The 555,156-nt window shown below is 43.6% G+C and overlaps 1 protein-coding gene and 3 pseudogenes across 3 annotated transcripts; 3 read left to right on the top strand and 1 right to left on the bottom strand.

The window, feature by feature from the left end:
• Positions 1-84,297: 84,297 nt before the first annotated feature.
• CAMK1D (calcium/calmodulin dependent protein kinase ID) lies at positions 84,298-477,500 on the bottom strand. 3 transcript variants are annotated; one of them, XM_036352547.1, is made up of 11 exons: positions 477,015-477,500; positions 316,420-316,551; positions 211,147-211,221; positions 142,039-142,177; positions 135,096-135,222; positions 118,607-118,682; positions 101,975-102,087; positions 100,313-100,391; positions 94,021-94,108; positions 92,798-92,906; positions 84,298-90,428 (listed from the first exon to the last, which is right to left on the bottom strand). In XM_036352547.1, exons 1-11 carry the CDS (start codon positions 477,104-477,106, stop codon positions 90,310-90,312), a joined length of 1,149 nt encoding a protein of 382 aa, XP_036208440.1. In that variant the 5' UTR covers positions 477,107-477,500; the 3' UTR covers positions 84,298-90,309. The 3 variants fall into 3 exon arrangements, with proteins under 3 accessions (XP_036208440.1, XP_036208452.1, XP_036208446.1); XM_036352553.1 differs by lacking the exon at positions 84,298-90,428 and adding an exon at positions 91,269-91,425; XM_036352559.1 differs by lacking the exon at positions 316,420-316,551.
• LOC118661581 lies at positions 231,540-231,609 on the top strand (annotated as a pseudogene).
• A 21,348-nt stretch (positions 477,501-498,848) lies between the features above and the next one.
• On the top strand, positions 498,849-500,004 carry LOC118670983 (annotated as a pseudogene).
• A 20,506-nt stretch (positions 500,005-520,510) lies between these two features.
• On the top strand, positions 520,511-550,689 carry LOC118670941 (annotated as a pseudogene).
• The last annotated feature ends 4,467 nt before the right edge of the window (positions 550,690-555,156 follow it).

Below are 555,156 nucleotides of genomic sequence, written 5' to 3'. Positions count from 1 at the left end.
GCTTTTCTCCTTCCTCTTTACCGCTGTGGCCAGCCCCTGCAAAACTTATTGGCTTGGTACCAGAGACTGTGAACATAGGTGTAAAACTCTAATGAGTTTGTCTGCTGCTTTCTTCAACTTCTTTTTAAAGTTTTTTTTTCTGTATTGATTAAGGTATTACATATGTATTCTTATACCCCCATTGCTCCCCCCCGCCCCCGCACCACTTATGCCCTCACCTCCCTGGTGTATGTGTCCATTGGTTATGCTTATATGCATGCATACAAATCCTTTGGTTGATCTCTCCCCCTTACCCTCACCCTCCCCTACCTTCCCTCTGAGGTTTGATGGTTTGATTGATGCTTCTCTGTCTCTGGATCTGTTTTTGTTCATCAGTTTATGTTGTTCATTTTGTTCCACAAATGAGTGAGATTATGTGATATTTATCTTTCTCCAACCGACTTATTTCGCTTAGCATAATGCTCTCCAGTTCCATCCATGCTGTTGCAAATGGTAGGAGTTCCTTCCTTTTTACAGCAGTGTAGTATTCCATTGTGTAGATGTCCCACAATTTTTAATCCACTCATCTGTTGATGGGCACTTAGGTAACTTTTGCTAAAGGCTCAGGGAGGAGGCTCAAAAAGAAACTAAATGAACCTTTTTGATTATCTATGTTTTTGCAATTAACCCTGTTCCCCATTCAGGACCATGAGTGGCTGTGTTGTGCACACCCTGTGAGATGAAGCTCCGATTGCCAGATGGCTGCCATGAGCTAGATGGCCTGGCATTGCATTTCTTCCTGTCCAAAAAGATGAGAAAATTCAAACCAGACACTGAAATATCCTTTTCTTGTATTAAAAACAGTTCTCAATTGTGTAGCTGGGTTCTCTGAGTGTGAACTTCAATATGTCTGAACCTCTGACTGCAGAAACAGAGACAAAACTGCCATTCTGAAAGTGCTGGACAATTACATAACGTGACTCTAAACTAGTAGGTCTCAACCCTGGCTGCCCATCACGAAGGAGTGGGGGCTTAAATAACATGCCCGCCAGCCTCCCCCTCCTACCCGAATGGGGCTTCTGCATCAAAAACAAAACAAAACCCTTTTCGTATGATGGTAATCAGTAGCCAGGACTCAGAAACCACTACTCTGAGGGTAAGACAGGTCATTTATCTTCAGAATAAACATTTATTCTGGGAGAAATTGTTTTGGAGAGCCCCTTCAAAACAAGGATATAAATCAAGGTAATTGAAGTAGCTCTGAATATTGATAAACTGATCCAAATGCAAACACTAGACTGATATATTAGCTATCTACTACTTTGTAACCAATTAGCACAAACTTAGTAATAACTGTGTGATTACTAATCACAGTAAAACTGTGAGATAATTTATAGACACATCTTTATCACTGTCTACCATTTCCATGGCTGGGCATTTTTTTTATTGTTTTATTGCTTAAAGTATTACAAAGAGTAGTACATATGTCTCCTTTTTTTCCCGCCCTTGACAATCCCCTGGCCTCCCCTACCCCCCTGTGTCTTATGTCCATTGGTTATGCTTATATGCATGCATACAAGTCCTTCGGTTGATCTCTTACCCTCTCCTCCTGCTCCCCAACCCTCTCCGGCCTTCCCGCTGTAGTTTGACAGTCTGTTCGATGCTGCTCTGCCTCTGTATCTATTTTTGTTCATAAGTTTATAATGGTCTTTATTATCCATAAATGAGTGAGATCATGTGGTATTTTTCCTTCATTGACTGGCTTATTTCACTTAGCATAATGCTCTCCAGTTCCATCCATGCTGTTGCAAATGGTAAGAATTCCTTTCTTTTTTACAGCAATGGCTGGGTATTTTTATGAAGGCCAGATAACTGTCAACCCTGGAGGTAGCTGAAAATCACAGAAGCACTGATAAGTTACCTATTGTCTCCTTGATGTAGTCCAATGTCCAACTTCCAACAAAGAGTCTATAAGAGTCCATTAAGAGCATATAGAAATCCAGGGTAAAAGGGACGCTAAGGATTCTGCAGGCCAACTTCCACCGATGCTCAATCCCTTCTTTTGCTCTCTTAGTTCTTGTTGCTACAGTAGAATGCCATAGTTTAGGTGGCTTAAGCAACAAACATTTATTTTTCACAAATCTGGAAGCTGGGAAGTTCAAGAACAAGGAGTCCACAGATTTGGTGTCTGTGAGAGCCCTTTCCTGGTTTACAGATGGCTGTTTTCTCTCTATCCTTTCAGGAAGGAGAGCAGAGAGTGGAAGTAGCTCTCTGTGTCTCTTCTCAGGGCACTAATCCCATTCATGAGGGCTACACCCTCAGGACCTAATCACCTCTCAAATGCCCTATCTCCAAACCCATCACACTGGGGATTGGAGTTTCAACAAAGAATTTTTGGGGGACACACACATTCAGTCTATAATACTCTCTCTCTGATGGCTCAGGGACCCATGAGGAAACTTCCAACGATGGAGAGAATAGTTCCTGAGCTGAAGGCCATCATTGTGAGAGGAAAACAATGATGGCCTGAGTTTTATTCTTGTTCCTTGGACATTTTTTCTCTATGATGTGGAAATGATTTAGCTTCTCTGTATAGTTTCCCACCAGTAAATTTAAAGTCAACCAATCTATTTATCGATCATCTTTATATCTATACTAGAGACCTGATGCACAAAATTCGTGCAACAGACTCGTCCCTTGCAGCTGCGGTGGCTGCACTCAGCCCTCGCAGCCAGGGCGGCTGCCCTCGGCCGGCCCTCGCAGCCCGACTTCTTCCGGAAGGTCGTTCAACTGTCTGGTCTAATTAGCATATTATGCTTTTATTATTATATATTTGCTCTCTAACACAGCCCAATTCAGATCAATTCAGTTCTAAAACAGAATTGATTTTCCTATCTTCCTAAAAGTCAAAAGGACTGATTTTTTTTACAGTTGCTCAAGTGCTGGCCCTTTTGCACTTGTTATTTGAGGGTTTAAAACTCACTTTCTTAGTTCAGTTAGATTTTACTTTGGATTCCTCAAGGCAGTCTCTTTACTTAGAGTTAATAACTCAGACCCAAGTGTTTAGTTTGGAAGAGGGAGGCTATTGCAAATCTCTGGGTCACTCAATCTAAGGCCAAGTGGAAAGTTTTTCTAAGCATCCACTGGAGGGAGGGCCAGCCTAGCCCTTCCGCGGCTCTCCTCCAGGTACCCCTGTCAATGTCCCAGAGGCACAAGCCTTTCAGATCTACCCAGCTTGTCTGCTTGCCAAGAACTACACGCCCTGGGACTTCAGAGACAAAAGAAATACATCAGCCTAAAAGATTTTTTTTAATTTCCATAATTTTTTCTTGTTTTGATCATGAGCATCAGTAGTGATAAGTAGAGTATTTGTCTGACCATCACAGAATTTCCATCCCACCCATCATTGAGGCTGTCCACCCACCTGCACACCATGATGGGCAGCACACCAGTGGCATGCAGCAGGGTCACTATGGGGTGGGAGGCACTGAGGGTGGGGAAGCTACCACTGGCTTTCAGCTCAGGAAGAGCAGGAACGAATGGGAGGATTGTCCCATAGTCTAACTCCCATCCCACAGAAACTATTTCTGCTTTAAAAACCATATGTCAGCCATGTTTACACATTTTCAACCCATGCCATTGATCACTTGTTGATTTTACTTTTGCACTGGGATTCTCAAGGGTGGATTCTTATCCTTTAATTTTTGAAGGATGGTGGTGGTAAAAATGAACATTATAACCCACAAAGCAGAACACACAGAAAGTAACTGCACAGCATTTCACAGAGAACTGTCTTACATCTCTGAGGAAAAGGCTCTGCTCTCAGCTCATGTTTACTATTTTGGCATCAGACACCAAGTGCCAACAAGCCAACAGGTTGTACACATCAGGCACTTCCCATTTTCTGGTTCTCAAATGAAATGTCAGCAAGGTTTTGGCCGGGAGGCTCACCAGCGCCTTTCCTGGCAACTCAGGCTGTATGTTGTTTCGTTTCATGTTGTCCCAAAGCTCCCTTAGGCTCTCCTCCTGTCTTTTCATTTTTTTCTCCAATTGCAGTACGTTTTGGGTGTGTTTTGCTTCCTTGTCTTCTAAATCACTAATTCGGTCCTCCGCTTCTCCTAGTCTACTGTTGAAACTTTCAATGGAGTTTTTCATTGCAGCTATATCACTCTTCATTTCTTCTTGGGTCTTACTTAAGTTGTTGATTTTTTCATCTGTTTCTTCTAGCTTCTTCCATATGTTATCGATTTTTTCATCTGTTTCTTCTTGCTTCTTGGAGAGGTTGTCGATTTTTTCCTCCATCCGGTTTATGCACTCTAGGACCCTTATTCTGAATTCTTTTTCTGTCATGTTGCATGCCTCTGTATTACTTAGCTGCTTTTCTGGAGAGTCCTCCTTCTCTTTCCTTTGGGGGTTTCTTTGTCTACCCATGTTTGATCTCGCTGACACATCTAGACGTTGAGTCGTTCAGTGGCTGCTCCCTTGGTGGCAGTGACTCCTTGGTCTGTGGTTGCTCTTCGGGCGGTTGCGGTAGCAGCTGCTCTTCAGTTGGCAGCAGCTCCTCTGGTGGGTGCTGTTCACAGCTGTGGTGGCTCTTCTGGCTTTCCAGGGGAGTTCTGCTCTTCCCGGCTGCAAACCGTCTCGCCAGCTGAGGAACTTCGCCAATTCGGGGTGGATGCTACCAGTTTCAGCTGCTCACTCCATTTGCCCAGGGACACGACCTGGGACGCGTCTGCCTATACCGCCGCCATCTTCCTCCCCCCTCAGGCTGTAAAGATGTAAGCCCTCCCTTTTCCCTTCTGAAATACTGTGATTGATATAGACAGATGTTTCTAGAACTTTATCACACTAACTGTTTAGTGAGGAAGAGACAGTTTCTTTCATCAGACTAAAAAGAGACATAAACAATATTTCAAAAGAAAAAATTCTAACATCTGCCTGCATATGTCACGATTTATCTCTACCCATGAACTCTGACATCCTTCCTCTGGAATGATGGAGATTTTGCCAGGTTTCCCCTTGGCCCTTATGCCTCCCTATTGGCTAATTCACATGCATAAATGAATACTCTTCAGAACAATATGAGATCCATAGTTCAGATTAACAAATTTCTACCCCCCTTTATAATATTTGTGCTACTTAATTGTGTACTTTCTTATTGGACCCACTGTGACCCTGTCTGTCTCTCAGGGGAGCTGGAGGACAGTCCTTGCTGAGACCCAGAGGCACCGGGCTATTTCCAGCTTTCTTCTCAGGAGCAGACCTTGCACTTGGCTTCTCATCCTTTTCTCGGAGTAGCTGGATACGTGCTGTATTCCCAGAACTCTCTAGTGTGTTGAGATTGAACATAAAAATAGCCTTCTCCCCTGCAGGGGACATATCCTGATTAGAAATCTTAAAATACTTTCTCAATTTCTTTTTCCATGGAAGGGACTAGATTTTCAACCAGGCAGTTGGCAAATAGCCACACGGTTTTCCAGTTTGCTGGCCCTGACATCTCATGAGAACAACTCAAAAAGCTTACGAAGGTCTCTCGCCCCTGGAGCTGAGTGGGGAGTGGATCCACCGCTGTGCTGGGATCCTATTCATAACAAGGGTGCATATGCCGTGGTACTCGGTGAATGGTACAAAAGCGCCTGGGCCTGTGGTTCTTGGAAATTGCTGTGTTGCTTGTCTATATGTTCTTTGATAATTATTTCCCGTGCAGTCTTTAAAAACTAATTCCTTAGACCTTATTTGTCTTACATAACTAAAAGTTTATATTCTTTGAATAGCAACTCCCTTTTTATCCCTCTCACCCCAGTCCCTGGCAACTACCATTCTACTCTTTGCTTCTATGACTTTGACTATTTAATTAAGAAGGTAGATCTCATTAAAATGTTTTTACCTAAACAAACAAAACAAAACCCATTCCTTGTCTTGAGCTGAGCTTGACGATCTGGAATAAGGCTACTCCAGCCCATGCTTAGAGCACCAGTGATATCTCAGGCAGGGGCAGCTCATTCACTTCTTCAACAAATATTTAATATTTATTGTGCACCTACTATGTACCAGTTGCTCTTATAATCCTGGCCGAGCAAGATAGGCAGGTTCTAACCATGGAGACTAATTCTCTCTCCAACAAAGGAAACAAAAACACATAAACTAATTTTAGTTAGGATGGTTAGAGAAGGTGACCTTTAACATGAGACCTGAAAAATGAGAAGTTAGAAGGAGTCTATAAATACACATGATCTCTTAGGAAAGAGAAATGTTTTTTTGGAATGTGGTGACTGACTCTCAGTGTCTACTGAGAACAACATTTGATCTTGTTTTCCCTTCCTTTCCCCACACGTAAACTCCCTATAGGCATCTAAGTAGACTGAGCTATACCTTAGAGCAGTGGTTCTCAATCTTCCTAATGCTGCGACCCTTTAATACAGTTCCTCATGTTGCGGTGACCCCCAACCATAAAATTATTTTTGTTGCTACTTCATAACTGTAATTTTGCTACTGTTATGAATTGTAATGTAAATATCTGATATGCAGGATGTATTTTCATTGTTACAAATTGAACATAATTAAAACATAGTGAGTGATTAATCACAAAAACAATATCCAATTACATATGTGTTTTCCGATACACAAGTCTCAGGCAACCCCTGTGAAACAGTCATTCGAACCCCAAAGGGGTCGTGACCCACAGGTTGAGAACCACTGCCTTAGAGGGAGACAGGAGAAATGGTGCCCCCTGCAATTGCAGGGAGGCATAACAACACACTTCACGTTGCTATGGACATCTCCTTATATCTTTAGCCTTGATCTTGCCGTTGAGCTCCACACTCTCATATCCAGTTGCATATATGACATCTCCATATGGTTGTTTATTACACATCTCAAACTTACCAGGTCTAAAACAGAAGTCTGATTTTCTACTTGAGACTCCCTTACCTAAGCAAATGGCAACAATATCTACCCAGTTATATAAGCCCAACACATCCTGAGTCATTCTTGATTCTTTTCCTTTTCTCATCCACTCATGTAATACATCAGCAAGACCTGCTGACTCTTATCACCAAAATAAATCCAGAATAAACCTACTTCTCTCCTTCTACAAAGCCCCCACCATGGTCCAAACCCCCAGTGTCTGTAATGCCTCCTACAAGCTTCCTGGCTTCTATAATAATTTCCTCTACAACTAATTTTCCACAGCATCACCAGAGTAATGTTGTAATGCAAAGTCAGATCTTCTTAACTCCTTTGTAAACCTTCTAAGGGCTTTTCCTTGCCTTCACAATCGCCCCAAAACCATTGATCCACGCACTCCCCATCCCCCCCAAGCCTATCTCAGACCATTCTCCTTGCTCCTGTTTCTCAACTGTACTCACTACTCTCCAGACACACTTGGTTTTTTATTCCTTGACTGTCCAAACTCATTCCAGCCTCAGAGCCTTTGTTTATACTATCCGTTCTGCCCTAGCACCTTTATCTTTCAGATATTTGCACGGTCTCCTCCGCCTTTAAAACTTGGTTCAGTTACCCCCTCAGGATGTCTCTCCCTGAGCACACTGTCTAATATATTCTCTAGTTAACTGTATTACTTTGTTTTATCTCATTCATAGCATATATTTCGATCTGCAATTATCTTTTTTTTTCTTTTTCCCATGGTATCCCCCACCCCCATTAGAAAATGAGCTCCAGGGAACCCTGTCTGTTTCATTTACTGCTACCCATTGAGAGTATCTTTAGCCAAACTCAGAGAGAGAGAGAGAGAGAGAGAGAGAGAGAGAGAGAGAGAGAGAGAGAGATAGGGCCCAAATAAATAAAATCATAAATGAAAGAGAAGTTACAACTGAAAGCATAGAAATACAATGGTATTTTAGTTCATTAAAAAGTACTATAAATAATTATATGCCAACAAATTTGACAATCTAGAGCAGTGGTCGGCAAACCGCGGCTCGCGAGCCACATACGGCTCTTTGGCCCCTTGACTGTGGTTCTTCCACAAAATACCGGCTCTTCCACAAAATACCAACTTCTGTGCATGGGCCAGGAAGTTTCAATCGCACTGTATGTGCGCGCCCGCATGTGTGGAAAAGCCACACTCAAGGGGCCAAAGAGCCACATGTGGCTCGTGAGCCGCGGTTTGCTGACCATGGATCTAGAGGAAATAGATAAATTTCTAGACAATATAATCTTTCAAGCCTGAATTAGGAAGAAATACAAAATGTAAATAGATTAATTACTAGATATGATATGGAAGCAGTAATAATAATAAAAAAACTCCCAACAAATAAAAGTTTGGAATCAGACAGCTTCACAGGTGAAGTCTACCAAACATTTAAATAAGTATTAATACCTATCCTTCTTGAACTATTTCAAAAAATTGAAAAGAAAGAAATGCTTCCAAAATCATTCTATGAAGCCAGTATTACCCTGACACCAAAAATAGACAAAAACATTACAAGAAAAGAAAATTACAGGCCAATATCCTTGATGAGCATATATGCAAAAACTCTCAACAAAATATTAGGAAACCAAAGAAAAAAAACAAAAAAATAAAACACACACACACACACACACACACACACACACACAAAATATTAGGAAACCAGAGTCAACAATACATTAAAAGTATTATATACCACTAGTGTCCTGGTGCACAGATTCATGCACATTGAAAGGAAATTAATTAGAAGAAATATTTTAATATCGCTATTTGCCCTTTCTCTATAATAGAAGTGTCAACCAAATTCATAATCGACAATGACAGATCAAAACACATGCATGTGATTGGTGCCAGCAAGAGCTTTATATGTATCATACATGTGTGAGTCAACTTAGCCTTTTATATATATATTAGAGGCCTGTTGCACAAAAAGATCCGTGCAATAGGCCTGGGTCCCTGGTGCTGGAGGAAAACTGGTGCCACTTTGGCCAGAGCCGCCTTCAGTCTTCGCTCCACCGCTTCATGCCTATGTATGCAAATTAACTGCCATCTTTGTTGGCAGTTAATTTGCATATCTTGCTGATTAGCCAATGGGAGGTGTAGCGAAGGTATGGTCAATTTCAATCTTTGTCTATTATTAGATAGGATAGAATAAACTTGCTTAATTAGACCTGCTTTCTGATTTAGATAAACTTTTTCCTGCCTAGTAATGCACCCCAACTTCTCTTTCAGGTAATTGTCAGCAACACAGCAGTAAATATCAACACAAAGCAGCTTATTATTATAAATCACGCAGAGAGAACAAAGGGTAAAATATTGAACTGCAGCAGTGTTTGACTATATTCTGCACAGTGAGAAAATCTGAAGTCATTTTCAAGGTCCACCATTTCTTACTTCTTTTCAGTCGGGTCAAGTTTCTAAACTCTCTAAATCTCTGTTTTCAGGCTAATGAAAAGAAAATAGGATTCTACTGAGTCTCCTCTGTACCTACTCCTCTGTACCTACTTCTATGAGGATCAAATGAGATTTGGCATGGAAAACACTTCACAGACATTTGGTTAAAGTGTAAAATGTTTCCACCTGGTTATAAAGCAAGTCATGTTTCTGGGCTGAAGAAACTCCAAGGAGGCTAGGAGAGGAAGCTGGGCTTTGCTACGTGACATCATTATGTGGTGCCCACTGTTTCCAGGCTTGGGTGGGCTGTGGGCCACATTTTGTGCCATGGCTGCATGGCTGCATCGGCTGCGATTTGGTGGGCTGTTGCTCTGGGGTGGTGGCAGGGCCTGTGTAACACTTGGGGGAAGCCGAGTGTTGCTTTGTGGGTGCCAGGTCCATGCTGCCATTTCTCTGTAAATGGTCAATGCGTGTCACGGCAGCTCCTGCACTGAGCATCTACCCCCTGGTGGTCAGTGTGCATCATAGCAACTAGTGGGATGGGCAGAGGGAGACTTAGCATATTAGCTTTTTATATATATAGATGATCAAGTGGGATTCATCCCAGGGATGCAAGGATGGTTCAATATCTGTAAATCGATCAACATGACCCATCACAATCACAATATAAAGGATAAAAACCACATGATCATTTCAACTGATGCAGAAAAAGCATTTGACAAAATTCAACATTTTACATGATAAAAATTCTCAATAAAATTGGTATAAAAGGAACATATCTCAACATAATAATGGCCATGTCTGACAAACCCATGGCTAACATCATACTAAAAGGTGAAAAGTTCTAATCTGTTTTCCTATGATCAGGAACAAGACAAGGATGCCCACTATCCCCACTTCTGTTTAACATAATACTGGAAGTCATAACCACGATAATCAGACATAAAAAAGAAATAAAAGTCATCCAAATTGAAAAGGAAGAAGTAAAACTCCTATTTGCAGGTAACATGATACTACATATCAAAAACCCTAAGGTCTCCACTGAAAAACTATTAGAATTAAATGAAATCAATAAAGTTGCAGGATACAGAAGAAATATACAGAAGCCTGTTGCAATTCTTTATACCAATAACAAACAATCAGGAGAAATTAAGAAAACAGCCCTGTTTACAATTACATTAAAAAACATAAAATATCTAGAAATAAACTTAATAAAAGATATGAAAGACCTGTACTCTGAAAACTGTAGAACACCGAAGAAAGAGACTCAGCAGGATACAAATAAATGGAAGGATATGCTTATGGATTGGAAGGATTAATATTGTTAAAATATCCTTACTGTCTAAAGCAATATACAAATTCAATGCAATCTCTATTAAAATACCAATGTCACCCGGCCAGTGTGGCTCAGTTGATTGAAAGTCATCCAGTGCACCAGTAGGTTGCTGGTTCAATTCCTGGTCAGGTCACATACATGGGTTGTGGACTCTTTCCCTATAGCGGGCATGCAGGAGGTAGCCGATCCATGTTTCTCTCTCATCGATGTTATTCTATCTCCCTGGTTCTCAGGCCTTCAGAGCTGAATGGGAATCTACACCATTAGCTTGCTCTCTGGCCTTCAAACTACACCACTGGCTTTCTTGGGTCTCCAGCCTATAGATGGTAGATTTTGGGACTTCTCTGCCTCCATATTCGAATGAGCCAATATCTTATAATACATCTCTTTATCTAGACACATAGATATAGCTATAGCTCTATATTCATCCATCCATCCATCCATCCATCCATCCATCTGTCCATCCATCCATCCTACTGGTTCTGTTTCTCTGGAGAATCATGAGTAACACATTAATAAGTACTACATGCTCACTTCTTAGTCATCCTCATCTCCTGGTGAAACCTATATTGCTAAGTTTAAAAAAGTAAGAATTTGCTTATTTGCAAGTCTCTTTCTACTAAACACAGTTTATTTACATAAAATCCAAAAGAAAAGAATCGGGGGGAAAGGAAAGAATACTAAATTCCTAGTTCTGAGGCCTAAATGTGAGTCAACCCTGATTTCTCTAAAACTCTAATTTCTCTGGGATCACTTCTCTATAAACTAAACAAGGTTTTACCCCAGACCCAAATTTCTGCCTCAGATTTGCCAGAGCTTTACCAGCCCAAGCTCCATTGGATCAGCTTTCCATCTCCCTCTAATTATGAAATTCTGACTGAGAATCATAGCTTTCTTCCACCACAAAACTTATCTCATGCTTTATTCCTCTGTGAACAGATTTCCATCCAAGACTGCCAGAAGCTCTGAGCATGGGCCAAGTTCAGCAGACATTAAGGTCTTAGTACTCCTCTCCATGTTCCCAGCTCCAAGCTGTCCATGAAATATCTCTGCTCCCCCAGGCCTACCAGGCACTTGGCTTGCCATGCACCTGGGCTTGCTGACTTAGCTATCTTCTCTGCCATAAGCCCTGTGCCCACCTTGCACCTGGTGGCCCTGTCTGGAGCCCTTGGGATGACCTCCCAGCTCACTTCAGGTCCTGCTTCCCTCACACTGCTCAAGTGGGGAAGCCTCGATCCCCAGGTAAGTCACTGGAACCAGTGGCAATTTAGTGGGGAAAGGATAGGTTGATGACAAGGAATGTTGATGGAGACTTTTCAGTTAAAGGCCAAATCTGGGAGAAAAATCAAAAAGCTGTGATAGGTACCCCTCATACTAAAGCGAGCCAGCTGTAGTTTAGGAATCACAGAGTGGGATCAGCCACTCTCTGCACGGTTAACAAGGGCCATGGGAAAATGAGCCCAACTGTCAGTTGCCCAAACAGAAGCCCAAATGGAAAATAGAAATGCTAGTCTCCCTGTCTTGCTAGCACCCCAATCTTTGCCACTTTGCCTCTGAGAAAGGCAGGCATCCCTTTTTACCCCTACAGACAGGCCCCTACCATAATGGCATTGCCCAGATTCCTCAGTTTCCATTTCTCTCCTTGCGTTTCTCTTGATGGTGATGAGCTAGAGGTGAAGAGGTGGATGGTATTTTGTATCCAAGCCTTGGGTGTTGGAAGCTTCCCTTTACCTGGAGCCTTCTGCTTTACCTTTGGACCTCAGCTGAACTTCTAAGACAACAGGAAAGTCCCACCTCAGGATCCGGTTACACACAGTGACCTCCGGCCAATGATAAGCTAAATAGGGAGCAGGGATGATGCCTCCTCACTTTTTCTCTCTCGGTGTCTGACAGCCTCCCGCTGTGCCACTGCCCATGTCAGTGCACACCAAAGTCTTTCCTGCCTCCACGAACCTTCTATTACCCTGTGCTTCAACTTGAGTCTGTCCTAAAATGTCCGTGTCCCGTTTTCCTGTGCTCTGAGGCTTGGCACTAGATGTTAGGGGGTTTAACTCATAAGTTATTTACATTTTAACAGAGATCTGCTCCCAAGTATAACCGAAAGAATGGCCCTGAAAGTAAGAATTTCAGAGATAGTAACAGGTTGAGGGGCAAATATATTTGTAGAGAAGTTGAACTTTATTTTTTTAAATCTATTTTTATTGATTTCAGAGAGGAAGGGAGAAGGAGAGAGATATAGAAACATCAGTGATGAGAGAGAATCATTGATTGGCTGCCTCCTGCATGCCCCATATTGGGGATCGAGCCTGCAGCCCGGGAATGTGTCCTGACCAGGAATCGAACTGTGACCTCCTGGTTCATAGGTCGACGCTCAACCACAAGCAACGCTGGCCAGATGAGAAGTTGGACTTTAAATGCCTTCCCAATGAGACTGCGTAGGCAGTAAGTACAGGTCGGGACAAACCCATTCATCATTTACAAAGAACACCAGTCAACTCAGAATGAAAAGCAAGCATCATTCTTGTCCATCTCTGTGCAGCCTCAGCTCCTTACTCCTGTGATGTCTCAATGCAGAAAGGAAAAGTTAGACTTGACTCCTGCTGGGGGATCCTTAGTGATAACTAGCACATAAGTTACAACGTTCGCAGAGCTTATGAAAAAAAAACAACAACAACAACCCACAAAATCAACAGACTAGATCACTGAGGTAAATAAATATGTTTAAATTAGATGGAAAGTTTCTCCAGCCTCCTCTGAAATTGCTGTGGTTGCTTATTACAAGATTTGGGGTGATGAAGAAGGGTGAACACAAAGAAGGCCATGCAATGTGCATGGGGATCAGGCATGGTGCCCACATAATTTACTGTCCAAACTGGGGGACACTTCTGAGAGTGAAAAGGGCATTCACTCTGACATACTTATGCTGGAACAACAGTTCTCAGCTGGGACTGTCCAGAGCCAGCCAAGACATAGATCACCCTACAGCCTATGTGTGGCCACTATTAACATAGTAAGAACCTGCATGTTACATGGGTCATCATCTTCCCCACATTGCTTTAGCAACTCCAGAACCCACGTTAGCACCTGGAGAAGGGCTGGCAACTGAGAAGAGCATGCTCATGAAGTTCAAAATCACATGCTATGGCAATGTCAACACTGGCTAAGATCTTTCTAAATGCTTTCAATGACTTTCTGTATTTTTTTCTTCATACAGACCATTCTTTATATAGCATTGAAGAATAGGCATGTGAATTTGAGGGTCCTTATTATGCAGAGGAGAGCCAAAGTCTCTTCTCAGTGGAGATTATAGCTAGAAGAACAGCACTAATAGGTGAGCTGAGGCCTGGGCTCCTGGGGTTGAGTGGCTGTGAAAAGGCAGACATGTTGCTTTCAGAATAAAAGAAGGACAGGTAAGAACAAAGTCAAAGAAGCCCAAAATGGAGATGATTTTTAGTGGTCACACCAGCCAAACAAGATATAGAGTTGGCATGGAAGGAATAAGTGGACAAATTAAAAATGCCAAAGGGAAAAAGATACATGTTGGCAGAACTGGCGCTCAGTGGAGGCAGGGTCTACGGAGGTCCCTCCTCTACATAGCCTATCATTCCCCAAAGATGCCCTCACACATGATTAATTACTTCAGGAAATAATTCCCTTAAAGATCTGTCCTACCACTCTATGTTTTTCTGCCGGGAGCTGGTCCATCCTTGCTGTTTCAAGGGACCTGGCATATATGGCATACTGTTCTTAATGTGTTTGCTCACCTTCTTGGCACTATGTGTTTTAACCAAGGTCACCTCTCTGAGAAAGGTTGTTTCCCCAGGTAGGGATTTTCCCCTGAAGTTAGGGAGGGGATAAAACCTCTTAACTAAGTTCCTGGTGGGTAATTAATCACTTTAACTATGAACAATCATGCTTAAGCTACATAATCTTTACTCCCTGGAATTGAGATAAGAAACGCCCTAACCTTTGGAATAGAGATTGATAGGATTGGAATCAACTGGTATAAATACAGATGTAACAACACAGAACTTAGAAGACAGAACTTAGAAGACAGAACCTACACAGAACCTAGAGACAGAAGAACTTCGCTGGAGAGAACATGGCAAAAGATCCTGGACTGAACCTGACTACAGAAATTGGCAAGAGAACCTGACTAGAACCTGGTGACTGAACCTGGCTGGAGAACCTGGACAGAACCTGGCTGGAGAACCTGGCTGGAGAACCTGGAGAACCTAGCAAGAGAACATGGACACAGAACCTGGCTGGAGATCCTAACCAGAACTTCACTGGAGATCCTGACCAGAACTTGGCTAGAGATCCTGGCTAGGCTGCTGATCAACTGAACGCTGTCTCCGTGTCATTCCTTCTTCGCCGACTCCGTCCACACCTTTGGGGACCCCTGGACCTGCTGGGGTTGGACCCCGGCATTTTTTACAATGTGTTTTTAGCCTGTTTAGGAACCATATCTATAATTTGAATATCTCTAAGTCATCTAGAGACATTGGAAATAAAATACATATGTTCCTTTCATAAAACTCCCAGAATTGGAAGATTCTGTGAAAATCCATGAATTGGCACCTACTTCTCTGAGAATTCCCGAGGAATATTATGCTCCGTGAATTGCTCTCACCTTCTGCTTTACTTTGGGTGCCTCAGGGCAGCTCAGGAATGCTCTTGCAGATGGTTTCAGCTCTGTGGCTCATGTCACCCCTCACTGTCAACCTCTTACACAAGGAAGGATGTGGGGCAGGATGAGTTCTCTGCCTCCCTTACTTACTCTCTCTGTGCATCCCTCAATGGATCTCACCCCTGCCCACTGGGGTGGGATCCTTTTAGCACAACAACACCCAGAACGAGGCTGTAGAGAGTGCCTGGGAAGGTGCATGAGCTGATAATTGGCTGAGTCCAGTGGCGTCAGCAGAGCCATGTCCTGGAAACATACCTTGCCAGAGGCAGGTATGTTGTTGGCCTGACCTTTAGCCCAGTCACCAGGAGGTGGGTTTCATTATCTAAGTACAGCCAGGCACAGGAATGGACATAATTATCAAGGCTCAGCCAAGAGTGACAATTACAAAGAAGCCATAAGAATGAAGAATTTCAGCTTGATCTTTAACCATGATTTTACATAATTTCCTTTGTCTTAAACTCTAGTAAAACTTCCTGGTATCATGCTGTATATAATAAATGCACTGCACTAGCTCTGGGTCATTGTCTCTCCATCCGAGAACAGTGTCCCACTGGGTCCCAGCTTTCCCTACTGTCTCTGTGTCTGTCTCTTTCCTTTTCTCAATCCCCCGTCGCCCCTATTCAGGACTCATCTGCTCTCTAGCTATGCTGACCATGGCCAAGAGAGAAAACTTATATCTGGCACCCGGAACAGGGACCTGAATACTGGGGAACTCTTAGCCAGGCGAGGGGTGCTCCAAGGAGTGCGTGCGCAACTCAAGAAGTGAGGTAAGGAGCGGATGGTAAGAACTGGGTGTAAAACATGGGAAATTCGGGGTCTCAGGAAAGAGATCTCCACTCTCAAATGCTTAAAACTATGCTCAAAGCTTGAGGGTGCTCTGTTAAGTATAGTCAAATTCTTGATTTCTTAAATTTTGTTAATGAAACTTGCCCTTGGTTTCCTGAAGAGGGAACCGTCAACTTTCAAACCTGGGAAAAGGTGGGAAAGCAGTTGCATGACCAATACACAGCAGAAGGTCCAGAGAAGATTCCTATTCCTACATTCACACTATGGTCTTTAATTCGTGATTGCCTTGATCCCACTCAACAGGGTTTAAGGATGTCTAAGCAGGGTGTGGCCATGGCTTTACAGCCTACAGTGAGGAGTGCGAATCTCTAAAAACACCACTTCCCCCCTCTGGGCCTCCTCCTCCACCTGCTGCTCCTGTGATGGCAGTCAAAAGCCCGCCTGATAAAGATGTACCTTCTAATTATGACCGGGAACTAGAGTTTGAGGCAGAGCGGGACAAGTGTCACCGTGAGCGGGATGATTCAGATAATGAGAAAGATTTTGCTTGCAGTTTTACAAAAATGACCCTAGCCACCCAGCTTTTAAAGCTAGAAGCAGGCGCGCAGCCAAAAGTAAAAGTAACTTCCCCACCAACTTCCCCACCAACAGACCTTACGGGAGGAGGCAAGGTGAGCTGGAGCGGATATTGCAGGATTTTCAATATATCCTGTTATAGAGAGGCCAAACCCTACCAATCCAGAGCAGACCAATTCCAGCATGTCATAATTGCAAGAGTTTCATCAAAAGGTTGATGAAACTTGGGGACTCAACAGGGTTGAGTCAATGGCTAAAGGCATTTCCCCAAACCTGAATAGGATACATTAAATTGATTGCTGCTGCCAGACAGTTAAAAGGCATCTTAATCTACATGTTATTGCCTCCTACTGGCCAAACACCTGAACAGCCGTAGGCTAATTCCCCCATTCTGACAATGGATTCTGTACCAAACTCTGACCCTTTAAAGTGTATATCTCTGCCTTGCCTCAGGACAAATTGTGTTAATAAAAAGCATGGGGTCCTGGGGATGGAGAGAACCTAAGACCTTAGACCAGGGGTGGGCAAACTTTTTGACTGGAGGGCCACAATGGGTTCTTAAACTGGACCGGAGGGCTGGAACAAAAGCATGGATGGAGTGTTTGTGTGAACTAATATAAATTCAAAGTAAACATCATTACATAAAAGGGTACGGTCTTTTTTTTTTTTAGTTTTATTCATTTCAAACGGGCCGGATCTGGCCCGCGGGCCATAGTTTGCCCACGGCTGCCTTAGACTTTAAGATCTTGGAGCTTAGCTCCTTTAGCTAAACTTCTCTGACCCCCAATGCCTTTCAAAATTATATTTCGTCTCCGGATTCTTTATTAGTCCCTGGACTCTTTAATCTATGCACAGCGCCTTCTCCAGATTCCTGAACCCTTCTTGATGCTGGGACAAGAGCACCAACACATATACTGCGAGTACATAAGCTTATTCCTTTTAAAACCCTCAAGGAGTTTAACACCTCTGTTTCTATGTAGGCCCCCACTTCTTTTGTTTTGAGCTTATTTGACTCTGTGGCTGGCAAAGCTCTGCCTCCTCTTGACTGGCAAATGCCAGCTAAGGCTTGTCTCTTCCCTGGCGATTACCTAATGTGGAAATCCAATTGGACTGAACTTAGTGCGGAACAAGCAGCTAGAAATCAGCAACATGGTGTGCTAATCACTCTTGAAATGTTAGTAGGAACCAGGGTATATCAAGGCTTACAGGCTCAGATGACATTTCCTTTGCAAGCTTATCAGCAGATAAATATTTGTAGCACTAAGGCTTGGAGGGAGTTGCCCACTAAGGGAGAAAAATCCATGGACATTACAAAAATTAGGCAGGGGCCGGAGGAGCCCTATCAAGATTTTGTAGCGCAGTTGCTTCAGGCAGTAAACAGAGTGGTTGGGGCTCCTGACGCAGGATCTCTGCTATTGAAGCAACTAGCTTTTGCGAATGCCAATAGAACATGTCAGGAGGCTCTGCGCCCCTATAAGAAAAAGGGGTCAATTTCTGATTTCATCAGTATTTGTGCTGATTTTGGGCCCACCTATGTTCAGGGAGTAACTTTAGTTGCATTAAAGGAGGGTCTGCAGAGTGACTGTTCAGAAGGCAAAGGGAAAGAAACTTGCTTCATTTGCCGGAAGCCAGATCACTTTGCAAAAGATTGCAAGCAACAAGCCACTTCAGGGGGTCAGGGAAGTTCCATTCTTAGCCCCCTAGCTCGGCAGCCAGGTCTTTGTCCTTGTTGCGGCAGAGGGAAGCACTGGGCCAATGACTGCCACTCCCAGACAGACATTGATGGTTAGCCTCTTGACCCACATCAGGGAAATGGCAGGTGGGGCCGGCCCTGGCCTTGCCAAACAGTGGGGGCACTGTCCCTCACCCTGGCCAGCTGATCGACCCACTGTCAGGGACCTCTACCATGCCACCCCAGGGAGCGCAGGATTGGGCCTCTGTCCCACCGCCAAATATGTACTAACTCCCAATATGGGGTCACAAGCAGTCCCTACTGGGATTTATGGACCATTATCTAAGGGCACAATAGGACTTATTTTAGGAAGAAGTAGCTTAACCATGAAAGGATTTCAAGTTTTACCGGGTGTAGTAGATCAAGACTATACTGAAGAAATTAAAGTTATAGCACAGACAACAAATATCATAATTCAAGTTCTTCCAGAAACTAGAATAGCTCAAATTATACTTTTGCCCTATCATACAGCAGGGGAACTTCTCTCCACAGAGCCTCGGGGAGAAGGAGGATTTGGATCCTCTAATCAAATGTACTGGGTGCCGCTAGTTAGATGGGGCACCCAGAGCTAGAATTGAAATTAAGTGGGAAAACTTTCCTAGGAACAATAGTCATGGGGGCAGATGTTTCAGTGATTGCATCCAGGCACTGGCCCCCTGCATGACTTCTTAATACAGCCACTGCCGATCTACAAGGCATTGGGCAAGTCTCGCAGCCTCAACAGAGTGCGCAGCTCATCAAATGGGAGGATCCAGAGGGAAATACAGGATATTTTGCACCTTATGTGCTTGATCATCTACCTGTTAACCTCTGGGGAAGGGACATTCTAGAACAAATGGGGGTATTACTAATGAGTCCTAACGCTGTGGTTACAGCTCAAACGTTAAATCAAACATTTTATCCTGTTAAAGGACTAGGCAAAAGGCAGCAAGGCAGATTATCTCCTATCCCCACATCCACACAGCAAGGGAGAAGAGGGTTGGGATACAGGGAGCCACAGCCTTTTCATTAGGGGCCTTGGTCGTCTCTCTGACCCAAAAGACTGCTACAAAAATTACTTGGCTTTCAGACAACCCTGTTTGGGTTGATCAATGGCTCCTAGCTGGAGAGAAGCTTCAAGCGGTGCAGCTTCTAGTGCAAGAAGAGCTTGAGGCTGGTCATATTGAGCCTAGTTATAGTCCTTGGAATACACCTATTTTTGTAGTTAAGAAAAAAATCAGGTAGGTGGAGTCTTTTACAAGATTTCTGAGCAATAAATAAGACCATGGAGATTACGGGACCCATTCAGCCTGGGTTACCCTCACCTACTGCTATTCCTCTTAATTATGAGTTACTCGTTTTTGATTTAAAGGAATATTTTTTCACTATACCTTTAAATCCAGATGACTGTAAACGATTTGCATTTAGTGTCCCTGCAATAAATTTTAAGGAGCCAGTGAAAAGATACTGCTGGGAAGTGCTGCGCAGGGAAGGCTAACAGTCCCAGGCTATGCCAGGACTTTGTGGATGCAGCTCTCCACCCCATACGGCAGCAGCACCCCAGGCATACATCATCCATTATATCAGTGATATTTTACTGGCTCATGAGAATGTAGACACTCTTCATAAAGCTTTTACAGACTTACAACACTCTCTCTTAACAATGGGGCTGTGTATTGCACCAGAAAAGGTGCAGAAAATTTCTCCTTTTCAATATCTAGGCAGTCTAATTGAGGGATGTACTGTGCGTCCTCCATGCTTACAAATTCAGACAGATATATTAGTAACTTTAAATGATTTTCAAAAATTACTCAGGGACATTAATTGGATCCGTCCCTCATTAAAATTGACTACTGCAGATTTAGCTCCTTTAATATTCTTCAAGGAGATCCCTTGTCATCTTCCCCCAGACAATTAACCGCTGAAGCTGATGCTACTTTAACCAAAGTAGAAGCCACCCTTCAAGCTGCTCAGCTTACAAGGGTAGATTTAGCTGCACCCCTTCAGGTGATAATTTTCCCCACTACTCTCACTCCCATAGGAGTCATTTGGCAGGACCCAGGAGTAACAGAATGGCTCCATCTGGCACACCCTCCGACTAAGGTGCTAACACCATTTCATGATTTAGTTTCTCAACTCATAGCAAAAGCACGGTGCAGACTAGTTCAATTAGTAGGGCAAGAACCCTCCCTCATTATAGTGCTATTTATCATGGCACAGCAAAGTTGGCTATGGCAACACTCTGTTAATTGGCAAATGGCTCTTGCTAACTATACTGGTCAAATTGGTAGTCATTATCCTGCTAATACAATTTTACAGTTTTTGTCTGTTACAGCTTTTATCTTTCCAAAAATAGTTAAGCAGCAACCTCTCCCTCAAGCACTGACCATCTTCACTGACAGGTCCAGCTCAGGGAAAGCCAGATTTCATAGTGTAAAGCAGTGGTTCTCAACCTTGGCTGCACATTAGAATCACCTGGGAATCTTTTTAAAATCTTGATTTCTACGTCTCATCCTCCGGAAATTCTGTCTCTTTGTTACTAATGTTGTGGCCCCACCCCATAACAAAGAAACAGAATTTCCGGAGGATGAGGCCCAGAAATCAGGATTTTAAAAATATTCCCAGGTGATTCTAATGTGCAGCTAAGGTTGAGAACCCTTGGTGTAAAGGATTCTAAGATATTTCAGACAAATTACTCCTCTGCACAACAAGTAGAAATCCAAGCTCTCATTTATGCTTTAAAAAATTTTGCCTCTGAGCCCGTCAACATCTACAGTGACAGTGCTTATGTAGTAGGGATGGCTATCATTATTAAAACTGCTACCATTGGGCATACACATTCTTAAGAGCTATTCCACTTGTTTACCACCTTGCAAAGAGTTATTAAAAAACAGCAGTTTCCATGTTTTATTGGCCATATTAGATTCCATTCTGGCCTTCCGGGTCCCCTGGCTGCAGGTAATGAGGAAGTGGATCACTTCGTTGTCTCGGTAGAGAAAGTCACTCCATTTTCCATGGCACAGGCCTCGCATACCCTGTATAATCAAAATGCCTCTGCCTTGCACAAGGAATTCCATATTTCCCGAGAGCAGGCTTGCCAAATTGTCAAGCAATGCTCTCAGTGTGTTATTCACCTCCCTGTGCCAGCATTAGGGGTAAATCCCCGAGGACTTAAACCTAATCAAATCTGGCAAATGGATGTCACTCATGTGCCTGAAATTGGCAGATTTCAGTGGGTCCATGTCTCTACAGACACATGCTCACGCCTGATTTTCACTACTCCCCAAACAGAGGAAAGTGCAAACTATGTAATTAACCACTGCCTAGCAGCTTTTCCAGTAATGGGACAGCCGCTAGAGATAAAAAAACAGATAATGGACCTGCCTATACTAGCTCCTCCTTTCAGCAGTTTTGCAAACAATACCAAATAATGCATAAAACAGGAATTCCCTATAATCCCCAGGGACAGGCAATTGTAGAAAGAGCCAATCAAACCTAGAAGACTCAGTTACAAAAACAAAAAGGGGGAGATAGGTATTATCCCACTCCACAGAATCAGTTAAATCATGCTCTTTACACTTTACATTTTTAAAATTGTGACCATGAGGGTCGCATAGCAGCCGAGAGGCATCAAGCTCCTGGTGCCATGGCATCTGCCAGTATGGCACAATGGAAGGATTTATAAACAGGGCAGTGGAGAGGGCCAGATCCAGTAATGATGTGGGGAAGAGGCCACATTTGTATCTTTCCAGAAGTTGTCTCTAACCCCATCTGGGTGCCAGAGCGAGCAGTGCATCACGACCATGGACCTGGGAGAACAGCTCATCCTGCCATTCAAGAAGCTGAAGATCATGCCTCTGGTGATGATGCCAGCTCAGCCACCGGCCCTGAAGAAGGAGGAGAGCAGAAGGCAGGTGACCAAGGCCACCTGAGAAGCTAGTGTCCCCACATGGGGTCAACTGAAGAAGCTGACCATCAATGCTCAGCAAGTGGTGAAAGAACAGGGGTTCAGGTAACCCCTTCCACCCTTTTTGTTGCTATGATGGCACTTGTCAGCTGCCAGGTAAGTATGGCTGCAGCAGAAACTTACAGACCCCCATTTGGTCAATCCAGCCACCTGGACCGGGGAATCAGTGCCAGTGTTTACTAACAACACCAATATGGTTGGGGGTAGCTCCGACAAGCACATAACTCCTTCTTCCCAAGGTGATTATACTTATAATGGTTTTAGTGGGGAGCTCCCTATTTGTTTATCTAAAAAGGGGACTTCAGGATGTTTGCAGCTTGGCCAAGAAAATAAGACGTCCTATGGAGGTGCGAACATTGCTAATATCACAGGCCCTTGGGATGTGGGAAAATATATTTAGACAGTTACTAAACTAGAATTTCCTAAGGCCACCTGATAAGCATCCCCTGCCACCCTACTGTTCTAATAGCACCACTATTGAGCTGGGAGCATTTCCTCAATGGCATGATTGTGCCAACCCTGTACCAGTGAGACATATTTCTGGCTCTGACTTGTATGTATTGGATTGGTCTCATAGGCTTGATGCTAAACGTCCCCATCACGAGCCCATGTCATCAGGAGGGTTTGTGGGTAGTGCCCTGACCATAGAAACAGGAGGTTAATCTTTGGCATTTAGCCACTGCCCTTGACTTTCTTAATTTTATTGGCTCTTCCTTAGCTCATATTAAAGGAGCTTGTTCATTGAGCCCTTGCTATGGTTTACAAGCCCCCACATACATTGGTGACTAGAAATGTGAGCATCACCAGATTAAACACCCATTATACTGTCCAATGCCATCACTGTAACCTTACCAGCTGTGTTTCCAGGCATAATCTGTATGAAGATATATTAATTTTAAAGCAACCTTCTTTTATTATGCTTCCAACCAATATAACAGGAAAATGGTATCATGATGTGGGCCTCCAGGCATTGCAGGAACTGCACAATCAGCTATCCCAGGAAAAGCATGCGTTGGGACTTATTATTTTTGGTATTGTTACCCTAGTTACTGATATCGCATCTGTTGTGACTGCTTCTCTTGCATTGATCCAAAGCATCCAGAATGCAGTTTGTTAATGAGTTACCTCAAAACACCTCAGCTACATTTCATGATCAAGAAGATATAGACAAAAAGTTAGAAATAAAGCTAAATGCTTTGTAAGCTGTAGTAATAGGACTAGATAATCAATTAGAAAGTGTAAGGTTAGACAGCAACTGCATTGCCATGCTACTTTTACATTTATTTGTGTGACTTCAGCCCCTGATAACAGTTCTCTATGGGATCGAAGTAAAATCAAGATGCACGTACAGGTAACATGGCATCATAATAATATCAGTATAGACCTAGTGTGGCTACACAAACATGTGCAAGCCATTCAGAATAGTCATGATGAGATTATATATCTCCTGTGAAACTGGCAAAAGAATTGCTGGATGATTTAAAAGGATTTAATCCATGGAACATGGTAAAACACACCGACTGGCACCTAATAGGATTCCTTTGTGTACCACTAATGTTATTTTGCTTTCTTTCAGTCAGCAGCAAGCTCCTGTGATCCCAAATTTGAAGGCTCCAATTAGATGTCCATAAGCTGCATTTAAAAAATAAAAAGGGGGAGATGTAGAGAGCACCTGGGTAGGTGCATGAGCTGATTGTTGGCTGAATCCAGTGGTGTCGGCAGAGCCATGCCTTGGAAACATGTCTTGCCAGAGGCAGGTATGTTGTTGGCCCGACCTTTAGCTCTGGTGCCAGAGGGTGGGTGGCATTATCTAAGTTCAGTCAGGCGCCAGGAATGGACACAATTATCTGGGCTCAGCCAGGAGTGACAATTACAAAGAAGCCACAAGAATGAAGAATTGCAGCTTGATCTTTAACCATGATTTTACATAATTTCCTTTGTCTTAAACTCTAGTAAAACTTCCTAGTATCATGCTGTATATAATAAACACACTGCACTAGCTCTGGGTCATTGTCTCTCTATCTGAAAACAGTGTCCCACCTGATCCCAGCTTTCCCTACTGTCTGTGTCTGTCTCTTTCCTTTTCTCAATCCCCCGTCACCCCTACTCAGAATTTGTCTACTTTCTAGCCATGCTGGTCGCGGCCACGAGAGAAAAGTTATACTAGGCTATGTGAAGGAATCCACCTTGGCAGGTGAGAAGTCTGGATCTTGAGGGTGCTCTTGACAGAGGCCTGCCACAGCCCTTCTAAGATGGAGGCAGGTATGGGTGGCCCAGACAGGGTAACACGGAAAGACTGAATCAGGCATCAGGTCAGCAGAAGAGAAGGATTGAAGGAAGGAGAATGAGCCCTGGCTGGTTTGGCTTAGTGGTTAGAGCATTGGTCTGCAGACCCAAGGGTCTCAAGTTTGATTCCCAGTCAGGGACACGTACTTCAGTTGTAAGTTCCCCAACCCTGGTAGGGGTGCATGTGGGAGATGACCAATCAATGTCTCTCTCACATCATATAGATGTTTCTCTCTCTTTCTCCCCCCTTCTCCTTCTCTTCCACTCTCTCTAGAAAGCAATGGGAAAAATATCTTCAGGTGAGGAAGGAAGGGAGGGGAGGAAGGAAAGAGGGAGGGAAGGGAGAAGGGAGGGAAGGAGAATGAGAGCCACCAAGGAAGAAATGATGGTTTCCTGGAATCCATCCAAGTGGACACTGTGTATATGGAAAGTCACCTGACGAGGATGGTGACAGGGCACCTGGCAATGTCCTCTGAACTCCCTCTGCCCCATGATCAGCCTGTCCTCTTCCTGAGGGGGACTCAGCTACTGGGTCACAGCAATCAGCTCTGGTTCTAGTGGACTTCAAAACAGAATTTTCTTCCCTTTTGCCTGTTCATTATGTAAGATGAGGGATACCTGAAACAACCAGACAGGCACACAAGAGAGATGATTCAGAAATGGGAACCACTCCAGGGTGCTCCCAAGTCCGTCAGTAAACAAGCCCCTAATTCTCCACCTGTCATCTTGTCCCTTCCTGTTGGCAACAATATTAGGGTATTGCATATGGCCTTTGGACAAGAGAGGCTGTTCTGAAGAGACAGCAGAGTGGAAGCTGTGATAGATGGGCAACTGGAATAAGAATCAGACTCCCTGTGTGCTTTTTATTCTCAGGTGGCTGGATTATCTCACAGGAGTCTGCTTTATATCTTGTATCTGATAGTCCTTTAGAGTGCACAAACATTTATATAATGCTTCTAGGGTGACAGGATTTATGTCTGGGCTGCCAAAGTTGAGACATAGTGATGGGTCACTATGGCGGGTCGCAGTGACCTTGTCATCTCTATCTACAGCTTGTGCAATAGAGTTTTAAAAATGTGGAGAGTGTTCTGTTTATGATCTACATCAGTGGTTCTCTGCCTTGGTGGTACCTTGAAGCTCCTTGGGTGATTGTAATGTTGGTGGATAACTAACTAATGTTCTATACCTTCTCTTATAGGTGGGCTGGCCTCATTATCTCATCTCTCCTCCCTTCCCCTAAGCAGCTTCAAATTATTAAGCCAAATTCAAATGTCAGGAAAAATGAAAATGAAAGTCCCGATTGCTCACCATGCAACCAAAGGACTAAGGTTACAAAACCCAATGGGTGGAACCTGCCTCAAGAAGACCCTTAGGTTTTCACTGATTTGAATAGAACTTTGGGGGATCTGAAAGAAGGTAACTAAGCTACTTCTGAAAGCCTGATTGCCCAAAGGGGTAGCCGAACCTGATAAAGAGATAAGAGCAGATACAGAAAGTGAAGAGGAAAACTTACATGGGAAAGTGAGATCAGAGATAGAGGCAGGAGATGTCACTTCTTAGTGATCTTTGAATATTGTCACCAGGTGACCTGGCTGAAGACCTGTGGAAAGGGCTGTTACTTGATCCCAACAGACCCTCCTCCCCTTCTTCCTTTGACTGCTAGAACTCCCCAGCTAAAGACTACAATTCCCAGCCTTCCTTGCAACTAGGTGGAAGCATGTGTCTAAGTTCTGTCCAATGGGATGAATGCAAGCGATATATGCAATTCTAGTTGGATACTGACATGGGAGCTGCTTTCTCATCACTTTGTCTCTCCTCTTCTGATTGGCTGGGGGTGGTGGGTTTGATCTCTTCCTGACCATGCAGATAGAATGTTAGTGAGATGGTAAAGCAACAGGATTGGTGCCCTTATAAAAGAGACCCTAGAGAGCTCTCTTGCCCCTTCTGCCATCTGAGGACACAGCAACAAGGCAGCAGCTGTCTATGAAGTGGTCCTTCACCAGACACTGAAACTGCTGGTGCCTTGATATTGGACTTTACAGCCTCCAGAACTGTGAGAAATAAATGTCTGTTGTTTATAAGCCACCAAGCCTATGACAGTTTGTTATAGCATCTTGAAGAGTAACCTTTTGCTTCCTTCTTTCCTTTTACCATTAGCATTCAATGGAACCTCAGAAGACACAGAAAGGGTTTTTGAAAATTGCCATCTTCTAGGACACTGTGCTGGTTGCAGAAAGTTTCCATAATGCAAGAGAATAAAATACACTGACTAGAAAGAGTGGACCCAGGACATTTAAAAGGATCAGAAGCAGGAGAGTGGAACACAGGACCACATGCACAATCTAAGCAGAAGCTTCCCTCTCTTCTCACTGCCTGCTTGAGCCTCAGAGAAATGAAATGAATCTCTATCCTCCATCTTAGAATTACAGTTCAGACTGAAGAGAAAGGAAGTGATCCCAAAGAGGCTTAATGAATGTCAAGCAAAATTCATGCACACATTAACAGAAAGTCAGTACAAATATGTCCATTTTAACCATAAACAAGATATTGATGCTCATAGCACAACAACCATTCTAACAAACTTCAGAGAAGAGATTAAAAAAGAGGGAAATTTATAGCCTTAGATGCTTGTATTTGAATATCCAGGATATATAAAGAAATATGAAAAAGCAATGACAAAAAGTCTAAACAAAATAGGCAAAAGACTTGAACAAGTAGTTTAAGAGGAAAAAATTCAAATGGGTCACATAACATAAGGAAAGGTGATTGAACCCACAAGTAATTAGGAGAATGAAACTTAAAAACATCTATAATAATAAAAGTAATATGCTAATTAGACTGGACGCCCTTCCAGATGACCTTCTGGACGAAGCCAAGACTGTGAGGGCCGAGGCAAGCTGCCGTGGCTGTGACCAACCAGTGGGCGATGGCATGTGGGCGGGGCCTCCCTCTGTGAGGGAAGCCGGTACCAGCAGCTGGGGGAAGAAAGGCCTATTCTTGCATGAATTTCATGCATCGGGCCTCTAGTATAATATATAAATATACAACCATTATTAAGGCAAAAGTTTAAAAGTCTTACAATAGCAAGAGATGGCAAGGATATCTATATATATAAAAGGCTAATATGCTAAGTGTCTATCTGAATGGTCGCTATAACATGCACTGACCACCAGGGGGGAGAAGTTCAATGCAGGAGCTGCTGTGACAGGCATTGGCCATTTACAGAGAAACGGCACCGCAGACCTGGTGTCCACAAAGCAACACTCGGTTTCCTCCAAGTGGGACACAGGCCCCACCACCACCCTGGAGCAACAGCCCACCAAATTGCAGCCAATGCTGCCAAGATGCCATAGTGCAAAATGCGGCCCACAGCCCAGCCCAGCCCGGAAACAGTGGCTGTGGGTGCCGGGTAATGATGTCATGTAGCAATGCTCAGCTTCCTTTTCCTAGCAACAGGCCATTTAACAATAAATGGCACCATGGACCTGGTGCCCACAAAGCAACACTTGGCTTTCCCCAAGTAGGAAACAGGCCCCGCCACCAACCCAGAGCAATAGCCCACGAAATCGCAGCCAACACTGCCAAGACCCCATGGCACAAAATGCGGCCCACAGCCCAGCCCAGCCTGAAAATGGTGGCTGTGGGTACTGGTAATGATGTTATGTAGCAACGCCTGGCTTCCTCTCCCCAGTGACTAGCCTCCTTGGAGTTTCTTCGGCCCAGGAACATGACTTGCTTTATAGCCAGGTGGAAATATTTTACACTTTAATCAAATGTCTGTGAAGCATTTTCCTGTGCTTCATCTCATTTGATCCTCACAGAAGTCCTGGAGTAGGTACAGAGGAGACTCGGTGGAATTCTATTTTCTTTTCATTAGCTGGAAAATGGAGATTTAGAAAGCTTAGAAACTTGACCCAACTGAAAAGAAGTAAGAAATGGTGGACCTTGAAAATAACTTCAGGTTTCCTCACTGTGCAGAATATAGTCAAACACTGCTGCAGTTAAATATTTTACCCTTTGTTCTCCCTGTGTGATCTACAACAATAATCTGCTTTGTGTTGATATGTACTGCTGTGTTGCTGACAATTACCTGAAAGAAGTTGTGGTGCTTCATTCGGCTGGAAAAAGTTTATCTAAATCAGAAAGCAGGTCTAATTAAGCAAGTTTATTCTACATCTGTAAAAGGCTAAGTTGACTCACACATGCGCAATACATATAAAGCTCTCATTGGTGCCAATCGCACCCATGTGTTTCCATCTGTCATTGTTGATCATGAATTTGGTTGACACATCTATTATAGAGAAAGGGCAAATAGTGATATTAAAATATTTCTTCTAGTTAATTTCCTTTCAATGTGCATGAATTCATGCACTGGGCCACAAGTTGAGTAATAGGAATTCTCAAAGTTGCTGGGGTTTTATGTGGATTGAAATACTTTGGAAAATTGATTGACATTATTAACTAAATCTGAACATGTGTATACCCTATGACCTAACATTTTCCCTTCTGGGGGGTATACTATCCTTCAGGAATGTGAGTGCATAGCCACCAGTACACATGTAAGACAATGTCATAGGCAAAAACTGGGCACAAACCAAATCCCCATTTCCTGTAGAATGGATACATACATTATAGTACATTCAGTGGCATTCTGGCAGGTGTTTAACAACTGAGTGGGGGAAGCTCTGATTTTCAGCATTTGACGATTTTCATGATGTAAATACTCCCACTATGGCCAATTTCTGGCTCCCAACATGCTATCAACCAGCTTGTAAAATTCCGGAACACATAACAATCAGCTCTTTTGAGCCTATACAAGCCAGTCCCAGCACATCACTGAGTTGATACTACACAGCAATAAAAATGAATGAACCACCCTGGCTGGTATGGCTCAGTGGTTGTTGGTCTGCCACCAAAGGGTGGTGGGTTTTATTCTTGGTCAAGGGCACATACCTGGATTGCAGGTTTGATCCCTGGCCCCAGTTGAGGCATGTGTAGGAGGTAGCCAATGGATGGATCTCTCTCACATCGATGTCTTCTCTCTCTCCCTTGCACTCTTTCTAAAAAAATCAATGGAAAAAGTATCCTCAGTGAGGATTAACAACAACAAAGAAATGAATGAACCATAGCTACACACACCAACATGGATACATCTCCCAAATATAATGTTGACCAAAAAAAAAATCACAAAAGAGTACATAGAGTATGATTCCATTTATATGAAGTTCAAAATTGGCCAAATTAAATCAGAATGTTCATGGATGCATAGTTAAGTGGTAAAAGTATAACTAGCAGGGGAGAGATCATCATAAAGTGAGGATATGGCTAACTCTTCCGGGAAAAAGAACATTACATGTGAGAAAGAACATGTGATAGACTTTGGGGTGCTAGCAATGTTCTATTTCCTGACCTTAGTGGAGTTACATGGGCATTCTCTTCAAGTATTTGTTAAGTAATTTATACAGGTTGTATGCATCTTTGTGTGCGTAGGTGATCATCAGTACTGGGTGGAGCCTGTTGGACCTGGCTCACACCAGCTTGTGAGAGCCAGTCATGCTTTCTCTTTCCAACTCCACATTCAGTGACCTGTTATCAGTTTGAAATCAGCCCTGGTGGGAATGTTACACCACTGTAACTGTCCAACACCACAAGTCAGGACTTCTTCTTTTTCTGGAGAGCCTGTTCAAGAGCACACCACTGTCTGAATGTAATACATTTTTAAAAATATGATCTCAAAACTGGCTTATTTAGGCAGATTTTTTTGCAAGGCTGAATATGCTCAACCATAACAAAGCAAAGTGCATTAAAAAAATAAAAAAACTAATATGACAAGATCCCTACAATGAAAGAAGGATTGAGAATTAGATGAAGAGAATGAGTTGGGAGAACTATAAAATATTTGGGGCTCTTAATTATACTGATGGTAAAATTAAGGGCCTTATCTAAGGACTCATTATCTTTCCTTATAGAAAATGTTCTTAGTGAATACTTTGCAAGATGGTAAAAGATATAGTGGACTGAAAATCTTCTCAGTCTAACATTCAACTTCACTGTCTCAGTAAATTTATACCAAAAGTGGCTCAAATCATTATACTATAGCAACTGTCTGGCAATATTCACACCTAATATTAATTACTAATATTAATTACTGCTCCTCACACCTCCTATCCTAAATAAAAGCAATATTTTTCTGTCAAACTAAGTTGCCACATTGTAAACATCTATTATTTATTAACCAAATCCATTATTTTCAGATTCATATTTTAATGAAATGATAATACTTTATAATTAAATTTTCCCCATTGGAATCCTTCTCCAAGAGTGAAAAACTTTATTAGTAATTAACTAATTAGTAAAACAATATTAGTAATTAACAGTCATAACTTACACAGCAGTAAAAAACAACAACATTGCAATCTTTATCTACATATTTATATGAGTCTATATTGTTACAATTTTATAACTCTTATATTGGGTTATATGATATCACTTTTATTTTAGCTTTCCTGATATAAAATAAAGTTTTTAAATCATTTACTATTAAAATAAGCATAAAAGTAAGTCTGCAGAGAAATGTTGGGCATGTGAATGGTTTCTTCAGAGAATGACCTTAGATCCTATTGGGGGTGTGTGTAGAACCATAGTTCAGTGAAAAGTTTTTCACTCTTGGAGAAGGATTCCAATGGGGAAAATTTAATTATAAAGTATTATCATTTCATTAAAATATGAATCTGAAAATAATGGATTTGGTTAATAAATAATAGATGTTTACAATGTGGCAACTTAGTTTGACAGAAAAATATTGCTTTTATTTAGGATAGGAGGTGTGAGGAGGAGGGGTGGGAGAGGTCCCTTCTCCAGTGCTTTTGACTCATTTGTTTTCATTTAAGAACTATGTACTGGGACATCAAAAATTACCATGGTTTTATTATTTTCCCACTGTTTATTGAGAGGAGCAATTACCTTGAGTAGAGTGGGATGGGGATGGCTGGGTGGTTGGGGGTAGCAGGGGGTAGCAGGGATTTCCCATATGAGGAAGCTCTATGGTTGCTGGTGACTGAGACACTGAAGTAAGTTCTGAATCCTTAGGTGGAATCTACATTACAGATATGTCAGAGCCTCAGGTGGTGGGTGTCTCTCCTCCAAGCTCTCACCCACCACTTTCCTTTCCCTTTACACCAGCCTGGCAATCCCACACTGGTCCATCTCACTGCTAGCATATGCTTCTCAGATCCCAATTGGTTTAGACATTACTGGACAGGGTTTAATTCTGATTCATCATAAGGTAAAACAGAGCATTTATTCATCACCATGTTTTAATACCTGTATTGCCAATGGCAGTTTCACCCCAAGATATCATGGGGATTACTGTCGCAACATGTTTTCCAGGAATCAGAGGAGAAAGAACTGAGTTCCACCTCTAAGGGCTGTCAGAACAAAACCTAAGCCATCATATGAAGAGGAACCACCACCAATGATTAAGGAACCTCTTTTTCTAGAAATCTCATTTTTATGTTTGCCCAAAAGTACATCTAAATATAAGACTAGAATTGGTTAGCGGCATGCAACTCTAGGTTGGCTGACATTCTATGGAATTATTTCAAACACAATCAAGGCAAACCAAAGTGTGAGGAAATCAAACCACATGCATTGTTGCTTCAGTCTGAGTTCGGATATTCCAAGCAACAGAAGAGAATTATTTCAAACTATTTTTTCAATTGAAGGTGATTTGTGGGAAGAAGAGAGCCATTTTTCAGAATTATTGGTGGAGCTAATAAAAAACAAAAATATAGATTTCAATCCAATCTACATTTCAGTATTCTCAATCAGAATTTATTGAAGTATAAGATAGGCCCTCTAGACCCCTCTTTCCAAATGACACACTAAAGACCTTCATCTCTCCTATAGGCAGAATCCCCAGCTGGATGGAAGAGGGTTAGCAAGATAGCACACAATTCCTTACCTAGTACTTAAATTCCCTGGCCAGCTGAACCCCTCCCCCCCCGCCCCCCCAAAAAAATCAACTTCCCTATTTCTGGAATCCTAAGGAGAGACTCTCTCTCCTGCTGAGATCATAAGCTATTAGGACTATGTGAGGTTGGAGTTACCAGGGTCCTCTTTCCATCTTTAGAATGTCCTGGATGGAGAGAAGCAATAAGAAATACAAAGAGAGGAAGATGGCGGCGATATAGGCAGACGTGTCCCAGGTCCTGTCCCGGAGCAAATGGAGTGAGCAGCTGAAACTAGTAGCGCCCACACTGAATTGGCAAAATTGCTCAGCTGGTGAGACGGTTTGCAGCCGGGGAAGAGCAGAACTCCCCTGGAAAGGTAAAAAAAACCAGGGTTTGGGGCAGGAAAGTTTGCCAGACCTCTGAGCCCAGAGAGTCGGAGGGAGACCGCGTGGCAGACAGCCGCGTCCCTTGGGACAGGCACAGCCCCTGACGGGGGAAAGGAGAACCGCGGGATTCCTGGCACCGCCAGGGGAATTGAGAGCTGGGTTCTGTGATCACGGAGGACTGAGCCTAAAGGGGGCAGCCTGAAGAGCTGACCAGACCATGCAGTCCCGGTAAGAGAAGAAGCTTACAGAAACCAAGCCTTCCCCGTTTCCGCGGCCTGCGTTTGTTTGTTTGTTTTCACTGAATCTTGTTCATGGGGCATTTCGGATACAGACACTCACCTGTGCAGAAGAGAGGGAGAGTGTGCGGAGGAGTGGAATCTGGGGAGAGACAGAGGAGAGAAGGGGGGCCAGGAGAGGTGGCAGCGAATTGAGTGCTGAGACACCCCTGAGCCCAGGACTGGGGCAGCCATTCTCTCCTGAGAGTGAGACTCCTCCCCACAGCCCCCAGGCTAGGAGCACAGCCACACCCAGATTCCACCCTGAACGAGGTCAAGGATTAAAATAACCTGATCAGTCCCTGGGAGTTAACAGGGTCTGGCCTATAGAGGGATTTTCAATCCCAGCAACAACACAGCGCCAGTAACTAACTATTACACAGCCAGCTCTGGGCAGTGAACTTCCACTGGACAGAGAGGCCCTATAGCCTCAGAGGCCAACCCCAGAACACTGCCACCCAGAGGCTGACCCACAAACTGACTCTTTGCTAAACACAAAATAAGGCAGTCTGGGAAACAAATGCGGCCTGCTTTAAAATAAGGACTGTGGTTTACAACACAGAGGAACAGTGTATCACAGGGAAACCCAACACTCTCCTGAATACCTGGCAGGTCTAAGGCGAGCCACACTGAAGAATAGAAGAACCGAAGGACCTTCACTACTGCAATTTTTTTTTCTTTTCTTTTTTTTCTTTTTTCACCTTTTAACTAAGAAACCAATTTTTTTTCTTCTTCTTTTTTTTTCTTCTTTTTCCATCACCTGATTTTACGCTTTTAATTACTACCTTCTTATTTTTAACCAGTATTATTACTGCTACCATTTTACCTTTTTTTTTAATATATTTTTTATTGATTAAGATATTACATATGTGTCCTTGTCCCCACGTTACCCTCTACCCCCCCCCCCCCCCGCTCATGCCCTCTCCCCCCCGTTGTCCATGTCCATTGATTAGGCCTATATGCTTGCATATAAGTCCTTTGGTTGATCTTTCCCCCTTACCCCCACCCTCCCCTACCTTCCCTCCAAGTCCCGACAGTCCAATCAATGCCTCTCCGTCTCTGGATCAGTCCTTGTTCATCAGCTTATGTTGTTCATTATATTCCACAAATGAGTGAGATCATGTGGTATTTATCCGCTCTCCAGTTCCATCCATGCTGTGGCAAATGGTAAGAGTTCCTTTTTCTTCTTCCTCTTCTTAAAGAATACCTTTCAGCATTTCATATAATGCTGGTTTGGTGGTGATGAACTCCTTTAGCTTTTTCTTATCCGTGAAGCTCTTTATCTGACCTTCTATTCTGAATGATAGCTTTGCTGGATAAAGTAATCTTGGTTGCAGGTTCTTGCTATTCATCACTTTGAATATTTCTTGCCAGTCTCTTCTGGCCTGCATGGTTTCTGTTGAGAAATCAGCTGACAGTCGTATGGGTACTCCCTTGTAGGTAACTGACTGTCTTTCTCTTGCTGCTTTTAAGATTCTCTCTTTATCTTTTGCTCTTGGCATTTTAATTATGATGTGTCTTGGTGTGGTCCTCCTTGGATTCCTTTTGTTTGGGGTTCTCTGCGCTTCCTGGACTTGTAAGTCCATTTCTTTCACCAGGTAGGGGAAGTTTTCTGTCATTATTTCTTCAAAAAGGTTTTCAATATCTTGCCCTCTCTCTCCTTCTGGTACCCCTATAATTCTGATGTTGGTACGCTTGAAGTTGTCCCAGAGGTTCCTTACACTATCTTCATATTTTTGGAATCTCTTTTCTTTTTTCTTTTTCGGTTGGGTATTTTTTGTTTCTTTGTATTTCAAATCTTTGACTTGATTCTTGGGATCCTCTTGTCTGCTGCTGGATCTCTGTAAATTATTCTTTATTTCAGTCAGTGTATGCTTAATTTCTAGTTGGTCCTTTTTCATGTCCTCCATGGTCTCACTATACTTATTGAGGGATTCATTAAATTTATCGGCGGTTTCCATAAAATTCTTGAAAAACCTTATAAACGTGGCCTTGAACTCTATATCCAATCGTTTGCTTTCCTCCATTTCTGCCATTTGTGACCTGTTTCTTTGTCTCCGCATTTTGGCAGCTTCCCTGTGTTGATAGAGTGGCCCTGCGCGCCAGGTGTCCTGTAGGGCCCAGTAGCTCAGCCTCCCCAATTACCTGGGGTGGACACTCTTGGTGCACTCTTGGTGCCTTGGTTGGTGTAGAATCACTGGGAGGAATTGACCTCCAGGCCAATTGGCTGTGAGAATCAGCTGTGTCTAAAGTGGGAGAACTTCTGTGCTGAAGACACCCTTCTGGGGCAAGACTTGCTTCAGTGGGGCTTTGGTGCTCACTGAGTCTGCTCCCTGAGTGTGTCCCTTATGGATCTGAGGAGTTGCAGTCTGGTACCCTCTGACCACTGGGTACAGTGGCTCCTGGATCTAAGGAGGTGCTAATTCAGCCTCTGCCTGAGGCCACACAGCAGGAGCCACGAAGAGGCTCAGCTGTGAATCAATGCAAGCCGCTGCGGGGCCTTGGGCCTTCTCTTGGAAGTTCCGGGTCTGCCTGGCTGGGCTGCAGTTAGGTACATTCACATGCAAAAGCCTCTGCCGCAGCCTGGGTGGGGCGGGGTCTCAGGGAATCAAAGGGCGGATCAGGGGGCTATGGCTGATTCTCCGCCCGGAGTCGCGCGTCTCAGTGTCCCGGTAACGGCTGCAAGCACCTCTGAGGGAAAGCCGCCTTCAAGTTCGCCCGCTGCCGGACAGACCAGCTTCTCCCCGTATGAGACCTGGGTCCCCAGAGACTTCCCGGAACCGGAGTTCAGAGCAGTCGGGAGTTTGTGATTCAAAAAGACAGCCGCGTCCTCAGGTGCCACCCCCTTTCCTCGCGCGCGCGAGCTGCAGTACCTCTGCACTTCACCTCCGCAGCGCCTCTGGCTCTCAGCGTGCTTTTCTTTCCTTCTAGTTGTAGAATTTACACTCAGCCAGCCTTTCTGTTGATCTGGATGATGTTTGCTCAGTCCTTTGCGGTAATTTTCAATTGTTGTGGGAGGCGACAATTATCCGGTGTTTACCTATGCCGCCATCTTAGTTTCTCCTTACCTTTTTTTAAAGTGCCATTTTATTTTCTCTTTATTTTATTTTGGGATTAGTGTTCTCCATTCTATTTTCATCGTTATATTATTGGTTGTTTCTAGTTTGCATTCATCTCCAGGGAGCTGTTGCTGGAATTTGTTGGGATTAATGGCTGTTCTATAGGAGTATTCTCCTCATATAAAAAGTCTCTTCCCCTCTTCCACTTCATTCTCTCTTTTTCCTCTTTTTTTTTCTTTTTTCTCTTTCTTTTTTTTTCTTTTCTTTTCTTTTCTCGCTTTTATTTCCCCCCCTCCTTTTTCCCAATTTCATTTTTGTACTCCTTTTTTTGGTCCCTACTTTTCTTTTCTTTTTTCTCTTTTATCTTTTTCTCTTCCTTCCTCCTTATCCCCTAATTCTCTTAATTCGGGTGGTCACCTTTATTTGGGGTTATTAATATCGTGAATATATTCGTGTATACTGCCTGGTTCGTGGTGCCTTGTTGTGTTGTATTTTGTGCCTTTAAATCAACGCAGCAGATCCAAGCTACAGCAACCTCCAGAGCACCACACCCTCTGCTGAGGAACAGCAGCTGTACGTGAAACCTTGCCCCACCAGCCAGAAGAGCCACCACAGCTGTGAACAGCACCCACCAGAGGAGCTGCTGCCAACTGAAGAGCAGCTGCTACCGCAACCGCCCGAAGAGCAACTACAGACCAAGGAGTCACTGCCACCAAGGGAGCAACCACTGAACGACTCAACGTCTAGATGTGTCAGCGAGATCAAACATGGGTAGACAAAGAAACCCCCAAAGGAAAGAGAAGGAGGACTCTCCAGAAAAGCAGCTAAGTAATACAGAGGCATGCAACATGACAGAAAAAGAATTCAGAATAAGGGTCCTAGAGTGCATAAACCGAATGGAAGAAAAAATCGACAACCTCTGCAAGAAGCAAGAAGAAACAGATGAAAAAATCGATAACATATGGAAGAAGCTAGAAGAAACAGATGAAAAAATCAACAACTTAAGTAAGACCCAAGAAGAAATGAAAAGTGATATAGCTGCAATGAAAAACTCCATTGAAAGTATCAACAGTAGACTAGGAGAAGCGGAGGACCGAATTAGTGAATTAGAAGACAAGGAAGCAAAACACACCCAAAATGTACTGCAATTGGAGAAAAAAATGAAAAGACAGGAGGAGAGCCTAAGGGAGCTTTGGGACAACATGAAACGAAACAACATACGAATAATAGGGGTACCAGAACAACAGAAGGATGAACAAGGATTAGAAAACCTATTAGAAGAAATAATATCAGAAAACTTCCCTGAGGTGGGGAAGAAAAAAGTCACACAAGCCCAGAGAGTCCCAAACAAGGTGAACCCGAAAAGACCCACACCAAGACACATCATAATTACCATGGCAAATGTTCAGGACAAAGAGAGAATCTTACAGGCTGCAAGAGAGAGACGGAAAGTTACATACAAGGGATCTCCCATTAGATTGTCAAATGATTTCTCAACAGAAACACATCAGGCCAGAAAAGAATGGGCAGAAATTTACAAAGTGATGCAAAGCAAAGGACTGAATCCAAGAATACTCTATCCAGCAAGGCTATCATTCAAACTTGAAGGGGAAATAAGAAGCTTCACAGACAAAAAAAGGCTAAGGGAGTTTATCACCACCAAGCCAGCAATGCAAGGAATGCTAAAGGGACTGGTATAAAAATAATAAAAAGCTCAGAAAGAAAACAGCCACGCAAAAACAGAAATGGCTACAAACAAGTACCTTTCAATAATAACTTTAAACGTAAACGGACTAAATGCTCCAAACAAAAGACATCGAGTGGCTGAATGGATAAAAAAACATGACCCATACATCTGCTGTCTACAAGAAACCCACCTCATTAGAAGGGACTCACACGGACTGAAAGTGAAAGGATGGAAAAATATCTTTCAGGCAAATGGAAAGGAAAGGAAAGCTGGGGTAGCAATACTTATATTGGACAAAATAGACCTCAAAGTGAAGGCCATAACAAGAGATAAGGAAGGCCACTTCATAATACTAAAGGGATCAATACAACAAGAAGATATAACCCTGGTAAACATATATGCACCCAATGCAGGAGCACCCAAATTCATAAAAAAACTCCTGGAATATATCAAAGGAGAGATCAACAACAATACAATCATAGTAGGGGACTTTAATACACCACTGACAGCACTGGATAAGTCCTCTAGACAAACAACCAGCAAAGATACAGCAATCCTAAATGACTCACTAGATCAGATGGACTTAATAGACATCTTCAGAACACTTCACCCCAGTGCCACAGAATATACATTCTATCTACTCAAGTGCTCATGACACATATTCAAAAATAGACCATATATTGGGTCACAAGCAAAGTATCCCCAAATTCAAGAAGATTGAAATCATAAAAAGCATCTTCGCAGACCACGATGGCATAATATTAGAAATAAACTACAATAAAAACAACCCAAAATACTCAAACACCTGGAAGCTGAATAGCATGCTATTAAATATTGATTGGGTTACCAATGAAATCAAAGAAGAAATTCGAAACATCCTGGAAACTAATGACAATGAAAACACAACAATCCAAAACCTATGGGACACAATGAAAGCAGTCCTGAGAGGGAAGTTTATAGCTCTACAGGCCTATCTCAACAAACAAGAAAAAATGGTAGTAAATCATCTAACTCTACAACTCAAAGAATTAGAAAGAGAGCAACAAGAAAACCCCAGAGTGAGCAGAAGGAAGGAGATAATAAAGATTAGAGCAGAAATAAATGACATAGAGACCAAAAAAACAATACAGAAAATCAATGAAACCAAGAGCTGGTTCTTTGAAAGGGTAAACAAGATTGACAAACCTCTAGCCAGACTCACCAAGAAGCAAAGAGAGAGGACCCAAATAAACAAAATCAGAAACGATAGAGGCGAAATAACAACAGACCCCACAGAAATACAAATGATTGTTAAAAAATACTATGGACAGCTCTACTCCAACAAACTAGACAACCTGGAGGAAATGGACAAATTCCTAGAAAAATACAACATTCCAAAACTCAATCAGGAAGAATCTAAAAATTTCAACAGGCCAATAACTATGGAAGAAATTGAAGCAGTCATCAAAAAGCTTTCATCAAACAAAAGCCCAGGACCAGACGGCTTCACAGGGGAGTTTTACCAAACATTCAAGGAAGAACTAAAACCTATCCTCCTCAGACTACTACAAAAAATTCAAGAGGAAGGAACACTTCCAAGCTCATTCTATGAAGCCAGCATCACCCTAATACCAAAACCAGGTAAAGACAACACAATGAAAGAGAATTACAGGCCAATATCCCTCATGAACATAGATGCCAAAATCCTCAACAAAATCTTAGCAAATCGGATCCAGCAGTACATCAGAAAGATCATACACCATGACCAAGTAGGATTTATCCCAGGGATGCAAGGATAGTACAATATCCACAAATCAATAAACGTGATACATCACATAAACAAACTGAAAGAAAAAAACCACATGGTCATATCAATTGATGCAGAAAAAGCATTTGACAAAATTCAACACCCATTTTTGATAAAAACTCTCAGCAAGGTGGGAGAAGAAGGATCATACCTCAACATAATAAAAGCCATATATGACAGGCCCACAGCCAACATCATACTCAATGGACAAAAACTAACACCATTTCCCCTAAGAACAGGAACAAGACAGGGATGCCCCCTCTCACCACTCCTGTTCAACATAGTACTGGAAGTGTTAGCCATTGCAATTCGGCAAGAAGAAGAAATAAAAGGCATCCAAATTGGAAAAGAGGAAGTAAAACTGTCCTTATTTGCAGATGACATGATATTATACATACAAAACCCTAGAGACTCCATCAAAAAGCTACTAGACTTAATACATGAATTTGGCAATGTAGCAGGATACAAAATTAACCCCAAGAAATCTGAGGCATTTCTATACACCAATAGTGAACTTTCAGAAAGAGAGATTATAAAAACAATCCCGTGTACCATCTCACCAAAAAAATTAAGCTACCTAGGAATAAACTTAACTAAAGAGGTAAAAGACCTCTACTCAGAAAACTACAGGATGTTGAAAAAAAGATATAGAGGAAGACATAAACAGATGGAAGAACATACCGTGTTCATGGATTGGTAGAATGAACATCATTAAAATGTCCATACTACCCAAAGCAATCTATAAATTCAACGCACTTCCCATTAAAATACCAATGGCATACTTCAGAGATCTAGAACGAACTCTCCAAAAATTCATCTGGAATAAAAAAAGACCCCGAATAGCTGCAGCGATCCTGAGAAAGAACAAAGTAGGTGGGATCTCAATACCAGATATCAAGTTGTATTACAAAGCCACTGTTCTCAAAACTGCCTGGTACTGGCACAAGAATAGGCATATAGATCAATGGAATAGAATAGAGAGCCCAGAAATCGGCCCAAACCAACATGTTCAATTAATATTTGACAAAGGAGGCAAGAACATACAATGGAGCCAAGATAGTCTCTTCAATAAATGGTGTTGGGAAAATTGGACAGATTTATGCAAGAAAATGAAACTAGACCACCAACTTACACCATACACAAAAATAAACTCAAAATGGATAAAGGACTTAAATGTACGACAGGAAACCATAAAAATTCTAGAAGAATCCAAAGGCAACAAAATCTCAGACATATGCCGAAGCAATTTCTTCACTGATACAGCTCCTAGGGCACTTGAAACTAAAGGGAAAATGAACAAATGGGACTACATCAAAATAAAAAGCTTCTGCACAGCAAAAGAAACCATCAACAAAACAACGAGAAAACCCACTGTGTGGGAAAACATATTTGCCAATGTCATATCTGATAAGGGCCTAATCTCCAAAATTTATAGGGAACTCATACAACTTAACAAAAGGAAGATAAACAATCCAATCAAAAAATGGGCAAAGGACCTAAATAGACACCTTTCAAAAGAGGACATTCAGAAAGCCAAGAGACATATGAAAACATGCTCAAAGTCACTAATCATCCGAGAGATGCAAATCAAAACAACAATGAGGTACCATCTCACACCTGTCAGACTGGCTATCATCAACAAATCAACAAAGGACAAGTGCTGGAGAGGATGTGGAGAAAAAGGAACACTCGTGCACTGCTGGTGGGAATGCAGACTGGTGCAGCCACTATGGAAGACAGTATGGAGTTTCCTTAAAAACCTGAAAATGGAACTCCCATTTGACCCTGTGATCCCACTTCTAGGAATATATCCCAAGAAACCAGAAACACCATTCAGAAAGGATATATGCACCCCTATGTTCATAGCAGCACAATTCACCATAGCTAAGATCTGGAAACAGCCTAAGTGCCCATCATTAGATGAATGGATTAGAAAACCGTGGTACATCTACACGATGGAATACTATGCTGCTCTAAAAAGGAAGGAACTCTTACCATTTGCAACGTCATGGATGGAACTGGAGAGCATTATGCTAAGTGAAATAAGCCAGTCAATGAAGGAAATATACCACATGATCTCACTCATTCATGGATAATGGAGACCACTGTAAACTTTTGAACAATAATAGATACAGAGGCAGAGCTGCCTCAAACAGGTTGTCAAACTGCTGCGGGAACGTCGGGGTGGGTTGGGGGGTAGGAGGTAGGGGGGTAAGAGATCAACTAAAGGACTTGTATGCATGCATATAAGCATAACCAATGGACATAAGACACTGGGGGATAGGGGAGGCTAGGGGACTGTCTAGGGCGGGGGGATAAAGTGGACACATATGTGTTACCCTTTGTAATACTTTAAGCAATAAAAAAATTAAAAAAGAAACAGGAAAAAAAAAGAAATACAAAGAGAAACCCCAAATACATCTAAATACAGCCCCAATACATGGGCTTTCAGTTATGTAAAACAATTAATTTCCTTATTGTTGTTGAATTAGTTTGAGTTTGGATTTTGTCATCTGTAACAAAAAGAGTTCTGATTAATATATCTACTACAGTTGCCAGAATAATTAAATAAAATGCAGATGCCCAGTTGAACTTGAATAATATCTTATTATAAATATATTCCAAATATTGCATAACATATACTTATACTAAAAAATTCATTGTTTTATGAAATTCAAATTTAACTAGGCCTTCTGTATTTTATCTGTCAAACGTACATGGGAGATAAAAATGAGTCAAAAGTATTTTTAAGAGATCTTGGTGCACATCTTGGTCCTTTCCAAAAGTAACCAGCCCCAGCAGAGGGAGCCACAAGCTTTACATTGCTGGTAGCTCCAAACAGGGTACCCAGAACCAGTCAAAAACAGCATTTGAAACTGTCCTGCACTAGAGATTGGGAGTCATAGAAGATCTACCTAATACATAGACACAACCCCTCAAAGTCAGCTAAAATGAGGAGACAAAAAAATAAACCCCAAATGAAAGAACAAGTGCATTCTGCAGAAGAAGAGCTAAATGAAATGGAGATAAGAAATTTATCAGACATAGAGTTCAAAATAATGATAGCAAATTACTATATTAACAGCATGAGAAAGGATATAGTAACTAGGAAGAATGATATAGCACTAATAAAGAACATGTGGAAGGAATACACAGCAGATATGGGAAGCCAAAGTTTGGGTCAGTGAATTAGAAGACAGGGTAGAAAAAAATCATTCAATTACATAACCAAAAATAAAAATAAAAAAGGAAGATAGCTCAAGGGAGCTGTGGAACAACATGAACTGTAAAGATATTTCCATCATAAGAGTACCAGAAGGAGAAGAAAGTGAGCAAGGGATAGAGAATATGTTTGAAGAAATAATGGCAGAAAACTTCCCTAATCTGGTGAAGAAAAAGTCACACAAGTTCAGGAGACACAGAGAGTCCCAAGCTAGAAGAACCCAAACAGGCCCATGCCTTCACACATCATAATTAAAGGGCCAAAAATTAAAGACAAAGAGAAAATCTTAAAGGCAGCAAGAGAAAAGCAATTCGTAACCTATGAAGAAGCTCCCATAAGGCTGTCACCTGATTTTTCATCAGAAACTCTACAGGCCAGAAGATAATGGTATGAAGTATTCAAGGTAATGAAAAGCAAGGACCTGAAACAAAAATTACTATATCTGGCAAGGCTATCATTCAATATAAATGCTGAAATAAAGAGCTTCCCAGAAAAAGAAAAAGACGAAAGGAGTTTATCACCACCAACCCACACTGCAGGAAGTGCTAAAGCAGTGGTTCTCAACCTTCCTAATGCCATGACCCTTTAATACAGTTCCTCATGTGTGGTGACCCCCAACCATAAAATTATTTTTGTTGCTACTTCATAACTGTAATTTTGCTACTGTTATGAATCGTAATGTAAATATCTGATATGCAGGATGTATTTAGGCGACCCCTGTGAAAGGGTCGTTCGACCCCCAAAGAAGTCGCGACCCACAGGTTGAGAACCGCTCTGCTAAAGGGACTGTTATAAAGAGAAAAAGAAATAAAGAAAAACATAGACATAAAGAATCAAAATGGCAATAAGTAAGTACCTATCAATAATAATCTTAAATGAGGACGGATTAAATACTCCAAACAGAATACATAGGATAGCTAAATGGATATAAAAAAAAAAAAAAACCCACAATTATATGCTGTCTACAAGAGACTCATCTCAGAACAAAAGACTCATACAGGATGAGAGTGAAGGGATGGAAACATATTTTTCATGCAAATGGAAAGAGAAAAAAGACTAGGGTAGCAATACTCATATCTGACAAAACAGACTTCAAAATGAAGGCCATCACAAGAGACAATAAAGGTCACTACATAATACTAAAGGGATCAATCCAACAAGAGGATATAACCCTGGTAAACATATATGCACCCAATATAGGAGCACCTAAATATATTTAAAGTTTCTAGAGGACTTAAGGGAGAGATTGACAACAATATAATCATAGTAGGGGATTTTAATACCCCACTGACTTCATTGGATAGATTTTCCAGACAAAAAATTAACAAGAAAGCCCAAGCTGGTTTGGCTCAGGGGATAGAGCATTGGCCTGAAGACTGAAGGGTCCCAGTTTCGATTCCAGTCAAGGCAACATGCCTGGGATTGTGGGCTTGATCCCCAGTGGGGGGCATGCAGGAAGCAGCCAATCAGTGATTCTCTCTCATCATTGATGTTTCTCTCTTTCCCTTTCTCTTCCTCTCTGAAATCAATAAAATATATATTATAAAAAAATTAACAAGGAAGTAGTGACTCACTGTATGAGATGGATTTAATTGACATTTATAAAATGTTTTACCTCAAAGCTGCTGAATATACATTCTTCTCAAGTGCACATGGGCCATTTTCAAAGACAGACTACATGTTAGGGCACAAAACAATTCTCTACAAATTCTAGAGGATTGAAATATCAAGTTATCTTCTCAGAACACAATGGCATGAAATTAGAAATCAATTACAATAAAAACACTCAAAGACATTCAAGCACATGGAGGCTAAATAGCATGGTATTAAACAATGAATGGTTGCCAATGAGATCAAAGAAGAAAAAAAACTTCCTGGAAACAAATGAAAACGAACACACAATAACCCCAAATCTCTGGGACACAGCAAAAGCAGTCCTGAGAGGGAAATTCATAGCACTTACAGGCATACCTCAAAAAACAAGAAAAATCATCAATAAACTATTTAACCCTATAACTGAAAGAACTAGCAAGAGAACAAGAAAAGACCAGAGTAAGTGGAAGGAAATAAAAAAGATTAGAGCAAAAATAAATGGCATAGAGATTAAAAAAAAAAACACAACAATACAAAAGATCAATAAAACCAAGAGCTGGTTCTTTGAAAAGATAAATATATTGATGAAAACTTTAGCTAGACTCATCAAGAAACAAAGAGAGAAGACCAAATAAATAAAATCAGAAATGAATGCGGTGAAGTAACAATGGACACCACAGAAATATAAAGGAATGTAAGAAAATACTATGAACAATTATATGCAAACAAGCTGGACAATGTGGATAAAAATGGAAAAATTTCTAGAAAAATACAATCTCCCAAAACTGAATCAGGAAGAATCAGAAAACCTGAATAGGCCAGTAACAATTGATGAAATTACAGCAGTAATAAAAAATACTCCCAGCAAACAAAAGTCCTAGTGGACAGCTTCACAGGGGAGTTTTATCAAACATTCAAAGAACAACTAATACCTATCTTCCTCAAACTATTTTTAAAAATTCGAGAGGAAGGAACACTTCCAAGCTCTTTTTATGAGGCCAGCATTATCCTAATTCCAAAACCAGATAAAGACACTACAAAGAAAGAGAATTACAGGCCAATATCCCTTATGAACATAGATGCTAAAATCCTCAACAAAATATTAGCAAATCAGATCCAGCAATATAGTAAAAAGATCATACACCAGGACCAAGTGAAATTTATTCCATGAATACAAGGCTGCTACAATATTCACAAATCAATAAACGTGATACATCACATAAAAAACTGAGATACAAAAGTCATATGATCATATCAACAGATGCAGAAAAAGCATTCAACAAAATCCAACATCCATTTAAAAAATATATATATTTTTATTGATTTCAGAGAGGAAGGGAGGGAGAGATAGAAACATCAATGATGAGAGGGAATCATTGATCAACTGCCTCCTGCACATCACCTGCTGGGGATCAAGCTTGCAACCCCGGTATGTGCCCTGACTTGGAATCAAACTGTGACCTCCTGGTTCACAGATCAATGCTCAACCATCTGAGCCACAGGAGCCGGGCCCAACAATCATCTTTGATAAAAACTCTCAGCAAAGTTGGGATAGAGGGATTATACCTCAACATAATAAAGACATATATGACAAACCTACAGCCAACATCATACTCAATGGGCAAAAACTAAAACCATTTCCCCTAAGAACAGGAGGAACAAGAGAAGGATATCTGATTTCACCACTCTTATTCAACAAATACTGGTAGTCCTAGCCACAGTGATCAGATAATAAGAGAAAATAAAAGGCATCCAAATTGGAAAGGAGGAAGTAAAATTGTCATTATTTGTAGATGACATAATATTGTGCATAGAAAACTCTAAACACTTAAGTATAAACCAAAAAACTACTAGAGTTAATAAAGGAATCCAGCAATGTAGCAGGATAAAAAATTAACACCCAGAAATCTATACACCAGTAATGAATTCTCAGAAAGAGAAACTGAATAATCCCATTTACCTTAGCAACAAAAAATTAAGATACTTAGGCATAAATCTAACCAAGGACTTGTACTCACAAAACTAAAAGACATTAAAAAAAGAGATAGAGGAAGATATAAACAAGTGGAAGAATATAACATGTTCATGGGTTGGTAGAATTAACATCATTAAAATGTCCATACTACATCCAAAGCAATCTATAGATTCAATGCAATCCCTATTAAATTACCAATGGCATATTTCACAGATCTAGAACAAATACTCCAAAAATTTATATGGAATAAAGAAAGATCCTGAATAGCTTCAGCAATCTTGAGAAAGAAGAACAAAGTTGGAGGAATCACAATACCAGATAGCAAGTTATACTACAAAGCCACTGTAATCAAAACAGCCTGCTACTGGCACAAAAATAGGCATACAGGTCAATGGAACAGAACAGAGACCTCAGAAATCAACCTAAGACATTGTGCTCAATTAACACATTGTATTCAGGAAACATATTTATATGTTTTACATATTTATACGTTCTACCAGTGTAGTAGAGCGCGGGGCACGCATTAATACGTTTTTTATAGACTAGCGGTAGAATGCGGGTAACGTATAAATACGTAAACTAAAGTTATCATAATTTTACTGAACGTTGCCATTTGCGCAAAAAATTAGCAAAAATGGCCTGCGCCACCTGTTAGCGCGCGATAAAAACTACCCGCAAACAATGTGTTAATATTTGACAAAGGAGGCAAGAACATACAATAGAGTCAAGACAGTCTCTTCAATAAATGATGTTGGAAAAACTGGACAGGTACATGCAAAAAAAAAAAAATGAAACTAGACCACTAACTTACACCACACACAAGAATAAATTCAAAATGGATAAAAGACATGAAACCATAAAAATCCTAGAAAAAAACATAGGCCGCAAAATCTCAGACAAATCTCGTAGCTATATATTTGTGGATACATCAAACTGCGGCTCGCGAGCCACATGTGGCTCTTTGGCTCCTGGAGTGTGGCTCTTCCACAAAATACTGACTTCTGCACATGGGCCACGAAGTTTCAATCGCACTGTACGTGCATGCCTGCATGTAGTATTTTGTGGAAGAGCCACACTCAAGGGGCCAAAGAGCCGCATGTGGCTCGTGAGCTGCAGTTTGCCGACCACGGTCCTAGGGCAAAGGAAACTAAGGAGAAAATAAACAAATGGGACTGCATCAAAATAAAAAGCTTCTGCACAGCAAAAGAAACCATCAACAAAATAAAAAGGGAACCCACTGTATGGGAGAACATATTTGGCAATAATACATCTGATAAAGGATTAATATCCAAAATATAAAGGAACTCATACAACTTAACAAAAAGAAGACAAACAATCAATTCAAAAATGGGCAAAGGACCTAACTAGACACTTCTTTAAAGTGGACATACAGATGGCCAAAGACATATGAAAAATGCTCAAAGTCACTGATCATCAGAGGCAAATTAAAATGACAATGAGGTATCATCTCATACCGGTCAGAATGGCTATCAATAAATCAACAAATGACAAGTGCTGGTGAGGATGTGGAGAAAAGGGAACCCTAGTACACTGCTGGTGGAAATGCAGATTAGTGAAGCCATTATGAAAAACAGTATTGAGTTTCCTCAAAAACATTAAATATGGAACTGCCATTTGACTTAGTGATCCCACTTCTAGGAATATATCCTAAGAAACCCAAAACACCAATCAGAAAAAATGTATGCACCACTATTTTCATAGCAGTGCAATTTACAAAAGCTGAGATTTGGAAACAGCCCAAGTGCCCATCAGTAGATGAGTGAATAAAAAAGCTGAAGTACATGTACACCATGGAATACTGTGCAGCAGTAAAAAAGAAGGCTCTCTTACCTTTGAGTCAGCATGGAGTACCTGGAGAGTATTATGCTAAGTGAAATAAGCTAGGCAGAGAAAGGTAAGTATCACATGATCTCACTCATATGTAGAATCTAATGAACAAAATAAATGTTGAACAAAATAGATCCAGAGACATAGAAGCATGGAACAGACTGTGGAATCTCAGAGGGAAGGTGAGGGTGGGTGGGTGGGAAGAGATCAACCAAAGCACTTGTATGCATATATGCGTAACCCTTGGACACAGACAACAGGATCATGAAGGCCTGGGGTGGGGGGCAGAGGTGGGCTAGTAAGGGGTCAATGGGGAAAAAGCGGGAACATATGTAATACTTTCAACAATAAAGATTAAAAATATATATTTAAAAAGTATTTTTAATTTTTTTACTCCTACGGGAGGAGATGAGTGACCTGGTGGATTTGGTGGATGCTCCAATGGAACAGTGGAGACCTCAAACATGAGACACATGAACAGAAAACTCACAATGCAAAGCAGAATGAGGCAAGTCCTATAGATATTAATATGAAGAAAAGATGAGGGCTATTTCTACAGAAGCCACAGACAGAAACATCCCATAGAATCTTCCTCCCGTCCTCCCTGCTTTGTACAAACCAGAAGGCAGAAAGGAACTCCAGGGCCAGGCTATTTCGTCCTCATCAGACCTATAAATGCTTTATTTGGGCCACAAGTCCCACTTTCCTCGTGCTCTGAATCATCTGAGGGAGCTTTAAAACCTCCCATGCATAGGTCACAGCCCAGACCAATGACATCAGAACCAGCAAAAACTCACAGGTGATTTTAAGGTGTAGTCACAGCTGAAAAGCATTGCACTAGAAGGCTCTGAAGAAGATCCAGCAAAATCGCAGGAGTTCAAACAAGAAGTGAGAAAGGCCATCCCCAAGCACTCACCCACCTCTGAGCAGCTACCAGGAGTGAGAAAATCATCCCCAGATGGGAATTAGCCTGCAGGCAGCCATCTGCTGGGACACTGTGGTGTTGGGCCTTCATTTCAGGCTTCCCACACGGGGCCATGTGGCTGGTGGGTGTTTGGGCCTCAGGCAAGTGGACAAAGTGGCCCATCCTTGCTCAGAGTCCAGAAAAAACAAAGCATCTGGAAGAGAGAATGAGTGGTTCATGCCTGCACATTCCCTGAACCAAGAGAAATCCCATCAGTGAGCTGAGGGGGTGTGATAACCAAGAACAGCCTTTCTTTCCTGCTCTCACTGTGTACAGACAGCCCACCCCTCATGTCTAGATCTGCCAACAAGCATCCCTGCAGGCTTCAGGTCCTTCCAAGGCTTTCTGCTCCTGGACCTCACCCCTAGAGCAGCAGACCTTCCTCAGCGCCTCAAAATCACCAACAAGGCAACCTGGGGCTCCTCACCCCGCCCCCACCCCCCCCACCCCCCGCCCCGAGTGGCCTCCCGCATTCTTCAGCCTGCCAACACAATCTCTGACCCATCACACCCCTCCACCCCGAGGGAGGAAACCGTCTGTTGACCAGTTTTAGGTTCACAGCAAAACTGAGAGGAAGATACAGAGATTTCCCATATACCATCCTGCCCCCACACATGCACAGCCTCCTCCATTATCAACACCCCCCACTAGAGTGGAGATTTATTACAATTCATAACCTAAATTTACACAACATGACCCAGAGTCCATGGTTTATGTGAGGGTTCACTCTTGTGGTGTATATTCTATAGATCTTGACAAATGTATAATGACATGCATCTCCCATTATAGTATCATACAGAGTAGATTCATTGCCTCCAAAATCCTCTCCTCCACTATTCATTCCTCCCTCGCCACAAGCCCCTAGCAATCACTGCCTCACCATGTGTATTCTTGATTACGTCCTCAAAGCTCCTGGTGCTTTTCGAGACATTCAGAACACATCAGATGCACACAATCAGCCAATGGAAAGAAAACATCTGGAACTGTCTCTGATTAAACTGACTTGGAACACTACCCCTTCCAGCTGTTAGGAATATCACTAGTGGAACAGGCACAGTTAAAACTGAAGACCTAGGGCAGAGGTTCTCAACCTGGGGGTCGAACGACCCTTTCACAGGGGTCGCCTAAGACCATCGGAAAACACATATATAATTACATATTGTTTTTGTGATTAATCACTATGCTTTAATTATGTCCAATTTGTAACAATGAAAATACATCCTGCATATCAGATATTTACAATTCATAACAGTAGCAAAATTACAGTTATGAAGTAGCAACGAAAATAATTTTATGGTTGGGGGTCACCACAACATGAGGGACTGTATTAAAGGGTCGCGGCATTAGGAAGGTTGAGAACCACTGACGTAGGGAATTATTTAATAATATCAGCAAGTCAAACCTTTATGCTATTCGAGGATAAGAATGGCCCTTGCCCTCTTGCCATTCATCTCCAGCCTCTACAATTTCCACTTGTAACAAAAAAACTAGGGGTGGGGCGGGGGAAGGGAGAGGCCCTGCAGCTCCCCCTAAGAGGGAAATCAACCCAGTAGCCTCCTACCACGATTCACTAGAAATCTGCTCAAAGTGGGAAGCTGTGGGTGGATGTTTTTAAGAGCATCACAAACTAATTCACAACCACTTTAGGACACTTTTCAAAAGCCATTTCCCTTCCTCTGGGAAGAACAGGATTGCACACATTTCCTGAGGTGGGTGAGTAGGGGGGGGCGGGGGGAACCCACCGTGGCCCCTGGCTCCTCTGGAACCACATCATAATACCGTGTGGGCCGACGTCACCTGGGAATCACAGAGGGTAGCTTCTCTCAGAAAAGGAGGTGTCCGGGAAGAGCCCCAGTGGTCCAAAGAGAAAGAAATGGCTGCCCTTGCAGCCCCAGGGTCTTACCTTCTGGATGCAGGGTGTGGAGCAGCCCTGCCCGGCAGCCCAGAGCCGCTCCTTCCTGACACTCATGGCTCGGGTCAGAGGGGGACTTTCTATGAAGAGCTCCAGCGGAGGGGTTTGTGCTAACAGCGGGAGCAGAGACTTGACCCTACTTCCTCTACCTAGAGACCGCATCTTCACCTTCCGTCAGCTGCTGCCTCTTCCTTAAAAAGCGTCTTTTCCCTCGACAGCAGGGGGCGCTGTGGGACCCACCAGCACCACTCCTCCGGGCTTGACTGTTCCACCCACCCCTCGGAAGGGATGGGAATTGAATTGAAAGAAGTTTAACCCAAAGGTACCATCAGTTTGGCTAGAAGAAATAGTGAGGACTTGTTAGTTGGTTGAGCAGCCAAACCCCTAATAGTTACTACCTGTAGTTTCTGTGCTTTATATGTAGCTCAGGTATGCCGGCCTCTACCGGATTTCACTCCTGTTGGCTGCTGCCAGCAAATTGAAGTAAGTTCAAGAAAGACTGGACTCCCCTGTTGAAGACACACAAATGCTAGGGCAGTGGTTCTCAACCTTGGCTGCACATTAGAATCACCTGGGAATCTTTTTAAAATCCTGATTTCTGGGCCTCATCCTCTGGAAATTCTGTTTCTTTGTTACTAATGTTGTGGCCCCACCCCATAACAAAGAAACAGAATTTCCAGAGGATGAGGCTCAGAAATCAGGATTTTTAAAAGATTCCCAGGTGATTCTAATGTGCAGCCAAGGTTGAGAACCACTGTGCTAGGGCCTTGTTATTCAAGGTATGGTCTTGGACCAGCCACACCTGCGTCTCTTGGGAGTTTGTTAGACCTGCAGAACCTCAGATCCCATCCCAGGCCTATTGAATCATCATCTGGAGTTTAACACGATGCCCAGGTGTTTCACATGGCCTTTAAGTTTGAGGACTGCACCAGCAGATGTCCTTGCATTTCAATTATACGTCAGATGGTTCCCATTCTGTGCAAGCATTTTATCTGTACCCCTCTCCATTTTCACTTTTCATTTTACTTTTTCTCCACACGGTCACAAATGTCAATCAGAACACAGACTGGAACTAGGAAAGGACATACAATGCCTGCTTTACCAAAGGCCCTTTGGTTAGTATGAGTTTCTCATCGTGTAATAGGCTTGGGTTTTTGACAATCACTAGAAGTCTGGATATTGATTACTAAGCATTTCCTCTCAAGGGCTGCAGACTGATTGCAGGGATTTTCTAATTCCTAAGCGTTCCAAGCTTTGCCTGTGGATTGATGAAGTATGTCCTCTGCGTGTATTTACTACAGTGCTCAGTGGACATAGATCCCACTTTGAGTAATAAAACACAAATTCATTTTTATAGCTTTATTGAGATGTAAGTGATATATAAAGAGCTGCACATTTTCATTGTGTACAATCTGATGAATTTAGACATATGCAACACACACTTGATACCATCACCACACTTAGGTGATAGACATATCCAATACCTCCCAAATTTCCTTGTGTCCCTTTGGTTTTTTTGTTTTGTATTTTTAGTAAGAAAATTTAACGTGAGATCTCCCCTCTTAACAAATTTTGAAATGTATGAGATGATACTGTTAATACTGTATAAGCACTATGTTCTACAGCAGATCCTCAGAAAGTACTCATCTAGCATAAATGAGACTTTATATACATTGAATAACAACTCTCCATTTCCCCCACCCTTAAACCCCCAACAACCACCACCATATTTTCTGCTGCTATGAGTTTTGATTTAGATACCTCATAAAGTGGAATCATGTAGTATTTGACTGGATTATTTTGCTTAACACAGTGTCCTATTGGTTCATCCATGTTGTTGCAAATGGCAGGATTTCCTTCTTTTTTATTTTTTATTTTTTTTAATCTTTAAATTCTTTATTAGTTAAGGTATTACAAATGTGTCCTCATCCCCCCCATTAACCCCCAACCTACCCCCCACCCCCACTCATGCTCTCATCCCCCTGTAGTCCATGTCCATTGGTTTGGCTTATATGCATGCATACAAGTCCTTTGGTTGATCTCTTCCCCTTACCCCCACCCTCCCCTACTTTCCCTCTGGGGATTAATAGTCTGATTGCTGTTTCTCTGTCTTTGGATCTGTCCCTGTTCATCAGTCTATGTTGTTCTCTATATTCCACAAATGAGTGAGATCATGTGGTATTTATCTTTCTCTGACTGGTTTATTTCACCCAGCATAATGCTCTCCAGTTCCATCCATGCTGTTGCAAAAGGCAAGAGTTCCCTCCTTTTTATCGTATTCTATTGTGTAGATGTACCACAGTTTTCTAATCCACTCATCTGCTGATGGGCACTTAGGCTGTTTCCAGATCTTAGCTATGGTGAATTATGCTGCTATGAACATAGAGGTGCATATATCCTTTCTGATTGGTGTTTCTGTTTTCTTGGGATATATTCCTAGAAGTGGGATCACTGGGTCAAATGGGAGTTCCATTTTTAGTTTTTTGAGGAAGCTTCATACTGTTCTCCACAGTGGCTGCACCAGTCTGCATTCCCACCAACAGTGCAGAGGGGTTCTTTTTTCTCCACATCCTTTCCAGCACTTGTTGTTTGTTGATTTGTTGATGATAGCCATTCTGACAGGTGTGAGATGGTACCTCATTGTTGTTTTGATTTGCATCTCTCATATAATTAGTGACTTTGAGCATGTTTTCATATGTCTTTCAGCCTTCTGTATATCCTCTTTAAAAGTGTCTATTTAGGTCCATTGCCAATTTTTTTGATTGGATTGTTTATCTTCCTATTGTTAAGTTTCATGAGTTCCCCATAAATGTTGGAGATTAAACCCTTATTGGTGATATCATTGGCAAATATGTTCTCCCATGCAGTGGGTCTTCTTGCTGTTTTGTTGATGGTTTCCTTTGCTGTGCAAAAGCTTTTTATTTTGATGTAGTCCCATTTGTTTATTTTCTCTTTAGTTTCCATTGCCCTAGGAGCAGTATCAGAGAAGAAATTCCTTTGGCATATGTTTGTGATTTTGTTGCCTTTGGATTCCTCTAGTATTTTTATGGTTTCCTGTCTTACATTTAAGTCTTTTATCCATTTTGAGTTTATTTTTGTGTATGGTGTGAGTTGGTGGTCTAGTTTCATTTTTTTTGCATGTATCTGTCCAATTTTCCCAACACCATTTATTGAAGACACTGTCTTGACTCCATTGTATGCTCTTGCCTCCTTTGTCGAATATTAATTGGACATAGTGGTTTGGGTCAATTTCTGGGTTCTCTATTCTATTCCATTGATCTATATGTCTGTTCTTGTGCCAGTACCAAGCTGTTTTAAGAACAGTGGCTTTGTAATACAGTTTGATGTCTGGTATTGAGATCCCACCTACTTTGTTGTTCTTTCTCAGGATTGCTGCAGCTATTCGAGGTCATTTTTTATTCCAGATGAATTTTTGGAACATTCGTTCTAGATCTGTGAAATATGCCGTTGGTAATTTAATGGGGGTTGCATTGAATCTCTTGATTGCTTTGGGTAGTATGGACATTTCGATGATGTTGATTCTACCAATCCATGAACACGGTATGTTCTTCCATCTGTTTATGTCTTCCTCTATCTCTTTTTTCAGTGTCCTGTAGTTTTTCGCATATAAGTCTTTTACCTCCTTAGTTAAGTTTATTCCTAGGTATTTTAATTTTTTTGGTGTGATGGTAAATGGGATTGCTTTTATAGTCTCACTTTCTGTAAGTTCACTATTGGTGTAAAGAAATTCCATAGATTTCTTGGTATTAATTTTGTATCCTGCTACATTGCCAAATTCATTTATTAAGTCTTAATTTTTTAATGGAGTCTTCAGGGTTCTCTATGTACAGTATCATGTCATCTGCAAATAAGAACAGTTTTACTTCTTCTTTTCCAATTTGGATGCCTTTTATTTCTTCTTCTTGCCTGATCGCAATGGCTAGTACTTCCAGTACTATGTTGAACAGGAGTGGTGAGAGTGGGCATCCCTGTCTTGTTCTTGTTTTTAGGGAGAATGGTTTTAGTTTTTGCTCATTGATTATGATGTTGGCTGTGGGTTTGTCATATATGGCTTTTATTATGTTAAGATAAGATCCTTCTATTCCTACCTTGCTGAGAGTTTTTATCAAGAAAAGGTGTTGGAATTTGTCAAATGCTTTTTCTGCATCAATTGATATGACTATGTGATTTTTATCTCTCAATTTGTTTATGTGATGTATTATGTTTATTGATTTGCGGATATTGTACCATCCTTGCATCCCTGGGATAAATCCTACTTGGACATGGTATATAATCTTTCTGACGTACTGCTGGATCCAATTTGCTAGGATTTTTTTAAAAAATATATTTTATTGATTTTTTACAGAGAGGAAGGGAGAGAGATAGAGAGTTAGAAACATCAATGAGAGAGAAACATTGATCAGCTGCCTCCTGCACACCTCCCGCTGGGGATATGCCCACAACCCAGGTACATGCCCTTGACCGGAATCGAACCTGGGACCCCTCAGTCCGCAGGCCGACGCTCTATCCACTGAGCCAAACCGGTTTCGGCTAATTTGCTAGGATTTTGTTGAGGATTTTGGCATCTATGTTCATGAGGGATATTGGCCTGTAATTCTCTTTCATTGTGTTGTCTTTATCTGGTTTTGGTATTAGGGTGATGCTGGCTTCATAGAACGAGCTTGGAAGTATTCCTTCCTCTTGAATATTTTGGAATAGTCTGAGGAGGATAGGTTTTAGTTCTTCCTTGAATGTTTGGTAAAACTCCCCTGTGAAGCCATCTGGCCCCGGGCTTTTGTTTGCTGGAAGTGTTTTGATAACTGCTTCAATTTCTTCCATAGTTATTGGTCTATTGAGATTTTTAGATTCTTCCTGATTAAGTTTTGGAATGTTGTATTTTTCTAGGAATATGTCCATTTCCTCCAGGTTGTCTAGTTTGTTGGAGTAGAGTTGTTCATAGTATTTTCTAACAATCCTTTGTATTTCTGTGGGGTCTGTTGTTATTTCTCCTCTTTCATTTCTGATTTTGTTTATTTGGGTCCTCTCTCTTTGTTTCTTGGTGAGCCTGGCTGGAGGTGTATCAATCTTGTTTATCCTTTCAAAGAACCAGCTCTTGGTTTTGTTGATCTTTTGTATTGTTTTTTTGTCTCTATGTCGTTTATCTCCACTCTGATCTTTATTATTTCCTTCCTTCTGCTTACAGTGGGATTTTTTTGTTGCTCTCTTTCTAACTCTTCGAGTTGTAGAGTTAGGTCATTTATTCTCATTGTTTCTTGTTTCTTGCAGTAGGCTTGTAGAGCTATGAACTTCCCTCTCAAGACTGCTTTTGCTGTGTCCCATAGGTTTGGATTGTTGTGTTTTCATTGTCATTTGCTGCCATGATGTTTTTTATTTCTTCTTTGATCTCTCTGGTAACCCAGTCGTTGTTTAATAGCATGCTATTGAGTCTCCATGTGTTTGATTTTTTTGGATTGTTTGTTTTGTAGTTGATTTCCAGTTTTATGCCATTGTGATCTGAGAAGATGCTTGATATGATTTCAATTTTCTTGAATTTGAAGAGACTTTGTCTGTGACCCAATATATGGTCTATCTTTGAAAATGATCCATGTGCACTTGAGAAGAATGTATATTCTGTGGCTTTGGGGTGAAATGTTCTGAAGAGGTCAATTAATTCCATCTGATCTAATGAGTCATTTAGGATTGATGTTTCTTTGCTGATTTTTTTGTTTAGAGGATTTGTCCAATGGTGATAATGGGGTGTTAAAGTCCCCTACTATGATTGTATTGCTGTCAATCTCTCCATTGATCTCCTCCAGAAGATTTCTTATGTATTTGGGTGCTCCTATATTGGGTGCATATATGTTTACCAGAGTTATTTCTTCTTGTTGGATTGTTCCCTTTAGTGTTATGAAGTGGCCTTCCTTATCTCTTTTTATGTCCTTCACTTTAAGATCTAATTTGTCAGATATAAGTATTGCCACCCCGGCTTTTTTCCCATTTCCATTCTCCTGAAAAACCTTTTTCCATCCCTTCACCATCAGTTTGTGTGCGTCTTTTTTTCTGAGGTGGGTTTCCTGTAGACAGCAGATATATGGGTCATGTTTTCTTATCAACTCAGTTACCCTATGTCTTTTGATTGGGGCACCTAATCCATTTACATTTAAAGTTATTATTGATAGATACTTGTTTGTTGCCATTTTTATTCTTTACCCCTGTGATCCTTCTTTGTTTTCTATTTTTTCTTTTTACAGCAGACCCTTTAGCATTTCTTGCATTGCTGGTTTGGTGGTAATAAAATCTCATAGTCCTTTTTTGTCTGTGAAGCTCCCGATCTCACCCCCAACTTAGATCAATAGCCCTGCTGGGTACAGTACCCTTGGATTCAGACCCTTCCCCTGCATGATCCTGCATATTTTATTCCATTCCCCTCTTGCCTGAAGGGTTTCCGCTGAGAACTCAGTCACTAGTCTGATGGGGGATCCTTTGTAGGTAACTTTCTGTCTCTCCCTGGCTGCTTTTAAGATTCTTGCTTTGTCGTTGGTGTTTGCCAATTTAATTATAATATGCCTTGGCATCGGTCTTTTGGGGTTCATCTTGTTTGGGACTCTATGAGCTTCTTGGATTTGTGTGAGTTTTTCTTCCCTATATCAGGGAAGTTTTCTGTCATTATTTTTTCAAATAGGTTTTCTATTCTTTGCTTAGTTTCCTCTCCTTCTGGCTCCCCTATTATTCGGATGTTGTTTCGTTTTGTGTTGTCCCAGAGTTCTCTTAGGCTCCCTTCCTGCTTTTTAACCTTTTTTCCCCAAAGCTGCTCTGCTTGGGTATTTTTTCCTACCTTGTCTTCTAGCTCACTGATGCGGTCCTCTGCTTCTAGTCTACTGTTGATGCTTTCTATTGAGTTCTTTATAGCAGTGATGTCATTTTTCTTTTCTTCTTGGTTTTTCTTCATTTCCTCTTGGTTCGTACACATATTGTTGAATTTGTCTTCCATTCTTTTCATCCATCATATGACCATTTCTCTGAATTCTTTCTCTGACAGGTTGCTTGCCTCCATTGCCTCCATTTCGTTTACTTCCTTTTCTGGTGATGCCTGTTTTTCTTTCATATGCGGGCTGGTCCTTTGTCTCCCCATGATCTCTCTTCTCCAGGTGTTTGGTTATGTAGTTCTCTCTCTGCTTTCCGTGAGGAGAAGCAAGGCTCCTCTGAGTCCACGTAGTCACGCTGCTTGAGATCCGGTGTTTCCGGGTTAGTAGCCGATCTCTGGATGCCGTGGATGCCGGGTCTTTGGATGTATCCCTTCTATTATATTCTTAATATTGCATTCAGAAAAAAACTAAGGAGCAGATCCAGGGCTTTCTGTAGCAGGAAAAATAGGAAGAGGTCAGCTCAAGGATCAAGCCTTTATGTGTGGTTGCAGTCTCTTCCAGAAGTCTCCCCAGCCAGGTGAGTTCCCAAGACACTCTCAGGAATGGTTTAAACATCATCAAGAGAAAGTCTGGAGCTGAAGCCCATCACGTCCCTCGATGCTGGTGCCAACATGCTGTCAGTCAGATACCCTCAACTGGAGTATGGCAGGCCAGGAACTTCTGGCTTTTTATTCTCCCAATGTGTAGCCTTCCCCCACAAGATGATTGATGGCTGGAGGATGAAAAGTATCAAACCCCTCAAGATTTCCTAGTAGTGTGACTGTGAGCTAGTCCTTTACTTCTTCGAGTCTCCATTTCTTCACCTGCATTTCCTTAATGAGCCACTTGATGGCTGCCAGCGATGTGGGCCGGGCCTGGGGCAGGCGGGAGCTGCGTGGGCAGGACACGGCACGGGATGTTCCCTCCTTCTTTTTTTAAAGCTGAATAATATTCCATTGAATGTATATACCACATTTTCCTTACAAATTCATGTTTAAAAGCTTTTTGTGCTGTCTTAATCACTTCTACTTGCTAGTATGCTGTGTTCCATGAAAAGAGGCCACATTCTTCAAGAGTTTGAGGACCATTGCTCTAGTGGCATGAAGCTCCAAGCTCTCTCTTGAGTTCCTTAACCAAAAAAAGACATTTGACATATTTCCATTCAGTTGTGAGTTTTTAAAGGGTCAAGTGTTTATTAAGAGTTAAAATAAATACTGACATTGTTTTACAGAGAAAAAGGGCCTTTGAGGACCTGTTTGTACCTGGATTACAGTTATATGTTTGTGTAACATGGTTGAGAGGGGTACAGGATCCTTGGCAGGAAGGGCAGAAGAAACAGATTGGAAGGAAAATGGCCTGTAATGTCGCTACCTTCAGTCCTGCAGGAAGTTTCCAAAATGCATTTGGTCAACTCCCAGTTATAAGCACCCCAACAAGAGATTGTTTCCATTTTGATCTACATAGTTTTGCATTGCAACTTTGTTCCAACTTTGTTTCCCTGTGCACGAGGCATAAATTCTTAGAAACCAAGAATTTAGATAAACTAGAATTGGAACCAGATATTCAAATGGCTATACTACAAAAATAACCTCCTAAATCACATTAATGCAGCAAAGATACAAGCTGTGTTTTGTTTTGTTTGGATCTTGTCCTTTACATTTTCTTCATCTGTATGTTTTATACATTCATAGGTAAGTATAGCACTACATACCAATAATTTCTAAATATATAAAGATTCATATATTATGGGTGCTCCCATGCTCAAAAATATTTTATCTAAGGGTGCACAATAAGAACTGTTTAGAGATCAATGGACTAGCTAGATTAATGATCTCTTGCTGTCTTTTGTCAACAAATGGATCAGAAAAGTCCTTTTATTGCCATTATTTAAAGCCAGCAACATGCTGCCACGTTCTCTAGGCCTGAGTCATCCTTGTTAACATTCACATTTGAGCTTGTTAATTTAACACCAGACTTGGAAAGAAACAACAGGAAATGTGGGTTTCAGAACCACTTAACAAATTCTACCTCATGTTCTTCCTTGTCTCTGGGCTGGGATTCATGTCTGGAAAAGCCCCCAAAATCACAGGTTCAACTGAGACGGTCTCCTTATTTCTCAGGAAGCAAACAGGGTTCGCTTGACGTGGCAACACCCTTCTCCAGGCAAAGTGCAAAACCCTAAGAGGCACTGGACACGCATTGGTGATATGGGGACTCAGCCATGCCTGAGGGGCCAGAGAGTTCAAGAGCTAGAAGCTCCCTTAGGGACCTTCGAGTCACACCTACCATTGTATAAGTGAGGACACTGAAGGCCAAAAATCAGAATGATTCACTCAAGATTATACAGCTCATTGTGGCACATCTGGGACCGCAACCAAGTCTCTGGACTCCACTTGGGCTCCCGGACTCCCTGATGTGCCCTCAGGGCTGATGTGCGGGAGGGACATGGAGAGTTGTTGGCTTACGATGAGACAAGGCCAGATAATGTCTGGTGCTCAGTGATCCCAGACAGTGTTTTCACAGAAATGTTAAAGTGCATGCTGGCTCAGTGTGTCTGCGTGGGGTCCATCACAGGGGACCGTGCAGGGCCCCCGCCTGGGAAAGGCTGCTGAGCACAGCCTGCCTCTGCAAGCTCACGTGCTGCTGCTGCAGCCCTGGATGGTGGGCTGGCGACTCCGCTCTCCTGGCCATGCCTCCAGCTCCTGCACACACTGGAGGGGCCAGGACACCAAACCCACGGAGTGGGGAATGGAAGCGCAGCGTGGGCAGTGGGTGAGCTATTCACAGCTGTATCCAAGGTGCCTAGAACAGCACCTGGCACATAGGAGGCACTCAGGACATTTCTGTTGCATGAACAGGCCTCACCTGAGAAGGTGGGAGAGGATTAGGTTTTCAGCCCTGATCACACTGAGCCTGGGAGTGGCTACAGAGCTGAGAGCTGAAGTCCAACCCACGGAAGGAGCCGGGAAACATCCCAGGCAGCCTCCTCCTCTCTGCTCTCACCAACTCGTGGGCTGTGCTATATTCACTGCTGGCCCAGGAGGCCTCCGTGAACACTCATGTTTTTCTTCCAAAGCTGTGAACTAAGTCACTTATTCCCCTCCACTGAGCGGGCCCTTCCTCATTGCTCGGTTTCTCGGAGACTCAGTTTCCCTGTGCACGAGGCATAAATGATGTGTGCCGTTCCCACTTACCTCACGAGCTGCTGGGAGGACTAAAGGGCAATTCACGGTCAAGTGCTTCAGACACTGAACCCCCTGCACAGGCGTGTTGGTGAGGAGGGGCCACTCTACTCAATCCTGAGGTAGTAGGTGTTGCCTGTGAGCTATTCCGCCTCAGCTTCGGGTAGAGGGTACATTATGGCTTGTCCAGGAGCAAGGCTTTTATTCGCCAGTCTGCATGTACGTGTTTAATCTTAGCTATAAGGCCAGCTGCCATGGGCCTGGCTTCATTTCCCTCCCCCACCTGCAGAGTTTGAACATCAGTGGTTAAAACAAACATGCCGACACTGCTTGGTAAATGGGGTGCGCCCGTGGGTTTGAGTTGGCCAAAGCTGCTTATTTTCTCTGAGGAGTTAAAACGCTCCTCCTCAGACAATGAAGACATCAACTAAATGTATGGAGCTTTGGGAATAGCTTGGTTCTTTCCAGCATCAGCAGGTCTGTCCCTACGCTGCCCCTCCCTCACGCATGTACTTGGACCACAGGTCTCAGCCCAGGGCCCACCCCTCTGTCAGTCAGCAGGGGGGCTGGGTGGTTAGGAGCACACTGACAGGGAGGATGGTGTGGAGGCAGCCTCCTAGAGGCCCCCAATGACCCCCACTTCCTAGTATTCACACCCTTGGGTGAGCCTCACTTCTAACAAATAGAATATGGCAGAAGCAGTGCCATTTGCAAGGTGAGGTTATAAGACTGTGGTTTCCATCTTGGATTCTCTCACTGCGAGCTGACCTATAAAGAGGCTCATGTGTATGGCCAGGAATGAAGCCCTCTACCCATTAGCCCACCAATGACCATCTGAGTCCATTTACAGCAGACCCTCAGCCTCAGCCTTGTCTGGAGATGCCCCAGCTCTAGCCCCAGTGGACGCAACCTCGTGAGCAGCATGGAGCCAGCACCCAGCAAAGCCACGTCCCAGTCCTGACCCCCCGAAACTGAGCTAGTCAACGTTTATTGTTTGAAGTCTTAGTTTTAAGTATTTTGCTACCCAGACAACAGGTAAGGAATATGAATGGAAAGAGATGAAAAAAAAAAAAAAAGTAGAAGCAGTAGAGTTAGAGAAAATAAGGGAAAGAGAAAAGGGAGTGAAGGAGAGGTGAAGACTGGGTATGTCTGAGCAGGATAGAATGCCACCACCACCCACCGTAGCAGAGGGGTGAGAGCTTGGGCTCCGGCACCAGACGGCCTGCATGTGATCCCGGCTCTGTCACCGTGCTAGTCCCCTTGGGCGCTGTGACAAGGTACCTCACTGGGGGCTTGAACAACAGAAATCCTTTGTATCCCAGTTCTGGAGGTGAGGGTGTGAGATCAAGGTGTGGGCAGGCTGTGAGGTCCAGTTGGAGAAAATAAAGAAATGAGGGAAGGAGAAAAGGGAGTAAAGGGAGAGATGAAACTGGGCATGCCTCTCCCCAGCTTCCGGTGTTTTTCTTATGCCTTGTATACTAGTATATCTGTCTTCATCATTGTATGGCTATTGTCTCTGTGTTCAAATTTCCTTAAAAAAGAAAAAGACCCCAGTCACATTGGATTAGAACCTACCCTAAATAGCTTATTCCCAAAAATGGTCGCAGTTGAGGTTAGTACTTCAAGATAAGAATTTGGAGGTGGGACACAATCTACCCATAACAACCACTTATAGTGGTATGGCTGAAAGAAGTCACTTAGCATTTTGGCTCCTCAGTTTCCTTATCCATAAAATTGAATATAGTAGTACCGATAGAATAGGATATAATAGGATTGTTAAAAGGATTGAGATAGTTAATATTCAAAGAGTTTAAAATAGTGGCAGACACATAATGCTGTAGGTGTCTGTAATATGAGTAAGTCAATCTCCTATAATGTGTCTGCCCGTGGTTCTAACACGTGGTGGTAGACACAAGATGGGATAGAGGCTGTCTTGTCTACAGGGAGTCCTTTGGTGGCCAGGGCCGTGGGTCCTCCCTGCTTTGTCGGGAAATGTCTCTCTCCCTCTCCATCCACATGTGGAATAGAGGGGATGTTGCTGATGAGAGTCAATGAGCTCCTGAAAGCACAGTGGGAGAGTTTAGGGGGTTTCAAAGGATAGATCATTCAGACAAGAAGAGGTACCATAAGCTGTTTGAAGCTGGACCTGGGAAGCTTGGCTAGAGTTCATCCTGGACTCTCTTAGAGGAAGGCAGTGGTGAGCACAGTTACAGCCCAGACTTGTTTGGTTAAAAGCACGGAGTTTCTCAGCTGGAGGTGGAGTGGTGGCTCAGTGGCTGTGGTTCTACACTAGAGAATCACCAAGGGGCACCTTTTCACCAGAGATCCTGGTTCAGTTGGTCTGGGCATTAGCATTTTCAAGAAGTTCCCCAGGTGAGTGAATGTGCAGGCAGGCAGGCAAGCCTGCGGGAGAGGCATCTTCCAGACCCTTTCTACTCAAAGTGGGGTTCACGGCCGTGGCAACACCGGCTGATCAGAACCTTCTCCTTAGCCAGATCCTTGAGATTAAGTGAGGGGCCTGGGGTGCAGCACTTGGAGCCTTGGCAGCCGGGGGTCTTCTGCCTGGAGCAGAGCTCAGGCGGGGCCTCTCCTCCAGGCGGTCTCATGACTGAACCAGAGGTGGTGTGAATCCTTTCCTTGCTGGCTCATGAGACACACATTCACTGCAGGGATTACTGTCCAGGTACAAGAAATTTAATTTTAAGGACTTAACCCTGAGCGGGTAAGCTATGTGACTGACACCTGAGTGTTTCCATGTGTGTGCTGGGGAGGGCCAGTCCGTGTGCACTTGTGTGACGACAGCCAGGCTGGGCTCCTGACCCAGCGCCCCAGTGAGCTTTCCTCTATGAGAAACAAACAGCCTGACCAAGCAAGGCCCACGGACATAGCGAGATCTTGAGACACTCAAGGAAGAACTGTAATTTTAAGCTACAGAAATGCTATAGGGAGGGGAAGAGATAGGCGAGAGGCGTGAGAGGAGAAGAGTTAGTAAGTTGACCACGAACTGTGTTTTCCTGGCCGACTGTGTCCTTTGGGAAAGAGTCCGATTTGCTGCTGGAAACATGTTCAGAAGATGAGCTCATGCTGAATGCAGTTCCTCTCAGGGGAGGCGGGATGAAAACAAGAGATCTGAGACATGTTCTTGAAAATAAATCAGCTTTGAAACCGGTTTGGAGGAGAATAGCAGATGAAGCCTGCATGTCAGGGACGAAACTCCATGTGTATAAACAGAAGTTTCCAGAGATATTAATCAGAGCAAGAGAATAGACTAACTGCAAAAACAAACCAACCAACCCCAGCAGTGTTATAATTGTCCATATCTCTGATTCTATGCCATTTCTCCTGAGAACTAGAACAGAGGAACAGAAAACATGGCTGGTTATACAGGAAGGCCTATGCTTTCTGCAGTTCCCCTATTAATGGGCTGAATAGTCTGGCTTGAACTATTAAAAAAGAGAACTTTCTCTTAGAGATGTGGAATGAACCCTAGTAATGCTGACGTTCTAAAGTGGTAACTGATTTGATTGTGCCACCCGTCAAAATAATTGTCAGTGGCCCTGGTTACCTGATCCAGCAAGGCCCACAGATTTCATAGTTTAGAATTCAGTGACCTGCACAAAATCGTTCGAAAAAATACAGTACAATGGCCGTGGTGTTGGTCCCAGTTGAGTTTGAAAGTCGGCTGACCTGGACTAAATCGCTGAATCTGGACCCATTTGGGCAATAAGGGCACCTTCCTTGTTGGGCTAATGGTTAAATGAGATACTGAGTGACATGCACTTAGCACAGTATGCAGAACACAGTAAATGATCAACTTATTGATAATAATAAGGTTCCTCCAGCCCACCTCTCTCTCTCCCTGTGGTCTTCCCACACCCTAGTCTCCTGCCCAAGGAAATATGTTGACTCCATGCTGCCCACGCTCTCTCACACTGTTCCCACTAATCCTTCTACTCTTCCAGGCTCACCCGCAGTGCTCCCTCTCTCAGGCAGCCTGTCAGGGTAGGGTACAGATCAGATCTGCCTTCGTTTTGTCAGCAAGAATGAAAATCATTTATATAGTAAGTGCTCAAAGATTGTTGGATGAATAAACAAAAGAAAGAAAGAAAACGAATGACAGGGTCCACCTTGAAAGGATGGGCGGGAACTGGTAGGGGGACAGATCAGGAGGGTTTGTGGGGTCTGTGGGCCCTGAGGTCTAATTGCACTGCTGCCAGTGGATCCAAATGAAAGGCAAACTCTCCTTGGGTTTCTTGTGTGTGACAAGGAAGCCAACACATTTCGCTGCAGCTGTGATACCAAATGAGTTCTGTAAACTGTTCTTCTGTGTGTCACTTAGAGCTCCCCTCTTAAAGGCTCCTCTCCTCCTCTCACATCCCTGAACACAGAAGGCCAGGTGAACTCCCCGTGGATCCTGGGCCTTGAGCCTGACCTCTCACTGAGCCACTTTCTGCAGCCTTGAAAACCTGATAAAAGCCCCAGTTGTCCCACAGGTCACAGTCTAAAGCTGCAAGGTCCACTGGGCACACACAAGCCAGCAGTCCCGTACAGCATCTTTGTACAAATAGGTTGGATAAATAAGCACCCTTTCGCCTGAGCCCCGGTGCAGTTCCCACTACTAGCCCCTCAGCTGGAAGCCCTGGCATGGTCGTCCATGCACGCACACGCAGACGCACTGACGCACAGACACACATACTCTCCAAAAGAGCACCCCTATTACATAATCTCTTTATGAGATTACACATTCCAGGGACTCAACACAGGTTTTGCAACCCAATGTATTAAAAAAATGGAGCTAAGCACAGCTCTTCTTCCTTGGTCTTTCTCCAACTGGAGAGCATGGGTACAGCCAAGCACACCCTGAGAACACAGCTGGCCCAGCCAGGTGGCCTGACTTACCTGTGAATCGAACATGTTCTGATTTCAGAACCTTTCTCTATGAAGTAGAGTTGTCATCATCCTCCTTGGGGCATGGAGGGCCAGGAGGATTTGCGGGCACATGATAGGTACCCCTTTCAGCCATCAAGCTCCTGCCTGCTGTGATTGGGCCTACTCTTTCCGGAAATGACAATCCTGTAACAGTGCACGAAGGCTTTACTTATACTGTTGGCCCCTAAATGCATTCTAGTCAATGACATATATTCACAAGAGTGTAAGACCAATTTTTACCTGAAAATATTAGAAAAGTTGGGGTGAATTTTAGGGCCACAGCGAGGCTGAGGGAATTTAGTGGGACAGAGGCTCTGGCCTGGTCAATGTGACCTTAACATTTCACCTTTAATGTCCTAATAAGTGCCCTGTTTCTATTAGGATCAGTTTTATACTGTACAATGCACAGGTACATTTGCTATGGCTAAATTTTCAGTCATGGTTGGTGATCCCTCTCTTTAATAAATCCTTACAGTTTTCAAAAATGGTTAGGTTACCAAAGTCCTTTGTTCCATAAAATCTTCATTAATAATGCCATTCATGCAGTCACTGAATGATCCCTTGGTGTTGGCATACCTCATAATTAGATCAGGGCTAAGAGAAAACATAATCAACTAAAGGACCAGACGTCAGGCAGTGCACACTGTACAGGTGTGCCTTGGAGATACCACCAGTTCAGTTCCAGCCCCCACAATAAAGTGAATATTGCAGTAGAGTGAGTCACATGAATTTTTTGGTTTCCCAGTGCACATAAAAGTTATATTTACACTATACTGCAGTCTATTATACATGCAATAGTGTTATATCTAAAAAACAATGAACATACCTTAACTTAAAAAGTATTTTATTGCTAAAAATTGGTAACCATCAGTGAGTCGTAATCTTTTTGCTGGTGGAAGGTCTCATAAAAAACACAGTATCGAGAGAAACCAAGATGGCGGCATAGGTTAACTCCGGAGATTGCTGCCTCGAACAACCAATTCAACAGTACACCTAAAAGACAGAATGGACATCATCCAGAACCACAGGAAGGCTGGCTGAGTGGAAATTCTACAACTAGGAGGAAAGAGAATATCATACCCAGACTCAGAGGAGGCGCAGTGCTGAAGTGAAATACTCAGGTGCGGAGCGCGCACGCGGAGCGGGCTGGCGGCGGAGGGCGAGGTTGTTGTTTTCAATCGGGAGGGAGTTTCAGACTCTGAGCTCCAGATCCGGGCGAGTCTCTAGGGACCCAGACTCAAACGGGAGAAGCAGGACTGTCTGGCTTCGGTCGGAAATCGAAGGCAGCTTTCTCTCCGAGGTTTGCAGCGGTTGCTGGGACTCTGTGAGGCAGAGCCCCTATGGACGGAACTGAGAGCAGCCATAACTGCTCTCTCCGCCCGCCCTGTTTGATCCCGTGCGACCCGCCCCGCCCAAGCCCTGCACAGAGCCATTTGCCAGATAGCCTCAGGCAAAGGCTAGATTAGCACCTCACCAGAGGACAGAAGTTTTCCCACTGCAGACACAGCTGACTCTCACAGCCAGTTGGCCTGGAGGTCAAATCCCCCCAGTATTAACTACAATCAAGGCTTAACTACAACAAGACTGCGCACAAAGACCACTAGGGGGTGCACCAAGAAAGCATAAAAAAAATGCGGAGACAAAGAAACAGGACAAAATTGTCAATGGAAGATATAGAGTTCAGAACCACACTTTTAAGGTCTTTCAAGAACTGTCTAGAAGCTGCCGATAAACTTAGTAAGGCCCTCGAAAAGACTGGTGAGACTGCCGATAAATGTAGTGAGATCCTCAAGAAATCTAATGAGACCCTCGATATTGTGATAAAGAACCAACTAGAAATTAAGCATACACTGACTGAAATAAAGAATATTGTACAGACACCCAACAGCAGACCAGAGGAGCGCAAGAATCAAGTCAAAGATTCGAAATACAAAGAAGCAAAAAACACCCAACTGGAAAAGCAAAATGAAAAAAGAATCCGAAAATATGAAGATAGTGTAAGGAGCCTCTGGGACAGCTTCAAGCGTACCAACATCAGAATTATAAGGGTGCCAGAAGATGAGAGAGACCAAGATATTGAAAACCTATTTGAAGAAATAATGACAGAAAACTTCCCCCACATGGTGAAAGAAATAGACTTACAGGTCCAGGAAGCGCAGAGAACCCCAAACAAAAGGACTCCAAAGAAGACCACACCAAGACACATAATAATTAAAATGTCAAGAGCAAAAGACAAAGAGAAAATCGTAAAAGCAGCAAGAAAAAGAAACTCAGTTACCTACAAGGGAATACCCATACGACTGTCAGCTAATTTCTCAACAGAAACTTTGCAGGCCAGAAGGGAATGGCAAGAAATATTCAAAGTGATGAATACCAAGAACCTACAACCAAGATTACTTTATCCAGCAAAGCTATCATTCAGAACTGAAGGTCAGATAAAGAGCTTCACAGATAAGGAAAAGCTAAAGGAGTTCATCACCACCAAACCAGTATTATACAAAATGCTGAAAGGTATCCTTTAAGAAGAGGAAGAAGAAGAAAAAGGTAAAGATACAAATTATGAATAGCAAACATGCATCTATCAACAAGTGAATCTAAGAATCAAGTGAACAAATAATCTGGTGATCATAATAGAATCAGGGACATAGAAAGGGAATGGACCGACTATTCTTGGGGGGGGAAGGGGTGTGGGAGATGCGGGAAGAGACTGGACAAAAATCGTGCACCTATGGATGAGGACAGTGGGTGGGGAGTGAGGGTGGAGGGTGGGGCGGGAACTGGGAGGAGGGGAGTTATGGGGGGGAAAAAGAGGAACAAATGTAATAATCTGAACAATAAAGATTTAATTAAAAAAAAACAACACAGTATTTGTGAAGTGCAATAACGTGAGGTGTGCCTGCATTTCTTTGGGTCTCACTTATTTCCATGAAGGCTCATGCTCTGTTCACTTGACACTGGCTGTGTGAGACAGTTCATTCTCCATTTCCATAACACACATCAATTAATTTCTCCTCTCTACGTACTAATTTTTTTTTAAATATATTTTTTATTGATTTTTTACAGAGAGAGGAAGGGAGAGAGATAGAGAGTTAGAAACATCGATGAGAGAGAAACATCGATCAGCTGCCTCCTGCACATCTCCTACTGGGGATATGCCCGCAACCCAGGTACATGCCCTTGACCGGAATCGAACCTGGGACCTTTCAGTCCGCAGGCCGACGCTCTATCCACTGAGCCAAACCGGTTTCGGCTCTACGTACTAATTTTTACTAATTTATCTTTATTGTTGAAAGTATTACAGATGCCCCCTTAATCCCCCATTAACACCCCCCACCCTGGGCCTTCACTGCACTATTGTCTGTGTCCAGGAATTATGCACATATTCATATAACTTCTTTGGTTACTTTTTAAATTAAATCTTTATTGTTGAAAATATTACATATGTCCCGTTTTTTCACCCATTGACCCCTTTCAAGCCCATCCCCATCCCCCACCCTAGGCCTTCACCACCCTATTTTCCATGTCCGTGGGTTATGCATATATGTATACAAGTTCTTTAGTTGATCTCTTCTCACCCACCCATGTTTTCCCTCTGAGATTCCAAAAGTCTGTTCCATATTTCTATGTCTCAGTATCAATTTTTTTTCATTAGTTTATTTTGTTCATTAGATTTCAAATATGAGTGAAATCATGTGATATATATCTTTCTTTGACTGGCTTATTTCGCTTAACATAATACTTCCCAGCTCCCTCCATGTTGTCCCAAAGGGTAAGATATCCTTCTTTTTTACTGCTGCATAGTATTCCATGGTATAAATATATCACAACGCTTTTATCTACTCATCTACTGATGGGCACCTGGACTGTTTCCAGATCTTAGCTATTGTAAATTGCTCTTCTATGAACATAGGGGTGCATACATTCTTTCTGATTGGTGTTTAAGGTCTCTTTGGATATTTTCCTAGAAGTGGAATCACTGGGTCAAATGGCAGTTCATATTTAATTTTTTGAGGAAACTCCATACTGTTTTCCACAGTGGCTGCACCAGTCTGCATTCCCACCAGCAGTGTACTAGGTTCCTTTTTCTCCAATTCTCACCAGCACTTGTCATTTGTTGATTTGTTGATAGTAGCCATTCTGACAGGTGTGAGGTGATACCTCATTGTCATTTTAATTTGCCTCTCTCTGATGATCAGTGACTTTGAACATTTTTTCATCTGTCTCTTGGCCATCTGTATGTCCACTTTGGAGAGGTGTCTCTTTAGATCCTTTGCCCATTTTTAAATTTTATTGTTTGTTTTTCTTTCATGAAGTTGTATGAGTTCCTTATATGTTTTGTATATTAACTCTTTATCAGATGTATCATGCCAAATATGTTCTCCCTTACAGTAGGCTCCCTTTTCATTTTGTTGATGGTTTCCTTTGCTCTGCAAAAGCTTTTTATTTTGATGTAGTCCCATTTGTTTTTTTCCTTAGTTTCCTTTGCCTTAGGAGATGTATCCGCAAACATATTGCTACGAGAAATGTCTGAGATTTTGCTGCCTATCGTTTCTTCTAGGATTTTTATGCTTTTACAAGTTACATTTAAGGTTTTTATCCATTTTGAGTTTATTCTTGTGTATGGTGTAAGTTGGTGGTCTAGTTTCATTGTTTTGCATGTACCTGTCCAATTTTCCCAACACCATTTATTCAATGAAGAGACTGTCTTTATTCCATTTTATGTTCTTGCCTCCTTTGTCAAGCCATTAATTGAGCATAACGGCTTGGGTGCATTTCTAGGGTCTCTGTTCTGATCCATTGATCTATCTATATGCCTGTTCTTGTGCCAGTACCAGGCTTTTAAATTTTTTTTATTACAGTGGCTTTGTAGTATAACTTGCTATCTGGTATTGAGATTCTTTTGACTTTGTTCTTCTTTCTCAAGATTGCCATGGCTATTCAGGGTCCTTTTTTTTCATATACATTTTGAAGTATTTGTTGTAGATCTGTGAAATATGCTGTTGATATTTTAATAGGGGTTGCATTGAATCTATAGATTGCTTTGGGTAGTATGGACATTTTACTGATGCTAATTTTACCAAACCATGAACACTGTATATTCGTCCACTTGTTTATATCTTCCCTTATCAATTTTTTCAACGTCTTATAGTTTTCCAAGTACAAGTCTTTTACCTCCTTCAATAAGTTTATTCCTAAGTATCTAATTTTTTTTTTGTTGCAATGGTAAATAGGATTGTTTTTAGTTTCTCTTTTTGATAATTCATTATTGGTGTATAAAAATGACATAGATTTCTGGGTGTTAATTTTATAACCTGCTACATTGTTGAATTCCTTTATTAACTCTAGTAGTTTTTTGGTGGAGCCTTCAGGGTTTTCTATGTACAATATCATGTTATCTGAGAAGAATGGGAATTTTACTTTCTCTTCAATTTGGAGGCCTTTTATTTCTTGTCCTTGTCTGACCACTATGGCTAGGGCTTAAAGTACTATGTTGAATAAGAGTGGTGAAAGCAGGAGATTGAAAATGGTGGGAGAGTAAATGGATGTTGCACAGACATGCTTTTAGGAACAAACTGGAATTACAACTAAAATACAGAAAAACTTCCTGAATAATCAACGGAAAACTCCCAGGAGAGAACCCTGACACCTGAGGACCAAAAGTGGAGACTGCATAGAAACTGGTAGGAGCGGCAGAGGTGCAAAAGGGCTGGCTGGGGACCCACAGATAGCAACTGAAATTCCAGAGAGTTACCTCAGCTGTGGGGGGTTGCCACTGAGAACTCTGGGATCTAATCCCCAAGCCGGGCCCCCCAGCAGAGAGCATCAAAACTGAGAAGCACACCCACATAACATCTGGCTGTGAAAAGCAGTGGGGTGCTATCCACCAGAGAGGCTGAAAATTCAGGCACCCTCTTAAAGGGCCAATGCACAAAATTCCCTGTGGAGCCACCCACCTTGTGCTCCAGCAAAAGGAGGGTCAAGTGGACTAGAGCTATGAGGGCAGGATCCAGGACTGGGATTTGGGGGATAGAGCTCAGAAGGCAGACACCCCAAGTTTCCTGGGCTGAGTTATTCCCTCATGCAGCTGAGGACATCTTTCCCACATAGATACCTGCCTTGCCTGGTGGGGAAGACAGTTGACACACCCTATTGGAAAACACCTTGCCCTGAGGCCACTTAAGAAATTAAAAATAACAAATAGCCTCCAGGCAGAAGCAACTGCCCCAGTCTGTTGAAAAAAATTCTCACCACACCTGAGAACGATTGGCTGAGGGGCAATTCAAGTCAGCATCCTATCAGTCGGTAGGCAGAGGCAGTCTCTGGAGGCTTTGAGTCTTTGTTTGACCTAATTAGTCAGAAACAGTCTTGCACTAGAGATTGAGAGGTGTAGAGGATCTACCTAATACATAGTCACAAACCCAAACAGAAAGCCAAAATGAGGAGACAAAGAAACAACCCCCCATATGAAAGAACTAGAGAATTCTTCTTCAGAAGAGATAAATGAAGCAGAGATAAGAAATTTATCTGAAACAGAGTTCAGAGTAATGATGGTTAAGATGCTCAACAACATGAAAAAAGATATAATAACTATGAAAAAAGAACAGTCTGAGATAAAGAATGACATAACACAAATAAAGAACACATTGGAAAGAATACACAGCAGATTAGGGGAAGCTGAGGATGGAATCAGTGAATTAGAAGACAGAGTTGAAAATATCACTCAATCAGATAATCAAAAAGAAAAAAAAAATTAAAAAACAGGAGGACAGCTTAAGGGAGCTGTGGGACAACATGAAATGTAACAATATTAGAATAGCCGGTGTGCCAGAAGAGGCAGAAAGGGAGCAAGGCATAGAGAAGGTGTTTGAAGAAATAATGGTAGAAAACTTCTCTAACCTGGTAAAGGAAAAAGTCACATAAATTCAGGAGGCACAGAAAACCCCAAACAAGAAAACCCAAACAGGCCCATGCCCGGACACATCATAATTAAAATGCCAAAAATTAAACACAAAGAGAGGATCTTAAAGTCAGAAAGAGAAAAGAAAACTGTTACCTACAAAGGAGTTCACATAAGGTTGACACCTTATTTCTTATCAGAAACTCAACAGGCCAGAAGGGAATGGCATGAAGTTCTCAAGGTAATTGAAAGCAAGGATCTGAGAGCAAGATTATTATATCCAGCAAGGCTATCATTCAAAATGGTCAAATAAAGAGCTTCCCAGACAAAAAAAAAAGGCTAAAGGAGTTCATCACCACCAAGCCAGCACTACAAGAAATGCTAAAGGGATTGTTGTAAGGGATTGCTAAGAAGAAGAAACAGAGAAAAACCTAGCCATACAGAATTAAAATGGCTATGAATAACTACCTCTCAATAATAACCCTAAATGTAAATGGACTAAATGCTTCAATCAAAAGGCATAGGGTAGCTGAATGGATACAAAGACATGACCCAACTATATTCTGCCTACAAGACACCCACCTCAAAACAAAAGACTCACACAGGATGAGAATGAAAGGATGGAAAAAAGTTTCCATGCAAATAGAAAACAAACAAAAGAAGCTGGAGTAGCAATACTCATATTTGACAAAATAGACTGTAAATTGAAGACCATCACAAGAGACAACAAAGGTCACTACATAATACTAAAGGGATTGATCCAACAAGAGGATATAACTCTAGTAAACATATATGCACCCAACATAGGAGAACCTAAATATATATTTTTAAAAGCTTCTAGAGGACTTTAATGGAGAGATCAACAACAATACAGTCATAGTAGGGGACTTTAATACCCCTCTGACTGCACTGGATAGATCTTCCAGACAAACACTTAACAAGGAAACAGAGACTCTAAAGGACACAGTGGATCAGACACATTTAATAGACTTTTATAGAACATTTCACCCCAATGCAGCAGAACATATATTCTTCTCAAGTGCACATGGATCATTCACAAAGATACACCACATGTTAGGACACAAAACAAGTCTCTACAAGCTCAAGAAGACTGAAATAATATCAAGCATCTTCTCAGATCACAGTGGAATAAAATTAGAAATCAACTACAGTAAAAACACCCAGAAACATTCAAACACATGGAAGCTAAACAGCATGTTATTAAACAATGAATGGGTTACCAACAAAATAAAAAAAATAAATAAAAAATTTCCTAGAAACAAATGAAAGTGAGCACACAATAACCCAAAATCATTGGGACACAGCAAAAGCAGTCCTGAGAGGGAAGTTCATAGCACTACAGGCATACCTCAAAAAACAAGAAAAATCATCAATAAACTATTTAACCCTACAACATAAAGAACAAAAAAGAGAACAACAAGAAAAGCCCAGAGTAAGGAGAAGGAAGGAAATAATAATGATTAGAGCAGAAATAAATGACATAGAGACTGAAAAAATACAAAAAATTAATGAAACCAAGAGCTTGTTCTTTGAAAGGACAAACAAAATTGATAAAGCATTTGCCAGACTCATCAAGAAACAGAGAGGGGACCCAAATTAATAAAATCAGAAATGAAGTAGAGGAGTAATCACTGACACCATAGAAATACAAAGGATTATAAGAAAATACTATGAACAACTATATGCCAATAAGCTGGACAATGTGGATGAAATAGACAAATTTCTAGAAAAATACAATCTCCCAAAAGTGAATCAGGAAGAATAAAAAAAACCTGAATAGGCCAATAACAACTAAGGAAATAGAAGCAGTAATAAAAAAATTCCCATGAAACAAAAGCCCAGGTCCAGATGGCTTCACAGGGGAGTTTTACTAAACATTCAAAGAAGAACTAACACCTATACTCCTCAAACTATTTCAGAAAATCCAAGAGGAAGGAACACTGCCAAGCTCTATTTGTGAGATTAGCATTATCCTAATCCTAAAACCAGATAAAGACACTACAAAGAAAGAGAATTACAGGCCAATATCCCTGATGAACATAGATGCTAAAATCCTCAACAAAATATTAGCAAATTGCATCCAGCAATATATTGAAAAGATCATATACCATGATCAAGTGGGATTTATTCCACAGATGCAAGGCTGGTACAATATTCGCAAATCACTAAATGTGATACATCACATAAACAAATTGAAAGATAAAAATCACATGAACATATTGATAGATGCAGAAAAAGCATTTGACAAAATCCAATACCCATTTTGGATAAAAACTCTCAGCAAAGTGGGAATAGAGGGAGCATATCTCAACATGATAAAAGCCATATATGACAAACCTACAGCCAACATCATACTCAATGGGCAAAAACTAAAACCATTTCCCCTAAGAACAGGAACAAGACAGGGATGCCCACTTTCACCACTCCTGTTCAGCATAGTACTAGAAGTGCTAGCCATAGCGATCAGACAAGAAGAAGAAATAAAAGGCATCCAAATTGGTAAAGAAGTAAAACTGTCATTATTCACAGATGACATGGTATTGTACATAGAAAACCATAAAAAAAGTATATAGGCTCCATAAAAAGCTACTAGACTTAATAAATGAATTTGGCAATGTAGCAGGATACAAAATTAATACCCAGAAATCTATGGCTTTTTTATACACCAATAATGAACTCACAGAAAGAGAAACTAAAAGAACAATCCCATTTACCATTGCAACAAAAAATTTAAGATACCTAGGAATAAACTTAACTTAGAAAATAAAAGACCTGTACTTGGAAAACTACAGGATGTTGAAAAAAGAGATAGAGGAAGACATAAACAGAAGAATATACTGTGTTCATGGATTGGTAGAATCAACATCATTAAAATGACCAAACTACCCAAAGCAATCTATAGATTCAATGCAATCCCCATTAAGATACCAACAGAATATTTCACAGACCTAGAACAAACTCTCCAAAAATTCATATGGAATACAAAAAGACCCCAAATAGCTGCAGCAATCTTGAGAAAGAAGAAAAAAGTTGGAGGGATCACAATACCAGATATAGCCTTTATTATGTTGAGATATGATCCCTCTATTCCCACTTTGCTGAGAGTTTTTATTAAAAATGGGTGTGGGATTTTGTCAAGTGTTTTCCCTGTATCTATTGATATGATCATGTGATTTTTCTTTCAATTTGTTTATGTAATGTATCATGTTTATTGATTTGTGAATATTGAACTAACCTTGCATCCCTGGAATAAATTCCACTTGATCATGGTGAATGATCTTTTCAATATATTCTCGATCTGATTTGCTAATATTTTGTTGAGGATTTTAGCATCTATGTTCATCAGGGATATTGGCCTGTAATTCTCTTTCTTTGTAGTGTCTTTATCTGATTTTGTTTTATTATTATTTCTTTTATCCACACTGGAGATATTTTTCCATTGATTTTTGAGAGAGTATAAGAGAGAGGGAAAGACAAAGAGAAACATTGATGTGAGAGAAACACATGGATTGGCTGCCACCTGCATATGTCCTGACCAGGAGCTGGGCCAGGGAGGAGCCTGCAACCAAGGTACATGCCCTTGACTGAATCTTACGCAGGGCCCTTTGATCAGCAGGCTGATGCTCTATCCACTGAGCAAAACCAGCTAAGGCTGGTTTTGGAATTAGGATAATGCTGGCCTCATTAGAAGATCTTGGAAGTTTTCCTTCCTCTTGGATTTTTTTCAATAGTTTGAGGAGAATAGGTGTTAGTTGTTCTTGGAATATTTGGTAAAACTCCCACGTGAAGCCGTCCGGACCAGGGATTTTGTTTGCTGGGAATTTTTTTTGTGTGTGTGTGTTTGTTTGTTTTTTTAAATTATGGCTCTATTTCATTAGTTGTTATTGGCCTATTCAGGTTTTCTGAATCTTCCAGATTCAGTTTTGGGAGATTGTATATATTTTTTGGAATTTGTACATTTCATCCACATTGTCCAGCTTGTTGGCATATAATGGTGGTTTTTTTTTTTTTTGATTGCAAAAGTTTTTTGTTTATTAAAGTATAGTTTACATATATATCATCATATCAGTTTCAGGTGTACAACATAGTGATTTGACATTTATATAGATTACAAAGTGATTACCACAATAAGTCTAGTAACCATCTGTCCCTGTACAAAGTTATTATGAATATTATTGACTATACTGCCTATGCTGTACATTACATCCTGTGTCTTACATTTTTTTAAAATTAAATCTTTATTGTTCAGATTATTACAGTTGTTCCTCTCCCCCCCCCCATAGCTCCCCTCCACCCGGTTCCCACCCCACCCTCTGCCCTTACTGCCCCCCCACTGTCCTCATCCATAGGTGCATGATTTTTGTCCAGTCTCTTCCCGCACCCCCACACCCCTTTTCCCCACTGAGAATAGTCAGTCCATTCCCTTTCTATGCCCCTGATTCTATTATATTCACCAGTTTATTCTGTTCATCAGATTATTTATTCACTTTATTTTTATTTTTATTTTTTAAATTTAATTTTGCTTTATTTCTTAAAGTATTACAAAGAGTATTACACATGTCTCCTTTCCCCCCACCCCCCTTGATATTCCCCTGGCCTCCCCCACCCCCCAGTGTCTTGTGTCCATTGGTTATTCTCATATGCTTGCATACAAGTCCTTCGGTTGATCTCTTACCCCCCGCCCCAACCCTCCCCAGGCTTCCCACTGTAGTTTGACAGTCTGTTCAATGCTGCTCTGCCTTTGTATCTATTCTTGTTCATCAGTTTATAATGGTCTTTATTATCCATAAATGAGTGAGATCATGTGGTATTTTTCTCGGCTACCCAGGGGCTGTCACAGCCTCACAGGGACTGTTGCTGCCTCGCAGGGGCCATTGCAGCCTCACCGGGGCCGTCTCAGCCTCACAGGGGCCGTCCCAGCCTCACAGGGGCCGTTTCAACCTCACAGGGGCCGTCCCAGCCTCACAGGGGCCGTCTCAACCTCACTGGGCCATTTCAACCTCACTGGGGCCGTTTCAACCTCACTGGGGCCGTTTCAGCCTCACTGGGGCTGTCCCAGCTTCACAGGGGCCGTCTCAGCCTCACAGGGGCCGTCCCAGCCTCACAGGGGCTGTATTCACTTGATTTTTAGATTCACTTGTTGATAGATGTGTATATGTTGTTCATAATTTGTATATTTACCTTTTTCTTCTTCTTCCTCTTCTGAAAGGATACCTTTCAGCATTTTATATAATACTGGTTTGGTGGTGATGAACTCCTTTAGCTTTTTCTTATCTGTGAAGCTCTTTATCTGACCTTCAATTCTGAATGATAGCTTTGCTGGGTAAAGTAATCTTAGTTGTAGGTTCTTGCTATTCATCACTTTGAATATTTCTTGCCACTCCCTTCTGGCCTGCAAAGTTTGAGAAATCAGCTGACAGTCATATGGGTACTCCCTTGTAGGTAACTGACTGTTTTTCTCTTGCTGCTTTTAAGTTTCTCTGTTTGTCTTTTGCTCTTGGCATTTTAATTATGATGTGTCTTGGTGTGGTCCTCTTTGGATTCCTTTTGTTAGGGGTTCTCTGCACTTCCTGGACTTGTAAGTCTATTTCTTTCATCAGGTAGGGGAAGTTTTCTGTCATTATTTCTTCAAATAGATTTTCAATATCTTGCTCTCTTTCTTCTTCTGGCACCCCCATAATTCAGATATTGGTATGCTTGAAGTTGTCCTAGAGGCTCCTTACACTATCTTCATATTTTTTTTTTATTTTTTCTCTTTGTTTTTCTGGTTGGGTGATTTTTGCTTCTTCGTATTTCAAATCTTTGACTTGATTCTTGTGATCCTCTAGTCTGCTGTTGGAACTCTGTATAATATTCTTTATTTCAGTCAGTGTATGCTTAATTTCTAGTTGGTCCTTTTTCATATCCTTGAGGGTCTCACTAGATTTCTTGAGGGTCTCACTAAATTTATCAGCAGTTTCTGGAAAGTTCTCGAAAAACCTTATAAGTGTGGTTTTGAACTCTATATCCAGTAGTTTGCTTTCCTCCATTTCTGTGATTTGTGACCTGTTTCTTTGTCTCCGTATTTTTTATGCTTCCCTGTGTTGATAGAGTGGCTTTCTGTACTAGATGTCCTATAGGCCCAGTGGCTCAGCCTCCCCAATTACCTGAGGTGGACACTCTTGGTGCACCCCCTTGTGGGCTTTGTGCACAGTCTTGTTGTAGTTATACCTTGATTGTTGCAGGTATCACTGGGAGGAATTGACCTACAGGCCAATTGGCTGTGAGAATCAGCTGTGTCTGCAGTGGGAGAACTTCTGAGCTGGAGACACCCTTCTGGGGCAAGACTTGCTTCAGTGGAGTTTTGGTGCTCACTGAGTCTGCCCCCTGAGTGTGTCCCTTATGGATCTGAGGAGTTGTAATCTGGATGGTCCCACTCTGACCAGCCTTCCTGTGGCACACTGGCTCTTGGATCTCTAAGGAGGTGCTAATTTAGCCTCTGCCTGAGGCTACTCAGCAGGGGCTATGGGGAGATCTACATATCCTCTTCTTTGTTTGGGGTTTGGAGGTGCCTAGATGAGGCCCAGCTGTGAAGTAATGCAAGCTGCTGTGGGGCCTTGGGCCTTTTTTGGAAGTTCTGTGTCTCTCTGACCCAGCTGCAGTTTGTTAGGTAATTTTCAGATTGCAAAGGGCCAGGCCTTTCATATACAAAAGCCTCTGCGCACAGCTTGGGTGGGGTGGGGTCTCAGGGAATCAACAGGGCAGAGCAAGCAGCTATGGCTGCTCCACAGTCCTACCCTGAGGCTCTGCATCTCAGTGTCCCGGTAATCACTGCAAGCACCTCTGAGAGAAAGCCGCCCTCGAGTTCCGACTGATGCCAGACAGTCCAGTTTCTCTCTGTATGAGTCTGGGTCCCTAGAGACTCGCCTGGAACTGGAGTTCAGAGCAGTCAGGAGCTTGAGACTCCCTCCCAATTGAAAAAGACAACCGTGTCCTCAGTTGCCAGCACTTTCCACATGTGCCTCCATACCTCTGCACTTTACTTCCGCACCTCCTCTGAGTCTCAGCGTACTTTTCTCTTTCCTTCTAGTTGTAGAATTTCCACTCAGCCAGCCTTCCTGTGGTTCTGGATGATGTCCGTTTTGTCTTTTAGTTGTATTTTTGAAGTGGTTGTGTGAGGCAGCAATTTCCGGTGTTTACCTATGCTGCCATCTTGGTTTCTCCGGCATATAATTTTTTATAGTATTTTCTTACAATCCTTTGTATTTCTGTGATGTCAGTTGTTACTTCACAGCTTTTGTTTCTGATTTTATTTATTTGGGTCCTCTCTCTTTGTTTCTTGATGAGCCTGGGTAAAGGTCCATCAATCTTGTTTATCTTTTGAAAGAACCAGCTCTTGGTTTCATTGATTTTTTTGGTATTGCTTTTTCAGTCTCTATGTCATTTATTTCTGCTCTAATCTTTTTTATTTACTTCCTTCTACTCACTGTGGAATTTTCTTGTTGTTCTCTTTCTAATATTTTAAGTTTTAGTGTTAGCTTATTATTATTATTATTATTATTATTATTATTATTATTATTATTATTTGAGGTAGGCCTGTACTGATATTTATTTACGTCTCAGGACTATGTCCCATAGATTTTGAGCAGTTATTATAGGAAGTTTTTTATTTCTTTCTTGATCTCATGTGTAAACTACTCATTGTTTACTAACAAGCTATTTAGCCTTCATTTGTTTGAATGTTTTCGAGTACTTTTACTGTAATTGATTTCTAATTTCATACCATAGTGGTCTGAGAAGATGCTTGATATGATTTTAATGTTATTGAACTTCCAGAGATTTTTTGTGTGCCCTAACATGTGGTCTGTCTTTGAGAATGACCCATGTGCACTTGAGAAGAATGTCTATTCTGCAGCTTTGGAGTGAAATGGTCTATAAATGTCAATTAAATCCATTTGATTCAGTGTGTCATTTAGAGTCTCTGTTTCCTTGTTAGTTCTTTGTCTGGAACATCTATCCAATGAAGTCACTGAGGTGTTAAAGTCACCCAATGTGACTGTATGGCTGTCGATCTCTTCCTTAAAGTATATTTAGATTGCTCCTGTACTGGGTGCATATATGTTTACAGGGTTTTATTCTCTTTTGGGGTTGATCCCTTATGTAGTGACCTTTATTGTCTCTTGTGATGGCCTTCATTTTGAATTCTATTTTGTCAGATATTAGTATTGCTAACCCAGTTTATTTTTTCATTTCCATTTACATGGAAAATTTTTTCCACCCCTTCGCTCTCATCCTGTGTGAGTCTTTTGTTCTGAGGTGCATTTCTTGTAGACAGAATATGATTGGTTCATGTTTTTGTATTCATTCAGCTACCATATGTCTTTTGATTGGAGTATTTAATCCATTTACATTTAAAGTTATGGATAGGTACTTATATATTGCCATTTTAATTATTTATGCCTCTCTCTCTCTCTCTCTTTCTTCTTCTCATTACAGCAGTCTCTTTAGTATTTCTTGCAGTGCAAGTTTGGTGGTGATAAACTCCTTTAACCTTTTTTTTTCTCTTGGAAGCTCTTTATTTCATCATCTATTTTCATGATAGCCTTGCTGGATATAGTAATTTTGGTTTCAGATCCTTGCTTTCCATTACCTTGAATACTTCATGCCATTCTCCTCTGTCCTCTAGAGTTTCTGATGAAAAATCAGATGATAGCCTTATGGGAGTTTCTTTGTAGGTAACACATTGCCTTTCTCTTTCTGCCTTTAAGATTCTCTCTTTGTGTTTAATTTTTGGCATTTTAATTATGATATGTCTGGGTGTCAGCCTATTTGGGTTCTTCTTCTTGCTTGGGACTCTCTGTGCCTCCTGAACTTGTGTGACATTTTCCTCCACCATTATTTCTTCTCTTTTGCTCACTTTTTTCTACTACTGGCACACCTATTATGCAGATATTATTACGTTTCATGTTGTCCCACAGTTCCCTTAAGCTGTCCTCCTGTGTTTTTTTTGTGTGTTTTTTTTAAATATATATTTTATTGATTTTTACAGAGAGGAAGGGAGAGGGATAGAGAACTAGAAACATCGATGAGAGAGAAACATTGACCAGCTGCCTCCTGCACACTTTCCACCGGGGATGTGCCCACAACCAAGGCACATGTCCTCGACCAGAATCGAACCTGGGACCTTTCAGTCCGCAGGCTGATGCTCTATCCACTGAGCCAAACTGGTTAGGGCTGTCCTCCTGTTTTTTAATTGTTTCTTTCTTTTTGGTTTTCTGGTTGAGTGATTTTTTTTTCCTACCTTGTATTCTAATTCACTGATACAGTCCTAGGCTTACCCTTATCTGCTGTGTATTCCTTCCACTGTATTCTTTATTAGTGCCATGTCATTCTTCATAGTTACTATATATTTTTTTAATGCTGTTGAGCACCTTTGCCATCATTATTTTGAAGTCTATGTCTGATAAATTTCTTATCTCCATTTCATTTAGCTCTTCTTCTGGAGAATTCTCTTGTCCTTTCATTGGGGTTTATTTTTTTATCTCTCCATTTTGTTTGAGTTTGTGTCTGTGTATTGAGTAGATCTGCTAGTGCAGGACAATGTCAGACACTGTTTGTGACTGGCCCTGAGTACTGTTTTTAAGCTATCAGCAATCCATCTCTGCTGGGGCTACGTGCTTTTGGAAAAGACTGAGATGTGTACCAGGGTCTGCTTTTCCTAGATCTGATCCCAAAAGGAGATCAGGCAAAGATTCAAAGCCTCTAGAGATCCTCCTCTGCCTGCAGTTTGATTGTTATGAGTCTTGGTTAGCCTCAGGTTATTAACCACAGATTAGGGCAAGAGGTCTTCCAACAGGGTGGGTCAACTGCCTTCCTGCCCAGGCAAAAAGTGCCTGGATAGTAAATTCATGAAGGAAAAAGATCTCCTCCAAAGTGTGAGGGAATGACTCAGCACAAGAAACTTGGGTGGCCCCTTCAAGCCCCAACCCCAGAACTCCCAACCTTAGACTCTCCTCACACAACTCTGCCCTCCCTCTACCAGAGCCCAGGTGAGTGGCTGCACACAAAATTTTATGGGTTGGCCCTTTAAGAGAGTGCCTGTATTTCCAGATGCCTCTCACTGGCAGACTGCTTCTTTTCACAGCCAATTGTTATGTGAGCACCTTTCTCAGTTTTGGTGCTCTCTGCTGGGTGGCCTAGCTTAGGGTTTAGTCCCCAGAGTTTTCCATGGGAACCCCCCACAGCTGAGGTATCTCTCCGGGACTTCAGCTGCTATCTGTGGGAGCCTGGCCAGCCCTTTCTCACCTCTGCACTTTCTACCAATCTCTATGAGGTCCCTGCTTTTTGTCCTTGGTTATCAGGGTTCTCTCCAGCTAGTCCTCAGTTGATTTTTCAGGGTGATTCTTCTGTAGTTAGTTTTATTTCCAGCTTGTTCCTGGGAGTGTGACAGTGTAGCTTCCACTTACTCCATTGCCATTTTGGAATCCTTTGGTTACTATTTTGATTGAGGGAATTGTCTTGACATCAGGCTCAATCCCCTCAATATATATGATGACCTAGGAACAATCCTCCCCCGCCCAAGACCCCCCACAAAATATATAGCAGCCAGCCTTATACTCAAAAAGGAACCTTTTTCTGGGCATGGAGAACTCCAAGGCTGTGTTGAGAACATGGACGTGTGTGTGCCCTCTCAACGCCACTCACAGAGGGCTTCCTGGAATTAGCCTTGGTTTTTCCTCCAAACAAATGATGACCATCTAGTTAGTGTGATTTGAGTTTCTGGGCTCACTGCAGCCACCTTCTGCAGCAGCAAGGAAAAGGGGGAGCTTTCCTATCTAGCAAGGTGTTCAACTGGGCACCCTCCACATACCCCAAAGCCAAGATATGCCCAGCCCTCCATGACACTTCCTGCTCATTGGACCAGTGATGTGAAATATTTAGGGGACCTCATTTGTTTCTGGGGGCTCAATTCAAAACTTTCCTTCAAATCCAAAATTCAGACAGAAGAGGAAAGGAGAGCTGTTGGGACATCCACCTCCTGCTCCTTATGGAGGAAACAAACCACATACATTTGAAGGTGATTAAACTGTCTTTATTGGAGGAAAACAAGAAGCCATCAGTCTCATTATCATTATGATAGAAATCTTGATATGTGTACATGATTGTCAAGGCAGAATATCATTTGCTACATTGCCCATTCACAATTTTGCAGAGCCGCAAACCTATGAGGGCTAAACTTCTTGCAGAGTTTATTACATGCATGGAATAAATGCACAGTTTCCCTTCTTTTGGACAAGCATGTTTTCATGGGAAAATGGAACCAGTTGCAGGCCTGGTAATAACAGACATGGGGACATTCCTTTTGGAAAACATGCTCAGTGCTGAGAGAGCTGCAAGAAGGGCGTGTGTAATGACTAAAGCCAATTGAGAAATTGTCCCAAATTCGATTCTGGACAGAATGTACATGTTATGTTTTCCAACCTGAGCGTGGGACTGAGATAAATGCTCTGAAACATGTGGCCCCACCTTTGAAAACTAACCATTTCTGTTGCCATTTGACAGCATTTCACTCCATTCTGAGGCCAAATGCCCTGGGAAGGAGAGTACAAACCTCCCTCTCTGTCTCTGTCTCTCTCCCCCCATCCTCCATCTCAGCACCCAGTTCCCCAAAGTGCAGGCCGACCATGAGGGCCAGGAACCTGTCTGTCCAGGTTAAGGTTTTCCTTTGAGAAGTCATTTATCTGGTGTTTGGGGCTTTTGAGCTCCTGGTGACATCTTATCGCTGTGACTGAAACCTCAAACACTCCTCTTGTTTTCTTTTTTCCTGTCCGTAAGAAAATAAAATCACCTCTAACTAAAATAATTCAGTAAATAAGCAGAATACATAATCATCGTAGAAGTTCCCTGGAGACCAAAGGGTTAAAAACAGATATAGCAAATGCAGAAGCGGCTTTAGTACAAAGAATGAATGCAACAGTTTGTCCCTTTGGTGTAGAAAGATACAAATAAGCCATTCCACGCTTTGTCCACAAAATCAGACGTGGCAGCCACATGCTGTGGGTTTGGCTGCCAAATGCACAGCCTTTGGGTTAGTAGAAGTGGGGCCCCAGAGCCCCAAGCTGAGCTGCTCCCGCTGCAGGTGGTGGGCCAGGCCTTGGCTGGCATGCAGGGCCATCCTCACAGTGGGGCGAGGCCACTGTGCCCACTCCTGGTGGCAGATCATGAGGCACGGGGACCACAATGAAGGTTTGGGCCGGAGGGGGGTGTGGGCCACTACCTTCCTCGTTCTCCTCCCTGTCTGCTGTTCACAGTAGCGAACTCATCTACAGCCTAGTTTTCTTGCGTGTTCAGGAAATAAGTGTCCCTCCTTTTAGGAATCTGTTTGCCCTGTTCACCCGTTCTATCTTAACATTTTCAATTCTGAAAGCCAAAGGACTGGAACACATTTTTTGGCAAATGTCAGATACACTTGAAGCTCCCAAGTAGGATCAGGTGCCCCCCAAAGCATGGTGAGTTCCTACACATTTATTTTGGAGACAAACTAGACAGTGTTTGGTCTGGAATGTGTTGAGGAAAAGGCAAACTGCGAGTGTGAGCAGACAGAACGGGGCGTGGCATTGCTTCGGGGACGTGCAGAGGCTCCGTGTACTGGTTATCAGAGGACCTTGTTTCGTTTGCCAGAGGTGACTGCGGTCCTGGGAAAGAGTGCATCTCATTTCTCTTCGGGGAAGCAGAGGAGCTGCCCTTTGCCGGCTTTTGCTTCCCTTTCTCATTTCCAAAGGAACCACGCAGTGCGCTGTGAAGTCCCATAAAGTAGGGTGTTGCTGGCAAGATCGCAAAGGCGTGGCCCAGCGCTCCTGTCTCCAGCCCTGGAGCGATGATGACGGTTCTGTATGGCTTCCCTAGTGCGAAATCGGTAGTGGTCAAGGCTTAGGTGGGTAACAGAGCCATAGTGCAAAGCCTTAACAATACTGAGTTGTCTCCACTGGGACACGGTCTTTCCTTTCTGTTCAAAACTGCTCATGAAATGTCAAACCTCACGAACCCCAGTGGGTTAATCAGATTGAGCTGCTACTCCTGAGAGAGAGGGTCAGCCTCCTTTCAGGAGGGTCCCTTGGGCTCCCTTTCTTTGTCTCTGGTGTCCTTGGCCTTCATTCTAAAGGGGAGTCCCCCTCTCGCTCCCACAATCCATCCAGGACCTGCTGGACACCAAGGTAGACAAGTGAACAGGATGGGATTAGTGCTGGACAGGTAAACTGAGTCTAATCCCTTCCATCAGATGGCTCATGCTCCCTAAGTGCCAGCGCCTGGACTGTTGGGCCAAAGGTGTCTTCTTTTGCTCCAAGCCGGACCGCCTAGTTCCTAGGACACTACGTTAAGAGCTCCTGGAGAGTGGGATCCTGTCCAAGGTCAAGCACGCGCGTGCATGCGTGTGTGTGTGTGTGTGTGCGCGCACGTGTGTGTGCATGTACGTGTGTGTGCGCGCGCGCGTGTGCTGCTCCATTCTTGGGGTGAGATTTCAGAAGTGACTGGAACCACTGCCATAGTAAAGAAAACAGAGCCATGCCTGCCCTTAGGGCACGCTGCAGTTTTCTTTAAGGGAACAATCCTTTCTATTCTCCTGCAGAGCCAAGGGCAGCAGGAGGTGGTGAAACTGCCATGAGCAGACCTGGCACTGCTATTGCTCCATCTGGCATCTTTTCTCAAGAGCGTTTGTGGTTTGTGCGCACTTCATGTGGGCGGGCCCTGCCCCTCTCAGCTCCAGCTGCCTCTATCTCATGCCAACCCGACGCCCCAGCCCTGTGTGCTCGCTGAGGGAGCGCAGTGAGCAGTCCGGACCCCAGAGACCTGGTTAGGAGGGATACACTACAGGTCTGCCTGGGACCTGCGAGTGAGCAGGTGCTCGCTGTTTCAGGAACATGCTAGCTTCTCTATGGTCTCAACAGTGAGATGAAGGCCAGGAAAGCGAGGGAGGCACAGACAGGCAGTTAAGGGAAAAATCACTCAAGGACACTATTTCAAATGTAATGTTCAGGTGAGAAGAAATCCACTTGCTCTAAGAAGGTGAGGAGACCAAATGGAAGGCAGCCTGTGATGGGGCAGGAGGTCCACCTTAGCCTCACCGCACACACTGGCTCCCGGGCGAGTATCAGCCAGTGCACATATGAAATGCTCAGCTACTCTTGGTGAAATCTGACTCTGCCACCTATTCGGCAGGTCTTAACAAAAGGCACATTCTGGGTTCTCTTCCTGTGTTGTGACGAAGCATAAATAATCCCAAATACGGCGGAAGAACCTCTAGCCTTTGACCACTCAGGCTCTCTCAAAAGACCAATAGTTCTTCCACATGGTAGTTACTTTCTCCTCTTCATAAAACAACAGGAAATTACCTAAGTCTGGTGGCATTGAGACAGTACAGACTTGCCTGATGTCAAGGTCAAGCTTTGGGCTGAAACCAGTCTCCGTCCCCTGCACTGTATTGACTGAGACCTGACTGCTACAGGCCAGCGTGGCCAAGAGCTGACCCGAACTGCAGGAGGAAAGCTGCAGCAGGGCCCATCTTTCAGCTGCTCCACACTTCTCAGGTAAGACATACTTTCAAGCTAATTGAATACACATGCACCCCTCACGTTAGCTCCAGAAAACAATGTAACCACCAATAACGGAATTTGCTTCCTAAGTGCCAGCGCCGGGCCTGTTTAGCCAAAATTGTCTTCTTTTGCTCCAAGCCTGACTGCTCAGTTCCTAGGACACTACGCTACGAGCTGGCATGGCGTGGAGGGTGCCAGACCTGCGGGGGACAGTGGACACAAGGATTCAAAACTTTAGGCAAATTTTCACTCCCTATGATGCTGATTATTTTCTTATACTGTAGAAACTTAAATGCTCCATTACGCCTATTAATAAGCAACATCCTACCAAGCCTCCTGGAGAGATGCCTCCGTTTCCTCAGATTCTCTTTACAAGGCTCATGCTATCGCCCTTCTGAAGGTGAGGACTCACAGTGCTAACTGGCAACGACTTGGACAAATGCATCAACCTGGGTGGCTGTATATCTCACTCAGCTGACACTTATTTCTTAACTGGCTCTGTTGTCATTTTGTTGTTTTCCAGGCTTTTTACAGATTTTGAAGAGTGATAGTCTGATTTTACTCTGGTTGCATGTGTGACAGATGCCAAAGGGGATTCCTGCCCAGGAGCTGAGTGCCTATGAGGTATGTGAAAACAGGGTAGACCAGCTGCCTGTCTTTCCAGCTGCTCTTATGCATACCTGCTCTGCCATCCTAAAGGAGGCAGAATGGAGCTCTAAACCGAATACTGTGTGTGTGCGTGTGCGTGCGCGTGTGTGTGTGTGTGTGTGTGTGTGTTGGGGAGGCTATTGCTAAACATTTGGCCTGTACATAGGCAAGGTTGTGGAAGTGATGAAGATGGTTTGACCAACAGGACCTGCCAAGTCTGGCCAACAGCAGGAGCAGAGCTTGAGGACAACAGCTAGGAAAGTCGCTGGACCATCAGCAGACCCACAGGGACACACGATGAGCTTAAGCTGTCTGTGCAGAATGCAGACTCATGGCGTTGCCTGACCATTGAGGGAGGGCTTTTGCAAAGCTGGCATTTGGAGCCACCTGCTTGCCTCTACAAGACAGCATCCTTGAAGTCTCCTTGAAAAGGTTTGCCCTGGATTTCACCCTGTGCGTGCTTTATCTTGAACACCCATCCACCACGTGGGTGAATGACATGGCCCACTTTGCCAGGGTCATTGCCAGTTATAGCTCTGCAAGTCCTACACCCTGGGAAATCCTTCAGTCCCCCGCCCCCATCACAGGTCTTTGGTTTTCAGACAGCCCTGATCAGAGGGACAGCTTCAGTGCCAGCTGGGCCTGGCTGGACCGTCTCTGGCCATCACTGCAGCTGTGTCCTGCTTGCTTGGCAGTTCACCTCTCTTTACCGCCCCAGCCACTCTCTTTCCAAAGCCACTGCCCTCCCCTCCTCCAGGTAATATTTATAAAGAACAGGGTAAAAATGTGCGAAACAACTTATGTGAGTTGGAGGTCATTGTAAGTGTAAGATTAGAAATGCATTTTTTTAAAAAAGAGAGAAAGAGCGATTAGTTTGGAAACTGCATAGCTGAGAGCAGAGCTTCCAGGCATTACCCCCATGAGAAATGAGAGCAGCGCGGAAAGTTCACTTTAAACAAAATGGCATCTTGTTCCTTTTGTGAGAAAGGTCCTTAACCATCTGCTGGGTGGGCATCTCCTTCACAGCAAGTCTCGCCTCTAAAGTTTCACTCTCAGGGGAGCAGCCTTCTTACTGTCTGAGCGCTGGGGGCACGAGGCCGCTAGTGTCTCTGGTTGGCGGGGGTTCGCTGGAGGAGCCGCCAGGAAAGGGCTCTGCAGGGCCTGCCCCAAGTGGCCGGAGAAGCCAGCCCCGGTGGCGCTGCTCAGCTGTCCAGGGAAGGACAGAGAGAAGGAGGAGAAGTAAAGTGCACTCTTCACTTTGGAGACAGATTCTTGATCCTCTTCTTATAAATTTTAAAAATCCCTTGAAATTCGCCTTGGAGGGGAAAAAATCTCCTAACGGTTAACATAAAACTTCACTACCAACAAGCAAACGATATAGGTCATGTAACTAAGTATAGATTGCAAGGACATATATCTTAAAAGGAAAAAAACCCCTAATGCACAATATTTACCAATACTTAAATAATCCAGTTGAAACCTTTTATGTCATTAATGAAAAATACAACATAGATGGTTACCTACAGTGAGAAGAGCAGAAATGAAGAAAGTTGGGGAGAGGACAAAGAGAGTCCATCCATTAGAGCTTTGCAAGATTCATATATACAGCACCAGGTCCTGTTAAATCAGCTCCCTTGAGTCAGTACAGTTTGTGAGAAATGAACACTTCAGAATTGCAGTATAAAATATGGCCATAAAAAACTTCTTCTTCCAGTCCTGTGCAGGTAGGCGCACCATGCAAGGTGGGGTCACTCTGGGGTGGCTGGTGGCACTGATGGCCCTGGGGACCCCCTTCCCTGGCTCTGCCCGAGGCTTCGCCCCTGGGCCCCACATCCAGAGCCAGTCACTTGCTTCCAGAGTGCACAGTCGTCACAGTGGTGGGCCTCGGTCTCCGCTCGGCTCCCACTCCGGGGACCCCTGATGAAGAGGAAATGAAACTACAGAGCGTGGAGGGTGCCAGACCTGCAGGGGACAGTGGACACAAGGATTCAAACTTCAGAAGGAAATGCTCCCCCTTCTTATGGCAAGGGTTTGTGCAGGGGCCAAACTTCTCCACAGTGGACCCTAAACGTTTACCTGTCCATAGGAAAGCAATTGCAATGTGTTCAGAATGCTTTCTTTCTAGACCCAACTCTTCCCTCCTTTTTTCATTATACTTATAACTGCTTTGTATTTGAATACCACATGGGGTAGCCACCACATTCCAATAGGTTCCATAATGAGCACTTACTATGTACTAGGTATCAAACTGGGTGCTGAATAAACACTGTCATTATGAGAACAACACTTCATGAAGTTGTTATTTTAAGAACGAAGAGAGAATGTGATGCCCCTATGACCCCTGCTTGTGTGTGGTCTGCACTCCTGGCTAAGAAGCACCCGGACAGGGCGCACACCAAGGGGCTGTTGCCTATCCGGTGTGAGCTCAGCAGCCTGGCCTGAACTCGGCCTTCACAGACCACAGTCAAATGCGTCCCAAGCAGAAATGCTGCACCGGGAGGCTGGATGTGGATGAACCCACTGAGCTAAGCTCCAGCAGTGCCCCCCCCCACCCCCCCACCCCATGGACTTTGCAGGCTTGGAAGATCCATAAAATAAATGATTCTGATGGCTTCACTGTCAGAGCCATTGCCTAAATATTCAAAGAAATGACCGATTATGGGTTTCCTTTGACCAGAGGGTGGAGAGGAACTATGCTGACTGGAAACGTGGGTCTACGGGAGTGTGCAATTGGGTTGGGGGACTCATGAAGATTTTTCATTTTTAAATATATTTTTTATTGTTGATAGTATTACAGATTTGTCCCATCCCTCCTTCCCCCCTCTTCCCAGCTCCTACCACCCCCCTGCCAGGTCTTCACTACCCTATTGCCCGTGTCCATGGGCTATGCACATAAGTATATAAATTCTTTGGTTTATCTTCATGGAGATTTCTTGGAAAAACTGAAGGGCTGGAATTCCTGAATGAGATGGAAGGATTATTTAGTGATGAAGCAAATCTTTTTCTAAGGGAAATGAGAAGAACTGTGATGCCCAGAATGAAACCAAGCTGACTGAAGGGTGCTCCATAGCTAGGAAGCGAGGGCAGATGGGGAAGATCAAGGCAACTGCTCAAGTAGAGAGGAGCCACTGGAATGGCCAGATGTGAGATTAAGATAAATATATGGGGGGGGGATGGGAGAGAGAAATAGGGGAGTGTAAGTGCATCCTCAGTGACATAACATCCCATGCCAAGATGAAGGACAAGGAAATATGATTACTATTACTTTGATTGTAAGGCCAATGCATTTTATATAAATCAGCTCCAATTATCATCATCCTCATCAAAAAATAGATGAAAAGTCAGTGAGAGCAGGCTGCTAGGAGTCTCTGCCATCCCTTCCTCAACCCTTAACAGTGACTCAAAGACAGCAAATCAGAGGGCAAGGAGATAGAGCAGAAAGTGTCTGGGCTTTTTATCCAGACAGACATGAACTTGAAACAGATTCATCATCTATAAATAAAAATAGCAGTGCCTAGGGTTGTGTATATATTAAATAGTGCATTTTCATAATGTAAATTGGTACAGCCACTATAAAAACAGTACAGAAGTTCCTCAAATAAATAAAAATAGAGTACTACATGACCCAGCAATCCCTCTTCTGGGTATCTACATGAAAAAATTGAAAACACTTATTTGTAAGGACATATGTATCACTATGTTCGCTGCAGCATTATACACAGTGGCCAAGGCATAGAAACAACCTAAGTGTCCTTCAATAGATGATTATATAAAGAAAATGTGGTACATATACACAATGGAATACTGCTAGGCCACAAAAATATGAATTACTGCCATATGACATACTGCTAAATAAAGTAAGTCAGGCAGAAAAGGACAAGAACCTTGTGATTTCACTCATGTGTGGGATATAAAACAGAAAGCAACAAACAAACACCCCCCCACCCCCACACACAAACTCATAGACACAGATACAGCCTGATGGCTACCAGAAGGAAAGGGAGAAGAGGATGAGGAGGATAAAGGAGGTCAAATACAAGGTGAAAGAAGGAGACTGGCTTCGGGCGGTGAGCACACAATAGCAAATGCAGACGTCATAACATAAAGATGTTCACTTGAAACTTGTATAATGCCGTTAACCAATGTCACCCCAATAAATGTGATAAAAGAGAAAATACTTTAAAATACTAAATCATGTCCTAGGATTGTTGGGAGTATTAAATGGGGAAAATCATTGAAAGTGCCTAACATACAGGAGGTACTCAGCAAATGACAGCGCCCTCCTCTATCCCAGATCTCCAGCTGAAAAGCTGCTTTTGCTCCATACTCACAATCATTTTGGCCGGCCAAACTGAGGCTGCCTGCATTTGAACTGTCCAGGCTGCTGCCCAGATGGAGTCTTCTCATATGCCTCACAACGGCGGTGGCATTAAACGCTTGCTGAAATTCAAGAAAGGACAAAAGCAGGCAAAGTAATTCCAGTTAATGAAAAAGATGCAGACTGCCTCCTATTATTTTTCCTGTCACTCGAAGCATTTCAAACTTCTAAAAATGTTCTCATGATACTCTAGAAAGAAAATTTACATTGTCCCTTCTTCCAAAAGTATACTAATGGATTTGACCCCTCCCCCAATCAAAATATATTTTGGAGAAAAGAACATATTTCTTCTCACATAATAGACATACAGAATAAACATAAACTAGTTCTCTCTATAATCTAAGACAGTGATGGCGAACCTTTTGAGCTCAGCGTGTCAGCATTTTGAAAAACCCTAACTTAACTCTGGTGCCGTGTCACATATAGAATTTTTTTTATATTTCCAACCATAGTAAAACAAAGACTTATATTTTTGATGTTTATTTTATATATTTAAATGTCATTTAACAACGAAAAATCAACCAAAAAAATGAGTTCGCGTTCACCTCTGACAGGTTCGCCATCACTGATCTAAGAGAAGTGACTTTTAGAAAACATGACATTTTAAAATAATTTTCACTTTCCTATTACTGGTGATTCCGTACTAAAGAATAGTAGCCTCGGAATAAAGGAGGTCGGTGGAACTGATTTTGTTTCTGTATGGCCCCTCACTGCTGGCACTTAAGGACCCGAGTTGATTAGAACACGGGTTTACTGAGGTAACTGGTTGATGGTCACAAAGCCCCAAAAATTTACATTCATCACATTTTTATCAGAAAGGATGGATGGGTTCAACTCAGATTTCCTGTTCGTCTCCCCGTAATGTCACTTTAAGTCCCAGCAGGTGAAGAAAGCAAAAACCACGTTAAGGTACAGCACGTGAGTCGGAGCTGGCGCTACTGCCATTTTTGTCTCACAGAGGGGAAATGTTAAATCTCAGACTTCACTCCTCTCACACCATGATAGTCCCTTCAAGTCTTCATAATTATTGGTTAAAATTAGCAAAATTATTTGGGTGAGGGCCTGGGGGCTTTTCCTCAAACGCAGTGACAGTGACCCTTAGAAAGAAAAACTGCTCAAACTGCAAGGCAAGTGCGTGGTTAGACTCACTGGGAGTCGGATCGACACAGGACTTACTCTCCATTTGCTCTTGGCGAAGTTCTTCCGGATCTGGGCACTGACGGACTCGTGGATGTTCTTGTTGAGGGCCGTGTCCCCTGCGATCCTGAAACACAGGCAAAGATGCTTCTTCTGAAGAGGTCTCGGGGGGCTCTGGCACGGACGGGCCCTGCTTTCCTGGAAGCCTCATCCTGACCTTTTCCCGAGGGTGCTGGCTTGGCCCCGCCTTCCAGGCTGCTCTAGTCTGTGCACAGATCACAGGCACTCCAACGTCTGTCGATTTCTACTCCAAGTCCTGTCAATTTCCACACACTGCATCCTCTCCAGGCGGGTCAGCACCTTCATGGTTGACCTCTGCCTGACTCTCACTTTTTCCTTTTTTGACCCCCATTCCTGTGGCATCCACTATGACAACACACCCTGACCTCAGTTTCCATCCTTCTCCCCTTCCTTCTCCCTCTCCCAACCTCTATGCCAGTTTTCTACCTGCAGCTTTGCCTCCACCATCTCAAATGTGTTCCCTGCCTGGTCTGACCACCAGAACCCTCCCAGGGCCTTCTTCCCAGCCTCCTCCTGCCTGAGGCCCCTCTCTGCCTGCTCTGGGCCCTCCTTCCCGTGGACCAGCTCACACCTGCGGCCAACAGCTCCCTTCTGGTTCCATCCTCACTGACCTGAGCTCCACAGCATCTGCTCACCTACAACCACCCTGGGCACCCAGCCCCCTCTCTGTGCTCAGGGTGAGGGCCTAACCCTAGCTCAGCTCTACTTGGCACCCCTACTCCTGAATTTCCCAGATAAGCCCTCATAAATGCCAGGACACATCCACTTTACAGTCAGCTGGGTCCTTGGTGTTACTGGGCACTAGTTCTTGCTTGTCCCTTAGTCTTCTATTAGCAAAGAAGAAGGTAGGTTTGCTCTTTACCTCCTGTCCTTAGAGATCCCCTCAGCCTATGACTTCCTCCCTCTGCCCCCACCCCATCTTACACCTCCCTCTCTCCTCTTCTCTCTTCCCTGACAGCCTCTCTGGTCTTAGTCATCACCCGCAGGTCACTCCTAGCCCATTCCTCTCCCACACATCCCTTCCCTCCCTCACACCATCCTCCCTCCACATTCACCGCTGGCCTCCCCCAGGGTCAGAGGAAGCTGTATTTTGCACTTAGTCCTGTGGGTTTGGAACCTTCCATCTTTCCTTATCAGCAAACCAAGACATTCTAGGTTCATCTTTGATGCCTAAAAAATAATGTCTTGCATCTTGGAGAACTTAAAGGGCAGACAGGTGACAGGGACGCTGAGCATCCTTTCTGGCTGGAAGGTATGTGAGGAAACCTGTCGCTCCAGACCCAAAGGGTCCTGGACACTAAACAGCCCGGATGCCAGACTATTAAGTCCACATGTTTTGGGAAATGAAAGGAAGACGCTCAGGGCTTATTCAGACAAGAAATAATTCCTGGATACAAAATGTGTTCCTACCCAGCCTTTCACTTTAGAACTGAAAACATGGCTGAGGGACTGAACATGAAGTCTGTGCCAGGCTGGGCCTACGTCTTGAATCCAGTCTGATGTCCCTGCTCAAAGCAGCTCCCCCTACAGACCCTGCTCCCAGCAGGGCTGAAGGCACTTAGCCCAGAGGACACTCAGACCTAACCTCATGGCCAGGTTTCCACTTCCAACAACTGCCAATCACCTTTCCCGAGACACATTGTGAATAGAGATAGGATGTCTGAGTGGGCAAGCATCCCAAACCCGACAGCCAGGGGCTGGGGCTGTCGACATGGTTAGCAGGCGTTTTCTCCTGGAGAGCTCGTGAGTAATTCCTCCTGCTTTGTTTATAAAGTTACATCCTTAGGAAAGGAGGCCACTCCAACCCGGTGGCCAGCTCTTTCTTGGAAACAGCCGCACAGAGTGGTAGGAAGTATGGAACTCGCGGGGCTGAGCACGGCCACAGTGCAGAGCCGCCCTCCAAACCAAACAGGCCAGCGAGCAGCAGACACTCCCTTCTCTGTGGGTGAGCGTGGGCCCAGATGGAAGGAAAATGCACACTTCCAATTATCTCAGGAATGTTCCATGCTCCCTTCCCACAGCCCTAGGGGAAGCCGCGCTGGGGAAGAACCAAGCAGGGCAGAAGCAGAGTCCTCAGGCTCCTGCTGGGCAGTGGCCCTGGGGAGCAGTCGCCTGGCCACCAGCACAGGCTCCCCCTCCGGAGGCTGCTGCTCACAGGAGCAGGCTGGTCACAGCGACAAGGTGTGGGCTCCCGATGCTCAGTGCTGCTAGGTCAGCCTTAGCCATCAACAAAAGGAGGCCGGGAATCGGAGAACTGGAAGGAGCCTTAGTTGTCATCTCCTTGTCCTTGGAATACGTGATACGTGATGCCTCCACTACAGGAAATTTCCTTATAAACACACACACACACACACACACACACACACACACACACACACACATCTCCTATTATCCCTTGCTTTTCAGTTTTTTCCTCTATTCCAACACTGCAGGTGGCATTTCTATAAATCGCTCTGTCCTCCGCCACACAGAGCATCAACTTATCTCTCCTGGCCTTGGAGTTCTTGTGTTTCCTACACAGGCTGCTCTGCCTCCACAGTCCTGACTTTGCATTCTTCTAGCCACTTGCTCAAGACCGGCGTGGGGATGGCTCTGTGCCTCAGTCGGGGTCTCCCAGACTTCCGGGTTGTGTCCTAATTCCAGCGTGGCTGGATGGAGACAGAAGACGGGAGGGGTCTCCATGAATACCGAGGGCTGCAGGTGCCACCCTGGCCTGGCTGACATGGCAGGTCAGAAGGTGAGCACACTGCCATTGTCATGGGCACCGGTCACTGGGGCCCAGGATCATCACTCTGGTTTGCTTGTCACTCACTGAGACTGGAGACTGAGGTTCAGAACAATCTGAACCCCGTCAAGCTGCTTCCCTGTAACCAGGAGTGGGGTCCCACATGCCGCTTGCCATTCCCTACTCTTCGGCCACCAGCCAGCAGCCTGCAGGCCCCTGTCCATGCACCACCAGGAGAAAGGCAAGGCCTGCAGGGGGCTCAGGAAACACCTGGGGCAGTGGGCGGCTGCCCTCCACAAGGAGCCCCTCCTGGCTGGAGTGTCTGCTTTGAGGCTAAGGGAAGGCGTCTGTGACTTCAGAGGCCTCTCCTGGCCCTCGGTGGCCTTGATTACCCTGGAAGAGCAAGTGCAGAATAAGAGGAGCTGCCCTCTGGAGAGAGTTGATGTGTGGAGAGGGCAGATTCCAGAACGGTGATGCCCACAGAGCCAGGCATCACTAGGACAGCCACTCCACTCCTCGCTGGTGCTCAGCTGAATCCATGTTGTTCTTCACCCGCGAATTTCACATAAAAGAAACAGGCATAGCATACAGGCAAGCAAGTGGGCTTTTAATGATGCTTGAGTCAAATGCATTCTTTCTTCTTCTTCTTCTTTTAAAAACCACTTTCCAATGTTTGACTTCTTGGGAATTTTGAAATGAATAGTAAAAATTATAAAAAACTGGAGGGAAAAATACCCCTGAAGAAGGTATTTATGTGTTCAGTTTGCAATTAACATGTCCTACTGTGACCCAGGCTGATGACTCAGGTCTTCACCTCTTGCACTTTTCCCCAGCCCCAGACTCATTCAGCACAGCACACACCACAGTCACCCTCTCCTGGGCCGCCAGGTTGAGTTTTCTGAAATGTAAATCTGATCACCCTGCTTAAAACCTGCCAGGGCCCCCACTGCCCAAAAGGAAAAGCACACATTCCTTAGCACAATCCTAAAATAATGGCAATTCTTATAGATTGGAGACTTATTAGGTCCTAGGTACTCTTCTTCTCTTTTGTATGTATTATCTCATTTAACCCCTGGAAAAGCCCTGTGGGGTATATACTACTGTTATTTATGATCTCTATTCTATAGGGGAGGCCCAAAGGGTCAAAGAGCTTGCCCACCACTCAGTTATAGTGGTGAAACCAGGACAAGCAGGGCTCATGCCAGAACCCTAGTTCTGCCTTCCTTTCTAGTCACATCTCCCACCTCACTCCTCTGTCCCTCTTGCTCCAGGAACACCTGGTGCTGTGGCAAGAGGGACGGGTGTGTAGCATATGCCGCCAGCAGGACCCAGGCGGCTCTCAGGCCTGCAACCCCTCCCTGTCTGGATGACCCAGTGAAAGGGTTCTCTTAGTGTGCGGCTCGCATCTCTGTGAAGTCCTTGATTCTGCGGAGGCCACCCTGTCCCTCTGCCAGGCCCTTCAATGACCTCTCCTTCTTACACTTGAGTAAAAATGACCTCTCCTTTGGTTTTTCAAAAATGGCTGGTGAAGGAGAAACTGGGCTTTAACTGGCCTCCTTCTGCCTTCCACGAAGTGAGGCTGTATTAGTGAACAAGTACTTGGAAGCAAATCACTTCCCTTCTTCTTTTTTAAAATCCTCACTGGAGGATATATTTACCATTGATTTTAGAGAGAGTGGAAAGAAGGGGGTGGGGGAGAGGAGAGAGAGAGAAACATCGATGTGAGAGAGCCACATCAATTGCCTCCCACACTAGCCTCAACCAGCATGGGGAACCTGCAACCTAAGTACGTGCCCTTGACTGGAATTGAACCCACGACTCCTTGGTTCGAGTGCCAATATACTAACCACTGAGCCATGCCCTTCCCTTCTTTTGAGGTCATTTCCCTCCTTTATAACATAATCCCAAAAGTCTCATACATATAAGAAAAATGAGTCCTGGGGATGTAATTTACGTGATGAGTACGGTTACACTACTGTATGGTATATCCTAAAGCTTCTCATTACAAGGAAAAAACAATTTTGAAGGTGATGGATGTTAACTCAACTTATTGTGGTAATCATTTCACAGTAAATATGAATGTCAAGTCATTCTACTGTACACCTTAACCTTACACAGTGTTGTATGTCAATTATATCTCAATAAGACTGGGAAAAAAGGTCTTACAGATTTAAAGGCCCATTGTTTAAAAGGTAAGAAAACTTGATTATCTTTATGGCCACATACTTTGACCTATTGTACAGAATGACTTACTAAAACAAATAATCAAGATGATATATAATAAAAACTGCCTCCTTACCCAGAAAATTATTTATTTACCCCTCTAGCCCTTTCCTTCTTTCCCCTTTACACCTCTTATCTGCAGGTGGGGAAGAGCACTCATTTTGGAGCCCCCCAGTTCTGGCTGGAAACAGTTCTGGCTTTGCCATTACGTAGTTGTATTGTCTTGGCTAAGTTACTTCACCTTTCTAAATCCATTTCCTTACCTCTGACATGGAGATAAAGCCTACCTTACAAGGTTATTGTAAAGAAGCAAAATGAGATACTATTAATGCAGTTAGTACAGTACCTGGAACATAATAATTGCTCAATAAATGATGGCTGTTATTATAAATTAAAATGCTGCGAAGCTGGTTCATGGCACTACCCTAAGCAGCTCCTCTTGGGGGTTAACCAGCATATGAGGCCCTGGAGGAAATGCCACAAGGGATGACAGAATAAACCCGGGGACAGTCTTCTAGAGTGTCTCCTAGAGGGAATTTCTCCGAAATCAAAGTTCCATTCATTTGTTTTCATTATATTGCGTATTTTAATACTCCTGGCCTTTGTTTCAAGTGGATGCTCCTATTGCTTTAGCAATAACAGCTAACGAAGCATTTACTCTATACCAGACATCGCGACAAACCCTTGACATGCATTATCTCAGTTATTTCTTACGTCAACACTATCAACTAGGTATCGGTACCCTCATTTTAAAGATGAGAAAACTGGGGCAAGAGAAGTTAAGTATAAACCCAAAATCACAGCTAGTTGATAGTGAAGGTGGTTCAAATCTACTAAGTTTTATAACCAACATGGCCTCAAGGGCGCTGCTGAAATGTACATAGAATGCATCAACCATCGGCTGATCCCTCTGGAAGTGAAGAAAGACTAACTTGAAAAGCATCTTAGAAGGGAAAAAGATATAACTCAATTCATTTAACTACTGAGCAATAAACCCAAGGAATAAAACTCCCATCTTAATGCCTCGTTGGGCAATTACCTTCACTAAAAATGGTCCTAAAATATTCATGTAAAGTGAAAAAGCTACAGCTATCTTTCCCACACTTAACCTGTCATTAGTGCACTTGGGAGGCTGATCCTGAAAGAACAAAAGATCCCGAGTGCTGGCATGGGACAGTATCGAGGCCCCTGGCAGAGTGACATGCAAGCATTGCTGGGCTTTCCCAGTTCCTGACAGCCAACAGAATGTCACCCTGGGAAGGTGGTAGACACACGGTCTCTCTAGTGGGTGGTTATTCTTACCATGGGTGCCGAGCTGCCTGCTCACATGTGTATCTTTTGTTTGGATCTTTCTCCATCAGATTCCGAATGAAGTCTTTTGCTGTTCAGAAAGGAAGCACAAGGGAAGGAATCAGTCTGTGGCTTGAGCTATGATACCAGCAGTCTCTGAGAGTGTCGTGTGTAGCATGGAAATGATGAGACCAGCCCTCCACAGACCTTACAGTACCCTAGACATGGGTACCAGCATTTGGTGAAAAGGGAAGCCAGGTTTGGAACTCTGAATGGTGACCTGCCAGTGAAGAGGCAGCCAGGCCAGGGCTGGACCCTGCCCTCCCAACTCCAGCCCCTTCCCTCTGGCAGCTAGGGGCACTTTTGGTTCAGAGATGAAATATCTTTGTCACCACCAGACTTTCACTCTGCTCACTGCTGCCATGGGGAGCTGGTTTGTGGATGTCCTCTGCATGTTTTAGAATTCAACATTTGCTAAGCTGGACAGGTCCTGGACTAGCTGGCGCAGTGAGATGGGCCCTGGTGGGAAGTGCAGTGCTTGAAGGCCCTGGATGGGGTGTGTGGCCCAACAGCAGACAACTGAGAACATGTGAGACCAGATCACAGGATCGGAAGATGACAGCTGTGGGGCAGGTTGGAAATCTGGTCAGGTTGAGACAAGTTACTTCACCTTCTGGGCCTCAGTTTCCTCATCTGTCAAATGGGTTAATAGCAATACCATCTGATAGGTTGTCCTGAGGATTGAGTGAGGGAGCACATGTGCACAGCTTCAAGGCTCAGGATACAGTAAGCACTCAATAGATATTAGCTAATATGGTTTCACTCCTGGGGCACCCAGGTCAGGGCCTCTATGGTCTGGCAGCTCACTGCCCGCAGCCTGGGCTTCTGGGGGAAGGCCATGCCCTTCCCAGGTGAGAAGTAAAATATTCCCCACATGGCTCTTTCCTGCAAGCCTTGGAGAACTGTTCTTCAGGTTTTGGAAGATTGAGGAAGGAAGCAGATGTTTCCAGTTAGAAGGAAATTACACAAATAAGAAAATGCAATATTTGAATAGCTCATCAGTGAGTACAAAACTCTGTTTCATTTATTATTTTATTTGATTCTTATACCATCCTACTTGATAGGAAGTATTACTACTGTCCTCTTCGTATCAGCTTGAGAACTTTTGTCAGTTTATATGGGCCTTGGTTTTGACCTTTAACCCTGAGGAAGAAACGCTGAACTTCCCTGGGGATGTTTTGGTGTGGTGTGGCAACTGAGACGTGGGCTCTGGATTTGGTCTTGGCTTGAGTCCTAGCTCTGCCACATACTACCTATGTGACTTGAGACAAGTTATTTCACCTTCTGGGCCTCAGTTTCCTCATCTGTCAAATGGGTTAATAGCAATACCATCTGATAGGTTGTCCTGAGGATTGAGTGAGGGAGCACATGTGCACAGCTTCAGGGCTCAGGACACAGTAAGCACTCAATAGATATTAGCTAATATGGTTTCACTCCTTGGGGCACCCAGGTCAGGGCCAGGCTAGGATTTGGTAGAAGAGTGAGTCCCTGTCCCATGACTTGATTTGGGCCCCCTGCCCTCCACTTGGCTAGTCAAGCCCAAGTGCAGAGCGTCCTGTCAGGTCAGGTGAGGGTGTACCGTCCCAGGGCGGCCCACCAGGAGCCAAGACTTACCAGAGTCAGAGATGTCATCCCAGTAGGGGGAGTCAAACTCATACTCTGCCTTGAGTATGAGTTCAAAGAGCTTGGAGTCATTTTCATCATAAAAGGGAGGGTAGCCACAGAGCCTGGAAGACAGGATAAAGGAAGGATCTGAAACGCTGCATCTCCAGTGTGGCAATCAGACACCTGCCTGCACGGAAGGCTGTTTCCACTCCAGTTGAGGAAACCCCACTGTGCGCGCTGCAGACACAGTCTCAGCAAGGATCACACACTCCGCAGGCACAGGCGGCACACAAGTGAACTCGTGGTGCACTCAAGAGCAAAGAGGGCCAAGTCAGGTGATAACTGAGTCCACCCTGATTCCATACATCATTCAACACAGAGTCGCATACACCTAAAACCCACCAGACAGCCTCCTGTGATTAATGTTATTGATCTTAGTGTCTATGATATTGCCCCTTTATAGATGATGGGTCAGTGGGAAAAAACACACAAAATGTAAGTTTATTATTCATTTAGGGCCTGTTCTAGGTTCATTTTGTTTAATAAATCATCATGGGAAGAAAAAGAAATTTTATCAGCGTGAGTACCAAGTTGCCACAAGTCACCTTAACTTGTATGTTATCACCCTATCATGTCAACCCTGGGTATTTTAAAGGTTATAGTTTTGCCAATTAATATGCAATAAGCATAAGCTGCCACAAATTAGAATACTATCACCCTTTTCCACTGAACCCTCTCAAAGTTGATTTTTAAATTGGGTTGTTGGGATTGGTGCAAGTAACATATAGTTCTGGAGACACCAACAACTATCTAACAAACATAACAGAAGTAGGAATTTTTATTAATAACCCCAAATACAATTCATTCCATAAAATCGTAGGTTCTCACCCCAGTTCTACTATCATCTCCAATGCCACTTTCACCATCAGTAGGCCACTGATACTCTCTGGACCAAAATTTTCTTATCTGAACATGGAGAGGACAGACCAGAAAATTCCCTATATTATATCTGGCTTTAAGATGCTATGTTTCTGTGACTTCCTGTCCCGTTTTGCTTGGCTGGTCAAGACCCAGGGGAAGGTCTTGTACATGCTTGAGGCCCACATGGGGCAGAGACAGGCCCAGTTGGGAATGGACAGTGGGGAGGGGTGGGATTGCGGCTGGGGCTGTCAGGGTGGACAGAGCAGGAGGCAGGGCTGGGTTCTGGAAGGCCAGGTGTAAGCTGGGTAGCACAGAACTCATCCTCGACAGCCCAGCGCATGGCAGCCACAGTGGGAGTTCCAGCCCCACACAAGTTCCTAATCTTCCCATATAGCCCAACTGTGCAGAACACAGCTACAGTCTAGAGATCGGCATAATGAGGAAAAATTAACAGGAATCAACAGACTCCAGGCCTGCAAGGGATGAGGCTTGTCAGCAAATAAGGAATTGCCACTCCTGCCACAAAACACAGTGTCACCAGCCAGGCTGCACAGGGGACTGGCTGGTGACATCTTTAATGGCTATAAGACCTTCTTGGGCTGATAGGATTCTAAAGCATCTATCCCCACAGGGCTGATTTAGGATCCAAGTACCTATTTCATTAAAAATATTTTTATTGATTTCAGAGATACGCAAAAAATGTTTTGAGTACAGAGAGCATGGACATTGAACCGGAATAGTTTTTTGAGGGTGGAAGTAGCAGATGCCTGTGCTTTGTCTCAGGATGAGCAGAGTTTTATAGGAGACAGAGGGGCTGCCGGTGGCAGGGCTAACCAAGAATAAAGGCATGGAGGCATAAAGGGAACAGTTTATTCAAGAACTAAGAGCAATTTGCTGCTGCTCTGGCGTAAAACCTGTCAGTGAGTAGTAGAGACGGTGGTGAAATGGACAGTGGGAGGCCAGGGAGGCTGTGCTCCCACACTGAGGTACCAGGTGTACTGGTTAATAATGAGGATATTTTCAATAGATGGCGTTACACATATGTTCATATATATGCAATTTGATATGTATGCTATTTTGTTGTATTGACAGCAAGCTTCACAGCGTCATATGTCAAATTTGCTGAAGGTGTTATCATCACAGATATTTTTATGTTTAAAAATGTCAAATTTCGTGCCAAAAAAAGTGCATTTGCAGGAAGTTTTAATTCATTATTTTGAAGAAAGGTGCTGCTGAAAGTTATTGTATACTTTGGGAAACTTATGGTGAACATGCTCCATCTCAAGATACTTGTGAATGCTAGTTTAAATGCTTTAAAAGTGATGATTTCGATGTGAAAGACAAAGAATGTCCAGGTCAACTGCAAAAGTTTGAAGACCAACAATTACAAGCATTATTGGATGAAGATGCATGTCAAACTCAAAAACAACTTGCAGAAAGATTAAACGTTGCTCAGCAATTTCCGATCATTTACAAGCAATGGGAAAGATTTTAAAGGAAGGAAAATGGGTGCCACATCAACTGAATGAAAGACAAATGGAAAACCGAAAAGTCATCAGTAAAATGTTGCTTCAATGGCACGAAACAAAGTCTTTTTTTGCATCCCATTGTGACTGATGATGTAAAATGGATTTATTCTGAGAATACCAAATGCACAAAATCATGGGTTGATCCAGGTCAACCATCCACATCGACTGCAAGGCCAAATCGCTTCGGAAAGAAGACAATGCTCTGTGTTTGGTGGGATCAGGAAGGTGTGGTGTATTATGAGCTTCTAAAACCAGGTGAAACAGCTAATACTGATCGCTACTGACAACAAATAATCAATTTGAACCACGCTTTGATCATAAAACAACCAGAATGTGCCAGAAGACACGGCAAAGTAATTTTGCTTCATGATAATGCACCATCACACACTTCAAAACCAGTTAAAGACACATTAAAAGATCTTGCGTAGGAAGTATTAACCCACCCGCTGTATTCACCAGACCTTGCTCCTTCAGATTACCACTTGTTCCGGTCGATGGCACACGCACTTTCTGAGCAGCACTTCAAAACGTACGAAGAAGTGGAAAATTGGGTCTCTGAATGGTTTGCCTCAAAACAAGAAAAGTTCTATTGGGACGGATCCACAAATTACCTGAAAGATGGGGAAATGTGGAGCTAGCGATGGACATTATCTCGAATAAAGCACTTTTGATGTTTCTCTTGAAATTATCGTGTTTTCTTGGATTACAAAATCTGCATTATTAACCGGTACACCTGGTAGACAGCCTATCCTTCAGGTACCAGGAAGCTCCCAAAAAGTATAGAGGAAGGAGGTTCCTGGGCAAATGGCTTTGCCGCTGAGGAGAGGAGGGTAGACATGAGGCAGGAAGACAAGCAGCTGTCCAAGGAAGGACAGGTGTCTGCAGGTGGTGGCAGCTGGATCGGGGGGACAGAAAGATCCCCACAGGAGTTCAGAGAGAAAACACCGGAGGGTTTGGGGTCTTCTGTATGGCAAGTGAAGGCCAGGATAGCAGGTCTTCAAGAGGACTGGGGCTGCCATCTCCGTGGTGAGGACACAGGAGGAAGAGAAGGCCCATGAGCCGCCCCTATGTCACCACAGCACCTGGAGTCCAACTCCTCCTTCGCTGGCCCCACTCAGGGAAGCAGCTCTGGGCAGTTGCTGTATGTGGGGGGAGGGGGGGAGCCTGACCCTCCACTGGGGGACCCATGGGACAGCCTGACATCAGCAGTAATTAGTTCTTATAGGCACACTGGATTTGGATCTTGCCTAGGCTTGGGCTGAAGACTAGAAAAGGCTGTGAGGAGAGGGAGCTGATGGTGCAGACACGGAGAGAGCAGTAGATATGCCAAAGGGAAATACCAGCTCAGGGGTGAGGCTGTGAGAGGGGCCAGTGCCCGGGGCTGTACCAGCATTGGTGGCTTCTGTTCAGTCTACACAAAGCTGTGCAACAAATCCCTTTTCCTTAATGTAACTGGAAAGAACCTGTTCTCTGCAACTAAAAGCACCAGCATCTCACAGTGGATAGATGAACAATTCCGTTCAAGTTGTGGTGAGCTGGACCAGGTGTGTGTGAGGGCAGCCAGCAGGCAGTGGGGACACATGCCTGAAGCCAGGGACTTGCTGTGGTCTGGGATGCTAAATTAAAGCCATCATCATTTGCATGCAAGCTGGGAGAGTGGGTAAGATCACTCAGCAAGAATTTATAGACACTGGAGCTGTGGACTGATCCTCCACAGGATTCATCTGGCCCACAGATGTGTTTTGTACACTGGTGGCCAGCAGTGACTGAAAACAAATGTGACTTCGAATGCCCATAGACAGTGCTGATCCAGTCAGTTTACCACAGTCTCCACTAGTCCCTATTGCTCGCACCGAGCTAGACACATGTACATCCTCTACCACCGGGCCCTCCATTCTCTAAGTTGGTGCCATTGAGTCGAGGGCCACAAATGGCGGTCTGCAGAAGGCAACTTTTAGGGGGAAGAAGGGCTGTAGCATTGTGTTAGGTGCTGCTGGCTACAAGAGCTGCATGAGAGTTCCTGCTGTCATCGATGCCCCAAACGGGTGTGTGTGTGTGTGATTTCCTCCTTGGCAATTGCTGCAAGAATTTGGGGAGAGTGAGAAGCCTGAGAGTGGTGATGAGGGAAGACTCCTAAGAGGAGGTGTGACCTGTGCTGTAATTCCAGGCCGGGCCCATCAGACTCACCTGGGAAGCTAGTAAAACCCTGAATCCTCCAAAAACTGAGTGGGTCCAAATCTCTAAGAGGCCCAAGTGCCTTTACTTTTCTTCTTCTTAAAAAACCAAAAAACCAAAAACCTTATATAGGAATTCATGCTCACAGTTAAAAAGTTCAAATATAGAAGAGTATAGGGAAAATTTCCTTCCTGATCCACATTCCCACTCCTGCTATTAATTTCCTGTGAATGTTTTTCAGAAATTTTCTTGGCATATAAAGCATGGATGTATGTGCATGCGGTACAAGATTTCAAATTACCTGGAAGTTTAGCATTGACTCTATGGCTGTATACGAACAGCTAGTTTGTTTCTTTGCATGTTCCAGAAAGTCCCTAGCAGGGGGAATACTCTTGATTTTTCCCTCTCGGGTATTCACTGAGCATCAGCTGCCCCTTCCTGCCTTCTGACCCAGAAGAGAGCACAGGCCTGCCGCAGCCGCCCCACCTCCTGGGCAGGCCCTCAGGTCCCCACTGAGGACAGAGGATCACAGACCGCCCTCCAGGCAGTCCTCTGGCTGCACCCAGACACTGACCAGGCATCAGCTGCGGCCCAGGCCTGGGATCCAGCACTGAATGAGACTCTCATGGTGCTTACATTCTACTTAGAGGAAGGAGGACAATCAACATGAAGCTTCGAAATAAACAAGAAAGTGCAAATAGGCAGGAAGGACCATGTGAAGCTGCTCGTGGGGAGCCACTGCATTTCATCCTCGGCAGAGGGCTTTCCTCTCCATACACTGTTCCGGGGGCCTGGAGTGCTCCCTTCCTCGCTCCCCAAGCTACCTGTGTGGCCCTTGTTCCGGGAGCCTTTCCTGACCCACCCTGGCCAGGTCAGCCACTCCTCTTCTGTGCTCCCCAGCTGCCGGCACCCAGATGGGTTGATATCTCCAACCACAGTCTCCGCTGTTAGACGCTGAGCTCCCCGAGGGAGGTGACAGCGTCTTGCTCATGTCTGCACTCCTGGCACTCAGCCCGGGGTGTGCTCAGCAGGGCGAATGAGTCCACAGATGCTTCACTGTTTCAGAACTGCCACCCCACCTCCTCACCCCTCCCCGAGCATTTCCCATTCCTCACACTGCGCCTCCATTTCATCTCTTTCTCGGGTCCTCTCAAAAAATATAAAAAGGGTTATCCCATGATTATTACATTTATTTTCCCACCTTGATTCTGAGCTCCTGGAAGAAAAATACTATGTCACACACAGTATCTGTACTTCTCATTAGCACTCAGTGGTAGTCCATAATGTTTGTTGACTGACGGTTCTTTGATAAATGGGAAATAGTTACCTGAAACATCTATGCATGCCTGTGCATGCACACCCACAGCACGTACTGAAGTTGACTTAAGAAGTAGGGTTGAACACCCTGAAATGGGTATTTATTCTGGAAAAAGTACTTCAACTAAATGTTATAATTTTTGCAGTGAAGCCTCCTAATTGCCAACAGCACCAGCTACAGGTGACGTCCTTCAAAGCAGATGGAAGGAGCACAACAAGTCTTCAACACGCCTTCCCTGCACTCACAGCTGCCCGTGCCCGGATGGTGCCTCCAGGTGTCCACCTCCCTGCTCTGGAGCCCTCCAGCCCGGACACAACTCACACTGTACCCTTGTTCCCACCTGAATCCTCAAACCAGAAGCTGGCAAGTATATTTGAAGAAGGACTTTGCACAGTAGGGGGATGAGCAGAGAACCACAGAATTCTCTTCTGCGGTCCAGAAGTCATCATCTGGTCCAACCTGCCCTGTAGGAAACTGGGAAAGTGAGTCCCGGAGAGACAGAGAGATGGACCAGGGCAGATCTGGCATCTATTTGCCCACAGCTCTCACGAAGAGCAACAAACGCCACTTGGATCCAATCCTGCAGATCTTTATTGAGCAGCAAATTCACACCGAATGCTGATCACCTAGCAGTGAAGACAGCCCTGCCCTTGCTCCTTAGAGTTCAGCATCCAGCATGTTTGAACAGGACAAGTGGAACAATGGCTTTTCTAGAGACTGATTATGTTGTGTGTGTCCCATAACAGTTAATGACCATAGCCACCATCTGTGGAGCATTTACTATGTTCTAGGCACTGAGCTACACAACTTATACACACTGTCTCACTGAATGTGTGCAGATGGAGTTATTTCAATCTTCCATTTCCAGATGAGGAAATGCATGAGAGATTAGGCAACTTGCTCCTATCTCAGGGGTGGGACAAAAGTTAACTTTCCTCATCCAACTCCAGAGCCACATCATATTAACCTCTAAGCACGACAGCCATACATGCTGCTGCAAAGAAGGGGAAACACACGCTCCCTCCCTGCATCTGCCTCTGCAGCCGGGATGGCGTGTTTGCACATGGGATACATTTGGAAGCAAAGCCAGAAACAAGGCTGTAAGACCTGCCCAGGAAACAAAGGACCGCTCAGAGTTCTCGGTGTTAGAAAATCAACACCTAATGTCTCCCCAGCTGCCTTCGGGAATGACAGATGGGAGGAGAAGGGCCAGGACCACTGTGCCCTGTCTGTGGGAGAGAGGGCTGGAGACAGGTGAACCCGAGGCTCTACTGAAACAAACCCCAATGGGTCGCTTCCCATAGCCTTAGTTCAGCACTCAGCTCCCACACGGAGCTGCGAGGGGACCCAGAGGATAGGAGCCCTCAGTCTGTCTCCCGGGCCTCCGTGGGACTGGGCGCGAGCTCAGGGGCGCCTCACCAACCCAGTGTAGCTGGGTACCAAGTAATACATGTGAGTGAGTCCTCTAAATACCTGCAACATGCTTATAAAGTGCCAAAACTTATTTTAAATATTTCATATGAAAAGTATTTGAGTGCAACAGTTCACACTGACAATTGAATAACCATCAAAAATGGCAACCCAGAGCCTGCGGTTTGATCTAATGGGATGGCGGGCCCTGAAGGGAAGTGATTTTTGAGAAGGGTCTGCTCTCTGAGGGCCGATGCTGACTTTGCTTTCAGAGGCTCCAGGGTGCGCCTCAGCCCGGGCTTCAGAGAAAAGACGCCACAGATGCAGATCCGGGACCCACAGCCGCCGGCGCGTGACCCTGGGGAAACTATCATCCTGCCTTAGACTGCTTCTTCCGGGAACAAGGAAAGGAGTGCCCACCTTATAGAGAGATATTACAATATATAACCATACGCTGTGTAATAATGCATATTGTGTATAAAACACATAGCGATGCACAGACAGAGCGATGGTTGGGGACACAGAGAGAACAGACACAACACATGAAGTGCCTGCCACACAGCAAATGCCAGCTCCCTCGCCTTATCCATCCCACCAACGCCATCCAATCCTCTTCAGGGTCCTTCAGCCGAAACATTCTGAGTGGGATACTGCTCCCCATCAGGAAGAACAACATGAGGGGGAGGAGGAGATGAGCCCTAGGGACTCGGTCCAATCTCCTACGTGCTGAACGTGAGAATGAAGCTACACATCTTCAAATCCTATGCAGTCTCAGAATCCCCCGCCCCCTGCCCACACACACCACCCCCATGTCTACTCATCCTGACCTACACTTCTACCTGCTAACGAAGGCGGGAAGAGCGATGCGGCCTCTGACCACCGTCTTGTGTGCTGTGTTGTGACTGTGAGGAGAGAATGGACTGGAGACCTGCATTTAAGCTTTTATCTTTGTGCTCCAACATTTCCAAGCTTGAGCCTAGAAGCCTTCAGTTCTGGGACTAGCTAAAGATTTCCAGAAAACATTTACTCAAAGGCATATTTATGAAGAAAGAGTAATTTTTATGCAATTAGCCCAAGGCACCAGGGCACTGAAATAACAAACCTCTCTATGCACTGCCAACTAGATAAGCCACCAAAAGGCCAGTCCAGGAGTAGAGTCTCAGAAAAATGTTCACAAAATCAATCAGATCTGAGCGTTCCTCTTTTGGAAACTAGAATCTGATCAATACACAACAACTCTGGGCAGCACCATTTGCCCTTCCTTCTTGGCACTTGGTTGTATTCAAGTGTTTAATCACTGTCTGGGGCCTGTGCTAAGGAATCAGCATTTTCATCTGACTCTGGATTATAATACAGATTTTTAAAAATAATAAAGCAAAGCCTTTTAAGCTAATAAGTCTCTCGTACTTAGTTGCAACGCCCACTTCTTGAGAAAAACAGGTTTCAACATGTTACTCGGATTTTTAGACCAAAGGGACCAATGAGACCTGAATCACTACAAAAATGTCATCCAATCATGTCAGCAACCTATATGTCTGAGTAGGTGCACTGCAGAGTTTTCTCCTTGCAAACTGGGAAGCGATCAGGGAATGGTTCCCACATGAAAACCAAGTGCAGGTGACGTCAGCTAAGGCTGCTGCTGAGCTGCCATGGGTAACTGCCCCATGCCAGCCCCTGAGATCTGGACAGCGCCTTCAAAGCTGAGAATGAGTAAGCGGATCAAGGAAAGATCTAGAAGAGAAAGGAAAGACTATTGGAGGAGCAAAAGGAAACACATCCTTTAGGAGGTTTATACACAATTGGAGCTGAAGGCTGGGAGCCAGGCAGGGGGTGGAAGAAGACCAAACACTTCCCCAAGTGTGAGAAGCAGCATACCTCCTCCTCAGAGCAAAATAGTTAAAACCAAATTCTGCACATGGTACAGGATTGGACTAGACAATACATTGTTCAAACCAGCTGTATGTGATCCATGGCCCCACTTCCAAGTGTATAACTTTTATAATCTTGCATTAGCCACATGGACCGCTCCTCTGGGAATTCTGGGGGATGGCACAGAGGTGTCCACCTCCTCCTGTGGGTGAGACATGCCTGAAGAAAGTTTGGACAAGACGACTTTCAGCTCTGCTTGCGCTACCAGTGGCACAGCAGGCACAGCGGGGGAAGGAGGAGGAGGAGTGAGGAGAGCGTCCAACCACCAGGAATGCTGTGTCAGGAAAAGCACAGCAAACTTTCAGCAGCTAAAATTATTCTCACAAGTAATGTATTTCATACCGAAGCCATGAAGGGTGCCGATATCCAGCCTGGAGATGAATAACATGAGCCCTACCTGGTGATTCTGAACTGGGCAGATTTCCAATTCGACCTGTGCATCTAGACATTGCTTTCATGGTTGTTGGGCTCTTCCTCTCTCCCTCCCTCCCCCACAAGCTTCCTTCCTTTCTTCTCTCCCCCTCTCCCTCTGTCTGTCATGAGCTGATTGGTAAGCAGTTCGGAGTCTGTGCAGAACAACACTTCCATTTGGGAAATGCCTTGGCACCTCCATCCCATTGACCTTGGCCTTCAATTGTTTTCACTTGTCCCCTGGCTCCATTTACTGTCCCACATGCACTTCTGAGGATGACCAGAAGGCAAGCCCTTAGAGCAGTGGTTCTCAACCCTCTGGCCCTTTAAATACAGTTCCTCATGTTGTAACCCAACCATAAAATTATTTTCGTTGCTACTTTATAACTGTAATTTTGCTACTGTTATGAATCATAATGTAAATATCTGATATGCAGGATGGTCTTAGTCGACCCCTGTGAAAGGGTTGTTCGACCGCCAAAGGGGTCGCGACCCACAGGTTGAGAACCGCTGCCTTAGAGCATGGCTAGCAAAGCAGATGCCAGAAGGCTGTCTAGCCCGGCTCACGTGCTTCTGGTCCACCCTTCCTAAGTTCTCCCACCACCTCCAGCGTTTCCTGACTCACTGGTGTGAAGTGGAACTTTTTCCCTTCCCACCTCCATCTCTGCTCACAAATCTAGCTCAGACTCAGTGATGTGAACTCATGACTTGCTGCTGTACTCCCCAGTGAGCGGACCCTTCCCCTCTCTGTGCACTTTTTGGGTCTTTTCACTCTCTATGCACTACTTCCCTTCTGCCTTTGTGTGCTGCCGTACATTCCAGAGGGTACACATTTAAAAATAATAAGGCCTCTTTTGATTCTTATGTTGGTTCAGTATGGCACTAGTGAATTAACAATCTGATAATTCAGAGAATTCTATTTTCCCCATCACCAAGTTTTAGATACCAAATGTTCAAATTGGATCAAATCTCCCAAGCTATATTTTAAAAATCAGGTTTCAGATGGATTGGTACATCTTTTCTCAAACACAGCAAGCGTGTCATATCCTTACATAATTGGGTCTTGAAGGGTAAGCTATCAATCTCCTGCACAATGGCTTTGCAAGACAGTCCTTCGAGACTCAGATCACGGGTCACCTCTTGAGCAGCCCTCCTCCAAGCTGGGCAGGGTTCACGGCCCTGCCCTGGGAACTCTCCCAGCCCTTCCCTCCCATCTCAGTGACAGCTAGCAAGACTGGATGTAACTTATGTGTTTACTGACTGTCGCCTCCAGCAGACAGTGAGCTGCTCCAAGGCCAGGAGGTAATGAATCCATCCCTGCAGCTCCATCATATTGCCTGACACATATTAGGCTCAATACATGTCAGTTATGTGAGTGAATGTCAGTCCCCTGCCTTCCCTTCTCCAGGATAAATATTCTGAAGCAGTTAGCTGCTACTAGACAGCAGCTTCCAGGAGATGAGGCTGGGATGAATGCAGGAGAGCAGAGTGGGTGAAATGCTTCCGTCCAGCCTGAAGCTGTACCATTCAGAGTATAAAAGTGATGCAGATGAGATAGCTCCTTCCTGCTTCTCCCTCCAGGCGCCCTCTCTACCCCAGGGCCTTTGCAAAGACAAAGTCACAAGTATTGGTGGATTTCACCTTCCCTGAAGTCACTGGCAGGAAGGTGCTCCTACCATCATCTAAACTGCAGACTTTCTTTATCGCAATTGCACAGCTTGTAAAATTCCCTCCATCACCACTGTGCATAGCTTTGCACCCACTTTTTGAAACCAAAGAGTATTTTATGTTAGACTATTTCCGAACAGGTTATAGGTGAACCAAGCAGAGGAGAAAGGATCACAGGCCACGAACGAAGCTGAAAGCTGGTCAAGAAGCACTTGTGTCTGAGACTGACGCTAAGAAAGGCAGTGAGCCACCACAGGGCCCACTCAGTACAGAATGTGGAGGGCGATCAGGCACCTTTCTGAAAACCCTTTCTGAAAGCAGCCACATGGAAATGCAGTCAGTGAAATCGAATCAGTAAACATGGAATTATAATGCCTGCCGAAATAAACAAGATGAAGCTAGAATAAGGAAAAGTGGGGTGCTGGCTGGACTTTAGGCAGGAAAGGAGCCGGCGGGGGCGGGGAGGGGGTAAGAACTGATCAGCTGCAGCCACTCTGATGAGCCGAAAGGAAGAGCTGTGTCCATGGACAGTAATGCCCTTTGGGAGAAGGGTGACCTGAGACAACTACAGGCCCCCTGGAAACTGCTGAGGCATTGACTCCACTGCTCTGATTCCTTGTTCTTAAGGGAAACTTCTGGTTTTAATTTGCTTTCTCACGGAATGTTTCCTATCAAGGAAAATTGTGAGGGTGATGACATGCATCTCCAATCACCTCACAGGACACAAATCTTGTTATGATTTAGTGAACTGACACTCCGGTTTCAAATCTCTTTTGAGTTTGGCTAGTTTGAATCAATTTACTATGAGCGTCTAAGCAAAATGAATAAACATCTAATTTAATTTCTAAACTTTTAAAGCCGATGTCCAGACCACGGGCCCATGCAGCCTGAATGAGGCATGTGTCCCACTTGGCAAAGCTTATGAATTTAGTGAGATGGTTGCTGCCTGTGGCAATGCCAGCTAACTGTTCTTATTAGTGGTAACACGCCTCATACCGATGGTAGTAACGACCATCATAATACCCAGGCTTGGTTATTTCCCGGGGCTCAGTCATCATGCCACCTTCTCTCCTACTGAAGCTGGGGTCCTGTCCTACTCCAGGGACATATCTATCTATATAAAAGCCTAAGTGACCATTGCAACTGAACGGACGACCGAACAGGCTGCGTGGGGCAACCAGGCCAGCTGGGGGGGCAGTTGGGGGCAACCAGGCTGGCGGGAGGGGGGGGGCAGGCGGCAGTTAGGGGTGATCAGGCAGGCGGGGGGGGGAAGTTAGGGGCGATCTGGCAGGCAGGCAGGTGAGTGGTTAGGAGTCAGCGGTCCAGGATTATGAGAGAGATGTCTGACTGCCATTTAGACATCTAAACCGAGGGGTCATCTCCCGAGGGGTCCCGGATTGGAGAGGGTGCAGGCTGGGCTGAGGCTCCCTCCATCCCCCGCATGAATTTCGTGCACCGGGCCTCTAGTATATCTATAAAAAGGCAGCTGTCAATGTGTTAAAGTAAAGGTGACTACCTTGGTGAAGGCCATCCTTTGTCTCAGAAAATGGACATAGCATGGAGATCAGGCATTCTCAGTTCCACTCTTAAAAAAACTAATTATTCTGTGTATACTGGCCAATCAGTATTTATGTGGCCTAGTTTTAAAAACTGAACAATATAGGAAGCCAGTCAAAAAATAAGGGGCTACCCTAGTATTTTGCCTGGAGCTTCTTTTGGGCACACAGGTCTAGGTCACAGCATGGGTAAGTGCCCTCACCACCCATGGCAAGTATACTCTGACCATCCAGCCTGCCCAACACTCTAATGCCTAATCTCCTCAGGATCTTCCTCAGTGGTTGTATCAGCGAAAGTTCGCTGCCTTTCTCCATAGCATGTTGTATTCCTGAGCATAATTTAGGCAAGTGATCATTAAACTCTCCCCTTGGAGTTGTGAGAAGAAAGCAGCCTGCGAGCAATCACAAAATCAAGTTTGGTCAACGAAATGCTAATCTCATTTTGAGTAGGGACATTCATTTCCTTGGAACTTGTCTTGGTTGAGCCAACCCCGTCAGACTGGACACCAGCATGCTCACCAGAGTGTCCAGCCACTCCACCCTCAGCCCTTCCCAGTAGCTTGAGCTCCGCAGGCAGAGATGTTTTTGCAAGTCCTGATCCCCACAGGGGATTCTTGGCAGGACAAGGACCCATCACATGTGCTTTAAAAAACGAGTCCCCCAGATAGGAAAGATATTTCTCCTCCCAAATGATGGACAGTATAGAAATGAGCGTGGAGATCAATAGAGAACCAATTCATCAAGTCGCTGCACCGGCAAAATGAGGAATGTTTGCATGGCATGTGGAGAGGAGAAAATTTGGTGCTGTGGCCTGTCCCAGCCCCCTTTGCTGCAATCTCATATCTCAGCCTGTCAAATGAAAATGCCTCCAAAAACCCTGCAGGGGCTCACCTCTCCATCACAGGTGATGCGAAGAATGAAGAGCTCAGCAGGGAGCCCCATGGGATGCCTGGCTTCCCTGGGGTGGTGAGTGCTGGTCACTCTTCAATGAAGGATGGGAATGGGGAGTCCGGGCACAGTGGGGCAGTGGGAAATAGCAAGAGTCTGAGGCCGATACCCACGAGTTCTAACTTCTAACATTTACTGAACTCAGAGCCAGCTTTGTGCCCAGAACACCGACCATAGGCCTTTCTCAGGACATTTACATCAGCCCTTAAACATGCCTCAGGCACCCGTTCCTGTGCCTGCGTCTCTACCCTGGTCAGAATGCTCTCTTCTCTCTCTTTGCTTCTGCTAGTTTTCTCCAGCCTCTACACATACCTGGGATGGTGCCTCCTCCTTCCTGAATGTCCCTGTCCTCAATGGTGCTTCACCCCGGGCACGTCTACAGCTGTACACGGGCCTCCCTGCATGTCACTTAATCTGCTCATGGAATTTCTTGTCCCACCATATACCTTGTTAGTACTTTGATGAGAGGCATCGTGCCTTTGTTATCTTGCTATCTTTAGCACCTAGCACAGTGCCTGGAACAGAAAAGGCACTCAAGACATGGTAGTTGTTGACACTGATAATGATATATTCGAGACTAGTGGCTCTTCAAGCATAGCCATATTATGCAGCAATTATATCCAGGATATGGCCTATCACTCAAGGATCTGAACATCTTGGAAGGTACAACTGAGGCATCCAAACTCCATTCATTCTCTGCTTGAGAGGCTAAGGGCTCTGGAAGGCAGCAAGGCAAACAGAAGCCCAGGCTGCCATTTCAATTCTGACTCAGTCATGAAATCAACCTGAGACGAAGCCCTGGAGCAAAGCTAGTAATGACCAAGTAACTGGCAAGTTTATATTTAAAATAGAAATAATGAAATACAGTTTTTCTTTGCTTAATGCTAGACTTGAATCCAGTCAAATAATTTATCGTATACTTATAAGGATTTGGATGCAGAACTGTTCAAATCATACCCAGACCCATACGCCAGTATCTCTTCCCTAGACCTCTGACCTCCACGTGTGCATACACTAGTCCACGGATATCTCAACAGGCTCTCAAGTTTAACATGCCCCAAATGAAATGCTTAATCTCACCTACCCCCTAAACTGGCTCCTCCACCACCCCCTGTTCTTTTATCTTAGTCGTCTACAAAAGCTGCCCAGCTGAATGTGTGCTATAGGAAGATCATTTTCTTCTCAGGTAATGAGGCACGTGTGTGTGTGTGTGTGTGTGTGCGCGTGTGTGTGTGTGTGCGTGTGTGTGTGCGTGTGTGTGTGTTCCCAGCATTCCTTGAGGATGTCACACACTGTCAGACCTTTCTCTGATCACAGTCCTGTACTGATCGCAGTCTTTCACTGTGCAGTGGGCTCTGTCTGCTAGGAAATGTTCCCTTTCTTGGGGACAATGAGGAGAAAGAGTTAATTTTCTATCAATTACAGAAACTAGTTAACCTAAACCCATCATAAAAGTATGTTTAATAATAAGTGTTGGAAAAAGAAATTGTAACGTAAAAATAACTTTATTGCTGAAACCGGTTTGGCTCAGTGGATAGAGCGTCGGCCTGTGGACTGAAAGGTCCCAGGTTCGATTCCGGTCAAGGGCATGTACCTGGGTTGTGGGCACATCCCCAGTAGGAGATGTGCAGGAGGCAGCTGATCGATGTTTCTCTCTCATCGATGTTTCTAACTCTCTATCTCTCTCCCTTCCTCTCTGTAAAAAATCAATAAAATATATTTAAAAAAAATAACTTTATAGTAGACTTAAGCACATTAAAACATAAAATAAAACACAAAATTGATCATATGAAGTAACTGCAATGAGCCTATGACCTCAGACTGCATTTCCTAGAGAGTGGCAATAAGTGAGCTGAGAAGAAATGAGGAATCCAAAGGCTACATTTTGGTTTCCATCACATTTTTCTCATTGTGATTTCGTTTAGGGACACCCTGATATTTTCATAGTGATGTGCATCCCCAGAAAGCCAAGGCAGCACATGGAAGGATGTCCAGTATCAGTAGCCGTAACAGAAATGCAAATCAAAGCCACATGAGGTGCTACTTTGCACCTATGAGGATGCCTATTATCAGCAAGTGGAAAACAACAAGTGCTGACAGGATGTGGAGAAATTGGAACACTTGTGCATTGCTGTTGGGGATGTAACATGGTTGTGATGCTTTGGGAAATAGTAACTTTTTCCTCAAAAAGTTAAGCATAGAATTACCATATGATCCAGCCCTCCACTTCTGGGTATACAAGTACACCCAAAAGCATTGAAAGCAGTACTAATACAGATATCTGTACACCTGTGTTTACTGTATAGCAATGTAATGAATGGATAAGTGAAATGTAGTATATACACAACATGGAATGTTATTCAGCCTCAAAAAAAAAGTTCTGACATATGCTACAACATGGCTAAACCTTGAGGACATTATTCTAAGTGAAATAAGCCAGACACAAAAGGACAAATACTGTGTGATTCCACTTACATGAGGAACCTAGAATACGTAGTCAGATTCCTTGAGGCAGAAAGTAGAATGGTGGTTGCCACGGGTGTGTGGGGGGGGCAGGGGGAGGATAAGGAGTTATTGTTTCATGAGGATAGAGTTTCAATTTGGGAAGATGAAGAAGTTCTGGAGATGGATGGTGGTGATGATTGTACAATATGAATATACTTAACACTGCTGAACTGCATTCTTAAAGTGGTTAAATAGTAAATTTTGTTTATGTCTATTTTGCCACAATTTAAAAAAAGGGAAAAAAGAAGCCTAAGTGGCAAGCGATACTTACAAGATATAGGCAATCACTCCGATGGACCAGCAGTCAACAGCTTTGCTGTAAGGTTTCTGGGCGAGGACCTCGGGCGCTGTGAAATCACAGAGACACAAGCCGGGCGAGTTAAATGTCTGACACATGACATTTTTAAGTTTGTTTTTTTCTTTTTCAGTCTTCTTGGGCTGAGCTATATGTGATTCTAAAAGTGAGTAGAGGTGTATGACCTGTTTTATTTGTTGGTTTTTCGAACAAGAAAAAAAGAAGGCATGAGCGTGCGTGTGTGCGTGTGTGACTATAGATTATCAATCAAATGCAATCAATCAATAAATACTTAATAGGTGACTATTTTATGTGAGTGCTGGGCTAGGCACTGCAGTTCAGACCAAATAGAGCCAGAAAAGGTATGTTCTGTTTAGGGCCTGGGATGTGACCTCCCCTCAAATCAGTTCAACTCAAGGAGGCACTTCTGGCCCCCACGTAGGTCTTTTGGGTTTTGGAAACCCTGCATCAGACCTGCTCTTAGTTCATTCTCTAAGATTTTGGGTGGGTTATCTGTCAGTATCGTCATTTCATTTTCTTGTTGGTGAAGCGGGGAAGGTGCTATTTCATCACTCTTCCTTAGTTCTAACCCACTGTTTATCCGGAGTCACCCACCCAAAGGCTGGGCTTATTGTGCACTTTCCCCACACTTACTGTTCCGGGCCCTGTGGCACAGCCCAGTACTGAAGACCCACCCAGTGTCTTGCATACATATCTGTGCAAAGAGTAAGTAAATACAAGAAAAGACAGTAAATCTTCACAAGCAAAATCTTCTTTTTATCTAATTGAGGTGTCTCCAGCATAGACTTTCCCGAAAAATTAAGAGGGTAGAAAAACCAAAATTGCTATAGCTTAAAAGGCACTCATCCTGGGCTGAATTGTGTGTTCTATGGATTTGACTTTGGCGGGAACAACTTAACTATCTTTACCACAATGCTCCTACATTACAGGTGGGGGCTCAGAGGGACTGAGAGGCCAGCACATCCCAAAGCACCCAGTAGGAGAGCGGGCAACACACCTCCTTCCTCTCAGAGGGCCCTGGCCTGACTAAGCGCCTGCCATGACAGGCCTCAAGCTAGTCATTCATAAACATTTCCTTCTATGAGCCTGTCAGCAGCTCTAACAATTACTCTTATCTGCCCCTGACAGAGAGAAAAAAGGGGCCTCAGAGAAATTCATTTTCTGACGCTACACAGTAGCTATGAACCCATCAGTCTCACCCTGTCCCGGTTCTTTCCGCCTGGATGCACTGATTGCTAAGGTCAGAGTTTCTTCAGTCTGTAGGAAAAATCCTGTGCAGAGAAACTAACAGCAAAATCCTCTTTCATTCTGTTGAAGATAAATCTTCCTGAGCATGAACAGGGAAGCAGACAAGCAACTGTGGAGTATTTCTAGTTATGATGGCAAGGAATGCAATCCACAGGTAATCCCCAAATCTAATTTCAGGTTTCAGCCCCAATTCCTTCAGACTTCCGATCAGACTATTTGTTTTTAACAAGAGCAAAACAGATAAATGCGTACATTCTTTCTTTGCAGTGTTCAAAATGAACACAGTAGCAAAAGGAGAAATGAGACTATAAAGAAAAGGAAGCTCGCAAACTGGAGAAGTGGCCCTCAGATAATTGGGAGCTGGCTGCATCACTACTTCCTTTTCCCCGTAACTGTTAAGAGCATATTTCTCAGACACTTCTATTATAGCGGCTGACAAAAGGGAGCCATTCCTCCAGTAAATGTCTTGCTGATTTAGGAGGTTTGCTCTCTCTGAGCTGATGCTCTGGTCTGAGTGGCCACACGGGCACAGATGGTGGGAAGTGACTGGATCTCTGCAAGGGGCACATGTCTGAGCCTCTGGGGCCTTCCTCGTGGCCTGATAAAAAGTTCAAAAGAGTCAGAGAAGGCTCACGGGAGAACGTCGGACCCACCTTCACCTCCTGGCAGAGCTGAGGGCAGGTGTCATGAGACAGAGCCAAGCTGACGTCTGCAGGGCTCTTTAGGGAGAAGGAGGGCCAGCCTGGCCCAGACACCCCACAGAACAGATGTCAGAGTGAAGAGGCACGAGGAAGTTTGCACAAGATTTCAAGCACAGACTCACGCCATGTACCAGGTGCCACAGGCGACAGGAAGGTGGAGAAGGAAGCTGTCAGCACCCAGGACAGCTGATCCCATAGTTAATGAGCAAAGATTGGGCCCACCCCCTGAGCCACAATGTGCAGAGGGGAAAAGAGACGTGGCCTCTGCAAACCAGGTCTCGATCCAAGGAGGAGCTATGCTGTGTTCTCTCCAGTGGTCCTTCACAGTTCCCAGCGCTGTGGGGGTGGGAGGGATGATTCTTTAAAAGAACATCCTGCCCCTTGTCTTCCTCCTGGCTACCATCTATTATTCAGAAACCCAAAGAACAAAGGACATGGTTTTCTTCCAGAGCCCACACGTCCAGGAGGCATACAGCATTTCACCTACACTTTGGCAGATTCCGCCTTTTAGAGAGCTGTGCGGGGCACTGCACAGACCTGAAAAGCAAAGTGTCTGATTTTTATGCAACTTGGACCTGAATGTCACTTGAGATGTTAAGATTCTTGAGGCCGCAGATGACATATTCTTTTCAAAATATGGGACTTTGTTTAAATGTTAAAGTTCATAACATCAAATATGTGTTGTTGTTTTTTTTTAAAAAAAGATATCTGGATCTTTCTCAGATGCTTCTATTATGGCAATTGACAAAAGAGGCCACTGACAAAATGATGCCAGGGTCAGTACATGGATATTAGGGGGAAAGCTCTATATTATTAACAAATATCAGGGTCACATATTGGGGGTGGAAGTCTGTGTCCATGTGCCAAACTTCTTGTTCTTTTTAGTGTTGTGTTTTATCTGGATTATATAAACAATAAACTAGAAATATTTTTAAACCAATTAGTGGCAAGTGAACCACTTGTCTTCTGGTGAGGTCTTAATTGCACTGGAAATGCAGAGTGTGAAGCAGGAAGTATAATATAATGACAGAAAAGAAAAAGCCAATTGCTTTGGAAATATTATTTTTACCAACTTAAAATGTTTTAAAAATTGCATCACAGCACACATACAAATCTAATTTTACTTGTGATTCTGGAACCAAATTTTCTTTGGGACATTGTTTGAACAAGCCTACTATGTCACTTTAAGTAGCTACTTTTCATCTCATAGTAATTCTTGAAAAAAAATTTTTTTTCAGGCAACATTCAAATCCTTCGACAATCTCATATGGTGACCGAGTCATAAGGAACTCCTGAGAGGAGCCAGGCTATTTTCTCTCCTGCTCTGTGTTCTGTAGTTGGTTCCGTTATTTCCCCAGGTGTCTAATTCACCAGGTGCTGGCCCATCTCTTACCATTTTCTTGATCCCTTTCCATAGCATGTCCCACTGGGAGAGTCTACTTCTCACTCTGATCTTTTTAGATCAGATCTGATCTTTAGTTTCCACTTTAAGAACCAGCTAAACTCCTTTATATTGTGTCATACATCTTACACCATTGGCAGGACTCCTTCTGTAATTCTTAAAAGTCATAGCATCCAATTTATAAACTTTCAGAAGACAAATGAGCTCCCAGGCTGAGGAGGCCCAGAACACAGCCCATCCGGAGCCTTGTAAAGTGATAAGCGTTCTCTGAGCCCCGCCACAGTTCCACCTCTGTCCCAACGCTGCCTGCAGGTGCCGCAGAACTTCTTAATCAAGAAGAAACAATTTTCTCTTCTAATTGTACCCAGCAGAATTCTTGTGTAGTAGGAGGTTGGCAATGACTCTTGCCACCCCCACACCTTCTAATAGAAGGAGGCTTTTAATTAAATAACTTCATTGGAGCTATGGACAAAGAGAGTAGTCATTAAAAGGCACTGTGGCTGGTTTGCATTGCCCTCAGCCCCAAGGCAGAGCAGGAAAGGGCTTGGGCTCCTCGCACATCCATGGCAGAAGGAAAAGACTCTTGTAGAGAGGGCACACAGAGGTTCCTTGAGTGTGTTTCAAGGCCCAATCCCTGGGGGCTGTCAGTGTCCAATCTTCTCCTCCCCCCCCCCTCCTCCTCCTCCTCCTCCTCCTCCTCCTCCTCCTCCTCCCTCTTTTTTTGGTCAATCCTCACCTGAGGATATTTTTCCATTGATTTTTAGGGAGAGTGGAAGAGAGATGAAAAGACAGAGAGAAACATCGATGTGAGAGAGACACATCGATTGGTTGCCTCCAGCACGTGCCCCCAACCAGGGCCCGGCCAGGGTGGAGCCTGCAACCGAGGTACGTGCCCTAGACTAGAATCGATCCCAGGATCCTTCAGTCCACAGTCCAGTGCTCTATCCATCGAGCCAAACCAGCTAGGGCAGGTCCCACCTTCTGATTATCCCTTAAGCTTGGCCAGCAACAGCCTTTTAGAGGAGGAGAAAGTAACGCTGGGGTGGAGGCAGCTCTACCTGGGTTCGGCAGGGCAGTTGGGTTCCCAGGTCCATTGAGCAAAATCCTATAATACACTAGCCTTGCTGTAAGCTTCTCCTATACCTTATGCATCCATTCACTGCTGTGAGACTCTCATTTGACAATGAGATTCACACATTGTGATTGTTCAACAAATGGTTATTCAACTGAGCCCAAACTACTCAACACACACACAGCTATTTCTATAAGAAAACATTTTCCAAATTCCATACAAGTGATTTACAAATAAACTTAGCTGCCTCAAATATTTGTAGTGAGTAGGTATAGGAAAAAAAAAGTAAGAGGGAGGGCAACAAATTAATTTTGGAATTCAACTGTCAATTGGGAAGTGCCTGTATTAGGTATAAAATCAATCACTAAATACCTATCCTTAAGCAAATGATTTTTGACATGAATTTGGGGATTAAAGAGACAGAATTAGCCCCAGTGCTCTGTGTGCAGATACGTTTGACATTCATGTTGCTCTCCATAAAACCTTTTAACAGGATACCAGAATTTCTAGTTTTAGGGTTAAAGGGCAGAAAAGATACTTTGTTAAATGATCTCTTAAAACCTCCTGCCTGGTCAAATCTCGGGGGCCATTAATTCAGTGTTCTTGGCTATTCCTGATGGGAACAGCATCATATTGGCTTGTTCTGTTTACACCAGGAAATAGAAGTGAATCTCCACGGAAACCATGCAGCCTCAGAAGAGCATCCCACCAGCGGAAGCTACCCATGGACAGAGGTGGTCCTTCTCAGCCTCAGGCTTAACTCACACTCTTCAGTGAAACAGCAGGTTTAAAATATAAAATAATGGCATTTACTGCTGTGAGACTCACCACCTACCTACAGTGGAAAATTCCACTTGATAGGAAACGTGTTCTGTAAACTAAGTTGAAATATACTGATTTAGAGCAAGGCTTCCTGGTAAAGGGAAAGATATCAGCGATTGCAAAAAGAAAATTAAAAATTTCAGAAACCTTTCATCTTGTTTTTAAAAACAATTAAATCGCCTGTTTTCCTTACTGAACGAGAGGAAATGGCTTAACGAAGTCAAACTGGAAAAAAGGAGAGTGGCTATCTTGGAGGGGTGAAGGTGGGGCCACAATCATCCATCCTCAGGCTCTTACAGTGGATAGTAAGTGGTGGATCCTCTCAAGGCAGCCTGAAGAGCAGGTGCTGCTGAGAGACGAGGAGATTGAGATCCCACCCTGCTCCCAAGCTCAGAAGCTCATGTTCAAGGCAATTTGTTCTCCTCTATGGATGTTTGAGTACCACTCCTCTCAGTACTTTAAAGATAACAACTTCCAGTGGGCATGGGACAGAGACACAATTTCCAGGGTGGCAGGAGCAGCCCTCGGTGCCAGAAAATGAAACAATGGCCCCGAGGTGGTGTTTCTCCCTCTACGCCATCATTTAATGGGTGGGGGCCCATGTCAGGCAATGGGATTGTGGGGTGAAGAAGGCAGACCTGATCCCTGCATCCATGGCGCTGCTGTCTGGGCACTCCATGCAGACACAAGCCACAGGAGTAATCCCGCCTCCACTGCTTCCTGAGGACAGTGATCAGGCAGAGACAGGTAAGATCATGGCAAGTTTGAAGAGGTGTGATTGCTTTTTAAGCTTAACTCACTCTAAATAAAACTCTGAAGATATCCAAGGAAGTAATATGTTACCTCCAACAGTCAAATGATAGAGACAGTGCAAATGGAAAGAATGGGAAAGATGCGCGGCAAGGGGTGTGTGTGTGTGTGTGGGGTGGGGGGGTGGGTGGAGGGAGCACATTGCTGTGGCTAGTGGAGCTGTGAAAATATGCCTCATGTATTCTAATAATAAAGTAGCAGGTGTAAAGATGAAGCAGTAGGGGGGATATAAAGGATCATTGCAGAATTAAATGTGAGGTAAAGATGTAAAATTTAGGTTATATTCACTTAAAACAACTTTAGTTGCCTGGATTTAAGAAGTTTTAAACAGTTAGGCACATTGCCTTCTCAGTGAAGGAAACCTAGGATCCATCACTTACTATATATGTGACTTGACCAAGTCATTTAATCTCTCTAAACCTCCAGTTTGCTCATCTGTAAAATGGAACATTAATAGAGCCCAACTTTTAAACTTATTATGTGTCTTACAGGAAATAATAAGCACACAACAAGTTATAGGTATCATTAGTGGTAGTTATTATGTAAGGAAGAAAAGTTGGTAAAACCATAGAAGCAAAAGCTATTGTCTAGAAATAAGGATGGACAGGTAGATCCTTGAAATCATTTGTTTTTTTCACTTGATTCTAACTCAAAATAGTGAAGTGATTCATAAGTTAAGGTGTTTAAAGCCTTCAGAAGTCAGGACTGAGCTTGGCCCACGTGCGATGGAAGGACAGGGCATGAGAACTTGAATCTGAATTGGAAGGAGCCTTAGAACCCCCGACACATGCCTCTTGTCCAGCTGGTCCCTTTGTTCATTTAGTTATTGATCCTTCTGCTCACTTAGTCACCAACCTATCTACACAGTCTTCACTCTACCCAGGCACCATTCTAGAAACTGCAGCCCAGGAATCACCTGCTCCTTGTGCTGACAGACAATGCTTTGGAAACAGGACAATTTGTTGTAATATCAGAGATTCCTGTGATGGCCGTGGAACACTGGCTTGCCATGGCACCTTTATGAATCGGCATTTATTGAGGCAAGAGGGAGACTATTCAGTCCATATTTTCACTCCAGGGCCCTCTGTACCCCCCCCCCCCCGAGCCCCCACCACCCCACACTCTCTTACCTCCAGGCCAGGTGTCATCAAGATTACCTTCTCCATCACCCTGAGTCCCCTCCCATCCTTTCAGTAGCTATAAGGATGCAATGCCCAGCTCTAACCAATCTTGTTTTCATTGGCCCCAGTTATAATTCTTTTTTAAAGGGAGGTTAGAAAAAATTGTTCCAGAAGACTACTTATAAAAATGGGCATATTCTAATTTTGTCCCTCAGTCTTTGGAGTGTGTAAAACTCCTGCCATCTCCCCCTCCTGCTGAGATAGAGCTGAGCAGACTCCAAGGTTAACAGCAGCTCTGTCTTTGAAGGAGGTTCTGTCTTCCAAATGGGTTTAAAAGGTCCAACCTGCCATGCAGCCAATGATGTGAGCAAGAAGAGGCTGGCACAGGCGACTTGCTGGCCCATGGCTTAGTCTAAGGTTCATCTGTTTCTCTTGCTGCCTGGCCTCGACTCCCTGAAGAGGCCAAGGAGAAAGGCCTTTGACTCCGACTTCATGCATGTCACAGTGGGGAGGAAAGGCCTGCAGAGATGGAAGTCAGTCATGGCCAGAGGGAGTAAAGGCTTCTTTCAATATCATGGCTTTTCCCAAGTGGCTCATGAATGATCCTAACCCTTAGGGGCTGGATTCAAGTTCTCCTCTGCCAGGCAGGCTGGTAAGTGTGATGGGGTCTTCACAGGAGGAGCCTGGCAGAGAAGCAGGTGCCTAGCGGGAGCCTGAACTTCCTTGAAGGTGCCTTAACACCCTAAGACTGCCCATGGATGGAGGGCATCACCTCTGTCACCTCAGCCAGCACTGACTCAGAGGACAGAATTACGGCCTGGTCTGTGCCAGTGGACCTCGGAGAGCTCATTCGCTTCCCACACCTCAGTTTCTTGTCTTAAAGGGCACCTGCACTTTTGTCCTGGAGTCAGGCCTTTGTGGAAAAGAGCTCAAATGGAAGCTGTGCTTCCCCTCGTGCTGAGGAATGCCACCAGGGATTGTGTCCAGGGCTAGACACTTGGATCCTAGACAGTGTCCTGTCCCTGAGGAGTGTCCATAGGGGGTGAGAAGGAACAGCTCCACCTCGCTGTGGCCTGTTCTCACAGGGTAAATAAAGTTATTAAGATCAAGGAAAATAAAATTCAGGCATACATTTCAGAGGAGAATTGGGTGTCGGTAAGAACCGCATTATAACAAGGAGGTAATATTGAATGTGCTTAGTCAGATCTACTTCCTGTCAATAGTAGAATTTTCAGCAGCAGGGATATTACAAATAAATAAAAACCAGATCAATGAGAGCATCTTAAAAAGGTGTTACTTCACTTGGGCTTAGGATATTGTAATCCACATTCTGGCAAACAGAAATACAGCTGAAACACAGGATCGCTCCTTGCCTGTGGTTTACTTTCAACCCAAAGTTAAAAGTGGAAGTTTCTTGATAGCTCTGCTCTCTTTCGCATCCTGCCCTTAGAGTTGTAATGCACTAAAAATGCTTCACAAAAGAGCAGCTCACTCTGACCTTCCTAGTAGCTCTTGAATTTTACCACAGGCATGAAAAGTCCCCATTAAAGCACCATCCTGGTTTATAGTTACCACTCTGATCAGAGCTGGATTACTATTCAAATGCTGCCAAAGCCAAACTGTGGCTGGAGGGTGGGGAGTGAGGCTACGGAATGGGAAGGGAGTGGAAAATGGGAGGGCGGTGGTGTGTGAAATTGTGGGAGAGACCTGGAATTCAGTGGGATGAGGAAAGAGAATGTTCTGAGTAAGGCATTTCAGAACAACGTGGCAACAGAGAATCCTGAGACCATCCTTACGGGTTTTCCCAAGATTCAACCTCCGCCTTAACTGCTGTGACCACAATGGGAGGACTGCTTTGCACTTAAGCCCCTCCTAGCTTCTGAAATCTGATAAGAAGCTACACTTCAAAACTAAGAAGACAGGCAGAGTATTCCAATATTTTGGTTTTTAATCACTCAAAGAAAAATAACAAAATGGAACAGTTTAGAAACTATGAGACTCCATCCCAATATCAAAGATTTCGAGGGGAGCATTAAGAAATTCTAGAAGGATGAGACATGCTTTAGAAGTGTTAGGAGTGGGACTGGCTGTGTGGAGTGGGGGCTCCTCCAAGGCAGGGTGGTTACTTTGCTCACACTCTGATAGTGAGCTGTCCCCATCCATGCTCACTGTGTCAAGGGTAATAAAAGCAGCAGGATCTACACATTCCCGCCCCCCCCCCCCCCCCCCCCCCCCCCGGCTTAGGGGCCATCCCCTCTAACAAATGGGGCCTGGTTACAGCACGGTGTGATAAAGTGAGGCTGGCTGTCACCGCGAAGCTGCAGAGAGAGAAGAGAAAATTCTTATCTGAGTCTTCCGCCCACCTGTCTGTGCCCTGTATGCCAATTTGTCAGTTATATAAAATCTTGTTTCAACACTAACAGTCTGAGAGAATGAGAACAATGATGTAATGCTTATAGCCGGGTACTGCAATGTGATATTTAAGTGAACAAATGAAAATCAAGTTCTGTGGGGGAAAACAGCTACACAGAAGAGTGAGGGTTAAAGGGAGCAGAGGAACCATGGAAAAAGACGAAAGGAACTGCCCTGACCTAGGTTGCTGAAGAGGATGGAAATGGGTGGTGTGGGTGGTGTCAATCAATGTAATCCACGTGTTCTTGTCTATTCTGAGTGAAGACGGGAACAGAGACAGGCAATATCACTCAGTAAGGCTCTATGAAAACAGAAAGTGTCATGTAACTCAAACACAGGACAGAGCCGTGAAAGCCAGCATGCCCCAACCTCCTCCCCCTTTTCCAAGTGCAGTTTTGGTTCCTGAATCTCCTCGCTGGTGAGAGAGAACAGGCTCGCCTGCCGCTGGTGAGACACTTTGCAACTTAATCTATAGGAAAAGGCTTCTTTTAAAATACCTTAATTTTCTTTCTGAAAACAGAACTAGACCCACAGAATCTGAGAAATCATGTGTGTGTGTTCAAATAGCAGTATCAAGAAATTAGTCAACAGGCTTTCCTCTACCAAATAGGAGTAGGTGTGTCTTTCGTCTCATAATTACTTGACTGAAAGGGCGCTTTCTGTTTCTATTCAGGGATTCAGGAGGCCCCATTGGATGTTTTAATTAGTGTTTGCAGAGCAGTAACTTTCCTAACATTCTTAGCTCTGCCTCTCTCCCTTACTGGTGACACACAGGGGAATGTTCTACCCAACTCAATTACACAGATCTAAATCCAGGTCAATACCATAGCGATGGTCACCATGCTATCCTGATGAGCTGATTTCCACCAGGTGGCCCCATCATTTCCCCTAAATTATCTCTGAGTACTTAGGCACGCCCTGTCTCCAAGCCCAATGAGCCTGTTCATTTCTCCCAGACCATACAAGAATCATAACTCAGGCCTTCGTTCTCCTGCTGGCCTGCATCTTTAACTCTCCTCATCTTCCCCTGATTTCTACCCTTCCTTCAAATCCTGCTTCTGCCACGGCTTTCCCCTTTGTTCCAGCCCTTGCTGATCTATCTCACCTGTATCTGGGATGTTGCTTCTAAACTATGTCAGTGATTTGACACTGGAAACATGCTTGTGTGGATCTGTGTTGCCCACTTGCCATCCTCCAGTGGAGGAGCTCTCGGTGCTGCCTGTGATAGGAACTCAACACTTATGGATGGAGAGATGCCCACAACTCCTGCTGAAGTGACAATCTGCGAGGGACATGGCTCCTTATAAAGGGCATGTGTGATCTGGGCAGCTGCTATGGGCAAAGGGTGAAGTTCAAGTGCTCAGATTCCTTTGCCTTCTTCTATGACACTATGTGCACTGGGATACTTGGGATAAACAGCCATTTTTTAGTATTTTTCCATTATTAGAGAGCTAATTTAAACTGAAGCAATAATTTTGATGCTGCCAAAATTAACTATTCAATTGAATATTCATTTAGGTAACAATGACAACAAAACAACAGTGTTCACAAATTGAAACAACACTTCTACCCAGAAGGAGTCTGAACTAAAGTTAAAAGTAGTCAGCAACCCTCTGCTCCTGGCCTGGGCTAGTGGAGCAGTGTCCCCCGAGTCAGAGGGGAGAACAACACTCTCCCTCTTCTGCCTCGCAGATGTCACATGGCTGGGCTCTGCCCTGGTCAAATGGAAAACTGCTCAGAAGAAATGAGGCTGTGGCTTCTTTGTCCAAGATCCCATGGCAGGTGGAGTTGGCTGTGTCTATCCTCAGGATTGACATGCTGGGGTCTCCTTGCAAAGACCTGTTTTACCTTCTTCTTGGCATTTCTCTGATGGCCAGGCTCTCACAGACATAATTAGTCATAATCCTATATAATAAAAGGCTAATAGCAATTGTCCCCTCAACCGGGAGTTTGATCAGGGGGTGGACCAGCCAGCCAACTGCCCACACCTCCCCTCACCCCCCCACCCCCCCGCCCCCGGCTGGCCCTGCTCTCCATCACCCTCCCAACACCAACCCCCTCCCAATCGGGGCAGTCAGGCCAGACCCCACCTATGGGCGAATTTGTGCACTGGGCCTCTAGTTAAGTTATAATTCAAGATCCCCAAAACCAATGATCAATACTCATTCAGTCTTTATCTTACTTGACTTAGTAGCAACAACTGACATGGTACTTTCTCCAACTTGACGCACTTTCCAGATGCCACACTCCCTGTTTCTCTTCTTACTTACCCTGCTGCTGACTCCATGGACCCTGGAGTCCCATGACTCAGCCCTGGGGCCTTTCCTGTCCTCCATCTATACCCACCTGGCTGGCAATCTTATCCAGATTCCTGGCTTTAAAATGTATCCAGAGAATTTCAGCTCCCAAACACAGACCATCCTCATTACTCATGGATTCCATACATTTTAATTTGCCCACTCACTAAAATTTACTTCTAGCCCCCAAATCCATACGTGATGCCTTCGTGGTCATTTGTGGACATGAGCAGAGTGGCCAAACCTTTGAGTTGCCCATGGTGCACATTCCCAGGTGAGGTCAATGCGGCAGTGCTCTGCCCTCTTGTTTTGGCTCTCACACTGTAAACAAGTATTGTTTTCATGATCTAATTAGCGCCACATTTTTCACATTGTGGTGCATTTTGTTGACTTCACTGTTTCAGATGGGCCCCAATTATAATGCCGAAGTGTGGGTAGATTCTTAAGCACAGGAAGGCCTGGATGTGCCTTATGGAGAAAACACATGTGTCTGACCAGGTTTGTTCAGGCATGAGTCATGTGCTGTTGGCCATGAGTTCAATGTTAATAAATCAACAATAATATTAAATGAGGTGTCGTTGAACAGAAACACACATAAAACAAGGGTACGTATCGATCAGCTGCTGAAAATGTGATCAGAGGCCCACAGAAACCTAACCCTGTCTTTCCCTCGGAGCAGTGGCTCAGTCTTCACTAACTCAGTGTTCACGGGACTTCACGGAACTTAACTACTATATGTAACAAGAAGACTGCACAGTTCCAGGCTGGATTTCTCTCCAGAACTCCAGACTCATTCATATTCCAGCAGCCTCTTTGACCTTGCAGACTTTAAGAAATCAAAACCCAAACCCCTGATAATATTTCTGCAACTTGCTCCTCCCAGCGGCATCTCAATTCAAGGCAACTATGCCACTTCAGGTGCTCACACCAAAAATCCTTGGAATTACCCTGGATATCTCTTTCAATTTTTCAAATCTTGATAATACTATCTTCAAATTATATGTGGAATCTGGCAACTTCTCACCACTTCCACTCTGCCAACCTGTACCTTAGAGGGATCCTGGTAAAAGTCAGATCATGCCATGCCTTACCTCAGAACCTTCTAATAGCTTCCTGCCACCTGAGTAAAAGCCACAATTTTGACAATGACCTGTAGTCCTGGTCTGCACCTGCCCTTCCCATTGCTTCTCTGACTTTATCTGCCTTATTCTCCTCTCTGCTCATCCCAGTCTCCATGCCTCAGGGCCTTTGCAGCACGCTTGGAATACTTTTCCTCCAAATAACAGCATGGCCAGCTTCTTCACTTCTGTCAAGTCTTTACCGCATCACCACCATCTTAGGTGAGAGCTGCCCTCATCACCATGATTAAAGCTACAACCACCTACACACACACACACTTGCTCATCTCTTGACTGCTTTATTTCTTTCCAGAGTACTTATCACCATCTAAGGTACTAATTAACATGCATTGCTGTTGCTTATAATCTGTCTCCCTCCCACTCAAATGTAAGTGCCTTTATCTGTTTGTTTTCTTTCTACTGATGTATCCTCGGAGCCTAGAACAGATGGTAGGCACTAAATAAATAATTCTTGAATGGTTGAATAATGTAGTGCTTACCATACATTATTCAATGTACCTGGTTGCCCTCTGTCTCTCACAGTAATACTGACTGTGAACAAATTTGTCTTATTCATATTTGTATTCCTAACACCAAACCACTGTGCAGGGTGCTTAATAGGAATTCAATAAATGCAGGCTGAATGAATACAAAGGGAGGAGAGAAAGGGAAAAAATGCTGATTTTCAGGACCTTGGGGATTTTAGTCAGTCAACAAGCATCTCTGCCAAGATGAGTAAGACACAGTCCCTGCTCTAGAAAAACCCACAGCATGGTGGGGAGAGACACAAATCAAAATGGACCCTGAGGCAGTGTAATCAGAGCCATGATGAGAAAGAGTCAGGAAAAGAACTGGGATGACAAAGGAGAGGATGGGTGTTGAGAAAGCAATCACAAGGAGGTCACATGTAAGCAGGGCTTTGCATAGGCATTTGCCATGTAGACTGCAGGGGACGAAACACAGGCTACTGCCCGAGGTATGTCTACATAGACAGGAGCCTCCCTATGTGTCCATGTCCTTGCTCTAAAAGGTCTTCCAGGAGTCTCAGTGCTTAAACATGAAGTAACAGAATTGCTATATTCCCACAATTCTCCTCTTCCCCTGCCCACTCACAGAGAACTTGATATCTGATAAGAGGATTACCAAGGACTCCACTTGCCTCCAGTTAGGGTAGTAGGAATAAGGGCCACATCTAAACACTGTTCCCAGTTCCCAGACTCATCAGTGTCTGACATCTAAACAGAACCAGACAATGGCGGACAATGGCCAGACAATGGCGGTCACTTAGAGACCCAGAGAAACTGCCCTTCTGTGGGCTCTGCCAAGATGCGAAGAAGCAAAACCAATTTAGAAAGTGCTAACGCTTTCCAACATCAGAGCCAAATATGAGAGCAGTCTGATGCATATGTAAATATGGACATTCTTTGTCAGAACATGAAATCATAGCCCCAGAGCCGACTTCCCAAATGGGGACACTGGGCAGCCACCACACCTGCAGCTTCTTAGCTCAGAGTGCCTGGGCCCCAGCCTGCTGAGGAAGCAGAGCCACCTGGCAGGGGCCCTGGACACCATGAGCTCATAGACCTTCTCATTTTCTAATGTCTGTGGTCAGAACAGGCTTTCTTTCTCCCCCTCTTCTCAGAGAAATGAGAATAAGCTTGTCCATTTGTTTTGATTTACTACTTGCCTGCTGGCTTGGACTGAGCTGGAGAAATTCCACACGCACAACACACATGCTCACGTTTCTGCCCACTGCCCCACCCAGGCATACACATGCAGTTGCACATGTGACACAGCCACAGCTTCCAGTGTCCCCGACGGGGCCCAGCCTATTCCTACACCGATCACTTTATTCTCCTAGAATGGAGATGGCTCACTATGCCATTATCTCCTTCAAGACCTGTGATGGCCTCTTACATAGGATCAGAACTATCTATTCTCTGTCTAGTGCATACACACAACCCAGGGACACAACCCCCACCTGCAATAGTCAAGAGCCAAGCAGCACTGAGCACACCTTCTCATCCCCTGCCACATTCCCACCACCTTTATCCCTTCCTTCTAAACCTCCTTGTCTCTGAAGTTATTCCCTCAGCCTGCTCTTTTCTCCTCTCAGGTGAGTTCCCTTAAAAATGCAACAGCTATGCAAATACTATAAGGCTGGGCCCTGGAGTTTCCCACAAGCTCTAGGCCCCCAGGCCCACAGTGAGGCCTATTTTCCTCAGCCTTCTGAGGAAGACTGTGTGTTGCTACCAAAGACAAACAGGAATGATGTTGGTTGTGTAATATTCCCTCCTCTCTTCTGGGGCAGGCTTCCTGTTCTCATTAAGAAAGACCATTATGGTTTGCATGATGAAAATTCAGCCGTAATCTCCATTTTCTAAAAGTCTTTTCCAACCTCAGCTCTAACTATTCTCAGACATTCTAGCCTGTACACTCTCCCTGGGCTTTTTCCCACCTAGGGCTATTGCACACGTTGATGCCTCTACCTGGAATGTTATGTCCCCTAAATTCCCATGGCTGGCTGCCCAAGTCTCCTCCCTTTCCCCTGAACCCAGTTCCAATCCCTCTGCACCCTTATTACTCTATCACTTGCCCCTGTTTTATTTTCTTTTATTCATAGTACTTACCACAATCTGAAACAACCCTGTTCATTTGTTTGTTTCTTTGTTTACTGTCTGTTACTCCCAAATACAATGTAAGCTACAGGAAGACAGGCTCATTCTGCCATCACCCTAGTGCCTAGAATAGCATCTGATACATAGCAGGCACTTTAATGTACATTTGCTAAATGAATGAATATATTCCTGTAAATGAAAGTCTCAAAAACTTCACTAAGAGTTCCAATGGCTTTTCTCCAGGTCCCAGAAGACAGAAGGTGAATCTCAGGGTCCGTGTGTTCCTCGCTGTCAGTAGCCTCCTCGGCATCCCCATGTTTAGTACAAAAAAACCTGGGCTTCTCATTTTAAGGAAAACGTTCATTCTTTGTTTCTCCAGTGCAGATCAAGACTGGTTAATTCATGAGAGTGACTTCTCTAAGGTTCCAACCAGAGTCCTCCAATCGACATTTGGCTTCCAGCTGCTTCTAACTCAACATTTTAAATGTTTTATTTGTGTCTGCACCTTATTGTTATCTCAGCCTCTCACTGTAAAGCATTTGAAAACATAAACACATGAACTTTTCTGGTATTAGAATCTGGGAATTCATCCAAATCAAGTCCTGACCTCTAGTCAGGCCCTCACCCAAATCAAACAGGATTTCTCCCCAACTCTTAAAAGGTTTTGAGTGGAATCCCTTCCCTTCCAGCTCCTTCCAGTGTCTCTCCCTCTTTTTATTCTTCCCTCCAGGGGAATGCAGGCAGCTGTGACCAAGTGCCAGCCTCAAATGCTTAAGAAGACTGGTGAGGGGGACACGCAGGGACACACACACACTGTCCTCACCAACGTAGCCGGGGGTCCCACAGGCCGTGGACATCACGTCTCCTTTGCCCTCCATCTTGGACAATCCAAAGTCACTGATCATTATTTTGGACTCCTCATCTTGACTGTAGTACAAGAGATTTTCAGGCTAAAAAGAAAATAAGAAAAGTATTTACAAACTGTGTTTAGAGCTGGTTAATTGTGGACTCACCAAACCACAAAAATCTATTCACTATTCAAAAATATACTTGACCTTTAGATGTAGTGAATGCATTAAGAAAAGTGGTCTTTAATGAAGCACTGGAGAGGGCATTTACTGCTTTTCAATAAATGTTAGTCCCTGTCTCATTATTAATATTTTCCCTACTTAAAAAAATTAACCCCGTTTGGAGGCAATCCAGTGAAAACAGTAAGGTAAGCAGAGCTGCCATGCCAGAGGGACTGCCCTGCAAGGCTGATGCCTCAGACCTTTAATGGTACCAACAGGGCAAAATAACCCCTGGACTGGGCCGAGGGAAATGTTGTTTCCCAAAAGCACTGTATACAATGACAACATGAAAGCAGTTCTTATGACTAATGGACTGAAAATTAAAAACATTATTGAGAATGAACATCCCTAAGTTATGTTACCTGCACCAACAGAAATACCTTCCCTCTACTGATAGAGTTGTTCCCCTTCCCTAGCCTTTGTCTCCCAATCAGAACATGATCTGGGCTTCTGCCTGGATTAATGATACCCAAATACAAATATTCTCATTGGTCTCAAATAAATACACGTTGCCTCTCCCTCTATTTTTAGATTAGCACTAGGACGCTGGGGATCTCAGACTTGTCGGTTCATCTCCTGGGTTAGGAGAAAGGGAGACCCAGAAATAAAATCACTTTTGCAGGTGTTATTTTGTTCTTTCACCAGACCCTTGTTAGCAACCTTTCTCTAACCCAAGGGTCGCTCCCCCTGCCCTCAGCAATGCCTGCCCACTGCCCATCCCGTAGTTCTAGCAGATGTGCTCACTGTCCCCTTTCCTGAGCCAGCTGACACCTGCTTGTTCTGCTCCCTGGCCAGCAGGGGGCTGTCACCAGGGAATGAATGGGAGTTGGAAGACCCAGCACTTTCCAGCCATGTGTCCTTAAGTACCCTGAGCTGCTGTTTGCCTTGCTGTACAACAGGAGTTGCAAGGGGGAGACAATGAAGCCTCATTTGCATAGCATTTTAAGTAAAATCCAGGAATCTCGGGGTTCCTGGCAAAGAACGGGGGCAGGACTTGTGGAGAGTGAGGGAGGTGTGTCAGCCTCAGAACGGTTCCTGCACTGCCAGGTTGAGACCTGAACACAGGGGCGCTCACTTTTTTCTTGTCCATTCTGGAAAAGTTGTTCAATTAATGATGTTGTCACTGAGGGAGATAATGTCAAGGACTGACACCTTTGCTGTCATCCAGTTATGTCCCCCCACCCAGAAAACTCTGAAACTATACCAACTGAAACATAATCATGTCCCTCATTTGTACCAAACCTTAAGGGAACGCAGCAGAAGAGTCTGCACTGAGGAACTCACTTGCCCATACATACCATTTCGGATCTGGGTTTCCTCCCAACCCCAGGAGTGAGGCAATATTTTCTCTTGTCAGTGGCTTGTGGTGAATATTTGGTTCCTAAGTATTGCATTTTAGGAACTACTCTTTTGTAGAATGACTTGACTAATTTAAAAAAGTGGTTCTCAGCCTAGCTGTGCAGCAGGATCAGCAGAGAGGGTACTGAATGGCTGGGGATACTGTTCTTCGGTGGATGTGAGGTTGGCCCAGGCCTCTGGATTTTAGAATTCCTTTAGGGGAGGGGGATTCTGAGGTGCAATTGCTGCTGTGGAGAAATTGTGAGAACTGACCAAGACTCTTTTCTTGACCAAACCTTAGTCAGGCTCGTCTGAGCCTTCTTCTTGACCAGACCTCGACCTTGGCCTTCTGTGTCCCTCCTTGTCCTTGCTGGGCCTGCACAGCCCAGTCTTTGCCAGAATCCTGCTAAGTCAGTTCAGAGGGAATCCCTCACTCTTGATATCTGGTCAAGTTCTTCATCCCCACCCTTTGATGTTATTAAAAATATTATTCAGACACCTGTTAACGATGGTTTGGAAGACTGTTCAGGGGGATTACTGCAGTGGGGTTTGCAGTAGGGGAGAGGGACTGACCTCAACTCTGAATACAATAAGGACAAGTGGAGATTTATAGCCAAAGGACAGGGTAGGGGTCAGTGGACAAAAAAGTGGCTAAGAGGCAACATCAGGGATAAGGGGGACTCTGGCTGCAGGATGGCTGGATATGGAGGGCTGGGAACAAGGGGTCTGATCAGATATGAAGGGTGGGGATTTCTGCTAAATCGTCCAGATTCTCACTAAGACTGAACTAAGTGGGCAGAGCCAATGGACTCAAGGTAAACCCAAGGTCAGGACCTAGTCAAAAAGAAGGCTCAGGGGTGTCCACTCAAGTTTGGTGAGTCTCCTTTGTCTGTCAGTGTGTAAGTGTTTGGCCTGCTTTTAGCAAGGATCCCCTTACCCTTGATGTCTCCTCTTAGTAACTGTCCATCCATGACCCCTCACTCTGCTCGAGCACATAAGTATCGCCCTCCTACCCTCACCTCCCTTGCTGAATTTGGAGTTTAGTTGGATTCTTTTCCCTATTTTGATACTGGAACACCCTCTTGCACCAGTCTTGAATAAAATCTTCCTTACCATTTAACAAGGGTCAGAAAACTTGTTTTTCTTTAACAGAACCCCAATTTTTTTCCCTCTATACTTTACCCAAAATGATAACATAAAAAGAAATGGCATTGAGCAGTCACTGCAACATTAATTCTGTGGATAAAGATGAGATCAGAAGAAAATCAGTGTATGATTTTGAGATGCGTTTTAAAAGAGAATAAAGTGGGCTAATAAATAGTCAAAATAAGAATAATGCTTAGAAAGTAGGGGCAATGATCTAATCAAAAGTGCATGTGGCTCTTCATGTTCTCTCTGAATGCTTAGGGGTTACCCTTTGATAAACAGTAAGGGTGCAGAGAGCAGCTTTCTGCTTTTAAGTTCCTGAGTTACAATCTTTCTTGTCCCAGCACTTGTACAGCTGTAAAGTCAGTGAGCTCCTGAACAAGGCTTCGTCCAGGCAGGAGATCACCAAAGGGCCCAAAATCCTTCTTAAACATTCCTCCTACAGAAGATCCACTTCGAAGTGCTCTTTCAAAGGACAATTATCCCTAAGAAGGATTCAATGGACTGGTCATTCACAGTTAAGATCAATACCTTAATTGGCTCAAGACTAGTAAAGACAATAGGGCTTTTTGTTGGGGGGACAGGGAAGAAAGTGGGAGAGAGGACAGACTTCAGGGATAACCTGGATGGAGGCCCCTGAGGGCATTAGGAGGGCTGTCGGAGAGAGTTATGGTAGATGGGGAGATCTCCCAATTCTTCCTGGGGTCCTAGGAGGCTCAGGACTCACCTGAAAAATTAGCTTACTAAATTTTATAGCATCTTTGCAAGATAATTGGTGGCCAATACCTGAGTTGGAAAGTCAACCAACCCTTTAATATTCACATGACAAGCTATTAAAATATCTGGGTCAACACTTCCTGTAAAGTTAATGTTACACATAATCAACCATCTTCCTAATTCAATATGATGATTCTCAACTGGGGCCAACTGTGCACCCTAGGGGACAGTTGGCAATGCTTAGAGGCATTTTTGGTTGTCACAACTCCAGGAGTGGTACTGGCATCTGGTTGGTAGAGGCTGAGGGTGCTGCTACACATCCTACAATGCACAGGACAGCCCCACCACAAAGAATGATCCAGGTCCCTGTGTCACTAGTGCAGGGCTGAGAAGCCCTACCCTAATCTGAGGAGGCAGTAGTGGGCATTTCCTGTCTCAGTCTCTTATTTTGAAAAAAGAACAACTGATTGTATCTAGTAGTGTTCTGGGGCAAGAAGATACAACAATACCTTTCTGGAGGAAGAAGAAAGCATATTTAAATGTGGGGTGGGGAAGTATCCCAGAATATATCTTAGTCATTTTTTCTTTTTAGTTGTTTTTTTTTTTTTAATCATCATCTGAGGATGTTGTTTTGTTTGTTTATTTGTTGTTGTTTTTTTGTTGTTGTTTTTAGAGAGAGAGGAAGGGGGAGAGAGAGAGAAACATCGATGTGAGAAACATTGATCGGTTGCCTCCCATATGTGCCCTGGCTGGGGATGGAACCTGCAATCTTTTGGTGTACAGGATTATGCTCCAACCAACCGAGCCACCTGGCCAGGGCTGTGCCTTAGTTTTAAATTAACTTGATCATCTTCTCCATTGCTGTAGCCTAAATAATATAGCTTGTTTTAATTTTCTCAGATGTTTATGAAAATTTAACATTAACTTCCTCCACATAGATCAAATTCCTTCGTGTTGTTGAAAAGAGATCACAAAAAGGCCCTAAAATGGCAATGTTCCTTCCACAATTATAAGCCTGGTGGGTGATCTTAAAGCTCCACGGGCTGGAAGCTGCAAGTGTTTTACCAAAAGAGTTATGTGGGGAGTGAAAAATGATATCTCCCATGCAGCCAATCTGCCTTTCTATGGGGGAAATAAACACTGCCCCTCTGGGAAATGCCTTTCCTGCTTAGAAATTATTTCTAATAAGTATCGACAACCAGCCCATCACATCACATCTTCGTAGTCGCCACACTAACTTGTTCAGAGATGGCTGCCTGCTGTGTACTAGAAGCATAGATTCTGTGTTTGGTGAGGGCATAGAGAGCAGAGGAAGCACTGCTGACTGGCATAGAAGTGCCAGCTAAATCATCTTCTCTATATAGCCCTTACTTAGCCCTCAAGGATCTCCAAGTCCTAAGATTAGCTCATTGTGCTTCACAGCCCATTTCACCTGCCAAGGAGCCTGCAAAGGCCCTGGCTAGTGGGTCAGTGGTTAGAAGGGTCTCAGGCTTAATTCCCCATCAGGGGTACGTACCTGGGTTGCAGGTTCGATCCCTGGCTCTGGTCAGGGTGCTTGCAGGAGGCAACCAATTGATGTGTCTCTCTCACACTGATGTATGTTTCTCTCTCTCTCTCTCTCTCTCTCTCTCTCTCTCTCTCTCTCTCTCTCTCTCTCTTCCTCCTTCACTCCCTCCCTCCCTCCCTTCCTTCCTTCCTCTCTCTTTAAAAAAAATAAATAAATAAAATGGAAAAAATATCCTCAGGTGAGAATTAACCAAATACCAAACAAACAAACAAACAAAAACAAAAAGAAGAAGCCTGCAAAGGGTGACAGGTAAGGACTTGACATTTCCAAATACTCTCACCCAGCAGTTTTCCAAGAGGGGTTCTCAAGCCAACATCATCATCACCCAGACTCTCCTTATAAATGCAAGTTCTCTGGCCCCACTGCAAACCTACAGAGTCAGAACGTCTGGAGTGGGGCCAACAATCTGTGTTTTTCCAAGCCCTCTAGATCAGCGGTTCTCAACCTGTGGGTCGCGACCCCTTTGGCAGTCGAATGATCCTTTCACAGGGGTTGCCTAAGACCATCCTGCATATCAGATATTTACATTACGATTCATAACAGTAGCAACATTACAATTATGAAGTAGCAACGAAAATAATTTTATGGTTGGGTCACAACATGAGGAACTGTATTTAAAGGGCCAGAAGGTTGAGAACCACTGCTCTAGATGATTCTGATATAGATTGACATTTGGGAGCCATTAGCCTACTCAATGGAAAATGATAACATGGAGAGAAGAAGAGAAAACTTCACAGTGAGTGCTTATGAAAGGAAAAGCTACACCATTCTATACCTTGACTCCCGGTACCAGATAATGGGAGATATTGAAATTCCATTTTCACTCCTGCTTAGAATTTATTCTTTAAATTGGTTTAGATTTCTAATAGCCGTGTATATGGCTTCAGTGCAATATAATCCCTGTGTTTATGATATGAGTGGTGGGTATGCGTGCTGAGGTAGAATTTCTACCTGGAAGGGTGCAGTGAGCGCTGGGGTTAGACCTGGAGCTGCTATAGGTGAAGCCACATTACAGCCTTGGGTCAACAATGCTGACTGCACTGTTCCTCAAAATGGTATGTTCGCTATCTGCCCTTTGGTATTGACACAGACCTGGGGAGGAATGTATTTCCAAGGTGCCCAAGTATGGCCCAGATCCTTCAGTGCTATTGAGTGAAGAGCAAGGATGCCAAAGCCCCACAAGGAAAAGATAAGAAAGGAACCCAGGACATTGTAGAGGCTGTAATCGCTATCTTTCCTGATAACCTTCCATTTCTCTTCTCTTTCATCTCTTGCCCTCTACCCATTCTCTCCTTTTTTTTTTTTTTCATATAGCGTATTGTACTGAAACAGAGATGCAATAAGGAGAAGACTGGAGAACTGCAGTGGAAGAAGGGTCTTTGTGTCCTATACATCTTAAACAAATTACCTTTAAAAAAAATACATATATTTTATTGATTTTTTGCAGAGAGGAAGGGAGAGGGATAGAGAGTTAGAAATGTCGATGAGAGAGAAACATCGATCAGCTGCCTCCTGCACACCCCCTATACTGGGGATGTGCCCGCAACCAAGGTACATGCCCTTGACCGGAATCGGACCTGGGACCCTTCAGTCCACAGGCCGACACTCTATCCACTGAACCAAACCGGTTAGGGCAAAATTACCTTTTAGATAGACTTCAATCAATTCGTAATGTACCTCTTTGTTGCCCTTTGGCAGCATGACTATAAAATCTCCCAGGCAATGGCCAGCCCCACTCATCTTCATCCTCCTTCAAGCTACTTCTGAGTCACAAAGGCCCAGATGACTAACAGTACACAAATTCCCACCATTATTCCACCCATATCTACATCAAGGCAATCCCATCCCTCCTCTGGAACCAATCCTCTTGGACAGGTGCATTATGAGTTGGAGAGCAGCTGAAGGATGTTGCTAAGCGATGGCCTCACCTTGAGGTCCCTGTGGACGATGCCCATTCTATGGAGATAGTAGACAGCATCCAAGACCTGGCGGATCAGAGTACTAGCATCTTTCTCTGTGTAAAATCCCTTCTCCACTATTCGATCAAACAACTCTCCGCCGGACACACTGTTAAAAAAAAAAAGAAAGAACAAATGAGAAGTTTGAGAGGAGCTGTTGCATTATTCAGGGACAACCATGAGTAAAGGCTTTCAATATGGTAAAAGACCCAAATTTTATTTCATAAATGAATCCATTTTCAGAGTTAGAGATTTTGTCCCCATTATTCCCCAGTAGCTCTACTAAGGAAGTGTTTCTATGTTATGGTGGTACAAATGTCCAGAGTGAAATAAAGGAAATAAAAATAAGCCAGGACCCACAGACTTAGCCAGGCTTGGCAGGTTTCTCCTGGCCTCTGCCTCCTTGCTGCTGTGACAATGTAAAGTCAGGATAACCTTCAGAAATGTCAGCATCATCAGATACAGGGAGATGATGCTGGCAAAGATGTCTCCCTCACACAGACAGTATCCTTAAAGGACCCAGGTGGGGGGTGCTGTGGGCAAAGCATGGAGCAGCCAGCAGGATGTCTGGGCTTTTGACTGAGTTATGCTCCTAATATGCTGAGTGTGTGAGCATTCCTTGAGTCTTTAAACCTCAGTCTTTTTATCTGTAAAATGAGGGTGTTAATCTAGTCAACTATTTCCAAGAGAGGTTAGGGGGATGTTCTCCGAGGCTGGTATCAGAGCCTGAAAGCCACATGTGATTTACAAAAAAAAGAGGGAAGGAAATTATACTCTATTACATTGCTTTGCTTTGTCCCCCACCACACCGCCTTTGGTGATAATATTTTATGTTAATTTGCTTTGAATTTCAGATTGCATTAAATATATTTTTCATATTATTACAGATCTGGGGGAGTGGGTAGGGGCTGGGAGAATGGGGGCAAAGAGGTGTAAACAAGAGACATCTCTAATACTGTCAACAATAAAAAAAGCATTAAAAAAAGAGGGGCCTAGACAAAGAAAGAGCTTTTTGAAAAGGTCAAAAAGCCTGGTGAACAATTTCCATAGACCCTTTTATTTTGATATTTGATGCTACTCTGAGTTTAACAAAATAACAGAACTATACAATGCTGAATAGAAATAACTCAACTAACACCTTAGCCTTCCAGGTCTTAGAATATATACTTCACTAAGAAAACAGTACTTCTTTCAAATAATTAAGCCATCTTAGAAATTAGCTTCAAGAGATATATTAACACTATTTTTTTTCTATAAAAAAGGAACAAATTTTCCAAATTCAAAATGAAAAAGATTTATTTGAAATATTAAGGGCATAAATATTGTTTCATAAATAACTTCTACAGCTTCAGTAGAGTTAAGGCATGCTCTGGCCACACCACACACACATTCACAAACACTCAAGGCTATGATTCATTTCCTGCAAGTCATGGCAATTAATGTGCAATAACTAAACCACAGATACCTAAACACAATTGCAGTTGTAAAGGCCTATGTATTATCTAGGGTCATTCCAAAAGATGTTGTACTTGGATAATGTCTTGTTTCCAAAGCAAACTAAGCAATCTAGATAAGAAAGGGAAGATGCTCAGGAGAAATAAAAAGCAATCGAAAGAGTGAAAAGAAATTGAAACAACTGGGGAGAAACTACATTTTGGTGATTGTATTGTTTAAACGATCCCTCCTTAGGTAAACCAAAATCCCAAAATGTCCCCTCCTGGCAACTGACACCACGTTCTCGCCAGTCTTCTTTTTTTCTAGAACCTTCTTCCAATGAGTTTCAATGTCTGAAACTCTGCAGAGCTTGAGGATGTAGGGCAGGAGATGTGCTGCTACCAGGGGCAGGGTGAGTGGGTAGATTTACTTGACTTAATCACTTATTTGACTATTCATTCAACATTCTATGCCAGCTGCTGTGCATGGTTGGTGCCAATCAAGGCAGCATTAGCTATGAAGGAGGAAAGTCTGTTTAGACTGTGGCCCTCCTCATTCTCTAACATCAGCCCACCCTCCAATAATGGCATGGCATATGAGTGTTCCAGTGCTTTCTTACAACTCGTATGACTGCTACTCACTCCTCTGCTCTGAAAGCTGCTGGAGGACCTCAGGGAAGATTGTTCACCCTTTCCTCATCCCACCCTACCCTTAGTACTACATGGCCCACACTGCCAGATCGTCTCCTTCCCTCAAAACTGATCTTTCCTGCTTCCCATTCTCTCAAAGTTTCCTTTTTTGCTATGTAATCTATAAGGTGTTAATATATTCTATTGAATAATAATATTTACACACTGCAATAGGGTAGCAATACAGTAAGAATTGGAGCTTCAGAGTTGAAATGTAAGATACTGCTGTAGTATGTATTGTCACAGAGTCCCAATTCTCTGCACATTTGCTATTTCCCTTATTCAATTTCAAATTGCACCAGATCTTTATTTTTCTGAACATTGCTCAGAAAAAATCTGGTTTCCTTAGAAACCAAGGCACTGGGGAAATGTTTAAAAACTTGCCAATAAAAAATGTAACAAGTACTAATAAAAATACCTTAAATTTGCAAATCATTTTATGCTTTTCAAACTCTCCTTAAGCATTCATTGAAAAGGCCTGAATGTTTATCTCCCCCCACAAATTCATGTGTTAAAGCCCTAACTCCTAAAATGATGGTATTTGGAGGTGGGGGCCTTTGGGGGTGATTAGGTTTAGATTAAGTCATGAGGGTGGGGCCCCCATGATGGAATTAGTGACCTTATAAGAAGAGGAAGAGAGACCAGTCCTCTCTCGCTCTCTCTCTACTATGTGAGGACACAGTGAGAAGGCGGTTGCTTGCAAGCCAGGGAGAGAGCCTTTAACAGGAACTAAATCTGCCAGCACCTCAATCTTGAAATTCCCAGACTCCAGACCTGTGAGAAGTACATTTCCATTGTTTAAGGCACCCAGCCTCTGGTATTTTGTTAAGGCAGCCTAAGCTAACTAGACAACCACTCATTTTCAAAACTGCTTGTGAGCAACCAGAATCCCAGAATCACTAATGAGGAAATAAGTTTGGACTTGTGAGGGTCATGTCTCATTTCTAGGCCTAGAGACCATGGTTGGTGGACTGCTGATCTGAAAGATAGGTTATTCTCTAATCCTTCTATGGCAAGCTTCCTGTGTGCATGGAGTCCTAAATTTAGAAAAATGCAAAGCATTAGAATATATATGGATTAAGGGAGAAGACAAAGACATGATTCAAAAATTCTCTACTCTTCTCAAGTCAAACTTTGACATTGATTTAGAACAACCTGCCTTTGCAAACCATTTTGTTCTTTATATGCACTTGAACTTCCCCATCTAATTTTGATAGGTATCATCTTCTTACTTTAAAAGTTACTGCCAATTTTAACTTAAAATGTTTTATGTCTTATAACAATATCCTCCACACATTCACTACAAGATAGTCCTTGGGCTAATAATGAAAACTGGGGTCCAAAATCTATTTCTCTAGAAATTAGATATAATAAAATAAAATGAGGGCTGAAGGAAACCAGCATATGTCACCCCAAAATATCCCTCTTTGACATAAAAATTATTCTGAGCTAAAGACAATTAAGAAGCAGAGAAAGCTCCCCGCCCCCACTACCACTTGTCTAAAGGCAATAAATAAATTCCCTTTGTATTGGAGACAGACTTTTACCAGCCCAGAGACAAAACCAGAAAAACTGGCAAACAAACCTTATTATCTCACCATTATCTTCCTAGTTATTTCTTCATCAGTTACTACCCCTGCTCCAAATCCCTTTATCTTCTCAATTCTTCACAAATGTATTATCTGTCTATAAGGTATAAAGCTTCCTGCTCTAGTCACTTCTTCAGGTCTTCATTCTCGTGTGAAGGCTCCCAAGTACATGTAAAAACTCAATGCAATGTGTATACTTTTCTCCTGTTAATATGTCTCTGTCAGCTTAATTTTCAGACCCCACCAAGGACCCTAAATGGGTTGAGTAAAATGTTTTGCTCCCCTATAGGGCCAAAGAGTACAGCACTGTGCTGTTAATTTCAGATGGAACAGTCTGAGAATTATTAGCAGTGATGCTGGGATAATAAAAAAGCAGTGTTACAGCAAACATGCCTTTAAATTCACAAAGGCTCACATAACCAGGCAGCAAAAGAATAACAGAACCGGGTGACACGAATACAAAAGCAATGTGGTCTTAATGTGCCCCAGAGCTAGGCTGGTTATAAATGTGTGTTTGCTAAGAACCATCTCCCCTATTTACATTTATTTAGTCCTAAGGGGAAGGTACTCTTGAAATATGCAGGTTGTGATTAAGAGAGGTTACAAGCAAAGCATTTTCCAATGTGAAACCTCAAGGCCCAGATGACAGATATGTACATTTTTTTTACCCAGCCTATAGAGAGAAATAATCTATCTTCTCAGTCTTTCCCTCAATCAAGTCCCAACTTGGCAGCCCTGGGATCTCCCCGCTCCCATGCAGGGCAGTGGCCCTGCCTGTCTCCCAGGCCCTTACCCTTAATCCTCACTACTTCATTTGGCTTTGGCATCTGTACACTCTGCTCCTGGGGGGACTCCCCATCCACTCTGGGAAGATTAAAGCTTTACTTCATGGAACCTCTGCCTTCAATATTTTTCCCCTTCAATAAATCCTACTTCAATAATAAAAATATCTTTATTCTTAGAATTCAGTTTCACAATATCTTCCAGGCCTCAATCTGTTCAGAAGTTTCCAAAACACAAACACATGCTTCTTCTTTTAATAGACCAGATCAATTTAATTCCTTGTGTTCCAGTATGCTTTGATTCTGGTTGTTTTGTCTTCTCAATATCTGGGGTGTTAGGGGCTGAATTGCATTCTCCCCCAATTTCATATGTTGAAATTATAACATATTTGGAGATAGAGCCTTTAAGAGGTAATTAAGGTTAAATAAGGTCATATGGCTCCAATATGAGTAGTGTCTTTATGAGAGAGACACCAGGGATGCACGCACACAGAGGAAAGACCATGTGAAGACAGTGAGAAGGCAGCCAGCCATCTACAAGCCAAGGAGAGGGGCCTGAGGAGAAACCAAACCTGCTGAAACCTTGATCTTGGATTTCCAGCTGCCAGAAAGGTGAGAAAATAAATTTCTGTTGTTTAAGTCCTCCACTGTGTGGCAGTTTGCTATGGCAGTCTGAGCAAACGAACACACTGGGCAACGTCAAGTACCTTCCATGTTCGTGCAGTGTACCTTTGAATGTACATTCTCTTCTAATATAGTTTTGAGGTTCGTTGGGGGAAACCTTTTTTGCACTGTGCATTTTTTAAATTCGCCAAGTCAAATAATCTTCTATCAGGCCAGACAGTATGTTGTCCCTGTTTCCAAGAGGCCCACAGCCGGGGAGTGGGGCGGAGGTTACTAAGGTACACAGAGAAGTTAAACACAGTAGAGGGGCCGAGCACCGGGTGTGGGGAAGTGAAAGCGATTTGGAAGCCCACAGAAGGACACCTAGAAGGGGCCCAGGGCACAGGGCAGGAGAAGGTGAGTATGAGCTGCCTGATGGATTGATAGAGAGAGAGAGAGAGAGAGAGAGAGAGAGAAACATAATTTGTTGTCCCATTTATTTATGCATTCATTGGTTGATTCTTGTATCTACCCTGACAGGGGACTGAATCTGCAACTTGGCATATTGGGATGACATGCTAACCAACTGAGCTACCCAGCTAGGGTGGAGTATGGGCTATCTTAAAGGTGATGCAGTAAGCATTTAGTCAAGTGGGGAAAAGCCCAATGACAAGTAAGGCCTAGAAATGTGAATGATCATAAAAGGAGTTTTTGGGGAACTGACTCTCTTTAGAGAAATTCAGTCGATGAAAGAGATCAGTGAGCACCTTCTTTCTGTAAGCTTCCTGCTTGGCATGCAGTATTGGTCTGTATTTGGGGGCTACCAAAGAAGCTCAGGTTGAAAATATAGACCACAGTGACCACTGACTTTCCAAACTGTGATCCCAGATGATGACCACAGGGCACTGAAGGAGGGAGAAAGCAGTGGTTAGAGGAGGCTTCCTGACGGAGGCACCTTAAGTTTCTTTGTGTCTCTGAGTCCAGCACAGTCCTCGCTGGATTACATAAAAATGTCAGCTGCGTCCTGAAGGAAGTTGGCTGTGAGATAGGCATGAGGAGGGAGAATATGATAGGCAGGGAGAAGAGTTGAAAGCAGGAATGAACAAGGTAGCAAAGAAACCAGACTTATCTGGAAAATGCAACTGGTGAAATCAGATCCTGAAGGATTCTGATTCTGAAAACCAAGCAGTGGAGCCTGAATGGGCTGCATCAGATGATAGTAAATTCTAAGCCACTTGATATCTAATGGTAGCCCATTTCTGAGAGTGTAGCCTTTGATATATGTGGGTGTGGGGTGAGGGACATCTAGGAACAAGGTCATTTCCACGGTGTAGATGCTGCCTTCCAATGAAGGTCTGCAGTGCCATCCTAAAGGCCCACTGCTTTTATATTCTCAGTCCTGCCGACTTCCTGAAGCCCTTAGGTGTGCTCAGAAAAGCAAATTTATTCCAACAAAACCATGTTGGCTAGCTCTGCAGTGTGCATAGGTTTCCATCCACCAAGGCAACAACTTTCATTGCTTTGGGTGAGGCCCCAGTGATTCCTTAGAATCATCTTCTCTTCCTGCTTTCCAACCACAGCCTTCAGTTCCCAGCCAGCTGCCCCTCCAGGCTGGCCAGGAAAAGTGTGGTTATAGCCAAAATGATGGATAAGAAAGAACTAAAGGCTTTACTTTTGTTTGGGAAACTTGCTTGCTAAGACTCCAATAAGGAAATTTTTACTCATGAGAAAAGGGCTAAAGGGTTTGTGAGGAAATGATTAACATGATCAAGATTTCAAGAGAAAACAGCTAATCTCTTCCACATCAAAACATCTGTTCACATTCCAGGGAAAAAAAGGTAATTACGAATCACTTTTAGTTTTTCTGTTTTCCAAGAAGCCAAAACATATACTATTCATATACTAGTAGAATCCCCAATATCTATGATTTATATTCCAGTGGGGAAGGAAGAGAAACAAATAGGTAAATGTGGCCGAAGCCGGTTTGGCTCAGTGGATAGAGCATCGGCCTGCGGACTGAAGGGTCCCAGGTTCGATTCCGGTCAAGGGCATGTACCTGGGTTGCGGGCACATCCCCAGTGGGAGATGTGCAGGAGGCAGCTGATCGATGTTTCTCTCTCATCGATGTTTCTAACTTTCTATCTCTCTCCCTTCCTCTCTGTGAAAAATCAATAAAATATATTTTTTAAAAAAAAATAGGTAAATGTGGAACTCTCAAGGAGTTCTGCATGTTGTGCAGAGAACTTAAACCTGAGATGAGTACCTGGTGCTGCTACTTTGAATGGGCTCCAGGGGGGCCTCTCGGAATGACAGGAAAGAGTTATCCAAGTAACAGTTTGGGGGAAGAGGTTCTGAAAATGAGCAAGTTTGTCCTAAGGACAGCATAAAATTTAGGGTCTTTGGGGACCAAAAAGGTCAGAATGACTGGAGTTTGCTGGACAATGGGTAGAATGGTTGACAGAAAGCAAGGCCCAGATCAAGCAGGGACATACGCTATGGACTGAATGTTTGTGTCTCCCCCAAATTCATATGTTGAAATGTAACCCCCAATGTGATGGTACTGGGTGGTGGGGACTTAGTAGGTAATCAGGTAATAAGGGTAGAGCCCTCATGAGTGTGATTAGTGCCCTTATAGGAAGAGGCCAGAGAACTAGCTTGCCCTATTTCTGCCATGTGAGGATACAATGAGAAGTTGGCAGCCTACAACCTGGAAGGAAGCTCAGAATACAATCATGCTCGCACCCTGATCTGGGACTTCCAGGTTCCAGAACTAATGAAAGATAAATTTCAGTTATTTATAAGCACCCTGATTTATGATACTTTGTTATGACAGCCCACATGGATAAAGATATTATGGAAGCTAAGATTGAGATAGGATGGATTTATTCTACATTTGGTATGAAATCATTGGAGGGTTTTCAGCCAGAGGACAGGTGACTGACTGACAGTTTTTAGAGATTACTCTGGCTGCTGTGTGCAGAATGGCTATTGAGGAAAGAGTGGAAGCAGGCAGGTTGTTGAGGAGGTACTGCAGTGATCCAGGTGACAGAGGATGGTGGCTCAGCCTGGGACACTGGAGTCAGAGAGACATGGACAGACATAGGGTATGTATTGGAGATTCAGTAGACAAGATGATGCTGATATGGGGTATGCAGGAAGGAGAGGAATCAAGATTGTCTCCTAGATTTTTGATTTGAGTAACAAGTAGATGGCAATGACATTATTTGAAAGGGGGCCCTGGTGAAAAAGAGGTTTGGAGGGCTCAAAACAACTAGGCTAGCAGTGAGCACCAGAACTTCCCGCAATGTTGGTCATGCTCTTTATCTGCAATATCGATATGGTAGCCACTAGTCATGGGGCTATTGTGCACTTGAAATGTGGCCAGTGCAACTGAAGAACTGACTTTAAAAATTATTTAATCTTTGAATGGACTCCAAGAGGGCCTCTCAGGATGACAGGAAGAGCTATCTAAGTAATGACTGGGAGGAAGAAGTTCTGAAAAATGGGTGAGCTTGATTAATGTAAGGAGCCACCTGGCACTACCTTATTGGATAACATAGACCTAGAGTCTTGGGTAGAATATGTGAAGTCCGAGATGCCCAATAGATAGAGACAGGTAGGCCATGTATATAAGACTGAAGTTCAGGGGGAAAGATCAGGGCTAGAGTTCAAAATGAACAAGTCATCAGCATGTAGCAGATGGTCTGCAAGACCTATAGACTAGACGTGATCAACCACCGAGAGTGTAGCTGGATAGAAGGAAAATGTCTGAGTGCTAGGAATGCCAATGCTCAAACGAGAATGGGCCGGCACAGGACCCAACAAGAGAGGGGCAGGAAGCAAAGGAGAGTGCAGTGCCATGGAAATCAAGGAGGAGGCCTTGGGCAACCCTGACAAATGCTGCTGAGGGATCAAATAAGAAATATCCTTTGTATTTGCCAAGATGAAGGCCAGGGCTGAAGGTAGAGTTCTGAGAGTCACTGGCATATTACATGGCAATTAGACCCTGGGATTGAAGGAGATGTCTGAGTACACAGAGAAGAGAAGGGTACCCAGGACTGAGGTCTCTGAGCCTATTTTTCTCATCTGTAAAAGGGGAAATTATACTGCTTTAAGAATTACATGAGACAATGAAAAGAAGATCCCTAGAAAGCCTCTTGGCATGCTTTAGTGTTTTTGAAATGTCAGTTCCCGTCTCCCTTCTCCACAGGGGAACTCAGAGGCAGGAGCAAACCACTGATTGACAAGGGATTGGTGTGAAGGTGCTGCTAGGCACAGGCAGTTGGGAGGAGAGGAGGATGACACAGGGTGACACAAGGCTTCTGGCTCTCCAGACAGAAGAGCCCCCTGCTCTTCCCTCTGCTCCACACAGACAGGTTGGAGTTTTGTGCAGGTGTCCATGCACTTGATTAGAATGGAAACTGGGGAAAAATTTTAGCCATATTACATAATTGTACAATTTAGTATTGTGACTTCTGCATTAAATAGATATCTTCCTATAACCTTATAAAATGAGGACTCGCAAGGTGGAGATCAGAATGCTTTCAACCTAGTAAGGCACATTTCCTGAGTTATTCCAGGTTAATGACGTACTAATTGACATGCCTTTGCTCCAAATAGTGACCCACTGGTAGAGCACAGACGGCACGAGCTGTATAATAACCGGTGCTCTTGAATGTATTAAGTATAACTTTTGGAAATATTCTGTAATAAACTGTTTGATGATTACATATCAGCCTTCCCACAATTAGATCCAATTAGGAAGATTTTACTTGGCAACACATTTTTCATTGTAATTTTACTGATATTAAAATAAATTTGCATTCTTTGAGTAGGTAACAACTGAAAGAGATTGGAGATGGCTCTGGAATAGCTCCAGGAACACAGCTTGATTACAGATAGGCCACCAAATTGGTAACTCCCAAGTAGCGAACTGCCAGTTGGCTGTAAGCACATCTTCATCTATCTGGGATAAGTGACTATGTTCAAAACTAATGAGGGCAATTATGAAATTTCACATATGCTCCGAGATTCAGTATCTGACAATAAATTGATAGGGCCCCAGTTTTGTGACAAGTCTCAAATGTGTTTTTGAATTCCTTTTTGTTTGTACAGCTTTAATGGACGTTCATTACATGTATTTACATTCCTTCTAGTGTTTCTCAGTCAAGAGGATCTTTACTAAAAATCACATAGCAGATGTGTGGGGGAGCACGTGCACTTAGGTAATATGAGGAAGGTCAAACAATGCCTTTGAAAAGCATGAGCAAAATAAAGACTGCCTGCTATTGTCAGCCTTGCAAAATGCTCAATGCCTTTGTTGATTAAATAAGTCTGTGGAGTTCCCGGGTTTACCTTCTGTCAATGGCACTAACAGAGATGCATGACCGCAGGTGATCCCTGCAGGGCTCACCAGCTCTGGGCCACCTGTACCTGTTGAACCCTCACGTCTAATTCCTACCCATCATTTAGAGCCTAGCTTGAATGTCACTACTTCAGAGAAGCCTTTCATGATCTCCAGACCAGATTAGCGCACACCCCCCCATTACATTTGCTCTTAGCACCTTTATTTCTGCATAGCATTCACCACTTAGAATTAATTATTGACATATTTATCTGTGTAATGCTTGTCCTCCTGCTCTGCTCCGGCCTACCCCAGACAATGAACACCAGGAAGGCAGAGTTAATGTTAGCCTCTTTGCTGAAATTAGTTTACCCAGGGTTTAGCATGGTACCTGGCACATATAATAAGCTAACTAAACGTGTGTTGAATAAAATAAGATGTTTCACAAAAAATGTTTAGTGAATGGGGTCTGGATCTAGTTGGGCATGGCATCCTTAGGCTATCATGCAAATCCTCCAAGTGTGTGCTATGGATGCACAACAGAAGTGTTCTGAAGCCCACCCTGTTTAGCAGATTGGCAGTTGAGCCAATTTTCTCTCTATCTTCATCTCACTCCATCCATCCATCCAGCCACTTAGCCACCCATCCATCCATTCTACTCTCCCAGTCAATTTAAACTTGCTAATGGTTTGCATGTTGTACCTTTGCGTCACTAATCATATCTCTCCTTGGTCTCTTCTGCTCTGGGTTTTGTTATTTTGCTATGATTAGGCACTGTATACTCTGAAGAAGGTTCTAGAGCCCCTGGCCAATCCAATGAATGGCTGTTCCATCTGTCTGGTCTTGGCTTTGCCCAGGGACCCTGAGAAGACAACACCTATAGCTTTCCCTCAATAGAAGGTCACACCTAAAAGCATCTAAATAAGAGAAACCTTCGGTATATTTATATAATCATCCATTTAAAAATCAAGTAAAAATATTTAGGATGATCGGCTAAAGGGCAAGTTAGTGGGAGATACAGAGCAGTGTCAGGAAGGACGGTCCTCAGGGTCTGAGTGACTGCTGGCAACACATGGCCACATGGACTGAACAGAGCAGATCCAAACAGCCCAAAGCAGTCTACAAGCCAAAGCAGTTAGGGCACGGTGGTTTGTTGTCATTTGTGTATTTCGATAAATAACTCTTTTAAAGCATCCTCTTGTAATTGCACACATGTCCATTATTCACTGCAATGTCCTCTTCAATTAATATATTCTTTTATAATGAAAACTAGAGGCCCAATGCATGAAATTTGGGCATGAATAGGGTTCCAAGGCCTGGCTGGTGATCAGGGTTGTGCTGTGGGGCAACCGGCAGGGCGATTGGGGGGGGGGGGGCACTGGCACCCGCTTTGGCTGGCCTGACACCACCTGCTCACTGGCCTCACCCCATGCCACCGCCACCAGTTGCCTCCCTCTGCGGGGCCACTGGTAGGATGACTGGGGGGCCTCTGCTGGCATCTGCCTTGGCTGGCCTGGGGCCTGCAGGCTGGGGACAGCTCCTGCATTGAGCATCTGCCCCCTAGTGGTCAGTGCGTGTCATAGTGACTGGTCATTCCACCGGTCATTCCTCCGCCATTCAGTTGATTTGCATATTAGGCTTTTCTTATATAGGATAACAAAAGAGACATGGCATGGCATCCTTAAGCTATCCAGGTAAGACATTCCAGGTAAGTAGCCACCATGCCTGCTTTTTCTCACTCAACTCAAATTGCTGCACGTGTGAGGATATAACAAAACCTCCGCTCACGGCCACAGTCAGGCAGCCTCTAGGACACTCTTATGTGTGATAGTCCCCGTACAGGGCAAAAATAATTCTTGCTGATGGATTTCCAGTTTTGTCCTTTCTAGCACTCACACATTCATCTTCCACATTTAGCACAGAGGGAAATAAGACACAACATGACACTGAATGTGATCATTGCAACATGTTCAAAGATGACATTTAACATTCTCTATACATAAAAGCAAGGTAGAACATGAATAGGAAGTGGAGAACAGTAGAAGAGGCACGCTGAGGAAAACAAGAGGGAGGGTGTTTTCAGAGAGGTCTGTCTACTCAGAGGCCTCCTCAGACATCTCCTGAACAGGAATAGGAAGGTCCAGCGTGGAAGAGTCACATTTATAAGCAGTACACCGACTGTTCCAACTTCCTCCTCAATTTCCAGCAGCTTTTCTAAGATTCCTGAGCTGCTAGTGGACAGATCTGAGATTCAGTAACTTATGTTTTCACTTTTTTTAAAAAAATATATTTTATTGATTTCTTATAGAGAGAAAGGGAGAGAGAGAGAGAGAGCTAGAAACATTGATGAGAGAGAAACATCGATCAGCTGCCTCCTGCACACCCCCCACTGGGGATGTGCGCAACCCAGGTACATGCCCTTGGCCGGAATCGAACCCGGGACCCTTCAGTCCGCAGGCCGACGCTCTATCCACTGAGCCAAACCGGTTTTGGCTATGTTTTCACTTTTATGTGTAACAATAGGCATTTAAAAATAACTATGAAGTTCAGTCATTCTAGGTCTTACAAAACAGAGCAGGCCTGTTCCAGGTGCCAGGCCAGAAGGGGCATCCTCAGGCCTGTGAGTGATGGCTCTCAGCAATGAATAGCCATCAAACGTACTCACTGAGCATGAAGAATGAAGCTGTTGGGGCACAGAATTGAGATCGCCAAGCACAGAGCTTTTAAAAATGTATGTTTTTATTGATTTTATTTTATTAATATATTTTTATTGATTTCAAAGAGGAAGGGAGAGGGAGAGGGAGACAGAAACATCAATGATGAGAGAGAATCATTAACCAGCTGCCTTCTGCATGCCCTCCACTGGGGATCGAGCCCACAACCCAGCATGTGCCCTGGCCAGGAATTGAACCACAACCTCCTGGTTCATACCTCGATGCTCAACTACTGAGCCATGCCTGTCGGGCCCAAGGATAGAACTTCAGTTCTGTTTTTAATGTTCACCTTTCTTTGCTGCCAATATCTTTTGAAAGGTGCCTTCCTTTCTGCTTCACATACACTGTGATAGCTAGAATTTAAAAACAAGCAGAACAGGCTCTCCCTTAGTACTCCCAGCTTCCCGTGCGCTCCCCACCCTCCCCCACGTGCAGGCTGGTGCTCTGGCTCTATGGGCCTCGGCGCCCTGCATGGGGCCCTCGCTTTCTGGTTCCCAGCAGCAGCTTTGCAAGCACCACACATCTATGGAGCCCTCCATTCTGTAGATCAGTATCTCAACATCAAACTACCTGACATCAGTGTCACAGACCCTGAGAAACACCCTCACATGTCATCAGTGAAGAACTGCTTTATCTGGGCATAGTGGTCTGCAATGTGTGGTTTCTAGCAGGTGAGGGGGACACGCAGTTACTACAGGATGCAGCAGGAGGGAGGCTGCAGCGGACACAGTGATAGCTCCTTCTCTGCTCCCTTCCCTCTTCCATCGGTGATCCCTGACCTGGTGTCCCAGGCCAGGGCCCTCCAACCCATACTTGAGATGTTGTGTTTTTGTTTTTTTTAATAGTGAAGGCACTCTTTTTTATTTTTTAAGGGATGAGTAGATGAGAGGACTAATTAGTGGGGAGCAGCAGTCTCAGTGAGAAGGGGAAGGTAAGTTGTCTAGGGAACTGCAGTGTTCCTTGTCCTCAGCATTCTGGAGGTGGTGGGAAAATCTCCTAGATCTCTCCAGGGCAGCATGTGACTCATTGTAGGGATGGAGGGAGTCTGTCCCACATTGGGAATAAAATTTATGATAATACATACATACATACATAAATAAATAAATAAAACCCAGCAGGGATTGGGCCTAAACCAGCAGTCAGACATCCCCCAAGGGCTCCCAGATTGGAGAGGGTGCAGGCCGGGCTGAGGGAATGCCCCCCTCCACGCCTCCTCCTGCTGTCCTCGTGCATGAATTTCATGCACCAGGCCTCTAGTTATTTATGATACCCCTAAAGCAAAAACAACCCAATGGCCATCAATTAATTGATGAATGGATAAACAACATCTGGACTACCCATATAATTCATGCATGGAATATTATTTGGCAATGAAAAAGAAGGCAGTACTGGCACAGGCTACAACATTGCCAACAGACTGAAACCATCATGCTAAGGGAACGAAACAAGACATAGAAGGCCACCTGTTGTTTGATTCCATTTTTATAAAATGTCCAGAATAGGCAAATCTATAGAGACAATAAATAGACTAGTGGTCGCCAAAGGCTGGGGGGAAGATCAAATGGGGATTGGCCGTTAATGGGTACAGTTTATTTTGGGGTGATGAATATGTCCTGGAATTCAATAGTGGTGATGGTTGCATCATCTTGTGACTATACTAAAATACCTTTAAAGGGTGAATTCTATCTCATTTTAAAAAATTCCCTTTTCTTTGTCTAGACCCATTATTTTTATCAACAGAATGACAGATGCGCAAAAGGCATTTATGCCAACCCTAAAAATAGTCTAGTTTTTTTGTGTGTTTTTTTGCCTTGACCATGTAACAAATGAAATTTTCCCCTTTGTCTTGGTCTCCTTAGCTGAAGAATCTACTGATAGAACATTTCCATCTTCTCCATACTTGTTCTTTCTCTCCTTTTTGATGACATGCAAAGATAGTCTCTCATTGGAGCTACTTTTTCCTTTTTTAGACAGCCCTCCTCTTTTACTGCCTGCTGTCTTGCACTCACCTCCACCTACTTAACCAACCCCCTGTCTCTAATACAGTTCTGCTCTTGAATAAAGCAGAAGTAAAAAGTACAGAGCCTTTGTCAGATGTGATATTCTTAGATGACCTCTGGGAATAAAGCACTTAGCAAAGAGAGTTGGAGTCACTTTCTCTGGAAACAGCCTTAGCTAGTTTCCTCTCCCAAAGTCTTAGATTGTGTGACCTCAAATAACTGTTAAATGGTATCTCACTCACTCATATGAATGTGAGTATTTTCTCATTCCTATCAATAGATTCCTGCAGCTAAAAACTTAATTGCACTAAAATCTCACTAAAGTGATTTGCTTCGAAATATACCAGGAGTAATTTTAAAAAGGGAGGATGCTATTAGGGTGATGAAATGTTCCAAAATTGAGTTAGGACAATGGTTGCATAACTTGGTAAATTTACTAAAAATCATTGTATGCTTAAAATGACTGAATTTTATGGTATATCAATTATGCTGCAATAAAGTTGTCAAAAACAAAAAATAAATAAGCCAAGGGGTAGAAGGGGGGGAAGTGAGTGGAGGTAGAGAGAACGTAAGATAAGCCTTAGGTTGACCAGAGTAGAGCTGGGGATGGGTAGATGTAGTGGACACTGTTGTGCGGTGCCCAGCACTCCCCTCAGGCCACCCCAGACGCAGGGAGTGGTGGCTGGAGAAGGCTCTTAGCTGTGGCCCTTAAGGCTTCTCCCTTAGCATAAGTGTGCTGCTTGTCCAGGCTCACACCCCCACCATGACGACGGCCACATCCAATGACCAGAGAACGAGAGGATGGAATGGCCACCCTCCCCATGTTTGCTTCAAGACAGGAGGAATCCTCGGCCACCCTAGCTCCTGCATTTGGGTAATTGGCTACGGCTGCTATTGAAAGTCCTTACAGCTCACCTCTCCCCCTGCCCTGCCGCTTCCTTCACTCTGGGCAGAGTCCCATGCCGACAGCTCTCCTCAGAAAGCCACCTGCACCCAAACTGCTTCTTCAGAGGCTGTTTCCAGGGAACCAGACCTAAGACAGGGGCTCGCTATATATTCTCTCTGTGTTTATAAACGTTCAACATTTTTCATAATAAGAAGTAAAAACAATCCTAAAAGTCCCCCAAACTGAGGTACCACAAACTCTAAGAAAACTTCATCTGATGTCTCACAGACTGTAGCTAATACTAAATGTGTTGTTCAGCGCTAAGTCAGAAGCCCTCTCCTCACTAGCAGTGCTTTCCTTGCTCTGTTGTAAGGACTCTGAAACGCACTTTCACGTCTGTTTAGACGGATTTGTTGAACTCAGCAGGTCTCTTCTCACCTTGCCTGCAATAGTTTCAGACTGTGAGGCCCTTGCCGAGCATGAAGAAAGGAAGACAAGGAATCTGAGAGTAATGAGGCCCTCAGTCAGAAAGGCAATGAGATGCCAGGAAAGTCTGTGTCCACACGAATTTCGAGTCCATTTCTTTTGCTCCATTTAACATAATTACAATCTCTCCCAGAAAGCCTGCAGGCAGGAGGATAACAAGATTTCAGTGACTAAATTATTTAAAGTCACTGATACTGTAGCATTTAGAGGGCCCTCCACAGATTGTGTCTGTTATATGAAAAGGATGATCTGCAAGTTCCCTTTTCTTAGGGATTCCAGGAGTCACCAAGTATCTGAAATTGCTTTGCTTTAAAACATCCCAAATCTTATTAGAAACTTCTGGTTATCTTACCATTGGCCCATTACATAAATGCTGGAACTACACTAAATGTCCTCAACCAAAGAGATATACATTCACTATTGATATTTTATTTTATTGAGATATACCTAGCACAATGGAGTGTGCTGTCCTATGCAAAAACTAAATCTCTCCAAAGAAGGCACTGCCTTTCCAAATTCTTCCAATATCTCCAGAACTGCCTTGGTCTACCTGTTTGTGCCTTGTTCAGTGCTTTATTTTCTCCAGTTGAAAGCTCACCTATCTTCATCCGCCATCCTAGGAACCTTCTGGCTCTACCTCCTGCTTCTGTTCTTGTCTCTTCCCCTTGATATGGTGCCTCCACAAACAGATCATTCACTTAAACACAAAGTTCTCTCCTACTTGTGAACTTCCCCATAGGCTGGCCTCTGTGCATGCCTCCCCACAGCCCCACAGCCATGTGTGCGGGCAGTGCTGCCCACATGGAGGACAGGGAGGGGCCTGGGGGAGTTGTGAGGTATGGGCAGAGAAAGGCACCATGAGAAGTAAGGAAAACTAAACCCAAATGATGAGAGGAAACAGCAAAGGACTTCTGCGTTGCCATGCTATTATATAATACTTTTACAAGTTAGGAAGAACATTTGGCATAAATAATATCGCATTTGAATTCATAACTATCATCTACCTTTTACTTTTCAAAAGTATTTGTAATCAATCAAAGTGGCAATATAGGGGTTCTCTAGTCTTCCCCTCAAAAAACACAGAATTTGAGAATCACCCTCGCTACGGTACCTTTCTGGAAGTCCAGGAGTCAGGGACATTCCTGCCCGCCACTGAGCAGAATGAAATCTGAGCCTGGACCCATGTGAAGGGTTAAGGAAACAGTTTCCCTTTACCTGTGTCACCTGTCCCCATGGTGACACAGCTCAGGGCCAAAAGAGACCTTCTCAGCCTAAGGTTTCTCCCCTGGGGTAAGTGAGAGCGTGGGCTGGCGTTCAGCCCCCCGTCCCCCCCCCCCCCCCCCCCCCCCCCCCCCCGGTTGTGGCTGTGCAGGACACCACCAAAGACCCGCTTGTTTCTTACCCTGCCCAGAAAACTGGTGTGCTCATGCCTGGAGGACAAGAAGAGGCTGGAAGAATAATAGCCAGGGCTCTCTGCGGGCATCAAAAGGACACAGATCCTACTGCTTCATCGACTCCATCGGAAAGCTCACTCCTGAGCCGCTAGGAAACCCTGCCTGCAGATCCCCCAACTCACCCACAGGCTTCCCTAACCCTCCTCCACACACCCCAACCTTGTGGCCCGCAGCCTGTGCACATCCCCAGCGGTGGTGAAAGCATCTCCCCAGACAGCTACTGGGCATGTGCAGGTAACTGGCCCAACCCTGTGAGAGTGGGAGATAGCACACAAACCTGAGACTCAGCACTGCCCTGGAGAAAGCAAGCTAAGGGGAAGTGTCAGCACTGGCATGGCTTTGCAGGATGGAGGGGAGGCATACAACCTGAGGAATTCCCTCTCAGAAGAAGGAGCCAAAAGTGTAGAGCGGGCACATTCATAGAAAGGTCTCAGAAAGTCTGAAATCCTAACGTGGCTCAGGGAAGGTATTTTTCACCTCAAGCCAGCCAGTATAGTTAACCAGTTCCAATATATTATACACAGTATTCAATACTATACAAGAAAGCAGTTACAACACGAAGTGCAGACAACAGAAGTATTATCATGGAGAGTGACAGTAGGGAGAAGTGGGTGATGTAATAGCCAGAAGTAAGAGGCCAGACCAAGGAAGGTTTTGCCCAGGAACGTGGGCAAGGGCTCTGCAAAGTTGAAAATACAACAGGTTCAAAGCTCAGATAAAAGAAATAAGGTACAGGTTAGGCGTTAGGGGAACAACGAAGAGCCTGGATGGCCCGGTTGTGAGGCTTGGGGTGGCAGGAGATAAAGCAGAACAGCAGAGAGGCCAGGCCATGGAGGGAGGGCCCTGGCTTGGACCCTTATTCTACTGGTGGCTGAGACACAGTGTTCTGAGCAGAGAAATTCCATGCTTGGGTTTACATTTTAGGATGAGCATCAGTGCAGAGACCAGGCTAGGAGAACAATAATGGAGGCATGGAAACCATCCAAAGGCTACCTCAATAGGCTAAGAGAAGAGTAGCGTTGTCTAAAGGAGCAAGAGGGAGCGGAAGAAAGAAGAGAACCCGAGAGAGCACTGGGAAGGAGGACTGTCAGCTCAGTACCTGGCTGGCTGCCGGGGAGAGGGGAAGAAAAGATGGAGTGTTTTAGAGAGTGATGTTGTGTCTGTCTAGTCCCCTTTCCACCACTAAGGAGACACTGTCACCTCATGTAATTAAAAACAAGAGATATAAAGATAATTTCAAAATGACTGATAAACATTTAAAATGTTCATTTGAGAAATACGAGTGTAAGCTGTGTGTGTGTGTGTGTGTGTGTGTGTGTGTGTGTGTTTCCCCGTGTGACTTAGGCTAGGCCAATGCAAGTCCTTCCCACTGGTTCATCTTCTGAGTTGGCCAAGGCCTGGTCGCTGTCCTCTTGGGTCAGTAAGCTAGAATGATTCAAAGTTGGAGTGACCGGTGGCTATGTTCCCCCCTGCAGGAACAGAGCTCCTCTGTGGCTGCAAAAAATGAACCAACACACAGAAAGAAGATGAGAGAAGAAATCTCCAGAGTGATCAGAGGAGAGAATGAATGAATACAAGAGAGAAACCACAGTTCTGGGAGCTCAGTTCTGCCAAGTTGCTCTTACTTGCAGCCACAGGAGTCTTGACTAAATAGAAATGTCGTGCTTGCTTCCTGCATGGGCAACCAGGGAGATGAGGGTGCCATTAGTCAACAGAAGGAACAGAAGAGGAAGAAAGTGTTTTGGGAGGGAAGTGAAAGAGTTTGGAATAAGAGCTTGTGGGTGTATCTAAATTAATGAATAAACATATAGAATTGGCTGTTTTGTTATTGATTTTTCATATGTTCTTTGTTGGGTTTCATATTGAAATACTTTTCAAAATGTTAAAATACAAATTTTTATTTAGGAACCACCAGAAAACTTTTAATGGTATAAGTTGCTTTGTGTTTCTAAAAATGAACTGCTTGAAAAAAAAATCAAGAAATTGTCAGTATAACTTTTATAAGAACTTAAATGAATAAATAAAACTATCTAATTTAACCCAATGTTTATCTATTCAACAGTTAGAGACCCAGATCTCTTGGGTCGAGACCACGTGCAGGAGGTACACTTCCTATAACTGCTTCACACAGGAGACACACAGGGGACACACAGGGGAAGGCAGTGGCCCGAGCAAGGGCCCAGGCAGGGCTGGGGCTGTAACAGAGGCAGGGAAGGAGGAGAGGAGAGAAGTGGAAGCATGGTGCTCCTCATCAGGGAAGGAACTCCTGGGCTGCTTGCAGCAATAGAAGCTCCACAGAAGCCCGGCATTTGGCACCAGGATGGAAATCTCTGGATGAAGGAAGGTCACGGCTCAGGCTGGCTGCAGATCTGGCCGTCCTCCACATTAGCTCCCTCTGGCAGCAAAGCCTTCCCTCACTGCCAACTCTAAACAAACAGAGCCCACAGCATTTACTGGCTCAGCACTTATTTAAAATTCCTCAACGTGCCTACAGTGGAATTTCAATCAAAATCAGCTTATCCTTTTTTGCCCTGGCAATCAGAGCACGCTGCCAGCCATCTCTCAACCCCGCACAATGGAGTGTGGGGGGAAGCAGTGGAGGGAGGGTATAGGAATGCAGCTTATTTTTCAATAGACTTTATTTTTTTTAGAGCAGTTTTAGGTTCACCCCCAAATTTAGTGGAAAGTACAGAGACTTCCCATACACCCATTACCCCCACACATGCACATTACCAACTACCAGAGCCGTGCATTTGTTACAATAATGAGCCTACATTAACACATCATCACCCAAGGCCCATGGTCTCACCCTTGGAGGCCTACATTCTATGGGTTTGGACAAATGTATAATGATGTGTTCACCATTATAGTATCATACAGAGGTGTTTCACTGCCCTGAAAATCCTCTGTGCTCCACCTGTTCACCTCTCCCCTCCCACAACCCCTGACAACCACTGATCTCCTTACTGCCTTTAAAATTTTGCATTTTCCAGAATGTCATATCATTAGAGTCATACAGTATGTAGCCTTTCAGACTGGCTTCTTTCACTTAATACTATGCATTTCAGTTTCCTCCATGTCTTGTCATGGCAAGTACAGCTTTTTCATTTCTTTGTTTCTTTAAAACCAAACCAAACACTGACTGACTTCACCCCTCCCTAATTCTGTTGAAATTAGAACTTACCAGGCTGCCAGCACCACACCTCAGCCGCTGCTCCCAGCTCCAGGGTCGGAGCAGGCACTCGACAAGAGGTTTGGTGACCTGGACCACCAGGTGCATTGAGAACTGGTGCCACAGATGTTTGAGAGGGTCCAGCTCTACAATGTGTTTCTTCCACAATACCAAGCAATTCTCCGATGCCAGCTGGGTGTCCTCCAATTTAACTCAGTTCTGACACTATCCACCAGAGGCAGTCAGCTTGCCCAGGTTGAGGACTCAGTCCTACAAGACTGCCTCCCTATTTCAGATGCCAATTGTCAGTCCAGGTTATCACCTGTGCTTTTGACCAAATGGCTACATCTCAGAGGTTCCCAAATCCATTCATTGATGCAATTTGTTAGAGTGGCTCACAGAACTCAGGAAACATCTTACTAAGTCACTGGTTTATAATGACAGCATGTAACTCAGGAAGTCAGATGGAAGAGATGCGTAGGGCAAGGTAGGGAGAAAGGGCACGGAGCTTCCATGTCCTCTCCAGGCGCACCCCCTTCCAGCACCTTCACGTGTTGGACCCAGAAGCTGTCCAAACCTCTTCCTTGGAAGTTTTTATGGAGACCTCATTACTTCGGCATGACTGATTAATTCAGTGGCCCTTGGTGACTGAACTCAATCTCCAGCCCGGCCCCCTTCCGCTGAGGTCCAGGAATTGGGACTGAAAGTTCCAACCCTCAAATCTCCTGGTTGATTCCCCTGGGAACCAGCCCCATTCTTAGGTGCCTTAGGAGCTTTCCCAAAGTCATTAACATAACAAAACACCTTTGTGGCTGCCCTCATCAGTTAGAAAATTCCAGTGGTTTTAGGAGCACTATGCCAGGAGCAGTGCAAAGACCAAATATATATTTCCTATTTCCTATTATAAATCACAATATCACAAGCTCCTCCTAGGGAGACATGCTTCTGCCAGTTTATCACCCTGACGGCACATTTCGGTTTCAATAAACATTCCAGGTGCTGGAGACTGAATCTTTGCTCCTCTACTTTTAGCGTCCTGAATTTAGATAAGGTATTTCCTCTCTAAGAACTCACATCTGTAAAATGGAAATACTAGTTGCACTTATCTCACAGGATCGTTAGGAAGGTTCAGTAAAATGTATGAAAAATAATTGGACACAAAGCAAGCAATCTACAAATATTAGCCATTATTATTATTACTATTGTATTATTAATACAGTTATTATTCTAAGGCACTTCAAGCTTGGCAAATGCTTGGGATCATAGGTCCAATTTCACCAGTGGCATGGAGTAAACTCTTACTGATGTAACAAATGTTTACCGAGTGCATGTTTTGTGACAGACAGGCTGCTAGGTGTAGGGAGGGACCTGTCCAAATGCTCAACTCTATCAAAAAAAACTACTTCTTGTGCCCAGTCCTGTTCCAAAGAACAGGGGCTTGAAAAGATGCAGGCAGTGAAGAATGAGAAAGCATATTTGATATTAGTAAGAAAAATAAAGCTAAGAAACAAAGTAAAGCCAAGACGGGAGAGGGAGCGGCCAGCACGCAAAGCCATGAAGCTCTCCCCATCTGTGGAGGCAGGCCACAAGGCAGCTTTAGGATTTTTCTACAGCCAAAAGGTTCATGTCTATAATTGAACAGGAACCAACTGCTCATGGGAAGCCCAACAGACAGAACTGATCGAAATGGAAGCCACTGCAGGAGTTTATCACAGGGAGTCTTGGAGAGGCTGAAGATCTGACCTGCTCACACTGGAATCTCTAGCCTATCAAAATCTTTAAAATAATTAGAAATTGAGCATACATGAAATGAATGTATTCATAATATATACCTATGCTTTTGAAAATCATAACAAAATGAGTGCCAAATGGCTCAAAGAAATACTAACAAATATGAGCATTACAAGCGAACAATCTGGATTGGGGTTTATGGCAAACAGTGAAATGTACTGAGTGAAGAAACACTAGCTGGCATTTTAATTTTGATGTTTCTAAAACACTACCTGTGATAGAATTTTTCTATGGCTGTAGACAGTGAGGAATGGTTAATTCTCAATGCACCGAAGATTGAGGAAATGGGCCCGTTCCCTGAGTATGGCCACACCTGATGGAAATTTACTCATTTAATGAAGCAGCTATTTGCCATGAAGTGCTAGAAGCTCCCTTCCCTGCTTTTCTTCTCACTGACATGGTCACCAAAGCCAAAAACCTGGGGGACCATCTATGACTCTCCACCCATTACTAATTCATGTCTTTGTTCTTAACACATTTCTAATTTCTCATCTCCATCTCCACCCCTACAAGGAAGATGGAGTGTTTGTCTCTCTTGGCTGTTAGAACAGCTTTCTAGCTGCACTCCTTCCTGACAGATCCTGCTCAAATTGACCTTCCACACTACTACAGAGAAAGGCAAAGACCAGCAAATGAACCTTATGTGGCAAACAGCTGCTACTACATAACAATAGAAAGATAAGCTACCTCGTGCTCCAAACTGGAGGCATAGGGTTTGCTTAAAGATTCTGAATATGAGATGACATCATAATGCTATTTTAAGAGGAATTACTATATGCTAGGCACAATGCTTAACATATTATAAACATTATCTTGTTTAACCCTCATGACTGCCCAGTCTTTGGGGTATATACTATTGTCTCTACTCAACAGATGAGGAAAGTGAGAACGAGAAGTGTTAGTACTTGCTAGAGAGTAAATGGTGGAGCTAATATCTGAAATGAGATTCATTTTGGTACCAATGCAAACACTTGTCAATCCTAAGACACAGGTGAACCTGCCAGATGGTAGCACTTTTGCTGTTAACCATTTACTCTAGATCACTTCCTCTAATTCACTAATGATTTGAGCTCCTTGTTTACTGTCATATTCACTACATCTGGAGATTACCCTGCCTATCACTGAGTCACAGGTCTCTAAATGGAGGTCCTCTCAGATCTTCCAATGACTAAGTCCTGCACCCTACTCCATCATCCATTCACGCTCCTGGTGATACCCAAGACCCTGTCATTACCAATAACTACAGCCTCTCCATAGTCTTTACATCAAGCATTCTACTCTTTGATTTCCACCTTCAATCTTTTCAGCCCACTCCTAAGTACCCAGACTCCAATAATCCTTCAACCCTACTGAAACCTTCAACCAACTTTCCTATTGACAATCTTTTCACTGTATCTGGACAGCTCCATACTCTCTCTTACTCCCTTAACTAGCTTAGAATCACCTTTCTCCATATGTCCTTGCTCCTTACCCTGTCATATATACTTGGCAAAGCCATCACCCTGGCCAACCATCTACCTACTCTGTGCTTGCACCTGTGCAGTTTAACACAGGGGTGGAAAGACACACAGCCTGCTGACTGGTCCACTTTAAATTCCTGACCATGCTGACCCCTTTACATGCTGTCTTGCAATTGTATTCTATTTTTCTAGCCCATTCACTTTCTGACTCCTTCTGACAGAAAACCATTTCACAACTTTTCCTCTCCTCCAATCTCTATTTTCTGGGACTCTCAGCAGGTAGTTTTGTTTTCTCCTTCTCTGATAAAACTTAGGGCATCAGCACCAAGTCATGCTGCTTCCTTCCCCTTCCACAGACAACTACACCTGATCCGGCAGGAGCCAGTCCTTCTGCTTCTACACCGGACCTCACCTTTCTCTATTATTCAAGGACCCCATTTGAACAGTCCCCTCTTCTTCCCCCAAAGTATCAACTTTCCCTTCTCTCTGCTGGATCATTCTCACTGAAGCACAAATACACTGCACTTTTTCTCATTATAACAAACAAACAAACAAATAAAACAAAAGCCTTATCTTATCTCACTTCCTCTGCCAGCTACTGCCTATTACTCTATTCCCCTCAGTAGCAAAGTATCTCAAATATACTCTCTATACTCAAATTTAAGTCCTTTCCCCACAATTCTCTCGAAAACCTTTGCCTTCAATCAGGCTTTTGCCCCAGCATTTCGCTGAAAATGCTTTCATCAAGATCACCAATGGAGCAAGTCTCCATGGCTAAATGCAATGGTCAAGTTTCAGTTCTCAACTTACTGGACCCACCAGTAACATTGCACACCAATAGCCATGCCTTGCTTCCTGAAACACTTAACTCACCTTCCAAGGTAATGCTCTTGATTTTCTGTTCACCGTGCCAGTCACTCTATCTTGGACTCCTTTTCTGACTCTTCCTCTTCTCCCAGTCCAGTAATATTGGGGATCCCCAGGGCTCAGAAGTCCTCCTCTCTGTCTACCTGCTCTACCTCAGTGAGCTCATACTGGGTAGATGAAAATTCAAATGGAAACTTCAATGACTATCCAACTTCTATCTACAGCTGAGACCTCTAGCCTAAACACATCGAACTGCCCACTCAAATTCTCCACCTGGACATGTCTCAGACATTTCAGATTCACCATGTTCAAAAAATAACCCCCTGATCTTCTCTCCCAAAACTTCTGTAACCCCAGACTTCCACCTCTCAGTTGATGGCAACCCATCCTTCCAGTTGCTCAGGGAAAAAATCTTGCCATCACTCTTGCTTGACTCCTCTTTTTCTCTTACTGGGAATATTACAGACCCTCAATATACATCCAGAATGCTATCACATCTCCCTAGCAATCATCCCTGTCTGAAACACATCCTAACTGGGTCACTGCAGTAGCCTCCTAATAACCTCCCTGTATCCACCACTGCCCCCTAGAGTCTATTCTCAACTTAGTAAAATAGCCAGAGTAGTTCTTTGAAAGCATACTTAAAAATCTCCTAACGGACCTGCATTCTCCTTAGAATCAACCCAAAGTCCTATAAATCCACATGGGACCACAGAGCTCTACAGGATCAGCCCTCTTGTTCCATCTTGACCCTTATCCCCATCTCTTCTCCCCCTGCCTCACCCTGCACCAGCCACACAAGCCTCTCTCTGTTCCTTGGCCACACCAGGCATACTCCAGCCTCAGGTCTTTCTGTTTACTGTTCCCTTTGCCAGCCGTGCTCTTCCCTAAATATCAACTCTGTTCACTCCCTTGTCTCCTTTACATCTTTGCTTAGACGTCATCTACTCAGTAAAGTTTACACCTGACTGTCCTCTTCTCTGAAACCTGGTCACTTTACACCACTTAATTTTTCTAGAGAAACTACTCAGCACCATCTAACATACTACAGAATATACTTACTTACTTATTATATTTATTGGTACTGTCCATTTCCCCTCATCCATAGAGGCAGACATTTTATTGTCTGTGTTGTAACCTATAACCATCCCTGGCACTCAGTATATGTATACTGAGTACACAAGTTCTGTTGACTGAAAACCATACACAGAACTAACCCATTCCACATTCCAAAGTTCCATTATTCTAGGAATTCTATTTTACCCAACACAATGACGTGAAGGCACAAAGGATGGAGACAGTCAGAATAGTGATAACTTCAGTGAGGAAGGAAGGAAGATTGTAATCACTTTTCAGGGCTTTTTAAAAATATATTAGACATCTAGATAATCTTTTAAACTTTTCCTCTTATTACAGAATGTGTAGTAGTTATAATCACCCATTTGGAAAGAGATACTTCTATATTTTTCTGTAGGCAGAGTCAACATAAGCAAAATCACACACACACACACACTCACACACACACACACACTCACACACACACACTCACACACACACACACTCACACACACACACACACACACACTCACACACACACACACACACACACACACACACACACACACTGGACACAAATGCCAAAGGGCGGCAACCTCTCTCGAATCACTGACTTAGGTGGGAGAAAGATGAAGATGAGTGAGTGGAGTTTGGGTGGAGAGAAAAACCAATCTGCCTCCTCTCATGCAGCCAGCAAGAGCACAAAGATAGCATGTCCTTTTAATGATTTTAGAAGCCAAGTCTCTGGCTCTGGCTCATTACCAAGGCAATAATGCAACACTGGAGTGCTTTTCCCAATAGACTGTAATTCATAGCCTACAATTCCTCAAAGTGGATAATGTCAAAGTCAGGCCACCAAACACTGCTCTCATGCCAATTCACAGCATGGCCTGTCTCAGCCTTGAAGTGGCTACTACCCTCAGACAGGGCTCTGCTAACGGACTGAAATTAGGACACAATTCAAATGCGTGTCCAGGTGTAACCAGTCCTGCTCAAGGATGTGTGCAAGCAGCCAACTAGGATCACAAAGCTGTATATTTGCCCATTATATTTTATAGAAGCTGTCCATGCAAGATGTTAGCACAAAATGGATTGCTAGGAAAAACATGCACTATTTCCGTAAATCTTTAATTTCATTTTAAAAATTGTGAATCTGTCGCATGTATTAAGACAGGCAATGCCATGCCAAATGCTCACTGCAAGCCCGCAAATGCAACTCAGTCCACAAATGCAACTCAGTCCACAGAGGCAGCATTTCTGTATCTGAGCACATTTTCCAGGTGAAATGGCAGCAACCTACTTAGAAATATGCTACATTTAAAAATCTCTGTGGCTCTTAGCTGCAGTCTATAATATAATGATATATCATAATCTGACCTTGTATTTAATCAAATGAAAACATGAGCCTCATGGCCTTGATGTTGAGAGTTGTTTTCACAAGGCCATGATGTATTTGGGCGACCACCACATGGTATGGGAAAGCATGCCCAAAAGATACTCTCCTTCCTGCCTGTGTAATTTACGCCTCTAAATGTTCATTTATCATCATAACAATTATGCTTGTTCTATAAAATATAATGGGCAAGTATATACTGGATACAACCACATTACAAGTGCAAAACAGATCGCTTAGGCATGTACATGGCTCTATCAGTAAAAATGCTACTTGAAGTGAGATATTCAGACATACTGTATATAAACACAGACTCATGATAGCTGTGTTGTTTTCAATGATTATTTAACCTCAGGGCACAAATACATTCTGGCTTGATATTTTAGAGTCATAACCTTTCTAACATTTCTGGGCTTGAAAGGAATTGTTTTTAAAAGTCTGCAGAAGTCTTTAAGTTGTAGCTTATCGTAACCACAGTGAACCTTATTTTTGCTTCCCTTACTTGGTTAATGAGTTTTTACAAAACAGAAAATTCCCAGATGTTGGCTCTTTGGCCCCACTTGCCAGACACCCCATGCACACCACAGAGTAACCTGTGGCCTGCAGACGGCGGGTCTGGCCGTGGTCACGAGCACGGCTGCCAGAGGCATGGATTGAAGACAGCCGCTCCTCACCAGGCCCTGGGTGTGCAGAGTGCAGCACAGAGGAAATATGGTTTCAACGAACTCTTTCCCAGATGCACAGATAAGAGCAAAGAATTAAAGCAGAGAGAGCTACTCTGGTGGACTCAAGACCTGCCCCATGTTAAAAAACCACAGTCATGGGTAAACCTTAGGAACTGGGAGACATGAGAACAAATTCAACCTCTATCATTTAGGCAAGTCACTTCTCTCTCGCAGTCTCAGCTTCCCCACCATCACAGAATAGGTGTGAGAACTGAATAATGTGTTTGGTACAGCTTTGCTCTATATCCTGGAGTTCTAAAGATAATTACTACTAATAATAGTAATATGTTCTGATTGGGCTTCCTTAAAACAGTTTTCTGAGATATAGCCCTCAATTCTGCTGCAGAACTGGATGTAATTAAAATTGACAATATGCAAGTCTGGTTCCTATTTGACTTCAGTATTTCCTTTATAACCCTAAAAGTCATCAATTTATTTTGTAGGCTAAGTAAAAATCCCGATGAGCTATTTATTAGCTAGAAACAGCAGATGGCATGTGTGTAAGGATGAAATAATGAAAAGTTCTGACATGAGACTTCAACGTGTGTTTGCAATGTGTGGGGAGAGTAGAAAGTTGCTTATTTACAAAAATTTAAGTGTTACCTGTAAATCCATGTGTAAACAATGGGATTTAAAATCAAACAAATGAAAAAGTGTTCTTTGTGGGGGAGCATCAATTTTAAATATGTGCAACTTCCAATTCCAAAGTTTTACTCTGCGATGGTCCTTGATGTGGAACAAAATGGCAAATCCTCCAGAGATAGTGTTACTTTGAGCATGTCTGATACTGAAAGTTCTCAGTGGTACATGGAAGCTGTTTTGGCCTTGGACGTGTGTGAATTATGAATAGTCCCAAAAAGAGACACAGCCTGGCCACGCACACACCTTCCTACGCAGCAGTGCCTGGTCTGCTAGGAAGCAGGACCCTTTTGGAATCCTCTCCACTCCTCCCCCTCAGGAACAGGTATAGATGTGTCTATGACATCAGTCCTACCTGTCAGACTCCAAGAAGAGAGAAAACGAATATTGAGAAAATGAATTGTATCAATTGACCTTGCCAGTGGGTACTGAAGACTTTATTTTTTTTTAACTTCAATTGGCCATTTAGTTCAATTTGCGTGTCTGATGACTTTTTTTTTTTAAATTTTGTTTTATTGCTTAAAGTATTACAAAGAGTATTACATATGTCTCCCCTTTTTTCCCCTTTGACCTCCCCCCAGCGTCCCCTACCCCCCAGTGCCTTGTAGATGGTACTGATGACTTTTTAAGGGACTGTTAAAATTTGACTGATTACTATTTTGGCTGAATATTCTTTGAAAATTTTTAAAAATCATGTTTGAACGAATATATGAGTTGAGGCTACATTTTACTTTCTCTTTAAAATGCCTGCTTTTATGTTCTCTTCTCTTGGGAAGAAACCACCCACCCTCTTTTTGAATTTGATGTAAAGGAGCTTTGAAATACATTCACACATAGGAACATACTAATGACTGACAGTGGTGAGGATTTGCATAGTCATGATCATAAAGTGCTTTCACATATTTTGTCTTTTTTAAAAAATGTTTTTATTGATTTGAAAGAGAGAAGGGAGGAGAGAGAGAGAGGTGGGAGAGAGAGAGAGAGAGAGAGAGAGAGAGAGAGAGAGAGAGAGAGAGAGAGAGAGATATGAAAGAGAAACATTGCTTAGTTGCCTTCCACATGCACCCCAACTGAGGACCAAACCTGCAACCTGGGCAAGTGCTCTGGCTGAGAATCAAACCAGTGACTGTTCAATGCACAAACTGACAACACCCAACCAACTGAGCCGCACCGAGCAGGGCCTGCATTGTTTTATTCGGGCCTGAGGGCTGGTGAGGAGCCAGGCAAGCTGATTTCACAAAGGATGGCAGGTCAGAGAGGCTCCTCAACTGCCCCCGAAACACATGGCTAAAGAGAAACTCAGCAAGGATGCTCTTCTGCTGCAAAATACTAGACAAGTGTGCTTAATCACCATCTGAGATGTACACATTTTTGAAGAAGTTGTGGTGAAAGGAAATGTCCACGATTACATCAAACATGTAGGTGGCAGAAGCTGGGGCACCTGAGTGAAGGTCCAGAGAAAGGAGGCTACAGGGTAGGGGCTCCTTTCAACGCAGAGAGGGATCTCCTTACATTGAAATCCCAGACAGCAGGTTGCCTGGCATCAAGCTCTTTACATATTAGCACTTCTCCAAATAGCCTGTAAGCACAGGGCTTCTCAATGTCTATGACAACAGGAATGTATTCAACTGTCTTCTTTAAGTGGATTTGACATTTGTTTCTGACCAGCAATCACTCCCATTCTTACCAGAGGATGCTGAGCTGTAGGTGTATGATATCTAACACAGACGAGAACCTGGAGGAGGCACCAGCTCCCGGAAGGGCAGTGACTCCCGCTGCATTACTCCAGAACACTCTCGGGGACGCTTAAAGCCCCAGAACACAAACACTGAACCACACAGTATCTTCTCTGTATACACCAATGCCATCTTCCCCACACTTTTAAGATAAAAGGCAACCAGAGGTCAAAAGAAATCAATCCAGAAATACATTTTAAAAACCTGCTCATGTATATTGAAACTACCCTTAGGAGGTGAAAGGTATTCTTGCAACTCATCTATAGGTTTGAAAATTTCCAAAATAAAATAATAGGAAAGTTAACTTAATTTGGGTGTAAGTTACAAGGAGCAGGAAAATTGAAATATGTAAAAAATAATTGAACTGTACACTTAAGGTTTGTGCATTTTTTTATTTTTTTAAATCCTCACTTGAGGACATTTTTTCCATTGATTTTTAGAGAGTAGAAGGGAGAGGGAGAGACAGAAACACAGATGTGAGAGAGACACGTCAATAAGTTGCCTCCTGCATGCCGCCGGCCAGGGCTAGGAGCCTGCAACCAAGGTACATGCCCTTGACCAGAATCAAACCCAGGACCCTTCAGTACTTGGGTTGATGCTCTATCCATGGAGCCAAACTGACTAGGGCAGTTTGTGCATTTTTAAATGTTCTTTTAATTATTTTTTTTTAGAGAGAGGAAGGTAAAAAAAGAGAGAGAAACGTAGATCGGCTGCCTCCTACATGCGCCCCAACCGGGGATTGAACCCACAATCTGGGTATGTGCCCTGACTAGGAATTGAACCCACCACCTTTTGGTGTACGGGACGATGCTCCAACCAACTGAGTGACACCACCCAAGGCGGGTTTGTACATTTTTTGTATTTTGTTGTATGTATGTTATACTTTAAAAATAAGTTTGAGGAAAAAACCTTAAAACAAAAACTACTGCAAGGCATAAACATGGTAATTGCTGGTGTATTTTAATAGAAAAAAATAACTTTCAGTTCACATCGTAAATGTGCTGCCTCTGGAGGTCTTGCTTCATTAATGGCTAGTCAGTGATGACCTTAGAAAAAGATGCATGTTCACCTGTGCACACAGCAATTATGGCATGCTTTTATGCTATTTTTAATAGTTTCCTTAAGTAGACAGCCTTCCCCTTTTGTCTAAAATAAGATGAGAAGCTCTGAAAACGATGCCAGGACATGTAGACTTTAATTAATTCTGGGTGTGTCGCTGACCAGCTATGTGAGGGTAGGAAAGCTATTTAACCTCTCTGAGCTGTAATACCTCACCTTTTCCTTTTTGAGCCAAAAGTCTACAATTCTCCCTGCTTAGACTGTTTAAACAAGTAATAAATCTCTGCTCTCCCAAACTTCAGTCTACCCCTTTCCAAATAATCACAAATTCTAAATTACTTATGTGTGACTTAATGAGATCCTGTGATAAGATGTGTGGGTCTGCACATGTGCAAACCCACAACACAATGCCATGGAAGTTGTAGTCTCCTCATAAACACACTTACTCTCATCACCATGCCTGTGCTCAGGTTGTTTTTCTCCCACCACACACTCTAAAACCCCTCCTTTCCACCTTTTCTTCATCCACACTCAAGTTGCAGGCCACACAGCTTCCCTCCGGCCTCAAGGGCCCCTATTGTAGTGCCACTAGAGAAATCAAGACTTTCAATGCTCTATCATTTATTTATTAAGTAACATTTGTTAACTGTTTATTCTTTCTAATTTTTTATTCTTGTTTCAAGTAGTCCCCAGTAGATTGCATTCATTTCAACAATGATTTTTATTTCTTCCAGAATACTAGAAACTCAGCAAGAACAGGGATTTTTATCTTATAGGATTTTTATCTTACAGGTTCATCACTTTAAAACAATATGACCCTTCGAGTTCACCTGGTTCCAATCCCTTGGTAGGCAGTGGGGAAGGAAACCAACATTTATCAAACAGAATGGCTACTATCTTAGTCAGTTCTGGCTGCTAAAACAAGATACCATAGATCGGTTGGCTCAAACCACACACTTATTTCTCACAGTTCTAGAAGTCCCAAATCACAGTGCCAGCAGAACTGGTGTCTAGAGAGAGCCTGTTTCCTGGTTTTCAGACAATCGTCTTCTCGCTGTGTCCCCACATGATGGAGAGCAGACAGGAAGCACGGGTCCACATGTCTCTTCCTACAAGGGCACCAATCTCATGATGGGGCTCCACCCTCATGATTAATTGCTCGCAAAGGGCCCACCTCCTAATGTCATCACATCAGGGGTTAGTATTTGAACACAAATTTGGGGGTGGGGGGATAGGGACACATTCAGTCCATAACAGCTACAATGTGCCAAGCGCTCAGCCACACCTCTATGGAGAACAATTTTCTCCACTTTCCAGATGAGGATACTGAAGGACACATTTACAATTTGTGCTAATATCAAACCTCTGTGGGATTATTTTAAAGTGCAACCCAGGTGTCAACTGCTCGTGCTGACCTCCAGTTTTCGTGTCCCCCTTATCAGACTTTCTTAGTCCCTCTTCCAGCCTGGACACAGCCCTTCACTGAAGTGACCAATAAGAGCCCAGCCACAGAAAAGCATGAATGAGCAACATAGACTCCGCTGAGGTTTTTAAGGAAACACAGAGGAGGGAGTTCACTTCTCACTCTGCAGGGAGAAGCAAATCCTCACGAGACAGTTCTGTTTCGCTCCAAGTCCTCCCCCACCCAATCTATCCCCCACGCCTCCTGCTCCCCACCCACCTGGCTGCAGGTTCTCTTTTTGGGTGCTCCCATTTCTTACTGCCTGTTGTACAGAGCAGTTTGCTCACCCTGCCTCTGTTCTCCACTCACATTTCTTGATGTGCCTCGGAGATCAGTAAGTCAGAGGTCCCGCTGGTGAGGGGGTTAAAGAACTCCTAAAAAACCCACCTCTGTTACAGAAGGACTGTTTCACACTGATGATTCTGACATAGTCTAGTGCTGCGTCCACACCTAGTGCTTATTTGCAGAAAGGAGGCCTCTGGCCCACTTAACCCTACCATCTCCCACTAGTTTCCCATCAGCTCTTCACAGGGCTATCACTTTCTGGAAGTACCTTGCTCACTGATGTGTTCACCTGTTATTGCGGGTTCTCCTCTATTAGATAATGAGCTCTGCGAGTGCAGGGTCCTTGCCAGTTCTGTTCACTGCTGTGTTCCTGGTGCAGAGAAAGGCCCCATCACCTGGTAGATGTTCAGTAAATAATTTTTTTGGATGAATGAACAAATATATTAACAAATTGTGGCCAGAGAAAGCAACACTGAATTCTTAAGCCCTGAGCCATCCAACACCATGGATCCTAGATTTTGACCTGCCACCAACAGTGCAAAATTGAGTGATAAAAGATCTCCCTAACACATCTCTTCTGGTGAAATTCTTTTCTTCCCATATGGCATTCTAGAAGGTGTTTTCATAGCCTGGATGGGAGGGAGCCAGAAGCAGAGAAACTGCTCACTCTTTTCAAGGATGAGAAAATGTATGATGAGAAAATGTATAGTTATCAATCTCAAATTACTTATTGAATGAATTAAATGTGCCAGAAACTGGGCTAGGCAATGAGATTATGTGAGATGCAGCATGTCCCTGTCCCTGGTCCATAAGTCCATGCTTTCCCAGACACTAGTCCCGTGGCCATGAAGATCCCTGTTATGCCTGGCAAATTCATCCTCCTTCCTCCAGGCTGTACTCCACCTGCACCTCCTCTGGCAGTACCAGTCCCTCCATTATTAATGCTTCCCAAGAATACTGGGGATGGATCAATGTCTGGTACTCACACGGTGTAATTTAACCAGTCTGTAATCATCTGTGTAAACACAGCCACACTTCCCCCAGAGACAGTGAGCCCCATGAGTCAGGGTCTATGCTGTATCATCTCACACAGTCCCACCAAAGGTCTCTGTTGCATGGATTAATAATTTCCAGATGATAGGTGCTCTGTTCTTGGCTTCTGAGAACTCCTCACATGCATCGACTGATGCATGTCCTCGGGCTGCAATTAATTCTAAGTGTGAAATGACTAAAGGATCCTGGCACACATGGTAGGCTCCCCAGCATAATCTGCTGGAACAACAACCTTTCTGTGGATTTGAAAAGCCTTGGCTATGAATCCTTATTGATTCTTCAGAGCCATTCAAGAGAAAAAAAATTCATTCTCAAATAGGCTTGAAAGACTTTTGTTTCCATCTCAAAGCTCTGTTAAGAAAATCAGGGCTTTGTGTCAACCACTGATTTGGGACAATGGGTCTGTGTTTACTTTAGTAGAGATTTGAGAATTTGTCAACAGTCATCTTATTTAAGATGTCACTTTCGGGTCTCATTGCCCTTACGAAATGGTTGGGTTGAAAGATTAGTAAGAATGCCTTGAAGTGACTTGTTGGAGTAGGGTGGTCACAGACTTGACACATTTCTCATCACTCGTCACATATCCCCATGTTCAACAACAGGGACCTGTTCTTTGGTGTTATTAATGGGATGATATCTTGACATCAGTCTCAAGTCTCCTAGATATAAGTGAAGGCATAAAACCAGCAGGAGCATTCTCTAGGTGATGTTCCACTCCCCTTTTCCCTCTCTCATTGATACCCCAAAAGTCACTCTTTGCTAGGAATTCTGGAAATGGACAAAATTGGGTACCTATACACCCTAATTGAAATCATAAGTCTCTGGTTACATAAAATTATGCGTGGTTCAGATGGCAAAAGGTTTGATGTGGCATCACTACTTTTCAAAGGCATTTCTCCCTAGAAGCAGCAACTATTAGAAGTATGCTCTGGTAAGTCTTGCTACTGAAATAGTAGTCCTTGCATCATCATCAGCAGCATCACCCAGAAGCTTATGGAAATGGAAATTCATGTCCCTTTTCCCAACCAGAGCTAATGACTCAGAATCTCTAAAGGCAAGGCCCAGGAATCTTGATCTGCTCTAAAGCTCTCTCCCAAGTAGATTTCTCAATGAATGGGAATCTAAAGGCTGGGATGAGCAATTATTTTCTGGCTCTTACAACTGCTACTAGAGACTTATTTATAGGTTTTTCCCTAAAACAACTGCAAAGGAGATTTCCTGATAAACTTCACTGAAGGAGAAATAGTAGGATGACAGAGGAGGCAGAGGTTCAATACTGGCTGTGTTCATGCATTGGAAGACAATGTTGTTAAAATATGCAAAGTTATCTATAGATTCAATGAAATTCCCATAAAATTCTCAATGGTGGTTTTTTGTTTTTTGCAGAAATAGAAAAGGCAATCCTAAAATCAACACAAAACCATAATAGACCCCAATTAGCAAAAACAATCTTGAGGAAGAAGAACAAAACTGATCACATTTCCTGATTTTGAATTATATGGTATGATATATAAACCCACAGATATATGTCAACTGATCTTCCATAGGAGTGCCAATATTAGGAAATGATAGTTTCTTCAACAAATGGTGTTAGGAAAACTTGTCCCCTGTGGGCACCATCATTGTAGCAAAAATACATAAAAATAAACTCAAACATAGGGGGAAGCTCCTTGATATTGGTCTTGTCAATTCTTGGATATGACACCAAAATCTCAGGTGACAAAAGCAAAACGAAACAAGTGGGACTGCATCAAACTAAAAATCTGCATGGCAAAGGAAACCATTAACAGAACGGAAAAGCAACTTACTGAATGGGAGAAAGTATTTGGAACTGTATATTTGATAAGGGGTTAATATCCAAAATATATGAGGAACTACTCTACTACAACTAAAAAATAAAACAGATTAAAAAGGGGCAAAATACTTGAATAGACATTTCTTCAAAGAAGATATTACAAATAATAGCCAAGGTATGTAAAAAGAGCATACCAGAGAAATGCAAATCAAAACCAAACTAATGTATCATCTCACACCTATTAGATGGCTATTATAAAAAAACTAGAACTCATTCAGCTGAAGATCTGCCTATAGTAGGCAAGACTGTACTGTGCACTTAAAAATTTGTTAAGATGGTAGAACCTATGTCAAGTGTTCTTACCACAATGAAAAAAAACAAAACCCCACAGTCCCCCTTCCTCTGTTTCCACCCAGTTCTGGAGTACTTTGCAGACATGAAAGTGCCCAACAGTGAGACTCTGGGCAGTGAGTAGGCAGGTTGGCAGAGGAACACACGACTTTACATTCTGCTCTGGGTGTGAACCCCTAACACTATCACTGGGTGGGTTAAGCCCAGTATGAGACTCCGAAGGCATCATATATTCAGTAGAGAAAAGCTAGAAGGGAGAAAAAGAAACAAGATATGAGGCATTTCAACTTTGAATGAAAAAGCAATGGGGGGAAGAGGCACCAAAGATAAATCATGATGCATGTAGCAAAACCATCTTGAGGATCTTGTATAAGAATCCTCGACAGCTCTACACCTATAAATTCAGCTGGAAACTATGAAGACTTGCTCATATTGTGACTCTAGGGCATTATTAAACTTTACTTTAGTAATTTTTTTTCTGGGAAAGTCAGTTTATTTATCCAAGTGGAGATTTAAAAACCTAAGGGAGCCATCTGGTGGCTTGTGTGCCTACTAATTAAAATCCTTCTCCTGGGCACAAAATTGCTGCCCTGTGGGCACCGTCATTGGAGCAAATGGAACAAGACAAACCAGAATTGACAAAACACATGCTTCTGCTATAGAAAATCCAAGTAGTGTAATTTGGAAACAACCAAACCAAAATTAAGGGGGGTTGGGGGGATGCTTAAGAGTAATTCTGATATTATTTTCTCTATCTGCTCTGAAATTTTTTTTTTTTTTTTTGCTGATTTCAGAGAGAGGGAGAGGGAGAGAGAGAGGATAGAAACATCAATGATGAGAGAGAATCACCTATCAGCTGTCTCCTGCATGTCCCCCACTGGGGATTGAGCCTGAAACCTGGGCATATGCCTCAACCAGGATTTGAACCGTGAACTCCTGGTTTATGGGTCGATGCTCAACCACTGAGCCATTGCTGGTTATTCTGAAACTTTAAAAAAATCATCTTTTATTTTTCAAATACAGTTGACATATACGTAATATTATATTAGTTTCAGGTGTACACCCTAGTGCAGTGATGGCGAACCTATGACACGCATGTCAGAGGTGACATGTGAACTCATTTTTTGGTTGATTTTTCTTTGTTAAATGGCATTTAAATATATAAAATAAATATAAAAAATATGTCTTTCTTTTACTATGGTTGCAAATATCAAAAAATTTCTATATGTGACACAGCACCAGAGTTAAGTTAGGGTTTCAAAATGCTGACACGCTGAGCTCAAAAGGTTTGCCATCACTGCCCTAGTGATTAGACATTATATAACTTACTAAGTGATCATCCTGATAAATCTTGCACCCATTTGACACTATACATAGTTATTAGAATATTATTGACTATACTAGTGGCCTGGTGCACGAAATTTGTGCACGGGAGGGGGGCGTTCCCTTGGCCAAGTCTGCACCCTCTCCAATCAAGGAACCCTTGGGGAGTCGGGCCTAAACCAGCAGTCAGACATCACTCTCACAATGTGGGAGTGCTGACTCCTAACTGCTCACCTGCCTGCCTGCCTCATCGCCCCTAACTGCCTCTACCTGCCTGCCTGATTGCCCCTAACCTCTCTTGCCTGCCTGCCTGCCTGATAGCTCCTGCCTCTGCCTGCCTGATTGCCCCTAACTGCCCTCCCCTGCCAGCCTGATCTCACCCCCAATGGCCCTCCCCTGCCAGCCTGATATCGCCCCCAACTGCCCTCCCCTGCAGGCCTGATCTTGCCCCCAACTGCCCTCCCCTGCCAGCCTGATCTCACCCCAAACTGCCCTCTCCTGCTGGCCTAATTGCCCCTAACCCCCTGCCAGCCTGATCTCGCCCCCAACTGCCCTCTCCTGCCGGCCTGATCTCACCCCAAACTTCCCTCTCCTGATGGTCTGATCACCCTTAACTGCCTCTGCCTGGGCCCCCACCACCATGGCTTTGTTTTGAAGGAAGTTGAATGTCCGGAAGATGGTCGGTCGACCCGGTCTAATTAGCATATTACCCTTTTAGTAGTATATATAGATTATATAGGATAAGATTGCTTAAATGGGGGGTGGGGAGAAGAAGCCTTTTTCAGCAGGAGGAGATGCTCTTGGCAGACAAAAATACATAATCCCTATATCTGGACTGATAGCCAGCTATGTGCACTATACTGCCCAACCAGTCATTATAAAATTGAACTGCTTTCTTACACCTTACACCAAACCGCTGTTGCCCTTAAAACCCCTCCTCAGCCCCCACCTTAGGGTCTATCTTTGCAGTTCACCCAGATTAGGTTTTGATTGGTCAGTTTCTATGCCAGTCAGCATCAGAAGCTCCGCCTCCTAGGCAGCCATTAGCTCCTCGCAGTTCACCCAGATTTGGTTCTGATTGGTTGGTTTCTATGCTGGTCAGCGTCTCCAGGCCTATTTCCAGGCCTGATCAGAGAGGTGGGGCTGATCAGCAGCCGTTCCAGGCTGCTGGTGAGTGGGCTGAACTGCTGACCTCTCAGAGAGAGAGAGGCACGGCTGCTGGCAAGGCCGGGAGAGAGAGAGAGGCAAGGGCTGATCAGCAGCTGCCAGCAGACCCTGCTTCTCTCTCTGGGCCTCGCCCCACCTATCTCTCTCTCCGAGAGGTCAGCAGTTCAGCCAGCTCGCCAATCCCTGCCCACCCAAGCCTGCTGTGCGCACAGCCTGGCGTTCGGTCGAGCCTTTGGTTGTTCTGGACATTACAGACCCTGGCTGTTTATATATATAGATTCACTGTGCTATACTTTACATCCCAATGATTATTATGTTACTACCAATTTGTGCTTCTTAATCCCTTCACCTTTTTAACACCCTTCCCATCAGGCAACCATCAAAATATTCTCTGTATCTATGAATATGTTTCTTGTTCATTTATGTTGCTTGTTCACTTCTTTTCTTTTTTTTTAGATTCAATTGTTGATAGACATGTATTTATTGCCATTTTATTGTAAATAAATTTGATATTTTTTTCTTTTCTTTTTTCTTCTTAAAGAAGACCCTTTAATATTTCATATAATACTGGTTTGGTGGTATGTTCAAGAAAATTGTGTTTCCTTTATGGAAAGTATACATTCAAACAGAAGAATTCTGGTAGAACTTTATTCTGGACCAACTTACTTCTGATGGCATGTGGGAAAACTAATGTTTGTAATCTTCATTGTCAATGTTCCCTTAATCCTAGATTAGCACTACTGTTTCTGCAGGAACAGGTGGGTGAGAGCAGGTGGAATAAATATCTAGGTCTGCTAGAAAGGAGAGGACACCAAAACAGTCTGAAGACTGTGGGTCAAAGCTAGAATATCTTTCTCTATCTAGTATTAACAGGCTCTACTGTGACATTCACTTTCCCTTAGCAAAGCAAAGAATAATTCACATGGCATTGCTTTTTATTAAAAGATTAGCCAGCAATAGCATTAAGCAGCAAGAGATATGGGGAAAGTTTTTAGGCTCTCCACACTCTGAAAAATAAAAGATAAAAATAAAAATACAACCTTTCTGAAACTCCAAAAGGCAGGAATGAAGAGAATTTGTTAGAATTATTGCTAGAATGTGTTCTCATGTTTATGTGTCTACAAGAGATTCTGCTGAGTTCTTTGCTCTTTTTCATATAGGGACTGCCTTTTTTTCCCTTTTTCTTTTCCAGTCTTTCCTACAAAGCAAGGTTTGAGTTTTCTCACTGGGTATTTTTCTTCTTCAGGCCTGCAGGTGGCGCCTCTATTCCAGTGTCCTCCAGCTGCCCAGCTGTCAATAGATCTTGATTCCTCAGAAGCAAGTACTTGCCACATTACCTTATGTGACTAAAGCAGGCAGTTTTGCTTTTAGCCAGAAACCAACTGTTCCTGGAATCACAAGATCATTAGAATTTATTAATCTGAAATGAATACAAAGAGGCAGAGAATAAAAAAAGAACAGGCTTTCACAATTGGGAGTTCTATCCAACAGGTTTACGTGGGAGATGGATTTTGATTTCATGATGAATCATGATAAGCAATGTATACACGATAAGCAATATATACAAAAGCATAGTCTACCAAACAAAAATCCATGTTATAGTCTGAAAGTTGATGGTCACTCCAACAATGATTGCTCAAATGTCAAACACACAGGGACTGGTGTAATTAGGATCACATTTTAAAGAGAGGAAACAGGTACAGATAAATTAAGTGACTTTTTCAAAGTCATGCAGAAAGTTGCAGAGTCAGGGTGCAAACCCATGCAGTCTGAACCAGCTCTGAGTCACCACTGTCCCACTTCCCAGCACCTTGTGGGTGTCTCCTATTCTCTTAATGGAAAGCCTTAAGCACTACCCACACTCATATCAGTAACTCCTTGAAAGGTAGGGGGTGGAGGAGGATGTGGCCTTATGCAACCTCAACAGTAGCTGATCCATGATGCTCCTACACATACATCATCATCCACCATGGGAAGTTTCCAGCTCTTCTGTTCAGAACTTCTGTTGTTCTTGGACTTTTCAAGTGCTTCTTGGAGACCCTATTCTCTAGTTAGGATGAAATTAGGATGACAAGCCTTATTGAGGAAAACAAACCCAAGAATGTGCAATGGATCCAATGTAGTAGAAATGTATTTTTTGTGCACACAAGCTCATGTGCTCAAAATCATTGCTATCCTCCCAGGAGTCACTTCTGGACTGAGATCATTCTTTCCAGTAGTTCCACCTTCTTCCACAGGAAGGGTGCACATCCCCATTAATCCAGTGGAAGGAGAAAGAGCACAAAGGATTATGCACAAAAGATTTTGATGGATGGGGCTTGGAAGTTGCACGTGTCACTTCCACTCACATTCCATTGACCAAAACATAGTCATGTGGCTGAATCTAGCTGCAGGATTAACTGGAAAATACACTTTAGTACTGTTCTCAGGAAGAAAAGGAAATGGGATTGATGAATAGCTAGCCAGCCTCTGCTGGGGTCCAACCCCAGCAGGTCCAGGGGTTCCCAAAGGTGCAGACGGAGTCGGTGAAGAAGGAATGACACGGAGGCAGCGTTCAGTTGATCAGCAGCCTCGCCAGGATCTCTAGCCAGGATCTCCAGCCAAGTTCTGTTCAGGATCTCCAGCGAAGTTCTGGTTAAGATCTCCAGCCAGGTTCTGTGTCCATGTTCTCTTGCTAGGTTCTCCAGCCAGGTTCTGTCCAGGTTCTCCAGCCAGGTTCAGTCACCAGGTTCTAGTCAGGTTCTCTTGCCATGTTCTATCCAGGTTCTGTAGCCAGGTTCTGTCTCTATTCTCTGTGGCCAGTTTCTGTCCAGGATCTTTTGCCATGTTCTCTCGCTAGGTTCTGTCTCTAGGTTCTGTGGCCAGTTTCTGTGTCTAGGTTCTGTGTCCTGTTGTCTTGTTACATCTGTATTTATACCAGTTGATTCCAATCCTATCAATCTCTATTCCAAAGGTTAGGGCGTTTCTTATCTCCATTCCAGGGAGTAAAGATTATGTAGCTTAAGCATGATTGTTCGTAGTTAAAGTGATTAATTACCCGCCTGGCACTTAGTTAAGGGGTTTTATTCCCTCCCTAATTTCAGGGGAAAATCCCTACCTGGGGAAACAACCTTTCTCAGAGAGGTGACCTTGGTTAAAACACATAGTGCCAAGAAGGTGAGCAAACATATTAAGAACAGTATGCCATATATGCCAGGTCCCTTGAAACAGCAAGGATGGACCGGCTCCCGGCAAGCCTCTGCCACACAGCTAATCTTCAAATTCACAGGAGATACAATCAATAAAAGAATTTCAAATTCTATTTCTGTACATCAAATAATCTTCTTTTTCTCCCCCCCTCCCTCCTTCTTCTTTTCTCCTCTCCTTCTCCTTCTCCTTCTCCTTCTCCTTCTCCTTCTCCTTCTCCTTCTCCTTCTCCTTCTCCTTCTCCTTCTCCTTCTCCTTCTCCTTCTTCGAGAACCATGACATTGGAGCTTTTAGGTCCTTCAGCTTATTTAAGTAGATCCATGTTGGTTTTCACCCTCCCTCTCCAGACAGGTTAAGTGCAGCCCGTGAGGGGCCTATACAGAATAAAACAAAGCAAGAACTCGAAGCTCCTTATTTCTAATATTTTCCTCCACACAAGAAGACCACTGCTAATCTTTAACTGTGCATCAGTGATGGCTGAATGGCATGAGGGTGGGGGACCCAACAGTTGCTGACTTCTGTTTCCACATTATCATTAGAGTGAACATAACCAATGTTACATACCATCCTTGGACGGAACTGTAACCACAGTGACAGATGCACGAGGCAAAACTGCTGATTGGTGTCATAAATCACAAGGGGAGCCTATTCTGCAGGAAATAGAGATAGGGGTCAGGTACTCACCCCCTGGGCTCCTCCCTACTCCCCCTCTCCTCCCAGGCTCCTGGCATACCTTAGGACAGTGGGGGACAAGCTTGAAAACTACTTTCAGAAGCCATGTCAGCTACTGTAAAGAGCTATGAACAGACTCATATCCCAGGAATAAGTATTTCCACAATATGACACTGAGGACTCCCTTTTCTTAGGATAAATGTTTGTTGCAGGAAAAGTGATGGGCGAATCTACCTGATTCTATAATCAGATCATCTTTCAATTTAACACTAGAGTTTTCTGGGTTCTTCTGCTCAGCGACACTCACAAGCCCGGGGACCAGAGATTACATGTGTCTTAATTCCAGAAGACAGAAAGTCATTGCACCAATTAGTTTCTATTTTTCCCCTTCTGAACTATAAGAAGGGTAATGATAGTGTCATGCTCATATTTATACTTTTTATTTTCAGCACCTTTCATGGTTGTTGGAATAAGCATTTAACAAACAGTTGTGGAAGGAAAGGTGGAGCTAAGGAATGAACAAACAAATGAAGGGGAGAGAAGACCATTTTGTGGCACAATCTGAAATATTCTTAAAGCCCTGTTGGATTTTCACAAGAAGATACTGAAATCAGATGAGGAGATATCCCCTTGCCCTTGAGCCACTGATAAAATGAAAGCAAACCCAAATCCTGCAGGCAGATAGTAGGTTCCCTAGGCTGGGTTTAATGGTACAAATCCTTGATTAAGAAACAAGAGGTCTGGGGACTGGAATTTGCCTTTTTGCTAAACCGCTGAAGAGTCATAGGCCTTGAATAATTTACATTTTAAAATGAGAATGATACTTCCTGTTCTATCTCAAAGAGAGGATGTGAAAAGTCAGGGCAGAGAGAGGCTGCACACAGGTTATAGGAGAACCAAAAAATAACTAAGCTATTTTGGGAAAAAAGGAGGACTCTACAAATTCAAAATCTAGAAGACTTTGCCTGTGACGTTTTAATTTTCAATTTGCAAAGTGCATTATCTTGGTACTCCACGTTTTATAAAATTAGATAATAAAGGTGTCTGCTTTTGCATTTGGGATGAGACCGCAAAGTGATAACCATGGATGTCCCTGTAATAAGGGCTGATGGCTTCACAGATGGGGAAACAAACTCAGCAAAAGTTTGTGAGATAGTTGGGCAGCCTCACAATTGATCATGTGATCAAGTAAACAGATTGAGAAAACATTGAAAATCCCAGCCACCATGTGAGAGGTACCCATAGGCAGCATTTTTTCATTAGGTAACAAGAAGAAATCATCAGTGTGTGCAAATGCTTCATTAATAAGCAGACTCAGCAGAGAGCACAGGGCCGGCCAGCTCTTGCCTGGCGCCTGAGCCAGCGTGCGGTGCCTCCCTTGCTTCTTCTCCTCAGACTATCAGTGCTCTTCTCTTATTTTTTGAAAGCGCCCTAAGTGATCTCCATGGAAATATGATATGCTTAAAAACAAAAGCAAGTTTCAAAATAAATGAAAATATGGTCACCAGAACTTAAAACAAAAAATTCTAGGCATCTAGTCCATTTTCCTTAATTCCTTTCCTACTGACTTCCTATCAAAAAATCTTTCCTTCAAAATGTCCCGTTAAATATACCTACAGTCCACCAACTACTAAAACATTAAATTACATATAACAACGTGACAACACTCTGCAGAAATGTTTCAAAACTGATTGAATCATAAATCCTCCTAATCTCTTCCCAAGGCACTGAGCAAACAGATATTTTCGCAGATGGTGCTGCAAGGAGGAAAGAAACCACTGTCCTGTGGCCAGGGAAGAAGGCGCTCTCCGGTTCTGAGTTACCTGACCCTTAGCTTCGGGCTAAACCTCCATTATTCTAGATACTTTTACCCCCTAAAACTTGATAATACATTCAATTTTTTACATTCCTCACACTTTTCTTTTCCTCCCCAGACCTTAATTGCATGACAAAGTCTTCTTTTTATTTGTCTGTTTCCACACTACAAGGGTGGGGACATTGGTGCCTTCCCAACAAAGGCCTTAGCACTCTCCCACATTTCCTCAGCCAACAATTTTCTCAGCTGTAATGTATTCCATCTTTACAAACCCTCACTGTGTTGTTTTAACTTCCATTTATATCATTGTGGAGGCTACAGCTTCAGGTGCTCACCCGCCCCTAGAAGGTCTAACAGAGCCAGGCTTGTGCTGGGCTGCCACCCTCCCGCCCTCTCTCCACCAGGAGTCCGGACAGCTCTCTGGGCAACGCCACCAACCAGGATGCTGCTAAGGGTGGCATCTCCTTCCTCCCCAGCGACCGTCTGTCCCACAGCTCAGTTTCACACCTAAGGTCAGGCAGCTTCCAATAGCCATCTGTACAGTTCTCCTTAACCCTTGGGCTTTAGTCTTCTAAGTCTCCTTCTGGCTTTCAAATCTCTTAATGACATGCAGACCTGGATTTGAATTCTGGTTCAGTTCAAATCTCTATCACCCCCACAGCACAGAGTTAGGCAGCGCTGATAACAAAATTCATCCCAGTCTCTAAAGCAGTTCTGTGTCTGCAGCCTGCATTCTGCCTGACCTCATCCTGTCCTTTTGTTATGCCTGGATATACTGTCTTTTGTTATACAAAAGGCTGGCAGTGCTTGCTGAGTGCCCAAATATTCAATTTTACGTTCTGAAGCACTGTGCTTATTTTTCCTTCTAGGACACTTGAGCAAGGCAAGGCAGGCGCTAGCCCAGGTACAGCAGTGGAATCCTCTGCTCAGAAGCAAAGTCACTTGCCCAAGGGGCCACAGCTACTGAAAAGGAAAGATTTGAATTACACTCCTAAAGTTCTGTATTATTTTCATACCATCTAGGGTTTCTGATGATCCCTTCAAAATTGCAAATAAGTTTCAAAATTAACCATCCTCTAAGTTTTCTAATTAGCTCACCATGCTCATAAATGGAAATAGAGGAAATGTCACAGATTAGCCAGAGAAGCCATTGAAAGGCTCCGTGTGTACAGTCACTGGGTGGCCGGGGTGAGCCATGAAGAGGCCCAGAGACCTGGCCAGCTCTGCCCTTCAAACATTTTTTGACAGTAATATTTTGAACTAATTATGTGGCACAAGTTGTTACTAACCATCTGCCCGTGGATGTTGAGTTTGCTTCGAGGCTTAAAAGGAGAGAAGAATTCACTCTAAGAATTTCATAGAATCTTAGAGCCATGCACCAATGATTCTCCCCATGCAATAGAATAAGTCTTTCCCACAATCAGCATCTCGACTGGACATCAAGACCCGACTCACTTTAATTTTACAATGCAAGGTTTAGAAACAATATGCATCTGTATGTAGGGTATGCAGAATGCAGTTGGCTCTGACATATCTCCAAAAATCAAATACTTGGCAAGTTAATGCTGCATAAAAAACTCCCACAGGAATGGACAGCGACAGGAGAAAATGCACTTTGAAGCACGGAGGATAACTTCCAGCTCAGCTTCCGACTCTGCGGCCCGAGAACTTCAGAGCCCTCACATGTAACTGAGGTCACTTAAAACAAGCTCTAGTCCATCAAATGTACTACCTAACAATTCCTTAGATCAGTAAAATCATAGGTAAACTCACTACATAACAAAGATGAAAAGAAATAAACAGCCCACCTGTCTGCAGGGCTATTATAACATTGTCTTGGAAGTTAATATCTGTAAGGTGATTTGAGGAAATCGATGCCATTAGAGAGGATAGAGACATGCAAATTGATTATGGGCAAAGGAAAAGATTACCAGCTCTTTTGCTGAGGTCATCTAAATATTTTAGAGAAATAAGTACCAAAAGTATATTAGAGAGCTTAACAAAAACTAAATTGCATCTCTGCTACTTTGATCACAGTTTTATTATTCTAAGTTGAGATCTAGCTGGGATCAGAAATGGGGCGGAAAAGAAGGAAAGTAAATATACAGAGCATATTTGTCATCTTTTCTAAACTTTTTTGATCTCCAGATGGACTTAAATTGCTTCATCCCACTCCTTACCTCCCTGCCACCTGCCCCAAGTCCATATCTTCAACAATAGAGCTTGTAAACACACTCCCACCCCTAGATCTTTAAGAATCTCCAGGCACTGTCAGCTTGAGATACCAGCCATGAATCAGAGATGGCAGAAGGCAGGTGGCACACACATGGAACTGTGGGTGGACCATTAAGACCACAGCCAAAATGATTGCACTATTTGTGCTACACTGAAATTTACTCTGTGGTGGGATCATATTCTACATTTTGGAGAGAAAAGAATAAATTAAGTACAATGTGTGCCCTAGGCATTGCAATGACAATGTCACCTTGATAATTTCTAGTCAAAGACCCACATAGGATTATACCTGGAGTGAGAGGGGAAGGGAGAGGAAAACCATTCACTGAGCATCTACTGGGCTCTAGACTTTGTGCTAATCAGATACAAATTAGGAATCCTCACCAAAAAGAAATGGTTTGAAGGGAATCTTTTTGTGGCTGATTTTACAGCTAAGGAACGAGGTTCAAAGAGGTTCTAGAACTAGACTTTGAAGGTAGGTCAGTGGGAACCTTGCCCTTTGTGCTATGCCATACTTCCTCAGACCATCAACCTGTACTCATCATTCTGAAGAGAGAGAGGTTAGAGGCAGGCAACTGTAATGTGTAATAAACTGTATTGACCTTTGTCCTCCACCTTGTGGAATTCTGATGCTGGTCAAGTCACTATTCATCCTCTATTTTCTGCCCATGTCCCATCTCCTTCCACAGAGGAGCACATGCCAGCAGCCACTTCCTGTCTTCCTCTGCAGGCTTTGGCCATATTTCCTGCTACCCATGCTTTGACACCCTAAATTCTTGTTGGGAAGAGGATATGAAATGCCACATTGGATTTCTAAAGAAGAACTCAAAATAAAAATTACACAGATAAATATCTACTCTAGCAAAAATAAACAAAAAACAACAACAAAAACCCTATCTGGGCCAAGGCCCATCATATCTGAGTTCCCAGAGCATAGCACACAGTAGATGCTCAAATATGTTCATATTATAGAATCTTATATAATAGAAGGCTAATATGCAAATAGACCGAACAGCAGAATAACTGAACAGCCAGTCACTATGACGTGTGCTGACCACCAGGGGGCACGCATGGAATATAGCTGGCATTGGTCACGGTGGGATGGCGGAGCAGGTGAGCGGGAGTGCCAGAGCCAGTCGCTGTCATTGGGGTGAGCCTCTGGTGGTTACTGAAAATTCTTTGCTCTCGCACGCTGCGGTCCTGCCCAGCGCTTGCACCGACTGCCAGCGCCGGAGCCACCGCTCGCACCTGTTGCCAATGCCTGGTGCCAGCCCTGATTGCTCAGCACCGTCAGTGGCTGCAAGCAGTGGCTGCCAGCCTCGATTGCCCCTCAGGGTTTCTCTACCTCCCCTGATTCTGAGGTACTCACACTCACTGCTGGCGCCAGCCCCCCTCTCACCCGCAGCTGGCACCAGAGCTGCCACTCACACCCACTGCCGGTGCTTAGCACCAGTACTGATCTCTCAGCACCATTAGTGGGTGTGAGCAGCAGCTGTTGGCCCCAATAGCCCCTGATGGCTTCTCCACCTCCCCTTGCTCCTGAGGGGCAATCAGGACAACAGCCACCACTTGCATCCACTGATGGCGCTGGCCCTGCTTGCACCCACTGCTGGCATGGGCCCCAATCACTCCACGCCATCAGTGGGGGCGAGCAGGGCTGAGGTCGTTAGCAGTGGCGGTGGGAGCTGGGCTGCCAGCAGACAGGGAACCAGGGGCCATGGAGGGAGGGGCCAGGTGGGGGCACAGAGGATGGGCTGAGACCCGCCCCTATGCCTACTGTAGCCTCGCGGCCCACAGTTCCTTTCAAGGTGCATGAATTTGTGCAAAGAGCCCTAGTAATATATAAAATGCTTGTCTTAAATAATAAATGAGGGATGAGGGGAAAATCAATCTTTCCACCATCTATATTCACAGCTACATTGACATACTGTGAATCTTCATTTCAGAATGATGATGCTATAATTTCTTAAACTGATAATGATTCAATGACTTTGATATAACTAAGTGCTAAATAAGGATGCTGAAGTATTAATACTATGTGTCTCATAAAGATATTCAACTACTGTTGAAATCATAAAATTGGGAGTTTCTGGTTAATATTCCGTTTAGTTAATTTGACTGTTCAATTGATAAAATGCATTCCTGTCCCATAGGCATGCCAACTAAGGGAGATATTGCTATTCTTAGAGCAGCACAGATTATACATCATATTTTGATGAGACAGACAGAAAGTATGTCTCAACTCTTGGCAAGAGAGCTGAACAACTGAATTCTGGCCTAAGTCCCTGTTACACGCAATGACCTCTATCTGTTTACCTTGAGTAGAGGTAGCTATCCAAGGAAATAGACAGTCATATGCAAAACCAAAGACCAGCTGGTCTTTCTAAACCAGCATATATTATATACACTCATGTTTGTGTAAGTGAAACAAAAGTTGCATGATATTTTCTTGCCCTTACATGTATGGTACACTATTATTTTCTATTTAATTCTCTCTTTTTAAAATCATTTATAATCCAGCAAATTGATGCAATATCTGATGGTGGATCAAGACCCAAGTCTGAAAGAAAAAAAAAATATTTAGTCTAAAAACAAACAATTACACAATGCTTAAGTCAGCTGCCCTAACTTATCCCTGATCCCTACTGATCAGAAATAATGATCAATGGAGATAGCACCTCCAGGGCCTCTATATTTTAATTCTGCCCCAAAACTTTAACTAGATCTTATTTCATACTTCTGGAACCAATATTACTACCATTACCAATGCCATCCTATATAATAAAAGGGTAATATGCAAATTGACCTTACAGCGGAATGACCGGTAACAACCGGTCGCTATGATGCGCACTGACCACCAGGGGGCAGACGCTCAATGCAGGAGCTGCCCCCTGGTGGTCAGTGTACTTCCACAGGGGAAGCACCACTCAGCCAGAGGCCAGCTCATGGCTGGCCAGCACAGTTGCAGTGGCAGAGCCTCTCCCATCTCTGCCACAGCGCTAAGGATGTCTGACTAATGTCTCCCCATAGGGAGTGGGCCTACATCCCCCGAGGGCTCCCAGGTTGCCAGAGGGATGCCTGACTGCCAGCTTAGGCCAGACCCCCCAGGGAGTGGTCCTAAGCCATCAGTCAGACATCTCCTGAGGGGTCCCGGACTGCAAGAGGGCACAGGCCAGCCCTAACTGGTTTGGCTCAGTGGATAGAGCATCAGCCTGCAGACTCAAGGGTCCCAGGTTCGATTCCGGTCAAGGGCATGTACCTTGGTTGTGGGCACATCCCCAGTGGGGAGTGTGCAGGAGGCAACTGATCAATGATTCTCTCTCATCGATGTTTCTAACTCTCTATCCCTCTCCCTTCCTCTCTGTAAAAAATCAATAAGATATATTAAAAAAAAAAAGAGGGCACAGGCCAGGCTGAGGGACACCTCCCCCCCCCCACGACAAGTGCACAATTTTCATGCACCGGGCCTCTAGTAAGAGAATAATATTCTGAAACATGAAGAAAAATAAGTGATATTTAACTCATAAATATACACCTAAAAAGACTTTCTATGGGAGATGTGTAAAATGAATGCCATAAAACATTTAAAGGAATTGCCCAAACAATGCTTACCCTCTGATGATCTCCATGTCCTACACCACCCACAAAGTTTCACAGAGCCTGCTGTACTCCCAGTTTTCATATTACAAATTGTCAATAATCCAGAATATGCACTTCACCTGAGTTTCAATACTTGCTGACTCATTCTTGGAGAAATCTCTCTTCTTTTGAGTGTTATCACTTTAGATTTAGAAAATAAGAGACTCTTAAAGATGTGACATCTGGGAGGACTGGAGATAGTAAACAATGTCTCAACTCAACATGCCAATGGCCAGATACAGGGTCTCAGGACAGACAGCACCATCTCCACACTGTCATTTGTCTTGTCAAGTTCACTCAATGATTCATACAAAACTGAAGTAACAATATAATTGCTATAATAAACTCATATTTATATTCCAACAATGGTGGGGGATTGCTGACTGTAACCAGCTACCTTTATATGAAATACTGATAATAGCAAGGGATTATACATAAATAATGCTCTTGTTTTTTAGTCTTGCCTAGTGATGCTACTCCTTTTTTGTTGTTGGTAATCTTCACCCAAGGATACTTTTTCCATTGATTTTTTCAGAGAGAATGGAAGGGATGTGGAAAGACAGAGAGAGAGAAACATGGAGAGAGAGAGACATGTCGATTGGTTGCCTCCCGCACACTCCCCTGACTGGGGCTGGGGATCGAACCTGCAACCGAGGTATGTGCCCTTGAACGGAACTGAACCTGCGACCCTTCAGTCTGAGGGCTTATGCTCCAACCACTGAGCAAACCACCTAGGGCTGCTGCTACTTCTTAAAATCATATTTAAAAGCATGAAAAAGAGGGTGAAGACAGCACAGCTGTGCACATACCTGCAGAAAAGTTACCTAAAACCACTAATGGGAGGGGCAGTTGAATCACTTCTCCATCAAACACACACACACACACACACACACACACACACACTTCAAAAGAGCTAGGAAATAATTCAGAGAACAATACTGGTCTATTTTTGGCTCCCAAGAAGAGTGACTCAAACCCTGGATGATTCATCAATGAAATTTATACCTTTGAATAAATATGAGAATTTACTCTGAGACAGCATTTCACTTCTTTATTGAATCAAACTATCTTCAAATGTATCTGGGCACATCTGAAAGGCTGTGTGACAAGGCAGTTAGGTGTGGATTATTTCCAAGTTGGCACTATGGCAGTGCCTTTCCTTCCAGTGTTATCACCTGCCTTAAGTCACCAGGGGACAGTACTCGCACAACCCTGAGTTTGGTGGCTTCCACACAGGCTGTCCTGAGCTATATGACACTGCGGCCTCTTAAAGGGCAACTGCAGCCACCACGTCTCTCACCTGCCTTATTGTGTTACCACATTTGTGTTACAATTATGGAGAGATGGAGGCCCTGGTGCTGACTAAAATTGCGTATTAAGCAGCTATTTGACACATGATAGAATTATCCAAAAAATAATACTAAACTTCAGGAACATTACAGAGTCATTTGACAACTACTTATCTTCTTAATGATGACCAGCTATTGCTTGTAAGGAACACAAAACAATCAGAACTCTTTTGGAAACAGCTCTGACCTCCTATGTAATCTCAGGGAAGCCATTTACTTTCTGAGCTTCAGTTTCTCTGTCTGTAAGGTAGGAATCATGTCACTGTAGCATCCCCATTAGCCCTAGTTTCTGGCACCATGACCTAAAAGGAACAATGACACCGCTCTGGCAGGGATCTAAACTAATGCGGCTCAGTGACCTTCAATCACCCTGGTGCACACTATGTGAAACCCTGAGGAAGCACCCAAATGGGACAGTATGTCACTCTCATGCGCCCCCGGTGCCGCTCATGTTCTTCGCGCATCCTCCTCCACCCCCTGGACGGCCTGGCCTCACATCTAGTTCTGCTGTTCCCCAGCTCCCTGCTGTAAGCAAGCCATGTGCCTTTGTACTTCTTTAGCTGTAAAACCCAGATCATAATAATAGAAACTGCCTTGTAATGGTGACTTGGAGATGAAAGTGCTCAGTACAGGTCCAGCCCACAGAGTGCTCGGTAAAAATGGGCGATGGTTCCATCTGTTCAATTTGCATGTATTGAGTCTCTTCTCAGCATGAGGCTCAGCTGGATTCGACCTCCAAGTAACTCCACAGAGCATCGAAAACAGATTTCCACACCATGTACTGTATTTGCCTACAGCCTAAATGGAGAGAATAAGGCTTCTAGACCTTGGAGGAGTGGTACTAACAAGGGTTTAGCTTGAACATAGGGACTATTTGACAGAAATATTGCCAACAACCTTCTCTCCTCAATGTTGACATCCACTCTGCTATCATTGCACTACCTGGCATGAAGAATAGCATCCCACATCGTCTTCAGCTGTGTGCCAGGGACAGCTAGCTTTCTGTGAACAATTCATGCTCCCCTTTTATGGACAGAGCTGCTGTTGGGAGGCAGCTGCCCGGCCAGGGAACACATTTCCAGCCCTTCACCCCCATGTCTAAGAGGGAGCCACACAAATGAGTTGTAGCTAAGGAATGTGGAAGAGGATTACACTGCTTCTAGGGTCCTCATCAAACCCTCCTGCCTGATTCTCCGCTCGCTTTCTCTCCCTTTTGCTGGCTGCATATCTATGCACACGGAATACAGCAGAGTCTCTGCCTGCATGGGCGTCTGAATGACGACTGGAGGAGAACCTTGGCCCCCAGCCAGGCTCCCAACGGGCTTATACATGAATGAGAAATACGCCTCTATCGCGGGAAGCCCTAAGTCTGGGATCTATCTGCTCTAGCACCTAGATCTCCATATTTCCTTTCTAGGAGCAGGTGAGTACCGCTCCCTGTGTTTGGAGGAAAATAACAGCAAACCCTGGCAAATTACCTGAAGGCCATGGGAAGATGGAGATTCAATAAACATATTGCAGTGAAAAGAACAGGGTGGCTTGGAATAGAGATGTCCCTCAGGAAGCCACGCTACTTTAAACAAAGTCGAACCGAGAGATGAGGCAATTTAGCCCGCTAGAGAGAACTGGCATATGCTGCTGTTCTCCTCAGCCCCACCCAGCTCCTATTGGAGAAAGTCTGAATTCTGTTCAGAGGGGTACTTAAAACACAGAAATGATGATAATTAACTGCAATTAATTTATTAATTAAAATCTTTGCAATCTTTGTGAAGGCTTTTTGCCTGAGGATCCTTTTTTTGCAAATTCCTTTAGGTTATAATTCCAGTAAATAAACCACGGGAAGGGGAAATTCACTGGACACTAAAAAATAAGCTATAGGCAACTAAAAGTGGAAATGTCAACTATTCTAAAGCAGTATGTTTTCAATCAACACCCAAGAGGAAGGGGAAAATGATACTGAACTCAATATAATTTACAGTAAAACACAGGCTACTTTAGGGGCAATGTAAGGTAAAGCCCAAAGAAGGAATAATACACAGATTCACTCAGAACTGAGAGGAAATGATGGAATTAGATTTGAGTTAAATAGTCTTAAAATCTCTCAAAATGATTCTACTTTTTATGTGTGTGAGATCTAGCACTAGAACCAGAAGGAGCCTGTGGGATTCTTTGGGCACCACATAACGCTTCTCCACCTTTAACTCCAGGCGTGCTGCTCCGCTGCTCAGTGCAAGAGTCGGCTCAACCTCAGCAGTGCGCAACGGTGGTTTTAAAAATTAAGGTCAAGGGAAAGATCCTTGACACAGGTGCACCTTCTGCCTTTCCACTGAGCCTCTGGCCCCAGTCTGGATTTTGGGCAGAAAAAAATGCATGTGTTAGATAAGCTTCCTTCAGGCACAAATAACAGTGCTGCTGGCCGTGAGTCCAATGTTAATGAGCCAACAATATATATTAGATAAGGTGCCTTTAAACAGAAACACACATAAATGAAGAGATGAACTGAGGGTTGATGGGAAAGTTGTGCCCAGGGGCTCGCAGTCGGCTAGCCCTGTTTCCCCAGGAGCAGTGGCTCAGTATGTGTTCATTCAATGTTCCTGGGGAACATCACACCGCTTTTGCACACACCTAAGAATTCAAGGAGCATCTATTATATACTAGACATCATGTTAAACCTCCTCACAAACACGTTTCTGCATGGTAGGTGTACTTAAAACTGAATCGAGCTTGGCAATAGAGTAGTACTTACAAAGTCACTACCTTGAGAACACTGCAGTCACATGCATTTTCTCCTAAGGCAACCGGCCTTCCTGTGCTTAGGAACTCTACCAGCACTTCAACACTATGCTTGGGGGTGTCTGAAACAGCTAAAGCACCAACAATAGGCACTAACCAGACACCAAAAAGGACACCATTTATAGTATGAGAACTGAAATAAGAAGGCAGAGTGTCACCTGGTCACCTCGGCCAACCTCATTGAATTGGAATTCACATTTTCAGTAAATAGTAGCCAGGCCAAGGCCACAGACGCTCTCCTGTCAGACAGACAATTCTAGCTAAGTAAACTGCATGGACCTCCTGAGAGCTGGTTTTGGAAATGACCAGAGCCATTTCCTGTGGACTGCTTGCAAAGCCACTGACCTCTCACACCACTTGGTTCCCGAAAGGAACACAGCCACTGCCTCTGCACTGACCCTCCAGCCAGGCCTGGCTAAAATCCAGACCCCAGACCGGAGCCAGAGGCTCCGTAACGTCAGTGGGAACGCAGGAAGTGCGCCTGTGTCAAGGGTCTCTCCCTTGACCTTGATTTTTAAAACTGCTGTTGCATTCTCAATAAACTTAGCACTGCTGAAGTTGAGCCCAGACTTCTATTCTTAAGCTTCACTGCTCTGCACTTAACAACAGAGCAGCATGCCAGGAGGTTAAAAGTAGAGAAACATTTTTTTTTTGGTCCCTAGAGAATCCCAAATTCTAGTTCTGGTTCTTAGACATATGAAAGATAAAAACATTTCCATAGATTTTAGGACTATTTAACCCAGACTTGATTCTATCATTTCCTCTCAATTCTGGGTGAATCTATGTATTATTCCTATACCCTATTTGGGATAGTAATTTATGTTGCACCTAAAGTAGCCTGTGTTTTACTGTAAATTATATTGAATTCACTATAATTTTTTCCCTTTCTTAGTTCAATGAAGAGTAACAGTGTGACAGAAAACAAACTGATTATCTGGGAACTCTTATCCACTTTGAAATGATCCAGGCAGATAAATATCCCAGAATATTAACCCCATCTGTCAAGATGGAACCGTTTCTAACCCTGAACTTAAAACTGACACAGCTTTATAAACCACTTCCTTTAAGGTTCTATTTTCCTATGAAAGCAAGAATTTAAAATTTATTACTAGAACTACTTGTTCTACTGAGGAGAACATGCTTATGTTTTCAAATACATTGAAGAACATCAAGAATTACAAGCAGAATTTAGTCAGTCAATGATAGTTTTTAGAGAATGACATTTTCATCTCTTAAGACAATTATTGTTGAATATGAATATGCATATATGACTTAAGTAGATGGGCATTTCTTCAGGCATTCAGACTCCTGGGATAATTTTAAAGCTATTTTCAAGCTTTTCACCCTAGGACAATTATTGAAAAAATGTGAGATGAACCATCTTGCTATATTTTAAAAATTTTTACTGATTTTTAGAGAGAGAAGAAGGGAGAGAGATAGAGAGATGGAAACATCGATGAAAGAGAAACATCAACCATAGGCTGCCTCCTGCACACCTTCTACTGGGGATCGAGCCCACAACTCGGGCATGTACCCTGACCAGGAATCAAACCTCAAACTCTTGATTCCTGGGTCGATGCTTAACCACTGAGCAACACCGGCCAGGCCATCCTGTTATTTTTTAATCAGCTATACGGTTACATGGATTATTCCACAGAACCATTACGTTTTAGAGTTGGGCAGGACTTCAGTGCTTCAATGAGGCGGGATTGGGAGAGGACGTAATTAAAGTGTCAAAACTAAGAAAAAAAGTGCCCATCAAGTGGTCTGTAACCATTGGCATGTTAAGACTCTCCACAGTAACTAAAGCAGTGGGCCCTTTGATCTAATGCAGGGGTGGGCAAACTTTTTGACTGGAGGGCCACAATGGGCTCTTAAACTGGACCAGAGGGCTGGAACAAAAGCATGAATGGAGTGTTTGTGTGAACTAATATAAATTCAAAGTAAACATCATTACATAAAAGGGTACGGTCTATTTTTTTTTTAGTTTTATTCATCGGCCCGCGGGCCGCAGTTTGCCCACGGCTGATCTAATGTAAAATATTACCTTTAACCTAAAACAATCAACAATGTCATTGTGACAGTGCAGTGGTCACAGGGCTGTGGAGGAGAGGGGAGGGAGCTGGGAATGGACAGGATGAAGTGAAAGGAACCAGGCTTGTGAGGGGCAGGCCCTGAGGACAGGGGCTGGGGTATCAAAACAATGGCTCCCCAAAGGTGTCCATGTCCTCATCTTCACAACCTGTGAGTGTGAAGCGTACGAGGCCAAAGAGACTTTGTGGACGTGGTTAAATCAAGAAGCTGGAGATAGAAAGGTAGCCTAGATTATCCAGGTAGGACCAAGGTGATCACAAGGGTCCTTAAAAGAGCCAGAGAAGATGATACAATGACAGAAGGGAGAGGGGGAGGATGTTACTATGCTGGTGACGTGGGTGGAGGAAGAGCCTAGGAATCAAGGCCCGGAGGCAGTCTCGGGAGCTGGAAAAGGCAGGGAAACCGATTCTTCCCGAGAAGCTCCAGGAGGAACACAGCCTGCTGACACCTTCCTTTAGCCCAGGAGCCCCATGCTGGACTTCTGACCCCCAGAACTGTAAGAGAATACCTTTGTATTGTTTTAGGCCACCAATTTGGTGGTCATTGATTAGAGCAGCAAGAGGAAACTGATACAGAAGCCAATGGTCTGAGTGTCAGTGTCTAAGGGAGTGAGTCAGTAAGATGAGGCAGGATCTGGCTGTTGGTACCTAAGGAATCCAGGCTGGGACAGTCAGGAAACCCACACAGTTGGAAACAGAACCCTAGCTAGTGATTGGGGTAGAGTTATAGCTGAATCTCCAGGAAGAGAGGTCTGGCAAAGGCAAGGTAAGTTTGGGCCAGGACCCTAGCCCAACAGGAATGCCACCAATGGAAACCCTGGCAGCTTCCCTCCCGCAGGGCCTGGGCAACAGACTGAGCATCCCAAAGGGCGGCTGAGGGACATCCAGGCAGTGCGCTTCTCCCTGCCTTCTGCTGTGACCCTGAGGGAAAAGAGCTCTTTCTGCAGGGGGAGGGGGTGAGCCTAGGGCCGCCAGCCAAAAAACCTGCCTAAAAACCAAAACCCAAGAGGACACAGAACTAAAAGATGGAAACAGACAGGGACTGGCTGAGTCCTGAAGAACATACAGTCATGACAAAACTTCTTCCTTTCTTTTCCAAATAGGAAACATTAGCCCTCTGGCATTCTGAAGAAGGCAGATGAATCTGGGGGGATGGGGACAGGGAGAGTAAAGTCTGGAATACACTAGCTTCATCTTTCGTTCAGTCAGCCCAACACTTTAAAAACTCTTAAATATATTGAAAGTTAAATATCACATGGTGATTGTATACAAATATAGAGAAATATAGAAAAAAGAAAATAAACCACTTATTATCCCACTATCATAAGCTAACTCATGTTGATGCTTTAACTTATATACTTTCAAAATTTGGAGTGTAGATCTATTTCCTAAATAAATTTTTTCTTTTAAAAGAATTTTAGATTTCCATAAAAATTGCAAAGATTTCCAGCAAACTCCCATATATCCCACACCCAGGTTCCCCTACTATTAACATCTTATATTAATATGGTATATCTGTCATAATTAATAAACCAATATTGTTACATGTGTAAGTAAAGCCCGTGCTTCACTGAGATTTCCTTTATTTTTTTTTTTAACCGAATATCCTTTTTCCATTCCAGGACTGAGCTTAGGTTAGCATATTACATTTAGTGGCCATGTCTCCTCAGGCTCCTCTTGGCTGTGGCAGCTTCTCTGACACTCCCTGTTTGAGATGACCTTGACAGCTTTGAGGACAGGTCAGTTATTTTATAGAAAGTCCCTCAATTGTGATTTTTCTGATCTTTTTCTCTTGATTAGACTATGGTTATGGGCTTTAGGAAGGAAGACCACAGAGGTAAAGTTTATTATTATTATTATTAGTAGTAATAGTAGTAGTAGTATCGCATAATATTAGTATGGCTTGTCACTTTTGATGTTGACATTGATCATCTGGCTGAGGCAGTATCTGTCAGCTTTCCCCACTATAAAGCTTCTTTTTTTCTCTCCATACTACTCTTCAGAAGAAAGTCCACATGTGCAGCCCATACATTTAAGACTCCCCAATGTTTTGATAGCTTGCACACATTCCATTTGGTCACTGAGTGACATTACATTGTATGGATGTACCACAGTCTGTTGGCCCATTTGCTCATTGAAGAACATCTTTCTTGTTGCTTGAGTTTTTGGGAATTATGAATTAAGCTGCTACAAACATTCACTCACAGGTTTCTGTGCGGACATGATGTTTTCAGTTCCATTTGGTAAAGACTTAAGGAACATGATTGCTGGATCATGCAGTAAGACTATGTTTAGTTTATAAGAAGCCACCAAACTGTCTTCCAAAATGTACTATTTTACATTCCTATCAGCAATGAATGAGAGTTCTTGTTACTCCACATCCTTGCCAGCAATTGTTAGTTTTTTGGATTTCAGGCTTCTAATAGGTGTTGTTTTAAGGGAGATCTATTTTGTATATTGTAAAAATAGATCCTATGGCTTAAAAATGCAAACAGTATAAAGGGAACAAAATGTAGAAAGTCAGTTTTCCTCCATCCCCCATTCTACTTCCTGTAATTAACCAAAGATGTTTCTTATGCATCTGTTCTATAATTTTGCTGTGTCCATTCTCAAAATGATTATGAAATTTAAAACATACATAATATGTCCTCTTTCTTCTAAAAAGGGCATACTTGTGTGTGTATGAATAATAAATGGATATTTAAATAAATATTACATATGAATAATAAGCTTGGATGATTTTCCATATCAGCACATATCAATATGTGTAGTGAAGTATTATATTAATGCACTATAATTTATGTAACCAGTCTCTCCTATTAATAGTTTGTTTCTGTTTTTGTGTGTTTTTTTCTATCACAAATAAAGAGTCAATAAACCTATTTGTTGGATAAATGTCTATATTTAGAGATACTGGGTCAAAGAGTATTTGCATTTAAAATGCTGAGAGATATAGTCAGATTATCCTCCAAAATGATTATACAATTGTTCAATCCCTCTAGTACAGCGGTTCTCAACCTATGGGTCGCGACCCCTTTGGCGGTCAAACGACCCTTTCACAGGGGTCGCCTAAGACCATCCTGTATATCAGATACTTACATTATGATTCATAACAGTAGCAACTTTACAGTTATGAAGTAGCAACGAAAATAATTTTATGGTTGGGTCACAACATGAGGAACTGTATTTAAAGGGCCAGAAGGTTGAGAACCACTGCTCTAGTAGCTCAAAGAATAGGATATAAATGTTGGTTTGGTTATAGAAGGCCTCCTCCTCCTCCTCTTCTTCATTTTATTCACAAAGTAGATTCCTACATGTATTCCATATGAAAATATAGAAAAAATTGAGCCCTATGCCAGATATCCAACATCTTTTATCCAAAGTCTTTGCATCTCCATATATAAGTGCTCATTCCTATTTGTTCACCTTCACTGCTTTGAATACTATGCTATTTCATGTGTCAGCCTAATTCCTGGAAGGCCCTACATACCTTGGCCCTTATTCTGTTTCAAGTATCATTTGAAAGACAATCTTCAAGAATTTGGGGAAAGGAAGCAAAAATTTTCCAGACACCCTATTTGTTATTCCAGAGCTCAGTGGTTCAGCCATACATGTCTGATCACTTGCATCAGAAAACAGTGGTGTTTTCCTAGCTCCCATCAAGTCTGCAATTATGTGACCTATGTGGTCACTGCAAACTTGCGTGAAGCCAACAGGGCCACATGGAGACCAAAGGGGACCAGCCAGGCTCAGTGCACAGGACCCGCACTCGGATGACAGGCTGACGCCACTGTCAAGGCCAGGTCATAAAACAAGATGAATATCTGTTGGCACCCATGATCTCTGCACACTACACACTCTGTACGTTAATGTCCTGTTTACTGTGTATAAACCTGCAATGAAACTGTGAACCCCAAATCAGAATGAATCATAAAAATAAACTGACCACATGTAAGCCTTATTTTGTTTCTATTTAATAATAAACTGAATATAAAGATGTTTTAAGTTGTAAAAAGTAGGTTCAGTTCAAACCAATTCCTAATAGCTACACTCTTGTGAGAAAACCACTGCCTGCATGCTTTTCGCAAAGTTTTATGTTTAAATGCATTTTAAACTTTGGATGAGGGTGACAGAGACCAAAGCCACTTTATGAAGCAGGTTGTCAAACTTCCAAAAGAAGAAACATGTTATGAAAGAGTATACTTTGTTTAATGAGATACCCAACCAATTAATAGCTTTAAACCAATAAAGCTTCATTAAAAAGGTGAGGGGTGGGTAGAAGAAGACAATTCAGTAAGTTATTAAAGCTGGTTTCTGGGGGAAACCTTCTAAGTGAAAAAATATAGCTACCCTATAGCATGGTCATAATCTCTCTCCCTTCAGTTTAATCCAAGTGCTGTGAAGCAGGAAGGCAACGGCGTGGAAAGCCAATTTTCCTCTTCTAAAGCGTCTTAGGGGCTGCTGGGAAGGGAACTTCATGCTTCCTTTCTCAGAAGCATAAACAGCCTTCTAAAAAAATCTGAGACTATAACTCATACGGAGACATCTGAGGACAAGCTAAAGTGTTTCAGGAGTTAAGAGGAATTCTGGGCCGTTGAAGGGTGTACACCGCCTCGCTGACTTGTGGATCTAAAGGATGCAGGCTGAGTTTTCTACCCAAACATGGCAGGGGAAAACTTCCAATATTAAAGTGAAAGTGTACTATTAAGGCAGCAAACTCTACTGAGCTGCTTGTAATTCTTTAAATCTTTCTCTTCATTATTTGTCTTCTTTGAGAAGTTAAACAGAGGTTAGTAATTGGTGATTGGTTTCTATTTATTCTTACTTAAGTAAACAGTTTTGTTAAAGATGAAAGCAGACTTGTGTTGCCTCTATGATTCAGACATTTATATCAAATAGAGTTCTGTCAGTCAACTCACACAGGTGTAACCACAAGCCACTCTCACCTGGAAGCAGGAGAATGTCATGTCTGAAAGGAATGAAACAGCCCCTGAGGGCTACTCTGGGAAATGAGAGGACATATTCACACTGGTATTTCCTAATAATACAAAACAAAATTAGATCGTGAAAATAGACTTTCTGAGCAGAGCCTGAATTTAAATGATATTTCATGCGCCTTAATTTCCTGCTGTTTCTTATCATGTCCATAAGCAGGGGTTATTTGTTTTTAACTAATTTTAACAGTTCGTTCAGAGACCTGCACATCGGGGTCATTAACCAATTGTATTTATGGCCATGCTCAAAGTCTGTCAATCACACAAATGGAAACAAACTGTCCCCGGGCTTACAAGCCGAGATGTTCCTGAGATGTTGTGAGGGAAGAACATGGGGATAATTGGTAGAGAAGCACAGTTTGTTACAGCCACATAGTTCTTCAACAGGAAAGCCAAGCTTTCCTGCCACTGCAGCCCTGAGGAGCTGTTAACACCAATGTTCCCCTCTTTTTATTTATCCCAGAATTGAGAAAAGTGGTCTGTATTTCAGTCAAGGGATCTCTTGCTTACACTGGCAACTGTTGCTTCCTGCTCTAGCTGATGCCTCTGCTTCTTCTTTGTACAGTCCTATGCCTTTGGTTTAGTTCATGACTTTATCATGAGAAATTTTGCTATGATTTAGCCACCATTCATGATTCTCCCTCAACCATTTCACATTACAACAAAATTAGAGGAAGCTCATAAATTCACAAAGACTCCACAATCATACACTAAAGTCATAATGAACATTAAACATCTCTAATCTACTCCAAATGTAAAACCCAATAGGAAGAGATAAAAACTCCTGGCCCACAATTCTGAGGCACAACACAGGAGATATTGTGTGAAAAGGCTCTTTATCAAAACATACCATGTGATATTCTTTTCTGAGCATAGGATCAATAAATCAAAGAGAAAAGCTGATCTTGAGTCAACATAAATTGCTTAGTGAGATCATTAAAGGCTCAGTACGAAGGCTGATATTAAAATTGAATCTGTGCTGAAAATGCACCACATCAGAAATTTTCCAATTTAGAACCTGATGTTACCTATCAGTGTAACTGCCTCCCTTTCTCAATCACATCTTCACAGACAAAGATTCAGGCTCTGGTTGTGGCAGAAAATACAATTGTTTGTTATGCTAACAATTGTTGCTCACTGCTGTGATAATTTGGTTGGTGGGAGCAAAATAATTACCATTCGAGACTGGCAGTGAAAGATCCAGTCTGCTGAAGAAACCCAAGGTTCTTAAAGATCTGGTGAGTATTACAAGTCCATGAGGCTGGGAATAGGTACAAACAGAGCCTCTTAAACCTTTTATAATATGCTAAAAAAAAAGGAGGAAATTCTAACAGTACAAAGAGATAGACAGCAAAAAAATAAGTTTTCTTCCTACTCTAAACACCCAATCTTTTCTCCAAGAATCAACCCCTAGCAGTTTTCTAAATATTCTTCCAGTGCTTCCTTCATAGAAAAGCATATATGCACCTACATAACTTGTTTAAAAACAGAAATAATAGTACACACTACACAATATTATGCACAGTGCTTATTCATTGACAGCATGTCTTCCCAACCATCCCATATCAGCACATACAAAGCAGCTTCAGTCAGGGGATATTTCCATGTATGTAGATGGAATATTGATGGAATTTTCAATGTATAAACTATGTTAACTTCTAAACAGCAACTGGGCATCTAGAACCTTAGAAACACACTTGCTCTGGAACTACTGCTGTTGCAACTTGCAGTTGCCACTTCCTGGGTGTCACTGTTGCCACCGTTACTCTGATCCACTAAAGCACGTTTCTTTCTTGGCACAGTGACTGCATCAGCTCCCTGGGCCATCGCAGACACAGATGGAACAAAACAAGATGCATCTGAAGGGCAGAAGCAGGCACGGCAGAGTCCCACCAGTCCTCATACACCATCTCCTACAAAGCTCTCCTCAAGAGTCTAAAATTCCTGTTCTTAGCCACTCCTCAGTCTTCAGGGTGAGAGTCCATCCATCTCTGCACACTCTCCCGTCCACTATTTCATGACTTTGTTTCCGACACTCAAAAATGTCATTCCCTCTCTTTCTATAAAGCCCAGGATGGTTGAGAACAGGGAGAAGGTGGAGACAGTGAGTCACTGCTGGGACCTGCAGTTACCTCTCTCAACAGAAATGTGCATAATTCAGTGGCTGGAGAACTATTCCTGGGAACAGACGATCAACAACCCAGGCTTTTGTGAAGGGCCTGGGTCAGCTCACTATCAGTTAAGCAAGTGGCATGTCTTGGGAAGGCAGACATTTGAGCAAAGTTAATACTGGAGTTATTTCTGATTTCAGGTGGCTCCTCCAAATGTGAGAGGGACAACCCCTCAGCACTGAGTCTTTGTAAAAGATGTAAAACTCAGGCGTGCCTGGGGTTTTTACATAGTTCTAACACATCCCTACACTAAAGGGCAGAGTCCTAGGACAGTGGAGTTAGTCCTAGAACAGTGGAGTGTTTTAATATAAAATGTGGATGACAAGGCTTAACTCTTTAGGAGCGCTTGAAAGCCATCATTCAGTTACAGACCTGGCTGGAATCTCAGGAGGCAGCTGCTTCGCTCCCATTTCTATCTGGATATTATAAATTAACCACCCTAGATAAATGTTTGCTCCATTTATGTAGGAAAGGGTAACTTATTCAGGGTTAACTATATTTTCAGAGATTGGAGAGCTTGACATCAAAAAGAGATAATAAAGAATTAAAAAGGACAATGATTGGAAAAAGTTTCGCCCAACTCCCAACTTCTTCTCAATATATACTTAGTTTTTCCTTTTCATTCTAAGGATCACCAACAGGGATATATATATAATATATATTTATATTAGATCACATTGTTTTTACACACTGTGGCTACAGAAACTTATTAAATATATACTGTGATTTTTAAAATAAGCAGTCATTTAAAATTATTTTAGAAAAATCCCATTTGCATGATTTTTAGCACTTAGACCAGGGGTGGGCAAACTTTTTGACTCGAGGGCCACAATGGGTTCTTAAACTGGACCGGAGGGCCGGAACAAAAGCATGGATGGAGTGTTTGTGTGAACTAATATAAATTCAAAGTAAACATCATTACATAAAAGGGTATGGTCTTTTTCTTTTTTTTAGTTTTATTCATTTCAAACGGGCCGGATCCGGCCTGCGGGCTGTAGTTTGCCCACGGCTGATTTAGACACATGAATCAATAATCTCCTATTATACTCAGGAAAGTTTTTTAAAAATTCAGCTACTTCCTTTGAGGACCTTTTCCAAGGGTTTGTTACCTAAAATAGCTAGTCTTTTCTTCCAAAGAACTTGCATATTCCTGAGTTGTGGGCTTGATCCCCAGTGTGGGGTGTGCAGGAGGCAGCCAATCAATGATTCTCTCTCATCATTGTTGTTTCTATCTCTTCTCTCCCTCTCCCTTCCTCTCTGAAATCAATAAAAATATATTTTTTAAAAAGTATCCTATATAATAAGAGAGGAATGTGCTAATTAGCTGTTACGCCCTGAGGCATAACGACCAAGCACTTCACGACCAGATCACGGATCAGCAGGAGGATGGGCCAGCAAGGTACAAGTGGTCTGCAGAGAGCTACAGGAGCGGGCAGGGAAGCAAGCTATTGGGGGGGGGGAGAGGAGGAGTGGGGTGGGCAGCAGGCAGAGAGCTACAGGAGGGCAGCAGCGACCTACTGGCGCACGAATTTGTGTGCAGGGCTGCTAGTCCTATCTAATAAAAGGCTAATATGCAAATTGACTGAATGGTGGAACGACTGGTCGTGGATGACATAGACTGACCACCAGGAGGCAGATGTTCAATGCAGGAGCTGCCCCCTGGTAGTCAGTGCACTCCCACAGGGGGAACGCCACTCAGCCAGAAGCCGGGCTCACGGCAGGCAAGCGCAGTGGCAGTAGTGGAAGCCTCTCCCACCTCCACAAGCAAGCTATAGAATGAAAGCAAATATTCATATTACATATATCCACAAAGAACAGAATATATAAAGAGCACTTCCAACACATAATATGATGGTGAACAATCCAATAAAAACTGAGTAAGGGATTTGAATGGAAGATATAGTAGTGGCCCATGAGTACATAAAAAGATTATTGACATCATGAATCATCAGGGAAATGCAAATTCAAAACAGTATGAGAGAGCATTGCACTCCCATTAAAATGGCTACAATTGAAAAAAAACTGGAAATGTCAAGTGTTGGAAAGAATGTAAAGAATTCGAACTCACACTGCAGGTGAAAATGTAAAATGGTAAAACCACTCTGGACAACTGTCTGGCAGTTTATTAGAAAGTTCAAAATAGCACCTCCTCTGTAGCCCACTCATTCTACTACTAGGTCTTCACCCAAACATACACCCACAGCAAGGCTTGGACATGAATGTTCATAGCAACTTTATTCATAATAGCGCCCAAACTGGAAACAACCCAAATGTCTACCAACAGGTAAGTGAATAAAATGAGAACTTCCCAGAACAAGGGAATCCTGCTCAGTAATAAGAAGGAAGAAACGACTGATCCACATTACTACATGGATGAATGCCAATAACCATGATGAGTAACATAAACCAGACACAAACATGTACCTGCTATATAATCCCACGTATACACTATTTTAGAAAATGCAAAAGACTCTCTACTGAGTGAAAGTGGACCACTGGTTGGCTGGGATCAGAGGCAAGGGAGGGACAACTTGAAATGACCACAAGGAATCTCTGGGAAATTTCCTGTTCTAGATCATGGTGGTGGCTTCCTGGGCACGATTCTCTCACATTCATCACTGAATTGTTCAGTTAAATGGGTGCAGTTAATTGTATGCAAATTATAACTCAATAAAGCTGATTTTTTAATAAAGTAATGAGAACCAATGAAAAAGAATTCATACGAGTTAAGTATATAATTAGCATATCCAGTGTTTATGTGAATAGTGCGTTTAAAATGTTTAACAGTGCACGTAGTTTTTTCCTTAGGTACTTCAAACACTACCCCTAGATACGGATTTTGTGATTAATTTGCCTGACAAAAGTCACCCAGTGCCCCCGAGGGTTCATTCCAGTCCCACTCCTCTCTGCATGAGAACAAACTCTGAATGAGTGTGGTCTATATTAAGGATAATTGTAAAAAAGTGGAAAGCCTGATAGAAAAGCTCGGTGAGGGATGGACAGCTGTGCTGACAGTGCGACATTCAAACTTTGTTCTAAGGTTCATTCTGTTCCAAACTCTCATATGCTATCAAGCCAACCGATCTTTACATAAACTTCTGCTGGTAAGGATACAGATGGTCCACAACCTACAATAGTTCAACTTACAACTTTATCTGCAGAGACATACTGATGAAATGATATGGATTTCTCTCATTCAATACTCACCACAGCCACTAATGTAAATATGACTGTTATCCCCATTTTTTCCACTTAAGGAAACTGATATTCAGAGAAGTACAGTTATTTGCCCAAATTTACCTAGCTAGTAAGAGGCAGGACTGAGATTTATATATTTGGAGTACTTTTTAACTGGTTTAAGTGAAAGTTCCAACAGAGAACTAAAGTATTAAATCTTTTTTTCTGCATCACTAATAAAAAAAGCACATATTTAAATACACTACTGACATTTTGTGCGACTTTTTCTTGTCACTAGAATGTCATATTCTTCCTACTGGGAAGTCAATATTTGGTGGGAAATTGATTCATCTGCTTCTTTAAGAGCAGATTCTGCAAAATAAAGTCACATGAGCTTCTAGGTAATGTCCCCAGATTGGGGAGCTACCAGCTTCTAGGAAGAACCAGAAATGTGGCAAACGGTAAAACCAACAGGACAGCAAAGGACTAGGAAAGACTGCATTTAGGCAGCTGGGAGTTGGCATGAAACCCGCAGTCAAAACCGCAACACTGCCAGGCTCATGGCTGACAATCATTCACAAATCTGTAAAACTGCTGGTCACCACCACCATCTCTAGTTAAGGTGTTGTTTAAACATTCATAAGGAAAAAATGAGAATAGATAAAAATAAATTGTTAAGTAGACTAACCCTCAAGTCTACTAAATAGCTTTGGTAATTGAAAGCCTGAAAATCATAAATATAATAAGTACATATTCTGACCTTCAACAAAAGTCCTTTCCAGTCACTCAGCTCAATAATACTACTAGTATGGTGTTTCAGAATTTACTCTCTCGGGTCATGGTTAAAGTATAACACTCTTACACAGTTTCCATCACTTAATTCTAATAAATCTAGTCCTGGACTACTCCTAGGAATTATATCACTTAGAGTGAAGCCTTTGTGTGAGGGGGAGGCTAATTGCACCTTATATTTTAAAAAAATACATGTTTGAGTACAGTTGCTACCTGATATTTAGCTTTCTCCTTTCCTCCCTCGTCTGGAAATCTCTGGTGTTACTAGAATGCAGAAAGACTACACCGGGGGAATGGTGGCAAGTCCAACTCCAGTTATACTTTCTTATTCCGGCATGAACTCCCGTTCAGTCACATGTGTGCTTATTTGGCAGCAGAGGAGCAGAGGGAAGGGACACAGCACACAGCTGCCATCTGCGGCTCCCTCTCCCGGCTGCCCTAGCAATGAGGACAAGGGTGGGAGTTCCTCCTAGAGACAAGAGCAGAGTGTACGTCACAGTGGGCCCACAGAAGTGTTTTTCAGGAAGCAACGTTTGGAGCTTGCACATTAAAAAGCAAAGCAGTCATTGTAGGCGCACTCTGCAATGATAGCATTAAGCCACATTGTGGAAACTTCCGATTATCAGTCCAGTCCAGCAGTCACAGCTGAGATCAAGCGAGGCTGCAGCCTCCTGCGCTCGGCAAACTGTCTCCAGTTGGGTACAGACATCTCCAGTGTCCTACAGCCCTAATCACTCCCTACTGTCTTACCTGGCCCACTACATCAGGTAATTTTACCAGCTGGTCCCTTAAGCATTTGAATTTGCAACCCCTGGTCCACACTCACCAATTTAAAAAGGTACTTACAGTTGCATGACCAAGTACAAGTGATTTGGGCTTTCATAAATGTCTTCCAGGGCAACAATATTTTCATGCTTAATCCTGAAAGAACAACGAAACACACACAGAGAATAATAAGTATGAGACATGAAAACTTTTAAAAACAGATGTCATTATAGCGTAAAGTTCTAAACGTTAACAAGAAGAACAGGGTCAAAATGGAGTCACTTGTGCTAAGCCCCACATCAGAAAAACAGGACTTAAAACCTAATCTAATTGCAGTTATACCCACAGGTATGAAATATTAACTGGCCAGTCTGGAATTTTCTGGTTGACACAAGAGTGAATCTGCTACATAGCCCCCTTCTGTCCTCCATAAATAGATTAACTAAGTCTGACACAACCCATTATTTTTCCCTTCTGCCTATAAAATCTTTCCATTTTAAACACCTCCTCAGAGCTCCTTTCTGCTTGATAATGAGATGCTGCCCAATTCATGACCTGCTCAATAAAGCCAATTAGATCTTAAAAATTTATTCAGTTGAATTTCTGTTACTTAATATAATGCAAACTCCTTAACATTTAAGACTCCTCACAATCTTGTCCCTGAACTTGTTTCCAGGCCTATTTCCCATTATTTCCCCCCTACTTTCTGCTCCCCTTCATTCATTCATGAAGCTCTAGACCTCTCCAATGTAGCAATACTGGATTAACTACTATTGTTTCACATGTATCCCAGCCTCCTTGCATTTATTCATATGAATCTCAAAAATGGGCCAAACATGTTGAAATCCCATTAACTTGCAGGAAGAATTTAATTCTCCCTCTTCTGTAGTCTTCCAATGGTGTCACAGACTGGCCTAAACAGTTCATTGCATGCAAATCCATCCACACATACATAGTGAGATGTTCAAGATGTTTCATTGTAAAGTTCATGACTCCAGTGTAGGCAAAGGAAAACCAGACTGACCCCTCATTGTGACCCACACTACCAATGTCAATTCAGTACCTCAAGGAAACTAGACAGATGCTGCTGAAAGTGTGGCTTCCAAATAGGCAGCACTAGCATCTCCTGGGAGCTTGTTGGAAAGCAAATTCTCAAGCTCTCCCTGTCAGACAGAATCAGAGTCTGTAAGGGCAGGGCTAGGAATCTGCTTTAATAAAATTCTCAGATGAAACAAAGATGGCAGTATAGGTAAATTCCGGTACTCACAACCACATCAAAATTACAACTAAAATACAGAACAACCATCATTCAGAACCACCTGAAAGCTGGCTGGTGGAAGTCCTACAACTAGAGAAGTAAAGAAGAAAGTACATCTAGACCAGTAGGAGGGGTGGAGGCACAGAACTAACTAATCTGACACCCATGTGTGGCTTGCTTTAATTGGGAGGGCTCTCTCCACTGCAGAGACCTCCTGTGAAAGGGAGTCCCAGCCCCACACCAGACCTCCAGCCAAGGGTTTCAGAGCTGGGAAGAGAAGCCTCCATAACTTGGAGCTGTAAAAGCCAGTGGGATGGTAGTTGGGTGACACAGAGGCTGCTGAAGACCCAGACAGTCCCCCTTAAAGGGCTGGCGTATGAACTTACACAGTCCTGCTCCCTCGGAGCTCTAGCACTGGTCAGTGGTACTGGGGGAACCAGGGACATATGGGGCAGGAACCTGGAGGCAGCTTTCTCCCAGATGGAGGTGCTCACAGGGGTCATTATCCCTGTCACATCTATGTTTCTATCAACATGGCTCACACTGTTCACTCCACCCTGGTGATTCCCTGAGATCCTGCCCCATCCAACTTGCAGCCCCACCCAACCTGTTTGTAGCAGATTTCCCATATGAATGGCCTGTCCTGGCTCAGGCTTCAGACTTTCCTAAAATCTCTCAAACAAGTAGAAGCTGGCATCAGCATGCCCCATACCTATCAATAAGAGGCCCAAGACCTGGCACTTGCAACAGCCTGCCTTGCTTCACAACTTGGATTCACCTGGGTATTTCTAAGCCCAACACAAGTAGCAGCCATCTGCAGATCACTCTGTAGCTTGTGCAGGGTAGCCCCAGGCAGTGGCTGACTTTGCACCTCCCAGGAGGCCCCAGAGCCAGTGCAGAGCAGACCAGATTATAACTCTACACATTCACAAGTGACACACTCAAGGGGCAGACTCAATAACCACAAAGCCCCACTAAAGCAATTCCTGCTCCATATGGGTGTCCTCTATACAGCAGCTCTTCCACTGTAGTCACAGTGGGTCCTCACAGCCAATTGGCCAGGAGGTCAACTGCATCTAGTGACGCCAAAAGCAATCACTGCTCAATTACAATAAGACTGCACACAACCAACACGGGGGTGCACCTATAGTGTCCAGCTCTGGTGACTGAGGAGGCTGAGCCACTAGGCCCTACAGGACACCTACTACACAAGGCCACTCTACCAATTCCAGAAGACATAACAGCTCTACCTAATACACAGAAACAAACACAGGAAAGTAGCCAAAATGTGGAGACAAAGAAACATGTCACAAATAAAAGAACAGAAGAAATCTCCAGAAAGAGAAATAAATGAAATGTAAGCAAGCAAAATACTGGATACAGAGTTCAAAACAATGGTTAAAAGGTTGCTCAATGACCTTAATGAGTGCTTCAAGAGAATTAATGGGACCTTCAAGGGAATTAATGAGAGCTTCAAGGGACTTGGTGAGACTTTCAAGGATTTTAATGAGAATGTCAAAGACATGAAAAAGGACCAGTCAGAAATTAAGAATAATTTACAGGGACTCAAAAATAGAGTAGAGGATTCTGAGAATCAAATCAACAATTTGGAATATGAGGAAGCAAAAAACACCCAATCAGAAGAAAAAGAAAAAAGAATCCAAAATTATGAACATAATGTGAGGAGCCTCTGGGACAACTTCAAGTATACCAACATCCGAATTATAGAGGTGCCAGAAGGAGAGAGAGAGCAAGATATTGAAAACCTTGAAGAATAATGACAGAAAACTTCCCCTACCTGGTGATGGAAATAGACTTATAAGTGCAGGAAGCACAGAAAGTCCCAAACAAGAGAAACCCAAGGAGTCCCACACCAAGACACATCATAAGTAAAAAGCCAAAGGTTAAAGACAAGGAGAGAATCTTAAAGGCAGCAAAAGAAAAGCAGTTAGTTACCTACAAGGGAGCATCCATACAACTATCAACTGATTTCTCAACAGAAACTTTGCAGGCCAGAAGGGAGTGGCAAGATATATTCAAAGGGATGAATAGCAAGGACATACAACCAAGATTACTCTACCCAGCAAAGCTATCATTTAGAATTGAAGGTCAGATAAAGAACTTCACAGACAAAAAGAAGTTAAAGGAGTTCATTACCACCAAACCAGTATTACATGAAATGTTGAAGGGTATTCTTTAGGAAGAAAAAAAATATATAAAATATATGAACAATAAAATAGCACTAAATACATATCTATCAACAATTGAATCTAAAAATCAAAATAAACAAATAAGGTATCTAATGAACAAAATAAATGGATGAATAAAATAGAACCAGAGGCAGGCAAACATGGATCAGACTGATGGGTATCAGAGGAAAGCAGAGAGAGGGGGCAGGAAGAGATTAATCAAAGATCTTATATGCATATATGCATTATCTGTGGACACAGACACTAGGGTGGTGAAGGCCTGGGGTGGGGCAGGAACCAGGTGGAGGAGGCAAATGGGGGGGAAAAGTGGTCATCTGTAATACTCTCATCATTAAATATTTTTTTAAAAGAATCAACCAATGAATGGGTCAATAAGTAGAACAACAAGTTGACATTTCTCTCACTAAAAATCAATAAATAAAATTTTTAAAAAGTGGAAAAAAAACCACCTCAGATGATCTGTATATACCAAGTTGAGCTAGAAAAATTTTTATTAGGCCAGTGCTTCTCGAAGGAAGTGTGCACAGGAAGAACCCGAGGTTCTGGATGCACACCCTGACTGAGCAGGTCAGAAGCAGGGTGGAGGGGATGGCTGAGAATCTGCATTTCTAACATGCTCCACGGAGAGGCCCGTGCTGCTGGTCTGACAACAAGCTTCTAACTACATATCAAGGGAGAAAAAAGCAGCCTGATGCTAGCTCCCGGAACTCCCCACTAAGAGCAGCTTCTGCTTGAAATTTCAGGTCTGATAGTTATTTAAAGCATTTGAGAAAAGAATCATTTCATTGCTCTATGAGCTAATTAGCTCTTACCACAAGCTTTTCACTGAAATTATTGCTGAACCACCTAAAAGCCAGCATTTAATGAACAGATTCTTATAAACCCTTATAAGCAGGGACTATATCTTACTCATTTTGTTTTTCCTCTGTACCTCCATTGATCTCCTAAATAAACATTTCCTGGATGAATAGGATTTAAAAGTTGTTGCTATTAAACAGCAAAATCATTAGTTAGTTAGGGAAAACAGGCAATTTTCCTAAGTGTGAGATGCTTACAAAAAGAAGTTTACAAGGTGGAACAAACCAGATTATCTTGCCTTTGAGCAGCTGAAAGAAGGAAACAAAATAGTTAATTATGCCCAGCTGGTGTGGCTCAGGAGTTGAGCATCTATCCAGGAACCAAGAGGTCACTGGTTTTATTCCTGGTCAGGACACATGCCCAGGTTGTGGGCTTGATTCCCAGTGGGGAGCATGCAGGAGGCAGCAGGTCGATGATGTTTCTCTCTCATCAATGTTTCTCTCTCTCTCTATCCCTCTCACCTCCCCTCTCTCTAAAAATCTAAGCAAAATAAGCCAGGCAGAGAAAGACAAGTATCACATGATCTCACTCATATGTGGAATCTAATGAACAAAATAAACTGATGAACAAAATAGATCCAGAGACACAGAAGCATGGAACAGACTGTCGAATCTCAGAGGGAAGGTGGGAGTGGGTAGGAAGAGATCAACTGAAGAACTTGTATGCATATATGCATAACCCATGGACACAGACAATAGGGTGGTGAAGGCTTGTCATGGAGTGGGAGGGAGGTGCTAAAAGAAGTCAATGGGAAAAAAAAGGGGACATATGTAATACTTTCAACAATAAAGATTTTAAAAAATCAATAAAAACACATTAAAAATAAAAATAAAAATAGTTAACTGAAAGTGGTGATGCTTTGATTCTTCAAGCTTTCATCAGTCAATGCAGTTGTTTTTAGGAGCTGAGATGATGGATTATACTAAACTAGAGGCCCGGTGCACAAATTCATGTATGACAGGGGGTGGGGGAGAGGGAGAGGGGCCATGGGAGGTTGGCTGTGGGAGTTGGCACTTACCACCAGGGGGCAGCTCCTGCATTGGGCATCTGCCCCCTGGTGGTCAGTGTGCATCATAGCGACTGGTTGTTCCAGTCTTTTTGGTCATTTGGTTGTAATGGTCACTTAGGTTTTTATATATATAGATTCACTTTTCACCTGATTCAAATACATATGCCTAATTATTTGTTAGCAGTGGTTACTGTGATACCTGAACAAAATAATACCAGCAATATGTTATGTGAACCAAGTAAACCATGCCACCAAGGAAGCCAAGACAGATTAATCTGGGACTGCCCAGATCCTAGATGTTTGTGAATTATCATTGTTGGCTATCACTGAAAGAATATCACCACAAAAAGTATTACATATGGATTTTCCCTTTCATTAATGACTTAAAATTTTCAATTGGAATCAATCACATGGGCACAAATATTTTCTTTAAGTCAGTTGAGTTAATTTGGGGGTTAATTAAGACCTTAGATTTATGGGAAAATGAAAGGAATGTGGTTTATATATAGGGTTGTCAGGTAAAATGCAGGGCACCCAGTTAGGTTTAATTCTGAATAAACAATGAAAGCTTTTTTAGTAAAGTATGTCCCAAATATTGCATTGCTGTTTATCTGAAATTAAAATATGACTGGATGCCCTGCATTTTCACATGCTAACTCTGGCCATCCTACGACATGAATCATAGTTGATGAACCTCTACAGTGGCTTAGAGAGTTGTCCCTACAGTTTCAGCTGCCCTTGGAGGTTGAGCCAATAAGGCAGTTTGAGACTTGGACTACAGCTATTAAAACAGATTCAACTATATATAAGCAATCAACTATGTACAAAGCACTTGCCCAATCAAAGCCAGAGACTAATAAATTAAGAATATAACCCCTTCTTTGGATTTAGGGGATGAAGAATTTAGTCTATTTACCTTGCCATGTCTTACATGAATTCTTCCAGTGGCTGGAATGACTAACTATTCCTATTCTACTAACTAACTATTCCTCTTATCATATTAACTATTCCTCTTAACTAATGAGTCAAGTAATCAAGCAATTGTCATTTACTGACTTTCTACTATGTGTTTGGGAGAATACAAAAAAAAATAAAATAAGGTGTTGTCCTCAAGAAGCTCATCACCTAGATGGAGAGATCCACGAAACAACTGGGAATGAATTAAATGCTAAACTGTAGAATTGGTGAGTTCAGAAAAAGCAAGGCCCTATCTGGGTCAGAATTGTCATGAAGATCTCAAGAAAACAACAGGAGTCAAGCTGAGTTGAGGAATGTTTGAATAAGTACACTTCAGAAATTTTAAAGAAATCTTAAAATGGACTCTTAAATGTCTCTTAAGAAAAGTGTTTTAATTAACCTGTATATTTTAGAACATGATGGAAGAAAACATGCTGCCCTCCCACAGCTGTTTTCAGGTACTCTGCTCCACCCTTAGATTCCCTAAGATATAGAAACACTGAACTTCAAATTTTATCATTATTTTAGTACCTAGGCTATCTTCACAAAAGGCCATATGAATATCATGAACACATCTCTGGGTGCCCATCATGTACCAGGGTTCCCACCATGTACCAGGCACAGTACTAGGCATCACAAGAGACATATCTCAACTTTGTGAAGTTCACACAAGTGGGCATCCAGCTGTAGCTGGTTCACTTCACGGGCATCTCTCCTATATTTACCAGAAAAACCAGCCTCCCTTTAATTAGCAGTGACTCCTGGGAGCAACACAGAACAAGCTTATGCCCTCTTCTCATATACCAGTATCTTGCAAATGTTTGACAGATACAGTATCTCTATTTAATCTTCTCATCACTGACCTATCCTCCTCCCATATGATTTATATGCCTCACCATGTTATTGTCACTCTTGTTTATCCAGACTATAATACTCAGAACTAAAAGTAATGATTCCAATATAAATATAGCACCAAAAATGAGGTATTAGTGCTGGCCAGTGTGGCTCAGTTGATTGGAGCATAGTTCTGTTGGAAGGTCGCAGGTTTGATCCTGGTCTGGGTACATATGGGAGGAAACCGATTGATGTGTCTCTCTCACATCGACGTTACTCTCTCTCTCTCTCTTTGTCTTCCTCCCTCTCTAAAGTCAATAAAAAATAAGAAGAATGGGATATTAGTAATATAATAGTAATATTATATTATGATATGTAATATAATAGTAATATAATAGTAATATTAACTAAAATAGTAATATGTAATATAATAGTAATATTAACCAGTATGAGGTAGATATAGTATTTGTGCAAATAAAGCCTAACATTATATATTTTTTTAGGCAGCTGAACAACTGTTGGCATATGAAGAATATAAGCTGCATGGGGGTGCAGATTTTTTACTATTTTGTTCATCACTGTCTCCCCAATGCCAAGAAAAGTACATGGCTGGTATAATTTATAATACATATTTGTTAGATGGATGGATGAATAAAAAATATTAAGCTTATGATCAATTAAACAGCCAGATCATTTTTATTTAAACTTCTACCAAACAAAATTTCCTTTATTATTCAAACTTGATCTTTCTTTTTTAATCCTCACCCAAGGACACACCTTTCATTGATTTTAGATAGAGGAGGGGAGAGGGGAGAGAGAGAGAGAGAGAAACATCGATGTGAAAGAGAAACATTGATCTCAATTATCTCCTGTAGGTGCCCCCACTGGACCCTCTAACAAACTGAGCCACACGGGTAAAGGTGCTCAACCTTGAACTTTTGAGCTTTGTCACTCCCTGAATAGTAGAAGACATGGTATGTAATGGTCACTAATTCAAAATCTACATTCCCATGGTGATTCTGGGAACCGAAGTTATTTCATAGCACTTGGAGAGTGAGGCTCTTTGCCTTTTTTTTTTTTTTTTTCAATAAATTCAGGCTGTTTTGGGGGTTCTATGCAATGTTTCACATGATCAGAAATATTCTGAATTTTGATTCTCTCATCTATTTCTATTAATTATACCTCTCAACTTAGGGCCATCTGCATATTTGGTTGGTACACATATATCCCATATGCTTTTATCCAAATCCTTAAAGTATTCAGTGAAAAGGTTATATGTCAGAGCTCCATAGTGTTCCATCAGAAGCCCCATCAAGATAACTGAGACATTAATCAGCTGGACTCAATTGCTGTCAAGTTGCTAACCCAGCAAAACTATCATTTAGTTCAGTGGTCGGCAAACTGCGGCTCGCGAGCCACATGCGGCTCTTTGGCCCCTTGAGTGTGGCTCTTCCACAAAATACCGACTTCTGCGCATGGGCCACGAAGTTTCAATTGCACTGTACGTGCGGGCCCACACATGGTATATTGTGGAAGAGCCACACTCAAGGGGCCAAAGAGCTGCATGTGGCTCACGAGCCGCAGTTTGCCGACCACGGATCTAGTCCATATTTTATCATCCTTTCTATAAGAAGACAATCAGATCCTTTGCTAAAAGGCCATTCCTCAGTTCTACCTACCACATAATGCTACTTAAAAGGAAAATGCATACTTGAAAATATTTGTTCTTAGTAAACTCATGGTGGTTCCTAGCAACCAATGTAGTCTTTACTACATGATCACCAACCATCTGCTTAACTGTTCCAGAATTTTACTGTGTATTGAAGTCAAACTTTCTGGTCTATACATCTTATATTCTTAACCTTTTTTATGTTTGGAAAATTTACCAACATCTCGTACATTGTGTTCACCAACATTTCAACTGTGATTCTTTTGTGATAAGTGCAATTTCCTCAGTCCCTTGGGATGTAACAAATCTAAATCTAGTGGTGAACTAACTTTATAACTTTCTCTAGGCCCTACTTACATAGCTGTATTATATATACCATTATTGTTAACTATGTGTCAAGACTGTACTAAGTATTTTTAATGATTTCATTTAATACAACAATCCTACCAAGTAGATACAATTCTCCCTTTTCAAAAAGGGACAACTAAGTCTACAAAAGGTTAAATATAGCTTTACACTATAACGTCATATTAGTTAAATTATAAGAATATAGAAGAGCTCATGAAATTCAGTTATTTGTATAAAAGTATAACACTTAAAGTCAAGGTATTACATTTCATAACTAACAATACAATATCCACTTCCAGGGGTGCAGAGATTTGTAGAACTGTTTTGAAATTTAGTGGAAGCTCTCAAGATATTTGGTTGTAAATATCCTGACACATTAAATCCCAGGGGGTCAAAGTGAACTAGAGGAAGAGACATTCATATGCAGAAGAAATAGTTAGGAGTCCAGAAATTATAATTAGAAAGAGCCTTCATCAGCCCAGATCTGCTAGTATCATCAAAAGGGGAGAATAAAGGGGACAGAGAAAAGAGGCCAGAGGTCAGCTACAAGCAAATGGAAAACCAAGGTTCTGTTAACCTTGCATAGGTTGATAGCTAAATCCCTGCAGATCAGTGTTCAATCTTTCCAAAAAATGGCCAAGAGGACCTTCATACATGAGGAATGGTCACCCCCAAAAGCAATTAGCAAAAATTCAAAGGAATAATGTCACTAAAAAGCAACTTGAGGGGATGAAAAAAACCCCATTTAACTTTAACCACTTACCATCTACCAGGCCCAAAGTAAACATTAGCTAATACATCTATGTCCAAAGGGTAAATGGTTTACATAGCAATTTACACTGAAGTCTCTATAATCCCATGAAATGTACAAAAGTGAACAGAGGGAAGTAGGCCCAGGCACGGAGAGAAAAGTTGACTAGAAAAACAGCATATGGGCATCACTATAGACTCCAGACTGCACGGTAAATGACAACCAAGTTAGAGAACCCCAGAAAGAGTCAGCAAAACATTTTAAAGTTAATTCATGAAGAAAAAAATCAGTGCCAAATGCACAAGTAGGCCCCATTCCAAACCCCCCAAACTGGAGGGAACACCAGGACCCAGAGGACAGGCACTCTATTGAATACACATGCTGCTGTGAAATGATAGCTACATCGTTTCTCTCTCCAGTCCAATTCTCCACAGTTCAAGGACTCACACATTCTGAACGCATGTAAAATGAGAAAAGTTAGAAAAACACAAAAGAGAAGAGGAGATAGAGGAAAGTTCAGCATTTTTTATTGTTTGTCTTCCAATCATGGTTCACTGACCTGGCACGGGAAAAGTGGGGCAGCAATTTTGAGAATTATCAGAAGGAAAAGGCAGCAAAAGACCTTTCCTTTGTGTCGGCTTCTTTGGAAATGGTCACTTAGCTATTCAGGTTAAAGAAGCCATTGGAGGGTAAGAGATGGAGGAAACATAATCAGACAGGAGACAAGGTGATCATTAGTGATGGCAAAACTATGATGATGGAGGAACAGATCTCCCCACAGGAGCACAAGATGGAAGTTACATCAACAAGCCATTAATGAGCCTTGACCAGCTTCCTGTCTTCCTCTCAGGCACTTCAGAGTTAACCTTCCACCAGGGAAAGGCCTCTCTTAGGGGAAAAGCGGACAGCTCTCAGGCAAAGACCCGAAAGGACTAGGTCTCCCACCATCCACTACCCTTCTTTTCTAAATTGTCCAGAAAAATTTAATTCACAGATGTTTTTTCATTTTTATAACAACTCTATAAAGTAGGCTTTATTTTTCCTATTTTATAGATGATCACTCTCAGTTTATAAGCACTTAATTGCTCTTCCTACCTCCCTCTGGAGTTGCTCTCTTGTTAACCATTCTCCATGCTGTTTCCTGAGCCATTATTTCATAATATAGAAGAGAACAAACTTCTTAGCTTGAAATCCTCCAACGGCTCCCTGTAGTCTAGAATAAAGTTCCAACAACTTGGCATGACATACAAGTTCCATTGTGGCTAAGTCCTCACCTGTCCATCCCATCTCATCTCCTACTGTTGCCCCACACCAAAACTTTATTGGGCGTAGGCAGCTGTCACACACCTGTGCACACCTTCTCTGGCCATACAGGTGTGCTCATCCTTCTCATATCTTCTTATTAAACTACTAATTCTCCAAGACTCATTCTGTATCACCTTCATTGAGCACCCTTTACTATTCCTTACCTCTCACAGGGCTGAACCTCTCTCCTCTGGGCCACCTCAGGTCTTTTATCAGCCTGTTGTTATACATACTGCATTGCATCCCAAGTATCTGTGTGTATGCACACGTGTATATGTATTTAAATGACTTCATATTCAGATTTAAGTCTGTGAGTTACATATCAAACTGATAATTGGTTACCTCAGAAAGTGTGCTAGTGTTGGAGGAGACTTTCCAGTTTGTCTGAAGCAGGGTTATTCAACTAAACCACAAAGAGAGAAAAATTATTCAAGTGACTATTTTTTCATTTTCCCAAGGATGTACCATTCTAGCTGTGTAGGAGAGAAAGTTAACACAGCATATTCAGTGAATACTTTAGGGCACTAGAGCTTGATTCTCTCACTGAGCCCAATTAGAGAAAGTTATTAGACTGTTGCATTGCCAAACATTTACAAAGAGGCACTTTTACAGCTCTTGAACAAAATCATTAACACCTGATTCAACAAACAATATCCATAATGCTGGACACAGAGAAGTACATACAGATTCATTCAACTGCTCAAGCAATCAGATTAGGCTGGGTCTCAGAGCTGACACATCTAACTGCAAGGTATTGAGCAAGTCATTAAATACTTTCTGACTGCATTTCCTCATTTGTTAAATGAACACTGAAATATGTGTCTAAATATCTATCTATATACATATATAGATATATATCTACATACCTAATCTAAGAGAAACATACAAATTGATCACACCTCTGCTACACCCCAAGCCACACCCACCAGCCAATCAGAGCGACTGTATGCAAATTAACCCAACCAAGATGGTGGCCGGCAGCCATGGAGCTGGAGCAAGCAAGAGGCTTGGTTGCCTTGGTGATGGAGGAAGCCAAGCTTTCCGCCTGCCCTGGCCGGCTGAGGCCTCCGCTCAAGGCAACAAAGTTTCAATTATAGAAGCTAAATAAATCCCAGATACCTGCTTCCAGCCAGCCTCCACTGGAAGCTTGGGTGGCTGAGGGCTGTGGCCAGCCTGCAAACAGCCACCAGCCCCTCACCCAGGATGGCCACACTCTCATGGGGTGAGGGTCCCCGCTGAGGGGCTTAGCCAACCTGCAAAAAGCCATCAGTCCCTCCCCCAGACTGGCCAGGCACCCCAACAGGAACCCCCACCCTGAAGGGGGTGTGGCCAGCCTGAAAATGGCCCTCAGCCCCTCACCCAGGCTGGCCAGGCACCCCAGCAGGACCCCCACCCTGATCTGGGACACCCTTCAGGGCAAACCAGCTGGCCCCCACCCATGCACCAGGCCTCTATCCTATATAATAAAAGGTAATATGCAAATTGACCCTAACAGCAGAACTCGGAATTACTGGTCACTATGACACACACTGACCACCAGGGGGCAGATGCTTAATGCAGGAGTTGCCCCCTGGTGGTCAGTGCACTCCCACAGGGGGAGCTCTGCTCAGCCACAAGCCAGGCTGACAGCTGCCAGTGCAGTGGTGGTGGTGGGAGTCTCTCCTGCCTCCTCAGCAGTGCTAAGGATGTCCGGCTGCAGCTTAGGTCTGCTCCCCACTGGCAAGTGGACATCCCCTGAGGGCTCCTGGGCTACCAGAGGGATGTCTGACTGCCAGCTTGGCCCAATCCCCCCAGGAGCAAGCCTAAGCCAGCAGGTGGTCATCCCCTGAGGGGTCCCAGGCTGCGAGAGGGCACAGGCTGGGCTGAGGGACCCCTCCCCCCTGAGTGCACAAATTTTTGTGCACTGGGCCTCTAGTATCTATATATCTACATATCTATCTATATCTATCTATATATATATATATATATATATATATATATATATATATATATTTGTAGAGGTAAAGCATATATATATATATATATATATATATATATATATATATATCATATAAAGAGATATCTTGTCTATTAAGAATATAGGCCATTGAACAGACAATAGTATGGTAGTATGGTGAGGGCCAAGAGAGGGGGAATGGGGGCTGGGTGGAGGTGGGAAAGGAGGCATGGGAAGTGGGGGACACCTGCAATGGTGTCAATAATAATAATAATAATAATAATAATAATAATATAACAATAACAATAATAATAATAATAATAATAGAATATAGGCCACCCCAGGAATGACCAAAATTCAAAATCCAAAGCTTCAAATCATCTCTCTTTGCTACCAGGAGTTGGGGCTAAAATCAACATTAGAATAAGGAGCTGACCACACATTGGAAATCAACTGCATCTTAAGTATGCAAACCGGTTTTTGTTTTGTTTTGTTTTTAGGATCAAGTATTTCATGTGATATTCTCTCATTGTGAAATGAGTTCTGCTTTGAATCCTTAAAAACCAACAACAAGCAAAACATTTGTGTACAGCCCACCACATTTTCAAAAAAGTATCTCAGGCATCTTGAGTACAATTTAGGGCACACAGGATAGGAGCCTGACCAGCACTGTGTGTAGGGAGGCCAGGCTAGAGCCTGTAATGACACCATGTGAGGGGCACCCACTATGCTGGCCCTATCTCTACAGGGCTGTGTGCAGGCTCTCCTCATCTAGAAATTAACTACTCAAACAGGATACTCTCTGAGGTCCTTTCCAGCTCTAGCAACCAAAGAACCTAAAATTATAATGAGGCCAAGGGTACAGAGGTATACATGGGCCCACAAAGCCAATATTCAGTGTTCTCAGGATAGTGCTTGCTGCACAGAAGCCTGGATTACCACTCAGCCTTCAACAGCTCTCTTTCTGCCTGGGCAAGTTTGTCAAGCATGGAATAGGCTTTCCGGAGACAGGAAGTCATTTACACAGAAAGATTTTCTTTCCCTTCCCCTGTAGACCTGGACCAATAGATAAATAACCAAATGATTTGCTCATGTCCAGAATAGCTCCAGAAGACCCAGCTGGGGCCTAGCTGTCTGTAGTCCAAAGGAGAAATGAGTTAAGTCCAAATAAGGGTGAAGAACATTATGGAAGAATGAATAAATAAATGAACAATTAATTGTGGCCCTCCTAAAGACTTATAGACCAAAGACACTCAAAAGCTGGATACCTGAATTTAAAAAAATTAGAAGATTTGACTGTATAATTTCCTTCCTATGTCTGTTATCAGCCATGATAAGTTGCCAATCGGTCTCAAACTTGGCTGCATGTTAAGATTACCAGAGGAATTTTAAAATATACTGATAACTGGGCCCACCCTTAGAGATTATGATTATGACTTAAGGCTTGGGATGTAGTATAGGCATTGAGATTTAAAAATCAAACAAACAAAAAACAACAACAAAAACCCACAGAAAAAGCCCAAGTGACTCAAATGCAAAATTTAAGAATCCCTATTAAGTTATTGAATTCATAAGAACTTTAGATGCCGAGGAAGGATTCACGTTTAGATGGTTGGTGTTGGTAATTCCATCATTTTAGTTCCATTTTAAATTTATCTTGGCTGAATACATTTACTTCATAATGGAACTGATTTTTTAGAAATATATTTTATTGATTTCAGAGAGGAAGGAAGAGAGAGATAGAGACATCAATGATGAGAGAGAATCATTGATTGGCTGCCTCCTGCATGCACCACACTGGGGATCGAGCCCGCAACCGGGGCATGTGCCCTGACTGAGAATGGAATCATAATCCCCTGGTTTATAGGTCGACACTCAACCACTGAGCCATGCTGGCTGGGCAATAATGGGACTGATTTAAAGGTTAAGATTCAGGGTGTTCTGAGACTGAAGGTCCAAGGCTACTTGGCCAAACATTAGTCCTCTCAAGAAAAGAATACAAAAAAAGCAACAAATGTCAACGGTTTAATTGTAGCTTTTAATATTCCTTATTAAGGCTTTGAAACACTAACACGTTTAAGAAAATGTTGTCACTTCCTCCTCTGGATTTCGTGGTAACTTTTGTAGAAGAGTAATATATATTTCTCTGGATGTTTTCACATGAGAATAGATGCCTCGTCTTGAAGAACATCCAGTCACTCCCCTGCCTAGGACTTGAGATGAGGTCTGATAGCTTTGCCTTACTAGTTCCACTGGTTTGAAAATACAGCATCCAGTGCCACCTTCGAAGGAGAATCTCAGAACGTTTGTTCCAAGTCCACTGCAGATCATTACAACGTGAACTGAAAAGCTTGGCCTGTGTGAAACACTGCTGAGGGCCTGGCACCGGTGTGTCAACACCTGGCCTGCACCCTGCAGCTTCATCAACACACTCTGACCCCCAGATTGAAAACACCGGGAGCTTGAATGCAGGGAGCATCTCAAAGTTTCTAGCTCTGAACACTTGCATTTAGGTGCACATAAAGGAAAGGGGACTAGAGCAATGCACTGGAATCTGGGGGAAAGGTATCTTTCCCTTTTCTTTCCTACTACAAAAGCTTTCTCTATGCTGATACCCACAGTGAGCATCTGTGTTGCACAACTCAAACCCAGGAGTATGCCAAGTCAATAGGTGCCCTGGAAAGCAGGCTCAGCTGCAGGGCCCTGGCCCAGGCAGAGCTTTCACATCAACATAGTGACCAGGGGCACTGGCAGGAAAGGAGAGGCACAGGCCTGCTGCCCATGCTCCTCCCAGAGAAGGAAGCACCTGGGCCAGGTGAGCACAATCCCAGCAGCTCACTCACTCTGCTGGAACACTGTGCCATCCTATCCTATATAATAAAAGCATAATATGCACATCAACTGAATGGCAGAATGACCAGTCACTATGACGCACATTAACCATCAGGGGGCAGATGCTCAACGCAGGAGCTGCCCCCTGGTGGTCAGTGTGCTCCCACAGGGGGAGTGCCACTCAGCCAGAAGCCAGGCTCACAGCTGGTGAGCACAGAGACAGTGGTGGGAGCCTCTCCTGCCTCCACGGCAGGTGGGCAGTAAGGAGTGAGGGATCCTGGACTGTGAGAGCCTCAGACTGTGAGAGGAATGTCTGACTGCCGGCTTAGGCCCAATCCCCTTGGGGATCGGGCCTAAGCCGGCAGGCAGATATCCCCCAAGGGGTCCTGGATTGTGAGAAGGTGCAGGCTAGGCTGAGGGACCCCCCCCCTCCAGTGCACGAATCTCATGCACTGGGCCTCTAGTCTACACTAATACACGAGAACCATGCAAATTGCCCTCTGCTACACCCACCAGCCAGTCAGAGCAAGTATGCAAATTAACCCAACAAAGATGGTGATTAATTTGCATATGCAGGCATGGAGCAAAGACTGAAGACAGCATAGAAGGAGGCCAAGTGCTGCAGAAGGGAGCAAAGCTGTGGAGAAGCAAGGGAAGCAAGTGGGGCAGTGGAGACGGGAGGGAAGCAAGTGGGGCAGCAGAGATGGGAGGGAAGCTTTGCTCCAGCTGCAGGAAGTCCTATTCTTGCAGGAATATGCCCGAGGAAGCCCTATTCTTGCAGGAATCTCCCTGCAACAGGCCTCTAGTTTACTTATAAAGCAGAAAGCAAATTGTAAAAGAAAGAGATGTGCTGAAAACAGAGTAAGAAGAAAAGTAGAGGAGGGAAATCTGCTTTGAAGTCTTAATATCAGTTCATTTTCAGCCTTAAGAGAGTTGAACCTATGCCATATACGTTCCTCACTATTCTAAGAAAGTGCCCACCACAGATAAAATGGTGCAGAATCCAGTGTCCTTTAGTTTTTGCACATCAGTAATCAGTGCTGTCTCAGCCTGTTCTGGTCAGACCCAGGCTTCAGAATAGCAGGCACATTCAAATGGAATGAAATAGTTTTCAAGCATCTACATGTTCAGAATTCATTAGGGTGTTTGTGATTGATCTTGTGCCATATATATGCTATACATATATGGGGGCAAAAGTAGGCTTACAGTTGTGAATATGTGAAATGCAGAGTTTATTCTTATATTATTATTTATTAACTAGAGGCCCAGCGCACAAAAATTTGTGCACTGGGGGGGGGGGGCAGGGGGGGTCCCTCAGCCTGGCCTGTGCCCTCTCGCAGTCTGGGACCCCTCAGGAGATAACGACCTGCTGGCTTAGGCCTTCTCCTGGGTGGCAGAGGGCAGGCCCAATCCCTAGGTGCAGCCCCTGGTCGGGCTCAGAGCAGGGCCGATTGGGGAGTTGGGGCGCCGCCCCCTGTCATGCACAGAGCAGGGCGGATTGGGAGGTTGCGATGCCACCCTCAGTCATGCTCAGGGTAGGGCTGATTGGGGGGTTGGGGCACTGCCCCTGTCACACTCGAGGCAGGGTCGATGGGGAGGTTGCGGCGCCACCCCCTGTCACACACAGAGCAGGGCCCATCAGGGGGTTGGGGAGCTCCCCCCGTCACTCACAGAGTAGGGCCGATAGGGGAGTTGGGGCACCGCCCCCCGTCACACACAGAGCAGGGCGGATCAGGGCGTTGGGGCGCTGCCCTCTATCACCCACACAGCAGGGCTGATCAGGGCGTTGGGGCCCCGCCACTGTCACACTCAGGGCAGGGCCAATGGGGAGGTTATGGCTCTACCCCATCAGACACAGAGCAGGGCCCATGGGGTGGGGGTTGGGGCGCCATCCTCTATCACCCACAGAGCAGGGCCCATCATGGGGTTGGGGCGCTGCACCCTGTCACACACAGAGCCGCAGGGCGATCAGGGGGTTGGGGAGCTCCCCCTATCAGGCACAGAGCAGGGCTGATCAGGGGGTTGGGGCACCTTCCCCTGTCAGGAACAGAGCAGGGTGGATAGGGAGGTTGTGGCCCCGCCCCCTGTCACACACAGAGCCGCAGGGCGATCAGGGGGTTTGGGCGCTGCCCCCTGTCACGCTGATCCCGGTGCCGGGAAGCCTCTCGGCTCTGCTGATCCCGGTGCTGGGAGGCATATTACCCTTTTACTATATAGGATAGAGGCCTGGCGCACGGGTGGGGCCGGCTGGTTTGCCCTGAAGGGTGTCCTGGATCAGGGTGGGGGTCCCCACTGGGGTGCCTGGCCAGTCTGGGTGAGGGGATGATGGCTGTTTGCAGCTGGTCACACACCGTTCAGGGTGGGGGTCCCCACTGGGGTGCCTGGCCAGTCTGGGTGAGGGGCTGAGGGCTGTTTTCAGGCTGGCGGGTGACTGAAGCTCCCAACCGCTCCTTTTTTTCTTTTTATTTTAATTCTGGGCCAGCTTTAGCTTTGAGGCTTGGCTCCAGCTCTTAGGCCTCTGCTGCTGAAAGCAGGTTTCTGGCCTTTGTTTACCTTCTGTATTTGAAACAATGTTGTGATCCTGCTGGCTGAAGCCCGGCGGACTAAAGCAGGTTTCTGGGGTTTTGTTTAGCTTCTATATTTGTAACATAGTTGCTTAGAGTTGCAGCTCAGAGGCCGGCAGCGGCAGGCGGGGAATGTTGGATTCCTCCGTCACGGACACAAGCAAGCCTCATGTTCACTTTAAGCTGCCTGGCTGCCGGCTGCCATCTTGGCTGGCAGTTAATTTGCATATTGTCCTGATTAGCCAATGGGAAGGGTAGCGGTCGTATGCTAATTACCATGTTTCTCTTTTATTAGATAGGATTAGAGGCCGAGTGCATGAAATTTGTGCACTGGAGGGGAGGGTACCCTCAGCCCAGCCTGCACCCTCTCCAATCCGGACATCACTCTCACAATCCTGGACCACTGGCTCCTAACTGCTCACCTGCCTGCCGGCCCAATAGCCCCTCACTGCCCCACCTGCCAGTTTGGTCACCCCTAACTGCCCCCCCCCCCCCCCGCGCCGGCCTGATTGCCCCCAACTGCCTCCCCCTGCTGGCCTGGTCACCCCCAACTGTCCCCCCACACCCCGCTGGCCTGGTTGCCCCTCAGCCTGCTGTTCAGTCATTTGGTCATCCCTCACTGCCCCCCTGCCAGCCTGGTCACCCCACACAGCCTGCTGTTCAGTCGTTTGGTCGTCCCTCACTGCTGCCCCCCTGCTGGCCTGGTTGCCCCACGCAGCCTGCTGTTCGGTCATCTGTCCAGTTGTTTCAGTCATGATGGACCCTGGCTTTTTATATATTAGGATTATTGTGTCATTTTACATACAAACAACTATAAACCTCCTGTGTGTGTGTGTGTGAATTTAAAACAACAGCGATAATCTCTGTTTGTGCATAATAAAGGCAACTCTGTATTCTTTCCTGAGAAAGCAAGAAGTAGTTTCTCCCTAAGTGAGACTGGAGTCATGATTAGGAAAGGCAGCATGTTTTGCTTTGTCAATGATTTTTAAGAGGAGGCGTGTGATATACACATCAGCTCTGCAAACTGCAGTTTTGTGTGGATTGGGGTTAAATGCTGAGACAGTTCTGAGGTTATAGTTTTATCCTGTTCTGGTAATAGATATGATATGATTATATGGTAACCTAAGGGATGTCAGCTCTTAAGAAAATTCCCAGGATGAGCTCCAGGGCTAGGTGCAAATTCTCAGAAATGAAATAGTAATAGATTGTATCTAATAAATGAGTTCCTATTCACAGTTTTCTATTCCAGAGTTTAAAAAGAAATTAGGAAAGCAATTGGGCCATGAGGGATGAGGGATGAGAAGAGAGAAGAAATCCAGCCACATGGATGGTCTCTGACAATTACATCAGGACAGCCGGGGGGAGAAAGGGAGGAGGGAGTGGCTTTGCTCTTATGCTCAAACAAAACAGTTAATGTGCTCAGGCAGTGGCCATGGTCTGCAAGCCAATCCGGGGAAGGCCTGGCCAGCCTGAGGCCACACATAGCCGCCACGTGCATTTCAGACGACTCTGCAAGACAGAGATTTCCTCCGAGCATCAGAGCATACTGTCTAGACTTCACTGAGGTCTCTCCTGAGCAGAGCTTTTCAATCTGGTTTCCTCCAAATCCTCCGGGTTCTCAATAGATATTTTAGAAACTGTCATGAAACACGACTAAACAGCTGCGGTAGGTACTAAGGGCGAGCTCACATGTCCACTGGTGTTCACTCACTGACAGGATGCGTAATGAAGTGATAAAATTGAACTTAAAAATTCACTCTGATAAAATACTACATTTTCTACCTGTTTATGTATTGGGGTTCTATGTAAGAATTTATTTTTATTTAATTTTTAATTGTTAATTTTTAAATTTTTAATTATTTTAAATTCTTTATTGATGAAAATCTTACATATGTCCCCCCTATTGACTTCTTTCTACCCGCCCCCACCTCCCTCCCCAGGCCTTGCTTCAGGCAGCACATATGCTAAAATTGGCATGATACAGAGAAGATTAGCACGGCCCTGAGCAAGAATTTATTTTTAAGTGTTCTGCTAATAAAAAAGAAGAACATAAAAGAAAAGAAAGGGAGGAAAAAAGAAAACAGTACAAAAATAATACAGAACTGAATAAAAAGGTTTCTTCCCTATTCCACCTAGAAAGGGAAGACCTGTCCTCAGAAAGTTATTCCCAAAGGTGCTAATATACTTCTTTCTGAATCTGTGGTCTCTTTAGAGTTGTTTTATTTTTAAATTATATTATAGTCAGAAAGAAGTCAACAATGCACAACAGAGACAGGCCGGGGTGAGGAGATATGTGCATGCATACACACACAAACACACACATATCTCCACACACATGTATACATACATGCATACATATATACAAGGTGGGGCAAAAGGACGTTTACAGTTGTTTGTATGAAAAATAATACAATGATAAATAAATAAATAAAAATACAAGAATAAACTCTGTGTTTTGCATACTCACACTATAAACCTACTTTTGCCCCACCCTGTACATACACACATACATGAATGTACCCACATACATACACATATTCACATACATATACACATGTGCATGCATATTCCCATACATACATGCATACATACATACAAGCTGGGGCCACTCTCTTTAAGCCCAGTCTACAGTTACACAGTGGCTGGGTCCGCAGCACTGGAGCAGCTGTGTCACCAGAGGCTGGGCTAGCCAGCACCGTGTACCACACTCTGCAGGCAGAAAAATCGGCAGGATGATTTATCTCTGGGAAAGGATGCCAAGAACACTCGGGAGGTAAGGAAACAGAGCACAAGGGCCTGGGTGGAGGAAGGAGCAAAGTAGGTGCCAAAGAAGGCACAAAACTGAGTCAGGATTAGTCTCAGTCTTGTGATGCAAAATCAGAAGGCAGCTAAAGCCCCTGTGTGGGCTGTGCTGGTTAGTGTGGGAGCCTTAGAGAGAAGAAAACTAACATGGGAATGAAAACTGCTAGTCCTAGGATCTTGCAGTAAGAGTGTGGCATTAGATGAACCATCTGGTGATTTTTCCTCTTTCATCTTCTCTCCCATTTTTTCTTGGGAGGTGAGGAATGGGGCTGGTGGTAGACTTAGTAACTGAAGGTCTAATGTGGTTTGAGAAATAAACACAGAGCCGTTCTGCTAAATAAGACAGCCCGTTAGACGTCATGGTGGAAAGCTACACAAAATGCCACCAACTGCACTGCAGATGGAAGCAGGTGGGGGAGAAGGGGAGGGGACAGGCGGGAAAAGCGTGACCTCTTATGTCACCTCTTTCTCAAAGCTTACTACAGACAGAGCCTTTGGAAAAGCATCGCAGTACATTATTTGAAGAGAGCCTGCGTAAACTCAGACCCAGACCTCACTAAACATCGAGAGAGTACCTATGAGTGTCAGACATGGGATAGAAAGATAAATAAAACACAGTCCCTGACCAAGTGGATCCCTGGCAAGTGTGGGAAGACAGCTTTCTACATAAACATCATGATACAGCACAACCAAGACCCTGCCAAGGAGCAGGGCACGGGCTCTGGGAGCACAGCCTGTTCCAAGCCTTTCTCTGACTGGGAACGCGGTAGGGCTCCATCCGGAAGGAGATATATGCGCTAGGTGTTGGCAAGTTTGCCAGGCATAGAAAGACAAGGAAGAGAATCTGCCAGAGAGAGGAAACAGCATTTGTAAAAACAGAAGAGTGAGGTGTGCTGTGTTGGGACATAGAATACTCAAGTGGATGGGGCTCATAGGGACATAACAATGAGGGTAAACTGGGGAATATTATGAGGCTCTTTTGCCAAGTTCAGCAGTGTGGGTTTTATGCTAAAGGAACTATGAAGCAGTGTGCAAGTGTAAACTCCAGCTCTAAAAAAAGTAAATTAAATTGAGCAATGTGAAGTAGTTCCTCACACTGTGCTTGAGGCTTTAACTCTCTCTCCCCCACTAATGGTGCAATTTTAAACATTTATTCCCCTTTTAATTTCCCAAGTGTAAAGTTCATAACCACTTTTCTCTTATGTCAGCAGTTGTCAACCTTTTTCATATCTTGGCACATGTAAACTAATTACTAAAATTATGTAGCACACGAAAAAATATTTTGCCAAACTGACCAAAAATAAAAGGTATACTTTGATTCATTCACACTGGATGGCTATTGTGTTGGCTGTTGTCATTTTTTTATTTGACAATCAAAAGGAAAATAGGTCAGGTATTGCACGTTTTAAAAATTCTTGGGGACACTCGTTGAAAATCACTGTTTTACATCATGAACAAGCAGAAAACTCAATTTGACTATAGTGCAAATGTCTAGATTTCCTTGAGGATTAAGACTAATACAGGAGCTTTTAATAGGTAGTGATGGGGAGATAGCAAGTTCATAACTCTTTTCAACAATAGTTTATTACCTCCAAAGGGGATTGTGAGGGAAAACAGTATCTCTCATTTTGTGGGGTTTTATTCTTCAGAGTTTCCTATATCTCCAGAATTGGAATGCTATTGACTGAATATTTCTTGTCTTCAGAAACTACACTGTACATATTGGAAAGATATTTTCATTTTCATCAATCACAAGCACTTGGGAGTAGAGAAAGTGGCAGCTACTTGGTGGAATTTCTGGCAATGCAGAAACCCACCCAAGTTTCTGTGGGCTCCTAGCATGCAGTCACTGGCCATTTGTCAGTCCGACCTCTCTGTCCTGTCCGAGACATATCTATCTGCTCTCTCCTTAGCTACCACTTAAACTCAGTACCTAATGATAACACAGAATGGAAGTCAAGGCAGTGGACTGCATGGCTGCCTCTCTGTATTAGTGTGTGTTCAAACTTGGCAAAGCACAGAACATGAGAGAGACTGAATAGACCAAGTGTTTCCCAGTTAACACTAGCTCCTCATCTGCAGATATACTGGAAAGACTCTTTGAAGTGAAGATTAAATAAAGAGAATAACAATCAAGTCCATCTAGTGGAGAGGTAGTGAATGCCAACTGATAGCCAAGATCCCCATGCCATATTTAAAGCATACACATTGCCAACTCTTCCCAATCCTATTAAAACGGCATTACTAGATTGATGGAACCTGGGAATCATGTATATTTTTAAAAGTTTCTGGCAATTCTGAGGACTAGTCAAATTTGGGAACCAATGTTCTAGCCAGCCCTCCATTTACAGATAGGAAAATTAAGTGACTACCACAAACTCTCAGCTGGTTATAATAACAGTATGTTAAAGAACACAATTTCTTTATATTCTACTAGAGGCCTGGTGCATGAAATTCATGCACTCAGGAGGGAAGGGGGGTCCCTCAGCCTGGCTTGTACCCTCTTGCAGTCTGGGAGCCCTCGGGGGATGTCTGACTGCTGGCTTAGGCCCGCTTTCTGGGGGAAGCAGGCCTAAGCTGTCAGTCAGACATCCCTAGCACTGCCATGGAGGTGGGAGAGGCTCCCGCCACTGCTGCTGTGCTCGCCAGCTGTGAGCCAGCTTCTGGCTGAGCAGCACTCCCCTGTCGGAGCACACTGACCACCAAGGGGCAGCTCCTGCATTGAGAAGGATTGGGTTGAAACTGGCTCTCTGACATCCCCGAGGGGTCCCGGATTGCGAGAGAGTGCAGGCCAGGCCGAGGAACCCCACTGGTGCACGATCAGGGCCAGGGAGGGACGCAGGAGTTTGGCCAGCTGGGGAGGGACCATGGGAGGGCTCCAGGGTGTGTCCAGCCCATCTTGCTCAGTACCAATCGGCCCAGCAGCAAGCTAACCTACCAGTCGGAGCATCTGCCCCCTGGTGGTCAGTGCACGTCATAGTGACTGGTTGATCAATCAACTATCTGCCCCCTGGTGGTCAGTGCATGTCATAGCGAGCAGTTGAGCGGCCTTAGCATATCATTAGGATATTACGCTTTGATTGGTTTAACAGACTACCAGATGACCAGGTACTTAGCATATTAGGCTTTTATTATATAGGATGAAGAAACAAGTTTGTATAGATGAAGTTATAAATCTGTAAAAATTAAACAGAAACCTGATTTAAAATAGACTGGTGAGCTCCTAGCCAGTCTGGTTCCATGGATAGAGCATTGGCCCTTGGACTGCAGGGTCCTGGGTTTGATTCCGGTCAAAGGCATGTACCTTGGTTTCAGGCTCGATCCACGACCACGGTCAGGGCACATGTGGAAAGCAAACAATTAATGTGTCTCTCTCATATCGATGTTTCTCTCTCTGTGTCTCTCCCCCTCCTTTCCATTTTCTTTAAAAATCAATGGGAAAATATCCTCAAGTGAGGATTAACGAAATAAAGTAGACTTGTGAGGCTAAAAGAGAGAACTTCTCACTATGCCACTCAGTGCAAACTACTGACCCCAATAGGAAGAGGCGGACTTGCATCTCTGGCAGGAAGTGACACTATTTTATTACCTCAGTAGGAAGAAGAAAAGATTCCTCCATGCCCAGCAACAGCTCAGTCAATGGGAGACTGCCATGACTGGGCCAATGAGAAGCCTCTATTCTTAAAACTATCAGTTTCCTGCAATGGACTATGTTTACAACAGCCCCTCCCAAGTCCATAAAATAGCCTTCCTCTCCTTGTTTCTCTGGACTTGGCCAGGGTTTGCTCTCAGACCACAGGCCCTTAATTGCAATGTGTTGTTCTTCCCAAATAAACCCATTTTTCTGGATAAATATATATTAAATAGACTATTTGTTGAATGTCACCAAGTGAAAACAATAGACTCTTAAATAAAATATGTTCTACCACCTACCAGATTTTAATTTTGAATTCTTGGACTTCTCTCAAGGTGGTGTCATGGGGATGCCTTCTGGGCTCGAAGTGAAGGGCACACACAATGGGTGGGAGCATTTCCTTGGCCCTGGGACACCACCCCCAGCACAGAAGGGCAGAGGGCTAGAGCGGATGCAGTGAACAAGGAGCTCCCTGTGCCCATTCAGAATGCAACTGCTTGTAGAAGACAGAACCTGCCACAGTGAAAGTTGGTCTCCTTGGCTCTCATATATATTCTTATGTGTAGATATGCACATATATTTTTACAGAGATAGCTTTTCTACTACGCATTGGCATACAGAAAACTTTAAAGGAAACTGTTAATATACTCTAAAGTAAAAGAATTCAACATGAGAAAGAAGAATTTCTAAAGTGTTAAAGTAACAATTTCCCACATTTCAGTTGGATTTTGATATTTCTTTTCTTGATCCATCCCATATATTTTTAATAACTATCACTAACTTAGAACTTTTTATGTCCAGACACTGGGTTAATCACATTTAATTGTAATAGCTTATTTGAATAACTGAAAAATGTTAAGGGAGGGGCCTACTATCCTTATTGTATCAGAAAAGGAAGCTGAAATTCAAGAGGGCAGTTGGCCCAAAATTAGTTACATGGTACATCCTGGATTCAAACCCTCAACCATATCATTCCTAAGCTCACTTCTTTCTACTATAGTAATCGCCTTTGAAATGAAAGCATGGGTGTATTTCTCTTATTTCTTTAAGACTGATAAATTTTTCTAAAGAAAGAAATTTTACTATTTATGTAGCATTATAACAACATTCATTATGTAAGATTTTTTTCAAATTTCTAGTACTTTATTTGTAATTATGTCCAGAGACAGTTCTTTAGAGCTATACAAGTCAGACAGGAAGAAGCTATGAACTGATAAAATGAAAGAATATAAGAATATAAAGAATTCTCACTGATATTTCAGGAAATTATTATCTGAACAGTCTTAAAAAAAAACCTTGTAAAATAAATTACAAGAATGCTTTACACTACAGAAATCATTTCCCATACTAAGACTTGACTTTTTGTCCAGTTTCTGAATAAAAATAATTAACAAAGTAAGCAAAAGAGAAACTAATTTTTCTCATAGAATTTTTTAAAAATATTTTTTATTGATTTTTTTAGAGAGAGACGAAGGGAGAGGGATAGAGAAATAGAAACACCTGTGAGTGAGGAATATCGTTGATCAGCTGCTTCCTGCACGGCCCCTACTGGGGATCGAGCCTGCAACCAGGCTTGTGCCTTTGACTGGAATTGAACCTGGGACCCTTCAGTTGCAGGCTTATGCTTTATCAACTGAACCAAACCAGCTAGGGTGAAACTTGTTTTTTGTTAGGGGAAGATACGAAACAGAAGTTATTTATCATCTTTCAGTTACTCTTTAAAAAAACTAGGCATGTGAGAGAAATTACAGACATTTTTTCAATAATGTAAAAATAATTTAAATCAAGTCAGATAGCCTCATGATAAAAGAGGAAAAATTAACTTTAACATATCCTTACATTTACAACATAGGCAGCATTTTTAGATGAACTGCTCATAAATTATTTTTTAGACCCTCAGTGTGATGGATATAAGGTTGTCTCTCATGAGCCATGAAACCCTTTCCTTCGATGAGTTCACTTGGTCCACATCACTCACACACAGCTCTGCTTTGGGAGAAGTTAACTCTACCCCTGGCAGTAAGACTAGGGCTTTTGGCTCAGGTTTGACAAATAAGCAGTTGTTCTAGAACAGTGGTTCTCAACCTTGGCTGCACATTAGAATCAGCTGGGAATCTTTTTAAAATCCTGATTTCTGGGCCTCATCCTCTGGAAATTCTGTTTCTTTGTTATGGGGTGAGGCCACAACATTAGTAACAAAGAAACAGAATTTCCAGAGGATGAGGCCCAGAAATCAGGATTTTAAAAAGATTCCCAGGTGATTCTAATATGCAGCCAAGGTTGAGAACCACTGTTAGAAGTTGCTGGCAGCCTCCTGTGATCAGGAGAAGGAACTAACTATAGAATGAAGCTGTGGAGAGCAAAATAGAAAACAAGGTCTTGATTGTAGTATTGTTTGCTGAATCAAAACAAATGTCGATCTACCTATCTTCGGAGGGTGAGGCATATCAACCCATTTTCCCTCTTGACTGTCTAAGTCAATTTGAGTTTTGTTTTCTATTACTTTCAATCAGATGCATCCTAATGATGATACAGATGGTCAGACAAGTGAAGTTCTTATGTTTCTAAGTTGCTCTGTAAGTGTGAACAAAAATAGAGGTATATTTCATATCTCTATTTCATATCAAATTTATTTAGAAATAAATTTGAAAATAACAGTACTAGCTCAAAAATGAATTATGTCATTATTATCATTACTAGAGGCCCAGTGCACGAATTCGTGCACCTTGAAAGGAACTGTGGGCAGCGAGGCTGCAGTAGGCACAGGGGCTGGTCTCAGCCCATTGTCCGCATTCCCGCCTGGCCCCTCCACTGTGGCCCCCAGTCTCCTGTCTGCTGGCAGCCCTGCTCCCACTGCCACCGCTCCCACAGGGAGCAATTGGGGCCGGCGCCAGCAGCAGGTGTGAGCAAGGCCAACGCCGTTAACAGGTGTAAGTGGCAGCTGCTTCCCTGATCACCCCTCAGGAGTAGGGGGAAGTGGAGAAGACCTCAGGCGTGATGGGGCCAGCAGCCATGGCTCACACCCACTGATGACACCGAGTTATCCAGACTGATGCTGGGCACCGGCAGTGGGTGCAAGCCAGTCCGGTGCCAGCAGCAGGTGTAAGCACCGGGTGGGACCGTGGCACGTGGGAGCAAAGAATTTTCAGTAAATGCCCTAACTGGTTTTGCTCAGTGGATAGAGCATCAGCCTGCGGACTCAAGGGTCCCAGGTTTGATTCCAGCCAAGGGCATGTACCTTGGTTTCGGGCACATCCCCAGTAGGGAGTGTGCAGGTGGCAGCTGATTGATGTTTCTCAATCAGATGTTTCTCTCTCATCGATGTTTCTAACTCTCTATCCCTCTCTCTTCCTCTCTGTAAAAAATCAATAAAATATTTTTTTTAAAAAAAGAACTTTCAGTAACTACTGATGACAGCGACCGGCGCCCACCTTGGTCTGGCACCCCTTGGTCTGGCACCCCTGCTCACCTGCTCCACCATCCCGCCATGGTGGCCAATGCCTACCACGTTCCGCACACGCCCCTGATTGTCAGCACATGTCATAGTCACCGATAGTTCGGTTCAGTTTTTCGGTTGTTCCGGTTGTTCTGCTGTTCAGTCTATTTGCATATTAGCCTTTTATTATATAGGATTATTAATCCTGACTAAAAATAGTTTGATAGGTGATTGTTCTTATCAAACAGAAAGTGGAGGAAAATGTTAATTGCTCCTCATACACTTCATGAAAATGGTCAACCACTTAAAATGTAAAAAGCCCATCGGAGACAGAAGAGGATGAGAACTTTGGAATGCTTCTGAGAGACCCGAGACACATGGTAAAGGTCAGATGCTAAGAAAATGACAGCCTTGCTAAAGAAAAGGAATAGATTTAAACCATTTGTGAAGATTATCTAAACTGCAAACAATCCCACTTGGATTCATGCATATTGGAAATCTAATCCTAATATATTAAATTTCTATGCAAGCAATTTGACACACATTTTTTCAGAGATAAAGAAGAGATCCACTAAATGCAGCCTTGTAGGAATATTGACATGAACTTAATTTTAACTTGTAATGACTTATGAAAGAATAATGCAGGAAGCCATTTCTCTGTGGAGTTACACAAGATATGAATCAGAGTTTGTACTGCCAGTAACAGAAATGTGTAATTTAGTACAAAAGGCTGAGAGTCCTTCGGAGTCAAAGGGAAGACTGCACAGTTGAGGTTCCCAAATCCAGGGGAAGTTCCAAAGCCCAGGTGGCTGAGAAGAGCCAGGAACTCTGAGGAAAAGGGAAGGAGACTGACCCCTGAGGTGGAGCCACATCCAAGGAGGGACTAAGACAAGCCAGCTTCTGAGGAGAACTGTCATGGAAGTTCCAGGAATGGCAAAGCTCTGAGTAAGGAAATAATAAATTTGATGGCATATTAAGATGTTGAGTTTTCTGATTTATCACAAAAAAAATTTAAATTTTCATGTCATGGTTTAGTCACTTGGCACAATCCTTTGCCTTGTATTTATTTTTTGACTCACACTAATGGAAAAAGAGACATTCATTTTTGTCGGGAAATTCAAAGAAGTAATTCTGTCCTGTTGGTTTTATGCAGTCAGCTCTAGGGGAAGGGACAACTGGGTGAGAGGGGGCACTTTTGTAACCCAAAGAAGACAAGCTCACCCAGAAGAATATGTAATCTTGCCAGGAGAATAAATAACTCATCCCTGGTTTTTACAGCCATTTTTGAAAAAAAAAAGTTATGGAGCTCACTCTTCCAAGACTACTTTTGATTCCTCATCTTTTTTTATGTCTTACCTCAAATATATTGGGAAATACTCTTAAATTTTTTCAAAGAATATTCCCCTACAGCCACAGAAAATGACCATAGAACATTCTTTTTTATTGTCAAGATCCAATCATAACTAGAAACCCTAAAATAAACTAAAGACAGTTGGGTGGTTAAATTAAATTAAAGGCATGAAAACATGAAACAAAAAAAGAGGAAAACCAGTGTTAGGATAAATCTAATTTATTGTGTCCTTTGTTATTGGTAGAATTATTTTTTAATTTAGCTTCTGGCCATACTTAAATTTAATAAGCATGCCTTCCATGTCTTCATTCAAGCTATTTTTCTATTTCATTATTGGAAAGAATATGTTCTGAGCTTGTCCTGGGGAAAATCCCTAGAAATTGCCTTTCAGGTTTATACAGATCTACTGATCAACCAGCCCCTGGTCATGTGCACTAAGTCATCTACCATCTAAGTGTGGTATTATGGAGTTCATATTTTTCTTTTCTGTTCTTTTTTTATTGATTTTTAGAGAAAAAGGAAGGGAAAGGGAGAGAGAGAAATATCAATGTGAGCATAAAACATCGATCATGCTTTCTGCACATCCCCTAACAGGGGATCAAGCCCGCAACCTAGACATGTGCCCTAGCTGGGATGCCCAACCAACTGAGCCACACTGGCCAGGGTGGAGTTCATACTCTTCCATCTCTTTTACAGAGATACTCATTAAGTCATTCAACAACCACGTATCGAACGCTTATAATATGTCAGGCCCTGCAAGTGCTAAACTAAATAACTCTCAGTCCTGTCCTCAAGGAAATCACAGTCTAGTCCATCAATGGGCCAGTAAATAATTACAACACACTGTGATAGGCACAGTGTCTCAGAGCACATGCAATTTCATCAGTGTCAAAATTTCACTTAAAATTCCCTCAAAATTTTGCCGGCTCAAAGTGATTCTTCCTTTCTTTTCTTAAGGTGTTCCCAACCCATCTCTTACACGATGTTTTAGAATCTGCTCAGAATCAACTGACTTGCTATGGTCATAGATTTATATAGGTTCACATGTTTCTATTATTTAACTATCCACTTACTTTTTCAAAGGTCAAAAGAGTTATCAAAACTGACACAGGGATGTAAAATACAGCACAGTGAATATAGTCAATAATCTTACTAATAAAAGCCTAGGTGGTCCTCACGCTGACACACCGTGATGCCCTCACACCATCACAAGATGGCTGCACGCACAGTGGGTGCACGCAGATGGACGGGACTGGGCTTGATGCTGTGTGCACGAGGGCCCTGGAGGGAAGTTGACCAGGGCAAAGGGCACCACCCCCACTCCATCTCCATCCAGGGGAAATGAGATTCAGCTCCAGTGTCGGGATAAACCTGGGGTAGCGGCAGCTGTCCACACTCCACGTCCACCCCCCAGCCTTGACCTGGGGTATGAACATGACAGAAAACCTTCCTGGTCACTGCCTGGTCCCCTACCCTGAGCTTCTCCCCACACAAGAGCAGTGATTTCATTTCCTGACAAGAGCAGTGACCTCACTTCCTGATGATGGAGCCCAACAGAATGTGGAACCCTGGTAGCCAGGCAGCCATGTTCTAAAACAGCCCCTACCCAGCTCATTTGATAGAGACATTCCAACCAAGGCATGTTCTGCTGTTTGCTGCAGTCCTGCTGCCGTGATAGTCAAAGAGCCAGACATGACAGCTTCTTCCACCACTGCCGCTGGCTCCCCACTCAGCCCTGATCCCTCTGGCCCTTTTCACAGGGGAACCCAGAGGTAACCCAAGGAGGCCCAGGGTGGTTTCCTTAGAGCCAGGCCACCACTCTCATCCCCCTCACCAGCCCCATGTCCCTTGAGGAGCTGGCCCCTTGAAGCTGGGGTGCCGGCTTTGATGCTGCACCCCCGCAGGCACCATCACAGACTGACAGGAGGGAAGAGGGAGCAGGATACCCACACCCAGGACTTGACAAATAGTGATATTAAAATATTTCTTCTAATTAATTCCCTTTCAATGTGCACAAATTCGTGCACCGGGCCACTAGTCTACACTAATAAAAGACAAAGATGCTAATTGACCATACCTTCACTATGCCCAAGCCACGCCCACCAGCCAATCAGAGCGATTATATGCAAATTAACCCAACCAAGATGGCGGCCGGCAGCCACAGAGTGGAGCAATCAGGAGGCTTGGTTGTCCCGGCGATGGAGGAAGCCAAGCTTCCCACCCGCCCTGAGCTGGCTGTGGCCTCCGCAAAAGGCAACAAAGTTTCAATTATAGAAGATAAATAAATCCCAGATACCTGCTTCCAGCCAGCCTCCACTGGGAGCTTGGGTGGCTGAGGGCTGTGGCCAGCCTGCAAACAGCCATCAGCCCCTCACCCAGGATGGCCACACCCTCATGGGATGAGGGTCCCTGCTGGGGGGCCTGGTCAGCCTGCAAACAGCCATCAGCCCCTCACCCGGGCTGGCCAGGCACCCCAGCGGGACCCCCACCCTGATCCGGGACACCCTTCAGGGCAAACCAGCCAGCCCCCACCCATGCACCAGGCCTCTATCCTATATAATAAAAAGGTAATATGCAAATTGACCCTAACAGCACAGCGAGTGGGAATCACTGGTCACTATGACACACACTGACCACCAGGGGCAGACACTCAATGCAGGAGCTGCCCCTTAGTAGTCAGTGTGCTCCCACAGGGGGAGCTCTGCTCAGCCACAAGCCAGGCTGATGGCTGCCAGTACAGCGGTGGTGATGGGAGCCTCTCCCGCCTCCTCAGCAGCGCTAAGGATGTCCAACTGCAGCTAGGCCTGCTCCCCGCTGGCAATTGGACATCCCCCAAGGGCTCCTGGGCTGCCAGAAGGATGTCCGACTGCCAGCTTAGGCCCAACCCCCCAGGGAGCGAGCCTAAGCCAGCAGGAGGTCATTCCCCGAGGGGTCCCAGACTGTGAGAGGGCACAGGCTGGGCTGAGGGATCCCCCCGAGTGCACAAATTTTTGTGCACTGGGCCTCTAATATTGTAATAATAATGTATGGTGCCAGTTGGGTACTGGAAATATCAGGGGGAATACTTTGTGAAGTATATGACTGTCTAACTACTATGTGTATAGCTGAACCTAATACAGAATAAAATTCAATGTAAACTGTAATTGAAAAAAATTTTTAAGTACAATACCTTGATGGGAAAAACTGTATTTTAAAGCAAAGGCCATCTATAATGACTGATAATTATTCCATAATATCAATTTGAAAGAATTTATCTAGAATATGCAGTGTAGAGCAGATTCTGATTCTTTTTCAAATCACCACACACTGAGAAAATGATTGTATTTATAGAGTGTGCTGGAGTAAAGACTCTCACACACACACACATACACACACACACACACACACACACACACACACACCTCTGCCCGCTGTCCCCAGCAATCTCGGCTGCAGTGTGCACACAGCACAGGGCACAGCTCACGGAAGCTCTGGTCAGGAATATTCTCTGAGAATGTGTGAAAATGTGCTCAGTGTTTTTTTTACCCATTACAGAGAGATGCAAATAGCCTAATTACATCTCACACATAAAAGATGTTTTTAATCTGTTTATCAATGTCTCAAATCCTCATGGTTTCCACAGTGAAAATAAAGTACCACTTATTTCTGAAATGTCATAGCTGCTTTGTCCAATAGGCTTGCAAATAAGATCCTCAAATGAGGCCCAATGCCACTTGTACAACATGCATTTATTGAGAACCTAACATGTGCAAAGCTCTGTGCTAGCATATGTGAGACAGCATGCAGTTCCGTTTCCACAGTGAGGGCAACAGGGGGCTGCTTAACCTGCTGAGTACCGTGGAGCTAGGATTTTCCTGACTGAAATCCTTTCACTTCCCACCACCCTGCTGGCAGAACCTGTAACGTTGGCAAAGTCTTGCCTAATTAAATGCGGAGAGGCAAGCTGACAGCAAACAAAATCCCAAATTGGAAGAAACATTCTCAGGAGCAAAGAAAATGAAGAGTTTTCTAGGAGTAGAAAGTGCTGGGTCTAGGAACACAGATTTCTCCGTGAGAGGGAGAGAGAAAGGAGCTGTTCTGTGGAATAATAAGGACATCTGTCGGTTTCTCGCATCCAAAAGGGGAGTTTCACAGAGCATGTATTACAGGGTTTTTCCCTCTCATAAAAGCCACAGAGTTTGAGGTATAGTGCTATCAGAAGCCATCAGCTAGTCCAGTACACCCACCCAAAGCATTTTCATGTGAACAGACGTCTCCAACTGAACACCAGGGATACTGATAGAATCTCCCAATAAGGAATGTACATCACAAGGCATTTGATTGTTAAATGATAATCCTTTTCTGGGTAGCATTGTAATGAAAATACCTTAGAGCCTGTGATCTGGTAATGAATGCAACAGTATGCAAGTCAGTGTAACCAAGCAAATAATAAACAGATGGACACTGAAACCCAAAATGTTAATTAAAAAGTCAATAAACATTAGAGCTCCTTCAAAACAAATTTCACATGTGTGTGCCCTAGAGAAATGGAGATGAGAACTGCTGAGGTTTCACTGGAGGGAAGGATGAGCTGACTGAACTAACCCTGAAAGCCCTTTCTGGTTCTGATCTGACCTCTTGAAAAGCTTTTTCTCCATATTTGCAAGGCGAAAAAGAGGACGAGGTCTTTCTCTTTCTGATGCCAAACATCCCGTGTATCTCTGTCACCAAAACGAAGGAACTCACATATTCAGCAGATAGACTGAGCACCTTGCACGCCCATGGAGGAGCTACATGCCAGAACTGGAGGGCCCAGAGGCGTGAGTCTGCCCTGGTGGAGAGGAAGGTCCAGAGGAAAGACAACAGACGGTAAGGTCGTTTCTGACTGTAATAAACACTCAGAAGGAAGTAGAGGGACAGCAATGGAGATGACAGTGGCCACAGAAGGTGTCTCCGGGGAGGATTTTTCTACCATAGCAGAGGAAGGTCGCGAGCCTCGCTCTTTCAGGTTTACAGATTTGATGATACAAAATGAGGCACAGGCAGGGAGGGCTGCGCCGCAGAGTGCAGGATGCAGGTCGCCCATCCCTTTGGCAGACATTTACTGGGCTCTGAGGATGTGACTATGACTACACCCCTCAGGCTGTCTGAGGGGACTCAGGAAGCAGGCTACTGTCACTGTGTGTAGTGTGTTAACATGGGGGTTATGGGATCCCATTGGAGGAGAGCCTGACCAGGTTTAGCAACTCAGAGGTTTCCTGAAGGAAAAGAATGAGGCAGATGAAGGACAGTAGGGTTTATACAAGCGAAGTGGGGTGAGGGTGGAGTCAAGGGCGAAGGCATCTTCCAAACAGAGAATGGCCTTTGCCAAAGGCCTATGGTGGCGGAGAGCGCACAGTGGGACCAGCATGGGGTTTGGCATTGTGGGTTACAAAGGGCTGGGGTGGGGACTGGGAAGGCTGGGAGGATGTGGAGGGGCAAAGGCAAGACCAAGGGCTAGATCATGGAGCGCAAACAGACTAGGAGTTGGGACTTTACCCAGATGGCAATGCAGAGCCATTAAAAATCAGTTCGAGGAGGGTCATGTGGTGAAAGCTTTGGATCTGTGATGAGAAAAACTGAACTGGCTGGGAGCTTAGCCTTCATCAATCCCCACCCCTTCACAGTCAATCGATGAGGGTATGTGTGTGTGTGTTGAGATGGGGAGGAGATGAAGAGATGGAGAGAGAAAAAAAAAAGAGGGTGGCCCCTGAAAACCCTGAGACCCTTCTCACCGCAAGGACTCGGCAACCCCAGCTCTCTCCCCCTCCAGTCTGCTGCCCCTGGTCACTGGGGCCCCGGCCAGGAGGAGGGGTGGCAGTGAGGAAGTGGGGGATATTATGAGGCTCCCAGGTTGGGGTCCTGGGGTGGCCTTCCTCTGCTCTCTAAGATTAGAAGCCAGCTTGTGCCTTCGCAATGTTTCCCCTCTTATTTGCATGTCAAACTAGAGAAAGAACGTGTTTCCTTCCCTCTTCTACCATATGTTTGGTGTTACCATCCCAGTGATACGCCTTAATATAGCACCGCAGCTCAGAGAGGGGAGAGGAGCGAGGATGCTTTACTGCTAACTCCTAACCATGTTCTGTACCACTGTTTCTTCCAAGAATAAAAGGACTGATAACATTTGCATGATTTTATGCAACTGACTTGTTTGCCCGCCACCCCCATGAAGGCACCTGAATATCAGCAAGTCCAGCTGCATCAACACTGGGGCTTTCCCTGGACCTTCCACAGTACTAGCACTTCCACCACCTACCTCCACACCCAGGCTGGCCGATGCTGACACTAAGAAGGAAACTAACGTCCTATGTTTTCAAAAAGAAAGATGCAAATGCCATCTCCAATGGGCAGGAAGGGACATATAATGCTGAGGAGATTGACTGTCTCCTTTCAGAGTTAAAAACCAACACATGACATCGTGGAGGTGCGAATATGCTAAAGAGAGGTATATGCAGTTGTTGAATTCCAGGAATATAACTTTCCAAGTCCTCTTCAAAAATAAAGTATGGTTTTGATATTTGGCTGCTTTTCAGATGCCTCTTGAGTTGGTGCTCATAGTACTGATTAAGAACATTTGAGCACAGAGGAGACTTTCCCAGTATTCTGAGGAGTGAGCTGTGCTCTGATTGGTGCTGAAAGCAGTGACTGGCAGAAGGCAAGACGCCAGAATCAAGATTTTGAACTGAACATCACTGTGGAACAACAGAAAGAGCCTCGATGTTAGAGGAAGCTGGGTTCGAATTCTCACCCCAATATCTATTGGCCGCATAACTTTAAACAAAATACTCAGCCCCTCTCAGCCTGGTTTCTCATGGGTAAAAACAGTGTATGTAATATGCCCTTTATAAGATCATGGTGAGAATTAAATCAAATACAAATCTGATTAGATATCAAATATGATATAAATTTTACATAAAGCTTATATACAATACCTAGGATAGCGCCTTGGCTAATAACATACACTTGTTAGCAAGAGGAGCTCTAACAACTCCAAGGTCTTTTCACAAGATGAAGAGTTCTGGGGATGGATGGTGGTGGTGGCTGCACCACAGTGTGATGTACTTAATGCCACTGAGTTTTACACTTAAATAGTTAAGATGCCCTGGCTGGTGTTGCTCAGTGGCTAGAACATTGGCCCATGCACTGAAGGGTCATGGGTTCGATTTCCAGTCAAGGGCATGTACCTGGGTTTGATCCCTGGCCCTGGTCAGGACGAATGCAGAAGGCAACCAATCAATGTGTCTCTCTCACTTCTCTCTCTCTCTCTCTCTCTCTCTCTCTCTCTCTCTCTCTCTCTCCCTCTTCCTCTCCCTCTCCCTCTCCCTCTCCCTCCCCCTCCCTCTACCCCTCCCTCCCTCCCTTCCAATCTCTCTAAAAAAATAAATGGAAAACATGTCCTCAGGTGAGGATTTTTAAAAAAACACACAGTTTAAGATGGCAAAGTTTTGTGTTATGTGTATTTTACTACAATGTAAAAAAAAAAAGAAATCCAACTATTTTAAAAGTGTTTAAATTATCTGGATGGAGAAACGGAGTAATCAACAGGGAGAGTTCTTCCACTTTAAACAGGTTGTTTTTCTTTCAAGCATGGATTATTTCTCATTACTGAAATATGCATTTTTAATACTGACTTATTTCTAATAAAATGTTCAATGAAGCATCTTTTAAATAAAAAAATGAAACACTGCGTTTTATCAGGAATCACAAATTCTAGGAGAGAAGGAAGAAAAGAATAAATCTATGAGTTTCCTGAGAAAAGTGGAAAGTGAACACTTCAGCTGGACTGGAAGTCACAGGTGGTCATGGTTCTCAGAGCCACTGTCCACCACAGCTAGATGAGGCCATGTCTGGGCGGTCAGGAGCTGGGGCAGGAGCGGGCTCTCAGTATATAATCCATAGAGAGGCCTCCTCAGCTTCCCAAACCTAACTTCTCCACCACTCACCCTCATGCCATCCTATCCTATATCCTATATTCTTCACAGCACCTATCAACTTCTGAAATTATCTGGATTATTTACTTCCCCCACCCCTCCCCTCCAATGTAAAAATCCATCAAAATGGGGACATTGTCTCCATTAGTGTTATTAGTGTATTCTATCTTCTAGCACGGGCATGTGGCATAGGCAGAATGAAAGAATAAATGAATGAACGAATGAATGAACATTTGAACAAAACAAGTTTTATTCTCTTGCTTATGCTGTCACCCAAGCAAGACCCACTATACATGGCTAGAATCTTGGCCACCATCATGAACTTCAAATGTCTGACTCATGTTATGGTGAGGTCCCCCCCACCGGGAACCCTGAGATATTGCCTCTCAGAGGCAGGAAAAGTGACAGGGAATGGGCTTATAGGAAGAGCAAGTACACTAGACCCTAGGTGTAAGGACGTGAAATAACATTGTGAGCAAGTCAAGAATCACAGCGACTCTCAATGGGGAAGTTGATCAGGTGGCTGGGAGGGCCGAGACGAGTGTCTCCTGTACAGAATCTACAGAGGAAATGGGATGCGCTGCACCAGCTCGACAGAGGACCAGGTTTCTTTAGTCTCCACAACACTGAGCTAAATGAGGAGCTTCAACATGTCCCATCCGACGTTCTGTCACTGTAGAACCAATGCCTGAAAGACAATCAGTGTGACAATAGGATGGCCACTGGGGGGCTGTCTCAAGGCTGAAAACAGCAGCTGAAGGGGTACCTAAAGGCATCTGTCTGTTGGAGGTGTCTCTTGACAAAGTAGATGGGATTCTTTTGGTTATGTTTCATTTTTTTCTTTTCCAACCGAATCACTGTACATTCTACGCTGTGCAGCTTGAGGAGAATAAAGTGCAGGTGATAAAGGGGGATACTAATGCGCAAGGACCTGCCAGAGAACTGCCCCAGCAACATGGAAACAATTGTTTCCAACCATGATGGGGTTGAAAGTAATTCCTCAAGAAACAGACAGAAAGCTCTGGTATCTGAGTGGATACCAGATCCCCCCTGACACTCACTGCAGCTGCTTCCAGCTCCTACAAAGCCACTGAGGGCCAGAAGGAATCCCCTGTCCAAGGTCAGGTTTTGCCAAACCTGAGAAATATTCTTTCTTTGCAGACTTCAACTCAGATAACGGGCTCACAGATGTAAAAGATCAGAGCACCCCCGATGAAAGCCTGCCTAACCTTTTCAGAAGAACATCGCTGATTTTCACACAGTCCTTGGGGGCAAGTTTCTACAATTGCTCTCAGTGGTCTGCTTAGGGATCTAATGATGCTTGTAGTTCACGACCTCATTATGCCACTAGGTCTATGTATATCACTGCTTTGAAGTTTATCTTCTCTAGTTTAATCTTCTGTGGACATGGAAGTCACTAGCTAGAAACCTCAGTTATTTGAGGATCAACTGTTGCCTCACCTCCCACTGTTGCTTCTCATGGGAAAAAATGACAAACTCCTCAACTCCATTAACCTTCTCCCATAAGACCACTAATGCACTCTTTTAGTGATTTTGTTGTTCCTCTTTGGCACCTCTCCAAGGTCCCTTGCATTATCCCAAAGTGTGGCAGCCAAAACGGAATATGGCACTCTAGGGATGGAGCCAATCACAAAAAAAGAAATGGATTCTTTGCTCATGCTCAGCTTCTAACACATCTGTTCCTGCCTTTTTACTCATTGGAGCAGAGTATAACTGACTCTCTGTGGATCAGCCTCTTGGGGCCTCACTATGGGAAACCCACAAATTGGGACACACTCCACTTCTTAGGCCAAGCATGAGACTGCCCAATGAGCCTTCAGAAGATCTGGGTTCCAGCCTTCAAACCTCTCAGAGCTTCATTTCCTTCATCTCTATCTCTAAAATGAGAATAACTGTATCAACTGACTTACTGCAGATTGCTGTGATGTTCAAATACTTGGTAAAGCACTGTCAGATATTAGCCTCAAAACCTGCCCATACAATTAGGATGCAATCAGTCTCCTTAGGATGGCCTGCAAGGCCCGCCTGATCTGGTCCTACCAGCCTTTCTGGCCACGTCACTCACTCTGCTCCAGCCACATGGGTTTCCTGTTCTTCAACAGCCCAAGGTTATTCCCTCCGTAGAGCTTTCACATGCCTATTCCCTCTGCCTGGAAGTCTCATCTCCAGGTTCTGCATGGCTGGCTCCTCATACTTCCTGTTTCTGCTAAAAAACACATCATTCTCTGATCCCCTAAAATAGTCACATGTAAAACAGGGAAGGAATTAGGGGCAGCGGGAAGGTGAACCTTAGCTACAAATTCTGCAAACCACAGAGAAGCCTGCAATAGAGTTCAGTGTGGCCTTGTCTAAATGGAGAGATCTCTATCCATGAGCCGAAGGTCAGGGCATCACCCAGGACAGGGAAGGACAGTTTAGCTATATTGGCAACAACCAATCTTGGCATATGCTTTAGTGTTTTTATTCATCTACTCATTCATTGCACAAATATTTGCTGAGCATCTCCTGAGTGCTGGGGATGGGGATAGAAACCAAAGCCATGTCTAATCTCATGGCTTCTGTGTCCCCCGGCATAAACTTTCAGAGAGTGATAAATGCACATCCTCAAGCCATTCTGTCCTCTCATATGTTTTATTTTCCTCATGGCCCACAGTGGAATTGTCCCAGATTCTGAATGATGGCCCCTGAACGATGATGAACAATGTCTCTACTTTTCAAGGACACACTCAGTTGATCGAAACCTTTTTAACCAAGACCACCCTCTTTAAAGAATATACTCAGAGATCCTTTACCAAATTTAATGACAAAAATTGTGCACACACAAAAATTGCTGTGAAAACAGTGGCACGTGGCTTCAGAGGAGTGTGCTCATCTCTGGAGATTTAAATCCCTACATGCTTTCAAAATACAGCCTTGACTGCACACTCACAACAGCTCCCCTTCCTTGTTTTGTCTGCTTATGCTGTAAGATAATGGATCATCCAGTATTGAGAAGAAATGCTGAGGATTATAAGGTTTCTTCTCACAAGAAATTTTCACTTTGATGAGGGTCTTGGGGACCCTGCTTCACCCCCACCATGTTGCATTTTCTTGGTCCCCCCACACCATCCACTGATCCTTAATTGCAACCTCTGAAGGCTCTCCTGCCTCTCACCCTAACAATAGCCTTTGTAAAGTGTTCTATTGTGTTATGCATGATGGGTCTAACAGTGGTTGGCAAACTGCGGCTTGGCAAACTGTGGCTCGCGAGCCACATGCGGCTCTTCGGCCCCTTGAGTGTGGCTCTTTCACAAAATACCGACTTCTGCACATGGGCCACGAAGTTTCAATCGCACTGTACGTGCACACCCGCATGTGGTATTTTGTGATATTTTGTGGAAGAGCCACACTCAAGGGGACAAAGAGCCACATGTGGCTCGCGAGCCATAGTTTGCTAACCATGGGTCTAAGAGGATCTCAAAGAAGGAAACTATATAGCAGCGGTTCTCAACCTGTGGGTCGCGACCCCTTTGGGGGTCCAATGACCCTTTCCCAGGGGCCTCCTAAGACCATCGGAAAACACATATATAATTACATATTGTTTTTATGATTAATCACTATGCTTTAATTATGTTCAATTTGTAACAATGAAAATACATCCTGCATATCAGATATTTACATTACGATTCATAACAGTAGCAAAATTACAGTTATGAAGTAGCAACGAAAATAATTTTATGGTTGGGGGTCACCGCAACATGAGGAACTGTATTAAAGGGTCGCGGCATTAGGAAGGTTGAGAACCACTGCTCTAGAGGAAGGTTCAGGTCATCAGAAAAAGCTCACTGATAAGATGAAGAAAGTTAATCTCCCTGGGCAGGATAAGAAAAGAAGAGATGGGTCCTACACATGGTCACAGTGTGTTTCTATAGGGGCAGGGAGTGGTGTGGGGTTCATGGGGGAAAGCAAGAGAGAAGGTCCAGAAGCAGCATTGAGCTGGCCAGTGAGGAGATAATATTGGGGAAAAGAAGGGATATAATGGTCAGGTAACTAAGTGATAAATGGCTTCAAATATCAAGCTGAGGAATTTGGGTTAATAGGATTCATCCTATATCTTTAGGTTTGGAAAGAACTTCAGAGGTCATCTAGTCCAAATATTCCCAAAAGCAAGACAAGAGCCCACTTGGGACACGGGAATGCCCTTCTGCCTGGAGTCACTCTGAGCTCACTGTCCCAGGAGCAGGCCATCAGTATACAAGATGCAGCCCTATCTCTGTCTGCCTCCTTCTACCATCCATGTCACTGAACCCATAACCATCTCCATGGATGGCCACCGCTTTCTGTATCTGGAGCCCACGTTTTAAATCATGCTACCAGCCAACACTGCTCTGAGCACAGAGAAATAGGACATTATAACAAAATTAGGAACAATAATTTTTTTTTTAAGTTCAGGTATTGTGGGAGTTATCATTTGGCACTTTTCTGCAAGATATGGTGGAGGCTGAAACAAAACCAGAGGGAACGAATATATCCCAATCTGTAATGACTATAATCAAGCTCTTCCCACACAAGTCTTTCTTCACTTAGCCTCCCACAAGGCCTCTAACTCTGCTCCATGTGATATTCTGACAACTTCCACACGGGAACAACACACAAGAGTTCTGGAACAGGGACAAAACTCCAGCTCTGTTTCTTTGCCGGTTTTATTTTCTACTTATATGTAGATATGTTCATTGTCATCTTGGGCTTTAACATCTTGGAACAAGATGTCTCCATGACAGTAAGTGGAGTGGGAAGTTTACTGCATATAGTTATAGTTTTTGAAATCGCAATAAAATAAATCCCCCGGTAAATTAAATGGAAGGGTAATATTTGTTGTACGCCTTTTGTAAAACTAACAAACAAGATCTCAGCATCTAGTAAAAACATCCTCTTTCTTTTAAGTGCAGACCTTTATTACTCTGTTGTTTTGTGTTAGCTCCATAACACCTTATAGAACAAACTGAATGTAAGGCATTGCGAGACCAGGAGAGTGTGACGCTTAACATGTTACCTTTTCCACGGTTGCCTGCATTTCAGAGCAATAGCCTATCACCAGTGGTCTCCAATGGGGAAAATGCATCAGAATCAAGTAGAGGGCATCTACAAACAGAAATCCCAAGGCCCCACCTCAGGCTTAATGAGTCAGAATCTCTGCAAGGGAGCCCACAGCTTTTCCTCAGTGACACCCTTGGTTGAAAAGTATTGCTCAAGACAAAGAAATTATTTTCTAATTGTGAACTTTAGCCTTTAATATACTCTATGGAGAAAATGTAAGGTATGAAACATTCTAATATTCCTGGAAAGAAACCAGCAGAGGTTTTTGTATGTGAAGCTCTCTTTTCAGAATAGAAAAGCTCCATAAATTCACTACAAAGGGGAAGAAAGAGGCCAGACTCAGAAAGAAGACGGGAGACCAAGACCACATGGGGCCTTTCCAGAGGGTCTAGATGAGTCCATGCTAACTAAAATTGTGTTTCACTTATTCTAATAAAAGCTGCCCAGGGGCCCTGGCCTGTTTGGCTCAGCGGATAGAGCATCAGCCGGCGGACTGAAGGGTCCCAGGTTCAATTCTGGTCAAGGGTACATGCCCGGGTTCTGGCAGCCAATGAATGATTCTCTCTCATCATTGATGTTTCAATTCTCTTTCCCTTTTCCTTCCTCTCTGAAACCAATAAAAAATAAAAATTAAAAAAGAAAGCTGCCCAGGGCTCTTGCCTCAGTCTAGCTCTTTAATGACACGTGGTGAGAAGAGTCATCAGTATATCCTGAATAATCCTCTGCATGTGCCCTAAGTCAGACATGGAAGACAAACATGAGGCTTCAGGCTCCACACTCTGGAATCAGTGTTGAAGGTACAGACTAGGGGCTGAAAGGGCAGTGATCAAGGCTGTTTTCTTGGAGATACAGCAGGAAAATTGGGGAGCAATTCTGAGGGGCTCTGAAGACAGGGGCAAAAGGTCTAAACATTCACAACTAACAATCATGCATTATTCATCACTAATATGAGCTATAAGCCACAAAAAGATATGGAGGAAACTTAACTGCATATTGCTAAGTGAAAAAAATCTGAAAAGGCTACATACTGTATGATCCCAAATATATAATATTCCAGAAAAGGCAAAAGTATGGAAACAGTAAAAAAAGATCAATGGCCGCCAAGGGGAGAGAGGTGAGGGAGGAAAGAAGAGATGAAGAGGTGGAGTACATGGGATTTTTAGGGCAGTGAAACTATTCTGTATGATGCTATGACAGTAGATACATATCATTACACATTTGTTAAAATCCAAAGAATGTAAAACACAAAGAGAAAAATCTCATGTGAACTATGAACTTTAGCCAATAATAATGTATCACTATAGGCTCAACATCTGTAACGAGTCTATTACATTAATAGATGTTAATCATAGGGGAAACTGGGGGAAAGGGTATATGGGAACAGTCTGTACTTGCCACTTAATTTTCCTGAAAACCTATGTAAATAAAGTATATTAATAATAAATGATAATGAGCTATGACAATATATTCACTAATATGACTAAAATTAAAAATGCTGACAACCCCAAATATTGGTGAGCCACTAGAATTCTCTTATAGTACTAGAGGGAGTGAAAATGGTATAACCACTTTGGAAAACAGTTAAACACACCACCTACCAAATTCCCCAGCAATGCTCCTCCTAAATACTTACCCAAGAGAAATGAAAACACACATCTTCACAAAGACCTGTGTTTATAACAGCTTCAACATAATGGCCCCAAACTGAAAAGAACCTAAACATTCACCAATAGGTGAATGGATAAACACTTGTGGCGCATTTGTATGGTGGGATACCAGCCAGCAATGACAAAGAACAAATACAACAGCATGAATGGAGCTCAATAACATGTTGCCTGAAAGATACCAACAAAAAAGTACATGTTGTATGATTCCATTTACATGAAGTCCTGCAACAGGCAAACATAATTTGTAGTAAAAAAAAATCAGATCAGAGGCTGCCTTAGACAGAGGGTGAAGGGAATTAACTAGGAAGGGACACTGGGTATTTTTTGAGGCCTTAGAAATCCTATATAATAAAGAGGTGGTATGCAAATTAACCCTCACACCCTCACAAGATGGCTGTCTAGGAGGCGGAGCCATAGAAACCAATAAATCAGAACCTAATCTGAGTGAACTGCGAAGGCAGAACCTAAGGTGGGGGCTGAGATGGGATTTTAAGGGCAACAGCTGCTTGGTGTAAGGTGTAAGAAAGTGGTTCAATTTTTTAATGACCAGTTTGGCAGTATAGTGCATATGGCTGGCTATCAGTCCAGATATAGGGATTATGTATTTTTGTCTGCCAAGAGCATCTCCTCCTGATGAAAAAAGCTCCCCCCCCCCCGCCAATTAAGCAATTCTATCCTATATAATCTATCTATACTAATAAAAGGGTAATATGCTAATTAGACTGGGTCGACCGTCCATCTTCCGGATGTCCAACTTTCTTCCAGACAAAGAGCCATGGTGGTGGGGGCCAAGGCAGAGGCAGTTAGGGGCGATCAGGCCAGCAGGGCAGGGCAGTTGGGGGCAAGATCAGGCTGGCAGGGGGCGAGGGGCAGGTAAGGGCAATCAAGCAGGCAGAGGCAGTTAAGGGTGACCAGGCCAGCAGGGGAGGATCATTGGGGGTGAAATCAAACGGGCAGGGGAGGGCAGTTAGGGGCGATCAGGCAGGCAGGCAGAGAGGTTAGGGGTGATCAGGCAGGCAGGCAGGTGAGCGGTTAGGAGCCAGAGGTTCCAGATTGAGAGAGGGATGTCTAAACCAGCAGTTGGACATCCCCCAAGGGGTCCCCAATTGGAGAGGGTGCAGGCTGGGCTGAGGGAACACCCCCCCACCCATGCATGAATTTTGTGCACCAGGCCATAGTATTCTATATCTTGATTGTTCTGGTGATTACCTGATGTACACACTTGTCAAAAACTCACAGAACCATACACTTTGAATGGATGCATTTTACTGTATAAAACTTAAACTACAACATAGGTAAGTAAAATTAAAAAGACAAACAAGATAATTACTAAATTTAAGAAAAACAATAAAAGGTACAAGAAAGTAAATGTGATCCTAATATATCTTATGATTTTCTGTAAAGATTATTTACATAGTCACATAATATAAACACAAAATTTTTATTTAATCAATTAGATACAGACCCATGTATGTGCTTTCTCTCTCTCTCTCTCTCTCTCTCTCTCTCTCTCTCTCTCTCTCTCTCTCTCATTAGATAAAAAGCTAAATCCTCTTGTTAGTACAATGTCAATAAATGATGTTCTAAAACAGACAGACTAATCAAAGAATAGTAGAAACATATTGTTTAGAAATTTGGTAGTAAATACCAGAAGCAAAAGTTTAAGGAGTTCAAAGGGTATCTCTCTGAAGAGAGAATCAAGGAGTCAGGAAGGAGTGGGGCAAATGAGTGCTATTCCTCATTTTAAGACTAGTCTTACTAATTTGTTATTAAAACTATGTATAAATATCTCACTTTGATAAAAGTAAAATTACATTTTAAAATCATGTAAATACCCACAAATATGCTTATGTTGTACTGTTAAGTTCAGAAAGCTAATTTTAGTGTAATATGAGTATGACATAGTTTTCATTCAAAACAAAATAATAATGAAAACTAACCACATATATGTATGAGTTTATGAGTATAAAGAAAAGTAAAGAATGATAAACAACAAAATTTTAACATTAGCTACCTCTGATGAAGGAATTAAAGATTAACTAAAAAATGAACCTTGGAGTTAAAATTATGAAACTTTAAGGGGGAGGAAAAGGAGAAAATCTTCAGGATCTAAGGCTAAGCAAAGAGTTCTTAGACTTGACACCCAAAGCATGATCTATTAATAAGAACAAGATACATTAGACTAGATCAAAATTTAAAACTTTTGTTTTGTGAAAGATCTTTTGAGAAAATATTTGCAAACCATATATTCAACAAAGGACTGCTATACTCAGACTATACACTTGGACTACATAAAGACCTTTCAACAGTAAAAAACAAAACAAACAAAAAAACCTCAACCAATCCAAATAGAACATGGGCATGAAGAAACATTTTACCAAAGAAGATAAACAGATGACAAATAGGCACATGAATAAGTGGTTAACATTTGGTCATTAGGGAAATGCAAATTAAAACCATAATAAGTTACCACTACAGTCTTATCTGAATGACTAAAATAAAAAACAGTGACAACAGCAAATGCTGACAATGATGCAGAGAAACTGGATCACTCATACATTGCTGGTGGGAATATAAAATGGTACGGCTACTCTGGGAAATAGTTTGGCAGTTTCTTAAGAAACAAAAAACTAAAAAACTAAACATGGAATCACCATAAAATCCAGCAATGGAACTCCTGGGCATTTATCCAGAGAAATAAAATTTTATGTTCACTCAAAAACCTGTACATGGATGTTTATAGCAGCTTATTTTTAACCATTAAAAACTGAAAAGGAACCAGATGTCCCTTCAACTGGTGAATGGTTCAACTGTGGTACACCCATACCGTGGAATAAAATAGCTGAATTATTGATACATGTGACAACCTGGAAGAACCCAGAGAGAATGTGGAGAGACAAAGAAAATGAGGTATCCCTGTCATTAAAATGTTCTAAAATAGAGGGTGCTGCCATGTAAGGCAGTAAGAGACATGGCAGTTCTGTCCATGATTCAAATCCCCAAGGTTACATATGTATATACCATAATAATGTTAATATACATGTATAGATACATGCCAATTACATATATAATTTATGTAGCATTCTTGACATGATATATATATAAAAAGCCAGAGACCATAAAGGCCATAATGACCATAATGACAGGTCACTATGACGCCCACTGTGGCCAGCAAACCGGCAGATCAGAGGCTGGGGCTGGCCTCCCAACTTCAAAGCCCCTTCTCCCTGCCAGCCTGCCCCTGATTGGACTCTCCCACCCTGCTCAAGTGTGAGCGGGCCACCAGCCAAACACCCTCCCTTCCCCACAGGGCCAGGCCAGCCCTGCCCCCATCAGCCCGCCCCACCACAATAGGCCTGCAGCCCCTCCCCCTGGCCGGACCACCCTTGATAGCAACCCTAATAGGGGGCGGGGCTGGCCAGCCAACCTCCTGCAGCCCCTCCCTCTGACTGGCCACGTCCTGATGGGCCCTCACCACCCTGATCAGCCCACAACCCCTCCCCCCGACTGGCCCCGCCCCTTATCACCCCCACCACCCCAACAGGGGGCGGGGCTGTCCCACCAACCTCCTGTAGCCCCTCCCCCTGCTCAGTCCCACCCCAGATCGGCCCCACTACCCCATCAGGGGCAGGGCCGGCCAGCCAACAACCTATGGTCCCTCCCCCAGGCCGCTGGCCCCCAATCGGCACCCCCCACCCCATTTGGGGGCGGGGCCAGCTGGCCTACCACCCAAAGCCCCTCCCAATGGCCAGCCCTGCCCCAAATCAAGCCCCCAACAGCAAGCAGGGGTGGGGCCCACCAGCCAATTGCCCATGCCCCTCCCCCCAGCCACCCGGCCTTGATTGGCCCCAATCGAGCAAGCTGGCCAGCCAACCTCCCACCATCTCCTCCTCCTGACAGGCCCAGCCCCGATCCGCCCCAACTGGGGTCAGGCTTACCGGACCCCACCTGTGCACGAATTTGTGCACTGGGCCTCTAGTAAAACTATAAAAATGGAGAACAGATTACATGTTGCTAGGGATTAGGGCAGGCATGGCAGCAGAGAGAAGCAGATGTGCTACAAAAGGGCAACTGAAGCCTTCTGTACCTTGACTGTCAATGTCAGTATCCTGACTGTGGTATTGTACTGCAGTTTTGTAAGATATTACCATTGGGAAAAACTGAGTGAGGGGTTCACTGGACCTTTCTGTGTTATTTCTTACAATTGCATATGAATATATAATCATCTCAAATACAATGCTTAATTTTTTTAAATGCATATTTTTAAGAGCTTAGTGGGTATTACTCAAAAATATTAGCCATTATTATTTCAATCAATAACTCAAAAGTATTTATTGAGTACCTGCTATGTGCCAAGACTAAATGGCATCTTTAAAAATCAAAATCTCATCTTGGAAGGTAGTACTCGACAATAATGAGAGCACAGACAGCATTAAGAGAGAGACACGTATTTAAACCCCAGCCTGACCATGCATCCTTGGGCAATGTACTTAACCACTCAGCAGTGCTTTTTTTCAAAAAGAACAACAGAGTGAATAATACCCTCTCATGGGATTATGATGCCTGTCAGTGCCTGGCACCGAGCAAATAATCAATAAATGATAACTATTATTATTACTATTCATGTACCTGCTTTCTTACTACTTTCTTGAACTATACACTTCTTAAGAAGAGCCCTGTGTTTTTCTTCAAGAATCCATCTCAACACCAAGCAGAATGTAATGTACACAAAAAGCACTCAAATAAATTCCTACTAAAAAATAAAATAATCTGACAGTACTTAATGAGGTTAAATGTATGCATGTCATTCACATAAATTAAAAAGACAAATACACACACACACACACACACACACACACACACACACACAGAAATTTTAGGAGGATGCCTCATTATTCAAAGAGATGCATAAAATGCATTAGGGTTAGGAATTCCACTCCAGACCATGTTAGAAAAGTAGGTGCAAGAGAGAAAAGTTTGAATTGTCATTTCAACATAAATATAAGCTGCTCTAATGCAATTACTGATGCTATGCAACAGAAGTAATGGTTTGAAAAAACACTATTTTGTGCTCCATTTCAAAAACACACGACAGACAGGTATTCTTCAATAGATTCATTTTCTTGCCATTTTCATTTCACATTGAAAGTGTTTCTGACATCCAGCCATGCTACTATATTTCATTCTAGCTCATTGATTTATTGCCCCCCCCCGTCATTTTACTCCCCATCTCCCTAGTGATGGATGTGTAGGGGCCCAGCCTACTACCCTGCCATCACAGAGTATCATAATGAACACCCTTGTACAAACCCCCTGCATGGACATAGGAGGGATATCCTGTGGGCCTTATATTCAGGAGAAGGCATATTTTGGGAGGGGAGGGTAAAGGGAGTGGGTGTGAAAAGGGGAGCAGCAGAAACCAGAAGTCCAGCATGCTAGCAGAGTCTGGAATCAGGCTCCCACACTTACTGGGCAAGTTACATTCGCCTTTTCACCTCTCGGTTTTCTTCTCTGTAAAGGAGTAATGCTATTGCTGACCTTGACAATTTTTTGCAAAGATTAAAAGAGGTGATACATTAAGTCCTAAGTGTAGTGCTTGACCCATAAGAATGACTCAGTAAAATTATCTATCACGATCAGATGGGAGAAGTTTACAAAGCAAGAGATTCAGACATAAGAAAGAATTTCCTAACACAGGCACATCTCGGACAAGCAGGTTTGGCTCCAGGCCACCACAATAAAGCAAGCATCACAATAATGTATGTCGTTATCTTTTTTCTGGTGGAGGGTCTTGCCTTCACTTTATTAAAAACAACAACAACAGCAAAAAAAAAAAATGTGAAGCACAATAAAACAAAGTGCAATAAAACGAGGTAAACCTGCAGTTAAAATGTTCCAAAATAGAGGGTGCTGCCATGTAAAGCAGTGAGCCACCTGGTTATATCATGATTCAACAGATAATATCCCTCCCTCGGAGGGTGTGGCCCAGTTGATGGTCTAGAACCCTTTCATCTGATGTTTTTATGAACCAATGATTCCATGGCATTGCAATAGGGGCACATATCCAAACCCAAAATAGAAATAACAAAAGAATAAAATAAATAAAATATATGCCTTCAGCTTCAGTTTAGTTCAAGTGAGATGCACTTAAATCTTACCATCCCTTGAATGTCTTTTCACTTTATTTAATTTTATTTTTTTTAAATCAAGACAGAACCAGTTGATTTAAAAGAATAAGAGTTAACAAAGTTAAATGGTCAATACTGACAAGAAAAAATTCCCTCTGACCCTCAACAGCCATAGGGTCAAAAGTGCTAAAATAGATTCCAAAGTGTCAAAATAGGAAAAGGTTGCCACTTCACACGTTTTAGATGGTGAAAATGCAAACAGCATTCTGCACAGCACCACCTTGTTTCCATGTTAGCTGTTCACAGTCTTGCGTCATGGCAATTGATGGCTGAACATCATACCAAGTGGGATGTTAGAAGCAATTCCCAAATTCTTGTTGGTGGAAAGAGCTTCTTCAAGTTTCCCGAAGTCTTAAGATTGTTAGAAGAATGGCTTAAGGAAGCTGTATATTGAGTCCTTAGAGAAGGCTGGGGTTCCTTATCCATAAACTGCGGGGAAAGTGGATGTTCCGCTGTTGGTGTTACCTGCCTTCATTCCTGCCAGCCATCCAGGACAGAGGCAGCCATGCCTCACACTCTTTGGCTGGGTTCTGAGACGGAAATGAAGACACTCATTCTATGTAGTAATTGCATCATCTAAAGATACCATCTCCAAAAATAAATTGCTGTCATGTATTCATAGAGGACTCCTATGCCAAGACTAAACTACATAAGTTGAGGGGTTTTTAAATGCAGCAATACTAACAACAAAAAATATCTATAATAATTTTCTAGTGTCAATGAAGTCATGGACATTTTAGGTGTTCTGGAAATCATACACAGCACAGCCTTTCACAGCAGAAGTGATGACACTATTGTTCAGAGCGAGGCTGAGCTGCACCAGGACAGCCATATGCTGCGTCCATGCCCTTAGCAGAGCCACCGTTCCTGTCTTCAGATGCCTTCTCCTCACAAGAACGACTGGGGAAAAGCCAGCTGTCTCTTGCTGCTGACCTGGCGAACTTCCGGACACAACCAGGGCACTGTTAAACCCACAGAATTAAAACTCAACCTGCGACAACAAACGTAAGAAAATGCCAGGGGACATCAAACCTTCACTCCGCCTTGGAACTTATTTTTGTTTTTCGATGATGCTTCTCTGTGACCCTTGAAGGTGCCTGGCCATCTTTTTTCCAGATCAGAGTTTTAAAGTAGAAGCTCCCTGAGAGCAGATCACAGGGCTGAGGAGGGGAGTCTTTTATTTTAGCTGCTGCCTCTAACAAGTTCCTTTTTTTATTAGCTTTTTAATGGTCTAAGCCTCAGACAAGAAGTATCTCATGAAATGGAGAAATAAAGCATTTTCAGGTTAACCTGGGGCAAAAAGAATTCTCCTGAAATATCCATGAAGGGTTCATTAGGTGGGCAGGTAGCTGGGCATGTGTTCTTAGGGCCTAAACTGAGCCTCTTACCTGGATGCAGATATCTGGTGTCAGAATAATCACCAGTTAGCCTCCAGAAACCAGCAAAACCAGGTGGGGGCAGAGGACCTACAGGAACGGAAACGGCAGGACCTCAAAGTTGGAAGGAGGCTCTTAAAGGCTAGCCTCTGTTACATCCTTTCCATGGATGGGCAGAAAGCCTGTGGTTAGTTTAGATGGAATCTTCCAGGCTCTCTGTACTTACTTGGGTTCAAGGGTCTAGGGCAGTGGTTCTCAACCTTCTGGCCCTTTAAATACAGTTCCTCATGTTGTGACACAACCATAAAATTATTTTCATTGCTACTTCATAACTGTAATGTTGCTACTGTTATGAATTGTAATGTAAATATATGATATGCAGGATGGTGTTAGGCGACCCCTGTGAAAGGGTCGTTTGACCACCAAAGGGGTCGCTACCCACAGGCTGAGAACCGCTGGTCTAGGGTCTCATTCTCAGATCTAAAATTGACTAGCTAGGAACCAGCATATGGTAGTGGTTAAGACACTGGGAACCAAAGGCCTATATATTCAACTACTGGTTCTGATACTCACTTTTTGTGACCCTGGACAAATTACTAAATATCTCTGTGCCTCAGTTTCTCCATCAGTAAAATGGAAACCTCATAGGGTTGTCATTTGGATTAATACATATAAAGAACTTATAAGAGTGCCTTCCATATACTAAGTGCTATATAAGCATTTACTGTTATTATCATTTCCCTTAGGGATTTTCAAGTCTTGATTCCTGTTAATCAAACTCACAGGAAACTAAGGTATTCGCCATAAAATCAATGCATAATTTTGAACAGAGACGTATAACCAGCAAGTAGATGGGAAAAGTCAGGTCTGCTGAATAGCATATGTTCATTCAAGAGAAGTCGACTTGAGAAACCAGATTTAGATAAAAAGATTGCTTTTTGAGCCCAAAGTCAGATCATCCATCTGGGTAGTCAAGCAGAGAAAGACTGAGACATCATTCCACTCCCAGAATTATCCTGCTCAGTGGACCTGAATATGGGTGTAGGCTGGTGAGGACATGTCCTACTTTGAAATGTGTTAGAGATAGATCAAATTCTTTATGCCCAAACTCTTCCCTTTTTGATGTGCCATTATCATATTTAGTATTAGGAAAGGCTGGCTTCTTATTATTACAATAAAATAGCAGGTTTATAAGAAACAGATGATAGAAGAGTGCTAAAAATGGGGCGCAGAAAGCTTCTAGAGTCAGGGGTATGCCCAGAGAGAAGAGGTCAGAACCAAATGTCAGCATCAAGATTTGCTGAGGGCAGCTGCACTAAGCACAGCATCTATGTCACCACATTGTTTCTATCAATGCTAGAGAACGTTTATGAACTTGAAACTTGAAGCCATCTGCCCATCTCTGTTTGGTCACCTGGCCACTCTGCCATGACTACTGAGGACAGACTTGCGAGCATCTCTTCCCAATATGAATTCAGGGACCGCAAGTTGGAGACTTTAAATCAGCTGTATTGGTAGTATTTACACCATGGAAATGGGTAAATGCCACAAGAGAGTCAGTTGTTAAATATTGACCAGCACACCACTGAGTGCTTCCCCACCACCTCACTGCAATGGCTCTTTTGGAAGCACAAATGGCTTCACTCTTGCCAAATCCAACGGATACTCAATGGATACTATCTGGACTTTGTTTTTCTTCACCTCTCTAGACTGCTGACACTTGGTCATTTCTTCTCCAATGAACCTTCTTCTCATCTTAGCTTCTAGGCCTCCCTCTGACTCCTATGTTTCCAGCACATTTTCTCAGCCTCTAAAACTTTCCATTCCTGACCAGGCCCTGAAACATTAGAGTTCTCCATGATTCTCTCCTGGGTCATTGCAACATGTCCTTTAAGACACAGCTGTGTCACTGCTTCCTCCTGGAAGACATCCCTCGCCCACCTGGTCTGGATTATACCCATTCCAAGGACACTCCTGTCCTTCTCTCCATCACAGATGAATGTCTATCTACATATGTGACCCTTTGCTAGAGGCCAAGGACCAGAAGACAAGGACTTGGAGTTATAGCAACAACAACAAAAACAATGACAAACAGCTGTTACTAGCACTTGCTCTACCAGGCACTGTCCCAAGTGCTTTGCATAGTTTATTCCATTTATGCTGTACACCAACCCATGCCTTGTCCCATGAAACACTTGTTACTTGCAGAGTTGAAATAAGTCGCCCAAGATGACACAGAACATTAAGAACCCTAAAGGGCAAGCGGTGATGCCAATGTACTTAATCATGGCCCCACAAACTTTTTCTAGTTGGTGTGCCCCAAAAATGTGATGCAACATATGTTTGAGGCAAAACCACAGATGGGAAAGCCAGGGGGATCTTGGAAAAGTAGATGTTGTTCAATCTCAATATCAGTTCTTGTTTATTATATTTGTTGAATAAATGAACTAGCTCCCAACTCTAACTGACTCTTAAAATCTCTCTGATTCATAGTGGTGGTTCTTCACAATGCCATCGTGCAGGCCTACAGGGCTGGACTTTGTTATAAAACATGCGCTGTGGCTCCCTGCTGTCACTCCTTAGTGAGAGTACTAATGCAGCATGGAAGAAACTCTCCACATAAACAGCAAAACCCTTTAACCCATGAAAATCTGTTACTAGTTCCATTGGTCTCTAGGGGATCAGTTTTATTTTGTTATTGAATCTCACATTCCTAAACTATAAATTAAGTGGCCTCTGGGTTTGGGATCCTGTTCGTTTTAAAAGCCAAGCATCTTGTGTTTGGGTAGGAAGGAGACATGATCCATTGGAGCAATCTGCATAGTTGTTTGCTTTGGATCCTCAGGGTGAGTAAGGGGCCAGGCATTTGCTTGAAGGTTTATGCTCTGTGTCTGCAGCAGAGGCTGCGCGTGGTCAGGGAAGTCGAGAGAATGTGAACAGTGCAGGGGAGATGTTCCTGGGAAATTAACACGTCACCAAAAATGGCCTAGGAGGTTTTCTGAATCACTCACTAAAAAACCCACAGCACTTCTCACGAGTAATTTACCCTTTACGATGAAGCTGTGGGATAGTCCATTAGAAGATTCTTGTACAGTCAGCCCTGGATTACCCTCACTTGTGAGGGAATAAGATATGCGGGCAGAAATTTGCACTTGAGGGGAGGGGAGGGGAGAGGAAAGGGGAGAGGAGAAGCATTCCATCCCAGAGCAGCTCCTCCTCACCAGGGGAAGGGCTGTGGTTCCATTTCAAATACATTTTCTCATGTCATCTTCACAAAGACTGTGAGGTAGGACTTTCAAATCCCCATTTTACTACTGACAGGAAAGTGGAGTTTAGAGGGGTGGGGACCAGGTCCAAGGTCACCCAGGCAAGAACAGGAGTGGGACTAGCACTATCCCTGCCAGGCGTCCATGCCTATGCTGCCAGCACTGCCCCAGCAATAAAATGGGGCCCCAGCAATGAAATGATGTGGCCAAACACATCTGTAGTAGGAGGAAAAGACTAAATATGGTATTTTCTGATCAATCATATGGATCTTTTCCTTAGAGTAAGTAGCATCATTTCTCTACCCCTCGATCATCTAAGGAGGAAAATAAATCTTAACTGCGAAAGATTTCATGTGTGCCCTGGCTGGTTTGTCTCAGTGTTTAGAGCATCAACCTATGGACCAAAGGGTTCTGGGTTTGACTCTTGGTCAAGGGCACGTACCTGGGTTGCTGGTTCAATCCCCAAGGCTCCAGTCGGGGGGTATGTGCGGGAGGCAACCAATCCATGTGTTTCTCTCACATTGATGTTTCTCTCTCCCCCTCCTCCCTCCCTTCCATTCTGTCTAAAAATCAATGGAAAAAATATCCTCAGGTGAGGATAAAAAAAAAAAAAAAGGATTTCATATGTAAAATGGTTCTGCTGACATTAGAAACCATTCTATGTATAAGCTATATCACAGAGGTCAGAGGTCAGAGTTTGAGCCAAAAATGGTGGAAGAGGTCTAACCACATTACAGATCCTTCAAATTCCTCATGTTAAACTCCCCTTGCCTCCTCTACAATCATCAGTTCACAAGATTTCACATGGCTGGCCACTTAGGTATATGATGTTAGCAAAGAGCAGGTGACTTTCTAGAACTATTTGGAGAAAAATTTGATGGTGGAAACATGGGAGGAGGAAACAAACAAAAATGCACAGAAAACACCAAGTAATACCAACAGGTAACATTTCCTAAGCACATACCATGAGTCAAGCACTGTTGCTGGTGTTTTATGGGTAGTAATTCATTTATTCTCACATTAACCTTCAAGATAAGCACTAGTATTAGCCTCTTTACCAGTGCTTATCTTTTCCTCCTTGGATTACAGAGGCACAGAGATGTGAACTGATGTTATCACTCAGTTTGTGAATAGTTGATACATGAATGTGCACCCAGTGGGCCTCAGACTCACCCCTCAGCACCACGCTCCATCGCACGGCCACTCAGTATGGGCACCACCCATCTTTCAAAGAGGAAGACAACCTCTCCCTTTAATGCTTCCTCCCATTCTTCTTTCAAGAAAGGAGGAGCTGAGATGTAAGTTCATTTTCTCTAGTCAGAAGTGAATAGCAAGGTTCTACGTTATTGCTGAGTTTCAGATATTTTTTCTCCACTTTGTCAGGGGTCAGCTGGAAAATCAAGAACTGGCCCGGCCGGCAGGTCCATGAGAAGGTGCTCAAAATCACAGGGAAATGCAGATTAAAACCACAATGAGATAGCACCTCACACCTGTGAAATTAGTCAGAGAAAGAGAAATACTGTGTGGATTCACTTATACGTGGGATCTAAAAAAGCTGAACTCATAGAAACAGAGACTAGAATGGTGTTTGCCACCAGATTGGGGGTAAAAGGGGAAGATGTTGGTCAAAGGATACAAAATTCCACTTATAAGATGAAATTTTAACTAATGTATAGCAGGGTGACTATAGTTAATAGCTGAAAGTTGCTAAGTGTAGATCATTAATGTTCTGACCACCACAACAACAATTAAACTATGTAAGGCAAAGTATGTATGAATTAACCTTATTATTGTAATCATTTCACAATACATACATTTATCAAGTCATTACCTTGTATACTTTCAACTCAGACAATGTTATATGTCAATTACTATCTCAATAAAGTTGGGAAAAATCATCAGGATGCCACCAGCTAAAGTGGAGCCTTCCATTTGGAGCCTTGCCCCCTGAGTACAGCCCATGATTCCCATAACTGCCCAGCAGATCTGGGCGCCAAAAGGCCTTATCTACTGAGTTTTCTGTCTTAGGAACCCCAGTGCCAGCTCAGCCAAGCATGCTGGGGCCTGGGCAGGGGAGGACAGTATGGAGAAGAGCGGGGCCTGCCTCCATGAATTACCCAGCATCCTGGTCTCTCTGGGACCTCGGTTTTCTGCCTCTGGCTGTGGTTCTGTGAGGGACCATGGAGTAGAGAGAAAGCAGAGCATGGGGCAGAGGACCTGGGTCTGAGATCTGGTGGCCCCTCCCCTGCAGGACCCTGGTCAGTCACCACCTCCCTGCTCAGCTGTGGAATGAGGAGAAAGCACTTGTTTTGGCTCAAAGAAAAGAGCTATTCTGGTTGCTTTCCTCTCGGAGTTGGGTGGCTGAGACACAGACGGGGAGAACATTTCCCTTTGCCCTTTTCTCTGACCTCGGTCTGCCCCCAGCAGTCAGGACACCAATGACACGTGTAACGCCCAGTTCTGCCTGTGGCCCTGGCTCCCTGCACCCACCCCGAGCCCCACAGACTGTCTGAGCACCGCTGAGGGCACCAGCCCCCTCGGCCCGGACCCTGGGGAGAGGCTGGGCTGTTTACTTTTGGTTTCCCCATAACTCCTGTTTCCAAGAGCTCCCTGCCAGAGGGAGAAGGAGGGGGCAGCCACACATGGCCACATCCAGGGAAGCCCAGGGTGGAGAAAGAACTTTGGGCCTCACAGGCTCTGGGCCTGAGGGCTGGCCGTGCACATCTGCCATCCCCTCCCTCGTGCCCCAGTGTCACCAGCACACTCCTGAGAATGCCCCTCTTTTGAATAGGCCCTCCGAAGGCCGTGAGCAGAATTATAGTGTAAAAGTTCTGCCTGGAACACAGAAGAGAGGATGGAGAAGAGCCTGAGTGGCCTGAAATTACCAGGTGGTAGGAGAGGGAGGGCAGCTGGGAGCAGAACTCTACTGGTAAGTGGACAAGGTGAGCAGAGACCGATGCAAACACTGCCTACTGCCCAGGGCCCATTCTGGCCAAGATGTGTGTGTGTGTCTGCCTCTCTCTCTCTCTCTCTCTCTCTCTCTCTCTCTCTCTCTCTCTCTCTCTCTCACACACACACACACACACACACACACACACACACACACACAGTTTCTTCCCGCCCTCTCGCCCTGCATTAGAAGCCATGTGCTCACAGGAAGGGACCCTGATCTAGGAGTTGGGAGACCTGGATTCTAGTTCCAGCTCTATCACCTCCTACTCTCATGTCCCTCATATGTCCAGTCCTCAGTTTCTTACTCTATAAAATAAAAACATTGCACTGGAGCAGTATTTCTCAAAGTGTGGTTCCATGGTACCCTAGTGTCCAGAAAAAAAGATTCCATGATCAACCAAGTGTGCAGATGGCCAGCACTGCTAGCCCAGGCACACCCCTCCCCATTCTTGGAGATCCATGTTGCAACTTGGAATCACACCCTTCACTTTTTCTGTACCCCTAGACACACCAGAGATGAAACATGCACATTCCGGCAGTTCACTGGAACCTGAAACATGTGAAGTAATCACTAGAAATGCTCAGGATATCACTTGCAAGTTCGAGGTGATAAATTATTATTCTCAGGAATGAGCCAACTGGAGAGAGTGAGCCTGACCCTCAAATTCCTGACTCTTTGAATAGCATCAAATAAGCACCTCTGGACAGTTTCCCGGGTAAGCTAAGCACACCGATTACGTCTCAGACAAGGCAGAAATTCAGTTTCCCATGTGCCAACGCTGCTCACAAGCCAAAGCCTTACTATGTTATACATTTCATGTGATTCCTTATCAATGCCTGCCATCTTCAAAGATGCCTGCACTTGTACTACCTCCTGTACCCAATTTCCACCAACCTCAGGATGTTTACCTGAACGGTTTGCACAACACCTCTCTCACACACTGCCTGTGTTGCTACATTTATTCAACCTGAGCAATGATTCTGTATAGACACCTGGTTTGGTTGGGTGCTAAGAATTCAAAGATACATGAGAAACCATCCCAGGCCTTAGGAGGTGAACCTTCCATCAGAGAAAGCAGACAGGTAAATAGGTATTTACGATGGAATGGAATCAGCACCGCCCTGATAAAGGCACTTACAAATGCTTGGGGGAGTCCCAGGCAGGACAGCGGCTATGCCTGCAGGCCTGGTGCCAGCTGTACCAAATGGCCATGTGTGGCTGGTTGTGAAGCAGGAATGAATGTTTCAGGGGGTGAGAGCACTCCAGGCAAAGTCCCGGGGACCGCCCCGTGCCTCACGCTTTCAGGAATGGTAAGTGGGAGTAAGTCACAGGGAGAATGTGTGTTCAAGGGCTGAAGTGGGTGGAAGAGGAGACTGGGAAGATAGTTTCGGCCACGTTCTTCCTAGCTTGGTGTATGAAGTTAAGGAAGTTTGGTCTTTACCCTGGACACAGAGGAGGAGCAAGCAGAGACTTGTGAAGAGCAGTGCTGTGATGAGGTCTGTGTTTGAGGAAAGAATCGAGTGGAAAAGACATGAGAATCCACTCAGATAGGTGCTAACCCATCCACCAGCTGTGCTCTCGGAGAAAGTTCCACATGGGTAAAAATGTGACAGGTAAAGTGGAGGAGGGAAGGCAAGGAGGCCAGTTAGGGGAGCAATTTCAATCAATCTAGTCAGAGATGATGGTGGAGAGCTAGATGATAGACTTAAGACACATTTCAGAAGCAAGATGCTCTAATGCTCAAGTAAAGGGGCGCATCGGTGAGGTGGGAGGCAGAGGAATGACTTTTTCGTTGAAAGTGTCAAATGAAACCCCTAGGTTTCTGGCTTCAACAGCTGCACATCTGGTGTCCCCACTAAAGTGAGATGAGCTCATGGCAGGAAAAGCCTGTATGGGTGGGGATAAGGAATCTGAACATGTTGAGCTTCAGGTAACTGAAGGAAATTTGGGGGAACTATCAAACAGTTGGAAATGAATGTGGGCAATTTCCAGGCGCGCTCGGGCTGGAGTGACACTGCAGGTCTGTTGCCGATGCCCTTGACTCCCAAATGTGCTCATAGACAGTGTGCAAGTTCTGTCTCCACAGGCGCCTCCAGGCCCAGTGCCCACAGAGCCCGAGACAGGCGGCGGGGCAGGTGCTCCACAAGTAAATATTTACTAAGTATTTTCAAAATATGCAATAAAGAGAGGTGTTTCTGGTGTTCCAGGACCTTGCAGCATAAAATGGACCTACTGACCAGGAAGGGGGAGCTGCCACTCTGATCTCCTAACTCAAAGCTTCCATGGCCCTGCGAGCTGTTCGCAAGTGCATCCACTATTGCATAAGATAAAGAGTTTCTGTCACCAGGAATCCTTCCTACATTGTTTTCACACCTTTTTTGAGTCGGAAAAGTCACTGGGTTAAGAGATTCCCATCATCGGTGAACGGCCAGTAAAGTGAAGCGCACAGAGATCGTGGACGAATATGACAAATGACTGCATAGTGATTTCCCATAACTTATTTCACTGTAATCACTTTGCTGTGGATAAAGAGCTGATCATATATAAAACAACAGCTGCTGCAAGGGAGTATGGGAAGGCAGACAGAAACATCAGGAGAAGTTCTGCCAATCATGAGATAGGCATTCCCCTCCTTCTGGAAGATTCTGAAGTCCCACCTCCTATGCATGGTCTCAGAATGAGGCCCTTGCCACAGGACCCACTCCCTGGGGTAGGGGGGCTTCCTCCTGTTCTCTCCCAACAGTGGAGCTCCCAGTCCACAGGCAGCTGATGCACAGCAGGTGAGCAGAAGAGAGTTAACGAGGTCAAGGTGATTCTGTGGGTAAGAGAAAACCCTTTGAATGGCTTAAAGGTGTGTGTACAGCCTGCATCTTTATGAACCAGATTGAAACTCCCATGTAAGAAGCCATGTTACTCCATACGCCTGCCAGGTCAGGGCCCACGTGAGGTTTAGAGCATGTGTCGCTCCCATGTCTATTCAGATGAGAAGTGGTCAGACCTGGAGGGAATAAAATCCGTCGTAACAAAAAACCTGGTCACACTATTTGCAGGACATAATACATTGCGGTGAGTTCATGCCACAAGAGATAAAGGATTTAAAAGATCTCCAAGCAAACGGCTCATACGGTTCAGTAAATTAGAAGGAAAATTACTTTATCAGACACGGTGGTTGCTGAAAGGGAGAGATGACCACACTTCGCCAGATCAATGTTTGCTAAACAAAGGAGCTTGGAATTTCCTTAGAGTCAAAACATAGTTCCCTGACCCCGCTATAGTTTATTTTAAAAATGTGAGTGGATTGCAGACTGGGGACTCTTTCTAAGTTTTGCCTTGAGTTACATAAAGCATCTGAGTTAAAATGTAGTGTCCATAGTTTCTGAAATCCCCTTGAGCTGAGGTCTCAAAGGCATATTTAATTAGAACCAAAGGCACCTACTCAGCGTCCCACTTAACCAGCATGGAACTGGAGCCAAATCTACTGTAGTAAGTATTTCTCCTCCCTTTTTTTCTAAATTGAGTATTTTTACAGTATTTTTTTAACTCAATATGTGTGTTCACACATCCTCTAGCTGATAATAAGGGATTGATACAATGTTGGCATTGCTCTCCTCTCCAGATGCTGACATTGGGGAAGGCCAAAGTTCTTCCCCAAAGCCCACATATAAATTATATTAATGCTTATGGGCAGGAGCACTATATCTCAAATACCAAGAGCTCATATGTGCTCATAAAAACACTACCATCTCTTAATTGGTGACAAAGCCAAAGGGGCAGGCTTGCTCCCCACTTCTGATCCTGTTCCTGACTGTATAATGCAATGGGCTTGTCAGGAAAGGGACACAGTAGGGAGGGAACAATGAAGTGTTGCAGAGCAAAAAGGCTGGGTCTTTTCTTATTCTGCATACTAGAGTCCCAGTGCATGAAATTCGTGCATGGATAGGGTCCCTAGTGGCTGCTAGCTGCCAACCGGGGCCTCCTTCCCCCGGCCAGGGGGAGAGGCCACAGGCGGTTGGCTGGCCCCACTCCCTGGTTGAACTCCCAGTCGAACTCCAGGTCCAGGGGACAATTTGCTTATTGGGCTTTTATTATATAGGATGTTTGGGTCAGGATGAGCTCACCTTTGAGGCAGTGCATAACCTACTCCTGTGGTGCCATTTAGGTACAATTGAAGTCATGAAATCTCCTAGGATCCAGTGAGCTAAGTGCTTATGTCTTCTCCACATCCCCACACCACCCCTGCAGGCTGCAGGAGACCACAATTATTACACAAGAACCTAGAGGCAGCAGCATCTTACCTGAGTTGACTGAATCTCCCCCATCAAGTCTCAAAATAGGGTAGGGGTAGGAGGCCCTTCTGTTTACAATACTCTAACCCAAATCCTGACCCATAAATTTACAATTCAAACAAACAGAATGACTTGTGCAAGTAATCCAAAAAAGATACTGTTACCAATACTGTCAATAACTAATGATGATAAACACTGATTATCAGCCATAGGACCATGTGAACCCAGACAACTCCCAGACACACCTGCTATTTTCCCTAATTTATGGGGAGATTGCATTCCCCTTCTCAATTCTGTGAATATTGGTGCATTCTTTTGCATTACTAAACAGTAATTATATACATTTTTGCTGATTCCAAAGTAGTTGTCCTCTCTGCCCTCTCCTTACTCAACTCCCACCCCAAACAGATTGCATAACACCACACATATTGCGACATTTTGGTCTTTGTAGACATAATAAAAATAGATTTGCTATATCCAGGTATCACATATATAGCAGATAGCATGTCAGTTTATTTACTCATTAAATGATTAATCTGCCTTGGTTTATTTCTGCTTCCAACCTGACTGGGGCAGCCTCTGAACTACAGAGGTTCAGTAGACAACCTGCAGCAAAGAGGGTTCTAGGAGCTCATGTGTACAGAGTCCTCCCTCTCCTTTCAGACCTCCCATCTTGCCTTCTTTCCTCCAGCCCAGGAGGTATTAGATAGAGCATGTTCGTTGGGGGTTGCGCTGTCACAATAAGCATGTACCAGCATTTATGGCATATTCAAAAAGAGCACCAGGGATTTAATTCCTCAGATGGGTGTCCTAACTCGGCAAGAAGTAGACTAGCCCAAAACATTCCGTTTCTTTTTGAAAACATGTTTGCTTCCTGAGATATGTAAAGGGCCTCCTGGCATAGAATAGGTACTAATTAAATATTGATTAAAACTACTGCATCTCTTGGTCTTTTGTTCTCTTTGGCCCTCTGTTTGGACAAAGCACAAACACCAGCATCTTGGGAGCTCTTTATGGGCAAAATATCTGCATCACTCCTGTTTTACCATGCTGGAGAACAGCTGTAGGAAAGGAAACTATCTCAGGCTGAAGTAGGAGCCCACCCATAATCACATGCTTGAAGCAGATGCTATACCATGAGGTCTACCACTGACGCACATGAATAGTGGAAAAGCAATAGAATATCCTTAAGTATTTTCATTTTCACAGCAGGGACTGGGGTTCAGCTACTGCTTTCATGTGGCAACACTGAAAATCAAGGCATGTGAGGTCTTTCTGAAGCTAATAAGTGATAATCCTTCACCAAAGAGATGTGACTAGGGTGCTTGCATAAAGATGTTCTGTAACTGAAAAGTTCATGTGTTTTGTAGCATTGTCTATCTTAACGTCAACTCTTCAATGACTGGCCCATGAGTGTCGTTTCTCCTCTACAGCACCTAGCTCAGTAACATATGCACTTGGTGAGAGCAAACTTTGGTGCCGTTGTTTGATAATGATGCCAACACCGACATCATTTCCAGGTAACTGTCCCAGGTGTGTTGATGGTAGAATACACCTCCCAGAGATCTGGCTAGAGCACTGATAAAGCTACCCAGCTTGCAGTAGCAAATAACGAACTCCCTCCTTTGGATAGAGAGTGAACAACTGATGGCAGATGGTGAGCACAGTCCTATGGGTAGCCCAAGAAAACTAGCAAGGTGGTACAGAAGAACTCACCAAGGATATGAATGAGGCCAGAAGCTAAGGTTGAAATGGCTACAGTTTACAGGAAGGAGCTGGCTCTCTCACACACCATCCATTAGCGAACACCTAGGCCACAGACGTGTCAGAAGAAAGGCACCTGTCTCTGGTTGGGGTTTAGGACATAAATGTCCCCCTTCCGTGGCAGTTTCAGAACCACCCCCTCATTTACTGAAGTGCCTCCCAGAAAGGGAAACCCTGTCCCCTCCAGATGGGAAATGCATCTGTGGGAGGAGACTTTTAACCCAGAAGGCCAACGACCAGGAGTTAGCAGAGCTGTGAGCTGCTAACTAGAGAATGCCCAGCCTCATTCCTGGAAGTTCAAAGTGAGGTTTCCTGCACTGGAGGGAGCGCCTCAGCCGAGATCAGTTCTCCAGGGGGTGACAGATGTTCCACCAACCATGAAGGGCACCACAGGCTCAGCTCCACACCCTGCGTTCAGGAAACGCAGTGGCCGCAGAACCCGTGTGTGTTCTGCAAACGTGTTTTTCCTCTTGTTCCTTTTTTCTTTTCTTTTCTGAATAGACACCATTCTCCCCACTGCTTGAACCTAGCAAAGGGAGGCGTACTAAGCTTCCCTGTTAGGCCAAGCATTCCTGCAGGGCAGAAGCTGTGCATTTGTAATTCAATATCCCCACCAATAGTGACATTGTAGGAGCCTAATGAATGTTGAAAAATTCAACCCCAACTCCACAAATAACTTTATAGCCTGATCTAAGCGTTTATCTTCAACATCCTAGGTTTACTAGAGTACTCCAGGGAAAGAAAATACTCTGCTTTCCTCCACAATGAGGAAGTTAATACAGGTAAAACAGCCACAAGGAAATGCAAAAAGGAAAATAAAAATGCTAGGTCTAAAAAATGTGGTGGGACAGGCGGCCTGGAGGGCATGGAGGAAGGGCCCCTCTGAGCCCTGCCTTAGAGCCTGCAGAGGGCCTCTGATTTAATTTCTGGACACCACAGATTTCAGCATCAGAATCTTTGAGGATCTATACACCTTCATTTTTAAACACAGTCCCCTCTTGCTTCCCAAGTTTACAACACACATCTCCAGGCTACAGAGGGAAGCTATACCTCGGAGCAGCTCAAACCATCAGCTCTGGGGATAAAGCCAGCCCTTCCCCCAAATTTCCCTACACTCTCCTCACTCCCTGTCCCAAGGAAAGACCTTTCCTTGGTCTTACCAGGTCATCTCCCTTTTTAGGATGGCTGGCTCCTCACCTCGGCTCTCCACAGGGGTCTGTCTTATGGCCATGTGTAAAGAGGGAGCCCTGTGCAAACTACATTCCCAGACTCCCCCTGGTTCTCCTCAGGAGGTGCTGAGCCTTGGGAGAACAGGGAAGGCAGAAGGCAGACTGCACCCCATCCAAGTGTTAAGATTTATCCAGGGCTGGCTACATAATTTGCAGAGTCCAGTACAAAAATAAAAATGCCCTTGTTCAAAAAGCAGGGAGATTTGGAGGTGGGGCCGTTGCAGGGGAGGGAGCGGTAAACAGGTAATGAGGATGGGGCCCTGTGTTGAGATTAGTGCCTTCATAGGAAGAGGAAGCAACAAGAGCTTTCTCCACCAGGTGAAGACACAATGAAAAGGCTGCTATCTGCAAGCCAGGAAGAGTGAGATTCCAGACACTGAACTTACTGGCACCTTGACCTTGGACTTACCAGTTTTCAGAAGCAGGAGAAATAAATGTCTGTGGTACTTACTACAGCAGCCCCAGCTGAAGGCACCGGTATTGCTCACTCCTGCTTAAACAGCAGTCTCTGCTTTCTGCAACAGAATCCTGACCAGTATGCAGTAAGTCCTCACTTAACTTTGTCAGTAGGTTATTGGAAACTGCAACTTTAAGCAATATAAAGCCTATGAATTGTTAGCTCATAGGCTGATATAAACAAGAGTTAAGTTCCTACAACATATTTCTGGTTACAAAACATAACCAAACTTCTAAATAAAGACCTAAAACACTTCTAATATTAAACATTGAAATAAGAGTGAGCTATACATATATTTAAGAGAGATGAGCAAAAACAAGTAAGATAATGATTTTCCAACCCGCTGATTCCAGTTCAGAGTTGCAGGTAGTCAGAGCCTATACCATCCTGGCAGCTCAGAGAGCAGGTGGCACTCCTTCCATCACAGGGCCACTCACACACCCCACACTCGCTCACACGGAGTCACCGAAGACTTGCTGAGTCACCTCATGTGCCCATCTCTGGGATGTGGGAGGAGGCTGGAGTCCCCAGAGAAAACCCATGCAGACATGAGGAGAATGTGCCCACTCCACACAGAAGGTGGTCCTGGCCAGAAATCAGCTTTCTTTTTTCTCATCAACATTATAACAAAACAACGTTGAATAAAACACCATTATTCGAGGGCCTACTGCACGCTACTCTCCTCCCACTGCCCTTGTCCCTGGGCCCCTGGGCCCCTGGGCCTGGCTGCCATGTGGCTGGGCTAAATGCAGGTCCTGAGACCCTGGAATACCAGCCGGCTGGAGCAGACAAGAGCCACCGCTTCAACCTTCTGAAAATGAAAGTTTTCCCAGGAAAGCAAGTGGACAAACTACTTATGTCCTGAACTCGCCTTTAACTTCCTGGTCCTGGGAAACATTTCTACATCTGAGGCTGTGAGAAATGCCTGAGTGCACCGACTCCCTGAAAATGAGAGGGACACAGAGTGTAGTCTCCACCATCCCTGCCTCCACCGGGGTGGCTCACACCCCCTCCAGCTCCTGCCTCTGTGCAACCTGAGGAGTGCTGGCAGCTCAACTGCAAGGCAGTCATAAGGCAGGAAAAATACAAGTGGATGAGCATGTCCCAAAATGTCACTCAAAATTAGTTGCCTATAAAAATAAGGATCACACCTACGGACTGAAGCATGGTTGAGTAAAACAAACTTGCTTGGTTATAAAAGGAATTACTACATCTTGAAATACTTGGGGTAGAGTTGCTAGGTGGTGGCTGGTGCTTTTCTTTTTCCTTCCCCCAAATCACATTAATGACAATTTGGCATGACTAAGTGATCCTCCCTATAATATGAATGCCATCAGGCTCATAACATGAGTTCATCTCTCATAAAAGCACACACAGAACTCCACTCCCATGTTTTCATTAGAGAATAAGGGACCGCCAATTCCCAGCTGGCACAACAACTATCTGACCAAAGTAATTAACAGTTGAGTGGCCCAAGCTTGGAAAGACAGATAAATCCTGGAGGATCTGGATTTGGGGGGAAAATGGAATAAAGGATTTTATTTTAAAGAAATATTCAGAACTAGAAATTAAGGAAAAGTTTTAGCAAACAGACGGAGGACAGTAGTAGAAGGCAGAAGGCAGACCTCAATGCCTACTGCATTTCTACTTCACTCATTCATTCATTCATTCATTCATTCATTTATTCACTTATTCAATACACTAGAGGCCCGGTGCACAAATTCGTGCATGGGTGAGGTTCCTCCACCTGGCCAGTCTTGCCCAGGGGAGGGAGGGGCCATGGGAGGTTGGCCAGCTGGCCTCCCAATTGGGGCCATTGGAGGGGGGCAGCCAGCCAGGGGGAGGGGCCGCAGGACGTTGGCTGTGGGAGTGCACTGACCACCGGGGGCAGCTCCTGAGTTGAGCATCTGCTCCCTGGTGGTCAGTGCACATCATAGTGACTGGTCCACCAGTTGTGCAGTCATTCAGTCGCTTAGGCTTTTATATATATAGATATTTAGTACGTGCCTGCTCGACACCAGTACTATGCTTGTCCTGTAGATGCAGAACTCTGGCCTTTTATTTAACAAATTTCAATCAAAAGGAAGAGAGGTGATAAATAATCACATAATCATATTGTGTAGAAAAACTACACAGTAATCTAAAATGGGTTGGTGCCTGCCTAGTATGGCTCAGTGGTTGAGTGTCAACCCATGAACAAGGAGGTCACAGTTCAATTCCCAGTTAGGGCACATACCCAGGCTGTGGGCTTGATTCCTAGTAGGGGGCATGCAGGAGGCAGCCAATTGATGATTCTCTTTCATCATTGATGTTTCTAACTCTTCCTCTCCCTTCCTCTCTCTGAAACCAATAAAAACATATTTTTAAAAATATTTAAAATGGGTTGGTGCCCAGCTGTTGTGGCTCAGTGACTGAGCATCAATCCATGAACCAAGAGGTCCGAGGTTCAATTCCTGGTCAGGGCACATGCCCAGTAGGGGACATGCAGGAGGCAGCCAATTAATGATGTTTCTCTCCCATCAATGTTTCTTCTGTCTCTCTATTCCTCTCCCTTCCTCTCTCTCTAAAAAAAATCAATAAAACCATATTTAAAAATAAAATAAAATGGGTTGGTAAAATGCAGCCAGGGGCCCATCACTTATTTTTGCAAATAAAGTTTTATTGGAAGGTAGCCCACCCATTCATTTACATATTATCTATGGCTGCCCTTGCATTACAACAGCAGACTTAAGTAGTCACCTGTGTGGCCTGCAGAGTCTGAAACATTTACTAATGGGCACTTAACAGAAAATGTTTATTGACCTCTGGTCTAAGATAATAAAATGAGGGCCCTAATTTAGACTGGAGTTTTAGGAGGTTTCCTGGAGGAAGTGATGTTTAACAGGCAACTGAAAGATGAGAAGAAATGAGCCAGGCAGAGAGGGCGGGGGGGTGGGGGTGGGGGGTTCAAGCAGAAGGAACTGTGTGGGTGAACACCAGAGATGGAAAAGAGCTGGGTGTGTTCAAGATCTGTGAGGGTGAAGCAAACATGATGGGGAGTGCAACCCCAGGATTTCCATCTATGACAGCAGCAGAGCCGCAGGAGCAACAGAAGCAGACACTGAGTGACTACTAGGGCCAGGCTATGTTCTACGTACCTTACATACATTAACACTTTATTCCTTAAAGGGCTTTATGGGTTCAATATGTTTAGAAAGGAGGGACTTACAACTACATTTGCATTAACACTTCACTTAATGTTGAGGAAATGTCAACTGGTCACATCAAAAAATTCGGAGCTGGGGCCAGGCTGATACAGACACTTGGGAGGACCTATTCCCTCACCCCATCAAGGTACCACTTTTGCAATGTCACTGTGCAGAGGAATTGACATACACGATGATCCCTAAAACAAGATACTCTCACCCACTTAGGTTAATTACATATTGACATTCAAAAGAAAGTACACCTTGGCTGGTAAATTATGAACCTTGTTTGTGATTTCAGACCTTAAATCTATACTGAGAAATACTGCAGAGTAAGAAAATCCTGACTTTCAAAATAAGAAAAAAGTATGATATTCCAGCAAGAAAAAAAGAATAGATGATGCCTGACATCCTCCTTGCAAAATTCTGGAGAAATTATTAAATGGAAGTTTTATGAGCATCAAGGCGATGGCCAAGCCATGCCAACCTCCTTGGCAGGGTTACTGGGGGACAGGTTAGAAGAATGCACTGACAGAATGTATGTTAATTTCAGCCAAGACTTTTTCATATATTCTTTTGGAAATGGAGAGACAAAGGGGCTTTTAAAAATGCCACAATGCAGCCCTAGTCAGTTTTGCTCAGTGGTTAGAGCATTGGCCCTTGGACTGAAGGGTTGCAGGTTCGATTCTAGTCAAGGGCACGTACCTGGGTCAGGGTGCCTACAAGAGGCAACCCATCAATGTCTCTCTCTCACATTGATGTTTCTCTCTCTCTGTCTCTCCCTTTTCCTTCCACTCTCTCTAAAAAAACTCAATGGAAAAAGTACCTTTGAGTGAGGATTAACAAAATAAATAAATATATATGCCATAATGCAGATGTATAGCTGCCTGCACAATCATAACCAGAGAGAATATTGAAGTCAGCAGGGTTGGTCTTTGTGGCTCTTCCTCCGTGGAAGTAAAGCCCTCCCCCCTATCCCACCACCTCCCATGAGAACAAGCCAAGGCTATTTACACAGAGCTGTCTAGAGCAAGGGAGTCAGCCACCACCACTTGCATTTGGCAGAGACTCAAAGATAGGCAGAGAAGTGGGAAAGCTTTGTGGTAAAAAAGGAGAGGGACTTAGGGATGCTCTGATTGGAGGCCATTGGCATAGGGAAAGCTATAGGGAGGCTTACTAGAAGCCAGCATCTTCTGTTGGGGAGCATATTGGGCTTTATCAGGCTGCCCCTAAGTTAGAAACAAAGACAAAAATTAGCAAAGTGTAATAACTGATCAAGTCTTGGTCATTTAGGGCCAACTGCCGCAGGAGTTACTGTTTGGCTCCCTGAACTGGCTGCTGAAATTAGGGATCAGAGTTCTGGTGTGATATACAGTCAGGCCACTATCCATCCATAGAATCAGTCTCCCACCACCATTCCATGTCCAACAAGGGAGAATAGACAGGCTGTTCAGGTCAGTTTCCATGACAGTGGCATGAAGAAATTTTAGAAAGTAGACAGAAAACCAAGCAATTAATTAGTCCTAAATTCAGAGGTGATGACATTACAATTCAATTAAATATCCTCCCAAAAAAAGTTAGGGGTGTAAAGATTGATGAAATTTAAATATACTATATAGGTAGATAAAACAATTGTCAGCAATTTCAGTTTATATGTGGCTAATCAGAGTATTAGTAAGGTCTATGACTGATTCATCCACTGCCAGCTCTGGGACTTTGGGCAAGTCACTTGATCTCTATCAGCTGTAATTGTTCGCCTGTAAAATAAGCAGGGTGAACTGAAGTCTCTCAGGTCCTTTATGGTTGTAGAATTTTATGGTTCCATGATTCTGGTTTTTTATTCTCCATGGGGCAGCTTTATGTCTGCCCAGTTAGATGTATTGATTTATTAGGAGCTGAATTTGAGAAACAAAACAAACACACCCATGTTTTGTGGAAGTGTATTCATTCAATAACTATGAATAAAGCACTCTCCTAGTAGAAAAGGCACCCAGAGCTAAAGGACTACACCTTAGAAGTAACAATATGCACACAATTAAATAAGAAACAAAATATTCGCCCTAACCGGTTTGGCTCAGTGGATAGGGCATCAGCCTGCGGACTGAAAGGTCCCAGGTTCGATTCCGGTCAAGGGCATGTACCTTGGTTGCGGGCACATCCCCACTAGGGAGTGTGCAGGAGGCAGCTGGTCGATGTTTCTCTCTCATCGATGTTTCTAACTCTCTATCCCTCTCCCTTCCTCTCTGTAAAAAATCAATAAAATATATTTTTAAAAAAAGAAACAAAATATTCAGTGACCTAAAATGCTATAGAAAGTGCTACAGAAAATGGCAAATACTCTGAATATTCCCTAAAAGTTGTAAAATGAATAATCAGCTAGTGACTGCATTTTTTAGCATATTGTAATTTGCAAAGAATTTCATTTGCTTTACATTTCAAGTGCTCCCATTCCTTTTTTCCCTTGGCTTTGGGGTTTAACACATCAGATTTATACTTGTAGGTATTTACTACAAAAGGCATTGAAAAGGCGGGTTATGCCAGAATACTGGCAACTCTACATTTTACAGGATGTTCTGGCCAGAGAAAACACAGCCTCAGAAATTATTAAATAACTTCAATGATGGGGCCCAAATGTTCCATGAGGCTGATTTTCTTTAAAGTCCCTGTTCCTAGGAAGTGGTAAATGTTGAAAATTGCTATTTCCTGCTGCCCTCCACCCTCTTCTGAAGCTACTCACAGCACTGGAGGGGTGGATTTTAAAAGATGTAGTCTCATAATACCAGAATGCTTTATATTTTCACTAGCAATAGGGGGCTACAGCAGATTCTTCACTTGTCGGGTCCTGGCTGGGAAGCCTCATTGTTAATGTTTGCAGCTCTGTGGCCACCATTCAAACATGCTTCCATTTGCTCCAGTTTACGAGAAACATGCAAATGATAAATGCAAAGTGCTTTTGCTGAAGCACAGCCAGTGCCTGCAGTAAACAAGGCAGCCTCTCCTAAAGACCAAACAACTCCGGCCTACATTTTATCTGTTCCCTATGAAAAACACAGACACAGAAAGAGACACTTTAAATTAACACAACTCTCTCAAGTTTAGTGCAGAGCTAAAGTCACTTCTTCATCAGCAGTTGAAAATGGTAAATTGGTTGTTTTTGGTGGGGGAGATGCCCAGTTCAGTGAAAATGTTTTCTTTCTCTCTTCCATTCCAGGGTGAGAAAGGGCTGAGCAGGTGCATGGGGGTGGGAGGATGAGTGAGACATTGTGCAGGAAACAGGAAGTTTTGGGAGATCAATGGCCCCTGCTTTGTTAATTACCAAAAACAAGCACCCCAAAACTGACTCAATATTTATGAACTCTGATGAGAGATTTGGAGGTCCCGCCTGATATTTACTATAATTATTGTAAATCCCCAAACAATTAGCAGGCACTTTTTGAGAGCACAGTTTCTCTTTGTTTTTCTGCAAACTCTCATGGGTGTGTCTCCTATTTAAATGCTCTGACTAACAGCCCTTGGGGATGATGCTAAGTATGCAGTCAGGGTGTCTAATCATTATCCTTAACACACTCAGAATCTTCAGGTAGCCAAACCAGCTTTGGGATTCTCCCCGCCCAGTCACTATGGCACACATTGGGCAGAGCTCTGGGCCTGGCATGTCATCACCCATACGTGAGATGTAAGGGACAAAGGGCAGCTGCCATCCCCAAATGCCCTGGCAATTGAAATAAGGACTGAACTACCACAGTTTTTTTTAATCTCCTTGGAATATTCATATACTTTATGCTGCAAACTAACTCATTTCACCCCTACTTAGATGAAAGCTTTTTCTTAATATTCATGTTCTCCTGCAAAACTGCATGTAAATTCAGCCTTTTAAAAACAACTAAGAAAGTAACTGTTTAAAAGAGCTTGAAGGCAAAATTTTCAATAACTCAGTACAGTTGACCCTTAAACATGAGTTTGAACTGTGTGGGTCTACTTACACAATCCTCTATAATAAAAGCGTAATATGCAAATCTCTGAATGGCAGAACAACCAGTTGGCGGGGGGGTGGGGCTGGCGAGCAGGTGGTGCCAGGCCAGCCAATCTACACGATGGAATACTATGCTGCTCTAAAAAGGAAGGAACTCTTACCATTTGCAACGTCATGGATGGATCTGGAGAGCATTATGCTAAGTGAAATAAGCCAGTCAATGAAGGAAAAATACCACATGATCTCACTCATTCATGGATAATAGAGACCATTATAAACTTTTGAACAATAATAGATACAGAGGCAGAGCTGGCTCAAACAGATTGTCAAACTGCAGTGGGAAGGCCAGGGAGGGTTGGGGGGCAGGAGGTAGGGGGGTAAGAGATCAACTAAAGGACTTGTATGCATGCATATAAGCATAACCAATGGACATAAGACACTGGGGGACAGGGGAGGCTAGGGGACTGTCTAGGGTGGGGGGATAAAATGGACACATATGTAGTACCCTTTGTAAAACTTTAAGCAATAAATTAAAAAAAAAATGGAAAAAAAATAAAAAAAAAACCCCTAAAAAAAAAAAATTTTTCAATAACTCAGTACAGTTGACCCTTAAACAACATGAGTTTGAACTGTGTGGGTCTACTTACACAATCCTATATAATAAAAGCGTAATATGCAAATCAACTGAATGGAGGAACAACCAGTCGGTGGGGGGTGGGGCTGGCAAGCAGGTGGTGCCAGGCCAGCCAATGCCTCTGCCAGTGGGTAGAGGGAGGGAACGGCAATGGGGGGGGCATGGCAACCAGCAGAGGTAGAAGGGCGATGAGAAAGGCCGGCACCATCTCCTGATCAGCCCGTCCGGTCGCCTCCCACAGAGGGAGTGGGCCTAAACCATCAGTCGGATATCCCCTAAGGGCTCCCAGACTGAGAGAGGGCACAGGCCAGGCTGAGAGGACCCCCCACCCCACCGAGTGCACGAATTTTCATGCACCAAGCCTCTAGTTGTTTTATAAAAAGTAAATGTATTTTCTCTTCCTTATGATTTTCTCAACATTTTCTTTTCTCTGGCTAACTTTATTGTAAGAATACAGTATATAATACATATTACACAAAATATGTGTTAATTGACTCTTATGTTACCAGTGAGGCTTGTGGTCAACAGATTATTAGTAATGATGTTGTGGAGGAGTCAAAAGTTACAAGTGAGCCGTAGCTGGCTTGTGCAGTGGTTAGAGCATCGGCCTGTGGACTGAAGAGTTGAGGGTTCAATTCCTGTCAAGGGCATGTATCTCGGTTGCAGGCTTGCAGGCTCAATCCCTGACCCAGTTGGGGTGGATGCGGGAGGCAACCAACTGATGTGTCTCTTCCCCTCCCTTCTACTCTAAAAATCAATGGGAAAAAAATATCCTGGGAGAAACCAAGATGGTGGCATAGGTAAACGGAGGGGCATGTGGAAAGGGCTGGCAACTGAGGACGCGGTTGTCTTTTTCAATCGGGAGGGAGACACATGCTCCCGACTGCTCTGAACTTCAGTTCCAGGCAAGTCTCTGGGGACCCAGACTCATACGGGGAGAAACTGAACGTTCTGGCAGTGGGCAGAACTCAAGGGCGGCTTTCTCTCAGAGGTGCAGTGGTTCTGGGGGACACTGAGACCCGGGGCCTCTTAGGGCAGGACTGAGGATCAGCCATAGCTGTTTGCTCCACCCTGTTGATTCCCTGAGACCCTGCCCCACCCAAGCTGTGCGCAGAGGCTTTTGCATATGAATGACCTGGCCCTTTGCAATCTAAAATTACCTAACAAACTGCAGCTGGGTCAGAGAGACCCAGAACATCCAAAAGAAGGCCCAAGGCCCCACAGCAGCTTGCACTGCTTCACAGCTGGGCCTCATCTGGGCACCTCCAAGTCCCAAACAACGAAGAGGAATCTGCAGATCTCTCCATAGCTCCTGCTAGGTAGCCTCAGGCAGAGGCTAAATTAGCACCTCCTTAGAAATCCAAGTGCCAGTGTACCCAGTGGTCAGAGTGGGACAATCCAGATTACAACCCCTCAGATCCATAAGGGACACACTTAGGGGGCAGACCCAGTGAGCACCAAAGCCCCACTGAAGCAAGTCTTGCCCCAGAAGGGTGTCTTCAGCACAGAAGTTTTCCCACCATAGACACATCTGATTCTCACAGCTAATTGGCCTGGAGGTCAATTCCTCCCAGTGATATCAACTACAATCGAAGCTTAACTACAACAAGACTGTGCACACAGCCCACAAAGGGGTGCACCAAGAGTGTCTACCTCAGGTAATTGGGGAGGCTGAGCCACTGGGCTCTATAGGACACCTAGCACAGAAAGCCACTCTATCAACACAGGGAAGCAGCCAAAATGCAGAGACAAAGAAACAGGTCACACATGACAGAAATGGAGGAAAGCAAACCACTGGATATAGAGTTCAAAACTACGGTTATAAGGTTTTTCAAGAATTTTCTAGAAACCGTCAATAAATTTAGTGAGACCCTCAATAAATCTAGTGAGACCCTTGAGGATATGAAAAAAGACCAAATAGAAATTAAGCATATATTGACTGAAATAAAGAATATTATACAGAGATCCAACAGCAGACTAGAGGATCACAAGAATCAAGTCAAAGATTTGAAATACAAAGAAGCTAAAAACACCCAACCGGAAAAGCAAAAAGAATAAAGAATCCAAAAATATGAAGATAGTGTATAAGAAGCCTCTGGGACAACTTCAAGCGAACCAACATCCAAATTATAGGGGTGCCAGAAGATGAGAGAGAGCAAGATATTGAAAACCTATTTGAAGAAATAATGACAAAAAACTTCCCCTACCTGGTGAAAAAAATAGACTTACAAGTCCAGGAAGCACAGAGAACCCAAACAAAAGGAATCCAAAGAGGACCACACCAAGACACATCATAATTAAAATGCCAAGAGCAAAAGACAAAGAGAGAATCCTAAAAGCAGCAAGAGAAAGACAGTCAGTTACCTACAAGGGAGTACCCATACGACTGTCAGCTGATTTCTCAACAGAAACTATGCAGGCTAGAAGAGAGTGGCAAGAAATATTCAAAGTGATGAATGGCAAGAACCTACAACCAAGATTACTTTACCCAGCAAAGCTATCATTCAGAATTGAAGGTCAGATAAAGAGCTTCACAGATAAGAAAAAGCTAAAGGAGTTCATCACCACCAAACCAGTATTATATGAAATGCTGAAAGGTATTCTTTAAGAAGAGGAAGAAGAAGAAAACGGTAAAGATAAAAATTATGAACAACAAGTACATATCTATCAACAAGTGAATCTAAAAATCAAGTGAATAAAAAATCTGATGAACAGAATAAACTGGTGAATATAACAGAATCAGGGGCATAGAAAGGGAGTGGACTGACAATTCTCGGAGGGAAAGGGGTGTGAGGGGGTGCAGGAAGAGACTGGACAAAAATCGTACACCTATGGATGAGGACAGTGGAGGGGGGGTAAGGGCAGAGGGTGGAGTGGGAACTGGGTGTAGGGGAGCTATGGGGGGAAAAAAGAGGAACAACTGTAATAATCTGAACAATAAAGATTTAATTAAAAAATAAATAAATAAATAAATAAATAAATAAATAAATAAATAAATAAAATTAAAAAATCTCCTGGGGTGAGGATTAACAACAAGAATATATATATATAATATATTATAGATATAGTTTATTTATTTATTTATATGGGGGTTTTCAATGGCATGGGGGTCAGTGCCCCTAAGCCCTGTGCTGTTCAAGCACAGCCACTCCTCATTTATCCTGGGTTTATTGATGACAGGATCTTACAAATAAATCTACAGAGATGCTAAGGCAAACCCAAATATTCTCTCTTGAGAGTCAAATAAGAAAAAGAGGGTGAAAATATTTTTCTAAAATAACATGCAGAGATGACTTGCTATGTTACAAGAAGATAATGAATCCCCAGCATCCTATACAAGGCATTGCACCTGCACATTACTCTGGGACCTCGTGGCTCTTGCCCCTCCCTCTGTGTTTGTGAGTCTGGTCCAAGGATTCTCACACCTAGCTCCACATCAGAGCCACCCAGAAGATTACTTTTTTTTTAATATTCATGTCCAGTCCCAGAGATTCTGATTTCACTGATCTGGAATGGGCCCTGGCAGTTTGTAGCCAGAGTCCAGAACCACAGGCTATACAAAATCCAAGCGAATCCACCACTGCCATCCACCGCCTCACCCTGTGCACATGCAGATGACCAGAGAGCCAACATGCCGCTGGCCCCGTCTCCCAGAACCCTGGATACAGGATATTATTAGAGAGGCTCCACGCTGCTGTTTGTTCCTGCTTATTTTGGAAATCAGAGTGTATTTTAGGAAAGTGATTGTGGGCTGGCTACTCTAGTTGTTGCTTATTAATTTTAGGTTATTTACCAAAACAACAATATGTTTCCTTTTAAAAGGAAAGGAAACCATAAAATCAGAGCATGGTTCTCAGAGATAATGTCCAACAAGACAATTTACAGAAAAGGCAACTGAAGCCAAGAGTGAATAAAATGAAAACCACTAATGGTGAGATCTCCAAGCAAGAGGGAGCCAAGAACACTTAACCACAGTCCAGGTTTTCTTGGAATGGATGGGGCTAAGAGCAGCCTCTGCTAGTAGGGAGCTAGCCAGCCAGCAGCCGCCTCGTGTTCCCTATCAATAAAACCAGAGAACTGACTGAGAGGAGGGCTCTCAGAAGCTGAGCTCCTGCAGTCAGGCAAGTTCTCACCTGCCAGGTGCCATCAGAAAAGTAAGTACCACAGCAAAGGGAGGGTTTGGGGACTGTCTTTATTTTTTGACTAAAAGATGGTTCTTTTACTGGGATTCCATCTTTCCTGTATATTTTAATTATGTGAAGTTTATTTTTTTGTGTGTGAAATGACTTTCACAATAGATTTAGTTGGTTCGGATGGATGTATACAGAATAGCTGCTTAACAAACATTTCTGAACGGAACTGAAAGCTCTTGTATACATAAGTACCTGTGTGAGGCACTGAGTCCAGTTTTTAACCAGGAAGAGCACAGATAATGTCCAACAATTGATTAGTACTTCTTCAAAGAAGAGGGGTACCTTTGCTTTATCCACAATATACGGGGGGAGAGGGGGCGCAAAAGTAGGTTTACAGTTGTGAGTACACGAAACACAGAGTTTATTCTTGTATTATTACTTATTAATTATTGTATTATTTTCCATAGGAATGATTATAAACCTACTTTTACCCCACCCTGTATTTCAATGGTTATGTTGGATCAGTGAAGCAACCTTAGGCAGCTGTGAAGGTGGCTGAAGGAGAAAAGCCACTTTTCCACTATCTGTGCATAACTTGTTGTCCCCCTTCTGTGTTCCAACACTGATATATCTATTGAAGACTGTGAGGAAAGGTCTAGAGGGAAAGGTGAGATCTTACCTGGTGCCTGGGATGGGCCCACAGAGACAGGAAGGTGAGTGGAAGTGAACGAGGGAAGGCAGGAGAGGAAACTGGGCCTTTCTTTCTTGGCCTGGGTGTCTAAGGAGTCTGTGCCAGGCCCTTGGTTTATCAAGAGCAAAATATATCCTTTTTAGAACAGAGATATCTTGACTTATGGAACTCTCTGTGTTTAATTTTTTCTTTGTAATATCTTAGCCTTTGGTATTCTCAGAAGCGCCACAGGTAACCGAAGGGGGTCGTGTTCCTCAGCATGAGACACTGGCCGAGAGTTACTAGTGGGCCTGCTGGGAGGCTGTGCTTGGGCTCCCTCTCTTTAGTGGGGTCTTCTCTTGGAACCAGTTTTGGAGAACAGGGGTTGACTTTAATAAAAGAGTCAGACTTCCTAATCATGTGGAGTGAACTTTCACTGCATCCCTTCTTTTGTAGACTTCATTTGCTATCTTACATAAATATCCCAACTTTTCAAATAAATAATTGGCCTTACTTTCATCATCTTGGGCTCTTCTCTCTACCTCTTGGAGTCCCTGAAGATGGCACCCACCAGGGGGCTCCAGCTTCCCTGGTCCTGTCCCATCACTTACCCTCCCATGGAACATAGGAACCTAGAGGGTGGCTTTCTCAAATGGAGACCAGTCTAGCTTCATGGAGGCCTCTAGCTCTGAGAACAGCTCTAAGGGGGCTGAGAGTCTAGTGGAAAGAGAGAACTCTGCCACAAGAGGGCAGAAAGGGAGCCCTGGGTCCTGCTGCAGCCCCTGCAAAGCGCAGCATCGGGTAACTCGGGCAGGACCAGGCTTCAGGAGGACGTGTCAAGGCCAGAGTGTTCCAGCCATGCAACTGTCACATGTTCACATGTGCAGTTAACTCCATTGCGTTCAAAACAATTTGAGCATTTCATAAAGGATTTAAAATGCTTACAAACAAAAGCAAACCTTTCTTGCTAAAAGTCAATCATCAGGATGCTCTGCACCTCTCTGAGGGCTGAGCCCCTCCTTACCAGTTGGGGTAACAGTGAGTTGAGAACTTAAACTTTAAGCAGGACAACATCCAAGCATCTCTGCTGTGGTGACATGAATGTTCCTCTTCAGAGGGATAAAACTATGTGTTTTTAACTCCCTGATTTCACTGAAGTTGGAACACACCTTTGAGAACCACATATGGCAGACAACTGTTGGTGGAATGCTAGTTCACAAGGATGCTCCCTTTCTGGGCCCAGCTCCTGAAACGCCAACATGGTCTCCAAGGGCCATAGTTATTCTATATGAGCCTGACCATATCTACCCAATCCAAGGATAACTCTTGACCCAAGAGAGGTCTATGCTGTTCTAGGAATATGAACCTTGAAAATGGAGGGGAGAAGGAAGGGAGGGAGGGAGGGAGGGAGGGAGGGGAAAGAAGTGAGGCTTCAGGATGAAAGAGAAAGATATGAGATTGGGAAAACTTAATGTTGAGTTACACTCACAGTTACACCCTAGAAAGAAGGTCATGAATTCCTAAGATGATATTCCAGTAACAGACAAGATTGCCTCTCCAGGAGTATCTTGGTTGCTCATTTTTCCTTTTGATTAGCTAAGATAAACCAGTATTCTCTCAATAAACATTTTTTGCTTAAACTAACTGGATTCATTTTTTTTTTTTTTTTTTTTTTAGCTAATACAGGAATGCTATAGGTCTATGATGGACTGCTACTACTAAAAATTGTAGAACAATTTTACATATATTTAAAATATTTCTCAACATGTTGTGAAAGACTTCATATAGGTGTGTTGGGGAAAGCCTGCAGTGGGCCTTCCATGAATGCTGGAATCCATGAGTGCTCATAAGTGCTCATGTTCTGAAGTGCTACATCCAAGACATCACTTGTCAGAGCAATGGACGGGCAGAAGCCCTCATGTCAAAAGGCTGAAAGAAGTGGATGATGTTGGTGGTCCACCTGCCACAACTGCCCTTTAATGAAAACCTGTGCCACACCTGGCTCAGAGCACTTGACTCACTGAGGAGGAGATGTCTTTTTGTGCAGGACAGAGGCTGTCCCCTAAAGCCTCCAATAGGCTTCAGAATGACCCAGAGGGCAGGTCACTGAAGACCAGCCACAGTGGTCCAGGCTGGCCTCCAGGGTCCTCACAGGCTCTGCACTTGGTCATCACATTTGAGAAACAACTGTAGAAATTGTTTCTCCTGAAAACTATGTCTGCATGCTGACAGCTATGTTGCCATCATAATGTTCTGGTTACTCTAAATCAGGTTAGTACAGTTATATTCATGCAGTCCTTAAAAAGACAAAAACTCAAAGGGGAAATGCTACCTGAAAGAAAAATCCCAAACCATGGAGTGTGTTAGACATACAGAGATACTCAAATTCATTCCGTTGTTGACAATGTCAGATAAAATTTTAGGGTCCAAATAAAATTGAGAACACCACCTTCTTTGCTATTTATTCTAAAACATATCTGATTGGAAATGGAATAAGCTATTTTAACAACAGCAATTATCAAACTACTGGAGGTCCGATGCACGAAATTCATGCACTGGGGGGGGGGGGCAGTTCCCTCAGCCCAGCCTGCACCCTTGCAGTCCAGGACCCCTTGGGGGATGTCCGCCTGCTGGCATAGGCCCAAGCCTAAGCGGGCAGTCAGACATCCCTCTCGCGATCTGGGATCCCTCACTCCTTACTGCCCGCCTGCTCGCTTCTTACCACTCAGCTCGCTACTCCTTAGCACCCCCACCACTGCCGCTTTGCTCACCAGCCGTAAGCCAGCTTCTGGCTGAGCGGCCGCTCCCCCTATGGGAGCACACCAGCCACCATGGGACACCTCCTGCACTGAGCATCTGCCCCTGGAAGTCAGTGTGCATCAGAGCGACCGGTCATTCCAGTCGTTCCACCGTAATGGTCGCTTAGGCTTTTATTTTATAGACTCGAGACCCAGTGCACAAAAATTTGTGCACTCGGGGGGAGGGGGGTCCCTCAGCCCGGCCTGTGCCCTCTCGCAGTCTGGGACCCCTCGGGAGATAACAACTTGCTGACTTAGGCCTGCTCCCGGGTGGCAGAGGGCAGGCCCAATCCCTAGGTGCAGCCCCTGGTCGGGCTCAGAGCAGGGCCGATTGGGGAGTTGGGGCACCGCCCCCTGTCATGCACAGAGCAGGGCGATCGGAAGGTTGTGATGCCACCCTCAGGAACGTTCAGGGTAGGGCCAATTGGGGGGTTGGGGCACCGTCCCCTGTCACACTCAAGGCAGGGTCAATGGGGAGGTTGCGGCGCCACCCCCTGTCACTCACAGAGCAGGGCCAATCAGGGGGTTGGGGCACTGCCCCCTGTCACTCACAGAGCAGGGCCCATCAGAGGGGTTGGGGCTCTGTACCCTGTCACGCACAGAGCAGGGCCAATCAGGGGGTTGGGGCGCTGCCACTCTCACACTCAGGGCAGGGCCGATGGGGAGGTTATGGCTCTACCCCGTCACACACAGAGCAGGGCCCGTGGCAGTGGGGGGCGGTTGGGGCGCCGCACCCTGTCACACACAGAGCCGCAGGGCGATCAGGGGGTTGGGGAGCTCCCCCCTATCAGGCACAGAGCAGGGCTGATCAGGGGGTTGGGGTGCCTTCCCCTGTCAGGAACAGAGCAGGGTGGATAGGGAGGTTGTGGCCCCGCCCCCTGTCATACACAGAGCCGCAGGGCGATCAGGGGGTTTGGGCGCTGCCTCGTGTCACGCTGATCCCGGTGCCGGGAGGCCTCTCGGCTCCACTGATCCCAGTGCTGGGAGGCATATTACCCTTTTACTATATAGGGTAGAGGCCTGGTGCACGGGTGGGTGCCAGCTGGTTTGCCCTGAAGGGTGTCCTGGATCAGGGTAGGGGTTCCCACTGGGGTGCCTGGCCAGCCTGGGTGAGGGGATGATGGCTGTTTGCAGCTGGTCACACACCGTTCAGGGTGGGAGTCCCCACTGGGGTGCCTGGCCAGCCTGGATGAGGGGCTGAGGGCTGTTTTCAGGCTGGGGGTGACTGAAGCTCCCAAATGCTTTTTTTTTCTTTTTTTCTTTTTTATTCTGGGCCAGCTTTAGCTTTGAGGCTTGGCTCCAGCTCTTAGGCCTCCGCTGCTGAAAGTAAGTTTCTGGCCTTTGCTTACAATGTTGCGATCCTGCTGGTTGAAGCCCGGCAGACTAAAGCTCGTTTCTGGGGTTTTGTTTAGCTTCTATATTTGTTACATAGTTGCTTAGAGTTGCAGCTCAGAGGCCTGCCGCGGCAGGTGGGGAACGTTGGAGTCCTCTGTCACTGAAGCAAGCAAGCCTCATGTTAGTTTCAAGCTGCCTGGCTGCCAGCCGCCATCTTGGCTGGCAGTTAATTTGCATATTGCCCTGATTTGCCAATGGGAAGGTAGCGGTCGTATGCCAATTACCATGTTTCTCTTTTATTAGATAGGATATGCTTGCCAGAGCAATTTATCTTATATTACATGTGAAGGAAAAAGCAACTCATATAATTGGAGACATCAAATTAAAGAGCCATTGAAAAATAAGCCCATCCATTCTAGGTAGAGCTATAATTATATGGACTGTATGTTCTAACCCAGCCGTGGGCAAACTACGGCCCGTGGGCCGGATCCAGCCCATTTGAAATGAATAAAACTAAAAAAAAAAAAAGACCGTACCCTTTTATGTAATGATGTTTACTTTGAATTTATATTAGTTCACACAAACACTCCATCCATGCTTTTGTTCCGGCCCTCCGGTCCAGTTTAAGAACCCATTGTGGCCCTTGAGTCAAAAAGTTTGCCCACCCCTGTCTAACCTCTCCAGACAAGATGCTACAATCATTTGTTCCAATATTAGATAACCTTCCCCTGACAAGAAATTGTTTTTCTCCTACTTAAATTTCAGCTATAACTTCTGTAGGAGTTCAGAACATGGAACCCCCAAATATGCCACTCTATCATACTGAATACTTTGAATTAAAGATATATGAAATACTTCGAGTTAAAAACAACAAATTCAAGAAAAACACTCTAAGTTTCTCTCTTTTACTTAAAAGCAAGAGTTGAAATTCCCATGTGAAAGATGTCCTCCCGATACTAGAAAAAAAAAAATAGCATTTTATCATCAAGACAAGAAGGTGTGATCAAGGGAATTCTACACAAACAGACCTGTTACCGCTCTTTATTCAACCTAACATAAAAGCAAGTAGATTTCACTATTTCTTTGGGTCTTCATTCCTTAGCACATAAAACTTATACTAGCTAAATTTGTATGCTTGTCTCCTGTTGATCTGCCTTATGTCAATTTACTTCTCAGGCCCAGCCCAAACGAATCCTAGGAGGGTAAATGTAAAAGTTAGCCTCCTTCCACTGCTGTGTCCTCAAGCCCCACATCCTGATCCTCACCCAGCCAATTACAAGAGGTGAGCTGTGGTTGTTTAATTTCTCTGGGACTCATTATCTTCCCTATAAAATAAAAGAGAGGGATCATTATGTCCTCATATTATGATTCTATATCTTCATGGACTTAAAAAGAAAAAACACAGTGCCCCCACAGAATGCAGGCCACTCAAATACAATAATAAATATATGTTAACAAATGCCAGTGGTCAAATTTCTCCAGGTAAAATAACACCAGTCACTCTGGCTCTCCTCCCAGAACCCAATTTCCAACCTATGGCCATCCTGTGGCTCCCATAGAATCTTCCCCGGGAACTCTCCCATCATTCTCAGGTGGCACCTGACAACAGGACACGGGGGTTCTATGACTCACTGTAAGGTGGAATTCTGGTGGGTCTTAAGTGATACATTTAATTATGATCTACATTCTATTTTTCACGTACAAAGTGAAACCTGAACTGGTTAACAAGCCCAGTTTGAACAGTAAAGCTTCGGCATACAAAGTACAACTCCCACTGTCATGTGAAACACTGTTCTCAGAGGAGTTCATCTGTAGCTAATTCAACACTTTCAGAGTCACACCAAATACTATGGCTGGGAGACAAGCTGCCAGCCCCAGCAAGGTCCAGTCTTTCATTGTTTAAATGTATATTTTAGTTTAGCCTAGATTTCCAATTCGGATATGTCTATTAAATTACTTACAGATCATGTTGACAAGAAAACTGTGGCCATAAGAATTATCTAGAGACAAGAGGTCTGGCTCACACAGCCAGGTTTGTATGACTAAACCTTCAAGATACCCCTCCCTGGGGAATCCTGGCTTTGCCCAAAGACCCAATGAAGTCTCACAGGTCAATCTTTGTCTCCTCAGAAGAGATGGGTTCATTGAATTTCCTGCTCAGGGAGAAAATGTCCAAAAAGACACAGAGAAAGAGCTCAGAGAAGGCACGTTTTGAATGATTCCTCCAGAGCAAGGGGACAAGGAAGGTTTTAGGCCCCTTTGAAACTCAAAGTCGTTCCCTGTACTTCTGACTTATTGGTGGGAACTATGGGAATGCATCTGAAGAACAAGACCCAGTCACTGCCTTAAGGAGGGTGAGGCAGGCCAGGGTCGCGTGATAACGATAGCAATTTAGAGAATGAAGAGAGATTATGGCTGGACTGGTTATGAAAGGTTTTATATTTGAGTAACTAGAGATGGCCTTGAAAGATGAATATGATTTTTGACAAGTAGAGAGAGAAAAAGGTTAAGGGGACTATAAAACTACCAAAATGAAGAGATGAACATGAGGAGCAGGGTATATTGAGAGAGCAGACAAGAGTTCTTGTTTGCTCCAATGCGAAGCATTGGACATGTCATGAAAAATACAACAAGAAACAGAATGACACCCAATATGGAGGTTTTGAATATGAACTAAATGGTTTGACCAGTGGAGAGTCATTCTTTAATTGAAAGAGTGAGTTGATCAAAGGACATTATAAGGTTAGTTGGTGTTAGCGACACAGAAGAGGTTAGAAGAGGTAGAGCGCGAAGGCTGCTGCAACTGTCCAGGTGTCAGGCGATGAGGGCCCAGCACAGGAATGCACAGAAGAAGAGAAAGATACTATACAGAGACCCAGGAGGCGGGCCCAGGAAAGGAGTGCTTCGGCTTCTCTCATCTTCAGCCACAATGCTGTGCCCTGTTCATACCATCTTCCCAGAACTCCTCACTCTACCATACCCACCTGGCCATCTTATGCTGTTCACAAGATAGTGGCCCAGAGAAAGTCCATTTCCCAGGGTTGGTGCCCCCTTCCTGGCTCTCAGGTCATCCAGCACTTATTGAAGGACTATGGTCTTCTGGTCTCAACCAAATGGAAGGCCCATGTCTCATTTGTCTTTGTATCCTCCAAATGCACACTGTGCATATGCATATCAGAAAGACAACCGTCAATAGAGTGTGGTGGTTTGAATTCTGATCTTTAGAGTTGGACCTAACTAGTTCAAATCCAGTCTTAGCCACTTACCACCTGGGTGGTTTGGGAAAGTTGCCTAATCTGTGTGACATTTCGGTATTTCATCTGTTAAATGTGGGTGACCACAATACCTTCCTCAGAGTAGCTGTGAGGATATAAGATAATGAACATACAGGAACTGGCCACAGGAGTTGCTCAATCAGTACTGACTAATACTGCCATTGGCATCCAATAATGACTTGTTAAATGGATGGAGAGATGCATGAACAGATGGACAGATGGAGATTTCATCTTTCTTTCCATCAAAGGGAAACTATACTTTGAAAAGGCTATGATGTCTGGCAAACCAAAATTAACTGATGATCTTTGAGGAAACAGCATTAGTACCATGGTTGGGCAGAAGCCATTGTTCAATGAGTCTGTGAGGAAGTACAGCAGTAGATGTAGGAACACCATTTAAAGAAGTTTAGTAGTGAAAGAAGGCAAGAGGGAGAAAAGAAGGGAAGAAAAAGGAAGGAAGGAAGGAAGGAAGGAAGGAAGGAAGGAAGGAAGGAAGGAAGGAAGGAAGGAAGGAAGGAAGGAAGGAAGGAAGGAAGGAGAAAACAAGGGCGTTCTGAAATCATCAAAATCTATGGGGTGAAAACCACTGTTCTAAAAGTTGAAAACTTCACAAGATGACTCCTCCCACTATATATACTGCCTATAATATTAGGTGTTTGCTTCGTTCAGTCCTTTTTAAAAATAAAGGCTATAATTATGACCTACCAGCATTTTGTCCTAATGTGTGTAATGCATCTAGAGAGTAGACACTGCTAACCACAATACACCATCACAATGTTCAGCCTCTTCATCTGTGTCCATGTAAATCAGCCTTGCATAGTGGGAAAAACTATCCATTTCCATCATGCCTTCACTCTCCTACCTCACCCCACAACAGGGCCCCAGCACATGCTCACCTGCAGGCATCACTAACTACAAGTACTGTACCGTCTTCTGTTTCAGTGCTACAGGCCTGCAGCCTGATTGTCTTCAGGCCCAGCCTCATTTCTCTCAGGCCTCTGGGGTCATATTAATTAATTCTGTCATTAGATATCCTGTTGGAGGAACGAAAGATATCCACATGTGTGGCACGATGTCCTGCCATGTTCTTGGCCGCTCTATTTCTTAGCCACTTACTTTCCCGTCACTCAGATTTGAAATCTCACTTTCCTCACTTCTTACCTCCCAGAACTTGCAGAGTTTCATTGAGTCGTCTTCTTTGATCACTGGGGTGGTTTTGGGCTCCTCCCCTCTGGCCAGGAATTTCACAATCAGGTGGTCTCTCAGTGTGTATTCCGAATGGTTCTAATCTGCCTTCACCTTGCACGCACCCCAGCAGTCATCCTTATCTTCCCAACATTACTTCCCAACACTCCTCCATACAACATTCTTCACCCAGCTGCCTCGCAGATAAAGTGCAAGCCCTTCAGCCTCACAGGTAAGCACCTCTGTGCTCTGACCCATCTTCCCAGCTCCTTCTCACTCACATCTTCTCAAACATTCCAGCCAGGCCAAACTCAGCTCCCACTTTTCATCTATTTCTGTCTATAATTATTCAAGCTATTCCATCCATGGAGATATTTCCCCTTCCCCTTGCCTCCATCCCAGAAAAGCCGACCTACCCCTCCTTCAAGGTCACTCCAATGCCACCTTCTTCTGACTCACCCAGTGGCCAGGTTTGGCTCCTCTACTGAACCTCTATGCCAAGCATCTGCACCATCCTAAAGATGTGCAGGCCACTTTTATGCACACTTGTTGGGTGTTCTGGGAAGGCCCCCTGCCCAGTGATCAACTCCTTAAAGTGTGAACAGGGTTTTATTCATTTTGAAAGTGTGAATACAGTCATCAACAAGGTTCAAGAAATAAACGAATCTATTAATTCAGCTCAAAAGACTGACAGCTTCTTTCCAGAAGGAAGCTTAGTCCTTGAAGCTTTAGAGCCATTAGTAAATATTGTCTTTTCATATTTAAAATTCTGGAGAAGCTGCAGACAGGAGAGGCAAACCTTAACCAGAATTATTTTAAACAATAGGGGTTTGTCTGCGGTATGCCTTTCACACATTTCCCACTGCAGTCCATATTTTAAAAGAGAGTATTACGTGTCCCATCCAAGAAGAACTGACAACAAAACTGGAAATTCTAGGCCAATTCCATTTGGGATTTAACATATTATATTGAAACTATTCTTTTTTAAGTTTTTAGTTTTTAGTGCCAATTTCCATCTTTAAAATGAGTACAAATTGGCCACTCTCAAAAAACTTTGTTAGTAATCATGTACTTCTGTTTTTTTAAAATACTTGAATATTCTATTCACTCAGGAAATAAAGTATTCTGATTTTTTTAAGAGGGAGGAGAATACATATTATGTTCCTCATTCTTTCCTCCTATGAAACTGTATAATTCAACTCAACGAAAACATATGAAGCTCCTACTATGTAACAGGGACTTTGCCAGGCACTAGAAATACCCTGGGAGCTCAGCTATAATCCCTCTCTTCAAGGAGCTTTCAATGCAGTGGGAAAGGAAACAAGTGTGAGCAAAATGCCACATGCTGCTGGAGCACAGAAGGCACAGTTAAGTCAGCTTGGTTTCCAAAGGAAAGTTTCTTAGAACAGTGCTTCTCAGGGGGCATGTGCGCACACGAGTCACCTGGAGTGATTCGCATATCCTGATTCAGAGGGTCCCAGGTGGGGCCCGAGAGTCTATATATCTAACATGCTCCTTGGAGATGCTGATGCTGCTGGTTTGAGCAGCAAAGGGTCCAGAAGACTGGACCCCAACGGAGAACAGACCAATGCGGGAGAAGTGCTCTCCAGGCTCAGAAGGCATGAACACAGCCAGAAGAAGACCACAGCAACCACTCCTTTCCTAGCGTATCTTAAGTCGGAGAGAATAAATAAATAAAGGCTAGGAAAATATCAACAATCTTGGAAGTAAGATGCAACCTTCTTAAGCAGATTTAAGAGCTCTCCAATTCAGAGTAATTAGAAAAAGACAAATCTAAATTATTTAGAAGTCTGAGCAATAAAATATTTTTAAACGGAGTTGACTTATTTCAAGTACTTACAGACTGTTGAACCTACAGCAACCTGGATTACCACCACATCCATTTAGATGAAAAGGTAATTACTACTGACATTTAGCACACTGGTTTCAAGAACTTTAAAATATTCATTTTCCTGGTAGGTTTTCAAAGTACCTTCATTCCTGTTTTTTATTCTATCATATGCTCACCATACATTTTCTCAGAGTATTAGAAAAGATAAATTTCAACTCAATCTGAATCCTGAGTAAACCAAGTTCAAAATAACAGGATTTTATATAATAAATATATAGTAGATTATATCATTCAAAAAAGATACAATGAAAAAAATCTAAATGATATATTGATATTATGTGTTATTTCATTTAAAAAATATGTTTTATCCAAGTGAATGCAGCTCATTACCGCAAAAGGAGATTAAATGTCCACACTAATTGAACTCTTGAGTAATACAGGAGCCTGAAATACCATATGCTCTGCAAAGTCTCATTGCCATTTATTCACCCGATCCAGCAACAATACTGTGAATATTTCAGGCATAATTCTTGCATAAATAGTTTATTCAGAACAAAGTTTCACTCAGAAGTTTGTACTATGCTTCTTGACACTGGTCATTATAAAGAAAATAAGCACTCGTTCAAAACTTTTTTAATGAAGGATATTATCTTTTGGGGGAAGTTACATTGGATAATAATAAAGTTAATAATAACTTAATAAGGATTGTTCCCAAACTGCCTAAATGAGCTATAGCATCTATGTCTGCATAATGAAATACTGTGTCACTTAATTAAATTGTTAGGGGCAGAAATAGAATATTGCAGACTAGCTATTAATTATAAGAAATATTAATCATACTCTGTTAACCATGATTGTTTTGTTCTAATTAAAGAAAGCACATTCTAACCTGGCTGGGAGTTGTACACCAGGAACCTGGATGTGGCCCATCCTCCTCATAGGAGAGCTACCTATTATCATGGAAAGATTAACAACCTTATTGCCCAAACAATGGAGTCCCCACCTGCCCCCAGCCCACATTGCCTGAAATCTGTAACCATTATATCCATTTTTATTCCTTTTGCCTATTCCCCCATGCAATCTTTGTCCTACCCAATATAAGCATCTGGCTTATGGGAGGGTGAGAGCAGATTTTCTTGGATAAGTTGCTGCTCTCCCATACTGCCAGAATTATTGGAATAAATGCTCATATATGATTTAACCCTGTCTCTGCTTATCTAGCTCAAGTAGTGACAGGCAGCCCAGACCCAATGGTTGTCCAATTTAAAAATGACTATCCTATCTAATAATAGACAAACATGGTAATTAACCATACCTCCGCTATGCTTCCCATTGGGTAATCAGGGTGATATGCAAATTAACTGCCAACCAAGATGGCGGCCGGCAGCCACACAGCTGAAGCAAACATGAGGCTTGGTTGCCCCGGCGATGGAGGAAGCCAAGGTTCCCTGCCTGCCATGGCCCAGCTCTGAGCTCCGGATGCAACAATGTTGCAATTATAGAAGCTAAACAAACCCCAGATACCTGCTTTCAGCCAGCCGGCCTCGGAGCTGGAGCCACAAAAAAATTTCAATTACAGAAGGTAAATAAATCCCAGAATAAAAAAGAAAAAAAAGAGAGACTGAGAGCTTCAGTTGCAGGCTTGGCCAGCCTGAAAACAGACCTCAGCCCCTCATCCAGGCTGGCCAGGCACCCCAGTGGGGACCCCCACCCTGAAGTGGGTGCAGGCAGTCTGAAAACAGCCATCAGCCCCTCACCAAGGCTGGCCAGGCACCCCAGTGGGGACCCCCACCCTAAAAGGGGTGCAGGCAGCCTGAAAACAGCCCTCAGCCCCTCATCCAGGCTGGCCAGGCACCCCAGTGGGGACCCCCACCCTGAAAGGGGTGTGGGCAGCCTTCAAACAGCCATCAGCCCCTCACCCAGGCTGGCCAGGCACCCAAGCAGGACCCCCATCCTGATCCAAGACACCATGCAGGGCAAACCAGCTGGCCCCCACCCGTGCACCAGGCATCTATCCTATATAGTAAAAGGGTAATATGCAAACTGACCCTAACAGCAGAAAGACTGGAATGACTGGTCACTATGACACACACTGTCCACCAGGGGGCAGACGCTCAATGCAGGAGCTGCCCTCTGGTGGTCAGTGAGCTCTCACATGGGGAGCTCTGCTCAGCTGCAAGCCAGGCTGATGGCTGACAGTACAGCAGTGGTGGTGGGAGCCTCTCCTGCCTCCTCAGGAGTGCTAAGGATGTCCGACTGCAGCTTAGGCCCGCTCTCCGCTGGCAAGTGGACATCCCCCGAGGGCTGCTGGGTTGCCAGAGGGATGTCTGACTGCCAGTTTAGGCCCAATCCACTGGGGAGCAGGCCTCAGCCAGCAGATGGTCACCCCCGAGGGGTCCCAGACTGTGAGAGGGCACAGGCTGGGCTGAGGGACCCCCCGCCCCGAGTGCACAAATTTTTGTGCACCGGGCCTCTAGTGTTTTATAAAATAAAAACAACTTGCCATATTTCTCCAGGAAATTATATCAATGAGCAACTTTTTATGTGCCAATAGCAACTTATTCATGATACTGTTGGATCAAATTTAGCTTGCTGACCTATTCTTACAATCTTCTACAAGGTTTTAAGAATTAAACAATGCAAGAAAAAAAGAAACTCACTCTGGGCCCAAGAACAAGTCAAAGTTTCAACCAGTCTATTGACACTTTTAAAGAAAACCTGAGTAAAGGCAGGTGGGAAGTTTCCAGGGCCCACCTACAATGTGCTCTGTTCTGAATCCAATGGAAAGTGGGTCCTTTATGCAGTTAAACAAAAAGATGCACCCACAAATGAATTTGCCTCCTAAGTTTTAATGTTATATGAGATGTCACTAACCCTGGACCCAAGACCTGAGGCACTACACTACATCTGGCCTCTGCATCCTTTGGGACCACGTTCCCAGTGGCTGTATCAAGTTGCTTTGTCCTGGAGGGAGTCCTACTAGGATTAAACAAATAAACAAAGGAACACAACACCCCAGGCTTCACAGTTAGGGAATTCAGGTTTGGATTCCCAAAAGAAACCAACTTAACTTGACGCAGGGAAGCTTTCATTTTAAAGAAATGGTCACATTATCCCTTTGTTCCCCAGCAAGGAAACTCACTAGAAAGACTATCTAATGCTTGAGTGAAAACTTCTTTCTGTAAGTTTACTTTCTGTGGCTTCTTGAACAGGTGGGTTTATTTCGCAAATGGTACATTTTCTGGGCAGTCACCTCAGGATGGCCCAATGTCCCTCAAACCCACCCTGATGTCCCTGGGAGTACATGAGAAGGTGGCCCTTCCTTTGTTTCTAGAATATCCTGGGAAGGTGCACAGAATCATACAGAGCCAAGGAGGAACAGGAGCAGCTCGGGGTCCAGCACACCTCCCCTGCCAGGAGCAGCTTGGGGTCCAGCACACCTCCCTGCCACAGCTGGGTGCAGAGAGTGCACAATGTCTTCCTGGATTATGTCCTCTCCCCAGAGTAGCACTTCCCCATATTTTCCAAATTATCTCACAGTCGGTAGCTGGCTTCTCCCTACTGCACCTCTGAGAAGTGGTATCTCCACTCTATTGCCAAGACACTGGCACAAGGACCAGCATCATCAGAGGCAGCTGAAATGGGAATGAGCACTCCCAGAGTTTGTCTTTAACATGAGCTCTGAGTGAGGCTGTCCCCCGAGTTCCTTTCCAGTGAAGCCAGAGAACCGGAGACATGATAACAATCACAGCCTGCAGCAATACTACATCCACAGGACAAAGCGGGGAAAGAACAGCATATCTAATTGAAATCACCAGGGGAATTTCAGAAACCAGATTCGCTATCCCATCCTGGAATCTGGCCAAGCTACCAGGCAGAGTCTTTTCTCCCTGCCACACAAGGAAGAGTAATTTTCTTACATTCTCCTGAGAGAATTGTACAGGCGAGCCAATCTGGTTATGTGGACAGAATCCTGAACTGGGAGGCCAGGAACCGCATGTCTGCCACAGCTAGTTCTGAGGCTTCTGGCCAGTCACTTAACCTCTCTGCACCTGTTTCTTCATCTGCAAGTCAAGAGAGCTGGACCAAGATCCCTAAGCTCCTGCTCTAACGCTCTGTGACTCTGTTAGGGATGCAGACAGTAAGACAGACCAGAAGAGCAGAAGTTGTCATGGTTTTTTCAACAAGAAAAACAGTAAAGCTGACAGGTCCTTGACAACCCTGCAGCTACACTGGGTATTATCACTGGTTCTCTCGCCACAGGATGAAGGCCAGCCACCTCACTGCTGCTGGCACTGTACACTCTGCCAGCAGCGCTTCCTTGGGCCCCAACAGGGCACCCTACAAGGAGGCAATACTTGTGTGACTGACTTCCGGGAAGTCTGACAAAATGTCCCTGGTACACATAATCTACTTATATAAAAACCCTGGGTGGTATTCATCACGACCAGACCAGAACCACAACCAAGCGGAAGGAAGTCAGTCCTGCAGGGGTTGTCTTGGCAACAGCTGCGCCCTCCCCCGAGCTGTTTCCTGGAGCTGTTTCCTGTAAGGGCGGAGTTTGAGGCAGGAACCTGCCCTGGGAGCATGGAGGCAGATCTTTATAAAGTGAGCTGCGCCAGCACAGCCAAGGGTGAACCTGAGTGGGGGCGGCTGAAAGGCTTAGAAAAGACAGACAAGAGAATGAAAGCCGGGTCTCGGTGGGACAATGCTTCTCTGAGAGACAGCGACCATGCCCACAGCCATGCCTTTATTTTATAGCAGATGCTACGAGGCAAAGTAAGGGCGTGACCAAGATGTTTACAACATTCTCCTGGGTTTCAATCCTACTCAACTACATGCACCTGAACACTATCAAGCCTACATCACTCAGGCACATGGGGCCACGTGTTTGGACCATAGGTTCAAGCTAACAACTACAGCTGTTGGCTATAATTGTGCTGGGAGGGCCCTGCCCTCCAAACTGGGACTTGCACGTGGCGATGAGAGGACTGTGCCCTCTCATCAGTCCAAGGCTTGAACCTGTCCAAAACACTGTAGCAGCTCCCCATGATAAAGTTTTAATTCTGTTTCTTTGTTACTAATGTTGTGGCCCCACCCCTAACAAAGAAACAATTTCCAGAGGATGAGGCCCAGGAATCAGGATTTTAAAAAGATTCCCAGGTGATTCTAATGTGCAGCCAAGGTTGAGAACTACTGCTATAAATAATATTAAAAATATGTCTAAACGTGCAATTCTTGGTCCAAAAAATGAGCATGTTCAAAAATTAAATGAAGAAAATTTGGATATACTCGATGGAGATTTTCACACATATTTGAGTGATGATTCCATTGATTCCACAGATGATGCTAAAAAGGAAAATTTTCCCATCGAATTTCTTAATAGTATTACTCCTTCGGGAATGCCGTGTCATAAATCAAAATTGAAAGTGGGTACAATCATCATGCTATTCAGAAATCTCAATAATACATGGGGACTTTGTAATGGTACCAGATTTATTATCAAAATATTACGACCTAACATTATCAAAGCTGAAGTATTAACAGGATCTGCAGAGGGAGAGGCTGTTCTGATTCCAAGAATCAATTTGTCCCCATCTGACACTGACCTCCCATTTAAATTGATTTGATGACAGTTTCCCGTGATGCCAGCATTTGTGATGACTATTAATAAATCACAAGGACAAACTCTAGACAAAGTAGGTAATATTCCTACCTGAACCCGTTTTTGCACATGGTCAGCTACATGTTGCTTTCTCTCAAGTTTGAAGAGCATGTGATGTTACAGTTAAAGTTCTAAGTACTTCATCACAAGGGAAATTAGTCAAGCACTCTGAAAATGTTTTCACTCTTAATGTGGTGTACAAGGAGATATTAGAATAAGTTTAATCACATTATCAGTCATTGTTTGCATCACTGTTGTTTTTATATCATGTTTTTGTTGTTTTAATATCATGTTTTTGTCGTTTTTATATCATGCCTCTGTTGTTATATCCTGTTGTTACTGTGTATTTATTAATAAATTTATATGTTATTTTCATATACATTTTACTAATTTCCTTTCATCTCTCACACTTCTATTATAGAGAAAGGGCAAATAGCAATATTAAAATATCTCTCCTAATTAATTCCCTTTTAAAAAATATATATTTTATTGATTTTTTACAGAGTGGAAGGGAGAGGGATAGAGAGTTAGAAACATTGATGAGAGAGAAACATCGATCAGCTGCCTCCTGCACACTCCCCACTGGGGATGTGCCCACAACCAAGGTACATGCCCTTGACTGGAATTGAACCTGGGACCCTTGAGTCTGCAGGCCGATGCTCTATCCACTGAGCCAAACCGGTTAAGGCAATTAATTCCCTTTTAATGTGCATGAATTTCGTGCACTGGGCTACTAGTCTATAATAATAAAAGTGTAATATGCAAATTGACCGAATGACTGAACAGCAGAACCACCCTCCGGATGATCACACTATGACATGCACTGGCGCCAGGCCAGACAAGGTGGGTATTATGTGACGGGGGGGGGGGGGGTGTGGGGAGGCCGCCATGACCTCACAATTGCCCCAAAGAGGGAGTCCCAGGCCACCGATTGATTGGAGGGTGGGGAGGTTGATTGGAGGGTGGGGGGGTTCCACAATTTCCCCAAAGAGGAGGCCCAGGCTACCCAGCTGGCAGCGCTGTGGCGGGTGGGCAGGGCCTCTCTCTGCAGAGCCATTGATTGTGGAGCCCCATGATTGATCCCCCCACAGAGGGAGGCCCAGGCCACCCATCGGCAGCCACAGAGGGAGGCCCAGACCACCCGGCTGGTTGCACTGTGGTGGGTGGGTGAGTTAGATGAAAACTTAGGCAGGCTGGTTCTCAGGTCATCACCACTATTTTACAATGCCTCTCTAAGGGCATCATACAACAGACAATTAGACTGAACTTTTACCATTAATGAGCACCCCAAAGTGCAGTGGGCTTTGCCTGCATCAAGACTACGTGGCTCTGTCTTAATGGGACAACATGGAGTCATCAGAGAGTACACATCATTAGAAAAGACAGGCCTGGTTCTGACTTCCTGCTCTACCTGTTACTACTTATGTGGCCTTTGAAGATTTCTTACTTAAGTCACAGTTCCTCATCTGTAAAATCTCTCTATATATATAAAACCCTAATATGCAAATAGACCAAACAGCAGAACAACCGAACAACCAGTTGCTTTGACATGCGCTGACCACCAGGGGGCATGCGCAGAACATGGCAGGCGTCAGCTGCAGCAAGATGGTGAAGCAGGTGAGTGGGGGCGCCAGACCAAGGTAGGGTGCTGGTCACTGTCACTGGGGTGAGCCTCTGGTAGTTACTGAAAATTCTTTGCTCCCGCACTCTGTGGTCCTGCCCAGCACTCACACCTGCTGCTGGTTCCAGAGCTGCCACTTGCACTCACTGCAGGCACTGGGCACTGACCCCAATTGCTCAGCGCCGTCAGCGGGTGTGAGCAGTGGCTGCCGGCCCCAATTGTCCCTCAGGGCTTCTCCACCTCCCCCTGCTCCTGAGGGGTGGTCAGGGCCAGCAGCTGCCTCTCGCACCCACTGCCAGCGACAGCCCCGCTCATACACGCTGCCAGCGCCCGGCACCGGTCCCGATCTCTCGGTGCCATCAGCTGGTGCGAGCGGCAGCTGCTAGCCCCAATCACCCCTGAGGGCTTCTCCACCTCCCCCTGCACCTGAGGGGCAATCAGGGCAGCAACCGCCACTCACACCTGCTGACAGTGCAGGTCCCGCTCGCATCTGTTGCTGGTGCCAGCCCCAATAGCTTCACACCATCAGTGGGTGCTAGTGGGGCCAATGTGGTCAGTGCATGGGAACAGCAGTGGTGGGAGTGGGGCTGCTGGCAGACAGGAGACCAGGGGCTGAGGCGGGAGGGGCCAGGCAGGGGCTTGGAGGATGGGTCGAGACCCACCCGTGCCCACTGCAGCCTTGCAGCTCCCAGGTCCTTTCAAGGTGCACAAATTTGTACACTGGGCCCCTAGTGTGGATAATAATATCCACTGCGTAGCTTTACTGTGAAGATTAATAAAATAATGCTTGCAGAAGTCCCAGTGACAGTATCTGTACTTAAAATCTCAAAGGACAGATAAAAATCGCTGTAAGTTTCTGGTGACTAAGTTGGGACAAAAGACTGAATTCTGATTTTAAGGTTATGCCTATCAATTTACCTAATTGGCAGCTATTTCAGCTAATCTATTAATATCTACCGACATCTATCTCTTATTATCCATTGGGAGTCATATGATTTTAGATTCCTATCATTGTTCTAAGATTGTCCAAAGTTCCAACAGTGTTCTGTAATGTAGGGAGGCTGGGCACCCTAATGGGAGGGAGGCTAGGCACCCTCTCGAAAGGGGAGGCTGGGCACTCTAACGGAAGGAGAACCCTCTGCAAATGAGAAGCTCTCTGCCCTCTCCCGGCTCCATCACTCACCCAAACAACACATACTGTGCCTCTGTTTCTCCTTCCATAAAATGGAGACCAGTTTCTGTTCCTACCTCTCCCACAGAGAGAGTATGATGAGAGTGGCAATGCCTAACATTTGCATAGCGCCTAACATGAACACTTTAAAGGTTTTTCATATGCCTTCTTATCTTATTTAGGTAATGAGCAGATTTTTGACAACGTGAGGACATATTTAGTAAATTAAGCAAAAAGAATTTTTTGATCTTCATTGGAAAGATCTAAAAAAAACCCTGAAATGTATTTAAAATATGTGTATGTGTATAATATATGCACATATGTACGTGTGTGTATTTAGCACATCAGTTCACAAAAATTTAGCACATCAGCCTTCACAAAAATAAAAACACATCTATCACAAGACTGTATTTGTTTACAAATATCTTTACATGTATTTGCATTCCCCAGTGATACCTACCACAGGTCTGAATCACATAGTCAACACCAATTTTAAAGTATTTATGAAAGAAAAATGAAAATGGCTAAAAATAAATCTCATTTATCAAATTCCATACAACTACTATTTTAGAAATGATTCCTTTAATTGTATATTTCCTAAAAACTTCAGACCAGTCACCTAAGATTCTGGCCTAGGAGATTTTAAGCTGACTTGGGGGGGGGGGGGGGGAGGCCGGCGGGCAGTTAGTAACACAGCTTTAAAATTGTAACTGTTTGAACCATCCAAATGATAACCCTGGTCTTCCGGTTTGTAAAATAAAATTTATTCATCAATTTACATAGTTTAAACTAGATAATGAGTCATAAGTAAAATTTCACTGAAATCATTTATCTACCCATATTAGTAATGCCAAAACCATGTAGAAATTAAAATTGACACAACCTAAAGTTTAACAGAGAAGAAGCAGAAACATTTATATTTATTTATTTATTTATTTATTTATTTATTTTAAATATTTATTTCTTTTTCTTTGTTTGCCACCTTAGTTGATCTCAGGACTCCCTATACTTAATCTTTCATGTGTGATCCTCCAATCTAAGCTATTCTGATTTTTTAGGAATATTAGGCTATAAGATAGATATAAATTTTTGCTGGAATCATTTAAGTGAAATTTGTATAAATCATTAGCTAAGTAAGTTTATAGAAGGGGAAAACATTTGCCAAGATATACTATTGGAGGAATTTAAACTACCAGCTAATCCACACGACGGCTGAACTCCCAAACACATAGGCAGATTAGGAGACAGAGAGATAGCACATGGAAATAAGCATGCAAATAGCTGGCACTCTTTCTAGAAGTGTGATGAAACACTGTTTCTTCAACTACCCTACCTACAGAGGCATATATATAGCATAAAAGGTGGTAGGAACAGCCAGACTAGACTCAAGTCCGCTCTGTTGCCATGGGAGAATCGTCTTCCCCTCACACATGCCTCCTCTTCTAGAACACCCCACACTGGCGATGAACCCGCCATCCCCTGGGTCCCAGAGAGAATGGGAAGTCAGCATGGATTTCTTCTTTACGCTAACACCTCTTTGCTTAGTTAGTGCCCAAGCCCAGTGCTTCTCACCTCCTTAGGACTGCTTGATCCCCTCAACCCCCCTCCCCCCCTCACCCCGGCATCCATCCTCACCATCATGCCTTCAGTGAAGTCAGGATTGGATTCAGGAAATCCATAGGCTCAGGAAGTAGACCTCGCAGCCTAGTCACGCAGGACAGAGGGAAACTTGCTGCTGAGGTCTCACCCAGGCAGGGATAATCAAGAGGGGAATCCTGAGAGAGGGGGCATCTCAAACTGAGGCCGAGCCTGTTGAAGCAGGCCTGAATCACCTGCTCAGGAATCAATTGTTCCTTCTGGGGGGAACAAAACTGAAAATGGGGTGGGGGGGCAGGGAAGTGAACACTAGACAGCAAAATCACAAAGCAGGGGCTTATTAGAAAGGAATTTGCATTCCATCAAGAAGGTGACTTTTTGCAATGAAGGTCAAGAGGGTCAACATCAGACATGCATTTACATTCTCATTTCTATCATGTTGTGGGAGGCAGGACTGACACAGGGAGACACACCAACCATTTCACACTCACCACAAGATGCTTCAGAGGTTTGTGGTCACCAGACAGATAAACCCACATGCCTGCTCAGGATAATTTGAACATCCCCATTTTGTAGGAAGGGATGCCCCCAAGTCTATTTTCCTCCCATTCCTGGAGTTCTGTAAGCAATGCCCAAGCAATTGATTAAGCGAATAAAAATGCACTGATTCTGAGTCTCAAAACAAATTAAAAATATTCCTGGATTATCCGCTATGGACAAAGCACCACATGAAGTCTCCTGGAAGCCCCAAGTGTAGCCTCTCTGGCTGTAAAGCTGGGCTGGCATCAGACCAATTTCATTCCTTACATCACGCCCACCGTTATGGTGAAATAAACAGTACCACCAAACGGTGAGCTGAACAACGTCGAGTGTACCCTTTGCCTGGCAGGGAAAGGCTCCTTACTTGGGAGTCAGATCCACAGGCTCCCAGAATTAGAGGTAGGGGGCTAAGGAGGAGGAAGCACACCAAATAAGGAAGACTCTGAGGTCAAGTCTCCCGTAGGGCGTGTTGGCCCTTCTCTGTGGTTTAAGGCTTCCACAGTAGAGCCTGGTTCGAACAGGTTCGCCTACATGCTCCAAGCGCAGCAAGACTGTGACTTCGATCACACACACAATGACAACAGTAACCATGATCATATAACTTACTGCATCTCTCAACCCTGTTTTACTTGAATTGCATGGGTTTTTTCTCAAAAGGAAGGAAACTTGTAGCGAGGGTTCCAGGACCATAAAATATACCTCCCTATCTGTTATTTATGGCCTTTGATCATTATTCTTCACATTTCCTGCCTGTGTCCTTAATTCCAAAACTAGCTTTCAAGACAAAAGGTCTCTGTGTTAGAACACCATCTCCTAGGCAGGGCAGATCGCTCCTTAAAAAGCTGTATGGTGCCTGAGAAACGCGAGTATCCGCTTTACCAGCTCAGCCCTTTTCAGTCTTTGAAAAGTGGTTTTGTTCACCCTGAACTGATGAATTTCTATTGAAACATTATGTTTCTCTAACACACACAATAAACTGGCACTTGGCAGTGATTTCAACAAGTGAATGGGGCCAGGCTGCCATCAGAACAAAGCTGAGGGAGCTGAAGCAAGCCAGATTTAAATGAGTTAATCTACAGAGAATTCTTTCTCTGAAGGCTGTTAACTTAAAACAAAACGGCTGTCCTCTCCTTTGGGTGCTAAAGCTGCCTTCCCTGGTCTGCACTGAGAGAAGCACATCTGGTCTAAGAACCAGAGAACCAAGTTACTACGGCAAGAAATGCTAGGCCTTCCGAGTCCTGCTCTCACCTGGGTAAGGTGTTCGATTCATTCTCCCTCCAGAAGGCCCAGCCCCACCACACTTCCTGCCATCCATGCTGACCATGGCCACACGCAACCCTGGGCTTGGATTCAGCTACCTTCAGCAGCTCTGACCCCCTTCTGACAGTGGGCTTAGCACCTAGTCATGCTGACTTGACCAACCCCAGCACAGCCTCTGAGAGCCTTGACCCAGCCAGCGGCTGGAGCTGCTCCCTCTGATGGGATGGTGGGATCCAGCCAAACCCCTCTATGACTGAAGTTCTCATCTAAAGGAAACATGTGTGGTGTGTTTGTGTGTCCATATCTTCACACACTCCTGGACACTGAAGAACAGCTCTAGGCCTGGAGGTGAGACCAGGGTTGTACAGAGCTATCCAGCATTGATGTGGCCACGCGTTACAATCACAGGGTGGGGGGTTTGCTTTTCAAAATTTCCTATCAGTCTAGGATGGGGCCTGGGCATCAGAATGTTCCAAAAAGCATCCCAGATGGTGTTAATATACAACTAGGGCTGATGTAGAGAGAAAGAGGCAGTGACCACCAGCTGAGACTCCCCTGTGCACCTAGATGGAGGAGAGCACACAATTTAAAAGCAGGCCCCTTTCCTGAGTAAGATCATCTCTGCAGCCTACCAGGTGACCATAAGAACAGTGTGTTGAATTTGGGTGCTATGTTTCATGCAGACAGTGCCTTTTTAACTATGCTGAGCCTCAGTTACTCCAACTATTAGGGAAATAGCTACTCTAGATTCACTTGTGTTACTTCTCTCATCCCCCATTCTCCAGCTTCATGCATCGCCTTCTCTCTCCACCTCTCACGTAATGCAGACACAAAAACGCTATATATGTTGCCTTGAGATTTGATTTGGATAGTGTCTGCCCTCTAAGTAAATAATAGCACAGAAATGATAAGCTCTATAATTTAACTAGGGAATATGACACTGATAATGTGACAGTCCCTAACACATAACATACTCCATTCCTGGCACCGGAGCTAACCATTCCACTGGGGAACGCTTGTGTGGAAATGCACAGATCTTGCCCTTGAGTGCCAGCCAGGCAGCAGCTCTCTGCACACAGCACCTGCTCGCCACGATGCTGCCACTCTTGATTCCCTCTGAGCTGGGTTTAGTATCTGCTTATCAAGAAGATTCATTTTAGAACTATTTTCAGAACAAGTCTAAAGACCTCCTTAAGGGATATATTAGCTACATTACTTTAACCCAGTGAAATACATAAATCTCTCATCCTGCAATAAATTCAGCACATAGGAGGGCAAGCAGTCTCTCAGATGGGCCTACTTGGATGAAAAATAGCATGGAAATATGCAAATGACCAGGGCATATGGCAGAATGTGCAACAAAGCGGGTCTCTGGAACCCTATTTACAATGATCTAGTTATCCAATCAGAAACCTGGTAGTTATTCTAGAAGCCTACTTCCCGTCAACTGCCTCCCACTCCTTCCAAATCCCTAAGTCCTACAGATTCGATTTTGTGCACACGTTCATATTTGTCTCTTCTGTCCCAACCCATAGCTCCTATTTAAATGTGCTGCTTCCCAGATTCCTCCAGTGGCCTCCTAACTGCCCCCTCTGTATTGAGTCTTGCCCCCTCCAATCCATCCTTCTATGTTCTGCCACAGCAATCTTTAGGAAACAATCCTGGCCACATTGCCCTCTCATTAAAACCTTTCACTGGTCCTAACCAGTTTGGCTCAGTGGATAGAGCATCGGCCTGCAGACTGAAGGGTCCCAGGTTCGATTCCGGTAAAGGGCATGTACCTTGGCTGCGGGAACATCCTCAGTAGGAGGTGTGCAGGAGGCAGCCGATCGATGTTTCTCTCTCATCAATGTTTCTAACTCTCTCTCCCTCTCCCTTCCTCTCTGTAAAAAATAAATAAAATATATTTTTTTAAAAAACAAACAAAAAAACTTTCACTGGCTCCCTACTGTCTACAGAATGACATTCAAGGTCCAAGCAAGGTATACAACACCCCCCCCCCCCTCCAGTCTCATCTCTCCAACCTCAGGTCTCCTGTGCCTCACCGTAAGCCCTCTGCCCCAGTCTGATGAGCTAGCTACTTGGAGCTCCCAGCACACCAGCCTGCCTCGCATCTCCTTATCTCTGTTTGGGCTGTTTGAATGCCAGCATTCAAACAACTCAGGTTCTTTACAGCTCAGATTCTTTGCTTTCAGCTGTTTACAATATGGAACTGCCTCTTATTCCACGTGTGAGTCATTTGTAGAGGCTAAATAAATAAATCAGTCCAGGCAAGATATCACCTTCTTATCCCCTCAGAAATGATGTATGTGTTCTGTATTCCTAAAAGAAGGTTCATGTTTCAAGATATTCCAAAAGCTGATAGTGTGAAACTATACAAGTGAGTTACTCCCAGACCGGGGCCCTTGCTGTTTCAAGCGCCGTCTCCCTGGCAGTGGTGATTATTTGAGTGAGGTACAGGGTGGAGACACTGATTACAGCAGAATGACTGTAGTGTAAACCAACATAACATATGAAGTCTACCTCCACATCCCCTGCCCATGTAGAAGAAAAATAATACTGGGAATGAATACTGACTTCCCTGGATGTGTGGCTTCTACGCCAATGAAGGAGTCACATAAACATAAAGGTAGCATCCTTGATTCCTCAGAGGGCAGCCCCAGTGCCCAAAACAGAGCTTCTAGAAGGCTCTGGGCCCACCTAGAATTTCCATTAAAATGTCCAATATCTGCAACGTGGCAGCAGCTTAATACCTAGCAGATACCCTCTTCTCCAAGTGCTGATTTCATATTGGAAAATGAGCAATTTAAATAAATGTTTCATTAACAGAGTGTTCTCCTGCTTGATGCTAATGTTATTTGTTTTCCTCAATTCTCTTCCATGGAGTCATTTCATGCAATCCTCCAAAGGACAATCTGGAACTCTTCCGGTCCCTAATAGACAATCCAGGAAACCTAGAAACCATCCAAACAACCAAAGAAATAAGTGAAAACCCTTAACTAAAGAGCTATTCAGACCCATCTGTTCCGGAACACACATCACACATGATACAGAACAGAACGAACTCTCCTAACCACCTCGGTGGCACTGGGTTTGTACTGATGGCAGCAAAGATCCTTCAAAGGGCACTGCTGGTCCCTGAGACAGAAGTGGAGGGGCGGCCTATTCAGGAAGAATGTGTGGGTGTGACATTTGTTTTAAGGCCCTACAAGGCTTGTTCCCATTCTGTCTTGCCTATCTGGACAGGATTCTTGCTTGATGCTGGTTCCAAACCCCAAAAATTTCAAGGATATTTCTAACATCTTTTATTAATAGAAGTTATTTAAAAATTTCATAGCACAGGGCTCAGATACATTCCAAATAGGCAAACGCAAATAAGGGTTTGTTCCCCCAAACTTTGTGAGACACAGAATGGCTTGATCATGATGGACACCACATTAGTGAAAGGTCATCTTTTGGGCGGGTCCAGTCTCTTTGGGATGGTTCTGTGTGTGCCGTTATACTAAAGGTGAGATCTTGATTTGGTTCTATTCCACACGGGGAGCAAAAGTAAAACTCAATGAAGAGGTGAAGCACTTCAATAGTAAATTGTATGGAACTTTCTGGTGCCATGTGTGTGGCGGAAAGTGCAAGACCCATGAAAGAGTGTGGAAATAACACTGGTGGGGCTGGCACTCCAGGCTCTGCAAGGCACTGAACAAATTAACCTCTGAGCTTCATCTCCTTATTATAAAATAAAGCAACAATGATAACACTGGCGGCAGTGGTGGTGGCAGCTACCCTTTACTGAGTACTTAGTATAGCAGGTGTTATTGGAAGCGCTTTACAAACACTTGTGAAGCACCATCTCACTTCACCTGAACCACATGTAGGGAGATGTTATCAACTTCATTTCACAGAGGAGGCTCAGAGCTCAGTAATAGCCCAAGGTCACCTGCTAGAGCAGTGGTTCTCAACCTTGGCTGCACATTAGAATCACCTGGGAATCTTTTTAAAATCCTGATTTCTGGGCCTCATCCTCCAGAAATCCTGTTTCTTTGTTATGGGGTGGGGCCACAACATTAGTAACAAAGAAACAGAATTTCTGAAAGATGAGGCCCAGAAATCAGGATTTTAAAAAGATTCCCAGGTGATTCTAATGTGCAGCCAAGGTTGAGAACCACTGCGCTAGAGTGAGTGTCAGGGTCTCAGTTCAAAGCCAAGTCTACTTGACTCTGTGATCTTAGGGAAAAAATAACCACCGCAAATGACTGCTGCAAATGATATAACACATACAATGTATAGTTGAAAATGTCCCTGAAAGAAAGCACTACGTCAGCCTCAGTTGTCACTGACAGAGCCCACCTCTCCCTGCAGCCAGGTCTGTCGCCCTCTTTGAATTCTGGGAGGCCAGTGCCCACAGCCTCCTCCCTCCTTGAATTAGGGATGGATAATCCCAAGGCAGCCGGAGAAGAAGGCGTGCCTCTTGGACTTACTTTCTGAGCACGGCTATCTCATTCTCTATGCTGCTTTCTTTGCCCTTCAGCGCCTTCTTAGGAATGCACTTCACCGCAAAGAGCTTTCCAGTTGCTTTCTCTTCGGCTAAAACCACTTCAGAAAATGCCCCACTGTGAAGAAAGAGGGAGGAAAAGAGTGGTTTAGTTCAGGATTTAGGAGTTCCAAAAGCTCCTCTAGTCCCACTGCCAAAGTTTGAGCAATAACAGCGACGCAAATGACCACCAGCATTGCTATACTTTATTACCCAGCATCACTTCCGACCAAACTTCTATGCAAGGAAGTACACACACAAATGTGCCCTCATGCAGAGGGACACGTGGATGTCCACATGGGTTTGGCTGCCTCCCGGTGCCACTTGCTACTCTGCAGAACATCATGTAGCAGCGACTTGGGAGCAAACAGAGAAGCTTCCAGCAAGATTCCTACCGAGAAAGATGGTGTCCATCTGAAGCTGTTGGCACCCCCACACCCAAGAAGACCAGTATGACTATACTAAAATTTCTAGATTCCTCTCAGGCCCTTCCATCCCAAGAAAATTTCAGAGTACTTCACAAACATTTAATAAATTTTTGCAGACAGGTAAGGATGTGACTAAAGTGTGAGTTAGTGCCACACGTGTTATCGCCATAGGGTTAATTAATTGGTAGGGAGTGGCATGCAAGTCTTCAATAAGCATCTTGTTTCTTTATTAAACCAACCAAACAAAGACGCAAATGATGCCCTGAGTGAGATAGACTTTCCTGCCTGAAAATATAAATTTAACTCTGTAAGGGCAGAGCAACAAGCTGAAAACATAACCAAGACTTGAGGCCAGACAGCCCATTTCTCCGGAGAGGTCCCCTGTGGTCAGTGAACCCCAGAGCCAGTGCCTCCCTGGCTGCGTTGCCCCCTCCCTGTATTTGCCAGCAGCAGCCTGGATGATGCGCTTAGGTTGGGGGGCAGAACACCCCCAATGAGTCCTCCAGTGTTCACTCCAGATCTCAGTATCGTGGACCTGTGCACACGGGTCAAGGAAAACCACAAGTCTCTGAGTCATTCTCTATGCCTAGACTTCCTTTTATATCCTCAGAGAGAGAACAAATGCGGCTTCTAAACAGTTATGATGAGGGACAACCCCTCCTACATCAAAAGAAATCCCTGGAAGGACCAATGTCATCCCAACAGCCATGCCTAGGGGGCCTTTGCTCTTCAGTCAACATCAAAGAGATGCCTAAGCAAGGACAATGTACTTTTGCCTCCCTCTCCTTCCCCATCTGAAGGGATATGCATCTGTCAAAGGAAGATAAGTAGATATTTTAAAAATCCTTTCCAGTGAGAGGAATTCACTCCACTTAGTACAATTAACTGTTTGGAACAGCGTTCCTACTGGAACATTAACTCCCACGAGAGAAGTCCGTCCATCTTCAAGGTCTGTATCTAATTACATAAACCTGAGGGGCAGAAGATAGGCATTCCACAACAGAACCAAGTGGAAAATGTCAGAACTGAGGCATTCCATCCAAACCCACAAATAATCGGCAAAGTAGGGTTCTCCCCTCACAGTACCATATGCCTCACATGGAACCAGGCAGAAGAGCAATTATGAAATAATAAATACATGAAAACCCACAATAGATTTATCATAAAGTAATATATGGAATAGGACATTCCCAGTAACATTTAGTCACTGTCAATGACTTTTGCCCAAAAAGACTAATTCATACAATTTCAGGCACCTCCCCTCTACCCCCATCTCCTCCGCAACCCAGGGGTTGTCTCTCCCCTGGCTTCTGTCTCAGGGACAGACCCAGATGGATTCATCTCAAAGTGAGTGTGGTTTCTAAGCTGGAAGAAACTGTGGACAACTACATACATGCTGCCTCTTGTTATCCTCCAGGAGGCAGAACAAGAACTATGCTGGAGAAAAGAAAGATCAGTGATGACAGACCTAAAACCATGTTAGGATCCTAAAACCATGGGCGAGGAATCCATGCATTCATTCTGTTTCCCTAATGGCTACTTGGGTCCCTGATGCTGTTGATACCATACTGGTTTCTCTCCTGAGTTTGCTGGACTTACTACGTCCATTTTCCAGAAGGTGGAGAACCCTTCAGCAGTGGCAACCAAGCTGCCAGAGTTCTAACAGACCACTGCTGGCAGACCCCACTCTGCATCCACCCACGCTCTGCCTCCTCAGGATCTGTGTGAGTGGTAATGTTAGCTAGGTGGTGAAATGTTAATAAAGAAAGGTAGCAAAAGGAATTAGACATTATTAAGTATAATCAACCAGGGAGAATAAGCCTGCTTAATCAGGAAGCTCGAGCTTGACACTCCAGGGGATAGCAGCATTTCCCCGCCACGGGGATTAATATCCCTCCCTTTCCCCATGCAGGGAGCAGCCCACCCTCCAGTGCAGGTGTCAGGGGAGCAGGGGGAGGTAAGCACATGTGCAGTACAAGTCAAGGTGGCGCGCAGGGGTGGGGTGGTCTTCCTATGAGGCATGAGCAACAGGAGCCAAGATAGTGACCATAAAGGCTGTCAGCCCAACCTGGGAAAGAGGAGTTTGGTTAGGAGGCAGATCCACCAGAAACCCATGAAAGCTTAGGAGTTGATGACTGGTTAGTTTGAAGAGAGCCTTGTCCTTCCCAAGCCCAAGATAATATAATCCCAGCTAACAAAGCCTTCTTTTCTCTCCCTCTCTCCCCCTCTCCTCCTCTCCCTCTCTCCCTCTCTCCCTCTCCCTCTCCTTCTCCCTCCCAGTAACACTCGCTTGCCCTGTTCCTTTCCGAGTTCTCTCTGTAGCAGCCATGCAGTTTTAGCAGCCACCTGGGGCTGATGGCTGACCACACAGGCTCCAAAGGACTAACCTTTCACATGACACATAAACTGTGGACACTGGCCTTTGTTTGGGACTTGATGAAGACAAGATTGGAATTTTTTCTACAGTGGGATGGATGCAGATGGGACATTGGAAACCCAGGGACAGCCAGCCTTCTATTTCCACCTAAATAAATCCTACCATGTCACAATCTTCCAGGTGTGGGTCTGTGGAATGCTTTCCTCATGAAAGAACATGATTTCCACCAGCAGCAGTAACAGACTATAGCCAACAGAGGAGTCCTGTGCTTAGCTGTAGCTATCAGGGGCACATAGGGGAAAGGTCCTTGTTCCGTGGATCATTCTTTCCCTGAGCGGGAGGTGAGGTTTCTATGTGAATCTACTCCTTGGCCATGACATTATGGGAGGGGACTAGAGATCGCCATCAGGTCCACTGCTGGTGGCTGCTGCAGGAAGCTGAGGTCAAGGTAAGGCAGCTCCTGGATCACAAGTTTCTCTACCTTTGTCCCTTACTTCAGGAGGAATGGACCATCTGTGACCCCATGCTGAGGGTTGGACAATGGGCATAGACCCATAAAGGGCTTCATGAGCTAAGCATCTGGGGGCTTGACAATGAGGCACCTGTGAAAGGGCACAGGGCATGCCCCAGAAGGCTGGGGTGCTCCCTCGTGACTCTGATAGTCTCTATCAACAGGTACTGAGTAGGGTCACAAAGCCAAGATTATATAGTCCCTCAGCTCAGACTGAAAGTCAGCTTGAAAATTTCACTTTTGGGTATAATCCACCAACATTGAAAGCTGGGGCTCAAACGTATGTGGTGCAGACATGCCATGCAATACTCAGCCATCAAAAGGAATGAAATTCTGACACAGGTTACAACATGAATGAACCTTGAAGGCCTTATTCTTTTTATTTTTTTTAAGTAAATATTTCACCGATCTTTTACTAAGAGGAAGGGAAAGGAATAGAGAGCTAGAAACATCAATGAGAGAGAAGCATCAATCAGCTGCCTCCTGCACACTCCCCACTGGGGATGTGCCCGCAATCAAGGCATATGCCCTTGACTGGAATCGAACCTGGGACTTTTCAGTCCCCAGGCCGATGCTCTATCCAGTGAGCCAAACCGGCCAGGGCTTGAAGGCCTTATTCTAAGTTAAATATAAGGCCAGAATTGAAAGGACAAATAGTATATAACCCCATATATATGAAGTACCTAGAGTACTCAAATTCATAGACAGAAAGTAGAATGGTGGTTGCCAGGGGCTGGAGAAAGGGAAAAGGCGGGGGGCAGGGGGTATTGTTTAATGGGTACAGAGCCTCTGTTTGAGAAGATAAAAAAGTTTTAAAGGTAATGGTAGTGATGGTTTTATAACAATGTGAATGTATTCAATGTCACTAAACTGTACACTCAAAAATGGCTAAAATGGTACATTTTATGTTATTTATACATATTTTAACACAATCTATATATATATAAAAGCCTAAGCGACCAGACGACTGACCAGTAGCTATAACAACCACTGACCACCAGGGGGAAGATGCTCAATGCAGGAGCTGCCCCCTGGTGGTCAGTGTGCTCCCACAGTGGGAGCACTGCTCAGCTGACAGACAGGCACCAGACGCCGGACTCATGGCTGGCGGCTGATGAGCGCAGCTGCACCAGCCTCTCCCGCAGACACTCCCCCTGAGTGCCCAAGCTATGGCAGCAGCAGGCACAGTGGGGCCAGGATGAAGAGTGCAGCACAATGCCCAGCCAGGGCTCAGGCTTCTCCCCGGCCTCCTGCTGCTTCACACAACACTTCATGCTGTGCAGGATCAACGTGGACAGTGGGCTGAAGCCCGATGAGCTGTAGGGTAAGGTTGGGCTGTGGCGGTGTGGAGGTCCACTGATCCCCACAGGCCAGGCCGAGGAACCCCTCCAGTGCACGAATCCGTGCACTGGGCCTCTAGTAAAAAATAAAAATAAATAAAAAGTCTGCCAGGTTCTACTAAATGGCATTACCTGAGATAGACACATGGGGAAAATCTGATAAAACCTTTTACTCATTACCTCCCTACAGGAGAAAGAAAATCTATGAATAACTGTGGGGCACCAGATGTTGTTCACCACTAGATATTTACAAAGAGCATTGGCATATATCAACTAATTCAATTCAACAACCTCAAGAAGTGCACAGAAGTTACCATCATCTCCATTACACAGATGCAGACGCTGAGGCTCAGTAGCACAGGTAGTAATGGACAGAAAAGAATATTGAGGTTTCATAACCCCTGAGGTCCTTTTCAATACACTGAGCTGGACTGATGCACACTGCTGGCTGGGAGTCTGCCTCGCATGCCTAGAAGGTAACAGCATTTGGGGGGCCTTGCATTTGGGGGAACTGCCATCCTCCCTGAGTGTGCAAATCCACCTGCTCCTTTAGCCAAACCCATTGTTCATTTACCTTCTTCAGGCTTTCCAAAGACAAAGCTCTCTGGTCTGCCTAGGGCCCTATGCAGTGGTCGGCAAACTCATTAGTCAACAGAGCCAAATATCAACAGTACAATTGAAATTTCTTTTGAGAGCCAAATTTTTTAAACTTAAACTATATAGGTAGGTACATTGTTATTAACTTAATTAGGGTACTCCTAAGGCTTAGGAAGAGCCACCCTCAAGGGGCCAAAGAGCCACATGTGGCTCTCGAGCCGCAGTTTGCTGACCATGGGCCTAGGGGATATAGATTAGCATAAATTTTTATTGTTCTCTCAATACATAGAAATCACTAGAAGATACTTCCCTGTTCCAGAAAGCTAATTAAAAATACCAGAAACAGAAACTCATGAATGAAGAATTTGGGCACGTTCAATGTTATTACATAATAAAATGATGTTGGTGTGTTTCTGTGGGCGGTGGGAAGAGATAGGGAGCCGGAGGCAGGCTGAGAGAGGACTGGTGGCAAGAAGAAGACAACAAGAAAAATGATTTGAGAGCCCATAAAACCTTCAGACAACCCAAAGAAATAAATTCCCTGGGTACATAAACTGGGACAGAGAATTACAAAGTTTTAAAATACAAAGAGGTCAAAGCAAGTTGCACTCTATCATCTGAAATACAAGCACTGTGTGTCTAAAACTCAATTCTAGGAGCCTCCAGCCAGACTGAATTGCATTTGTATATTGAAATGGCAGCCTGTGGGTGGCTGGCTCCAACGGCCCAGGCCCCCTGCTCTCTGCAGTCTGACTTTTCCCCACCACCACTTGACTGGAATCAGGAAATCTGGGCCCCTATGAGGTGGGATTTCCCAGCTGCTCATCCCAATGGCTTTTTCTTGTGCTCATCCTATTGGTCTTTTGTGTGGCATCTGAAAGTCTTGGTCTCCTTCCTAAAACTCTCTCTTCTTCATGGTTCTATAACATAGTTCTCTCTTTCCACCATTTTCTCTCCATCGCCACCCGCTCCTCTTCCTTCAAACATCAGTGATCCCCAAGGTTGCACCCTCAGCTCTCCATTCATCCTATTCCACACCCTCCCCCTGGAAAATCAGTTGTTTCCAGTTTCCACCTACCTCATCATGGCCCCCTAACCTTTATCAAAGTTTTAATCTCTCTCATGTGCAAATCTCCTCTTTCCAGCTGCGTACTGGGTCTTTCTAGGTAAATCTCCTGACCAGCCTCTCAAGAGCACCATCACCAAAGTAAAACACAGTATCTTCATCTCTTCTCTCTCCTCTATTCTCTCTCATTTCTACTGATCCAGAAACACACCCTATTTCACTCCTCTCTCTCATTTCCATCATCAAGTATATTCAGGTTTTCTGTTAAAAAGTCTCTCAAATGCCTGTCTGTTCCATCCCTAAACCACTGTTCTGGTTTAAGTTCCAGTTATTTCACTGTGGACTCCTTCCAGGACTCTCTCCTGGCTCCTCTACCCCAGCAAGCCCACCTCCCACCTGCTGTCTCCTACCTGCTATTGCAAAGATCTGATTATGTTACTACCCTACTCAAAATTTTTTGGTTTCACACCTACACAGGATAAAGTTTTAACTCCTTTGCATGTTACCCAGGGCATTCAAAGTTCTTCCCAACCTGACTCCAACTTTGAGAGCTCCTCTACCACTGGGCCCATCTTCGCAACACAAACACACCCCACCATATAGACATCTCCCTCACCCAACCACATTAGCCAGTTGGCAGGTAAGTCCTGCCTGCCTGCCTCCCCCTTCCTGGGACACTATTCCCAATTCTTTCTCTTTGGCAAAATTCCATTTATATTTTAAAGGGCCTACATGGTATATTTCCTTCTCTTTGCAGGCTTTCTCAACTGCCTCCCAACCAGACAGAATGACACCCTGGTTCTGAGGCTCACACACTTGGCTTACACCTACCAGAACCCACTTACATGTTCCATTGTGGTCCTTTATATGCTTGTCTGTGTGAGAGGGGGAGTCCTAAATCATTTTTTCTGTATTTCCATACCCAACAATACTTGTACGACCTGGTGCCCAAGGCAGTTTTGATGATCACCATTATTTGGGGCTCTCCTCTGATTCTCCATCTAGCATTCCACATTTTGTATGTGTTGCAGATCCATACAAAAAATGATATATAGTGATATCCCTTCCCCCTGGTTTTGCTTTCCACAGTTTCAGTTACCCACTTTCAACTGGTCTTGATGGTAAAAATGTTAAATTTATGAATTTATGATATGACATTTATCCTCATAAACCTTCACCCTTATTAAATAAGTAAAATTCACTGGGAAAGAAGAGAGGTCAGATTTTGATAAAGACTTTAGAAAATACATAATGATCTATATATATAAAAGCCTAAGCAACCATTATCACCAAACTACTGAAACAACCAGTCGCTATGACGCACACTGACCACCAGGGGGCAGACTCTCAACTCAGGAGCTGCCCCCTGTTGGTCAGTGTGCTCTCATAGCCAACTGCCTGCAGCTGGCTGACCTCCCATGGCCCCTCCCCCTGGCCAGCCAGCCCCACCCCAGATAGGCCCCAATTAGGGGGCTGACTGGCCAACCTCCCTGGGTCCCTCCCCCCTCCCCCGCCTGCCAGCCCCCCTGATAGGCCTAGATTGCCAGCCAGGCCAGGCCAAGGGACCCCACCCATGCACAAATTCATGCACTGAGTCTCTAGTGAGAGAAATAAAATCCCAGTGTGTTGAAAATTGCATTTCTTTCAGGTTGTGACATGATACTTAATTTTAAAAAAATATTATTCTATTTTTAAAAACACACTGTTTCTATCTAAATTAAATCTCTATGACAAATTACTGAAAAGGTCAAACAAAAAGTTATTCTTGAAATGCTAAATATGTATTTTTAGCTCGTGAAAATAAGCTTCACAAATTACAAAAGTTGAAGCCTTCTCCTTTTTCTTCCTCATTTCAAAGAAAATCAGATCAGCACCTGGAGGCAGCTCAGTCTAAGGCTGCTTTCTCCAGGTACCCAGGGAAATAAACACACTTTTGAGAGCTGAATTTTCAAAACTCGAGGAAAATAGTCACATTTGCTATATTGACTAAAGAATTCTAGACAGCTACTTTGTATTTTAACTTCACAAATTATGGCTCTTTTAAAAAGCTGTTTTGTTTTATTGTGCTTTTATCTAATTGGTTTTAAGAATGGAATCCTTAGGATGCAATGGTAGGCTGGCCATGCCATAAAGCCCACCTGAGGGTATGCGCCCAGTCCCCTGGGTGATATGATCCAGCTCCAATTGACCAGTGGGAGACAAAGAAGAGAAGTGGGGCTAAGCTCTGGGAATTGCTTATATTCCCAAGTTCCTTGAGCAACCAGCACAAAACACAGGTGCCCTGAGGATGCCTTGGCTGAAAAGAGACATTTAAGGGTTTTAGAACTAAAGTTAGGCATTTGCCTTCTAGTTGTTAAAAAATCCTAGAGCTATTCTGAGTACCTTGCCTCTAGATCTGCTGCTATATATTGAGATCAAAACTCAGAGTCAGGCCGAGCCAGAGATGTGCTGGGTAACCACCTACACACTACCCATTATTATCATAAAACGCAAAAACAAGAATCTATGGATCCCGCTTTCTTGATTTCTAATTATCTTTAACCTGAAGTTAAGAAAAATATCAGATAACATCTAAAATGAGTTCATGGGCTGCTACCTCTAAGTCACATAATTCAAAAATGAAGTATTTTCTCATACAAGAGCAATTTATTCACAAAATGGACAAACATTTAGCCTCTGACAACCTACTGTGATGTGTACAAATGTCCATCCAATTGCACTGGTAAATCCTTAAAAAGATGCCTCTGATTTTCAACAAGAACTAGAAATTCCAGAGCTGTCTGATTCACTACAGTGCACTAAACCGATAGTTCAGTAAAATTATATCCATCCCAAATTAGACCAAGAAATTATCAGATGGTGCTGACATGATCTGCCCTATTAGCTTAGAGTAAGCTATTATTGAATCATTGCCTTTTTGAGCTTTTTAGTCATTCTATATACAAATCAGATTGATTGTGTTATTAACTTTATTAATGACATTACCTCTAGCTTATTACCATTACTGTGCTGGGCAACTGGGCTGACAAAAATTGCCCCCAGTTCTTGGGCTGTAAATTAAAATGTTTTTTTCCTCTAAGCATACTATTTTCCCCAGTGGCATGCCAGGACTTGTAGGGGAAAAAAGGGGGAAAACACACACACACAAAAGAATAAAAAATGAAGTTGGGCTCAGCCGGTGTGGCTCAGTGGTTGAATGCCAACCTATCAACTAGGAGGTCACAGTTCAATTCCCAGTCAGGGCACACGCCCGAGATACAGACACCATCCACAGTGTGGGGAATGCAGGAGGCAGCCAATCAATGATTCTCTCTCATCATTAATGTTTCTATCTCTCACTCCCTCTCCCTTCCTCTCTGAAATCAATAAAAAAATATTAAAAAAATAAAGTTGGTGGCATTTGTCTTTAGACAATAAAAAAATAAACAAGTAGGTGTCTTTTAGACCTATTGTTCCAGATCAGAATCAATTCTTAAAATAGGAGAGCCTGTCTACTAACCCAAGCAATAGTCTTACTGATCCCAGAAAATCCAAACAGATAACAGGTGTGAAGTTGGGTGGTCTTAGTGTCTAAGCAACTCACCATGGAAGAAATTAGGCAATTTTAGAAGTGACATCAAACTCTTTCTGGTGGAATCTTCAGTTTGAAGTTTTCACTAGTTCACATACTATTAATGCATCTTGTAGTGCTAATTCAGGCTACTGACCTAAAAAAAGCCATACCCAATCTGAAAAATAATGTTCTGCCAAGCAAACAAAGGAAAGCAAAGCAAAGTCTTGCTTTCACATGCTTCAAAAACAAATATGTGTGCATGAAAATTGGTGTCCTATCTACACTAATAAAAGAGAAACATTCAAATTGGTGTCACTCCGCTATGCCCACCAGCCAATCAGAGCGACTATGCAAATTCACCCAACAAAGATGGTGGTTAATTTGCATATGTAGGCACAGAGTGAAGACTGAAGAGGGGAGAAGCCAAGCCTCACTGCAGCCAGACGGGAGAAGCCAAGCCTCGCCACAACTGGACCAGAGGCCTGGGTCCTGGGTGCCAGAGGAAAACTGGTGCCAGCGGCCAGGGGAAGGAAGGCCTATTGCTCGAATCTTCGTGCAATGGGCTTTTAGTTTAAATGTAACATCTATTCATTAGAGTGTGTCTTCTAAAACCCTCTACTTGGCAATTATATAGTAAGCCATATGTTCACTAAAAATATTAAAATTTCATTTCTTAAAAATAACCTATAACTCAGGCTCTCATTAATTTGGACCCATGCCTCACCAACCAGTTCAAATTAGAGACATATCCTTAACTTCAATAAGTTACACCTTAGAATAGGGAGAGTCCTACTAAAAATAGCTATTCTTTTTCACTCAAAAAAAAAAAAATCTCCCATCTTCCTCTTTAATTGGTAAATTCCACAATTACCAGAAACCTTTGATAATTATCAGTAAGCTTTAAGAATCATGATGAGATGTTCTTAAATATTTACACCATTAGCCTGAGTTCTGCCCAGATCAGTTTTCATTCCACATGCATCCCTGTGTCTGAAGCCACTGGGGATTTGGGTATGACAATGCTTGTCACAGGGGAAGGCTTCATAACACCAGCATAGTCACCACATGTGACATCTTTGGTTTCTTAAAAAAAATTTTTGTGGTGCTGAATCGTTATTATTAATTGCTTCACTGATCCAAACACAGAAGACAAATTCCAAATGAGTGCATACCTTTTAAAGAACATTCTTCATTTAATAGCACAAATTTCCCCCTTCACTTCTCTGACAGAGTCCTATATTTTATTTCTGCTCTCCACCAGTCACTTGTGAAAGGTTGATATGGAAACCGAGTCAGTCATATTTTTAAAATATTTTTTTTTATTTCATAGAGGAAGGGAGTAGGAGAGAAAGACAGAAACATCAATGATGAGAGAGAATCACTAATTGGCTGCCTCCTGCACACCCCACACTGGAGATCGAGCCCCAAACCCAGACATGTGCCCTGACTAGGAATCAAACTGTGACCTCCTGGTTGGTAGGTTGACGTTCAACCCCTGAACCACACCAGCCAGGCTAGTCATTTTTTCTTAGCACACCAGTAGGGAGCATTAATAAAAGTCTGGTTTGGGGAGGTGGTGGCAGGATCAAAGATTCAGTTCTCTTTGGATTAAAAAGTAGCTGCAACTAAAAGACTAGTAACACTAAAGGTTCGTAAAGTGTCTTCTCGGTGATACTTCTCATTGTGCCTTCACAGATCTCCTGCTTGACAAAGATTCTCCCTACATGGGTGGCTCTTCAGAATGACCCTCCCCTTTCTCACTCCCATCCCTCATGGAAGGGACCAGACCTAAGATCCTCACGTCCCTTTCTCCTATGACTGCTATGAAGATCCAATGTCCTCCTAAGGCCAAGCACACAGTCTTTGGAGTGGCTAATGTACATCACAGCCAAATGGTGAATAAATCCATAATCCTGAAGCTGGGTGAATGTGTCTGATTAATCCCAGCTGGCCATCCCTCACATGGCTATGCCCACTCACCGGGAGCCTCTCTGGAAGGCTCTTATTTTAAGCACTCTTTTAAGCTTATTCTAACCCTTGTTCAGGGAAGATATATGAACAGGTAACTTGAAAGAAAATGCTTTTGAGCTCCACACCAACATCAGTGTACTCTAATTAGTCTTTCAAGTTCCCTCATCAAAAAACAAACAAAATACAACCCGAGTCATTATGGTTATAATAATTAATACATTAAAGGGACATTTGGCTGTATCTACATAAAGAAAATAGAAGGCCTATTATAATCAGGTTAAAAAAATCACTAAAAGTTTGAAATAGTAAACATTGAAAATATCCTACACATCCATCAATAGGGAACGAGTTAAGTAAATTACAATCTAAATTTGCAATGAAGAACTATGCAGTCATTTAAAATAAGTAGATTTATGTGTGCTAATATGGAATTATCACCACGATATACTGTTAAGTGAAAAATAACAGTGCAGAGCCAAGTGCCTATTATGTTCCCACTTGCATAACAGGGAGAGAGAGAGAGAGAGAGAGAGAGAGAGAGAGAGAGAGAGAGACAGAGAGACAGAGAGACAGAGACACTGGTTGGGAGACTTAATTTTGACCCATTTTACTATGAACATGTACTGTTTTTCCATTAAGTTATTTAATGAAGTGGAGAATCTTTGGGAAAAATAAAGAGTGAATAATCAATACACATCTATGCAAAATCACTCTCTGGCTAATTTAAGCTTTGTACTAACTGTTCTAGCTGGACTAATATCCTATTGATGAAATGTCAGTAACTCTCTACTGTGCAGCCAAGGTCACCCCTGTGTTGTCCAGAATACCCATCTAAATAGGATTGGTGTGCGCTGGTGACCAAGCCCTCTCAACTTGGTTCCCAATGAGCCTGGACACCTTCCCCATTGAGGAAATTCAAATGTGTTTTGAAGAAAAGCTTTTCTTCAGAGATCATTCCTAAATAACACCATTCAGGGAGAAGTGGGAACTTGAAATGGAAGGGTGAGTAGGTGTCAACAGACAAAAACAACAGGGAAGATAGAGGGAAGTCAAGAAAGGCAAGCTGACCAAAGCAGAATGCATTCCAGAGCCAGACCCTGTCTGAGTCTATACACATAAAGGGAGTGTGGGAGGATGGCCATGGTTTATTGTATACAACACAATGCTAAGCACAGTGTGTGTGTGTGTGTGTGTGTGTGTGTGTGTGTGTAAAACACATTGTTTATATTTACAACACTGCAGAATACTATGGCAGACAAAATAGCAGCCCTCTAAAGATACCTATGTCTTAATCCCTGGAACCTGTGAATGTTATTTTGCAAGGCCTCTTCCTTCTCATTGCCTTTATATCCTGCAGCTATAAATAGGTTACGGGTTTTAGTACAGGGGTAGTAGAGTGCCCTGGATTATTCAAGTGGGACCGTAGTCAGAGGAGATGGGTTTCAGAAGCAGCCAGAGTGATGCCATTGCCAGAAGGGGGCATAAGCTAAGGCAGGCAGGCAGTCCTAGAAGCTTGCAAAGGCCAAAAACAGGTTCTCCCCTGGAACCTCCAAAAGGAACACAGCCCTAAACCTCTTGATTTTAGCCCTGTAAGACCCACTTTTGAACTTCTGACCAGAGCAGTAAGAAAATAAATCTGTGCTGTCTTAATCCACCAAGTGTGTGGTAATTTGTTACCATAGCAATAGGAAACTAATACAAATGTGTATTAGTATTTACCTCTATCTTAAAGATGAGAAAACTGACCTCATTAAGTTTCCAGAACTTGTTTAAATCTTAAAGCCAGTGCCTGGAGGCACTTGGATCCAAACCCAGAAATGAGTGGTTAATGGAATTTGCCACTGGAAAAGTAGCCTGGGATCATAGTGGCCATTGAACACAGCAGATGAAGGACTGTCACTTAATGTAGCAGCAGTGAGAAGGGATGAGGTTTTGAACATAGGAGGGAAATGAACAAAGCTGACTACTACGTGGGATTTTCAATTCTGTCAAATATGTGGTAGGTTCTACATCATTTTGAACAGAAACAGGTAAGTGTGCTCCCTGACAAAGTGATGTAGCTTTGCCATGTAGGAAACTCATTTATTGCAAATTTTTTTCCTACTGAGTGATATAAAAGATACTTTCTATATTTTCACCTTTAAAATTCCCTGCTTTTTTTTTTACATGATTTCTTTGTAACTGGCTGAATCTCCCAACACTTAAAGGATGGAATGACCTGCACTTCTCTTCCTCACTGAGCTGCATTCTGAAGTTCCATACACAAGACTATATACAGAAGTCAAGATGCAATTATTCTGTGTTTCCTTGTATGTACAGAGAACAATAACCCGGAAGACAGATTACTGGCAAAGAATAGTTTCCCTAACCTAGATAATCATCACCACCATAATCTAAACTGCTTAATAAAGCCTTACTATAGGCTTATTTTTAGAATATTTGCCAACCATTTTCTAGTTTTACCAATAACCCTGCATAATAACATCATTCCCATTTTACAACTGAGAAAACGGAAATTCAAAGAGATTAAAAATTTTGCTAACAAGATAATAAACTGACAATTGTAACCCTAGTTTGATGCCAAACTCATGCCTTTTTATTTTTAAACTAGAGGCCTGGTGCACAAAATTCGTGCACTGTGTCCCTCAGTCCAGCCTGCACCCTTTCCAATCTGGGACCCCTCGAGGAATGTTCGACTGGCCATTTAGGGCAGTCAGACATCCCTCTCACTATCCAGGACTGCTGGCCCCTAACCACTCCCCTGTCAGCCTGATTGATGCCTAACTGCTTCCGTGCTGGCCCAATTGCCCCTAACTGCCCTCCCCTGCTGGACTGGTCACCCAAACTGCCCTCCCCTGCTGGCCATCTAGTGTCCACATGGGGGTGGCCATCGTGTGTGTTGGAGTGATGGTAAATTTGCATATTACTCTTTTATTAGATAGGATGATGCCACCTCTCCCAGTGTTGTTAATTCTATAATTCAGGCAAAGTAAGAAGATTGGGTGGGGTGCATAAGTTTGTTTGTTTTTTCACTTTATCCCCTGCTCCTCAAAAAGCCCAAATCCTCACCCATACTTTGTCAATGGCAATCTGGGCTGTGATGGGTAAATTTAGGGACACTTTCTTAACCAGAAAACCCCACAAATGGATCCGGATACTTTGGGCTTGCTTCTAAGTCTCTGAGAGTGCCTGCCCACCTCAACCACAAGGGCTGAAGGCAGAAGCTTCTCATCCCTCCTCCTTCAAGAGCCCACACCCTCCATTCAAGGAGAGTGAAGACTTTTTAATTTGGACCTCTGTTCGTGTTCCTAAGGCACTCCTATAATGCATTCCAATTAGACCCGCTCCTTACTGCCTTTTAATCTTAAATTTCTACATAATAATTTTCATTTATAAAAACTCAGTAGACTCAAGATTGACCCTTCTGTTCCCCCACCTGCTAATTGCTTCTCATTCTAAACTGCCCACATGTCTCATTATTCATTTCCTAATTAATAGAGGTGACATAATCCTCCAGCACAATTGACAGTTCTCCCATTTCCTACAGCATAATCACATTAACATTGTCTCTGCTGAAAGAAAGGACAGTTCACTGTCTCTGGGCATTAGTGCCTTGGTGTAGGTATAAAGCCTTATGCACCATTTAAATCACACACACACAAACTACTAATCAATTTGTTGTGACATAGTGATTACAACATTATTTCTGGACAAAAATAAGAATAGCTAGTGGCTACCCACAAGCACAAAAGCTCATTTCCCAAGATACCACTGCATGCAAAATGGAGGCCAGAACACAGGGATATTATTCATTGAGCTTCTCTCTGTTACTTGGCCATGAAAGTTATGACCCATCCCAGAGAGGATGGAAATGAATGCAGGGGCTACTCTGCCTCTGCCAGCCCTGGTCAGTCTCAAATGATAGGGATGGTGACCTGAGGCTCTGATCCCCACAGCGGCCACTACGCACAGGCACTTGGCTTCTCCCATCAGGGCAGAGAAACGCACTGTTGGCTCAGCAGCTCATCTGGTTTTCTACCCATGCAAGGAAGATCGCATCCACTGGAAACTCCATGGTTCTCTTTCCTTGACCCTGCAGTATTCAGGGACAGGCTGCTGAGATTTACGAGAAGTAAAGCAAGGTCAACCACCAAAACAGTGGGATTTCCCAAGGTGGGGTGATTGAAGAAGTTCCAAAAAGCCTGCCCGCCGAGAAGCATCTCCCAGATCAGCCCACTCAGGTGCTTGTGCCACATCTCCTCTAAAATCTAGGTGTGTTTCCTGGGAGCATGCCACACGGTAACATGAGCACCTGCTCAACAGGAAGTCCTAATGACACTGGAAATGAATGATCCATTTTTAAACCTCAGCCCTGGACCTGTGAAGATGGACTTCTCTTTCAAAGAAAGCTGTCCTTGCTACATTCACTTTGCACTGCTTCCTGGAGGTGGCGAGGGACAGTGGCCAATGCCCCCTGTCTTGCTGCTGCCTCGGTGAGCAGGTCACACATCCGCAAGCTGGCAGTGGGAAAAGAACTCAGGCTGCTCAGTCAGCAAAGGAGCAGTGAGCACATTCATGTGCCAGGTTCTGAGGATGCCAAGGTGAAGGGAACAAGCTTTCTGCCCAGCAAGCTCCCATGCTATAAACAAATACATATACAGGGGTCGGCAAACATGAATAAGGCAAGGAAGAAATGGCATATGCATTTGCAGATGGGTGGCCAGGCCAGGCCTCTTTTCTAACAACTGAATGGGAAAAGGAAGAAAGCCATAAGCATGTCTGGAAGACTTTTCCAGGAGGAAAAGAACCATAAACGGCAGGCCCTGGGCTGGTGAGGGCCCTGGCTTGTAAGAGAAAGATGGGCAGCCAGGGTGCCTGGAGCTATGAGAAGGAAAAGATGAAGTCCAGGAAATCCAGAGAGAACATTAGTGCCCGTCAGCTGTGGCAAGGGTCTGGTAGGTTTGGGGGGAGGGGGCGGCTTCTGAGAGATGTGAGAATACACTAGTTGTAGAACACTTTTTTCTTCTGTATGAGAGCTTAAAAACAAAGCATAAAAAATCAAGCCCAGCATTGGCTTCACAAATGCCATCATTCTGGCTAAATAACTAATTACTCTCATACCCCTGAAAAGCAGCACTGATACCAATTTAGTCAAAATTCCTCACAAGGAGTAAGAGGGCCTTTCATTCTCCCTGAATGATCTCATGACCCTGCCGAGACTCAGCCTCCTTTGCCTTAGTTTTGCCACCTGCAGGATGGACGTGATGCTCCAGCTCCTGCCTCAGGTGAGAGGCGCAGGCTCCAGGCCTGCTCTCAGACACCCCAAGGACAGACTCGAAGCCTCGCATCAGGCAGCTCCATTCCCCTCGCTCCATCGCAGGCGTCTTCTGCAGCTCGTCACTAATCTGCTGGACACCTAGCAGCTGGTCTGCACCTCCTCAGAGCCGGCCTGGAACTGGCACCTCGTCCTCGTAATGGCAAAAGTCAGTCATAGGACAACCAAAGGCGGTTATGGAAATTTATCTAAACCACACACATACAAAAAATGTAACATTAAAATGATTTAACTTTTTTTTCATTTGCCACATACTTTGATGCTTCTGAAAAGTACACTTAAAAATAGCAACTGAATCCACAAACTGTTTTCACCATTAAGTCAGATCTACCTCACAAGCAGCAGCCAATGAACTCCCTTTTCTCATCACTGCTGCCTTTCTTTCTGCCCCAGGAACAAATCACTGTGTCTCAACCTCATACATGGCAGCACCGTGGAGCTAAACACATCAGCTGTCAGTCCGCAGGAGGCTTCAGGGCTGGCATCCTTCCTGAGGATAAACATCAGGGACAATCATAATGACCTTGTTTCTTCACTTGATTCTAAAACAAAAACACTAGTCCAGGTCTCCCTTCCAAGTGTGAGCAGCCATCAGCTGCATGCCTTTTTTATTCTGTAAGCTTCATATTATTTGAACAGAAAAGATCAAAGTGTAAATCTTTAAAAAAGGAAAAGATGAGGATACATGTCACATTGCTGTATGTCAGTAGAGCATCTGATACAGCATCCAAGCAAACAATATTTGGTAACTGCGCTCCAATGCCTTAGCCATACTGTAATGACAATATTAAGAAAACCTGGGTTCTTTAAAGAGATTGCTTGAATTTCCCGGTACAAAAGACAATACAAGTGCTGGAAACATTATATGAAGAAAAGAATTAGAAGGCATGCATAAGTTAAGCATCTTAAACAAGACAAAAAACCCTAGTTCATATTGGAAAAGAGAAAATTTTAGTCTAACGAATAAAATAACTGAGACATAGTAAAAGATACTGTAAGCAAAGAAAGAAAGAAAAGAAGAGTGGAGGTGAGAAATGATTGCAATGCATACGACAAAGAGTTACTACCCTATGACACCAAGGCTGCCACGTGCACAACTGCAAGTGTTCCCTTCACAGCAGCCTTACCCAGGGAGCTGCTCCAATCCTGCAAGTCAGTGTGGGCAAGGATACAAACACACAGTTCACACAATGGCCAATGAACGTAGTAACTGATACTCCACCTTACTGGTTATCCAGAGAATGCAAAGTAAAAACTCAACTGGACAGCTCTCTTCTCATCATATTGGGAAAAGGCCAATTTATGAGGGAAAGTTGCTGCCTATAAATTGCCACAATATTTTTGGAAATGAATCTGGTTATCTCTGTTAAATTTCATTTTAAGACAGGTATGTGTACACAGACACTTACTGAGGTACTATAAAATGGAAAATAATGAATTTCCAGTAACGATGGACTAGTACATCAAGACAACTGCATGGCTATTGAAAAGAATGAGTTAAGTAGAATGAGTTAAAGATAAGTAGAAGAATGTAACATTCCAGCTTATCTAGAGGGATATCAATATCCCAAACAAGAAAAGTAAGCGAAGATAGAGTCACTCAGTGGAATACTCTGCAGTAAATTTAATGATGAGATGTACATGTATTAACAAGGATATATCTTGAAAATATAAGAATGGGTGAGAAAAAGCAGGTTACTAAAAGATACTTACAGAATTGATCCCATTGATGTCATTCTATAAAACACTTACATGCCAATAATAACACTAAGCCCTACATTGTTGGGACCTGCAGTATATACATCTGTAATAATAAAAGCGTAATATCCTAATTAGACCGGACATCCTTCCGGACGTTTTTCCCGACGACCTTCGGGACATGGCTGCGAGGGAGGGATCCAGGCAGCCGCCATGGCTACGAAGGCCTACTCTTGCATGAATTTCATGCATCAGGCCTCTAGTATGCAATAAAATTATATAGACAAACAAAAAGAATGCATACCAGCTCCAGGCTGGTTGACTCTGGGAAGGGAAAGGAAATGGGATGTGTATCCACAATGGTGTCCTGTATCCATAACATTTTTTGGAACAATCTGAAGCAAATATGGCAAAATGTGATCTGACATTTAGTCAATCTGGGTGGTGGGTACATAATAGTCTGTTCATGTACTTTTCTGTACTTTTTGGTAAAGTTGAAATATTTCATGATTTAAAAAAATTAAACCAAAGGCAGTACAGATAATGGTGCCTCCACTAAACTGCAAAGTTGGGGTATATAAGGAAGGAGACCCTAGGTCCCTGTTTTTCTAGGACATGCATGCTATCCAGCATAATTAACAGACCCAACTTTCACTCCCAATAGCATCTGGGGCACATTGCTTAACCTCTATGAGCCTGTGTTCTCATCAGTACAATGGTGATAGTGACACTGTTGTTGTGAGGATTAAATGAAAAAATGAAAATTATACACCCAGTCCTTAATGTGATCGGTAAACCATTATTTTAATGAGGTGATAGACACCAAACAAAACAAAACATTCACAAAACACTACAAGAATTAAAAGGAAATAGAACAAAATTTGCCTGGCCAAAATTGAGCACTGGATCTTTGCAAAGTAGAGATATTTGAGTAACCTTTGAGAAATGGGAATTTTCTAAAGTAAATGTGGGCCCAGGGAAGGGAGGATCTTATCACAGTTCAGCCTACCTGACCAACAGTGTTAGAATATAAGTAAAGAGGCCTGGCAGCTCTCAGAAGGACCTCTGGATGTTGGTCAAACATTTTTAACTTTAACTCCTGGCCTCATTATGTCTTTGAACTTATTTCACAGAGGACTTTTTGGCCACTCCCGTGAGGAGGATACATCATTTACCAGGGTACAGCCAACCACTAAGGATGGAAGAAGAGAATAAAGTCTCTGCTTTAATGTACATAGAGAAACTGTGTCTAAAAATTATTATATCCACAAAAAACGAGAACCAAGAAATACTGCACAAATGAAAAAAAGTCCTTGTAGAACTAAGAGCTAAATTGGGTGGTTTGGACAAGAAGTTTAAGATTAGAAAAAACAAGGGTGTCATCAGACAGACCCAGAAGGGACAAGGCCTGACCTGCATGACCTGCACAGGAAGAATCTCCATGGGAAAAATGAGCAGGAGCTTATGTCAGGCTGTAGCTGAGAGTCTTACTGGTTTCATGTGTCCTGGTGTGTCTTAACACCTCTCCAAGTAACAGAAGCCTGACATTATGGGGGCAGCAATATGTCCAGTGGCTAGCTGTCCACTGAACCCAGCTAGACTCCAGTTCCCAGCCTTATAGGTACATGTGGCTATTTGAGTTCTGGCCAATGGAGAATAAGCATATCATGTGGGCCTCCTTCACGTTGGCCTGGAAACACCTTCCACATGACTCCATTCTTGTTTGCCATGTGCTTACTCAATGCAGAGGACTCCAAGGTCCTAGAGGTCTCTAAGTACCCTGTGGAAGATGTACTATAACCAGGAACATTTGTATTAGACTGTGATGAGAGAAAAATAAAAGCCACTGTATTAAGCCACTATAATTTGGAGATTTATTTGCTAGCAAAGCTAACATTAGTATACCAAGCTGTGAAGTTATAATTCCCAACTTCCTTTTCAGCTGGAAGTGGCCAACGAGATTTAAGACAAAGTCACTGTGTGACGTTTAAAGAGGAGCTCTTTAAAGGGGGTTGAGAAAAGAATCAAGATGGCGGCATAGGTAAATGCAGTATTCACTGCCCCCCCACCCCCCCAAACTACAACTAAACTACATCAAAACTGCAACTACAATACAGAACAACTATCATTCAAAACTGCCTGAAATCTGATTGAATGGAATTCCTACAACTAGAGAAGTAAAGAAGAAAGCACACTGAGACTGTAGGAGGGGTGGAGGTGCAGAATGGCTGATCTGACACCCACATGGGGTGTGTTTTTTTAATCAGGAGGGATATCTCAACTGTGGAGGCCTCCCTTGAGGAGCAAGGGGCCCCAGCCCCACACCTCGGATGCCTCAGCCCAGGCTTCTAGTGCCAGGAAGAGAAGTCCTCATAACTTTGGGCTGTAAAAACCAGCAGGGATTGTGGCTAAGTGACATGGAGGCTGCTGGAGACCCAGGCAGTCCCTCTTAAAGGGCTGGCACATGGACTTACTCAGACTTGCTCGCTCTGAACTCCAGCTTTAGGGCAGTGGCTTGGGGGGATCCGGGGACATATGGGGAAGAATTGGATTATCTGGCTTTGGGTAAGAACTTGGGGGAGGCTTTCTCCCAGACAAGGGTGCTCACAGGGTTCATTGTTCTTATGCTGAGGCTTCCCCCATCCAGAGTCCCAGAGTTGACTGGCAGGAGCCATATCTGAGTTTCCATCAACCTGACTTACACTGTTGGCTCTGCCATAGTGATTTCCTGAGATTTCACCCCACCTAATTTGCAGCCCCACCCAAGCTGTTTGCAGCAGCCTTTCCATGTGAATGGCCTGTTCTGGCTCAGGCTTCAGACTTTCCTAAAATCTCTTAAATAAGCAGCAACTGGCATCAGCGTGCCTCATACCTATCAATAAGAGGCCTGGGAGTAGCAGCAGTCAGCCTTGCTGCACAGCTTGGCCCTCTCCTGGGCACTTTCAAGCCCAACACAAATAGCAGCCATCTGTAGATCACTCTGTAGCTCCTGCCAGGTGGCTGCAGGCAGTGGCTAACTTTGCACTTCCCAAGAGGGCCCAGAGCCAGTACACCTGGTGGACAGTTTCAAACCACACTAGATTGCAACTCTACACATCCACAAGTGACACATTCACGTGTCAAGCTAAGTGAGCACCAAAACCCCACTAAAGCAAGTCATACTCCATGTGGGTAACCCCTGCACAACAACTCTTCCACTGTAGTTGCAGCTGGTTCTCACAGCCAATTGGTGTGGAGGTCAATTCCTTCAAGTGATTCCAAAAGCAACCAAGGCTCAACTACAAGACAGTGCACACAGTCCACACAGGGGCACACCTAGAGAGCCCAGCTCAAGTGACTGGGGAAGCTAAGCCATTTGGCCCTACAGCCACCTACTACACAAGGCCAATCCACCAATTCCAGGAGACATAGCAGCTCTACCTAATACATAGAAACAAACACAGGGAAGCAGCCAAAATGCAGAGACAAAGAAACATGTCACAAATGAAAGAACAAAAGAAATCTCCAGAAAAAAGGACTAAATGAAATGGAAGCAAACAAACTACTAGATACAGGGTTCAAAATAATGGCTATAAGGATGCTCAAGGATCTTAATGAGAGCTTCAAGGGGCTTAGTGAGAATTTCAAGAATCTTAATGAAAACATCAAAAACATGAAAAAGGACCAGTCAGAAATTAAACACACACTAACTGAAATAAAGAATAAGTTACAGGGATTCAACAATAGAGTAGAGAATGCCACGAATCAAATCAGCAATTTGGAATATGAGGAAGCAAAAAACACCCAATCAGAAGAGCAAAAAGAAAAAAGAATTTAAAAAATGAAGGAGCCTCTGAGTCAACGTCAAGGGTAACAACATTCGCATTATGGGAGCGCCAGAAGGAAAAGAGAAAAGAGAGAGAGCAAAATACGAAAACCTATTATTTAAAGAAATAATGACAGAAAACCTCCCCTATCTGGTGAGAGAAAGAGACTTACAAGTCCAGGAAGCTCTTAGGGTCCCACACAAAAGAAACCCAAAACACATCATAATTAAAATGTCAAAGGTTAAAGACAGAGAATCTTAACAGCAGCAAGAGAAAAGTGGTTAGTTACCTACAAGGGAGCACCCATACGACTATCAGCTGATTTCTCAACAGAAACTTTGCAGGCCAGAGGCAGTGGCAAGAAATATTCAAAGTGATGAATAGCAAGGACCTACAACCAAGATTACTCTACCAAGCAAAGCTATCATTTACAATTGAAGGTCAGATAAAGAGCTTCACAGACAAGAAAAGCTAAAGGAGTTCCCTACCATCAAACCTTTATTACATAAAATATTGAAGGGTATTCTTTAAGAAGAAGAAAAAATATATAAAAATATGAACAGTAAAATGGCAATAAATATATATCTATTAATAATTGAATCTAAAAATAAACAAACAAGAAATATAATGAACAAAATAAACTGATGAATAAAATAGAACCAGAGGCATGGAAATATGGAACAGACTGAGGAAAGGGAGAAGAGGGTGGGAAGAGATTAACTATAGAACTTATATGCATATAAGCATTACCTATGGACACAGACAATAGGGTGGTGAAGGCCTGGGGTGGGGCAGGAACCGAGTGGAGGGGGGCAATGGGAGGAACAAGGGAGGCATCTGTAATACTCTCAATAATAAAGATTTTTAAAAATAAAAAATAAAGGGGGTAATTTGGCATTGGGCATATTCTTTTGTCCCCTGCCCTTCCTTTTCTTCTAGTATAAGGACTTGCAGTCGATGTATAAGGCAACCAGTCAATGTGTTTTTCTCACATCGATGTTTCTCTCTTTCTCTCTCTCCCCCGCTTCTTTCCTCCCACTCTCTCTAAAAAGCAATATCATAGGTAAGGATTAACAAAAAGAAAAAAGAAACCCAATTATGAATGGAAAAATTAAGATTTTTTTAAATTCTAGGAATGATTTAATTGTTTAATAAACTACCCAAGAAGGGTGTTATCAAGTGAAAATAATGGGCTAGCCTATCCAAAGCTCCCCACTATGTAGTGTTTGGAATAGCCTTTTTGAGAAGAGCTGGATTAGGGACCTGCTAGAAATGAACTATGAGAGAGTTCCCTGAGTCCTAGATTATAAATCTTTGTAATTAGAGATGAGCAATCTTCTTTGCCTTTATTATCAATTCCCTGGCCCCAATTACTATACCCAAACTCATCATTTATCAGCTATTTGCCACATCAAACACTCTATGAGGAAAGACAGCAAAGTCACTTTTAAATTTGTGACTGACCCAGGTAGGCCATTATGAGAATGTTACTTCTAGGAGCCAAAAAAAAAAAAAAAAAAAGAGAAAGCAATGCCAGGTGACAGACATTTTAAATCTTATTTCTGAATTCTATAATGTATCATTTGAACATGGAAAATCTGTTTTGAAAGAATGCCCCACTGTGCTATTCTGTGTGAAATGTGTTTAGTTTTGTTTTGTTCATCCAATTCTGACTATTCCATGTAGTCTCCCCTGCTCACAGCAGTTCACAATGGTAGACACTGTAGTCATTATAATTATCATTAGTAACTTGGTTCCAGACAACTGGACTTTGCCCACAGACAATATGTTTAAGAAAATGTGATGTATACAGATGAGGCAGGGCCAGGGCACAGGAACCCTCTGATGTTGGTAATTTTCATGCATCCCTGGCAAAACTGTTATCTCGCTTCAGCACAAGGCAGAAAGGAGAATGAATGCACTCTGGGTGTGTTGCTGAGGGGAGCCAGCGTTTGGCTTGTCTGGGTCCGTAACTAATATACTACATATTCTTAAGAAAAAACAGTATCAGCAGTTCATCAAATTGTGATGGTCTCACCACTAATGCCTAAAGCAAGAACGCTGCCCAGCCAGTGTGGCCCAGTGGTTGAGCATCAACCCATGAACCAAAATGTCACAGGTTTGATTCCCAGTCAGGATACATGTCCAGGTTGCAGGATCGATCCTCACTGGGGGGGGAGGGGGGGAGGGAAGGGGTGCAAAAGGCAGCCAATTGATGCTTCTCTCTCATCAATGTTTCTATCTCTCTCCCCCTCTCCCTCCCTCTCTCTCTAAAAACAAACAAACCAACAAAGCAAGAATACTTATGCTAATATAAACTTCATGTAGCTTCTACACTCTGTTTTGTTTGTCACAGGGGAAGCCTCATATCTAGGGCCCTATGACCTAGTACTCTATTTATGTTATCTTGGACAATCTCAGGCTTCTGATCACCTCAGTCTCCTGACTAATGATGGAATTACAAAGCAGAAAGGTGGAAGGGTCCACAAAAGTAAAATACAAAAGTGGTTCTTGGCAGAAAGTGCATGAGAGCCTGGGTAATAAACTACCCAAGAAGGGTGTTATCAAGTGAAAATAATGGGCTAGCCTAACCCCAAGTAAACTCTCCCAAGTCCTGGAAAAATCACAATAGGATTTTTGTGCTTCTCCATTTGTTAAACCTAAACTATAAGCATAAAAATTAGTGAGCAGTATTTTCCCACCAGAATGTATACCATGCTGAATGGGGCCCACAATTAATTTTGGATCACAAACTGTTAGACCTGGATGGGCCATAGAGATCATCAATTTCAATCCCCTCATTTCACAGAAAAGGAAAATGAGCTCAAGAAAGGTAAAGCACACTATTGTCTCTGTCCATGAGTTACGCATATAATAAATTTAAATAAATAAATAATAAAATAGCTGAGCAGTTGCAAAAGAAAAAGAAAAGTAGGGCGACTTGCTCAAGATCCAGACATTTACAACAATGGAATGACATTCAGTCCAGCACTTTCCCCAAACAAGACATTCACATTCACCTGGGAGCATGAGGGGAGCAGCTTAACCTTGTTCCTTGTGCTGATGTCAACAGCCTCTCAGTTCATTATACAGCAGTGCTCAGGAGCACCCTACCCCTGGAGCCAGCTAGACCTGGATCTAAGTCCCTACTCCCGCACTAATCACCTGGGAAAGCTTGGGGCAGTAACTTAATCACCCTGAGCCTCGGTTCCCCCATACACAGAAGTGGGATACAATTCCCTTCCATATAATTGCAAGAAGCATTTTTTGAATATATTTTGGGCACATTATCCACCTTGATACATTATGAGCAGTTGACTAAATATCTTTTTCTTGAGTATGTAAGAGAAAATTCACATTTAAGTTATTTGCATTTTCAAAGCTTAGCTCCCTGAAACACAGGACATGGCTGTCCCATCATTTCAGTGGAATACAGGGGAACAGATAGCTTATCTCTTCTCTTCCATATATAATCATATTCCTCCTGAAAGTCTCATGAGTACCTAGCTCTAGAGAAAAATCATTAAAATATATATTGGTTTAAGGGCATTCTTCATGACTTCACAACACTTCCATTTTAAAATTGTATTTCCTTAAAAGGTGGTCTTTCATGCTCAATGAACAAACAGTGAGAAAAATCTGTAAGTGAGCTATGTCCACTGCATACAAGAATACTCAGCTCTGTGTGGTTCACCAATAAATACCGTGGAAAACAAAACAACAGATCCACTAATACACAGTCATGAACACTGGTCCTCTACTGCATTTTATATCATCTAAATCAAACAAACTATGGAAAACATAAATTATGCAGTCTTGGAATAAAGCTCATATATGGGGTGACCCTTTGTCCATATTTGTCTAGGACAGTATAATTACTGCTAATGACCCCTTTCACTCAGAAAAAGCGTCCCAATTGGGGCAGCACATTACATGGTAATTACACACATGATTGGTATCAGGCAAATACTCAAAGGTAGAAAGTACTCAGTAAAGAGGTGTGAAAGAATCTTGACCTAAGTATGTCACCTTGGTTGGGAAAGTGACCTATCATCTCTGAGCATTTATTTCCTCACTCGTGGCCCAGTACACAAAATTTGTGCACTTAGGGTGGGGTGGGGGGATCCCCCAGCCTGGCCTGTGCCCTGTCGCAGTGCAGGAGCCCCTCAATCCATCGCCCCAAAGAGGTAGGCCCCGCCCACCCATCCGGGGCTCCTCGATGGATTGCCCCAAAGAGGTAGGCTGGAGCCAGGGGAGGCCTGCGGACCTCCACACGCCTGCAGACCCCTGGCTGGGCCCACAGCAGAGGGGCCTCTCCGTGCGCCTGCAGACCCCCAGTCGGGCCTGCGGTGTAGAGGTCTCTCCACTGCGGCCTCCCCCCCAACCCCCCGTCCCTGACACTGCAAGTCCCCACCCACCTGCGCCTGCTGCGCATGCAGCCTGCTGATCAGCTGTTACTGTGACAGCATCCTTACCAATTTGCATATTACCCTATTATTAGTATAGATATGAAAAATATGGGGACTGTAACACCTATTTTATGGGTTATTTAAAACAACAGAGATGTGCCCTGCAAAGTGTCTGTAACACTGATTCCTAAAAAAATGCAGCTATGATGATAATGAAGACAAGAATGTCATCCCTTTAGTTCTCTAGAACTGTTTCATGATCTGTAACTGACATTCACATAGCACTTGAACTTTTTCGTGATGTTTTCTGATACATCATTATGTGTGATTTTTAAAGTCAGGAGATGAACTTGTGAGTCTCTTCCGGCTCTATCTAACCTCCTTTGATTCTATTATTACAAGATTCACTGACTAGAAAAATACTATACCTTCAAGAGGGGGCAGCAATAGTCACACCTCAGGTCTGTACTAGAGAAGCCAAGTGCCTCCTCTCTACCAAACACCTGAATTTTCTCAGGTTCCCTACATGCTGAATGAATATACTTGTTACCTTAGAATATGAATGTGCTAACAAAGGTACCTCATTCTGAAGGTGATGTGTGTTTTCTAGCTGGCATGTGCTAGTTTGTGACAGTGCTGGGTATGATTATCATTGTCATCATTATGTAACTAGAGGCCCAGTGCACAAAATTCATGCACAGGTGGGGTCCCTAGGCTTGGCTGGTTATCAGGACTAATCAGGTTCCTTGCATCCCCACCGCCTCCTTCCCTTGCTGCCTGCACTCTGCCACTACGCAGTTCCCTGCCTCCCCACCTCCCTCCCTCCTCCTTCCCTCGCTGCCCACATCCACCACCACCCACCCCTGGTTCCCTGTTCCAGCCTGGGGTCTGGCCAAGGGGAGGAATTGGAGGTTGGCCAGCAGGCCCCATCGGGTGATCAGGGCCTGTGGGCTGGGGGCAGCTCCTGTGTTGAGCGTCTGCCCCCTGGTGGTCAGTGCATGGCCTAGCGACCGGTTGTTCCAGTCATTCCGGTTGTTCTTAATGGTTGCTTAGGTTTTTATATATATAGATAGTAGTTATATATAAGAACTTTTGAACCAGACAACCTAGGTAGTGCCTCCACTGACTAGCTGTGTTACCTTGGGTGAGTTACTTAATATCTACAACGATGTACCATCACCTGTAAAATGTGAATGATACTACCTATCTAATAGGCTTGCTGCATGGATTACATGGGTCGTTATATGAGTGGTGCTTAGAACAGCGCCTGACACTTAAAGCATTCAATAACGATTGTTTTCATGTCACCATTAATAGCATTTCTATTATCTCCAAAATATATTATTGAGTAAAAAAAAAAAAGTCAAGTGTCAAATAAATAGTGTGCCACTGTTTGTTTTTGCAAAAAGGAGATGTAAGACTCACACAAATGGCCAAGGAGGAATAAGCTTATAACAGTCTCTCTCCCACTAATTGCAAGCAAAATCTCTGCAGAGAATACATTATTCAAATTTTTGAGGACTTTGAAAAGCAAACAATATCAGAATGATTGAGAGGGACATTGAAACATGAAGAAACATACATTGGTAAATTTCCTGGATTAAATTTTCTTCCTTTAATTCTTGGCTTTAATCCAAAGGTATGTCAAATCAAGGAACTGTATGATGAGAGAAGATAACAAAAAATTCAAGAAAAAATCTCCTCTTTCTGCCCAGATGACTGGGAAATGGGGTCCCTGAAAACCAAAGTGTGTGATGGAATATCCAGGGTATTTTTTCTCTTTTTTCCCCTCTGCCCTAATGTAAAGCCAGCCCTACTCATGGCATTGCCCTGCTGTTGGGCAAAATGAGCTCCTAAAACTCCAAGAAATAACCCCTCTCTCTGGCCAAAAGAAGTGGGAAGGGGGATCCTGTGTCTGAAGAGTGTAAAGGGAGGCTGGGTTTTTTGTTCTCTTTCTTTTCCCTCACTGCTGTGCCCTGAGGGCATCCCCCGCCCCACAGAACTGCACAAGTGTGTGGGGTGGGAGGGTAAAACTGACACATACCCACCTCTCTGGCAAGAAGAACTGGGAAAGGGGGGGCCTGAGAGTGAGAATGTGAAAAAAATCCAAGAGAGGGGAAAGTTAGGGAAGGAGATCTTATAAATCTGTGTATCAATCAACACAAGTTAGAGGCAACTGATGAGATACACATGTGTGAAACATAACCAAAGGAGCAATGGCTATGCAAAGTAAATTATGGCATAAAGAACCACATAAATCCTAGACCAAGGGTCCTCAAACTACGGCCCGTGGGCCACATGCAAATACAAATATTGTATTTGTTCCCGTTTTGTTTTTTTACTTCAAAATAAAATATGTGCAGTGTGCACAGGAATTTGTTCATAGTTTTTTTTAAAAACTATAGTCCGGCCCTCCAACGGTCTGAGGGACAGTGAACTGGCCCCCTGTTTAAAAAGTTTGAGGACCCCTGTCCTAGACTAACTTCTGAATAGCACATATGTGGGACAGAGCCAAACGGCATAGTAAAGGTTTTGAACACTGAACTGAATTGTCACCATCACCCATGAAAGCTGAAACAGACTTGCCATTTGGGCTTAACCTGGTTGACTTCCTTCTTAAAAAAGAAATCATTCCTCTGCAGATTTTAATAAAATCTAGAGTCTCACAGCATAATATTCAAAATATCCAGTCTACAATCCAAAATTATTCAGTGTACCAAAACAAATAGAAAACACAATCAATAGATGCCAACCCCAAGATGATTCAGATGTTGAAATTACCAGACAAAAACTTTAAAGCACTTATTATAACCATGCTTCACGAGTAAGCATGAACACTGTTGAAATTAATAGAAAGAAGTTCTCAGAGAAAAGTAAAAATTATTGAAAAGAACTGAAAGAAAATTATAGACTTGAAAGATATAATAATTAAAATTTTTAAAAAAATTCACTAGATGCATGGAATATAAGAATGTTAATGACAGAGAAAAGACTCAATAAACATGAAGAAAGAGTGATCAAAATTATTTAATCTGAAGGATAGAGAAAAAAGATTGAGAAAAGAAATGAACCAGAGCCTTAGAAGCTTATGGGACAATATCAAAAGGTTTAATATTCATATACAGTCCCAAAATGAGAGAAGAGAGAGATTAGTTCACAGAAAGAGTTTGAAGAAAGAATGGCTGAAAACTTACCAAATATGGTTAAAGACATAAATTTACACATTCAAAAAGCTCATCGAACCCAAAATAAAATAACTTCAAAGACTACCCAGATAATAAAAAAAATTATTGAAAATCAAAGATAAACAAAAATGTTGGAATCAGCCAGAGAAAATCAGCACATCACATATAGAGGAAACAGCAATTAGAGTGAATACAAATTTTTCAACAGAAAAGACAGAAGCTAGAAGACAGTGGGGGGAAAAATATTTAAAGAATTTTAAATTCTATATCCAGTTAAAGTCTATATACAGTAAAATGCCATTTAGGAATAAAGGGGGGAAAAATAAAGGCATTCTCAGTGGAGGAAAAAAGAAAGAGAATTCATCACCAGAAGATGTGCACTAACTTGGAACTTAAGAATGAAGAGAAAGCGAGAGAAATGGTAAATATCTGCGAAAATATGACAGATTATTTGTCTCTGCCTAAATTCTTTATGAGTAGAATGACTACTGGAATAAAAAATTAAATAGGGTTTTTAATGTATGCAGATGTAATACATATAACTATAATATAAAGAGGAGACTGTAAAGGAATCTATTTGATTGTAAGGCTTTTAAATTGCAGTCTTGGCTGAGTTAACTCAGTTAGTTAGAGCATCCTCCTGACACACTAAGGTTGGAGGTTCAATCCTGGGTTAGGACACATACAAAAATCACCCAATGAATGCATAAACAAGTAAAATAAATTTCTCTCTCTCCCTCCTTCGATCCCTCCCTCCCTCTCTGCTTCCCTCCCTCCCTAACTCCCCTCTTCCTCTCTAAAATCAATGAATACTTTTTTTAATTTAACTATCAAAAATATGAACAAACACTCCACCACAGGTATATGGATAGCAAATAAGCACATGAAAAGATGCTCAAAATCATCTGTTAATAGGGAACTGCAAATTAAAACTACAGTGAGACATATCTATATGGCCAGAAAAATGTTTTAACCTAGCAATACTAAGAGTTAGCAAAAAATGTAGAGCAATTAGAAGAATCATACACTGCTAATGGGAATATAAAATGGTAAAGACCCTTTGGAAAACAATTTAGCAGTTTCTGATAAAGTTAAACATATACTTACTATAGCACCCAGCAACCCCACTTTCAGGCATTTACCCAAGATAAATGAAATACATGCTTATGTGAAAAACCTATATGCAAATACTTATAATGGCTACATTCATAATTGCCAAAACTGGAAACAACCCAAAAGCCTCCAAATGATACTTGATTCAAACTGATGGATATCATATGATAGCACAATTCTCAGAAATAAACACAAACAAATTACTGACACATACAACAACATGGATGTACCTCAAATGTAGTGAGAGAAATAAGCCATATTCAAAGACTACATATTGCATGATTCCATTTGCATTACATTTTGAAAAGAAGTATAGGGAAAGTGAAACATAGGGAAAGGTTGCCAAGGATTAGGGCTGGAGGAAGGGTCTGACTCCAAAGGGGTGGTAATGGAAATGTCTGTATCTTGATTGTGTTGCTGATCACATGACTCTAGGCATGTGTCAACACTCATACAAGAGAGTATACACCAAAAGAGTGATTTTTACTATACATAAACTTAAAAACAGTTTTTAAAAAGGGGGATATAAACATACACCAATAAATATATGTATGCACACTTTGAATAATCATTAATTCCAATGGGTTAAATCTGAAAAGAAAGGAACATCAATTGAGCTATCAGAAAAAAGGTGTGTGTACATTTTGGGGGGACACCTTGTCCATAACACCAGCTCAGTATCAGGCACTGTATTAGATACTTCTTACTAAGTGGAAAAAGTGAATAATATGGTTTCTCCTCTCAAGTTGAAGTCAGGCTCTTTGTTAAATCCATGCCAGGAGCCAACTAAACTAAATTATTACCTTATCTATATAGTAGGGGCCTGGTGCACGAAATTCGTGCATGGGGGGCAGAGGAGTCCATCAGGCTGGCCTGCACCCTCTTGCAATCCAGGACCCCCTGGGAGATGTCTGACTGGTAGTCAGACATCCCTCTCGCAATCCAGGACCGCTGGCTCCTAACTGCTTGCCTGCCTGCCTGCCTCATCACCCCTAACCACTCTGTTCTGCCTGCCTCATTGCTCCTATCCCTTCTGCCTGCCTGCCTGATCACCCCTAACCACTTGCCTGCCTGCCTGATCACCCCTAACCACTCTTCATGCCTGATTGCTCCTAACTGCTCGCCTGCCTGCCTGATTGCCCCTAACTGCCTATGCTTTGGCCCCTGCCGCCATGGCTTAGTCCAGAATGATGTCCAGAAGGTTGTTCAGCTGCCTGGTCTAATTAGCATATTATGCTTTTATTATTATAGATATAAAACCCTAATATGCAAATAGACCGAACAGTGGAACAACCAAACTGAGTAACTAGTCGCTATGACATGTGCTGACCACTAGGGGGCATACACGGAACATGGCGGGCATAGGCAGCGGCGGGATGGTGGAGCAGGTGAACAGGGGTGCCAGAACAAGTCAGGATGCCAATCGCTGTCATCAGGTAGAGCCTCTGGTAGTTACTGAAAATTCTTTGCTCCTGCGTGCCGCGGTCCCGCCCAGCACTCAAACTCGCTGCCGGTGCCCTATGCCATTCCCAATTGCTCCTGCTGTCAGCAGATGCGAATGGCAGCTGCCGGCCCCTATCACTCCTGAGGGCTTTTCCACCTCCCCCTGCACTTGAGGGGCTATTGGAGCAGCAGCTACTGCTCACACCCGCTGATGGCACCAGCCCCAATCGCTCTATGCTGTCAGTGGGTGCGAGCAGGGCCGGTGCCCTCAGCGCATGGGAGCAGGCTGCTGGCAGACGGGACCCGGGGCTGCGAAGGGGGGGGCTGGGCAGGGATGCGGAGGATGGGCCAAGACCCACCCCTATGCCCACCACAGCCTTGAGGCCCACAGTGCCTTTCAAGGTGCATGAATTCGTGCACTGGGCCCCTAGTTATTAATAATACATTACTATTAATAAGGCATACCTGTCAGATGAAATCCTGCCTGCCCTTCAATTTTCTTATCTGTGAAAAGGAAATAACACTTATACCTCACTGTGTTGTGTGGAAATTAACTTGGATAATGGGAGCCCACAGTGCAGCATCTAGCATATGGTAGACTAGAATTGAATGGAAGCTATTAATTTTTTATCATAAATTTTATTTAGCAATGCAAACACTCCAGATGTGGTCCAAAGAGACCTAAATTGTTACAAAACTTGCATAATAGTGAATAGTGTGCTAAATATAAGCAGTATATGTGTGCGTAGGGTTACCCTAGTGCTAATAATCCACAATATGTTATATTGCCCCCTTGCCTTATAATGACAACACTGATGAAATAACTAATTATGAATAGTATTAGCATTAATGAAACTTTAATGTTTCCGTACTGCTCTCTAGCTGAAAAGCACTTTTGGATCCATTATGTCATTATCTCATCATAACAACCCAGGGAAACTCTGTTCTCTCCAGGATAGCACAGTGACAAATGCCTGTGTGGAGAAGGCATCATTTGTCATGCCATTAGCATCAGGTACAGCCCACCACTGCAGTCTGGCAGACTAAGAGATGAACAAATGTTTGATGTAAACACAGCAGACAAATGTAGAGACACAATCACATCCATCACTTGAGCTTTCACTACTTTGAGGTTTCACTTTAAATAGAGGATAATGCGTCATCAGTTCAGCAAACATTTATTAAGCACTTTTTTTGAAGAAGTCAGGGAGGGGCCCTACCCTCAGGAAGCTCAGGTACTTCCTTTGTGGGTCTGCACACATCAGATGACTCAACTAACTAGCAGGTTAGCCCTGAAAGCCAGGGTGCCCACATGTTTACAATAACCTTGCCTCAACCTGTAGACGCTGTCATGACTTACTATGTCCTGTCCCAAGAACTCAAAAGCCTAACATGACGACTTCCTCAAGGCTGCAAAGTCCAGCTATTCAACCTGCTATCCTAGCATCTCTTGTAAAGAGCATTCACAAGAAAAAGACTTTCAAGAGGCAGAAAAAGAAAAGGCCAGCAATAAAGCCAGCAAAACCCCCAACTAGGTAGCTGCAACCAGAAATGCTTGGGGAGCTGACAATCATGAGGACAGTCAGTATTCCCCTTAGGGGCATACACTGGGCAGTAAGTTCAAACCTTTAATACTCATGATGGGCTGACACACAATCCTGACTGTATTCTTTGAGATCTGTGCTATTGATCTGTTCAGGAAACGAAAACAGCCAAAGCAAAGTTAAACAAAGAGTGTTCACGTAGGTCGTCCTATTACGGGAACTGTCAACATGAGCCCCACACGGTCTGCTTGTTTTTCCCCCTTGAGCTCTCTGAACACACCTAAGTCACCTGGACCAGGGCACTTTTTTCCCTCAGAAATAAGCAAATGCCCATATGAGCTTTATTGAGCTTTTATGAGCACAACCTTGCTTCTGGGTTTAATGAAACACAGTGGTCTGTCTGCTGCATCACACCCATTTCTAGGCTTAAAGACATCTACAAGGGGCAACTGGAAATGAGAAAACAACACGACTAGCCACCAAGGGGTCTAAATCCTGGAAGCAAAAATGAAGCCTTACTTACTAAAATAAACACATGCTATATTTATCAACAGCTCTAGTAAGGAGCCCTGAATCCCCATATGGTCAGGTGCAAAAAACATGGGCTTTTGGTGTAGAACACTGTAGGTGGTGGAAGCTTCAAGGTATCTGAAACCAGAGGCAAGTTAAGGCAGTGCATCCCAACTGAATCACCAAATATATTCAGCTCCATTCATCTGTGTGCCTCTTTTGGAAAGGGTTTTAGAAATACTTCGGTGAGTTAAGACATTTTGATACTCAATTGCACACTTGGGCCACACATCTAAGGCTTTGGATGGGTTTACAATGTATTGGGCTGTTTATTATACCTCAATACAGCAGGGACTTATGACAGCTTCCTTTAGTAGAGCACTTCATTATACTTCCCAGTGTGCTTTCCCATAAAGGCAGTTCATTAGCTCCTGACCAACAGCCCAGTGAGGAACACAGGGCATCATTCTCCACATTGCACAGAGAAGGAAACTGAGAAACAAAACGCGCCCTGAGTGAGTACATGCAGCTCACTCATAAGACAGCTCTGGGGATCCCCACGCTCACACGCTGGATGTGCTCTTCCCACTGCTCGGAGAAGCTGCTGGCTTGGTGAGAAATTGCAGACAGTCCGTTTTTATGATCCACGTGGTGGAAACCAATCTCTGTGCCCATCCAGGAGCATGGACCCTTCTGCATAGCCCTAGGGTTCTCCGTACTATCGCACATTTAAACCACCCAATGTCTCCCTGGCCGGGCAGTTCAATTGTTTGGAGCTCAGTTGGAACATCGTCTTGTACACCAAAGGTTGCGGGTTTGATCTCCAGGAGGCAGCCAATGTATGTTTCCCTCTCTCCTTCCCTCCCTTTCTCCATCCTCCCTCCTTGTCCCTCCCTCTAAGACCAATACACATACTCTGGGGTAAAACAGTGTCTGAGCACCACCCAGAGATTAGGACCCAGGTATATGTAATTTTTAAAAGTTCCCCCAGGATATTCTAATTTGCAGCCACAGATAAAAACAACTAGCCTCTAGACTAGGGGTGGGCAAACTTTTTGACTCGAGGGCCACAATGGGTTCTTAAACTGGACCGGAGGGCCGGAACAAAAGCATGGATGGAGTGTTTGTGTGAACTAATATAAATTCAAAGGAAACATCATTACATAAAAGGGTACGGTCTATTTTTTTTTTTTAGTTTTATTCATTTCAAACGGGCCCCCGCCGGCCGTAGTTTACCCAGGGCTGCTCTAGACCCTAGGCCTAGCAGGTATTAATATCTAAGCTAACCACAACATTTGAGTGAAAATCCATAGACTAAGGAAGGGAGATGTTCAATTCCAAAACCTAGATTCATCGACAGATAGAGTAATCCCCCCATTTCCACAGGGGATATGTTCCAGGGCATTCCTGTGGGCCTCTCTGTGGGCCTGAAACCACAGAGTACTGAACACTACATATACTATGTTTTCTCCTACACATAACATACCTTTCCCTCTAAGAAAGCAGTTTATGCTTCCCTTTGGCATATCTGAGCTGCCAGCATCACCGCTCTTGCACTTTGGGGCCACGTTAGTAAAATAAGGATGACTGAACACAAACACTGCGATACACGACAGTCAATCTGATAACTAAAGTGGCTACGAAGGACTAACGGGTGGAAAGCCTCTATAGCAGGGGTCCAGTTCACTGTCCAGTTCACTTTTTAAACAGGGGGCCAGTTCACTGTCCCTCAGACCGCTGGAGGGCCGGACTATAGTTAAAAAAAAAAACTATGAACAAATTCCTATGCACACAGCCGCGGCGGCAAAAACACCCGGCGGGCCAGATAAATGTTTTCGGCAAGCCACGTGTGTGTGGCCCGCGGGCCGTAGTTTGAGGACCCCTGCTAAAGCATGCAGGTGCTGGACAAAGGGATGATTCATGCATATACGCTGGGATGGAGCAGGTCTGTGCAAGATGTTATCATTGTCACTGAGAATAGCATACAATTTAAAATATATGAATAAACAATTTCTGGAATTTTCGTTTAATTTTTTTAGACAGTGGATGACCAGGGGTCACTGAAACAGCAGAAAATGAAATGGCAGATAAGGGGGACTAACTGTACCAATGACGAAAAACTTAAGCATAGTTATGCCAAAGCAGACCACCAACTGTTCACTGAAATCATGCGCAGTAGAAGCGTGCACAAGCCTAAGTGCTGAGGGGCCGCAACGTGAAGGTCAAACTACCCTGCTTCAGAACCCAGGCCTTTGGCAAAAGCCTAACTGCCAACCCCTTTCCCTCCTTTGGTCTCCATTTTTATCAGAGAGCAGGGGCTGCCTCTAAGGAACGGAAGTCAACTGTGTGCACACTGCTGAACTAAGGCTTCTCGCACGTCTCAGGCCTGCCGGGCTGCATTCATTTGCATTCATTTCCACTGCCTTCCCTGCAGGATGGATGCATAGGAACCCAGAAAATGCCAAGCTTGTACATCTGCGTCCCCACGGCGTCCTGCAGAAGGCACGCCTCTGATTCGTTCGGCGGTGGCCAGAACGCAGTCTCCCGTGTTGGTAACGGGGAAACACTGCGTTTCTGGGTGGTCCCGGGAGCTGTTCTGGCAGCTGGTGTAAAACCAGGACCCACTCCTCTTGGCAAGTGGCCCAATTCTGCCTCACTCATGTGAAAATACTCTCAATTCTCTGATATACTTGTCAATGGAGGAGCACTTTTATGGTGGAGAATAGGAAATAATTAAAAGGAGATCTTCAGGCAAATTTGGAGATGGCTTCAAAAAGCACTCACAGCTTCCCAAACCATCCTGAACTGAGCAGTGCGGCTCTTTGAGCTCAACCCTGTGAGACATTTAGGCTGACGGCTAGAGTTTGGGTTCACATTCCAGTTTTATTTACCCACAACATAATTTATGTTTTAAAGTCTAAGGGCATTTCCTCTCCTATGATGATGGAAGCAGGCAGGCAACGACACAGTATGTTATTTTCAGTGATCCCAGCCCCCAGATGGAAACAGGCAGCCAGCCAGGCAGCCTGGAGGGAATGGGCTATGGATCCCAGGCCTTCGGGGCATTTGCCTGGTACCCTGTGGCTACTTCTGGGCCACAATCACTGACAAAGTCCTGACTGAATGGAGGGCAAACTATGGTGTGATTAAGTGTACTGGTCGAGATTTTCTGGAGCCTGTTTTTAAGCAAGGATCACTTAGGAATCACATTCTAAAACCTGAGTTCTGGAAGAACCAAGTGACACTGCCCCTTCCTCGTCAAGACATGCAAATTCCCATCTAAAAGAAGCTAACAATCCTTGTCCCTCATGTAATGATAAAATAACATGAGTTTGGTCAAACACTGGTCTCTGATCCCTTTGCCTTCAAAAGTGGGATTCTTGGTCAGGAAAAGGCTGTGCTGTGTGCCGGACTCAGTGCAGCAATCAGCACCCTCCCAAAGGCAGGTGATGTCCCTGGCCTGGGGCCCTTCCCATGAGCAGTGGCTCGATGGAAAGACCAGCAATTACCCGAGAGAAGGCTCTCTCCAACCTCTGGTTGGCACATGCTGCTTCCTCCTCTGAGATGCCTTCCTGCATCTCAGAAAGTTTAATAAGATGTGAATGGTCACAGCCTTGGTGCCACACCCACTCTCAAAGATGGTTTAGTACCAGAATTGCCAACCTTGTCATCCAGGTTGGGGGGGGGGGGGGGGGCGGGCAATTTTCCATAAATGTTAATATTGCTTATGAACTCGTTTTCCTTTTAATATTCTTAGTCTATAAACAAAGGACATTCCTTTTTTATTACTTTGGCTTAAATGCAGAAACTAAGTTAGGTGGGTTCCTCCCAGCTGTATCAGGTTTATTTCAACTAAATATGGACCTCAAGAGAAGATGTTTAGTTGGAGAGACAAATGAATTTGTTTGTTTTAATTGTGGTAAAATACATATCACATAAACTGTACCATCATAACCATTTTTAAGTGTACAGCTCAGTGGCGTTGAGTAGATTCACACTGTTGTACAACCATCCCCACCACTCATCCCCAGAACTCTTCCCACCGCCCCAAACAGTAACGCTGCCCCCACTGCACACTGACTCCCAGGCCCAGGGACTGCTGGGTTGTTTCCACCTGTTGAGGATGGTAAGTAACGACATACTGTACTATGGAGAGGTACCAGAAAAGCATACAAGTGAAACAGCACAGCGTTGGAAATGAGGATTTCTCACTGAGAGCAGGAGCAAGCTAAAGACTGGGTTTCGGGAATAACCATCCTAGTGCTAGTGAACATCAACAAACAGAAACCTCATTTACTAGTAACACAGACTCAGGAGCTAGAAGAGAGAACTCGCACCCAGTCTGTCACTCAGCACTCACCACTAACCCCAACAGCCAACAGTGAGAGACCCCACAGGAAGAGAGGAAGTGACACTACCCTACCAGCTCAGCAGGAGGAAGAAAAGATTCCTCCTGGCCTAGTAACAGCTCAGCCAATGGGAGCCCGCCATGACTCAGCCAATGAGAAGCCTCTAACCTTGGAACTCCCAGTTTCCTCCCATGGACTTTTCCTTTACAACAGCCCCTTCCAAGTCCATAGAAGAGCCTTCCTCTCCTCTGTCCCTGGATTTGTGTGGTTCGCCAGTTAGACCACATTCACTGAACGACAATTTTTGTTGTTCCTGAATAAACCCATTTTGTTAAAGGTCAACAAACTGTTTCTAAAAGTTGGGATGCTTGTTAAAAATGCCAACATCTTGATCCTACCCCAAGCTGTACTGAACCAGACAGGCTGGGCACAGGACCCAGAAGACTGCTTTTTGCACACTCCCTAACAGATTATGACTACAACCTTTGAGAACAATTTGGCCCCAACATAATGGGTGAAGCTTGGAGCACAGATGAGGTGAATGAGGGAGACTACATAGAGAAAAGAGGGGCATCTCTAGAACACAGTCTTGAGAAGCGTTTTCTTAGCCTCTTGAGAAGCAAAATGAGCCACCACTGGAGAAGACAGGAACGCTCAATTGGATGCAGCTGGGAATCAATGAGATAAATAAAAGAACCAGGAATAGCAACAAGGGTCCAGCTAAGGGTAAACAGCATGAGTCAAGGGGGACCTGCTGGGCAGTTTTCTAGAAATTGCAATCTCAGGTGCCACCAGCTCATGTGCAGTGCTCTGTGCGATTATGAGAGAGCTCCCTTTCCTCTGGGTGCCCACTGGCCAGCAAACTACAGAAATCAAAGCCGCTGCTGGGTTTGATCTCCCACACCACCCACTCGCCATCATCCCTGGAAAAGGAGCAATAGGATTTCCTGATTTTTGTGGGAAATCACTCTATCTACAGAAACCAGGAGTTGAGATCCCTTTAGGGCACAATGAGCTTCAGCTCAGTGAGCTTAAGCCTTGCCTCATCAGATTAACAGAAATTAAAAAGGAATTACTGGGTTCCTCTTTTCTACGGACAAAATCCTCAAATGCAAGCAAACACCATCTGAGCTGACACAGGAAACTGTTTCTACCGGCCAGGGCTTCCAGAGTTTTCTTAGCCTCTTGGTTTTTCTCCTCGGTGCCACCCATGGGAACAAAGAATCATGAGGAAATAGAGTTGCAAGAAAAGCCGGGGTGGTGCCTTACTGTACAGACATTAAGGCACATTCAAACAGCAGCTGTAAAGCATTCAGAATCATTCAGAAATTCATCAACTAGCCTTAAAAGTTGTTTTTATTTTTAAACATGTTTTTAACAAATAATGCAAGCAGTATATTTAGTATCACATTTTGGAATCAGGTTGATATGGTGCGAAGAGTTGGTTCCCCTCCCCCCTTGTGTCTTTGGAGGGCCCTTTGCTTATTTGTTATTCTTTTGTAAGCAGACTTAACATGAGATCTAGCCTCTTCACATATTTTAAAGTGCACGGTACCATATGGCTAACCAGGGGAACTAAGTTGTACAGCAGATCTCCAGAACTTATTTATCTTGAATAACTAAAACTTTCTACCCATTGAAAAACAACTCCCTCTTTCCCCTTCTCCCCAGCCTCTGGCAACCACCATTCTATTCTCCGCATCTACGTGTCTGACTATTTTAGATACTTCATATAAGTAGAATCATGCAGGTATTTCCTCTTCTGTGACTAGCATATTCCACTTAACATAATATCCTCCTGGTTTATCCATGTTATTGCAAATGGCAGAATTTCCTTCTCTTTTAGGGCTTAGTTGATATAATATTTCACTGTATAAGCATGCCACATTCTCCTTACTCATTCATCTGTCGATGGACATTTGGGCTGTTTCCATTACTGCGGCTATTGTGAATAATGCTGCAATGAACATGAGGGTGCAGATATCTCTTCAAGATCCCAATTTCAATTCTTCTGCTATCCTTAAATTTTTTTTATGAGGCACTCAGAACTGTAACAAACAACCCAATAAATCATTTCCTCTATTAATTAAAGTAGTTACTTTGAAAAAATGTTCTCAGCTCTGCAGTTATATGGGGGAATATTAAAAGACTGTTTTCTTGTTCCGTTTCATTAGTTCCACAGACATTTATTGAGCACTGTACAAGGAACTAAGAATACAATGTGACCCAAAGTAGATAGGGACCCACCTAGTGTTTGCTGGTACCAAGCACTGAGCGAGCATGAGAGAGGGCCTGGCTCCTTCCATTGCTTCCTTCACAGTGTGCAGAGAATCATAAACCTCCCAAGCACTTGCTCACACATTATCTCTCCTGATCCTCACAGCAATCGCAGGGAGCAAGCTAGACAGGCATAATACATCCATTATAAAGATTAAAAGATACAGGCTTGAGAAGTTGTGACTTGCCAATCCTCACACATTTAGCATGTGGTGGAGCCTGGGATCAAGCTAAATTCTCCTTTCTTCTAATCTGTGACTCTTATACAAAAGAATAAATTCTAGAGTAGCCCTTCTTGGGGGGAAATGGTAGATTTTCATAAACATGTGACATGATGGGGGATGGAGACGGGAGGGAAGGAAGGCGGCTGTCTGAAATGACTTGTTCTGTCAAATCGGCCCTTCTTCTTCCTGTTTTGTTAGTATCTGGTACATGCCAGAGCATGCAGTCCTGGCCTTAATGAAAACCAAACGGTGATAAAGCCACAACATAAAGAAGAGATACAACTCTGCCACGAGAAGCGTAATTAAATTCTTGTAAAACACACGCTAGTGCTGGTCCATTTGCTTCCACTGTTTCTATTCTCTGTTGTGCAACAGTGCTAAGCAAGCAACAAAGGGCAGATACTGCCTATGAAGAGCACAACTTGCACTCCTTCTGTGGCCGGGGAAGTAGCCGGAGGGACCACCCCACCAGGGAAGTTCCCCCAGTCTTCCTTACACCATTTGGAAGCCTCTGATTCACCTAGGAGAAGCTTTCTGCACCACAGTTTTATTGCCTTTCAAATTATAGAGACATGTAATAATCCTTGTATTCCTCTCCCACATTGCGTTCTGCAGAAGAATGTTCATTTCCTTGGCAACCATGAGAGAAAGGAGGTCCAGAAATTCAGCGCTTACAAGTTCCTGAAGACTTGGGAGTTATCTGCTCTCCTGTCCAGAGTGATGCCATGCCAGGGGGCAACCTCACCAGCAAGTTTCACTGTAGCTCCACTACCACCACACAGCTCTTTTCACTAAGACTTCTCACACGCCTACTGCTTTTGCACTGAGCAGGATATGATGGGTGTAATAATAACCATAAAAACCTCAAAAATAAATAGCAATCCAGAAAAAAAAAACCACACACACACACACAACTAAGAAACAAAGTGACAATCGTCGGTGACTGCGCTGCCGTCCCTTGGAAACAGGAGCAGATTTGGGCCCCCCCTCAGGAGCAATCAGAGGGCATGTGCACAGGGAGAGGTCAGTAGCGCAGGCTGTACACTAAGAGCGCAGGGAAAACCTGGGCGAGCAGCTACCCCTGGGGGCGAAGGGGGCGTTAAAAGAAAGGGACAAAGTGGCCACCAGGGTCTTTGACAGAACATGCTCCCAGAGGATCACAAACCCAGCCTTTCTGACTGGTTAATATGCTCAAGGGCTCTCCCAGAGACACACGACAGCTAAGGCAGGAAAGCAGGGCCACATGTCAAAGCCAGATGTCCTCACACAGAACTCCGAGTCTCCTTGAATAATACTTCCTATCCTAAGGCCAGTATTGCCTGCTTAGGAATCTGGACTTTTAAACATTGTGACTTGAGCTTCACTACAAAGCAGGGTACAATGCCAAGAGAAAGCATTCCAATACGATCTCCCATCCTACAGACTAGCCTGCAGGGCCCGCAGCCCCAACTCCGAAAGACTGGACGACAACAGAGGAAAGGAGGACAGACTGATTGTCAGGAAACACAAAGCAGACAGGAGGGTAAGTCGCCGCTGGCAGTCAATCCTCTGGCAAATGCATTTACTCGTCGGGGGGGCCAGCCCAGGTAAGTTGGGCCCTACTTGAATGTTATGTCTTGTGATAAGATCTCTACTCCCAAAGGCCTCCCTTCTCCCCATCTGGCCACTCCTTTTCTCTCTTTTCTCTCTCTCTCTCTCTCTCTCTCTCTCTCTCTCTCTCTCTCTCTCTCTCGCGCGCGCACGGTCTTGCCATTGCCCCTTGCTCTCCTTCCCTCCCTCCTGCCAGCCCCCTTTAAAGTAGCCCAGGCTGCCAGGCAGCTGTGACAGGGGCCTGTGGAGGGAGCAGGCACTCAGTGTAACCCGTCTCCCAGGAGTTGTTTCTGGTTCACACATTTCATTGAACGTATTTAAATCCACTGCCTGCAGCCACCTGGCTGAATGGGCAGGGAGAGCAGCAAGCACTCCTCCCTCAACCCCAGCAGCACACACATGTACACACACATATACAGAGGCTCACCCCACATGCACACATACGCTTGCGCGCGCGTGCACACACACACAAGCACACACTAATCCACTGAATGGGCAACAGCTACTGTTGCAGCTGCACCAAGGGGGGCAGTGCGGAGATGCCAGCGTTATGAAAGCACACTGGGCCGCCAAAGCTGATTCCCTCCTGCACTAAAGATGGGCTCCAAGGAGAGAAGGATGAAAATGGCAAAGGAACAGCCTTCACAGGACCTCAGGCACACTCAGATCTCCGGGTGGCAGCTAGGCATGGAATCTGCTGCATCCTCCTTCACACTGCCCTCTGAATCACCCCTCTCCATTGCTCCTGCCAGCACCCGGGTCAGCTGGACGGCCTCATGGAACATGAGCTGCCACCGCCTGGGAGCAAGGCCAAGTCTTCCTCTTAAGAGCGCGCATCCTGGTGTCAACCTGATGAGACCAAAACCTGCTCTGTCACTGCTTTGCTGGGACCTCGGGCAGGTTACTGAGTTTCTGTTTCCATTTGTTCTTTTGCAAAATGCAAGTAATGACAGCACCTACCCTGTGCGGTATCGAGAGGACAAAATGCAATTCCCCGTGTGCTTAGGACAGGACCTACCCGACAGTCTGGGTTCTGTTACCCAGTTCCTGCCTCACCTACGTTGTGCCAGTGAACAAGAAGCTACTCGTGGGTAAACTGAGACCAGGCCAGTGACGGCCAGTGTTCCCTCCAGCTTTCACAATGTTACCTCTGATTTTCCATCTACTGCAGTGCACCCTCCGTCTCCTCTTAGAGTCTCCTTACTTCACACCAGCCTTTCTCCCACCGCTTTCACCCACCCTGCTGACAAGGGGAACTACTCTACTCCACTGCTGAGTCCTTCACAAAGAACCCATGCCTTGGTGTCTTCTAAAGTAAAGACTGACTAGATGACAAATTGGCAGAATAGCTCTGGCTGGGTGCTCAGTGGTTAGAGCGTCAGCCCTCGGACCTAAAGATCCACATTCAATTCCCAGTCAAGGGGTTGCAGGCCTGATCCCAGCCTGGGTCAGGGCGTGTGAAGGAGGCCACCTATAGATGTATCTCTCTCACATTGATGTTTCTCTCTCTCTTCCTCTCTTTCTCTCGCTCTCTCTGTCTCTCCCCCCACTCCCTCCCTTCCACTCTCTCTAAAAATTAATGGGAAAAAATATATCCTTAGGTGAGGATTAACAAAAAACAAAATTAAAAAAAAAAAAAAAACTGGCAGAATGTCCCAAGCCACTTTTGACAGGCAATCATCTCTAAATGAAGGTCCTGAAGGTCAAGTAACTTGCCCAAAGTCACAAGGCAAAGGGTGGTGGCCAGGTCTCAAAGCCTAGGCTTTTCTGCTTTATACTGAATAGATCCTCAACCACTAGGAAGGCAGGTCACTACACTGGCAGTGACAGCAAGGGCTCTGCCAATCCCACAAGGATGGGGCTCCTGCCTCTGGCAGCCTGTCCCCACCAGGAGGCTCACACTGGGTGGTGCTGGGCCTCCGCCTCTGTCCTCAGTGAGGCCAAGAAGCAGGTTAGCCCAGCCTTGGACAGACGCACATGGTGAAGGCCTCTGCTCCAGGAGAGAGAGGAGGAAGTTACTCAGCTTTCTTCCCCCACCTCCACCCTCACAGAGCCAAACACCACACCGCTCTGGTACTCCTGGCTTTGCCATGGTTTCACTAAATGATCTGTGGAGGGTTCTTCTTCCTGTAATTCCTTCTCCTCAATTGGACCATGAACAGTGCCAGCCTGTCCCAGTGTCTGGTAGGGTTCTGGAACTGTACCCAAGGCCTCGGCAGACACACCCTGTTATGTAATGGGTGGCTAATGCCCATCAGTGCCCCCAAGTTTCCTCCAAACTGAACAGCTCACAGAGATGGCTCACCCGCAGGTCTCCATTTAGCTCTCCTGGGTCTGCTCTACGATGTACCCCCTGTGACCCCAGCCCCTATTTCAAGGCCATCTGGTGCAGAGTGGGGGAAAATAGCCCTGCTTTACATTGTTCCAGCCAAATCCTATCATACACCCTCAGTGTGTCACCCCTAGGAACAGAGCCGCAGGCGAGAGATTCAGATTTGTGTGAGTGTGTGCGTGTGTGTGTGTGTGTGTGTGTGTGTGTGTAATCAATACTAACGCCTCAGGGCCAGCTACATAAAACTGTTTATTTCTACTTTCAGCTCTGGCATACCTTTCTTTTTTATCATTTTTTCCCCCAGAAGCACCTGGAAGGTAAGAAAATTGTGCAATATGTATGCAGCTATGGATATTGTGGGCAGAAAAGATAAAGTAGAACAGTTCTTATCAGAATGAGAAGGGAGATGTAGGCTCCTGGCAGTGAAATGAGACCCAGAATCGTCCATCCACATCTTAGCCAAGGTTATTGGTCACCTTCAATGACCGGTCATCAGTTTGGCTCTAAATACTGAAATTAATAAAAAGACAGTATGTGGAAGAACTGCCTGGGGAGCTTTTATTTATCTGATTCCATTTCCATTTGTCTTGCAGTCAGTCCATTAGTCAACAAATAACATAAATGATAATAAAGTGCGATGTTTGACATGATGTAAAAACAAAAACACTAATCGAGAAGCCAAGAAAGTATATTTCAGGACTGAACCAAGGCAAGTCATTCGGAACCAATGCCTCAGTCTACCCACTGTGAATTGTGCGTGATGATCCAACCATTCCACTTCTGGGTATCTATCCAAAGAAAATGAAAATACTAATTCGAACAGATAGTTTCTGAGTGTGTGTGTGTGTGTGTGTGTGTGTGTGTGTGTGTATAAAATTAATGTGAAAAATTAGAAAGCATTTCCTAAGCACACACCAGCTGAGAAGGAAAAATGACTCAAAACTAAGCTGTAAGCCAAAAATATAGAATGAAACTAGCCTGGGATTCAACATTTTCCATAGATAATCCACCCTAGATAATCTGGTTCTATAACTGAATTTAAACCTCTTCTCATAAGTATCCTCATCTGATGTACTGTCCTAGAAATGGCTGAGACTTTTCTTGTCAGTACTGACATGACACCTGCCAGTTCTGAGACACCCCGTCTTACTCTGCAATTCATAGCCCCCCCTCGGAGACCACAAGCAGGGCCAGAGTCTCCCCCTCCACAAGCATGGTGTTGAAGAGATGTTCATTATGTTAACCCTAGTCTCAAGCCCGAAGATAAATCTCCTTCCTGTCATAATCCTTTAATTACTCTCACATAGGATTTCCCCTTGGCATCTTCAAATTGCAATTCCCACATTCTAAAACAACATGCATTTCCATTTGTTCTTCTAAAGCTCAAGTGAGTGGAGGGCTCCCACTGGAAAACAAGCGTGACCTCTCTGGCAGCTCAGCAGCAGCCTACTTGATCCCATCCCACATAAAATGAGTGACTTAAAACAGAGATGCAAGCAGGATGGTGTACAGGCACAATTGCAGCCTAAAAGGCATTAATCTTTTCTCTGTGAGAAGATGAATGTACATCTATTTATGCCGGGGCAGTGTCTTTAATCTGCTCCTGCATTCTTTCTTAGAGAGTGTGATCACTCCACTACCAAAGAAACATAATCGATGCCATTTATAAAAATGTAATTCCAATGGAAAGTTCATTCTCAATGACCACACACAACTAGAATTAGGTCTGAGCTGTCAGACACTTAAAAACAAAGATGTGAGGTGCTTCTAGAACCCAGCGTCTTCAACTCAAGCATGCAAACCATAACCACCAAAGGTGTTTGCTTCCCTCCACCCAACCTCAAGCAAATTTTATTGGCTCAAATGGGTACCCAGCATACTTGCCAAGTGTTCCAGTAAAATCAAGACCTTTCTCTAACATCCCAAAGATTTGTTTTGTCACTTTTTACAGGAAATATACCTAATGGAGTCTCAATGTGTCAGATGGTAGGCTTGGAGCCCACAATGACGGTGGGGGGAGAGGCAGCCAGCTCCCAGCACCTCTCTCCATAGGGCCCTTGCATCGTTATGGTTGTAAATGACAGTAGCTGTGTGGTGTTTTTGTGACTCCAGCTTGCTGGTGGGACACCCACCGTGATGGTTCTAGGCTGCCAAACCTCCCACCTTGGAGACCAGCCCCAGAGCAGGGAACTTGGTGCCATGGCCTCTAGGCACGAAATCCACAGTCAATGCTGTCCTTAGTGATCCTTCTCAAAGAGAACATGTTTAAAAACACACACGAAGCCTCCAGTTAGAAATGTACTAACAGAAGATGATTGAGATTCATCACTACAGGGCTCAGTGATTTGTAAAAATTAACAATGAGCAGCTGTCCTCTCTGTATATTAACTCAGTGAATCCTCTGAGGAAGCGAGCATGCCTTGCCCAGCTCTCAGCACTAGTGAGTGGCAGAAGGGGACTCAGAGTCAGAACTGCCACACCCAGAAGTTACAGCCCATCAGGCTCCAACAGTGGACTCTGAGGATCTTCCATTCTGGTGGAACTTTCTCTCCAGACACAGAAAAAAAAATATCTCCTTACTTTGCATCACTTTAAAGAGTAAACTTAAAGCAACCTTTCCTAGGAGGCTGTATGCATTTTATAATCACACAAGTTAATAAAATAAGTAAACTGTTCCTGACAGAAGCCATATCACCAGATTTAACCTCTGCCCTTAGTTTGGTGACTACTTTGTCCAACCTGATGAGCACAAGTAACAGCCATCATTACAGACCAGACTAGCAGAGCCCAGACATTCCCAGATGTATTCTATCAGACTTTGAGATTCTGGCCCTGGCCGGGTAGCTCAGGTGATTAGTGTCATCCTGATATGCCAAGTTTGCAGGTTCAATCCCAGGTCAGAGCACATGCAAGAAGCAACCAATGAATGCTTAAGTGAGTGGAACAACAAATCAGTGTCTCGCTCTCAAATCAATAAATAAAATATTAAAAAGCTTCAGACATCTGGCACACTGTCTTCGTCCGTTTGGGCTGCCATAACAGAATACCATAGACTAGGTGGCTTATAAACAACAGATATTTGTTTCTCAGTCTGAAGGCTGGAAGTCCAAGATCAAGGCACCAGCAGCTTCAGTGTCCGGTGAGACCTACTTCCTTGATTCATAACAGCATTTTCTCACTATATCCACACATGGTGGAAGGGGCAAGGGAGCTCTCTGGCTCTTTTTATAAGGGCACTAATCCCATTCATGAGAGCTCCACCCTCATGATATAATCATCTCCTGGAGGCCACACCTCCTAACACCATTACATTGTGGGTTAGGTGTCAACATATGAATTGGGGGGTGGGGAATACAAACATTCTGTCCATAGCACACACAAACTCATACCCTCCAGTGACCCATAGTTACAACCGAATGTGCATGGGCAGGATGATTCTGTGTCAGGCATGGAAATGGGCCATGGAAATCTGAATATGTACAACCCAGTAAGTATTCAAATCCTCAGTGGCTGCACAGCATTATTCTCCTTTTCAATACCCAGTGAATGAAGCTGGAGCCTGGCTAACTCCCTTATGCTAAGATAGTAACAATTGAGGGGCAGTAGGGCTGACGTCCTGTACTTTTACTTCAATACCCATCCTATTTCCTCCTTCCCCACTCCACCCCCTGCCCCAATCATTCCCTGTCTCCCTATAAAGCTGGGGCAGATCCACAAATTCCCTTTCCACACCACAGGAACCTAACAGCCCCAGGGAGTAGAAGAATCTAGCAAGTCAGAGAGCCCCAGCGCCCTGCAGCAGCTGGCTTTGATGACAGTCCTAAGGGCAGTATTGCTATTTTACAATATTTTTCACACTGTCATTAATTTTAGAACAATGTCGCTGAAGTCCTCAGCCAGGGATGGGACAACCCTCCAGTGGTTTTCCAGGCCCAGTTAAGCTTAACAGCAAGGCAAGGGCTGTGGCATAAGGGAGTGGTGCTCTCACACAGGGGCTGTGAAAGACTGCACCCAGAAAACCTTGGAGACACTCCAGCATGGCTTTGCCTACTCCTTGTCACCTTTAGTGCCTGGACTTGCAAGTGTGGCTGCCCCGTTCACAGCTGGTCCACGCTATCTAGAGTGGGAACATCGTGTCCTGCAGCACGTCCCCCTAGTGCTGAGGCTGGAATGCAGCTTCCAAGGTGTCTGAGCTCCTGGCAGCACATGGCTCTCTGCAGAGCTGGCCTCAGCCTGTGAACAGCTGCCCGTGCAGATGGTCAAGCTCAGGCAAATGTACGTGTGAAGTCGAGATAAAGGCTCGGAAATGAGAGTGCTGGAGATTAAATGGAGGGGTGTAAAGAGCATGAGCAGTCATACACCCCAGTAATACCAAGAAAGGGAAGTGTGGGAAAGCAATCCATGGGTTTATGTCATGTGGATAGTCTATACTAAGAAATTCTACCCTGGCACCTGCAGGATGTAGAGTAACTGCCTGCACTGTGGATGATAAGTCGGGTCAACCCTTCATTTGGGGCTCAGTGGACAACTCTAAAGATAAAGTCATTTTCTCATAGTATATTCACCAAGGCGTAAGGAAGAATCACCAGATGTACTTAGCCACCATCACATAGGTGATTTGGGCACCCATCTCTGTGATTTCAGGGAGCTTGGGAGGCCTCTATCCTCAGGGAGGTGGCAGGGAGGAGAGGATAATCTGCATCCTTTAAATATTTTACATGGGAAACTTTACCTTGGACTTGCAGCTCCTGCATAAAATGAAGCTGTTATCAGTCCCTGCTGCCTTAGAGTGAATGATGTCATGAGAATTAGAGCAGATGATGTCTGTGAAGGGAGGGAGCTTGGGAAAGAAATTTCCTGAGGCCTAGGAGAGGGTGTTTCCCAGGCTGTGCTCATCAACAGAGTTCACCCTTTTGAGATTCTGAAATGCTCAGGTTGTTAAAACAATAATGAAAGGACATGAACCCATGAGCTTTGCTTGTTATTTAATAAGCCAGATTAATAGATATTTTTATATTTTCCGTTTCAGATAATATTGACTTTTTATGAATACTGCAAGTGTCTGTGTAAGACAAAGTGTTGTGCTGTCAGAACAGAGAGAAAACCTCAGTCTAACTGACTTCAGAACTCATTTGAACCTGATCTGATACCATCTTCCTGACAACAAGTGTCCCTTATAAGACCCATCACAAATGGGAGGTAAGGCTGGCTGCAGGCACTAAATGATTAGAAAAGGACTCTTGGATTGACTCAGAGTCGCTACAATAAAATCAAACCCAAATAAACATAAAAAGTACAAATCAACCAACACTCCCTCTGCCACAGGGCAACTCCCAGGTCCATGCCAGTTGTTAGAGAACAGCCTGTGAAATAAGTCACCAAATTATCAACTTTGTGAGTTGATCAATCAGGTCACTCAATGTTATGTGCTAGGGGCTGGTAGGAAAGGAGTAGTTCATTTGAGGTAATCCATGTGTCCCTGAAAGGGTTCGTGTAAATCAAAATTTTCCACATAAAAAGAAACTTGTTAATTAAAAGAACCCTGTTTAAAAAAAAAATCCCATTTTAATGTGAAAAAATAGCTCCTAATTTCTCTTTTTGCATAGGCTTAAATTTGTATGCACCGAATTTTCTTTTTTAAAAAATATATTTTTATTGATTTTAGAGAGGAAGGAAGGGGGGAGAGATAGAAACATCAATGATGAGAGAGAATCATTCATTGATCGGCTGCCTCCTGCATACCCCACACTGGGGATCAAGTCCACAGCCCAGGCATGTGCCCTGACCAGGAATTAAACCTTGACCTCTTGGATCGTAAGTTGATGCTCAACCACTGAGCAACACTGTCCCAGCTTCACTGAATTTTCTAAAAGCAGGGCCTCTGTGGTTCTAAGTCTATGACCCACTGCCTGTTACACAAAGACTGAACAATGAGAGAACCCATGTTCTATACCAGTAATGGTGAACCTATGACACACGTGACAGAGGTGACATGCGAACTCATTTTTTTGGTTGATTTTTCTTTGTTAAATGGCATTTAAATATATAACATAAAAATAAAATATATAAGTCTTCTTTTACTATGGTTGCAAATATCAAAAAATTTCTATATGTGACACGGCACCAGAGTTAAGTTAGGGTTTTCAAAATGCTGACACGCTGAGGTCAAAAGGTTCGCCATCGCTGTTCTATACTCTGCCCACTCACTACCTTCTTATGAAATCCTATAAGAGAGAAAAGGGCATTTGGGGTGGGTCAGGAAGTGCCATTTTACTTGGCAGGTGATTATATTATCAGTCATGGTTCTCCAGAAAAACAGAACCAACAAATAAATAGAATTATTATAAGGAACTGGCGCACATGATTATGAAGGCTGACAAGTCCCAAGATCTGCAGGGGGAGTCGGCAAGGTAAAGACTCAGGAGTAAGTTCCAGTCTGAAGGTCAACAGGTTCCAGACTCAGGAAGAGCCCATGTTTCAACTTGAATCAAAAGGCAAGAAAAAGGCTATCAGGAAGGATGAATTTTGCCTTATCTGGGGATGGGGAATAAACCTTTTGTTCTATTCGGGCCTTCAAGTGATTGGGTGAGGCCCACGCACCTTTGGGAGGGCAATCTGTTTTACTCGGTCTACTGATTTATCTATTAATCTCATCCAAAAACTCCCTCACAGAAGCACCCAGAATAATGTTTGGCCAAATGTCTTGGCACCCAATGTTCCAGTCAAGTTGACACAAAAAATTACCCATTACAATGATGATGGACTTTTTCTGCAAGTCAGAATACAGGAGCAGGTGTCCAGACACACATGAAGCTGAGGATCCCAGAGTCAACCTGGTAAACACAGACTAGACTACAGGACTGCAGCCCGAGCCTTTCCTGGCTTCACCACAGTCTACTGCCTGCCTCTACTTATTTCGAGCAGAAGCGGGAGCAGAGGGGCTATAAGACCAGCACAGTAGCCTCAAAAAGCCGTCAGTCTTCCAAGAGCTACCCCGGCCCAGGCATCCTCAGGCCCCATCAGTCTTTCAGGTCTGGGGACAACTAGAGGCTGCCATGATCCTCATCCCCAGCGTTCCGCCCTTCTCTCAGCGTTCACTCCCTGCAATAATCTACTTTAGCCACATTTTCTAAAAATACACTTCAGTTCTCTGTTACACTTACTAATACATTCTATTTCAGGCCTGTTTGCATTCTTACTTGGAAATCCCCATATAGGCAGCAGTGAAAGCGTGCAGAATGTTACAGCATTTCCTTCAGGAAGGGTCCTGCCTGCTCTGCTGTGCTCAGCATATCTTTCCATGCGGGGTGGCAACTGTGTATAAAACCTTTCCACACTGGATGGTAATTGGTGATAGAAAATAAAAAGGCTAGGGTTGGAGGAGAAAGAAAAAAGTGAACCAGGAAACAGATTTACTTGGCACACAATGGGACTCCACGCTTCCTTCTTCTCACACCTGCCCTCCACGCGCACATGGCCCGCCTCGGCCCCCAGAGTCACTGTCACCACAGAAGCAGCTGCACAATGGCCTCCATTGAAGCCACATGACACATGTCAGAAACCTGGAGAACATCTAAAGAAAGCCACAGCCCTGGCTTAGCTCCAAGAGCCATCCCTTAGGAGCTGTTTTCCAGGGCTGAGGGCGGGAAGTCATTATTTCCACTGCACCGGGTCCCCTCCTATGAGCTCATTCTCCCCAGAGCTAAGGTCCCTGCTGGCTTTCCATGGCTGTCTTGGAAGAGCTCCCTGGCTTTCCTGGCATTTCCAAGAACGTTGGCTCTCCTCTATCATTATGTGGAGGATAATGACAGCTCTCCTTCTCTGATCTTTGCCTTCCTGTAGGGACTGCGGTGGGAGTATTGTCTGATCCATTTTCAAAGGCCTCCATTTGTGCTTCCTTCTTACTGTTTTATCCCACGATCACCTTGATTGGCCTTCCTTTCTCCCAACACATACTGAATACATGTTCCTCTATCTGAAGGTGAAACATAGAGGGAAACAGTGATGGGGGTGTTGGCTGCAGATAAGGTCCTCAAGGAGGGGAGAGAAGAAGGAACCACAGTGCTGGGGCTGGAGCAAGGAGGAGGGGGTACCAGGGGAAGCCAGAGCTCAGAGCCCAGCTGATGCAATATTTATGTCTTTCCGATTGCCAAGCTCATGGGTGACAGAATGCCAACTCCACCCACCCTACCTTTTTCAGGGCTTAGGACCTTGGCTAGTGTACCAGCCTAAACTTGGTTCCCCAGGTAGGAAATAGCTCATTTTTTACAAAACCATGAGACTAAATGATAGTCCCTCAGCAAAGATAGACTGGAGTCTCCCGAAGTCTGGAATTCGGGGGCTTGGCCAACAACTAGCACTCAGAAATTGGCTGGGCAGAGTTGGTTAACAGCAGAAAGGAGGGAGCTAACCCAGCCAGACCTTTACATGAAGGATTGTGAGGAGGAAAAGAAACAGGAAGCTAAGAGTATTCCTCTAACTGTATTATCTCTTTTGCACACTTAGCTAGCACTGTGATCTGGACAGGGAAATGATTATTAACAACTCTGAAATAGGACCTCCTAACATCTGAAAAAGTCCTGAGCCTCCCTCCCCAATAGTAGATCTTATTTATCTAAAGGCTTTGTGCAGCGCTTAGTAACATAAAACATTAGCATAAACAAGAAACCCTCCAGCACCATCACAGCATCCCACTGGTGAGTTCAGATAACCAAAATGAGCCTTATCTCCTTGCAGTAGATCTTCAGGTGCTGTCACTGAATTCAATTACATCCACAGAACAAAAGACCACACACATGGGCTGTTTATCATGCATGCCCAGTAGGCTGCTTCATAGATGCAAATAAATTTGTATGTAATATATACACGCATATGGAAAACAACTAAGGTTTCCCAGGCTGCATCCCTTTCCCTTTTCTCTAGTTCTCTAAATAGCTTGTCTTGAACACTGTAGCTGCCAAGGCAGAAGAATTCATTGCTTGAGAAGAAAAAAGAAAAGTCTATGATTCAAACTTTCGTTCTTTAAGCATAAGAATAGTGAAAGTGCCTGGTGAGATTTCTTCAGGAGGAATAAGTTATTTCTCCATTGAGTTACCAAGTAGAATAAAGTGGAATGCAGGTGGCTGACCTGGAGGCCCCCACAAGAGTCTGAATGTAACTTACAAAAGGATTTCCTTCCCTGACCACCCCTCTCCTCCTCCCACCTTGCTGATGTGTGAATTCTGTCAGGGGGCAGGGGCAGACACACAAGGAGAGGGAGCAGGAGCAGGCTACCGCCCTTCACTTCCCTCTTCAGAGAGATGCTAAGGATTAAAGAGGTAATTGTTGCTTCTGGAGCTCTTCAGCTATAAGATGCTCTATAAATACCAATAACCACCCCCTCACGGGAAACCACATTTCATTACAGTGGAGGTAAATGCTGCAGCAGCCTGCAAGAAATCGTGATCACCAAGGGAACTTCTCCCATCCTGAGCAGACAGTAACCACAGAGCAGAGTGATCCATGTGGTGTCCAGCTCCAACTGGAGGCAGGAGTTCCCTGAACTGCTAGCATCTAATAGACCTACCAACTTACATGTGTCTACCCAGTGTGCACTTATTAGGCTCCAACTGTCTGCCTGAGGGGCAGTAAAGAATAGTGGTTACGTACACAGGCTCTGGAGCAGAAGCTGCCTGGTGGCAATCCTGGCTCTGCCCACTCACTAGCTGTCTGACCTTGAGAAGTCACCTCACATTAGAACACCTCTGTGTCTTCACTTGTAACATGGGAGTGATAATAGAACTCAACTCACAAGGTCACTGTGAGGATTCAACAGGTTCATCTGTGTCCAGAGGTAAGACCACTGTCCAATACACAGATGAATACCAGACATCAGCTGATTCTAAGTTGCTATGAAACCAGCTATCGAATGTATGGCTCCATAGTATTTTATTTATTCCTTGAGTCATTTATATTTGGTTATTTTAGCATTAACATCGAAATGAAGGAGGAAAGATTTACCAATTAGATGCAACTGAACACTTACCCATGTGCATAAAACAGAGAAATAGAAGATGAAACCCCTGAATTTGGAGCCCCAACAATGAAGGTGTTTAAGAATTATTCTTTTTAGCTGCCAGGCAGAGGCATAAAAAGGGAGTAGAGAGAGGGTATTTATCACAGACACTGTTTAGAATTGCTGGCACATCACCATAATAAAGCAGACTGACTTTTACTCAATGTTATTGTTTTACTAGTAGGTTCTATATAGGCAATGCCCTTCCTTAGCACCTGCTCCAAACCCTTGCCTTTGCCTGAGTGTACTGGTGCATACCAGCATCTTTTTAAAAGAGAAAACACTGCTCACCTGAATCTTCTACTAGGAAGCCCTTAGTCTATCCTGGGCAGTGAGCCAGGGTATACTTCCTAGGGTATACTTCCCGTAAGGCAAAGAGTGTCTGCTGTCAGCTAGGCCCAGGAGGGAATGAATCCCTGGCCTAAGGCTGAGCTGAGTGGCTCAGAGTGATGGTTCCCAAAGTGGGGTCCCTACACCAGTAGCAGCAGCACCACCACCTGGGACTTGTTAGAAGTACAGGTTCCCAAGTCCATCCATGACTTACTGAATCAGAAACTCTGGGGGTGGGGCCCCATAATCTACTTTTTAACAAATCTTCCAAGAGATTCTGATGTCCACTCAAGTATGCAAACCACCAGCTTCACTAAAGTTACTTAAATTTTTCTGAGTCTTAGTTTCCTCATTCAGCAAGAGGGTTGTCACTCACCTCATAATACTACAGTGTAAGGACTAAGTCAAGTATTTGGTACAATGGCCCCAAACATGGTGGGCACTCAGTACACTATACCTATCGTACCAATATCAGTGTAATAGATTCACAAAACAGCAGCAACTCAGAAACAGCTAGAGTAAGCTTGGAATCCATGAAGCCTGCTTTTCAGAAAAGCAATTTAAAGGACGGTTCAAGGAGAGAAGCTAAGGGAAACCAACAGATAATACTGTACACTGCCCAAGGTCCCCCAGGATCACTAATCTATGCTACCTTGTGATCGATCCATGGAGATTCCCACAAACTCTGGCTCCTCAAGCATCTTAGGTGTTGGAAATCCCAGAAAATAAAAGCATGCCACATTTCATTGTTAAAATAAGGGTAATGAGTTTTGAGGAGATGCCACCAGAGAGAGACCTGGTATTCAATATGTATAATGAAAGTCTTCAGAGAGTGTTCTGAATTGCTAAAGGATGTTTTTCGTAAGGAACAGTGATTAGAAGCATCATGTCCAAACTGACAGTGCCTGAAATTCTAGAGTAAGGAGTAAGCACACTGGAAGAATCCCATTTGGATTACACACCACCGTTACCTGAAACAATTCTGGCAGAGGTCGTGAGGGCCTCCCCGCAGCCAAATGCAGTGGACCCATGGAGCTTCTTCCTCTGTGTTGGAGAGGCCCAAAATAGATGCATGCTCAGCGAACTCTCAACACCCTCCCATCTGCCATTCATGCTAATGGTACCACCTATCTAGTTGCAGTCAATCATCTGTCCCCTCAGGCATGTCATAGTCTACCGCTCCCACCTCCCTCAACTTCCTCTCTTCAACTTCCAACAGACCACCTGTCCTTGCTCTCCTGTTATCACCCTGACCTCCTTGTCAGTCTTTTCTGTGGGCTCCTCTCCCCCGACCCACGTGGTGGCCACACCTCATCCTGTCTCCCCCAGCCTGTCTACTGAAATCCTGTTCTTCCTGCTCTGGAGTCTGCACCAAGCAGATGAAGTCAGTGGAATGGGACAAAGGTCCAGGTTAGATGCCATCTCTTAATCTTGCCAGCTAAAATGGATAGAGGAATAGACAAAGAAGATATTCTTCTGCCTTTAGTCTTCTCCTCTTCCTATGTCTTCTTTTCTCTCTGGAAATCTCATCCCCCTGAGCACTGGGCTGACTTCCATAGCTACCTCCAGTGTTAGTCAACTCTGAACATTAGACTTTTACATCCAACTGCCTACTTACCTCCAGCTGGATGTTACACCAGCATCTCAAGATCAAAATATCTGAAAATGAACCTAACTTCCTTCCCATAACATCTGTTAGTCTTACTGTATACTTTATTCCAATTCCATAATAACAGGACTTGGAGCAGAAAAGATAAAGAGCTGAGTTTGCTAGGAATGAGGACTGGCAAGCCTACTGATAAAGGTTGATAAAACTAGACAATGTAAGTATTAGTAAGAGTAAAGTAGTGACTCACCCAAAATTCAAGTTTAGAGTACAAAAAATTAGGTGGAAATACTTATAACATTTAATATCAAATTGTTCTCCTACTTTCATTTGTCACCTTTGAAACAAACCAAGAAAATACTAACCCTCACTGAAGATTCCCAAAATAAAAAATCCTGACACAATAAAAGAAATTTCTGTAAAGAAATTTGGATAAGAACCTAAATTCACACTAATTATAGAGTATTTTTATTTCATTTTCCATTTCCATTATACAGTCACGTTGTAATTATCCCTACCCTGCACATCATCCACAGGCCCATGGAGCTTCTTTCTCTGTTTTGGAGAGGCCCAAAATAGATGCATGCTCTGCAATCTCTCAACACCTTCCCCATTTGCCAGTCATGCTAATGGTACCATCTATCTAGTTGCTCAAACTACAAACCTGAGACTCACTACCTTTCTTCTTCATTCACCATCATGAAGTCCAAACTCATAAATTCCCATAATTTCTACTTTCAGGGCTATGATCAAATGAGCACTGTTCTCCCTGCCCCTCCCTCAAACCCCCGAGCCATGGCACTTCCATGGCTCAGGGAACCTCTTGCTTGGAATTTGTCAGTAAGTGCTTCTGCTATGCTTCCTATTCCATAAAAGTAGGGTGGAGAACCCATTCTAAAACACACTCCTCCTGAAGCCCACCTCTATTATATTAAGTATGATTCATCTGACATGGTAGGAAAGAAAAGGGGAGAGGAGGCAATTTTCATGCATGAACACAACTATATTATATTTCCCAAATTCAGTCTAGAAGAGGTTAAAACCTCATGGAACAACCAAAAGAATTAAAGGCAAGGATTTGTACAGTTATTTAATATATGTTCATAAAAGCATTATTCACAAGAGATAGAAGCAACGCAAGTGTCCACAGATAGATGAATGAATAAACAAAATGGGTTCTAACCATACTGTGGAATAGTATTCAGCCTTTAAAAAAAATGAAATTCTGCCACATGCTACAAATGAATAAACTTTGAAGACATTATTATAAGTGAAATAAACCAGACACAATAAGACAAATACTGTATGATTATACTTATATGAGGTACCCACAGCAATCAGATTCATAGTGACAGAAAGTAGAATGATGGATGATGGCTGCTGCGGGTGAGGGAATGGGGAGTTATGTTTAATGGGGTAACAGAGCTTCAGTTTTGTAATATGTAAAGAGCTGTTGAGATAGAAAAAAGTGATGGTTGCACAACACTGTGAATGTACCTAAGGCCACAGAACTGTATACTTAAAAGTGGTTAAAATGGTAAAGTTTACATTGTATAAATTTTACAATTTTAAAAATATTTAAAAACATACACACACACACATACACACACACACACAGAAAAAAAAACCCACAACAATCCCCATGGGAGAGGTACCAGTCAGGGATACTGTAGCAGACGAGCTGCTTCCCTCTCTTCCCTCTCTTCCAGTGAGTCTCCAAAGGTTCTGCTAGTAAAACTGCCACCTTCCCATCAACTCAGAAGTGGAAGGAAGGGTCAAAGGGACTTAAGAAAGGTATCTTTAGAAGAAACAAATTCCTTTTATTATATAGCAAAATACTCCAAATCACATAAACATATTTCTTATTTAATTCAAGGTCCATGAGTATATAGGGCACATTTTGTTATAAACTAATGTTGGTTAGTAACAGAATCTGGAATTGCCTTTTCAGTGTACATAATTCTGAGAAAGTGATTTTACAAGACTGTACCACCAGATTCCCCCACAAAACCTGCAGGGACTTCTAAGCATTCTTCCTAGATCAGGTCTTTACCTGTTTCTAAAAGTAAAGAATTTCCTGAAAAATTTTCAGAACCTTTTCCCCACCACTTAACAACTTTCCATAGCTTCTCCAGGCCAGCATGATAACATATAGCTCTGCAATGTGAAGAGCCGCAAGCTGAGCTATCAGGAGAGCTGACGCTGGGTCATCTGGTCACCCAGAATAGACTTCATGGCTTCAATCCTGGCTCCACTCCTTGCTATCTGAATGGCTTCCTGCAAATCTCAGCCTCTCTGGCCTTAGTTTATGCATCTGTAAAATGGAGTCATTAACAGTTCTTACCTCTTAGAGTTGTTATGAAGATTAAATGAATTAACATCTATAAAATGCTTAAACAGTGTCTTGAACAGATTAAGGACCACAGAAGTGTCAGCTGCAATTATCATTTTGATATATCAGGATTGTCATCATGTGGGCACAGGTTCCTTTTTCCAAATGAAACTTCTACCCTTGATTTCTGCACAGATCATCTTACTAGCTGATATTAATAAACAAGCCATACTGTTTATACCTCCAGCTTCCACATGTGCTGCTCCTTCCGCTTACATGCCCTCTTCCCTCTGTCCCACATTGGCCCAGAAAACTCTCCAAAGGGTGTTATTCTACCACTGATGGTTTTCCTGACTCCTGGACAGAAATATGCTCACTTTCCTCTGTGTTTCCACTGGCCTTTGCCCACTATTAGAGTTATCCCCACCTTGGACATCCAGCTGCTTACCTAGATACCCAGGTAAGGATCAGTGGGCTCTTGGAAGGCAGTAAGTATGCTGCTCATCCCTGTACACTGTACACTTGGCCTCAAGCAGAGGGCCTGCCACATACAAGATATCCAAAAAGAAGCTGAATGAATGCTGAACAGAAAAAGAGTAAGACTGACCAGGAATGAAGGGAGAGAAAAATGAGACAGGTTGGAATAAAGTTGCATGGGATTTCCATATAGGAAGGAGAGGTGTGCTCAAGTGAGAAGAAGAGAAGCAAGTTTTATAATCACAGAAAGGGAAAAATCAAAGGCCACTCTGGGCTGAGCAATCAGTGATGTGGTGCACAAACCATCTGAGGCTCATGGGTCTTTCCAGAGCCTAAGTCATGTGCCCTTAGGTACATGATGATTTAGACATGAATGAACAGAGACAAATGATGGGGAACTGCATGGATAGCATGTCATCTGTATCTCAAAGTGCCCTCACACTTCAGTGAAGTGAGTATGAATAACAGAGGATAAAAAGGGCAGAGACAATCACAGATTAAATGGGGACTCGCAGTTAAGTTCAGAAACAATTTTTTAAATAAAGGAATAAATCTGAAACCCACTCAGCAGATGGAAAGATAGGTGGAGAACCCAGGTGGGAGGCTGGGGCTCTCAAATCCTGCCTTCCTTGATTGTCAGGAACTTACATGAGCTGAGGCCCTTAGCCAGCACTCTTGCAGCAAGGACAGCTCCTGATCAATAACACTCAGGATTTGGTTGCTAAGCTTTAGTCAAAGCCCACACCCATTTGCATGGTCACTTGACAGACCAGGCCAGACCCACACTGGCCACCAAGAAATGGGTTTGCCCTCTTGAATGAGATGCTATTTCAAGTTAGAAGTCAATATTGAGAACATGTGATTTCAGGCTCAAAAGTAAACATGAAAAAGAATAATAAAGAAAGCTGCCCCCATTTGTACCCCCAACTAGCTGGGGCAGACCAGGACTAATGCCAACTTTTCAAGAGGAGTGAGCCTGCTGCCCTCAGCCTGCAGTGGGCATATGCATGGGCATAGAGTCAGTGACCAATGAACGGCTACCCAGCCACTAGCTTCTGATTGATACTGGCAAACAGGAAAGTAGAACTAAAAATGCACGCATAGAAAAACACACACAGGCAGATTCCAAAATGGGGGTGGAGTAAGTAGAAGCTACACTGGCACTCTCCCAGGATCAAACTGAAAATATAATTAAAATACAGAAGATCCACATGGAAAAATCAACTGAAGACTAGCTGGAGAGAACCCTGATAACCAAAGACAGAAAATGGAGACTGCATAGATACTGATAGGAAGTGCAGAGGTGTGAAAGGGCTGGCTGAGCTCCCACTGACAGGAGCTAAAGTTCTGGAGTGATATCTCAGCTGTCAGGGGTGGGGGAGCGGTCCCACTGAGAACTCTGGGGACTAAACCCTAAGCTAGGCTCCCCAGCCCAGTGCACCAGAACTGAGAAATGTGCCCATATGACATCTGGCAGAGAAAAGCAACATGGTTGCTGTCTGCCAACGAGAGACTGCTGGAAATGTACAAAATTTCATATGCAGCCACTCACCTTAGGCTCCAGCAGAGGGAAGGCAGAATGGACTGGAGCTGTGCGAGCTAAAGCCACGAATGGGGGCTTTGGGGTTAGAGCTCAGAGGACAGCCACCCTGGTTTCCTGTGCTGAGTCATTCCCTCACTCTGTGGAAGGAAATCTTGCTTTGGCTGTGGAACTATGCTATCCAGAAGATTTTTGCCTGGGGGTAAGGCAGTTGTCCCACACTGTTGGAAGAGCTCTCACCACAACCTGTGGTCTATAGCCTGAGGCCAATCAAGCCTGAATACAATCAGTCTTCAGGCAGAGGCTGGTCTCTGGAAGTTTTGAGTGTTTGCCTGATCTAATCCTGGGCCTGGGGCTAGGAAAAGCAGACCCTGGTGCACATCTTGGCCCTTTCCAAAAGCCTAAGCCATAGCAGAGGGAGCCACAAGCTATGGATTGCTGATAGCTCCAAAGAGGGTACTCAGGGCCAGTCACAAACAGCATCTGACATTGACCTGCACTAGAGACTGGGACTCATAACAGATCTACCTTATACACAGACACTAACCCAAACAGGCAGCCAAAATGGGGAGACAAAAGACCTTTACATGAAATAATGAGAATTCTCCAGAACAAGAGGTAAATGGAATGGACATAATAAATTTATCAGACATAGAGTTCAGAGTAATGATGGCAAAGATGTTTAACAGCATGATAAAAAATATAGTAACTGTGAAGAATGACATCTATATATATATAATAGAGAAATATGCAAATTAGCCCGGACCTCATAACACGTCATAACACATCATAACACATCATAACACGTCATGACCAAATAGCAGGGACCTGAGCAGCCGCAGGCTCCCAGCACTGCCAGCCCCTGAGTGGCCAGCACACCCTCGGGCCTGGAATAATGATGCATTCACAATAAGCCCAGAGTCACTGCACAGGGGGCTGCAGATCAGGGAGCTGCAGATCAGGGGGGCTGTGGATCAGGGGGAGCTGCAGATTGGGGGGAGTGCAGATCAGGGGCTGCAGAACAGGTGGGCTGCAGATTGGGGGGCTTCAAATCAGGGAGGGCTATGGACCAGGGGGGCTGGGGGGGCTGCAGATCAGGGGGCTGTGACACTGGGGACCCCAACTCCAAGCCCAGAGCCTGGCCTCAGTACTGCAGGTGTGGCTGCACTGCACAGCGGGGAGCCCCACAATCTGCCCCCACAGACTCAGGAGAGCCAAGGGGTCCATGGGGACGGCAAGGAAGAGGCCTCACCTGGGGCCCTTTACTCCATGAGGCGGGCCCCATGGATGGGAGTTGGGGGCCAGACCATGACCAGCGATCAGTGTTTGAAGAGGGAGCCTTTAGCCCCATGGACTTTCTCTCCCAACGAAGCTCCAGCTCCTCCCTGCACTCAGGCCCTGCCAGAGGCCATGCTGGGCCTGCATGGCCGCTGCCCACACCCACTGGTGTCTGCAGTCCCATGTGGGACCATGAACTGTGTCTGAGCCACTCTGAGGTGAAGCCCATGTCACCTCTTTAACGTTTTCATTTTTGCTGATTGGACCTTTGCCTTCTGAGGCACGTAGAAGCCAGGATGGTGGGCGCAGTGGAGCCCACATGTGGGCACCCAGGAGCTCCTTGGCTCCGACAGCTTCATTCAGAGAAGGCACCCCCCGCACACCACTCATCTCAGCCTGCCAGGAGCAGCACAGTCACCCCAACAGGCACGGCCCCAAAACTGCTCCTGAACCTCAATCTTCCTCCCTCAGCTCCCAAAGCCCAACACTGCCTGTGGCCAGCCCCACAGAGGGTTGGCTGGTTCTCCCAGCACCCTCCCCAGGGCCCTCCCCAGTACCAGACAGGACCAGGCAACAGGGGTGTGAGGTTGGCCTGGGGCAGACTTAGCCCCTAAAAGCTGTTTCACAACGGATCCTGAGCAGCGAGAACTTACCAATAGGGATGTTTGTGCAGAAACTTTAAATAACTTCCACTTTTAAAACTGAATTGAAAAGCATAGATTGTTGCTCTAGAGAGCAATGCTTCGGTGGGACCCTGAGGTCATCTTGGAGGCTAGAACCAAAAGTTAGATGATAGCAAGTGTTGGTGAGGATGTGGACAAATCCGGGCCCTCACACACTGCTGTCGGAATGGAAATGGTGTGGCCACTCCTCAAATGATTAATATCAGTCACATAAGACCCTGCAACCCGCCACTCTGAGGTACACACCCAAGTGAGGCAACCAGTCACAAAATGCCCATTGTGTATGGTCCCATTCCCATGAAGTGTCTGAAACAGCAGTGTGCGGATGGCTGGGTGGGGCAGGCAGCTAGATGGGGAAGGTGGCACGGGGTTTCTTCTAGAAGCAATACAATGTTCTAAAAGTGACTGGTGGTGCCCTGGCTGGTTTGGCTCAGTGGATAGAGCAACATCCTGCAGACTTCAGGATCCTGAGTTCATTTCTGGTCAAGGGCACATGCCAAGGTTGCGGGTTCAATCCCCAGTAGGGGGCGTGCAAGAGGCAGCTGATCCATGATTCTCTATCATTGATGTTTCTCTCTCCCCCTCTCCCTTCCTCTCTGAAATCAATATATATACTAATAAAAGGGTAATGTGCATACTACACCAGATAGACCTGACGTCATTCCAGATAAAGCTGGGGCCCAGCCTAGGGGAAGCTGCCCAGGGTCCCAGGTGACTGCGGCTGGCTGGAGGGAGGGAAAACCTGGTCCTGGATGCCAGAGGGAAGCCGGTGCTGGCAGCCTGGGGAAGGAAGGCATACTCTTGCACAAATTTTCGTGCAATGGGTCTCTAGTAGCACTAATAAAGAACATAGTGGAAGGAATAGACAGAAGATTAGAGGAAGCTGAGGATCAGATCAGTGAATTAGAACACAGGATAGAAAAATCACTCAAAGAGAGAACCTAAAATAAAAAAAAACAATTAAAAAACAGGGGGACAGCTTAAGGGACAACTTGAAATGTAACAATATTCGCATAATAGGTGTTCCAGAAGGGGAAGAAAGTGAGCAAGGAATAGAAAACATGTTTGAAGAAATAATGGCAGAAAACTCCCTTAACCTGGTGAAAGAAAAAGTCACAGAAGTTCAGGAGGCACAGAGAGTCCATAGCAGAAAGAACCCAAGCAGTCCCACACTCAGACACATCGTAATTAAAATGCCAAAAACTAGGAAGCAACTAAGATGGCGGCATAGGTAAACACCGGGAAATTGTCGCCTCACACAACAATCGAAAATTACCGCAAAGGACTGAGCAAACATCATCCAGAACAACAGGAAGGCTGGCTGAGTGTAAATTCTACAACTAGAAGGAAAGAAAAGCACGCTGAGAGCCAGAGGAGCTGCGGAGGTGAAGTGCAGAGGTACGGCGGCTCGCGCGCGCGCGAGGAAAGGGGGTAGCACCTGAGGACGCGGCTGTCTTTTTGAATCACAGGCTCCTGACTGCTCTGAACTCCGGTTCCGGGAAGTCTCTGGGGACCCAGGTCTCATACGGGGAGAGGCTGGTCTGTCCGGCAGCGGGCGAACTTGAGGGCGGCTTTCCCTCAGAGGTGCTTGCAGCCGTTACCGGGACACTGAGACGCGCGACTCCGGGCGGAGAATCGGCCATAGCTGCTTCTCCGCCCTTTGACTCCCTGAGACCCCGCCCCACCCAGGCTGCGGCAGAGGCTTTTGCATGTGAATGTACCTAACTGCAGCCGAACCAGGCAGACCCTGAACTTCCAAGAGAAGGCCCAAGGCCCCGCAGCGGCTTGCATTGATTCACAGCTGAGCCTCTTCGTGGCTCCTGCTGTGTGGCCTCAGGCAGAGGCTGAATTAGCACCTCCTTAGATCCAGGAGCCACTGTACCCAGTGGTCAGAGGGGGTCCATCCAGACTGCAACTCCTCAGATCCATAAGGCACACACTCAGAGAGCAGACTCAGTGAGCACCAAAGCCCCACTGAAGCAAGTCTTGCCCCAGAAGGGTGTCTTCAGCACAGAAGTTCTCCCACTTTAGACACAGCTGATTCTCACAGCCAATTGGCCTGGAGGTCAATTCCTCCCAGTGATTCTACAACAACCAAGGCACCAAGAGTGCACCAAGAGTGTCCACCCCAGGTAACTGGGGAGGCTGAGTTACTGGGCCCTACAGGACACCTGGCGCACAGGGCCACTCTATCAACACAGGGAAGCTGCCAAAATGCGGAGACAAAGAAACAGGTCACAAATGGCAGAAATGGAGGAAAGCAAACGATTGGACATAGAGTTCAAGGCCACGTTTATAAGGTTTTTCAAGAATTTTATGGAAACCACCGATAAATTTAATGAATCCCTCAATAAGTATAGTGAGACCATGGAGGACATGAAAAAGGACCAACTAGAAATTAAGCATACACTGACTGAAATAAAGAATAATTTACAGAGATCCAGTAGCAGACAAGAGGATCTCAAGAATCAAGTCAAAGATTTGAAATACAAAGAAACAAAAAATACCCAACCGAAAAAGAAAAAAGAAAAGAGATTCCAAAAATATGAAGATAGTGTAAGGAACCTCTGGGACAACTTCAAGCGTACCAACATCAGAATTATAGGGGTACCAGAAGGAGAGAGAGGGCAAGATATTGAAAACCTTTTTGAAGAAATAATGACAGAAAACTTCCCCTACCTGGTGAAAGAAATGGACTTACAAGTCCAGGAAGCGCAGAGAACCCCAAACAAAAGGAATCCAAGGAGGACCACACCAAGACACATCATAATTAAAATGCCAAGAGCAAAAGATAAAGAGAGAATCTTAAAAGCAGCAAGAGAAAGACAGTCAGTTACCTACAAGGGCGTACCCATACGACTGTCAGCTGATTTCTCAACAGAAACCATGCAGGCCAGAAGAGAGTAACAAGAAATATTCAAAGTGATGAATAGCAAGAACCTGCAACCAAGATTACTTTATCCAGCAAAGCTATCATTCAGAATAGAAGGTCAGATAAAGAGCTTCACGGATAAGAAAAAGCTAAAGGAGTTCATCACCACCAAACCAGCATTATATGAAATGCTGAAAGGTATTCTTTAAGAAGAGGAAGAAGAAAAAGGAACTCTTACCATTTGCCACAGCATGGATGGAACTGGAGAGCGGATAAATACCACATGATCTCACTCATTTGTGGAATATAATGAACAACATAAGCTGATGAACAAGGACTGATCCAGAGATGGAGAGGCATTGATTGGACTGTCGGGACTTGGAGGGAAGGTAGGGGAGGGTGGGGGTAAGGGGGAAAGATCAACCAAAGGACTTATATGCAAGCATATAGGCCTAATCAATGGACATGGACAACGGGGGGGTGAGGGCATGAGCGGGGGTGGGGGGGGGGTAGAGGGTAACGTGGGGACAAGGACACATATGTAATATCTTAATCAATAAAAAATATATTAAAAAAATAATAATAATAAAAATAAATAAATAAAATGCCAAAAACTAAAGACAAAGAGAAAATCTTAAATGCAACAAAATAAAAGCAATTTGTTACCTACAGAGGAGTTCCCATAGGCTGTCAGATGTTTTCTCATCAGAAACTCTACAGGCCAGAAGGGAATGGCATGAACTATTCAAAGTAATGAAAACAAGGATCTAAAACCAAGATTACTATATCCAGCAAGGCTATCATTCAAAATACATTATGAAATAAAGAGTTTTCCAGACCAAAAAAAACCCACACAAAACAAAACTGAGTTTATCATCACCAAACCAGTAAGAAATGTTAAAGGAATTGCTATAAAGAGAAGAAGAAATAGAGAGAGATAGAGAGAGAAACATAGGTATACATAATTAAAATGGCAATAAATAGTACCTGTCCATAGTAACCTTAAGTGTAAATGAATTAAATGCTCCAATCAAAAGACATAGAGTAGATGAATGGATACAAAAACATGACCTAATTATATGCTGTCTACAAGAGACCCAACTCAGAACAAAAGACTCACACAGGATGAGCGTGAAGAGATGGAAAAATATTTTTCATGCAAATGGAAATGAAAAAAAAAACAGGTAGCAATACTCATATCTGACAATATAGACTTCAAAATGAAGGCCATCACAAGAGACAATAAACGTCACTACATGATACAGCCTTGTGGAAATTTCTCTGGACGTAACTAAGGTATCCTTCCAACAAGAGAATATAACCCTGGTAAACACATATGCACCCAATATAGGAGCACCTAAATATATTTTTAAAACTTCTAGGGAATTCTAAGAGAGCAATCTATAGCAATACAGTCATAGTAAGGGACTTTAACAGAAAATCCAGACAAAAAATTAAAAGAAAACAGAGACTCTAAATGACACACTGGATCAGATGGATTTAATTGACATTTATAGAATATTTCACTCTTAAGTGACAGAATGTACATTCTTCTCAAGTGTACATGGGCAATTCTCAAAGACAGACTACAAAGATAAACAAGTCTCTACAAGTTCAATAAGATTAAAACTATAGCAAGCATCTTCTCAGACCACAATTGAATGAAATTAGAAATCAACTACAATAAAAATACTAAAAAACATTCAAACACCTGGGAGCTAAAAAGCATGTTATTAAACAATGAATGGATTACCAATGAGATCAAGAAATAAATAAAAAATTTCCTGGAAACAAATGAAAATGAACACACAACAGCCCAAACTCTCTGGGACACATCCAAAACAGCCCTGAGAGGGAAGTTCATAGCACTACGTGAAGAAAGAAAGAAAAGAAAGACAGAGAGAGACAGAGAGAGAGAGAGAGAGAGAGAGAGAGAGAGAGAGAGAGAGAGAGAGAGAGAGAGAGAAGGAAGGAAGGAAAGGGAAGAAAGAAAGAAGAAAGAAAGAAAGAAAAGAAAGAAAGAAAGAAGAAAGAAGAACGAAGAGGGAAAGAAAGAAAGAAAGAAAGAAAGAAAGAAAGAAAGAAAGAAAGAAAGAAAGAGGGAAGGAGGGAGGGAGGGAGGGAGGGAGAAAGAAAGGAAGAAAGAAAGAAAGAAAGAAAGAAAGAAAGAAAGAAAGAAAGAAGAAAGAAAGAAAGAAAGAAAGAAGAAAGAAGAGAAGAAAAGGAATGAAAGAAAAGGAAAGAAAAGGGAAGGAAGGAGGAAGGAAGGAAGGAAGGAACAAAGGAAGGAAGGAAGGAATCAGCAATAAACTATTTAGCCCTACAACTTAAAGAATTCAAAAGAAAACAAGAAAAGCCTAGAGTAAATAGAGGGAAGGAAATAATAAAGATTAGAACTAAAAAAAAAAAAAAAAAAAAAAACAAATACAAAAAATCAATGAAACCAAGAGCTGTTTTTTTTGTTTGCTTGTTTGTTTGTTTTTTTAAAAATATTTTTTATTGATTTTTTACAGAGAGGAAGGGAGAGGGATAGAGAGTTAGAAACATCGATGAGAGAGAAACATTGATCAGCTGCCTCCTGCACACCTCCCACTGGGGGTGTGCCCACAACCAAGGTATATGCCCTTGACCAGAATCAAACCCGGGACCCTTCAGTCCACAAGCCAATGCTCTATCCACTGAGCCAAACCGGTTAGGGCAAGAGCTTTTTTTTTTTTTTTTTTTTTTTTAAAGAAAAATGAGATTGATGAACCGTTGGGCAGACTCATAAAGAAACAAAGAGAGAGGACCCAAATAAATGAAATCAGAAACAAAATCAGCAAAGTAACAACTGACACCACAGAAATACAAAGGATTGTAAGAAAATACTATGAATAACTATATGCCAACAGGCTGCACAATGTGGATGAAATAAACAAATTCCTAACCAAGTACAATCTTCCAACTGAATCAGGAAGAAGCAGAAAACCTGAGTAGGTCAATAACAACTAATGAAATACAGTGGGGCCTTGACTTACGAGTGTCCCGACTAACGAGTTTTTTGAGATACCAGCTGTCTCTCAGCCGATTTTTTGCATTGAGTTGATAGAGTAATTTGAGTTAATGAGCTCCTTAACGAGCTCCTCAACGAGCTAGGTCTTGAAACGAATTGAACTCATAAGTCAAGGCCCCACTGTAGAAACAGTAATCAAAATGCTCAGCAAATAAAAGCCCCAAGCTGGAGGGCTTCACAGGGAAGTTTTACCAAAGTTTTACCAAACATTCAAAGAAGAACTAACACCTACCCTCCTCAAACTATTCCAAAAATCCAAGAGGAAGGAACACTTCCAAGCTATTTTTATGAGGTCAGCATTATCTTAATTCCAGAACCAAATAAAGACACTAGAGTGAACTACAGGCTAATATCCCTGGATGAACACAGATACTAAAATCCTCAACAAAATATTAGCAAATCAGATCCAGCAATATATTTGAAAAAAATTATACATCATGATAAATTGGGATTTATTTCAAGGATGCAGGGTTGGTACAATATTCACAAATCAATAAATATGATACATCACATAAACAAATTGAAAGACAAAAATCACATGATCATATCAATAGATGCAGAAAAAGCATTTGACAAAACCAACACCCACTTTTGATAAAAACTCTCAGCAAAGTGAGAATAGAGGGAGCATATCTCAGCATAATAAAGGCCAAATATGACAAACCTACAGCCAATATCATACTTAACAGGCAAAAAACTAAAACCATTTCCCCTGCCCTAACCGGTTTGGCTCAGTGGATAGAGTGTCCACCTGTGGACAAAAGGGTCCCAGGTTCGATTCCGGTCTAGGGCATGTACCTTGGTTGCAGGCACATCCCCAGTGGGGGGGGTGCTGGAGGCAGCTGGTCGATGTCTCTCTTTCATCGATGTTTCTAACTCTCTTTCCCTCTCCCTTCCTCTCTAAAAAATCAATAAAAATCTATTAAAAAAATAAAAAATAAAACTATTTCCCCTAAGAACAGGAACAAGACAGGGATGTCCACTTTCACTGCTCTTATTCAACACTAGAGGCTCAGTGCACAAATTCACACACCAGTGGGGGTCCCTCAGCCTGGCCTGCAGGATTTGGCCGAAACTGGCTCTCCAACATCCTTGGAGGGGTCCCAGATTGCGAGACAGTGCAGGCCAGGCCAAGGGACCCCACCAGTGCACGATTAGGACAGGGAAAGGATGTGGGAGGATGACCAGCTGGGGAGGGACCACAGGAGGGCTCCAGGGCATGTCCGGCCCATCTCACTCAAACCCCATTGGCTGGAACCCAGCAGCAAGCTAACCTACTGGTCAGAGTGTCTGCCCCCTGGTGGTTAGTACACATCATAGCAACTGGTCAATCAATCGACTGTCTGCCCCCTGGTGGTCAGTGTACATCATAGTAAGCTGTTGAGCAACCTTAGCATATCATTAGCATATTACATTTTGATTGGTTGAATGGCTGATTGAATGACTGAACACTTCGCATATTAGGCTTTTATTATATAGTACTGGAAGTCATAGCCATAGTGATCAAACAAGAAGAAGAAATAAAGGACATCCAAATTGAAAAGGAGGGAGAAAAATTCAAATAATTTGCAAATGACATGATATTGTACATAGAAAACTATAAAGACTAAAATGAAACACTACTAGATGTAATAAAGGAATTCAGCAAAGTAACAGAATACAAAATTAACACCCAGAGCTCGAAGGCATTTTTATACACCAATAATGAATTCTCAGAAAGAGAAACTAAACCAATAATCCCATTTACAATTACAATAAAAAACTTAAGATACTTAGGAATAAATTTAACCAAGGAGGTAAAAGACTTGTACTCTGAAAACTACAGGATGTTGAAAAAAGAGAGAGAGGGAGAAAGAAACAAGTGGGAGATATACCATGTTCATGGGTTGGTCCAATTAATATCATTAAAATGCCCATACTACCCAAAGCAATCTACAGATTCAATGCAATCCCTATTAAAATACCAACAGCATATTTCATAGATCTAGAACAAATACTCCAAAAATTTATATGGAACCAAAAGAAACCCCAAATAACTGAAGCAATCTTGAGAAAGAAAAACAAAGTTAGAGGAATCACAATACCAGATTTCAAGTTCTACTACAAAGTCACTGTAATCAAAATAGCCTGGTACTGGCACAAGTACAGGTATATAGATCAATAGGACAGAACAGAGACCTCAGAAATCAATCCAAGCTCAAATAATATTTGACAAAGGAGGCAAGACCATGCAAGGGAGTCAAAACAGTCTCTTCAATAAAAGGTGCTGGGGAAATTGGACAGATACATGCAAAAAAATGAAGCTAGACCACCAACTTATACCATACACAAAAATAAACTCAAAATTGATTTTAAAAAACACACACTTAAATGTGATTCGTGAAACCATAACAATCCCAGAAGAAACCATAGGCAGCAAAATCTCAGACATCTCTCATAGCAATATGTTTACAGGTAATCTCCTAGGGTGAAGGAAAATATGGAGAAAATAAACAAATGGGACTACATCAAAATAAAAAGCTTCTGCACGGCAAAAGAAACCATCACAAAACAAAAAGGAAGCCCACTGTATGGGAGAACATATTTGGCAATGATACATCTGATAAAGGGTTAATCTCCAAAATATATAAGGAACTCATACAACTTAACAAAAGGAAGAAAACCATCTAATTTAAAAATGGCCAAAGTACCTAAATAGATACTTCTCCAAAGCAGACATATAGATGGCCAAGAGATATATGAAAAATGCTCAAAGTCACTGATCATCAGAGAGATGCAAATTAAAACAACGAGATATCACCTCCAGCCTGTCAGAATGGCTACCATCAACAAATCAACAAATGACAGGTGTTGGCGAGATGTGGAGAAAAGGGAACCCTAGTACACTGCTGGTGGGAATGCAGACTGGTGCAAACCTTATGGAAAACAGTATGGAGTCTCCTCAAAAATTAAATGTGGAACTGCCATTTGACCCAGTGATCCCACTTCTAGGAATATATCCTAAGAGACCCGAAACACCAATCAGAAAGAATGTATGCACCCCTATGTTCATAGCAGCGCAATTTACAATACCTAAGATCTAGAAACAGCCTAAGTGCCCATCAGTAGATGAGTGGATACAAGAGCTGTGGTACATCACCATGGAATACTATGCAGCAGTAATAAAGAAGGATCTCCTACTCTTTGAGACAGCATTTAGGGACCTGGAGAGTATCATGTTAAGAGATACAAGTCAGTAAGAGAAAGACAAGTATCACATGATTTCACTCATACGTGGAATATAATGAACAAAATAAATTGATAAACAATTTCTATGTTCCAGAGACATAGAAGCAAGGAACAGACTGTGGAATCTCAGAGGGAAGGTGGGGGTGGGTTGGTGGTGGGAAGAGATCAACCAAAGAACTTGTATGCATGTATGCATAACCCATGGACACAGATAATAGGGTGTTGAAGGCCTGGGGCAGGGGACAGGGGTGGGTTAGAAGGGGTCAATGGAGTGGGGGAGCAGACATTATATAATAGTTTCAACGATAAAGATTTAATTTTTAAAAAGAAATATATATACACACGGGGAGGAAGATGAGAAGAAACTTACAACCCAATGCCCATCTGCGCACATGCACACACACACACACACACACACACACACACACACACACACTGGGGCCTCTTTAACACAGAGGTGGCAGCACACTGGGTCATGATGCACACTTAAAGCTAAGACTAGACTTATTGGGATTCAAAATGTATATATAGTCTTTGGGGAAAGAATTAACAATATGAGAAAACGCCCAGGATATGTCATTTAATAAAGAATGGAAGAAACAATATAAGAAATGAAAGTAATTGTGTTAACTATTTATGCACTGAAAAAGCCTGAAAAACGCATAAAAATTTTAACAGTGGTTATATCTGAGTGGCAAGATTAGAGCCTATTTTTATAGTCTTCTTTAAATCCTTATATATCATACAATTGGGGGTGAGGAGGAAGCACACTTTCTTTAATTTACAAAAACAGGCCTATATGTACTGCATAGAAAGTCAGAGTTTTCAAAACCATTAGAGAAAATCATTAGGAAATCTGGAAGGCAAGTGCAGCCCTCAAAGCTAGCTGTGTTTACATAATAATGGACCTCTGAAACAATCTGAAAACTAACTGTCTGGTTGCTTACTAATATATGAACATTTGGAATCATTGAGACAAATTTTTGGATCAAAGAAAAATGTGAAACAATCAAGCAGAAAATTCACCATCCTTTTTTTCTGACATCCATCCATTTACTTAAATATCAGACTATCCCCTAAAGAAAATGTTCAAGACTTTAAAATAACCTCGTAAACCAAAACTGTGAGGCAGAGAAAAAGGGCTGCCAGGAAGAACCAGCTTCTGTGAGAACCGATTATAAACAAAGGCTTAAAAGAATGATTTAACAAGCAAATCTTCAAATCCCTTGAGTCACTTCAACTAAAATATAATATCACTAGGGACCCAGTGCATGAATTCATGCACCTTGAAAGGAACTGTGGGCTGTGAGGCTACAGTGGGCACAGCAGCAGGTCTCGGTTCATCCTCCATGCCCCCGCCTGGCCCTTCCCACTGTGGCCCCCAGTCCCCTGTCTGCCAGCAGCCCCACTCCCGCTGCTGCCGCTCCCACATGCTGACAGTGATTGAGGCCAGCGCCTTCAGCAGGTGCAAGCGGTGGCTGCTGACCCAATTGCCCCTCAGGAGCAGGGGGAGGTAGAGAAGCCCTGAGGGGTGATTGGGGCCGGCGCTGGGGGCTGGGGCTGGGTGCCGGAAGCAGGTGCAAGTGGCAGCTCTGGCACCAGCAGCAGGTGCGAGTGCCCGGTGGGATTGGCACATGGGAGCAAAGAATTTTCAGTAACTACCAGAGGCTCGCCCCAATGACAGAGACCAGCACCCCGCCTTGGTCTGGTGTCTCCGCTCACCTGCTCCACCATCCTGCGGCAGCTGATGCCCACCATGTTCCATACTCTGCTGCCTGCTGCTGATGCCCACCATGTTCCACGCATGCCCCCTAGTGGTCAGCACACATCATAGCGACCAGTTGCTCGGTTGTTCGACCGTTTGGTCTATTTGCATATTAGAGTTTACATATATAGATTTTCTCCAGAAGCTGCAGATTTAAGCCAGGTTCTTTCTTTTATTTCTTTATTGATTAAGGTATTACATATGTGTCCTTATCCCCCCATTGCTCCCCCCCCCATGCCCTCACCCCCCTGGTGTCTGTGTCTGTTGGATAGGCTTATATTCATGCATACATGTCCTTTGTTTGATCTTTCCCCCTTACCCCCACCCTCCCCTACCTTCCCTGAGGTTTGAGCATCTGATCGATGCTTCTCTGTCTCTGGATCTGTTTTTGTTCATCAGTCTATGTTGTTCATTATATTCCATAAATGAGTGAGATCATGTGATATAAAAGCCAGATTCTTAAACCCTTATTAAATAATATTATACTATAAATGCTTTTGCCAAAGCATTTTATTATATTAATTTTTCCTAGGAAAAACGTTATCAGCATTTCCGCACTGGAAGTCCTTGTTATGTGGTTATTTGTTTAAAGATTAGCAATTACTGTGAAAGGTGTGTCTTTTCTAAATCTATGGCAGAAGGTAGCAAACCAAATAAGGGATATCTCGCAAATGCTGCCTGCACAGCCCGCAAGGAAGGCCTGGCTCGGAGGAAACAGTTAACTCCTTCAGTTACTAGTACAAGCTGAAATCCAGACATTTCTAAACTACAGATGGAAAGGGGAAGGTGGGGGGAATGTCTATCTTTTCACCTAGAATGCTGGATTTAATCCAGGAGTGTACAAATGCTGGATGGCTCTTCCCTCTCTAAATAGAAATAAGACCAAGTTCCCTCTTCAGAGGAACCCCCTAGGCTTGGTGGGGCAGTGACTTCAAGAATCCCAGAAACAGCCCGGCCAGTGTGCTCAGTTGGTTGAGCACTACCCTCTGCAGCAAGAGGCTGGTGGTTGGATTCCCGATCAGGGCACATACTCGATACTCGGGTTGCAGGCTTGATGTTTCTCTCTCTCTCTCTCTCTCTCTCTCTCTCTCTCTCTCTCTCTCTCTCTCTCTCCCTCCCTCCCTCCCTCCCTCCCTTTCTCCCTCCCTCTCTAAAAATCAATAAAAACATTAAAAAAAGAAAAGAATTCCAGGAATAGAAGAAGCTCCTTACTCACAGGACACCACTCCCCTCCTCTCTCAACCCGTTTCCTCTGGATCAGGAGAGCTGCAGGTTTTCATGCCCTAGGAATCTCTCCCTATGGAGGAGTTGACTCCATTTCCATGAGTTCTAATGACACACCTTTCTGGGACCTGATGCTATGTGGGCTGCTGAGGGCAGATGAGATTTGAAACCAGGAAGAAGCTGCCAAATAATGAATAAAAAGAGACACCCCCCCCCCCAATAACTAATTGTTTGCTTGCCTGAATCTAATAAGAAAAACAACCACATGAAAGGAAAGGATAACAAAGGCAGCAGCTAATTCTTCTTAAACCTTCTGGAAATTCTGGTTCAGAATTTGGAGGGTGTGGTCTGGGATTTGGGTATAGACCAGATTTAGGGCTCATGCAATTCTAAACAACTCACCATGTTGTTTAGAACAACTTACATGTTCCCCCTGAATGGGCTGGAGGCTGGGGGGAAGGGGGCAGGAGCGGAGAAGATGCTGGAGGGGGTGTCTCAGGCAGGACAGGGAGCCAGAAAATGCAGGAGAGTGCTTTTCCTTGCACTTTGGGCTGCAATACAGTTCTTTACTGTTCTCAGCTCCATGCCTCCATGGGGAAACCTCCCCTCCCCGACCCTGTTCCCCAAGTGATCCCACACTCAGCTCTCCTCTGCAGCTGAAACCAGCTTCATCCCAACAGAAAGTTCTGAATCCACCTTTGCCACAGGAGACCACAGCCTGGCTTTTATTCTCCCCATCGTTCACCATTTTGAAATCACTTTGTAAATATTTAAATAAAATCAGCAGATATACAAATGACATGGATGGACTGTATCAATGCCAACATCCTGGTAGTGATATTTTTCGATGGTTTTCTAAAATGTTACTTTTGCTGAAGGAGTACACGAGTGGGACTCCTCCGTTGTTTGTGGGAGTGGGGTTCTTGGGGGCATTGCTGAAACAAGAATTTTCAGAAGTCCCCACAGGAAGATGAAAGGTGGTGAAAGATTTCATTGGGGTGGAGCTACAGTCCTTAGGTTACAATGTCCCATTTCTCCCAAGCCAGTCCTGAAAGGGGCAGCTGGGAGTTCAGCAGAGCCAGAAGCAGGGCCAGTTCCATGTTGCAGCTGGGTGTAGTGTAGTATTTAGTCCAGGTTCAATCCATTAATCTCCTGTGGGAACCCCACAGGACCCTGTGCCACATGGGCACAGGCTCCTGACACAGGAGTCCCAAGAGGGGCCAGCATGTGTGTGTGTGTGTGTGTGTATGAGAGAGAGAGAGAGAGAGAGAGAGAGAGAGAGAGAGAGAGAGAGAGAGAGAGAGAGAGAGAGAGAGAGAGAGAGAAGCAAGAGAGGGAACTTCCTTTGTTTGGAAGTTTTATATATTCAGGTTTCATATGATTGCAGTGGCCATGTCTATTCTGGCTTGCTTCAAAATGAGTTATCAAAACCTGTGTGCCTTTTAGCCTGAAAGTTCCAGAGATCTTAACCCAAAATGCTCCTGACTACAACCATCCTCATGAAATATGCTGCTTTGTTTAGCAGCCATTATTTTGTAGACAAGGTGAATGAAGCTCTCAAATAGTGTACATGTCCCTTTGACGACAAAGTACCAGGCGCAGATCCTTCTCAAGGGACAGAGGTTCCAGGACTGACAGTCTTCCTTGGCACAATAAGTGACTGTACTTACCAAAGTATTTTTAATCCATTATCTCATTTGCTCCTTATATTTTCCAGTACTTTTTTTAAAATGTATTTTTATTGATTTCAGAAAGGAAGGGAGAGGGAGAGAGATATAAATATCAATAATGAGAGAGAATCATTGTTCTGCTGCCTCCTGCATGCCCCCTAATGGGCATTGAGCCAGTAATCGGGGCATGTGCCCTGACCAGGAATCAAACCTAATTCATAGGTTGATGCTTCACCACTGAGCCACACTAGCCAGGCACTTTCCAGTACTTTTATATGAAGAATCTCAATCTAACTCTCTCAAATATTTATCAATTCTCAGTGACTCCGGATTAATGATTTAAGATTAGCCTTCTTCTGGCTTCCTTCTGTCTTTCAGGACATCTCACCACGTTTCCACCCGTGGGTAGAATAGTTTAAGAGAGAAAGAATGGGTCTTCAGTCAGAGAGGTGAAGATGCAGCCCAGTACCACGACTCAATGGGTGACCTTTCATTTAACCTCCCTGAAGCTCTGTCTCTTCATCTGTAACATAAGGCAGCACACCCTCATTGCAGGGCCCAATGGATGATTAAATGTAACAACCTATACAGAACTGATGGTGGCTGTTCAAAATGTTACCTCTGTTGTTAAAAAGTGTGTTGTTGTTTTTTTAATTAATATTGGTCCAACAGAAACAAGAACTAAAACCAAAGTGAAATTTGGAATTATCAAGAATTTTAATTATCTGCAAGAACCCCTGAATTCATGGGTCATTGAGGCTTATCTATAATTAGTGGCTGCTAAAGGAATGCCCAGATGAGGAGGATTTACTTTTTATTTTATTTTCATTTATCTGAGTTGGTGAAGATATGTGGCCCTGTTATCTTTCAATTGCGTATCTAACATTAGAAGCACTGCATGTCACTAAAATCCACAGAGTACTTCATAGGTGTATCTTCATCTGATCTCCACATCATTATGGTACTATGGAAATGCACAATTCAGGGACAATTACTCCCTGCCTGACATCCAGAATGGCAGGTGCTATTTAATCTAACCTTCTGATTAAGAGAATTGCCTGTGAACCATATATAAGTAGCCAAATTTCAAATAATATGATATATCACAAAATATATTTGGGGGGAATATATACTGACCACTCCTTTCTGCCATGTCTGACATTAGCCACTAACTTAACTTGCCAAATTAGTCTGTGTGCTGGGGGTATAGATGAAGTCATAAGATTATAGTGGCACATTTGCCTGAAAGATGGATGGATACAGAGTATTGTGCTGAGTGAAATAAGCCTGACAAAGACAAATACATGATTTCACTCACATATAAAATCTATAAAAACAAAACACAGACCCATAGATACAGAGAACATGCTGATGTTTGCCAAAGGGAAAGGGGATGGCGGGAATAGGTGAAAAGGAAAAAAAAGTAAAAAAAATCTGAAAAGTACAAAACATAGTTCTCAAAAATTAAAGAGACAAAATAAATGGGGGAGGGGGACCTATGTTCATTGATGCAAGGACAGACAAAAAATACGAAAAATGTCATTAAAAATAAAATTGATCTACATGTCAACATAAATTCCATCAGAAAGAAAGAAGAGCTCCCTGACGCAAATCCGCCACTGAGCCTATTTCACCCGTCCTCTGATCCCTCTCCTGTTTGATGACCCATCCACACAGAACTTCCGTACAGTGACTCCATACAAACATACAAGCATCAACTCTTTCTGTCTCTGTTGTCCTTACTATTGTATTTTACACCCACTCTGTCTGATTGCCTTAAGACTCACAACATGGTCAAATGCTTATCATCAGTTTATAAAACTCTTAATAGGCCAGGAATATAAATTGTCCATTTAGTAAAATATGCTCATAAAATAATTCACAGGCTTTACATGGCTTTTAGGCATGCTTATTTTTTTAATATTTTATTTTTATAAGTACAGTTGACACACAATATTGTATTAGTTTCAGGTATACAACCCAGTAATTAGACATTCATATAATTTACGAAGTGATCACACCAATACCTCTAGTACCCATATGATGTCTTAGTCATTACAATGCTATTGACTATATTCCCTATATTGTACTTTACATCCCCATGACAATTCTGTAACTACCAATTTGTACTTCTTAATCCGTTACCTTTTTTACCCATTCCCCCAACACCCATCCCATCTGGCAACCATCAAAATGTTCTCTGTATCTATGAGTCTGTTTCTGTTCTGCTTATTAATTTTCTTTTTAGATTTTTCACATATAAGTGAAAGCATATGGCATTTGTCTTTCTCTGACTTATTTCATTCAGCACAATACCCTCTAGGTCCATCCATGTTGTTGCGATGGCAAGATTTCATTATTATGTTATGGCTGAGTCATAGTCCATTGTATATATGCACCACTTCTTTATCCATTCATCTATTAATGGACACTTAGCTTGCTTCCATATAATAGATACTGTAAATAATGCTGCAATGAACATACATACGGATGTATGCTTACTTTAAAAACAACTCTCCTTAAACTGCTACCACAAACAGCAAAAGGCATTGGAGAACCAGCCTGCCTTCTCTGCATTTTTCCAACATCCTTTCTCACCTTTTTCATCTATGTTGTCTTATTTCCTATCTGGAAATTAAATTCAGGAAGAAAATGCAGCCTAGGGAACACCAGACACATAATCTCACAGTTCCCAGATTCCTTGTCTGTCCTTGAGCATAGATTGCAAGATTGCCTCACTCTGTTAATGCTGGAGAAATGGGACAGTCAGGCCAGCACGGACTAGCCCTGGTCACTCCCCCCACCGGGCCCAGTGATGTGGTCACACACCTTGTAAAAGTGGTACATGAGTGGAAGAGCTCATGCAGTCACTGCCTCCCCTTCCCTCCACCTACTGGGAAGCAAGCACCTCAGCCTCCTGAGCTCACCTGAAACAGCCAGTCCTCAAAGATGGCCCAAGACTCATGCAATAGAGAACCGGGCAATGCAATGACAGTGTTTCTCATCACCTTTCTGTGCATTTCCTAGGAATATAGTAAATTCTTGCAACCCCTGGACATCTCCTTACTATCTTATAGAGTGGGGCTTATCATGATTTAAAAAATAAGGATCTGCATTATTCTGCACTTTTAAACCCTTAAAACAAATCTGATTTCTGTGCTTGCTTAACTAAAACACAAACCTAGGGCTGTTTGTGAATATGCTGGTTCCAGATAGATCTATATCTTGGATTTGGGTTGCCAGGAAAATTCCAGACTCCCAAGTCTGAGTGCTAGTCTGGGTTCATATTCCTTCTTATCTGAGTAAGATTTAAGATGCTGTAAGATTAAAGATGCAAGAAACACTTTTCCTATCACATTTTCCTACAGCTATGATCTTTCTTTCTCAAGTTTCACCAAAATGTAATTAAACTAAAAACCACACACACACACACACACACACACACACACACACACAGAAAAATCTCTAAAAACCCATTAAATCATAGAATTTTTTTAAAAAAACACACATATTTTACTTTCAACTGACTCAGAAACTATTGAAAGAGAAATCTGCCCAGAAAAGGAGCAGACTAAGAAAAAAAAAAATAAACATTGGTGAAGTATTTTTCAAATGTCTACATTATCTACTGTGCAAATAACTTTATGATATTTTCAGACAATGACTGTCATAAAGACATATAGAATGTGAGGGCTATGTGGTATACATGTATATATGTGTGTTTTTCCAATTTTCTGTATCTAATATTTCATCTTAAAGGGATAATTTACACTTAACCACTCCTTAAATGGAAAAAAAATAGACATCATAGTAATTCTTGTCCACTTAATAAACTATTATTATAGTCATAAATCATAGAAATAACATTATCCCCAATATAGCCCCACTATTGTAAAAACAAACTATGATGGTTAAATCAACTTTTTATTCAACTAAATTTTAGTCTCCTGCCAACACAGTAGTAGTCTCCTGCCATGTTTTTATCTTTATTTGAAACTTAACTGAAGTAATAATATTATAGTAAAATGAAACCCTGACTGATATAGCAAAAAATTAAAAGTGAGAATTTACTCCTTATAAATCCTATGTGCAACTGTATTGTTCACAAATGCATCACTAATACATAGGGGGAAAATATCAGCAATTAACCTCCCCTTCTGACCTCAGCATGGACTCTTCTCACCGCCTGTCCTTGGCCCCAGTGGTGTGAGCCTTCTCTCCCTCGCTCATCACCTGTTTATTGTCAGTTTACCCCTTCAAGAATGCCAGCAGCTCTGAGAAAGCTTGGACCTTCAGCTCCCACTGAAGGCTCATCAGAGGGGCCTAGGGGCTCAATAAGCATTTGCTGATTAAATGACTGAATGTATGGATTAGCTTCCGGGAAAAGAAATAGCGTGGATGGCCTGACCCTTTCATGACATGTTTAACCAGTTGTACTTTCCACCACCTACTCTTGTAGTTCAAAGTCAAAGGCATGCCCACACAGATTTACTTTTCACGGTTGGTTGTTTTCTGCATGATTCAAACTGTCAACACAATATACATGCAGAGGAGTCATTCCTATACCTACTTGAAATCACTCCATCCCCCTCTGCCCCTATGGACAATGCATTTTTATCAGTTTCTTGTTTACCCAAGTGTTTCTTTATGCAAACAAATTCACCTACATGTTTTCATATCCCCACCTTTCTTACACAAAGGGTAACATACTCTATTCTCCACTTTGCTTCTTTCACTTGGCAATGTACTTGGACATCATTCCTTATCAGAACACAGATCTTCATCATTCTCTATTAATGACGTCACAGCATTCCACTGGACACACTATCCTTCAACTGCTCCCTTATGCCAGATGGATACTTTCCGATGTTCTGGTGTTACACGCAAAGCTTCAGTGATAACCTTGTACAAATGTCACTGAATATGTGCAGGTATATGTGTAGGACAGATCCCCCAGAGTAGGACTGCTGCGCCTGTCATGTTGGTTCACTCTGCCAGATTCTCTTCTACAAGGTTGTTAAAAATTATTGTTAGGTGCTCTAAAGAGGTGGTGATAGCTTAAGTGTATGTGTCTGGTGTAGATCATTAGAACGTTTTCCATTATTGCCAAGAAGAGTGGTAATCTAATTCTTCACTTTTATAGAACACAGGCTTTTAAAAATATATATATTTTTATTGATTTTAGAGAGGAAGGGAGAGGGAGAGAGAGAGAGAAACATCAATGATGAGAGAGAAACACTGATTGGCTGCCTCCTGCATGCCTTACACTGGGGATTGAGCCTGCAACCCCAACATATGCCACAACTGGGAATCAAACCAGGACCTACTGGTTCATAGTTAGACACCAGCTGGGCTAAAACACAGACTTTTCCAATTTAAGTCAGCACAACATACCCAGTGCTGGTCTGAGTTCAACTTCCCTAATCTACTTCCATCCATCACCATCCTTCAATGCTCAAGGCTAACAGAGTTTCCCTCTAATGGCCCTTGGAACATCCTGACAGCCTAGTCAATATGGGTGGAATTACATTATTATAAGAGCATGCAGGAATTCTAAATCAGTAGCAAATATTTTCCATCACAATATCCAAAATTGCCTGGAAACAAATATATAAATATTTTAAAACCTCATTCATTCCAATTCAGGGGACACCCCCCCCCCACACACACACACACACACACAAATTAGTTTATATTCTCAAAGTTTTTAATAATTCATGACTTTTTTTCACAGTGAGAATCTGAAATTACAAAATGATGTCTATTTGCAGAATTAATAAAAAGGTTCTTTTCCCACCCCTTCTGGAGAAGGCATGAAGAAAAAAAACATACTTTCATGTGAGAATCTTGGCTTTCAGAAAATTGACCCTCTGGCTTAGATATTTATTATAGTTGAGCAGCACAAAAGCAATGATCTGCCTTTGTACCAGCACAGATTTGCTAAATCTAAATCATGTTAAACCAAATCCATTCCTTTGTTTGATAGAGTTTTATATAGCACCTTCAGTTTACTTTAAAAAACATTTGACATGGATAATTGATATTCTCCATGTAGTAGTGGATTCAAACTTCAATTCTAGGAACACTTACTTACCCTAATTGATAACATGCTCCCTCCACCAAAAACATGCACAAGAATGTTGCTAGCTACTTTATTCATAATTACCACAAACTGTCCATCGCATATAGAATGGGTGTCTAAATGTCATGTAATGAAACACTACAAAGCAATGTGAACAAATGAACAACTTATACATGCAACAATATGAGAGAATATCACAAAATGTAAGTATGATTCCATTTAATGGAATTCAAACCAGACGAAACTAATCTATGGTTACTAGTGAGGCCAGAATAGTAATTACCTCTGGTAGCGGGTGTTTTGACCAGGAAAGTACAGCAGGGAATCTTCTAGGGCACTGGAAATCTTGTACATCTTGATCTACGTCAGGGGTGGGGAACGTCCAGCCAAATCATTTGGTCTGGCTATACCAAATATAGCAGGCTAATTTTTAAGTTGACAATTTTGTATGGCCCTGAAATGATGTCATAAATATCCAAATGGCCCTCGGCAGAAAAGGGGATTGAGGTGGTCATTCCATGAGTTTAAAAATGTTGAGATTTGTGAACTTTATTTAAGTTATATCTCAGTGTTCTGAGCTAGTCAGCTAGCAGCCTAACCAAGAAGTGCTAGTGCCAGAAATAGGCACTAGAAGTACTTTTATCTATACTTGAGTAATACCAAATCCTCTGCTAACTAGCAGAATGATTATCAGAAATGTTTCCCTGATGAAATTAGGGATTTGTTAATTAGCCTTATAAGTGTTAAGAATGTAGTAAAACATTTTAGATACTCCTATCCTTAAAGAGATAGGGTCTAAGAACCCACCCAGCAAGGCCCATCACCTGTATCTTAGACTGGGTCCTGAAAAATATCCACCTCTCAGTTTGCAGGAGTTCTGGCTGCCTGACATATATCACAAGGGTAACAAAATTCTGCTTTTGGAAATTTGCCTCAAGGGAAGCATTCATCCCAAGTGGTGGTCAGAGCACAAGGAGGCACAGAGCTGGGGCTTCAGGTGACAGAACAGAACATATGGCCTGGATTTTGCCTGATTGCTGATACACATTTGTTTAATAAGTGTTGGCTGCTGAATTTGGTCTGAAACTTGCCTTCATTAAAACCTGGGAGTGAAGCTGTGGGAGAATAGCTAACCCTCACTCACCCCCAACCTTTTGGTGGCTACCTTTATTGACCAAAAAAACTAGGACTGTGTATGATGCCTCTGGCTCGGGTTTCTAGACTGTTGTCGCATGGAAATAAACAGACATACGTATCATAAGCTGACAAGTCTCTTATGATATCCTTCAGACTAAAATGAAAAATGGGGCTAGAGGTGAGTAAAGTTGGGTAGATAGATGAACGACCCGAAGAAATAAGCCAACGGGGGGGAGGGGGAACAAGTCTTATTGTCTTATAGAGATAGATAGGATATAATCATAACATTTGTAGGCCACCCAGAATTAAGCCAGATGAAAGACTCAGATTTCCAAAAACCTTGACAGGCTGGTTTAGTGAATGGGATCTAACAAGATTAAATGTACAATTAGGTGCACAAAAATTAACAATTCAGGACAAAAGAGGCAAGGATCAGTGATAAAATGTATTACAGAGGTTGCATTTAAAACTCTAGTCTAGGGGATTTACTAGTAGATAAGTTCAGGTTCAATGTGAGTCACCATATTGACGTGAAGTGTGTTGTGGTCACTAAAAATGTAATGTATATATTATACTTCAATTAAAAGTTTACTTTAAAAAGATGTAATGCAAACAGATACGTGTATACCCACATTCATATTGGCATTATTCACAACAGCCAAAAGTGGAAGCCACTAAAAAAAGTGGAAGTCCATTGACTGATGAATGGTTAAAGAAAATGTGGTATATCATACAATGAAATATTATTTAATGTTAAAAAAGGAAATTCTGACACATGCTACAATATAGATGAATTTTAAAGACATTATGCTAAGTGAAAGAAGCCAGTCACAAAAAGACTAAATACTGTATGATTCCACTTACATGGTATCTAGGGTCATTAAAATTCATAGACAGAAAGTAGAATGGGGGCTACCAAGGGCTGGTTCCCATGAGCAGTTAAGGGGTACAGACTTTCAGTTGTGGAAGATGAAAAAGTTCTGGAAATGGCTGCTGATGGTAACAATGTGAATGTACTTAATGCCACTGAACAGTACACCTAATAGTGGTTAAAATGGAAAATTTTGGTATGTATACTTTACAATTATTTTAACTATCAAAAACTGTAGTGCAATCTTCTTCTCTATTAATCTAAACAAACATCATTGTTCTGCTCCATGCTCTACTCTCAGAACACGCCTGAAAACAAAGTATGGTTTCTATACATTGTAAGGGATCAGTAAACACTGCCTACCCAGTCCACCTGCTCTACCAGCCCTTGGTTCCTCCTTCCCTATCTCACTAACTTCTTACTGGGACCCGCATGGCTCATCCTAACCTTCTCCTCCATTGATGAGGAGACTATTGGCCACTTGGCTCCCAAAACAAGCACTGCCTGAAGTCCCCAGCCTCTTTGCCCTGGTTCTCAGGACCTAGGGGCAGAAGGTCTGTCAGCCAGAGGATCTGCCTTCCGGACAGAACACTCAGGGGGTGAACATCCCATCAGAAAAGCCTGGAATTCCTTTAGGTAATAAATCTTCCAGGAACCCTTAGCACTCCATCCCACTTCCTCTCTGCCCCACTCTCAACACACACACACCCATCCCCCTCCCAAATGCAAAAGAAATGATTGATATATTCATCATTCAACACATTTTAAAGATATATTATTTTAAGGATTTATCTATTTAAGGAGTGTATATCATATGAATGACAATATTTATGGAACAATACTACTATATTATCAGAACTTATTTCTCTCGCCCCTCTAAATAACTGAGTCTATGACGCTAAGACCAGAAGGGAGGAGACCATAGGACACCCATGATTACTGGCATCGAGGTTGCTGCAAAGGGCCTAGGTTACAAGAAGAGAGAGGTTTTATATAATGGCTATTTCTACTTGAAAAATCTGAGCTTCCTCAAATATTAACTGGCTGAATGGCGAAGGTAATAATTAAAACGAACAGGCCATATTTCCCATTCTACCTGCAATAGAAATCAACAGTGGTATCTATAAGGAACAAAAATCTCTCACACACAACATCCTTTTACTAGTTGGGAAATTCTCATTCCTCCTAAAAATTTATTTTTGTTAAAATTAGTATTTGACCTTCACCAAATGCCAACAACATGTCTAAATCCGCTATTCTGACTATATCATTCGTTCACCTCTGAACTAACTTTCAAAACATTGTTACCTTCATCCCAGAAAACAACAGTCAGGCATGAAGATAAGGAAGACATTAAAAGTTACACTAACAAAAATAAATCAGTGATATAATTTTCTGCAGTTGTCAAGGCATGGTTTATAACTTTTACATTAAAAAGAGTGAAAACTTTTTTCCCTTTTATTACTGCAGATAGTGCAAATGCAATGTTTTTTAATGGCTAAAGGCAAGTCAGGAGACCAGGGGACAGACTCCTGTCAAAAATGTGTGTTAACATTACTAGATGATGATACTTTGAATAACCAAAGAAAAGTCTGCTCTGCAGTCCAATCATGTCTTCCCTTTTCTGACCCTATTTTGGTGCTAGATATCTCGTAGTCAGTAATGGCAGAGCTAACATGGAAGCCAGCCAAGTAACAGAACCTAACGCCCATCCTTCCTGCCAAAAGAACCAAAACAAAAATGGTGGAACCAAAGCTAAGTCTAAACTCTTAACTGTGTAGTATTTCAACAGGTTCCAAGGTGGTTTTATTCAGAACTCTAACATTAACGCAATTAGCATGTTCTCCTCAAAGTCTCAGAGACCAGAGAAATGGAGGCTTCCATGGCCATTCTCATGCTTGACTATATGAGCACAACCCACGGTTCAAGTCTCTGGGAAGGCAATTACAACATTGCTTATAACCACTTATGTCCATGCTTATTTGTCCCCTCCCCTACCATTGCAGGGTCCTTGAAATGCAAGCAACTTCATTTATCCATCTGTATATTTGACCAAAGTGTCAGACACGCAATGGGCATTCATCATCTCTGTGCCATGAGATGATGTCATAAATAGTCCCTGAGAACACTCTGCTCATAAATAGTCCCTGAGAACACTCCTACTCAAGCCAAAGTTTCACTATTGAAGGTTAATTTTTTTGGATCTATCTTCCAGAACCTTTAACAAAATAGATCTGAGAGGGGTGTCACTGTCTTCTCAACTACTGTGAGCTAAAATATAAGAAGTAAAAAAAAAAAAAAAAAAAAAGTTCAAAATCTAAGGGAAATATTAGTAAGGAAAGAAACAGTGAGGGAGGAGAAGTAGAACAAGTAAACGAGAAGAAAAGATAAGATGGGAAGGAGGCAAATAAACGCCTGCCTTCTTCCAAGTTCTGCCTGAACTCTGCCATCGCTGCCTCCTCTCCTGGCGGATTTTAGACCTTTTCAGGAGTATTCACTTCTCACGTGCTTTTCCTTACAAATGAAATGGGAGAAGCAGACTTTCACTTTCCCCAAAATGCTCAACAATAGTTGAAAGTTCCTTTTTTATTGTTTCCTTGTTAGAAAACAAAACAAAAAAGGGAAAAATACTCCAAATGCAACCTTCCACCTTCTAAAAGAGCCATATCATTAGACTTTAGACTTATGCAAACTCGACTAAAGGTAAATGTTCAAGGTTGGGGGTGAAACTAAAAACATTAAGTGTGAATGGAAGGGCTTTGGATATCTATCTGAAATAAAACGTTAGTAGAATGACATTCCGTTTGTGTGTAATGTTTAAAAGAAATCAGAGTTTTAAGAAAAGTAAATTACCAGTAAAGACTACTTTAATAACTCTGAGCCTATGGTTTAAATTTTATTGCGTTTCAGTGCACTCTAATTCATTAAAATGACCTGAAGAACTATTACTGCTGCATTTTTATGCCATCAAAAAGATTGTCTTTCATAACTTTAAAAATAAATTGCAAACTTCCATTCACCTTTTGTGCAAGAAAATTCATTTTATACAATTTCCAATCTATTCTATCTTCTGGATATTTTACTGAAACTGACTATTATCGAGTGTTTCTTGGGTTATTTGGGGAGATTTAGTTCCTATCTTTGAGTAGAATACATAGAGAAAAGTTAAGTTTAGACTGAGAGAGTAAAAAAATGTCTTGGCTTTAGTCACAGCAAATTACACCCAAAAAATATATCCAAAAGGACTAAAATATAACAAGAATGGCAGAAGAATAAAAAATGAGCAGCAGAACTGTTTCATAATTGCTACGTAATTAAAAAGTGACTTTCATAAGGAGTTGGGAGGGATGAACCCCAGACCAGTGGAACCAGCTTATACGCCCTCTTCCACCAGCTTTAAAGTGAAAATTCTGCTAGATAGGAAGACAAGTCAGGCCACCAAACTCTTTCTCATTTTGTTGAGAGAAACAAAAACTTCCTCAGCCCATCTGGCAAAGGCACAGAAGAAGAAACCAAGTAAGTCCTCACCCTTCTAAGGACTCTGGGACCCTCAGTTTCAAGCACCCTCAGGAGTGCAGGTGTGCAGCCTGTTCATGCAACAGATGTTCACCCTAAGGATGCTAACGGAAGTGGGGATGAAGAGTAAGAGATAAATCCACAGTTGTCATCACAACCAAGCCCTCAAATGCAGGCAAACAAAATGCACAATATTTCAACTTTATCAATTTAGTCTCCACAGCTCACTAAATGGTTATAAAACTTCCTGTAAATCTAAAAGAATGGACATGCACAGAATCATTTTGAAAACATGTGGCTCTCCCGGACTGACTTCCAGTCAATAAATGCCCCCCTGGATGAGTGCTTTCAATAAATATTAAACCACAAAAAACAAACCTGGTCTCAGCGACACATGCAGTCTTTTTGCCCACAGAAAGCACCTGTCATAATAACTGCAAAAATGAGTTGTGGAGAAGGAAAATAATTTTAGCCTGTGGGATATGGAACGACAGTCCCCAGACAGCCAGGCACTGGGACTTGGAATAATAGCTCATGGTAGACACAGACAAGAGTGGCTGACATCTGTCCTACAAAGACGACAGTCTCTTACACATGAGCGAGGCATGGCTCCATTGTAATAACTGGCAAAAAGATATGGGAAAGAATCCTGCACCAGAAAGCTGAGATCTCAGGAAAATTCCATGCAAAACCAAAATCCAATGGTAGTATTATGTCTTTCTAAAAAATGAAAGTAATATAGTGCCATTCAAGGATGTGATTCACATTCAGTCTCCAAAGGCAAATTTAATTTTTAACTAAAGTAGAAACTTTTAACTATGTGGTATAATGGGGCAAGGCAGGAAGGAAGGGGGGGGGGGCTTCCTCTATGCCATGGAGAACAAACCACCACATCGCAAGCATGAGATGCCTCATACTTCAGAAGCTGTGGTGAGAATTTTCTATCTCAAGGTCAATAATCCCTAGCACAGCATCAAAAATGTAGACCCCTGTTTAAGAGGTCAGCAGTAGTAAGAAAATTTTATTACACTGTTTAATGCCCAAACCAGTGAATTAAATAAATAACTGGCCCCAGCAAACAAGAAGGTGACCACTCATTAAAGACATGTCCATGGACTTCAACTGATGGAATAATCTGTATTTAGAAACCGGGTTTTCTTAGAAGCTAAACCTGGTGTTTAAGAAAGAAATGGAATTAATGTTCCAGGGAGCTATGTCTTTCCATCCTTGCAATTCAGAGAAGACAGTTGCTATGTACATAATCCACCAGCGCAGAGGACAAACAAGGTCATTTACCAAATGTGAAGGAGAGTTCAGAGGTGGACAAAGGACCCCAAGAGCTGTTTAGAATTAAGATTCTTTTCCAAGGCAGATCTGTGACCAGTGGTCCAGGCTGAAGAGGAGGAAGACAGATGCTCATGGTGAAGTCAATGACTTCAGCCCCAGAATCACTCTATGATAAGCTTGGCACAGTGCAGGCGCGGGGTGTGCAGGAAAGTTATAGCGGGCTTGACTCTTATCCTTCTGAAGGCCTGCTGACAAGGTTGGCCCTTGGCTAGCACCTAAAAACCTGGATTTTGGGAGGTTTCCACCACCTAAAAAAATAGAGTGGCTCAGTACTTATGTAATCTAAGTAATTTCTGCCTAAATAGAGCAAAAATTAAGATAACAGAAAATTCACTTTCTCTGCCTGACTTGTGTTCTGGGACATCAGCCTTCTCCTGCCCTCTGACTGGAATCACACCACTAGCTCTGCAACTGCCGACTGCAGATCATGGGATGTCTCAGCATCCAAAATGACATGAGCCAATTTCTTATAATAAATCCCTATCCATCTCTCTGTCTATCTACCTATCTATCCATTCATCCATCCACCCATCTATCTGCTATTGGTTTTGTTTCTTTGGAGAACTCTGACTATAGGTTTGAGAATATCACAAGAAATTCTTAAACTTTTCCATTGTGGATGGAAATTTGACCATTTAGGTCCTTAAATCTTTGGAATCTTCAAGTAATCGCCTGTCAGATGCTATTATCCCTAAAGCAACTCGTTAATTCTGGGCCTATAAGGAGGGCTCATAACAAGAACAACCTGGGATACATAAGTCAGGACCCCAGTCTACATCACAGTTCCACTTGATCCAGCCCTGCCCTTGGCCCCTCACCATTACCACAGTGGCCATCTACTGGGCGCCCTTGATCTGAACTAAGTGCCTTCACACACATTATTGCAAAACCTCAAATCCTGAAGGACTCTCCCATTTTGCAGATGAGATTCAGAAAGGTAGAACAATTTGCCAGAAGTCACATTCCAGAGCCCACACACTCTAGACCAGTGGTTGGCAAACTGTGGCTCACGAGCCACATGGGGCTCTTTGGCCCCTTGAGTGTGGCCACGAAGTTTCAATCGCACTATACGTGCGTGCCTGCGCCTGGTATTTTGTGGAAGAGCCACACTTAAGGGGCCACAGTTTGCCGACCACTGCTCTAGACCATTACATAGCCAACTACAATTTGAGAATTCAGTATTGCACTAGGGGCTAGGCCTTTGGAAATACTAAGGGAACCATGAGAAAAATGGTCACAGCTCAGGTCAGACCCCAAAACTTAAGGAAAAGTCACTGGAATTCATGGCACTGGCTGCCCCCAGAAGTGAACAACCATAAGTATCTCATGTGTTCTGCTCGAGCTGAGGGGAAAAACTGCACCATAGAAAGGCTTCCACAATGGGCGAAAGATTCTGCTTTCCTTCTGGAATTTTTTTAATCCTCACCTAAGGATATGCTTATTGATTTTAGAGAGAGGGGAAGGGAGGTTGGGGAGAGAGAGAAAGAGGGAGAGAGAGAGAACGAGAGAGAGAGAGAGAGAGAGAGAGAGAGAGAGAGAGAGATCAGAGCGAAACTCAATCCATTGTCTCACATACATGCCCTGACTGGGGATTGAACCCACAACCTAGGTATGTGCCCTAACCAAAAAGTGAACCCACAACCTTTTGGTATACTGGATGGCGCTCCAACCAAGTGCGCCACACCAGCCAGGACCCTTCCAGAATTTTGGTTCATGCCAGGCAGAGTGCCTAGATGATCAGCCCCAGCAAAAACCCTGGCTGCTGTGTCTAACAAGCTTTTCTGGTAGACACCATTTCACACATGTTGTCACAATTTGCTGCTGGGGGAACTAACTGACTCCACCAGGAAGTCACTGGTGGAAGCTTGTGCCTGGTCTCCCTTGGACTTCACCCCATGCAACTTTCCCTCTGCTGATTTGCTCTGTATCTTCTTACTGTAAGAAATCTTAGCCATGCGTATGACTACATGCTGAGTCCTGTGAGTCTTCCTAGCAGATCATCAAACCTGGGGGTGGGTCATGGGGATCTTTCATATGGAGGGAGGCTTCATACTTATTTGTGGCTGACCAGCTAAGCTGTGATAGCATAGATCCTCACGAGCCAACACCTCACCCTGTCAACAAGGAATGGCTCGTTTCTCATCCCACTAGACCCGTGGTCGGCAAACTGCGGCTCGCGAGCCACATGGGCTCTTTGGCCCCTTGAGTGTGGCTCTTCCTAAGCCTTAGGAGTACCCTAATTAAGTTAATAACAATGTACCTACCTTTATAGTTTAAGTTTAAAACATTTGGCTCTCAAAAGAAATTTCAATCGTCGTACTGTTGATATTTGGCTCTGTTGACTAATGAGTTTGCCGACCACTGCACTAGACTAAGTCAGTGGAGACACTTCAGACTCAGAAGGACCACTCATGCTTCCGAAGAGGCATTTGTAGAGCCAAGCTTGGTTGGGAGGAAGCATGAGAGCCTGAAATCCTTGCCTAATGAACAGTCCTTCCCCATTTACGCTGAGATTCTAAACAGCCATTCACGAGATGAGGCTTGACCAACTGGTAGCATCCTGAAGACACAGAGCTGAGAGATGTCGAGGAGCAGAGCTGCAAGCACGTCAGGATTCTGCAAGTCCATCACTCTGCATATTAGTCTGGCCTCTCCAGGGATATAGAACCAATAGGAACCATATGGAGACACATATAAGAGGTGCATTATCATAGGAATTGACTCACATGCTATGGAGGCCAAGGAGTCCCACAACTGGCTGTTTGCAAGCTGGGAAACCAGGAAAGCCCTCAGTGTGATTCAGGCTGAGTGCAAAGGCCTGAAAGCCTACGGAGTTGATGGTATAAGTCCAAGAATCAAAGGCCCAAGAACCAGGATCTCTGATGTCTGAGGGCAGGAGAAAATGGATATCCTAGCTCAAGAAGAGAGTGAATTCCCCTCCTCATGCCTTTTTATCTATTCAGGCCCTCAACAGGGTGGATGAGGCCCTGCACACTGGGAGGGCAATCTGCTTCACTCAATCTACTGCAGCGGTTCTGAATCTGTGGGTCGCGACCCCTTTGGAGGTCAAACAACCCTTTCACAGGGGTCGCCTAAGACCATCCTGCATATCAGATATTTACCTTATGATTCACAACAGTCGCAAGATTGCAGTGATGAAGTAGCAATGAAAATAATTTTATGGTTGGGTCACAACATGAGGAACTGTATTTAAAGGGCCAGAAGGTTGAGAACCACTGATCTACTGAGTCAAATCTCATCTCTGCCAGAAACCCTCTCACAGGCTCACCCAGATATAATGTTTTGTTCTATTTTTTAATCCTCACCTGATAATATGTTTTTTATTGGTTTTTAGAGAGGGGGGAGGGATAGAGAAACATTGATGTGAGAAACTTTGATTGGTTGTCTCTAAAACACACCCTGTCTGGAGATTAAATACACAACCAAGGTACATGCCCCGACAGGAATCAAACCTGCCACCTTTTGATGTCCAGGACAATGCTCCATCTAACTGAGCCACCCGGCCAGGGCCAGAAATATTTAATCACCAGAGATCTGGGCATCTGTAGCCCAGCCACAATGACATAAAATTAAACAATCCATGGCCTTGTGTTTTATTCTTTTCTGGGATATTGTCTTCTCTTCCTTCAGCAAATATACACCAAGTGCCAGCTTTCTGAATGACCCCACGTGAGATTTCGGGGGGGAGATACTAACACTATGGTCCCAGTACCTTTCAAATAAAGTGAATCCTAAACGAGCATCCCATAAGCTGGAACTATCAGGTTCTGTTTTCCTTGGCCCTACTTCACCTTCTTTTGTTGAGTAAATCACTGAGCAAAATGGCAGGAAAGGACCGTAAGAAAGCCTAGACTATTTTGTTTGAAAAAGCAAATATTAAACAATCAAACCCTTTGATCTGAGAAAGGAAAAAAAAATACCAAGCACCTCAAGCAGGAAATGAGGGCAGAAGGAAAAATCTCAATCACTGTAATTAAATCCTGTGGTCTGCACAGGGTGCTGGATAGTGAAGAGAATGACCCGCAAACCTCCAGGAAAGTGTGAGGCACAAAAGCAGCTGAGCCGACAAAAACTGTTCAGCTGGAGCCTGGGATCTCTGTGCCCCCCTAGTCTCTAAAAGAAAAGCAGCATTAAAAGAAATTCTGAGGCTGCCTGAGACGAAATCTGACCTTGTACCTGGTGTGTGGTCTGTCAGTTTTCTCCTGGCCATATAACATAGCCCGCATTCCATTTGCCCTTAGGCCCAGAATGTATCTGGGCACCGTTTTGGTTCTCTTCAGTTACCTAGGGAGACAGTCAGGTATTGTGACATCACTAAAGTACATTGGTACTTTAATTCTATGGACCTCGTATAAGACTCTCCCCAAGGGTCTTCCCTTGCTGTGCAGAGGTTCTCGTCAACTAACGTGTCTCCATCTTGGGAGCAGCTGGCTGAGATCTGGGCTTCAAGGGTTGCCAAGGATGGCCCCAACAACAGCAGCACACAGGAGACAAGGAAGCCAAGGAGCTGGACAATGGGGAGCCCTCAGGGAGTGAGCAACCCTGACATCTCCAGCAGCAGAAGAGTATTGGAAGCCTGACACCATTCATTCATCCTTCATTCATTTCTATTTTGGAGGAAAATTTAAAGGCTTCAAACCTGGACACAGCCCTCAGTTGGACCTGCCAGAGATGCACAAACACAGTCAGCAGATTAATGAGCCCCCAAATCACAAAACCAAAGAGGGATGACGGAAGAGAACTTCAGAGTCACATCGTCAGGGACTGAAAATTCTCTGGGGCTGTCTCCCTACTACCCTCGGCAAGTTTCAGTCCATCCCTGGGGGCAAACACCCCTGCTCGCTTGCTCTCACCATCACCAAAGATGAAAATTGCTCCCAGTCTCCAGAAGAGGCATTCCCACTGTTCCCCAAAGCCTACAGAATCTAGAAACCACTATCCCTCAGATTTACCCCAAATTCTCCTTCCCGATGACTAACTCCAGACCCTGAGAGTCATCACAGCTAGCTCAGCTCAAGAAGATGCATCCAAGCCTCCTGGGTTGCCTTTTCCCAGATGTGACCGACTCCCCAGACCCTGATGTGTGACTAAAAGTCACAGCTGAGGTCAGAAAAAGAGCAGGAACAGAATGAGGTTGCAGAGAGCAGCTTCAAATCCTCAATGGAAATAAGGAGGCTGTAAACCTAAAATGTAATATAGAAAAGATGAGTAACAGTCATCACTTCCAGCTTTCTTAGGTAATCCCTTCACAGAAGCAGAAAAGGAGAAACATCAGACATGGTCACATGGGCAAGATGAGAGGTCCATAAGCATGGACGTGCCTCCACATCCCATCCCTGGGGTCAGAACACATTCACTCCACCCTCCTCAAGAGACAGGCTGGTGCTCTGAAGTCACACTGGTTTTCTCGAGGATTAGTGAATCTTCTTCTTTTTAATTTGTTGATTTGAGAGAGAGGGGGAAGAGAGAGAGGAGAGATTGATTTGTTGTTCTACATTCATTGGTTAATTCTTATATGTGCCCTGACCAGGGATCAAACCTGCAACCTTGGTGTATCAGGACGATGCGCTAACCAACTGAGCTACCTGGCCAGGGCCAAGGATTAGTGAATCTTTTAAGAAAAGTATTCCTTGGGGAAATGGGGGTCATTTATCACCTCTTGGTATGTGACTATGCGTATGTGATTAACCCAGTCCCTTAGGGTCTCACACTCACTCCATCTCGGTCCCCATTTCTATCTCCTGTCACTTTAGTTACTGAGTGGTCATAGTCCCAGATTCTTCCAGACACAGCCATGTGCCCTGGCTCCCTGTCGCCACTGACCTGCTTTACCTTCGGGAAGACGTGAGCTAAGAGCTGGGCTCGGCTTCCACTTACGTCCTCAGTAACCAGGAAAAGACGGCTCCAGGCTCCAGGCTCCAGGCAGCATACATAGAGGTGAGATGCATGTTTGATTAACCTTCCCACAAAACTGCCTATAAGATTTTTGCTTTATTGTTTTAATTTGTTTTCCCTTCCTTGCTACAATAACAAGGCAATAAAAACAAGGTGGAGGAAGCATAAATTTTGAAAAATAAGAAAATGAGACAAATCTCCTGATTTGTTATTCAAATCCAATGAAAGCATTTAAAAATATTAGTCGCATTTAGGCAAAAAAGCTCCAAAACAGAAAAACTCCGGAGAAAAGCAGTAGAGCGATCCAACGCTCAACACGTGGATTCTGGCTCCAGCTCTGCCCTAAGGAAGCATGTGGGCCTCAGTTTCTTCATTCACAAAATCAACAGCATACTGCCTCATTCTCGGATGACAGCATATGGCCACAAGGGGACAGGTGAAAAGTCGTGGAATTAATTCAAAAGACTTGGTAAAAGTGAACTTGATTTAGTGTAAGCTCTAAATAGTCACAAGTACAATGACCCCATTCACTTTCATCAGAAGCAAAATTCGGGCGAGAGGGTGCTGCCAAGCTGTAGCACTAACATGGACCCACCTATGAACAGGGGCATGTGCCCCAGACACTCTGTTCCCATGGCTTTCCTTGGGTCCACACTTGTCACATAGTTTTGCTGAGCAATCCCTCTTTACATGGCAAGAACAAAGGTCGACAGCAGCGTAATCCATCCAAATGCTCACAAATGCCCCAAGAGCGGGATCTGAAGGGACAGCATTTTCGATGATTATCCTGGCTGTTGACTTCTGTCCAGGAGAGAAGAGCAAAGAGGGCAGGGGTGTGTGTGTGTGTGTGTGTTTATCATTCTGTGTGGCAATTAATATGAGGTAAGGAACTCAAAAGGCTGGGAAAAAATGAGAGGAGGTAGCAAACAGGATAGAATGTGGGAGATATAAACAAAAGGAGAAGGTGACTTGTGGCCACCAAAGTGACCCCTACACTGGGGCGGTGAAGTGTTTTAAGAGTTGATTCCCTTAGCCCATGTGGCCCACTGGATACTAAACCAGTAAATGACATGAAATGAAAGCACAGTCAGGCGTGCACAGTCCAGGGACATACCAGGAGTGAAACCTCCGCTGCAGGCACAGCTTCCTCTCCTCTTGTCTTCTAGATGCACCTGGCCTCCATCACACCCTCCTCAGACCTGAACTTGCTGCCGACTGTGTGCCAGCCCCAGTGCTAAGTGCCAGGCACAATGAGATGGACACGTAGGGCATGGGAGAGACGACGTGGCAGGGAATGACCATTCTGACATTCAGTTGTCAGGAAAGAATGCTTTGAGGTGACATTTAAACTGAAGTATGAGAAGAAGCCAGTTAGGCAAAGGGAGAAAGAAGGGCAGAGGGAGGAGGAGGAAGAAGAGTCAGAAAAGAGGAAAGAGTGGATACAAGGCCCCGAGATGGGACAGGGCTTAGGTGCTGGAAAAGCCAAAGAGAAGCCAGTGTGTCTGAAGGGTGGTGAGGAGCGGACAGGGGCCATGTTACATTAGGCCTCTGGGCCAAGGTAATATATATATATATATATATATATATATATATATATATATATATATATATATATATATATATATATATATATTAGGGATATATATATATATCCCTAATAGTGGAACAACCAAACAACCGGTCGCTATGATGTGTGCTGACCACCAGGGGGTGCGTGTGGAACATGGCAGGTGTCAGCAGCAGGTGGCAGAGTGCAGAACATGGCGGGTGTTGGCTGCGGCAGGATGGTGGAGCAGGTGAGCGCAGGCACCAGACCAAGGCGAGTGTCGGTTGCTATCATTGGGGTGAACCTCTGGTGGTTACTGAAAATTCTTTGCTCCCATGTACCATGGACCCGCCTGGCGCTCACACCTGCTGCCAGTGCCCAGTGCTGGCCCCGATTGCCCCTGAGGGCTTCTCCACCTCCCCCTGCTCCTGAGGGGCTATTGGGGCTGGCAGCCGCAGCTTTCACCCACTGCTGCTGATGACCCTGCTCACACCCACTGCCAGCACCAGAGCCGCTGCTTGCACATGCTGTGGGTGCCCAGTGCCGGCCCCAATTGCTTGGCTCCATCAGCCAGTGCGAGCGGCTGCAGGCCCTGATCGCCCCTGAGGGCTTCTCCACCTCCCCCTGCTCCTGAGGGGCAATTGGGGCAGCAGCCCCTGCTCACACCCACTGATAGTCCTGGCCTGCTTGCACCCGCTGCTGATGCCGGCCTCAATCGCTCTGTGCCGTGAGTGGGTGCGAGCAGGAGCAGGTAGGCGCCATCAGCACGTGGGAGCAGCAGCAGTGGGTGTGGGGTTGCAGCTGTGATGGGAAGGGCAGGGTGGAGGTGCAGAGGATAGGAGGAGACCCGCCCCTATGCCCACTGCAGCCTTGCAGCCCACAGTTCCTTTCAAGGTGCACGAATTCATGCACTGGGCCCCTAGTTGGGTTATAATCTGCACGTGGTGGGAAGGCAATTGAAGCTTTGGAACAGAATGTGCCTTGATCTGACCACTGTTCCCAGGACTGCATTGGCTCCAAGATTCACAAATAGACAGCCTAGGAAGGAGCCAGCAAGGATGTGGAGTAGGTCAGACACAATCCAGCACTTTTCTTTCAATAAACAGTAAGTTTGGTAAAGCTAGGAAACCATGTCTGGCCCTATGACATTTCCGGGAGTGAAATGCATGACACCAAATGAAGGAAAACATGATTTCTGCCTCCGAGATGGCCAAGGGAAAAAGCGACTAAGGGATGGTTACTTCCTGCCTTCCCACCTGCCACCCTCCTGTGTCTGCTCTCTGTCCCTGAGCCAATCCCTGCTGATGGCATCCCCCGGGCTCCCTGGCCCTCTGGCTCCAGGCCGGCCAATATGGGCGCCATCAAAAGATCAGAGGGCAAGGGGAGAGAGACCTGTTCCCTTCATGCTTCAGTCCAGGATTCCAGAAATGGCTGTATCCCACAACCACTGTTTGCTCTGGCACCCATTCTCCAGGGACCATAGGCTCCTCCTGCTATCCCTCTGCCGAGGAGCGGCACTGGTCCTTGGGCTTCCTAATAGCTATCGTTGATTCCCTTCACCCTGCCCACACTTCAGCCATAAGCCCCTCCATTAAAGTCTCTTCATTAGAGCCGTCTGAGGTGCGTTCTCTTTCCCGCTGGCACACCATCTGAAACACCACAGATGCCATGAAAGACCCCATTATCTTGAAGACCCTCCATAGCAAAAGCACAGCAGCCCGACAGGCAGGAGGACGTGCCTCCCTGGTTTCAAAGGGTTGACTCTACATTCGGTCCAACTACTCCAAAGCCCAAAGCAGTCTCATTAAAGAGGAACCATTGCAGTGCTCAACATAATACCTTATCATGAGTGGTGTGCTAAAGAGGAAATTGTAAAATAATGCCAGGATTGCTAAAGTTAGCTAAAGTTAGAGAGGTGAGGTACACACACCTGGCACGGCCCATTCTCCAGCACAATCAGCAAGCCTGGATTATTTAAGAGCAGGATGGGGATTTTCAGTCTCTGTTCCTAGTTCTATTCCCAGAATCCACCAATACATTCAAAAAGGTTCCTCGTGCAGGATTTCAAAGTCTTCCTGTCATCTTATACGACTGACACATTCTCCTATTTGGGAATAATTCTTTTACTTGCTCATTTATTCACTTGTTTAACAAATATGGGTCGATATTTGTTGACATTGGCAGGCACTGGGAAATTTTAGGGCACAGTGACCAAGACATAGTCCTGTGCCTCAAGGAGTGGGAGATCTAGATTTGAGAAGTGAGATAAACACGTACAGGTAAACCCAAGGAAACCAGTGGTGCTCAGAGCTTGGTGCAGATGCTGGGGAGCACCCAGGAGAGGCATCTTGTCCAGTGCGGGTAGAGCACAGTGAAGGCTCTCTAGGTAAAATGAAATCTAAGCAGAGGCCAAGGGGACATGCAGGAGCCAGGCCGAGAGACAGACAGTGGGTCAGATGCGAGGCAGAGGGACCCGCATGTGTAAAGGGACCCACGTGGAGGTGTAGAGAAGACACGACGCAGCCCTGGGAAAAGCAGAATGTGACAGGGGTGGTGGAAAGGAGGAGCCAGGGTGTGGGTGGCACCTGGTGAAAGGCCTAATAAGGGAGGAAACCATACAGTTTATCATCGAAACCTGGACATGTTCAAGGTGACATTTTGCACTGGGAAGAAGACATAATCCAGGACTATCCCAGATATGCCAGACATATGGTCACTCCACTTGTCCAATACGTGAGTTAGTTTACTCATTAATGCCAATGAGAAGTCCCTGCCAGGGTTTGAGCAAAAGAGTACCACACTCAGATCTGTGCTTCAGGACAATCACTTTGGCCCCTTTGTGGACAATAAAGCTGGAGATAGGCCAAAACTAAAGAACATGGGAGTGCAGATGTCATGAGGAAAATGAGAGAAATGGGAAAGAGGAGGTGTGGGCTCACAGCATGGGGCTGGGGGTCGGGTACGCGTTCATAGATAAATTTAAGAGATTGAAGTATAATTGTCAGATGTAGGAGATTGATTAGAAATGGGGCGGGAGGGTAGTTTAGAGGTTGAGAAAGGAACCCAAGTCTTAACTGGATGTCTGGATGGGTGAGTAAAGGAGGCTGTGGGGCCACTGGATTTGAGGACTCAGGTTGGGGTGGGGATGGTGAGGGAGAGGTAACTTGCTGCGCCTGATTATTTAGGGGCATCCGGGGAGCTGCTGGATATAGGAGCTTGGGAGGGAGGCGTGGGATGGAAATGCAGACTCGGGAGTTATCAGCACACACTTCAGGGGTTCTCGGCCTGTGGGTCACGACCCCTTTGGCGGTCGAACAACCCTTTCACAGGGGTCGCCTAAGACCATCCTGCATATCAGATATTTACATTACGATTCATAACAGTAGCAACATTACAGTTATAAAGTAGCAACGAAAATAAGTTTGTGGTTGGGGTCACAACATGAGGAACTATATTTAAAGGGCCAGAAGGTTGAGAACCACTGCACTAGATAATGGAACGAGTGGCTGTGACCTTGAGGAGAGAACTCTCCAAGGAGGGATGAGGTGTAGAGGCTGCAGGGAGTGGAGAAGAGAAGGGGAAAGAGGCAAATCATGAAGACCTTTGGCCTTGGTGGGTGTACTCTGACAGGGGCAGAGGGACAAAGCAGATCAAGACTTTGGACAGGAAAGTCCAAAGTCAGGATTCTTCTGAGTAGACACATATGTCATAAGCCCAGGCATGAACAAATGGCCTCCTTAAATTCAAATACACACTATTCTTTTTCTTTATTTCAGATCCATAGAACCAAACCCTAATATAACCAGGGTAGACAGGATAAAACATTCATGGCTGCCTGAACAAACCTGAAGGGAAATGCTTCTTACATCCAACTCTGAGACATCCAGCTATCATTCCACGCTGGCTTCCATCTAAGTAGATAGAGAAAGACTACATACGTTTCTGCCCCTGACACTTCCAGACAAGCAGAGGAGCATGCACCTGGGCATTTCTCTGCATTTCACTCAGTTGCCAGAGGTAACAGAATTGATTTGTCACAGGTAGGACTGAAGGGGCCTCTCTTGTTGATGCAGCAAGTGGTCACTCTGTGAACACTAGATGACGTCCAGGGACAGTGCAAGGGGAAAGCTCTCGAGGGCCTAGAAGTAACAGGGAAGGAGGACAGATATCCCCCTCTTTCCTTCATTACTCTGCACCTAAATCATCCTGCATTTCTAGATGTAGACACAGGCTCCATGGGCATAAGCAACCCCTCTAAGAAATAATACTATAAACATTTTTATAAAAATCACTACCCACATATTTCCTAAAGAGAGCTCAGACTGGTAAAATATAAGCCAGAATTCTATACTCTACTTCTACTTATCTGTAAGATTTTTTGTTTGGGGAGTTGGAAGCTCCCAGTTTCTCTCCCAGGCTGGCTGGTGCCCAATGGCATGCTGGGGCTTGAATGGCGGCCACTAATCTCACCCGGGAACTGTGTCCCCTCATCACATCAGTCATGACGTGTCAATGCTCGTGGACGTGGGGCCCTTCCAGGCAGAGCTGGTGGGCTACTTTTTAAAAATTTTATCTTTACTGTTGAAAGTATTATAGATGGCCTCCTTTTATTCCCAATGACCCCTCCACCCTGCACCCATCCTTCCCAGACCTTCACCACACTATTGTCTATGTCCATGGGCTATGCATATCTTACCTAATAATAGACAAACATGTAAATTGACTGTCCCTCCACTATGCTCACCAGCCAATCAGGAGAGTATGCAAATTAACCCAACAAAGATGGTGGTTAATTTGCATACATAGGCACGAAGCGGCGGAGCGAAGACTGAAGGCCTGGGTCCTGGGTGCCGGAGGAAAACCGGTGCCGGAAGCCAGGGGAAGGGAAGGCCTATTGCATGAATCTCTTCGTGCAATGGGCTTCTACTCTATATATATAAAAGCCTAAGTGACCGTTACGACCAAACAACCGAAACGACTGAGCAACCGGTTAACAAGTTGCTATGACGCACACTGGCAACCAGGGGGCAGTTGCTCAACGCAGGAGCTGCCCCCTGGTGGTCAGTGCGCTCCCACAGCCCCTCCCCCCAATCCTCACCCCACCGGCCAACCTCCTGTGGCCCCTCTCCCCCCCGAGCTGGCTGGCCCCCCTGATGGCCCTGATTGGGGGGCCAGTAGGCCAACCTCCCATGGTCCCTCCCCCCAGGCAGCAGGCCCCCCCATAGGCCTCAATTACTGGCCAAGGGACTCCATCAGTGCACAAATTTGTGCACTGGGCGACTAGTATGCATATAAGTTCCCCAGCTAATCTCTCCCCACCCACCCTGGCAGATTATTTTTTATCATTGTGTAATTATCTCATTACCTGCACATGCTGAAAATCAAGAAAAACCGGAGAAAGGAAAGACTCCATTCTCTCCTCCTGGTATATGCAACTAAAACATCCTAAGATTCATCAACAGGTTTATTTGCCTCTTGGTATCTATTAGTGTGTGAACCAAGAAGAAAAGTTTATATGGTGTAACTACCAAATATCCATGAAAAATCATTCCTAAATGCTGGCCTTAGGGAATAAAACAGAACCACCAGGACATGGTTGGGGACCATCAAAAAGAACCCAGTCAGATTAGCTTGGCATAAACAATGGACAGAGAAACAGGGGAATCCAACTGAAACCAGAGGAAGTGCTTTGGTTGTACTGATTTTACTGGGTTATGGTGCTGGCCAGGAACACCAGTTTTTAAGCTCCCTGAGATCCTGATGAAAAGTACAGTGGACACTGCTCCACTTACAAAGTTTTGACCTTCTGAGTCAGTAGTAGAAGCTTGGTGCTTTCTTAGCTGGATTTTACTCCTCTCACTGAGCTCATGGAGCAAAGCCTAGACTGATTCAAACATGAAAGTTCTTCCTACGCTTGGATGTGAAAGTGGGAAGGAGACCAGGTGCAAACACCTGGAGCCTTCTAGTATACCTGCCTGTCTTAGAATTCCTGACCCAGGAAGGCAGGCAGCCCGGCTGGGGTTCACAGGAAGCCATGATGCCGTTCAGGGCCTCTGCCTCCTAGGAGATTCCGTAACAAAGTCTGCAGGACCCTGGGTGGATAGTTCAAACCAGTAAGAGGGGCTTCTCTAGGCAAGAGGGAAAGCAACATATTTGTTTTTTTCAGATGAAGGCGAGAGGCAAATTCACAGAGCAGGCACTGCAGTGGCATTTAAGGAGTCTGTCTGCACCTGCCATCCCCCTCCTCGTCCAACGGCCAGAGCCACAGGACCGCTCGGTTGTCCCAGATACCAACAGGAGCCCGCGGAAAGATGACAGCCCCCGGGGAGGGAAGAAAATACATGAACACTTTGTTTCACAGGAAGAAAGTGGAGTCACTCTAAGGCGGGTTAGTGGCTTGGCACTGGCGGTAACAGTCCTGCTGTCATGCAGTTGGTTTTCTCCTAAAATCTTCAGTCTCCCTAGATTTCATGACAGCTCTTCTCAAGAGAGAGGCTGCTAGAAATCACCAAACTCCAAGCAGTCTGGGATGTTGTATTTTTCTAGACAACTCAAGAAAGGAATCTACTTGACAAATTTCCACCAAATAGTCCCAAACAAAGGGTTAATTAAATAAGTAAGCCTCCGTTACCTCAAACTCATACTAGTCCAGAAAATCCATTGTCAGTAAAGCCTTGTTGGAGCTATGAAAACAAATATAATTTATAACACAATTAAAAGCATTATTCATGTGAAGTAGGCTATCAACGTGAAATATTTAAAATATGTCATGTCTCCTCTACCTCTATCACAAAAGTGCCATATTTTTAAAAGTTGCATAGATGTGATTTTTTCACTAAAGCTGGGGAGAAAAGAAGTATATCCAATTCTTTGTTGCTTACTAAAAAAAAATTTTTAAACTCGATTTTGTTATTGACATTGCTATGAAACAGGATGTCATGCCTAAAATGAAATCCTAAGAAGCTAAAAAAGCAGTCTTTTCAATATTAATATTTTCTGCAACCTAGAAATAATAGGAACTCTATTTGCTTTTAGGTGTATGTTTGTGTTCTGTCCCTTTTGATCTAAGGCTGAATCACTTACTGGCTTCATTCGGAATCCGCTGAAGTCTAGTGGGGAGCCAGCTACTTGCACACAGAGCTTTATGCCTCAGGAGAACCAAGGGTCTGATTCACTCCTAATGTGTGTGCCCTGCATGTTGTTAATGAAAGCTGTGGAAAAGTCAGGAAACAGGACTTGGCTCTGATTATGTGGTGAATTTTCCCATTTTTCATAGCAATTTGGAAAATGTTCCTGCCCAGAGTCAGTGGGTGTTGGGATAACCCCGTTCTATTCTTGGAAACTCCAGGAAGTGGCCTCAGGCTAGCAACCTCACCTCACTGGGCTTCGTTTTCTCAATTTTGTCTCTGACTTTTATTTTTTAAAAATAAGGTAAAACCTTAAAACAATGTATTTCATTAACTTAATTCTCCTTCTCAGACTATCACAACACCCATGTTCACGGCAGCATTATTCACAATAGCCAAGGCATGGAAACAACCTATCTGTCAACATATGAAAGGATAAAGTAAATGTGGTCAACGTGTGTGTGTATATATCTTTTTTAAAAAAAATAAGTGGGGGATATCGGGGAGAGGTGGATATTGATGAGATCATGTCTGCCAAGTTTTGAAGAAAATATATGGGAAAATCATTAATGGTTATGAAATCTCCTGTCCCTGGGGTTTTCAAAAGCAAGATGGATTTCCACTCAGTGGATGACTTCTCAGGGACCTTTCTAAAATTTAGGTTAAAAACAGACAGAAAAGTTCATTCTCTCAGAAAAGTCAAGGAAAAAAAAAACACAACAAAACACCAGACAGCCATTCTAAAGTCTCTGAGAGTGACGCCTTCACCGCACCCAGCCTCCACTGTGGCCCTCCCTCTGCAGTAACGCTGTGGACACCTCTCAGTGGGACAGACCGTCACTCTCCGTCTCCCACCCAGGAGGGGACAGCGCAGTAACTGGCATCTTCACTCAACTGAACATCAAGTGTTTTCTTGTAATATCTTGATTAGTTTTTTTTAAAGACTTCATTTTGGACTTTCAAGTTAACAAAAAATCAATGCTACTCGCTAGCAAGGATGTGCACACTGCTTCATTACTAGTGGAAGTGCAAATCAGTAAAAAGTATTTCTGAGCACCACTATGGCACCAGGTAAGCCCTTAAAAACAATGTATTTCATTTAACGCAATTCCCCTTCCCAGACTCTATCATAACACCCATGTTCACTGTAGCATTATTTACAACAGCCAAGGCATGGAAACAACCTAAATGTCCATTTATAGCTGAAGGGATAAAGAAACTGATATTTCACATACATACATATACATCCACACAATTTAATATTATTCAACCATGAAAAATAAGGAAATCCTGCCATCTGTGACAGAGCAGATGGACCTTGAGGGCATTATGCTAAGTGAAATAAGTCAGATAGAAAAAGACAAATGCATAGTATCACTTACATGTAGAATCTAAAGAGAGGCAAACTCAGAAACAGAGTAGAAAAGTAGCTGCCAGGGGCTGGGGGTTGGGGAAATGAAGAGAGTTTAGTCAAAGGGTACAAACTTTCAGCTATGAGATGAATAAGTTTGGAAGATTTTAACTGTATTGTATAATTGAAATTTGCTAAGAGAGTAAAACCTAAATGTTCTCACACACATACAAAAAAAAGATAAATATGTGAAGTGATGGATATGTAACTAGATGGGAGAAATCCTTCCATAATATAGTATATGTATATCAAACCACCACAATGTATATATGAATACTTACAACTTCATTTGTTAATTTTACATCATAAAGCTGAAAACCAGGAGGATAAATAAAGAAGACAGCCTGGCTGGTGTGCTAAATGGCTAGGGCACCTGTCTGCTTACTGATGGGTCTCAGGTTCAATTCCTGGTCAAGGACACATACTTGGGCTACAGGTTAGTCAAGGTGCATGTGGGAGGCAACCAACTGATGTCTGTCTGTCTCTCTCTCTCTCTCTCTCTCTCTCTCTCTTCCCCCCCCCCCCCCCGAAAAAGATCAATGGAAAAAATATCCTTGGGTAAGGATTAATAAAACAAAAAAAGAGAAAGAAAGAAAGAAAACAATCATGATTGTGAAGACAGATTTATGCACTAGGATGTTTCTTACATATGTTATTCATAATATTTTTAAATGGAAACAAGCCCAATGTTGAAAACAGAAGAGTGAATAAATTACATATATCCAGTCATAGATCTATTTAGATGCCATTAAAAAGAATATTTGCAAACAGCTATATAATTCATGGTAAAATTACTCTAAGTCTAATGATGAAAAAAGACTCAGATGTAAAGTTACATAATAATTGTGATAGCAACTTAGATAAATGCAATTTCACCAATGAGAACAATAATAATGATGTTGAGTCAGTAATGAAGCAAGTCCATCTCTAGTGATAAAGTGGGTCCATCTGCATCTCTCATCTGTCAACAGCTGGCCAACCTTCATCCTCCCTGTGGCATCCCAATATTATAATCAGAGGTTTCTTCTGATGATACATCATCTGCCTATTCTGACTTACTGGACTAGCAGCTCCCTTCTGGCAAGGAGAGGTCTAAACATTACTTTGGTTACCAAGCAATTTATTCTACTCTGACACCCTGGGGAAGGTTACTCATTCTTGCTCATCTGGCTATCTGTCAGTGAGCATGGCGTGCCCACTTGGCAGGAAGTGGCTTTCTTTGAAAGAAAATACACCCAGCGTCCATTTGATTCCAATGTTAGAGTGGGGCCACTACATCAGAGATCTCTAAGCCCTGGTCACTCACATACCAGGAGTGGCCAGCTGTGGGCCTGCCTGGGCCTCATTTCTAAAACACCACAGCTTAACCTGGGTTCCTTCCCACCTTCCCCAACCCACAGCCCAAGCAAATGCCTCCTCCCCTGTGCTCCCCACCCCAGGGCCACCTCCTGTAGAACCACTCAACAACCCGCCTGGCTGAACACCATCCTAAACAATGTGTTGCTCCCTCCTGCTTTGCAAGGGGTCTTGCCTCTGTTTTCTTTCTTTGGAAACTGTTTTCTCTGGCACAATGGCACCCCCAAATTCCTGGCTCTCTTCAAAGACATGACATTGAAACTCTGTTCAAACATCCCCCACAGTCCATAAAGTTATTGTGCTATTTCTAACCCCCTTCTCTCTCTCTTTTTTTCCCTCCCTCTCTCCCTCTCTCTCACTCAAAAGCAAGAGCACACTCACACACAGAGAGAATGGAAGAAAACTCAGAAAGTCATGGTCTACCACCCTGGGTTTAGGCAATAATAATAGCTACTATTTTCGAAAACATTATATGCCAGGCACTGGACTAAATTATTCCCATGGACTGATGAGACAGGTACTGTTACCATCCCCATTTCACAGAATAAGAAACAGAGGCTTCGAAAGTTTAAGAAATGGGTATGGTTTATGGTCTGCTTTACATTCTTTTTTAACTTTATTGGATTAAGACAGGAGAATGTGGCTTTTACAATCTGTTAAGGTTTTCTTTGTGGTCAAATATGTGACTGATTTTTGTAAATATTCTATGGGTACCAAAAACTTTTGTTATTGTTTTTTGTTTGAGAGATATTAGATTCTATACATTGATATTACATCAGTTTATTGATTGCATTATTTAATTCCTGTGTTAGCCCATATTTGTTATATACTAGATTTGTCCAATTCTAAAATAAAATATTAGTCTTCCATTAAAAAAAAGAAGAAGAAAGAAAAACTATACATGAAACTTAAAAAAAAAAAAAAAAAAAGTTTAAGCAATCGGTCCAAAGTTGCAGGACTAAACTGGGACTCTGACCCAAGCAGCCTGACCCCAGAGCCCCAACAATGTTACACCAACCCAGTGCCCACGGGCCTCAGCAGTTTTCGGCATCTGGAAGGGTTTTAGGGAGCCCAGCACCAGGCCACTCGGACACACCCATGCTGAGAGTCCTTTCTGGCAGAGCCTCGGGAAAGCAGGGAGTGCTAGAGGGGTGCGGGCACAGGGTAGGCTGAACAAATAAGGAAAGAAGAGAAGGAAGGACCAAGGGCAGCAGAATCCACAAGCAACAGAATTTCCCTCCTCCTGGATAAACCGTGACACAGAGTGTGGCAAGTGGTTGCTGGTGTCTCCACTGCCAAGAGCTAGTCAGGTCCCCCCTCCGGTGCCCAGCGAAATCCCTGCCTTACAGCAACTCCCCTCTCCAGAGGAAGCCGTTGCACCTACAGTGTCTCCCCCGAACATGCAATCTGTGGGGTTACTAGCACCGACACTCCGTGTGCTGGGTTAGGGTTATCATGCCCCCTCGGGCAGTTTAAAATAAAGGCTTCCAGCCAGAAGGCTGTCCCAGAAGTGGAAACTGGACTTTGGAGTGTTGAGTCATTCCACCACCTCCCCTCCTCTCTATGCTACACTCTTTTTCCTTCTCTGAATTTTATGTGAAACCAGCAATCAAGAAAAATAAAGTCTTACACACACCAACAAAATGCTGATTTGTCTATTCTATTAATAACACGAAATCTCAGCAAATGCAAGTGGAATTACATGCACAACTCCATAAAAAGTTAAATCCAAACTAAACATTTCCATTTTAAGTGACATTTGCAGAGACCTCTCCATTAATATACTTAACACTGACTTTTTTAAAAAGAGACTAGCCTATATTTTCTAAGGAAAAAAACTATGTAGACATAAGAAAACCAACATCTGTTACAAACAAAGAAGTGATTTCTTAGTACTAAGTTTAGAATAATGCAGCATAATGTGTAGAAGTGAGTCCCTGAAAAATAGTCATGGACATATAACACTTGAAAGAAATAATTTTTTAAAAATATAAACACAGAATAAATGTAAGTCACCAGCATACACTCCAAGATATGAAAAGAAATGGTTAGGTGACTTAGTAAGTAACTGTATTTTTTCTTTAATGTCACCTGCCCTTTTTTAAAGAAGAAATATGTTTTTATTGATGGGGGGAGGGAAAAAGAGAGAGAGAGAGAGAGAGAGAGAGAGAGAGAGAGAGAGAGAGAGAGAGAGAAACATGGCTGAGAGAGAATCACCAACATTGATCAGCTGCTTCCTGCACAGCCCCTACTGGAGATTGAACCTGCAACCGGGGCATGTGCTCTGACTGGGAATCAAACCAGTTACCTCTTGGTGCATGGGTTAATGCTTACCCACTTAGCCACACCGGCCAGGCAGTAACTGTCATTTTGTCAGTAGAAATGCAAAGTGAATGTTAAATGAAACCTTTTGAGCACAGAACAGAATTAACTCTCTATAACTTGCTTCCTGAATTTGAACTGAATTTGACCATCAGGCAAAATATGAAAACTCTCAACTAAGACCACGTCTACACAGGCAAAGCCAAGTGGAGAATCAAGGTCATCAATCACCCAACAACATGGGGCAAAGAGCTGGGACACTGCGACTAAGAAAGAGGCTTTTTCAAGGAAACTATCCAAATTCACATTAATGAGGAATAGTTGCAAAATTTTCTTCAACACTTTGCCTAAAATATCATGAAAAAGTGGTGAAAGCTTATCAGAACACTTCCAGAAAGAGGTCTACAAGTGGGCACTGGTGTTAGCATGTATTTGAATAGCCAGGCATGAGAAAGCTCTAAAAAGTTAAAAAAAAATGCAAAATGTTTGTTCAAAACTTAATATCGCCCACCAAATATGTGATAATGAGGCTGACTACTCTCCCAGCTCTTTCTGAAACCACAGAGGAAAAAGATGAAACACGTCATAACCAATGTACATTCCTCGACACAGACCACTGTCTTCCTTGCATGGTGAGTTTGCTGCAAGAGACAGGGCGTTTGCTAAACAGAAAAATTATCATCAGAAAAATAAAAGATCCAGGCTTAGCCAAACGAATAAATACATGTCCCTTATTTCACTTCCTCCATCCCCCTACCACCCATTTAAAAAGAAAAAATTTAAAAATTAAAGAACTGAACCACATAATGATTAAATAATACTTGTCAGACTTCTGAGTTTCAGAGAGCTGAAGAATTCTCCCAGAAATCAAGAAGTGGATTAGAGTTACCAGTTCTTAACTTTCCAATGAAGGTCGGTACATCCAAACTACTGATATTGCTACCATCATTTCATGAAAGATGGGATTTTATCACCAGAACTTAGGAAAGACAAAATTTCCAGGGGAAAAAAAAAGAATATTCCTCTCCTTTTTCCAATTGGATTTATGAAAAGCCCAGTACATCATTTTTCTCATTTTCCTGCAAACCAATGAAAACTTTGTCATGAAACAGCACCAAGAAAAAGGGGCCCAGAGCCGTGCTTCCCAAAGTGGGGGCCTCAGGCTCTGAGCAACTCCAGGGCTAAAGCCTAGAATCTGCTTGAACAAGCCCTCCAAGACCAGGAGATTCTGGTGCAGACTGAAGTTTGAAGGCCACTGGTACAACGCATATGGATTTTAGAACTGAGAAAGAAGTCCAGAGAGCCTGATTCAATTCTGGCAGACCCAAGTTTCTCATCTGAAAACTGTGAAAATAGCATATTTTTTTCCAAACAAACCATGGCACTATTTACTATGAAATATATAATCTGATAATAGAACAGAATATCTGAAATCAGAACTATCCCTTATCCAGGAACTCAAGACCCATAAACACCAGCCAATGACCAGCTTACTACTCCTTCAAACACACAGTTCTATGTCCTTCTGCATGGGACTCACTCACCACTGCCACTATCACTGTCTCCAGCACCACCACCACCACCACTACCACCATCACCACCATCACCAACACATTCATCACCATTATCACATCATGTAAAACACTATATACCACATATATTGAGACAACTGTCAAATTCATGATTTTATTTTTATTTCAATCAACCCAACAACCCTGTGAAGTAGATGCAGTAACAAATACTCTCACCCCATTTGGCAGGTGTGAAGCCTGAGGCTTGGCGAGAGCAAGTTAGCTACCTCTGAGCATGTAATATGTGCTCTTAACAGGAGGTTTTTGTTTTTAAAGCAGTGATCCTGTAGTCTGTCCCTTAGAATGCAGAGCTACAAGATTCCTACCCTCGGAGCAATTTCCCAAGCTGGTTGAGTTTGTTGAGAAGACATAAGGCACACACAGAACCCTGCAGGACTCTCAGCACCTCCCCAGATGGCCCCCTGAGCAGCCTCAGCCCAGCCCCACACACAGGTAGGCTATGATGTTGACACAGCCTCTGACCAAGTAATCTGCTCTGTCCCCTGTGGGCCTGACCTTAGGGTCCCTGCAGACCATGGTTTCTTCGGATTTCCCTGGGTTCCCCTGCACCTCAGCAAGGCCAGCCTTCACCTTGGCCAACCCTTGAATAAGTCTCCCCACCTGCCAAGGCACTCTTCCTGTTACCTCAAGACAGCTTGGCCCCCCCAGAGAAAGGCCAGGGGCTGGACTGCTGTCAGCAGATGTGCTCAGGGAAAGGGGCTAGCACTGCCTCTGCAGACTCCCAGACTCACCGCGTGATACAGCCCAGGGCAGGCAAGGCCCATTGGAGGGTCAAACCAAAAAGCACAATAGAAAGATGTTTGTGAACTCTTCCCAGGAACAGAAAGGACCCAGGAGGCCCAAACACAGATGAGTAAGTGCTTCATCTAAAGGAAAGACCCCCAAAAAGTGGATGGAAAATTCAGTACCGGATCCCCCTACTTTAGCCCTCCTGTTTCTGTTATACTCAACCCAGGCATCTGCTAAACTTTTAGTTGGTTTCATTTTTAATAGACACCGGTTCCACTTTCCTTTCTTTCATGGCTATGAAGAGCAGCAGTGAGCATGCTGGAGCTGGTCGGGGGAAGGGAGGGTACAGATGCCTGCTTCCCCCACCCCGAGCCACCAATGCCACAAACTCACCCACAGAGGAGTCCCTTGAAATATCAGGAGGTGAGGGTTATGAAAGAAAAGCCCTTTTTGCTGTAAACGGGTGGGAAAGGGATACAACTGGATTGTCAGGACACATCTGGCCTTCAGTCTCCTACTCTGTTTCTCTCTCCAAACAAGATACCAGTCCAAGGGGAGACTCTCAAACCTCAAACATGACTGATCAAAAGACATCAGCAGATGTTCTAGGCCAGCCGTGGGCAAACTACGGCCCGCGGCTTTGAAATTAATAAAACTAAAAAAAAAAAAAGACCGTACCCTTTTATGTAATGATGTTTACTTTGAATTTATATTAGTTCACACAAACACTTCATCCATGCTTTTGTTCCGGCCCTCCGGTCCAGTTTAAGAACCCATTGTGGCCCTCGAGTCAAAAAGTTTGCCCACCCCTCTTCTAGGCTTTGTTTTGGAGTCATGATTTTGGTTCCTGGCTTTGTAACTATTATCAACAATGGGCCTAAGAAGCCAGGTAGAATCTATATATATAAAAGCCTAATATGCTAAGTGTCCAACCAATCAGTCAACCATTTGGTCGACCACTCGACCAGTAGCTATGACGTGTACTGACCACCAGGGGGCAGATGCTCTGACCGGTAGGTTAGCTGGCTGCTGGGGTCTGGGCTGATCAGGACTGGGCAAGACGGGCTGGATATGCCCTGGAGTCCTCCTGTGATCCCTCCCTGGCCAGATTGCAAGAGGGCCCAGGCCAGGCAGAGGGACCCCACTGGTGCACAAATCCATGCACCAGGCCTCTAGTATCACTATAAATTAAAATGCATGTACCATATATTTCTACTCCAAAACCCTCAGTGTATAAGGGAAGGGCGAATAAAGGTGAATGTGGCAGGTCCTCCTGAAAGCACTGGCAAGCACCTCTGCAGCCACGGCACCTCGCCTCACACCATGCAGCACCTGTGGCAGCCTCAGCTGCAGAACCCACACGGCGATCAGGTGGCTGCTTCTACACATGACGCAAGATGGAAATTTCAACACAGATTCACATCATGTAAGTGCAGCCTAATATTTGAAGGTAAAGCTGAAATTCCATTTTAATTGAAGTCAGAAAGTTCTGAGCTCAGGTTCTTGTCATTCTCCCCACGTGGGCCTGCCCCCAAAATAAGAAACTGCCAAGGCTTAGGTATGCCCATTGGATAAGCAAACAAGTCACAGAGAACTGGCCCAAGGTCATCTCGTCCCAGAGATGGTTGGTTACTCAGCACCCAGACTGGCAGAAATAAATACTCAATGAGTAAATGTCGAGTGCAGTGGTGTCAGGGGAGCCCAGAAAGGCAGCTAAAACTTAGTAAATGAATGAGCACACTGGATTTCCAAGAACATATTTCAATGTGAGATGGGGTCTATGAGAAAGGGAAGGGCATAGGTTCACTATGAGCACTCTAGAAATGCCACAGACACAGTGGCCACGATAGCCAATCATTACCTTCTGACATCTTTGGCAATTAGGACAAACCCAAGAAAAGCAAAAGTGCCCAGTTGATCTGCAGAGATGAGTTAAAAATAATCAAGGACAGAGGAAAGACTATCAAAATAAGCCCAAGGTTCAATAAAGGCTATACCCCAGGCTGTCTGTAGGGTCTAGAATTGCTTTGCCTCTGGCCACCTATTAAACGTGTGTCATTTTGGCTAAGAGAGAACTAACATCTGTTGTTAAGTACATTATGTATCTGCCCCCACTGCCTTATCACATTGCATGTGCTGGATGTGTCTGCTCTGATTTGTGGAACCACCAACAAAAAGGTATATCATTTCATTTTCCTGGGGAGCAGCCCTCCAGAGAAGTATTACTTTTTATCTGTGTATCGTCAGCCCTGTGAGGCACATTTATTACAAAAAGACAGATACCAGTCAGTTTTGAGCAAACAGTAAGAGTAAATCAGGACAATACAGCATTAAGCTTCAAAGAAGCTGGCTTTTCCCTTAGACACCTTTGTAGCAAGGGGTTAAGGTATACTGCTCCAAGTCCTTGGTGTTTGGGGAGAAGTGGTAGTCCCTAACTAGAAGTGGCGCTGGCCCCCCAGGGGTATCTGGAAGCAAATGGGACCTTATGATTGGTCATGGCTCGATGGGCAATACTGCTGCTTAGCAGTGACATCAGGGGCACTGAGTGTCCAGAAATACCTGGGCAGTGCTCAGCAAGGAAGAACCATCTTGGTCACGGTGCCAACAGGCTCCCACTGAGAAACACAATATGCTACTTTTTCCAACTAGTTAGTCCACAATACCAGTGTCATCATCTTTATTCACACATTCGATTATACTTTCGACAAGTAAGCACTGAGCGTCTCCTCTGTGCCAGGTACTCTTGTCAGCACTGGTACAAACAAGTTATACACTATCACTTGCCCTTTCGCTGCAGATCTTCAAACATTCATAGAGAAATGCAATGGAAATGCTTTGAAAATCATAAACAACTTTAAAGGGCTCGCCAAGTATTGCTAAACAGGAATCTTGTTGGTCCTGGTAAAAATCACTTGTAATAAACACTTAACTACATGTGCAAACATTAAAGCTAAGTGGTTAAACAATATGGCCACGTTCCTGTTGATACCATAAGTTTGCTGAACAAACGCAACTCCTTTTTCACAGATAATGGCTCCAACTGCGGCTTACCTCTGTTGGTTGTTATCACTTGGCATTCCTAATGTGCGGGGGTCTTGGTGGGTGAGGATTTACTGGGGGTTCTGTCATGTGGTACATATGGCGTAAGACAATTACAGGTGTTAATTTTGATCTGAAAGACTGCGACTAATTTTTTCAAGATAGCGGCTTAGGACTGTGGGCAGGTGAGTCAATACACGGACATGCTAAGCAAACAGTGGAGGTGTGCTGCCAGTTCACTGCCTGTCTTTCTACCAAACATAAAAATGGTGGTGAGTATAACTCTAGCATTGTGTTTTCTACAAAGAATATCAGTGATTGGCCCCAAAGTTTTCTTGGCACCATATCTGCACTGGATACAATGTATTACCTTAAAAAGTCCCTATGACTATGGGCAGGGGACTTAAATTCTTGAAGTCTGCAAAAGGAGCTGGCTGAACTGGAAACAGCTGTGGCTGTCCCCCAGGCCTATGTTCAGTATTTCAAAAGGCCCAACAGAAACCACACATTTACCCACAATATGATGGCACAGGCCAAAACACATTTGCTTTGAACCAGAACTATGTCAACTCAGTGTGCAGTGGCCATTGTGAGAGCACAGGGAGGGGAAGCCCTTGTTGGCAGCTGGGTCTGTCCTTTATGAATAAAATTATAAAGCACATTAATTGGGGCTTCTAAAGTACAGTTTCCTTGTCGTTAAAAGTTGATCTTTAGGATCCCTTCTTCTCTCCAATTCTATGATTTTAAGTTTCACAGGAAGTTGTTCATACCAAGAGGAACCCATTCTTGGTGTAGCCCTAATACATAATTAACAATAATGAATAGCTTTCTCTCTTAGCTTCCCTGTACTTATTTCTATCTTTTCAACTAATTCAGAGCATATTTACTTATAAGGGGTGCCATATTTCCAAAAGTAATTAGATGCAACTATATATTATCTGAAGATATTAAGGAAAGGCCTGGATTTGCTCAATTAGCAGTTTCTTCTTCAAGTTCTTGCTATTCTAAAAGCTCAGTTAACTAGATGCTCACTTTTTTCTTTGATCCTTTTCTTTCAAAAAGCAACATACAGGTTTCAGTTGGCCCCAGTGCCATCAGCTGAGCAACATCCCTGGAGCTCCCCAGCCTCAGTGCTCTTACAGTGAAGCCAGCGCCAGGAAGTTAGCCACTGGGAGGCCTGTGATAGAGCAGTTCAGATGACGAAAGGTGAAAAAAACGTTAAAGGTTCAATGCATTATTTAATGTACTTTATTATAATTTATATTGTTAATAATATACTACAATTTTAAACTATATGGATTTCTATAAATGGAATATTTTTAAATGCACCAATAGGAAGGTTTCTATAGGAATTCTATAATGCATCCTTTCCTACGGAAAAAAAAATTTTTTCTTAGAAAACCAATCCTGAATCCCAGCTTTACATTTGGGATTCAGGATTTTTAGAGTCATTACATAAGATCTGTGCATGTTAATTATTTTGAGATACTGTACTTTGTGTGTGTGTGTGTGTGTGTGTGTGTGTGTGTGCTCGCTATGCCAGGAACTAGGCTAAGAAACACCATCAATTATCTCAATTAATCCTCACAAATAAAGTGAATTTTGTTATCACTATGATACAAGAAAGATGTTTAGGCACAGAGCAGAAACTCACCAGTGAAAGGATGGCCTAGATCCACCTCATACAAGAACCAGTGTCCTTAGCCACTGAGCAGTTCCACAGGGCAGGCATGAACACAGGATGGCCAGCAGGTGACAACTTGTCATAAGTCACTTTTGAAAACCAGCCCACTGCCTTTCCTTGCATCTGGTGCTCATGTTAGTCTTTAGACCATATCATTCGAGATTTTACTTTCCTCCCAGTTACATTTACACACGTTCTCCATGTTCTTTTTCTGTCAACCAACAGACAAACATAAAATACTCAAGCAGATAATACAGGCAAAAACAAGCACACGAGACCTTGCTTCTTGGATATAAGCCTGGAGTTGTATTTGTGCCATAATGATGAAGCTATTCACCTGTGGACCAGATAGCTCCACTCTGAGGTCACAAGGGTCCATGCAATTCTGTGCATACAGAACTCATCGCCTTTATCCCACACACCTGCCCCCTGTGCGTATTCTCAGTATAGTGCATCATCTTTTACCCAGTTGCCCAAGCATGTCACCTCTTAGCCCTTCTCTCTTCGGTGCTCCCAAATCCAAATGATCCCTAGGAATTAGACTTAACTACCTCAACATATCTTCTGTCTGTCCATTTCTCCAAGGCCCCTGCCTGTTGGCCACTCTTCTCCTCCCCAAACTCCTCCTTCCATGACCCAAGGGTAACTTAATTGGTCTCTTTGACACCTGTCTTGAACTTCCCAACTATAGCTCCAAAGTGGTATTTTTTTTTAATATATTTTATTGATTTTTTACAGAGAGGAAGGGAGAGGGATAGAGAGCTAGAAACATCAATGAGAGAGAAACATTGATCAGCTGCCTCCTGCACGCCCCCCACTGGGGATGTGCCCGCAACCAAGGTACATGTCCTTGACCAGAATTGAACCTGGGACCCGTGAGTCCGCAGGCTATGCTCTATCCACTGAGCCAAACGGTTCTGGCGAAAGTGGTATTTAAATTGTATAAAAAGGCTAATCATGTTTCCCCTTCAATTCCCCCACCTTCAGGATAAATTCCCAACTACTAAGTGTGGCATAAAAAGTCCTTGAAACCACAGCCCCTCACTCACTCCCTTTCCAGCTTCCCCTCTCGCCACTCCCCTGTTCTTGCCTAAACCCCAAACAGACCCTGCTCTTTCATCCTTGGGTCTTAGGACCAGAACAGAGCCCTGTGCCTGGAAGCCCTCTCTCCCTGACATGGGCAAATTCCTACCCATCCTCAGGCCGCAGGCCCTGCGCTGCTGCTCTGTGAAGCCGCCCGAGGCTCCTGCAAACTGGAGCCCTGTGAGCACGCCCTTCGGAGGCTCAGCCAGCCTCTCCACATGAGCCATGGGTCCTCCTCCTCAACAGAAAGCGGGCTCCTTCCCCCAGGGCTGGGCAGACTGTCTTTGTACCTCACCACCCAGCATGGACCCCCACGCAAAGGGGCTCCGTAATGCCTACTGATTAAATAAATATGAGGAAAAACAACATATCTGGGAAGGAAGAAAACCACTGACTTTACTAATGTAATGTACGGAGGCGAGAACCAGACTTGGGATCTGATTTGAGCTTATAAAACATTCTATAAAGGGCGAGGAGAGGCAAGTATTCTCAGACCAGAGGTTTGTACCAGAAGAGGAGGATTAAGTAAGAAGCACTTCCTTCCTGAATGCCTATGTCATACTCTGAGCAAAGGCGCTGAGTGCCCGCTCACTAAAATGCAACGTCCTCACTCACTCAGGTGGGAACTCCAGAAGGATCAAGTCACATCTCAAAATACACTCTGTGCCTCAGATTATAAATTTCCCAACCTTACAATTACATTTTATGTACTATTTACTAGGGGTTAGTGGTTGTGGGACTAGTGGCTATTTAAAAAAATACAGTTGCACACTAGACGGTTTGGCTCAGTGCATCGTGTCAGCCCTGAGACTGAAGGGTCCTGGGTTTGATTCCAATCAAGGGCACGGACCTCCCTTGGTTGCAGGCTCAATCCCCAGCCCTGTTTGGGGCTGCGGGAGACAAGCAATTGATGTGTCCCCCTCACATCCACATCGTTGTTTCTCTCACTCTCTCTCCCCACCCCCTCCCTTCCACTCTCTAAAAAAAGTCAATGGGAAAATATCCTCAGGTGAGGATTGAAAAACACACACACAAGTAAACAAATAAAATTTAAAAATGCAGTTGACCCTTGAACAACAGGGCGGTGAGGGGTGTTGAACCCCCCATGAATTTAAAAATCCACTTGCAACTTTTGACTCCCCAAAAACTTAACAGTTGATTAACACATATTTTTGTGTTATATGTATTATACACTGTATTCTTAGAATAAATTTAGCTAGAGTAAAAATTTTTATTAAGAAAGTTATAAAGAAAAGAAAATACACTTATAGTATTTGTTGAAAAAGTCTGTGCATAATCACACCCATGCAGTTCAAACCTGTGCTGTTCAGGGTCACGTGTAGTTTAAGCCATGTGAAAACAGAGAACAAATGATGGTTCTGAATGTAAATTGGGAGGTTGGTGCTGTTTCCAAACTCCAGGCTTCATTTCTGTGGTGACAGAAACTGTGGCCAGTGATAAAAGAGAAACTTGGATGTTGCCCTCCTTACTCAGCCCTCCCTCTCACTCTCAGAATTTGAGTTTGCAACAGGAAGCTCACAGTTAAGCTTAAATAGCAAAGGCAGGTCCCATCATTAGAACATTACTCCTTCAGACGCATTCTATGGACTCAATAAATGCCCTGAACAGGGTAGCTCAGTTGGACTTCCTCTTGTTACTGAGCCTCAAAGAGACATGTGTATGGTTGGACAGCCCCTACCCACCCCCGTGCAGTTGCAATAGACCACCCAGGGGGCAAGCTCTCTCCACCCAAGAACTATCTGCTGAAAGGAAGAAACTAATGGTAGCAGCTAACTATGGATGTAGGTTGGATAAACAACTGGGCATATCAGTGAGAAAAAGTTCAAAGAAATGCGGGACCACTATAATATAACTCCCAGTCCCGTCTATGTTAATTATATATAGTTTCTTTGAGCTTCCATCTATTAAAACACAAAAACAGATATGAACCTTCTTACCCAGCCATGGACACAGAAAACAATTGCAAAATAACAGCACTCCATGTATTTCATTAGATGTATTTTTTATTGATTGACTGATTTTAGAGAGAGAGAGATGAGGGGAAGGAGGGAGAGGGAAAGAGAGAGAGAGAAACATCGATTGGTCATTCCACTTAATTATTCATTCATTGGTTGCTTCCTGGATGTGCCCTGACCAGGGATCAAACCTACAACCTTGGTGTATCTGGACAATGCTCTAACCAACTGAGCTACCCAGTCAGGGCCAAGAGGTGTATTTCCAAATAACGTTTACATTCTCCCTTTGATATATTTATCAAACTTTGTACTATATTTATGTTTTGTTCAAATGTATAATGGTAACCAATCATAAGTAAATACAGGGGCTCTTTTATATTTAGACCCTTAAAGCCACAGGAAATTTGATTTAAATGTATACACATATTTTTTGCAAGGACAAATATAATACTTTAGGATAACACTCTAAGGAACAGAATATAAATCCAGAGGAAAAAAAGAGAATGAGATAGAAATTCCAAGGTTAAAGTAGGGTCTATCCCCAAAGAGTGGCTGGGCACCCAGTGAACCTGCCTGCCCATTAGTGGAGCTTCTGGAAGGTGGGACTTGCTGGGGCGCGCAGGAGGACACCACGTGGACCACAGCAGCTTGCAATGCCCTTGAGAGCTCCTGGCCACGTTCCCTGGGGAACCACAGAGGCGGCGATATTACTAGAGAATTAATTACTGCATGTCTTTATAGCTGACACGCAGTTGTCTATGCCTACTGTCCCCAAGGTTACCTGTGGGCACCTACAACTGTAGCTTAGTTCAGGGTAGTCTTTCTTATCCATGGATGGCACATGCTGCCCCAGGTTACGATTCACCTATGTAAAGAGATGGACTCCTTGGCATTACTCCCTAAGTGTGTCCACATCTTTTTAGCTGATTAGTGTGACTGTGCTTAAAAACACTTGCGCCCTGGCTGGTGTGGCTCAGTTGGTTGAAGTGTCATCCCATACTCTGAAAGGTCATGGGTTCAATTTCCAGTCAGAGCACATACCCAGGTTGCAGGTTTGATCCCCGGTCAGGGCATGTATGGGAGGCAACAGATTGATCTCATATGTATGTTTATCTCTCTCTCTCTCTCCCTCTCCCTTGCTCTCTCTAAATACAAAAAAGCATATCCTCGGGTAAGAAATAAATATATAAATAAAATTTTTAAACACTTGCTGTTTTGCAGATGTTACTTATGAGGTACTTTCAATATTAGAAGAAGTGATCATGAAATCCACTGTTAAATTAAGAATCATGTTGCCATACTGGGAAGTCGCATTAATCAAGTTCAAGTCACACACGTGACAGAAAAGAGGTATAAAGAGTAGTTACTGAAGTCTGGAGGCCAGTCCTTCCTAAAAACCCTCTGCTTCCAGGCCCTTTGCTGTTGACATCTAACTGACAAAACTGGGTTTACCTAAGAGTGAAGCTGCACATAAAATACATTCGTGTAACTAATGAAAATAAAAAAGAGTTTATCCAAATGCGGGTCGGATCTCTGTGATATTTAGATCCCACTAGTTATATTTAAAAGAACGATGTAGCAGCTTTATTTAAACGTCAGCATTTACAATAAGCTGTAAATCACATACTTTGCAACACTTAAATTATGATAAGAAATTTGAGCTGTCAACTCAAAGTGTGTGAGGAGCAGAGGGCTTCACGAAGTTATTTTAGGGACCAGATAGTCAAAGGCAGAGTGCAGGCCCCTCAAAGGGAAACCCACCCTCCGTTCCAGCATAGTCAGGGTCTTAACATTTTACAAGAGAAGCTGGAAACCTGTATTTTCTGTGTACAATTTACCTTTCTCTGATATGTTGGTTCAGAATTTTTTTAAACAGCATGCAGGCCAAAGAAAATACACGAACCAGCCAACATTTTTTGTGCTTTGGCTCTGAGCAATACTTACCATCTTCTGTCAACCTTTCCATACACTGTAAGGAGAACCCTCACAGAGCACCTCCTGGTGTGCCAGGCATTACCCTGGGCCCTGGAGACACAGGGATAATGGAGACACAACACCTTCCCTCAATCAGGACAGCCCAGGGGGTCCTGAACCAGTAGACAAACTTTTGCAATAGTATCTGTTCAATTCAGTGATAGAGTTAAATCCTGGGTGCAGTGGTCACAGGGCCTCAGCATGGGTGGGTCAGGAATAGATGGTTTTCTTTGTGAAAGCTGGGGGCTGAAGAGAAGGCAGGACCAAAAACATCCTGAATAACTAAGACAAGCTGTGACTTCAGTGTTGGTGGCTCGGCGTGGCTGCCCTGGGAAGGCTCCTTGGGAGATGGGCCGACATGGCAGATAGGAGCAAAGATCACGGCAGGATGTCCAGAAGCAAAGAACTCCCACAGGGACACAAAACCAGTCCTGCCCCCCATTTTCAGTTCTGGTAAAAACAGGCACATGATGAAAATAAACCATTGAGACAAGACCCAAAAATAATCTTAACTGGGCATAAAAGCTCTATAAAAATTCTTCTTTTAATCACTTCTGGGAGGCAGCTGAAAGGTACATACAGCAAAACTCAGCTTGGAGGCAATCATCTTAATCTGTTTCTTTGAAAGATTAATTAAAACTGAGATTACCGACGGCAGCAGATGAGGGGGACCAGCCGATGGGGCATGGCTGAGAGGAAGCAGAAATTGTCTTAAGATCACAAAAACACAGCTGTGGGCCAAATGCGGAATTGATGTGTACAACCTGCTTCTTCCTTGGCCCATAATTTAATCCTGGGATGACACAAGTTAACCCAAACCCTCAGGAACAGCCTGCAGCAGGCAGTGGGCAGTGCAGCAGGGCACCTGTGTGCCTTGAGCTCCTGGGCCCGCCAGCAACGGCTGCAGGAGGAAAAGGGTGGGCTTGGCCCGGAGGAACCAGCAAAGGCAGCAAGGAACACAACTGTTGCTCTGAACTCCAACAGATTTTAAGAGTTTAAGACAATTTCAAGGATCTGCTCAGCTCAGGCAGAAGTACAGATAATAAGAAATGAGAAAAAGAAAGAAAGCCCTGTCTGTAGGCCCCTTCTCCACAGGAGGCCTCTGAGGAAGGGTTTTCTCTGATGGAGGGCTGCTGGTTTCCCAAAGACAGCAAAAAGGAGGTCAAGTAGGAGACCTTTAAGAAAATTCTGGTTGGGGACCCAGAATTTAAATACATTGTCACTGGACACATACCTTTAGCTGAAAAATTCTCCATAGCACTCACCAGAAAAATAGTAATTTTGGCAACGGTTCACAAAGTTCTTAACCCCACAACAGGAAAGGAGGAAGATGATGCAAAGTAAAGAAGAAAGGACCGCAGCAGTGTGAGGAGGAGGAGGTCCCCCTCCCAGGGGGCACACAGACCCCCGGGGCTCCAGCATTGGCCTCCATCATCCCCTCCCCAGCTAAAGTCCGCTCTGGAATCCAGTTTAAGAAGCCCTGGACATGAGCTACCAAATACTAAAACAATGAATATTCTTCAGTAAGTTTTCCCCCAACATTATAGAACACTCCTCACTCCCCTGGCTGTCAGGAGCCCTGGCTCCAGTCCTATGCTGATGGCCCTTGTAAGCCACCTGTTCTATGGGCATCTCTCTCCCAGGTACACACTGAGGAGGCTAGACCAAATTTAGTTTGCAGGCAATCTCCTTGGTCCTTACGCCAATATCGCCTCATTCTCCTGGTCCAGCAATTTCAATCCAATTTCAAATAAAACCTCCATGACAAATCTCAATCTAGACGTTTCCACTGTGTGCATTATGTATCCAGTGGACATTATAGTCATGTTATTTGAAGAAGGAAATAGAATCAGAATTTGGGGGAATACCCTAAAATTTGAATCTCAAATGTGTTATTAACACCAAAGTGAGGGTTAGGCTTAATGGTTGTATAAGTCCTAGAGCAGGCCTTCATTTTCTCATCTGTAAAGAGGGGATAATAATAATAGTGGGCCTTCTAGAGTAGTCACAAAGAGCAAATGGGTGAGGACTTGCAAAAACTTAGAATAAAATCTGATCCAAAGCACTACTAGTATATGTTTAAGTAAAAGTATATGTGTTCCATTTACCATCAATTAATTACACCCTAGTCCAATTGGAGGGCACCATGCTGCAAGGGGAAGCTCATCTGGGGCAATGACATTGCCCAGCCCTGCTTCTCCCAGCTCCCAGGTGAACCACCCAAGGCCCCAACAAGGCCTCACCTGTCCTGCAGGTCTCACACCTGCCCCTCTCCTGGGCTCCCCCTGCCACGCTAGTTCAGGCCCCTTTCACTGATACCACTGTGCCAGGCTTCCAGCTCTCTGCAGGCCATCCCCACTCCACTCCCTGGCCCCAGAAACTGAGGTCAGTTTCTAATATTCTATATTATATTCGAATAGCTTTATCACCTGGATATTTTAATAGCTCGTATCAACAGCCAAAATTATAAACATTTTAACCTAGAACCCAAACTCATCATGATCTGACCACTTACCTCCCTTTCTAACCTTGCTGGTCCTTCAGGTGTCCTCCAGGCCCAGCTAACTGACCCACCTCCCACCCTTTATGTCAACCTTGCCATCTCCCACGGGGGTGCTTCTGGCCCAGCATGTTCATCCTGTGTTCCCACTTCCACAGATGGACACCCCCTCCCCCATGCTTCCAAGTTTGGCTCATAGTCTAACCCTTCCACCACGGCTCCCGCAGGTAGGATTAACGTCTCCATTTCTGAACTATTGTAGCATTTATCTCCACTCAGGGAAGACAGAGAAGAGTCTTGTCAGAGCCTGATTTGAATCTCAACTCTGCCACTCACTACAGCCGTGGGCAAACTACGGCCTGCGGGCCGGATCCGGCCTGTTTGAAATGAATAAAACTAAAAAAAAAAAAAAAAGACCATACCCTTTTATGTAATGATGTTTACTTTGAATTTATATTAGTTCACACAAACACTCCATCCATGCTTTTGTTCCGGCCCTCCGGTCCAGTTTAAGAACCCATTGTGGCCCTTGAGTCAAAAAGTTTGCCCACCCCTGCACTAGCTGAATGCCCAGGTGAGAAAATTAAAGTCTCTGAACCTATCCATCTCACTGAGTTTATGAGGATAAATGGGGATAATATATGAAAAATGCTTGGCTTCGTTTTTCTTCACCTTCCCTCTCTTGTATAATTTATTACTTCTCAAATTTTAATATAGTTATTTAAGCTTATAAGGTTCCTTCCTACTAATATTGCAAGTTTTTTTTTAATGTAGGATTTTTGTCTCTCTCTCTCTAAGGACCTAGCACAAAGTCTTACATTTAATAAAGCTCAAAGAAAATTTATTAAATGTATGAATAGATAAATGAAATATTTTATACTGTCTTTACATGTTTTAATCATTCCCATTTTTAACCTATACTATTGTTAATGACAGTAACTAGCCCATAAATTTAGTATAGATATCCAGATGGTTGAAAGGGAAAATTCTATTTTGAGTCTTGAATGGTTTGATTCTATCCATTCAAATTTATTTATCTTCTATTCATTCCTTCATGCATTCTACTACCAGAAACCACTGTGATTGCCACTACGTGGCCTATAGAAAGGCAGGTTCCTATTCCCAAAATCACCCATTGGGACTGTAAGAACATTTTGACAGGCCTCATAAATTTAACCAACTGGGTGTTTTGTTTGCCTTTTAAAAAACACTTGAAAATCATCATCCTGAAAAAGGAATATTTTATTCATGCCAGTTTAGCTAATGACAGGAAAATGTTCAGTACTCAAAATGGAATGAAAAAGAAAAAAAAAAATGGTCAGCATGAATTTCCAAAGGCATCTGGAAAATTGGCAAAAGAATTAAGAATGTGCAAAGCAACCAGCGATCCCAGCTGGGGTAAAATTTCCTTCACGTGCAAACCCTGAATAGAAGATAAGCTTCTAAGATTGACTTCTTGGTGTTTTCGTTATGCAAGATACCACAGCTAAGACTGCTTTAGGAATTCCCAGAGACAATCCTCTGGAAAGTTCATTTACATAGAGATTCCGATTTAACCAGGGGGAAGTATACCTACAACTTGTCCCCAAGGCCCCAAACAGGCTTTAAATTAAAGTAGTTGGTTTTGTATTGAGAATAACAAGAATCCAGGCAGAAGACTGACTTAAAACAGAAGTTAAATCTTTCTCCTATATCCTTATGGTCAAAAGACTGAGATGCCACCTCTCAGAGTTAAAGTCACCTTGCGCTGTGGGGTGGAGCGTGACATAGCCAGCCCTAAAATGACCTACAAGAAGAGTAGCCTTCTGGCTGGGCCCCTGCAGATCTAATCCAAGTGGGTACGCTGATTTCACCCCCTCCTTTGACCTCAATCCACATGGATGGCATCAAAGACTTCAGAAGACCTCGGGTGACAGTCCACGCCACAGACTTTGTGACCACTGTGTTGTCAGCCTCTCCCCAAAGAAGGAGAGAGCTCTAGGCAGGTAATAGTTGACAAAGACACCAGGATCAAGAAAGACGGTTTACTCCTAAATAAAACTTCCAACTCGTGGCCATTCACACTCACTGTTAATAACTGGACCATGGCCAGCCAGGAAAGGCACGTTACTAAAACTGGCCTTCCAGCTCTGAGAGGCTCAGCAGAATTATCTTGCTGTGAAGAGAGGAGGAAGGATGGTCTGGTTATTGTGCCAATGTGCTGGGAGGCACAATAATTGGGTCACGTTCCCACTTGGGCCTGGATAAAGCCACTCGGCTGCTCCAGGCCAGCATGTGAGTGGCGCTGTGGGAGGCCGAGTCTGGCTCTCACGGTCAGCATCTCTCTGTGAGGCCTGGCCACACACCTCCAAGGGGAGCAGGGTCAGGACACTTCCAGAGACCTTGATATCCCAAAGAGTGTGTCTCAACGGCCATGGGCAGAACACAGTGCCACGTTTAAGTTCACACCCAGGGCTTGAACAGCATGAAAGATACACATGCATGACATACACATGCATGTGACAGCCAACAACCCCACCCAAACCCCTCAGGTCACCTCACCCCCACACACTGTGTGACACAGTTCTTCACAACGGAGCTGATACAGTGAATAATCAGCCCCTTCTCTAACCAAGTGATCTTGCCTCCTCTTCCAGTCCTATGGTCTGGAAGCACCTTCCATGAAGTATGGTGGTGTCTCTATCCGCTTTCTGGGATGTAAGTCATGCAGACTTAATGAAAATGTTCCTCGCAATTCAAATTGCAAGCCTTGCCTTGATCTAAGGCTCACAAAGCATTTTCCTCCCACAAGAGTTTATAGATAGATAGATAGATAGATAGATAGATAGATAGATAGATAGATAGATAGACATAGACATAGACATAGACATAGACATAGACATAGACATAGACATAGACATAGACATAGACATAGACATAGACATAGACATAGACATAGACATAGATATGATTGATTTTTAGAGAGAGAGGAAGGGAGAAGGAGAGAGAGAAACATCGAAGTGAGAGAAAACATTGATAGGCTGCCTCCTGCACACCCCCCAGCAGGGATTGAGCCCACAGACTGGGCATTAGCCCCGACTGGAATCGAACCAGCAACCCTTCAGTGCACAGGACAACACCCAACTAACTGAGCCGCACCGGCCAGGGCTCCTCCAACACGGTGAGTTTCTGAGCAGAACACTAACGTGACTCAGGAGCATGGTCACACACTCACACTCGCCACAGCTCATGACTTCTCAGGGTATGATGTTTTTCTTTTCACGGCAAACGTCCACATCAGTAGAGTTTTTCTGAAACACTGTTGGAACCTGTAGCCCTAAGCCAGCGGTTCTCAACCTGTGGGTCACGACTCCTTTGACGGTCGAACGACCCTTTCACAGGGGTCGCCTAAGACCATCCTGCATATCAGATATTTACATTACGATTTGTAACAGTAGCAACATTACAGTTATGAAGTAGCAATGAAAATAATTTTATGGTTGGAGCACAACATAAGGAACTGTATTTAAAGGGCCAGAAGGTTGAGAACCACTGCCCTAAGCGATCACAGAGCTGCTTGTGAGCCCTCAGAAGACTCGCAAGTGCGCATTTTTCACAATTTATTAATTTAAGAGGCACATTGGATGAGATGCATTTAAACCTCTGCAATTAGCACACCGGTAACTCTTCCCGTGCCTCTGAGCAGCACACAACAGGGACACAAACACTGAGACATGACAAAAACATTTCCTGGGGAAAGAAGGCACACCAGATTACTTCAGGGCTTTCTTCTCTCCTGCTTTTAACCAGCTTTACTTGACATCATTTATTTTCAGCAGAGAATCTAGACGCTGGAGACTGGAGGAAAAGCTGAACGTGAGAAAACTTGTAAGGGTGCAGGCTGACTCAGGTAAAATTGTACAATGGCAAGGGCTTCGAAGTCTCCTCCTCCCAGAGAAGAGGGAAAAACAGCCAGTGCCCCCAAACAGTCTCCCAAAATATCAGAGAAGGAGCCACTGGCACAGACATCACTGCAGAATGGAAATCTCCTGAGAATGCGGCTCCAGGAACTGCCGCCAGCGGCACACAGAGCCCCCGCCACACCACACGGGAGCTGCTAGGTGGCAGGTGCCTCCAGACAGGAGGGAAAGCTCAGGAAAGAAATCGCTGCGGTTTCCTCTCCCCCTCAAGAGGCTCCATTTCCTCGCTCAATCATGAAAGCAAAAGAGGGAGAGGCAGGGGTGAAAGGAAGATGGTTTTATTTCTTAAAATGAATAAAATATTTTAGAACTTACATTCCAATAGACAGAGCTAGCATTTACTGGGCAATTGTTATGACATGATAAGAAACATACATATAACATTTAGTAAGAGCTTACGATGTCTACATATTTATTTCAAGCTCTCAATGGAAGTTAGCTATTTATATATAGTGTGTGCATTTGTGTTATTATTCTGAGAATAGTAGTAATTGGAAAATGAAATATGTGAAGGTAAGGTCATTTCTAGCTCCTTATTGTTTTTTTAAAGTATTAAACCAGTATGTTATATGTAAATTGTACATAAAATTTCTTTTTCTGATAATGAATCCATAATTAGCATAGAAAATCTAAGAAATATAGCAAGGCAAGAAGGAGAAAATTAAAGTTATCTGTCGTTTTAGTAGTCAGAGATGACTACTAGCTCTCTAACTGATGTACATACTTCCGGCCCTCTCTCTATGCCTATAATTACAAATGTTCTTCCACAAAATTTGGATCATGTTACTTGATAACTTATTTTCACATTAAACAGTATACTAAATGTTCCCATAACCTTAAATAATATCCTTCATCATGGGTTAAAGTCTTCAGTGTCACATTCTATTGCTGTGCCATAGTTTATCAATTTTGTATTATTTTTTTCTTTATTGATTAAGGTATTACATATGTGCTCTTATCCCCCCTTAGCCTCCTCCTCTCCCCCCCCCCCCCCCGCTCATGCCCTCACCCGCTCCCCTCCCCCCCCGTGTCTGTGTCCATTGGTTATGCTTATATGCATGAATACAAGTCCTTTGGCTAATCTCTCCCCCTTACCCCTACCCTCCCCTACTTTCCCTCTGAGTTTGACCAATTTTGTATTATTAAATGAGTTCTTTCCAACTGTCAATTGCTATAGGAAACATTAGTGCATAGAAAATTTTTTTTCATAAAATCTTTATTGAGATATAATTCATAAATTTAAAATGTACAATTTAATGGTTTTAGTATATTCATAGAATTGTACGATCATCATCACAATCAATTTTAGAGCATTTTCATTACCCCAGAAAATACCCCATACCCTTTAGAGGTGTATTTCCCCTCAAGCCCTCTCACCTTTAGTCCTCAGAAAACACTAATCTGCTTTCTGTCTCTATAAATTTGTCTCTTCTAGACCTCTGACATGAACAGAATCAGACAATATGTAGTTTTGTGTGACTGGCTTCTTTCATTTAGACTACTGTTTTCAAGGTTCCACTATATTGCAGTATATATCAGGACTTCATCCCTTTTTATGGCCAAATATTATACTATGTGTGGATATACTACATTTTGTTTATTCATTATTTAATGAACATTTAAGTTAATTTAACAAGTATGAAGTAATATGTCACTGTGGTTTTGATTCGCGTTACTCTAAAGGCTAATGATGTTGAGGAGCTTCTTATGTGCTTACATTTGTATAGCTCCTTTGGAGAAATGTCTATTCAGATCCCTTGCCCATTTTTAATTGGGTTGTATTTTAATTATTGAGTTGTAAGCATTTTAATCTGACATAAGTCCCTTATCAGATTTACAGAAAAATTTTCCCATCCTGTGAGATGTCTTTTCACTGTATTGCTGGCATCCTTTGAAGCACAAAAGTTTTTAGATATACAATTAATATTGTATACTGATATTGTAACCTACAGCCTTGATGATATATTAGTTCTGATAGATTTGTGGTGGCTTCCTTGGGATTTTCTCTCTACAAAATCAAGTCATCTGCAAATGGAGACAGTTTTACTTTTTCCTTTACAACCTGGATGCCTTTTGTTTCTTTCTCTTGCCTGGTTGACTTGGCTAAAGCCTCCAGTACATGTTGAATACAAGTGACAGGAGTAGACATTTTCATCTTGTTCCTGATCTCAGGGGAAAGTATTCATTTTTTTCACCATGAAGTATGATGTTAGTTCTGGGAATTGAACTCTTAAATTTGTTGTGGGATGGTTTAAAACAGCGGTTCTCAACCTGTGGGTCGCGACCCCTTTGGCGGTTGAACGACCCTTTCACAGGGGTCGCCTAAGACCATCCTGTATATCAGATATTTACATTACGATTCATAACAGTAGCAACATTACAGTTATAAGTAGCAACGAAAATAATTTTATAGTTGGGTCACAACATGAGGAACTATATTTAAAGGGCCAGAAGGTTGAGACCCACTGGTTTAAAAGGTTATATCAGTGTTATACTGACTCATAATAAATTCTAAATATGTCCATTTTCCCATGTGCAACTCCCACAATATTTATTTCTCTAACAGAATTTCAGCATTCTTTGTACTTGTAATAGGTAGAAAAGGGACAGTGACAGGTTAAAGAAAATCTCAAGTAATTCTGAAGTTCGAGAAGACCTGAAATGGACAGATTTAAGGAAATCGAATGCCTGTGTCTGGTAAAATAAACACCTGCTCATAGAAAGCCTGAACAGTGAGCATTAAGTTAAAGTCAATTTGACATTTCCCTGAGTTCACTGAATTCAGGCTCTCAATTCACTGGTGAAAGGAAGACTTTATTCTGAGCATGTTCTGAAATGCTGTGTTGATTTTCCTGCTTGACTGTTCCCTGAGCTTTCATTCCACTGCTCATCCAAATTAACTCTAAGGCTCTTTACAATACCATTTTTAAAAAATTGGCAAGATCTAATTGTATTTAAATCTGTAAATCCTAGAACAAAGAGCAAATTGGCAGTTACCTAATTTAGTCATTCCACATATTGCAGATCAAAACCTACACCCTGAAACCTGGATTATCTGGTTTGACCCCTAAACAAATTATATTAGAGCAACATGTTGGTTAGCTGGGATACACATAAAGAGGGATAGGAAAAAGCATCTGGACTTTAAAATATCTGCCTTCAAATCCCAGATCTTTCCATTTCTAGCTGTGCAAACTTGGGCAAGTTACTTATCCTCTCTGTGCCAACTGTTTTAAAAATAAATAAATAAATAAATAAATAAATAAATAAATAAATATTTTTTAAAAAAAACTTCTACGTTGCAGGGATGTTGTGAAGACTGCATAACATATTATTCATAAAGTGTCTGGAACATAGTAGGTGCTATTATTACTACTAGTAGTATTTCCTAAGTAAACTGTTCAGAAAATAGATTAATCTAGTCTATTCTAATTTCTGGTTTTCAAACTTTTGTGGCTGAAACTCTTTCTAAACAATCCTATTTTTTGTCTCTGTACCATGGTAGACAGACAGTTACAGCTTACATTTCATTTCCAAGTACTGCATGTGCAAGATCCTATGTAAGTTCCCAAAAGGGGGTGTCAGGTTCATCCACCTGTAGCTTACAATCAGGTACAAATGAGTGTGATACATACCATAAGGATCTTACATGCATTGTAGTTACACAATATTGTAGACATCGAAGATGCAGGAGATTGAGCAGACTGAACAATGAGTGACTTGATACACAGTCTAAAACATGGTTTTCATTAATAAATTTCAAACATGAGCGTATAGAGTTGTTGTTTACCTGCTTTCCTTAAAAGTGTAGCATAGGAAAAAAGCCAATGAACTTTTTATTCTAACCTCATATTTCCATGTCCCCTGAAGGCCATGTCTAAACCCTGAACACCAATTAGCAATGGCACTGCCAAACTCCCTCATTTCCCCCATTTGAGCATGCTCCTGACACAGGCTAACTGGCACATCTGAAATTGTCTGATTAACGAACTAATGACGTCTGACCAGCTCTGCCCAGGTGACTCAGGCTGCTTCTGTACTGTGAGCACATCACAGCCTTCAGAAAATGCTGACTGTGATCCTAATCCATTATCAGAGGTTTGCTCTGTCTACTTATGAAAGCTTGAGAATGAATCTCAAGACAATATATTTTCCTAACTATGAAAACTGTATGGACCTGAAAAAACTTCCTGTCTCAAAAGGGTTAGCACCACGTGGCAAACTGGGGGAGCAGGCTCTGTAGGCTCCGTAGCACTTTCTAAGAAAACTAAACCCAAATCCTCACCTTGCACTCATTCATAGTCACAGCCTGGTCACCCCCATGGTCCACATGTTGGACTTAGCTGAACCACAGATTTCCAGAAGACAACACAAAATTTAACTAAACCAATATCAAATGTCTATCATATGCAACTAGCGCACACACACACACACACACACACACACACACACACACACAGGTGCCGGGAGCTGGTCCATCCTTGCTGTTTCAAGGGACCTGGCATATATGGCATACTGTTCTTAATATGTTTGCTCACCTTCTTGGCACTATGTGTTTTAACCAAGGTCTCTGAGAAAGGTTGTTTCCCCAGGTAGGGATTTTCCCCTGAAGTTAGGGAGGGAATAAAACCCCTCAACTAAGTGCCAGGCAGGTAATTAATCACTTTAACTATGAACAATCATGCTTAAGCTACATAATCTTTACTCCCTGGAATGGAGATAAGAAACGCCCTAACCTTTGTAATAGAGATTGATAGGATTGAATCAACTGGTATAAATACAGATGTAACAAGACAGCAAGACACAGAACTTAGAACACAGAACTAAGAAGACAGAACTTAGAAGACAGAACCTACACAGAACCTAGAGACAGAAGAACTTGCTGGAGAGAACATGGCAAAAGATCCTGGACAGAAACTGGCAACAGAACCTAGAGACAGAACCTAGTGAGAGAACATGGCAAAAGATCCTGGACTGAACCTGACTATAGAACATGGCAAGAGAACCTGACTAGAACCTGGTGACTGAACCTGGCTGGAGAACCTGGACAGAACCTGGCTGGAGATCCTAAGCAGAACTTCGCTGGAGATCCAGACCAGAACTTGGCTGGAGATCCTGGCTAGAGATCCTGGCTAGGCTGCTGATCAACTGAACGCTGTCTCCGTGTCATTCCTTCTTCGCCGACTCCGTCCACACCTTTGGGGACCCCTGGACCTGCTGGGGTGGGACCCCAGCATCTGGCGCCCGAACAGGGACCCTTAGGTAAGCCCCACTCTCGGGATGGATAGGACTCCACCGTAGGAAGAGGGTGGATACTCTTCGCCGACTCCGTCCACACCTTTGGGAACCCCTGGAACAGGATTCCCCTAGGTAAGCCCCCCCGCCATTGAGAACCCCACACTCGGGACGGATAGGACTCCACCACAGGGTACTGCAGACCCCCCTATAGAGGATAAGTAAGGTAAGAAGGTGGATAGTACAGAACTTAGATTGAGAAGATGTGCCATACTGAGTCTAAAGAAATAAGACTCTGTATTGATCTTTTAACACATATGCTTGCTAGCAGAGGAATTAAAGTTATTCCCAGTCAGACAGAACGTTTTATACAAGAAGCATGTCCATGCTTTTCTGAGGAAGGAAAGGTAAATGTAAAGGCATGGGAGAAGGTAGGCCCAAGGAGCCTTATCCTTAACCCCACTGCAGCCTTTCCACCCCGGGAAAGTGCAGGATTGGCAAGTTCTCCCTGGGGTGATAGATCAGGACTCAGGTAATAGCGGAAAGCGCCAATCCTACTCTTAAAATGGATACAAGAGAGCATTTGGGGTTTTTCTTTTTAATGCCTGCTTTTAAAAAATAAAAAAGGGGGAACTTGCTGGGAGCCGGTCCATCCTTGCTGTTTCAAGGGACCTGGCATATATGGCATACTGTTCTTAATATGTTTGCTCACCTTCATGGCACTATGTGTTTTAACCAAGGTCTCCTCTCTGAGAAAGGTTGTTTCCCCAGGTAGGGATTTTCCCCTGAAGTTAGGGAGGGAATAAAACCCCTCAACTAAGTGCCAGGCGGGTAATTAATCACTTTAACTATGAACAATCATGCTTAAGCTACATAATCTTTACTCCCTGGAATGGAGATAAGAAACGCCCTAACCTTTGTAATAGAGATTGATAGGATTGAATCAACTGGTATAAATACAGATGTAACAAGACAGCAAGACACAGAACTTAGAACACAGAACTAAGAAGACAGAACTTAGAAGACAGAACCTACACAGAACCTAGACACAGAACCTACACAGAACCTAGAGACAGAAGAACTTCGCTGGAGAGAACATGGAAAAAGATCCTGGACAGAACCTGGCAACAGAGCATGGCAGGAGAACCTAGACAGAACCTGGCTACAGAACCTAGACACAGAACCTAGAGACAGAACCTGGCTACAGAACCTGGATAGAACATGGCAAGAGAACCTGACTAGAACCTGGTGACTGAACCTGGCTGGAGAACCTAGCGAGGGAACATGGCTACAGAACCTGGCTGGAGAACCTGGACAGAACCTGGCTGAAGCACCTAGCAAGAAAACATGGACACAGAACCTGGCTGGAGATCCTGACCAGAACTTCGCTGGAGATCCTGACCAGAACTCTGCTAGAGATCCTGGCTAGGCTGCTGATCAACTGAACGCTGTCTCTGTGTCATTCCTTCTTCGCCGACTCCGTCCACACCTTTGGGGACCCCTGGACCTGCTGGGGTTGGACCCCAGCACACAGGCTACCTCATAATTAGCAATGTCAACCACAGAAAACCACTCGTCAACAACTAAAAATCATCAAGCAATGACAGAAAGCAGTCCCCTCGGGCAGGAGCCAGGCCCTGGCACTGAGGGGCTGAGGCCACAGGGTAATTAATAAAGCAGCGCACCACTGGGCTCTGCTCACCCAGGTCGCTGCAGCACTGACTTTGATTGAGAACTTACTCAGAGGCAGACGCTGTGCTAAGAACTTCACACATGTTAGTTCCTTTAATTCCCACAACAGCCTGAGACAGGGGCTCCACACTACTTCACTCCCCGGCCACCCTGAGATTTTGACAAAGAACCAGGAATAGAACAAGAAGAAGGAAGATGAAGTCATGTTCACTCCCTTCAGTGGAGAATATGTGCATTTCTATCCACTGAAGAAGGTTAGCATCTGGAAGCGCAGTGCACTAGTGGAAAGTGCCCCGCACACAAAAGCTTGGGGAGTGTGCATGGAATCTGCCACCTCTGGCTGTGCGGCCTCTGTTTTCTCAACCTGATCAAAGAACAAGGTGTTCACAAGCCCCCTTCTTCAGAGTCAACATTCGGAAGCCCAAAAGTCCAACATGTCCCTACGTATCCTCAAGGCCACGTGAGGCCTGTGTGACACAGACCCTGTGCTGGCCTTGTTACCAGAGGAACATGATGACACATTTCACAATAAAATGCTGTGTCTTCTAGTTCTTCCTCCTTCCCCTTTAAGATTTCTTCTGGAGGGATTCAGATTTCCATCGCGTTCACCCAAGCCAAGCTGTGAGCACACCAGGAAGGGGGTCACTTGAATTCTGCAGCTTTATAAGATGCCTGGTCCATTGTTAGTACTCAATGTATGTACAAAACTGACCTTCTTTTAGTTGTTTTGAAGGTACAGCTGGTTCTTTTCACTCCTATCTCCTTTTCATTTCTTTAAATCTAAAGGAAAAAGGAAGGCTTTCAACTAAATCAAAATGGAAGAAATTCATAAAATGCATTAGCTGCTTCACACAGTACATACTTTTGTTTTCATCAGAACCTCAAACCATTCATTTTAACCTAAAAGAGATGGATAAATGACCACCTAGCCATTATATCATTACTGAATATGTGAGCCTTAAATTAGCTGGCAAGTGCTTTTCAAAAATATGTTGATTTGAGGGCACTGTGATAAAAATCAATCGCCCATTTTATAAGGGCAGCAATCACATGAAAGGCAGACTGCCATCATAAAAGAAAGGAATTGGGGGCCTACTTTCTGTTGTCAAACTGAAGTTATTACGTAAAATAGGCTACAAGTGTGACTGAAACCTTGCAACATTTCCAACCTTTATCTCATACTTGAAATCATGTGTTTGCTTAATTGGAAGCTGAAACATATCACAATACGTGCGCTGCTGGAGACAGGCCTCAGGAAAAAGGGTTTCACTGGTTGCAAAACCAGAGCTGCCTCCTCTTCACTCCCTTCCCATCCCATCCCCACTTACCATTATCCAGGCCAAACACTCACCTATTTCTTCTCACTTACACTCCTCTCCAATCATTCCTTGAAACAGAGCCCTAAGACACTACAGTTCAATGGCCCAGGAACTGTGACATCAGAGAAGAAAGCACATGCAAATGCCTTCATTATTCCAGCTCTGCCAGACCTGTCGACAACAGCATCAAAGGGCTCCTTCTAGTTGCTCACTGAAGGGAGAAGTGGTTGTAACTTTCACTTTTGTATCCATAAGGCCTATGACATAGCACTGCTGTGTGTGTGTGTGAGTGTGTGTGTGTGTGTGTGTGTATGTGTGTGTGTGTGTTTTCTTCTCTCTTTCCAATCTGACACTCCAAATATTATTCCTGGCTACACTTTGATTTACCAGTCACCAGGATACTTGACCTGCCTACACCTTCTTATGCAAGGACAGCAACTTTAAATAACACCCCATTTTCAAAAGTTCTCCTAAAGGTCATCCACTTTATGACACATTTTTTAAAGGATATCCAGCTGGACATTGGAAGTGTCACACTTGGCCATGAATCAGAGTGGCAAAAACTGGCCCAGAATGAAGTGATTTCAGCTAGCATTTATTGAGACCTTCATATACATACCATACATTATGCAAAACAGTAATAATAATAATAATAAGCTTATCTCACCAAAATCCCACAGCAATCCTAAACCATGTGCACCATTATTATCTCCAACTTATGAATTACAAACAGAAGCCTAGCATTATGCAGACATGTGACTGGTGAGTAGGAAGGCTGGGGCTCAGGCCTGGGGACCTTGTACCCCCATCCACAGAGCACCCATGCTTATAAGATCCATTGTAATGCTGAGAAAACCTGCAGGCCATAGCATTCTAGAAACACCTCAAATTTTGCAAAATAGGGCCTCAGAGCCCTGGCCATTGTTGCTCAGTGGTTTGAGTATTGACCCATGGTCGTGGGTTCAATTCCCAGTCAAGGGCACATACCTGGGTTGCAAGTTGGCTCCCTGCCCTCAGTCGGGGTGGGTGCGGGAAGCAACCAATTGATGTTGTACTTTCTCTCTCACTCCCTCCCTTCCACTCTCTCTGAAAAGCAATGGAAAAAATATACTCAGGTGAATATTAACAAAACAAAACAAAAATCAATCAACTAAAATACACTTGAGGTTTTTTAATATACTCAAAAGTGTATGCCCATATCTGAGTAGCCTTTACCACCAGGATATCACAATACAAGACTTTTCCAAGTATGCAATAAACCTTAGTAATCAACAAACTACAGGGTGTCCCCCAAAATGTATGCATACTTGTTTTACATTATTAATTCTGATGGATAAATCTGAAAAGAAACATCAATTGAGCTATCAGCTGTTAAATGTGTATATATGTTTCTTGGACACCCTATATTTTACCTGCTAATCCTAAGAAAATGTTAATCAATCAGTAACATGTCTTTAATATTAGACTGAAAGAAGGAGAAATAAAAGTTTTATAATTAAAAGGATCAGACACCTATGTAACTTGCAGAACCCAGTGAAATGAAAATGAGGGGTGAGGGGGACTCTTATTCAAAAAATATTAAGAACTTTAAGACAGAGGGAGAAATGAATTACATGCCACCAGGGGACATTTGAGCACAGGGCTCTGTACAAGTTCAAAGGCTGCATGCCCAGGAAGCCGACCCCAGACAAGATCGGTCTCCAGGACTCCCAAGGTCACTGGGAAAGCAGCTTAACAAACCAGCTGTGAATGGCCTGGAGCTCAGCTGCAGGTGTCTGAGGCTTTCTGTGGAATTAACCACATGCAAAATCGAAATCTCAAACTGGAATGTTAAACAGCTTGGCTCCTGATACTTCTGAATGTGAGCTCAATACAAGATACAGTTTTAACTGCTTCTTATGCCACGAAGTTGCCTGTGACAGCAGGAAAAGGTCATCTTACATAGATATCATTAGAGAAACATATTTCAAAACACATCCTAAAGAGAAACAATGAGTAATGCCGCATATCATGCTGGCATATCTTTCTTAACAGAGCATGTGTTCAAAATTTTTTAATATTCCTATTGGCTATCTCCTGGTGTTTTCTAATTAATGAAAATATAAAGAAACCATTTGAGGTACATGATATATAATGAGGCCTTTATTGCACACTAAATATGATTTTTTAAAATTACAAGCTCTGATAAAAAGTAAATCTGATCTAATAAACTTTTGAAAAACACCTACAATACAATGTAACAAGAAAAGAGTTATTTTCGTGTGAGCAGAGCAGCAACAATAAAAAGCTCGAGTAAAGAGGGCTGAGGTGGTCAGAGACTATCTGTCCCCTGGTCGCTCAGCTCCCACAAGTAACCAGTTCAGCACCAGCTGGTGAGGAGGGACGGGCTCAGAAATCACTCTCCTGTGCGTGTTTTACCATTTGAAAAAGTGAAACAGACTTTGTCTGAATTTCTGGATATCTTCCAGATTTTTCCATGACCTTTTGCTAATGGATACCTAAGCTATAAATGATGTGTATTATTTTAAGTTCCAGAGAACACTTCATTCTGTTTGCCAGAACCCTGGGGTGAGCACTCCAGTTTTTTGTTGCTTTTTGTTTGTTTTGCAAATAGTTTGATTCGAAATCTCAGGGTTCTCTTGAGGTTTTAAAAATGATTTTATTCATTTTGCCAGTAGAGAAATAGCAACTCTGTAACAAAATAGATCCCTGACCTGCAAAATAGTTATTAAGCCCATTTCTCTCTCAGCTCAGGGGTTTCTGATGAGCTGAGCCAGCTGATAGGCTGCAAGCCCCAGCATCCTCCCTATACAACTTCCCAGCTCCAGGTTCAAGGGCCAGGCCTCTGAGGTGCCTGGAGAGAAGGGTGGCCGGGGTGAAGTCCTGAGACTCAATAACAACAGTCACAACACACAAGCACACGCGTCTCCCTGCCGGCACCTCCAGGACCTGGCCAGTGGCGCAGATCACCAGGACACAGCCTGGAGAAGCCTGTTCCACCAGACAGCACAGCTGTGAGCTGCACACAGCCTTCCAGTAGCTCCTTCAGACAGATCTAGTTCAGATCGCTGTCCTGTGACTTATGTGTCCTGGGGCTAGTCAGTACTCCACCACTGTCAAGCACTACTTATCTCACAGAGTTATGGATGGATTAAATGACTCGCCAAGCCCTGGCCAGTTGCTCAGCGGTTAGAGTGTCAGCCCACAGACCAAAGGGTCGCTGGTTTGATTCCCGGTCAAGGCACGTGCCTTGGTTGCGGGTTCGATCCCCAGGTGAGGAATAAAAAATGAAAAATAAATGACCTGCCAACCAGTCAAGTGTCCAGTGGTGAGCAGATATTCAAATATTGGTAGCCGTTATTATTGTTTTTCAAACCACGTCCACACCTTCCCACTAACGCCAGCCCTGGCGGCCTCCTCGGAAATTCCAGTACATTCAGAAAGTAGGTGCTGGCAAAGGGGACACTGCGCATTTTTTCCCTCAGAAGTTTAGACAAGGAAAACTTCTATCTCAGAGTCAATGAATCTGGGACATCGAGACAAAGAATTTGTTAAATTCTAAGGGAGAGAACATCAGGAAATGCTCCAGGACATGCCAAGGAGTTTCTAAATCCCCTCTTCGAGTTCTGCAGATAACACATCTCCTGAAGAGAAATAATGCAGCTGATAACTACAGCCAAGGACCTCCTTGGGTTTTAGCTCTATTAGCAAGCAGAAAAAAGGGAGGAAATCACTAACGGCCTGACTTGCAAGAGAAAAACTGAAAAAAGTCAACCAGACACTGCTTCGGTGGTTAATCTCAAGACGGCAACAAGCAATCTTGTCTGAGTGGGAAAATCTCAAGAAGGAAAATAATAGAGAAGAGGAGCGCTTCACAGGAGGCCGCAGGACCCGGCCCCGGGGGCTGCCCCCTCACAGGAGGACGTGAGAGCCCAGCATCGTTTCTATCCGTGAGGCCACCCTGCAGCGGAAGAACGTTATCTGGAGCCTGACCACGAGTTTGCTTCCTCTGAGCACAGTCCCAAGGGCAGCTGAGAGAAAAGCCCCACAGATTAAAAATTCACCCCAGCTAATCCACGGAGTGAGCGAGCCACACATGGGAAAGTGGCGACAGTTTAGAGAGACGAAATCCAGGCTAAGAAAATATGGGCGGGACATTCTGAAGTGCTTATCAGTAATGAAAACATTTAGAAAAGCAAGCTTCCTATGAGGCCACGGAGAAAATTTCATTACTCGAGGTTTTTAAAACTGAACCAGACAAACTCTCCACCTGTTATTACTCAGGTGCTGTGGGAGACACGGGGGAAACCGCCTCGGCGAGAATGTCCCCCACTCTCAAGATGCTTCCAGTCGTTGTAAACGCTCACAAAAGGAAAAACCTGGAACAAGTGCCCTCAAAGGTGTGGGCAGAAGAGAGACAGGGAAGCCTAGGTGGGCTGCGTACATCTGGGGAGAGCGGGGAAGAGACCAGGCTTAAGTGGGGCCCTGGAGAACTGTGGGGAGGGCGGTGGCCGCGGGAGGTCCTACAGGCAGGACACACAGGTTGAAATGAGGACAGCATCTCTGTAGGACTCAGGGGACTCCATCTCTCATTTGCCACTGAAGCCCCAGCTGGTACAGCATCAGCCATACATAAGAGTTTAACCATCACTGGTTAATGGCTACAGGACCGCCACTGGGAAGCAGTTCAGTAGAGACGCTGCACTGGAGAAAAACCTCAGCTACCAGCTCATTTGATTTGTCCCTATTAACTCTGTTAAAAATTATATCCCTTTTCTGAGGACCCCTAAGACACTTAGCACCATGTCTATATCACCTTGTGGGTATATGGATACATATCTGATATTCTCTAAGTGTTCAGAGGGCATATTTTTAACATAATTTATCCCCCTTTCAGAGGAAACTTTGGGATTTTGATTTTTTAATATGTTTTTATTGATTTTAGAGAGAGAGAAAGGGAGAGGAGAGAGAGAGAGAGAAAGAAATATCAATGATGAGATCCCACACTGGGGATCGAGCCCACAACCCAGTCATGTGATGTGCCCTGACCGGGAATAGAACCCTGGTTCATGGTTCTCAACCACTGAACCATACCTCCTGGGTGAAAGGAAGCTCTTTTTCACTTACGACTTCTAGAACTTTCTTAGGCAATAGCCCAGCTCACCGTGCCTAAGCCCCAATTCTGGCGGGGGCCCCTCTTCTTGGCATCCATATCATATACCCCCCATGGCAGCACTATCACACTGATTTGTAATTACATATTTATTTGTCTTTCTCTCTCCAGAAAGTTCCCTAAAGAAAAAATGCTGTGGATTTAGTTTCATAATTCTCAAAAGTCTTATCTGAATACTGCCTGAGGGGAATAAACGAAGGCACATCTCCAGATGGCTTTGACTAGACAAACCCATTCAAATTTCTAGCATCAGTAGTAGTTCAAGTTCCTCTCATGCCTATGGGGCAGACAGGGCTTATCAAGAGGGGCCCAGTTTACTGGGTGTTCAATAAACCCAGGAGCTTTCCACAGGGTTAGGATCTGTCTGGATACTATCCCTACCCCCAGCCATGCTGGGAGCCCACACAGCAACCACCAAACTCCAGCTTCCTGGAGAGATTCTGAAGTCGCCCAACTCGCAGGACCTTCAGCATGAACCAAGCTTTCTGGAGGTCCCTGCATTTCATGGCCTATTCCTACAATCCCAGGATAAGGTTACACCCAGGGGGTAGACATTCAATAATTTCTACAAGAGAGGACAGACACCAGAATAGCCTGGGACTGGAGGGAAGACTCAGAGGCTGCCACACCCATGCCCCCATTAGGCCCAAACAGCCAAGGTGGGGCCTTCCACAGGCAGCAGGCCTAGCCCCTCCCTCGCCTGAACCACCTGAGCAACAGAGTGGCTGCAAGAATGAAGCCGCCAACAAGACAAATCACATTCTTCTCAATTGGGGCTTCCACCTGGACCGACCGAATCACAATGAGTATGGTCATCAGGGCCACGGAGATAGAACATACCAGGCCTTCACAATATTTCAGGGTAAGATTTCAAAAGCTGTTTGTTGAATGAATGTACAAATAAATGAATGCTATGATTCTGGGTGACTTTCCTGCCTCCAATCTCCTCTTTGGCATAATCAACACTACTACCATTCTTTAATTCTAATCCAACCCCTGTGGTTTTCAAAAATTCTTTCCCATATCTTTCTCTAAGCTCATTCTAATAAAATATAAACTCTTCAACACTGTCCTATAAATGGCTAATAGTGCTTAATTTCTTATACTTGAGAAAATGCCATTAGCCAAAGGAATGGTTCTCTAATGGTATTCCTCGAGGCATCCACTAAAGAGATTTTTCAATGAAGTTGAAATCACACAATGAGACCTAATGCCTATTCACTTAAAACACTAAGTCAGTGCCCCTTTAATTAGCACCTATAATATGTAGCATGCTTTATATCCCTTATTGTTTTTGCAACAAAACCTCACAACAAGCTGGGAAGGTAAGTACTGCTTTCCCCACTTCAATGTGGGAAAACAGAAACTCAGAAAGATTACGTAATTTGCTGAAGGTCTCTCAACTCAGAAGGGGCACAGTTAGGATCTGAACTTGATTATTGTAATCAAAGCTAGTGCTCCTTCTTTTGTTCCACTTATCCTTCATTTACTCAGCAAACTCAATGGAACATGTGGGTGTCACATACGAGGTAGGTGCCGCCTGTGTGTGAGGCCTACTCCGCTGGTGCACGGGAAAGCCTGCACACAGGCCTTAGCCCAGGTTCTCCTGACTCAGGTCTGAGACCCTGCAGGGATCACAGGAGCCTGTACTCTGCTCTCAGGTCTCGGGTTCCTTCCCAAAAACTTAAGGACAATTGGCCTGGGAGCTATACCATGCAGAAGGACCCAAGGAACCCACTGTGCATGGCTCCAAATTCTCTGTGGAGCCAAATGCGTCCTTGAGAGCTCATTTTACAGCATCCACAAGTGAATTACAGAGGAGACAGGAACGGAGAGATAATGACTACGGCAGGAAACCTCTCACGGGCCTGGTTTCTTCTCTGGTAATCACCGTTACATTGATGGTGATGGAATGATGCCTGACGTTCACTGCTACCCTCATCCGGGAAAACACAAGAGGCCTAGCCGAAGCACCAGAGTTGTGGATGTGGCCACGAGTAACTGGGGGGCCTCAGGCAGGCCACTTCAGCTCCAAGCGCCTCAATTTTATGGCCCACAAGATGAGGGAGATGGCCTAGCAGACCTCCATTTAAGTTAGAAAGACTTCACCTTCTAATCCCAAGAATGAGTTGAATGTGAACACAATGTTCTAAAGAGATGTTAACTTGAAGATTACAGAGTGAGCAATTTGGCAGAAGGCAGGACTTGTGCCTGTAAGTCTTGTAGTCTATTCAGGTTGCCATAAAAAAATACCATAGACTGGGTGGCTATTTATTTATGTATTTATTTATTTATGGAGAATTTTTGTGAGTTTATTTGAGCCAAACTGTGAACAATTGCCAGGAAGCAAAATCTCAATGCATTCAGATAAGCTCCAGAGAATGGAAGTTTTGCACCTTATTTTATACATTAAAATCAAAATAGAAGACGCAAGTGGGTTGCCTGAAGTCCACTGGTGATAGATTTGGGAGGTGGGAGAAAACAGAGCATGGAAACCTGTGGGAATGGATGACAAGTAAAAGGATAGTCACATATTTCTTTTTCTTAGGTGGGTACAGGATAATTAACAGTCAACAATTAATATGATAACAATAACAAAGAAAAGACTTATGGTCTCTCCCCTGCTGCATTGGTTGTGTCCTGAGGGGTCTGGAAAAGGAGGAGTTACCATGACATTCCAAAAGTATGTTATCGTAGATTCAAAAGACTATAGACAGGGTCAGTTAAGGTAAAGATTGACTTTTATCAGGGAAGATTCTAGCCTAGGACATAACTACCTGCCATAAACTTCTTTTTTAAGAAGTTTTAATTTCAGACCATTCTTTGTGGTTATTTTCAGTCTCTGAGTTTTCAAGGCTGCTTGCTACACAGGCCTTCCCCGAGCTTGTCAGGTTAGTATGTGGCCCCTTTTCAGTCTACACATCCCTTTTGGTCATAAGTCAGTCCAAAGGATGCATTGATGGCCAACCTTTTGGTTGGATAAGGAGGTCCCCATGTGCTAGGAAGGCTCATTCTTAAGAAGTCTCAGTTGGTGTTTGTCTTACTAAACAATTGACCATTAGGGCTGGGGCAAGACCACAACCTTGGATAGAAATCAAGGCAGAATTCTTTTTTTTCCAAAGTGAAAGGCAGGTAAATGGGAGGCAGTCAGGTCTTATGGGCCTTTATTAAGAAAAACACTCTGGATCATTTCTAACCTATAAGCTATTATGATCCAGGTTTTGCTGCCTGTCTCACTATTTAATATTTTGCATCTAGTATAACTTTCACTTATAGTTTAAGTGCATAATATACACCTTTTCAGTTTTTAAAATCTGACCATGGATGGGTTTCTATTTACTACGGATAATTTACTTCCCATTGGAAACATTTAGGTGCAGTTATTAATTCAATTATCGCTAGTTGTACAATTGGAAGCTGTAAGCTTACAGGGTGTGTGTGTGTGTGTGTGTGTGTGTGTGTGTGTGTGTGTGTGTTTAATTGGGGCCAAGGCTGTAAGAACATAATGCTGTAAATTACAATTACCATTTAAAATTCCAGAGGCCAAGAGGATGAGGACAGTAAGAGTTTTATAAGTATATTTCCAGCCATGATTTTATAAGCCATTGCAGCATCTATTGGACTTAATATAGTTAGTAGTCTTTGTTGGGTTAAGGGGTAAGCACACTTTCATAATTAGGTTTTGGGGTTTATAGATAAAATTCCTTTCTTAATATTTATTTCTCTTTTAATTTTAATTTTTGAAATAGCATTTTTCTACATTTCAAAAGAGAAACCATAAAAAGAATAGTACTGATAATATAAAAAGTTATCTTATACACCTTCAGTAGTTATTAACAGTTGGAGTATATACATAGGGTTTGAGAAAAGCCTAAAGAACAAGTATAATTATTATTAGTACTAATACTAGCAGCAACATTAATTTGTAGGTATACAGGCCTTGTCAGTGTCTCAGGATGGCTGTCTCTTTCTGATATTTGGGCATTCCATCCTTGAAAAGTCTTTGATCACTGTAGATGGAGGCAAGTGTCAGTGACAGGGGCAGATGTCCATTCACAATTAGGCACCTGATAAGATAAGGTCCCTTCCAACACCAAGTTCACCTGATTCGGCAGGGAACCAGCAGATTCAATGGGCCCTTTGCTGGATCCTAGCACCAGGTCCAAGTGTGGGGGGTGGTCCTGGGTAAGCTTCTTTGGAATCCTGCCACACTATACCAAGTAAATGTCAATGTAAGAAATATTCAAACCTATAGAGAATTTTGGTGAATTTATTTGAGCCAAACTGTTGACATTTGCCAGGAAGCAAAATCTCAATGAATTGAGATAATGCTCCTGACTGAGTGGCTTTTAAACAGACCTTTCTCACAGTTCTGGAGACTGGAAAGTCCAAGATCGAGCTGCTGGCAGATTGGTGTCTGGTGAGAGCTCATATCCTGCTTCATAGACAGCCATCTTCTCACTGTGTCCTCAGAGTGGAAAGGGTGAGGGAGTTCTGTGGGGTCTCTTTTATAAGGGCACTAATCTCATTGATGAGGGCTCCACCCTCATCACTTAATTACCTCCTAAAGACCCCCACCTCCTAATATCATCATCAACTTGGGGGTTAGGTTTCAACATATGAATTCTTGGGAAACAAACATTCAGTCCACAGAAAACAGTATTATTTCATGCCACAAAGTGACAGAAGCTAAGTTCCTCAGCCCTGCTCCAAGCAGGAAGAGTCAACCACACCTGGATATGAATATGTTTTACCTCCTTCATCCCAGGTGTGTAATTAGCCCACTGGAGGTCAGTTGAACAGGGTCTCCTGTTGGCACCAGGTTCTGTCCCACTGACAACTGTACACAGTTAGAGGTGGCAATGAGGGTAGAATCAGTCAGCACGACAATAACCCAACCACACCATAACCACCACCAAGCTAATGCAAAATACTGACATGGTAAAGAAAATCAGACACCCACAGCACTCAACAAAGACCACCAGCCCTATATCCAGAGCCAACACTCAACCCATGTACATTGTTTCAATCAGACCAGATGGCAAAACATTGAAATGCCTTCATACCGCTTAGTAAATACCTACGGCTGCACCATTATCTCATAGGTCCCCCACAGCTGACCTCTGGGGCCTATCCTGAGATCTCCCCACCCCCTAGGGCAAGCAGGTCAAACTCAAAGGCTAACACAGGCCAAATAAACGAGGCATGCGGCCCCTGAGCCGAGAGTTTGACATGCTTGCCCTGGAGGGACTGTTACCAGCACCCATCCAGCCAACCAGTCAATACTTACTGTCCTCCATGTACTCTTCCAGATTTTTCAAATTCTCTACTAGGATGACATATTGCTTTCATAATTTTTTTACGTTTTTCTTAAGGTACCAATCACTTAAACACCAAGAATAAAAACAACATACACCTGAATAGAGCCAGAAAAAATATATTGTGCAACGCTGGTTTTGTGTTGATACTTTCAAAGTTGACTGGGGCCCAACTTCTATGGAAACCATGTCCCAAAGATGACAGCCAGATTTCAAAGAGTGCATGATACTAACATTTATGAGAAAGAAGTATTTTTAAAGCTATAATCTTTATAACACAATAATACCTTCTATTTGTATAATGCCTACTACACATACTCATCTCATTTGGGACTTAAAAGAGTCTGTGATGTAAGCAGGTATAATTCAGGTGTAATTATCCCCATTTAACAAACAAGGTAATCAGGATGTAGAGACGATAAGGCCAGGATTCCACAGTTCCTAAATGACAGCTGGGACTAAACTCAGATCTCCTGGCTCTACTTCCTTCAGAGGTGTGTTCGCGTCACTTCATACCCAATCATAAGAGCCTAATTCAAGAATTTTGCAGAAGATGTTAAAACATGAGTAGCTTGAAGTTGTTCCAGGTGGGAATATTTATTTATACCATGGAAATCAACAATTATTACAAATCAGAGCTGATTTGCCAGCACACAACTGACCCCAGTGCTCTCCTTATAGTACCATGACAAGTCCACAGAAGGAGGGGGTATTTTTTAATCCTGTTAGTATTCTCTATTCCCCTCTACTCTGCTAACCAGCTGGTAGTAGCATGACATGGGAGAAAGAGCACTGACTTCCATCTCTATCTGCCACTTAGCAACTTTTCCACCTAAGTCATTCAACTTCACTGAACCTCCATTTTCTTATCTCTAAAATGAGGACGATTGCTGCCCACTCACAGGGCTGCTCTAAGACTCGGAAGGAATCATGCACATACCGTAAAAACATTTTGCAAGCTGCAAAACACCACATGGCTGTGGAAAACAGTATGGCAGAACTTCAAAAATTAAGCCTAGAATTACCATATGATCCAGAAATTTCACTTCTGGGTATAACCCAAAACACTGAAGACAGAGATTCAATGAGATGTGCATACCCACGTACACAGACGCATTATTCACAAGAGCCAAAAGGTAGAAGCAACTCCAAATGTCCATGGACAGATGAATGAATAAACACAACGTGTGCTATCCATAGAATGGAATATTATTCTGCCTTAAAAAGGAAGGGAATTCTGACGTGTAGTACTATATGGATAAACCTTGGGGACATTATGCTAAGTAAAATACGCCAGACACAAACAGATAAATAGTGCATGATTCCACTTCCATGAGGTACACAGAGTAGTCAAATTCATGGACACAGAAAGCAGAATGGTGGTTGCCAGGGAGTGGGGGAGGGGAAATGAGGAGTTAGTATTTATTGGGGTCAGTTTCCTTTTGGAAAGATAAAAAGGTTCTAGAGATGGATGGTGGTGATAGTTGCATAATAATGTGAATGTACTTACATTTAAAAATGGTTATGATGATGAATCTTATGTATTTTTACCATAATTTAAAACACACGCACAAATATGAGGTCTTGATATTATATCCCAGTGTCAAAGGAGCTGCAAGAGCACCACAAAAAGCCAACAATATTTTTTAATCATTACTAGGACCACAAACTCCATTTTTACTGGCCAAGGTAACACAGGTAGGAAAAACCCAAGCAGTATCATTCTTGTACACTACTGCCAGAAACAGGCTGTTGCCAACACTTATACAAGGTATTCTCCAAAAGTTCATTTTAAGTGTAGTGTTGTTAGAGGGACATCTTCTTAAAGAAGTGAACATTTTCATGGTAGTCAGGACCCTACTCAGGCCGAGAAGCCTTGAGCCCCTGCTTTGGCTGAATTAGTGTTAACAGCCCTGGCCTGTGCCTGAGAGCAGAGCCTGTACTGGGGACCAGGGAGAAGGAGGAGAGTGGGACTGCCTGAGGCTTTCCAGGGCCCAGGCCAGCTAGCCCCCAGTTTTGTGATGGCTGAGGTCAGTGAGCCTGGGGTCCTCTCTTCACTCGGCCTTCAGCTTCCCAATCTGCAACCCACCTGAGCCTCCTCAGTTCCTCCCAAGTTCCAAGACTAGAATTACCCGTTTTCCCTCTGTCTCTCATTCAAACACTAATTCTTTCCGGTTAAGTGTGGGAGACAATGTACTTCCTTTACAATCCCTTACATCATAAAAGACTGTCCCTCAGCCTATGTAAAGATTTTTATATCTTCTAATGCTTTAAGGCAAATGTCAAGCAGTCACTTTTATCATGGTTAAAGAAGTGTCAGCCCATGCAAGGCAGAGGCAAAAGTAGGTTTACAATTGATTGTAGGAAAATAATACAAGAATCCTATCTAATAAAAGAGAAACATGGTAATTAGCATATGACCACTACCCTTCCCATTGGCTAATTAGGGCCATAAGCAAATTAACTGCCAGCCAAGATGGCGACCGGCAGCCAGGAAGCTTGAAATTAACATGAGGCTTGCTTGCTTCAATGACAGAGGAATCCAACGTTCCCCGCCTGCCTTGCCGGCCTCTGAACCTGCAGTTTGAAACATTGTAACAAATATAAAAGCTAAACAAAACCCCAGAAACCTGCTTTCAGTCCGCCGGGATCTCAGAGCTGGAGTTGATACAGAGTTTCGATTATAGAACCGAAACAAACCAGATACCTGCTTTCAGCAGCTGAGGCCTCAGAGCTGGAGCCAGAGCTAAAGCTGGCCCAGAATAAAAAAAAAAAAAAAGAAGAAGAAAAAAAAGGAGCAGTTGGGAGCTTCATTCACCCGCCAGCCTGAAAACAGCCCTCAGCCCCTCACCCAGGCTGGCCAGGCACCCCAGTGGGGACCCCCACCCTGAAGGGTGTGTGACCAGCTGCAAACAGCCATCATCCCCTCACCCAGGCTGGCCAGGCACCCCAGTGGGGACCCCCACCCTGATCCAGGACACCCTTCAGGGCAAACCAGCCGGTCCCCACCCATGCACCAGGCCTCTATCCTATATAGTAAAAGGGTAATATGCCTCCCAGCACCAGGATCAGCGGAGCCACAAGGCCTCCCAGCACCGGGATCAGTGTGACAGGGGGCCCAAACCCCCTGATTGGCCCTGCTCTGAGCGTGACAGGGGGTGGTGCCGCAACCTCCCAATCCACCCTGCTCTGTGCATGATAGGGGGCGGCACCCCAACTCCCCAATCGGCCCTGCTCTGAGCCCGACCAGGGGCTGCACCTAGGGATTGGGCCTGCCCTCTGCCACCCGGGAGCAGGCCTAAGCCAGCAGGTCGTTATCTCCCGAGGGGTCCCAGACTGCGAGAGGGCACAGGCCGGGCTGAGGGACCCTCCCTCTCCCCCGAGTGCACAAATTTTTGTGCACCCGGCCTCTAGTCCTATATAATAAAAGTCTAAAATATGCTAAGTGTCCAGTTGGCTGGTCGGCCATTCACCCAATTAAAGGGTAATATGCTAACGATATGCTAAGGCCACTCAACCACTCGCTATGACATGCACTGACCAACAAGGGGTAGATGTTCCAACTGGTAGGTTAGCTTGATGCTGGGGTCCAGCCCATCGGGACTGAGTGAGATGGGCCGGACATGCCCCGGAGCCCTCCCACGGTCCCTCCCTGGCTGGCCAACCTCCCGTGTTCCTCCCCAGCCCTGATCCTGCACTGGTGGAGTCCCTCAACCTGGCCTGCGCCCTCTCGCAATCCAGGACTCCTCAGGAGGATGTCAGAGAACCAGTTTCAGCCTGATCCCGCAGGCCGAGGGACCCCATTGGTGCACAAACTCATGCACTGGGCCTCTAGTTAGTAAATAATAATACAAGAATGAACTCTGTTTCGCATACTCACAACTGTAACCCTACTTTGCCCCTCCCTGTGTATGGCAGGGGACCCTGGCCCCACCTAGGGTGTCTGCAGCTTCCACCACTCCACCAGAACTACCACTGTGCACAGCTTCTCTTCCCTCCACCCACACATTTTCTAAAGCTACACAGATCTGGGGGTTTTGTTTTGTTTTGGGGGAGCTTTTCCCCCTACAATCCTGTGGGCCACAATGGGAGGAGACACAGTTGTGTAAGAGGTAGGCAGGAATGGGGCTGTCTGAGGTTTGACTGAATATGTGACCTCCAGGTATCCATTGATAGTACCAAATCCAAATCCAGTTTGGTGTAAAAGCAATTGCAGTGATGTGTGCTGTGGCTACGAAAGACAGAGAGAGGTCCTCTCAGCAAGTAGTCACATCAGCTACTTTCAGCTTGGGAGCCTCTTCTTGCCTGCTCACCCCGCTGTAGGGGTCCCAATAAATTGTAACCCAAAGACCAGGTTTGGCCATCAAAAGGGGTAAAATAGGTCAAGATGAGGGATATCTCCCAATTCAGTTATCAGCTCCCCAAGATCATATCTACATCCTGGGACCTGGGACGTTAATCTTTTGAGATGTCTCTCACACCCCATCCAACGGTCCCCTATAAGGATGTGTTTGTTTATGTATGTGTGTGTTTTGTTTTTTAAATATATTTTTATTTATTTCAGAGAAGAAGGGAGAGGGAGAAAGAGATAGAAACATCAATGATGAGAGAGAATCATTGACTGGCTGCCTCCTGCAGGTCCCGCACTGGCCGGAATCGAACCACAGCCTCCTGGTTCATAGGTGGATATTCAACCACTGAGCCACGCCAGTTGGGCTTTAAATAAACTGTTACATATGTTTATGTGGTATATGCATATATTTGCTGCCATTTTTAAATATCTAGATTTTAAAACTCCACATGTAAAGATACTGTAAAAAAAAGTTACTTAAGTCTGTAATAAATCAAAACATTATTTTGATTTATAAACAAAGCAGAAGCACTGAATTGCTTAAGAAAAAAGCATGTTGAAGTTGAAGAAGGATCACAGCTGCACCAAGACCTCTGTGCCATTTGAGAAGACAGAAAGTACAGTTAGAAAAGACTCTTGCACAGCTGATGTAGATGGAGACAGATTAACACACACACACACACACAGTGGCTCAGGGTGCAGTAGCAGTGCAGAGGCAAAGCTGATGAGATAACTGGAGGAAAGAACGAGCCTGTGATATATGGCAAACTAGGTCACTCCACCACACGAGCTGGCCCAGAGGACGTTTCACACTGAGTCCCTTGGTTAATGCTAGCACTCTATGCACTAATCACCCTCCTGTGGGGAGCAAATGCTGAATGGCTCAATGGACCATCCAAATCTGAGCAAATGGCCTCTAAGGAGCAGTGTTCCAGCACCACAGAGACCAACGAGAGAGAACTAGCATTTACTGAGGACATATTCATGGGCCATGTACTGCACAAAATAGTTTCCACCACCCTCGTTTAATCTTCACTACAATCCTTAGATTAAGTTATAGTCTTATCCTATTTTATAGACGAGGACATGAGGCTGAGAATAGCAGAATAATTTGCCCAAAACTTTAAAGCTGGGAGAGAGTGGACCCAGAATTTGCATTCATGTCCTGGTGACCTCAGAGTCTACATTCTCAGCTGCTCAGTACTGTGCTGTGGGGAACAACCAGAAATTGTCCTTCCCTGGCTGACTGACGACTTGTGATGGTTTCTCACCACAATTTGGGAGGAGGTTAAATATGTACCATTCTGTATAATCGCAACAAGAGCTTCCAACATCAATTTCCAACAGATACTGATACGCTTTTCCCACTGTACTGGCCCTAAATGTCCGAAGGTAGTCAACATCAGCCATAGCTGCTGAAGGCAGCTAAATTTGATGACAGTTGCTGTTTACTCAATCCCAATTATGTCCCAGGCAACTCATGCACTTCACTGGACCCTTACCAGAATCCCACAGGGCAGCAGCTTCCATCTCCATCGTATCTGGGAAAGATTAAGGAGCCTCTCCAGATACTACAGCTATGAGTGGTTTTGTTGGAACCACCTTTCTATTATTTCTATTCATTGCCTCCTCAACCTGGCTGCAGCCAATATGCTGTCTTAAAGATTTATCCTCAAGATTGGTTTAACCAAGACACAGAATCCGTCTGTTTCTGAGCTTCGCTGAAACAGTAGGAAAAACAGCACAAGACACACAGGTGATTGCTGGAGACGTGGAACAAACTTGGTCTGCCATGGAATGAACTTGGCCTCTGGTATCCATTTTGAGATTACTCTTGGTCTCCCTGAATAATTCATACACTGCATAATAAGCATTTTTTAAATCAAGAAGGATCTAATAAAAAAAAATGAGTTCAAGTGATCTCCTGCACGACAGAAAGTAAAGGGGACATAACCACATGAACTGGCAAAGAGGATCCTGACAGCATCTCTCCCAGAGTCCACATGTTGTCCTAAAACAGCCACATAGGCACTGGATTGGCCATCTTGAGTCAATAGAGAAACTTGGGTCAGCTGACTAGGGTACCAGGCTTCGTGCTGGGCACCATCAGTCCACAGTGGGCTTTGGGCTCCCTGATGATTCCTGTGAAATATGATAAGGATAGAGGCATGAGGTCCTGGGGTCTGCCATTCTGGGTGCAAGTTGACCATGACAAGTCCACACTGGACCAATGCCTAAGCCCTCCCAGAGGAAAGAGAAGGAGAGAGACTGGAGAGGATTTAAGGAGATTTATCTGGGGGAAAGGAAAGATGAAAGGGGATTATGGAGACCCAGCCAGAGAAAAACCTAACAAATTAACCCCTGAAGTCCTCACCTGAGAGGACACTAATATTTGCCAAGCCTGATTATTGTCCATTCAGTTGCCAAGTTTGAACCAGTAATGCCTATTTGAGACAGTCCTCATTAGCCCTTCAGGGGATAAGCTCTATCCAAAAAATGCAATTTCCAAAATCCCACCCTACTAGTCAATAAGGATACTAGAGTTTGTTATCTCTTTTCAATCAAGAGAAATTTTTGGCTTTTCTTCTCCAAAAACAGTATAATACATCCTATCAAAGAAAAGAGTGGCTAGAGTTCTCATACTTATTATATTTCACAGAATTTGGGAGATTCAAATTCACCAATCAAGTGAGAAGTTACAGGTTCTAGGCCTACCATCAAAGTGATCTAGATTGATCATTCCAAAGGCAAAACGCAGAATTTTCACAGAAAGTTAAGCAGTTCTTCCAGCTGCTAAAATGTCTAGCCTATCCCAACTTTCTCCCTGTGACAGAAGAGGAGATACTTCAAAGCCCTTTCCAGACACAAGCTCTTGGAAGGAAGGAAATTTACCTTAAAATGCAACAGGCCCCCACAAAGAGAGCCCAGAAGTCCAAAGGGCATGAGCTTACCCTCTAAACCAGCGATCGCAATCGGTGGTCTGTGAGGTCTGAAAGGTTGGCGACTGCTGCTCAAAACTGTACTCAAGAGCTTCCCAAAGCACAGACAGATGCTCCGAAAATCCTTGGAAAAAATGACCCAAAACACCAATGGCAACATTCTTTCAACCAAAAGTCCTTGGAGAATTTCATACCTCATATCCAATCCACCAACAATTCCTACTGGTTCTCCTTTCCAAATAGATCCTTTACCCAATCATTTCTCACCACCTCCATCGGGACTCCTAGTTCTAGCTCACTATCATCTCTCCCCTGCATCATTGCAATGCCTCCCAACTAGTCTCCCCACTTCCGCCCTTAAGACCACAAGTCCCTCGGCACAGTGACCATAGCCATGATGGACACACCTAACTCATATTAAGTTACTCCTTTGCTCAGAACCCTCCAATGTTCCCCAAGTTTTTAGAGCAAATGCAATCTTTACTATGATCCATAAGGTTTACTGAGCTCCCCCATACTTCCTTTCTACTGCCATGCCTGTCTCACCTCAGCTCCCACTCTCCTCCCCCTGATCACTCCAGGCTCCTTGAACACCAGGCCTCAAAAACACCAGGCCCTCAGCCTTTGCTGTTCCCTCCAACTGGCATATTCTACTTTCAGCTCTCCCAGGGCTCCGTCAGATCTTTATTCAAATACCAGCTCCTCAGTGAGGCCATCCCTAGCTACCCTGCCTCAAGCTGCAATCCCTCCACTCCAAAAAACCCCTTTCCCTGATTTATTTCCCCCTAATGTGTGTACTATATAACACACTCTGCGTTTTACTTATTCATAGTTTTTATTTTCTGACGCCCTCACCAATAAGCTCTAGGAGAGCAGGCATTTTTATCTGTTTATTCAGTGCAAATACCCCCACCCAGTGCCTAGAATATAGCAGGTGTTCAATAGATATTTCTAAATGTATGAGAGGCTGAATTGATATCATGCCTCAAAAGAAAGGGGGTAGGGGGGGCCTTCTAATAAATACTGCAGCTGGGATAACCTTAGGTAGAAATCTAGGGACTTCCCATCTTTATTTTCCTCTTGGTAATATGCTTTCAAATACTTCTCCCAGACTCTAAAATTCAGAGTAATCCCAGAATAAATACTATTTAAAAATCCAGGCAGTCAAATATATAAACCACCTCAAGTAGCTTTGCAGTCTCCCTCTCCCCCTACATAGACCCCAAAAGCTGAATCTCTTTTCCATCTGGGCCTTCAGATAAATAAATCATCTGTCCTCATCAGGTGTACTGAAAGAGCCATTTCAGAATAAAGAATATAAATATTATACTAGGGGGAAAAGACAGTGCTTCCCCACAGAAACTTCTATTCGTACCCTTCCTAGAGCAGCACCCAGCAGGCTCTCATTTAATGAAAAAGGGAACACACTATGCTGCTAACAGTAAGTTGGATAGGACTTCCTGTGCTTAGCTATCTCACTTTGCTTTTGGCTTAGACATAAAACTGCCCCTCTCAACAGGAATCGGCTGTACCTAGTCGTGCATGGAAAGCTCCTGAAGAACAATAGCAAGTGCCTTCCTTGTACAGACGAGCCTTAAAGTCTCAGGGTCATCAGGACACTTGAAAACCATCTCACCTTCCCTGCCTCCCTGATTTTAGAGATGAGGAGGCTGGGAAAATGACCAATCAACCCACAGGCCACACACCCCATAGTGGCTGAGCCAGGCCAGGAACCCAGGCCCAGATCCTCCACGATGCCTGCTCCAGCCCTCCACAGACAGCAGTTATTTCCATGGAAAATGTTCAGTCTCTAAGAAAAGCATGTATTGATGCCCTGCAGAGATGAAGATTGCTTTCTGGGACATGCCAGTTCCTGCACTCCAGGGGAAATGAGGCCTATTGGCAGAATCCTTCTGTGTCCTGCCAAGCACTAAGGCCTTCTCTATTCAGATACTGTTCATGACGTGGAAATTACAGAAGGACTTCCATGAATCTAGGGTGTTTCCTGGACACCATGCCAAAGCTTTCTTCCCATCTGTATGCTTCCCCAAACATCACATTTTCATTTTCTTGTTTCAGAAGTTGTTAAAAGATATCCACAGCAGAGGTGGTCTGAGAGCCTCAACAAATACACTGACAGAAACGTTCACCACTCCCAATTTTCTGTTACATAGCATTTACCTGCTCTCGTAGTGTGCCAAGGATCTGAAAACAGGTCACTGATTAATAACTAGTAATTAAGTCTTACCACCTTATCAGGAGATAAGGTTAGGTTCCAGGATTCCCTCTCAAAGGAAGCCATACTGCAGCCCACAGGTCAGTAAGAGGTTTGAGCTGAGGCCTGACTCAGAGGTGTGTCTGCTAACCCAGGCCCAAACCACAAAGACGGTCCTTTCCCCTCTGTTGTCCTTTGCTTCCTCAGCATGGTTTCCCACCCTTTTGGGCAAGCTTTCACTCCCATTTGGCCTCACCCTACAGCAAGGGCCCTCTGACCACACAGACTAAATAGCTAGACCAGGGGTGGGCAAACTTTTTGATTCGAGGGCCACAATGGGTTCTTAAACTGGACCAGAGGGCCGGAACAAAAGCATGGATGGAGTGTTTGTGTGAACTAATATAAATTCAAAGTAAACATCATTACATAAAAGAGTACGGTCTTTTTTTTTTTAGTTTTATTCATTTCAAACGGGCTGGATCCGGCCCGCGGGCCGTAGTTTGCCCACGGCTGAGCTAGACCCTTTAGCTTCAACAGTAAGTGTTCCGTTCTGCAAGGAAAGATACCTGGGTTAGGCAGCCAAATATCAAATGACAAAGTTTGGCAGAGTGCACGTCAGGCCTTTACAGTGCTTTATTTGAAAAGCATTTTAACACTGCAAGTTGACAGTCTGGCTCCTGGCAGGGCTTCTCTGCCTTAGGATCTTAAAGGCATATGGTGAAGGTGTGACAAACAAAATGACTGAGCCTACAGAGTACCTTGGAAATGAATCCCAGTCGTAACCGTTGATGCCTTTGATTTATGCTAGATTTCATTACTCAATATCCACACTGAGGGACTGGAAATTACCTCTCTATTTAGATACAGGACCTGAACCAGGGTGAAACAGGCATCCTGAACTTCAAACCACTTCTAGAAAGTCTGAGGAGACAATGTTGATAACCCCAAAGCTTTGAAATGTTACAGATTTAGATAGCAGGTTGTCCCACAATTGTGTTTTCTTTACATTAAGATTAGCTTTCCAAATACTAGAATTAAGTCACGTTGTTATTAAACATTTGCCATTACATAACCACAAAGTGGCTCAATCCCATATGGGTAATTATGAGTGGTTCTGTAGATCAAGTATCAGCTACATCACTTAATATCTAGCTCATGTTTTGCAGGTCACTTACTCTCTCTTGCCTCAGTTTTCCTATCTGCCAATTGGGAATAATAGTAAATACCTACTTCATAAGGTAAGCACTTAGTATGATGCCTGCTACATAGATTGCATTTAATAAAGTCACATACAATTACTATTATCATTATGTCAATGAGTAAAAACGTTTTGATCATTTTATTGTTTGTTTCATCCTTCTAGAACTCCTGCCAGCACTACAGGACCTCAGTGGGAAGCTCCTTGTCAAAGACTTTTTTTTAAAGCAGAAGGCAAAGCTTTGGGACCCCAAAGAGACCCAAACCCACTTCACAGGGAACGTGGCCAGAATCCAAGAGGTTGTTTGCAAGAGCTCTACAGTTTCTCCTGCACCAGAAGACAAATCCCATTCTTACCAGAGGTGGGAACACTGCAGTCATCCCAAGCAGCTTCTGCAACTCAATGAAGCCACAGCTCAGTGAGCCTCGGAGGCAGCCCGCCACTGCAGAGGTGCAGCTGTGGGGCTCTCCTGGGGAGCAGGCGTCACTTAGGGGACACTGCATCACGCAACCTGGAAGCTGCAGGCCCAGGGACCATGAGAGGGGCTCAGGCGGCGACACACCATACAAAGGGATGCATTTTCACATGAAGGGACTCCACTCTCTCCAGGCCCCTGGTCCACAGTCACATAACCCCTGTAGGGACCACAGTCAGGGCTGCTTCTCGTCTCTTGGTAGCCTGAGCATCTCAGAGTCACAACCCCCGTAGGCCCAAATAAACCTCAATGGCAATTTTCAAAAATTCTCTCCAAAACTCACCCCTTAACTGGCCATGCTGAGAGGCAGCCTCAATCCCCTCATTATGAACAGACTGCGTCTGTTCTGTTTTCACTGCAACAAAGATGGAAAGTGTAGACCCACAGGTGCACTCCCTGCAGCAAAGCACAGAGCTAGGAGACCCTGTTCTCTGCCTCCACACCTGTGCTTTCCCAGGAATCAGCAGCATCTTGGGGAAGGCCATCTTCAGAATGAAATCTAACTTCATTCTGGGGGACCCACTACAGACATTGGGGGGCAGAGGTCAGGAAAATGACCAAACAATAGCAAAGGACCCTGGGTGTGGAGCAAAGACAATCTGGGTTTCAAAATATGGTTCTGGGGAAGCAAATAAAAACCAAGACAAAGGAAAAGGAAGGAAAGAAAGAGCACACTGTTTATCTACGAAACACCTCCTTTTTCTCTTCCCAGCCCCCATGAGTCCCTGCAAAATGCCCAGTTCATGTGGCAGCTGTGTGTGAATATACACTGACAGATATTGATCAGCAACAGATATTGATCACATGAGGGGAGAAAATAACTTGAACTTCAAATTCATCCAGCAGTGCCTGATTCTCTTTCACAATCAGCCTCCCCACCCATTCTCTGGCGCTTAAAACAAAATAAACAAAAACCAACTCCTGGGCAGAAAGGGAACAGCAGCTCAACAGAGTGGCACATGCTTGCTGCATTCATGCCATCGACTTCTGATTATCTCTTTCTTGAGGCGCAGCCACCAGCATCGGACTAAATACCGCCCTGGAGAGCAGCCGCCTGTACAGCGACACTCACAGACCTTCGCTCGGAGACAAGCACCCCAGCGTGCGTGGCTGAGCCTCTGTGAAATGGACACACGCTCCGTGAGGCGCGTGTGTCCACACATGACCCTGAACACTGCGAAATCCTTCCCTTCCACAATCGCGTGGCCACCCAACGTCTTGCCTGCACCTCGTAGGTGCAGGTGGTCATTCTATGAGAACACACGATGGAAGGACAGAAACGGGAGCGACCGAAGCTCGATGTCCTCATGACCACGTCTCTCATTCACACGGTGCGCCCTACACACGGTGAATAAACGCGCACGGCCAGCAAACAGAAAATCCACCATCTCAGCCCACAGTCACGCGCGAAGAGAAAGAAGCGGAGAGGGCGGCGTGGTCGGGGGAAGTGTAAAGCCGCCCGCCAGCGGGGCTACCCTCCTGAAGCCCAGAGCTCCCCGGCCCGCAGCCGTGCCCACCCCTCCGGGGACGCAGACCCACGCGGTGGGCGCGCGGGGTGCTCGCGGAGCCGAGAACCCAAGACGAGGACGTGGCGACCGGCGTTCCTGCGGCGGCGGCGTGGGTGACAGCTAAGCCGCCTAAGCACCCGCGGCCGCTGCCCCTCCGCCCTCTTCTCCCCGGTCCCCACTTACGTTCCGAGGGTCTCCTTGAACTCGAAAATTTTCTTGATGTCCTCCGCTTGCTTTTTCCAGGAGGAGCTGCCCTCGCAGTTCTCCCGGGCCATGGCAGACCAGGGCGGCGCGGCCGGGCGCGTGGGGCCGGGGCCGGGGCGGGCGCGCTGAGGAGGGGGCGCCGGGGCGGCGAGGGGGCGGCGCGGGGCCGGGTGTCCCGGAGGTGGGCGCTGGCGGCGTGGGGATGCTCGGCGCGGGAGCCGGAGGAGACTGGCTGCGGCGGCAGAGCTTCCTCTTCTGCAGTTTCCTCTTTCACTCTCGCCGCCGCGGTCCCTCCCTGGCTCGTATTTCTGCTTGTCTCAGGCACAGACTTCCTGCTGCCGCCGCTCGCCCGGCTTCTTTGCCGCGGGTTGCCAGCCTCACTTTCTGCTACTTTCTTGCCTCCCTTCTCCGCCTCCCGGCCGCCCTCCGGCTCCCTCCTCCTCCTCCTCCTCCTGCTGCGGCGGACTCCCCGCCCTCCCCGCGCGCCCCGGCCGCCTCCCCGCCCCCCTCCTCCCTGCCTCCCGCGCTGCCGCCTTCGGGGATGTCCTGCGCCCCGAGCGCCGAGGCACCGCCGCCAGCACCCGGCCCCGCTCCCGGCCGCCGCGTGCGCCCTGGGACCTGAGAGGGGGCTGGTGTGGGGACGCGAGCAGGTGCGGCGCACAGCACAGGGGCGCGGGGGTCCGGCCCCGGGGGCACTTTATTCTGCAAAGTCGAGTCGCGGGGACGCGAGGGCTTTCCTCCCCCGCGGCGGACGGGGGCGCCTCTGCGTCGCGCTGGGCTGCGGCGGAGCGAGGCGGGGCGGCGACGCGAGGCCGCGGGGATCCTGGGTGCCCTCTCCCTCCGCGTCCCAAGCACCGGCCAGGGCGGTCGGGAGCCCCTGCGACCCCGGGCTGCGCGGCCCTTGAGGGCGGGGGCCGGTTGTTATGGCGACCGAGGCGTTGGCCCGGGTGCGAGCAGAGGTGGGTGTGGACTGGGCTCCGCGGCGGCGGCCGGCGCTGGCGCCCCTCGAGCCTGTGAGTCCCTCCCGACCCATTCTCTGGCTGGAGCTAATTCGCATTGCAGCAAAATCGGTGCTGGCGCCCTGTTGTGGCCGGGGAAGGGGACCGCGTGGCGACGAGACAGCCTGGGAGCCTCGGGACCGGGGACGCGCAGGACATGCCAGGCGCTGCCTGGTTTTCCCTGGGGAGCAAAACGCCCAGGGTTATTTGGCTACCGGGCGGGGGTGGATTCGGGGTTGGCCCGGCGCGGGCTTCCAGCGCCTCTCGGGCTGCCCCAGCCGGGCCGGGCCGGAGCGGCCAGCGAGTCTGGGCCGGCCTTCGCTCCTCCCTGGCCCCTCCTGATCTCGCCCTCTCTCCTCAGGCCGCTATTCGGTCTCGCAAACCCAGAGACTTAGTGGAAAGTGAGCACCTGCTCCACACCCTCCATAGCCCCACCCTGCTTTGTAGGGTACCCAGGTGGCAGTATCTGTACCTGGAAACATCCTTTCTTAGGGGCTGGGGAAACCACCCCAGAGTTCCCTCTGACCTACTTCGCAGAGGTGCCCTTTGCCCACTTCTTCCCATGTCCACCTGTCAGAGGGCATGCACGTGCGGATCCCCAGGCCACAACCTGCAGGGATTGCCTCTTGTCCCGAAAAATTACAGTTTTCCCTGGATCAAGACTCTCACTCCCTTGGGGCCCCCTGGGCTGGGTTGGGTAAACAGCCCTGACTCTTGATTGGAGACACCTGTCCCATTTTCCCAGCACTGTTCCAATTTCACTGTAAGAGCGGGAAATTCTGTTCTCGGTAAAGGAAACTTCATCCAGCACCTTCTGCCTGAATCTGACAAGCTGAATGCAGGCTAGCTGCTCTCCTGGAAGCAGACCCCAAAGAGGTGAGAAGTCAGCCTGGCCGCCCCTTCAGCCACTCCTTCCCTTTGGATTATCTTTCCCAGGCAGTTGGCTTAGCAGTGGTTCTCAACCTTCCTAATGTCGCGACCCTTTAATACAGTTCCTCATGTTGTGGTGCCCCCCAACCATAAAATTATTTTCGTCGCTACTTCATAACGGTAATTTTGCCACTGTTATGAATCGTAATGTAAATATGATATGCTATATGTGTTTTCTCATGGCCGCGACCCACAGGTTGAGAACCGCTGGAAAGGCTCTACAGGCTGAGGAAAGCCAATAGGGATTGCTTGCCGCTTAGAAACACAGACTGAATTAACAAACCCAACTTCCAAGATGGATAACTGAGAACCTCTCTCAAAATTGGGACACATCACCCAAATCCGAGGCTAACAGCACCTCCCTCAAACATATTTGGAGAACTATAATATATTTTATTTGGGTTAGAAGTTAGATGTGAAGAGTAGGAACCAGGCATGACTGAGATCCCAGTTGGCACCCTCCTATGCCCCCCTCCTTCCCTCCTCTCCACTTCTTCTCCTCCTTCTTATTCAGTTCTTTCCTCTCTATTCCTGCCCCCTCCCCCCACTTGCTCTTTGCCTAAGGATCAGTGATTTGGGAGACTTGTAAATCAGTATTGTTGTTTTTAACATGATGAAAAGCTTATCAGAAATATCATTAATCTTTGAAAACTTAAGAACTCTGGTCCAAAATCATATTGGTCAAAAATATTTTATTAGGTGACTTCATATATATACACCCTACATGAAAAACTTGTTTAAATCTGAACAAGAATTATTGCATGCAAAACAACAACAAAAACACATTCCTTTATTAAAAATTTCCCATTGAATAGATGGTTTGACAACACTTGGGTGTTAGAGGCCTCCTCTCACAAATGCTGCAAAATTTTTGGCATCTTAAATTGTATACTTAGTTCTTAGAAATAGTTGAAAGAGAGTTACTTGCACATATTTCCTATAACTGATGATTAACATAAGCCATGGACAGGATACAGCCTACAATAGCACCTAGGAAAAGCATCTCTGAATGAGGAACCACGCTGTAAAAAGCAGGCTGTTAAGGAGGCAAAGTTGAGAAGAGGGGCTCAGCATGGCCCTTTCAGATCTCTTTGCAAAGAAGTAAAGACTAAAGGAACCTTCAGTCATGAATTTGGGTCATAAGGAACCTGAGCATAAGCCATTGAAAATTCCAGTTAGCCTGGACAATGTCTAAGGCCCACTCATTAACATGAGCCTTCTTCATGGAAGAACTCATCTAGTTCACATTATTAAATTCAAGGTAGAACCAGAACAAAATCTTTACAAAATTCCTCCAATTAAAAAAAAAAGTGTGAAGAAATAGTAAAAAACAAATGGTAGTGAAGCATTAACACAAGAAAAAAATTTACTAGAGAATAGGTAAAATTTATATTCAAATATATAATGTACCAAAAAAATAACTTCTATAAAACAAAAACGTAAAGATGCATTTGCTTAGGAAATATAGGGCAAGACAACAGAAGAAATTAAAACATGACCTGGATGAGCTCAGGAAACAAGCAGGAACAAAACAACCATAAATATGAGGACTGAATTGGAAATGGCACAAGGGAAATTGCTAAAAACCTGGAAAATGTCTAAGGACCATTCCTTAAAAAATACAGAGGACAAAATCAAGAAAACAGCCCTCATATCAAGTTCTGCATCCTCAGATTCAACCAACCTTGCCTCAAAAATATATTTTTTTTTAAAGTTACCTTGTTGCTGACAGGCACTATAGGAAATATAGTTAGGCCTATGCCAGTTGCATCTGCACTGAAATGTACAGTTTCTTTTTCTTGTCATTATTCCCTAAACAATACAGTGTAACAACTATTTACATAGCACTTAACATTGTATTAGATATTATAAGTAATCTAGAGGTGACAAACTAAATGGTAGAATGTGCCAGGGTTATAGGCAAATACTGTAATATATATATATATATATAAAAAGCCAGTGACCGACCCCCGAAATGACCGGAATGACCAGTCGATATGACGCCCACTGCGCCAGCCAACTGGCCCAATCAGGGGGTGGGGCCACCGACCAACCTCCCACGTCCCCTCCCCACAGCCAGCCCCGCCCCTGATCAGCCTCTCCCACCCTGATGGGGAGGCAGGGCAGCCAGCCAACTCCCCCGGGGCCCTTCCTCCGCCCCAGCTGGCCCTGTCCCCGATGGGCCCCCTCCACCCCATTGGCCCACAGCCCCTCCCCCCCGCGGGCCCCACCTCTGATCCTGATCAACCCCCCTATCCCAATAGGTTGTGAGGCCAGCCAGCCAGCCATCTCCTGCAGCCCCTCCCTCCACCCAGCCCCACCCCAGATTGGCCTCCCCACCTTAATCAGGGGCAAGGCCTGTGGCCAACCGCCTACAGCCCCTCCCCTTGGCTATCCCTTCCCCCTATGGGCCCCACCACCCCCTTTGGGGGTGGGGCAAACTGGCCCACAGCCCCTCCCCATAGCCAGCCCCACCCCCAACCAGCCCCCCCACCCCAATCGGGGGTGGGGCCTGCCAGCCAATCGACCACAGCCCCTCCCCCCAAGCCTGCTTGGGCCTGATCAGGGGCGGGCCTGCCAGCCAACCTCCCGCCAACTCCTCCTGACAGGCCAAGCCCCAATCTGCCCCGATTGGGGCCAGGCCACTGGACCCCACCCATGCATGAATTCATGCACTGGGCCTCTAATTTTATATAAGGGACTTGAGCATCTGCAGATTTTGGTATCCATGGGGGGTCCTAGAACCAATCCTCCACAAATACCAAGGGACAACTGTAATGGGAAAATAAGATGGAAACAAATATCTGCTATAAAATTATATGAAACACAAAAGAAATTCAATATATTCAGAAATGTTATCCCTTCTGAAGAGACTGAAGTAATGGAACAAAAAATATTGAAAGACATTATTCAAGAAATAACATCTTTCCAGAAATGAAGAAAGACTTTAATCTACAGATTGAAGAGGCACATAAGTACCAGAAAATATAGCTGTGATCATTATCAAGACATGCCCTAGTAAAACTACTCATCTTCTAAGAAATAATCCTTTTGTTTTCTCAGAAAGAAAAAAAATGTCATGTATTGAGTCAAAAAATAGATCAACCTGTTAGAGACTTCTATAGCCACAGTCAATGAGAGAAGATCCTATCTAATAAAAGAGAAACATGGTAATTAGCATACAACCGCTACCCTTCCCATTGGCTAATCAGGGCGATATGCAAATTAACTGCCAGCCAAGATGGCGGCGGGCAGCCAGGAAGCTTGAAACTAACATGAGGCTTGCTTGCTTCAGTGACGGAGGAAACCAAAGTTCCCCGATTATAGAACCCAAACCCCCTGATCGCCCTGCGGCTCTGTGTGTGACGGGGGCGGGGCCACAACTTCCCTATGGGCCCTGCTCTGTTCGTGACAGGGGAAGGCGCCCCAACCCCCTGATCAGCCCTGCTCTGTGCCTGATAGGGGGGAGCTCCCCAACCCCCTGATTGCCCTGTGGTTCTGTGTGTGACAGGGTGCAGCGCCCCAACCCCCTACCCCCCACGGGCCCTGCTCTGTGTGTGACAGGGTAGAGCCATAACCTCCCCATTGGCCCTGCTCTGTGGGTGATAGAGGGCGGCGCCCCAACCCCCTGATCGGCCCTGCTCTGTGGGTGACGGGGTGGCGCCGCAACCTCCCCATTGACCCTGCCTTGAGTGAGACAGGGGGCAGCGCCCCAACTCCCCAGTCGGCCCTGCTCTGAGCCTGACCAGGGGCTGCACCTAGGGATTGGGCCTGCCCTCTGCCACCCGGGAGCAGGCCTAAGCCAGCAGGGCATTATCTCCCGAGGGGTCCCAGACTGTGAGAGGGCACAGGCCAGGCTGAGTGACCCCCCCTTCACCCCCCCGAGTGCACAAATTTTTGTGCACCAGGCCTCTAGTATGTTTATAACATCCCTAAGGAAGTCAAATTGTCATGTAAAAATTTTATAATAATAGCTAACACTTATTAGGCCTTGTTCTAAGTGCTTTTTTTTATTAATCCTCACATCAATTCTATGAAGTAGATAATATCATTATTTCTATTTTAAGGAAAAGGACACCAAGATTTAGAAAGATTAAGTCTCACACCCCTGGTCACACAGCATGAGTGAGTAAAGCCAAGCAGCCTGGCTCCAGAGCCCTGCTCCTAACTAGTGCACTATAATCCTCTGGCAGAGTGTTACTCTGAGTCATCAGATAAACCCTGAGACGCTATTATGAGGAGGAGAAGGAGTGGGTTTTGAGCAGACAAACACAACAGATGTCCATCACAATGTTAAAATAATCTTCTTTTTAGTTATTTTATTTTATTGAATTTATTGGAATAACACTGGTTAATGCGATTTTATAGGTTTCTCGTGTAGAGTTCTATGATACATGATCTGTATATTGCACTGTGTGCCCATCACCCTAAGTCAATAAAGAAAAAGAGGAGAATTGAGTTTTTAAAAGCCAAAACAGGAGAATCAAATAACTGCTAAATCCACAAATGTACTTTTTTAGAGGTGAGAGTTGGGCTCTTTTAGTTTCAAACCTAAAGAGAACATCTCCCATCGGATAGTTACCTAGTGGGCTAATGCCTTTACCTTTCTACCTTAGACCTGAAACAAGTGCGGGGCCTTTCTTGACATTCTCAGACCCAGATTTTGCTTCTTCTATAACTGACAGTGAAACACAATTTTGTCAGTTCATGTTGAATTAAGAGTCTATTCTTAACTCAAAGTACACTTGGCAATATACACAGATGCATTCATAGAAGTAAGGACACTAAAAACAGTAAATATGCTGCCTCTTATATGGGGAACTAGGCCTAAATAAAAATGGGACCACCCCTGATTTTTGACCCAGAACAGGATCTATAACAGATATTGAAATAGAATCTCAATATACTTTAACTTAATGGTACATTCCAAACAACTGAGGGAGGTACATTTGATGATGTACATAAACACACTCACAAAAATTGAGGGCATTGAGTCAATAAATATGCTGTTTCATATAAATAGAGTCAGGCCTAAGCAACCAGCCACAATGACCTCAAAAAATTGCCCATGAAGAGTGATTGTCCCTAATCCCCTTATCTTTAAAAAAAAACCAAAACACTTTTTTTTTTTTAACTATAACAGCTACTTAAATAGTGTTAAAGTAAGAAGAGAAATCAATTTTAAGAAATGTCTTCCTGCCAAACCGGTTTGGCTCAGTGGATAGAGCGTCGGCCTGCGGACTGAAAGGTCCCAGGTTTGATTCCGGTCAAGGGCATGTACCTTGGTTGCGGGCACATCCCCAGTGGGAGGTGTGCAGGAGGCAGCTGGTCGATGTTTCTCTCTCATCGATGTTTCTAACTCTCTATCCCTCCCCCTTCCTCTCTGTAAAAAATCAATAAAATATGTTTAAAAAAAAAAAATGTCTTCCAATATTTGGTAAATTACTAGTTCTGGTATATGTGGGGACAGTGGGACAATGAGCTGTAACACAAGTGGGCTGACCTTCATTATGTCCATCTCCCATCCAAGTACCTGAGTTTCTCTGTTTGAAATGGACACTTTGGAGAGAAAAATGAGTGAAGCACAGTACCTGCTCTCAAGATGTTCAATGTCTAAGAGATGAAGACAGGCATGTAAACAGTGAGAATAAAGTGTGATGAAGGCTAGAGTGGAGTTTTGCACAGAGGGTGATCTGTAAGCACAGATTAGAGGGGGTCCAACTTCCTGGAGGTGTCCTAAGAGGCTTCACAGAAAAGAGAACTTTTGAACTACGTCTGGAAGGATCTGTAAGAATTTGCCAAGCAGAGAAGGGAGGGTACAAATTTCAAGCAGAAGGAAATGTGGAGAGTGGCTACAGCATTTGGACATGTTCAAGCCTCAGACTGACTTGTGGCAAAGCCACATACAAGTCCCAGCTTGGAGGGCAAAGCCCTCCCAGCACAATTATAGCCAAAAGGCTATGGTTGTAAGCTTGACCTTATACTCCGACCCTGCAGTCCTAGGTAGGTAAGGGATGTGGGCTGCAGGGGGTGCAGCAAGTGCTGCCTAAACAAGGCTTGATAGAGTTCAGAGAATGGCAACAACAGGAAAGAAGCAGATTTGAAATTCGCATGAACATTGTAAACATCTTGCCCTTGTTTTACTTTGTATGATCTGACTATAAAATAAAGACTCAGCTTACAGGCTGTGTCACTGTGTCCTCATCCAGGCACAGTGATCCCACCTGGTCCCAACCGTATTCTCTTGTCTGTTTCTTTAGTCCTTCACCGCCCCTCCTCAGGTTCACCACTAGTCTTGCTGGACGTGGTTCAAGGAAAAGCATGAGTGAAGGGACAACAATTAAAGGAAGATGTATCCATCAGAATAGCAGGGTGAGGGACCCCAATCTCAGTGGTTTGCTTCAGAGCAGCCACCATCTTGAACTTTGCTGGTCACTTTGGGGAGGGAAGTCCAGCAGGTCTTGCACCAGCAGTTAATTGCTCTGCTCTGGAAGGGGCACACATTACTTCCACTCACAAGGTATTGTCCAGAGCTAGTGACAGCCTCGCCCAACCACAGGGGGCCAGGAAGTGCAATCTGATGTGTCCCGAAGGGGGAAAGCCAAATCTATTTTGCAAAGAGCACTGATGACCACCACAGAGGTACCACAGAAGGAGACACATTCAGAAGTGGTGTTATGGAGGGTGGAGGATGGGGCAGGTAGAGCTCAGTAAGCAGAGAGGGGAAGACAGATGGCCTGGAGGAAACTTGAAGGATCAGTTTTCATAAGCCCTTGACTGTCCTTCCTTTGAGCCCAAGAATAAAAATTTTAAGTGCTTCAATAAGTGTGACAAGCAGGGTTAACTCATGCCACACTTCCCTCCCACCCTGGAATTTCCAAAATGGCTCTGTCACCTACAGAAATTGTATGGGCTCCTCTCGAATCCTGGTGGGGCACAACCTTACCACAACAGAACACTGCACACCTTGAAGGAATCCGGACAAGAAGCTCCAGAGAAAATTGCAGTATCACTTCCAACATTCCTACTTTTGAAGTTAGCAATAGATTTCAACTTCTACTCATTAAGGAATCTTTAAGTCTGGGGTGAAGTCCGAAGGATGTGCCAAAGACAAACTAATTACCCAGCTTTCTGAAATGCTCTCTTACTACTCGGGCATCTCTGCAGGTGTCAGTCTCAGAGACAGTCAGAGCCAGTTGCCTGAGTGCTAACTCCAGTCCAACGGAGCTGAGGCCCTGGAATCACGTTATTGGTGAGCAGGTGGATACACCATGCAAAAGTGACTTTGCAAACAGCCTGGCACAGGAAACAAGCCAACAAGTAATTGGGTTTGTCAGTGGGTCTGGTGTGAGCTGTTTCCATGTTCAGGCTTTTGCTTTAGGGCTACAGCGAAAGTGGGTGTGATAGAGGGGATTTTTAAAATACAACTTGGGTGAAAAGCATCTCTCAGTGTTCCAATATTGGTGCTGGAACCGGAGCAAGGTGCTGTTCAAAAAAAAAGAATCCAGGTCTCATCTGCTGTCTCCCACACTCCCTGACTTCAGGCATTTTCCAGGCCTTTCTCTCAAATGAGGACAACATATGGGGATAGATGAGATAACATGTGCAAAGCACTATGGACTTAGGAGAAAAGCCCTCAGTAAACATGGGGTATTAATAGTATGCCTCTTTTTTATAATAGCTGTTACATCTGGCTCTCTGGGGGTTTTTGCTTAGATTATAAGATGAAGGATTTAAAAAGAAAAAATACCCTACCCAAAACACACCCACCCACAAGACTTCCTCCAAATTGATGCATTTGATAGTAATCTTGGACTGTTACAGATTCTTGTTTCCGGCAGGGGTTTCCTAGCTGAAGGAAAACCTATCCAAGAGCCAGAGCCTGCTCATGCATGACCCCTTCATGCTGTGAGTGTGGGCTCTTCCAAACCAACACTAAAAGTCTGTCACCAGAAACATACAGTTCTTATATTTAAGTCATATGCGTACAAGTGGAGACCAATATTTTTACGAAAGCAAGTGGCTTGCTGCTTATTTTTTTTTTAAGGATATGTTCCTTCAAGTTGACAAAGTGCCCCTGGAAGCCACCCTGGTCCTTCTGTTTCGCCAAGTGTTTCTAAAAACAGAGGAAACCTGTGGGCAAAGCATCCACTCAAGTTACCTGGCAAAAAATTCAGTTCAGTGCTTCTCAGCGTTCCTGGCCCAACTGCTCTTCCCAGGGTTCACAGATTGTGGCGTCCGTGGAATCTGTACCCCAGATGGACAGAACTGTGTGGGATCGGGAGTATTGACTACACCATGACACAATGTATGTGCTCCACCTGTTGCAACCGCGGGCCTTAGGCTGACACATTAGGAAAGATGTTTCACTACCGGCCTCAAGAAAAGCCTTGCTCCTAATTACATGTACACAGGACAGCAAGTGAGGCCGGAGTGAGGCACTGGGGTCTGCGTGACTCTGGAGTTCCTCTGCCTCCCCAGTCATTCTCCTCCCTGGAGAGGCCCAGCTTCCAAATCTCAGCTCCACGCTCCCCTCAAGGTTAACAATACTGTTTCCCACTGAACCAGCCAGAAACCACATTGAAATTAGGTTTATTTTTACCCCAGGCTTTGTCATTTATCACTATTGAAACACTGAGAGACAGCTTTTGGCTGACTACCTCACGGAACACTCAGCATCTCCAAATAGGATTTGGTCCTCTGTCTGCATTTATCTTCCTGGAGTGCCCTTTCCTCCTGCCTGCCACTGTTCTTCGTTGGCAGGGATATTTGTATTCAACGTGAGAGGCTGTTTCTCTTGGACAGGTGCCTAAGGGATCCTGTGATGGCACCATAATGCAGCCCTTGTGATGTCATAGCTTCTTTTATGAAAACAAATCATTCAGATGATGTGGTATATTTAACCAGTGAGGTAGAATGGGGTACAAATTTAAATATCTCTTGCAAATTTCTTCAGCGCACAGACTTAACAGCAAAAACTTGCTTCATTAAAGGCTTCTCTCTCTGGATTTGGGTATATTTCAATTCTGAAGGATATCTTTTCCCTGGTCTGCAAGATGGAACTTGTATTACCTGCTGATTGGATGCCTTCTAGAACCACAAAACCCACGTGATGCATTTGTGACTCCCCCTTATTTTCTGCATTACATTCAAAGTATTCACTCAAGTCCTCTCTTCATGGAACTGGTCATATACCTCCTTTCTCATCTTTCTTTTTAGTCAAGCAAATCAAGAATGAATAGAAATTGGTTATGTACTTCACACTGGGCTCAGCCCCAATCTCATCCCTTTGCTGTTTCCAGACTTAATTTCAAGCTCCTTCCTCCTCCCAGTTGATTTTCCCAAGCATCCAGCTACTACTGCCCGCTCTTCTCAAACCTGACAAACACTTGTTTCTAGATGACTTTTGATGGGTGAGGACACTGAGACATCAGAGCTTCCCAAGGGCACAAGTCTGCACAGAGGAGAATGGAGCCCACAGTACAGCTCTAGCCAAAAGCAAAACCTACCTGACTGCACTACCTCCGAGTCAATAATAACAGAAAAAGGAGGGCTTTGGGTGAAGGCCCAGGGTAACCATCCATGACTTTTACACACCAAATTACAATCTCATCTAAAAATCCTGAGAGCAAAATCTGTTTCTCACATAAAAACATCTATATATATATAAAACCTTAATATGCAGATAGACCGAATGGCGGAACAACCGAACAACCAAACAACTGGTTGCTCTGATATGCGCTGACCACCAGGGGGCACATGCGAACATGGTGGGCATCAGCCACGGTGGGATGGTGGAGCAGGTGAGCAGGAGCACCAGACCAAGCCAGGGCACTGGTCGCTGTCATCAGGTTAAGCCTCTGGTGGTTACTGAAAATTCTTTGCTCCCATGCACTGGGGTTGTGCCTGGTGCTCACACCTGCTGCTGGCACCCAGGCCCTAATAGCTTGGCACCATTAGTGGGTACAAGCAGCAGCTGCGGGCCCTGATCGCCCCTCAGGGCTTCTCCACCTTCCCCTGCTCCTAAGGGGCGATAGGGGCAGCAGCTGCCACTCCCACCCACTGACAGCACCAGCCCTGCTTGCACCCTCTGACAGCACTGGCCCCACTTGCACCTGCTGCTGATGCTGTTAGTGGGTGCAAGCTGGGCCGGCTCCATCAGCACATGGGAGCCACAGTGGTGGGAGCGGGGCTGCCAGCAGACAGGGGACTGGGGACACAGCAGGAGGGGCCAGACGGGGGCACAGAGGTTGAGCTGAGACCCGCCCCTGTGCCCATGGCAGCCTCACAGCCCACAGTTCCTTTCAATGTGCACGAATTTGTGCACTGGGCCCCTGGTTTATAAATAAGCACTAAAGTCAAATTCAGAAACAAAATACCCTGGAAAAAGTCGAGGCCTGTTTAGATCACTCTCTGGTTCTGAGAATGGCACCGGGGCCAGGGCCCTGCCTGGGGGTCCTGTTCTGCTGTTGTGTGGGGAAGCAGTGACAGCTATTTAGGGGGATCAGTAAGGATGGTGAGCCTATTATGTTCAGCTGTCTGCATTCTGCTGAGGAATTGGGGTTTCCCCAACTATCACCCTGTGCCCTGACCCCTCACAGCCTTATCAAGGACATGTTTGCTTCTGGCATTCCCTTAGGGAGTTTAAGTCACCAGCAATGAAAACCCAAAACTCTGGGTGTGTGGCTCTTATTTTTAATTGAGGCAGCCTTCCCGACGCCCAGTTATAAGTCAGAAATCCAGCACTGTCCCTGAGGTTGCTCCAAGATGTCCCCTGCATGACCAGGCACAGAGCTTTGATTTTTTCTTCATTACAATCCAGCATATTTCACACCAAGTTAGCAATCGCTGTGTAGGAATTCTATCCTAAATCCTCCTATAGGTCCCTGGCAGAAGGTCAGTGGGGTGTTTCCCTCTGGTGCTTGGCTGACTCAGATCTCTCCTCTCCCCATGGCTGCCTTGAGGAGGCTGAGGTTCCAGGTTTTCTGGTTTCAAAATAAATTGGCAGAAATCTGAAGTGATGCCAATACCGCCCTCCTGCCCACAGGCAACTGGGTCCCAGTGGGAGGTCTCTTAGCAACCAGGCTCAAATCAAATATTTGGGCATCTGGACACATTCTGACTGGAATGAGCTCATGAAAAAAAAACTTCTGTTTCCCTCAACCCCATTACTGAGGGTTTTGATGAGAGGCTGGGCCCATGGTTGCCTCCTGTGCTGGATGAGTCTGGGACTCACACGGACCATTAGAGAGGCATCCCAGACTGGCAGGCTGAAGATCTGACTTCTGTTCCTGGTTTGACGTGTACCCTTGGACAAGACACTGGAACTTTCTTGTTACTGTGCCCACACAAAGCCCAACCTTTTCATCTGACCCTCTGCAGCAGCCTGTTCACCAGAAACCAGTGTCCCTGGCTCATAGAGGGCAGGAGCTCACGTTCAATTCAGAAGTGAACCAGGAGGAAGGAGGGTTTGAGGTGCTCTCCTCCTCCACCCACTATCTCCTCCTCTCCCAACCTTCCCCGCAAATGACAAATGGCAAATGGGAGAGAGAAGGGGCAAATGGCTGCTAGCCCACAGAGTTTCCTACCTTTTACTTTCCCACCCTGATTCCCAGGTGTACGCCATCCCAGCATGCTGGGGAAAGACTAAATACATTGAATTTGGCTTCGGGTGCTAATTCAAAAGGGTATTCTCAAGGACCAGGGAGGCTTTATCTCAGCTTTTATATCTGTAAAATGGGGCTTTCCGATCCTGGTCTCCACATTTCCTGAGAGGTGAACTGGTCAGGGCTCCCCTGTTTCAGCTAGTACCACCACCCTCCTATCCCTGGATGCCCGTTGTAATTATTGATCATATCATCCCATTGGCCACTCCAGTGGTTTATTTCTGTTCTCACAGATGTCTAACCTCTTCATTGAGCCCCCAAAGGTAGATGTCATCTCTCATAGCCCTTGTGTCTTCAAGTCACCTAGCCCGCAGCCCTTGGGGCAAGCAGTGCTGGGTCCTAAAGAAACACATGGAATTGAATAAACACCCAAATCTCCAGGGGCAGGGGAAGCTCAAACAGGGCAGCGTGAAGAGCTCCTGGCAATGGGAAAGGCCGGTTTCTCTTGCAGTGGAAAGAGAAGTGAGAGGGCAGTGAGCAGCGAGAGAGCCTGGCTCTGGTGCAGCAGCATTGGTCTGCCTCGGCCACTCTCTAACCGCTGGGCAAGTTGCATAACCTGTCTCCGTCTCCATTTCCATCTGGAAAATGAAAATGCAATAGTATGTATTTTACTAGATTGTTCTAAGAAAGTTTACTGGTAACTGTAGAGCATCTAACACAAAGGCAGTCAATAAATGGTAGATCTTATTGTTGGAGTGACTTTTTCACCCAATCATTTGAACATTAAATAAAAGCGTATTTGGGTTACTTAGTCATTCTGATTACAAAATATTTTAGTTATCTCTCTTAAAAGCTGCAGGGGAGTATGGAATGAGGTCATCAAGCACCCCACCTTCTATGGCTTAAGATAAATCATATTATCACCTTTAAATCACCCCTTGGTTTAAAAAATGTGTCTGTGGCCACAATAATTGATAGAGTTTTTATTAGAATAATTTTTGTCCAAGGAAATGCATAAGTTAATGGTTAGGATGTAACAGTGACCCTGCATTCATTCTGTATTGCACGACCCCCTTCCCTGATCTGCTTTGGAAGCAGCCTGAGCTTCCCTCTGGGAGACTCGGGATCAGTTTTTATTGATTTTGTTCATAATATAGAAAATGCCAGGCTTCAAGCACTCAAAGACCTACTCCTTTTGAAATAAGCCTGAGCAGAGGCTTGACAATAGACACGTTTTATCCTTTTCACTGCCATCAGCAAATAGAGAAGCCGGCATTATCTATAATAGCCCTAAACTACAACCAGCCCAAATGTTCAGCAGGTCTGGGCCATGTTTTCACAAAGCAATGAAATAGGATACTTTCACTGAAGGCAAAGAGTCTAGTCAAAATAATACCAAGTGAAGAACTAAAACAAAATAACAAAGATTGCGATCTAACAACCAGGTTTATAAAATAATAAAAGGGAATCGGATCTTCTAAATAGTAGAAGCTGTTACAAAGGTTTGAACTTAACTCCTAAGAGTACATTTTTCTAATACATTTTTCTTTTAAAATCATGAACTTGGATTAAGTCCTTGGTTATCTTTCCAAGCAACTGTTTTTACTCAGTGTTTATTGAGCATCTACTATGCACCAGGCATTGTTGGGGAAACAATAGTGAAAAAAAATAAATTTGCCATCTTCTTGGAACTTACATTCTAATGTGGGACAGAGATAATAAACGAACATGTTATTATACCACTTTACAAAAAAAATTTCACATTTTAATTTCACAGCCACACTGCCAAGTAGCTAGGGTGTAATGAACATATCTGGTAGGTGAGGCAACAGACTTGGCCAACATCAGGTAGCTAGTAAGTGACAGACCAGGATCTGAACCTAGATCAGTGGTTGGCAAACTCATTAGTCAACAGAGCCAAATATCAACAGTACAACGATAGAAATTTCTTTTGAGAGCCAAATTTTTTAATCTTAAACTATATAGGTAGGTACATTGCTATTAACTTAATTAGGGTACTCCTAAGGCTTATGAAGAGCCACACTCGAGGGGCCAAAGAGCTGCATGTGGCTCGCGAGCCGCAGTTTGCCGACCACTGGCCTAGATCATCTGGTACTTTCACTTCTGGCAAGGGCAGACCAAGTAATTCAGATCAACGCTCCCACCAAAGGCAGCTTAAAAAGCTGGATGATATATTTAATTTTCTTAAAATCATCAAAGCAATAAAAAGGTAGTGAACAAATACTTGCCAAATCTAGGAGAAGACAAACCCAAGAAAGGTTATTCAGCCCATAAAGCTTTTTTCCAAAGGCCTTTGTCTATCTGGAAAGAAAACAACTTTGAAAATAAGATCTTGTTTTAATAGCTTCACAAGGCCAAAGCCCCGAGCCTGCCCAAGTTGGGGATTCAAATAAACCACTCTCCATTTTAAGCCCAGGTGGGGGTGAGGGTGGGGGTGGGGAGTGGGATATGTATCCCTCAGGCTACAGGCAGGTTCACTTCATCACTGAGTCCTGAGAATCTTAAACTTTATGCTTGGATTAAGGTGGCTTCAGATGGGAAGTGCCCTCAGCACCTGGCAGACACGAGTGAAAAGCCTCTCTAGAAGGATATTCTTCCATTGTTCATGTAGGCATAATACAAACATGACATATACATAACAATGGGGATACATTCTAAGAGATGTGTCATTAGACAATTTCATCACTGTGCGAACATCATAGAGTGCACTTACACGCCTGGGTGCTATGGCCCACTGCGCACCTAGGCTGCATGGTACAACCTATTGCTCCTAGGCTACAAACCTATACAACATGTTACTGTACAAAATGACAAGAGAGCAAAGCAAGCACAAGAGAAAATGGTGCAATCAAGAGACACAGTAGCCGAAACCGGTTTGGCTCAGTGGATAGAGCGTCGGCCTGCGGACTGAAAGGTCCCAGGTTCGATTCCGGTCAAGGGCATGTACCTGGGTTGCGGGCACATCCCCAGTGGGAGATGTGCAGGAGGCAGCTGATCGATGTTTCTCTCTCATCGATGTTTCTAACTCTCTATCTCTCTCCCTTCCTCTCTGTGAAAAATCAATAAAATATATTTAAAAAAAAAAAAAAAAAAAAGAGACACAGTAAACAGGAGAGGTCTGAGGCTGCTGCCGGCATAACACAACATACTGTTTTACAGCAAACATCTGTATATATAAGTAGAAAGAGTACACTCTAAAATGATAAAAAGTATAGTATAGTAAATACATAAACTAGTAACATGGTTGTTGAATACTAGAGGCCTGATGCACGAAGTTCGTGCAAGGGGCTTGGCCCTCACAGCCCCAGATTCATCCAGAAGGTCCTCCAGATGGTTGTTCTGCTGCTCAGCCTAATTAACATATTAGCTCTTTATTATATAGGATAATTACCAAGTATTATGTACTCTACATGATTGCATGTGCTATACTTTTATATGACTGGCAGTAGGTTTGTTTATACCAGCATCACCCCAAACACATGACTAATGCATTGCACTATGACATCATAAGGGCTAAACATTACTAGGCAACAGGAATCTTTCAGCTCCATTATAATTACAAGGCACCAATATTGGATGTATGGTCCCTTGTTGACTGAAACATTGTTTTGCAGTGTATGACTGTGTGTGTGTGTGTGTGTGTGTGTGTGTGTGTGTGTGTGTGTGTGTGTGTTTTAATGACTAATGCTCACTAAGAGAATTGAAACACCCAAGAAAACAGTACATTATAAGCAAGAATAGTAGAAACAGCCAACAGTGGAAACAGGCCCAGAAAAACCTTAGAAATGGGAATTCTTAGATAGAGACTATAAAACAACTCTACTTACAATATTCAGAAACATAAATGCTGCACTTGTAAATTTTGACAGGGGACTGGAAACTATAGAAAATAACATAAAAATTTTTTTTTAAAGATCCAAATAGAAATTCTCAAACTGGGAAATATAATCATTGATGTTAAAGGACCCAATGACTGGGTTCACAGCAGATTATCACAGCTGACGTGCTGCAGTGAGAATTAGTGAGCTAGAGGATATGTCAGAAAAAAACTATGCAGAATTCATCTTGAAAAGTGGGAAAATATTAAAAAGAAGATGCATTTAAAAGGTCTAACATACGTTTAATTCAGCATCCAGAGAGGAAAGATATATTGGAACAAAGGCAATATTTGAAGAGATAATAGTCAAGAATTTTCTAGAACTGATGACTGACATCAACTTAGTTAAAAGAGTCCAACAGATCTCAAGCAACACAATTTTTTTTTAATCCACACCTAGGTGCAATGTAGAGAAATTGTAAACAATGAAACCAAAGTGAAATTGTGACCCTAGAGCGTCTGTGGTAGACTGCGGTGTTCTCCCCATGTTCTCAGAGCCTCAGCATGGGCCCTGCTGCTTTTCCACTTGCCCCACTCTCCTCCGGTGAGTGGCAGCCCACATCACATTTTAAGTGGCTCTCTTTTTACATAAGCAGAAACACCCCTTGTTTCCAAAACCCTTCTAAATGCTACGAGTTAGAATGATGAAGTATGCCATTTAAACCAGAGGGCCGAGGAAAGTGGATTTTTAACTCATAAAAGCAAACAAATCAGCAAGTTCCAGCTGAAGATAAGATGAGGACAATACAAGCTATGATAGGAAGTCATACATTAATTTGTGAGTGAGTGAATTCTCACAAAGTGAAGCACTTCTACCAAGCACTTAGCAAGAATATCGACTACCACGGAGGTGTCAGACAGACTGTCTAACTTATTAGGAAAAAGAAAAACTTCATCTTATTTCTTTAACCTTCTCCTATGATACATTATTTGCTGCAGGTTCTAACAATATAAAGTTTATTTAAGCGTAGGATGAAAATGGACTTATATGAAATTACAGTGTATTGAGTCCTTTCAAGAAGCACAACCCTGTGCTTGGACCTAATCACCAGCCCTATTGAGCAGGAAAAGGTGACCATGACCCTGAAATAGCCATAGTGCTATGGCACATCCCCTCATTCTACCCCAAAACAGCCTCCCTGGGGCCTCTGGCTCCTGTCCCCAACTTACAGAAGCCCTATGATCCTGCACAGGGAAGGGTAGGATGTAGTTGGAAGGTCACTAGACCAGAAGTCTGGACTAGACGGCCCAGGTTCAGCCCTGAGATAACCGGACCCAGAGCCTCAGAGGCAAGATAAAGAGGTTAGAACAGAACAAACCATGGGGAGATGCAAGGGTCAGTAGGGGTGGGAGTGTTCTGCTAAATCTCTGGGTAGTAATGAGGGGTGTTTCTCTCTTTCTGACAGGTCCAATCCCAGAAGGAGCCCAGGCACAAGAGCAAGGTTCCCTGATGTCCCCAGGAGACATGCTGCAATGCCCCCTCACTCTCTGGGTTTCCCTCCCCTGCTTTAGTTTCTGCCCTTGTCGGAACTTGAGAAGCAGCGTTTAGACAACAGGTCCCCTTTGGCTGTGGCTCCACTCTTTACACTTTTAGTCACCACAACTGATAAGTTGCAAGCCAAGCTGCAGCCCCAGAGCCACTCTGTGGCAAAGCAGATCGCATAACAAGCTAATTAGTGATCAAAATGCAGCTTCTCCAGGCAGCTTTATCGCCAATCTGAGCTGACAGCACAGGCACACCCACAGGGCTGTCACCGGCCACCCCTCATTCCTCATATTCTCTCTCTCTCTCTCTCTCTCTCTCTCTCTCTCTCTCTCTCTCTCTCTCTCTCCTTACCACCCCTGCCCCATGACCTTACTACCATGTTCTGCCTCAAATCCCAGCCTGTGGCCCCACCGGATGTCCTCTGTTACCCCTGGAGCTTGTTATTAGAACACTCGCACTCTGCACATGAAATGGTGCCCAGGAGAAATCCCCTTCATTTGGGAGACCCTTTATAGTCTCTCAGGGGGGTTCATATTGTGGAAAGCCACAGTTATGAAATGATGGATTGCATGGCCTCAGGAGGATTTGGGAGTTACAGATAAGAGACTTGCTGCCCCTTTAAGCAGTTAGATAAAGCTCTCCAATCATCATTGATTGCAGCCCTACAAGGGAGCACAAAGTAGCCACCTTCCAGACCAACCTGTGCCTGGAAGAATAGCTACTACCTTCATTGTCCCCAAATGTTCTAGGGTAACTTTGCTGCTGCATCACTGTCTGTGGGCAGCATGCTTCGGTTGGCTTTGCCAGTTGTGAGGATGAATTTATACCAATTCTTTCATCTACAGCCTTGGTTAGCTCCCTGCCCTGTAACAGTGGCAAACACTTAGAAAATGTCTGGCTGTTGGCTGCAGCCGTGGAAAAGAGCACAGCTCCCTGGTTTAGACCTGGCCAAACCTGTTCTTAATGTGCAGAGGACAAGGAGGGCAGATGTACCTGCCATACAGGTATCCTTAGCATTTGGCAATTCTGTAATTCCTACGGGCTCAAACAACCAGAAATTACGGCCTGGCAGCCCACAGGCTCACTTGAGCCGATAGATAAGACTTGTTTCGGCCGAAGATTGTTTTTGCTTTAAGTTGCCAACATTTAAAATGTAGGTGATTTCGTACAAACACCTGGATTCCCTGCTACTCTTGCAAAATCAGACGCTCTGGCAGCACGTCTGATGAGCTGTCATCGCTTGAATAGCCCTACTTTGAGGCAGGCACTCCAACCACCAGCGTTCTACCAGATGCCCACCCAGGTTTTTGTAGGACCTGAAGCTTATGTAACTTGGGGGTGACCACTCTAAAAAAATAAATCAACTTAGCATTTTGGCAATTTTAACTATAAAATTGCTAGGGCTCCTCTAAGGACCTGAGCAAGTGATGGGTCTCAAAGCCTGTATGTCATGAGCTTCCACAGTCAATCCATCTCCGGCCCCACCCCTGGCTTTTAGCTTCACCTTCAGCCCAGTGCCTGTGTGTGCTGCCTGCCCACCCCAAGAATTGTCTGTCTGTGACCTCTTGTCTATATCTTGTGGCCAACAGTTCCTGCCACCATTCCAACCCGTATTTCCAGTATAAACACAGCTGGCACTGGCTCTGTGAGGTAGGCCCCACCCTCCCTAAAACCCTAGTAACTAAACTGAAGGATGACTTCATTTATTTTAAAGGTTAGTAAAAAGAAGTCTTTATGCTTTATAATCCCCTCTCCTTTGCAAAGTTAAAAGGAGAGGGGTCTACCATAAGCGCCTACCAGGAGTTAATATAGAAAGTGATTTCTCACCATCATGGAGATCTAGAAACAGCACAGAAAGAGTGAGGAGGACACTAAGCCTAATTTCCATCCCATGTGGGATGCTCATTGGCTCACCGATTGTTCATTGGTCCGTAAATGACCTTATTCCTGGGGGTGGGGTGGAAGGGAGACATACCAAAAAATGTTTTCCAAACAACGGTAAACTGTATTGGCACAATTAGATTAGGAATGAGATAACCAGCAATACTTATTGAGCACTACTGGGTATTAGACTACCTCCTGTATACCCCGTACTGTACCAGAAGGCATACGGTGGCCGCTCTGTGGGTACTTGCAGTCTAGTTTCAGAAACAGGCACCCACAGGAGATGGTTAGATGACAGGGAAATGTCAGAAAGGCTTGCAGGAATTCAGAGGCTGGGATGGAAGGGTGTTTCTGGAACAGAGGTGACCACAGGAGCCTGGATGTGCAGGGAGCAGCACTGAGCAAATTCCAGGTGGGCAGAAGGGTCTGGGGACCAGGAGGTCTGAGTCTGGAGGGCCAGAGGATAAGCTGGGAACAAAAAGAAATAAAAAGAAAAGTAGGTAGGGAACCCATCAAGAAGGGACTTGAATTCTAGTAAAGGTCTTTGGATTGTCTGACTCGGTGATAGACAGTAAATGAAATAAAAATTCATGTGGGCAGTGCTCTTCAGCTTACTGAAGTAAACATTGTGACTTAGTTCCATTTCATTCTTACTTGTACTCTGCATCACATGAGACAGGTTTATTCTAAAAAATCTGGAAGGTAGCAAAATCTAAAAGCTGTAATTCATCAACCAGTGATAGCCACTATTAACATTTTGGCGTATTTTTTTCCTGTTTTATTTATTTTTTTAATCTTTATTGTTGAAAGTATTACATGTGTCTCCCTTTTCCCCCATTGACCTCTCCCACCCCCTCACCTTCCTGTTTATTTCTAAACATAATGTTTTTTCAAAAATGGCACAAGTGTATCTATTTTTACTAAATATCATATCATGAGACTTTCCCCATGTCAATGTATATTCTTTGAAAACATGACGTCCCCCTCCCCCTTGTAGCACCTGGGCCTGGAATGGGGCCTCAGCCCTGCCCTCGACCTCCTGACCATGAGCGAGCTGAGCTTCGGGCCTTCCTGAAAAGGTGTAAGCAGGATCCCAGAGCTCTGCACACAGAGAATCCACTTCCTGAGGGAGGGAGTACAAAGGGGAGGGGAAAGGGGAGTGTGTGTGTGTGGGGGGGGGGGGGGGTCCGGGGGCAGGGAATCACCACCTGCTATTCATAAAACTAAATCAGAAGAAAATATCAATGAAGAGAAAACAGATATTAGGAGGGCAGGAAAACACAGAACAGAGAAACCATCACATGAGGAAAGTGATCTAGAAACTGACAGCAAAAGGGAGCTTGGACCAGACACCATGCCCCTCAAGAAATGGAAGATGAAAATGTAGAGATAACCAAGGAGATGATGGATCAGGCGAATGATTTAAAAGTGGCTGCTACTTATGCCCTAAATGACAGTGGCCTACAGAAAGCCATGGACTTGTTCACAGATGCCAAAGAGCCGAATCCTCACTTGGCCATTCTGTATGCCAAGAGAACCAGAGCCTTCACCAAATTACAGAAGCCAAATGCCGCCATCAGAGACTGTGGCAGAGCAACTGAAATGATCCTGATTCAGCTCAGCCTGACAAGTGGTGAGGGAAAGCACACAGGCTTCTGGGCCATGCAAAGAAGCAGCCCGCGGCCTTGCCCTTGCATGTAAACTGGAATATGATGAAGGCGCTGGTGCATTGCTGAAGGAAGTTCAACCAAGGACCCAGAAAACTGCAGAACATCCAAGTATGAGTGGAAATGTGAAGAGTGAGTGATTCAAGAAAGAATGGAAAGGGTTAAGAAGGCTCCCGAAGAACCTGAGAGAGTCCAGAGGGAAGAAGAAGCCTGAAGACAATCAGGAGCTCAATGTGTCTCTTCCAAGCGGCTTCCCTGCGGCATGCCTGACTGGGAGGAGGCATGCCTGAATGGCAAGGATACCTGAGCTCAATGAAATTCTTAGGGATCCAGAGGTTCTTGCAGCCGTGCAGGATCCAGAAGTCATGGTGGACTTCCAGGATATGGCCCAGAACCCTGAAAAAATGCCAAACTATCAGAGGCACCCAAAAGTTATGAATCTCATCAGCAAATTGTCAGCCAAATTTGGAGGTCAAGCACAGTGCCTCTCTGACAAATAAAGCCCCCACTGAAGAAAAAGCAACTTAGATCACCCAGTGGATGAAATTCATTCAGATGATGTTTTCCTACTAGGAATTACAGACTTTAAACACTTTTAAACCTTAAAAATATTTTAAAACAAATGAAAATAAAAGGGTTTGTTAATCCCTACATTTTCCTTTACTAAAAAAAAAAAGAAAACAATTTCACTAGTTGTGTAATATTGCATTTTCTTGGTATAATGTTATTAATGATTGCTGTCTGTTGAGCATTTAAGTTGCCTCCAGTTTTTCAGTATTATAAATAATGCTGCAGTGAGCATCCCAGTCTTTGCAGATTGGTCTGCACCTCTACACTTACTTCGTGATATGACATTATTAGAGCAAAGGGTATGAGTATTTTTAGGACTCTTGATATATATATTGACAGGGTTTTTTTAAGGATTTTGTCAATTTACCCATTCATCAGGAGTACAAGAAAGGCCTTGTTTTCCTGCAGCAGGTGTACCTTAGAGTTAACTATTATTTTTTAATCTTTACTCATTTGATAAATAAAAAATGGACTCACAGAATCACATCTAAATAATCATTTTTGTCACTTGTGTGTTTGAATATTTTACATGTATTTTTATTAATGTATATTCCTATGAATTATCTTTTGTTCATTTTTATTGTTACAAAGCATTTGTTGTTTCACATTTTAAAATCTCTTAATATATTTGATCGCTGGTTGTTATGTTTTAATTTTGCTTGATATTTTGACCAAAAAATGTTTTACATTTTATATAATTCAATCTACTGATATTTCCCTTTTTAATTTCTTCCACTGATTTAAAAAAATTACAGTATTCTTTTATACTCTGAGATCCCTTATGTTTTCTTTTGGATTTTTTTTATGGTTTCATTTTTACATTTCTCTGTTAATCCACCTGAAGTTAATTTTGACATGCCTTTACCTGCCATGATGAAAGTAAATATAATCTGAGACTTCTCCCAGGTAGTCCATGTTCCCACCACCATTCATTAAATAATTCATTAAATAAATTCATCCCTTTAGCAATGATTTGTAAAGTTCCTTTGTCATATACTCTTGTTTGTGTCCTGGAATCCGCTTCCTGGCTAGCTTCTCTGTGTTTTACTATTTATACCTTAATTGCCGTAAATTTGCAAAATACATATGAGAACTTTTCGTGGTTTCAGAGATATTGGGTGCATGTGCTTTCATAAATAATTCTATTTGAAAATAAAGACAATTCATTTCTCTTGTTTCCTTTTCCCTAGTTATTACTCATGTAAAAGACGGCTTGTCATGTAAAAGACAAACATTCTGAGAAAGATGTCTGAATTAAAACTGTGAAAGGATCCTATGATTCTGTGCCTAGTCTTTGGTGAAAATAAAATTAAAAATTAAAAGTGTGGTTTGCTTATTACAGTGGAACAGTCATTGCACTGGAAAAAAATGAAAACAACACGGCAGTGAAATCTTAAAATAAGCTTGCTTTGATTTAGTTTTTAAATTGGAAATGTGTGTTAACCTCAAGGAAACCTGCATCCCAAAGCCGAGCATTGGAGGTAGAAAGTTAGGATATTTGGAGTTTTACTTTCTTAAACCAAAACCTTTGGGGATAAGCAGTGAATGTAGAAGTGGAGGTGAATGCACTTATTTTACTCTTTAGAAATGATGCATGAATCGCTGGCTATATATTGAACTTTGTCCGCTAGGACTCAAAGTCCTCTCTAAAGTGGCACTGCAATGATAGCTGCCTACCACCTTCACAGCGCCCTCAGTGTAGGATCAACTATCAAGGGTCTGATTCTTCATCTGATACCATTATAATAACCTGGTTATTACTTACCTGGAAAGCAACAAAGGGAAGCTATAATATAGACACATGCCCAGTAAGGTGTAGGTGTCGTGAGAAGGAGCTTACCTGTCAGTCACACCTGGAAACACGTCAGTGACCAGAATAGGCATGACCACTGCAACAAAGGGATATCTCTCTCTCTCTCTCTCTCTCTCTCTCTCTCTCTCTCTCTCTCTCTCTCTTTCTCTCTCTCTCTCTCTCTCTCTCTCTCTCTCGCTGTTTGTGCCTGACTACTGGCTTGCAGGGCTTGCACACTCTGCATTTGCCCATGTGACCCACAGCCATGTGGACTCAATAAATTAATGAATTCTTAACTATCCTGATGCCACATTGGGCCCAACCCCACCATGGAAACTCTGGACACTGGCCCTGCTTTTGGCTCTGCTAAGGGCCCAGCTGCATATTTTCCAGGACTGATTTAAAGATAATGGGACTTTGCAAACCGAAGGACGTAACTCTATGAAAATAAAACCTTTTACCACATCCTATCCTTCTATGGGGCCTCTAGAAATTCTTATTCTAGTGTTTCCCCAAGAACCCCGCTCCCATTAGTGATGGAGAATTGCAATCCATCCAACCCTCCAGCACCACATCCATGTATAACATACTGAAACCACCTTGACTTGTAGCCTTTGCTATCATCACAAGTCACATTACAGCTGAGTCCAACCAGCCTACTTGATCAGAACATGGTGCCTATGAGGCCCTGCTCATTCATTCTCCTACAATCCTTGCACCCCCCCTCAACTAGCCTTAGGAAATGAGTGCCCTGGTTCACAAGCAATCTCTGAGCAAGCTGTGAGTCAGTGCAACCCATCGCCATCGCTAGGAAGCAATCAAGGTGGCCCTCCTCTTAGATGAGATAAGTCAGTCTGCCTCAGCTGCTCAGTTTTGAGCTCCTGGGGACAAGGTCTGTGCTTTATTTATTATAGTATTATCAGTGGGTGGCATCTGACAGTCAGTCAATATTTATATGCTTCTTGAATGAATGAATGAATGAATGAATGAATGAATGAATGAATGAATTGCGACATTCATAAGATAGTCAGTTACCAGGGGACTGAGCTAAACAGTAGGCAGTGTCGGTTATACTCATGATCTTAGCAATTTGGACATTTTTACATGGCCTAACTATGTATGTGATCCCTTTCATCTAGCTATGTATTTTGAAAAGCCCCAAAAGAATGTCAAAATCTATGTGTGGTGAGCAGTATCGCATCCTCGTCTTCTTGGAGCTGGGAGGCAGACTCACAGGTTTTCTGTAGGTGAGTAAATAGCATGAGGAGGAGGGAGAGGCCTGTGCATGGGAGCAGGTACACAGATGTTGCCATTGGAAACAAACACTGGTCCTGGAAGACAGACCCATGAGGCACCCGATTTTCTTTGGGTTGTGTTTTCAAGGAAATAGATGTTACTGAGGAATGTATAAAAATGAGGAAATTGGTTACATCTAACCTCCTTTCCAGCCCTCAAATTGTATGAATTCAGGACAGTTTGTCCCAAAATGGCCATGATTTTTTAAAATATTTAAAAAATGGCAGTCCTGAGTGGGGAACCAGCCCTCTTCCATGGTGATGAGTTGGTTTTCCTTCATTCACAGCGATTTCCTCACTGCTTTTTATACATGATAAGTACATATAGGACCCCACTGCACACCAGACATCGACCATCACTAAAGTATTGCAAGTGCAGAAATGAAACATTTCAGAGGCCAGTCAAACCATTAATTACATCAGAAGGAAGGCTGTTCACACTGATTCCATCTTAATCCCTGAGTTGTTTAGAAAAGGATGACAACCTGGGCTAACAGAAGGCTGCCTAAAAAGGGAGTAATATTCCCAAGTAGAAGAAATGCATGGGGCCGCTCTAATAACCCGGGAATGAGACGGGTAGCTAATATTTATTATCGTCTGGAAAGAAATGCAGCTAAGGCATCAAACTCACCAAAACCAGTTTACCTTTAATAGCCCAGGTCCTTGTTTATGTTGTTCATTTGTCAGATCATTAAAGACATGGTTTTACTCAGCAAACCCAGGAAAGCTTCGACTCAGTCACCATGATCTCCAAATAAGGAGTGTCTGAGCTTAATGAAACTGCATTACAGATTGAAATTCATCTTTTTATGATTTTCCGTAAAACTTGGGCACAGAGCCAGCCCTGACTACCCACTCCTACAGCCTTCATTTTGTTGGTTCTGAGGCTAATTTTTAACCTCAATCTGAGTTCTTTTCCTTGATTCTGGGTTCCTAGGCTGGATTTTTGTCACCCCCCATACCCTGAGCTGCTGTAACCTCGCAAAATGCACATTAATTTCAATATTAGCCTACGTAAAATAAGTAAATCCCATAAATAATGGATTCCAGAAGCAAATGGGAATTTTGTTTAAATCTCCTATTGTCTGGATTAGCCCACAAGCACCTGTTTGACTGCAGAGGACACACGGCAGCTGCAGGCAGGAGGGACTGGTGGTTAGGAAATCAGGCTTTGGCACTAAATAGAACTGGGATTTAACCTCAGCTCTGCCTGTGGTTTAACTCTCTGTGCTCTAGGGTCCTCATCTGTGAAATTGGTGAGAATGTATATAAAGACCTGGGCCCACTGCCCAGGACACAGATTCATGAAATTAGAGTTCTTCTAATCATCAGCAGTAAAGAATTCCTTGTCAGCAGGCATTAAGTGCTTTCCTTACATTAAGAAGAGACAGAAAAAATAAAATTGCTTTTTTATTTCCCAGCTGCTACTCTGTGAACATAGCTTGGAAAATGCTTTTATGCTGGGGACAAGGAATAGTTAAAATATTAGATAAACCAAACATCCATTCTGTGAATCAGGCCTCCCACTTGGGAGTCAGCACTTGAAACAGCACAGCTCTCTCTCCAGAGAATTATGTGTAGGAAGCCACTGGAAACTAGGCCAGTCAGGTGGACTGAACAAAAGCATAAAGCCATTGCTGGAAGCCTGCCAGACCCACTGACTTAGAAGAATGACACCCAGGACATGTGGAAGATGATCATTTCAGCCACAGTTCTGTGAGGGTGGGGGAGACTTCACTACCTTACAACACAGCTCAGCCCCAAGAGAGAACCAGGAGCCCCACTTCTCACCTCATTACCAGGAGCCCACCCAGACTTGACAAAGGAGCATCCACCCAAAAATTCAAGGATAGGTTGGCTTTTGGACTCAAAATACATTTTCCTCAAAAAAGGCATCACAAATAGCTGTTAGTTTTTTGTTTGTTTGTTTGTTTGTTTGTTTTTTCTGATCAGATCTACCAAAGACTCCGTAGTTAATGGTGTCACCAAAGAATAGCCCTGAGTTTGAACCCTGAGGCCAGTGGCTTGCTTTCTTAGTTTCAGTAGCTGGGCAGCAAAATAAAGCTTCCCATGCCTCAGTTTTCTTATATGTAAGGAGGAAATAATAGCACTTCTATCTCATTGCATAGTTGCAAGAGTTGAGTTAATTCATATAAAGCATTTAGACAGTGCCTGGCACATGGTAGGTGCTCAGTAAACATTAGTTGTCATTACTTTTATCATGAAGGCTATGAGGTCATAGAGCAGGTCCCCCAGGAAGACTGTAGCAAGGAATTTTGGCCTCCAGGTGAGTGAGTAATTAAACAGAAACCCTGTGGTAAAGAGGCAAGACTTGGGGGAACCAGCCTCCCAATGCAGCTGTTCATTGAGCGCTTCCTATGTTCCAGGCACAGTGCTAGAAGCTTACTCATCTCTTACTCTTCCCAACAAAGCTCTAGGGCAGTGGTTCTCAACCTTCTGGCCCTTTAAATACAGTTCCTCATGTTGTGACCCAACCATAAAATTATTTTCGTTGCTACTTCATAACTGTAATGTTGCTACTGTTATGAGTCATAATGTAAATATCTGATATGCAGGATGGTCTTAGGTGACTCCTGTGAAAGGGTCGTTCGACTGTCAAAGGGGTCGCGACCCACAGGTTGAGAACCACTGCTCTAGGGAAAGTATTATTGCAATCACTATCACCTCTAGTTTGTTCATGAGGAAACTGGGACCAAGAAAGGCAAAGGAACTCATTTAACACCACTGGTCTCATTCCCTTTTTCTACCAATACGTCTCTCCAATGGCCTTTCAGGTCTGTGTCCAGAAAATATAAGTTGCCTTATAATGTTTCTCAGTAACTTTCATGTCAAGAAAAACACCAATAGCTTTCATACCACAGAAGAAAAAGGTTGAAAAGATGAGCCCCAATTAGAATCCTTCTCTCACTCTCCAAGAAACAATTATTTTCTAGAGCATTTAGGCAACGCCTCCTGGGGAGGGGGCCTATTTTGCTCCCTTCTCACTAGAACATTTTCTGCACACTGCCACTCTCTCTCATTCACTCCTAGATCCATTTCTAGTACCAAAAGCAGTGGAAATTATGCCAAGAGCACAGGTAGGGTAACCGCTGTGGTGTCAGATGGGAAATTGGCACTGATATTTCTACTGTTTGTGAAAATTGAGTCTGCTTCTAAGTTATGAAGACAATTCAGAAAGTAAGAAACTTTCATTGCACAGGAGCCTTCCGGGGACTAGTCATCAATTACTGCTATGCTAAGAGACAAGAATAAACCTGGTAAAGGCTTAACCACTTGGAGGAGAGAGAAAGGGGTAACTGTGGGTGTTCACCATGATTTTTTACCAATCAGGGCTGGAAAATTCGGCCAAGAAAAGTTGAATGGAGTTGGGGTGGACAAATGGGCAAGACCACCTGAGTGTGAAGGGAAAGCCCCATCGCCTGTAGGGAAAGTACAGGACCAGCCTTGCCTGATCAGAAAAGAGAGAAGACAACGTCAGAGGAGCAGCAGAGCCGTTGGGGACTAAAACGCATGAATAGCTGGTTAGAATCCAAAAAATGAAGAAAGTAAAAATCCTAGGTTTTGGGTGTCCCACTGCACATCTGGTTTACCTAAGTTAGCAAACATGTATTGAACACCTACCAAGCTCTCAGCACTTGGAGTATTTGCAAGAGTTTATTGGCTGCAAACTTGTGATCCACTGAAATAGCATCCCTCTGGGACAGAGACAGAGTCTTCCTCACTGGGCAGAACAGCTCACCTTAGTTAAAGTCAAGCTCTGCTTAGAGACAGAGCGGTCCTCTCCCGTCAAAGTTTCTCGGAAGTCAAATAGTTTGCGGTGGAGGTGGAAGTCTCAAAACGACGATTCTGGGGGAGTTCAAATGCTGACAAATGGATATATTATTTTGTTCCTCATGGATATATTATTACTTTTCTCGTGGTTTAATTTGCCTTTTAATAGTTTCCAGTTTTGTGCATTGCCATGGCTGCACCGAAAACATCTTTAAATCCTTGAGGATCAAATTAAAGTCAAGAAACTTTTTCCTATTTAACATAAGAACATTTGTCAGGGAAGTGCCCTGGCACTCAGTCAGAATTCCGCCTCATAAACTGGAGAATTTTCTCAAGGCAGATTCCCATATGTTGGACAATGAAATCTCTACCTCTTGCTGGCTGTTTGTTTGTTTGTTTGTTTTTTAATTTAATAAGACATTCTCACTCTTCGATGCACTTTATAAAAACTACAGCTAGTTTTGCAGGCATAAGTGCACCAGAAGTCCTATGTATAATACTAACAAAAATTTCTTTTTTCTTTTTCAGTAAAAAGAGCAGATCATATATGTGCCCCACTCATTTAGGATCATTTCTATTGGTAAAATATTCTATATTAATAGCAATATATTAGTGGGGAAAAACCTTTTATTAAAGAAAATCTGTATTTAAATATTTGACATCTGAAGATTACTCTATCAAATCTCCTCACAGCATTACCAGCTGGCATTTGGGTAGGGAGGGGGCAAAAAAAAGTGTAATCTCTGCCCTTGGGGATCTGAATTCTGTACATGGAACCCAGGCTATTTGTCCCTGCCGCCTGCTGCTTACCCCGCAGACAGAGTAGAATCACCTTTGGGAGGTTCTGGTTGACATGCATTTCAGCTCCAGAACCTGAATGGCCTGGAAACAAGCTGCTTCTTTCCAAGGACCCCATGTAGCTAGGCTAGTTCACAGGTGAGATGCCCATCCACTATAATCTACAACCCTGGCCTTCTGCCTTGGGACAGTGGAGAGCTGGCAGCAGGCCCTGTATGTCTTGGCATCTGGGACCAAAAAGAGCCACTTCCTCTGTGCTGGCCCTTACTCTGGGAAATGGCTGGGGGCTTCAGAATTACAGAAACTATGCTCCAGTCTTTAGGACCCCAACCATATTATAACCGAGTTGTATTTAGTAAACCACATGCCTCATAAGATCCTTGAGAACAGCTGAGCATAATGAATGAGTAAGGTCAAGCAAGTAATCAGAATTCAAGTGGAGTTTCAGATGTGGGTCCCTTCCATCAGTGCAATTCTTAGTTTTATCAACACAACTCTGAAGCATCTGTGACCACCAAGCCACCACCTGCTCTAGGTTGTTGAGAGCATAGTGTTCAAATCCTACCTCCACCACAGCTTCTGTACTTTAGACAAATTATTAACTAAGTACTATTCCTTTCTGAACTTCACACTTGACGCCAGGACCCATCTCTACTGGTTTTTGTCGGGACCACATGAGATGATTTAGGTAGAAGGGCTTGTAAGACCTCAAACATGATATAAACTGTTTTTTATCATAATATAATTATTATTACCTATGGCTCAAGTCTCACTAGACACCCGGCGTTTTCAGTTTTGTATGAAGGGAAGGGCCCGTTCTCCTGCCCACTGGTGAAATCCAGAAACATTATATAAAGCTGCTCTTGTTCCCAGTTAATGGTCCCAGCCTCACATCGATGGCACTGTCACAGGTTTGTGGCGTGTGTTTTTTGTTTTGTTGGGGTTTTTTGGCAGAACTTCTAAGTCCAAAGTGCAATTCAGCATAAACAAAGGCCTGGCTCTGAACCAATGTACTAATCAATGAGTTAACTCTTTCCCTCTCCGTTAACCTTGGGCTTAAATCAGTGACTTAGCATTGGAGGAATCAAGAACTCAAGCTACGTGAGATGTCTTAAGGACTAACGAGAAAAGCAAGCAGCCCTCCGTCTCCTGAAAAAGGAGGGGCCAAAATGACAGTGCCCTCACTGCTATCCAGACATTTTAGTTTTGTCCAGTCTTCCAGCAGGTTCTGCAGATCAAAATAATAAATAAAAAGGGGGACAGATGGAGAAAAGACAAATGACAGCAAGCAAGCTCTTGCTATGAGTTATACGCCGGATCTATTACAATACTCTTAACACACTTTCCAGATATTTATGCTCCCTTTTCCCTTCCTTCCTCCCTTACCTTTCTCAGACTTTTTTTAAATTGTGATATAAAAAATAAAACACAGCCGAAACCGGTTTGGCTCAGTGGATGGAGCGTCGGCCTGCGGACTGAGGGGTCCCAGGTTCGATTCCGGTCAAGGGCATGTACCTGGGTTGCGGGCACATCCCCAGTGGGAGATGTGCAGGAGGCAGCTGATCGATGTTTCTCTCTCATCAATGTTTCTAACTCTCTATCTCTCTCCCTTCCTCTCTGTAAAAAACTAATAAAATATATTAAAAATAAATAAATAAATAAAATAAAACACATAAAATGTATCATCTTAATCATTTTAAGTGTCCAGTTCAGTAGTGTTTTAAATAGTCACATTGTTGTTCAGAAGATCTTACAAAACTGAAACTCTGTACCCATTAAACCATTCCCCACTTCCTTCCCTTTTACAGACTTTTATATCTCTATTATTTCCTTCCAACTATTGTGTCCTTCACAGTGTCTCCCACCAGTAGACCATTCCAGCCTTTTTTAGATACTATATTTTGGCCTCAACATAACTGCCTTATAATTCTAGAATCATCTCTGTTTGGCTTAAAAAACACACACACAAGTGTAAGCAACAACAACAACAACAAAAGACAGTTCAGGAAACCAAGATGGCGGCATAGGTTAACGCTGGAGATTGCTGCCTCGAACAACCACTTCAGAGATATAAGTAAAGGACAGAACAGACATCATCCAGAACCACAGGAAGGCTGGCTGAGTGGAAATTCTACAACTAGGAGGAAAGAGAATATCATACCCAGACTCAGAGGAGGCGCAGTGCTGAAGTGAAATACTCAGGTGTGGAGCGCGCACGCAGAGCGGGCTGGTGGCGGAGGGTGCGGTTGTTGTTTTCAATCGGGAGGGAGTTTCAGACTCTGAGCTCCAGATCTGGGCGAGTCTCTAGGGACCCAGACTCAAATGGGAGAAGTGGGACTGTCTGGCTTCAGTCAGAACTCGAAGGCAGCTTTCTCTCCAAGGTTTGCAGCAGTTGCTGGGACTCTGAGAGGCAGAGCCCCTAGGGACGGAACTGAGAGCAGCCATAACTGCTCGCTCCGGCCTGCCCTGTAGATCCCCAGGGACCCGCCCCGCCCAAGCCCTGCGCAGCGCCATTTGCCGGATAGCCTCAGGCAAAGGCTAGATTAGCACTGCCCTAGAGATCCAGCACAGAAGCTCTCCCACTGCAGACACAGCTGACTCTCATAGCCAGTGAGCCTGGAGGTCAAATCACCCCTGGTATTACCAACAACAATCAAGGCTTAACTACAAGACTGCGCACAAAGACCACTAGGGGGTGCACCAAGAAAAGATAAAAAAATGCGGAGACAAAGAAACAGGACGCAAATGTCAGAAATGGAAGATATAGAGCTCAAAACCACACTTTTAAGGTCTCTCAAGAACTGTCTAGAAGCTGCCAATAAACTTAGTAAGGCCCTCGAAAAGACTGGTGAGACCGCCGATAAATGTAGTGAGATCCTCAAGAAATCTAATGAGACCCTCTATGTTATGATAAAGAACCAACTAGAAATTAAGCATACACTGACTGAAATAAAGAATATTATACAGACACCCAACAGCAGACCAGAGGAGCGCAAGAATCAAGTCAAAGATTCAAAACACAAAGAAGCAAAAAACACCCAACTGGAAAAGCAAAATGAAAAAAGAATCCGAAAATACGAAGATAGTGTAAGGAGCCTCTGGGACAGCTTCAAGCGTACCAACATCAGAATTATAGGGGTGCCAGAAGATGAGAGAGACCAAGATATTGAAAACCTATTTGAAGAAACAATGACAGAAAACTTCCCCCACCTGGTGAAAGAAATAGACTTACAGGTCCAGGAAGCGCAGAGAACCCCAAACAAAAGGAATCCAAAGAGGACCACACCAAGACACATCATAATTAAAATGCCAAGAGCAAAAGACAAAGAGAGAATCTTAAAAGCAGCAAGAGAAAGAAACCTAGTTACCTACAAGGGAATACCCATACGACTGTCAGCTGATTTCTCAACAGAAACTTTGCAGGCCAGAAGGGAGTGGCAAGAAATATTCAAAGTGATGAATACCAAGAACCTACAACCAAGATTACTTTATCCAGCAAAGCTATCATTCAGAACGGAAGGTCAGATAAAGAGCTTCACAGATAAGGAAAAGCTAAAGGAGTTCATCACCACCAAACCAGGATTATATGAAATGCTGAAAGGTATCCTTTAAGAACAGGAAGAAGAAGAAAAAGGTAAAGATACAAATTTTGAACAACAAATATGCATCTATCAACAAGTGAATCTAAGAATCAAGTGAATAAATAATCTGATGAACAGAATGAACTGGTGATCATAATAGAATCAGGGACATAGAAAGGGAATGGACTGACTATTCTTGGGGGGGAAAGGGGTGTGGGAGATGCGGAAAGAGACTGGACAAAAATCGTGCACCTATGGATGAGGACAGTGGGTGGGGAGTGAGGGCGGAGGGTGGGGTGGGACCTGGGAGGAGGGGAGTTATGGGGGGGAAAAAGAGGAACAAATGTAATAATCTGAACAATAAAGATTTAATTAAAAAATAATAATAAATTAAAAAAAAAACAACAAAAGACAAAGGGGAAAACACACAAGTGTTTCTTTCAGGGGGAAGCTTCCTCCTTCGGGGCAGCAGGCGTCGGTGTTGGCAGGTGAAGCTGAGCCGCCAGAGAGGTCAGAGCCTTTGTTGGCATCAGTGGAGCCAGGTCTGGAGCACAGCCCTTTGATTGCTGGTATCTAATAGGCATGATTCAAAAAGCAACGGTCCGGTGGTCAAATTGTCTGAGAAACCTTGGACGACTCCAAGTTGGAAAGGACTCTAGTGCGTGACAGCTCAGACCTTTGCCCCTGCCCGTGCGGTGAGCAGCGTTTCACAGAGCGCCGCAGGCTCCGGTGTCACCTGGCTGGGGGTCGACAGAGGCGCTCAGCACCACGGGAGAGTGAGGAGCCCCCAGGCCTCAGGGGCTGGGGGATTGGTGGCTTCGTTCTTCTAGTGCAAGGTAGGGTCGCCCTTTCTCCTGGAACAGCCGCCTATCCAGGAAGCTGTGCTTGACAGGAAAAGCCACAGAGACCAGTCCCTCTGGGAACAGGGAATGTAGAAGTTAGACTTGTCCATTTGTAGACATTTGCCCTATCGTTTCCCTTTTCCAAGAAAGAGTGGCCAAAACAAAGTACTAGGTATAGAGTAGGTGCCTTTAAGTGTTGTTTGTCTTAGTTAGTTCGGGATGCCATAGCAAAATGTCGTTGACCAGGAGGCTTAAACAGACATTTCTCTCTCATAGCTCTAACAGCTGGAAGTCCAAAATCAAGGTGTGCGCCACTCAGGTTCCTGCGGAGTTCTTTTCCCGACTGGGGGTCTGGGGCGGGGGGGGGGGGGGGGGGGCACCTTCTCACTGTGTCCTCAGATGACCTCTCTTCTCTTCTTATAAGGCCACTAACTGTGTCATGAGGGCCCCACTCTCATGGTCTAGTCCAACTTCCTTCTAACCCTCCTTCTAACCCCATCTAGCCCACCTTTGGAACCTAACCTAATTGCCTCCCAAAGGTCCCATCCCCAAATACCATCACATTGGGGATTAAAGCTTCAACCTGTGAATTTGGGGGAATATGAAAATTCTGTCTGTAGCTCTGATGGTGGCTTTATGGAAGATTTAGTCAGTGTTTGCTAATGAAAAAAAGGGAACTTGAGGTTAAAAGACAGAAGTGGTATGGGAAAACTTAATGAAGTCCTTTTACTTTTTCCATGGCTTTGGATGTACCAAGAGATGAACTATGTCCCTTGGCAGTATAATGATATCTAACAGGTCTCTCTATGTTTTACCTATTTTGTACTTTGTTATATAGTGTGTACTTCCAACAAGGATTTAAGGCACCTTAAAATAAAAGCTGAGACATTAGAAACTTTGGAGAAAAAGGCAATCATAATTATACCAGAAACCAGGGTTAGACAAGTATTCTTATTGAACATTAAATTACTTTTACTCTGGCCCTGGCTAGTTAGGTCAGTTGGTTAGAGCATCATCCCAGTTATGGGTTCAATCCCCAGTCAGGGCACATATAAGAATCAAGCAATGAATGCATAAATAAATGGAACAACAAATTGATGCTTCTCTCTCTCTCCCTCTTCATCTCTCTCTTTCTCTTTCTTTCTCTCTCCCTCTCCTCTCTCTCCTTTCCTTTCTCTCTCTAAAAATCAATAAATTAAAGAACATTAAGTTTACTCTGAGCATCTTAGAACTGAACAAAAAAATGTGATGGTTCCCTATTTAGATAATAAAGTTTTTTCCATGAAAATTAAATTCCAATAGAAATTATTATTAAATCTAAACAAGAGTGAAAACATGCATTTACTTTGTGTGGCTGGTTCATGTATGGTCTTTGATTAAAGCCATGGGGATAGAACATTGATTTGTGGCCAAGGAATGAGGATCTTACCAGTCTGAACATATTCACTCATGTCTGATGACCAATCTTATTATAAGAGTGAGAGTCAGAGGAGGCAAGACCAGGGCCTCCCCAAGTGTCCCCCCCACTCACCCTGAAAATCTGCATCACATTCAGCTGAACTGCTGATAAAATGTAGATTCTTGGACCAACCCAGACCTACTAAATCAGAATATTGGGAGGAGGGAGCTGGGAAGTGTACCTACACTTTTGAAACTCCCACAGTGATTCGGATGCCCACTAAACCTTAAGACACTGTGAACAAGAACAGAATAGGTGTGCATGACCTCATACACATTTTCTTCCATATTGTCCGCATTGATAGATAGAAAGAGTTCCCTATTCTTTTGTTACCTGATGCCAGCTATAAGAACTGACCAACTACTGTGAAAATTAAAGGTTCCAAAATATACTCTCTTTCTCAAAAAAAGGCCACGGTTCCCAGAGGCAGGATCCAAATTTTTCTCAACAAAGAACTATGTGCCTGCCTGAAACCTCTCATGAGCATTGAGTTATAGCCCAGTGTCATGCACCATGAAGTACAGAAGAGATAACTTTGCCTTAAATTACAAGGATATTCGTTGTCTACTGCCAGGATGACAAAATGAATTCATGTGGTGCCTAATGTGTGTGTAATATTGAGAAGCAATTCCTCCTGTGTGCCCATCACAATAAACAGTTAAGACAGGTGTAATCTCTGAACACCAGCTTTAAAAGAAGATTCTAGCCCAGCAGGCATGGCTCAGTGATTGAGCATTGACCTATGAACCAGGAGGTCACGGTCTGATTCCCAGCCAGGGCACATGCCTGCGTTGCAAGCTCCATCCCCAGTGTGGGGTATGTAGGAGGCAGCCGATCAATGATTCTCTCTCATCATTGATTTTTTTTCTCTCTCCCCCTCTCCCTTCCTTTCTGAAATTAATAAAAATATATTTTAAAAAATATGTTGTAAAAGCAACCACTATCTTGACCAAAGAGCTTATTGTTAACTCATCAGGAATATAGTGAGCCAGTTATTAAACAGTTGGTAGTTTGAAATCTGTCATGTGCGAATATTTACACCATGGAAATTAGCAAACGCACAAGTCAGCACTTAGTTTCCCCTTGGAGAGCTGGTTTACTAGCCTAACACTGGTGCAGACTAAGGAGTGGATCTAAAATACAGAGAGCAGTCACCTTCCTGAGACCCATGACAAGGAGATTCACTCACCCAGCCCTCGCCCAGGTTAACTTGGGTGAGGTCTATGTGGAAGGTTGTGACTTCCTCGGTAGTCAGGTGCATCTTAATATTTCCACAGGCTCCACATGGTTGATTTGTAAGGGCTGCTACAAAAGCAAACAAAATGAAAGGAGACTGGACTGTGAATAAAATGTAGTCAGTGGCTTCATTATGCCCAGGGTCTGTCCTATAGAAAAACTTGTCTTCAGGTCACAAAAGCAAAAATCATACACTGATTTGCCCACAGCTCTATGGTGTTTATACTAATGTCTTCAGGGCTAAGGCCCATCCACAGCTTTCTCTCTTGGGCTCCTCTGTACAGTTGGACCTAGTTGTTATTGCTATAAAAACACTAGTTTATATCAAGTCAGTAAGATTTATCAGATTAAAGACAGGAATAGTGCCTATCATTGGCACGAATCTTAGGAATGGACACTTACAGAGAGCAAATTTCCTGTAATTCATACAGGAAAAATGTGAAAAGAATGCATACTCTGACCTAGTAAATCTGCTCATAAGGATTTATCCTAAGGAGATCATCCAACTAGTATCCCAAGACATGTATAAAGCATGTTCATGGAAGCCTTATTTATAGAATTTTTTAAAATCCTAAATATAAATTAATAGAAAATGGTATCTCCAGGCAAAGGAATGATTATGAACCATTAAAAAGGATGTAAAAGATTAATGATGTGAAAAATATGATTAAAATATATCTAGTGAAAAACTTGAAAACAATGTTTATTGTGACACCACTCTTAAAAATTTGTCTATTTCTATATATACACTCATGGGAAAAGGAAGACTGGGATGCATTTGGGAAAATGTTAAGAGTGGTTATGTCTGGATGATGTAATTTCAAGTTGAATGCTTTCTTTTTATCTACATTTCTAATATTCATGAATTTAACTTATTTTATTTGCATAGCAAAAGTAATATAGTTTTTTTTTTTTAAAAAAAAAAAAACTTCATCAATACAAAAGGTAGTGAGGGGCAGGACTAGTCATTTGTGACTAAAAATGGTTGTCAATTTTGTCTGGTTGAACAAAGGAGATTTACAGGGGTGTGTGGATGTGCACACACAAAAGTTGTCAGAGAAGGAGTAACAATTGCTGAGGTACCCAGAGTTTTAAGATTGGGCTGGGTTTGTGTCTTATCCATCTGCCCATGTGCCCTCTATATTAGTAAAATCTATTTATCCAACTTCATTAATGTCTAAGAGAGGCAATGCTATCAGTAGAATCTTTTGACATTTTACAGCCATCACATATTTGGGGGGAAATATCTAGCACCCCTTTTCATAAACTGAAAATTCACCACAGACTCTCAGCAAAATACAGAGAACAATAAGGGGCAGCAGCTGTGGCCCAAACAAACTGACCAGAAATGCCCAAGTGAGAAAAACAGGCCCCTTGGAAAGTTGCACTCTCTTTAGCTCCCCTCTCTTGGTGTATCTTCCTTCCCTCCCTTTCAGCATGTTTTAATTAGCCCATCCTTCATGTCTCTTAATATATTCCCCAAGTAGAAAAAGCATTACAATTAAAAGAGCAAAAATAATAAATATGCCCACACCCACTTTCATTCTCCAGGCCTCTGAGCTTCAGCCAGTTGTCTTTAACTTAGAACAACACTTGTAACGAGAAGAAACAGCTGCCATTGAGGCAGGTGCCCCCAATCTATCTGGTAGACAGATGATAAGCATACCCAGCTATGTTCCTTGGAACACACTTGGAACCCCTGATCCAGTTGACCTATACCTAATCCTAAGAACTCTCTAGTCTACCCAACAATGATGCGGTACTTTCATTTTCCCTGCAACCAGCCCTATGCCAGCTCCTATGGAGAACCCAGAGGAAGTAGACTCTAAGCTTCCTCCATCCATGGAACAAACCAGTTAGACAGAAAGCCAATCTGTAAATATGCAAGACAGTATTTATGTAGCCACTAACTAGGTAGTAGCGCCTGCAAATGTCAGAGTTAGGGAAACAGAGTCTAGTGTGGACTGACATAGCCATGGCGGTCACGGAGGATGGGCGATTAGTTTAGGGAAGAGAAAAGCACTTTAGGAAGACAAACAGGCCACAGTGAGCAAGAGGGTGGTGTGAGCTGGGAGATGTGAGATTGCCTGGAGGAGGCAGTGCTTGGTGTTGGTAGGAATTCAGAAATGAGTTTAGAAAGGTGGGATTGAACCAATTAAGGAAGGATGTTAAAACCTTAAGAAAAAGCTCAGGCCTGAGGCTGTAGCAAGAAGCAGTCTTCTCATGGCAGGCAGACAGGAGTGAGGTCTTGAGCAAGCAAGTGATTCAATGAAAGCAATGTTCTACCAGGTAGCAACAAGTTCTCAATACGATTTTCAGTACAGTACTCCCTAGGAAACCAGTAAACATATGAGAGTATGTTCTTCCTCTTCTGGACAAGACTACATTCCTTGTTTTAACTAACCTATTGTGGCTTCAAACCATCTCAAACAAAGACTCTTTCTTACCCTGTTAATCAGCTTTCCTCCTCCCCACATCCTTCCTCTTTTAATCTACATATATTTGAATTTACTCCATAGATGTTGGCTCCATAGTCTCTTGAGCCAGAGAAATACCTCCATTTCCCCCTGATTGGAAAGGAAACTGTTAGTCCTGCTGTGCTCCTAGGATAACGCATGCTGTGCGCTTCACATCGGTCAGCCAAACCTTCCGGACTGTTCCTGAGACTACTTGCCCAGCCCCACCTTGGGACAAGCTGACCAAGCTCAGGCCACCACAGGAACTGAGACAGTGGGCTCCATGAGGGTCTAGGGCAGTGGTCGGCAAACTGCGGCTCGCGAGCCACATGCGGCTCTCTGGCCCCTTAAGTGTGGCTCTTCCACAAAATACCACGTGCGGGCGCACATGCACAGTGCGATTGAAACTTCGTGGCCCATGCGCAGAAGTCGGTTTTCGGCCTGGGGGAGTCTATTTTGAAGAAGTACTGTTGATATTTGGCTCTGTTGACTAATGAGTTTGCCGACCACTGGCCTAGGGGAACACACCTGAACTCCTACTGGACACATCCAACACCAAACCTCCATCCACATAGAAGTCAGTGTGATTGCAAGACCGCTCTCTTGAGGTGCTTCTGCCCTCAAAGGACCAAAGAAGCAGCTTGGTTTTAAATGACCTGGAGAAAATCTTACTCTGACCCCTAGGGCCATGTGGTCCTTGCCTCATCCTCTACTTCTCAAAACAACCTAAATATCACCCAATGAAATGCCACCCACTCTTTTGAGTGACCACTTTCCAAATACCAAAATAGACTCTAGTTTTTATTTTTAAAAATAAAAGAAAAAAAAATGCCTGTATGTGATTGTACTGTTGTACTCCCGCCCCTCTACCCCCACCCCAAGCAGGCGAGTGATATTCCTGCTCTATTTAGCCATACACCCCCTAACCAGTGGTTCTCAATCTTGAGTGTGCACTGAATCACTTGAGCCTGCAGTGCTGAGCCCTACTCCCTGCATTTTCAATTCAGTGGGTCCAAGGTGGAACCAAAATTTCCCACTGATGATGAGTTTCTGGTGACACCAATTTTCTCTGCTGTGTGATGTTCTCCATCTGTGCTTACCTGCCTGCACAGATGTTCTTTCTAGTTCTTTCTAGTTACCTGGCTCCTGAAGAATAAATATGAGGACAAAAAATGACTACAAAGATGAAGGCCTTGTGGGTGGGTTAGTTGCAGTCGGCTGCCTGCAAAAGTAAAGGAAATCACCCAGGCAAACTGCTCAGAGGTAAAGAAAATACTTAGTCAGCAGAACTTTCTGAGGTGAAAGCATTAAAAATTTGTTCCCCAGAAGCTGTGCTTGAGTCCTAGCACCAAACACCTTACAATCATAAAATATCTAAATCATATAGCTAGAGACACCTATTCTAATTTTCTCATTTTAAATATGAGGAAATTAATAATAATCATAACAATAATAATAAATAGGAGAAATTTTTTTAAGGCTCAGAAAAGTTAAGTAACTGTCCAAGACCTCAGAGCTAACAAATAGCAGAAATGGGATTAGAACCAGGTTTTACAACTTTTGAAAATCACTTTGACTTGTTCAATGTGTAAATGAGAGCAAAGAAAGAGTTCTTCTACCAGTAATTTACAATGAACTTCAGGCCAGTAAGTTTTAAACTCAGAGAAAATAAAAGTTACCACACAGGAAAAGAGTGTACCCATTGTCAAAAGAAAGAAAAACAGCTAATAAAATCAGGCCCACAGATTACCTATTTGTTGGGGCTAGCAAACAAATATGGTAAAGATTGTCAAGGAGAAGGTAGGTACAAAGAGGAAAGAAATGGTGAAATTAAGAGTAATATAGAAATTCTTTTCCAAAAAAGAACCAAATGGAAATCCCACAGCAAAAAAACTATGTCTGAAATGAAAATTTATCACATAGAATTAATAGGAGATAGTTCACTGAGCAGAATGAATCAGTGAACCTAGAGAGATGAATAGAAATATTTAAAATAAACAATGATGAGAAAAAAGATTGGGTAATGAGCAGAGATTCAATGATCTGTGGGACTACAACAAGCAGTCTAACAGAAATCCTTTTATTTTATTTTTAATATATTTTTATTGTTGGTAGTATTACAGATATCTCCCATTTCCTCCTCTTCCCCCCTCCTCCCAGTCTCTACTACACCCCAGGTCTTCACTACCCTATTGCCTGTGTCCATGGGCTATGCATAAGTGTATAAGTTCTTTGGTTTATCACTTCTAGTCTCCCCAACCCCACATCGAGTGACCAGATAAGAGCATTACAAATTAAAAGAAAAGTACCAATATCCCTCAAGAACAAAGATGCAATTTATTGACAAGTTGTTAGCAAAGCAAAACATACCTATAAAGCAACTATATATATATATATATATCATAACCAGGTTGGGTTTATTCCAAGAATGGTTTAGCAGGTTGGTTTAACATTTGAAAATCAATAAATGTATTGCACCAACTTAACAGAATAAAATAAAATAAAAACTTATATGGCCAACTCTGTGGATGAAGAAAAATTATCTGACAAATTTCAACACCCATTCATGACAAAAAAACAGTGTATTAAGGTTGAAATAGTGACTGCATTCTAAGATTGAGTACTTCAACATTGCCCTGGAGTTCTTAGCCTGTGCAATAAGGCAAAATACATTTTTAATTAATTAATTAATTGTAAAGAGTTTGAAAAGGAAGAACTAAAACTCATTATTGCTCATGGCATAATTGTCTATGTAAAAAAAAACAACTAAGTAATCTAGGAGCGGGGGTATAACACAAAATAAAATATCCACTAAAAGAACTAATAAATGAATTTAGCAAGATTACCGGATATAATGTTTATATATAAACTCAATTTTATTTATAGTGATAAATAAAAGTTTAAAACAATGCAATTATAATAGTATCAAAACTATTAATTACTTAGAAATACATAAAAGATGTGCAATATCTCTACATTTAAAAGCTCAAATCATGGCTAAGAAGCATTTTAAAATGACTCAATAAATGGAGAGATGTGTCATATTCGTGGATCAGAAAACTCAATTTGTTAAGATGTCAGTTCTCCCCAAAGTGATCAAAGTGATCCCATTCGAAATCCCTCCAGGCTTTTTTTGTAGAAATTAGCAAGCTGGTTCAAAAATATGAACACTTAGAATAGTCAAAATGATCTTGAAAGAAGATACTGTTTTTGGAAGTGTTACACTACCTTACTTCAGGACTTACTATGAAGACAGTGTGGTATTGATACAAAAATAGATTTAAAAGAATAGGGAGCCAGAAATTGTGTGAGTGTGTGTGTGTGCGCGCACGAACGCATGCACACATAAAATGCAATCAGTTGCTTTTCCACAAAACTTTCCAGGTAATTCAATGGGAAAATTCATTTCAAAAAATCCTGCTGGAACTATTAATTATCCATAGGTAAAATGATGTATCTTGACCCCTACCTCATGCATATGTAAATATTTATTTGAGTTGGATATTAGACTTAAAAGTAAAAATTAAAACCATAAGGCTCCTAGAAGAAAGTATAGGAGTACATGTTCATGACCTTGAGGTACATAATAATTTCTTAGGACAGAAAAAGCATTAGCTATGAAAAAAAATATTGATGAATTGGAAATAATAAAATTTAAAATAATTCTGTTCAAAAGATACCATTAAGAAAACTGAAAAGGCAAGCCACAGGCTGGGAGAAATACGCAATACATTTATCTAACAGAGGTCTTATCTAAAAAATATAAAGTCCCCATCCAAGGAAGAGCAGCCTCTTGATCACCACACCCTCTGTCTGAGGAACAGCAGCTGTGTGTGAAGCCTCCCCCCACCAGCCAGAGGAGCCACCACAACTGTGAACAGCACCCACCAGAGGAGCTGCTACCAAATGAGGAGCAGCTGCTACCACAACCGCCCGAGGAGCAACCGCAGCCCGAGGAGCCACTGCCACCCAAGGAGCAGCCACTGAATGACTCAACATCTAGATATGGTGGTGAGATCAAACATGGGTACACAAAGAAACCCCCAAAAGGAAAGAAAAGGAAGACTCGCCAGAAAAGCAGCTAAGTGATACAGAGGCATGCAACATGACAGAAAAAGAATTTAGATTAAGGGTCCTAGAGTGCATAAACCAGATGGAGGAAAAAATCAACAACTTATGCAAGAAGGAAGAAGAAACAGATGAAAAAAATCAATAAATTATGTAAGAACCAAGAAGAAATGAAGAGTGATATAGCTGCAATAAAAAACACCATTGAAAGTTTCAACAGTAGACTAGGAGAAGCGGAGGACCAAATTAGCAAATTAGAAGACAGGGAAACAGAACACACCCAAACTGAACAGCAATTGGAGAAAAAAATTAAAAGACAGGAGGAGAGCCTAAGGGAGCTATGGGACAACATAAAACGAAACAACATACGAATAATAGGGGTGCCAAAACAACAGAAAGAGGAACAAAGGTTAGAAAACCTATTTGAAGAAATAATATCAGAAAACTTCCCAGAGGTGGGGAAGAAAAAATCACACAAGCACAGAGAGTCCCAAACAAGGTGAACCCGAAAAGACCCACACCAAGACACATCATAATTACCATGGCAAATGTTCAGAACAAAGAGAGAATCTTAAAGGCTGCAAGAGAGAGATAGAAAGTTACATTCAAGGGATCTCCCATTAGATTATCAAATGATTTCTCAACAGAAACAGATCAGGCCAGAAAAGGATGGACAGAAATTTACAAAGTGATGCAAAGCAAAGGACTGAATCCAAGAATACTCTATCCAGCAAGGCTATCATTCAAAATTGAAGGGGAAATAAGAACTTTCACAGACAAAAAAAGGCTAAGGGAGTTTATCACCACCAAACCAGCAATACAATAAATGCTAAAGGGACTGGTGTAAAAAGAAGAAATAAAAAGCTCAGAAAGAAAACAGCCACACAAAAAAAGAAATGGCTACAAAAAAGTACCTTTCAATAATAACTTTAAACGTAAACGGACTAAATGATCCAACCAAAAGACGTCGAGTGGCTGAATGGATAAAAAAACATGACCCATACATTTGCTGTCTATAAGAGACCCACCTCAGAAGAAGGGACTCACACAGACTGAAAGTGAAGGGATGGAAAAATATCTTTCAGGCAAATGGAAATGAAAAAAAGCTGGGGTAACAATACTTATATCAGACAAAATAGACCTCAAAGTGAAGGCCATAAGAAGAGATGAGGAAGGCCACTTCATAATACTAAAGGCATCAATACAACAAGAAGCTATAACCCTGATAAATATATATGCACCCAATGCAGGAGCACCCAAATACATTAAAAAAAAAAAAAAAAAAAAACTCCTGGAAGATTTCAAAGGAGAGATCAACAACAATACAATCATAGTAGGGGACTTTAATACACCACTAACATCACTGGATAAATCCTCTAGATAAACAATCAGCAAAGAAACAGCAATCCTAAATGACTCACTAGATCAGATGGACTTAATTGACATCTTCAGAACACTTCACCCCAAAGCCACGGAATATACATTCTTCTCAAGGGCTCATGGGACATATTCAAAAATAGACCACATATTGGGTCACAAGCAAAGTATCCCCAAATTCAAGAAGCTTGAAATCATACCAAGCATCTTCTCAGACCACAGTGGCATAATATTAGAAATAAACTACAATAAAAACAACCCAAAATACTCAAACACTTGGAAGCTGAATAGCATGTTATTAAATATTGATTGGGTTACCAATGAAATCAAAGAACAAATTAAAAACATCCTGGAAACTAATGACAATGAAAACACAATAATCCAAAACCTATGGGACACAATGAAAGCAATCCTGAGAGGGAAGTTTATAGCTCTACAGGCCTATCTCAAAAAACAAGAAAAAATGCTAGTAAATCATCTAACTCTACAACTCAAAGAATTAGAAAGAGAGCAACAAGAAAACCCCAGAGTGAGCAGAAGGAAGGAGATAATAAAGATTAGAGCAGAAATAAATGACATAGAGACGAAAAAAACAATACAGAAAATCAATGAAACCAAGAGCTGGTTCTTTGAAAGGATAAACAAGATTGATGAACCTCTAGCCAGGCTCACCAAAAAGCAAAGAGAGAGGACCCAAATAAACAAAATCAGAAATGATAATGGCAAAATAACAACTGAACCCACAGAAATACAAATGATTGTTAAACAATACTATGGACAACTCTACTCCAACAAACTAGACAACCTGGAGGAAATGGACAAATTCCTAGAAAAATACAACATTCCAAAACTCAATCAGGAAGAATCTAAAAATCTCAACAGGCCAATAACTATGGAAGAAATTGAAGCAGTCATCAAAAAGTTTCCAGCAAACAAAAGCCCAGGGCCAGACGGCTTCACAGGGGAGTTTTACCAAACATTCAAGGAAGAACTAAAACCTATCCTCCTCAGACTACTACAAAAAATCTAAGAGGAAGGAACACTTCCAAGCTCATTCTATGAAGCCAGCATCACCCTAATACCAAAACCAGGTAAAGACAACACAATGAAAGAGAATTACAGGCCAATATCCCTCATGAACATAGATGCCAAAATCCTCAACAAAATCTTAGCAAATCGGATCCACCAGTACATCAGAAAGATCATACACCATGACCAAGTAGGATTTATACCAGGGATGCAAGGATGGTACAATATCTGCAAATCAATAAACATTATACATCACATAAACAAATTGAAAGAAAAAAACCACATAATCATATCAACTGATGCAGAAAAAGCATTTGACAAAATCCAGCACCCATTTTTGATAAAAACTCTCAGCAAGGTAGGAATAGAAGAATCATACCTCAACATAATAAAAGCCATATATGACAGGCCCACAGCCAACATCATACTCATTGGACAAAAACACCATTTCCCCTAAGAACAGGAACAAGACAGCGATGCCCACTCTTACCACTCCTGTTTGATATAGTACTGGAAGTATTAGCCATTTCAATTAGACAAGAAGAAGAAATAAAAGGCATACAAATTGGAAAAGAAGAAGTAAAACTGTCCTTATTCGCAGATGACATGATATTATACATAAAAAAACCCCTAAAGACTCCATCAAAAAACTATTAGACTTAATAAATGAATTCGGCAATGTAGCAGGATACAAAATTAACGCCAAGAAATCTATGGCATTTCTATACACGAATTGTGAACTTACAGAAAGAGAGACTAAAAAAAAATCCCATTTACCATTGCACCAAAAAAATTAAGATAGCTAGGAATAAACTTAACTAAGGAGGTAAAAGACCTCTACTCAGAAAACTACAGTACATTGAAAAAAAGAGATAGAGGAAGACATAAACGGAAGAACATACCATGTTCTTGGATTGGTAGAATCAACATCATTAAAATGTCCATACTACCCAAAGCAATCTATACATTCAATGCACTTCCCATTAAAATGCCAACGGCATATTTCACAGGCCTAGAACGAACTCTCCAAAATTCATCTGGAATAAAAAAAGACCCCGAATAGCTGCAGTGATCCTGAGAAAGAACTAAGTAGGATTTATCCCAGGGATGCAAGGATGGTACAATATCTGCAAATCAATAAACATGATACATCACATAAACAAATTGAAAGAAAAAAACCACATAATCATATCAATTGATGCAGAAAAAGCATTATCTACTTGATACCAGATATCAAGCTGTATTACAAAGCCACTGTTCTCAAAACTGCCTGGTACTGGCTCAAGAACACACATATAGATCAATGGAATAGAATAGAGAGCCCAGAAATCGGCCCGAACCAATATGCTCAATTAATATTTGACAAAGGAGGCAAGAACATACAATGGAGTCAAGATAGTCTCTTCAATAAATTGTGTTGGGAAAATTGGATGGATACATGCAAGAAAATGAAACTAGACCACCAACTTACACCATACACAAAAATAAACTCAAAATGGATAAAGGACTTAAATGTACGATGGGAAACCATAAAAATTCTAGAAGAATCCAAAGGCAACAAAATCTCAGACATATGCTGAAGCAACTTATTCACTGATACAGCTCTTAGGGCATTGGAAACTAAAGGGAAAATAAACAAATGGAACTACATCAAAATAAAAAGCTTCTGCACAGCAAAAGAAACCATCAACAAAACAACAAGAAACCCCACTGCGTGGGAAAACATATTTGCCAACGTCATATCTGATAAGGGCCTAATCTCCAAAATTTATAGGGAACTCATACAACTTAACAAAAGGAAGATAAACAATCCAATCAAAAAATGGGCAAAGGACCTAAATAGACACCTTTCAAAAGAGGACATTCAGAAAGCCAAGAGACATATGAAAACTTGCTCAAAGTCACTAATCATCTGAGAGATGCAAATCAAAACAACAATGAGGTACCATCTCACACCTGTCAGACTGGCTATCATCAACAAATCAACAAACGACAAGTGCTGGAGAGGATGTGGAGAAAAAGGAACACTTGTGCACTGCTGGTGGGAATGCAGACTGGTGCAACCACTATGGAAGACAGTATGGAGTTTCCTCAAAAAACTAAAAATGGAACTCCCATTTGACCCTGTGGTCTCACTTCTAGGAATAAATCCCAAGAAACCAGAAACACCAATCAGAAAGGATATTTGCACCCATATGTTCATAGCAGCACAATTCACCATAGCTAAGATCTGGAAACAGCCTAAGTGCCCATCAGTAGATGAATGGATTAGAAAACTGTGGTACATCTACACGATGGAATACTATGCTGCTGTAAAAAAGAAGGAACTTTTACCATTTGCAACAGCATGGATGGAACTGGAGAGCATTATGCTAAGTGAAATAAGCCAGTCAATGAAGGAAAAACACCACATGATCTCACTCACTCATGGATAATAAAGACCATTATAAACTTATGAACAAAAACAGATACAGAGGCGGAGCTGCCTCGAACAGACAAACTACAGCGGGAACGCCGGGGAAGGTCGAGGGGTGGGGGGGGGGGGGGGGTAAGAGTTCAACCAAAGGACTTGTATGATGCATATAAGCATCAATGGACATAAGACACTGGGGTGTAGGGGAGGCCGGGGGATTGTTAAGAGCGGGGAAAAAAAGGAGACATATGTAATACTCTTTGTAATACTTTAAGCAATAAAACAATTAAATAATAAAAAATATAAAGTACTTCTACAAGTCAAAAATAAAAAGAGAACCCAATTTTTAAATGGATAAAGACTTTCACAAGAGACAACATACAAATTATCAATAAACATGTAGAAAGGTGCTCAAAATCATTACACATTAGGGAAATGCAAATTAAAACCAGAGCAACGTGCCACTTGACACCCATTAACAAATTAACAAGACTGACAATATTAAATGTTGGCAAGGAGGTGAAGCAACTGGAATTTTCTTACAGTGTTAGTGGGAGTGTTTCCAACCACTTGGAGTAACAGCTTAGGAGTTTTGAAATAAGATTAAACATTCACCTATCATATGACCCACCAATTCTACTCTTAGGAATTTACCCAACAGAAATGAAAACATAGGTCACTGGAGAGTTGAGAGGCAGAGATGTTTTGTGGGTGTAATTGGGATGGAATCCAAACTGGAGTGGGTGGAGGTGTGTGAGGGAGGTAAAGAAGTGGAGAAAGATTAGTAGCTAGGGGGTGTGTGGGAAATTGAGTTTTTGCTTGTTATGACACAGCCTTGAGCATGTTAGGTTTATATATATGCCACACCAAAATCAAAATAAATTCCAAACAGTATTGTTTAACCAAATAAAAAAACTTTAGGAAAATAAAATATTGTGAAATACCCAGAGGAGAGTTCGGAGGATATAACTTTGTCTAGAAGCAGTATATTAAATAAAAATTTAGAAAGGCTATTCCTAGCTACATGAACTCTTGAAAACATGTCAAAAATAAAATAAATTAAATCCAAACAGACCAGGAAAAAAATTTGCACCAAATCTAACATTATTAGTATGAGAAAAGACCTTTTTGTTGTTGTTGTTAATCCTCATCAGAGGATATTTTTCCGTTGATTTTTAGGGAGAGTAGAAGAGAGAGGGGAAGACAGAGAGAAACATTGATGTGAGAGAAACACATCCATTGGTTCTTTCCTGCACGAGCCCTGACCAGGGTCAGAGCCCGGGAGGAACCTGCAGTCAACATACCCTTGAGAAGAATCAAACCCAGGACCCTTTGGTCCGCAGGCCAAGCTCTATCCACTGAGCCAAACCGGCTAGGGTGTGAAAAGACCTTTTAATTGATTTTTTAAAATTTCTCCAATGAATAAATAAAAAAAGGACATAAACCTAACATTCAAAAAACTAGCTCCAGTGGACAAATAAATAAAATAATATTCAAATTGTTCTAATAGAAGAAGTTAAAATACTAAATTTTCATTTGCTACTAAATTAGCAAAAAAAAAATTTTAACTAACATACCTAATGCTGGCAAAGAGGTAGTTTATAAGTAGATATATAAAGAATCAATATATAATTACATATCACTATAAATTGGCAGAACTTTTTTCAAAGTCATTTTGGCACAAGACATCAATTGTCATCAAATTGTTCTGACTGTTGCTTAGAGTCAACAGCATTTCATTGCAGATAGCCTACGGATAAAGATGTCCTTAGTAAAATTAGTTATTATAACAAAAGGGGGGAAATGAAGCAATTTAAATATCTAGACAGAAAAGAAATGGTTAGGCATCCTGGTTAAAAGCTTAGGGACCCTGCCTGTCCAGCATGGCTCAGTGGTCGAGCATCAACCTGTGAACCAGCAGATCAGGGTTGGATTCTTATGGCATATGCCCCGGTTATGGGCTCGATCCCCAGTAGGGGGCGTGCCAGGGGTAAAGGGGGCAGGTGATAAATGATCTCTCTCATCACTGATGTTTCTATCTCTTTCTTTCCTTTCCTTTCCAAAATCAATTAAAATATTTTTTTAAAAAGCTTAGGCCCTGGAATCAGACCTGGGCAGACTCCAGCTCTGCCCCTCAAGGACTGTGTTACTAAGTGCCCTCCAAAATTTCTCATCTGAAAATTTAAAAAGAGGAAGTAAATAATATCACCTGCCATCCTTAAGTTGTGGAAAATAAATGAGATAAACATGGAAAGCACATGGCAGTCAGCTTAGTGTATAATAAACATAGTACATGTTCAATATTATCATTCCTTCTGCTTGACAAAATACCATTTAGCCATGAGAAATATTTAGAGAATATTTTAGAGAAACATTTAGCAAAATGCATATGATATATTAAGTAGTAAAAATATTTGCATTGCAATATAATAAACCACCTAGTTCTAATAAAATATATGCGACTGCATGGAGCCCAGAGGTATTAAATGAGCTTGATAATGTTGTATTTGGATGATAAGAATATGGAGAAATGTTATTTTGCATCGCTCTTATAATATTATTTGCATATATAAAAATAAATTCACAGCCCAGACAGCATGGCTCCGTGGTTGAGTATAGACCTATGAACCAGGAAGTCACAGTTCTAGTCTCGGTTGGGGCACATGCCCAGGTTGTGGGCTTGATCCCCATTGTAGGTCTTGTAGGAGGCAGCCAATCAATGATTCTTTCTCAGCATTGATATTTCTATCTCTCTCTCTCCCTCTCCCTTCCTCTCTGAAATCAATAAAGATATAATTAATTAATTAATTAATTAATTAATTAATTAATGTATCCGTCCAATTTTTCCAACACCATTAGTGACTTTAAGCAAGGAAACATTCTCTATCAGCCCAAAAGTTCCAATTTTTTATTCAGAAGCTGGGAGAGGTGAGGGCAGTAGACCTGGGAAGCCAGATCTCTCCCTTGCTTATTGTCCTTGACCATCAGTTGAGCCAGAAAGCCAGTCGCCTCTTGGTGGTGACTAAGGGCTCCATCTTTTCAAGCTTTCTCACTGAATTCATGGGCACACTGACTGTGTCTCCACTGTCCCACCTTTACAGGTTCTGTCCCTAACCATATCACACAAGCAGGTACACAGAAGAGCCATAGAAAGATGGGCCACACCTGGTATGCCTTCTGCAAAGCTGCATTTTCCAAGCCAGGTGTTGCCTGAAAGCCTCTTTCCTATTCAAAAACCCTTCAGGCTGTGCCTAATCCAGATGATTAAGTAGGGCTTTGCTTTTAACTGCTTCGTGCCTCTGTGGGTTGGTTATGTCAACACAACACCAAGGTTGTGGTAGTACAGATAAGTGACTTTAAGCAATAAAAGGTTTGGGAACAAAATTGAGACCCAGTTCAAGCAATTGTTTGAGGAAGAAAATGGTTTATTCATTTTTCAATATAAGTAGCTAATGGTAGTTGTGACTAAAACCTGCTTAGAATAAACTTGAATCACAGCAAATGAAAACAGTTTCACACCATTCATCTTGGAGCTTGAGGCATCGTGCAGTCCAGAGATGTTTTATTTAGCATATACGGAGCATCCGCTGTGGCCAGGCATTACACTAAATACTTCAAATAAATTCTCAGGGTTGAAAAAGAATAAAGATCATGTATTCTAACCATTCCATAGGTTATTGGATCTGACTTACAGTATCTCCATCAAGAAGAACTCTTGTGAGGTTCCCAAGGCAGTTCATCCCACTTCAGGTCAGCTCTGACTGTTAGCAAGTCCTCCCTTGGCTTAATTCATAATTCCCATTCATCAGTTATGCTGAGGGGACTATAATCAACTATTACCTCTTGCTAAGAACATGAAGTACTCCTCTCCCTTGCATTGGCATAACCGTCCCTAGTTGTCTCTTACCCTGTGACTCAGCAAAAGTTGCAGATTCTTTTAGATGTAGAAGTTGACAATTCACCAAACATGTATTCTGTACTCTGACACCCATGCAGAAATACGGAGCTCCCGGGCTAGTTAAACAGCAGCTAGGTGCTGGATTTCAAGATGCTGGTGTTCAGTCTATGCAATTAGGAACCCAATAGAAGCAAATTAATCTTTTAGGTTCTTGGATGATAAGTCACAAATTCCATAAAAGGCCCAACTCTCAGCCCCTAACACTGAAGATTAGTGGCTTTCCATCCTGAATATAAATGTTTGGTCCTCTTGAGGCAGACTCGCTCTCAGAGGGAGTTCTGACCAAAAGTGGCTACCCCACCCTGGTTATGAGGAAATGCTTTGCCTAAGAAGCAGAAATAAGTAGGTGTGGGGAGGCTTGATGGATGAAAGAAATGCCCTGAAAGAAAACTCATTAAATTTTTAAAATTTTAAATAATTGTGCTAGATGAACCTGAAGCAAATTTTTTGTGGAAACTGGCTTTGAATTTGGAGTTCTCTACCCACTCAAGTCACTATTCTAAAGGGACAAAAAGACATTGTTGAATATACATGCAAAAACTCAGAAGGTTTATCGCTCATGTACCCACCATGGAAAGATTATCCAAGAAACTACTTTGGCAAAACACAAGAGGAACTTAAGAAAGGGAAAGAAATGGGATAAAAGAAAGATGGATTGCTACAGATGACCCAGAAGACGTGCCACCAGGCTGGACTGTCTGGAGTGCCCTCTGTCAGGCAGCAAAGTTCTAGAACCAGAAAGCTAAATTTCTGTTTTTATGGGTTCATTCACACTTGAGAAGGCCTTTATTAAAAAGCTCATAGCTCTCTAAAAATATGGATCTCCCTTGAGCCGGTCTCTGATCCATCTCGTCTTCTCCCACAGTGGCTCATTCACACACCATCAATAGTGTTCCAGGAGCCATATCCAGCCCCTGGCCTCGCAGCTTTCCCCGGGATCCACCTCTGATCATCTTGCAGGGGATTTCCGACTGCAGAACAAACAGAACTGCTGAATTCCAAGTCTTTGAGTCTGTGGTGACTACTCTTAAGTCAGGACATAACTGACCATCAAATTGATATATACTGTCTGAACAAAATGGACAAAATGTTTAAAACCAAACAGTTCTTGAGAGTTCAGGATATATGGCTTCTATTTTTGTCCCGGGGAAGAGGAAAAAAGCAGGTGTGTAAAGCTGAAGGCCTTCCTAGCGGGCACTCAGATAATAATCCTTTCACACGAACTGTTTCTTAACTGTTTCTTGTTCTGCTTCTCTTTGCGGAGTCCCCCCAGCAACTCTGCCTCACCTGACATAGGAAAGACACTGGGTGTTTTAACAGGCCCAGAACTGGGCACTGCTTTAAATCCATGGTCTTTCAGGAATTGTTTAATGATTATGAAAGCCTGTTGTGAGGGTGGTAGTGGGAGACAGACGAAGAGACCGTGTCTGATAACTCAGCCTCTGCTCATCTGTCCCTAAACATTAGCTCAGCGCCCCCCGCCCACGCCTGCCCCACTGTGAACCCCACTTAGCAACAAGTTCTTCAGCTGGAAGGCAGTTGGGCAGCTTGTGGTTATGACTCCAGCAGGGTGGGGGTTGGGCATCTAACCTTCACCGTAAGCCACTGATAAAAGTATTTCTTCCTACTTGGAATATTCTACTTCAAAAAGGTTCTGAAAAATATGATTTTCCATCTCATTACATTCCCATGATTTTTCAGTGTTTCTTACAGATTGTCACCCCTAACAACCATAGAGCTAACTAGTCTATCCCTCAATGAATTCTCATCATGAGCCCTTAGGCAATCCAACAACTCCAGGAATGTATATTCAGAAGATGAACCACTGGTCCCACCTCTTCTCTCCAGGGCTCCTGCAGGTGACCCCATTGTCTTGGCCACCAGAATGCTCCAGTGCTAGATGAGAAAGGAAGATAAGAACTGATAGGCCTCTCTTCTCTCTGGAGGTTGTGTCATATTCGGTGAACTCTGTGCAGGAGGGAAGAGATAAGCACTGGGTAGGTTTACTTCCCCACAGAGATTGCTTCATATCCAGTAGACATGTGACCCAAATTCAGAGAAGCAATAGGCGCTTTGCAAATATTTACCCAGCCACCTGGCAACAGGGCAGTGCAGGTGCTATTTAACTTCAAAGACACACGCCCTGCACTCCATTCTCTTCACACACATAAAAAAAAGTTACAGCCTTTCCTGTGGCTACCTCTCCAAGTGTTAAAAACCATGTGAATGTTGGACCCCTTTAACTTCCACATCATCCAGTTCTCCAGGATTTGACTCTCCAATGGATGAAATAAATATTGAAGGTTTGCTTTCACATGTGAAGCAAAAGGTGTCCCTTGGCCTTGGAGTTCATACTCGTCCTTCTGTTCTCAGAAATGAGATTTGCAAGCACTGCGGACTTTTCTAGTTCTGCTGCTCACCTTCTACAGATAAATAAAGGAAATCAAGTGTTTGCCCCTTAAACAAACCCCCAAGACAAAATATGCTGAATGTAATCCTTCCCACACTTTCCATCCGCAGCTCAGGGGAAAACAGCAAATGCCTTCAGAGATGCACCTGACTGAGCCACCTTCTCAAATTGTGTACCCAATTGTGGGCTACTAGAAAGGCTTGGTTGAAAGGCAGAACACATATAAAGAACGTAAGAGGGAAACTTTAGTCACAAAAAATCCACATAGCAAGACAGACATTTGTCTTCATGTAAATAGCATTATCAAATATGCCATATGTCATGCTCTTAAGTTTGAGGACCTAATGCAAGATAAATGATACTAAGCCTTTTTATTAACTGCCATTTGCATGGTGCCATCTTGTGGTAAATCCTTTTAGCAATTTGAAAGATACAGAAGGCCAATATTTTTCCACTTTATAAGTTCTGTGAAGTGTGTAGCATTTAGACTATTTTGACCAGTTTTAGAACAGCTTAAACTTCCATTCCCTAATTTTTTAAAAAAACAGAGTTTATAACACGTTTTCCATTGATTTAAGAGTTAATAGATATTGATAGAGATTTCCCTACCTGAAAGTCAGCAATCACAGAATCCAAGAAGAAAATTTGAGGAAGGAATCTGTTTCACTGAAGAAAAAAAAAATTGACAATTACCTCTTTGAGAAAAAAAACTTTATTCAGCATTTCAGGCTCTAGACTAAGTTGTACTATCTTGTGTCTGAATGGTTTAAAACATAAGGAAATTTTTCTAGATATAGTCATTGATAGGTTGGTTTCAAACAACCTGAAAGGAACTTACGGTCTGAGCACAAGGACTCTGGGTTTTTCCACTGACTATTTTTATCTTGAGAGAGGGTTACCCAGTGGGGTCTCCCTGAAACTTACAGAAAGGATGTAGGATGTCCCATTCACTCATGAAAACTTCACACAATTGTTTGTGTATCTGCAGAACCAGAACTAAAAGTAAGGTTTCCTCATTTCTCATCCCACAGTCTTTGCTGTAGATCTAAGTGCTCAACTTAGATGGTGAACCCACACTGGTTAGGAGGGGGTGAAGTTCTGCATTTTGTGTGGTTATGAAATCAGAGCTCAAATCTCCGGAGGGGTAGTCGTGGGGGTACAGCTGAGGAGGACACCCAACTCTGTCCAGTTGGGGACTGAAGAGCTCCAGGCCACTCTCAGGATTTTTTATTTGCCCACCTAGTCTTACAGCAAACAGACCCCTCAACCCACCCACCTGTAAACCACCCCAGCCTGAAAAAGCTTCACAAGTCCTTTTCTTGTTTCATGATTATACAATAGCATCAAATTCACAGAAGGTGCTCAGTGAATGCCCTTGACTGGCTGAGTGATGACATATTTCATCACAGTGAGCCACAAAGAACCCAATGCTTGGAGCATAATGGCCATTAAATAAATACCTGGTTGACTGCATTTTAAAAAAATTACTCAGAATTCTCTCTTGCCCAAGGTCTGAGTTGTTTTGATCAGATTAAGGTTAAACAAATATTTGTTGAATGCCCACTGGTATGCTCAAGGCACAGTCACATATAAGCTCACTTGTGGCTAAATTTGTACAGCCATCCTGGCTGACTGAGGCCATCCTTCAGTAAACATGGGTCGCTGTGACGAGAAGTCACTCTACTTGAAGAAATAAGCAGTGATGGGAGAGGGGTATCACAATTAGCTTCCAGGAAATTGGAGGAGGGGTGCCTGAAAATGATTTTGAGGGTCAAGAGAGCAACTCACTTCAGCTCTCTAGGTAACAGGTGCTGGGCAAGGCTCAAAAGGAGGGACAGCGAAAGCCACAGACAGTGCCAGGTGAGAATTGTGATTGGAAGTTGGCCATCAGCTTCTGAGGAAGGCAGGACCATCAAAGGAAGCCACAGGCAGCCCAAGAGCAGAAGTTATTTTGGTGGAACAAAGGAGGAAAGTGTGTTGACAGGTGAGTAACTAGATGAATGAGCGTGAGGATTTTGTAGCTCCCTTCCTGCTCCCCTCCCCAATTTCACTGCTCACTACCATTTCATGAAGGGGCAAGATTACAGATCTAAAATGAGAAACATTCTCTTTTGTTGTTCTTAGCAGCCAACAGAAAATGTTAGAAGGAAATTAACACAAGGGATTAAGGGTACTGAGGGTATGGTGGTAACAAAGTCTGGATTTGGGTTGTCCATTTTCTTCTTGTTCCATTACCAAAAATTCTGGGGACATGTTTGTGATACACCAACCTGAAGGAAGGGGAGAGAAGATGGAAGGAGAAATTCCAAGGGCATAATTAGGCAGTGGGAGGCAAGTTGGAGAAGGGAAAACAGGCTTGAGAGAAGCAGTGGAAATTGTTACAAGGCCCTAGAGAGGAATTGAAGGCAATACTTACAGAGTCATACTGGGAGAGAAGGGAGACAGATGTGTGTGCAGAACAGGAGAGAAGCAAGAAAGCATGAAGGCTTAAAAATGGAACTCCCATTTGACCCAGTGATCCCACTTCTAGGAATATATCCCAAGAAAACAGAAACACCAATCAGAAAGGATATATGCACCCATATGTTCATAGCTAAGATTTACCATAGCTAAGAGTTGGAAACAGCCTAAGTGCCCATCAACAGATGAATGAATTAGAAAACTGTGGTACATCTATACAATGGAATACTATGCTGCTGTAAAAAAGAAGGAATTCTTACCATTTGCAACAGCATGAATGGAACTGGAGAGCATTATGCTAAGTGAAATAAGCCAGTCAATGAAAGAAAAATACCACATGATCTCACTCATTTACGAATAATAAAGACCAATTATAAACTGATGAACAAAAATAGATACAGAGCCAGAGCAGCCTCGAACAGACTGTCAAACTACAGCGGGAAGGCCGGGGAGGGTTGTGTGTGTGTGTGTGGGGGGGGGGGGGGTAAGAGATCAACCGAAGGACTTGCATACATGCATATAAGCATAACCAATGGACACAAGACACTGGGTGGCAGGGGAGGCCAGGGGAAGGTCAAGGGGGAAAAAAGGAGACATATGTAATACTCTTTGTAATACTTTAAGCAATAAAACAAAATTTAAAAAAATATAAATAAATAAATAAATAAATAAAGCGTGAAGGCTAGCGGGGGAAGGCTAGCGGGGGAACTCACTTAATCCTTCGCTTAAGTGAGTTCTGCTGCTCTGAGGAGTGCCGCTCCCGCTGCTCCCCACCCCCAAATACCGCTGCCACTGTCCCTTCAAGTCACTGATGAAGTCATAAACGCAGTCTCAGGTACAGAGTAACTGCATCCAGAACAGATGACACCTTATAAAAGGAAAAATAAAAGTATTCTGCTCCATACTCTTCCATCTCTGTCCCCCCAAAGAGAATGCCCATTCTCCTGGGGCCCTTCCCAATAACAAAGTCAGAGGGAAAAGAAAGGCACAACGGAAACAATGCAAAGGTTTTCTAAGAACAGAATTTTCCATGAAGCACCACTGCTTTCTCTGTTGCCCACAACTCAAAGTGTATAACATACTTCTTGCTGGTCTGGTGGCAGAGAAGCCCTTGGAGTGGAGGGCTGGCTGCCACTGGTCTGCTCAAGTCAAGCCCACTGGGTCTGAGCATCCTTAGGGAAGTTACTTCTCTGTGGCCTCCCCACTTCCTCCACCCAGCCTTCCAACTCCCCCTGATGGAAATAACTCCCACTGGTGGTGCAGAGGGGAATACAAACATAATAAAGGCGGTCTGTCTATAGATACTTTCCATGCAAATGTCCACAGATATGAAAGAATAACACTTGGGAAAGATTAAAAATAGAGATGGCAATGTAAAGAAACGTCAGTAAATTGAAGATATAAATATCTAGTCTGAAGAGTAAAAGTAAAAGTATATTTTTTAAAGGGAATAGAACCTCAGGAGCTGTAGACTATTAGAAGATTTGACATTTGTGTCTTTGGAGTCCCAGAGGAAGAGGAAAATATGTTTGAAAAATAATGTCCCCAAACTCCCCAAATTTGGTGAAAGATATAAACCTTCAGACTATAGAAGCACAGAGGACCCCAAACAAATAAATACAAAGAAAATCATGCACAGGGACACGAAAGTCAAACTGCAGAAAAAAAAATCTCAAAAGCAGTTAGTGCAGAGCACCTTTTCTATTGGAATTAAAGCAGAGTTAAGCCTCAGAACCAGGGAGGCCAGAGATAATGGAACAGCATCTTAATAGTTCTCAAAGGGGCCTGGCCAACATTGCTCAGTGGTTGAGCATCGACCTATGAACCAATAGGTCACAGTTCAATTCCCGTCAGGGCACATGCCCAGGTTGAGGACTCGATCCCCAGTAGGGGGTATGCAGGAAGCAGCCAACTGATGATTCTCATCATTGATGTTTTTATCTCTCTCTCCTTTTCCCTTCCTCTCTCTGAAATCCATGAAAACATTTTTAAAAGAAAAAATCAGTTCTCAAAGGAAAGAACTCTCAATCCAGAATTTTGTATCACTTGAAATTATTATTCAGGGATAAAGGCAAAATAAAACATTCTCAGATATAGGAAAACTAAAGAGGATTTGCCACCAGCCATCCTGATCTAGAACTGCTAAAGTAAGTTCTTGGGCTAAAGTGAAATTATGCCAGAGGGAAAGAAACTTGTCCTTTAAGAACTGAAGGAAGAGCTGCCGAAATGGCTAGATCTGGGTCAACATAATTCAGGTTGGCTATTCTGTATGCAAACCGCACAAGCTTCCCCTTTCTCGCAGGTATAGTTGTATGTGCATGTCTATTTCTCCACTGGGATGCATTTCTCCAAGGTCAGAGAATGTTTTATGATTATTCTTGTATTCACCTACAGAACCTGCCATTGTATGTGTGTGTGTGACCTAGTGGATATATTCAAAAGTTCAGGAGTCACAGTGCCTGGACTTGAATCCTGCAACTGCCACTAACTAATAGGGTGTCCTTGAGCTAGTCGCGTAATCTTTGTGTTTGTGTTCTTATGCATAATATGGGACAATAATGTATTTACCTTACATGTTGTCATGAAGATTAAATTAGTTAATATATAGATAGTGATAAGAACAGGGCTGCACACGTGGTAAGTGCTATGTGTGTTAACCACTATTGGAAATGTTCAAATATTGCTAAATAATTTTTCCTAGCACCAGCTGTTATATCATCAGCCTTTGATTTCATACCCAACAGTTACCTAAGAACTAAGCTAATCTCAAATTAAATCCTATGCTACCTGTGTTTTTTTAGAATCTATATCAAAACATTTTGAACATCAGAGTGGTCAAAAATGTTCTCTAGATAAATCAAATCTCAATTGCAAATGGTGTAAAACAGAACATAAGTTGACATGTAGTTTTTGCAAATGAATATCAAGGTGGCTTCTGCAAGTCTGACACCTAAAGCTTTCTCATGCCCCTTCATGCAGTTTAACAGAATATTTTTACCACAGGGTCTCACTGGAGAACTCAATCAGAAGTTTTTGTTACCAGTCTTTTTCTTGTTTAAAGTAGATTTGCAAAGACAGAGGTATCCATTCACATCTAGGAAATTTAAATTCCAATTCCTCTATCAACTTATATCATCAGAAATTCATTTACTTAAGCCTCCCAAAGAAATCCCTTCAAAAATTACTAGTACATTTTTATGACGTCTTTGGTTTTTATAAGGTCAATATAAAAAATGACTATATGAAGAATATCTCTGCATTTTCTGCAAAACAGCTAAAGTATAAAGATATTTTCCATTACACAAATCTCACAATACCAATCCCAGAATAGACTGTACCTCTCCTGATAAATTAGTATGCGCACTTTTGTTTAATAATAAAAATTATAGTTCAGTGGTTCTCAGTCGAGGCTGCATGTTAGAATTACCTGGGCAGCTTGAACAGTCCTGTACTCAGGCTTGACCTCATGCCAATGGTAGAACCCTGCGACTCAGGCAGTGATGGTTTTTAAAATCCCTCCCGGGGATTTCAACGGACAGCTTGAACTGAGAGCCCCTGATGTCGTTTATCATTTTACTCCTTAAAACATCTTGATTTACAAGAAATCCAAAGCCAAGATTTGTCATATTGTTCATTTTTATCCTCTGTGGTTATTATTTTCTATCTGTCTTCTTAATTGCCATCAAACATGCCTTTTAAGTTCACCTCAAATCATTTTGGGAAGCAGGTAGAGAAAAAGCCCTACTTTTTTAAAAAGTCATACATGATTTCATGGAAATCCTTCTTAAAACTTTTTTTTTCCTTAATTCTACTGGTTCTTTGGATAACATGTTCCATAAATTTGTTCTCTGGGTGTGAAGTTATGCTAACTTTCAGGTGTTCAAAAGCTATTTCTTTGAGCTTTAAACAATGGACCGTAGGGTTAATGTAATTAAGTTTTGTATTAGTTTTCCATTGCTATGCAAAAAAATGCCACAAATTAATAGCTTAAAACAATGCACAGTTGTTACATCCCAGTTTCTGAAAGTCAGAAGTGCAGGCTTGCCTGGCCTCTCTGCTCAGGGCCTCCGGAGGCTGGAAGCCACGTGTTGGCTGGGCTGGGTTCTCAACTGAAGCCCGACTAGGGAAGGATCAGCTTCTGTGGCTCCAGAATTCCCGGCAGCTGCATCCTCTGAGCCAGCAGTGGGGACAGAGGTCCTGCTGCTTTGAGTTTCTCACTCCAGGAAAGGCTGGTACCTTCTTCTAAAGGGCTCACCTGAACTGCACACCAGCCTCCCAGGTGCAGATGTTTTTCTGCTTCATGTGGGTGTGTGTTTGTGTTTCTAATATGCTTTTTGAGGACTGCTCAGCATTTAGTAATGAATGCATCTGACTATTGCCTGGGGAGTTGGGCACACCACAGGGGGTCTGATTGTGTTAACAAGGTATCAGACAGTTCAGAGCTTATAATCAGATTATCCCCAAAATCATGTATTTCTTTTTTATTTTAACTTATAGTTGACACATCATTATATTAGTTTCAGCTGGATCACCTCAATAAATCCTGCACCCATCCAGCTGTACTTTATATACCCATGACTATTCTGTGACTACCAATATGTACTTCTTTATCCCTTCACCTTTTACATTCATTCCCCAATCCCCTTCCCATCTGGCAAATAACAAAATGTTCTCTGTATCTATAAATCTGTTTCTGTTCTGCTTGTTCATTTTGTTTGTAGATTCAATTATTGATAGATATGTGTTTATTACCATTTTGTTGTTCATATTTTTTATCTTCTTCTTCTTAAAGAAGACCCTTTAACATCTACACTAATAAAAGAGAAACATGTAAATTGACCGTCCCCTCCACTATGCTCACCAGCCAATCAGGATAAGTATGCAAATTAACCCAACAAAGATGGCGGGCCTGTGGGCAGCACGCATGTGCACAGGCGCTGAACAGCTGGGGGAGGGGGGGGTAGGCATCCCACCCCACCCCACCCTGGCTGCTCTGTGCCAGTGCACATCGCCCAGAGGCAAGGAGCAGCCATGGCGGGGCGGGAGGCCTGGCTTCCACCCCATCCCAGCCACTCCAGGCAGGTAAGCAGCATGTGTGGAGAGCCTCTGGACAGGGGAGGTGGGCCAGCAGAGGGCGGCCTGTACTCCCCACATGGCAGCGGTGGCAGCCGTGAGCACGCCAAGCGGAGCCTGCCGGCAGAGCTGAAGTAGCACCTGTAGGCCATCAGCACAGAGGAGTGGCTGCACAAGTCCCATCTCCTGGCCCAGAAGGTGCACGATCGCAGGGACAGCCACCATAGCGGGCCAGATTGATGTCCTCTTGGCCGTACCATGGGGGTTTGCAGATCTGCAAAAGCCACAGGCCTCTAGTGCACACATCCTCTCCTCCCCTGCTGGCATGCAAATGTCCCCCAACATGCTGTCACCCTCGCGTGCCTGCAACAGTCCCGGACCAAGGCACGCACAAGTTCTCCCCGCCCCTCCGCTGCACTTTCATCAACCCCAGCATGCTATGTCCCCCACAGGACATGTGCATGTCCCCTCCAGCATGCTCACTTCCTTTGGAGAGTGTCTGGGTGTTCTGGGTGATGAGGGTGGGTGTCTGTGAGATGACAGTGAGAGGGTGGAGTGGTGATGCCCTGTTCCTGCAGAGGCCAGTGCAGCGACGAGATCACCTCCGTGGGGCTAATGCAGGTGCTGAGGCAGGAGCAGGTGCAGACAGACACACCTGGTGGCATGGGTGGCCCTCACTGAGGTGCTTTTGGTCAGCATTCAAGATCAGGAACCCAGAGGAGGCGAGGAGTTCCGTCCTCTCAGTGAAACAGTGGGATAGTTGGGGCGACTGCAGAGGAGGAATGTGCACTTTGGGTGCCAGCACCCATGAGCGAAGGCTGCCCTGACTGAGCGAAGGCTGCCTCGCTCGCTTGGGGCCTAGCACACTCCTGCCAGGCAGCGGGTGACAGGACATGCTTTCCTGAGTTATTGAGAGAAAACATTAATTCTCCTGCTGCCCGTGAAGGTGGAAAGTGAATATGGGAGACACGCAGGGAGTGAGCAAGGTTCCAAGTCTGGGGTTTCCAAATCTGCTTTTGTTTCCTTTCACTGCTGACTAGAGATATACAGGATGTCCCCCCAAAATTTATACACACTTTGAATACCTACTAATTCCAATGGGTTTAAGCATGAAAAGAAAGAAACAACAATGGAGCTGTCATCTGTTAAAACTGCGGGCACAGACAGGCAGTCAGATATTCCCTGAGAGGTCTCGGATTGGAGAGGGTGCAGGCCAGACTGAGGGGGCCCCTTTCCCACCCACCCCCCACCCCTGTGCACAAATTTCGTGCACCAGCTACTAGTTTCATATAATATTGGTTTGGTGGTGATGATCTCCTTTAGCTTTTTCTTGTCTGGGAAGCTCTTTATATGTCCATCGATTCTAAATGATAGCTTTGCAGGATAGAGTAATCTTGGTTGTAGGTTCTTGCTATTCATCACTTTGAATATTTTTTGACACTTCTTCTGGCCTGAAAAGTTTCTTTTCAGAAATCAGCTGAGAGTCTTATGGGAGCTTCCTTGTAGGTAACTGTTTTCTCTTGCTACCTTTAAGGTTCTCTGTCTTTAATCTTTTGCATTTTAACTATGAGGTGTCTGGTATGGGTCTATTGGATTCATTTTGTTTGGGACTCTGTGCTTTCTGAACTTGTATGTCTGTTTCCTTCAAATTAGGGAAGTTTTCTGTCATGTTTTTTTTCAGATAGGTTTTCAATTTCTTGCTCTCTCTCTTTTCGTTCCAGGCCCCTCAACATGCAAATGTTGATACACAGGAAGTTGTCCCAGAGACTCCTTATACTATCCCCAATTTTTTAAATTCTTGTTTCTTTTTGCTATTCTGATTGGGTGTTTTTTGCTTCCTTATATTTTAAATCACTGTTTTGAGTTTCAGCTTCACTTACTCTACTGTTGATTCCTTATAAATTATTATTTATTTCAGTTAGTGTATCCTTCATTTCTGACTGGTTCTTTTTTATGCTATTGAAGTCCTCACTAAGTTCCTTGAGCACCTATACCATTTTTTTTGTGGGAGAGTTTTGTTTTGTTTTTGGTTTTGGTTGCCTTTCTCATGTGCCCCAACCAGGTCTGGGAATCAAGCCTGTAACCAAGGTACATGCCCTTGACCAGAATCAAACTTAGGACCCTTCAGTGTCACAGCCGCTTTGATCACCCCAGCTGGGCACTCGAGGTGCACTCCCATATAAGCTATATACCCTTCTGTTGAGATTGAGTTTTGATTGCTATTGGCATGTCAATGGGAGGGATTTACCCAGGCTTACCAGCTGCAAGGACTGGCTGTGATCACTGACAGGCCTCCAAACACCTTGGAGGATCAGCTGTGCAGAAGCCCACTGACAGAGCAAGACTTACTTCAGCAGGGCTCTGGTACCACTGAATCTTCCCCTTTGTGTCTTCGCCACTTTGTCACTTGTGGAGATGGTTGGGTGGTGCTTTGAGGTAGTCTGAAGCTGTCCACTGTGTGTGCTGGGTCTGGGGCCTCCCAGGAGGTGCAGGCCAAGGTCAGCCACTGCCTGTGTTCTGCCTGAGACCACCAGGCATGAGCTACAAAGTGATCTGCAGATGTCTGCTTCTTGTGCTGTGCTTGGAGGTGACCAGGTGAGTCCAAGCTATGAACCAAGGCTGACTGCTGCTAATGCCAGGCCTAGGGTCACTTAGCTGAAGCTAAATGCTTCTTGTTTGGAGGATTTTAGAAAAATATGAAGCATGAGCCAAAATAGGCCATTCCTATGGAAAAGCCACTGGATACCATTTGGGTGGGCTGTAAAGTTGGGTAGGGCAGGATCTCAGGGTCACCAGAGTGAGGCAAACAGTGTGAGCCAGATTGATGGAATCTCAGATATGGTACCATCTGCTGGCTCTGTGGAATAAGGGCCAGAAAAGGAATAATGGCCTCCACCAGTACTTCTGTCTGGGAAAAAGCTGCCCCTTCAGCTCTGGCCCTGATGCCAAACAATTCAGTTCTTCCCTATATGTCTCAAGTTCCTTTCAAACTGCTGCCCCTGCACTGAAGCTCAGAGCATATGAGTCATAATAAATCTTTGTGCAGGCCCTTTAAGAGGGATTGCCTGGGGCTCCAGCAGCCTCAGCCTCACTCAGTCTCATTCCATGCTGGTTTTTAAAACCAGAGGTTATGGGGGCTTCTTTTCCCAGCATTGAAACCCTGGGCTGGGTTGCCTGGTGTGGGGCTTGCACCTCAGGGCGACGGGGGGAGGGGACCTCCGCAGACTAGATATCCCTTCTAGATTTTATGTGCCATATATGGATGTGGGACCAGCCCTTCCTCTTCTCTACCCCTCCTACCAGTCTTGATGTGGCTTCTTTAATTTCCTAGTTGTAGGACTTCCATTCAGCCAGATTTCAGGAGATTCTGAATAATGACTGTTTTGTAGTTTAGTTGTAATTTTGACATATCCAAATTCATGAATTTAATTTGTCCACGTCTCTAGTTCATATATTAGTCTACTGAGGCTACCATAACAAAGTACCACATGTTAGGGGGCTAAAACAACAAAAATTAATTTTCTCCCAGTTGTGGAGGCTGGAAATCTGAGATTAAGGGTGTCACAGGTTTGGTTTCTTCTGAGGCAAGCATGTCAAACTGGCCGCGAGTTTGACATGCTTGTGAGGCCTCTTCTGTTGATTTACAGATGTTCTTCTTTCTGTGTTCTCACATGGTCTTTCTGCTGCATGTCCAAAGTTCCTCTTCTTATAGGATCAGATAGATTCATTAGAACCCACCCTATGGCCTCATTTAACTTACTGACCTCTCTAAAGGCCTTTTCTCCAAAATCAGTCCCATTCTGAGGCATTAGGCGTTAGGCTCAACATATAAATTTTGGGGGGGACACAATTCAGCCCATATCACTTCACTGACCACTCAGTCATTTTAAACATTCTTTAATTTATTTCCATTTATTTCCTTTTTCATTATCTGAAAGAGCTTACTAATCATTTAAGCTTTTGTTCATGCCCTCAAGGAGCTTGTAAATAAACTAAACACCAGACACATCTAGGAAATAATGCCATAAGGTAGGAATTAACTGCTAGTTTGGCAAAGGGGCCTGTAGTTTTCTAGAAGTTCAAAGAAAGATGGGGGTCAAAGGCATAGTGGCCATAGTGATCCAGGAGGGTCTCAGGAGCAGGACTGGTTTATGGACACTTCCATGAGGTCTAATTTAATGGATGAAAGAAAGACATTCCGGGTGAGGAGGAGAAAGATATGATGAAGGGCATGAAAGCAAGAATAACATGGTATATTTGAAGAACAATGAGACAACTGACCTGCCTAGAGCTGTGATCATGTTTTAAAAGTAGTGGAAAATAAGTTACATGGGTCAAAGTGAAATTACTGTAAGGCTTCTGGAACCTGAATACAGGAAAGACTAGAGGAAAGAGAAACCAAGTTAGCAGGCTCTGCTAGTGGTTATTACAGAAAAGTAAACGAGGTGTTCGGCAAGTCGGGACACCAGTGCAGAAATGCACAAATGGGTGTAAGGATTTGGGAGGAGGGACTGGTAGGACTTACTAACTGAATAAGCTGGTAAGTGATATAAATATGGGAGCTTAAGAAAAGGTTGAGTTGTAAATAATTCTAAGGCTTTGAGGCTGATGGTCTGGGCATGTACTATTAACAAAACACTAATGAGTAAAATAAATTGTTGGTGTGGAGTAAAGAGCATGAATTTGCTAGATAATGAGCTTTTCTATGAGATTTTAACCTTCTTACGTCAGGAATAACATTTATTCACACTTAGCATGATGTATGTAACAACTAACTGCTCGATATATTTTGGTTAACTAGAGTTAAATGAGATAAAATTGGAACACCTAAGTAGACATCCAGGACAGAAAAGAGAAATTAACGCTGAAGAGGTAAGAATTGAGGCCTGAGCACAGCAGAGCCCTCTGAGTGATGCCCTAGATTATCTAATAAGGATAAAATGATAATTGGTAAGAATCTCTGAAGAACATCTCTATCCAGCATCCTCTTTCTCTTCTCATTGCCCACTCATGTGTAATGACATCTGTTGTTTTTGTCACCCTTTGCTGGTTCCTCAATTTTCCTTTGGAGAACTTCCCAGTGCATGTGGTCTTGTTTGGACTGTCAATCAAAGTGCTGTGCCCCACACTGGCTGGGGTTTTTAACTACTGTTTAAACTTTAGGCCTTGTGCATGACATTAAACCTGTCCTCTTCCCTGAGGCCTTGCCAGACCACTGTGCCTTTCCATCCCCCTCCTCTGAATTTCTAGAGAACTCTGACTCATGTGTTCACACTCGCAGTACTTGTCCCTGGACCTGAGCTGGGCCAGTCAGACTCTCTCTCCTGGGATTCTGAGTCTTGAGCAGAGGAACTGCAGTTCAGCAACCAGAAGCTTTCTCATGGCCAAGCCTGGTGTCACTCACTTCCCACGAGATCTCTGAAACTGCTTGGGTCCCTGTCCTCTCCATGGCCTGTTTACTCAGATTTGCTGTTAATTCTCTGAGGTGCTTCACTTCCTTCCAATTAATCCCCTTAAACAGAGTTAGTTTCTGTAGTTTGCAACTAAAGTTTAACATATTGACCACATTTCTTCCCATTATTCAGTTTTGCCACAGCTTTATTTTGTGTTCAAAATCCAGAAGTGAGCATGCCACATCCTGAGATATGGCATTTCTCCTTTTCTAAGGCTCAACCCAGCGATTCTCATTTTTATTTCAAAGAAGACAACTTCATGACAACCGTGGTGATGGGAAGCAGCCATCTGACACCCTTGCACTTTCATTTCCTATACCTACTCCTTTATGAAAGAGGTGCCTGGCATCCTTCTGCACTGGACTATACTTTAAGTTGTTTAACATGTTGTATCTCCTCCGACTCCATTTATTCCTCCAGTTCTTCATTCCCTTGCCATCAAAGCCACATGCCCTTGAAGAGTATTTGAGGATATGCCTCTCCCTCTCTTCTTCCCTGTCCGTACCCAATGTCTTCTTTCCTTGAGTGACCACTTCTTTTTTTAAATAACCAAGAATTACAATGCTCTTAGCATCACCAGTATTCACACAGGAGGCTCTGCTTTTATTATATGTGAGAGAAACAGATATAAATTCTGGCTATGGAAGTTTGAGCTGCCATTGGGCCTAGAGATAAATGCCTTTTACCAGACTGGAAACAAACACCCCTAAAAGCAATAATGTTACTTGGCATTTATTCAACACTTTTCATCTACAAAGCAATTTGTAAACATTAAAGAATGAGCTGTCCATTCTTCCCACAAGAGTAAATGTATAATGCTGAGTATCATCCTGTCTCATTTCTCAGACCTAAACAAAGGGCTCTGAATATAAACTGTGGCTGAATATAAACTATGACTTCTTATGAGGAAAGTAGGGGAACAGGTGAGGGGATGAGAAGAGCTATCATTTTTCTAGAGAATATTGAGAGTCAGGGATGACAGTTTGAAGGAAAACTCTCCAGGGTTCTGGCCCGGCTCCACTTCCATTTACTCCACACAATGACACCCTGAAAAGTTTCCACAGAGGTTAGGTCATTCCCAGTTACCCCTCAAACTGCTGGATTGTAGCTTTTGGGTGATCCTTCCTTTGTGTTACTGGCCCCTTTCCTTATTCAAAATTCAGGTGTTGCCTCACCTACCAAAGCAAGCCAATCTTAAATTCACATTTAAATGTATATTTACAGGTGCATACATAACATCTGCACTCTCTTACCCTGCTGCCCGCCCCCCTTCCATCTTATTTGGGGTAGGGAGGGAGGTAAAAATGAACCATGCCTATTAGCCCAATGTTGTGCAATCATGTGACTAGGAAGAACTCAATGAGATCAAGAACAGGTTTACTCTTTCTGAAGAAATCATTCCATCAAGAGGAAGGCGAGCCTCCACCTGCTCAGAGTAATCACTGGCTGAACATCTTAGCAGTTAGACAACCTGTGAACTGCAAATAAAAGCACTGAGGACTCTCCCATTATAACCCTTTCCCAAACAGAAAGGAAGACAGAAAGTATAAAATGTTGCTGGATTATCTATATGTATAAAAGTCTAATATGCTGTGTCCCTCCAGGTAATAACAGCACATAGCAATGTCTGGCTTCCTCTCCCTATTGATGACTAGCCTCCTTGCAGTTTCTTAAGCCCAGGAACACGACTTGCTTTATATCCAGGTGGAAACATTTCACACTTTAACCAAATGTTTGTGAAGCGTTTTCCTATGCCTCATCTCATTTGATCCTCACAGAAGTCCTGAAGTAGGTAGATAGGAGACCCGGTGGAATCCTATTTGCTTTTTATTAGCTGGAAAACGGAGATTTAGAAAGCTTAGAAACTTGATCTGACTGAAAAAAAGTAAGAAATGGTGGACCTTGAAAATGACTTCAGGTTTTCTCACTGCGCAGAATATAGTCAAACACTGCTGCAGTTAAATATTTTACCCTTTGTTCTCTCTGCATGATCTACTAGTACAATAATAATCTGCTTCATGTTGATATTTACTGCTGTGTTGCTGACAATTACCTTAAAGAGAAGTTGGGGTGCTTCACTGGGCTGGAAAAATTTTAGCTACATCAGACAGCAGGTCTAATTAAGCAAGTTTATTCTACATATAAAAGGCTAAGTTGACTCATGCATACGCAATACATACAAAGCTCTGGCTGGCACCAATCTCACGCATGTGTTCCCAATCATGAATTTGGTTGACACTTCTATTATAGAGAAAGGGCCAATAGCAATATTAAAATATTTCTTCTAATTAATTTCCTTTCAATGTGCATGAATTCATGCACCAGGCCACTAGTTATACTATAGAGGTAGATAGCTCACTGAAATCACACAATGATGATATAGTTGAGTAAGAGCTTCTATTTACTGAGAATTTACTATGATGCCAGGAACTGTCCTACATTAACTTCTGGCAACAACCCTGTGAGACAGGTGCTATTGCCATCTCTTTCATAAATTAGGAAACCAAGAGCACAAGAGATTCAGTACGTTGCCCAGTATCGTGCTGTCAGCAGGCAGCAGAGCCAATTCTAAGCAAGGCAGTCTGACTGTAGAATCCACTTGATTAATCCTTGGGCTATGCTAACTGGCAACCACAGCCCGAAAGCCTGATTTTCTACCTAAATGCAAAACAAACAAAACACAAACAGAACCACTTCCTTAGAGGTTATCATTCTGAAAGACTTCAATGTATGGCAGGCATGGCTCCCCAGGCAGTGGTCACAGTGTCTGTGATGGCTCTAGTTGAGACAGGGTGTGTTAAGAGCTGGGGAATGGGGACCAGGAAGGAGGCAGAATGTCTCAAAAGATAAGCTGAAAGCAGACATAGAACATACCGAAGTTCTGCATAATTTTTTTTTTTTTAGAACAAGTAGGCAGATGTAATTACACAGTTGGAACTTATTCACGATTTAAGGGCCAGTACATGTTGGATCATGAGTGCCGTGAGATGGAATCTCAGCAATAGTTTTTGATGGTCTGCTTCAATTAAGGAAAGACAAGAGCTCATTAATACCCGGGCTCATGATTGCATAATGTGAATAAAAAGGACAGATTAACATACATAATTGATCTTGCATTATTCAGTGTGCCAACTTGGGAGTGATGCTTAGTTCTGGTGGTCGTCCTGTTGTTGAAAGTGCTTTGGGGAGTCACTTTGAATTGCTTGTTTCAGTGATACTGCATCACATTCCTTGTGGCCAAGATAGAGCACAGACCAAGCACAGTAAGAAAACAAAGCAAGGATACATTCTCACTCTCTCTACTTTTTCAATTCAGATTATTTGACACCTATATCCCACATTCTGGATAGGGTTCCAAGTACAAAAGGAATAGTAATATCAAGGTGCTATGAAAATCCTGGCACAGAAAACATTCTTTGGATAATTTCATGAGAAACATGCCACATGAGCCAGGCCTTGAAGGCTGGCTTTCAATAAGCAGAAGATTGGGATGGGGGTTAGAGGAGGTGGAAGTGGTGAGGCACAGCAAGATAGGTGAGATAGATAGACATCCTTGGCTCTCTCAGGTAGTCCAGGTTGGCTAGAGAGCAGCAAGTGCTGGTGAGAATGAAAGTAGGCCATGGAGACAGGTTGAACAATATTGCATAGGGTTTTGAATGACCATCTGAGAAGTCTGTACTTTAAAATTAAATAAAAGTAAAATTTTAAGAAATGGGAAACCTCTGAGAGGCTGTAAGCATCAGAATGACTGGAATTGTGCTTCAGAAAAATTAATGTCCTAGTAGTACATAAAATTAAAGCTTTTTGAATTGGACATCTAAATTTTGGGGAAAAATTGAACCAAGTCTGATGAATAAGAAAGAAGTGTGTGATATGGAACTGTGTGTGATGTTTGGTTAAAAAACAAGGTATTGAATAAAATGTTAAATTTTATTCTGTGGCTTCTAAATGGATCTAAAGAAACTTCCAAAAAGATTTAAGAAAATATTTTGGAGTGACGGCAGCATCACAAAAATAAGTGTAGAGAGTCTTCTCTAAAACACCTACTTTCAAGGATAAACCATCCCTGTGAAAAATCAATTTGGTCCTTTAAAAGAAATCAGAAATAGCTTGGCATCTGGGGATACTCACAGCTTTCAGCACCTGGCCCAGCTTCTTTCAAAACGTCTGCTGTTCACAAACTTCTGTGCAAGCTCAGCTTGAGGATAATCACTCCATGGATCCGCCAAAGCCTATACTAACTTCGATGCTGACTGGGATGCTTTAAACATTGAAACAACCATCAAGAACAGAGGTGTGAATGAAATCACCACCACGACATTTTGACCAATTGCAGCAATGAGCAGAGACAAGATATTGCCTTTGCCTGCCAGAGAAGGACCAAAATGGAAGCACTGAAGTCGGCCTTCACCTGGGGAGGGTGATTGGGGCCTATTGAAAACACCTGTCAGTACGATGTTTCAGAGCTGAAGGCCTCCATGAAGGGGACTAATGAGGACTCATGAGATCATCTGCTCAAGGACTGGCCAGGAGTTGCAGGAAATTAACAGTCTACAGGGAAATGTGCAAGACTGATCTGGAGGACATTATTTCCGACATATCTGGTGACTTCTGCAAGCTGATGGCTGCCCTTGTGAAGGGTAGAAAAGCAGATGGTTCTGTCATGGATTATGAACTGACTGAAAGATGTCTGGGATCTCTCTGAGGCTGGAGTGAAAAGGGACTGATGTTCCCAAGTGGATCAGCATCATGACTGAGTGTAGCATGTGTCACCTCCAGAAAGTATGTGAAAGGGACAAGAGCTACAGCCCTTATGACATGTTGGAGAGCATCAAGAAGGAAGTCAGAGAGAACTGGAAAATGCTTTCCTGAACCTGGTGCAGTGTATCCAGAACAAGTCCCTGTATTTTGCTGACCAACTGTACAACTCCATGAAAGGCAATGGGACTCGCGATAAGGCCCTGATCAGAATCACGGTCTCCTGCATTGAAGTGGACATGTTGAAAATCAGGTCTGTCTGAATTCAAGAGGAAGTATGGCGAGTCCCTGTACTACTACATCCAACAGGACACCAGGGTGACTATCAGAAAGCCCTGCTGTACCTGTGTGGCAGGGATGAGTGAGGCTCACAGGGGCTTTAGCGTCCAGGAGTGGTATTCCTATGCTTCCAGCTAATTCTAGAAAATCAGCTTATAACTAATAGCCCCCTGTGCTTATCCCTGTGAGGATGGTGTTAGCATTGCCCCCTGTCCATCCTCATTTCAGTTGCTTAAGCATTGCCTTGCTTTCTCTTCTAGTCTTTCTAGCCAAAGAAATGCACATCCGAAGGAACAGGAAGCAAAATCTATGGTGCAAAACACCTTGCCTCTTATGTACTGTGTCATAAACAGATGAATAAACTGAATTTTTACTTTAGAAATTAAAAGAATTACAAATCATAATTATTACTTATTAGTGCACAGAATTCGTGCAAGTGTAGGCCCTCTCGGTCCCAGCTGGCCCTCCCACTGGTCATTCCAGAAGGTCGTTCCGGAAGGTCATTCTGCCATCTGGTCTAATTAGCATGTCAGCTCTTTATTATATAGGATATCACACAGTATACTCTTGAAATAGGGTTATGGCAATCCATCACCAAAACTAGCTTCTGTAAGTACAAGTCTGTGATGGCTCTCCTGTGTCAGCTTGGCTAGGCTACAGTCCCATTATGCCCTCTCACTCATCTAACTCCAGCTGAGAAGGGATTTTTGCAGATGTAATTAAAATCCCTATCAATTAGCCTTAAGGGAGATAATCCTGGTGGGCCTGACTTAATCAGCCGGAGGGCTTCCAAGCAGGATTGAAGCTTTCCTGAGAAAGATGAAATTCCTCCTGTGGACAAGAGCTCCATGCCCATGCCCATGGAGTTCTAGCCTGTCCTACAGACTTTGGATTTGCATAGCCAGCCCCTCTCACTTACACACAGCAATCCCTTATTTATATGTACATATATGTGTGTATACACACAGTAAGATTTTATATACACATATCTATATAAAATCTCATACTGGTTCTACTGCTCTGGTTGGATTCTAACACAGTTTACTTTCTTCATGAGAGCTAACATTATTCTATGAGAGGAATGTACTCTGAAATGTACTATCAATGAATTAATTACATAAATACCGTTAGAAATTGTATTTAAGTTAAAACTAAAGCTGTGTGCTTTACTTTTTTGAAGTGTGCTATAAAATGGCGCCATTTGTACAATTGCAGAAGCTGTGGCTTCTAATCACATCTCACATGGCTTTAGCAGGGGGGAGAAGGGGGTCCGCCATCTTAATCCTGGGTCTACAACTCCCTGAAATCATGTGTAAAATTTTTCTGAGAGCCCATAGCTTTCACCAGATCCTCAAAGAAATGTTTCTCCTCAAATTACTAAGATTCACTTTAGCTTATTTTGAAGGTTAATCTGTATTTATACTCAAGTTCCTAATGACTGCTTGTATATATGCTATGAATGGATAACTGACTCTCCAGCTGCTCACTCTGTCCAAAATTTATTGCTGACATTATAGAGATTGTTTTTTCCCCCGAGAGGAGATCAGGCCACTTGTAACTAGTAGGAGAGATTCAGTTTAAGTTTTTACTTGATTGAAAGCCCACAGATGCATGGTGAGATAATCCACCTAAAAACTTTACACATTATACTAGTATGTGAATCTCAAATACTCATGAAAACCAATGATGCACAAAATACAATTTAAGTCATCTTTAGTTCGTACCGAGGCGTTAACAAGTTAAATAATGATCAATTTACAAAACTCAAAATAATTACATTGCAAATTATTATTAACTTTTGTTGTGGGAAGAGAGATTTGCAGTTACCTTATTTAATTAAATCTTTATTGTTGAAAGTATTACGTATGTTTCCTTCCCCATCTCCCCATTGACCCCTCTAGCCAATCCCCATCCCCCACCCCAGGCCTTCACCACACTATTGTCTGTGTGCATGGTTTATGCATATATGCATACAGGTTCTTTAGTTGATTTCTCACCCACGCACCCTCCCCCACCTTGCCTTTGAGATTCCACAGTCTTTTCTAGGCTTCTATGTCTCTGTTTTGTTCATCAGTTTATTTTGTTCATTAGATTCCGCACATGAGTGAGACCATATGATAATTGTCTTTTTCTGACTGGCTTATTTCATGTAGTATAATACTCTCCAAGTCCATCCATGCTCTCTCAAAGGGTAAGAGATCCTTCTTTTTTATTGCTGCATAGTATTCCATGGTGTAAATGCACCACAGCCTTTTTATCCATTCACCTACTGATGGGCACTTAGGCTGTTTCCAGCTCCTAGCTATTGCAAATTGTGCTGCTATGAACATAGGGCCGCACACATTCTTTCTGACTGGTGTTTCAGGTCTCTTAGAATATGTTGCTAAAAATGGGATCACTGGGTCAAATGGCAGTTCCATACTTAATTTGAGAAAACTCCATACTGTTTTCCATAATGACTGCACCAGTCTGCATTCCCACCAGCAGTGTACTAGGGTTCCCTTTTCTCCATATCCTCACCAGCACTTGTCATTTGTTGATTTGTTGATGGTAACCATTCTGACAGGTGTGAGGTGATACCTCATTGTCCTTTTAATTTGCATATCTCTGATGATTAGTGACTTTGAGCATGTTTTCATATGTCTCTTGGCTTTCTGAAAGTCCTCTTTTGAAAGGTGTCTATTTAGGTCCTTTGCCCATTTTTTGATTGGATTGTTTATCTTCCTTTTGTTAAGTTGTATGAGTTCCCTATAAATTTTGGAGATTAGGCCCTTATCAGATATGACATTGGCAAATATGTTTTCCCACACAGTGGGTTTTCTCATTGTTTTGCTGATGGTTTCTTTTGCTGTGCAGAAGCTTTTTATTTTGATGTAGTCCCATTTGTTCATTTTCTCTTTAGTTTCAAGTGCCCTAGGAGCTGTATCAGTGAAGAAATTGCTTCGGCATATGTCTGAGATTTTGTTGCCTTTGGATTCTTCTAGAATTTTTATGGTTTCCTGTCGTACATTTAAGTCCATTATCCATTTTGAGTTTATTTTTGTGTATGGTGTAAGTTGGTGGTCTAGTTTCATTTTCTTGCATATATCTATCCAATTTTCCCAGCACCATTTATTGAAGAGACTATCTTGGCTCCATTGTATGTTCTTGCCTCCTTTGTCAAATATTAATTGAGCATATTGGTTCGGGCCGATTTCTGGGCTCTCTATTCTATTCCATTGATCTATATGCCTATTCTTGTGCCAGTACCAGGCAGTTTTGAGAACAGTGGCTTTGTAATACAACTTGATATCTGGTATTGAGATCCCACCTATTTTGTTCTTTTTCAGGATTGCTGCAGCTATTCGGGGTCTTTTTTTATTCCAGATGAATTTTTGGAGAGTTCGTTCTAGATCTCTGAAGTATGCCGTTGGTATTTTAATGGGAAGTGCGTTGAATTTATAGATTGCTTTGGGTAGTATGGACATTTTAATGATGTTGATTCTACCAATCCATGAACACGGTATGTTCTTCCATCTGTTTATGTCTTCCTCTATATCTTTTTTCAACGTCCTGTAGTTTTCTGAGTAGAGGTCTTTTACTTCTTTAGTTAAGTTTATTCCTAGGTAGCTTAATTTTTTTAGTGCGATGGTAAACGGGGTTGTTTTTATAATCTCTCTTTCTGAAAGTTCACTATTGGTGTATAGAAATGCCTCAGATTTCTTGGGGTTAATTTTGTATCCTGCTACATTGCCAAATTCATGTATTAAGTCTAGTAGCTTTTTGATGGAGTCTCTAGGGTTTTGTATGTATAATATCATGTCGTCTGCAAATAAGGACAGTTTTACTTCCTCTTTTCCAATTTGGATACCTTTTATTTCTTCTTCTTGCCAAATTGCAATGGCTAACACTTCCAGTACTATGTTGAACAGGAGTGGTGAGAGGGGGCATCCCTGCCTTGTTCCTGTTCTTAGGGGAAATGGTGTTAGTTTTTGTCCATTGAGTATGATGTTGGCTGTGGGCCTGTCATATATGGCTTTTATTATGTTGAGGTATGATCCTTCTACTCCCACCTTGCTGAGAGTTTTTATCAAAAATGGGTGTTGAATTTTGTCAAATGCTTTTTCTGCATCAATTGATATGACCATGTGGATTTTTCTTTCAATTTGTTTATGTGATGTATCACGTTTATTGATTTGCGGATATTGTACCATCCTTGCATCCCTGGGATAAATCCTACTTGGTCATGGTGTATGATCTTTCTGATGTACTGGTGGATCCGATTTGGTAAGATTTTGTTGAGGATTTTGGCATCTATGTTCATGAGGGATATTGGCCTGTAATTCTCTTTCATTGTGTTGTCTTTACCTGGTTTTGGTATTAGGCTGATGCTGGCTTCATAGAATGAGCTTGGAAGTGTTCCTTCCTCTTGAATTTTTTGTAGTAGTTTGAGGAGGATAGGTTTTAGTTCTTCCTTGAATGTTTGGTAAAACTCCCCTGTGAAGCCGTCTGGTCCTGGGCTTTTGTTTGCTGGAAGCTTTTTGATGACTGCTTCAATTTCTTCCATAGTTATT

The sequence above is a fragment of the Myotis myotis genome, unplaced genomic scaffold (assembly GCF_014108235.1).
Source record: "Myotis myotis isolate mMyoMyo1 unplaced genomic scaffold, mMyoMyo1.p scaffold_m19_p_1, whole genome shotgun sequence".
Lineage (NCBI taxonomy): Eukaryota > Metazoa > Chordata > Mammalia > Chiroptera > Vespertilionidae > Myotis > Myotis myotis.
This window is presented reverse-complemented; position numbering and strand designations above follow the sequence as displayed.

Excerpts from the sequence above, each read along its gene's own strand:
- CAMK1D (XM_036352547.1), bottom strand. The coding sequence starts at position 477,106 with ATGGCCCGGGAGAACTGCGAGGGCAGCTCCTCCTGGAAAAAGCAAGCG. Across the intron at positions 100,392-101,974 it reads GGATGACATCTCTGACTCTG|CAAAAGACTTCATTCGGAAT; the intron begins GTAAGTCTTGGC and ends CTTTCTGAACAG. Across the intron at positions 94,109-100,312 it reads CAGGCAGCTCGGCACCCATG|GATCGCAGGGGACACGGCCC; the intron begins GTAAGAATAACC and ends CCTGTGTTTCAG.